The sequence below is a fragment of the Trachurus trachurus genome, assembly GCF_905171665.1.
Source record: "Trachurus trachurus genome assembly, chromosome: 9".
NCBI lineage: Eukaryota > Metazoa > Chordata > Actinopteri > Carangiformes > Carangidae > Trachurus > Trachurus trachurus.
Window position 1 is genome coordinate 21,588,233 of NC_139895.1, and position 570,224 is coordinate 22,158,456.

At 41.9% G+C, this 570,224-nt stretch overlaps 36 protein-coding genes across 60 annotated transcripts; 22 read left to right on the plus strand and 14 right to left on the minus strand.

The window, feature by feature from the left end:
* Nucleotides 1–1,087: 1,087 nt before the first annotated feature.
* On the plus strand, nt 1,088–15,223 carry mlxip (MLX interacting protein). Of its 2 annotated transcripts, none has more exons than XM_083978692.1 (17): nt 1,088–1,656; nt 4,604–4,710; nt 5,410–5,495; nt 5,682–5,771; nt 5,905–5,946; nt 6,333–6,573; nt 6,850–6,939; nt 7,122–7,216; nt 8,335–8,944; nt 9,637–9,743; nt 9,915–10,026; nt 10,116–10,228; nt 10,477–10,584; nt 10,738–10,865; nt 10,944–11,067; nt 11,713–11,842; nt 13,807–15,223. In XM_083978692.1, the coding sequence occupies exons 1-17, from the start codon at nt 1,349–1,351 to the stop codon at nt 13,911–13,913; spliced, it is 2,598 nt and encodes an 865-aa protein (XP_083834818.1). In that variant the 5' UTR covers nt 1,088–1,348; the 3' UTR covers nt 13,914–15,223. The 2 variants fall into 2 exon arrangements, with proteins under 2 accessions (XP_083834818.1, XP_083834819.1); XM_083978693.1 differs by having other exon boundaries at nt 6,402–6,573.
* An 8,340-nt stretch (nt 15,224–23,563) lies between these two features.
* On the plus strand, nt 23,564–32,603 carry LOC310991020 (leucine-rich repeat-containing protein 43-like; the record flags this gene model as incomplete). Its single annotated transcript, XM_083978588.1, has 12 exons — nt 23,564–23,650; nt 23,749–23,961; nt 24,664–24,774; nt 24,960–25,099; nt 26,261–26,499; nt 26,585–26,739; nt 27,672–27,837; nt 28,352–28,491; nt 28,578–28,670; nt 31,685–31,888; nt 32,007–32,109; nt 32,413–32,603. The coding sequence occupies 12 exons, from the start codon at nt 23,564–23,566 to the stop codon at nt 32,601–32,603; spliced, it is 1,842 nt and encodes a 613-aa protein (XP_083834714.1).
* Nucleotides 32,604–34,082: 1,479 nt separating this feature from the next.
* clip1a (CAP-GLY domain containing linker protein 1a) lies at nt 34,083–61,567 on the minus strand. Of its 6 annotated transcripts, none has more exons than XM_083979596.1 (26): nt 61,404–61,565; nt 56,993–57,286; nt 55,198–55,754; nt 54,387–54,511; nt 54,066–54,282; nt 53,766–53,963; nt 53,526–53,617; nt 52,301–52,361; nt 49,700–49,804; nt 47,404–48,312; nt 47,095–47,211; nt 46,731–46,788; nt 46,530–46,613; nt 46,287–46,443; nt 45,958–46,123; nt 45,565–45,780; nt 41,672–44,125; nt 40,290–40,427; nt 40,001–40,107; nt 39,735–39,855; nt 39,562–39,614; nt 38,753–38,870; nt 37,860–38,010; nt 37,712–37,764; nt 36,426–36,553; nt 34,083–34,995 (listed from the first exon to the last, which is right to left on the minus strand). In XM_083979596.1, exons 2-26 carry the CDS (start codon nt 57,081–57,083, stop codon nt 34,767–34,769), a joined length of 6,705 nt encoding a protein of 2,234 aa, XP_083835722.1. In that variant the 5' UTR covers nt 57,084–57,286; nt 61,404–61,565; the 3' UTR covers nt 34,083–34,766. The 6 variants fall into 6 exon arrangements, with proteins under 6 accessions (XP_083835722.1, XP_083835720.1, XP_083835721.1 ...); XM_083979594.1 differs by having other exon boundaries at nt 55,198–55,757; XM_083979595.1 differs by lacking the exon at nt 61,404–61,565 and adding an exon at nt 60,889–61,358 and having other exon boundaries at nt 55,198–55,757.
* Nucleotides 61,568–62,282: 715 nt separating this feature from the next.
* zcchc8 (zinc finger, CCHC domain containing 8) lies at nt 62,283–67,252 on the minus strand. Its single transcript, XM_083980017.1, has 14 exons — nt 66,988–67,252; nt 66,767–66,806; nt 66,598–66,672; nt 66,341–66,437; nt 66,173–66,250; nt 65,978–66,081; nt 65,638–65,703; nt 65,473–65,533; nt 65,240–65,376; nt 64,972–65,114; nt 64,746–64,861; nt 64,485–64,571; nt 64,039–64,159; nt 62,283–63,896 (listed from the first exon to the last, which is right to left on the minus strand). Exons 1-14 carry the CDS (start codon nt 67,166–67,168, stop codon nt 62,836–62,838), a joined length of 2,367 nt encoding a protein of 788 aa, XP_083836143.1. The 5' UTR covers nt 67,169–67,252; the 3' UTR covers nt 62,283–62,835.
* On the plus strand, nt 67,149–70,537 carry LOC310992052 (uncharacterized protein). 2 transcript variants are annotated; one of them, XM_083980019.1, is made up of 5 exons: nt 67,149–67,266; nt 68,864–68,943; nt 69,134–69,263; nt 69,361–69,494; nt 69,580–70,537. In XM_083980019.1, the coding sequence occupies exons 2-5, from the start codon at nt 68,941–68,943 to the stop codon at nt 70,357–70,359; spliced, it is 1,047 nt and encodes a 348-aa protein (XP_083836145.1). In that variant the 5' UTR covers nt 67,149–67,266; nt 68,864–68,940; the 3' UTR covers nt 70,360–70,537. The 2 variants fall into 2 exon arrangements, with proteins under 2 accessions (XP_083836145.1, XP_083836144.1); XM_083980018.1 differs by lacking the exons at nt 67,149–67,266; nt 68,864–68,943 and adding an exon at nt 68,594–68,806.
* Nucleotides 70,538–72,141: 1,604 nt separating this feature from the next.
* rsrc2 (arginine/serine-rich coiled-coil 2) lies at nt 72,142–79,933 on the minus strand. Of its 2 annotated transcripts, none has more exons than XM_083979145.1 (10): nt 79,828–79,933; nt 78,601–78,745; nt 78,146–78,186; nt 76,769–76,932; nt 74,382–74,513; nt 74,151–74,267; nt 73,581–73,666; nt 73,222–73,484; nt 72,985–73,074; nt 72,142–72,864 (listed from the first exon to the last, which is right to left on the minus strand). In XM_083979145.1, exons 1-10 carry the CDS (start codon nt 79,831–79,833, stop codon nt 72,679–72,681), a joined length of 1,230 nt encoding a protein of 409 aa, XP_083835271.1. In that variant the 5' UTR covers nt 79,834–79,933; the 3' UTR covers nt 72,142–72,678. The 2 variants fall into 2 exon arrangements, with proteins under 2 accessions (XP_083835271.1, XP_083835272.1); XM_083979146.1 differs by having other exon boundaries at nt 72,145–72,864; nt 74,220–74,267.
* Nucleotides 79,934–80,979: 1,046 nt separating this feature from the next.
* On the plus strand, nt 80,980–103,167 carry kntc1 (kinetochore associated 1; the record flags this gene model as incomplete). The annotated part of the gene is made up of 61 exons (XM_083979713.1): nt 80,980–81,117; nt 81,262–81,382; nt 81,845–81,960; nt 82,087–82,165; nt 82,283–82,360; nt 82,447–82,481; nt 82,576–82,686; nt 83,125–83,218; nt 83,384–83,436; nt 83,549–83,661; nt 83,768–83,819; nt 83,901–83,999; nt 84,117–84,160; nt 84,265–84,327; nt 84,431–84,506; nt 84,620–84,745; nt 84,880–85,046; nt 85,163–85,274; nt 85,544–85,687; nt 85,775–85,831; nt 85,993–86,073; nt 86,171–86,293; nt 87,343–87,486; nt 87,575–87,670; nt 87,803–87,906; nt 88,011–88,113; nt 88,198–88,332; nt 88,439–88,558; nt 88,913–88,985; nt 90,893–90,960; nt 91,049–91,350; nt 91,456–91,628; nt 92,079–92,179; nt 92,486–92,630; nt 92,748–92,804; nt 92,896–93,059; nt 93,152–93,256; nt 93,349–93,477; nt 93,780–93,896; nt 94,208–94,317; nt 94,421–94,637; nt 94,873–94,962; nt 95,047–95,209; nt 95,562–95,620; nt 95,702–95,912; nt 95,999–96,072; nt 96,177–96,381; nt 97,492–97,604; nt 97,701–97,756; nt 97,871–97,949; nt 98,037–98,161; nt 98,255–98,390; nt 98,496–98,591; nt 98,838–98,894; nt 99,092–99,146; nt 99,480–99,543; nt 99,658–99,784; nt 99,893–99,982; nt 101,783–101,937; nt 102,819–102,921; nt 103,096–103,167. The coding sequence occupies 61 exons, from the start codon at nt 80,980–80,982 to the stop codon at nt 103,123–103,125; spliced, it is 6,633 nt and encodes a 2,210-aa protein (XP_083835839.1). The 3' UTR covers nt 103,126–103,167.
* Nucleotides 103,168–104,616: 1,449 nt separating this feature from the next.
* Nucleotides 104,617–105,591, minus strand: LOC310991106 (hydroxycarboxylic acid receptor 2-like; the record flags this gene model as incomplete). Its single annotated transcript, XM_083978682.1, has 1 exon — nt 104,617–105,591. The coding sequence occupies one exon, from the start codon at nt 105,589–105,591 to the stop codon at nt 104,617–104,619; it is 975 nt and encodes a 324-aa protein (XP_083834808.1).
* Nucleotides 105,592–113,386: 7,795 nt separating this feature from the next.
* On the plus strand, nt 113,387–131,312 carry hip1rb (huntingtin interacting protein 1 related b; the record flags this gene model as incomplete). Its single annotated transcript, XM_083979712.1, has 32 exons — nt 113,387–113,479; nt 120,236–120,299; nt 120,669–120,811; nt 121,021–121,077; nt 121,253–121,333; nt 121,680–121,756; nt 121,996–122,057; nt 122,953–123,093; nt 123,219–123,276; nt 123,655–123,730; nt 123,997–124,164; nt 124,270–124,325; nt 124,436–124,508; nt 124,919–125,102; nt 125,195–125,283; nt 125,385–125,501; nt 125,587–125,688; nt 125,860–126,054; nt 126,879–127,026; nt 127,219–127,305; nt 127,428–127,535; nt 127,715–127,851; nt 128,437–128,547; nt 128,660–128,718; nt 128,847–128,877; nt 128,999–129,061; nt 129,194–129,294; nt 129,639–129,744; nt 130,067–130,190; nt 130,294–130,355; nt 130,749–130,973; nt 131,067–131,312. The coding sequence occupies 32 exons, from the start codon at nt 113,387–113,389 to the stop codon at nt 131,073–131,075; spliced, it is 3,207 nt and encodes a 1,068-aa protein (XP_083835838.1). The 3' UTR covers nt 131,076–131,312.
* Nucleotides 131,313–132,857: 1,545 nt separating this feature from the next.
* On the plus strand, nt 132,858–138,612 carry LOC310991088 (RILP-like protein 1). Of its 2 annotated transcripts, none has more exons than XM_083978660.1 (8): nt 132,858–133,330; nt 133,874–134,024; nt 135,369–135,490; nt 135,583–135,858; nt 135,955–136,143; nt 136,940–137,097; nt 137,176–137,274; nt 137,562–138,612. In XM_083978660.1, exons 1-8 carry the CDS (start codon nt 133,037–133,039, stop codon nt 137,653–137,655), a joined length of 1,383 nt encoding a protein of 460 aa, XP_083834786.1. In that variant the 5' UTR covers nt 132,858–133,036; the 3' UTR covers nt 137,656–138,612. The 2 variants fall into 2 exon arrangements, with proteins under 2 accessions (XP_083834786.1, XP_083834787.1); XM_083978661.1 differs by having other exon boundaries at nt 135,372–135,490.
* Nucleotides 138,613–139,060: 448 nt separating this feature from the next.
* On the plus strand, nt 139,061–141,493 carry rilpl2 (Rab interacting lysosomal protein-like 2). Its single transcript, XM_083978533.1, has 4 exons — nt 139,061–139,483; nt 139,590–139,741; nt 140,507–140,629; nt 141,102–141,493. Exons 1-4 carry the CDS (start codon nt 139,190–139,192, stop codon nt 141,121–141,123), a joined length of 591 nt encoding a protein of 196 aa, XP_083834659.1. The 5' UTR covers nt 139,061–139,189; the 3' UTR covers nt 141,124–141,493.
* Nucleotides 141,494–143,069: 1,576 nt separating this feature from the next.
* kmt5ab (lysine methyltransferase 5Ab) lies at nt 143,070–146,570 on the minus strand. The gene is made up of 8 exons (XM_083978885.1): nt 146,355–146,570; nt 146,028–146,131; nt 145,355–145,502; nt 144,901–145,111; nt 144,724–144,811; nt 144,491–144,550; nt 143,718–143,908; nt 143,070–143,574 (listed from the first exon to the last, which is right to left on the minus strand). Exons 1-8 carry the CDS (start codon nt 146,362–146,364, stop codon nt 143,364–143,366), a joined length of 1,023 nt encoding a protein of 340 aa, XP_083835011.1. The 5' UTR covers nt 146,365–146,570; the 3' UTR covers nt 143,070–143,363.
* A 5,415-nt stretch (nt 146,571–151,985) lies between these two features.
* On the plus strand, nt 151,986–196,330 carry LOC310991429 (membrane-associated phosphatidylinositol transfer protein 2-like). 4 transcript variants are annotated; one of them, XM_083979128.1, is made up of 26 exons: nt 151,986–152,848; nt 169,175–169,422; nt 174,221–174,435; nt 176,228–176,349; nt 176,936–177,169; nt 177,295–177,627; nt 179,061–179,156; nt 181,487–181,591; nt 181,681–181,745; nt 183,981–184,225; nt 184,475–184,664; nt 184,885–185,004; nt 185,114–185,328; nt 185,461–185,636; nt 185,909–186,079; nt 187,142–187,294; nt 188,325–188,489; nt 189,401–189,697; nt 190,189–190,337; nt 190,445–190,561; nt 191,193–191,309; nt 191,438–191,586; nt 191,722–191,871; nt 192,002–192,182; nt 192,380–192,508; nt 192,743–196,330. In XM_083979128.1, exons 2-26 carry the CDS (start codon nt 169,345–169,347, stop codon nt 193,124–193,126), a joined length of 4,356 nt encoding a protein of 1,451 aa, XP_083835254.1. In that variant the 5' UTR covers nt 151,986–152,848; nt 169,175–169,344; the 3' UTR covers nt 193,127–196,330. The 4 variants fall into 4 exon arrangements, with proteins under 4 accessions (XP_083835254.1, XP_083835256.1, XP_083835255.1 ...); XM_083979130.1 differs by lacking the exon at nt 189,401–189,697; XM_083979129.1 differs by lacking the exon at nt 187,142–187,294.
* Nucleotides 196,331–196,502: 172 nt separating this feature from the next.
* arl6ip4 (ADP-ribosylation factor-like 6 interacting protein 4) lies at nt 196,503–199,196 on the minus strand. The gene is made up of 5 exons (XM_083978379.1): nt 198,948–199,196; nt 198,483–198,842; nt 197,565–197,682; nt 197,400–197,469; nt 196,503–197,308 (listed from the first exon to the last, which is right to left on the minus strand). The coding sequence occupies exons 1-5, from the start codon at nt 199,105–199,107 to the stop codon at nt 197,252–197,254; spliced, it is 765 nt and encodes a 254-aa protein (XP_083834505.1). The 5' UTR covers nt 199,108–199,196; the 3' UTR covers nt 196,503–197,251.
* Nucleotides 199,197–201,221: 2,025 nt separating this feature from the next.
* mthfd2 (methylenetetrahydrofolate dehydrogenase (NADP+ dependent) 2, methenyltetrahydrofolate cyclohydrolase) lies at nt 201,222–205,432 on the minus strand. The gene is made up of 8 exons (XM_083979495.1): nt 205,220–205,432; nt 203,283–203,467; nt 203,036–203,158; nt 202,694–202,846; nt 202,503–202,610; nt 202,314–202,406; nt 202,069–202,194; nt 201,222–201,971 (listed from the first exon to the last, which is right to left on the minus strand). The coding sequence occupies exons 1-8, from the start codon at nt 205,297–205,299 to the stop codon at nt 201,823–201,825; spliced, it is 1,017 nt and encodes a 338-aa protein (XP_083835621.1). The 5' UTR covers nt 205,300–205,432; the 3' UTR covers nt 201,222–201,822.
* A 669-nt stretch (nt 205,433–206,101) lies between these two features.
* On the plus strand, nt 206,102–213,432 carry mob1a (MOB kinase activator 1A). Its single transcript, XM_083979331.1, has 6 exons — nt 206,102–206,318; nt 207,103–207,269; nt 207,789–207,882; nt 209,596–209,729; nt 210,057–210,220; nt 211,473–213,432. Exons 1-6 carry the CDS (start codon nt 206,305–206,307, stop codon nt 211,548–211,550), a joined length of 651 nt encoding a protein of 216 aa, XP_083835457.1. The 5' UTR covers nt 206,102–206,304; the 3' UTR covers nt 211,551–213,432.
* A 1,886-nt stretch (nt 213,433–215,318) lies between these two features.
* Nucleotides 215,319–221,408, plus strand: trafd1 (TRAF-type zinc finger domain containing 1). 3 transcript variants are annotated; one of them, XM_083979450.1, is made up of 12 exons: nt 215,319–215,408; nt 216,025–216,073; nt 216,205–216,340; nt 216,582–216,635; nt 216,756–217,194; nt 217,433–217,741; nt 218,278–218,342; nt 218,730–218,990; nt 219,102–219,240; nt 219,461–219,653; nt 219,781–219,838; nt 220,283–221,408. In XM_083979450.1, the coding sequence occupies exons 2-12, from the start codon at nt 216,039–216,041 to the stop codon at nt 220,319–220,321; spliced, it is 1,728 nt and encodes a 575-aa protein (XP_083835576.1). In that variant the 5' UTR covers nt 215,319–215,408; nt 216,025–216,038; the 3' UTR covers nt 220,322–221,408. The 3 variants fall into 3 exon arrangements, with proteins under 3 accessions (XP_083835576.1, XP_083835575.1, XP_083835577.1); XM_083979449.1 differs by having other exon boundaries at nt 215,342–215,731; XM_083979451.1 differs by having other exon boundaries at nt 215,342–216,073.
* A 3,141-nt stretch (nt 221,409–224,549) lies between these two features.
* On the plus strand, nt 224,550–271,854 carry smtnb (smoothelin b). Of its 2 annotated transcripts, XM_083979895.1 has the most exons (21): nt 224,550–224,859; nt 238,048–238,205; nt 240,001–240,079; nt 240,171–240,249; nt 241,141–241,220; nt 247,614–247,716; nt 251,247–251,953; nt 253,530–253,581; nt 255,059–255,640; nt 258,063–258,136; nt 266,004–266,189; nt 266,404–266,479; nt 266,703–266,735; nt 267,533–267,712; nt 267,916–267,978; nt 268,093–268,174; nt 268,262–268,429; nt 268,524–268,650; nt 268,796–268,947; nt 270,485–270,662; nt 271,716–271,854. In XM_083979895.1, exons 1-20 carry the CDS (start codon nt 224,809–224,811, stop codon nt 270,630–270,632), a joined length of 3,180 nt encoding a protein of 1,059 aa, XP_083836021.1. In that variant the 5' UTR covers nt 224,550–224,808; the 3' UTR covers nt 270,633–270,662; nt 271,716–271,854. The 2 variants fall into 2 exon arrangements, with proteins under 2 accessions (XP_083836021.1, XP_083836022.1); XM_083979896.1 differs by lacking the exon at nt 266,703–266,735.
* Nucleotides 271,855–273,448: 1,594 nt separating this feature from the next.
* On the minus strand, nt 273,449–276,310 carry selenom (selenoprotein M). Its single transcript, XM_083979581.1, has 5 exons — nt 276,088–276,310; nt 275,250–275,285; nt 275,025–275,059; nt 274,827–274,905; nt 273,449–274,165 (listed from the first exon to the last, which is right to left on the minus strand). Exons 1-5 carry the CDS (start codon nt 276,181–276,183, stop codon nt 273,935–273,937), a joined length of 477 nt encoding a protein of 158 aa, XP_083835707.1. The 5' UTR covers nt 276,184–276,310; the 3' UTR covers nt 273,449–273,934.
* A 2,983-nt stretch (nt 276,311–279,293) lies between these two features.
* inpp5jb (inositol polyphosphate-5-phosphatase Jb) lies at nt 279,294–295,015 on the plus strand. 2 transcript variants are annotated; one of them, XM_083979554.1, is made up of 13 exons: nt 279,294–279,524; nt 284,237–284,757; nt 286,717–286,824; nt 287,083–287,191; nt 290,309–290,425; nt 291,351–291,526; nt 291,655–291,766; nt 292,149–292,258; nt 292,474–292,681; nt 292,818–292,955; nt 293,067–293,150; nt 293,229–293,333; nt 293,516–295,015. In XM_083979554.1, exons 2-13 carry the CDS (start codon nt 284,249–284,251, stop codon nt 293,864–293,866), a joined length of 2,127 nt encoding a protein of 708 aa, XP_083835680.1. In that variant the 5' UTR covers nt 279,294–279,524; nt 284,237–284,248; the 3' UTR covers nt 293,867–295,015. The 2 variants fall into 2 exon arrangements, with proteins under 2 accessions (XP_083835680.1, XP_083835679.1); XM_083979553.1 differs by having other exon boundaries at nt 279,294–279,518.
* A 3,932-nt stretch (nt 295,016–298,947) lies between these two features.
* On the plus strand, nt 298,948–304,091 carry mat2ab (methionine adenosyltransferase 2Ab). 2 transcript variants are annotated; one of them, XM_083979690.1, is made up of 9 exons: nt 298,948–299,188; nt 299,956–300,033; nt 300,244–300,366; nt 300,471–300,583; nt 300,700–300,843; nt 300,938–301,156; nt 301,244–301,426; nt 301,550–301,683; nt 302,285–304,091. In XM_083979690.1, exons 1-9 carry the CDS (start codon nt 299,098–299,100, stop codon nt 302,385–302,387), a joined length of 1,188 nt encoding a protein of 395 aa, XP_083835816.1. In that variant the 5' UTR covers nt 298,948–299,097; the 3' UTR covers nt 302,388–304,091. The 2 variants fall into 2 exon arrangements, with proteins under 2 accessions (XP_083835816.1, XP_083835817.1); XM_083979691.1 differs by having other exon boundaries at nt 301,550–304,091.
* Nucleotides 304,092–313,514: 9,423 nt separating this feature from the next.
* cUnh2orf68 (chromosome Un C2orf68 homolog) lies at nt 313,515–315,724 on the minus strand. Its single transcript, XM_083978783.1, has 4 exons — nt 315,525–315,724; nt 314,645–314,760; nt 314,410–314,555; nt 313,515–314,306 (listed from the first exon to the last, which is right to left on the minus strand). The coding sequence occupies exons 1-4, from the start codon at nt 315,632–315,634 to the stop codon at nt 314,184–314,186; spliced, it is 495 nt and encodes a 164-aa protein (XP_083834909.1). The 5' UTR covers nt 315,635–315,724; the 3' UTR covers nt 313,515–314,183.
* A 264-nt stretch (nt 315,725–315,988) lies between these two features.
* On the plus strand, nt 315,989–320,595 carry usp39 (ubiquitin specific peptidase 39). Of its 2 annotated transcripts, none has more exons than XM_083979278.1 (13): nt 315,989–316,162; nt 316,481–316,559; nt 316,675–316,769; nt 316,858–316,994; nt 317,467–317,619; nt 317,712–317,937; nt 318,345–318,419; nt 318,579–318,646; nt 318,960–319,148; nt 319,331–319,473; nt 319,631–319,766; nt 319,883–319,969; nt 320,376–320,595. In XM_083979278.1, exons 1-13 carry the CDS (start codon nt 316,102–316,104, stop codon nt 320,424–320,426), a joined length of 1,500 nt encoding a protein of 499 aa, XP_083835404.1. In that variant the 5' UTR covers nt 315,989–316,101; the 3' UTR covers nt 320,427–320,595. The 2 variants fall into 2 exon arrangements, with proteins under 2 accessions (XP_083835404.1, XP_083835405.1); XM_083979279.1 differs by having other exon boundaries at nt 316,004–316,162; nt 316,892–316,994.
* Nucleotides 320,596–320,673: 78 nt separating this feature from the next.
* sftpbb (surfactant protein Bb) lies at nt 320,674–324,327 on the minus strand. 2 transcript variants are annotated; one of them, XM_083978244.1, is made up of 11 exons: nt 324,189–324,327; nt 323,939–323,991; nt 323,493–323,567; nt 323,076–323,198; nt 322,841–322,975; nt 322,661–322,741; nt 322,388–322,571; nt 322,171–322,313; nt 321,790–321,870; nt 321,303–321,413; nt 320,674–321,174 (listed from the first exon to the last, which is right to left on the minus strand). In XM_083978244.1, the coding sequence occupies exons 1-11, from the start codon at nt 324,238–324,240 to the stop codon at nt 321,130–321,132; spliced, it is 1,083 nt and encodes a 360-aa protein (XP_083834370.1). In that variant the 5' UTR covers nt 324,241–324,327; the 3' UTR covers nt 320,674–321,129. The 2 variants fall into 2 exon arrangements, with proteins under 2 accessions (XP_083834370.1, XP_083834369.1); XM_083978243.1 differs by having other exon boundaries at nt 323,076–323,243.
* A 15,111-nt stretch (nt 324,328–339,438) lies between these two features.
* Nucleotides 339,439–347,257, plus strand: LOC310991021 (eosinophil peroxidase-like; the record flags this gene model as incomplete). The annotated part of the gene is made up of 12 exons (XM_083978589.1): nt 339,439–339,568; nt 343,425–343,512; nt 343,631–343,806; nt 343,983–344,115; nt 344,356–344,485; nt 344,664–344,870; nt 344,964–345,324; nt 345,450–345,610; nt 345,715–345,973; nt 346,439–346,609; nt 346,723–346,960; nt 347,059–347,257. 12 exons carry the CDS (start codon nt 339,439–339,441, stop codon nt 347,255–347,257), a joined length of 2,253 nt encoding a protein of 750 aa, XP_083834715.1.
* Nucleotides 347,258–347,902: 645 nt separating this feature from the next.
* LOC310991022 (eosinophil peroxidase-like) lies at nt 347,903–360,336 on the plus strand (the record flags this gene model as incomplete). The annotated part of the gene is made up of 13 exons (XM_083978590.1): nt 347,903–347,912; nt 355,355–355,442; nt 355,579–355,754; nt 355,852–355,984; nt 356,171–356,300; nt 356,938–357,144; nt 357,256–357,616; nt 357,742–357,902; nt 358,007–358,265; nt 358,355–358,525; nt 358,615–358,852; nt 358,957–359,163; nt 359,928–360,336. 13 exons carry the CDS (start codon nt 347,903–347,905, stop codon nt 360,334–360,336), a joined length of 2,550 nt encoding a protein of 849 aa, XP_083834716.1.
* A 3,052-nt stretch (nt 360,337–363,388) lies between these two features.
* LOC310991024 (eosinophil peroxidase-like) lies at nt 363,389–367,689 on the plus strand (the record flags this gene model as incomplete). Its single annotated transcript, XM_083978593.1, has 13 exons — nt 363,389–363,455; nt 363,695–363,782; nt 363,904–364,079; nt 364,172–364,304; nt 364,514–364,643; nt 364,827–365,033; nt 365,123–365,483; nt 365,609–365,769; nt 365,874–366,132; nt 366,224–366,394; nt 366,495–366,732; nt 366,837–367,033; nt 367,277–367,689. The coding sequence occupies 13 exons, from the start codon at nt 363,389–363,391 to the stop codon at nt 367,687–367,689; spliced, it is 2,601 nt and encodes an 866-aa protein (XP_083834719.1).
* A 4,800-nt stretch (nt 367,690–372,489) lies between these two features.
* LOC310991025 (eosinophil peroxidase-like) lies at nt 372,490–377,050 on the plus strand (the record flags this gene model as incomplete). The annotated part of the gene is made up of 13 exons (XM_083978594.1): nt 372,490–372,556; nt 372,702–372,789; nt 372,916–373,091; nt 373,184–373,316; nt 373,531–373,660; nt 374,000–374,206; nt 374,300–374,660; nt 374,786–374,946; nt 375,051–375,309; nt 375,401–375,571; nt 375,661–375,898; nt 376,003–376,199; nt 376,638–377,050. 13 exons carry the CDS (start codon nt 372,490–372,492, stop codon nt 377,048–377,050), a joined length of 2,601 nt encoding a protein of 866 aa, XP_083834720.1.
* A 4,747-nt stretch (nt 377,051–381,797) lies between these two features.
* ebf2 (EBF transcription factor 2) lies at nt 381,798–418,409 on the plus strand (the record flags this gene model as incomplete). 2 transcript variants are annotated; one of them, XM_083978183.1, is made up of 16 exons in its annotated part: nt 381,798–381,931; nt 383,673–383,829; nt 385,633–385,696; nt 387,354–387,409; nt 387,531–387,604; nt 389,023–389,091; nt 404,507–404,588; nt 415,209–415,350; nt 416,076–416,206; nt 416,426–416,552; nt 416,673–416,761; nt 416,881–416,946; nt 417,462–417,636; nt 417,731–417,913; nt 418,030–418,200; nt 418,378–418,409. In XM_083978183.1, 16 exons carry the CDS (start codon nt 381,798–381,800, stop codon nt 418,407–418,409), a joined length of 1,752 nt encoding a protein of 583 aa, XP_083834309.1. The 2 variants fall into 2 exon arrangements, with proteins under 2 accessions (XP_083834309.1, XP_083834310.1); XM_083978184.1 differs by having other exon boundaries at nt 385,639–385,696.
* Nucleotides 418,410–475,265: 56,856 nt separating this feature from the next.
* On the plus strand, nt 475,266–514,294 carry ank1a (ankyrin 1, erythrocytic a). Its single transcript, XM_083978714.1, has 44 exons — nt 475,266–475,416; nt 482,553–482,654; nt 485,398–485,496; nt 485,816–485,914; nt 486,224–486,322; nt 486,503–486,688; nt 486,832–486,930; nt 487,023–487,121; nt 487,214–487,312; nt 487,579–487,776; nt 487,875–487,973; nt 488,079–488,177; nt 488,278–488,376; nt 488,694–488,891; nt 489,015–489,113; nt 489,200–489,298; nt 489,393–489,590; nt 489,688–489,786; nt 490,551–490,649; nt 491,105–491,203; nt 491,294–491,386; nt 491,483–491,555; nt 491,687–491,707; nt 494,204–494,300; nt 494,513–494,591; nt 494,935–495,050; nt 495,146–495,370; nt 495,773–495,927; nt 496,023–496,234; nt 498,996–499,200; nt 499,440–499,536; nt 499,670–499,898; nt 499,990–500,118; nt 500,449–500,568; nt 500,679–500,763; nt 500,924–500,998; nt 501,375–501,506; nt 501,673–501,828; nt 507,613–508,276; nt 508,512–508,860; nt 510,968–511,051; nt 511,411–511,563; nt 512,648–512,746; nt 514,131–514,294. Exons 1-43 carry the CDS (start codon nt 475,390–475,392, stop codon nt 512,717–512,719), a joined length of 5,916 nt encoding a protein of 1,971 aa, XP_083834840.1. The 5' UTR covers nt 475,266–475,389; the 3' UTR covers nt 512,720–512,746; nt 514,131–514,294.
* Nucleotides 514,295–518,636: 4,342 nt separating this feature from the next.
* LOC310991125 (eukaryotic translation initiation factor 4E-binding protein 1-like) lies at nt 518,637–521,531 on the plus strand. Its single transcript, XM_083978713.1, has 3 exons — nt 518,637–519,084; nt 520,335–520,526; nt 520,886–521,531. Exons 1-3 carry the CDS (start codon nt 518,949–518,951, stop codon nt 520,915–520,917), a joined length of 360 nt encoding a protein of 119 aa, XP_083834839.1. The 5' UTR covers nt 518,637–518,948; the 3' UTR covers nt 520,918–521,531.
* Nucleotides 521,532–524,893: 3,362 nt separating this feature from the next.
* spaw (southpaw) lies at nt 524,894–525,945 on the minus strand (the record flags this gene model as incomplete). The annotated part of the gene is made up of 2 exons (XM_083978708.1): nt 524,894–525,046; nt 525,157–525,945. 2 exons carry the CDS (start codon nt 525,943–525,945, stop codon nt 524,894–524,896), a joined length of 942 nt encoding a protein of 313 aa, XP_083834834.1.
* A 1,549-nt stretch (nt 525,946–527,494) lies between these two features.
* On the minus strand, nt 527,495–530,490 carry dguok (deoxyguanosine kinase). 2 transcript variants are annotated; one of them, XM_083978707.1, is made up of 8 exons: nt 530,283–530,490; nt 529,928–530,105; nt 529,679–529,788; nt 529,383–529,588; nt 529,018–529,165; nt 528,422–528,537; nt 527,852–527,951; nt 527,495–527,659 (listed from the first exon to the last, which is right to left on the minus strand). In XM_083978707.1, the coding sequence occupies exons 2-8, from the start codon at nt 530,031–530,033 to the stop codon at nt 527,633–527,635; spliced, it is 813 nt and encodes a 270-aa protein (XP_083834833.1). In that variant the 5' UTR covers nt 530,034–530,105; nt 530,283–530,490; the 3' UTR covers nt 527,495–527,632. The 2 variants fall into 2 exon arrangements, with proteins under 2 accessions (XP_083834833.1, XP_083834832.1); XM_083978706.1 differs by having other exon boundaries at nt 529,928–530,490.
* An 844-nt stretch (nt 530,491–531,334) lies between these two features.
* Nucleotides 531,335–535,119, minus strand: tcn2 (transcobalamin II). Its single transcript, XM_083978705.1, has 10 exons — nt 534,957–535,119; nt 534,597–534,664; nt 533,936–534,125; nt 533,663–533,832; nt 533,268–533,420; nt 532,585–532,757; nt 532,315–532,489; nt 531,960–532,140; nt 531,752–531,870; nt 531,335–531,653 (listed from the first exon to the last, which is right to left on the minus strand). Exons 2-10 carry the CDS (start codon nt 534,652–534,654, stop codon nt 531,592–531,594), a joined length of 1,281 nt encoding a protein of 426 aa, XP_083834831.1. The 5' UTR covers nt 534,655–534,664; nt 534,957–535,119; the 3' UTR covers nt 531,335–531,591.
* A 242-nt stretch (nt 535,120–535,361) lies between these two features.
* Nucleotides 535,362–538,283, plus strand: ccdc117 (coiled-coil domain containing 117). 2 transcript variants are annotated; one of them, XM_083978709.1, is made up of 5 exons: nt 535,362–536,218; nt 536,355–536,405; nt 536,511–536,780; nt 537,659–537,805; nt 537,972–538,283. In XM_083978709.1, the coding sequence occupies exons 1-5, from the start codon at nt 536,124–536,126 to the stop codon at nt 538,210–538,212; spliced, it is 804 nt and encodes a 267-aa protein (XP_083834835.1). In that variant the 5' UTR covers nt 535,362–536,123; the 3' UTR covers nt 538,213–538,283. The 2 variants fall into 2 exon arrangements, with proteins under 2 accessions (XP_083834835.1, XP_083834836.1); XM_083978710.1 differs by having other exon boundaries at nt 536,358–536,405.
* A 10,604-nt stretch (nt 538,284–548,887) lies between these two features.
* osbp2b (oxysterol binding protein 2b) lies at nt 548,888–566,755 on the minus strand. Of its 3 annotated transcripts, none has more exons than XM_083978702.1 (13): nt 566,646–566,755; nt 562,040–562,238; nt 560,862–560,982; nt 560,113–560,179; nt 559,412–559,564; nt 559,065–559,310; nt 558,762–558,882; nt 557,986–558,089; nt 556,352–556,447; nt 555,736–555,920; nt 555,381–555,601; nt 554,541–554,558; nt 548,888–553,349 (listed from the first exon to the last, which is right to left on the minus strand). In XM_083978702.1, exons 1-13 carry the CDS (start codon nt 566,652–566,654, stop codon nt 553,207–553,209), a joined length of 1,683 nt encoding a protein of 560 aa, XP_083834828.1. In that variant the 5' UTR covers nt 566,655–566,755; the 3' UTR covers nt 548,888–553,206. The 3 variants fall into 3 exon arrangements, with proteins under 3 accessions (XP_083834828.1, XP_083834830.1, XP_083834829.1); XM_083978704.1 differs by lacking the exon at nt 566,646–566,755 and adding an exon at nt 565,566–565,635 and having other exon boundaries at nt 560,862–560,978; XM_083978703.1 differs by lacking the exon at nt 566,646–566,755 and adding an exon at nt 565,566–565,635.
* Between the last annotated feature and the right edge of the window lie 3,469 nt (nt 566,756–570,224).

The window sequence follows — 570,224 nt, forward strand, 5'->3', positions numbered from 1 at the left end:
AAAGAAAAGAAAAAAGTAACACAAATACATTAACTGTTCCTGTTATCACATTTACTCATGAGTTGACATGAGCTTTTATGCTTTAATACTCAACAACACAACTGAGTAAATGATAGAGTAAAAAGAGTGAAAATTAGATTTTCCTGCATTTCCCAGCTAAATAACATTAGTTAAGAGGACTTTCTTTTTAATGAATCACAGGTCATGACTCCAAGTTTTCATGAGTCTCAATAAGATAAGCTCAATTTGAATTTAAATACTGATTATTCGGGTTTTTGGGGCTGTGCAGCTTGTAATTGTTACTTATTCTAAGTCAGTGGTTCCCAACCTCGTGACTCCATTTTGACATCACAAATTAATGGCGACCCAGTCAATCACGATGCGCCGGCTCAGATATTTTTATATGCTGCATTTTATTTGAACTCGATTTATATTCGAGAAAGTGAAAGTATAGAATACAGTTGTTTAAGATTGTGTGTGGTGTTTTTATGTTTGGTGTTTTAAGAATAATAATTAGTTTAAAAAAATATTATAATCAGTAATTTTTTTAAATCAATTACCAGATATTTCAGGAGACCCCATTTGAATTCCAGGCGACCCCACATGGGGTCCCGACCCCAAGGTTGAAAAACTTAACTTGCTCTAAAGTGCTTAAAGCTGGTTTTGTTTTTTTACTGTTAAGTTATCTGTATATAAATTAGTTAATAATTTGTTAAATTAGGGCATCACGCCTATAATAAGAGTTATTTTTGGTCTCATTTTGCACTTTAAATCAAGAAGTTGAATGCTGAATGTTTACTTGTAATTAAGCACTTTAGGTTAATCTATCACAGGTCATTTGAAGCCCTGGTTATTATTGAAACATTGCCAGCGCTTTTTTTATTAGAATTTTTATTTTATTTGATCTGCAGCAGAGGCAGAGGTCTGAGGAGAGGGCCTGTGCCTGTGGTGTGGACCGGGGCTGAGCGCCGCCTGTGTAGGGCCCTGGGGTTATTTTGAGCGGCTCGGTGGGTGGGGCTCTGACGCGCTGCCGTCGACCAATCAGAGGCGCCTCAACACAGGAACTTCCTGCTTCGGACAGAGGAGCAGTTTTTTTTGTCAGCTGGTTTCTCTCTCTGGGACTCTTAGCTACGTCAACTACCTAGCACCAGTGCAACAACAACAACAAATGTAAATCTTAATGTATCTAACAGCGGACTTTTTGAAAAAATGAGCGGAGTTGACAGACGTCCGGGGGGAAGAGTGAGCCTGGGCCGCGCCGCCGCCCGAGCCCCATGAACGGGAGACTTTTTATTGTCCTAGCTAGCTGGCTAACGTTAGCTATTTGTCTGGCGAGTTAAAGACAGACATGGCCACTAGAGAGATGATGTCTTCGCGGCACAGATACCGTCGTCCACCGGCGAGTATAAAGCAGGAGCAGGACGACGACTCGGACGCGGAGGAGACGCACCTGGGGCTGGAGACTCAGATCATCCACAGCGGACACTTCATGGTGTCCTCGCCCCACAGCGAGCACCCCCCGAAGAAAGGCTACGACTTCGACACTGTCAACAAACAGACCTGTCAGACCTACCACTTCGGCAAGGCGAGCACGTCGCACTTCTCCATAGACGCCTCGCTGACCAAGCTGTTTGAGTGCATGACTCTTGCATACAGGTGAAGTATGAGAGGCCAACAACAATAATAACAACAACACCCTCTATTCATCTTAACTCTCCATGCACTTCATGCTGCATCCTGTCCACACAGCAGTAAAGTCAGGCATGGGACAACTGGTGTGAAATTGCAGTCACGGGTTTATCTTCATGGTCACTTCCTGCTAGACCAATTATGATTTCATGTGGTGTTCAGAAAACTTAACTAAAATACTGTCATCACAAGTACAAGGCCTGCATTCAAAATATTACAAATATAGATGTATAATCAAAAATATTTATCTGCAGAAAAAAGTCAACAAATTTCCCGAGAGTCACAAGATAAGACACTTTTCAACAGCAACACAAACCTGATGCTGTGGATGAGCTGCTAGAGGTCCATCTCTGGTGGCGCTGTTGGTTGTGTGTAAAGTGTGATTGATACTGTTCATGAGAGTGTCAGCACTTCCTGCATCATCGCTGGTCATTTGATTAAGATCCCCATTAGCTGCCACACCTGGTAGCAGTTACTCTTCCTGGGGTCCATTAAAAAGCCACAACACACATGAAATGAAACGGAACTTCCAAATAATATGAAAAGCTGCACAAAACAATAATGAATCAATACAACAATAACATACCAATAACAACAAAAACAATATCAACAATGACAAAATCAGTTATATCATATACATATAACCCTGGACAGACCAAAAATCAAAGCAGACTTAAAATGATCTATGCTATCTGCCTGTCAAGGCATTGTCTTTTAAGACATTTTTTAAAAACAGTTACCAGGTCTATGCTTCTAGCATTATCAGGTAGTTTGTTCCAACAAGATATGGCTCTACGTATATAAGGCGTTTTTTTGGGTGTGATTTCACAAGAGGTACAACAAATAAGCCCTTTTTCAACCTTTGCATATATGAACGCTCTTTTTTCGCTGTATAAGCCAAGTATTTTGAGAATTGTAGTCATGAGGTGAAATTCAATTTTGGAGAGAGAGAGAGTGAGTGAGGTCAGTCACTACAAATTACAAACATAATATGTTATTTCCAACACTGCTTGCCCTGCACCATTACCACTGCAAATGTGATGTATGGGTAAAGGATGTATGCAGATAATAAGTAGTTTGAATGTTTTTTGTTTTTTGTTTTGTTTTTTTAGTATATTTTTTTGGATAATGGATAATGGATAGGACAGCTGAGGGAGAGACAGGAAATGGGAGGCAGAGAGAGGGGGAATGACACGCAGGATAAGGCCGCTCGACGCAGGATTCAAACCGGGGCCGTCTGCAGTGAGGACTGTAACCCTCAACACATGGGGCGGGTGCTCTACCAACTGAGCTAAACACCGCCCCATTACTTTGAATGTTAAACATGAATATTTTATGTTTAGTGTGATCTTCTACACAAAATTAGATTTAGTCTGTAATGACATAGAACCAAGAGAAGCAGCACTTTACATTATTAAAACAGTGTTTGTAATCTGTACTTGATAAATAACCAAAAAACTGCTAATAATCAGAAGTGGCCTTGATTAAATTCCTAGACTTCAAAGCTTCATAGGTTTACAATTTACCACCTGATATCACAAATAAGGATGCCTCTGTGTGTGACCTTTTAAATAATCGATTTATTGATCCATTAATAACATTTTCTTTTGGTCTATTAATCTCTCAACCTGAAAAAGAGAAAATCTTTGGGCTGTGCCATCATCGATAATCGATAACCTGTAATATGTCATTTTAAAATGCAGCCATTGATCCTGAAAAGGCAACTTATAGTAAGTATTGCTCGTAGTTTTTAAGACAATGTAAAAGCATTGACAATGTTGAGATATAAACTCAGTGTTGCAAAGAAGGTTTAAATGCAGTTGATGTCAACAGATATGCAGAAGCACTCTCTGTTTACAGCTCTGGTGTTGCTGAGGCGTTGGTGCAGAGCCAGCTGCTCAGAGGATTCCCTCCGACTTTGTAAACGACACCAACTCGGACTCACTAGGAAGACTATTAATAGAGCAGGAAAGCACCATTACCAGTAGCTGTTCTGCTGTTGTCATTTATCTTAAAAGGAGAAAAGGCTGGTATTTTTATGCATAAAGACAATACATTTTACTAGCAGGAACACACACTGTTGGGCCTGCACAGCCTTCACCTGTAACACTGTGTCTTCTCATTGCACCAAACTGGCTTTTGTTACTGTAGAAGTTTTTCCACTGACACAGAGTTTGTACAGAAAGTGAGTCCATGATTCATGACAGGATAGAAATGAAAGATTTAACAGGAAGGAGTTAGGACAGGAAGGATGGAAAGAGGAAAGCTGTGTGTTACCCTCTTTGGATTTGGTATGCCTCCACAAACACTAAAAGGCGCTGCATATTATTGTTGAAGGGCAGCGGTGTTGATACCCTCAGGTGTTACAATTCATATCGGTGTTCTTTCTCACATTTTCATCCGTAATATGGACCGACTCTGTTTATTCTTGCCTGTTTGACTCTCCTCAGATTGTTTATGTTGGCTGATACTGACTGTGCTGCTATCACAAACATCCCATACTGTAGCAGTACAAGCGCACAGTAAAAACCTCCTTATGTTTAGTTGCACAGATGTGTGATGATCTATCTGGGTTTATTTACTTGGACAGTGCAACTGCTGTGTATTTCTTACTTGAGCGTGACCTTGACGGCCCCTCCTGTTTGCTTTTGTGCTTTAATATCTTGATGTGCCTGTGCTGGTCGAGGTGACCTTTATGTATTTTTTTTTCTTTGTTGAATTATGAAACGTATACACATTAGATTCTTTGGCGAGAGTTGAGTTTGTCCCAAATCTTAGTAATTCAGTGAACGACAATCTCTTCTCTTCTTGCTGATGATCAGTTATAATGTTATTACTATGTTAAGCCATCACACTTCATCTCTTTCATTTGTGAAGTTGTCTTGTCTCAGTGTTATTTCTCTTCTTCTTCCAGTGGTAAGTTGGTGTCTCCCAAATGGAAGAACTTCAAAGGGCTCAAGCTGCTGTGGAGAGACAAGATTCGCTTAAACAACGCCATATGGAGAGCCTGGTATATGCAGTGTAAGAGTTCACCACTGTCTTGTTCATTTGATATCCATTGTATAGATGGATTATTTAGTATGCAGTTTTAAGTTACTTTCCATCAAGCTGCTGTATGAAGACATCAGGAACTGGACCAAAGTGTCTGTTTTCTGAAGGAGGGGTAGATGGTCAGTACTCTGTCGTCCTCTGCTAATACTTCCCTCTTTCAGTTCTTCAGGACGCAGATGAGTGTGCATTCATGGATGCACACCTCATCGTGCTTGCTATGGCAGCATAGGACTGGGGTCTTGAATTAACATTGGCACAATCTTTGCAGTAGGAACAGTTCATCTACTGTACTTGCCATGTGGTATTGTGTGAGATTATCTTTGAATTATTTTGTTACATGTATTTAAGTGATTTTATGTATGGATTATTGCAGTTTTTAACAGTAAATTTATGTTTGTTTTTTGTATGTTGTTATTATCTTGAATCTGATGTAGAGGATTTATATCCTGTATCAGATGTATTTTCATTAAATTCCATTAAATAGCAACTCTCATTAATGTCAAACAATAAACCTGCTGGGTGACAGGTGGGCGTTCGCCTGTTCATGTTGGCAGCGCCTGGTGACGCTGCAGTGTGTGTTTATGTGTTAATGTCATTTAGTGGACAGAAAAATGTGGAACTATGTGTTTTCAACTGGGAGTGACTCAGATCATTTATTTCTACCCACAGATGTGGAGAAGAGGGAAAATCCAGTCTGTCACTTTGTGACTCCCCTCGATGGTACCATGGATTTGGACGTCCATCGTCCTGCAGAGGTACAGACGGATCATTACGTGGTGCACAAACAACAACTGTGACTGTTTTCTTTCTTCCTGTGCATCATTTTTGGTTTGGTCTCACAAACATTAGCTTGTTATTTAGTTACATTCTTCCCCTGTCACTTCCTTTCTTTGTGCCTTTATTGTTGACCTTTCCCTCCCATCTTCCTTTTTCTTCGACAGGCCAGTGCCACAGAGGGGAAGTGCTGGAAAAGAAGAATTGAAATTGCCATCAGAGAATATCACAAATGGAGAACATACTTTAAGAAAAGGGTACTGCATTGCTCAATATTTTTGATAAATATATTTTGATATCCTAGTTTTGTAGATATATCCTGATGTTTTGAGTACTTTGACAATATGCTGTAAATATTCATCTAATGTGGCACTCAAACCTCCGTTACAGTTACAGAAGCACAAGGATGATGACCTGTCAAGCTTGCTTAAGGTATGGGAAACTGTGTCATGCTTCACCCATCAGATTGCCTTTAGTATCAACATGAATATTACCATCATCAGTATCTATTCAATCAGATGTTGATACTAATGGAATTAATCAATGCTGCTAACCCAGGCACCTTCACATTATTGATATACCTTTGGACACAGCACTGTTGCCTGCTTGCATTTAATTTACTTAACTTGCTGATACATGCAGATAGTATATACATATACACACACATACACACGTATATGTATTATGCACACATGTTTTAATTATTTTTCAGATCAATGTGTGATCTGTAGATGTATTGTGTTGAAATGGCTGTACTTCACACTGCATGCTTGTGTGTTACTAACTCGGCTTGGTGGTTGCATTTCAAACACTCAAAGGGGCCAGCGGAGCAGTTATCGCTGTTTGGGGAAGTCTCTCCAGACATGCTCCGTGTCTCCTTTTATCAGGATGAAGAGGCCGCTGCGCGCCGTATGCCTCGCAAGCACAATGAAGCACCTGCGCCCATGGAGATGGACACCCTCTTCGACATGGACGTTCTGATGTCCGAGTTCTCAGACACGTTGTTCTCTACATTAGCCTCGCACCAGCCCATACCCTGGCCCAACCCAAGGGAGATTGGTGAGAAAAGCATGAGTCGTCTGTTTCTGAAATCAGTAAATGAAGTAGATTTTTTAAGGATTTTTCTACTCACTCAGCACCTGATTTAGAAGCTGAGTTACATCTGAGCTACTACTTTTATTTATTCTTTTTTCCCCTACATTTGAGTTTGTTAACAATCTTTCTAAATCCTGCAGCTGAGATTAAACAGCTGCAGGCTTGATCTCAGTGTTATGTTATGCATCTGTCAACAAAGCGGCACATCTCGCCTTTTCTCTCCGTCTCTTTACCTGTCAGCTCATGCAGGGAATGCAGACATGATCCAGCCAGGACTCATCCCCTTACAACCCAACCTAGACTTCATGGACTCCTTTGATCCACTGCAAGGTAGCAGTAATAAGACACCACCTACAGCCCCTACAGCAGTACTGCACACACACTAATGGTGCACACTTTATAGAAATCAAGCACATGTTCTTGTAACTCTGCTACAGCAGTTGGCTTAGCCTAACACAAAAAAGTAGTGTGATTTTACTAACCTCTAGCTAACATAGAGACTCTTGTTGCAGACTTATTTCACAGCCTCCGTCAGCCCGTCTTCCCCTCTGTTTCCCCCACTGCATCATCTGTCACCCCTCTATCCAGCAGCAGCTCTCAGTCACAGGTAAACACCAACCCATGGCACAGTCCCTAACACACACCACCATAATGAGTTTTTCCCAAGGAGTGTGTTATAAAATGTACTTTTTGTCAAATTCTATCAATTTACAAGGATTTCCACCACATGTGCTACCGTCTTCCTTTCTTAATGTAGTTACAAAAATCACTGTAACATAATAATATTACTAAACTTTAGTCATGTAGGACTTTCAAACATGACGTGCTGCTCAAAACTGCTTAACATCATATTTAGATTCTTGTGAGTATAAAACACTCACTCAAAATATGACTAAATATCTTTTGCTTCCACAGAAGTAATTTATATTTAGCCATATTTTGGTGAAAGTACATTTCAGAGTTTGTGTTGGTGTCATAAATGCAGCTTTAAAGACATGTTTTGGCAGCATTTTAGGTCTTCTTCATCACAGTTTTTCAAACAAATACAAGATCAAAGAATCTATTCATTACTAGAAGCCAGTGTAAGAACCTAAAAATAAGGGATTGCTCCAGGATTGGTGTTCTGTAAAACATTACAGGTATGTCCTTGTATCTTTAAAGATATGCATTTTCTTCATCTTCGCTAAGACATACTGTATATAAATGCAGGATGCAGAATACAAGATGGGCTCTATGCACAGCTCCACTACTTCCTGAATTTAAGGCAGCTCTTTTATTTCCTGTCTTACATTATTGGACAAACTGATTAATCCAGGTGTGTCTGAGTAGTCACAATGGTCAGACACACCTGGATTAATCAGTTTATCCAATAATGTAAGACAGGAAATAAAGGAGCTGGATTAAGTTCAGGAAGTAGTGGAGCTGTGCATAGAGCCCATTGGCCTCCCCTCTAATGAGAGTGTTTTATTGGGAATGGCAAGTTGATTGCAGATGTGAAAATTAAGCTTAAGTGTTTTTGTACAGCCAGGAGAATAAATAATGTCTTAATATTTGAATAAATTACAAATCCACTTGTTGAGACTGTGTTTTATGAGAGTCATTTTACAGTTGTGATTTTACCAGCATGATAGAGATAAAAAATTACACTTTTATATCAAACATCAGATTGACTATAGGAAAGGACTAAGTGTGTTTATTCCCTTTCCCTTTGTTATTCTTCGCCAGGCCCAGTTAATGTCAGCCATGCAACTCACAACCAACCACATGTCCCCTCCTGGACCCCTGTCCCTCGCCCCTCCCATGGTCAATCAAACCAGTCGAGCAGGTGGCGGCGGCGGTGATGGCGGTGGTGGGGGTGAGGCGGCCTATGTTCAAAACTACATGACTCTCTTTCCTGGGCAGGTGGCGCCCAGTGATCAGGCAGTAGTGTCCTCAGTCTCTCAGACATTACCCCATGACCCTCTGGTGCCTTGCCTGCCAGGTCAGGACATGGCCTCAGCGGCCCCCATGGTCCCCTCCCCCTTGGACAACGCCTCTGCACTGGATGAGACTGTAGCGCCATCTGTGATCACGCACACAGCCTCCTCCACAGTCACACCCAGCGACGCAGCAACCACCTTCACCCATCGCTCAGAGTACGGCTCCATGTCCGCACAACCTCCACCCCCTCCCTCCCAGCTCCAACCCATGGCTTCGCTGCCTGCCACTCCCGTGCAGCAGGCGCAGACTTTTGCCATGCCCCGCCCCTTTCTGTCATCCAGTGCCAACAAAACTCGCCCTGTGCAAAGGATCGCTCCGGCAAACACCCTCCCCCAACCTCACCTCATCCTCACAGGTGAGTTATTTATGACCTTAAAGAGGAACTATGCAAGATTTGCACCTTGATTAAACAGCTGCGGAGTAATTGTGATGGTTAAATGACTTGTTACGGGGAGAATGGAGGCTCTCCGCCTTCCACCTAGCTGCTTTTGGCAAAAAACCAACCTTACAAGTTCAGCGCCTCCGACCCGGTATTCCAGATCTCATCTTGCAAGAAACATGGACTGCTTTAGGGCGCTAAGACACAAACACGCCTGGTTATCTGTAATCTCTTGTTAACGTTACCCATCTCAGTAGACATCGCTCCATGGATTCGCTTCTAGCTGGCTTAGCTGAGAGTTTTTACGACAGCGAAAATATGCGCTCCAAAACTGTAAGAGGAGCTCCGTAGATTAAAAAAAAAAAAAAGGCAACAAAACAGTGAAAAAGGAGCAGCCTTGCACAGTTCCCCTTTAAAATCAAGATATAGGCCCTGCATTTGGTGAAATGCCGAAATAACTGAGTGGGGATCAGTCGTTTAAACTTCCAGACCACTGTGATGCCACTTGGCTGCATAGAATTGTTCGATAATGTAAAATCAGTCTTGAAGATATTTAATCCTCCAAGGAACAATGCAGGGGGGAACCTGTATGTCAAACATGATTTTATGGATTTTCATGCATAAATGCACACAAAACTAACTCCTCATTCTCTAATGCTCCTCCTCAGGCCCTTTCTCAGGTCACGCCAACGCTGTGATTGTTACACCATCACCTCTGAAAGCAGATGTGGTTCCTAATAGTGGAGTGGTTATCACTTCTTCTCATATAAGAGGGGTATGCTGTCATTGTCTTTCTCACTGTTTTCTTTCTTTTCAAGACTGTGGGTCTTGAAATGACTGAGACACATTATATTTTATTGCCCTAAAATATGAAACTCAGATGTACAAGTTACAAAGTTTTAGTTCAAAGTATAGTTCTTTTTTTTTGTCCTTTCATGCATCTCAGGCTCCTGGATTTCATGTTGTGTCTCAGACACAGAAGTCTCCCCAGCCAATCGTCCCCAAAGAAAAGTCTTATTCGCCTAGCCGTAAAAATCAGAAAACCGCATCTAGTGTCGGTGAGAATCTACCTTTCCCCTGAAAGCATGTCATGTCTCCAAATGCAGCACGTTGTAAAAGGTCTGTTTTTGTTTGCTTTTCTTTTCAGTTCACAGCCAGCCAGCTTCAGGTCAAGGGTCGCCGTGTGTGTTAGATCAAGTTCCCAGTCCACAGCCACTCATCAGCAGCAGCACATCTTTGATAAAGAATGAACAAAATCAGGTTTGCTTTTGTTCATATTTCTGAATAAAAATGACTTGTTGATGTTATTGCTTCATTTTAATGAGCATATTTTCTTAGATCCTCTGATTTCTTTTATGTCAAATTATTTAAAAGAAAAAATATTACAGACTGAATTTCGACACTTGTAAAACCATTTCACACCTTCACATCAGTAGCGTTTCCCCTTGTGGTTTATAAATTCAACATTATCAGTAAGTCTCTACGTATTATCTTTTGCTGTGTGACAGAGCCGGAGGACAACACACATATCCGCTGAGCAAAAGAGACGATCGAACATAAAAATCGGCTTTAAAACTCTCTGCAACCTGGTCCCCACTCTGAAGTCCCAATCAAATGTAAGTTTTTGTACTCTTCATGAAATATCCACAAAACATTCAAGCAGTTACTCTTTCTTGGTCATGTTTGTGCACAAAATCGGTTTCACATGTTGTGCATATTGTATTTACGCTCTCCCTTTGTGCCCATGTACATTGTCTTTGTGCATTTAGAGCAGTAATGCAGTGACATTGCAGAAGACGGTGGAGCACATCGGGAAGCTCCAACAGGAGAGGCAGCAGCTGCAGGAGGAGGTTAAGAGACTACGAGAGGAGATAGAGGAGCTCAACACGTCCATTAAGTAAGTTATAACATCGCATAAGTGCCACCCCCTCCTATGACGTACGAAATCCTCATCATGCTTTCATTGTTTTCACAGCTTGTGTCAGGAACAGCTGCCCGAGACGGGGGTACCCATCAGGCGGCATCGGTTCAACCACATGCAAGAGAAGTTTAATGAATATGTAAAGACCCGCACTCTTCAGGACTGGAAGTTCTGGATTGTATCCTTCAAAGAAAGAGCTCCCACCCTCTTTTCTACAGATTAGTAATTCGGAGTATGGTGTCAGCATTTTGCTTTGATCTGGAACAGTCAGCCTCTTCAAATGAGACTGATACATATCAGGATGATAATATCCTGTGTTACGCATTGTAAACATAAACCCACTGCAAACTGGAAAGGTTGCACAACGGAAACAATTTTAATCATCCTGTTACTCTCAAGGAAAGCTTTACTGTTTTTTGCTTTATTTTGCTGATTCAACAACTTTCAACAACTTCCACGCTCTTTTGTTGAGGGTGTGTTTTCTACCAATCTTGATTTTGGGTAGAGTTTCCCAGCATTCATCTGATAGCTAGTGTCAATTTCCCTCTCTGCATCAATTATTACTCATTCATTAGCCATGTGTTTATTTCTGGTATATACAGTGTGCAGTAAGGCTGCATTTCAATCTTTGTTTAAAAGGCATAACTTACTCGATATATAATCCGTGGACTAAGAAGAACAGGTGCTATTCGATATATACTGTACTTCTCAGTTTAAAAGGATAGATGAAATGGTAGAAGCTTCAGACCCAAACACAGTTGTTCAGTCAGAATGTAATTCCACTGTTGATTGATAATTGATCCTTGACCGTCATCAATTCCAGTTCAGCATCATTATCAAGCCTCTCTTTGAGTCCTTCAATGGGATGGTGTCAACTACAAGCAGAGCAGAGCTGTGTCAGACAACACTGCAATGGCTTGAACGCCACTGTTCCCTTCCAGTGCTCAGACCTAGTAAGTGGAGACAAGCACACGTCAGAGCCCAGCTACAACTGATAGTTGGGGAGGGGACTTCCTTCCAACTGCATAGTAAAAGAAATAGTACAACATTACTTTGTGCAATTCAGTTTCACCTATCTGTTTCTTATCTGTCACTAGCTCTGTTTTTTTCTGCTGTGTGTTATCAAGCAGACATATAAAATGACAGTAAATTTAGCAGAGCCTCATTTGAATAATACACAAAAATCAGTCAGACAGTGACGATCACATTTTCCATTTTTCTTCATCCAGTCTTCCTACATCCCACTCAAAATAATACACTTTTGTTCCTGACTCAGTCCGACTTCAGCGGTTACACGAGGCGGATCTGATAATGGAGGGTGACGTCAAAAGATGTCAGTCATTCAGTCACAGTTTTCTGCTGCTCGCTGGAAGCCGGACGCGTGTCGCACGCAGCAGAAAACTATTATCGTTCCATTTTAACATTATTTTTAAATTCCTCTGAGTCATTGTCTTCAGCATGACACAGAAGGTTCTTCTTACACCTGCTGGAAAACCCTGGGAGTTTCATGCAGCAGTCACGAAAAGAAATCCTGGTAAATGACGAAGTCCACCCGCACTGTTCCCTTTGAAACACCAAACTTAAAATGTTGTTGCACGTGGGCACTTTCCAGAATGAATAGTTTGATATGCAGCAAAAATCCTGCTGAATGTCTGCAGCATTGCTGGTCCCATTAATGGTGTCTTTTATGTATTAAGGAGGGTATTGAGAGACACACAGTCTTTCAGAGGACTATTGTTCACTGGTGGAAGACGATATGTGCACACCTGCTTTTTTTGCAGGAGGAAGCACCTTAACCCACTTTACACTACCACTACACTAAACAGCTCTTGCTCACTACATCAACGCCACAAGGTCCGATGAGATGAGTGCTGTATTCTCATCCTGTTGCCACCTAGTGATAGAAAAATCTATCAAAAAAAATCAGTCAACGGTGCAGGTTTAATGCATTTATGACCATAATAGAAAATGTTTTAATCCATTAGAGTTTCACAGCCGGTGTTGCAAACTCTTTGGGTCTGTTTCTATACCCCCAGACCATTGCAGTGTTGAATTAGATCTCAAGTGGGATCCAAGGCTGTGTGGCACACAGTCATTATGAATAGTTGAGTCATTGTACTGAGCTGCCACTCACAAGTACATTGAAAAATGTGTGAATCAAGTGCATGCTTTCTGTGTGGCACTCTGTTAAAGCCCCAGGATGTAAATTATTTGGCTTTTTATTAGCAGAAATCAAATATTGCTTTCATAAATACGTATTTCACTATAGTCGAATCACAACCGCATACAAATGAAAGCTTTCTTGTACCTTAGAATGAGTTGTTACAAGTCGTTACAAATATACAAGGGGGGGGCGCACTGAACCAAGGCGGCCATGTTGCATCGCCATTTTTTATGTTCAGTGTCAGCGTGACCGTATGCAACCACAGAAACTTAACGCAGCTGTCGGCTCAGGGAGAAAGTTTTCCAGGTAACGCCTGTTAAAACTGTCACCACTGTGTAGTGTGAGGAAGGACGGAGGCACTGATGGTGCATTCAGGTGCAGTCAGGCAGACGGCTGTCGGCAAACCAACTGGATGTAATTTTACTTGACAAGAGAAAGACGGTAAAACGTGGGTCAGGTAAACAATACGACATCACCATGACAACATATTGTCACGCACGCCTGTATTGTTTTGCCTCGTGCTGGCGGACCACTTGTTTACATAGACGCTTGTTTATCCTGGTACATGCAGCGTCTGTTGTCTGTCTGAGGTCTGCCCGATTTCACGTGAACGCAAGAATACGTTCAGATATGCAACTGCACCGCTAGATGGGGGGAATTCCTACATACTGGGGCTTTAAGACACATAGCAAACCTGTAAGCTGTGCTTTACAGTCAGCCTGTATCATGATGATGTGGTTTATTGTCTTTCAGTGGTGCTGAGTACACTTCGTCAGCTGAGCACAACAACGTCCATCCTCAGTGATCCATCCCTGCTGCCTGAAGAAGCCATCCAGGCCGTCACGCACCCCGACGTGTAGCCTGCTCTCAGAGGAGGTGAGGTGAGCTAAAAGCCACCAGAGCCTTTTTACCAGCAATCACCAAAGTGACAGTGACATATCACTACTTCACCTTGAAGCTCACCACGTCTTCCGCGGATGCCTTGAGTAATAAATGAAATAATAAATGCAGATTAGATCTGGTTTACTTTCACTGGGTGTGTGCAACGGTCATACATTTGTTGTGTTGTACACCGTTGCTTGGCGATGATGCACACATGCAGCCTAACTTTTGGCAATGCATTGATAACAATTGTGCAAAAATTACTTCTTTTTTTTTAATGATATTATATTTGAATGACAGCAACTACTGCTACCTTATCTTACTTTAGGTGAAGATCTTCTAAATACTTTGTTGGAAGATGGTACTTGTGGTTTGCTTTTAGAACAACAGTATATATTTAAATGGCTTTTATAATGTACAAACATCATTGTGTTAAAAAGGGAAATATTGAGTGATAGTTCATTTCTTGTTCTCTTTAAGATGTATAGTAAATAACTAGTAAGTATATGAGGATGATGCTTTTTTCACAAGAGGAGGAAATGAATGGGTTTTTCCTTTTTTTTCTTTTTTTTTTTAAATGGCAGTATAGTTTGTGTCTTTTTGGATAAAAGAAAGCCTTCACATCAGAATGTAGGAGTTGCCTGAAACATGGCCAAGTTGATTACCCATTGGCTTCTCTATACCTAATAAATACCAGAGAGATTACAGCTTCATCATCTTTTACATCCCTCATTTACTCAGGTGAACGTTGTTTTGCCAGTTAACATAAGTGGTTTCCTGGTGGTTTTTCCGTCCATGCTGAACAATTTCCTTTGTACATTTCTCGCTCTGCGTGGCGCAAATTATACACAAGAAAGCAGTCACTTTACAAACGTGGGTTCATTACACATCCTGGGCAGATCACGGCACAACTTAGAGCCCTCATAGGGAGTGTAACTTAACTATCAGTAAAGACTATATATAATTGTACTCCTCGCATGTACAGTATTTCGAGATGTAAATCTGAACGCACAGTTGCTGTCTTTTCTCTTCTTTGTTGGTCACTCAGGGTTGAGCTGGTGAGCTAAACTATTTTTGAACAAATCAAGTCAGTATCTTCCTCAGCAGGAAGACACGTTTCTCTGTAAGGGTTCAAGGTCATTTCACATGGTTTGATTCACCCGTGTGTTTTGTTGTTTAATTTAATACACACAGTTACACTAATTTCTATTGTGTCTTATTGGCAGACACAGGATAAAACAATTTGTCCGCTACAAGAAAGAAAAGAAACAAAAGCCATATCAAAGTGAAGTTACTGACATATTTGATGGAGCACTTGGCTCTGTTGGCCAGAGAGCAGATTTAGTCTGTGACGGCTTTAAGGTCAAAGTGCCCTTACTTGTGATATATATACAATATATTCACTCCTCAGGCAGATGTAGTTCTTCTGACTTGTGATTTTATTTTATTGTCTGCAGAGCAACTTAGTTGTACAGTATCTGAAGGCACCACTTCACACTATTTGATGAATGTGCAGCTTGTTGTTTGCGTTTTTTTTTTATTATTATTATTGTGAATTCCAGGTGTCTTTGAATGAGATTTTCCTTTCCTGTGAAGTAAACATATTTTATGATTTACCTGTTGTTTTACAGGCTGCTCAAATTGTAATCCCACTGATAAAGCAGACATTTAACTTTAACAGTGCACAACTCTGCAGTCCATTGACAGTGTTGCAAACCGAGTGTTAGCTCACAGTTACCCCCAACTATTTATTTCTCCTATAAGAAAATGAAAAACAAAAATGCACCTCTGAACGCAGCTGTGATTGAAAATAAAATATTTGTTTTTGACTTTTCTGTGATTGTTGTCACCCCTTCAAACAAGGAATGAAGATGTTATATAATTTACTGTGAGACAAAAAAAATGCCCCTATTCACTGCAGGATGGGATTTAAGTGGTGTTTCTTTAACCATCCAATTATTTTAAGATGTTTCATCTTGGTTGGATTTCCAACTTCAGTTTGCTGTTTCAGTGAGGTGGTTTTATACTGGATGATGTACGTACATGCAGTAAATCACTGCAGATTGGTTCCCCCAAAATGTAGTATCACATTTCGTTTGTTATAATAAGTAGAGATGTTTTCTTATGCTGCATATGTGTTTGAGTGTGTGTGGTTTTTTTCAGTATTCCCAAACAATTTTTAAAATGCCTTTTGAATAACTCTATCACAATAAAAGTGACAAGAAAAAAATTGAAATTGAAAACTTCACTTTTTTTTATTGCTTTCTTCTCAATAAATATAATTAGTTTTTCAATAAATATTACTGTTATCAGATACTGATAATACATAGATAGGAACTGTGGAAGTGTAGGGTAATTGTCCTTCAGTTAAAAAACTTGGTTACAAAAATAGATTTTCGAACGACTGGATGCTCTGTAAAAAAAATAATAATTTAAAAAAGGAAAGAATAAATCAGAAGAAAGAAAGAAATACACCTTTGATACTGGTGAAATCATATCTAGACTTTGCGGAGCCGCTGGTCCAGGAGCAGCAGCAGACACTGGACAAACTTGTATTTGTCCATGTGGCCCTTGAACTTGGGCAGGTCGCAGCCGTCGTGTGGCGCGGTGCCATTGGTCGCATCCTCAATGCTCTGGCTGATGCTCAGCAGCTCGTCCGACACCCCCGGGGCCTCCGTGGACATGGCCTCCGTGAAGCAGAGGAAGGGGCTGAGGGGGCCGCCCGTCACGTTGATGGGGGGGCAGGCTGTGTCGGGAAGCAGCTCGTCTCTATCCTGCACAACACAGTTTACATCAGAGGATGAGACCACATTTATCTACGAAATACTTTACATCGTCTATTTTCATTTGATGTTAACTTCACACTCTAGCTTATTTTCTCATATTTGTAACTTTATAAAATGAATAACGTATTTTCTTATAAAACATTATTATTTGTTTTTGATTAATCCACCTAATATGAAGCGCTACAGCATCACAGGGATGGCGACATAACAGCACAATGACAAAACTTTGTCTAGATACTTCTGTTCAGGGAAACATTTTTTACCCTGTAGTGATGCATTTCATTACCTATGTAGCCTCTCTAGTTGCTGCTTTTAGCCTATTTTGTTAGTGATCTGACCACTTCTAATAGCCTAATGTGGTAGGCAAAAAGCTTCTCCCCCAAAAAACTATGAGCTCCCTTAATATTACTTTTTAAGTAGGCTATAGAAAACGCAGATCACAGGCCTACTGGGGATCTATAGCCTATGACATTTCTGATTGTCCCTAAAAGTAGTCATAATAGAGTTATTCTTTTTTTTTCAATCAATATCAATTAAAAAAGAAAAACTCCATGGTTTACAGACTCAGCAATAACAATACAGAGCTCGCAGCTTCTCGATCCCTATCTGCATGTTTCTATCAGTATGAGCTGTTATTACAGGTTAGAGGAATGCAATGGAGCTTACGAGTTCGTCCAGAGCGGTCCGGATCCTTTTCTGAATGAAATCGATGGTTTCGCTCAGGGGCTCGTTCATGATACTCCTGCAGGTTGCTGGTGCGATGTTCAGGACCAGGAAGACGAGGGCTAGAGCAGTGACATGTGAGAGCGCACATTAAAATATGAACACAAGAACAGAAAGAGAGACGGCCCACAGAAGTTGAAGTCTAAAAATAGACCTGGCGGGACTCTGAGCTTGACTTGAAGATACTTACCGACACGGAAATCCATGATAGCAAGAGGCTTTAGTCAGCAGCAGACTCTGTGATGTGAAACTGTCTGTCATCCATCTTTCAAGGACCACTTTTATTACCATTTTTTTTAGATAAGATCGAACTGTTTTTCCATTATCAACATTGGGTATTTTCTTTTACTCAGTTTTCCCTCTAAACTCCCCCAGTCTTAGATTAAATCTGCCAAACTCAACTTGGGATAAAAACTGCACATCTTTATTTGTAACCTGTTCAATGTTTCTCAGTGTGGTATCTTTTACTGACGAAGTCTCAAACTGTGTTCTTGCAGTGAGGTTTCAGTGAAGCCAGTTCATTGTATCATCAAATATTTTATTAGTTGCAGTTTACATTTAAAACCATGACAAAGTGACCAGTCAGACAGAATGGTGACAAAACATGTGGAGTACATCTTTTTATATAAATAGAATAAATACCAATAAATACCTTAAATAAATACTAATAAATTGATATAAATATAAAATACATATAGAATTCAAAGAATAAGTGTTTTCAGTTACATTCAGGAGGTGGTTTTATTTGTCACACCATCTACCCACAACTTGGTATAGTGGATGATTTGGTAACCAAGCTGTTTCATGCTGTACTTGTCATGAGTTGGTATATTTATGTGGCACGACTGTAAAGCAGCAGCAGGTTGAGAGCTTGCGAGCTGAACAGCGTATTTGAACTGAGTGTGAAACATTGTGATGTTGCTGATGATGTCGTCCTGGTGCCTCTGAGTGGTGATACTCCTGATGATTTTTGGTAGGTGGTTGTCAATGTAATCGTTGATGGCGCAGATAGAGTCCTGGATTTTCTCAGTGCTGTTTCCAACTGGAACAGTTATTCCCTTAGGGGACTCCAGTGTGACCCAGCGACTTTTGCGAAATATGTTTTTGACCTGGACAGGAAGTGAGAGCCATCATGTTAACAATTGAGTCCAGAGACCTCCATCCACAGTGAAGAGGTAGATTGACTTTGTAATCATTTTATGTTATGTCACATCCCATATACAAATGTAACATAGGCAATACACATTGATCCCAAAGCCTGTTATTAAATATATGTCACGAGAAATAGCAGGGTCTAAAAGTCTGAGGCCGCTTGCCCAGAATTAGAAGAGACATGTTTAACTGAGTGAAAATCACAAGAAAGCGTGCCCTTTTCGAATGCAGGTTAGTTCAAGTAATAACTTCCATTTGGCTACTTGTTAAACTAAATGAAAAGTTATCATATGGATATTTTTAAATACATGAACACTAACAAAATGTTCCTACAGGTATTAAACATACATGTTCATATAACCAGAGAATGTATATAAGATAGGTGATAATAATCAAAATAATCCCCTGTTAGGTGACTTCTGGGGCAACATCAAGATATACTGTAAATGTCATATAGTTACATTTCTAATGTTACATACATAATCGGCCTTTGCTACTGTATATGTATCATATAAAATTGTATTTTAATAAAACGGGGTGAGCAGGACTGGGTTTCTCAGTGTCACTGTTACTTAAAGTATGGTATGCAGGGCCGTTGCTAGGAATTCTGGGCCCCCTGAAAGAATACAAAAGTGGGCACCTGACTTTTCCACTTTTTTTCTTAGACTATGTATGTATTATCATTTTTTATTTAGCCTACTTTGTTTTGATACTAATGCAGCATTACTATGAGTATTAGTCAGGGTCTTATGCAGAATAATTCAGTCATACAAAGATTAGACTACTGGGTTTTTTTGTGGGCCCTACTGGGCGCTGGGCCCCTAGAATTATCATCACCTTTCTCCCCTATACAACGGCCCTGATGGTATGTATACTTACATAAAGCTGTTCTGTGTGAATCAGGTTTTGCACATACAATCCGTCCTTCAAGTAGCTCCCAAGCTTTTCCAGGTCAAGTTGTTGGGAGGCCATGGTGGAGATGTGCATTATAACAATGCAGGAAAGCAGGAGCTCTGCAAGAAGTTACATACAAAATATGTGAGCAACAAGAAGCTTCCTCATGTCTCAGAGGAACTACAGTGGCCTCAGAGAGTCAAAACTCAAGGCTGACGGAAAGTAACAGACTTCAGTTAATGTTTACATTTTGTTTGATATATTCCTCAAATCACATTATCAGATGAACTCTAAAGCAATTTTACATCAAGGCTTCAGTCTACTCTCTCTGTGTCTGCAGAAAAGATTAGACCTGATGGATTTGTTAAGATTCATTCCGCTTACCTTTAGTGGAAGACATGGTGTGAGGATTTTTGCTTGTTGTTGAGTTAATGCCCGTTAACCGATGCCAACTGAGCTTATATAGTAAACCGTGGGAGTTTTTTGTTGATTGGTGGCGGTTATGATGACGCCTGTGTGGCAATCATTAAGAAAAATCTAAGTAAGTGTTTGGGTGTTGCATTTGTAGGGCACCGTTCACCACAATGTCGGGTCACAAAGTACCACAGTCATATCTCAGCATCTAAGGCTCTTGGTGTTTGCTGCATGCTTCAACAAAGAAAAAAGTCTGCCACCCTTACTGGTAACCTCTCGTTTACCACAATATTAAAAACAAGCAAACAAACAAACAAACAAAAAACAGAAAGTGTAAGAAATCAGTGGTTTTAGACATGATGGTGGTAGTGGTGTGATGGTTTGGGGCTGCTTTGCTGCTTCAGGACCTGGACGATGTGCAGTAATTGATGGAAGCATGAATCCTGCTCTGACATACAGGATGTCAATGACTTGTTTTTCCATCTGTTCTTGAATTTCTTTAGATCATCATCGCAGCATGGTGTGTTGCTGTTTGAGATCTCTCAGCCTCCTTCACTTTGTTGGACGGGTTCTAGTGAAGTGGTTTCTTGATTCAACAGGTCTTCCAGTGATCAGGCCAGGCAGGGTGTGGAGAGAGAAATTGAGCTCTGCTTTCCAAGAAATTTGGTTTATCATAGTTAGTTCATGATTTAACAAGGGGGACATGTCCCCTCCAATATTGGAGGCAGCAGGCGCATTTGTCCCAACCAAAAATTATACCACGGAGGAGAAAAATATTTGATTTTGAAATCTCCTTTCTTCTATTCTTACTCTTTTAATCAGTGACAGTAAAATTGTACCCCGCCTCTCGCCCGAAGTCAGCTGAGATAGGCTCCAGCTCACCTGTGACCCTAGTGCAGGATATGCGGTATAGAAAATGAATGAATGAATAAGTAAAGACAGTTGAATTAAAATTTATAACAAACTTGATTTTAATATTGTAGGCTACCGCAGTGTAGTTAATTTATGACATATTTCTGTTCAAACCATTTACAGCTCTGTCAGGTTTCCGATATGCCCCCCTAAACTCCTTCCTATGCCCTTGCACAGAAGAATACTCTGGTAGCTAGAATATCCAATTTAATATAGGCATGGCAAGGCAAGGCAAGGCAAGGCAAGGCATCTTTATTTATATAGCACATTTGTATATACAGTATTTAAAACCTTAATGTATGAATTACAAAGATTATGTATGAAAATGGTTTTAAGTAACATTTTCAGGTTGCAAAATTCATCAAAATAAAGTGACTGCAATGTAGTTGTAACACATGCCAGGATGATCTACCTTTTGACCCTTAGAAGCTGCTAGTTGGAATAGAAAAATTAGGGGAGAAAAGCCAGCTCAAAAATCCTTTAGGAAATGCAGGACACAGAAGTATTTTTCAATGTGTCACACATTCAGAAAGACTTCGGTTGAAACGTCTGTGTCCTGCCTATCCTGATGCTGATTAAAACTTTCCTAAAGGATTTTTGAGCATGCCGTGTGTAGCTGTGCACCACCACAAGTTTTGTCTTTTTCGGCGAGAGTGCTTGCTTTTTTCTTTTACTGTTGGAATAGAAAAATACAACTCAAGATTTTGTATCGAATTGGTATCGAAAAAAGTATCGTTCAAGAACCGGTATCAAAGTGAAGGTATCGGTATTGGTGCCGGTACATTTTTGATGGATTGGCTACCCAGCCCTAGGGCCAGGTAGGTTTGGATAGCTTTTTTCCTTTAATAAAGAATAATTTAAAACTGCATGTTATATTCGAAAGACTCACCACCCGCTTTCATCTTGATAACAGTCTCATTCTTTGGATCCTGAATTTTGTAACTAACAGGCCACAGAGAGTGCTGGTTAACAACATTTTTTCCGATCCCATCTACACTTCAACTGGTTCACCACAGGGCTGCGTTCTCTCCCCTCTCCTGTTCATTCTCTACACTGATGAATGCCGATCTACCCACCACAACTGCCATCTTCTTAAGTTTGCCGACGACACAGTCCTCCTGTCCCTTCTGTCTGGCTACTCCCATCACCACAGGTCGTCTTTAAGTGACTTTGTGGATTGGTGTGACAGATCATGTCTGGAGCTTAATGTGACCAAAACCCAAGAGATGGTAGTGACCTTCTCCAAAAGACAGAGGGAGCTGGCTGAGACCGAAGTCTCCACCATTCACGGCGAACCAGTGGAAGTAGTGGAGAGGTACAAGTACCTGGGTACAGTATTTGACCACCAGTTGAAGTTTGACCACAACACAGATGAGATTATTAAAAAATGCCAGCAACGTACCTCCTGAGGAAGCTGAACTCCTTCAGTGTGAGCAAAAACATCCTCACCTTCTCCTTCTTCACATGCTGGCTCCATTCCATCTCACTCCAAAATAGGAACCGGCTGTCTGGTGTTGTTAAGCTCTGCTCCAGAATCATTGGTCTTCCTCTAAGACCTCTCTCCACCCTATGTGAGCAACAGACCTTGAGGAAAGCCAGCAGGATCCTTCAGGACCCATCTCACCGCCTCTTCTCCACATTTGAGTGGCTCCCCTCTGGGCGTCGTCTCCGATGCCCGGGCTGCAGGACTCAGAGAAGGAGGGCAACCTTTGTGCCCAGAGCTGTCCTCCTGCTCAACTCGCATCGCTGGCCCAAGAACTGTGTGGAGCCCCACCCAATCCCAGCCCCACCCAATGCCCCCAGCCCATCCCCATCCAGTCACTTCAACCTAGCCCCACCCAACCACCCATCACCCTCCACCCACCACTCACCTTCTAAGTATGAACTGTGTGGAGGGTTGGACTGGACTTGATTGGCCTGAAGGACATGAATGCACTGCACTTTAAATATGCATTATTTATTTATTTATCTCATACTTGTGTGTGTGTGGACGTGTGAGTGTGTGTGTGTGTGTGTGTGTGTGTGTGTGTGTGTGTGTGTGTGTGTGTGTGTGTGTGTGTGTGTGTGTGTGTGTGTGTGTGTGTGGACGTGTGAGTGTTTGCTGTTTATTGTGATCTTACTTGAACTGCTCAGCGTGCCTTTTTATTTTTTATTTATTTTTTTAAAATATTTTTTGGCTTTTTGCCTTTATTACAGCACAGAGTGAGATAGACAGGAAAGGGGGAGGCAGAGAGAGGGGGAATGACATGCAGGAAAGGTCTGCCCGACGCAGGATTCGAACCGGGGACGCCTGCGTTGAGGACTGTAGCCTCCACATGGGGCGGCCGCTTTAACCACTGCGCCACGCACTGCCCCCTCAGCGTGCCTTTTAATTGCCCCTTGGGGATGAATAAAGTTTAAAAAAATAAAAATAAAAATAAAATAAATATTTACTGGTTGTCTTTGTTTTAAATTGTTTTATGACAGTGTGATAAATATGCACCCAGACTGACTGTATCTACATGTATAGGCCATGGATGTATTATAGGCCTATCCACTCATGCTGGATGCATTGCTCCTGGAGCGAGCTCCAACTGTTGCCAGGCAACCAACGACCATTTGTAAACATACACTGGTGGCCCTTCAGGCAAACTGAGCACACACATAGCCTACACTACACTACAATACACTACTACACTACATTACACTACACGACGTATACTGAAGCTTCTGTGTTCCTCAACCTTTGTATCGAATGTGACGCAGGCATGAGCTCACACACTCTCTCTGCTGTGTTAGAGAAGCAGATTCGACTCCTGTGTCTGACTGACTTTCCTTGTGGACATGGCAGCTGGGTGAGTTTCTCTTTGTATTTTAAAGATCACTTCAGTGTGCAGATTAGTTTACTTCCTATGAGATACCGTATCAGTAAACTCAGTGCTTGTGTTGCCAGAGAAAGACCAAAGAGGGGACGGATGCAGCAGAGACGGAGGAGACAGACGGCCTTGTGGACCTGCTCCGCTGCTCTCACTCACCATGGTGGCGTGATGTATCCTGGAGCCCCCAAGCTTCAGCCCTGAGAGAGCTGGCTGTGCTTTCACCTGAAGGCCTGCAGACTGGCTTCATTTACCGTCACTTCACCACACTACACATTGTGGACAAGGGTGTAAGTGTGTTGATTTTCCGTAATAGATCCAAATACTTGTTCTGTAAATTAACAAATGATTCAATCCTGACCCATTCTCAGCTGACAAGGCCCCGAGACTTTCCACAGGATTCAGAGGTTTGGTGAAACATACACAATAACTGTTTATCCAGAGATATTTTTTAAATTTCAGTGAATAAAATTATTTTCGACTTTTGATTTTACTACAGTCTCAAAATGTCACTCACAGCAAGCTGGAGTTTGCTCAGAGAAGAATGTTCATTACCACTTTACAATAAGGCCTCATAACTCTCATAAAGGAGGGTGGTCTTATTTATGACTGATTAGCCTAAAGGAGCCTTTAAGTAAGCCATTAATGGGTGATTGGTTTTACACTTTACAAAAAGACACCTTTTCACCACATATATAAATGACATTCGTAATCTTAATAAGTAATAAGGATTTAATTTGACCTTGCCAAATAGTGAGCACCCACTAGTGTTACAACTTGTCTTAAGTTTTAACAACTGATCTAATAAGGTAATTATAGACCATTTCTAAATCCTTCATAAGGTTGTCTTATTGTAAAGTGGTACTTGGGTTGAACAAAAATGTACATTTCTACTGACAACTTGATCTTATTCAAAACACCAAGAACAAAGACGGTTGATGTTTTAGTATTTAAGAAGTGTGAAGATGATGTTTTGTCTGCATCGCATGCAGGTGTCAGTGATTGATGATGGCCTGTTAAAGTTCTCCAGGCTGGAGGAACTGGTACTGAGCGCCAATAAACTCTCAGAAATCCCTGCAGAAAACCTTCCCAGTACGTTGAAGGTGAGTCACAGTCCTGTACCAGTGTGAGGAAAAAGTTTATCAGATTAAATTAAATTGTACCGGTTTCTGCTGAACTGTGATAAACAACTGAATCATAAAGAAATAACTATGGTATGTCCAGGTGGGGAAAAGAAGTCATGTGGGTGACGTAATGATGATGATAAACTTTTTTTTTTTCCTTTAAGATTTTGGAGCTGCGTGCCAACTGGTTGTCTGATATCAACAGTCTCACCAACTCCCCGCCTCCTCACCTGCAGTACCTCAGCCTCAGTTCAAACCGCCTTGGTCGCCATGAGGACATCTCTAATCTCACCGGAAGACACTGGTTAGAATTCACACACACACACACACACACACAGGAAGTCAGCTGATCTGAAGATAAACCAGGTCAAACCAGAAGTCGAGCAGAATTGTCAAGATTTTATTGTTTACGAGAACAATTCAATCATACGGTCGGCCTGCGTCAGAATTTCATATCAAAGTTGCGAGGGTTAGGGTTACAGTCATACACACTGAGACATACACACTGTAGCTATATTATTATCAGTTATTTCAACCAAGGACTGTAGGTTTCCCCGCTGCCTTTAAAGTGAGTTAATTCAATTTAGGCGACACAGACTAGCATTGTTTGTGTGTCGTATAAATTAACCAAGAGTTTGTTAATTGAGTTTGATTGAGTTAGTGTAATAAAATCAAGGTCATAAACTGAGCTTCTTGTTTCTTTTACTTTGATTCAGACATCTTTGTATTCTTCCTTTCATGTTTCCTCAACATTCAGAGTGTGGTGAGCTGCAGCACTTATGGGGACAGAATTCACAATGTTTTCATTGTTATGGACAGAAACAACACTGAATAAATTTAACACAAGTTTCGATGAATCAGTGGGTTTCTGGGGAATTCAGAAATTCTCAAGAAATTCTCTCATGCACTGCTTGAGAAAAGTCTCAAGCAGTGCATGCTGGGAGGTCTATTAACATGTTAGTTTAGCTTCTTTTTACACTTCATTAATAGGTTGAGTGAACTAAAAGGTCATTAATTGAACTCATAATTTATTACTCTTACTTAGCACTACAATAAAATGTCCCAACTCAAATTGAACAAACCTAAATATTCACATAGACTTAACAAGAAAAAATCGGTTAATTCTGCTAATCCTTCTATGATGTTTTACATTGGGTCAAAAAGGCCTTTTTTTTTATTTTAGTGTGGATATAATCATTTGTGTTTCCTCATGAATTTCAAAAAGGGAAATACTTTGAAACCCAATAAAATCAGCTGACTGCTATCTAATCGGTAAGCCAAAGGGAACATTAATTTCTTACGCTTCCTCCTCATCAGTTTAATAGAACTGCAGAAAGTGAAAATTATTTCCAAAGCACTTTAAAGAGCCTGAGCCCAACAAGAAATGTTATGTTTGCCTAAAAGCCCCTACAGGGGGTAAACAGTCATGCTGCCTTGTAAACACCATGTCTGTCCCTGCGCTCAGGCCACGGCTGGTCTGCTTGGACCTCAGTGACTGTGAGTTTGAGGAGCAGCCGGCCCTACTGAGCGCCTTGACCACACTCCCCTGCCTCAGGACGCTGGTTCTGCAGGGAAACCCCTTCACCCTGGCGCCCTCCTACCCAGGCTTCACGGTGGACAGCCTCCCACAGCTCTCGTTCCTGGACAACTCATGGATCTCCCCTGAGGAAAGACATCATTTTAGGGGCTTGGCCAAGATGAGCGGTGAGCCTGTGGCCTGTGGGCTACTGTGTCTTTTTCATTTCCCAAGTAAACAGATAAGAGTACGGGGGCTTTTTCTTCTGTACAGATCTGATGGTGGATCATGCATCAGCCACGGTGAGCGTGGGCAGAGTGAGTGGAATCCCAGACCCACTGATGAGCGTGGATGAAAATGCTCCCGACTTCCCTGTTGTCTCCTTCAGCTATTTCATCACATACGAGTTCTTCAGTCCTGAATACCTGGTGATGTTTCCTTCAAACACTATTCAGTTTCTTTATAAGATAAACACTGCCTTGTTAAAAAAAAAAAAAAAAAAAAGTTCATGTTAATGTTAGAAGAGACAATACTTCCACTTCAGGAGTCACTCATTGCTCAAATAGGCCAACCTCTTCGTACAGGCTGCAAAGAGCAAAAGAAAAATGCATTAGGAATTTCAGCTAGGGTAAGGGTTTGGGTTAGGTTTCAATAGTCTGAGAAAGAAAAAAAAGGCATCTATCTTCCAAAGCTTCAGCCCTTGTAGTATAAATTTTAATACAGCAGTAATTTGAGTGCATACAGAAGCAAAGGGGTGCATTAACCAAAACCCCCTTACTCATACTGCTAAAGCATTAGCTTTATCTTGACAAATCACAATTAAAACAACTAACTCTGTTTATTTAAGTTCTGACTTTGTCTGCATGTAAAGAGACAATTATCACAGACACTATAATACATGGGGGAAAATATCTACCAGGGAAACTAGAAGATGATAGAAAAACAAACTAATCAATAGCTAAGCTTTGATGTATCTTGTGTGGAAGTTCATATTGATTGATTTTGGCAGCCATTTTTTGGTAGTTTGGATTAGATAGATACAGTACATTTACCCAAGTTCACCCAGAGCACCATTCAAATTAAACAAAACACAATCATTCCTTTTGCAAGATTAGTCTTAAGTCAATGTTAAACACTGTCAATGTGAAAAATGAAGGGTTTCTATTTGGAATAAACATGTTCAGAGATAAGCTGCCAAAAAAAAAGAACTAATGAAGTACATCTGCACAGTATTAAACATGCTTCCTGCATTATTTTTACTCACTACTCACTGAAAATATTTTTTCACTGAAAATATTTTTTCAGTGAGTGCTTTTTAGTTCTATTTCTATTTTATTGTTTCTCTCAACCTTTTTGACAGAAAGTGGACAGTGGGGGTAAATGTGAAACAGCACATGTGATGGACGACACCTCCAGCGATGCCAAGAATTGTGAAAGAGAAACATCCAAAGCAGACGGCGGAGTCTCGATTGTGAACACTGAGGAAACCTGCCACGCCGATGCTGCAGCGGCTGCGGCTGCTCACGGTAACAGTCCTCTGATTTGACCCACAGATCAGCGGATTCCTGTCAAACAAATTGCCAGTGCTGATAGAGCAGAGGCAGTTTTATCTACAGATAGAGATAAAACACAAGTCACGCAACATGTGAACATGCTGTTCAGTGTAGTGAGTTTGGAAATAATGTCAGTGTGATGTTTGGGTGAATTTAACATAGCAATTTACCCCTAACATGCAAATGAACTTTTTCTTATCAGTTTCGGCAGAATTTACACATCTGCCGTCAGAGAAATGTACAGTCAGCAGGGGGAGAATCATACACACTGGCTGGAAACTGGATGACTAGACTGATCATTAATCAAGCTTTATCATGTGTCAACAATTTCCTTAACGTAGTACTCAATCTGTGGTTTGTTTGTATATTCTTTGATCCATGTCACTCTGACTTGACAATTATTTGTGTTGTGTGTGTTAATTCTGTTTCTGTACATAGTTGTGTGCAAAACTGTGGCGCAAATCTTTTATGATTTCCTTTTCTACAGTATCAAGACACAGCACATCAAAGCTGGCTTGGTCCGGTTGCATGGACTTCAGTGACACACAAATGTATTTTATTAATGATCTCGGTGGCTTAAAGAAATTCTTCAATCAAGGACTTTATGTTAGCATTGAGGAGGAAAAGGTATAAATAAATAAGCTTTGTGGGGTGAAACGTTCATGTGCAAAATGTGTCAAATGTGACTCATACTCTGCTGTTTGGTATTTGAGGTTCTTTCGTGGCCTGCAGCCTCTGAGGATCCAGTCCCAGCAGCCAAACCCAGTCAGACTGGTAAAGAGAAGAAAGGTGGGAAAGGGAAAGAGGTGAGCTGAGCATTTTGTACCTACTGAGTCACGAACAAGTAGTCCAAAATAAATTAAAGTCACACAACACAATTAAGCGGTCACAGGCCATTTTGTGGCTCCAAGCGACTCGTTAAACCACCTCATTTGGGTATTTTACATTGTTACATTAGTTTAACATGTTGTCAGCTCCTTAAAAATGTGGTCAATAAGATGCAGTAGGGTCACAGTAATTATTGTCCAGACAGACCTTATTTCTAAAGTGTTATTTTAGGGAAGGTAGAGACATGCACATCCATGTTACCAGGTGCTTAGTCCAAAAGACGTGATGAAAAGAAGAGAAAAAGACTCGCAACACTGTAACTGCTCCCAATAAAAATATGACTTTATTCTATCATAATATAAAGTGGACGACGTTTCGAGCCTGGCTCTTCATCAGGTCACTGGTGTTGAGACATCTGAGCTGGTCACATTTATAAAATTAGCGGGGAACACCTATGGGTGTGGTCAGCACCTCAATAATCAATCAATTCATAAAACAACTAATATATCACAAAAATATTAACTATGGGGGTTGAACCCACATACAAGTCCTATGACAGCCTTAATGGTCCTGAAAAAAAGCAAAACAAAATAACAATCATAGACAACAATAACTCCTTGAGAGGAAGATGTCGGTTTGATGAAGGTTTTGAGTGGAATAACACCTATAGTGTTTTTCAACCTTGGGGTCGGGACCCCATGTGGGGTCGCCTGGAGTTCAAATGGGGTCGCCTGAAATGTCTAGTATTTGATTTAAAAAAAATTACTGATAAATAATATTTTTTTAACTATTTATTATTCTTTTTAAAATTCTGATTAAAAAACACCACAAATAATCTTAAACAACTGTATTCTATACTTTCACTTTCTCAAATGTAAATCGAGTTCAAATAAAATGCAGCAGCTGCTGGCTAACTGGTAACGTTAGCCACCGGTGTAGGCACCAAATGTGGGGGCTCCGGGCTGCCAAAACAGTTTTGACTAAATCTGATGTTTGTTAAGTCTATAAAACGAATTACCGAACAAACACCACCACCTCTGTGTGCACGGCTCTGCAACTAGTCATGGCTATCGTAGCCGTTAGCAGCAAACCAACATCAGGACGTCAGCTGTTAAAACCCTCCCGTAGTCGGACACAACATGAAACTACTCCAGTTAGCTCAGTCATGTTGTAACAAAGATATACTTATTGAGTTATTTAAGACACTGTTAACGGCTAACGGTTAGCCCAGCTAACGTTAATCTAAAATGTAATGAATGGAGTGTCATGGCGACACCCAGCGTCGTTCTCCGGAAAGTGGTGGATAGATCCATGCGTTTTTATGCAAATGAGAATGACTGATGCATCCTGGGTAATTTAGGGGCAGCACCCGGCATTTTTACATTGCACTCAGTGGCTTTTTGTGTTTTGATGGAGCGTAGACTAACTAGGGCGCATGACGTCTGTCCGACTACCCATTTCTCCGACCATACATTTCTTTATTTTTGCGTCCATTAGTCCGACCTCCCACTTCTCCGACTTAAGTAGCCCTAACCCTTAACCTTACCCTAAACCTAACCTTAACACTGTAGAATGGGTAGTCGGAGAAATGAGCCGTCGGACTTTTGGGCAGTCGGACTGACGTATGCTCCCCGACTAACTAACAATCAATTTGAATGTTTTATTTTTTGTTTCTTTTGTAGCACTATGTCTCATAATTATTTTGACACCCTCTTTGAAACCGACCGTTCACGCTATCTTGAAAAATTACAATTAACCTAATTAAACTACCGGTATGCTCATTTAGCCTCCCACAATGATAGTGACTCCACACAGTGGCCAGAAATTTCTTACCCAGACATCTACACGTATTTGGTCGAATCACCGGGTAGGTTTTGGCTAAATGTTGTCTGTAAATAGCCTGTTAATAGCCGGGCGCATGACGTCTGTCTGACTACCCATTTCTCCGACCATACATTTCTTTATTTTTGCGTCCATTAGTCCAACCTCCCACTTCTCCGACTTAAGAAGCCCTAACCCTTGACCTTACCCTAAACCTAACAGCCTTAACAGTTGGGTAGTCGGAGAAATGAGCCGTCGGACCTTTGGGCAGTCGGACTGACGTATGCTCCCCTTAATGGCCAACTTTTTGTTAGTTAGTTTGTCAAGCCAGTTAGGCTGAACTTTTCAATGGAGGGATGCCGGGCGCTGCCCCTAAATTACCCAGGATGCATCAGTCATTCTCATTTGCATAAAGAAGCCGCTCTGGTCTATGACGTTCGGAAACTTGTGGATAGGTTCTTTCACTTTTTTTGTATACCTTTTCTGTAAATATTTTTTCTTTATTTTCTTTACATGTAGGACTTTTCTACATCGTCTGGAATATTGTTTACTCTTTTGCATATCTACTATTTTTTCTACATATTTTTCTATTTTCACTTTGAATTTCTCCTCACCTGAGATAAAGTGAAACTATTTGATAACAGAGAGACTCTCTGACGAATTACATCTTCCTCTCAAGGAGTTATTGCTGTCTATGATTGTTATTTTGTTGTTTTTTTCAGGACCGTTAAGGCTGTCATACGACTTGTATGTCGGTTCAAACCCCATGGTTAATATTGTTGTGATATATTGGTTGTTTTATGAATTGATTGATTATTGAGGTGCTGACCACACCCATGGGTGTTCCCCACTAATTTTATAAATGTGACCAGCTCAGATGTCTCAACACCAGTGACCTGATGAAGAGCCAGGCTTGAAACGTTGTCCGCTTTATATTATGATAGAATAAAGTCATATTTTTATTGGGAGCAGTTACAGTGTTGAAGTGTTATTTACCCATGGTAGAAGTTTTTTTACATTTGACTATCACCGTCACCTTGTGTTACGCAGCTGAAGACTGTTATAAACTGATCTGGTTTGAATCCACCAGAACTCATCACATCAGCCCAGAGTAAAGTCAGTTTTAGGAGATATAATTTTCTAAACATTGATTTCTTTGGTATTTCGTTAGTCGCCAATCAAATCTGGTTCGACCAAAGACAAGTCTAAAGACAAAAAGAGGAAATCTGTCCCAGAACTGGTCCAGCAGGCCCCCATCAGAAGAAGCCTGGGCTCTGTCCACATCTCCCTGCACAGCCTGGTTAAAGGAGGTCATAAGGTCAACGTCCTCTGTGACCTTGGGTCTGAAGTGGAAGCTCCGCTTACACATGAAAAGGCAAGTCCAGGACGTACACAGCCAGGATACTGAGTAATGATGTCTAAGAGACAGATGCTACAGGCAGAGAAACTGTCAAACTGATGATAATTTCCTGTGGGTTTTCACTAATGCGTAGGACGTGGGAAAGAATATCAAAGAGGACAAGAAGACAGAGGAGAAGGACTCAAAGCAAAGAGGAGGCAGTGGTACAAAGCAGAAAAACACACCATCTTCAAAGGGTGAATGAGATAAGATCATCAGGCTCAGATTGTGAGAGATTTGTTTTAAAATGGTGACTGCATGATGAAATATCCAAAAATATGTTTGATAAAAGCACCACACCTCACTGCTTTGGAAGTCAGAGCGGCTGTGGACAAACTTATTTAGCACATGTGGTTCATGTCCAGTAGCAGTGTTAAAGTGTTAAACCAAAGAGTGGGCCACGCCTTGACATTTAATCTGCGTTTTCATCCATCAGTCAGTAAAATCCTCTTTTCAGTGTGCCAGACCTCATGAATCCTGCCCGATGTTGTGCCCTGCAGGCAAAGCGAAGGGAAAGAAGGAGCGTGAGGTGGACGTGAACACGCACGACTCTCCATCCACCCAACCGGGACCAGTGACTGTGGAGGTGAGTGTGGAGCTGGAGAAGTGGCAGTCGGCATCTGAAGCTCACCCTCTCCTGCTACCGCACCGCACCGCACCTCCTGAAGCACTGGAGCCTGTTTTGGTTTAATCTACCGGAAAGAAAACAAAATAATTCCCCTCTTGATTACTGCTGACTGTGAACTTACTGTACAGGGTTCAACTGCTTCTCAAATTCATCAAAATTTAATGTGGGTTGCAGAATAATTGCATAATTTTGTAGCCAAATTATGTGCTTCTAAATGCACCAGAAATAATACATTTCCATGCTTTAGGCTACTAAAGCACTGTAGTGAAACCAAATAAATATGTTCAGACCAAACCCTACTGATAAGAGTAGTCATACTAGTAGTTTGTTTTTCACTTTTATGTGATGTAAATTCAAACAAACCAAGAAGCATTCATTCAAACAACTTCTAAGTTCAGATAAACATGCTACAAGTATGTTACTTGTTGGCACACAGAGATTAATGTTTTCTACATGACACAGAAAGAGTTGAGCAAATTATGAGAGGCATATAAATATGTAATAAACGTTTATGACACATTAGATCTAATAGAAAGCTGCTAAAAGGATATTACAAGTGTTTCACCATGTTACTTGTTATTCATTATCTACTTACACAGCAGCCTCCCCTGATGGGTGCCCACAGAAGGAGTGATAAATAATCAATAGTTCATAAATGCATTGATTAAGATCTATTTGTTTTATCATAGACTATTAAATGTTGATGTTCTATAAATGACAGGAGGAATTTGAAACGTGTTACTTTGATAAATCCTGTCAAATTCTACTTGACAAAGGGATTCACATTTGCACACACATGATGCATTACTTACAGTGTTTAAAAACATCATGTTTTATTTAAACTGTATGCTGCGAACAAGACACAGTTCTCATTTATAGTTTTTATTTATTGTGAATTAATGTGATTGTTGTTGGATTACCGAATAGGCAAAGAGAGTAAAAGGCCTGAAACAGACACCCAAACCCCAGAGGCCTTATGTTCACTATACGTCACTTAGGTTGTATAGTAATTTAACTAAATACAAAGTTATTTAGAAATTTGTAATGCTCAGTTGTATCACCTGAAGTGAAGGTGGGTTGTGTTACCACCTCATCTTACATGGTGTATCTTTATGATAACTTTGTGTTAATTATCATAAACCTATTTATCGTCTCCAAAGCTCCAGGACTTTGTGTAACATATTATCCAGATGCCTTATGTAGTGTACTGGGATCATTGTTTTTAACAGGTCTTGTGGGGAAAAAAATGACATATATATATATATATATATATATATATATATATATATATATATATATATATATATATATATATAATATACTGAGATCATGATAGCGCATTCAATTGAACAATTAAGAGACTTGAGAGATTTGTAATTTATACATAAATTTAATTTATTTTCATTCAGATATTCAAAATGCCTTTGTATTTCATTGTTTCATATTTTTAATTGCAAAGAAACTTTTTGGGAAGGTCACTTCACTGGAACTGAGGGCTTACAATAAGTGTGAAGTGCTTAAAGTTTAACTGCTTCTTTCTTAACCAGTTGTCCAGCGGTCCCTTCATGAAAACCATAAAAAAAGTTCCTATTAAAGCCAAAAAACAGCACTGGGTTTCAATGCTTCACTCCAGACGGGAGTGAGCACCCCCCTCCAAAATCACAAAATTACACACATACTATCAAACCTTTCAAGAGTACATAGTATTTCCAGGCATAAAAAAATAAACTATAGCTCACCAATTTTTTGCACAAATTGACAACTGTTTATCAATCAAGTCATTTACAGTTTCAAATAAAGACCTTTTATGATATTTATATTATCTTTGTAACCCCCGACAAGCTGTGCAATGTTAGGATATTGATAAATTAAATGATTTGAAGAAGTACATCACTTCTCCCACGATAACACGTCCACCGACAGATTCCCCTCACTCACACAAACCCAGGATATCGAACCGTTCTCCTCCAAAGTCATTTACAATTACAAATACAAACTGTTAACTGCTGTATATTAATTTTCTGGATGTCAGAACTTCTAGGAAGAGATTCTGAGGAGGCCGTTCTCCTTTAAGAGCGCTTAAGGGCTGGTGTGGACAGTAAAGACGCTTGGCAAAAACAAGCACACAAAATGCACACACACAAACTAAAACCCCAAAAGCACTGCGTTATCTAACATGATGTGCAAATATAGTGATTGTGCGGACGAGGGTTTTAAAAAAAGGCTTTAAAAGGTCTGGTCATCGTTACAGGAGTCGGTCCAGTGGCCAAAGACCTCACAGATGTCACAGTAGGGCCGTTCTTCGCCCTTATTGCCGTGGTAGGTGCTGTGTGGAGGTGAGTCGGGCATCTGCATTTGTGTGGGACAGTCCTCGGTGTCGTGGAGATCGAAGCAGTCGCAGATATCACAGAACAGCCTTGGGGGAGGCTTCTTCTTCACGGGCTCCTGTCCATGGCTGCAGAGAAACAGAAAATAATTCTGTGTAAATGAAAGTCTCTGGTGGTATAGAAAATGTATTTAATTCAGTTCAGTCTATTGTCATTCAATATATTAAAAACATGATGAAAATGACATTACTCAGCTCCTGCAGCGTACGGGATTTTTTTTTTTATCTAAATAAAAAAAAACCTTCACTACTGCTATGAGTTGTGTATTAAAAAATAAAGATAAACACACCTTGAGTGTGTTGACAGAATGGGTGTAACAAGTGACACAGTCATGGACAAAATCAGTTGTACAGTCACCAGAGATTAGGGATGGGAAGTGATAAGATTTTATTGATACCAATGCCATAATTCTTCTAATCAATCTCATTCTAATTCAGTTCCTTTATGAATTCCTGTGTGCAAAGAATTAGGCCCATACATGTTTTTATTTTATTCTGACTAACACTGAACAAGATAGAGATAGATAACTGATTTCACAACAAATGTTGTTGGCTACATCGCGGCTTCTTTCTCCTGTGACCATTTCACCTTTTGACCTTTTCTCTGTGGCTCCGTCACCGACTCATAAACAAACCTGGGACTTTTTGTGTGAAGTTTCTTTTGAATGAAGTGCAGCAGTGCAATGTAATGATGGACTGACCAAGTGTTTCCCCGACTGTACATTCATTCAGATGCTCTGATCGCTATCAACTTCGCTTGGTCATTAATAACAGCCTAGGAATGATTTTACGCGTGCAGAAGGAGCATGACAACGTGTTATGTTATCTTGGAAATGTTGCAAGTCATTGATGAGTGAACTCTCCCATCCTGCCTCAATCATTGGGGCAGTGAGGAACAAGCCAGAGGTAGAAAAGTGAAGTGGCTCAAAAGTGAAGAAAGAGGAGAGGATATGCACCTGCCTGTGGGTGTTTCCACTGTTGCTTGAAATGTTATTGCAACAGACGCTGCACATTGCACTAGTGACATCATTTTGCCTGAAATACGCCACTTTTGACGCCATGATCACTCCCTTGACCCCGTTGTTATCGTACATGCTGCCCACTTCTGGAGAGAGCGTAACATCATTGTATTGCAAGGCACATAAAACAAAGTAGTAGGCACTGAAAAGGGAATCGATGAGAAGAAATGATGTCGACGGATCAAACAAGTTGAGAGTACTTCTAGCTCTCGATCTCAAGCCATCAGAGAATAGAAAGTGTGTAAAAGTAATGCACAAGGACAACTAGCAACTCACGAAAGGAACATGGAGATGATAGTGGAAAACATCTCTAATGAACCAGCCTTGGTTTGCTGCGTCTTAAAACAAAGATCAGTAAATTCAAAATTTACTGATCTGACTCTTGAATATTTATTGAGTAATATTGGAATTCAGCGTCGCAGAAAACCTGAAGATCGACTGGGCCTGTCTGAAGAGCTCTGCCGCCACCATGGGACTTACCTATCATAGTTATCCATCTCATTTGGATTATTGCCATTTAGAGCAGCCGCTGCCATTTTCTCCAATTTGTCCTTGAGCTCCTCATTCTTCCTCTGGAGGTCAACAATGACCGAATTCAGAAACTCAATCTGTACAGGAAATACAAAACAGTGGTATCAATTTTGCTGCAAGTGCTCAAAATGTATTATCCTTTATTTATTTATTTAAAACTTACACAACATTTCCCTGTGAAGTGTATTCAATTACATGATGTGACAAGGTTTTACTTTTTTTTGTGTGAAGGACTGTGGAAAGCTATAGTTTGCTATATCACCCAAGTAATTAAATCAGTCTTAAGAACCACTGTGAGTTGTGAGCCAAAGAAAAATCAAACGTTGTAATGAGTCACTATGAAAGTCTGTAAAATACCCAACTATGAGTGTCTTAACTGAGTAAAAGTGATGCTTCACAGATCTAAAGTTTGACCCTGATAACCCTGAAAATTTCCCTGAGAATAATGGGAATTAAAAAAAAAAAAAAAAAATTAAGACTTAATTTTTCTATGGAAGACAGTATGTAGTTTTGACACGGACAACACTGTGAACCACTCGACAAAAAATAAAAGCCACAGTGACGGTGACAGACAAACATGCACATATGAAGCTGATGAATAACATTAACAAACCGCTGCCTAATGGTGTTGTTGGATTGCCAACATCAGAGACAGGGCAGAGGAAAAGGAGTCGGGATTTAAGAAAGAGAGGGAGGAGAAAAAAAAGAGAGATTCAAATTAGGACCTATGCACCGCCAAACAACACACTCAAGGCATCACTGACACAGATAATACAGTATAACGTTTTATCATTAACAGAGGCTGGGGATGACACATGAGTGATGGTTGTGAAACTGATGACATGTTGTCATCGCACCACTGTGGGTGAAATGTTCCACTACAACTGTGACAACCAATTCAATGGCCATATTGAGCATCTCTGTGGGAGTTGGTAGGAAGCTCAAGATGCTTTTAATGAAATTTGGAATCTATTTAGTTCCAGTTTTCCTCTGTAAAACATTATACTGTCATGCTACATGAGTCAACAGTGAACTATGTAATTCAGTCTACTGCTACTGTAGTGGTCGTTAGTAAATGTCTGAGTAAACAGCACAGTCATTTCACAAAGAGCATTCGGAAAGCTCGTTTCTGTACGACTGTCCTAAATATGATGTGTGTGAACGGCAAAACCCCGCGCCCACCCGTCCAGGCTTTTGATTGGTTTTATTCAGGCAAAACACAACAAGAAACACACCTGACTCTCTGCAGTCTCCTTATCCTCCCTTAGCTGGTCCAAAACCGCATCACCTGTAAACACACAAAAACAGGATTACTGTAGTTGATGCACCAACCTGAATGCTAATACAGTATCAGCTGTGGGCATGACTTAAGCCCAGTATTACCTGAGGACTTGTTGATGGTTTCAGGCCCTGCAGCCAGGTCCTTCTCCAGTCTCTGAACACGATCCTGTAGATTGGCCTTGTCCTGCTCCAAGGCCAGAATTGTACCCTGCAGTGTCTTAACGGAGGCACTTTCCCCACGCAACGCAGCCAGCTGTTTTGAAGACAACCCACACTATTCATTGTTGAAACATGGTTCTTAGACAAACACTGCTCTTTACTAAAATTTATTAGCAATGATAACTAATACAAGCACACGATTCGATTTGACAAATTATTCAATCTGTAAATCAAGATCAGAGAGTACAAAGTGCATGTTGTTAAAAAGTTAAAAACTATTTGGAAAAGGATGAAAGCAGGCTTCATGTCTGAGAAAAAAATGTGTCAACAACAGAGCTTGTTTCTCACACGGTCCTTTCAGTCAAGCAGGTTGTAAGACCTTTTGACCCAAATCATTGCGAAAGTAGAAAAGTTTGACCTAGAAAAGACGACCCGTAAGACGCTGCAATGCAGGGAACGCTTGTAATAGAATTTTTGAGTACCAATGATGGGTTTTTTTTGAGGTCACAGTTACCTTGAACCTTCAACCACCCGTTTCTAATCAGTTCATCCATGTGAATGTTTGTGGTCTTAAAATAAATTAAAAAAAAGAGGCGGAAAATGTGTTTTGAGAGTTTGAAGTGACTTTGATCTGTGACCACTGAAGTCTGCAGAGCTCATCCTTGAGTCTAACAGAGTGTTTGTACCAAATTTAAAGAAAGCAAAACTTGGTGCCTCAAAATCCTCCCTCTGCAACTGCAGACTTGCTGAAGTTGACTTTGTGCATGCTCAACAGTTTGGTAGATAATTTTCCACACCAGCTAACAAGAAAACACCATTAACCGTTAGATTCTCACCTCGCCTCTCAGGTTTTCCATCTGCTGGTCCTTTTCTGAGATTAAGGCACTGTTTTTATGGATGGACTGTTGGAGGGTGGCCTTCTCCTTGTCCAACTGTCCCTTCAAGGTGCTCTCACTATCAAATACACAATACAAACTCAGAGATACGATATATACAATATTTATAGACAGAGAAAAACAGGCCCCATTTTAGTAAAATGTTTGTCACCAGATCTCTTACTCTGGAGCTCCAATTATTTGGCCAATGCTGTAAACACTGTGTGCAGTAAAGTAAATCTACAATAAATGCATGACCTATATCAAAAACATCCCCCCCTTTATTGCAGCTATTTAGTCAAACATTTTATACATTTGCTAAAATGGTATGATGACACATAAAAAGATGATATAATGAAAATAAATGTTCATACAGTCACTGCATTTAATTAGTAAATAGAGTAAGAGATTCAGACCACAACAGCACCAAAAAAACAAAAACAACAACATCCCATGAAGTGAAAACATGTGAAACTGTCACATGAACGGGGCTGCGGGTTAAATTACTTTTTGTATAACAACTTGTAACACCTTGCAACAATGAATCATCAGTCATTACCATTTACCAATGAATCATGCGTTTGTCTGACAACATCATATTAAGAGTATGAAGTACCTGAAGCCATTATTTGGCGGGCTTAAAGGAAAAGAACAGCATGACATACCAAAATACTTTTAAACTTTTAAATACTTAAAAAAAAATCTCACATAATACTGGTGATATGCAGACTTCTGAAACTGCCTACATCATAATTATTCTGTAGTCTTACCTTTGCTTCAACTCCTCCAACTGTTTTTTGAGTTTTGAGTGCTCATCTTTCAGCTAGGAGAAAAAGATTGTTCAAAATCAAACAGCAGTTCAAAGGCTCAAATACTAAATGATATGACGATGCTTGTTGATTCATGAGAGATTTAAAAAAATAAAAAGATGTTAAGTATTCACCTTTGAAAGATCACTCTGGTCCTTGTGATTGTTCCCAAGATCCTGAGTCAGCTTGTTGTTTTCATCTTGGAGTGTCTGTAGGGACTGCGACTTCACAGAAAGCTCCTTTTTAAGCTCCTCACTGACAAACACAAATGTTAAAATCATCAAAAAAAAAGGCCATTTACACCACATTGGCTCCTGATTCACTGTAACTCACTCATTCATTATATCCTACTACTCAAATTTAAATCAGACAGATTTAATATCCAAGATGATATACTCACATTTCCTTGCACAGAGTCTTGGTTCTCTCAGTTTCTGTGCAAAGCTGATCTTTGGATACATTCACCTCTGCTTGGTACTTTGAGTTCTCTTTCTTTAATGTCTCCAGCTAAAAACACAGCAATGATTAACATATTTTCAACTACAAGACATACACAGGAAGTATTTCATTTGACTCTATTCCTCTTGGCTTTACTGTATAGTGAACTGAAAATATTTTACTATTGGCATGTGGAGACACATTTAAATGCCACATTCTGCCACATTTCCCTGCAAATACCCCTCTCTTACCTGAGTTTCAATCTTCTGCGTGGAGCTACGGAGCTCTTCCAACAAAGACTGGGCTTTGTTCTTTTCCTGAGTCAAACAATCTTTTTCTTTTGTCAGCTGTTCGAGAGCTTCAGCAGTCTTTCCAGAGGCTTCCACAGCCTAAACAGTGTAGGATCAGGATATTTAATGAGATCATCAGTTTCAAATTATTGACCCAATAACCACCTAACCACAATAAGAAAATTACACATCACTTGATGAAAGTATTCATTGTGCATTCAATTTGACTTCAACAAATTACCTACTTTTAGCATTATTATTATTTTTTTTAAATAAATTAACTGCATGCTTAATATAAGTTAGCAATCGGAATAACTGATTGACTGTCAGTTATAAATATCTCACTTAATTGTCAAAACCGACCAGTGGGTTGAGAATTAACAACATAATTATTACACTGACAAAAAATAATTAGTATGAACTCTAAAACACTATAATATAACCTGTGGCCTCAGAACGGATCCTGAAAATCCAGTAACTTGTGTAGAGAGGTAGTCCTTTAAACTTCGAGCTCAGGCGCTATATCCTGACTTATTTTAGATGTATTAAAGGCTATTATATGAGTATGATATGCTGAGTTGGTTTTTCAAGGAGGAGATCTATGCCCTAGCCAGGACATAGATCTCGTCCTGACATAGACTTGTTTTCTGTCTTTTCCTAAGACAGAAAACACTGTCTCCTAGGTCAGACTAAAATTTGCTTTTTTTTGGGGGGGGGGGGGGATCTGCTTGTACTGAAATTCTTGTTGCATATGGGTACATACTTATGAGAAGACATATTAGCCATCTCTGAATGTTTGTATTTATATTGTTTAGTCTCTTGTAAGCCCATGTGGGCTGGGCACAATAATGTGCGTGACACTTAAATCAAATCAATCAATCCAAATGATGGTTTAAAAACAAACATGTCAAAGCTGTTATCGCCAAAGTTAATCATTTCTGTACATTGTTTTTTTTTGTTTTTTAGAAATGTTGCCCAAGAACTTCAAAACTGGAGTGAATTACATTTGTACAGCAGATCTCTATTTAAAAAAGGAAGTTAAAGACAACTTATTTCACAACAATACAGTATGTTGAGAAATTTCCACATCTACCTTTTTGTGCATTAGTATTATGATTTATTCAGATAAAGACTTTAATCTAATGTTTGATCACGTTATAAGCCCACAGGCAAAGGCTGGGAACTAGGGGTAATAGCGGTTAGTAAATGGAAGATGAAAGTTAGGCACGAAAATGAAAGGATAGAGGAACGGGAGACAAACCAGCAAGCATGCAGTGAGAAAGTGCATAGCCCCAGCCACTCTAAAATGTGTGTGTCAGTGATTACTACTGGGGGAGGAATACCTCAAGCTGCTTAGAAATGGTATTTTTTAGCTGGGACTGGAGCTGCCTGACTTGCTGGATGGCTTCATCTCTCTCCTCCTGCAGGGTTTTCTTCTCAGCTGTTAGGTTTGAGATGCTGGAGGAGCTCTCTTCTTCTGCAGCAGCATGAGCAGAAACGTCTGCAACAGCACTCTTGTATTTGTTTTCTAAAAGCTCTTTGTCCGTTTGTAGTCCCTTGACATCAGCCTCTAGCTCTTTCTGGCTGTCCTGCAACCTTTGCAACTCTCCTTGCAGCCTTGACTGTTCCTTGAGCCACTTTTCTTGGCTTTCTTGGAGGGAAGAAACATCCTGCTGAAGTTTACACTTGCCAGCTAAAAGGTCCTCTTTTTCTGTGGTCAACAAAGTCATGTCTTTGCCCATCTTCTCAAGCTTAGAAAATAGCTCTTTTTTATTATCTGTCAATTGACAGCTTTCTTGCTCTTGCTTTTTTACTTGAGTTTTCAAAACCTCCATATCCACCATAAAAGACTTGTTTTGCTCATCAGCGTTCTTAAGCATAGAGGAAATATTGTTCTTTTCTTGTGTAACTTTGGACAATGTTTTCTGTAGCTCATCAATTTTTTGGGACAGATCGTCCTTGTCTGATACTATTTTATTTCTTTCACTAGATTCAGTCTCTAGTTGAGTCTCAAGAAGGTGCTTGGCCTCTGACATTGATTCACTCTGACTTTTTAACTTGTCAATCTCCTGATGTAGCCCCTTCTTCTCTTTCTGGAGCGACTGCACTTTTTTGTCAGACTCAGTCTGCAACAGTTGAAAATGTTCACAGTCTTTCTTGAGGTTTTCCACTTGCTGAACAAGTTCTAAATTAGCCTTCTCAAAATCCATTTTTTGTTTACTATGCTCTTGAACAAGTTCAGTTTTGCCCTTTTCAAGAATTTCAATATCCGAATTACATTTCTGTAGTTTATTTTGTAGGTCAGTCTTCTCTCGTTTCAAAGTGGTCACCTCTGCTTGCAGCTGGTCTTTTTGCTGTTTGTTTTCCTCTAGCGTTGTTGTTAAATGCGACTTCTCTTGACTAAGGTCGGTGTTATCTCTGTAGTAACTGTCCAACTGGTCCTTTGTTGTTCGCAAATCACTAGCTAGCTTGTCGCGCTCAAGAGAAAGAACATTTTTCTCAGCAATGGCTTTTGTGTGCTTCTCTCCTAACTCTCCCTTCTCCCCTGCCAAACGCTCAAAATCCATTTTCTGCTGCTCAAGTAATGAATCCAGGCTCATCTTTTCTTTTCGAATAGCATGTAGAGCCATCTCACTTTCAGAATTCTGAAGGCGAAACGCTTGCCTCTCTTGTTCAAAAGATGATAATACTTCTTGAAATTTCTCGTTGGACTGAGACAGTTTTTCTGTTGAGATTTGAAGCTTCTCCTTTAGTTCTTCTATCTCTTTGAGGAGCTCTTCCTTCTCGTTACATACTTTTCTTTGGATCGCAACTAGGTCTTCTTTCTCCTGCAGAAGATGAAGTCTCTCCGAGTCAGTCACCTGACTGCTCTTTTTGAACTCTTCCAACATCTGGGTCAAGCTCATTTTTGAGGCTTTAAGTTCCTCACATTCACGGACAGAACTCTCCAATTCTTTCTTTGCAACAGAGAGCTTGTTCTGGAGGTCCTCCTTCACAGTCTCAAGGGTCTTTTTACCCAAAGCAGAGGCAGTGATTTCTGAGGACATCTCCACCTTCTCTTTTGTCAACGTTTCTGTGAGCACCTGCAGCTGGGTATTCTTCAGTGTAAGATCTTCTTTTTCTAAGTTCAAAGATTTAAGTTTTTCCTGCAATTCAGCATTCTTAGCATCAAGAGATTTTTTGGCATTTCTAGCAGCATCTCTCTCTAAAATTAGATTGTCCTTCTCACATGTAAGCTTGGACCTGCTTTCATTGAGGTTCTCTTCAAGTTGGTTCCTCTCTTTGCAGACATTTTCATAATCTTCAAGTAGTTGCTTCTTTTTAGCCTGAATTTGTTGAATGTCCTGTTGATGCTTTGAGAGCAAGTCATTCTTCTCTGCAGATTGTTTTTGAAGCTCTTCGATTTGGGCCTGGTGTTCAATTTCAGTATGCTTCAGGTTCTTGTTTTCAGTCTGCACTTCTTGAAGAAGATCTTTCAGCTTCTTCAACTCCATGTTCAATGATGTTTTTTCTTCATTGGAGAGCTTGTTGTTGGAAAGCAATTCCTCTTGTCGTTTTAAAAGCTTGTCCCTGGATATCTGCAATTCTTCCTTCTGGACTGAAAGTTCCTGGTGACTAATCTCAAGGGAAGAGAGTTTAGTCTGCACATCTGAAAGCTTTTTGTCCAGTTTGCCTCTCTCAGCCTTAACATCCTCACTCTCCTTACAACTCTTTTCCAGATCTAGACTCTGCTTTTCCAGTTTTTTGGACAATTGTTCAACGTCATGCTTGGAGGAGTCAAGCTCAGCAGAAAGACACTGGGAAAATAAAGATGAAAGGAAAAAAAGTAGGGGAATATATATATGCAGGGAAAGTAAGATGAATCAAAAAATACAAGTGATATGTATTTGGAAATGTTAAGCTGCAGAAGCATCAACATGGTAAAAGATCACACCACTATACACCACAAAAATACAAAATAATAAGGTGGAACATTTTCACTTCAGCCCTTATTACTAAATTAATATAATAATTACTGCTGCCAACAATTTTTACTGGCATATAAACAAAGAGTGGCTGCTGGCTGCCAGCATACTATATTTAATAGCATCCTATGCTGCTCTTACTTAAATTACTATGGAGATCCACTCTACACACAATTCGATGTCTATTATTGTGTAATTTTATCAATGAATATAAATAAATATCTTTCATGATGCACAAATTTTAGCTATTTCAAAAACTGGCTAGTTGTACTACTAACTTTATTCTTAGAAAGTGAAAATGTTCTTAATGTACTTAAATGCAACATCAGGCTAATAAACAATGCTAGCAGGGGTTGACTGTAAAAGTGATTATTGGCCACTACAATTTGAAAGTAGGTTTCAATCAATAGCTGAACATACAGTGTGTAAATAATAAGCCAATAGTAGCCAGAAAAAACATTTACTTTTACTGTGACTGGTTGGTAGGCTTTCCCATGAATTGTCCTAAAATAAGTTACAAATAATAAGGTGTACCCCTGCAAGCATAAGGCTCATAGCACCATACAATATCGAGCTACAATGAAGGTCAGAGGGGAAATGAGAAGCTCATCACAAATATTATGTATGATGTATTATGTATGATGAGTGAAAATGCTGTTGAAAATACACCTTAATCATTGATGTTAAAAGGGGACACAAATTGTTACAGTGACACAAATTTTGTGGTCACACTGTTTTCAAGTTTAAATTGGTTTTTGCCATGACCTGTGTTTAAAGGGGCTATATGTAAGCTTTGTTGGCATATGTCACCTTCAGCCCTCATAGTCTTTACAATACAAGGAGTTATAATACTGCTCAGAGCAGTGCTACTTCTTCAGGGCAGACTGGATGTTACAGTGATTTTCTGTCAGAGAGTCATGAGACAGGCTGGCTGTTAACTAGCTAGTCAGCATGTTAACTTAAGTAGAAAAAAGAAAAGCAGTGATAGAAATAGATGCAAAATGAAGAGTTAACAGTAGTGTTGTTTTCCACTACTCCACGCAGCTTGGGGAGAGTAAAAGATTGATGCTGAATTTACAATTCTGGACTGGAAAGTAAAACGCTGTTAATGCCAACACTGGCTGTGTACAAATGGCAAAAACTTACATATGGGTCCTTTAAAAATCAAATAAATACCGGCAAACCATATTTTTTTTTACATTTAACTTGCAGAGAACTTAAATCACTTTGATTCAACTAATGTGCCTGTGCCTATGTGGTTTTGTCTTTACCTGAGCCTTTTCCTTATATGGCTGAAGATCGGACACCAACTTCTCCAGCTCCTGGGTTTTGTTCTTTGAGGATGAGAGCTCCTGGCTAAATTTGTCAACCTGACTCTGCAGCACCTCAACTTCCTTTGCATGGAGCTCTGAGGCCTGAGACTGGGATTTCTCTTTAGAGGCCTTCAGATCCCCAACCAAGGTCTCACCCTGTTTAACAGCCTTCTCCTGGAAAAGGAAATGAGAAAGGCAACAGCTTATGACATGACAGCATCAACTGACTTGTATCGAAGCAGCAAGTAGCTGAGGTTTTAAACCATGTATTTCAAATGTGAAGGTCAACAAAACAAAATCTTAGTATCTGACATAATTTTCACATTTTTGTGATTGCCCTAAAATACTAACCAAAGTAACAATCTTTTCCTGAAGGCTACTTATTTGAGATTGATGTGCATCTCTGGTCTCCTTCAGCTCCTGCTCTTTGCGGGACTGCTCCTGCTGGAGTTGTTCATTTAGGTGTGCCACCTTCTCCTTCTCCTCTGCAACTTGACTCTGTAACTCCTCAAGCCTCCTGAGTGAGACGAAAGAAGAAGAAAAGTGAATAGTTACAGGTTATATTAAAAACATTTCGACGGAAAATTACCCTATTATCCACTTCTAAAGATGACTGATATGTTTGGTTTTATATGAAGTGACAAAGTCATACAAAAGCAGTAAATAATAAAATGTGCTACCTTTCTTTCTGTATGAGGTCTTCATTCATTTTTGTCAGCTGCACTGAACTGTCACCAGATGCCTTCATCATGTCTGAAATGTCATTTTCCAGCTTGCTTTTATCCTTTGAGAGCTGCTCAAGCTTTTCGTCTGCAGTCTTCTGCTTCCTCTCAAGCCCTTATTTAAAACAAGATGAGTTTGTTCATGTGGTCCATTTACGTTTTTAAAAACATACTACAGCAACAACACACAACAGATCTCACCAGCAAGTTGACTTCTTAGAGATTCTGATTCTGTGGTCAGGGATGTGCACTGCTCTTCCTTTTTGCTGAGATTCTCAAGTGTTTCTGCAAAATATTACATTTGAGACTCCTGTAGGTGCTGTAAACTGAAGAAGGCTTTCAAATGGTGGTAGATGAAAAGGTGAGAGGAAAAACATTCAATAAACTTTTTTGATCACGTACCTTGCATAGTTTTTGCTGATTTCGCCTGCTCCTCTGTGCTTTCAGCCAACTTTTGTTTCTGTGGGGGAAAATATTCTTGCATAATATTTTTGTATGATTTTTCAGTAATTCTAAACACAAAATTTGAGGAGTTTTATTTTTTGTTCATCATCTGATATTTATTCAGCCATAAGACCAACTGATACATCAGTCATGCAGATAGAGTATATTGGCTAACATTAACTCACTGATCAAGAAATTGTCACTACACCCGTATCATGGCTTTGGCGTGTCTCTACTGCAATTACATTGTTTCCTAATCAATTCCTAAAGCAAAAGACACAGGCATGGTATCCACTTCCAAAATAATCCACACAAGCCTCACCAAGACTCCAAGTTCCTGTTCCAGGGTGTCCTTCTCCTGCTTGACAGTGGTCAGGTTCTGCTGTAAGGAGAGGGCTTCCTTCTTTTGGCCCTCCAACTGAGAACTCAATTCACCAACCTATAGCACAAGTCAAGTAAAAAAGAAAATCAGAAACAGCAAAGAAATATACATATCAAAACAAAACATGACCAGTGACCAACAATCAGTCATTACAATCATTAGTTGACACTTGACAGAGGTAGTAAAGTCACTACAGTATTTTGCAAAAACACGGCAAATACCTATGGTAAGGAGGTAAATAAAACCCACCTTGGCACCCTGATTGTCTCCTTGGCTCTGAACCTCTTCTAACCGACTCTTCAAGGTCACAATGTCCTGGTTACTTTGTGCTACTTGGCTGCGCAGAGCCACCACCTCTGCCATCTGCTCTTTGGTTTCTTTGTCCTTGTCTTGGGCCTGTTGTTCCGTCATTTCTTCTTTCTCCTCCAGCTCCTTTACTCTAAGTTCAGCAGTATGAAGCTTTCCTAGAACATCTTCCATTTCCACAAGGTGCTGTTCCTCTGCGCTTTCAATGCCGGACCGCAGTGACTCTTCTAGTCGCTCCTTTTCTTCGGTCATGGCCAACAGCTGTGCCTTCAGGCCCTGTGTCTCCAGAGTCCAAGCTGTGGCGTCAGCTTCACGTTTAGCTCCTACCTCCTCTACAGCTAACTTGTGCTCTACCTTCAGCCTCTCTAGTGCACTTTTGGTTTCTACAAGCTCTTCTGTCTGGGCACCAGCTCCTTTGCTGAAGGACACCTTAAGCTCCTCCATTGCTTGCTGGTGAGAGGCAAGGGCAGACTCCAACTTGGACCGCCATAGTTCAGCATTGTCAGTTTTTTCTTTCTCAGCTTGACTTAAGCGCATCTGCAACTGCTCGTTGTCACCAGAGAGCCTTACAGATGTAGCCTGAAGCTGGGCAACTGCCTCACTGTGACTCTTATCTTTAGCCTCTAGCTTCTCCTTAGATTTTGCCAGCTCTTCTTGCTGCTTAGCTTCTTGGGAAGTTAACTGATCCCTAAGAGAATTTATCTCTTGCAGAAGGGGAGCAAGAGCAGCATTTGTGTCTGCTGAGCCTTCTTGGGTCCCAAGACGCAGCTGCAGGTCAGCTACCTCCCTGGTACGCAGTGTGAGGTCCTTTTCAAGCTCCATTATACGGGATCTTTCCGACACAGTAGCAACCTTTAAAAGCAGAAATCTTGCATTTAAAAATGTGTCAGGATCTAACATACTGGACCAGTGTGCACTAACAAAAGTATAACAATAGACTTATACTGTGCTGTTACTAAACAATTGAAAAAAAAAAAGGTTAAACTGAAATAATTCATAACAAAGCTCTTGGTAACGGTGAAACTGCTTAATGAGACAAACTGTTCAATTTGCTTGGGTTTAAAAACACTGATCTCAAAATACAAGTGTTATACTGACCTCTTGTGGCTATAAATAGATACAAATAATGGTGGTGAACACTGAAAGCATGAATGGAGCTATAGCATTGTGCAAGACATTATCCACCACCCATTGAACTAAAATAACTAAAATACTGCCCTGAAGTAATGCTATTATTGAGGAGAATTATAAACAAGGAACACTCTACAAAGTACTCTAAGGAGCATTGGCATCTGTTTCATAATTCATAATTATTTTTTATATTAATCTGCCTATGTACCATAAATACTGTAGGTTTTTCTAACGTCCTCAACCATGCATCTCTTTTAGCTGCTTCAACATAATGTCTAAAAGCTTGGTTGAGACAGGTTTATCTCAATTTTTCTAACCCTTTTTGTAAATGGCAAAAACAGACCCAATCAACATCATAACCCCTAAACTACAACAATTCTATTCTTTACTGATTTGTCTCATAACTATAATACACAAGGGGAACACAACAATGCATAATCTAGGAGGTGGAGCAGATTTTAGAGTAGGATAATGCAGGGACACCAAATAAGCAGGACAAATGGATGCCGGGAAGGACTGGGGAAGTAGAACATAGGATAACCATGCTAATCAATGATAACTGATTAGCTGGGGACAAGGAGAAGTTTGTCTGTCTGGTTAAGCGGTGATACATGTAAAGCAAGAGTGAGTTCAGTTTGAGTAACTTATTGGAAAATAGTAAAAGAGCAGTCACTCAAGACAGCTGAGAGATGCATGTGGTTATGTGCTAGAAAAGAAATGTTTATGTTTTAATGTTAAGATTTTTTTTTTTTGAATGAATCAATTTAAATATGAGGTTATTTTTCAAAAATGGTTGCAAAATTAATCTGTAGCCGATTCTACAAACTGTGGTGAAAACTACAACTTTAAGCAGCACTGATTTAAACACACCTCACACATGTATTAGTATAGTATTTGATTTAATTTGTCTGCTATCAAAGCAGGAGTACTACTTTTATCACGTGAAGCTGGAAGAATGCATGAGGGGTTCAATCACCACAAGCCCATACAAAGCAAAGTTCCAGTTACTGCTTGGCTCCTCTCTGTACCCCTTGCAAATGTTTTGGCCAATATCCCCGGCCCAGGCCCTCCTTTCCAACGCAGCACACTGCAGAGCAGAATTCATTACCCTAGTGTCTTCTAACTCTCTTTGGAGTTTCTCAGCTTTGGCTTTTTCAAAGAGCAGGCTCTGTTCAAGCTCCTTTATGTGGGCATGCTCCAGCCTGGTCTGCGTCTGTTAGTAAACAAGGGGGAGAGGAAGAGAACACACCAGTGCCACCATCACATGCCAGCCCAACACAGACAGAGAGGGAAGGAGACAGGAGAGAGGACAGAGGGGTTTGGACAATGATTATGGTGGAGGTGCATCGTGTGTGTGTTGTGCATGTTTGTGTGTGTGTTGGAGCATTTGGGAGATTGGGGAAAAGGTATTGAGGTATTAATGAGAAGTGGTGGATGGGTGGAAATGTGAAGATACCCAACGCAGAACTTTCAGGTTGTACCAGAAAGAGCTGCAAATAAGGAGTGATGGGAAGTACAAGACAGGCAGCAAAACACGGGGTGGGGTGGGGTGGGGCCACATGTGTTATGGATGTTCAGGGTGAGTATGTTGATGGAGGCAATTTAGAAGTAACCATGCAAAAGAGACACCTGGTGAACAAAGCACGCCGATTGTTATTGTACACAGAAAATTTGGTAATGTGTGTCAAGCCAGCAAGTAGATTGCATAAAAATGACTTCACCATGTCAACGAGAGAAAGCAGTGATAATTGCTCTCTACCTCCTTCCCTCCATTCTGTAATATGCAGGTAATATATTATATCATAGTCTACAGACAGATTATATATATATAATGCTGTAACAACAGAGTCAAAGAATTTTCTCTGGATTTATTGTAGGACACTTTAAGCTACACCCCCGTTACTATTTCGGCTGCACTGACCTAAATATCTTGTTTATTACAGTCATCATAGGACTGACGCCTGGATTTCAAACAAAGCCCTAAAGCGTTATTAGCATCCACACTGCTTTCTCTCTTTTCTGATAAGGCCATTGCCCACACTGTATAATGCAAGTACTGTATCAGAAACCACCAGCTATCAGATCACCATGTCCAGGATTTGTGATGAGCTCAACAGAAATCAATCAGTAACAGGCATGTGGGGCTCAAAAACAAAGGATCCTTTTTTTTTTTTTTTTTTTTTTTACTTCTTGGTATTGTATGCTATGAATAAGTCTTTTATGGCGACATAAGTCAGAATTTCCTGGCACAATTTTGTGCTTTTAGTGATACGTTACCCAGTGCATGTTAGCTTAAGGTTTCATTTTGAAAGGGGAATAGCATCATTTTTAAATGTTAAGTATGTTAGGTGACATTAAGGTCTGACAAAACGAACCAACTGAGATTATGAACCTAAAACAATTACATTTTTCTACAATTATTTTCATTGTACCAACTATAATTTAGCCTTTAGTCAAAATTACATTTGAAGTCTTAAGATGAGTGTTATTCCCCTTTTATTGTGGTGGGTAAACTGAATTCAAGTCTGTGACTGGGCAGTGGAATGACAGGGGAGCATCTCCAGTGGTTCCATGCTGAGCACTGGACCAACATGAAAGACGAAGACGAGAGGAAAGAAGAGGCAATAACATCACATCACTGAACAGGGAGGCACTGAGGGTTATAGCACAACATTAGTACACCTTCAACTTGAAGTCAACACAGCATTTTGAGTTTGGCCTGTTTGAGGTATTTTTTTGTTGGAGTATTTCAAGCTGCATGCAGGTTTTTAATATTATCCACAGCTGTAAGTAAATAATAAAGAGTTAGTATACATGTTTTAAGAAGAAGATAAAGGGGTATTCTAACCCTGTAGCTCTCATTTAAAACATCTATTTTGAGCTTGGATGCCTTCGAGGGTAATTGAGATGGTTCCTTGTGTAGCACTGTGGAATAAATAACAAATCCTTTGATCAGATGTGAACAGAGATACCATGTGGCCCCAGTAGTCTGCATATCCTCACTTACGAAAAGGAAAATGGGCAATGCTTACTGTGATAAATTACTGTAAAATATTATGAGAGGGAAAAACCAAAACGCAGGTCCCTTCCTAACAGGAGGACAATGAACTCTTATCTCTTCATAACAGGGAAACATTAATAACATTTTCTGGTGAAGAGCTCCATAAATATATAATTTATCGCCACGTTAGGTCTTCCCCTTGGCACGTGCAGCGATATTAATACGCCCGTTAACTAGACAGGTTTTCTGACCACACGAAACCTCATAATCCTTTCCACACTATTAGGTGCGTGTGGCAGCACATCATCTAATGCGAGATGAAGCCTGTATCGAACAGTCCATGCAAACACGCATAGATGTGTGATAGTTTCTACTGCCAACACACGATAATGCAAATGCTTTGTGTGGACTTGACTGTCGCTCTGTGACAAGGGACACCACATAATTTTGTGTAATCTTAAAATGCATTGGACCTGCAACCAAGAAGACCAATGAATCTAAACAAGAAAGTTGAATTACTTTATTGACACTGATAAAGAACAAGGTCTATGTGAAATGACTGACTTGATTATCTACTGCTTCTGAATTTAGATTTTACATCAGTGGGAAAAAAAACAATGTTAAACAACCCTGCCATTTTTTCATTTGAAAAATGGCAATGAAATTGTTAGTTGCAATGGTGTTGATCTGTGTGTGTTGTGTGTTTACCTCCAAGTCCCCTTTGGTAATGCAAGCTTCTTCTACGCGGAACTGAAGATCCTCCACCTTCCTATTTAATAAAAAAGAAATGATGTTACCCAAGCATGTTAATGAGGAACAGCCGCTAATCTAAATAATCTCTGAATCTAAAAGATTAAGCCCACACTGACAACACTCTTTTCTCATGACTAAAGACTAGTAATTACACCAGCATTATGATTTTGTCTGTCATCTTTCAATTTTCTGATACCAATGGATACGGAACTGTCAGCAACTATCAAAGGGTCACAACAGATATTACAAAAAGTAGTTCCGACCAAGCAATCTGATTGGTCAACGAGACATTTAGAACGTGCTCAAATCAGCATGACAGCACGCCTGACTCATCACTAAAAATATTACTCTTCCATGTCATGTTGTTGTATCCATCTCCATGGTAACCATCCATGGATTCTTATTTTTATTTTACATTATGTTACTTGTGAAAATAAATCACAAACTAAATCAACCTCCTGTAGAGTGCTCCTTTCAGATGCCAAACTCAAATTTTAGAACAATTAAATAACCATTTTTTAGTAAATATGCTGTAAACTGCCCCGTTTTAGCAGAGAGGCTGATCCCTGCCGTATGTGTACAATCAGAGAGACACTTGTTGTGACTGCGGTGAAAATAAAATATGGCCTGGAGCTGAAAATTTAGTTGGATAAAACAGAAGATATTACGTCTACGTTTTTCTGTCTCTCTTTTTTTTTGCGACTTTTGGGCTTTTAAATAATCTGGAGTAATTGAAATGTTTGAATTTCCCCATCAGCTGTGTCGGCGACGCTGTACTGATTTAGTTCGGGAAAGTCAGAGACCGTGATAAAACATTAACGTCAGGTCAGAGTTCACTCATCTGGGACTAGAAAATCCTTTCTGTTGCCGTTACTAAGGGTCGGATTATTTGCTGTAGAAGTAAACTAGGTTCCATTACACATAGGAGTCTACTGACGTGACGGATTGTGTTTCAGGTATTAGTCGGACCCCATGTATTCCCATGGAAATGGGAAGCACACTCGCAAAAACCTTTCAAATTTGAGAGCAAATTGTCCATCAAAATGAATATATTTTGGTGATATATTTTATTTTGTTGGTAATAGTTGTATAAGCACACCCTCTCGGGTAATATTGCTTAAGTGACAAACTGATGGATGCCTGCGTGCATTGGACTCTTCGCACCTTTGGGAATCCTTACCTACGCTCCTCCTCCAGCTGATTCAGCAGTTCCACTTTGTCTTTGTCTGCAGCTTCGACCAAGGCACGTAACTGATCCATCTTAGCTTCCATCTTCAGCAAAACGATTGGAGATTGGACAAACAAAAAAAAGACCATAAATGACAAGGCAATAAAGACATATTCTATTTTCAACAATAATCTAGGATCAGCGTCCAAACTGCGTCCAAACTGACACTGATCAAACACTGGGAGATCTGACCTGCTCCTGATCATCTCTGAGCAGACCAAGCTCTTGCTCCATCTCTCCAACATGGCTAGTGGCCTTGGCAACCTCGGCTTTCTCCATGTCCCTCTCAACCATTAACTGCTCAATATGCTGCTGCTTCTCCTTTAGTGCTTCCTGCAGGGCTGTAGTGCCTGAAATCTTTCGATTATACCTCGATGATGTCTCTGTCAGCTGTGGAGGGACAGAGGAGAAGTGGAGTCAGACTTGTAAGTAAACAAATCATAAAACAATGTATGAGCTTCAGAGAGTAACTTGTTGCTGTCTATGTCTCACCAGGCCTGTGCGGCTGGGCTTGGCGCTGACAGATGATGCCACAGAGCTCATAGTGCTGATGGAGGAGGCACTGGGGCTTCTTTTCAGCCCTGATGGTGTGGCCACTACTTTCCGAACTGTCGTTTTTGCTTTGGCTGGCGTGGTGGAGGGGAAGCCAATGCGTGTGACTTTATGCACTGGAGCAAATAAGCCATATTTGGGCTGACACTGAAAATATCTGGGAACAGATGGGTAAATACAATGATGATAGTCAATCAAACTGTATGAGAGGATGAAGTACAACAACTATTATACTATTTATAGATCCAATGCAATTTGTACCTTGTGCCTGCCACTGCCCCATCATTCTTCCCTAAAGGCTCATCCAATTCCACACCACACCACTCGCCTTTGGCAAAATCCGTTTCTCCAAGGAAACGCACCACTCCTGCCTTTGTACCACCAACCTGAGAAAAAAAAAGGAAAAAAGTAAACATTAGCAATCATTTAATCCCCTCAACAGATAAGAGAGGTCTTAAGTAAGTAATCAGCTTTGCCTAGTAAAAAAAATCCCCGAGATAATTCCATCAAAGCAACAAAAACAAACACGTTTTTGAAAATAATGTGGCTAACTGTCAACATGTAAAACTCAAAATAATTTTCTTCTTTCAATGATTTAAAAATGCACAGCTGGAAGGTTTACATGACATCACGTTTTGCTAGGGCTAAGCACATTTCCTCTCCATCCTGATAGGCATGAGTAACACTTCCTCTTTAAATAATGTGTTACACAGGCTCCCGGCTGAGGAAAGGGAGAAAAAAGGGAATCTGTAGGGAGGAAGGAAGGTCTGTTCATCAAGATATAATCAGACCTACAGGACTGCATGCAGATGGTGACTACACTGTTAGAATAACAGGGCCACTGACAATTTCTGATTCAGACGGAAATTTGGTGACATCAAGTGGCAGAGACCATGGATCATGGATTCATTTCTCTGAGATTATTACAAATCAAGTCAAGAGACTCTAAATAAACTTAGTGATGTTGGTGCCAATGCCACTACAAAAAAATCATAAGGAAGACTTCAGTCACTTTGCTGAAACACCCCTGTGGCTATCTTTTTTTGTTTTAAATAATTTAACATGTTTTTACCAATACGCGGTCACCCATCTTCAGTTCCCTTTCCCCTTTCTTGACTGATCCGGTCTCTGAGAGGTTGGAGATAGATTCACTGTTTGTCCTAGCGAGGTTGGAAGACGGCGTGGCTGGTGAAGCGGTGGAGGCGGTGGAGGCCTTCTTGGCCGATGTGGTAGTTGACGGTAGTGTTGATTTTGCGGCAGGTGTATGAGAGGTCACGCTGCCAACTGAAGGAGTGGGTGATGCAGCACGGGAGGGCGGCGCCGTCTGAGTCCCATTAGCCTCCCCCTCTGTGCTTGACAGCTTGGAGGGGCGGGTGAATATTCCTCGCAGGGCTTCACACTGGAAGTAGCGGACCCCCGCCACTGACCCATCATTCTTCCCAATTGGTTCATCGAGAACAATCCCTGCCCACTGTCCTGGAGCAAACTGCGTCTCTCCCAAAAACTGAATGAAGCCGGGTTTGTTCCCATTCACCCAGACTCGCTCCCCAACCGCGAAGCTCTCTTCAGAAGTTTGAGCATCTGCTCCACTGGCACTTGCAGCTGATTTGTCGACTGCAGATTTAGCTCCTGCTGCAACATAAGGAGAGGGAGACTGAAGCATCATGCAATGTTGAGGTTTTGTCTTTCCAATTTTATGTGCTTACTTACGAACTTTAAAAAGGAAAGTGTAAGCAAACATTGAGTTTGAACATCTCAATACAGTTATGTGTTACCAAACTAAAGAATCAGTCTCCACATTCAATATCAGGCTCAACATCACACCTAGAGTGATTCTGACAGAAATGTAGGCTAGATGTTTGAAAAACTGGTTTAACACTGTTCTCACACAAATCGTTAATTTTTGCGGGCTGTAATGGCTGGATCTCCTTGATGCCACCACCAGTGCACACATAACAATAAGATTAACATGAACTACTCTTTCCCACACTACATGATCAGTTCCCACGAGTGATTTTTTTTTGTGTCATCATGTTACACAGGTACAGTAAAAAAAATTGTTTTAAGCAAGGGTCTGACATGAAGGGCTTATTCAATAAGCCTGGGCCATATCCAAATTTTATCATACAGTCCAGCAACCCCAGCACTGCCATATAAGATGAGATATACAGAGTGGGAAGTTCTATTTTAGTGTTGTATTTTATGTTTCAGTTTTACTTTTTAATAATACATATTTGTATTTTACGTGCTGGGTGTAAGTGATGCTGCCATTAACAGAAAAGCAGTAAAATGAGGGCTAGACTTGATAGCAGGCAAAAGCTTTTTTTTTTTTAAATACAGGAGTGGCGGGATATATGGCTCGGATTTTAACTCTGGCTTGTAAGATTAATCAGTTTCTGTCATTACTATGCTTTCATATCTAATGATTAAATACAATCGAAAAACTGAATTCAGTAAATATAAAGGATAGTTTATCGTACCACAACAGCTTGTAAACTGATCTCTTTTTTTCTCCAGTTATTATTGCATCAGTTCTATCTATCCTGTGAAAATGACCACCTTGTTAACTCTTGTGGCTGAATTTAAATTCTGACAGAGACTACTGCATGAGTCTGGACAAACTCCTCTTCAGCTGTGACATGCACAATGCACAATAGGACTGACAATCAGCATAGAGAAAGTGTGTACAGTCATGTGTCATGTGTGATATGATGTCATAATCACAAGCCTTACAGGAATGGTTGAAGCAATGAAGGAAGTTGGTCCCAGCACCACAGCACATAGTTACAGAACATTTAATGGCACCCACTGAAAACTGTCACATTTTCACCACAAGCTGAGGAAGCTGGACACCGGTAGAGTCTTACCTGTGCTGGGGTTGGTCTTGGGGGCCCCTTGCCCAGGTGGCCTACCTATTTTGCTGGGCCCTTTGATCCCACTGGGCTTGGCTGTGCTCATGTTTCTTCCTGTGATCTGATAGACCCACAAGGCTTGTGTCCGTCAGCGGGTACAGACCGACCCCAGACCATCAAAACAATCGGTTGCAGCTATGTGATGGCGAAGTTCTTCTCTTCGCACCAAAGAACAATGAAACAAAAAAACAAAAATAAAAACCAGGAAAAGGGAGGAGGGAGAAAAAAATGGTGATCAAAAAAAGGACCCTGTATGGAGAGGAAAGAAAGAAACATTAGGTTTGACTTTGTTTATGATAACTCAAATATAATTTACCATGCACTCAGAGTCTAACTCACAGCTAATTTATCAAAAATTTAATTATTTAACAAAGTTGATTTAACTGTAGGTCCCCTGCCTGCGAGTGGCACTAATTAACATTGAGCATACTGAAAATTAGTAAGCGTTCAGATATGCTCATTGACTTTGTTTTGGTGCTCTGTCAATGGACACATTCTGTTTCTGTTGTGACAACAAGCTCCTTAGCAAACACCACGTCAGAGTTAGGCCTAAAAATACCCTGTCAAAGGTCAGTCAATATGTAGTCTGTGTTGCTGTCATAATGAACGCCTCAGTGTTTCATCAGCTGCGACCTTGACCACAATACACACACAGTACCACAAACACTTTGTCTCACACAGGTTGGCACAGGGAATCGTGTAATTTGGCAGCTTTTTCTAGGATGGGATTATCGTAGGAACACGACCACCAGCTGCAGCAGATTATCCTCTTTGTCAGATTTCCTCACCATAGGAACTGATTGGTTAAATGGCTACTACTTAAACATATTGTCCCTGTTGTTTTGGCGTTTAGCAATACGGACATGTGAGGGTGACATCAAGATAGATTTTCATACAATTATTGGCATGATTAATCAAACCACACAGGACCAAAACCACTGACAAAACATGTTAGTTTGTTTCCAGAACAACCTGACAGATCTGTAGCCTCTCAGCCACAGAAGCCACAGTGGAGGGCTGCACCACATGATCAAAGTCTCTTCTCTGCAGAACCGGTTCACATCAAGTCTAGACACCAAGTCTGATGCTCGATCGTGCAACCACAGTTTCTACAGCAGTAAAAGCTACCAACACACGAGAAACCTAAAGTAAAGATAGGCTGTTTGTCAACAGCATGACTCAAGGACAACTCAACAGTTATTATAGTAGCTGCACACATGTAGTTATCATGCGTGCCTGGACAGTGTACGTCAACAAACATGCTTCTACCACAGTACATTACAACCTTACATATGACACTCCCAAAGAAAGGACTGATAACAACTGATGACAACTGATAACAAACTATTTTGGTTTTTCAGATTTTGTCTGTAGTCTCTGAAATGTACTTTTCACCTGCCTGTTGTAAGAGAACAATATTTTTGGACAAATATTCAGCCAGCGTGCCCTATTAATATCTCCGAGTGCCTTCTTGCCTTCCCGGCAAACTCAAATCTGTTTTGAATCCATTTAGAGTCAGCTAAGATACTTGGCCTCACATGGGTAAGAAATTTAATATAGAACTTGTCTAACAGTGTAACACAAACATACCTTTCATTCCTGAAAGGGCCTTGGAGTTAGAGTATGCAGGTTCACCAAAACAACCCAGCAGAAACACTCTCATGCCCCCTTTTAGATATTACTCAGCACAGAATAAGGGCAGCCATCAGCACACATAACCTAGTTTTAATACAATGTTCCAGTTTCCCCACCGGTGCCTTTGAATGATACTTCAGTGCTCTCACGTCATGAGGAGGCCAGACCAAGACGTCAACTCAATGGCTTAAGACTCGGAGTGTAAATTAAGAAAATAAAGAAATAAAATAAAATAAAATCATATAGCCTACATCATTTGGCACATTGTAACAAAAAGGTTGAACAACCAAAATATGTTAAATCAGAAACCATCAAGCTTTAGTAGAACCGTTGAGAGCATTAGCAGAGGATGTTTCAGCTCTGATTGGTGAGCTGATGCAGTCATCTGAAAATGATCCACTTAGTCTGGAGAATTTCCCACTGCAGTAATGTTAATCTTTTGCCACTGACTCTCTCCTTAATCTGTAGCCAGGAAGAAAGCCAAATGCCAATGTTTTACATAGGTTTACAGGAACTCATCTACTCCTGATTTCACAAGTAACATATCTAACTGGAGTAAACCTCGCTTCTTAAACACCAAAATCAAGCGTTAGGCTAGGGTTTCATTTTTTCATTTTGTGAATACTGTAAAACAGAACTGAGATTTAGCCTACTTCTCTAATGACTGCATGGCCAATGATGACTTCCTTAATCATGTCATGTCATAAGTTCACATGCTCACAGTTGGCCAGGCAATAGATAAAAAACAGAGTATATAGACAAATTCTCAATTTTCCTAAGCATGTCGGGGGAATGAAACAAAATCAATCAGTACAACTCCATTGATCATGAGCAATAAAATCAAGATTTTCATCCAACACTACAGATATTTCATTGAAGCATATCCTGCTGACTACAAGGACGCAAAAACCTAGTATCCAGACGCAAGCTAAATCTTCTTTCATGTTAGAAAAACTCTTTTTCAGCCTGGGTATACAAGCTTTCTTTCCATACTGCCCCTTAAAGAATACTGGTCCAAGTACAAAAAGGTTTCCTTGTTGAAATGTTTTTACAGCTACTCCAGCTGTGATTTAAATGGTCCAAGTCTACGGCCCATGCGCTGCTAAGGCATTTGATTCCCCTTTACAGAGGGAGGGCATTTTTTATGAACCACGAGACTGTTTTGGTGTGAATTATTTGTGTATTTATTGTTTCAAACTAAAGAAAAATGTATGCAAAAGCATGTCTTCAAAAATATGTAGGCTATTCACTTCCTTTTTGAGGAAACATCTGCTGGGATTTTAACGGAGGTGGCTGCTACCAATGAGAGAGGAAGGTGTATAAAAGGACTAACAGGACATAGGCAAAGAATGAGAGCGAGGAGCATCCTGCATCCTCAGCACATAGCTACAGATTTACCTGCTCCAATGTTTACAATCTTCATTGTCCAAAACAGGTATCAAACCTTTATATCACTGTTGCTCTGAGTACCAATACAGTCCTCCGCACAGTGATTCTGGCTCTTACAGAAAGAAGACATGGAATAATAAATATGAGGAGGAGTAGTCAAGGTTTCTTTTGCAGACTAAATATAAAAGCCAGACCTTCAAAAACTAATGCAGTCTCTTCAACTAGAACAGACAGGCTTTTGTATTGCACAGAAAGACTGCAATATCATACAAAATGGTTTCACCTTGGGCTGAAATCAGTAAAGCTAAGCATGTATGTTAAAACATTACTGATTCCTGTTGAGTGGTCAGTTTATGAGATTATTTCAGCTCCAAACAATTGTAAAGCCATCCCTTTAAATATTCTCAAATATTCCTTATTGGTAAAGTTCAAAGACTCCTACTAGTAGAAATACAGACAGAGGTGAGCCTTTCAAGTGGTATTGCCTTTCCAATTTTACAGACTGCTGCCTATCACGCTTTAGTTGTGTCAGTCTAAACAAGCTCAACTGCTTTTTGACTCAAACAGAGAGGCTTGATCAGAAAAAAGCCCTGAGACACACCTATAAACAACAAAACGCCCTAATACACAGACTCCGCGGTTGCTTCATTGACATAATACATGAAAAGTATAATAACTTCTCCTGAGGATTGGTCAGCGATTTGGCCTGTTAACGGTACACCCCTCTGCCACCTTGATCAGCAGCTAACGGATTGAGAAAGAGCTGTCGATGAGGTGGCACGTTTAGTAACAGAGCAATACCAGCGACACTGTGTCAGCTAACTTACCTTATAAGCCAATTCTGAGTCTCTGGTGAAATGATATCCAGTTTGTCATGAGTTTTACCTCCATATGTTCAATCACCTATCGGAAATAACCTGCTGACCGACCACTGTCGTAAAAAAAAACTGTAGCGACTAAAGGCAAATTCCTTAAGTCTAAAAGTCTCCGCAATGTCAACGAGGCGCCAGTAGGGCACCACTGCCGCTTCAAGTTGAGAGTCGGCATAACAAATTGTTACAGATTAGATCACCTGTAAAGATAGCCGTCTGTATAATGTTGTTGCAATGAGCAGGCAGATCATGGCTGTACTGTCACGTCTCCGTCTCACACAAACCTCCCCGAATGTTAGCGCGATAAGAATAGACGTGATTAGTTGCTAAGTAACGTTAGCTGCGAGGCCCGAGCAACCCTACCTGAGCAACTTTCACCTTAACGTAGCGTTTAGTTTCCTCGTTTATCTACAGCAAACGGACGAGAAAGTTTACGGATATACGTGACCAGAGCGTGGGCGTATACTGACCTGATATGTTTCAATTCAGCTTTCGTCTTCTGGGTGGGAAAAAAATACACAGCTAGTAGCAGCGACTAGCGAGCTAAATGAGGAACCACGACGACTGCTGCCGCTGCTCGGTTCACACTGGAGCAGACACAGCCCTGCGCACAGGCTGAAGAGTCCAACGGCCGAGAGGAACGTCAACGGTGGTGATGACCAAAGATGATAATGTTGAGTAAGATGCAGCACTCCTTTCTTTTCTGACAGAGCAAAACTGTTTCCACACAAAAAATAGGCTACTTCACTCTTACGAATAAGGAATCAAACTATTTCAAACAATTTTATAATGTAGAGCATAAATATTTTCTTTCTTTTTTTCCCCCTAGGTAAATGCATCCTCTCTCAAATTAGCAGAAACCGCCTAAAAACGTCAGTTTTAGGATTTATGTTGTAACTTCATTATATTTCCCAGATAATAGTCGGAATTTGATGTAAAATTCCAATGATTTTTAATAAAGACTAGTGTAAAGTAAACACTTTGAAATTAATAGTAAGTAGTTTTTTTTTTATTCTAAGCCTGCCACTGCAAAGTAATACCTTAATTAGAAAAGCAAAGGTAAAGCCACTGATTTTGACTGTATTATTTCTCATAAGTTCAGCACAGAAGTGCGTGGTTGTGCACAGGTATATTTATATTGATAGGTATTCAGCATGTATAAGTCATGTTAAAATGTAAGAGCAATTATTATAGACACATGGGAATGTTGGTGCACACTGCGTGTACTTACAGTTTTGAAGATGGACTGGACTTTAAGCTGTATTACAGTCAGTGTGAGGGGTGAGGGTGGGGGATTAAGTTCATGTCAGATTTGATAGGAATCAATTTGATAAATGGTACAATAAAGAAAAATATGTAGGTCAAATTGTAAGGTCATAAGAACAAAAATGTTTTAGAGCAACATTTCAGGGTGCAATTTCATTTGCGAAGTTGATCATAAGTAAGCAGATTATAGCAACAGAGGGTCAACTTGTTTACTGTCACCAACATACAGAAAAATCAAATCATCACACAAAATAAAGCACTGAAACAGGCATGATTCTTTGATTTTAGAGCAATTTAAGTAGGACAAAAATATAAAAAGCCATTTAAATTACATGTTGTGGAAATAATACATATCATGAAATGGCAATTTTACAAAATTTTACCATAAAATCAACAGCCAAAGTAAGACTACTACTACAAAAATCTGAGACTAACTAGTCAAAAACAACGTTGCTGTTGCCATCATCCCCTTACTGTATGGTTGCAGATCAAATGTATATACAGCAGATATTCAGCTTTGTACAAAATAACAACCAGCTAAAAAAAACATGCTTGGTAGGATGGAGTTGAAAATAAAAGTTTTCGCTTAAAAAAAATCCTTGTAATCAAAACAAACGAATCAAGACAGCAAATTTTTTATTTTTTCTTTGCCAAACTTCGCGGGGAACTTTTAAGTAAGTCTCTGATCTTAAGGTATGTGCCAGTGGCTTCGGCAACTTCAGTGAATTCTGGTGTATCTTCAAATGGAACAATGCCAGCGGCAAATCTACTCCGATGAGGAACAGCTGTTATCTTCTCAGCATGCTTAGGAGAAGCACAATCACCAGCTCCAGAAAAATCTAGAGCAGGGCTCTGCGGGGTATCTTCCTTGGATTTGACAGGATCAGGACTCTGTGGGGTGTCATCGTGAGATTTGACTGGACCAGGACTCTGTGGGCTGTCATCGTGAGATTTGACTGGACCAGGACTCTGTGGGCTGTCATCGTGAGATTTAACTGGACCAGGACTCTGTGGGCTGTCTTCGTGAGATTTGACTGGACCAGGACCCTGGGGGCCGTCGTCTTGGGATTTTTCTGGACCAGGAACCTGGGGGCTGTCGTCATGGGATTTTTCTGGACCAGGAACCTGGGGGTTGTTGTCTTGGGTTTTGACTGGTTCAGGACTCTGAGGGCTGTCTTCCTCAACTTTGATTAGTCCAGGGCTCATAGAGGAAATCTCTTGAACATTTAGTTCCCTTTGATTTTCACTGTGAGGGCCAGTTTCTGCAGGTGTCACTGTGTCCATTGCTTCCTCAATCTCCTCCGTTTCTGTGTCGACATGTGCGGGCGTGGACACACTTGACGAACTAGGCACAGGTGTTCCCATAGCAGGTGTCTCACAGTCACTATTTGTGGCCGTATCAGCATTTTCGAGAGCTGCCCAAATCAACCTCTGCTGCTCTTCCAGCTCCTCCAGTGTCAGCTCATCCTCTGCTCCCTCCGCGGTCTCGTCAACTACTGTCCAGTTCCGCCCTCGCAGAGCTGGAGAGCCATTGGTGGGTGTGGGAGGAGGCGTACCTTTAGGGAGAGGTGGGGGAGTAGGTGTTGCAGGAGGCGTGCCATGCGGTAAAGGAGGAGGTGAACTGAAGCAAGGAGAGCCAGGGGGCAGTGGCGGTTGGAACTGGAATTCACCAGGCCCATGATAAGGTGTTCCTGGGTCTGGAAGATGACATAATCAAGGTCACAAAAGGACTGAAAAGTGGCACTTTGACTAAACAAAGAGACATCTGATAAAAAAAATACTGTACATTATTCTCCATTCTCCAAAATTAGAGATTAGAGAGACAAGATTTATGGTTACCCGATTCAATATCCATGTCTGAGCTTCTGTCTGAGTTCCTATCAGGACTGGACCTGTTCTTCTTCCTTAGCTGTGGCGATGAGTCAGATTCATGGCGTCTTTTGTTAGAGGTGGCACCCGGCTGTTGGCAAGAAGAATGACATCTGGAATGAGACTCTGCTCTGCCCAAAATCACATGTCACACACCCTCATCCTAATTTAAGTGTCGATGCAGAAATACTGAGGCTGGAGTAACACAGAGAACTGTGCACTTAATATTTGTAGTATGTTGTATGATTGGCTGTCAAAATGGGATTATGAAGAATGAATATCCACTACATACTCCAAAAAGAATATAGGATATGTTATAATAACAGGAGTTTTTGTTTTTGTATCGATTTAGAATGACTGATATAATGACCTCCATCAAGAAAGTTACGTTTTATTTTATGTTTTAAGATAGTTACCATAGGAAAGTTGTTCGACAGGTAGGCAGCATAGTTTTGTTTCAAGTGGTTGTTTTGTATTGGAATTGAACCATACTGCATGAACTCCTGAAGGCCAGAAAAAAACACACAAACAGTGAGACACACAATAGTTATGTATACTTATACATGCAGTGAAACTTCTGAGTTGACAGTGCACCAAGTTTACGATGTTATAGTAGACAAAATAATTTACACAGAAATATAGTATAATATCACTTGAAGGTTATGTACATGACTTACATCTTTCATTTTGTCTGGTGTAGGTATATTGAATCCTGGGAAATCTACCAGTTTGGTGACATCATAGGAGAGGTTTTGTGAATTGCTGTTGTCTGTTATGTTGCCATTACTTGAAGCTACAAAAGAAAAAAGAAAAACTGATTAAGCCCAATATCTGTACATTTCAAAGACATTACTATTAAAAATGAGCAGGACCACATAGGTGTCAGTTTGATTCGAGGCATACCATTTCCATCATACAGCGTTAAGCCAGAGTTCTCCATCTCTGCCTCTTTGAGCCAACCTGGTGGATAGCCTAGCTGCCTCATGCGATAAATCAGAGGAGGGAGGGTGTTGCCATCAATGCCCAGTGCCGCCAGCAGCTCCTCACTGTGTTAAAACACAACAGTATGAAAAAGATTGAGTCATCAACCTTTACTATTACTTATTGCAATAGGTATTGCATGTGGTGAGATTATGCTTTTATTTTGCTGTGTTCAAAGTTATAATCCTACCTCATGACTCCAGGCTTGTACTTCGCAAACCGCTCCTCCACTTCATCAGCATGGTATCGTTGATTACTCTGCATGCCCTGGTTGTTGTTTTGGTTAAACTCCTTTCTTCTCTCATTGATTGCAGCCATGTCTTTAGGCTAGGGAGGCAACCATGTATAAATGTCTTAAAATCAACTCACTCTTCAGTGTGTTTAATTTGTGTTAATGCCATTATAATGAATCATTATTCTTACATTAGGACAATCTCTAAGCTGATGACTGCCGGATCCACAGTTGAAACACATCGACTTGGATCTAGAATGGACAGATAAGTAAGAGCGTATTATAAAACAGCAATTTATAAGAAGCAAGTTATAAACGATGTAAAAATAAATAAAGCTTATGTTAAGCTGTCATACCTTTTGTCTTTCATTTCAATTTCCTGTCCATCTGTTCCAACAACTTGGTTGAAAACCTGGTGATAGCTTTACAACATTTCAGGAAATTATTTTGCATTCGTATGCACTGCAATACACAAACTACTTATCCTGACTACTTAGATTTTGCAGCACAAGTCCTGTTTATGTGCTGTCCATTTGAGAATGAGAACATACCAAGAAAAAATGAAATCAAAACACTTTTCCCTTAAAAAAAAAAATCTTCTCTTCCATCCAGACAGCAAATTACCATGGCACTATACTAATCCACAGCAGGTAGAATATGTTTGACAAAGTGGCAATTGATCCATCTTAAAGATACGCTGGAATATCCCATCCATCTGTCAGCTGGGGGCTTTCGTTGACCAGAGGCTGTCCAAGTTTATCAACACTGAAGGTAGTGAAATATAAGACACTTCCAATCACCTACAATAGAAAAAAAATGAAAACAAGTTTATAATTCATTGATATAACCTGCAGAAAAAGAAACCGCTGAGAAATACTGGTAAATACTCACTTTGAAGGCTTCTGTTGTTGTCCTTACACTAGTGGAAGACGGCTTCAGAGGATCTTCCTCCAGAGCAAAAGCTGAATTCTTTATAAAAGAATAGGACATGTTTTGTTTTTTTGCCAAGTCTTAACTTTATGGATATTTATCATCATAACAGAAATTCTGTCTAAATACCTGGGGTTTAACGTGGGACTTTTTCTTTCCATGGCCCATTTTCTGGTGCTTCAAAATCACACTGCAGATGCAATCTTCAATTTCTTGACGACACTGCCTACAGGAGAGACGTTGTTTATTTGCCATCATTATTTACACACAAAAGCGAACCGTATCCTATTAATTATCTGAGGTGCAACTACTATAACAGACGGGGGGCAACATCCACTAGTCCCCACGGACCGATACACTGAGAGGAAAATAACGTGATAGCTTACTTGGAAATGCTGTTGTTTGCATAAAGGATCTGAAGAAGTGGTCCGTCCATGTTGACATCCTCCACTGTGATGCCGCTGTAAAACATCAGAGGAAAAATTAGCCCTTAGATTAGTGGATGAGTAGTTTCGTTTTATGTGCTGTCCGCATAACCAAGTGTCAGCTCATTACCTCGGCCGTGCCAGGATATTTAGTTTCCTCCTTAGGCCTTTATGTGGTCTACGGGTTAAGGAAATAGTCAGAAAGCCTACTAATATGTTATACATTATATACCACTACTCATATGCAGGTTGTGTATTTTTTATGTGTTTGTTTTGGTTGCTCGCAGGAGGCTGCTAGCACACCGCGGCTAGTGCTACACCCCCAGAGCTACACCGCCTCTAGCAGAAGGATATTCTCCTCGGTGAGTCTCTGGATGTCCTCATCACACTCCTCCAGCCTGCTCCGGAGCAGGCCCGGCTCCCCCGGCTCTTCTCCGTCATCTGTGAAGCGAATGTGGGTCGGAACCAGCGGCGCCGAGTCATCATCGAGCTGCTGAAAGAGCTCACTGTCCCCGAAATCGACTTCAGCCATCTTTGCCCCGGTGCAGCTCTACGCCACTGAAGGTCAGAGGTCAAAGCGACGACACTTCGTATTCATTGGTTGCTCTTGATGTCACGTGCTTAGTAGACGTAAGTATGATTGGCAGAGTACAAGGGGAATAATTAGCCATCAGCGTTGTCTTACAGGTCTCACAAACATTACTAGAAGCAGAGACGTTAGTCCTAGAAGGCTAGAAGAGAGGCAGGAGGCATGACTCCAAAACCAAGTCTCACACAGTTTTTGCACGAACTACATCAGTATAGCACATAGACTGTAAAAAGAAGGTATAGCACCACTATGGATGGACAACAAATCCAAAAGGCATTGAAAACAAACTCTATTTTGGTCATTTATTTAATTAATATGTATATATTTTTTATGTATTAATTATTCTTAGGGTTTTCCTATCATTTATATAACTATTACTTCTGGCTAAAACAGTATTGTCCAATTGTTAATAAAGCAATTTAAAAAGAATTACTAGAAGAGAGGGACTAAAGACTAAATTACGACAGATTAAATTATAAAAGAGATAAGGAAAAAAAAACACACACATTACATCTGTTTTCATCTGTAGCTTACACATAAAATCAAGCAGAATTTTGACAATTATGGTTTCTCCTGTAGTTTAACCAAAGACTTTGCTGTTAGAAATCTTAAAGTCACTATACAGTAGTTGAAATAAAAAACAATGAGATTGTTGCACTTCACTTGAGTAGTTTCTTTTCATGCTGCTTTTAGTTCATTGCATTTCAAAGGAAAATATTGTCCCTCCACAATGACCTTTTTCAAAATCAGATTTCTATTGATTTTCGATGTTGTGATGACGGAAAACAAGAGGACAGAGAGATCCGGCTGCAGAACTTGCTACACTATAGTATATTTGCTTACAAAAAGTAGGCTGCAGTAGCTGGCAATGGAAGTGGAGCTGCACTGATTTGCTGAATGATGAATAATTAATTGACAATTATGTTATTATTTGTTGTGTTCAAGTTTCCAGCTTCTCAGATGTGACAATATGGTGCATATCCTTGCATCTGTTGCACAATATGTATATGTATAATATTTATGTATGATATATTACATTTAATAATTCTGTGGATTGGACAGTTGCTTAGACAAAACAAACATTGTTAAAGTGAATGATTAAATGAGAAGTTAAACATAGGATTAATCCACAGGAGACATCCATGAATCATGATCAAATGATGTATCAGTTTTATTTGGCACTTTTTATATTTAGTTTTACAGTGTCTTTTTGGTACACGGTATTAGTATTTTATTGGAAAGAGTCACTAAGCACACACAGTGGCTTCACTGGTCTGTAAGACAGCGTTCAGGGCTTCAAAAACTCATCACTTTCCTGTTTCTGATGCGTGGACCACTTCGGTTTTTGCAGCCGTTCAATTCATAGCTTTCATTTCCAGTATGTGCATCAAACCCAGTCACTTGACTCGATAGATCAGGACACAAATGTAACAGAGTGCGAACCTTCATTTGCGTACAACAATGTCAAGTTGCTCAACTGTCCATCTCACTTTACCGCAGTGGGACGGCGGCTCACGGAAAATCCGCTTTATTTACTTGGTGAATCTAACATCGTTCAGGCTGACAGAGTGTCCCCACAAGGTGAATATGTTTTTTTTCTGTTCTTGCAGCAAAGTTAATGGTAGATTTGTTCCCTAGATTTGGTCACCTGTGCACAGGGTCCTCTATCAGCCACCACCATCACAGCTCCAAACCAAAATCATTATCAAATTAAAATGGTAGGCCTATCTCAAGTATTGTACTAAAGTGTATTTGTTCAACAGAAAGAGTTTAACTTTAAGTTAAACTTATATTTTGACAAAATGAATGCATCTACCATTTACATAAACATTGATATCAATATACTCCTATGCCACTTTCAGTTTCACATCTGAAGACTGGACTCATGGTTCTTCTCCTCTGTTTCAGGCCCCGTTGATTCCTCTGTATTTAGGAGCTGATGTATTCTCCACTACTGATATCCGAACAGAGAACCACCCCAGGTACCATGCCAAGTTTGCCAAGAAAGGATTGGCCACAAAAATAATTTTTTCCTCAGGTAACGTAGGCTATAACACGTAGGTCATCACAACATGTTATAGGTTCACATTTGCCCCCTCAGTGACTCCCACTACACTCTGCCCTGTTTGTTGCAGCGTTCAGGTTTCATGGGTTGAAGGTCCCCACTGCAAATAACAGCCTGTGGTTCTACAGCGTTCAAGGACTCTTTCGAGTGGCCTTTGAATTGTATAGTAAGCAAGATCAACTAGCTGTGCTGGAGAACTTCCAGGTACATCTTAGTTCATGTAATGTACGTCTCTGCATGATGTGGTTTTACGGATATCCTTTATATAATTTTGGTCTTCCCTTTGTAGGATGTTTGGAAGTCGCAGATAAATGACAGCCCCCTGGAAATGAGTTACAAACTCAGTGTACAGCTCGACTGTGCTGGACCCAGATCCAGCAGCCTGTGTGATGCAGAATCAAAAGATGAAATGTTACAGTCTCAGCGTTGCCAGGTTGGCGGCGAATCGGATGTCTGTGGCAGTGAGGCAGGTGACACATCAGAAGATCATGACTATTGTTCTTTTCCCAAGAAGACCTCGCCAAACGAGCAAAGCCAACAAGTTTTATCCAAAGTGAGAGACAAATTGCAGAGCTTGGATGGCAAACTCTCCTTGGAACATCGAAACCACTCGGCGCTGCTGGAAACCATCCTGCTACTTTTGGAGAATATTGATCAGCACATAACTGGGAATCTTGAGGAAAATGATGTGACAAAAACTGTGTTAGCCCTGCTGAAGGCTAAAGACTGGGGCTCTGCGTATTCAAGTTCCCTGCTTAATTGTGTAGGACAGTGGCTGGGCCAACAGTTTCAAGCCGCCAACAGCAGCATTAGTCAAAAAGTGGAGGGCTTTAAAGTTCAGCATATTGAGAGAATAAGTGACTTGCCACCTGCCGAGGAACTAGTCACAGAGCTGTTCCCAGAAGCCATGCGAACACTGCTGCTGCACTGGATGGGCTTAAGTGAAGAGTCCACCCTGGAGAAGAGACATAGTGAATACCCAATCCTGCTCCTTATCCTGGAGTTTGCCAACCACAACCTCATCACTGGTGTGGCTCATGTGCTGTACTCCAGCCTCATTTGTAAATAACGGTGCATTGCCACGCAGACTGGTGATCTCCCCAGGGTTTTACACTGCCCTCACTCACCCAATGTCAGGTGAAGTGACTCCAGCCCCCTTGGTACCCTAAAAGGGTTAGCTATATATGGTGAATTAATTAACCTGAAGCATTCAAATAAATGTGTATTTTATCAGTTAAGTTGTACCTTTGCAAAATCAGGTTTCGTAACAACTTGTGTTGGGTGACAATGCACGATTCTTCTGACTTTCAGTGAGCATGTATATAATTACACATAAGCAATTATATGACATGGTAAGTGTACAATGTAAGACAACAATTAATTTAGCATTATCTTGATTCTAAAGGAGGTATGTATGAACTGGTATTACAAGAATGTGTTATTTTATCTGTGAGAATTCACTTTGGGATTTCTTTTTACCAAGGACCATCCAATAATGTCTAAGTGCTTTACTATGAAAGCAGCAGCAAGACAGACAACTCTTGGGTTCTTCAATGTAAAATAAGTTCAAAAAGACAACAACAGAAATGTCTGTCAATGGAGTTTGGGAACTCTGTACAGACAAAAATAAATATGGTTTTTGGTTAAACACAAATACTGTGGTGTCTGTAAAATCAAGTTGTCAATCTGAACCTTTAAGTGGTAAAAACAATGGTCCTCATTCGCCAATATCTTTTTAAGAATCTTCTTCTTTCTTAATATAAGCTGCTCTACGTCAGATTCATCATGTGTTCTGAAACAGCAGAATTGTTCACAGCTGTGTTCCTATTGTACATTGATGAATGCCATCTCCTCGTACAGTAAGTTGCCAGGTGATCCTAATTAACACAGGATTAGCATAGATAAACACCCCATCGATGCCTGTAAAAGGGCATGGGACTGCAGGGCCGTGTGCACATAGAACCCACAGACTGAACGGAGAACGTGAAGTGAGAAAGAAAGTTAAAATGCTCGAACGAAAATCTGCAGAGGGAACACCTGACTCCAAACGTAAAAAGAACTGAAGTAGTGAAGTGGAGGTACTGCTGCTGGAAGTGAAACCAAAAAACTGCTTATTATAATTTAGTTCATATTTACCATAGTTATATTAAGTAGCGTTCTTCTTGAGAACGGTTTGTGAATGAGGCCCAATACCTTTTGGTGGATTTAAATTGCTATGGATAACACAGAAGCAGCTGAAGAACAGTTCTAGGTGCACTGCTCTACTTGTGTCTCTATCACCCTTTTATGTACTAGAACAGTCGTTCTCAAACTTTTTAACATAAAGGAACCCTAAATTAGACCACGGACCCCCATTGGACAAAATTTTGAAGCAAACACCAGAAATACACAAATATTTGTTATGAGACTGAATAATGTTACTTTTTTAGTCGATGTACATTTGAATTAGGGTCAATGGCGTGAATTTTTGGAAATATTGTAGAGAAATTTCTGGAAAAAAGTAGTACAATTTCTCCAAAAATGTTTGAACATTTCTAGAAAAAACTGATAAAAATTCTCAAAAAAAAAAGAACAGTTAAAAAAATTCTAGACAAGTGGTAAAATTTCTCAAAAAAGTTTTTTTTATATTCTAGGAAAACAAGTGGTTAAATTTCAAGAAAAAGTTGGGGACCCCCTTTAACCCTCCCAAGGTCCCCGGACCCCACTTTGAGAACCATTGTACTAGAACATTGCAAAATGAGGTGGAGGATCCATGCCAGAATTATCTTCTATGTAAGGTAAAATGACCATATGATGTTAATATCACTTATAAAAAAAGATTAGAGATATGAAAAACCTCACTCAACACAAAATTAATTTATTTCAAGGATATCTGAAATATGTGATAACTCTTCTTGGGCCCATCTCTATCCATGGTGATCCTCAAGACAAAATGTAATACAGTCCAAAGTTTTTCCCAATCAGGCAAGATGACATTAAGAGATTCTGATAATGACATTGACTTCAGTTGCCTTTTCCTAAATGGATGTAAAGAGTGTTCACTTGAACCACATTATTACCAGTTTATGTTCAAACAATCACATATCAATATATATATTTGAGTTAAAAAAAAAAAAAAAAAAGCTATCACATTATTCAAAACAACAATCTAACTTTAACCAGCATCAACCTGTCAAATTGATGCTTCCTTTTCCAAAGATGTACAGATTAATCAACACTGAGACAAACTCAGCATCTGAGTATTTACATTGTAATGTTCCAATACGCGAGATGTTTGTCTATAAATAAATTACAGATTCAGAGCAACATCCATGCAAGCTTGAGGGCTGGCGATGAATTGGAAGTCCAATATGATCAGATGGGCGGCGCTGACAGTCAGTTTTTGGCACTAGATAGAATCCATTCCTCGTGAGAATGATGAGGAGAAGCCGAGGCCCATTCCCCTCTGGGTGTGTGTCTGAGACCGAGCCATCTCGTACTGAACATCAAGGTTCCTAAACATCTCCTCCTGTTTTTGAAGAGTCTTCAAGCCATCATCATTAAGTGGTTTGGAAGTTTCTGCTTCTTCTTCTCCCTGCACAGACAGTAAATTCAGTTTAACTTTGAGAAGTTGCAGGCAGGAAAGCTAAAAGTTATGACTGTACATTTAGTATCAAGCATTTCAGGTTAAGGGAAGTAATGCAATTATACTTACTTTAATACCCATTAGTTTGCGAAATTTAACATTTTGGTCCTTGTTTCCAAAGTTTAGCTTCTCCCACAACTCAGCTGTCTGGGATTTGTCCTTAAAAATATAAATAAATAATCATTAAAGTATATCCTATGATGTGCATGTACTTTCAATAACCAATTATGATGATCTGAGGAAATAAAGCTGGACATGCATAGCACTGGTCAATAAATATTCAATAGGAGCAAAATGAAATCTTACCCCATCCTTCTTTCCCTGCCATAGCTTTTTTCTCTTTTTCTCCTGCTCTGCAAACTTCATGGGATTTACAGCGGATGGATTGTAGTAGCTGGGAACAGCAATACCAGTCTCTGCCAGTGTTCTTGCTTGAAGAGCTGCCATTTGTGCTGCCATAGCAATCTGAGGTGTGACCTGAGTCCCAGAGGCCAGGAGGGCTGCCACATTGAGGGCGGGGTTTGAGACAGCAGCTGCCGCAGCAGCAGCAACTGCGATAGGGGCGGCCACTGAAAATGAATTACACATAACGGCATAAACGATTCCATTCAGATTTTACTCAAATAATCAAAGTTTTCAAAAGTTACAGAATAAGCACTTCTTACCTGCAGCTATCTCCTGCTGTTGTTGCTGCTGTTTATCCAACAGTTCCTTCTCTTTCTGTTCCTGGAGTTTCTTGGCTCTCTCCAGCCTGGAAAGAAAAAGAACAAGGATCATTTTATTCAAAAAAAAAAAAAAAAAGTATGTTGCGCTCGATATGTATGGGGAGGAAAAACTCTGATAATCTCAGGCAGATAATATGGCTTGTTGCACAGTTAACTGACTCAGAGAATTTGAGGCCATCTTAGTTTCCAGTTTTTAAAGGGGAAGAAAAATTCTGCTGTTTTATTTTCATGTTAGCACCAGAAGGTAGTGGTGCCCATACTGACAATACCTGCCTTGTTAGATTAACTCACTAATGCCCTGATTAACCAGCCCTGGCCTAATCTTCAAGTGACACCCAGCTGTACTGACTAATGACCCAGGATGGTATTTACCGTATACAATACAGTAGTACAACCTGATGTGTGTTTAAAAAACAATTAGTCCACTATAATAAAAAACAGTAACATAGCCAGAAAGTCCAGAATGACCAGCCATCTATATTGTAACTGCACTGCAAGCTGCTCCCTAACCTTCTGGCCAGGGCCTCTTGTGCATCCATAGCTGTGTTTCGGCCCCGGAAAGCAGGTGGATTAACAGACCTGCTTCGACTCTTTCTGCGCACTTTCTCGCTCCTCTTCTTTCGCTCCCTGGTGAAGCAATCCAAATAATTCAGTGAATATACAGTCAGTGACATGTAAAATAGTCAAAGTTCAAAAACACTTAATTGCCACTAGAAATGGTTATATTTCAAGTATGCCCACCTGCTTTTACTGCGACTCCTGCTATGATGACGGTGTTTGGTCCTTGAACCTGAGCGAGACCTGGCCTTCTTCTTCCTGTCCCGGCTGCGCGACCGCGATCGCCGCTTATCACGACTTCGGCTGTGATGCCGCCTGAAAGTAACAAGACCCCTTTCAATATAAATCAAATATATATGTGTGTAACTGGGAAAAAATCAGATATGATTATTAGGGTCCGGGCAGCGCAGCTGCCAGGACACTATTGTATTCCTAGGAATTCTTCTTCTTCTTTCTTCTTTCTTCTTCTTCTTCCAAGGAAGTCATACTTCCCATGGGTGAAAACTCACCAAACTTCACAGAAACATCCAACCCCATGCCAGATTCACTCAACTCCAAGGACATGACAATAAGCGTTTAAATTTAAAAACTTTAAAAATTCCTACCAAACCAATGGTAGATGCTGCAGTTTTGAAACGTCACCACAATGTAGCCTCAATACTGCTGAAACTTTTGTCCACTTAAACTCATTATTACTCAAATTATGAAGTCCATCACTCTGTTTTTTTTCAATAACTGTAAAACTTTAAACAGTATAAAATGTATCTCCTCCCACAATTTTTGCTCAATTGACACCAAACTTGCTACAGAGCATCTCCAGACTGTCCTCCACAAAACTTGTTTCTCAGATTTTTGATTAAGCAAAAATTGAGCCTACAGTGCATGAAAACGTTTGACTGTAAACAGTACTGTAAACATATACCATCAAATTCTTGCTAAATACATTTTCAATCTTCCTGAAAAAAAATGACAATATTCTGGAGTCATGGTTGATGAAGTTTGGCAAATATCAGAATTTTAATTCAAAAACTGAATTTTCTAGAACATTTTGAATTCTGCTCTCATGGGAACAACTGCAGTCAATGTGAGAGTGGAATTTTTAAACATAAGATTTTCTCTTATGAAGCAAAACACATATCATTAAAAACAAATCACCAACATTTCCATGCTGTCAAGATGCAATTTATGTATTATCAGATTTTTGTTTAGATGACTGAATTTCTGACATTTTGACCATTTCATCACAACAGCTGCCCGGGCACTGGCTCACCTGAGTGGATAAATGAAGCTACACAGCAGGTCTCACTACCAGCCAATTAGCTCAGCGAGTTAGGAGCTGGTTCTTGGTGTCAGAGCAGGGTTTCCGCTACATGTAATTGATCGTGGCTCACCGCCACGGCAAAATAAAAGCCGCCACACCTTCAGAATGATGATTTTTTTTTATTTATGTTAAAACAATGTAAAGCAGGTTTTCCACTAGGGGTTGCACAGACTAGTCCCCTGCTCCACAATGACGTTTTGAGCTTGACGTCGACTAGTCGCTGATCATGTAACAGTAGGCTACAAGAGTAGCGGCTTGAAACAACAGCTGAGTGCGCTGAATGAAAAAAATACGAGCGCCGTCAAGCTGGATAGAACGAGCGCGTACCAGACAGGAAGTCGGGCACAGAAAAGGCGAGAGAATCCGGTCAATTTTCAAAATAAAATAAATGATGATTAAGTTTGCTGTCCGTCTATAAATATTTGTCAGTTGCGTCTGCACACAAGACACATCCATAGGCTACATACAGCGCTAGAGACAGACGTGTGTGTGTGGAAAACCGAGTAGCCTACAGACGGGTCGATGTTTGACCGGCGCGGAGAGAGAGAGCAGGAGAAACTTCCGCTTCCGCGGGCAGTGTGTCGGGCTGCCGGCAATTAAAAAAATAAAAAAAAAACTCCGCTCATATCGACAGCTTTACGTCGCGCACAACAACAACCCCCCCCTGATCAGACCACCCTCGCCGCCACTCTTTAAAAAAATCCTGGCGGAAACACTGCAGAGGCTGTGGGTTCGAGACCCAGCAAGGGTGATGATGATGATGACAGATCAAAATGTCAGTTGTCCTCAACACGAAACACAAGACAATTGTCCTAATGGTGCCATCACAGCAAGCCTCTAAATTTTAAAATCCAAATAGCTTGGACTGGACCATGTGCGAAGGCTCCTAACATCTTAGAGTCACAGTAGATGTTTAACAAATACATATCATTATTTTACCTCAAAAACTGCGATAGACAACGGTCCTTTGGTTCCCGAGGTTGTGGGTTCAATCCTCAACTGATGCAGATTGGACATTATAAGGACAACTCTCTTGTCTTCCTATTCTCCTGTTTGTTGCTCAGAATTGCCTAAATTTGCCCAAAAGTAGCCCGGACCGACCCATTGCTGCGCAGCAGCTATAATTATTATTAATATTCTAACCAAAGCATCATGGAGCCTACACAACTAATCTAGAAACTATACCAGAAACATACCCTTAAAGAAATGAAAGGACTTGTTAACATACTTCTTTTTGTAGTCTACTAACCTCTCTCGTGAGTGTGACCTGGACAAGCTCCGGCCCTTGGAGAGCTTCCTGTCTTTGCGTCTGGATCTCTCCTCTCCATTCTCTCCTGAAAGTCGTTCCTGTTCTTGCTGCTCATCTGTTTTTCTGTGCGACTTTGATGGCTTCTCAGAGTCCCTCTTTCGTGCCTGTTTTAAGAAGAAGTTGTCTCTTTCAGGAAAATAGTGCAACAAAAAGAGTTAGTACCATGGCTTAGAGCAGAAGGTATGAAATAAATTTTGACAAGTTGAAAAAACGCCATGTCAAATGTAAAATCAACTTTCGGAACATGTTCTCATGTCATTCTCAAAACATGATTGTAACTGTGGGCATTTCTGTGATACAAACAAATCTGAATGCATATTTTCAATATGATTACAGGGATTAATTAAACCATGTTTGGAGCCTCTCACATCTTTCAGTATTGTGCATGCAAACCCTAAGGTTTCTGATTCTGAGAACAAGACTTACTTATTGTTTTTTTTTTCAGTTCAGCAACATCAACAATTCAATATCAACTTAATGGTTTGAACCCGAGCCAATGCAGATGTGGATCCAACTTACTTCTTACAGCTTTTCTACTTGCGTCATCCAAGTCATACAGCATACAATGACAAATTAACATGAGAAACACCACTACATTTTTATTCCAACACATCTTGAGGCGTCACACAGTGTTTATCTTGTATGACCACAGTTTGGACGGTAGTTGTTTTATATACTGGCAATTAGCCAGATAGGCAAAGCTGCAGCTTTGTACATGATATGGAAAGAGCACCATGAAATTTCCATTTGGATTCATTTTCAGATTTATTTGATTAATTATGCCCATTCCTAGCTGCAAGAGATGCAGAGTTAATTCCATTTTTCTACTGATAGTGTGAGACAAATAGGAGTTTGAATGGCAGATAGTTACCTGTCCCAGTAGTAGACATATTATTTTGCTATGTCAGCAGGGTCTTCTGTTCAGTCTCTTCGTGCATTAGCACGCTGAGTATGATTTATTGTAGAAATGTTATCATGTGATCTACACACAGGATTTAACAAAAAAAGAAAATAGAAGAAAAAAAAAAAAGAAAAAAAAATCTACTCTTCACCATTTACTATGGTTACACACAATGACATATCCAAGGATGACAGCTCCTTCTGACACATGTCTGCACAGGAAAGGTAAGAGAGGACCCTTTCCATCTGAGTAAACCCATCTCCCTATTTCTTTCACTCTTAACTTTGGTTATTGTAACATAAAACGTATTAAAATATACTCACCTCAACCTAATTCTAACAAGGACTATGACTTAAGGCCTTTATAATCACATCAAATGTGTTTTTTTCAATTATATAAATTAATTTATCATTTACCTCTTTGCTCCTGCTGCGACTCCGTCTGTATTTTCTGTCACCTAGAAACAGGGGGAAAGAGATTGCTGCTGTCAGATATACATTTCAAAACGACCTTTTCGATATCAGAAAAAAAAATTGGTTGGGAAGAGCCTGTTTGGACAAACAAACAACAAATCTACTCTTCTAAGTGGTATTTACTTCCCTGAGCTTACACTAAATTTGCACTTTAAAAAGAAAACATTGGGAATGCAGACTTTGTCCAGTGACTGATGTTGTGTTATATAATATGCCAATGAAACATCATGGAAGTAAAGGCACAGTCACCTCTAAAATATAAGTGTATTTAGTGCATGTGCCAGACTCAGTTGGTACATCTTCTGTCCTGACTAGCAAATGATACATTTCATGTGTGTACATGCTGAGAATAAATTTTCACTGCACATGCTGTGGTCATACTTAGATTGAATACTAACGTTTTTGGTCCCTGGAGCGTGACCTTGACCGTGAATGGTGGTGTTTGGAGCTTCTGGGAGATCTGGATGACTCCATGTTGTGTTTTTTTCTGTGATGAACTGGGGAGCCTGTCCTGGTCAGTTCAACGGAGTCATTGTCGCTTCCCTTAAACAAATGGATATGAGAACAAACATCAGCATCAAATCGAGCATTATGTTCAAGTAATACTACACTCGTCTAGGCAATGTGATCTGGTACAAAACAAGTATTACTGTTATCATTCCTCACATCCAATGATTTGGGTTACAGCAAGTTGTCTATGACTGATTCAGCAATAATACTAATATCTGTGTGTCACAGCCCTGCCAAATATTACTTCACACAGGCAAAACTTAACCATCTACACCTAACTCTCTCCATCACTAAATTTTATGTTCATACTCGATTTCTGTGTCTTCCTAAAAAATATATTCACCATATCACCCAACTGCCCCTTTGTTTCAAGAATAATAAAAAAAAGAAAGAAAGAAAGAAAGAAAGAAAGAAAGAAAGAAAGAAAGAAAGAAATTAAGTGAACAGTGGCTGGGTTGAAGTGTCCTACAGGCCATCTTCGTGTTTTGCATTCTGCTTATTGGAAACATTTTAGTCGTCTATTCTATTGCACTCTTTCGTGACTCTAGTTTTTTCTGCTTACTAAATATTCTTAATATGCTAAGTCCGTGAAAACATGTCTCGTAATAATAGACCTAAGATCTAATTTAAACTATTTGGTACAAATCAGGCACGGGGTCAGTGAGCTATTATCCATAAACAGCGCTTGTAATCGGGCCAACAATAGCATTAAGTTACCTCCTTATTAAATCCGCCAATTTTGCAATGTTAAAAGCTGCTTCTGGTTTTGTTGATGGTCATTTTCTCAGGTGCGCTATATCGACATACGTCATCCAGTGAATTTAATCTTTGGACAGAAATGTGCAAACCCATTACTGGGATAATCGTAGTAAGCACAAAATAAACAGCTAGATGGCTAATATGCTACATAGCTCGGCTAAATCCCTCTACGTTCGTCATTCATACTAAACCATCACAGTGCTGTTTTAGCATTTGCTACGATGCTAAGCTAAGTAATGCTAACCGCCATCTTTAAGAAAAATGATTGCTAAATATAATTGTGAACGTGAAGTAACGCCGTTTGGATTTCGCTGCATTCGTGTATGTCTCGATAATGACCGTGTAATGGTACTTACCGACATAATTTCGAAGAGCACCCTGTGTGTAACACCGTTGTTATTGTTGACTCGGCAGACGGACACGGTGAAGTCGGTACTCGAGTCAAGCTGCTGCTGCCGTTGTGCGGCTCAGCTCCGTTCTTATCTGGGTTGCCAGGTTTTGCCCCTGGAATCTCTTACTGTCCGAGAAATTACCAGGGGCACGGTGAATACGCAAAAGAAATCCCATCTTAACAAAGCCGATTCATTTATACGTATCTACTTAACATTACATGTAATTCGATGCATCCAATTGTACCACGTTGGGTTCCGAGTTTGACAAGTTTGATAAGTTAAAATATGAGGAATAGTGCTGATATTTATCGCGTAAACCTCCTGTAAAAGGCATTTTGTTAATGTATTCGGTAGTCCAAATAATATTATAGTCAGTGGTGAATTAAAACACCCTAACCTTTTGTTATTTTTGTTGTTGTTTTCCTAACCACTGTCGAGAATGTTGCAGGATAATGAAAGATGTAAAATCTGGCAACATAGCAGTGAGCCCGCCCCCTGTCTAAAACACTGTGCTGTTTTCCCAAAGTTTAGCCTGTCAGGCTGCACATTGCTCAGCTAATGTCTAGCCCAGAGAAGCTTCCGATCAATTACTTACATTACAGTGGGATACTATGAACATAAGGGCTGTGGTTGGGGTTTACTCCTGCCTGTCCTTACAAAGCAGGCTGAATTAGTCTGTGACGGAAGTTGTATCTGGAAGTCATAGCGCTGAGAAAAATAAATTGAACAACTACTTCCTGTTAGTTTTCTGCGACCCGCCAAATTCTAAACAGAGGAAGAAGAAGTAGGATCCTGAAGCTAAAACTGTACTGTTGAGCTATGACTATCTAACGATTTCAGCCGTAAGTTTCTATCTCTCTTATTATAACTGCACAATGCGCCATTGCTCATGGATATCAGACGTTCGTGTTAAATTAAGTTGGTTTATAAATCTCACGTTGCCGTCATCGTCATATAAAACTGACATTGAAAGGCAGCTGAAGTACTGGATGCTAACTGAGCTGGCGAGCTACGCTTTTCAGATATTTGAACGACTCGTATAGAGGCATATTTTCATCACACAAAAAACTATCACATTATTATTGTTTCATTGTAAGGCGAAACTAGAAAGAAGAAATGGCGACGTGGAGTGAAGTCGATCTCCTGACCAACGAGGACACAAACACTGTCCGGCTGGGCAGTGTGTCCGGGGAGGAGTACGGCAGTGGCTTGTATCAGGTGGATACTCTGGTCAAAGTCTCCGCTGCCGATGAGGTAATGTTTAAATACGGTATTATTAACTGTCACAAACTCAAACATGCTCGTGTATAGGCTACCTGTTGCATCACAACAACATCCAACTATGGTGACAGCACTGGACCATACATGCCTGATGTTATGAAATGCTGGTTGTTGCAGGTGCAGACAAACCCTCGTCTCTCCTCCTCCAGTGGCTCAAACTGGAGCGTTGTTGTTGCTGACAGGACTGTTATTCTGTTTGACCAGAGCTATCAGGTCATCCTGCTCCTTCTCGACTTTGGTATGTATATTTATCTGATGCCCCACTCCTTGCATTTCCTCAGTGGATGTGAAAAATAAACGATTAGTTTGAGGGTTGCATACCAGATTCCTTTATGTCCTTTCAATAAAGCACCTGTAATCTGCCACAGTACATATATTATTATTAGGGCCACAGGGCAAGCACACCAGGCACTGGTCCCTACAGCTATGAAATAGCTGCAGGGACCAGTGCCCGGAGCGAAGCCTCTGCATACTGCTTTTTCTATAGCTACACCAGAGGTGAGCTGTATACATAGGTGTACAGAAAGATCTAAATAGGGAACATTTAACATCAACTGAGCACATACTAAACCTACAAAGGAGCTATTAGCTTGAGCATATTGCTTAGAACACTGCCTATAAGTATCTCTATCATCGTGCCAATCATCAGTAAGAAAATGCCCAAGATACTGTACATTAATCCTGAGATTTATTTTTTCAGAAACTGATGTGGATGCTGTTGATGTGTGCCTGGAGGGACAGTTTCTGTTGGTCTGTGAAAGAAATGGTAACCTTCATTTGATTTACGTTCCACACAAGAGGATCCTCCTCACCAGGGTATGAGATCTAATAGAGCAGGATTACATGTAATATGATATGATCACTCTTAGTAGTTTGTGCTGCATGCATGGTATACTTTATATACAGTACATCATTAATATGTGTCATTTTCTGGGTTTGTAGGCTTTGGTAGAGAAACCATCCCATGGAAATGAGAGAACATATCACTATCTCATGGTAGAAGAGGACAAGACATCTTTAGGTGAAATTTTCTCAATGGACATGAAAAGGATACACAGTTGAAAAAGATTGTGTAATGTGCACTGGGAACAAGGAGAAATTTGGGATTTATTGTCTAACTCGTGTTTCTGGTTGACAGGGATGTACCATGTGTTTCTTCTGATCAATGATGGGTTTTTCCACATTACTAACCTTGCTTTGGCAAAGATTGAAACGGGTAAGAAAATGTTGTGGCCAGCTTAAGTTTTTTATTGGAGACACTTTTTGACTAAATTAAACTTTCCTTTTTATTTGACAACCCAGCCAATGAGAACATGGATGTAGGAGCTTTGAAGGAGGTAAGTTAAGGAACTTTATTTCTATGCAATAGTGAATGAAATATCTTTTGAACTGCCAAGTGCTGATACATAATCACTTTTTTTCTTGATTCAGCTTCAGTCTCTCATCAAGATAGACTTCTGCTCCACCAAAGATTATCACGACCAGGGCTGCAACACTGCAGTGATGTTCAACCAGGGCCATGAAATCCACTTTCTGATTGGGGTGAGAATTGAAGAGTGAAATTTTATAAATTTATTTACAACCTGTAGTCATGATGCATGCATACATAAGAGGAGGGATATAAGTATTTATGGCTCCTTTTCTTTTCATCCCTGATCATAGTTGCTGTTATATGCTACATTTTTCTGTTAAATTGAAAATCACAAGCAGTGACTTCAAAAAGTTACTGTATTTTTCACATACAGGACTTGCATCTAGATTCTCGCAGGGTTGAATTTGCAGGTTAAAGATTTTTTAAAACATACGGTTACTGTTTTTCAGAATAGTTGCACTGCTGTTGACCATCTAAGTATATTTTCAGGAAAACTTTGAAATTTAAGAAAGGGTTGAATTAATTTTCACCCTGAATACAACTTTCCTGAGATGGATAATTGCTCATTTATATAAAGCAGTGAAAGAAGATCACTGTCATCTTCACAGGGAGTTGAGGAGAATGTTTTGACTCAGTGGACGATGGACCCTCATCAGGCCAAGATGTGTCTCGCTCAATCTGTCGACAATAATTTAATTCCAGGTAAACTCTTAAAGAACAGTATATGGCTACATGTTTGTAATATGTCATCTGCTGAGGCGATGGTTATTGTTTGGAATTGTCTCCTAGAAAAAAGGCAAACAATTAAACTGTCCATTCAAGTAAATTGTACCAACACTATAACATCTTTTCTGTTTATTTCAAAAGGTGTGAGAAAGATGGTGGTGATGGAAAATCTCTTGTATGTTCTTGACACTGAGGTATGTTCACCATGGCATCACCATTAACTGTTTCACACACCAGTGCATGTTATTCAGTCACAAAGATTTCAAGTATACATGTTTATAACTTTGTGTTTTTCTTTGGTCTCAGGATGTCCTGAGTCTTTGGGACCCACACTTCCTTGTCATGACCCATTGTTGGCCAGAAATTGCCATTCATGACTTTGAACTCACCACCGAATGTGGCTCTGCCTCCATGGTGGCGTAAGTATCAGTGTTGTGTACTGTGGATGTTAATATATATATATGAAGAGGGCTGTGCTGCTTTTAAACAATGTTGAAAATGTAAATAAGTATGTGTGTGTTACAGCCAAGACAAGGGAGGCTTGAAGATGATCGCACTAATAAAGCAAGACGGTCAGGTAACTGTGTAACTCCTTTTATTAAGACAGTATAGAAATAAATAATCTCAAGTCTTATTCTGAACTGTTTTTATATTTTAGATCAGCTCACTGCAAATCAGAGTTCTGCCCTGTATGACTGTTTGCTACTCTCTGGACGTCTCCTCAGTGTCCTGTCTTGTGCCGACAAAAGTAAACATGGTAAAAAAAAAAAAAAAAACATCAACTAAAATACTAATTGTTGTATGGATTTTAAATGTAATATTTCTAAATGTTAATATTGCTGCATGTTTAAGTTGGTTGTCTCTCTCTCTTAAGGATACAATTTATTTGGTCGAGGGGGTTTGTCAGAACCCAGACAGGTAGGAATGGTTTTGGATGATTACTATGATGTTAAGACAAAACCTGTATTGAGGTGATTGATTTTGTATATTAACTGGTGTGTTTTGTTTTCCTGTTCGAGTAGTCAAGTGGAGCCTGTATCGTCTATTGTTGTCAGATGCTTCACGGAGGCCCTGCCTGAAAACAGGTAGCCCTTTCTAAGTCACACTTTTCCACGGTAATTTCTGTTCGTGCAACCACAATCTGTACGATGTCAGAGTAACTTGATTTGACTTTTCTATTACTCCCAGACTGAGCAGACTTCTTTACAAACATATGTTTGAAGAGGCTGAAAAATTCGCCATCACATTTGAGCTGGATTTGGAGGTAAGTCTCTGTCCCTCAGACTAATTTCAGCTTTTTATTCAGAGTTACATTAACACATAATATTAAACATTTACATTTGTACAACCACCACTAACAACTCTGTTTTTGTCCAGCTCGTTTACAGGGTGAAGCTTGACTTTGTGCTGGAGCAGCTGGCCTCCGCATCAGTGGGCGGCTACGGACAGGATGTGTTGTCTGAACTTGTGGAGGAGGCCAAAACCAATCTGATGAAGATCACAGTGAGTTGAACAATGCTGTATTGGAGCCTTGTACACGCTGATGAAACATGATTAGTGGTCATCTTGTCAAATTAAAAGTGGCATCAAGTTTCAACTACTCATTAATTGATGTGCTTTTTTTTTGTGATGCCTAGGATGAGCAGTATGTGGTGGAGTACTGCCTCAAAGCTCCGTGGCCGACCTTTGACACGGCGACGAAGATGCTGAACCATGCTGCCACGCGTTACAGCTCCTTACAGATCAAAGAGGCCTTGGACAGACTGGCCACTTTCTGTTGCCTGCATGGTGTGGAAAACTTCAAGTAGGTTGAGTGACAAATACTTTATTCTGTCATAAAGTAACATTTTCATTTTTTGGATTTACCATTACATACTATAGTGTTTGACGCTAGTGTTGTTACTCTGTCATCATCCATAGTGGAATCGCCTGGATCGAGTTTCTGAACACCACTGACAATTTTGGAGAAACTCTGTCACGCCTGAGAGAAGGAGACATGAAGGGCGCACAGCTCCTTTGGCTCAGATATGAGGTAGCATATTATTAAATCAGAAGAGCTTCATTCACCCCCCCCCACCCCCCCTCAAATCAATGAATGTACAATAAATCTTGTACATACACCAGAGTGTGTACATACACTACTTTATAAAAGGGACTTAATGAGCTACCGCAGGATAAAACTGACACATGAATTCAATCCTGACACCGATCCAAATGACCAAACAAAATTAACTATGTTTTAGAAATTTTGTAGTGTTGGTGTCACTTGTGATGATGGCTTTCTGCTGGCTTTCGTGACAGGGACAGTTTACAGTGGACTTTGACGAGAGCAAGCTGGAAGCTGTGCTCAGTGCCATCCCAGAGGACCTGCCATCCCAAGAGCTCTTTCCTTGGCTCCGGACAGTCTTTGTTCCTTTTGTGAGACGAGAGCTCCCAACAAAACGGGTATGGATGCAATCTCTCAATTATAAAAATATTCTTATCAGCACCATTATTGTTCTTATGCTCAGTGCTATCTTTATGTGCTTATAGAAAATCATGGCAAGATGGCTCGAGCAGAGGGCAAGGAATCTGGAGCTAACAGAAAAGGTAAATAAGAAAAACTAGCGATTAACATCAGTAATGAGAATTTATTGATTTCAGATTTCCCAGTGAGTTTGACACAAGTGTAGTTTATTTTTTTACGTTATTCAATTAGTTATGTGCCATTCACCACAGTGTACATGTTGATTATGATTATGTTTTGCCAGGGTGGTTGGCCACAGAACGGGTTGGACTTGGCGACGCTTGGCTTCCATTCTTTTCCTTCTTTATGGACATGGATGAAATCTGTAAGTTAGCCACATTTCCTCAGTCTCCTGTGTGTGTGTGTGTGTGCTTCCGCAATAATGATCTACTTGATGATTTACGTGGATTTCTTTTCCTAAGGATGATGATAATTACGGTGGAAAGGAGGTGGACAGCCTCAAGTGCTTGATATCCAACCTCCGTCAACAGCTGGACCTCCACCGTAAATACAACTGCAGACTTTCACTTTCAGTCTTTGAGAAGGTTTGTCTTGTTGTTTTTTGTTCTCTCAGCATTTTCCCTAGGTTACTATATATATATATATATATATATATATATATATATGTATTCATTCCCACATACCTCCATTGTGAAGGTGTGTTTCTTATTAGTGCTATATTTTAATTACAGCCAATCTTCAAAAAGCATTCCTGAATATCTTGCATAGGCCACAGGCTGCAGCTAACTATATACAGTAGGGTTCAGTATTTTTACAAAAAGTGAATGAAATAGTAACATTAATGATTATGCAACTTATCAATGCACATCTCTTTCTCTAGATGTCAGTAGAGTTATTGAATTGTAGTATGGAAGAGATGGTTAGTAAAAAAAAAAAAAAAAGTAAATGATCAACTACAAAAATCTCCCTTAAATACACTGTGAAACTATGAATCATGTGATATTGTTGTTTAAAGCAGATATCAGTGGAATGTTTTTGTTAATATAAGTCCTAAATAGTCCTATTTTCCGTCAGCAATCACTTACATGAAGTATTTCAGCCTAAACACGAGTCTCTCCGTCACTCTGCTCTGCTGTAACCCGAGGAGAAAATTTTCCTTGTGGGATACAAGTGTTATCCAATGAGGAGAGAGAACGGCATGAAGGGCTGTGTGTGCAGCCAAGGGATGCGCGTGAATGTGGTGACGTAGCACGAGGACCAATTGATGCCTGACAAGGGCGGGGGCTGCTAACTCATGGTGCGTTCAAAGAAACTCGTACTTTGTGTTTTTCCTTCCTGTGAAGTCATACCAGTTCGATCTGGTACGAGTTCACGGGTCGGAAGTTACGAGTGGCCGTTATAGGGAACTTTCACAGACAACAGGATGGTAAAAACACGAGCTACGGGTTACCTGGAACGCTACCAAGTCGTAGTTGTGACTTGAAGCTGTAACTTACGGTTTCAAAAGCCTGCCTTGAACGCAGCATTAGCCGAAACGGCCGTGAAGCTGATATCTGCTTTAAGTTTATTTTCAGTAATGCTGTTTTTTTTGTTCCCACTTTAAATATAATTTTCTCCGACGTTAATTTGATAGGCAAGTGTTCGGAGTGTCGCATTCTTCATGCTGGACAAAGTGCCGGCTCCAGAGCTGATCGATGCCACAGTGAAAAACAGCATCCTGCCGTATGCCAAAGAGCATAAGATTTCTTTTGATGAGCTGCTTCTTCAGTACATCAAGGTAAACGCCACCACAGCCAAACCCGCTGGGGACTTGGATTTAGTTTTCCGAGCACCCTGTGATGCCCTTTGTTTCTCCTCCTCTCTAGGATCTGCTGGAGCGCTGCAGTTCTCAGACCACAACGCTTTTCACAGAATGGGAAGCCAAAGCAGTGGCTGTGCTCGGTTGTATGACAGACACCGATGTAAGTTTGTTACAACACTGCACTTGCACACAGTTCATAATATGCACAAGAAGATGAAAAAACAACTAGCAAATAAGGATAGTGTACAGCAGTAAAAGTTGTGAAATCTCACCTTGTTGCGTTGTTTGCCAGCTGATGGTGGATGCTGTGCTGGAGATAATGCAGAAAGCTGTGGTACCCTGGAGTAACGTAGTGGAAAAACTGGTTCAGCAGTACCTGGAGATGGATGGCCCGAAGTATGTTCACATCCTCCTCACTTTGAAATGGTTACCATTATGTAACAATTTTAACAAAAGCAGTCGTTAAATGATTTTTTTTTTGTACTTGATTGATCCTCCAGACAAGAGCTTTTAAAGGAGAGCTACCATCTGATGGAGATAAAGAAACTTCTCCGGGGCTACGGGATCCGCAACTATAACCTCTCGAACAGCACTCAAATTATGGTAAATTTGAAATTATCAGTTACATGACGACTTATTGTGTTAAGCCCACTTGTACACTTTCTGATTGATATGTGTTTTCCCCAGACACTGATCAGATACATCCTGAAGCAAGACCTGCCAACCTCTTTAGAGGACGCACTGAAACTAGCTGAGGCATACAAACTTCCAACCTCGCAGATTAATTACTTGTATCTCATTCAGCTGATTGGCCAAGGAAAGGTATGATAATCAATGCAGAAATTTGAAGTCACTTCACAAATTCGTATTTTGTAGGTTTCTGTGCGTTCTCGGCATGTTTTTAGGCGCTGTTTTGTGCTGTTTGCAGACTGAGGAATGCATAACGACCCTGAAGAGGCTGTCCACTGCTGAGGCCGAGTGTGTGGTCGAGCGTCTCACAACCTGGGCCAGGCTGGCATTGGAAGACAAAGACCACATCTCAGACGAGGTGGGGGCAGGGAAGATGGCGTATGCTCGGAATAAAAGTTAATTTATATCTTGTATTCAAGGGCCAGTTTTGTGAATGAAATCTGAAGAGCGTGTAAGTCATATGTTGTGTGTTAAGATGCTTTAGAAAACAAAGGCTCCTTGTTTATGTAGTAAATTATATTTCAATCTGCTGATGTTTGCACGTTCCTGATCTGACGTACCAGGATTTTCCATATCGGCTCTTAATCTAATCAGGATGCACATTTACCTGATAATGGATCATGCATGAATTGAAGAGGGTTATGCATTACGATGAACATGCATGCTGTCACTTTGTGCATCTCTGAACTTTCTCTCCATCTGACTTGAATAGCACAAGAAGCAACAGATGGTCATAGCTCAGGTGATTGTGGAGGCTCTGAAATACTATTCTGGATTATGTGCAGGTAAGGATTTCATTTCATACAGCTCTAAAACATGAACAGCAGAGTAGGGAAAAGCTTTAGTTTCAAAATCATCTTTTCTTTGCTTAGTCACTAAATTGCTATGAAGGCCTGGCTGTAGGCTTCCATGGACCTCATGTGTTTAATGCTTAAAGCAATACTTACCGATCTGGCATTTCACTCAGCACAGCACAAACATTTGAAAATCAACAACTCCACCTCCCTCACAAGTCCCGCCCACCTCTCACTCCTGCCGCATCTCCACGAGCCCCCTCCCTCCCTGCTGCATGCGTTGGCATGGCAACGGTAAACAGAACAGGAACGCGAGTGAAACGGGAACAACACAAACAAACACAACACCGGAGTTTTAAACCGTGGAAACGGACTCAGTGATGATGACTGATGAGTTGTATAATAAACTGTTGTTAGCCTACTGCTACTGGAGAGGCAGGGGAAGTGATTGTTACAGATTACAGTTCTCAACGAGCCGGGCTGGCGGCCGGACCAGCGCCACCTGATGCGCTGGTTCAGGCCGAAAATAAATCCAGACCGAGCCGAGTCGAGCCGCGCCGGTCCGGAGTTCAACCGGGTCCGGACCGCTGAGAACTCACAGAGCTAACAGTAGCCTAGCCGTTAGCACAGAGCTAACAGTAGCCTATATAGCACTGGATGCTAGACACATGTGACTTCCTGTGTTTACGTATCACTCGGGGCTGATCACTATCAACGTTACAATATCAGACATGAAACTCCGCGACCAGCTGCGGCTGCAGTTATTGGTCTTTTAAAAAACTATTTATTTCCAAAAACCTTCTTTCTAGTGTGTGTTGTGACTCTAGTCTCCTCTGCTCTCTGTGTCCTGCTACTGCTCTGTCAATAAGCGTTCTTCCTGGTCGGGAGGGGGGAGAGGAGGAGAGGGGTGCACAAAGTGATTACATATTAAGTAGGTTCGGTCGCTCGTCAAATCTTATTAATCGGACCGAATAATATTATTGGTCAGACTTTTCTCAGAATTATATGAGAATGAAAAAATGATGAGTTTTTAACCCTGTTGGGTTTCTCTTACATTTTAATTTATCATCTGATTATTAATAGCATTTTAACTTAGACAAAGAAATGTGCAAAAGTTCCAGAAAGGTAAGTATTGCTTTAAAGCAGAAGTAAGCAATATTTTTGTGATAATATAAGTCTTAAATAGTTATATCTTCCGACAGCAATCACTTACATAGAGTGTTTGGACCGAAACACGGGTCTCTCAGTCCCTCTGCTCTGAGCCGAGGAGAAAACTTTTCTCGTATCCTACAAGTTTTATCCAATGAGGAGAGAGAACGGCATGAAGGGCTGTTTGTGCAGCCAAGGGATGCGCCTGAATGTGGTGACGTAGGCACGAGGACCAATAGATCCATGACGAGGGCGGGGGCTGCTAACTCCGTCGGCTGACAAGAAGTTATGGTGCGTTCAAGGCAGCCCGTCCGTTCGTCAAGTTGTACCAGTTCGATCTGGTACGAGTTCACGGGTCGGAAGTTACGAGTGGCCGTTATAGTGCACTTTCACAGACAACAGGTCGGAGAAACGTGAGTTGCGGGTTGCCTGGAACGCTACAAAGTCGTAAGTCGTGACTTGAAGCCGTAACTTACGGTTTCAAAAGCCTACCTGGAATGCAGCATTAGCCAAAACGACCAGATCGCTTACTTCTGCTTTAAGGAAAGTGTAGTTTGCAGTTTAGAGCAGCAGAACATCCCGGGAGTTAATGCTTTTAAAATGTCTTTGATATTCCTGTCACCTGTACTGATATAAGAACAGCAGAAATTGATTTTCTAAACGCAGCTGAGGTAAAGGTTCATGAGATAAATCTTATAAATGTCCACCTGAGCATCCAAAAGTGATACCGGATTTCATGTCCTCTGCAGACGATGCCCTCAAAAGCATGGAGTGTGAGAACAACCTCGCCATGTTCAAGGCAATCGGCCACTTACAGGTGAGGCTCGCTGAAGAAATGTTTTTGGCTGTTTTTCCCATCACTTCTTCATTGATTGATCTGAAGCCATTTTTGTCTTTTTCTTCAGGAGGACTTTGATGTTTTCTTCACCCCGTCCAGCTACGAGGATCCAACCATTAGAAAACAGATCCAGGAGCATCACATCACGGCTTATGAAAACACACGTGGCCGCTCTTCATCCAAGGGGAAGGCTATGACGACCCCAGTTGTAGCTAATGATCCAGATGGCAAGACCAAGACCATATCCACCGAGGCTGGCTTACGTCGCCTAGGGAGACAGCTGCAGCGCACCGAACAGGAGCTCTGGTCCGACTTGGCCCTGCGAGCTTTGAGAGTGGGCAAGGTGGACAAGGCCCTGAAGATCCTCAGGTTCGCATGTGTGGGTGCTGTGATGAGAGAACGAACACAGATGAATGTTCTTGTTTAATTCTTCTAATTTCTTTGTGTTTTCCCTTTTTTTGTGTGTGTCTTCAGTGAGCTGTATGAACACCACTGCAACATCAGCACAGGGAAGGTTTTGTTCACTGCTGCTAAGACGATGTGCCAGATGCTGGAGGCAGATGTTCCCATGGTTCTTCCCAATAACATTGACTTGCCAGCGGTCATCCACGTGCTGGGCTGCCAGGCCGTCACCGTGTGCCACCCAGGTAAAGAACATCAGTGATCAAAACACAGTCCATACAGGTAGAAATGTCTCTAACTCAGCTATTAGATCAGGTAACTTTGGTCTGTATGTGTTTTCTGGGTCCTTCTACTTACGGTAATCATTTAATGTTGTGAAAACTAGACTGGAAATACATAATTTGTCTCATCTTAAGCACAGTTAAGAGTTTTAGGGATAAACCCCTCAAATGAGATACAAACATAAAGATTTCTGCTTGTTCTACAGCTACAATATTTGTAAAAGAGAGGTGTATCTGATCGTGTTGTAGATTATGACTGCATTCAGGACAACACCTTTTGACAGCCTGGTTCATGAGACATTTTTCATCTTTGTGGGGGTTCTTCTCTAGTCTGGCTCACCCCTGTTGCTTTAAAAGCATGTGCAAATTGCAAAATTAAAATCCTTTTTATTTCATTATGATAATCATTTACAGATTTGCTCCTGGACTGTATGGAGCTTTGCAAGTGCACACGGATAGCTATGGATGTGTATCATCAGTGTCAGTTATCAGACAACTATGGCTTCATTGCCGAGGTCAGTATCTTATCTATTTCCAACTTGATTTACTTTATTATGGTCTGGTTTGTAGTTTGTGTTTTGTTTATCTGCAGACAATTATCCTCAGGGAGATTCAACATACTTTCACAAATGAATAATTAGGAATCTACCATTTAAAATCTTCTAGGGGCATGATTATTGTTTTCAGTTCTCAGTTACTCATTTAATGTGATTGTTTCCCATAAGTTCCCGTAACTTTGTCCAAGAAAGAAAATCTTAAATATTCATTTTCAAGCTCACGAAAAGCATTTAACAATCTTTGCTAATTGTTTAATGTCACAGGACTCGACCTTGGAGAAAGAGAAGGATCCATACTCTCAGTGGAGCTTCCAGGATGTTTTTAAGGAGGATTGCATTGTCCTGGACCCAGTGTCTGTGCTCCCAGTTCAGTATGAAATCACCACCTGCCTGCTGCCGATTTCTCAGGGTCAGAAGATGCTTTTGCGTTTATCATCTCTGTAGGATTTCATCACCGTAGCCGGCGGCAACTCTGCAGCCGGTTGGTCTCATCTGCTGTCTGGCTCATTTATTCCCATTCTTACAGATACCAAGCTGTACCCGCTGGACTGCTCTTGTCTGTCGAACTGCTCTTTTGAGAATGGTCGGTATTTAAGTAGATACCTTGTTTGTTTTTCTATGTAAAGTTGTAATTTTGAAAGTTTATTTTGTGTTTTTGCATGGCCCACATGTAGGTTCTAACTACCTGCAGCCCCTCCTGGGCCCCATGACCAACATGTTACAGATGTTACAGGAGTGCAGTCAGCTGGAGCTGGCCCTCAGAGTGCAGGTCAACTGCTACGGTAGCTGCCTGCAGCACGTCACCTCTAATGTAATGGACAGAAAGCTCTGTATGCAGGTATGACTGCTGCAACATGTCCAGTAGAGCTGTGTGAGTGCCACCGACATTTGTGTTTCTGGACCAAATATCCTCTCATTACAATTTTTCAGCTTTATGACACCAAAGAGCTTATGAAGTACAACATATGCCTGAATGAACTCCAGAAGACAACTACATCCACTGTGAGAGCTGTGGCTGTGGCCCTTTTGAACAAGGTGAGTCTGCAGAGTCCTGTAGTGTGAGAGGGTAGTGGCCGGTTTGCCGTACATTTCTGAATAACAGTACCCCTGTTTTCTGTGTGCTGCAGGTGTTAAACTGGAGAATGGTTGATCACGATTTTGCGATTGGACTCTGCACGCTTCTCCCCAAAGCAGAAGTCTTCAAAATACTGTGGAAGGTTATTGACAACACCTGGCAAAACTATGACAAAATCTTGGTAGGCACCGTGATCACTGTTCTTTATTTTACTGTGAAACCTCTTTGTGTTGTCGTAGTAAGGTCACATATTGCCACAATTGCAAAAGTAAATGAACTTAACACGCTATTTAGTTGTTGTTGAATCCTGTTTTAAATCCTCATCTTAAGCATTTAAGATCAGAGATCAGCCATGATAAGACATCGATCAATTTGTTGAGGAAAGGCTGTTCCAGCTGATCAAGATCCGCTGAATGTGCACCTATCAGTTTTTCAATTTACAACACATCTACTAAGTAACTGTTTGTTTTTTTCTTTCTCCAGGCTGTGGCCAAGATCGGGGCCAATCTCTGCTGCTTGTACAACGAGGCAGTGGAACAAGAGAAGTTTCTCTCTGTCATCACTGATGCCGAGTGGGGAATCAAGCTCAGCAAGCTAGAGGTAATCCAACTCTGGAGCTCATCGGTCAAGGACAAAGATATTCCACTGAAGTCATCTTAAAAATAATTTATTTAAAATAAATGTATGTATTAATATATATATATATACATTACATAAACACAAGAAACACAGACAAATATTTGAATAGGAAAATGGACTACAAGGTTCATGATAAGTCTATTTAGACTTAATAATGGAGGTAGAGTCAAACTGTTCTGTAGTTGTAATGAAATGAGAGAGTGAATGTGAAATTTGGTTTGGTGTCTCTCACATGGCTGAACATGTGTTGCCTCTACTCTGCTCTGCTGCAGATATCCATCCAGTCGGTGTTCCGCCAGCGGCCGGAGATGAAGCGCTGTCTTGTCCCTGTTCTGGTAAAGAACAGGAAGATCACCCCAGACATCATCCTCGAGTACTGCAGGTCAGCCACTCACTCTACATTGTTCCCACTTTTCAGACTGTTTCAATGTGAAATATCTCATTTTGTTTCTGTGCTAACTGTCAACATGCGCATAAACCCGCAGCACCTTTGGATTAGACCGTGACAGTGTGATCAACCTGTACATCACCACCTTGCTGCTGCTCCAAGAGGACGAGGAAGGTGCAGGCGACCTGGGTGCAGGACAGGACGAGGCGCCACCTCTGTGTCACACAGAAGCACTGGAGCGAGTCCTTCTGATCATCCCAAAGTTGCACAGCACCAGCGAGCTCACCGACAGTCTCTGTGCTGCTTTATTCAAGGTTTGAGCATGGGGAGGTTGGGTGGGGGGTAAACTGGAGTAACTAACGTGAGGGCACAACTGTCATGTTTTTTAATCTCTGATACATGAGTGAAATTTCTGATGAAGTTCAATAGTCACTTCAATTTTCCCCTAGAATAACTGTACTTGAAACACTGCAGCTGTTGTATGGTGTGGTGTTTCTATTGCAAAAAGAATTTAAGTTTGTCTTAACCTGCAAAATGTCTCTTGTACAGCTCAGCCCCTATAACTACGAGAGGATTGAAATAGTGCTGAAGATCATACAGGCTGCAGATGCGGATGTAGCCAGCTTCTCCATCAGTCAGGTAAATAAATATATATATTGGTACGTTTGTTGTCTTCAAAAAGTATCTTCGCTAACTTGCAATCAATGTCTTTTTCATGTACAGGCAATGGGCCTCCTGCAGCACCTGAAATCCTACAAGCGCATCTCTCCTCCATCAGACTTGGAGAACACGTATCTTCTGGAAAACAACCTCCTGCCAAACCTGTCCGACGTCAGACTGCCCTTCCACCTGCTTCTGCAGACCAAACATTTCTGGAAGATTATCTGTGAGTTAGAAACTGTAGTTCGCTCTAGAAGATCTAGTTATTAGATCTTCACTGGTTATCTGTGGGTGTCAGGTGAAACCTAACAGGAAGGAAATTCATTTACATGACATTGTTTTTAGCCGCTTGTGAGTCAGAGAGTCAAGAGTTGCTCAAGCGGGTGATTACAACACTTGCTTTGCCATCTAGGATTTCTTAGTAAAACTTGTTGACAAAATTTTTGTTTTTATTTAACTAACAAAATCTGCCTCTCTCTGTAACTCTGACTAGTGGAGTGATGGTCTATCCGTGTTTGGAAACTACATAGTGTTGCTTTAAGACTGAAAAAAACTAAAAAATCAAGTTCTGTGTTTAGCTCCTGAGCTGAGTGAGGAGACCTTCCCTACACTTCTTCTGATCAGCAAACTGATGAAGGTGATATAAAAAACAAAACAATAGCATGACTAGTTGTAACAGAGTTATCACGGTTATTCAAACCCCCCTGTCTTGTTTTAGGTGAGCCTCGACAAGTTATACATGTCTGCAGCGAACCACATATTTGAGAAGAAGCTGAAGCCCCTACTCTTGGAGCAGAGGAAAAATAGTTGTCATGGCTCCAACGAGACGTATAAGGTGGCCAAGACCATGATGAAGTACATCCAGTGCATCCAGAGTCCAGAGTGGGCTGCTGCAACAGCGTATAAGATCACCCAGGAACTCCCAGCAGGTCTGACCTGCAGATTAATTGCTACTCTACACTCTTCAGGCCATGTTGCTATGTGGCTACACTGACTTGTTCCTCTCCCTTTACAGGCTATGAGAAAACTCAGTCCCTCCGAATCTGTTTGGCTCTTGGAGATGCATGGCTGAAAGAGCCAAATCTTGAGGTCTGTGCTTTTCACCTGGGGAACTACACAGAATAAAACTTTAAATTGTCTAAAATCTCAAAGGTTTAGTTGGTTATAATCTCCTCTTCTCTGGTCTAATGCAGGAAGCAGCGCGGGCCAGAGCGGAGACCTTCCTGTCCAAGCTGAATCTGCAGTTCAAGTGTTCAGCCACAGAGAATACGTTGATAGCCAGCCAGCTCAACAGCCCTGAGCATCTGAAACTGACCAGGGTGCCGACCAGGCTCATCGCGGCTCTGTATGAGCACAGCAGCGTGGAGCAGCGCTACAGAGACGGTCAAATTCATCCTGGTGAGATCACTGTCATACAGGCTTTAATACACTGTAAGGTCCATATTCCAGTTTGCTTTGTTAAACTGTGTCCTGGAAAACAGGTCAGTCAGCTATAGACTATCTACTTAACACTGTACTAGCTAACTAATAATTCCTTTATCTACACAGCACCAATTTAAAAGCAAGGGTTTACAAAATGCTTTGACATAAAAGCAAAATACAGAGATCTATTTTGTAGGACTAGCTGTTATTATCAAGACTCTGTGAGCTGTTCAAGTGAGTGATGGCTTCCTCTGGGTTGTCAAGTGGGCGCCCTCCTTCATTAGTGTTTCGCTGATTTGGGCCCCCGACACCACCAGAGGGTTCAGGAGTAAAACCCAGCGTCCCGGGCTCACCCCCTAGATGCCATCTATTCATTCGAGGGCCCAGGTGGAGTCCTTCCTCTTTACCCACAGCCACTGACTCCCTGTTCTCAGCTGCCCTGGAGAGGTTATTGACTGCCTGCCAGTGGGCCTTCCCTTGGATTTCCATGTCTTGGAGTAGCCTGGATGTTGAGGTGGCTACAAATAGAGATAGAAAAATAATAATAAAAAGAAAGTTTAAGCATTTAAATAACATAAAGCAACAGAGTAAGATGAGAATTAAAACATATTAAAGGCACGGAGATGCAAAAGCAGCAAGAAACAGTTAAGAGCAGTTGAATGAAACAGTGCAAAAAAGCAATTTAAGGAAATGAAAACAACATAAGTAGATAAACATTTGTAAAGAGGTAGTACGAAGTGAAATGAATGACTGAGGATGAAAGGACATACAAGCAAAACAGATAAATTAAAGCAGAAGTAAGCGGAATGTTTTATTTGTGTTTAAGTCTTTAATAACCCCCTCCCATGAAAATCATGTTTTTCGTGCTTTTCACATGTTCCTGTGGCATTTTTTGTGGTCAGCCGAAACGACCGGATCGCTTACTTCTGCTTTAAAGATGTCGGAGCTAAAACAATTAGAGTAATACAAACGTATCATAGGATGATCACAGAAAAGTGACTTAAAAGATGACTAAACTGTGATTCAAATAGTTTAATGTAGAAGTCCTCAACGTGTTGTTCTTTTCATTTGTTTTCTGTGTCTCAGATATACACACGGCAGTGAAGGAGATAGCCACAGTCAACAGTGTGGATCTCCTGAAAATCCGAAACATAATGTTGGAAAAGTGGATCTGCAAAACGGGTCCTGCCGTTGCCAAGGTTTGTCTGTCCTAGCGTAACCCACAGAGTTCCTGTTCATGTCCTTTTCCATCCACTGGCTTTGAAATTTGACAAAACATTTTTTCTCTGATAAAGGATATCGGCAATCATGAATGTGTCAGCAACATTGAAGAGGACCCAGACTTAATGAGGTAAAGGCATCACTGTCTGTGGTTGCAGCTTTTTGCACCTAAATAAATGTCGTGAGAACTGTGACACCAAAATGTCTTGGCTCAGTTTATGTTTTTGTTGTTTTTGTTTGTCAGGGTGGTACACCTGCTGCAGCCGTACGCTGTGGACGATGCCGTCCGTCTTCTAAGCCCCATCCTATCTGCTGAAACTTGGGTGAGGAATGAATTGCTTTTCAGTAGATACCGGACAAATTGCCAAGAGGAAGCATTGCAATGTCTATTTTGGGATTTTCTCTCGTAGCCCCTCAGTTCCTCGGGGCCTCGTCTGACCTTCTGCCATCGAACTCGGGCTCTGATTTGTCTGATTCGCCTCGCCAACGCAGAGACCCTGGAGGCTCGGTTACAGATCCCCAGGACCAAAATCCAGTATGAGGAACTGTTCACTCAATTTCAGTTCATAACGCTTGTGTCGATTGGTTCATTTTCACCATCGCTTCTGTATTTTATATGTCCACGCAGATATTACCTGAAGTGCTACATCTTTGTCTCTCAACTGGAGGCGTTAAACATCCCCTACACCGTGCAGTCCTTCCTCAGCAGTCCCAAAGAAGGACTGATTAAAGGGTTGTGGAAGAACCACAGTCATGAGCCACAGGTACTTTTCTGACCTGAAAATGTTGCAGCTGCTCCATTTTGGCTTCACAATTAGGTTAAACATGGTAAACACAGCGCACAGACCAACTTACCCACCTCATTTCAGGCGGCGCAGTTGGTGGCAGACCTGTGTTTGGAGTATCAGGTGTACGACTTCCAGCTGTGGAACAGTCTGCTTCAGAAGATGCTCTGTTTCAACCTAGTAAGGCCACATGCACTAAGAATAAAACACAACATCTTTCTCCCATGTGATGTCTGTTTTTAGTTTATTTTCAGGTTTTGTTCAGGTTTGCTCAACATTCATTTCATTTCTTTATTTATTGAATTGGGACAGTGCACATTCATCAACACTGACGCATTAAGCAGGTTTCACAAATACGTCACATAAAGACAGCTTGGCTATGTGGTTTGAGTAAAACTTGCATGCTTTTGTGTTTCTTCCCCTCAGATCTGTCACCTTCAGAAGGTGTTGGAGGCAGCGCTGGCTGTCCCCGCTCTGTGGGAGGTACATTTCATCACTTTTATTTGAAGACCGGACACTGCTTGCATTTCCTTTCTTTGCATAAAGATTGCAGTTAAATGGCCTGTTTCTTAAAACACTACACCACCAGACATCCTGATTACCAATCAGCCATCAGCTGATTTATGACCTAAAAAAAATGTCTAATAAAGTGCCTTTTATTCTTTTTATTTTCTTCCCAGATTGTCAGTTTCTCAGGGACCTGGAAGAGTACGATACTGGCACCTTTTGTCTCAGGTATGAGGTTTGTAACGGTGAAACTCACCCCTGTTTACAAACAACATGGATCCTCTTGACTCTGACTAATGTTTTATTATAAAACATTCTGGTAGAATAGTTGATGCTGAGCAGCATCAGCATCACCTGTGTTCAAAATGACATGGCTTTGATCTGTTCAATAAGTGAGTGTAAACTCTCAGAAAGATGAGAAATATTCTAATTAAAGGAAACACTGGAGAGATGTAGACGATTTAGCATAATTTTAATTCAAGTCTCTATATTTTTTTTCACTGTTCAGTGTAGCTCTTGAATGCCCCTGACTCTCTCATCTGTTTGAATCATGTGTGACAGCTTCAGTTCCTCTGAGTCCTGATCAACAGGCAACACTCTACAGGACTTTTGTTCTCCTCCTCAAGTATGTTTGATTCATGTTCAGCCTTTTACCATTTAAATACTAACCAGGGGTGGGGCTTCTGTTGTGCTGTGTATGTGACGGTTCTGTTTGTTTACATGGTGCTCTCTTCCCAAGGTGCCCAGTACTCTTGAATTTAGACCTGATAGGAATTGCCAATCGCTTCGCACACTTCAATCTGCCTGCCTTCGCCCTGGGAACGCTCCTTCTCATCCCCTATGCCAAAAAGGCTCAGCAGATTCAGGTGAGTGTGTCCATACAGTGTGTGTCAATACAACATGTTAAGAAGGCCTTCCAGAGGAACTGCATCCTTCATGCTGTCATGACTGTTGTGTCCTTCTGCTGTCCACAGGGCTTTCTGTCTCTCTGCAACCCGGTCACCGTCCTTGACCAGGTGGAAGAACTTATGAACACCGGGGAACTGGCTGGGATCCCCTCGCAGGTCAGATGTCTCTTTGGATAAATGTGAATCTTGAATCGTGAATCTTTTTACCGCTTACTCGCCAACATTTCAACTGCTTTCATCTGCCACTCGGACAGCTGACAGCTAGGCCACTTTCACAGCTATATGTGTACAGCAATATGGATATCTAATATTGATTTTAACAGTACTGGGAGATTCAAGTAATTTAACTAAACAATTAAAACTGAAGAAAACACTTTTTCTGTAAAAAAAAAAAAAAGAAAAAGAAAAGAAAAGAAAAGAAAGAACATTTTTGGTGAGGAATAAGTTAGGACACACCCACATTTATCCCCACTTAAAATGGCTAAATTCACACATTAGGTGATCTGAACATTGTTGCTCAGCTTTTTGAAGCAGGGTTGCTTTATTTAAACCTTAGACGTTTAGTTTAGTTTGGTCCTGACTGTTGAAGTGAGAGTGAACACCATGGTGAGATGGAAAGAGCTGCCTGAGGCTTTTAGAAAGGAGATTTTAGTAGTTTATCAGCCTGGTAAGGTATTTATTTTTAGACTTCATTTATTTGCACATATGAAATAGAACAAATACATTTACATATCTCTCTTAATAGGGAGAAAGATACGAAAAATGAGCAAGTGAGGTTGGAAACCCAAAAGGCTTATAGCATGACCTCAGCTTGACCTAACAAATAATTTAAACAAAGTAAAGAAATGATATTAACATACCTTGTGCGAGGTAGAGAAATAATAATAATAATAAAAAAGATTCAAAACTATTTGAAATCAGCCATTTTACTGCCTGGGAAATAGTCTACACTGGGGGACATTCAAAACAAGTGCCAACGTGCCCAGATCTGGCGGTCCAAGCATGTCATGTTCACCCCGAGAGCAGAACGCAAGATGCCAAAGGAAGTCTACAGTATAAAACCCTAAAAGGTCATCACAGGACCTACAGCAGGCTCCTGCTACTGTTGATGTGAAAGTGCATGCCGCTACGATCAGAAAGAGACTGCACAAGTTTAACTTCCATGGGAGGTGTGCAAGGAGGAAACCTTTGCTCTTTACAAGAAACAGGAAGGCCAGACTGAAGTTTGCCAGAGAGAATGAAGATGAGGACTCGTGGAACAATGTTCTCTGGACAGATGAGTAGGGCGCTTTCACACCTACTTCATTTTTTTTGTTACATTGTTTCCATATAGTCCAGTAAATTTCGCTTTCATACTGCTATTATACCAGCGGACTAAATGATCTACCTACGTCATGACGTCATTACCCGCAAGGGCTGCGCCTGCTTATAATTGTCAGTGATTGGCTTGTGGATGAGCGTGCGTCAAGGGCGCCAAAAGGAAGCGGGCTCCGTTCCGCGGCGCTTCGGCGGCCGGTGTGAACTCGGCGTTACATGGTGGTCGGTTCAGAAATTGCAGTGTGAAAGCGAAAAATACAACAATGTTGCAACTTTCAGCCCCCCAAGCGAACCGAGTCTGCTTGGTTAGGGGTGACAGCGACCTAAAATTGAACTATCTGGACAGCAGAACAGAGGACGTGTTTGGTGTCAGTATTTACATACTGTATTTTGGAAACCTTGATGTTTCTGGGCAACTGAAGCTAAGTTATGATAAACAGGAAACAATGTGAAATGGTTCTGATTGTGTAAAGATATGTGATGTGTGAGTGAATATGTAAATATGAACTCACTTCATGTGAAGTAATTTTCTGTACAGTAAAAAGTGGATATCTGAAACTTTTATTGCAATGCCTTTCATTTGAGTTTTTTCTGTATCACATTATTTAACATCACATTTATACTTTTTCGACCCCTCAGGTGAAGGAGACCGTGTTGACTTTCATCAGCCAAAATAGTCAGTACCAGAAACTGTTGAAGACCAAACACTTCAAGGATCTGAAGAGGTTCATGGTGTCGAGTGGCCAACCCAAGCAGGTGAAAAGCCTGGCAGACTACCTGATCAGCCAGAACTGGTGCGTATTTTTTTCATTTATTTATTTATTTATTCTCAACACCAAATATCTCACAAAATGGGGACATAACCATTTCTTATCCAATGTGCTGATCATTATGTCAGCCCCAAACATCTGGTGAGATTATTCATCACTTCAAAAGTGACTGAAGGAGATGTTAAAGAACAAGCTGGAAATCTGCATGAGTGATCGGACACTCTCCTGTTGTTACATCATGTACATTGGGATGTAAAGAATGCATTTCTTTTTGTATGCTGTGTTTCCCACAGATGTGAGAATATACTAGTGGGGTGGGTGTCGATGACGTAGTGATGACCAATGTGAACGTTAACACAGTATTTGCATTCATTGAATATTCTTTAGTGACGTTTTACTCATGCATGGTTGAGCCATGTCAATCTGCCTCTGCTGACTCACTATCCTCCCAGGCAGCTTCGCAGATTGCAAACTGGAACTGAGACCGGACATGTCCATTAAACTCCCACGCTGTGCACTTCATCGTCTTTCAATTTCAATTTCAATTCATGAACTGCATTGATCTGACAGATTTAAAGAATCATATTTATACGAATACAATGTCAAAATCATTGTTACTTGTCCAAATTATGTCCAAGGTACTCTAATTGAAAATATGATCAGTTTAGGATGAGAAAAATAACACAAACTACTATTGTCCATAACCATACATACACTTGCTATACGTAGCTACCTACAACACATGATAATTCTCTGATCTCCATCTTAACATAGTTTCTTATGACTTTGGCATTATGATACCTTTTATTTGCATTGTTCACACAATAGTTGCCGTGTAAACTGTCATGTTTTCTATCTTTTTTTTTCAAATGTATGATTTGAGTTCTTTGCTCTTTGCTGTTCAGCCAGGACGATGCCGACTCACTCTTCCGTGACTATATGAATCACAGAGGGCACAAAGGAGGAGAAACGCTGACAAACGGCTCACCTTCACCAAGCTGCCTTAAGGTAACTGAACCCAGTTTAGTTAGAAATTCATATCCAAAAAAGGAATCCAGCATTTGACATTAAAATGATATTCATATTATATTCATTAAGAGGTTGTATTAAAAAGTATCAGTTTCCATTTAGTTTCTGTTTATATTCTCCCTCTGTAATTCGTTTTTGTGTTTGTCTTTTCAGGAGTTTCTCAACATGGAAAATGGAGCTTGAGGATGAACTGACACTATGCTTTCAGCTGTATTTAAATAAGCCCACTTGCTAAGTCTTGGGCTAAGATGCAATATTTGCACTTGTTTATGAAATATTTGAATAAATGCTTTTCACTATTACAATTTGTATTAAGGAATTCTTGAAACCCCTTTTTTGAAGCAGAAAATATGCAAGGATCTAAATCTTTGTCATCTATTTTATGTTGTTATGTCCCCAATATTCCAATCTATATTTACAGTTACTGAGTACTTTATAATAATAAAAAATACTGATTCTGGGTAGGTGTCTTTGCCCTCAGTTCTTTGTGGCATGGATTCCTCAAAAAGTTGGAAACCTTTCATCGATGCTCTGGTTCATGTTGACGTCATCATATCTAATAGTTTCTAGAGATTTGTAAGATGACATTCACCCTGCCAATCTCCTGTTCTACCCTTAGTGGTTGTGTTGGATTCAGATCTGGTGTGTGGAGGCCCTTGAAGCACATTGAACACTGTCTTGTTCATGAGTTCAGTTTGTGACCACTTATGCTGTTAAAAAAAAAAAACCCAATAGGTCTAGATGGCTGTCTGCATGTATTTTGGGGCGTGGTGATTCCAGTGAAACGAAAACATCTATGTTCCTTTCTACCTCGAGATTTTTAGATTTTTTTTATTCATTTGTTTGTTTAATATTTAGGATATAAGGCAATTCTAACCAGAATAAAATTATTTAAAATAAGACCATAAGACCTTGCTATACATTCATGTTATATGAAAAACGAGTGTCAAATTAAACAGGTGACATGGCTGTTATGATAAAAACTCTTTATTTTTGTTATAATTATGAAAAACATGCCTGATACAATAATACAATTGAAATGCAATTGCAGCAAAACTGAGTTGAGACCTGCTTTGATATTGACAAAATGACAATTAAAGATATCTCTTAACCTATATATACAGTATTTAGCAAAAGAGATGTCTAGAATATGTAGAGAAATACAAAAAAAATCTTCATTCTTACATTCTTTCACACATTATTTCAGTTTCTCATTTCAATACATTCAGGAGCTGTGTGAGTAGTTTTACTTGACCAGGTATATCCAGTAGCTTATGTCCAATGTGGTCAATAACAAATGCGACAGTGACAGTTTTTCTGATTTTATCACTCTTTACCACTTCTGTTTAAGGTTACATTATCTCCAGTATTTACAATTATCTCATACATTCCACCTGTTTCATAGCTATTAATATTTGCAAAGATAATTGATATTCAATAAGGATAGATAGATTACAGACTTGGGTCCATTATAAAAAGTGCATAAAAGAAAATACAAGGACACAGACAATACAAAAAAAAGATACACCAACTTGTTTTGGTTTAAAACACATACAGGGACTTACAGTATACTTCAGTATAATATGAATATCCAGTTGGCATAGGGATGTGGGCGTGGCACTTCAAAAAATCTGAATTTTTAGGATGTTGTATCTCATAATTACAGCTTTGTGATCACAGCTGGCTGAGGGACTGGGAGCCCGTCTCCCGAGTTTTCTTCTCTGCACTGTCAAGAGTGTGTGTTTGGGGCAGATGAAGAGCTTTCCGACAGACGCTCTTGAAGGCAGAGCTGGAGAAGTAGTAGATCACAGGGTCCAACATGCTGTTCAGATAGGTCAGACAGATGGTCAGGTAAAAGGCTGTGGTCAGGTTTTCCAGGGCAGGACAGATCTGAGATTCAGGGAGGGCTTTGGCTAATTTCATGGTCATGATCCATATCAGCACCTGTGTGATGTTGCTCGGGAGGAAGCATATGATGAAGAGCACCACCACTACTGAGATGCACCACAGAGCTTTCTTGATCTTAGCATGCTGGGCCAGCTGTCTCCCTCTCAGGTGGCCGACGATGTTGACTGTGCAGAAGAGAATCGCAAACAGAGGCACATAGAAAGAAAAAACAAATTCAAACCTGCGCCAATCTAGGTTGCGGTGGGCCTCAGTTGTAATCATGAAGCTTTCGCAGTAGGATTGGTTTTCATGTTTTAAAGTGAAGATATGGGCAGTCATTGAGATCGTGAGCACCCATATTCCAAACGCTCCAACCATGGCTTTTGCGACACTCAGCGAGTTGATGGAATGATGTGGATGCACCACGCGCATGTACCTGTCCGCAGCTATAGCTGCCAAGAAGAAGGTACTTCCTGTGCGATTCATCGCCAACATGAAGAGGCAGATATTGCAGAAAAGGTGTCCAAACATCCACTTGAGCTCAGAGGCGTAGTAGCTGGCGCGGAAAGGCAAAGCCATGTTGAGCATAAAGTCAGCCATTGCCAGGTTGAAGAGTAGTACTGTGCTGCTCTTCCAGGGCTTCATGTGGAAGCAGAAGACCCAGAGAGCCAAGCCATTACTGATGACTCCCAAAACAAACTCTGTCGCCAACACTGGAGGGAGTGCATTGATCAGCACAGTTCCATTGAAACGGCACTGCATCTTGTCCTATGTGCCGTCTGCCAGTCTGCAGATCAAAGAAATAAGCAAGTTGGTGACTGTGTAGTCTTTAAAGGGAAGCATGTGGTTGTGGTCTATACAGGAAGGAGGGAGGTTCTGCTTTTCATCTTTGTATGTTAACATGCAAAATTAGTTATCTCTTATACCCAAAGATGTTCGATTTATCTAAAGATACAAAAGGTTCAATAGTCATATTAGTCCAGTCATTTTATGAGAAAAGGTTAAACAAATTGCAACAGAAGCAAACTCAACTGATTTTGTATCCTCAGCATGTCCTGAGTGAGGGAAAAAAAGCCCCGAAGAATCCCATTAGGAGAAAGTTTGGAAAAACACCCAAACATATCCCATTAATACGCATAAAACATTTTTTTCACATGAATAGGGTAAAATTTGTAACCTTTATATCTCCATGAAAATTACTGAGTTGATTACTTACATTAAGACAAACAAAAAATGTATTACAAGTTTTTTGAAATTCTTTGTTAACATGAGCAAATGTGCATAAATGTGCATAAATGTGCATAAATTGCACCGTTTTGACGGCACATGTATATATGAAGTTGCTGTGGTGGTACCGGCATGGAAATTGGAGTGAGTTGACTCCATCGGTCAACCGACAAGTTGACCACTTTAAATTTCAAGATGACTGTAAAATCCCCTGATTCGCACAAACTGAAATACGCTGCTATGGCCGGGTTTTGGTTGATTTTTCAAGACAGCCACATCCTTAGTAGAGCAGGTATGACATGAGCCAACAGTGCATAATCCAATTACATATGGCTAATTTGCAGACATACAACACCTGATCTAAACATTGGGTAGAGCAGATGAAAATGTCTTGTTCAATCTTGTTAACATATTACAGTTAAAACACTTAAGGAATGGAACCAATTTAGGCCCATGAGCATTAATAGAGACGGAGCATGTCATACCTGCTCTACTAAGGATGTGGCTGTCTTGAAAAATTGCAGTCATCTTGAAATTTAAAGTGGTCAACTTGTCGGTTGACCGATGGAGTCAACTCATTCCAATTTTCATGCCGGTACCACCACAGCAACTTCATACATGTGCCGTCAAAACGTCAAAAAAATGTTTTATGCAGATTTATGCAAATTTGCTCATGTTAACAAATAATTTCAAAAAACTTGTAATACATTTTTTGTTTGTCTTAATGTAAGTAATCAACTCAGTAATTTTCATGGAGATATCTAAAGGTTACAAATGTTACCCTATTCATGTGAAAAAAATGTTTTATATGCGTATAAATGGGATATGTTTGGGTGTTTTTCGAAACTTTCCCCTTATGGGATTCTTCGGGGCTTTTTTTCCCTCACTCAGGACATGCTGAGGATACAAAATCAGTTGAGTTTGCTTCTGTTGCAATTTGTTTAACGTTGACCCCTTTTTTGGCCTAAAATTACTGGACTATATCATGGGTTTTAAGATATACTTTATTAGTCCTTGACAGGAAACTTGTCTTGGGCACAAGTGCTGACACAGCTGCATCTAAAACCACACATAGCGAGCACATGGTACACATACACCTGCACATTCACATGTACACATAGTGTACGCACACATCCACATACACACTAGAAAACATAATGCACAGAGGTGAGCAACATCATCAGTTTATAGCACCACATTAACATAAACATGAATTTAGTTGGTTTTTTTTTTTAAAGCTTGCATGTACACCAGCAATGCATTCTTTATCATATGCAAATTATATAAATAGTAGATCATCAACAGTAATCCACCTGAATAAAATGTGATTGATGCAACTTTTTGCAGGAAGAATTGTGTCACATAACGCAGCAGCTCTTTAGCAGCAACAAGCCGCATCGCACTCGTCCATTTTTAGAACACAGAAACTATGAAACTGAAAAAGATGATCAAGCCATGATGAATGCCGACTGATAGTAAACAAAAACCTGACCTGACATTGTGGATAATTTCACACTGGGTGAATGTCTCTGCTCAAACACCTTATGCACATTATTTTGGGGGGGAAAGTGTTTTAACGTCATGTACCCACTGAAAAACTGTGGAGAGAGCCATTCAGTAGTTTTCAAGGCCATTAATTGTCTGAGATTTTAAATTCTTCAGTTATCTGGTCGACTTCTCTTAGAAATTGTAAGGTCGAGGTATAAACACCAGGGGTGTCGTGCTTTCACCGTGGCTGCTCCCAAACCCTTGATTTACCTGCTATTAATGACGTAGACTTTTTTAAATCCAAGCTCAAGACTCAAGGTTTTCAACACCTGGTAGTTTTACCTCTTTGTGTGTCTTCTCCCTTTGTTTTTATTTCTGTTGTCTTATTTTTTTACCCTTTTAGTGGATTCATTGGTTGACTCACTGATGTGCTTCATCAAGTCTACAGAGATGATGACAAAATCCTGCTAAATTAGTAAAAAGTAATGTGTAGGAACTGTCAGTGATATTTGCACCAGTACTAACAAATACACTTTTTAACCAGTGTACGTTTTTCAGTGTGCTCATGACTCATTGTTTCAGTGTGCCATGAGAATATTGACTACCTCCATCGCTTTACACTCCATATCATTTCTTATCCATCAAATAAATTCATATTTGGCAAGGGACTGTGTGTGTGTGTGTGTGTGTGTGTGTGTGTGTGTGTGTGTGTGTGTGTGTGTGTGTGTGTGTGTGTGTGTGTGTGTGTGTGTGTGTGTGTGTGTGTGTGTGTGTGTGTGTGTGTGCTGTTACAAGCCTGAGCTACATTTGTACCAAATTTCTGAAGAAAAAATCTTGTTGTGGTTTGGGTAAGTATTTCCTCAGAGGTTGAGTGTCTTCAACAAACTGTGGTGTGAAACAGAGCTTTTAGCACTAGTTTTAAAGGGGCATCTAAGGTATGCAATAATGGCTTTCTATAGAGTTTGGAAATATTGTCCCAACCATGGACTTATTCAATGTCAATCTGAGGAAACAATGCTATTGGTTAGAACTTAGCTTAATTAACTGTGGTTAATGTGGTCTGGGTAACTGGTCACATTATTGCTTTAGCTTATTATTTCTGCGCATTAGTGCAGCTGGAACAAGTGTTGGCGATCTGGCTCTGTGGTTAAATTACCCAGCATGACTCTGTCCATGTCTCTGGGAGTTATAGCAAGGACCGAGTTAGCAAGTTAGACTCCTAGTTGGGTAAGTGGCTGAGGGGCAGCATGTTGCAGATGGGTGTTGTAGCCAATTGTGCTTATTAAGGCAGTTTAATTGCTTATAGGCAGGGTAGGTTTTTGGCAAAATCATGCAAGCTGTTCGGCTTTGGTTTGAATTTAGTTAATTTTATCACGTCTGGATACTAGCTACATGCATGTGAAGCGAAGTTGCTCATTGCTGTTGTAGCACCTACTTTGACATTTGTGCAGCAGAAAATAACTATTTATGTTGTGGCATCAGCGGGCTAGTGTGTGAAGGCGACAGACTTACTGTATCTTGAAATAAATTATCAGTTGCATGAAGCTTAAATGAAACAAAACGCCTTTTCTCTGAAGGGATGCTGACCCAATTTAGGAAGTGACAAAGGTCAAGAACTGTTTCTGCTTTATATTTAACAGTGAGATTTCAATGAAAGACAAAAATTGTAGTTTTACAAGCTTTCAAGCTAGTGAGTGGCTTACCAACAAAGATCCAAGAAGTTTGTAAGAGTTTTAAATGATTTGAATTAGTGGTTACCTGTGTATCTGAAATAGAGACCCAAGATTGAGTAAACATTTGATGGAACAGTTCAAGTTCTACTCCTCTTAGAAAGTATATCTGTCCTTGCAGATTAATAATCTTTGACTCACAAAGTCCATGGGGACTGCAGTCGCAGAGAGAGAGGGACTTTTCGCAGCAGCCGGCAGATGGAAGAGCTAAACCGGTCTTCTCAAAGTTGTTCCTGGTCACATGAAGAAAGACCAAAGTGAAACTTGAAACTATGGTTTAGGACAAGGTCATCGTGAGAAGGAATGTCCTATATAAAGGACTTATTACCAGGTTGTCTGTCTGTCCTATGAAGTCTGTTGTCCTCACTGTTTCAGCCTGAGGCTAAAAAGCTAAAATGGGATACTGTGCCCACTGACACAGTAGCTCCTCTGCATTCCTGTGGTTATTGGGTTAGATGATGAGCCTGAGTTGACCCAGGCTGCCATCCAAATGTCTCCAGAAGTGGAAAAAGGTGGCTGTTAAATTCCCAGGTTGTTTCATAGACTTGCATGAGCCAGTTTGACAATAAATCTGGTCAAGCGTGTGCACATATGACTTTTAGGTGAGGAGCAGGTCCATCCTGTGATATGACTGATTAATTTTCCTTTCCAAGGAAAATTCCAAGGATTTTGTTGGAAACATATCTTCTGTTGCAGGGCCTGCTCAGTTCAATGGTAAAACCACTTTGTCGATATAAACACAATTCTCAAAAAGCAGCTGCAGTTCTCATGAATTTGAGGAAGTCAAAATGTGTGAAAAGCATGTCAGCAAAGAAGTGCACCCTGTGAGCAAACTTATCTCCCACAAAGACGTGGGGAAAACTTTACTGAATAGATAATTCACAACTTTCTAGAGAGGAAGATCAATCTGCTGCTGCCTCTTTTTGTATCAGGAAACAACACTGTTGAAGCAGGTAAAAAAAAACACTCACTTTTAATAAACCCCTTTGCATTTGAGTGTATTGTTTATGCATCTGTACATGTATAGTATGGAGAATTATGTTTGTTCATACATGCATGTATTTGGACAGGTTTGTGTGCAGGTGTGTACATATTTTGAGTATTGAATATAGGGATTTACAGATGTGGGTGCAGTGGTTTCAAGATGTAACAATGTTGGTAAAACCAGCGTTTTGCTTGTTTATTTTGCCTTGTTTGCATCACTGAACCAATTCTGTGTTGTGCAGAACTGAGTGTCTCATTCATGTACTGTATCTAATCAACAGAACGGGCTGAGAGCGAGGATTACTGTATAAGGAAGTTCAAACTGATCATTGGTAAACCTCTGCTGCTGTCTAGTGGATAACATTTGAAAATACTTTTGATATACTCACGGTTGGTAGTTTATCAGATCAGTGCAGTGTAGCTGAGCAGCAAATGCCTCCTGAAGGGTAAAATGTTCAGCTGGGGTTGAGAGGTGCTCATTCAGGACGAAGTCTTAGTTCCTGTTGAGGGCTTCTTTTATTTAGCCAACCCTCATTGGTTTAAATGAGGTGGACAAAGTAGAGAACCAAACACTACACAGTTCAGCAGCAACACAAACTGCACTGCAGCCTCCGATATGAATTAACACCTCTCTGAAAACTGAACATCATAAGCAAATGGAGGAATTGTGGCAGGACTGTGACTCTGATCTAAAGCATTGTTATTTTTAGTAACCATTTCTCCTCAACTGATCATACATATGAAACAGTGGGGTTGTGATAACAGTGCTAAGTTCATTTTAGACAGAAAGGTATGAGGAACAGTTCAGAGTTCAGAAGATGTCATGAATAGTCATGTCATTGCGTCGTGTTTTTTGCTCATTCATTTGTGAAAGGCGATGTGACTAATCGACACAAGAGTCATCCATAGAGGGAGGAGGGTGTATGAGTGACAGGAAATACAAAAGCTATGTATAGCTCTTTACAAAGGGACAAAATGGTGAAAAACTCCACAGATGTACAATATGTGCATATAGACACGATATTCTCATACGACTTAAATCTGTCATAATGTCATTTCATCAGTCACTCATCTTTTCCCAGCTGTCACTGCGTCATTTATCCATGGATGTGACGTGGACTGAGTCAGTTGTGGATGCTTGATGAAAAAAAATGTAAAAGAGCCAGTTTGGCCTGCAGTGCATATAGGTGTCCTGTTGTCCCAGCAGTCTTTGTGTTTTCCTCACCTGCATACCTGGGAACTAAACATCGCTGTCTCTGCTCCACCCGGCGCAATGAACGTGAAATTCCAGTCTTACAACCTGGAGGAGGACTGAATGAAGACTGAGCCTGAAATGTACATAAGGTTGGACAAACATGTTGGTACTCACTCTAATCTGCAGTCAAACATGAGCTGCAAGGCTTGAAACACTAATAACATGTGGTCGGCATGAATAAAAATCAGTGAAATTCTGTTATTGTGAACACTTTTAAGACAACTGTGAACTGTTAGATGAAGCTTCCTGATGATAAAACATGAAGGAAGTGGTGATTGAGACAAACAATCAGGTCTACCCACATGCCACAGACAAGTTAAGTAATGATGGGCAAAGCAAGAGCCACAATGCCCCATAGTCTAAAAAAAGAACAACCCATTAAGGAAGTAGAAATGTGTCAACCTGAGGAAAAAAATCCACCATCATTTGTTAAATGTAATTAAATCTACACCTCAGGGGACATTTAAATAATCAGAAAGCTGATTCATTGATGACTTCTTTAAGCTTTGAGCGGCTTAATAAAGCAGCAGCAACTGTGAATGAGTTGAGTGTCTTCCTTCCTGAGCTGTGCTATCACAACATTGAAATAAAAAAGATATATTGATAATAATTCTTATTGATTTTACCCTGATATTTCATTCATTCACCGTGGACTCCTGCGGGGAAGGTTGTCCATTTCTTTTTAAAGGTCTTGTCAACAATGTTTTCATTCTTCTCTTCTTTCTTTTTATTTAATTTTCACACACTCTTTCCACAACTACCTTATCAACTCTGACCGATGGAAGTCCTCTAAATCATTACAGTTTGTTAAAAATCCAATAACTGTCGGCCCACAAGTAAGAAAATACAGTAGGCCCTATCAAAACATGGAGGTTACATGAGTTATTATGCAGTTGATGTTAATGATGCTGCTGTAACTGGATGCTATAGGACTCCCCCCACTCTTATTGTCACTGTTTGTTTTTGTGCTTGTTGTATATGTGAAGGAACAGAAACTATGTCTCTCCAGCCTCTTGCTTTATATTCGTAGCCTATATCTTTATTTTATTTTCATTTTTTGTGTGACATTTAAAAAAAATCAACCATCAATCACTGAACAGAAAAAAAATTACAATGACATTGTTTGTATGGGATGCTGTGACCTATATTATTTATTTATTTTACATAACATGTGTAGCCTACTATTATATTTCACTAGGTCACAACAGTCTATTGTGTGTGGGCACATCCTCTGACTCCAGTCTGAGATTAATTTCCTGCTTCATGTCACCACCGCTGCTGGGCTGACATTGTACAACAGCAATGTCGGGATTAAAAGAGAGAAAAATAACTCTGAGATAATCTTCGTGAGTTTTCATTTCATCGAAATGACGTCATTGCTAACAGCTTTGAAAAAAAATAGAGAGGCAGGAAATACACAGCACAACATGATGAAGAAAAAGCTATATCATTTACAGCTCTCGCGCAACCTGCGCTGTGGTAACCGCGGCAGGAAAAAGTGACATGTGTCGTGGTGGGAGGATATGATGTGATCGAGAAGACACGATGATGGTTTTTCTTTTCTCCACCTCGGAGGGGGAGGATCCGTCCACGTGACGCAAAGCAAACACACTCGCTCGCTCCTGCGCTTCCTCCTTCGACCGCGACGCATCTCCAGATCTCCGCTGAGGACGCCGCAGCCTGGAGAAGAGATGTCCCCGGCGCACAACCAGCAGCAGCAGCAGCAGCGTCGTCTAGATAGAAGAAGGAGCTCCTGGCATTTCTCTAATCTGGACGGTTCCTCCTTTTTTTTTTTGGGAAAAAATAATTGAATTGTTTTTGAGTGAGAATAGGTGTTTCTTATCTGAAGCCGTCATTGTGAAAGCTACAGAGGATGAACAGCATTAGACAGGTGCCCACTCGGGTGAAGAGCAGGCGGATCGAGGCCAACCTGGGAGCGGAGAGGGAGCATTTTGACAAGCAGCAGGTAAGTAGGAGCAGAGGCTGGGTTAATGATCACTGTGGGGATGGGAAACCTGCGCTTTATCCAGGCCTGGCTGCTGCTTTACCGGCTGATTGGAGATGTGTGTGTGTCTGTGAGAGAGAGAGAGACAGTCACAGTCTACCGCATAGGCCACATTTCCAATTAAATGTGGAATTTAATGTTGACTCAGTGAATTAAACGTGTGACTGTTGAAGATGTCGCAGTTTTTATTTATTTATTGGAGTTTGTCTCCATGCTAAACATTCAGTTGAGGCACGAGGCTCCATTGAGGACCCCCCCCCCCTCCTTCACTGCGTGTGTTTGAAATGTGTTAATTCCCCAAAAACAGTCTTCATCATCCTCTGGTGAACACACTTCTTCATTTTCAGAAAGTGAAAATCCTAAACTTTTCCTTATTCATTATTTATTCATGAAGTTCACATGCATGCACGTGCTCTGAGAGATGAGCAATAACTATGAAACCATCCATTCTGGGAGATTTAATTTCAGCTCCTTTTTTAAGCATAATGTTGAGGCATTTGACAAGAGGACTGAGAGTCTTTCACTGCTCTGTGTCATTCCTGAATGAAATCAGTCTCTTGGTATCATGCTGATCTAGTCATTCTTGTTTGGTCACCTTTACTCCCTCACAGACATTTCTGTCTCTGTTTTAAGAAGCCTCCTACAGGGATTTTCTCCGTAGGAAATGATAATAATAATAAAAAAAAAGGTTAAACTTTGAGATGAGTCTCGTGTGGAGAAATTCAGTTTCTGTTGACTGCACACACTGAAGGAATGAAGGTTTTTCCCCCCTCATTCCCCACACAACAACAGGTGCTTTGTGGTTTCTGGCTGTTACTCCACTACAGTTACAGGCCAAGTAAACCATGCTCTTCGCACAACTCTAGTCTATATGGGGTGAGAGGCGAACTTCGAAGGGTAATCTGTTGTGAGCTGTTGTTTCAGATGAAGCACACACCCCAGCCTGACTGGGAAACATGAGATTCAAACGAGGTTGGATAGCTAAACAAGCCGCTGAGCCTCGACCGGGCCGTCCAGAGTAGACCCGCTGCACGCTCAGTGAAGTGTTATCAGAAAAGGGGCTGAACTCTTCCTGTTGCTCTGCCAATGTTTTATTTGCCTTTGAAGCATGTGTGGCGAGGTGGAGCTTGAGATGCTCAGACCCCCCTGTGTGTGTGTTTGTGGCCCTCGGCTCCTTTGTTAAATTATGCAGCATATTTGGTGATTGGACAGTGAGCAGAAACAAGAGGGCACAGTTCTTGTTTCAGCAACAGCCATCACTGCCGTACTGTACTGTAGGTTTGTTGTGTGGACAGGACAGGTTTAAAACTACCCAAATGGTGTTTCTTGTTAATGTGACTGAAGATGATGCAGCCAGAGGGGAACAACTCAACAAGCTGATTAGATCCACTGGGCGACATGCAAATGAAGTGGGTGGAAGAATCCAAACTCCTGACTGGCGATTATGCTTTTTGTAAGCAGACACCACTGCAGCACCTCTTAACCAGTGTAGTTTAGCGCCTGTGCTCGACAGGTTAACTAGTTCTTAAATCTACTGACTCAACATAACAGTTTTAAAATGGCATACGGTGCAGCTTTTAGCCGTGTGATTAAAAGGCTCTTGTAGGAAGCGGGCCTGTATACGTCTCTATTAGATTAGATTAATATTCCCTATCTCAGTACTGCTGATTCATCCACTCCGGCCTATACCCCTCGTCTGCACTTCGCTTTCACACTGCTCTCCACTGAGCTCTCTCTTCTTTATGTTGACCTCAGTACCAAGGTGAAACGTCTCACACAGCGTCCTGTGAGTGTGTAGTGCAGTGTTTGCTTTCCCTCGCTCCTGTTGCCTGAGCGAGTGCCCATGAGAGAGGGAAGGGGGATGGGAGTATAGCAGAGGGTAAACACAGGTACTGAGTAGGAGTACAGACAGAATTAGAAGCACTTTGTTTATCATTGTATCAGACAGTGATAAAAAAAATCCTCTGTGTTCAGTGAAGCCTTTATATTTGTAATGGGGTTGTATGTCAGTCAACAAAAAACCTTTTAACCTTTCCCATGAGAGTGTTTTTACCCAAATACATCCGTACAAACCGGAAACTGGACTAAATGCTCACCGGTAAATCTTTTTTTTTTTTTAATTGTCAAGCACTATGGGCAGTATAATCACACAAAACAGGCCATTCTCAGGCTTTATTGACAAAACATGTGCTCGCAATATCCTTGTATTTTCATTTACAATAGACCTTGAAAACAATATGATCATAATAACACTGTTTATGCTGTGATGCATGCAGGATGTTTTATGTGCAGATTTCCTTTGCCTCATGAACATCCTGTGATTCTCGAGCTCAGCAGCCAGCTCAGCAAATCAGTTTGTTAAACAACAATTTATCTTTTGAGTATTTTATTGGATTTTGTATACCTGATTTAATTACACATGATAGTAAGTGATAATCCAATAAGACACAGTCTCTCCCCTGTGCAGCCATTCATTAGCTCCTTTGATCCATTGACTCTTTAAGCTCATTCAGTCCACTCTCTTCAGTCGGGACGTTTCTTTTGTGAAAGTGAACACCGTTGGCATCTTACAGACTATTTGTGTGTTTTATTAGCATGAAGGGGGAAACATAATACGGGAAACTAACATGTATTTCAACAATATTCATCACCATGACGAGCGCAGTGTCCTCTCAGTGAGGACAGTTGAGTAGTTTGCAGAACAACACATCCAGTGTGGGCTCATGTGTTTTTGCAGGTTATTGCCTGTGTTGATGTGAGAGAGGCTGCGCTGGTGTAATCTGTCAGGGCCAAAGTGGGGGTGGAGAGGAGAAGTTAATAAAACACCAGAAATAACTTCTCAAAGCCATCTGAAATTGAAAAGTGCAAATTTAAAGCATTTTTGAATACTTCTCTCACAGAAAATGGTCTCATGGATTGATTTCATTCACTTTGCATTTCCTTTATTGCATCCGTGGCACTGGTTTTGTGACCGTTTCTCACAGTGCTAGGTGTAACCAACCCTCAGCTGCTGGGTGTGAGCTGCGTTGTTGTCTCTGTGTGACCTTGTTAGCCAGATTTCCAGCAGCAGTCTGTTGAATTAAGCTGATAAAGAGCTACAATAAGTGCTCCTGCCTCGGGGAATTACGTCCAGTGAGAAGCAGCTCAGGTGTGTGCAGCGTTGATGCCTTGACTTCGTTGCCTTCACGCGCTCTGTTCGCAGCAGGATGTCCAAACACATCGACACGCTGCTGAAAAGCAGGGATGACAGGGTAAGCAGAGATGCCTCAAGGTTGGAGGTATTACCACAGCTTAGAGAGGGTGGTGCTTTTGGACTGTGGAGCGACTGTTTGGCTACAGTGGTGCTAGCTGGCAATAGACCTTATGGCCAGCCCTGGGGATTAGAGCAGGCTTTCCCTCCCTCTCACTTCTCCTCTCTGCTGGTCAGGGGATTTACTGACGCTTGAACCAGATGCAGCGCTGAATTGGTCGGGCAGCCGGGCGGTCCACAGTGTCAGCAATGTCTGCGGTTCTCGGACGAAATTGCATTGTTAGTAAATAGTTTGGATTTCATCTGACTCACCTTTGACCAACACATGAAGGAACTGGTATCTGTGTGTGTTTGTGCGTGGCCTGTATGCGTGTGTAGGATGATGTGAGGCTTGATAGAGAGACTTGGTGTTGTGCGTTTACTCCTACTACTCGGTATCCTCCCGTCCTACCACATAGAGAAATAGTGTCACTGAAATGAAAATAGTTCAGTTTACAGGAAATGAGATAAGGCGACTAGTAAATTGCGCAGCAGTGATTCACCTCTTGACTGATTTGTATATTTAAAGGAAATTAATCACCATCTATCCTGACCATTTCTGATTATTTTAAGAGAAATCCAGTCATTCTCTTGTTCCTGTTGCTCAAAGGTAAAACACTGCTGCTCTTCCTTCCCTTACTACTGCACAAAACATGGCATCTCTTCAGCTCCAAGAAACTGTGGCTGTTCGTAGACAAAATGACTAATTAAGAAAGTCAACTAGCTGTCAAATTGGCTGTTACTTGCAGCGCTACTCGTAATTGAAGCGTTGCCAGTTCGATCCCCTTGTACACAGTTTCCATTCCCTTCCCGAGTGGCCTTGAGCAAGGGCATGTGAGGGAATGTACAAACACTGGAGTGTTTTCAGTGAGTGCCACCACTGGAATTGGCTCCAAAATGGCTGCAGTACAGTAACAACTAACGCCACCATGTGCTTCTCTTGACAGTAAGCTGCGTGTCATCGTTGCGCCCCCTCCTCCCCTCCGCTGCTGCTTATCCTGCCGTCAGTATCCCTCTCCTCTCCGTCCCTCTCGCCGCTCTCTGACTGACAGCCATTCTGAATATACTATGAGAGTCTCCCCGCAGCCTCCCTGCTCAGCGGCCATCTGTTGAGGCCTCTGTGCCAGGCTCTGTGTGCCAGAGCGCGGCCCCCATCCAACCCAATCTTCTTCCCCAGCTGTCGGCCTTTCTCCCCCCAACAAACCCCTCATTGTCACACAGGCCTCCATGCTAGCCCGCCGCACTTGCCCTGTGTAAACGAGGCACTGGCAGTTCATTTGCGTCAGAGGCGGGCGGGGAGGGGAGGGGTTGGGGGTCTCCTATTAACCAGTGTACCCCTCTCTTGCTGTGAACGCCAGTTTTCACCCACAGTAGCCCCTCTGTGCTTTGTTGCGAGGCCATGTATGTTTTGGTGGTTGTGTGTGTGTGTGTATTGGGGTGGAGTTGCGACTTCCCAGGTTTCTAATGTATTAAAGAGGCTTTTATAGGGTTTTGAGGGATTAGAGGCCTCTGCCACTGATATGTGATTATGTTTCAAACAAAGATGTGACATGGATTTCTAAGCCTTTGTTTGAGGGTGAGACTGAAGGAGCAGGGTCTTTCTGCTGGCATGTGAAACTATACATGTTATGGTCACATGTTCAATTTTTAGGAGCCTGAGGATTGAGGATGTTGTGGCTTTAATGCTTGAAGTGGATCAGTTTCTTACATAGTACTGTGATTATAAAGCTACTTTATTAACATCATCATACGGATACTACGGTCTTCAACAAGTGTTAAAATGACACAAGGAATAATATGTGTTTGCATCACATTTCTATTTACAACCAGACATTTTGGGTTAATTAGAAAAAATATATTGGATTTTTTCCAAGGTGTCACCTATCACTAGACTGCACCCAGCTGTTTTCTTTCCTACTTGGTGGTTTAACAAAGACTATCAGCTCTGGCTGATTGCGACACCTCAGTGGGACACAGGGCCGTAAAACAAGGTAATGCTGTGGCTGCGTCGTGTGGATTACTTACTTCCCTCATTCAAAACACGGCGCTAAATTGTGATTCGAGGCAGGGCACCCACCACACAGCCTGATTTAGCTATGGGTGGTGTCACAGTAGTTAGGGGTAATTGTGCCATCAAACCTCAGCTTTGATCATTTTGGACTCGTTATGCGTTAGTGAGGGAATGATTCAGATCTCTCTGGTAGCAGCATCCTACAAGGGGGTTGGAGGAGCATGTTGGATTTCTATCAGGGATCGCTCCACATTCCTCTGCTCTGCCGACAGTCCTTGTTCTCAGGCCTTTTATTGAAGCGAGAAAATATGTGTGTGCATCAGATAACATAGAGAAGCTGGTCTCTTACAAATGTATGGGGAGCCAAAGTTGTAGACACCCTAGTGGAGGGATTGCTTCCACAGGTTCTTCGCAATACTTTTATGAGGAAAAAAACGACTATTGTGTTACTTAATGGCTGTGATGTAATGTCCCACAGGTAAAAATATCGATAGGGGCCACACGGATCCAGCCAGCGGGTGTTTTTCCACCTCTCTCTTCCTGCTCCCTTTCACAGTAACACTTGTTTTACCTGCTGGACAGGTTGCAGAAGAGCTCGTTTTGTGTCCTGTGGTTCTGGTGACATTTTGTCTCTTTCAGGTTCATTATCAGTGGGGTAATTAGCAATGTCATCTTTCGACCCAGCGTTTTGTCCTCTATAACCTGAGCACAACAAAACAAGCTAAATATAACAAACATTAATTTCCACGCCAGTGACATAAAAGTTTAGCAGCATATAAAACCACCAAAGGAACAACAGAGAAAGTACATGACACGCTTTGTAATCACTATGTTCCCTTTCCCTACCCAGGTCATTCTTTACAGAATATCTTTGTTGTCATTGTAAAAATACAGCAATGGTCAATTTGCAACTTCCACACTCATGGAATTGTATAATAGACAATAGAAGCATGAAAAGATAGAATAATAGTGAGGTAAATTGTTAACAACAGCGTAGACGGTGCCGGCAGTAGTAAACAGTGCAACAGCTTGGAGATATATTGTAAGGCCAAGGCCAGTACAGTACTGACAAGTAGCAAAGTAGTAATGTAGGGATCTAAATATAATGGTATTCACTGTAGAAACAGTATGAACAGTAAATATCTGTAGGGAGGTTGCATTTTAAACCAATCTACGCGTAAGGTGAGAGTGTGTCTGGGTAGCACTGTGAACAATAGTGCAGAGTCATTGTTTCTCTGATTCATTCCTGTCTGTACAGCGCTGCCACTTATCGTTTGTTTGGTTCCTGGTCTTTATTTAACTTCTCATGACTTATGTATTCGTTGTTACGTCTGTGGTATGCTATGACGGCTGTATGGGTGGAGAAACAAACCATACAAGATCTAAGATTAACTCCTCTCTCCTCTCCTCCTTACAGCTGAGCAGTATCAGCAAAGCCATCAACTCCTCTGAGACGCCAGTGAAGGAGAAACATGCTCGACGTATCCTTATTAAAAAACAAAAAAACCTTATGTCACTCATAAACATCTAATGTCCCTTGTCTGGCACATCTGTTATTTATGTAAATATATACTAACACATTAATGGATGTATTCTTAACAGCACAGCATGCTTACTTTTTAAAGTCGTTGTGAGCTTAGCCTTTGGGAAAATATTTATCCTTTAATTTGATGAATTTCTGGTTTGAACAGAGGTTACTAGGTTGAAAGGTGAAGCAAAATGATGTGTTATATGTGTAAATGTACCACATCAGCCCACCTTCCCATGGGAATATAGCTGTCGAGGTAAAAACTTATTAAATTCAATGTGACTTGTGATGGTTTGTGCTGCCTTGACGACAAAACCTACAGGGATCATCCTGGGGACTCACAGGGAGAAGGGAGCCTACACCTTCTGGTCGTACGCTCTGGGCTTCCCTCTGGCCGGCAGCTCCATCCTCAGCTGGAAGTTCTGCCACGTCCTGCACAAAGTCCTGCGGGACGGCCACCGCAATGTAGGGCACCAAGTCACTTTCTTTTACTGCCCATTTTACTATCCATGCAATACTTCGTTTCTAAAAGTGAAAAGATATCGAGTTCAGCATAAAACTGAGAAAGATAACTGAAGCAAAGAAGATTGTTAGTGATGTGTTCAAAGCACGTGAGTTTGACCAGTATAACTTGGTGTTACTGGGGTTGATCATGTAAGCGTTCTCCTTCACAGGTGCTACAGGACTGCATGAGACATCACAGCTCTCTCGTTGAAGTTGGGAAAATATGGGTGAGTAGTTTCATCTTTTCCCTACATCTTATAAAAATAACTTCAAAAGAGTTTCAGGGGAGTGGATTTCCTGTGAAGCCTGAAATAATCTCTTATCAAACAACAAACAAGAAAGCTTGACAGCTTGACAAGATATTTTTAAATGTCTCTTTTTCTATCTGTTCGTGGTTTCCAGGGCAACCTCCATGACAGATATGGACAGCTGGTTGCGATCTATACCAAGCTGCTCTGCACTAAATTGGAGTTTCACGTTAAGGTAAAGCACATCTTCTGTTGTTATGTCACAACACGCATTATGTCACCAAGATGCAGACTTTCAAATTCCTCATAGGGTTTCTCTATTTTTATTTTATTTTATTTTATGTTTTTATACCATACCCATTTCAAGCTCTGTGTTGTTGTCGGATGTGTGTTGTACTGACTATTTATTTATTGTCTATTTATTGTGGGCCATGTAGGCCATACAAACCACGACAACCTGCTGCTCAAAATGAATTGCCCCTTGTGGGATTCATAAAGTTGTTTTGAATTTGAATTTGAATTTGAATGCATGTGATGGATCATTCAGTGGCACTAATCGGGGTAAAAATGTACCTGTGCAGCATTCGGAAATCCCACCGAACTTGGAGGTCACAGATGAAGTCCTGGAGCTCACTGCAGGAACGGACATCAATAATGTGTGAGTATCCAAATACGACAACGGAAGCATTTTTTGTTTCAAGTCTGTATTTAGTCTTCAACCCCAATCATTGCCAGTCATCATAAACACTGCTGCTGCCACCTAAACAAGTTCATACCATAAACAGACAAAAACCCTGCTGCTGGGTTACTAATTTCACAGGGTTACATCATCATTGTTTCTGAGGGAGTCCGCTTTTCTTCTTTTCTCTAATGAAGGTATCAACTTCTCTCCTGCAGGTTCCAGCTCACAGTGGAGGTGTTTGATTACATGGACGCAGAGCTGAAGCTGGCTGAGACAGGTGGAGAAAAAAAAAAAAAAACTCCTCCCACCTTTTCCCCCATCGTACTCTTCGAAAGAAGAGAAACCTGAGCTACAGTAGAAGGCGGCAGCCCGCTGACATTATCTATTTATGAAAAGAAGCTAAGAGCCCCGTCTAGAAAGGGTTATTGTGAGCAACTCAAATACTACTGGACTGTGGTCGATCTAATTCAATTTAAATAAAAAGAGAGATTCTAGAGACGTGGTCTAGTTTTAACTCATGTGCTTCTTTGTTCGCCTTAATTATTTTTAAGTGACGAGGAAATGCCAGCAATCAGATGACATTAAGTCAACTTCCTCCAGTTCAGCTGTAATGGCATGCTCCTCCCAGGCCTGAAGGGTGGAGGCCCAGGATCTCAACGCCATAAACACATTTCGCAGTTGTAGTGTGAACAAAGTTTGTTTTACCTTAATAGTTGTACTTGCACGTTATGAGCACTCACTTGTATGTATGTATGTCTGTACAAATGTAAATGTACTAGAGCAGTTTGTATTCACACTACAGGCCAAACGTTTGGAAGCAAGATCAAATTTGTACAAAAAAGATCATAGTTTCATCGGTATACTTTGCATGATTACTAAATGATTATTAAATAAAGAGTCAATGAAGATGATCAGTGAAAGCAAAGTTTGATCATGTCATAAATACAGCCCAAAACAAAGGCATTGTGAACAGAAACTTAAAGTTGCTTTCAAACTTTTGGCCTGTAGTGCAACTTAACCATCGACATGTCATCGGGGAGATTTACATGAATTTAAAAAAAGGCGTAGATGTAGAATACGCTGCTCCTCCTAAAATATGTGGTAAGTGAAAGATGAGCTTCACGTCAGGGATGATTAACATGTGTACTCTCTGTCTCTGATCTGGTCCTCAGTGATCCGACAGCTCAACACATCCATCGCCATCTCCACCCTCACATCAGGCCAGTGTCGCCTGTCTCCCCTTATCCAAGTTATCCAGGACTGCAGTCACCTCTACCACTTCACCGTCAAGCTGCTATTCAAGCTGCATGCCTGTAAGAACAGTTATGATCCACACCAGACAAAATTTGAGTTTTTGCCTTAAGATAACACAAGATGTTAGCCTCAGTATAAATCCCTTTACATTGCTTCATAATGAAAAACATGTCTTGGGTTTCAGGTCTCCCTGCTGACACCCTACAAGGTCACCGTGAACGTTTCCATGACCAGTTCCACAGGTACGTCGCCCAAAGGCCTCAGGCCACCGCTGCATGACAATGGCAGCAGCACAAAAGGGAGAAACTTTTTATGTTGAAGCCTGCAACATTATCCTGCCTCACTCAGTCACCACAGCACTTTGAGCTGATGCAAATGTGCCCATCGCTGCTTTCCATCCCCCACTCTTGTTCAAGCGTTTGTTGGTATGACTTGTACAGATGCATTTACTGTATATCTCTGCTGCTACGTTCAGAGAGAAAGCTCCAGAGTTTGGGGAGATGGTGCACATTAGATTCACTTCTGTGATATTCATACATTTATGACATGTCTGGAAAATATGACATAAATGATATTAGAAGATAAAACATGCGTTTGACTTATTTTCTTTTCTCCTGCAGCCTCAAGTCGTTCTTCAATAAAGCCAGAGACATGATGTACTTCAAGAGGCTGATCCAGATCCCTAAACTGCCTGATGTAAGAGCACAGTGGGGACGATATAGAACAACCTCAGTGCTGAGTCACAGCCTCCATCTTGAATGACAAAGACTTTACCATAAGCCTATACTGCTATCAAACTGGAGTAACTGGATCTTTATGTACACACACAGCTATGTGATGTTGAAATATCACTTGAAGGTTTTCTCATTGAAGACCATAAATAGCTTCTACAAAAATTCACCCAAACACGATAACAAACAAACACGTTAGTGGTTCTGACTCTCTGTGCTTCTCCTCGTCAGTCGCCGCCAAACTTCCTGCACGCAGCCTCGCTGGCCAAGCACGTGAAGCCGGTGGTCATCATCCCCGACGACGATGAACCGGAGCAACAAGACGACGAGGATGACGACCCAGAGCCGCTGATCGAGGTCAGCGATGTCTCAACATCCAGCATGCAGGCGCCGCCACAGGTACGGCACGACAGTCACAGATGCACTCGCACTAGTAAAATGAAGTGCCATCATGTTGTGTTTAAAAGCTTTTTGCTATGTTAATATTTTCCTTTTGTTTTTCAGCAACTTGACATATTTGATCAGGCATTTGGGCCCCCCAATGGAGGCTTTGATGACAGGTGAGTTGTTTTTTTTAACTGTAACCTGTAATTTTTTTAATGAATTGACTTATTTCATCACTTTGTCTGTGGCAGCGCAGAGTGACAGTAGTTTTTTTTCTGTGTGGCAGGGATCTCCAGATTGAGAGCCTGAAGCGTGACCTGGAGTTACTGAGAGCAGAGCTGGAGAGAGTCAAAGCAGAGGTAAGGACGTCAGGGACTGCATAACCTCTGCTTTGGTTTGTAACTTTTCTGTGTGTGTGTGTGTGCATGTGTCGAGTGTGTGAGTGTGTGTGTGTGAGAGACAGTAGAGTGCATAATTATGTATGTGCAAAAGAATGCGGATCATGTGTTGGGCAGATCCAAATGCTGCTCCCACCGTGTGGAATGTCACAAGTACCCTGTGAAGCGGAGATGACTGGCGTCTTTTGACGTCACGCTTTCCAGCCTGAATTTTTTTTCTTTTTTACTTGTGACACGTCATCTCTCCTCTTCCTGTTTTCGTTGTGTTTTTCTGTTATTATAAAAGCAGAGTTGGTGTAAAAAGATGCAAGGATTTGGTTTGATTCTGTGGAAAGAAAAATGGATGAATCATTACTCCCCTCCTCCCGCAGGCTCAGCGCTACATCACGCAGCTCAAGTCCCAGATCAACAGTTTGGAGGCAGAGCTGGAGGAGCAGCGTGCTCAGAAACAACGTGCTCTTGTGGAAAATGAGCAGCTGCGCATGGAGCTGGAGGCCATGCATCGCAGAAACGCAGATCATGAGAGCATACAGTCCACCTACATAGAGGCAGAGAGTAAGATGTGCAGTTGACACTTTTGCACAAACGTGCCGTAGATGTAAATCATGGACGGAAAGATCACACTGTCATCTGTCTCATCTGTGCAGAAAGGGCGCAGGCGACCGAGCAGAGGTACAATAAACTGAAGGAGAAGCACACAGAGCTGGTGGCCAGTCATGCTGAACTACTCCGCAAGGTACAGACAGACTGCAGATCAGTCCAGAGATGCTTGTTGTTGAATCAGGTGTCGGCACCTCACTGTGTGTGGTAACACTGAATGTGTTGATGTGGCGACAGAGCGCAGACACTGTGAAGATGCTGTCAGAAACCCAGCAGACCCAGGAAGAAGTGGCGAGGACCAAACAGCAGCTGTCGTTTGAGATTGAGAGGATAAAACAAGACTCCGACATGAGGGTCAGTGGTGTTGTTTTTGATTTAAAAAATGGATGTAAGTGGTGCAGATGTTTGTGTGATTAATGTGGTTTTGTTGTCATTGCAGCTGGAAGAGCAGAAGTTTGAGATGGAGAGGCTGAAGAGAGAGCTGGAGGAGAAGATAGCAGAGGTGACGCGCATCAAAGGGAATCTGCAGAGCAGCGAGAAGGTGAGTGCGTTACGAGGCAGCAGAGACCTTAATGATTTAAGCAAATTCACCATCCTTTCCCATTCATCGCCTCTGTGTGTGGAAGCTCGAGGCATGTCGCATATTTCCGCATGGACTATCCGTCTGACACCCACAGCCATCTGCCTCTTCTGGCCTCTCTCTTTTCGCCAGACATCGGAGCACATGAACAGCTCAATGACAGCTCTGCAGGCAGAGAAGGAGCGTCTGATGCGGTCTGTGAGTGAGAAGGAGGCGGAGCTGTCGACTCTGCGGCAGTCTGCGCAGGTGCAGCAGTCATCCCTTCAGCAGGAGCGAGATAGGAGCAGCAGGGAGCTGGGAGAGCTGCAGGGCAAACTGCAGGAGAAGGTCAGTCAGGACAGCTCAGCTCAGCAGACTTGTCTCCACTCAGGCCATTTAATTGAGTTTTCTTGAGCTTTAAGGTCTATTTCGCTAAGAAAAAGTACACCACAGTATTACACCACAATCATGAATAGCAGTGAAATCTCATTTTATAAAAAACATATTAGCATTTCTTGGGCAAAAAGCAAGGATGAGAATGTGTCCATACAATCAGTGGCTATATTTAAATGAGCTGTGATGCTTTAATATTATTGTAAATTTGATTTGGAACAGGGTCATTATTTTCTGTTTTCCTTACCCTGCATTTTCATGCAATGGCATGCAGTCTAGTCACTGTGTATACACTTCATTAAACTGTGACTGACAGAACCTTTCATGCATTTTAGAGCATATGCTGTGACAAATAACGGCCTCTGAGCTGCTTGATGAATCATATTATTAAAGGCCAATAGTTAATAGTTATGTGCATGCAACAACTTGTCTGAGTGAATTCAGATTTAAGGAAAAACACCTATTGAAAGAACATGTGTGTGTAAATGCACAGTTGTTTTTACATAGAGATAATGAACTAATTATTATTCTTTTTAAAATTATGATTAAAAACACCACACACAATCTTAAACAACTGTATTCTATACTTTCACTTTCTCAAATATAAATCGAGTTGAAATAAAATGCAGCATATAAAAATATCTTGATTGACCACCACGATCACGTGACTGCACCAGAAATTTGTGATGTCAAAATGGGGTAACGAGCCAAAAAACGTTGGGAACCACTGCTGTAGAATATTTATGTATGTATGTTATGTCACTTGTGTCTAAATGTAGTCGAAGCAGGAGGAGCAGATGAAGCAGAAGCTGCTGGAGGAGCAGTTTGCTCTACTGCAGGGCACCATCACAGAGGCTGAGAACATCATCCAAGATGCTGTTGCTAAGCTGGATGATCCCCTCCATATACGCTGCACCAGTTCTCCAGGTCCGACATCTGCTCCGTTCTTTCTCAGCAAACAAGAAACAAGTGTAATAATGTCTGTTAGCAAGACTGTGACCTTAGCTTGTAGACCAGATACTGTAGGCTACATTATATTGTCTATTCTGCAGACTTTAATAAAGCTGATGGGTTTTTTTTTTGGTTTTTTTTAATCTTCCGCTTGTCCTTCAAATACAGATTACCTCATAAGTCGGGCGGAGGCTACGCTTGGCTCCATCGACAAAGTGAAAAAGGGCCATGCAGATTATCTGACAAACATGGGGGGTAAGATTTGTCTGCCTCTGGTTCAGCTTGATCCTGCTAACCCCATGACCCTGTGTGGCCGGTTTGTCATGCTTGTTAATGTGGGTGCTGCTATCTTATGTACTGTATGCTCCTGTAACCAGATGCTGGAGGGCTGCTGAGGGCTCTGACCCAGTTCTCCCACTTGGCTGCCGACACAATCGTTAACGGCAGCGCTACTGCACACATGGCACCCATCGACCATGCAGACCGTAAGGAGTAGCTCTGAATGTTCTCTTTGCATTATTTTCAGTTCAATAAACATCCATCCATATGTAAAGACGCCTGAGTTTTATATAATAATATGTTCGGATTGATCCTTTCTCAAGGAGCATTTCCACAGTGTCTTTTAATGGTCAGTGGTTGATCTCTGCTCTTCTACACCCTGCAGGACTGACGGAGAACTGCAGAGGCTGTGCAACTGAAAGTCTGCATTACTTGAAGGACCTCAAGTCCAAGACCACCCTCCAGAAGGCTGACCCAGCCACCATACGCATAATTATTCAAAAGATCCTGCACCTGGGTCAGGTGAGGAACCAACAGAGCTATTATTATACAAGCTGAACTTGACAAGAAGAAATCCATTAGAAGCACATTCAAACGTACTATGGGGCACTTAGAGGGCAGCTGTCAGGGTAAATTGATTCCCCTCAGGACGGCTTAGAAGAAAAAACTACAAGATAAGAGATTTTTTAGACATTTTTTTACACCATTGATAAACCATGCCCGTTGGAAGAGTTGTGGGTTTGTAGAGGCAGACCATTACCACATTTTGTGGGGAAGTGTCTGGAAAATTACAAAGAAAATTCTGGGGCCACAGACTCAAGTGGTGTCTATTTTACTTTATTTAGCTGATTTCACAGGAAGTGATAAATACCTCTTGAAAGTATTTGCAACAGCAGAAGAAGCAGTTATGTCATTACGGGTCAGTCCACCTACAGTGGCCAACTGGCTAGAAATGGATAGAAACTTACTTTTCCAAAATAGTGTAAAAGTGTTGTATGATCTCCCAGACTTGTAAATATTTTAGTTCAGTTTTCATCAGTGATGTTCCAAGTAATTTCCAGTATCATTTACTACTTTCTTTCTACTCTTTCCACTTGTTTCCTCCAGGAGCTTCGGCCGAAAGGCATGGACGTGCGGCAGGATGAGCTGGGAGATCTGGTGGACAAAGAAATGGCCGCAACATCAGCAGCTATCGAGGAGGCAGTCCGTAGGATTGATGTAAGTATCGTACATCATCTAGGTTTAATAAGTATTCTCTGTAACAAATGGACCTCTGATATCCTATAGTATATCCACTCTTAACTGATAAATGTCTTATGGATTTATTTAGGAAATGATGAATCAAGCACGAAAGGACACATCAGGAATTAAACTGGAGGTCAATGAAAGGTTTGTTCTTTGTTTATCTCAATCGGTTTACCAGCAAATTATAACAACATGCATCACTTAAAGCTTTATACTGGGGATGTAACCATTAAGTCCATGCGTGTCAATTTTTCCCTTTCCCTTATTTCCAGAATCCTCTTCAGCTGCACAGACCTGATGAAGGTACACAAGTCTAATCTCATTCAACTCATTCATTCCTAGACTACAGACCAACCCCTACTTACTGTATATGCTAACATTTTTGTTTTTTATTCTACCCTCTCTGTCTCCCACTCTCCTGTAGGCCATCCGCATGCTGATTATAGCATCCACCGATCTGCAAAAGGAGATTGTTGAGGGTGGGAGGGTGAGTCACGCTGCTCAGAACAGGCAGCTTGTTTATTTCAGAGCCTGACAGCTTTTGTTCACATCAGAGTGAACTGTTCTGTTTCATTCAGAAACAAAAACAGCAAACAGTACTGATGTTTTTCCTGCTCAGGGTGCAGCCACCATTAAGGAGTTCTACGCCAGAAACTCACGCTGGACTGAGGGACTGATTTCCGCTGCCAAGGCTGTGGGATGGGGAGCCACAGAGATGGTGTAAGTGCTCACTTAAACAGGGCATATGTGAAACTTAAAGCAAATGGTCTACACTGCATGGTAAGCTGGCTCCTTGGGGCTGTCTGGCTAATATTAAATCAAAAAGTTGACCTCTGTGACCTTGTGAAGATTGACTGTAAACATTGTTGCAGCATGCAGAGCAGTTCAGACAAAATAAATATATATTTAAGTTGAGTGAAGAAATTCAAATGGTCCAGATATTCATCATTTTTTGAGATGATTCTTCCCTGGCACAAAAAAGATCTGTGCCTGCTTTGCAAAACTGCACCTTTTCCAGTTATATGGACTGAAGTTGTACTATGTCTTAACCTGCTTTCTCACAGGGAGTCTGCTGATAAGGTGGTGCTGCACACAGGAAAATATGAGGAGCTGATCGTCTGCTCTCATGAAATCGCTGCCAGCACAGCACAGCTGGTTGCCGCTTCAAAGGTAATGGTCAAATACTGAAGAACAACACAGTGGTAAAAAACAGTTTGAGACGACTCTGTTGTTACTTTAGAAACAAACTGTGTGTTTTTTTTATGATGCAGTGTTTCATTTTACACTTTTCTAAGGTGTACCATTGAAAACATTTCTGAGCCAATGAATCAGATTACATTTAATGATGCAGCAGATTATTTAGCAAACACAATTTAGTAACTTTCCCTTTTTAAAACTTGATAAAACTATCAAGTTGGTTTCTGCATCTGAATTTGTTGGATGTTGTGGGCTTAGTGTCTAAATTGTTTCACGTGGTCTCTTCTGCACACAGGTCAAGGCAGACCGCAACAGTAAGACACTCACAGTTCTCCAACAGGCTTCACGCCTTGTGAATGAGATGGCAGCTAAAGTAGTGGGCTCAACGAGGACGGGACAGGAGAATCTGGAGGAAAAAGGTTTGTCAAGTGGATCGATGTCCTGCGCGCCAATCAAATGAGAATGAATGAATCAAAAAATCAAATGAGCATCTGTGATTTGTCTCATTCTGTTTGTGTGCAGAGACCATGGACTTCTCTGGGATGTCCCTCATCAAGTTGAAAAAAGAGGAAATGGAGTCACAGGTAAGTGCCTTTCTTTTGTATTTCATGTTATCTTCTTCAAAGGTTGTTAGTCTCCAGCCTTCCTCAAATACACCAGCTTCATCTGTAAATTGGTTCAGAAAGACACATTTTGCAGTGTGTGTGTTAAGTTTACTCATTTTAAACTGAAGGTGGCCAAGTAGTAATAAGTAATTTGGAATAAAACCTAATTTGGCAAAAAAATTGGCAATTTGGCACATATAAACACAGGTGAAAGACTGAAGCTATTTTACAGGATGCTGCTTCATTTCCTACTAGGCTATATGAAAAAATGAATAAACCTGGCTGTCAACTGCATTTACATCAAGGATTAAATGAAATGACCAGCAACAGGTTTGACTTTCGTTTACCATCTGTTTATTTTCCATCCCTCAGGTGAAGGTGCTGGAGTTAGAGACTCAGTTGGAGAACGAGCGCCTGCGTTTGGGCGAGCTGAGGAAGAAACACTACAACGTGGCTGGAGTTCCTCTAGAGGAGGCGCCTGAGGGAAACGGCGAAGCCTCGTCGCCTGCCCATCCTGGGACTATGTCACCAAAACCCAGCAAACCTGCTCTCATGAAGAAACCTGCACTGGCCCATAAGCCCCACATTCCACCCAAAGTAAGAGCCGTGAAGAAAACATGTGTTTGATGAGAAATTGAGACATGAGTTTGTTAATGAATCGTCCCTCCTCTTATCTTCTGTATGTTGCAGTTTAAGTAAATGCCAGAGCAGAGGATGAGAAGGCTCCACTACTGGATGTTTGGGTTGACCAGAGACAGATCGCCTTTTTGTGGACAAGGAGTTTATTTAAGTTGCATGCTGACAATCCTCTGCCTCATCCTTCATACCGCTGTTCACCTTTTCTTTCTTTTCTTTTCTTTATGCCAAAATGGACCTGAAGCCTGATTTTTTTTTTTTTTAACCTTCGATGCCTGTAAAGGATATTGCTGCCTTTACCCCCCCTCCCCTCACCTCACTTTTTTTTTAAAGATACATATGCATGCCATCCAGGCAGAACCATTTTTATTTTATTACTTGGCATCAAGAACAAAAAAAGGTTACTGTTATACTTTTAGGCTGTGTGAAGCTTGTTTTTTTTCTTCTGCATCATAAAGATTTTAGACAATTAAGCACTACTGCTTTTAAAATACAAACGACCACAAATCGACAGCATATCTTGTATGTGAATAGGTAGTTTAGTTTTGATCATGCTCTGGACAACCCTTTTGCACACAGTGTTCAGACATTCATCATAGAGCACATCACATTGTTCTTATTGTACACTATATTCTATTTTTGTTGTGGTGGGTGGTAAAGGAAATTGGGGAAAATGCGTTATGTGGGTCCATGTTGCTGCAGAAGCTTTACATACAGTACCTCTGGCTTTGCCTTCATGATGAACAGTGTTCCTCTTATGTGCAAAACAGCTTTCTTTCTTAACAGTACAAGATTGTCTCAGAGGCCTTGAAATGTACTGTACTGAAGCATTAAATAATACCTGTAAAGATAAACAGTCTGAATAGGAATGTGCAAATCACACCCAGTAAATATCTACACTCATCTCTTGAATGTCCCTTTATTAGAGGAAAACCTGGATATTATGTTAAAGCATACACATGCACACAGATATCAGATGTAGGTGTCCTTAAATTATCAATGTTTTTCTGTTAGGCAGAAGATGACGATTTAGGGTTAGTAAATGTACAATATGAAGGTGTTCATGTCCACTTTGCCTCTGGGAGCTTTTCTTACAGGGTCTTAAATGCATCTTTTTATGTTCTGTCCTTTTCCTCTGTATGAAATGTCTTTATACACTCAGATCTCTTAATATATTTTAGTAAAGATAATGGTGGTTTCTCCTTGTAAGAAGTATAAATGTACAACAAATGAACAATAAATGTTTGATTTGACGTTGCTTATGAAGGTTTTTTTTTTAATGAAGTGTGATTATTTTGTCCAGTCTGTAGGATTACCTGCAATAAATTATTTTACAGATTAAAATGGGTGTAAATCACTACACAGATAATAAAGAGAGGTTTTATTGGTAGCAAAAATATTTCTAATGAGAAATGAAATCACTTTTATGCAAATGCATCGTTTTTAACTTAATAAATATTTTTTGGAAATAACTGAATTTAATATAGGCTGCTCGTGCCTCACGTTCACTGGTGTTGGGATATTTTAAAAGCTTAATGATGGGCTTAAAAGGTAACGCACTAATAATATCACGACATGCGCAGTAGGTCAGCCTGGAAGGAGGGTTGCTGCCTTCAGGAGCTGTAGTTAATATCTAAATATATTCAAACTCCGCGATAACATGGCATTCATTAAAGTGCAAAAGGACCATTTATGATTACGGTAGAATTCTGAAAGAGGAAGTATCATCAATAAAGTGTGTATTGACTTGAACATAGGTTATTTTAGTATTTATTGCAGATGTCAGTGACATGTACGAGGTTTTGCTGTGCCAGTGAACGCAGCACCAGACTGCTGCCTCACCAGACTTCGGCGAAGTTGAAACTGTCAACAAACCTGAGGAGGCTCAGGTTGACACACACATATAGTTTATGTAAACTCGTTTTTCTCCGGCGACTAAGGGTGTGCTGGTGCTCGCAGTGTCAGAGGAGGACAGAGAGATATTATGTTGAGTGTCGGAGGAGTAAACAGAGCAGAGGACAGACATGGAAACCTGCTGCGGTATGTCAGCGCTCAACAAGCCCGCGGCGGAGCTGACGGTCATGGACGTGTACGACGTAGCGGCGGTGCTGGGACACGACTTTGAGCGGATTATCGACAAGTTTGGGTGCGAAACTTTAGTCGGGGTCGTGCCCAAAGTGGTGCGGGTCCTGGAGCAGCTGGAGGCTCTGGTGACCCGCGGAGGAGCCGGACAGGAGGCCGAGGAGCTGCGGAAGGAGCTGGAGAGGCTGAGGCAGGAGCGGAGCGACAGACACGAGCAGGAGAGGAAACATCAGAAGGTGTGTGTGTGTGTGTGTGTGTGTGTGTGTGTGTGTGTGTGTGTGTGTGTGTGTTCGCTACCTGTCTGTGCATGTTGCGTACCTGTTTCACCTGTCTGTCTGTGTTGTGACCTTTATGTTTAAATTGTCAGAGTTCAGGTAACGAAATGACGTTTACAATCTTTTTTTTGTTGTTGACATTTTAAAATAGCTCTCTCTATGTAATAAACTATGACATTAGCCTATAATAACCAAAGAACACCTCATTCATTTGTGGTACATCTTACTTACACTTCACAATACTTAATTAGCTACTCATTTACTGTAGTGGACTCAAATACCTAAAAAAGTTAATTATAGCTATATAATGACATTACTCTGTAGGTTCAATCTGGCATATTTTCAGTTTGATTTCAGAGACAATAAGATTTGAAATGAAGTTTTGTTGACTTTCTCGTGCCCTCATGGATGCAGCTGAGCTGTATTGATCCGTGTCCACCAACAGTTGACTGCTGGTGTTTTTCTTCTAAATCAACAGATTTTTTCATTATCTCCTGTGCTCAGGAACTGGAGCTTGTGGAGGATGTGTGGAGAGGAGAAGCCCAGGACCTGCTTTCTCAAATCACTCAGCTTCAGGCAGAGAACAAGAGGCTGTTATTGAGCCTCTCTCTCAAGGACTCCCCCGTCACAGAGGAGGACCTGCAGAAACAGGAGGGTGGGTTGTCTGCAGACAGAGTTTTGGAGGTTTTAATATGACTGATGGGATGAGAAAACAATAATGTCTTATACATTTATTATAACATCAATTTATTCAACTTTATTATATAATCTAAACAACTGTTGTTAATCAGGTTGGGCATCGGGCGTAGCAAATCCTATCTATTATATACATTCAATCACAAAAGGCTACTGACTCAGTTTAACTGCCCCAGCATCCCTGGATAACGATAGAGCACTGGTACGGGATTGGTACTTGTTATTAGTAAATACCTTGAGTTGAATTGTCAGAATCCGAGTCTGTGTAAAATCTATATACAGTGATTATACTAGATTGTGATAATTAAAAGGTCATAGTAGAGCTGTGTCAATTTTAACTTTATTTATTCATCCGGAGGTCATTCAGGCATTTAAACAGCTGCTGTCAGTGAACAAAAATAATATCCTGTGGAAATATTAGGGCTACATGAATAGAAATATGTCATGCATAAAGTACATTAGTTATAATAACAAAAGCATGCTTTGAAGTCTGCTTCCCTTTGAAGTCCTGCCATGCACATTGTGTTACATGTTCTTGTAATGACTGGACACTAAATGAGTTAAGTCTGCGGTGCAGAGCTGATATGTGTGTCACGTGTGTATGCGTAACACAGATTTGTTTTGCGCAGATCAACCATCTGCTGCAAGTTACACATATTTACTCTGTGCAGTCACGTGAGATTGTACAGTTTATGCTGCATGCTTGTGTGGTGACATGAAAGAGCAGGCTGTGAAGAGAGGCAGTCAGGGGCTTTTAGAAGAGACTATTTTTGAAGCAGACCAAAATATAGCTCCTGTGTGAGACCTGCATGGGCCACAGCAGCAGGCTGCTTATAAACACGTACATGTAAACGAAAGGCTGCTGCATTACTCTGCTCACTGGCACAGTATTTTTCTATGAAATGCATTCATGGTGTAACAGGCATCAATACCATTAAGGGGGATACTGTAAGACTTAAAGAGACTTTTGTGTTAACTGAAGTTTTTGTGGTTAACTTTAAATTGTGTATGTTTTACAGAGCATAAATATAAAAACTTTATCTATAATGTGTATAGTGTGCAGCTCAGTTTTCAGAGACTTGAAATGTGTAATCCATCACAGTGAACATTTTCGTTTAAGCTACACTATTATTATGTTTCAAATGATTTGCAAAATGAGTCTGTGTTAAAAAAAAAAAAATTGATGTGGATTTTTATCTGTTGATGGGAGTGGGAGTGCACATCCTCTTATTAGACTGCAGTGATGTTACTTGTGTAAGCATTTCCTCGTTTTTTTTGTTTTGTTGTTTTTCTATGACACCAGCAGGCATGTCGGAAAAAGAAAAAGAAATAATGAAGAAGCTGGAAGACTTGGTGGATAAACAGAGGGATGAAATCCGTGCTAAAGACCATGAGCTAACACTAAGAAACGAGGATGTTGAAGCGGTGAGTTTTACAAGTGCATTTTTAACAATTTCTGTTAACAATATTCTGTCCTTGACCAGAAGTCATAAAACTAAAAATTCATAAAACCATAGCTCCAGATGCAGCAGCATCGGCTAATAAGGATCAACCAGGACCTTCGTCACAGGACAGGAGTGATGGAAGCCCAGGGAAAGGCGCTGATCCAGCAGAAGGCCGAGCTGGAGGCTGTGGTCCAGGCTCGGCAGCAGGAGATAGGGGCTTTGCAGCTGGAGGTCACGAGGCTGAGGAGAGAGCTCCAGGAGTTGGAATTTGAGAGAGAGATCACAGAGATAATAGACTGCTCCCTTCCACGATCAGGGATGTCACCGCCGGCATCACCACAGATCATCGTAAGGAAACAAAAAAAATGCTAAACGGGCTGTTGATGAGCCATGATTGTAATTATGTTAAAACTGTGCATCTGTGTTGTGTCACATAAAATCTAGTCCTCAGAGGCAGCGCCATGTAACTCCTGCAAAACGGACTCAGTGTGGGTGGAGTGTGGAGGTGACCCTGCTTTTCTGGCAAACTGCTTTGACCGCGACAAGAGTCCCTCTCTTCTCCCAAAGTCATCCAACAGAGAAAATAATGAGGTGGAGGATGATGAAGATGAGGACACGACGGCTTTGTTACTGGTAACATGTTGTCTTACAGCTAAGGCCCACTATAAGACTATTTCTATTGGACACAAAGTATTACGCCTCTGCTGGTGTGCACTATCCTTAAAGCCACTCTGGCCCAATTCCAATCCGACCCCTCACGGACTCACTGACTTAGAGGCGCGTTCACGGGAAGTCCGTGAATGTGTGAGGGCTGTTCCGTTGTCAGATCATCAAGTCAGTGAGTCAGTGAATGAGCCCTTACTGCCCCCTTACTGTAAGTCAGCACCGATGCTGACTTTGGGTAGGGGAATTACCCACAGTTCATAGCGTTGTGAAGTCAAACACATGAGATGCCGTCGGAACGCAAGTGTTAAAAAAAAAAAAAAGTAAATTACCACACGTAGTCAGAGAGAGCTCCGCCGCTCTCTTTATTGTTAATGGACAAGAGCAACAACCAAAAAAAAGAAAGAAAGAAAAAAAAAGAAGAAGTTTACTGTCAGTATTAACGTGCAGTTTGGGATTATTGATGATGATTTGATCAGATCTGATCCAGGAACATTTAGTTTTGAGTCCGTCCACCTCACACACCTTGTGCACGTTGAAAGTACGGTAAATTATCGGCCCAAGACCGGAGTCAACAACATTTTGTTGTCAAGGTAACGTGTCGTGAGAGTGTGTAAGTGCTGTTCCATTCATATTTACAGCATCTGGACCCTCACAGACTCTCACACTCTGTCACTTACAGCTGACGTCACCTGAGCGTCTGAGCCACCTAATTCTTTGACCATGTGGTGCAAAGAGAAATACTCAGTGTGTGTTTTAACTGCAGAGGGCACCGACTGATGCAGAGGAGGAGACAGACAGCCTGGAGCAGGACTCGGACAAACCTTGCTTCACTCTGCAGGAACTACGAGACGTGCTGCAAGAGAAGAATGAACTCAAGGCCCAGGTGTTCGTGCTGCAGGAAGAGCTGGCATATTACAAAAGGTCTGCTTTTAGATTTTTGTCTTAATTTTACAAAACACTGACGCAAAAGTTAACGCTCACCTCTTCCATATCCCCCAGTGATGAGACTGAGGATGACATCAGCTCCCTTTTTTATACTTCTTCTCCTCCACTGTGCTCCAGTTCAGCTGATCAACCTGAATCAGGAATTAGACGCTTGTGAGTAACACATCTGACATGACAGGCTTTTCTTGATACACCAGGGTTTGTCCTGCACTTGTCAAAGAGGGACAGAAGTTTACGCCCTAGTTTAATTTCTTCTCAGTATAATCTGTCACCACTGTATTTTATAAACACCATTAGTGAACATACTTATCTAATTTTATAGGAGTGTTTATGTGTTGCCTCTGATGCTTTTTGTGTATACGCTCTAACTCTGAATTTCTCTTCTGTATCTGCCCTGCTGTGACCCCACTACCCCTTTCCCATTTTTTCTCTCTGGACAGGATCTTCACGGCCATAATGCCGATGGTTGCAGCTGGTTTGATTGCAGACGATCCCACATTGTTGCCAATCAGAAGACTTGTTTCCTTTGTATGACCTTATGTTTAAATTCTCCCTGGACAATTGCTCTTATTTTATTTCCTCATATCTTACCAACACCGGTCTTAATTTACAAGAACTGTTAAGTGCAAGTTTAGAGGCTGTATTACTCGATTATTTTAAACTACGCAGTTGAAACTGTGATGAATGAACTGCGGTTGTTTTTAGTGGCATCATCTTCACATTGCTAGTATTCTAGCTGACCATGTTGGACTTTTGAGGCAACTGGCCAAACTGGACTTGCTTATGACCTCTCAGGGTTTTGTTTCTTCATTTACCATCTGTCATTGCTTCACTTGATATGTAATGGTGCAATTTTTCATTTGCAATGCTGCACTGGCTGCTGTATTGTCAAAAAACTTAGCGTCAAATGTTTTCACTATAGTGTTTGGTCCTAGTGCAGAAATGTTATTACTCCAATACATAATGTATTTGTACATAAGACCTGTCATATGGAGTATTCTGCACAGTATGAAATTAGTTTTCACGGGCACTTTAAGCATCCTTAGTGGCCTTAGGATGATATAATCTTGTGTTAGAAATAGTTCCAACTGCCATAAGATTCATAAAAGGTCAATAGCTATGGGTCTCTGACGGTATATATACATATGATATTAAATAAGGGTGTTTGAGTTGGGTTTCAAGGTTCAGTGAAAGAGGTAGATGACCATTGACCTCTGTTTTCCTCTTAAAGACTGAATGACATCATGTGCTTAATGCCGGCAGAGTCAACCTCTGAATTGTTAAACAGAGCATGTTACTTAGAGCACTACTGCCTGGCAACACACCATGTTGTTTACACTATACACACTACAATCATACTGGTGATACACCAGGGCTCATATATTCCAACAATACTGCATACTGTTAAAAAACAAAACAAAACATGCTTTAATATTCAATATGATAAATGATAATATTTCAATATGTGTCAAGTTGCATTTGTAAAATGTTCTCAATAAAGCAAAGATTTTCTTTTTTAATTTGTGTCATGTGTCAAGACATGTATGCTAGATGATATAGCTGGTGTTTATGTCCATCAAATTGTGTGTGTGTTTTTTTTTATGAAATGCTATACATTATCAAAAATATAAATAGTTCGCTTTCATAAATAGGCTATGCAATGACAGGGCAGAAAACTGAGAGAATAGTCACAATCACGTGCTTTCTCACCTGATGCTGATAGTGATAGAGAGACAAGCGGGGGGAAAAAACTGAGATATGTGACTCACATGTCCGTCTCACTCGCTCACTGCGCTGTGACAGACAAGGTCCGGGACAGCGGAGAGAGAGAGACCTCTCTTGAGCCAGAGACGATCTTTGTGCTACTCACCTGTCGCTAGGATACTTTGCCCTCCTCCGCTGCCCGACGCGCTACGCCATTGGCGGGCTGAGTGATGGGGGAAGTGTCGCTCCTCTGACTGAAAGTTGGTTACCTTCTGCCTGTGAAAAAAAGTAGAAGAAACAAAGCGAGTGAGAAGTCGCTGGTGGATAAAGTTAACTTTGTTTCGGTGTGTTTGGGAACCTCGCCATGGAGTTTGGCGAAGAGTCGTCGCCCGCTCTGGCGTTCGAGAAGGAGGCGTTCGAACTGACGGTCGAGGACGTTTATGACATCTCGTACGTGATCGGACGAGATTTGCTCAAAATTAGCAACACGGGAGAAGAAGTGTCGGATTTGCAGTTCAGGATAGTGCGTGTTTTAGAAATGTTCGAGACCCTGGTCAATAAGTACAACTTGTCTCTGGAGGAGCTGAAAATGGAGCGGGACAACTTGAAGAGTGAACTAGACAGGATCCTGAAGGAGAGCTCCTCCGGGCAGGGCACGGTGAGTGTTACAGCAGGGTCATGTCATCCGTCTCGTTCCGCTCAATTTATACTTGTCAGAGAAGAGAGGATGTCTGAGATTATTTTTCCTTGTCTGCTGTCAAAAGCAAACAGCAGGGCCAAACCAGCTGGTGGTGGACCTGACGGACCCCAACAGACCGCGGTTCACCATGCAGGAGCTGAAGGAGGTTCTGCAGGAGAGGAACCAGCTGAAGGCTCAGCTCATGGTGGCCCAGGAGGAGCTGCAGCTCTACAAGAGGTGAACAGCTGAGCCTGATTCAAAACACATGAAGCAATGAGAGCATTAACAATACCTTGCTACAATGCAAAACTATTACTTCTGATCATACAGCAGGATTTATTGTAGGGCTGTTGTGGCACCACATGAGGTTGTGTAGGCCATGTTACTCTGGAAACTCCAGTAATATTCATCTGAATGGTCCAGCTTGTTTTTTAAACTAACACACAATATCGAAGACTGATATATAGGTGTTGCTGAGATAATCAATACAGTGGACAGTGACAGTATTAACATTATCCAGCGCACCTATACACCAGTTATATTTCACTCTATTTTGTTAATAATTATGCTACCCTACTCTGCTACCTTTTTTTTTACTAAGTCACACAGTGTTTCTACAACTACTACAGACATTTCTAACTTGTAGTAATAAGCTGTAGTTGTTTTTCTGTTGTTCTTTCCTCTTACCATATTCCTATTCTAATTATAATTTGACAAATTAACCACAACAATATCAGCCCCACAATTTGGCAAATTTTGTAAGCATTGGCAGAAGAAAGGATCTGCTCTGCTGGTATAAATGCCAAACCAGTGTCCCATTTTATTTATACTTTAATTTTTCTGATAACAAATTCTAGATTTGATAAAAAATCGTCACTTGTACATCACATTGACCGCCAGTTGACAATGTGGGTTTTGTTTTACAGCATCTTTTTGATTTACAGTCCCTTGTAGAAACACAAAATATTCTCAGTAACCATAACTAATTAATTTCTTCTGCAGTGGGATTCTGCCACAGGGTGAACCAGCCATGGTGGAGGTGGATCTTGAGACACCAACAGCTAAGGAGCCCAGTCCAGCCACGATAAGTGATGTCAAAGAGGAGAAGACAACCATAAGCAAACTGTGAGTAACAGGCTGAATTTCTTTCTTTGAATAATGGACAATGTGAATGTTCAGACAACAAAGAAGAAATCTGAGTAATTAAGATATTTATTTCTAGACAGGCACCATATTTAGCTGTCTAGGATGACTAGGTTTTGAGAAAATCTACAGCAGCAACCGCATGATGCTGAAGTAAGCGAGGAGGAGGAGGAGGACTGTTCTCACAGCCTGTCTCCTGTCTCATAATGATATACTTGTGACCAAATAAATTCATGCCTACGCTGAGGATGTTTGTGTGAGCGCTGAATGAGAGAAAAGAGAGAGAGAAGTTGAAAACTGGCAGTGCGTTTGCCAAACTGCTGTCAGTGATTACAGGCTGCCGTGACACAACCTTGGTTTCTCACACTGGGCAGTTTTACTCTAATGTTCCATGTTTACCCCTCTCCATGCTAAGCAACTCACTCTGACTAAGTTTTTATTTTATTTTTTGTAGGTTTTCATTCAGGCGAAAATAAGAAAAACTGAAGAACTGACCATGTAGAAGACAAACAGGATTTGTCGGCACATTTTTTCTCTCTCAGTTAACCACTTTTTTATATTGATTTTTTTTTACATTGTGTATTTGTCAATCTAACAAGCACAGTATTTTGTACTGGTAATTTTTAACCTAAGATGGTTTATAGTAAGAGTTGTAATGGAAACACAGTATGAAATGTTGATGATATCAAATGAAACTGGAAAGTATTATGTAGCTACTGTTGGAAATTTTGTTGAATGTATTCACCCACAATGTAGTTACCTATAGGCTTGACATTAAGTCTTCTGGTGGCTTTGTGTAATCTAAAACACACTTTCTGTCACTCTGAGCTGTCAAATAAATGACACCCCCCCCAAAAATTAAAATAGCTCAATATCATCACATATTGACCAGCATATTTTGTTTGTTTTACCAGTAATCTAAGGTTTAATATGTAAACCTTAGATTACATTTCTGTGACAGGTTCTGCTTCTCATCTCATCTCAGTGTAGTTGAATAATCTCACACACCATTAACTACACAGCATCACTTGACCTCACAAAGATTTACATGTTTTGGTTTTGTACAAATACTCAAAAGTATCAAATGGTCAATCTGTGGAAAATGTCTCAAGCCCACACTATTTGTTGTCAGTACTTAGTTACCACCCTCAGCCAATCCCCCAGCATGGTCCACCCAGATTTGTTTGACTCACTTAAAGGGATAGTTCAACATTTTGGCAAATTGGCCCATTGCCATAATCGCTATAGTCATAGCAGTAGGTTCATTACCTTTAATTGTAGGTGTAAGCTATTTTCAGTACGGCGGAGCGCAGCAGCTGGCTGCTCAGAGCTACGCTATGGAGGCTAATGGAATTTCTTGGTTTCCCTCATTAAACTCATCAAATTCAACATCCCAAAACTCCACAGCGCTTTTGTAGACAAGTTGTGACCTGCACAACCACCACGCTATGAGATAATGACGGAACGATACGAAACGGAGCCGTTTTCGAGGTAAATACAGGGTAAATACGGAGACTGCTTGCTGAAAAACTGTCCCTGAACGCAACGCGCATCAGCGGTTTTGTATGAATTTACCTCGAAAACGGCTCCGTTTCGTATCGTTCCGTCATTATCTCATAGCGTGGTGGTTGTGCAGCTCACAACTTGTCTACAAAAGCGCTGTGGAGTTTTGGGATTTTGTATTTGATGAGTTTGATGAGGGAAACCAAGAAATTCCCTTAGCCTCCATAGCGTAGCTCTGAGCAGCCTGCTGCTGCGCTCCGCTGTACTAAAAATAGCTTACACCTACAATTAAAGGTAACGAACCTGCTGCTATGACTATAGCAATGGGCCAATTTGCCAAAATGTTGAACTATCCCTTTAAAAACTGACTCACCACTGCATTTAGCAATGGCTTTGACCTACAGTACCAGTGGTTGGCATGACCATGCATCACTCAGAAAACAGTCAGCCAACCAAGAGAGGCTCAGAGACTACATGGAAGCACCACAGAAGAGTTGTACCCTAACCATACGTGTGTGTTTTTGGCATGGATATCCACATTTAAAATATTTGAGTCTTAATGTCCTTTAAAACTCTCTATAAAACATTGTTTGTCTTTGAAGCTGCAGATTTCAGAGAAATGTCCGTAAAGAAAAACATTTGGTTTGAATGTTTTTTACCTCTATTTTGTGGTTTGTGCCACTATATTGCCATAAAGTATTATCTTGACAAACTGTGTTTCACAATGAAAATAACAGTTTAGTGCCCCAGTAGCTCAGATGGTTACACCACAAAACCCCTGGATCCTCTTGAACATTAATTATGCTACAGATGGAGTGCAATGAGATTTCAATTTCATTTTATTCTATTCTTCAATTTACAGCACAAGGTAATAATTTACAATTGCAAATTGGATAGTCAGAATTATATTCATTACAAAAGGAAACTCCATGGACAATGTGAAATACGACTATCCAGGAGAGAGATGCTTCAAGCTCAAGTCTCTGCTACATTTGGGTAAGAAATATATAAAACCACTCTAAAAACAATTGTTGCAAAATACATTTCATGAGTTAAAGTCTTAGCCTCCATTAAAGAACAAAAATGTTTTACACTTCATAAAAAAAAGCATATGGAGGACTGTTCATCAGTATCTTTTTTTCACAAAAAGGGTGAGCAAGAGAACAGAGAGCACCAATTCATCTACAAAAACAAACACTTGTGGGTTGAAGTTTCAGTATTTGAGCCAAGGGTGAGCCGAAATCGAGTCTTTACTCCGATCACCGTAGTCATAGAGCAGCTCTTCATCTGCTTTGATGTCTCTGGATGCCACCAAGATCAGGTGTGGCGTACCATCAATGGGATGAAGCTTAGTTTGGCAGTTTCCAGTTTTACTGTGGTTAATCAGTCTTCCAAGACGACTTGTTTCCTTTGTTGCATCAACACTGTAATACACGAACAAATGAGACTGTCACTACGACATACTGTATGACAGGTTTGCAGTAATAATTGATAACTCCCAGACAGCTGATAAGCTGAACAAAGAAACTACACAAAATGTGTTCAAAGTGGTGACTTCTGAACTTACCAGTATGTTTTTGACAGATATTGGAAGTAGTACATGTAACAGCCCGTTTGGGGATCCTGAGCATACTGGGCTTCTCTCATTTTAGCCTCAGCTAGTTCCAGTAGGTCTCCATGGTACTCCACAACAAATTCTCCCTTCATGAAGCCACTGACAGCAAATACCCCTCTTCCTTTTCCTTCTATGTGTTTGACCTACATTCAAAAGTAATCCAAATACATTCAACAGTAATAAAGTATTAGTCTAAAAGACTGAAAAACTTCTTAAACACACTGAATGTTACATTTGCCAGAAAGAAGAAATCCTCAATGTCACTGATACAGAAAACATTAAAGGGACAACGAGGAGTTTCTATTCGGTTATAAAAAAGTCTCACATTAATGTGGATGAATCTCCGCTACCCACACTTGTTAATGGGCCCATTTTCGATAAATATATCGTTCTGTCTCTATCGTTATTTTGTTATTATTAGTGGTGGCGGAGATGCTGGTCGAGCCGACCAGCGTTTTTTACTTTCGGTTTCGCAACGAGTCATGAGAATAACGCAGCTGAATCGCCGTTTATGGTCGGAACTACGACGGTATGTGAACCTCTTTGAACCTCTGACTTTAATTCTTGATGAATGAAAACATGAGTCCGTCTTGCGCCGGTCGAAATAATTTTACGGTGCGCGCGGAGGCTCAAATGTAGTGTGGAAACGCTTCGCTTTTCCAAAACTCCTCGTTGTCCCTTTAAGTAAGTATGCACTGGACTTAGAAACAGCATTAAAAATGTACCTGCAGTCCTTCCTCCATGCCCTTCTTTATCAGGTCATCGATGTGATTGTGCTCCTCAATCTGTTCACAATTTGAGTAATTATCAAAGTTAAGCTTTATGTCACAGTGGAGTTCACAGTTTTTATGGACATGCTTTCACACGGATGGGAAAAAACAAACAACCATTTAAGAAAACAAATATTAGGATATTAGAACCTAACTTAAATGTACAACAGTCCTGATTTCATACAAACCTTTAACTCTTCCTTGGTTTTTCTGTTGCTCCGTCTGATTGGATAATAATCTGTGACCTTTCTGTTTTGGGGAGCTTTTTTTTCCATCCTGAGAACACAGATGTTATCACAGAAATTACAATAATGTAATGATTATGAATGAGCAACTTTTAATATTATAGACATGTTGGCACTCACTTTTTTGCTCTGACTTTGTTGCCAGTTCTATTACGAGATTTGGATGCTGGGACTTTGCCATCTGCTGCAGACCTGGCATTTGTGTTTGTGGTGGACTCCTTTTGATTAAGCTGGTCATTGAGTTGCTCTCCGGTCTCATGACTGTGACAAGGCATTTCAGGGTTCTGCTCTTTGGACTCACAACGCTCAGAATTTACTTCATTGGGCACGTCTAAAATGAGGAAGACGCAATGAATTAAATTGACAGAGACCCTAACCATTTAGCCTTAATCAAGAGAATGGCGTTTCTTCAAAAACACAGCAAGGTTGTGTCATAAGATAGTACTTCAGCAAACACTGCTACCATTCACTGCACCGGAAATTTGTCTGTAGACATGTGGATCTGCTGACCGCAAAGTAACCCAGGGATGGGCAGCAAAATGGCAGTGAGATAACATGTATTCAAAATAATCACCTTTTTTTGGCATCGACGTGTCAGGATTAGCTGCATCGAATTCATTTCCTTCCTGGATCAGCATGCTTGAACTGTCACTCAGAGGAGATCTGGGTTTGCTGGGACTCCGTAGACTCTGGAAAAGTGAATGTACTTTCCCTACACAATCCTGCAAAAAAAGCAAAACAACACCAACCTAAAACTAATGTACAGCAATCCCCAGAGCAACACTAATGAGATGAAGTAAGTTCAAGATGCTGGAATGTGGAGGCAGATAGGCTGTTAATAACAGTGAACAGACTGCTAGTTGAAATGTGTTCATATCTCAAACAATTTCAGGTCTAGGGCCAAACAGATGGCAGCGGTGTGTATATGGATACACTTTGTTTCTGTGCCTAAATCTAACCATTGGTAAAAGTTATAAGGGTGCTGCACAACCTGAGGGTATGTCTTTGTTGCAAGACTCAAAAGTGCGTAGCTCTGAATACAAACACCACGCAGCTTCCTGCTGTCTGCTTGGTTTATGGATGGAGACTACATCCGTTGCTACGCTGCCAGGGCTGCACAGACAGGACAGGACCCTTGCAAAGCATATGTCTATGTTGCACAGTGCCATGAGTGTGAAATTGGCGTCTTGGTTTTCTATTCCAATATGCGAACAAGCAAAGCATAAAACCCAAACAATTAAACTTACCTTGTTAGTTTCTGGCTTGTTTTCCTTTGTGTCTTTCCGTGAGGTGACTTTATGTTCAGCAGCGTCCTCAGACGTCTTGTCGGTTTTCGGCACAGTTTTCTTCCCTTTATAAACATGAAAATAAATAAGTAGCATATAAACAATGCTGTCTAATTCACCCAACATTGCACAAAGCAACCATTTGCGTTTTATTTGTAAATATCAGCCATGTTTATTTAAACAATGTTAGTCCTCGCGCTAGCTCGCATATCGCAATTAGCTACACATTAACTACAGCTGTCTATATAACGCGCACACAATGTAACGACAGGGCGTTAACACGTTTACCTTTTGCCATCACAGTCACCAGAATAAAATCCACAGAGGGCGAGGAGTAAGTTAAATGTCGCCGTGTTTACTTGGGTGTCCCAATAACGACAAACATTTGAGCAGCACACTGCGAAGAGAGGAGGGGGGAGCGTGGTGGATTTAAAAAACACACTCCTCCTCTGATTGGCTGTTTCGACCACGCAGGCGGGGCGCGCGCTTGAAAGTAGTTCTCTGATTGGCCGCGACTCCAACTGACGCACAGCCGCAGTCGGCAAAGAGGCGAGTTCACGTCTGCTGAAGTGCATCGACCTACAAACAAACACCAGTGAACTCCTGCTGTGATGCTGAAGGTTGCAGTAAGTGAATGTTATCTCAGTGGGAAAACCTGAATTAAAAAATGATTGTAAAATAAAACACCATCCAAGAATTATGTAAATTTTGTGTCTCAAAGTGTTTGCTTTTTGTCCACCTCTGTACAATAAACTGTCTGACTTAAAAAAATAAAAGTAAAAAAACCTTCCACTCTCAGCAGATGAATTTGTGAGCAGTCTTCCAATGATTGACACAGCACAGTGAACAACACAAACACATTCTGAGTGGAGGGAGACTCTGAAGCATGATTCAGTTCATACAATTTAAAATATTCCATTTCCTAAACAGAGGTTTAGATAGATAAACCCAAAGGAAGATGTAGTTATGCCTTTCTCTGAGCAAACAAGGGTTCATGTCAGGTCTGATTTCTAATTTTAAGGTGAATCTATTATTATTATTTTTCCATCCAGAGAGTCTTGGGACTGGAGTTGGCATCAATTAGGAACAATTGACAATATCTTGGTTGAGACTGAAGCAAAACATGTCAAGTCTATTAGGTTCATGAGCTTTTGATGACATCTTGAGATAAAATGGACAAAATGTTATTTTGCTAAATTAACCAGTAAAAACGTCAGTGCTACAGTTGTATGTTAAATTGTTTTATCTACATGTTTAATATCAAGTATCCAGTAGTAACACGTGTGTGTCTTATAAGACAACCCTCTGTGTTTCCATATGCCACACCAACATTTTACACAGTGTCATTCTCAGGTTTGGAGTCTGCAGTCTGTGCTTCTTTAAACAGTCTTTTTCTCTCCAGATTCTCATGTGCCTTCTTCTTCTTTTCTTGTTTCTTCAGGACAGACTCCTTCTTCTTCAAAACTATTTCACTCAGTTCTCCTTTATATGCGACATCAAGTTTCTCTCTCATAATGTCCCGGGCACGTTTTCGATTTATGTCCACAGATCTGGTTTGATGGCACTGGAAGGAAAATGGTTTCAAAAAAATGAAAACAACATTGTTAATAAATCCATTTTCATCTCAATGCAAGATGATGCAGTGGGCATCATCTCAATTTCTTCTGAGCACTTTATGGACTTAAGTGTGACACAAAACGTTTAAGAAATGAATTACATGGATCTTGATGTTTATTTGTGTTGTCAGGTGCTGATTGCAAAAGAATTGACTTTTGGAGATTAATAAAGTAATTCTTGACTTACTTCCCTAGATAGCTTTGATTTGGGTCCTTAAAGGGATAGTTCAACATTTTGGCAAATTGGCCCATTGCCATAATCCCTATAGTTATAGCAGTAGGTTCGTTACCTTTATTTGTCGGTGCAAGCTGTTTTTAGAATGGTGGAGCAGAGCTGCGAGTTGCTCAGAGCTACGCTACGGAGGCTAATGGGATTTCTTGGTTTCCCTCATCAAACTCATCAAATACACAATCCAACAACTCCAAAACGCTCTGGTGGACAAGTTGTGACCTGCACATTCACCACGCTATGAGATAATAACGGAACATTACCAGACAGAGTTGTTTCAGAGGTAATTGCAGAAACTGCTTGCTAAAAAACTGCCCCTGACGAGAACGTGCATTAGCAGTTTTGCATGAATTTACCTCTAAAACAACTCTGTCTGGTAGCGTTCTGTTATATTGTGATGAATGTGCAGGTCACAACTTGTCCACGACAGCGTTTTGGAGTTGTTGGATTGTGTGTTTGATGAGTTTGATGAGGGAAACCGAGAAATCCCATTAGCCTCCGTAGCGTAGCTCTGAGCAGCTTGCGGCTCTGCCGTTATAAAAAACAGCTTGCACCGACAATTAAAGGTAACGAACCTACTGCTATGACTATAGGGATTATGGCAATGGGCCAATTTGCCAAAATGTTGAACTATCCCTTTAAGATCTACATATGAATACCATTGACGACAAACACCCACTAAATTAAAAGGGGGTTTACCTTGACAACAATCCCAGTGGGGATGTGCTTGAGCACCACGCAGTTGCTGGTTTTATTTGTGGCCTGTCCCCCTGGTCCAGACCCTCTCACAAACTGCTCCTCCAGTTCGTCCTCGTCCAGCGCAGGAAGGTCCACCTGGCTCTTTTTGCCGGCTGCAGAAACACATGTCAGTCCACTCGGAAGCGGTCGAGAGACACTGGGAGAAACCCTCAACACGACCCGACAGGACACACTGTAGATAGATCCGATGAACGGGAAAAGTCGTGACATTTCTTCAAATCACAGTGAAATGTAAAGCGAAACTCGTCAGCTCGGCGAGTCAACATGCAAAGTGACTGAGAGCATTGCATCGCGCTGTATGCCCCATAACAGAAACACCAGCTGCCCCACTCAAAGACGAATTAAGTGCATTTCATGTTTCTGTAACCCTCGGTCATGGACGTGTGCTCTTGTTGTCATCCTGCCATGTCTTCCTCTGCGCTCTCGTGACGTATCGTCCAATCAGCAATCAGCTGCGTTTTTCTTCGTGGGCAAAATACTGTAGTCGGTCTGTGTTGACGCTCTGCTGCCGCCGTGCGCCAGGTCGTTGAACAACACCCCGAGCAGGTAGGAAAGTACACCAAGATGCATAAAACAGGTAGGACTTTTTACCTTTTTGTTTCTTTAAAAGTTCATACTCTGAGAACCGTGACAGTTTGTTTCGGCGACAACAGTTAGGTCCGACCAAGTAATGTGATGGATAGGACGAGAAGCATGAACGGTGATGATTAGACTACAGCACTGGGACTTTTAACGACGTGTATCACTCCGCTTCACAGGTGTGTCATTTACCGCCCATCAAAGCCTGACATCAACATTAACTGCAACAAACTGCAACCACAAAGTTGACTATATTTTTTAGAGATAATTTGAATTGATTATGTCTGGTCGTCAGAAGAGGATGATGTGGAGGGAAAAAAGCCTGGACTGTGCACACTTGAGGTAGGCTAACTGTGTAGTACAAGGTGTCTCAGGTGTGTTTAGCTAACCTATCAAACCTATCAAATGCTACTTGAATGTGTAATGAAATTTATTTCAGGGGTAGCATTTTGATAGTCCAATAACATCCTATCAAATGCTCCCGCCATGCATTCATGTAAGACTACTGATCACGTCACTGCCACTGTAGGATGAATGGCAGCATATATAGATATACCATTTTAATATTTTTATTCAATAGGCCTATTTCAGGGGTAGCATATTTTGATAGTCAAATAAAATCCTATCACTACTGATCACCTCACTACATGCATTCATTCATGTTAATATCAATTGATCAGTATTTTTTCAAAGCAGACATTTGGCTTGTCATATTAGGAAAGGTTTTTTATTTTTTATTTTTACTAATAACATTAAAGATGATTTAGCTGTAGTTATCTATCCAGTCAGCCAGGCCTTGAAACCAAAGCAACTCAATCGGTAGGAGTCAAAAATAATTTTATTACTCAGTTTCCTTCTGTGACCCTTTGGACATACCAAGGAGAGACAGAGACAAGGTGCTGTGCCTGCAGAAGTGGTTCAAGAAGTTTCTTGGGACTTGATACTTTTTCTGCCAGCAAATGTGTCATTTTTCAAATCAGTTATACCTGCTGTAAACCCAAGGAACCCACAGCCTCTGTTATCCATGAAATTATCAATTCATGTCTACTGGAAGAGCAATTTCAATATTAGCCATGGGAGACCATGATGGAATGAAATAATAAATAATGACCACTTCCCTTGACAGCACAGCAGGTTTGCTATTTTATTTATTTATTTGTAACATTCTCCTCAACTTATTCTGCATTTTGCATCGTTTAAATTGTCACAACACATGACTGTTGGATTAGATGCAGTTTCATATTTATAATGTTCATCAGTTGCAGGCAAGCAGTCCCAAACACATGTGAAAGAATAGCTATTCCTAAGAAGGCACAATTCATTTCATGAAACTGCTGGTGCCCATTTAAGCCTATGAATACATCTAATTACAAAAAAGGCTAATATAACATATGGCTATAAATAATTGAGTGTGATGTAATGTTTCCTCTTCTGTCCCTTGACAGACTATAAATAGTAAATCAGAAATCTAGGCCACACAGAAAAGACAATCTCTCTGTTGACCTGTGATGACATCTCTCTGATATTGCACGTGGGCAAGGTGGATTTCTAATTACTTGAACTTTATCTTTAGTGCGAACATTAATACTGGCGCTCACTTTGGTACATTTCAACCTTGACGTTGTCATTCTTATGTTGACCTCGCAAAAGACTTGCCTTTCCATTATGTAGGCTACAACCAGCTATATTCAGAATTAGACCTGCACATTTTTTCTTGTAAATGGTTTAAACTTTAAACATAGAACTCTACAATGTTTTGAGCAGAGAGTTGACATCTCCACTTCCAAGCCTTCACCTTTGCACCAGCATGGCAACCGCAAAACACCTCTTCATCTCAGCTGGAGTAGCCGAGGGTGGCATCCTCCAGACTCGCTCTGTTTTCAATGAAAGAAGCTCCTCTCCCCACAGAAGTATCCATCAGGAGTTGACAAAATATGACAAAATCATAAAAATAAAGTAAAGACTGAGTAAAATCTCTACCAGACTTTGCTGTTACCAGTTGAAGTGCATGTTATGGAAATGTTCTGGCATGTCCTTTATTATGTAAAGCACTAGATCAAAGTAGATTTGTGGGTGGGTGGGAGTCTTTGGTGATTGAAAGCTTTGTGATTTGTTCAGATTTGAACCATTTGTTGTGATGTGGGACATTAGGCCACATTAGGCCAAGGTAGTCAGTGAAAATACTATCTTTATTCTGTCAGCTGTTACATTCTTAGATAGGCTTCAGGGTTGGTTGAGTAAATTAAGAGTTAAATAAGATACACAATGGCAGTAAATGTACTACAATATCAAAGCAGAGGTAGCCTACCTAGAATCAGGCACCTATGTTTGACTTTATTTGCATGCCAGACAATATGACAAGGATTACAGGCGCTGACTGCTACAACATTTACATTTGCAACTCTTCCTCCTATAACATAATAATGGTGTCTAAGGAAATATACTACATTGCCAGCAGGAGGCGTAGCCTACCACTATCGAAACTGCTCAGATGATTGTTTGTGCGAGTCAGATTCGTGAAGTCGACAGAAAGGAAAGACAAAAACCGGAAGTAATGTGACCAATCCTGTCAGTGTTAATGCTGCCGTGTAGTATTTTTTTTTTGGCCACCGTATTCTCAGTTTCATAGCCTCGAAGGGCTTTGAGTGTAAGAATGAGGAACGGGTTTATTTTTCGACATAAAACCTGACATTATCGTTTGGAGAAGATAATAGCGAAGTTATACGCTCAGTTGGAAAGCCGTGCTTTGGTCATGTTGCACATTTTGCAACTCAAAACATCCCAGACGCGCAGCAGGTCAGACCTTTTATTTCGAAACTCCTACCGGAAGTGTTTTACCACACTAGCCAGCTTGACAGCGCTGTGTCGTGTCTGAAAGGACTGTGAAGTCTTGCAGCGGTTCAGACTTGCTTGAGGAGTGACAACTTGCCATGGCGGGTGCTCCCTGGCTGCTTGTTCCTCACTCTTCCCGGTTGTGCGGACGCAGGCGACAGCCACTGGATTGAGCCCGCTGCCCGGTTCGATTCCCCTTTTGTGCCACAGCAGGACGAGCCGAGCCGCCAACTCCTGCGAGGGCAGCTTGGATATTCAAGGACATTTTAACGTTACCATCGCTACGTTGGCCTTGCCCCTGCCGATTGAGGAAATCCAGCGTGCGATTCTCCGGCGCAATGATGTATCCAGATTTTGTAAACACGGTCAGAAACGGCGGCTGATATTATGTAAGAAAATAACAACAAACAAACCCAAAACAAAACAAACAAACAAAAAAAAACCCGGGCTGATGATGTTTCTCTACGTGTCATCTTTGCATGTCGTACCCACACCCCTTCCTCTGCTGAGGGGCCAATACAAACGGCGTGGAAAAGGAAATCAGTGGCTGACTTTCGATGCGTTCACCTCAATTATGGCATTGTCTCCAGACCTCGTCAAGTCGGCGGCTGCTCGGTGCTGAAGGGAAAACCCGTGTCGCCGGTGGAAGTCCAGACCCTCCGACTGGAAGCGCAGGGAGAAAAAGGGGGCTGATGAACTTTGATTTGCTGAGTGCTGGAGTGTGGTGAAGGAGCCAGAGGTGCATCGCCTGCGTGCATCAGGTCCAGGTATGTGATGAGCATTGCAAGCCATCAATTTGTCATTACCGTGCTGCCATGTTGCTAGGTAACTAACTGACGATGGGTTTATTCCAGTTCACATTTCTAACCATTCACTGCGTCGTCATGTTGAATAAATCCCATCTTTCAAGGATTGTGATAACCATGTGCTGTCATAGCTCACCATTAAAATTGTTTAGACTAACTTTGCCCTCCTTCTTTTGCCTGAAGAAGAAGTGCGGCATATTTTGTATGCCATGTCCCTGTTGCTGTCACACAGGCATGCTCGTTAAAGCTGCTGAAATGCTTTCCCTCTCCCTCTTCCCTCTGAAAGCTGTCCCCATGTTATCATACACTGCCTCCAATAACATCCTAAAATAGGAATCGTTGGAATCACAGGTGGATTTTTCAGGCGTCATGTTCTTACCCGGTTGGCGTGTGCTTTTCTTAAAGACACTTAACAGTGACACCCAGACCCCCGAGATGACATCCAAGACCTTATTGCATATTATAGTGTGTCCGATTTAATATGGTTTAATCTCAATCAGCAGGCTGGCTATTAAGTGAAGGAGAGTCCTAATGTAATAGGGCTGCAGTCAGCTTGTGTTTGACTTAATGACAAAACCTGCTTGTCACAAGCTTATTTCTTTATTGTACCCCCTAGGACGGTCTCTGTTTCAGTATGATTTGATGAGTTTTTCAGCATCAGGAGTCATTCCACTTGACTCAGCAGGGCCTGGGTGAGTCATTGAGACAGTGCTGACTTGGAGGCTGTGGTGTCCGTTGTCCAGATGATGGCTATGTTATGAAGGCAGGAGCTGCTGGCCGGACCCTCCACTGTGAACCCGTACTTTATTAACAACACCACAGCCTGTCTTTGAATTAAAAATAATCTGACAGTAGTTTTGAGAGCTATCTATGTAAACGATCACTCAACAAGATCCAGCCTGTACTCTCGAGTATCTCATAGGAAAAAGAATGCAGGAGAAATGTAGCACTATCATCTACATAGGTTTTTATGTTGGTCCTGGGCATGAAGAGCATAATATGCACAGTGTGTGCTATGTCTCTTTGACACGTCAAAACTTGCGTCCTGCCTCCTGGGACCCATTATGGGTTGTCAGTGTTGTGCAACCCACTCTGCATCAGCTGTTCTTTGATCTTAAAGATTTCGTTGGTTTGTAATTTCTGAAGTTACGTAGTGTAGTTTGCAAAAATGCGTCTTGTTTGATCTTTCCTAAGATAAATCACAGGCAATTTGAGGACAGATTTTGTGTTTTGAGTCACTCTTAGTTTTTACGTTTGGACAACACTGTTTGTATGTTCCTCATTTCTGATCCGAAACATATAGCCTAGGCTATTTTGCTGCTGATTGTTATCATGTACTGATTACCACAAATGTTCCTCTGACCAAAAAAAAGTCTAAATTTGTATCACAAGCAAGTACACCAAAAACACACTTGCCTGCCACCTGTTCTTCAGTAACTGAAGTGCTGCTCTGCTGATTAAGGGCAGACTGCTTAAAGTGAATGCAATCGATTATAAGCATCAGCATCACTGATGACCCAGAATTCAAATCTTTGTCAACACCTGTGATGACCTTTTACATACCATGGAGATTTCTTTTCTGTGGAAGTGACAGTTCTTCAAGATATTTGTCTAACCAGTTTTCAAATGGAAAACCATTGTCCCCAACCCCCAACGGAGGCACTCGCACAAATACACAGGATAAACGGACATGGTTGTGTTGACGATACAAATTTGAAAATATATTGTGGCTTTCAGACTTCAGCTTATCTTTTTGTCAGCTTATCCCCATTTTCTAAATCGTCATTGAGAATGAATAGAAGAAAATAAGTCATTCTATGACATGGTCTCTTTTAGGGTATTAGTTGTATTTAATATTAAAATATATTCAAGTTAGTAATGGTTCTGATCTGCTCAAATCCTCAGTGTGGAAGGGGGCAATGCTCATGTTAAATGTCACTCATGCTGAAGCATTTCTGTGGCCATTCAAATTCAAGCATTGTAATCTGTTTTTTGTTTTTTTTCTTTTCTAAATTTGTTTCACACATTAGCCCCAATCCAAAATACAAATTGTGATTATCTTTGCAAGTCTGTTAGTGCAGACACTGGGACTGGGCCATGCTGTTGGATAGATTTAACTCAACAACGTCTAATCACTCTAATCTTATTGCCGCACTGTCTCGTTTTAATTGTTAGCTTCTCTTAACAGCACAAGATGGGTCTCTTTGAGATGACACCTAGTGTTTTAGGTTAAGGTTGTTTAAAACAATTTTACATTTCTTGCTTGTTTATTAATTAATTAACTAATGTTTTGGAAGAATCAATTGGACATAGGCTACCTGTTTTTAATTCAGAAAAATGAATTGTATTATTCAGTAGCAAAGCATTTCTTTTGTTTGTTTGTTTGTTTGCCTTTTGTTTAAGCATGTTTTAGTACATCTACAGTAGGCCAAGGAATCTTAGAGGACAGTAGTGACAGGCTGAAACCTGATGACTCTCAGGTGCTTCTCTTGAATCTAATACACCAGACAAAGTATCACACTACTGAGGGAGAGAGAGAGGAGGCGATTATGAATCAGTCCATTGTGAATTTGTTTTGTTCCCTGTGTGCACCAATAGTATTTCTTGAATTAAAACTATTTAAAGCAGGTCTAAAGCCAACACAAAGGGCTACACACTTACATGACCTTTTTGATAAATGAGGAGAATAATTGCATTCAGATACTAAGCTAATGTTTGCTCATTGATGTCACACAGGTCTCTCTCTGTTGGACTAAAATGACCCACCACTCCTCTAATGTTATACATTTACAACATCTTGATGGTCAGGAGGAAAATTCTGCAAGAATATGTAAATTTATGCTGTATGTCTGAGTGAGTGTGGAGTGGAAAATTCCTGACAGAAGAGTCTGTATCTTGTGAGCAAGTGTCCCAGCCTTGTTTGAGTATTCATAGCACTGCGTGTAATCTGTGAGTGTGTGTGTGTGTGTGTGTGTGTTTTTTTCATCCTCACATGCGACCGGTCTTCTGTGTTCCTTTTACGATCCCCAGTTTGCTTATATTTGTCTTATTGCATAAGTCAATAATACTGTTGCAAGTAAGGAAACCAGTGACAAATGAGTACACTACACACAGTCACCAAGTAGCAACATTTTAGTCGGTGAAGGAAGAAAAGGCTCACTTCCTGTCAGTTAAACTTTGAATGACGTATTCAGCTGCTCACCACATCTTTTGGTTCCATGTCTGTACTATTTGAGCTGATTATCAGATGAGATCACTGACACAGGAAGAGCAGAAAAACCCTACTCAAGAGGTAAATAAGGTTAAGAATTTTCAGCGTAGTGTGGGTTCAACAGCTGTTTGTTGCACTGAAGGATATACACATATCCTTTTCAATTGTGTTGCACCATCTCTGTTATGAAATAGTGGTTTTACCATGCATAAGTTCCTCACAATTTACGCAGTCTGGTCAAAAACAGAGTGGCGGGAGTCTGTTGCATACTGATGTCCTGCATCTTGCATACCACCCACCTATATGCACAATTATTGCCAGCACCACCCAAGAATATAATAAAGGCCAGTTGATAAGATGCCATGCTTAATGACAGAGATGGAGAGGCTGGACATTTTCATTCTTTATTACTTACTACTTTTTTTTAAGTATATTTTTTTGCGTTTTTGCGTTTATTTGATAGCACGCAGTATAGATAGACAGGAAAGGGGGAGGCAGAGAGAGGGGGAATGACATGCAGGAGAGGTCTGCCCGATGCGGGATTCGAACCGGGGACGCCTGCGTTGAGGGACTGTAGCCTCTACATGGGACGGCCTCCTTAACCACTGCGCCACGCACCGCCCCATTACTTACTTACTTCTATTCGTATGTTCTGTCTGTAAAATAGACAAGTCTTTACCCCATAAACTCTGTTTGGTTCAGTTGGTGAATGGTTCGTACTGTTTTGTTGGCCAGTTTCCTATGATTACTTTAGGATATTATGAAAGTCAATTTATTCTACAGCTTGGCGTGTTACTGTGTGAATGCAATTTGTTAAATGAGCTTAGAGAAAGATGCTGAAGGTATTACATGGGATTCACAACAAGCCTTTCATGTTGTCTTGGACTCTATGGTCTTAAATTATTTTTCCCACAGCTGATAACTCCGGGGTACAAAAACTCATGTCATGTTGGCATCATTTCTTTGACAGTTTAGAGACTGATTTTTATTGGCATTGACAACACCACAGGGAATGTATTTTTTCTTCTAAGAACTTTTAAAATGTTAAATAATAAACAAAGCCACTGTATAATTAGCCCCTGGCCTTTGTCTTCATGTACTGTCCATCAGAGGACAGCCTGTTAACTTGTTGGTCAGGAGTGCTGGAACAGGAAATAGCACTAGATAAATGTCCCAGCAGTTGCTCAGGGTTATTCAATCTGATATGTGGAATTTTGTTTACCGTTATCTGTTCATACAACAAAGTGGGTTTAGGATTATAATTCATGTCTTGTCCTGAAATAAAAGTGAGATTTAAACAGTTAAGAAAGGTGAATATGGATTTTTTCATCTTAAATTGACTTTCTCTGTCCCCTGCACTCAGCTGAAACATTGTCATCATGATCAGCCTGACGTTTACTTTGGAACTAGATAGTGATAATGGTCAGATGAAGAACATTACTTCCTGTTGGTTTATTCACACACAGAAATGCAAAATAAAATGGGGACAGTCAGGGAACTACTAATCTAATGACAAAGCAAGATTTTTGCCTTCCATTGCACCTTACAATAAATACAGTCTGAATAAATTGTTGAGACAGAGTGATGATAAATTGTAATTTTGGGCTTGTTGCATGCTGATCTCATACATCTTATGTATATCCCACCACCATATACACCCAATTACTGTCAGTCCCACCCAAGACAATCTTTAAGGTGGCTTTCACACCAGAGCTTTTTGGTCCGCTTTAAATGGACCACAGCTTGTTTCCGCGAATAGTCGACTTCGTTTGGGCAGGTGAAAGCTCATCCCAACTCTGGTGCGGACCAAACAAGCCAACTCTGGTCGGCCTGAGAACGTGGGTCTCGGTTCGCTTGCAAGTGAGCCTTGGTGCCGTTTGTGTGCAGTGTGAACCCTCAATGGACCAAACACAGGAACAAATGTAGCAAGTGTCACAATGGGCATGCCGAGTATTAAAAAAAAAGGCTCCCACCTTATGCGTCATTGCCTTCTAATTTAAGCACACTTAATAATATAAGGGATGATGACATGATGGTAAAATTAATTTTCTACTCTACCAACCATAATGACGTGATGAAACTTGAATGAAATACCAAATCCAACCAGACATACAGGCATGAGAATTGTGTAGGAGATGCCATCCTATATTATTACCAAACTCACTTATACATTCTTCTGTTCTGTTATAAATCGATAAAAGTTGTATTTTGATCAACATTGTTATTAAATTATTTATTTCACTCTGTGTAATAAGCGGGATAATGTAGAGTGAGTCAGTTGTTACCCTTCAGGACTGTATAGTCGGATCGACAAACTCCCATTTTAACTGCCGTTAAGAAAGTTTGGTGCGCTTCAGAAATTGCAGTGTGAAAGCAGAACAGAAACAAGTGATAATAAGGCAACAAAGTTACTACTTTCAGCCCCCTAGTCAAATAGAGTCTGCTTGGTCAGGTGTGAAAACAACCTAAATGCCCTTTTTTGTTTTACTAACTCCTCACTTCCTTACTTACAGTATATTCTTATATGCTATATGTATAATATACAACTAGGCTACTCCATAATCTCTCTGTGGCTCATTTATCACACTTAGAGAATTGTTCATATAGTTACGCTGGGCAGTTTCCAGTGATTGCTTTTTAAGTCAATTTATTCTACAGCTTGATGTTAAATGAGTTTAGAGAAAGATGTAACAGGATTCATTATTGTGAGCTATAGAAGGTGATTTGCATGATCTACATGATTTGGCCTGCCTGAGTGATCAGGTAGGGCTCCTTCTCACTGTGAGAAATTGGACTGAACTCCCTCCTTCACCAGGTCTCCTCTTGCCTTCAGATATGAATAGTGTAATTTTCCAATCTTATATTTAGAGTGTGTATCGACCAACTTGGGCATACTGGTTTGTTTATCACTATTTAAAGTAGTGCAGAAGATTTCCCAGGGCTCCCCAAAGGATGTAGAAACAATGTCACTCCCCAGTAATATATTTGTGGAAACTGAAGGATTTTATGGGTGTCTTTCCAATCATGTGGGCACCCATTAGGGATTTGATGCAGCCCAGAAAACATATTTTGCAATTTATGATCTTCTCTTAGGGAAATATAGTGATGTGTTGCCAGATGGCTGGTTATTTGAAGGTCTAATTTTTCTTGTAATTCATCTTTAGTGGACGATCATGCCGATTTGTCAGACGAGCCTCCATCCCATCATGCACTTGGGTGCTAGCCAAGCCTGAATGGAACATTGTGTTTTCTCAGCACCTCAAGCTCCAGAGAGTCTGTCCTTCTCCCCGAACCTCCCCTCCCACCTCAGCTCCATTGAACGAAGCAGGTGATGTTAATATTGGTGTTGAGTTGTTGACAAGGACAACAGAAGTACAACCTGTCCCCATGCATCCCTGATGAGCCAGCTGATGAATGGCACATCACTGCTAATGTTCCTACAATGGTGCTGTCTAGAAAATGAGACAAAGACGAACGCTTTGTGCAGGTCTGCTCCATGTCCTCTTCACTTTGGACACCAGTTTTTCTGGCAGTGTGGGTGGACCCGAAACAACTAAGCCCAGGACCTCCTTCAGTTGTCCTATACTTTTGTTTTATTTTATAGGTCAACATCATTATTTTATAGTCAACTCGAATGCATCCTGTAAGGGGGTTCTCCCAACAAAAAACTTCTGAACTTCTTAAGCAGAAAGATCCCACAATATCTGCCAATGTGCGGCAAAGTCTGGATACGTAGATCATATATTAGCTAATCTAATCTGCAAGGAGCATAGTCTGGTCTTTCATCACCCATCACTGAAGAAAGTGTCGGGTGGTGGATCTCTTCCTGTCCACATTTCCGTGTGATGCTGTCGGTGACAGCAAATTCATGTTTTTATTTGAGCCATTTTATCTTTCCTAGTGTGTTTTGTTTTAATATGGACCATATATGCCAGTTTATATTTGTTTTTATTTTATTCTACCCCACCCCCAGCCCTTGCAGCGCTCTCTGACTCACATGGATCATGTAAAATGAAAGCGACAGCGCTGCTTCATGTCACTTTACCCACGCTCCCCTTTCTTTTCCACTGGCCGCAAACACCTGATTTCTCTGAGGCTAAAAATAGACTCCTTCAGACCCCGACTCCCCCTCTTCACTGCTCCGTCACCTCTTTCCCTTTTTCCTCCCAGTGCATAGGCTTTTATTGAGGAGACTCTCTGCTGTATGCCCAGTCTTTTCTTCCGTTTGCCAGACAAAGCACCATGTCGTCATTCAGAGTGGTGGCCTCTGTGTTAGAGAGATGTCAGAATCCTTCGACTGATATAGTTCCTGGTTTATACACGCTCTCACTGATAAGAAAATCCTGAGGTGATAAAGCCTGGTTTTCTACAGAGCTGGAAACCTGACCTCAGGACCCATTGAAATGTTAGCCAAAAATCGCAGGACTGTGAGCATCTATGAAAATGGCCTTTTATGGTCAGTGTGAGAGACAGCTTCTGTCTTTGGTCACTGGGTAGAACACTTTTGGGAAGGCTGCATTATTCGTGCTGCACAAGAGAGTTTGAGGTATTTCAGCAAAGGGCAAATAGACAGCCTCAGCCTTTTATGAGCAGCTCCCTTATCACGGACAGCTTATTTACCTCTATGCAAGGTGCCCTTTAATTGAGTACAGGCCTACTCCACATAGCTGACGACTCTGATTCAAATTTCTTTACACCAGACATTAAAGACAGGAGAAGACCATAATTGAGACAGGTGGAGATTGTTGTGTTCAGATCAGAGTTGGTTTTTCTTCCCTCTTTTATGAATTTATTTGTTTGGGGGTGTTTTGGAGCTCGTTCCACAAGGTTTGTCTATAATTCATTTGGATGAAAGCAGCCTTGCCATAATGTTTAATAAACTAAAATTAGAATTAGTCTATAGGGAGTAAATATTATTTAAACTTCCCTTCACCCCCTAGCCTCTCTAGTCTGTTCCTGTAATTTTTTTTTTTTTTTTTTTTTGCAGAGGCTTGCTTTCGTTTTTATCCCTCTGTCCCCCCTGTACAAACCAAACTTTTCAGATCAATTTTCCTCTTGGCTACCAGAGCATGAAAAATTGGGACACAAAGACTAATTTCTTCCCAAGGTTTCTCTGAATTTAGTGTTTGTTTGTTTTTCTGCACATTGCTCTAACTCAACACTGGATCTTTGAGGTCTGAGCTATTAGTACTAGGTTCATCCTAAATCATATTAAGAGCATAAAAAGCATCATGAGGATAGCTGCATATGGCAGAAATAATGCAGGTATAGTAGAAGGGAGGTAGTGGAAGGCCTGACATTACCAAAGTGCAGTATTAGCAGCGAATACGACCTGACATGCTTAATCTGTGAAACACACATATCTGTATTTAGGTTTATAGCTTAGCTGATGTGTGTCACACCCTTCACTTAAATTTAATCTAGCGTTCTGTTATATAGAGAAACTGTCATCGACATGTGTCACAGAGGCATAAATTTAGCTTGACGATATGGTAGAATGGGTGAGCTCAGTGTGAATGAGCCGTGGAGGGGAAGAACAGCGGCGGACAAAAGTGAAAGTGGAGACAGGAGAAACAGAAGAAAGAAGTATCAGCCCCAGCAGCGTCTGGTCTCTACTTTCCTCGTCACTCTGACTTCATCTGGGCAACCAATAAGGAAAGGGCCCTCTGTGTCTCCATGGTAACCCCCCCCCCCCTCCCCATCCTCCCCCCAATTCAAGCAATGATGGAGAGGATAAAGGGGCAGGGAATACATTTTGGCCCCAGGCAAAACATTTTTCTTCACAAATTTTGTAGAGTATAATCCATTTCATTTCTCTTCTTCAACATAGTTTTGTTTTTTTTAAAGGGCTGCCAGTTATGAGAGTGCTACTGAAGTTTATTTAATGTGGGGAAACTAAAAATAGCTTGAACAGACAGAGCAAAAAGGGTAGATTACCCATTGATTTCATGCCTTATCTTTCTCTTCGTGTATGGCCCTCAGAGCTCATGAATATCTGACATTTATCCAGGCTCCCGAGGTTTCCAGGTGTCAGAGAAGACCATGCTAATAACACAAGTGAAGTCAGACTCACTGTTGCTCATTTAAGATTCATCTTTAAAACCTTAAATCTCAAATGGCCACCCTGAACCTGTTTTGTTTGATTGTCAGTCAGTGCATCTGCCAGGTTTCTGCCATTGGCTGTAAATATTGTCCCGCTGCACTTTGCAGCCACTTTGCACCATTGTGAGAGAATGCTATTGCCGTTGATACTGGAAATCCATTAGTTGTTATTCCTCCAAGCCTTTGAGCCAAGGTTTTGTGCTGTCAGTTGTGAGCAGGTAGTCACCAAAAGGCTCCACACACTAGCAACAAGGCTTTGATTCCTGTCGGCATCCTGCTGCCACCAAACACTCACAGGGGGTCTGATGGAGAGGTTTGAGAGAGATTGCCTAAGTCTTCAAAAGCATTTCCTGCCTGTGGTCCACACAAATTAACTAATGGGGTGGACAAAATGCTAGAGCGGCGATGCCTTCCTTTTCTGTGTCTGTCCAAGTTACATAAGAGCGCTCTCTGCGCAGTTGATTTAGGCTGTCTGAGCGCTTGGAGAGAATGACAGCGAGGGGAGATCCTCATTTAACCTTGGCACGTAACTGATTAATCCAAGTGTAATTTGCATATAAGGTCATCTAATTTTGGAGTTCAGAGTGAAGCGTGGCGTTGATTAGAGATAGAGTTGGTATGTAACAGGCTCGTTTTGGAAAACGATGGGCCCATGAGCACCACTGCATATAACAATGGCTCCACTTATTAAAGAAGCTTAAAGTTCTCAGCAGTCGCTGGGCACCAGATTTATTTGTGTCAAGTTCTAATTGCATACTGTGGGGATATCTGATCTAAAACATGACGTAATTTCCCCCTGGTTTAGAGCTTCAGATGTTCACTGATCTACCTTGGAGTAAGTTCATGTTTGCCATGAGATTTTGTGTAGCTATTTTCATGAGACTCAACAACCAACTGTATATTTGTTAATTAGACAAAGCAAAAATAGCTGATATAATAGTGTTTTGTTCTATGTAACCCTTAAATGTGGGAAGTCTTGCCAAGACTGTTTGCAGACTAAAACTCATAGTTGATGATTAATACTTTGGTTTGGTTATTTATCCTCGTGCTCTGCAGAAATCGTCTCTGCAAAAGTTCTGCTTTCCTCATGGCACCAGATTCTCTGTTCCTGTTTGTTCCCTTCCCGTGTAAATGAGGATCATTTTTAGAAACAGTTCTTACTTGCAGGACTCCTGTAGGAGGGAGAGGACAACGAGAAGGAGGAGGAACGCATCCGAGGAGATGCTCACAGGGTGTCACATATTTTTAGCTTTCCCTTGTACTTTGGTGATGAGCAAAAATAAAAAAACAAGGGCAGGTTGTGCATACCGCCTCCTTAGCCTGTGGAGGAGCACGGGCCTGAGGGACAGGAAGAGCGATGGCCTTATTCCAGTGCGCGTCATGGAGCCGACTGTATTTACAGTATGTGGCACAAGATGAGGCACCACTATTTATTGTGATTTTCGTTTTTTTATGTGATGAAACTGCCAGCATATGGCACAGAGAGTGTCAGTGGTTACTCATGTCACTGCAGCAGCGTTTGTGGTGCACTCATCTTTGGTAGTAAGATATCTGATGTTTGGAGATCACATTATGTTTCATCTACAGTACATTGGTCTGTTTTGTAAGATGTACCTCCCTTTAATTGAGTCTGTGATGTAGAATAAATGATGGATCATTCAGGGAGTTTTCTCTGCTCTTGCTCCTCCTCTCCTCTGCCTTTTGAATATGGAGAAAAGATAAATGTTTGCTCAACCCTTTGGGGCTTTATTGAAGTCAAACAAAGCAATACATGATGGTCTTTGTCAGATTGCCTCCCTCCACCCAAACTCCACCTGTGGACCGTGTAGAAACATATTAAGTGGCTCTCCTGTGGAGTACTTCAAAAAGGTTAGAGCGTTCATAGTTGTAGAATGGATACAGGTTGTAGATCTTGATATAGATCGATTTGGCAATAGGAGTCAAAGGAGGAGGGAGGAGGGCATTTCCTATTCTTCATTAAGCCGTAAGGGGGGTGAATTGCAGCCTACAGGGTATAAATCAATTTTGTATTGCGTAATCTGTGCCAAATTGCTTATATTTATCACAGGCTATAACCCTGATTAATGATGCCTCACATTTTGCCCTTATTAGCTACTGCATGGGACAGGGCAGTCTAATCTTTGTACAGTATGTTTGTTTTTGAGATATGCTTCATTGCCTATTTAGTCACTGCAGGTCACGCTCTGGTCATGTATCGCAGGCAGCGCCGCACAAACAGTATTGTCTTAAGCCCCTTTGACATTTTAACCGGATTGGTGGATAAACCCATCAGCTCAATCAAGAGTTCTTGTCACAGGCCGAGGCCGTGTTTGCAGCAGTTGTCATAGCTGAAGTTGCCTCTGCAATGTCAAGGCAACGTTGTGTGAAACGGATCCGTGGTATTTTAGGCAGTCCAGGGGCTAATATTTTCCACTTGTATTTTAAAAGGGTCTTGCCTCCGGTCAGTCATGAGGGAAGTCCTGCCCCTGCCATACCCCCACCCCACCCCAGCACCCCTCCAACTCCTTCGGGATTCACCACCACCTCCTCTGTTGCTCCGCCTCAGAGTGTAAACATGGCTAAATTTAAAGAAGCACCACCATTGTGGCCTTAGGGGAAAAAAGCCTCCTGTGAGTCAACACCTCCCTCCCCCCCAGTTTTTTACTTTTTGTCGACAGCAAGACCCAGCTGCTGCTCCCTGTCCTGTGGTCAACCTGGTTGCTGTGCGTATAGCGTTCCATTCCAAGCTTTACTGTATATTGCACCTTCTATTCAGACACTATTAGTAATACCTCTTTCCATTAATGTGGTCCAGAGCAGCTCGGGACTGCAAGGAGAATGGATGTCAGAAAGGCAGTTTTAATGTTTGGGTGGAAGCGAGCGCATCCGATCTGTAACGGGTAATCCAGTCTTTGCTCTGTGGAATACGGGTTTCATCTGTTTAAGTCAGACACTTATCTGTGTTTGGAGGTGAGCAGATGTGCGCACTTTGAGCGCTGGATTGTTTATGCCTGGTCTTGCAGTCACATAGACTGTGTGTGTGTTTACATGCACTGACATCATATCCTAACCAATAAGAGAATAACCTGGTTTCTTTTTTTTAAACAGTCATCCTCTTGTCTGGAGGGACCCCTGATGGTTCAACCCACCTTCCCAGAGGCTCACAGATTAGGTAGTTGTAGCATTGTACGCCACAGGGTGCACCACCACCGTCACCACACATTTAACATGCTAAGAAAAGCTGTGGTGGGCAAAAGAATAAAACGAAATCCCACTCGAAGTATCTTGTGGTTATCGTTGGCCTCAGTTTTGTCGAAACAGGAGCAGAAACATCGGAGGCTGCTTTGTGATGAGTGCCGTGCATTGGCGTGTGCTGCTATTGCGTCACTGCCTAGAGGGGGCAGAGACTGTATTTTTAGAAGGGAATGAGCATATTCTCTGAACAAACAACGTCAAGCGCTCTGCTTGCGTATGCTAGGATTATTGTGACCGGGCTATTTTTAAGCTCCGTGTGTGAGAGGGCTTTTTTCTGGGTCAAGCATGGTGCCAGTACTCTCTCGAGGCTGCTGGTGGATTGTGCATTACAGGTTCATTGCCATGCACAGCATCTGCATCAGTCACAAAGGAAACAGTCGGAGAGATTCAGGTTTAAACATCAGGGAGTTACGGCGTTTGAGGATAGATCTGAGTCTGCATTACTGCTGCAGAGGAGACACAACGATTTATATTCGCGGAGAAGTCAGAAAGCCTCATTAATCTGTTGCGTTTCATTGCAAACGGCATCTACGCCACAGCCGTGATGCATGAATATGTTTGTGCTGTGTTATCATTTAATTAAGACGGAGTATGCACATCACAAACTGACACTACTAATAAACACAGACAAAATATGTAGCAAACACAATTTAGCTGGAGCCAGTTTGTCATGTCCAACTTTGGCTGTTTCTCCCATGAGCCAGAAGAGAAGAGACAGATGGAGTTGAGAAACAGTATGCTGCAAGATTTTCATATTTCATGAAAAACAGTGCTGAAACTTAACATAAAAATTGCTCAACAGGAACAACAGATTGTGAGGAGGGGAAAACCAAGACAACTAGAAGGAACACAGAGTTTCTTTTATAAGATTTCCATTTAATTATTTTCTGTGTTCGCCAAATGTTTTTTGTCTCTGGCTAGTCACTCACTGCAAAGCAATGTGTGTATCATCATCAGCATGTTGACATGGATTTGATATTCATATTTGATAGTATGAAATTGGTCATAGAGATGAGATGAAACCACTGAAATTCCTTGTATTAGAAATGGACATTTTAAAACCAAACGCATTATTAAAAACTGGAAGGATAGTGGGGAAACATCATCCTCAAGGGAGACATGTGTGAAAATTGTGACCACAGAGTTCATATCTTAACCCCATTGAGATTTTTTGAGAAATTAATGCAACTCTGGACAGAAATAAATGTTGTGACATTGCAGAAGCTTATCGGCTAAAGGCAGTCCAACGAAATATTAGAGTGTGTTTTACTCTGTTTGAGCAAAACAAGCAATTTGAATAAATCAGTCTGTGATGTTGGACTTTTTCATTATTTTCTGACATTTAACAACTAAAGGATGAAGAACAAAAAATGGGCAAAAAAAATACTTTGTAGGCGCCAGCATCACTTCACATCCCTGTGCTCTATTGGCACAACATGCTGCTGGATAGACTAATACTATGACTGCATGGTGTCCCTCTGTTAAGCCGCCTGCTGTCTCTCTTTGCATACCTGGTATCACTTCCTTGTGTGTGGTTTGCCAGTCGGTGGCAGCTGTCTGGGCTTTGATTCATACATGTACAGTGCTCATTCTCTGAGCAGATAATCAGACAGGAAAGTCTGACTCTTACCATGTCACACTCGGTGACTTTCAGTCAGCACAGATGTTACATCCTGTATCTCCGGCCAAGAGCAAGTTCTGAAACACACTCAAAAGTTTGTTGCGGCATCAGTTGCAACCCACATTCAAGCTGTTGCCACATTGTTGACCCGTGCTTCAAGTGGATTGTGAAGCTGTTTATCATCAGCACTGTCAACAAGGATGAGCACTGTGACCTTCCCCTCTATAGTCTGACTCTTAACACCTAGAGGCCTCTCAGTCTCCTGAGCCTCAAGTCTTTCTTTGAGTCTCTCCAGCTAGCCTAGTTTTATCCCAGGCTTTCCCAAGAGAGCAGTTATTTTCAGCAAAATGTGGCCTTCTGCTCCGATTTTGTCCAAGCCTCTTCTACTACGTAAAGCAAAGACATTATTAAAAAAAAATGTATTGAAGACAAATGTTACCCTTTACACCAGAGCACCTCCCAGAGAGCACTTGGTTCATGTTGAAAGGTTAGACAGGCTGCGTCTTTGTCCTGGCAGTGCGTCAGACACATTAGGTGAACATGTCTTCAGTTGTGGAGGAGGCGAGCGCTCAGTATGTGGAGGACCAAAGCCCTTAGTCACACCGAGACCCTCACCAAAGCTGGCCTTTGTTCACTGGATAAGTGACGCAGTGGGAATATTAGTGTGATTACACAGATTGGCTGGGCGCCAAAGCGAGGTCCAGTTGCTGCTGTAGGTGAGAAAAGAGTGAATGTTTTCTGTTACACAATGCAAAATGTGTGGTCACATTTGGAAAGTGTTGCTGTCTTCTCTTGCACACACTGTAACACACAGTGCAATCTCCTCAGCACTGACTGTACTACCACCTGAACACATGCTGAACCATCCCCTTATTTACATTTAGACTTTTAAGTCTGAGGTGTTCAGCTTTTTTGTCCAAGACGCTCTTCACTATACATTTATTAAAAAAAAAAAAGAACATCTACGTAAAGATGACGTGATTCTTTTTGTGTGCCGTCATTCATTTTGACAGAAGAGTTCATTCAGCTAGTGGATGTTTCCCCTTCGTTATTGACTCCTCTTCAGTTAATGTGTCACCTCATCTGACACCTGTGATATTTAATTTAGATAAACTCCCACTAAAGCACAGTACAGTGGTGTACAGTCATGATCTTGTTTTCTACTTGCTTTGCTTTGGAGAGTTGTTCTTCCCACAGCGGTCAAAACAGACTCCTGCAACTCACGCCACCCACACGCTGAGTATGTATAGCCCACACCTACCCCTATCTGCCCAGTGGTTTGAAAACAATGCTTTGTGCAATTCTAAGACTGCTATTTGTGAAACCTCAATCATGCGCAGAGTGGGGGGGGGGGGGGGGGGGGGTTATGTAAAGCTCCCCACCAAACTGTAATCCCTCTTATGCAGAGTGAGCCCCCCCATGTGACGGTGCTGAAGTCCTGGGAAAGACAGGGTGGCTGGTAGGACCGTCAACAAAGGCACGGGTGCTTTCCGTACGCTCCGACCGCCCGGCACACACACACATACACACACACACACACACACACACACACACACACACACACACACATGCACGCTGAGCTGTGGCCTGTGGTATAAGAAGAGAAGTTTATCCTGAGAAGTGCCTTACTTGGATGTGAAATGCTGGATGGAGACACAGCGCTGATGGTCGTTCCTGGATGCCAAGACTTGGATGCCAAGACTTGGACCAGACATATAGTAACTAAACTGAGCATATACTCTGAATGATGCTCCAGCTGCTCGCTCTTCTTCATCTGCGTGTGAGCCAAGAGAATGAATGCTTGTCCTTGGTTGTGAATATCAGAATCTTGCAGCTTCTGAAAATAGGCTGTGCGCTGTTATCTTTTGCTCATAAAGAATTTTTGTCGCTGATTCAAGTCGGTTTCCGCTGTTGCTCGGTGGATATTGATGAAGAACTGCTTGAAAAACCTTTTTTTTTTTTTTCCAGCATCAGGCTGAACAAGATGTTTTTACTCTATGACTTTGACTATCACAAACATCACAGACATCAGTGTTTATTTTGGAGTACATTTACAGCTTCCGTACCTCATGCTTTCTTTTGGTGTCTTTTTCCTTAGGAACCATCAATGTGGACTTCAGCTGGTGATTTGACGAGTCACACATAGGAGCTCCCGGAGGTTCTCCTGTCCCCTCTCCCCCTCCCTTCCCTCTGTCCCTCCCTCTCCCCCTTCCCTTGTCAGTCTTCCCCCGGATCCCCCTCCCCTCCCCCCCTTCTTCAAGATTCACCATGCTTATCAAGGAGTACCGCATCCCCATGCCCATGAGTGTGGAGGAGTACCGCATCGCCCAGCTGTACATGATTCAGGTGAGATTACACAACCCGGTGTCGGCCACCATATTCTTAGCCATCAGGCCAAAAACTTTACGTGATCTAGAAACCAAGGGATGAAAAAAGAAGAAGTCAAAGAGGAGATGAATTCACACAGTATTTTTCAGGAGTGTGATTATAGCGTGCCCAATTATGAAATGATTGGTCACATGGTATCTGACGCTGGTGGAGTAGCAGAACAAAGGGGGCTTGTGTGCCGATAGATTATCCAAATTAAACTCTCTGAGGCTGGCTGTTTCCATTCGTCACAGGCTGCATGTTTTTGAGAAGAAGGGTGGGGGCACCGTGGTTCCATGCAAACTGGGTGCACACACATACTTCACAACGGTGACAACAAACATTACCTTGTCAGTTGTGGACAGTTTCATTTGTTTAACCAGGCCCTTAGCTGGAGGCTGAGGGTCTGTTTAAGTGAGTAAGTAAGTCATTTCATTTATGTAGCACTTTTCAAGAGCATCGAAAGTGCTTTACAGAACTGATAAAAGAAAGGAAATATAAATACATATAAGTAGAGAGGGACATAAAACACAGTAAAAGCAGACATAAACAAAACGTACAAAAGAAACATCATAAAAAGGCAAGTTTAAACAAATGGGTTTTATCTGCTTTTTAAAAAATGTCCACAGTCTCCTTTAGTTTTCATCCTGGAGCGTTGGACTGCCAGCAGGCCCTGATCTGAGACCTGCTGGAGACAGAAGGCAGCAGGAGATGGTTTATGTGGCCAGGTGCCTGACCATGCAGGGCTCTCAATGTAATCACAAGAACTTTGAACTAAATTCTGCGTAAGAGCTTTAGGGTTTACAGCTGTGCGGGAAAGGCTGATTTATGCAGCTTTTCCAAAGTGGCAGCATTTTCTCTTCCTATGGCGTGTGTACATGAAGAAGGATTTATTTAATCCAGTGGTACTGCCAGGTGCACAGCAACAGCAGTACACATGCAACATAATCATAACAACTTGGACTATGTTTTTACTGCAGTCCGAGGTATTACTCAGTAGTTATTACTTATTTAGTTGGTATTGCTAATGCTTAAACATGTTGTACATGTTGTATGACATGATGTGTATTTTTCAATTAAAAATTCAGTAGTCTTTAGCGGACGCTGACATTGGCACTAAGCATTCAGCCATTTGAAGGGATTTGGGCTGCATGATTATGTAATGTGTAGCACAAGTGGTAATTTCACATTTGAAGAGCAGGTTGACGTTATGTGAGGCATTTTGACAAGTTAAGACTGTCTTCTGTAGACTGGCTTCTTTGAAAACCATGTATAATTGAGTTAATGTGAGTGAAGGTTTGTCTTAAATCAGGAAATACAAGTTATTAGCTTTAAAGTATGCATCCAGCAACTTGGCAGCTAAATGTGACACGGATATTTATGTTGGGTTTACATTAGCTTAGCTTTATAGACAACACAAAGCAAAAATATGGACCCTAAAGAACTTAAGAATAACTTAATTCATACTCTTCACATATATTTGAGTTAGGTGATCATGCTTAGCAGCAGCAGCCCTCAGGGAGCAGCTCCAGTGAAGAATGTATGAATTTATGACTTGATTAAGGAAACCCCAGCATGCCTACAAGCTATTGACCATCCCACACATGTTTCTCCTTCAACTGTTAATCATACACCCAAATTAATGAGCCTTTACGTCATTACAGTTGTCTAACACTAATATATCCACTACCACACAAGCCACAGCTCTGCTCACTTGTGTTGCCTTTAGAAAGCCTCTCTTTTTTCTATGTACTATAAAAACAATTTGTCTGAAAGTGTTCCTGACATTCTGTGAATACCACCTTTTAGTCGTAGTAACATTGTATCGTACAGGCATTTCTTTGTCCTGCCTGCCCGGATGGAAATAATATTTGATGAGTGCAGCGCAAGTCCATGTCGGTTTCAGATTTGTTTTTAGTTGACAACCTTGTCTGAGCTGTTGTCTCTCTTCATACCCCCCCTGTGTACCAAACAGACAAGTAATCAAGCTGAGGTGTAGATGGTTTGTAACATGACTCAGCAGACATGCCCCAAAGCAAGCAGACGTTTCAAGACAGCACAAACTAGTTGTACGCCACATGTCTGTACACCCAATCAGTTCTCTGGTATTTTCTGCTGTATCAGACAATGGGTAGTGAAGAATTATTTATTATGTGAAAAGCTACAACTACAGCATCAGTTTTGACCTGCTTTGCTTTGAAATCCTTAAGATGGGTTAAATTTAGTCAGATAGGAAACAAACAACATGTGACACTGGTGAGAGCAGGATACCACAGTTCATATGTGCGCTCAAGAGGAATTCTTACATTAGTGAGTGACCCATAGTTACCTTTCCCCCTGACCTCACCCTCCCTGCACAGCATTGTTGCTGTGAGGCTTCTGTCGCCGTGGCAACCGTGACATCAGCAGCGTGCCGGTGGTCAGGTTTTGTTCAAGAGAGGGAGTGAATAAAAAGAGGAAATGGAGGATAAAAACAGAGACTGTGAAGGAGGGAGGGAAAGAAATGAGAGAGGAGGTGGAAGGAAAAGGAAAAAAAAAAAAAGAGAGAGAGAGCTGTATTCTGGGCAGAGAGGAAGCAAGGATTTTACTGGTGTCTGTAGATACCCTCGCTTCATTGCTGTATGTTGCCAGGGCAACTGCAGCATGTAGGCCTGCCTTGCCTGCAACCCATCCCCAGTGTAAGGCTCATAGATGAAGTCAGGGCCTTAGGAAAGTCTGGCCATATCTGCACCTCAGCATGCAAAGCCCCACCCCGTCTCGGCCTCACAACACCGGTCTTCCTATCTGACAGCTAATTGTACATTTATCATCCCCACATAGGGGGGGGGGGGGGTTGCAGTAATGGATGAGGAAAATGCAGAATGTGTGAGAGATTGAATATGAGTGGATCTCACTGTGTCTCATCCATTCACACACATCCATCATGCTCCAACTGAGCAAACGCATGCTGTGTGTGGAGGAGAGTGAACAGAAGCATCTCGAACAGGAAGCACGGGTCTCGAACTCTGGTGGCAGGAGGCGAAAAAAAAATCAGGATGTGACTCCTATCCTGTCTGAGCTGTTGGATTTAAACATACATAGTCGGCTGTCATCGCGGCAGCTTTTACTTTTAAAGTGTTCGGTGGTTGTTTAAAGTAAAATGAGTGAGAGAGAGGACGAGTGAAAATGATGTGGCGAAGGTTCTAGATCAGGACTTGCACTCACAACACAGCGGACACTTTGTCTTTGTGTACGCAGCCAAAAAGGATTTCACAGAGTAGATGGAGCGAGAGCCCTCCTGCCTCCCCCTCTGAAGCCGGTCGACACACTTGCGCAGCACTCTGGAAGAAACGTTCTTCTTTTCTGTTTCCCCCCGCGTGTATAGTTTACATCCGTACACAAATGAACAAAGCGCGCACATGTTCATCATCACACAGTGTTCGTTTAAGTCGAAGCATGTTGTCTACTCTCCTTGGGAAGCAAACGAGCCCTGGCCAGTGTTTTGTAATCGTTGTCTGGGCAAACTGGAGAGACTCATCTGTCACTCCGGGGGGGGGGAGAAGGGACACTGCTTTTGACAGGCTGCAGTTACCTGTCAGCAGCCTGATTAAACAGTCCACTGCAAAACACAGAAATAAGTCTTTTTTTTGTTCTTATTCTTTAAGGATAAGAATTACATTTGGAAAAATCAGTAATTTCTCTTAACAAGTTAGTGCTCACATTAGTGCATTGATGTTATTGTGATCATCTAATTGAAAAACCAACTGGCAGTCCTCTAAGTGGAATAACAGGTTGTGTTGTTTCAGGCGAGTGTTTCTTTACACGATCTGTGAAGAAGACCTATTATTGGTTTATCTCTCTATTTCTTGGTGGTATACATCTTTTTAGTGTTTATATGAGTGGACCGCTCTGTAAACTTGACGTTTTTCGGCTACATCAGCTATGATCCGATGTCTCCTGCGTTGGCTGCTGTATGTGGCGTCTGTGCTGTGTCTTGGGAGCTCTGTCGGGGCTGTTGAGAGCAGAGCGGGTGGCTAATGAATGACCTGTCAGAGGTAATGAGGTCCGGAGTGCTGGCCGCCTCATGGCTTCCTCCTCTCTCCACTCCATCGATTCGCTGCCTCGCCTGCATCGCCTCTCCCTGCTGAACTGACTGGAGAAATCTGTCTCCCTATTATGGCCAGCGCTGCGCTAAATACTGCCTTAAAAACATACTTTGAGCTGTAGGTTGAAAGACTGGACGACATCTGATAAGAGAAAAAAGATGATCTGTCAGTAATCGCTGACATTTATGGTCTTTGCTCCTTGCTCCCTGCGTTTTAATATCGTCAGCACTTGGACTATGCTCTGCTGTCCAGGTTTCCTGTTCCATTGATTTCATAACCATCGCAAATCATGTTCTTGCCAGGCCACGCACTCCTGCTTTTAACGTTTAAGTCACCTAGCTGCTGCTCTACTCGACTGCATCAGCAAGCTCCACCTCGCCTTTCTTACTCTGTGCACCTGGAATGTAAATATGAGAAAGGTGTGGCTCCATGAGCTGGTTTTTGGGCTTCCTTATTTGCATTTCAGTGCTGACTGAGCTTTCAGGAAGATGTCAATTTTAGTGCCAGAGTTTTTGTCATTACAACTGACATTGTCCAAATTCCTAAGACGGTTATTATCTGCAAAAGGAACTACATGTATTAAACATTAAAAGAAAATGTGTGTTCCTACCTTTAACACTACCCTTTACTTTCCACTGCCTATAAGCATAAACACCTTGTCAACTGTTTTCCTCTCATTTGTTTTCTGACAGAAAAAGAGCAGAGAAGAGAGCTGTGGTGAAGGTAGTGGGGTGGAGATCCTGGAGAATAAGCCCTACACGGACGGTCCAGGCGGGATAGGCCAGTACACCCACAAGGTTTACCACATCGGCATGCACATTCCCAGCTGGTTCCGCTCCATCTTGCCCAAAGCAGCGCTGAGGGTTGAAGAGGAGTCCTGGAACGCCTACCCTTACACCCGCACCAGGTGAGATTTGCCTCCGCAGAAAGGCCGCCCCTTCAGAGTGGGAGGCAGGCCACATTTGTTATTTTAATTACTGTATCGCAAGGCTGTGCGCATGAGTTGCTCACTATTTCAGCTTTAGGTGCACACACATTTATAGATGCAGGCGCCACCTGTTTAGAAGATAGGTGATAAACCAACCCCTGCCTATATTCAGTGGATTAGCACACAAATGAGCATGAGTGGTGAGTTTAATGATGCCTGCAGAGCTCCAGACTAACATGTGTTACTCGGAGCACAGTGGCCTCTAACTTAAAATTTTAGGAGTGCAAGCAGAAATTTTAGGGGCGTAAATCGACTTGCAAAGCAAACATCCACATTTCCTATTCCTTCATGATCCTCACACATTGGCCTTCCACCTGTAATAACAGTAAGAACAGATTCCTTGAGTCACCACTTCCACGTTCCACTAGTGTTAAAAGAAACAAACAAACAGCAAAATTTACCTGATTCACATGTGCAAGAAGATGAAAAATTTACCTCAAGACTTGGAGACTTTTTAAGGAGTCTCACACTAAAAACCAAAAGAAAATAAAGAGCTCAGATAATATTCCCAAGCAGACCATCAGATTGGTGTGTGGCCAGCAGGGCTCCCAGGAGGTTAGATGTCCGTGGCCCCTCACTCTAAGGGTGGCAGTCCGTTTGTCTGTGTGGGGCCAGGCAAACACAGAGATGTGAAGGTGATGAAAAGAGGTGTGCCCTTGACTATACTGTCAAGATATTGATAGACTGCATGTGCCTGTTGACATATCTATTCAGCTGGTGACAGCGTGGCTGCAGATGCCTCGGCTGCAACAGATGGGCATGGCTCGCTTGTATTCTATCCTCAGCAGCGAGAGAGGGTGTTATCACTCTTTTATTACACGGCTCTATTGAATGCTGCTCTCTGATTGGTCCAGCGCTGCGTTCTGCGGTCTGTTATTTCTGAATAATGACCGTCGTCATGTATAACAGACCGTTGCTAGGGACGCCGCTCTGATCAGCGCAGCAGAGAAAAGAGAAACTATGCAGGATATTTACCTTGTGTTTCATTTTTACCGTCATTAAACAGCGTCGAACTTATAGTGATGTTAGAGATAAATGATTTGTAACCTGTTACAAGGAGAGTGGAGGCTCCTTCACATCGCTGCTGGAAACCAAACCTGCTGATCAGAGCCTCTGACCCGGTATCACAGCTCTCCTCCTCTCGTCTCGGTGCAGCTGGCACCGCGACACCGCGACACAAACGCACCCCGTAAACAGTAAAGTTAATCTCTTGTTTATGACAGATACGACTACACACAATACACACATTTTAACACGTGTAAGTTATGGTAATCCATCGATCCACTGATTGATTATCAAAGGCTTCAAATGCACGAACGGGAGGAGGCTCGGCAAAACAGCGGAAGTGACCGGTCTTGCAGATTCGCTAAATGCAATTTTAAATCGATGAAAGTCGTATTTTGGTCAACATTATGTTTCAAATTAATTATTTCACTCGTAAACCGTGTAATAAGCGGGATAATGTACAGTTGGTCGGTTGTTATGGAGAAATAAACCCCTTCATGTTTATTTCTCCATAACAACCTCCGAACTATACATTATCCCTTACGTAACACTCTTAATGAAATAGTTGTGATCTAGACCCACTCGGTTTAAAAGTAAGTCTCAAACAAAGACAGACGTCAACTTGTAACACACTTTGCAGTTTGTTGGGACAGGTGTTATGTGTCTGTTTGCCGTTTTAACTCTATTGTTATTTCTTTCCCTTCAGATACACCTGTCCCTTTGTTGAGAAGTTCTCTATTGACATTGAAACCTACTACAAACCCGACACAGGCAACCAAGGAGATGTCTTCAACATGTCTCCTGCAGACAAAAGACAGAGAACTATTGGTGAGACACATTTTGTAATCATCCTGGAACATTACTGTCTGCAACATACACTCACTTACTAAGATGCAAATTTTTGTCTATTGAGCTGCTATAAATTCCCCTTATAGTTGTTAGTAAGCAAGCTCAATGTATATGTTCTAACATTAGAGAGACTATATGTTGCAATACTTATTTATGGTAACGGATTAGTTTTTAGTTGTAACTCAAACACAAGCAGCAGGTGAGGCCCACCTCTGGCAGTTTAACAGTACTGCATCTTCCTTTTCCACAAGGTTGAGAGTGTGTTTGTCCACCAAAGATAAAGTTTCTCCGATATTAATGGTCTTAGGCCATGCAGTGACACAGTTACAACACCAACTGTCAAAGTTAAAATCCGTCACTCGTTCTGTCAGTTATAGTCGGTTATAAAAGGAATTTCAAAGCTTCAGGCACAAGCCCGTACAAGTTCTGCTACCCCACCCACTTATATACACATGATGACAGGACAGTCACACCACGGTAGGTTTTATCGGTGCTCTGCAATCAAAACACCTGGCCAGTGGCCACATTGAGTCATTGCTCACTGAATATGAATTGTCTTTGCCAGATCCAATTGACATCGTGACAGATCCCATCCCGCCCCATGAGTACAAAGCAGAGGAGGACACGCGGCTCTACAAGTCAGCCAAGACCCAGAGGGGTCCTCTGCGGGACGACTGGATAGAAGAGTACAACAATAACCCGGGGAAGACCCCCATCATGTGTGCCTACAAATTGTGCAAGGTGGAGTTCCGCTACTGGGGCATGCAGTCCAAGATCGAACGCTTCATTCACGATGTTGGTGAGTGACCAGTCACAGATGTGGTAGTTTGTTGCTTTTACAAACATTATATTTGGACAAGTGTATTATTCAGTTTCAGGATTTTCCGTGTATTGTGTGTCATATCTCCCCTCGTCTCTCCCTAGGACTGAGAAAGGTGATGGTGCGTGCCCACCGGCAGGCCTGGTGCTGGCAGGATGAGTGGTACGGTCTCACTATCGAGGACATCAGGCAGCTGGAGCTGGAAACCCAGCTGGCCCTGGCCACGAAGATGGCCCAGTTCAGTCAGGCAGAGGAGGCCACCGAGGCCAACGGAGGAGCTCCGTCTCCAGACAAAGATCAGGAGGCCAAAGAGGCAATCAGCTCTATAGAAGCTGAGGAGGTGGTTGTCAGCACAGGAGAGACTCTCCAGCCACGAGGTGTACTCACCAAGCAGTGGTCCACTTCCTCCCGCTCATCCCGCTCATCCAAAAGAGGAGGTGAGGAGCCATGTCATTTGTCCTGAGCCCTAGTGTGTGAAACTACAAACTACGAAGTTTCTCATTCTGGTTTCTGTAGCTCTGCACAATCGACTTTATTTACGCGGTATGACACACTCATGACTCCTTTCGACCTTAAAGTTGAAGGTATACAAACTACGAAGTCAAACTGTAAACAGCCATGGTGATATCTGAGACATGTCCACAGTGGACGAGAGCATGTGAGGAATTCAACTAGGTCAAACATCAAGCTTGTGCAAAGCCAAAGTTGCTCCATGTTTCAGAGTCAAAAATGTTTCCTTTTTGACCTAAAGTCCACGCTTTTCACTTCATTATGATGAAACTCTGATGCATTATAATGGGCAACATTTTCAATACAAAACAATTGCCCTTGTATTTTTAGTGGTTTCGTCTGCACACAGATGTGCACACAGTGGCTCCCAGGCTGAATAAATCATTTTACTGAAGAGCTTTGAGCTCAAATAGTTGAATTGGTGTTAATCAAGTCAAACACCTTGGGAGCAGCGTTTTAGTATGCACGCTCTGCTTTTGTACCACGCTTTGCTTTTCCGTTCAGGGCCTGATGTTTTTCAGAATGTTTTTATTCCGTTGGACTATATTTACTCACGCCTCCACATTTTTATGTGCTAACCAACTTCCCTCGCCTCACCCCTACAGCCGCGTGCTCAGTCCTACCTGGGTTATTTTTAGCATCACCTTTGACATCACAGACCACATGTCCTCACACGCCCATTTCCAGTGTCACCCCTACCTCAAGGCAGCACTCACTGTAGCCGCCACCTGGACCCTGACTCTCATCCAGCGTGCCTCGTTTCACCCTTGTAACTCCCCCCCCTGTGGTTCTCTCCTGGGCTATTTATAGCAGCAGTGCTGACATCACAGACCAGAGGAGGCTGACGCTCTTCACAGTGACCCTCCCCTCCACCGCTGCTGTTTTCTTCTGTGCCTTGACAGCTACAGCTGTGCCCCCCCCTACCCTTCCCCTCACCAGCCAGCCCCTCAGAGCGTGCCCCCCTCTCTTTCCTCTGCACTTATGATATATGAGGCATAAACTGAGGACCCATGACAGACAAGGCCCGCTTTTAGTATCGCCATTTTCCTCTGACTGGCATTTAGTGTTAGTCTTGTGTTCTTGTAGCTCTGCTGTGTTACATTAGGCCTGAGTTTTCACACACCCCCTGACCACCAAGCAGTCCATCTGTGATGAAGTAATGCACCACAGAGGCTGTTGCATGTTTATATAACACTGTATGTGTGCGTGGGGGCCGGGGGAGATTGTGAAATATTTCTTTGTTGTAAAGTGTGTGTGTGTGTGTGTGTGCGCGCACTTGTTAAAAAGGGAAAGAGAGAGGCTGAAACACATGTCCCAAAATAACAGTGGGTTTTTTGCTCATGTGCTTTTTTTTTCCCAGTGAGCCCGTCACGTCACAGCATCTCGGAGTGGAGGATGCAGAGCATAGCGCGAGACTCGGATGACAGCTCGGACGAGGAGTTCTTTGACGCCCATGGTAACGACACTTATGATTTTAAATTAAAGGATGAAGTCGGATCAAATGTATATCGTGCTCAGTTTTCCAAGAACCTGTTTTGCTTACTCCTCCCGCTGACTCTGCATGCATGTCTTTAACCACAGATCAGTTCTTAAGCTTCCCAGATACCCAGCATGCTTTGGGGCTGCAGTTGAAGTAGGTGGGGGTGTGGTGGTGCAACACCCAGGCTATCTGCTGGATGAGCTTGGTCAAGGACACGGGCCAGGTGTCACAACCTGACGTCAAGTTCAGAAATTACAATCATATCTGCCCTTCAGCCTGTCCCTCATAAACACACACACACCCCTCCCCCAATGATTCCCAGTGTTTATAGTCTCAGAACATTTTGTCATGATGATGAAACAAGAATAAAATCATGCATGTTTCTGTCACTTATTATTTTGATAGTGATTTTGCTGCAGTCATTCGTTGACACCTGTTATAAGTTTACTTTACGTTTCTGCTCCTGACACTCGAAGTAAATGGAATACAATCATCAAACTGAATTGTGTTGACATCCAGTAATTTATTGTGTGTTGCAGTGTTCATGTTTGTATGGATTAATTACTATGTGTTGAGTCTCTGAAGTCAAAGCACATCACATTTTATCAAATGACCTGATTAAAGTTATGACTGCATCGCATTAATTAGTGCACATGCCCCTCTCTCTCAGTGATTACTGTTGTGCCCATTTGCGTTATTTATGATTTACAGATGTCACTACACTGTAAAGACAACTATATGAAATAAGCAGTTACTCAAGGTAAATACGTACATAGGGTTGGAGGAACAAATATAACTTATTGAGATACAGAGCAGAGCCTTTGTACACAGTGTGTGCTTTGCTGCCTGGATGAATCACATGATGGAGGTACATAGATTAAATATGGAAACAGGCTGACTTGGCTCAGATTGCCTTTGATATTACATTTCTATCTCTAAAGTGTGTTTGCGGTTTTGGTTGTCTTGCAGTAAGCATCTATTACAAACACTTGAGATACACGGCCAGGTTTATTTTTAACTCCCATGTTCGCCCTCTCTGTGTGGCTGAAAAATATTTTTCTAGTGAAAATGAATAAAGAAAAGCTTCAGGAGAAGATGAGTTTGATTTGATTGACCAAGGTGCAGTGAAATCTATAAATTATTTATACATCTACAAAGCCATGATTTTTCACTAAGTGATACATTTCTTTATCTATATTATTTAACAAGATGCAAATGAAACTGAATTTAAGTTACTTACTGATTTAATTTAGGGAAAGGCTATTGATGATACCTCTATTTTCCAGTTTAAGACTGGATCTTGTATTACTTGTACTTTTAATTGGAATAAAATGAAGCAACCAAGGGAATTACTATAAATCAATAAACTTTGATGTTGAACTGACACCTCCTGTTTTCTTTGAAATTCGACCAGGTTGTGGCTCAATCATTTTCTTTTGATGTATTCTTGAGAAACTGGCTGCAACCAAGTCGCTGTAGAGTAAAATGATTTCCATTTTTTTCATAGCAGTTGTGTTTTATATTATTTATAATATAACTGCTGGGGAAATACATGGAAGTACATGAGATTTGTACATAAAATGATAGGTATTATTTTCAATTTGCTCTCATAAACCAGAGTAAACAGGAGGTGGCTGCCTTTTTTTCTCAGACATGAAGATACTGGCAGTAAAACAAAAATGTCCCAGGAGAGAAATTATGGGATAAAAGGGGATATTCTTTTTTAAAACCTGAACCTTGCTTTTTAAATCACAGATTAATGTCTGTGGATGAATAACACAGTCCATCAATATCGCTGGATGAATTCAAAGACGGACGCTGGTTTAAAACCTTTTCTCAGTAGGTAATAGCTTTGTAAACAGATAGGGTTTTTTTTTTTTTGTTTAAAAAAAAATCCGTTATGGTAATAAAATTACACCTCCTCCTGTCCAGTGTCTCTCTGCACACGTGTACAAATGTAAGAATGTGTGACAGATCAACACAAAGCTCATACTTCAAACATGTAAACGTCCAGTGTAGTTTGTATTTGATGGCCACCACAGTAGCAATGTTATACATCAGGTCGTTCAATAATGTCTATCCAATAATTTTTAGGACAATGTCTTATGGGAAAGCAAGACTCGACGTGTTCCTTCATGCTTCATGTTGGTCAGCTGTTTCATTAGGGACATACTGTATGAACTCCAGTCATGTGTTGCTGTTAACCACTGTAAACCCGGTCGTAACTGGCGTAATGACTGATTTAAAGCCCCGAATGGCACATGCACTTCAGTTAATAATGATTTGTTCTTTTGTTGCCTCTGCAGAGGATCTCTCAGACGGAGAGGAGGTCTTCCCTAAGGAAATCGCCAAGTGGAACTCTAATGACCTCATGGACAAGATTGAAGCCACAGACGCAGAGGAAACTCCTGGTATGATGAAGAACCTCAGCGCTTCATCACAGTCACTCTGCTGTCACACTTGATGCTGAGTATGTGTGTGTGTGTGTTTGTGTTTTCAGGTGAGCTGTTCAAGGAAATGACTGTGGATTATGAAAGAGCAACCAGTGAGGAAAGACTAGATGAGGTATGTGTGTGTGTGTGTGTGTGTGTCAGACATGGAGTGTGTGTTTACAAAGCAGAATCCTAACCAGCCGTCTTTGAAGCAGAATCATGTCTGAAAGAAACATTCCTGCAGGTCAATCTACAGTCAGCGCCCTTCAGGCCCCACGGTTTTTCTTTGATATCATTTTAGCTATGCTTTTACTGTGAAAAACAAACTTGGTGTTGTATATCAGGCTTTGGAGGATAAGAGAAGGGCTGTTTGTCCCTGAGCCTCTCATCCTCTTGTGTTCAGATGCGTGGCTGTCTTAGTGGCCAAGCCGATAGCTCTCCCATTCCCACCATCATGGTAACGAGGCACCAGTCAGTAAGTAAACATTTTGGCCCCAGTGCACTGTGGACTTTAGTTGCTCCACAGAGACCTCCGATCCCCCTCTGAACAAAACCCAGTACTTACTGCCCCCTTGCCCCTTCTCCCTGCTGTTGCCCAAACCCGAAACCATGTGTTCCTCCTCAACCTCACCACCCCCTCTGTTCAACTCTCGTGTACTTGCAGCCGTGGCGTTTGAGTGTACGTACAGTGCTTCTATCAAAATGTGAAGTTTTGGATCAGAGTGGACAAGACAAAACTACACATTGTGTTGTTTCATTTAATGTGACTTGTCCCGAGGAAGCATTGTCATTATTGTTTGCTGTTAGTTGAACAGTTGTCCAGGTGGAGTGTAGGTTGGTTGTGTTTTGTTTCCCTTCATGGTGCTCCACCCTTCTGTAGTTGTGAAAAGTTTGTGGTGTGGCCCATGTTTGAAGAGATGGACACCACATGTCAGAAGTCATTACTAACAAAATAATTTGATGCACAATTGCAAAAGCATAATAGTTTATTTGTAATCCCCCCCCCCATTGTTGGTAAGCATGCTTGTTTTTTTGTTTTTTTTAACTGTCTTTGGTTAAGCTCATAAAGAGGTTGTTCTTATCAGTAAATCTACTATTCATTAGGCATTCACCAAAAGCTTAGTGTTCCTCTTAGGCGGGTACATATATGAAAAAAAACCACCTAACCCTAAACAAATTCTAACAAAAGGTTTCTCAGCTGTTTTTTATAGTATTAGATGTCCTTAATAACATACTAAAAGTTTACCAAAATTTGACCACTAGAAAGGTGTTATTTTCAAGATGGCGTCCAAGATGGATAGGAAGCCTGAGGAGACACCACAGGTGAATAGGGTAAAATTTTTAACTAACAGATATCACCATGAAACTTCCCAAGTTTATCACTTACATTAAGACAAATATTTTTTGTATTACAAGTTTTGTCAAATTGTATGTTTAAATATGTAAATTAGGCAATATCTCATTAAATATGCGCTAATTTGCATATCCGAAATCTGAACAATGGATAAAAGCCACTTTCAAAATTCTTGTTTTATTTTGTTGACATACTAGAGTCAGAAGTTTTTACAGAGGGGATTTTGGATATCTCTCTTTATCACTCTGTAAATGAGAAAATACTATAGCCCTAAAAATTCAAATATCGTCGTGTTTTTAGGAGTAAAATGTTGTATAAGAGCTCGAAATCTCCACTTCAGCAGCACTTACAGACACCAAACCTTCCAGTTTGATCCCTTTCTATATTCTGAAGGTTTTTACAGAGGGGATTGTTGATATATCATTCATAGCCTGATTTATACAACATTTTACTCCTAAAAACACGACCAACTTTAATTTTTAGGGCTGGTGACAGTATTTTCTCATTTACAGAGTGATAAAGAGAGATATCCAAAATCCCCTCTGTAAAAACTTCTGACTCTAGTATGTCAACAAAATAAAACAAGAATTTTGAAAGTGGCTTTTATCCATTGTTCAGATTTCGGATATGCAAATTAGCGCATATTTAATGAGATATTGCCTAATTTACATATTTAAACATACAATTTGACAAAACTTGTAATACAAAAAATATTTGTCTTAATGTAAGTGATAAACTTGGGAAGTTTCATGGTGATATCTGTTAGTTAAAAATGTTACCCTATTCACCTGTGGTGTCTCCTCAGGCTTCCTATCCATCTTGGACGCCATCTTGAAAATAACACGTTTCTAGTGGTCAAATTTTGGTAAACTTTTAGTATGTTATTAAGGACATCTAATACTATAAAAAACAACTGAGAAACCTTTTGTTAGAATTTGTTTAGGGTTAAGTCATATTTGTACCTGACTATCTGTGTTACCACTCATCACCCTTCGTTCAATTCCCTGTCTCCAGGAGAGCTCGTCGCAGCAGTGCCTGCAGCCTTCCAAGATCCATGTGCTGATCTTGGTTCTGCACGGAGGGAACATCCTGGATACGGGCGGAGGAGACCAGAACAGCAAGCAGGCAGACGTCAACACCATCAGTACAGCTTTTGACACAGTCATGCGTGTTCACTACCCCGCTGCGCTGGGACGCATCGCCATCCGCTTGGTGCCCTGCCCTGCCATCTGTGCCGAGGCCTTCTCCTTGGTGTCCAAGTAAGAGAGGACGCGCATGTAGACATTTTTCTGCAGGCTGCGAGGATTGTGGATAATGATGAAAGGTTTCGGTTTATTAGCTGTGACTGCTGTTTGCTTATGATGGAAAAGCTCCAGGTGCAGCTCATGACTATGGACCCTTCTTCCTGTGTTTATTTCTTCAGACGCCTCTGTGGTTTGTTTTGGATTCAAAAATATGTTTGGGAGTTGATTTTTTCCGGGTTTTTTTTTTTTTGTCTTTTGCGGCAGCCTGAGCCCTTACAGCTATGATGAGAGTTGCCTGTCCAGCAGCCAGGACCACATCCCACTGGCAGCTCTGCCCCTCCTGGCAACATCTGCTCCACAGTACCAGGAGGCTGTGGCCACTGTCATCGCCAGAGCCAACCAGGTCTATGTCGATTTTATAAAGTCTCTGGACGGGTCTGCCTTCTCTGGTCAGGTCAGTTATCAGACAAGAAAATATGAGTACTGTTGAATTCTCTGATATAAACAGCTGAGGTTGTTTCTTTTTTGTCTTTTATTGTTATATTCAGTTTTCAGTTTTTATATTTTGGATGATTGAGCTCCAACTGGAGAAGGTGTTGCAACATAATTGGTCAACCTTAACTACAAGGCTCACATGTGTCATACATATTATTTCTGACCCTTGATGTCTCTAGGTATGCCTAATTGGGGACTGTGTTGGAGGAATCTTGGGATTTGATGCTCTGTGCAGCAGTAATCAGACAGTAAATGAAAGCCAAAATAGCAGTCGTAGGGGCAGTGTCGTCAGTGTACAGGTAAGAGACCACATTCAGTTAGATGCAACTATGATTAGTTTAGTCATTAGAATAAGATCATTTGTGGACATTTCCAAGTGGTGTTTCTTTTTTGTAATGGCGCCCACAGGATCAGGACCTCCTCTCTCCTGGCATCATTGTCAACAGCGGGCATGGGTCCTCTTCTCCAACCCTGGAGGGCAGCCGCCACCTCAGCCGTAGTAACATCGACATGCCTCGTGCCGGTGCAGGTGACGACACCAAGAGACAGCTGCCACGAAAGAGAAGTGACTCCTCCACCTATGAACTGGACACAATAAAGCAACACCAGGCCTTCCTGTCCAGGTGTGTTGTGTATGCTATGACAAAAAAACATACAAACGCAAACAAACAAGCCCTTGTTCCATTGTGTACTGTCAGAGTGTGGTTTATTCTGTCTAGTCTGTGCAAGGGAATGACTTTGTGCTGTCCTTCCAGCCTACACTCCAGTGTCTTGCGGAGTGATGCAGCTTCACGCAGGTCGAGCAGCAGCACTATGCTGGATGGAAGCTCCCTGGGGAAGTTTGACTTTGAGGTGTCTGACTTTTTCCTCTTTGGCTCTCCTCTGGGCTTGGTACTCGCCCTGAGAAAGACTGTCATTCCCATGCTGGATGGTAAGTGACTGTTTGCAATGGGTGTAATTAGTGGAAGCAAACATTGTTAATGTAGTTTATTTAACAGCTCAAACTTCCAAAAGTGGTTGCACCAGTATTGTGACTTTTAGGGTGCCAACCTTCAAATCACATTATCATACATTATTTATATCAAGTTTTGAGACACAATACCTACAGATAAGATATTGCATAACTTTTCCATTTGAATGAAATGTCCCTGCTTTAGGCTTCCCTCTCCTCTCTCATGTCTTTGGTTCACTTCCTCCCTCTAGTGGCCCAGCTGCGCCCTGCCTGTCAGCAGGTCTACAACCTGTTCCACCCAGCAGACCCCTCGGCCTCCCGTCTGGAGCCTCTGCTCGAGAGGAAATTTCACCTCCTGCCTCCCTTCAACGTGCCGCGTTACCAACGCTTTCCCCTTGGAGACGGAAACTCCGCCCTACTGGGTGAGCCCTCTGCCTGATGACATACGAAAGTCTCGTGTGTATCAATTCAATGAATATCCGATCATGACTTACAGTGTAGAATCACTGATGTTGTTCTGACTTGAATTCACATGCACAGACACAAATGTGGAAATTCCCTGTAATAAAATGGCTGTTTAATTTTCTTGCTTTAACTTAAGACCACATCAGCTGACACTTGAGACACTGTCTCATTTCCCATGGATGCATGCATGTAGACAACACATGGCTTGGAGATGCTTTAGCAGCACACTTTGAGTTCCTTCACACACAGAGTAAACAAAGAAAAATGAAACATTTTTCGACTGTTTGCGCTTCTATGTCTGTGAGGCAGTTTATTCATCTGAATGTGGTCATAGTCCCGCTGGTGGTTTCTGTTCAGACTGGTCATTATAGTAGAGTAACCCTTACAGCCCCCACCCCCACCCCTGCCCTTTTGACACATCTCTGTCTATGATTCCCCAAGAAAAAGGACACAGAAATGACCAAGCTAATGAGAAGAAAATTCTTTTGTAGGTTGAAATAGCATCAGACACTGAACCAGGAACCAGAGCTTATTAGAAAATGGCATAAGGGCTTATAAGAATTAAGTTATTTCTTAATGACTACAGGCCAGGTTTTGATGTGTCAGAGTCCTAAAAGTGACAGCTTCCATCAAATGAGCTGTCACTGAATATCCTCGGGTTTTCCTTGTGTTACTAATTAACAGTTTGTGGTATGAGCAGAGTTGTAAAGGCAAATTCAGTGCAAAAGAAGTCGAGACTAGCCGGTGTCAGGGTGTGTATAGTTTAAGAACAATTGTGATCTGACAGGATATGACTAAGAAGCAGTTCAAAGAAATGGGCTCGTCTAAGGGCTTGACTCTGCTTTCCTGTTTCATGTTCAGTTGTTCTTGCTTCATATGTTTTTGTGTCTTCCTTGTCTTCTTTCCTTCCTCCTCTCTTGGCCTCCTGTCCCCCCATATCTGTGTACCTGGCCTCTCTACCTCTAAAACCTCCCCCCTGACCTCTGCCCCCCCCTCTGCCCCTCCACCTCCCTCTATAGTGGAGACAGTCCAGAGCAACGCTCAGCTGCTACTTGACAGCGGGCCTCCCCTGTCCCTTCGCTGTCAGGAGACCATCAGTGAGACCTGCATCCCTGTGCCTGTGCTAAACTGGCAGGAGGGCTTCCTCAAAGCCACACCCGCCACTATGGAGTGTGTGTAGCCTCTCCCATTCACCTGCCTTCATCTGTCTGCACCCCACCCCCCACCCACTCACTGTGTTTCTTCTGTCTGTTTGTTCCATCGCTCCTGCTCCCACGTCCAAGTTGCTCAAATTTACATTAACCACATGTTCTTTCAGAGTATTCCCATCACTGTTGTTTCAAGACATTGAGGCAAACAGACAGATATACAGTATATACACCAAACATATCTAACCTAGCAGCATCCAGTCTTTGATCTAAATCACTCTGCATACGCATGTAGAGTATTTGGATTTTTGTCTTGCAACATTGTCATGGAAATACTTTTGAAAATAATCTGATCTGCATCTCATGTAGTGTTTTGTTATGCTGTTGCCGTCATATCTTCATGTTGCGTTCAGTCTTTGGAGAATGCAAGCATTTGTGTTTGTGCTGTGGTTTTAAAGCAAGGTTTTAGTGTGTCCGTGTCATTTCCATAATATCAGACTGTGGATGTAGAGAGAGAGTGTTTCTGCTGCCATTTGTATTTCAGAGACAAGTTTTAATGTGGAGATTGTGCTGCTTTTGATGTTGTGTTTGCACAGTGTTCTTGGAGGCCTAACTAACTATACATCCTGAATATACGTAGTGTGTACAGCTCCATGTCCCTCCTTGTGATAATGATCAGAGGCCATCTGATGTAATCAAAGGTCCAGCGCTATATCAAGAATTTCCACATGATAGCACTTGGTTATAAGTTAAATCTCACCTTCATCAGAGATACTAACACCCACATGGATGTGACAGATGTGGACGTTTGTGATTTTACATTCACTACGTGTTTTATGTATTCATATTCTTGTGTTTCCACTCGGTTGGTTACAGAAATCTGACCTTGGCCCCCATGTGGCCGCCTTGTGGTTTCACATGTCCTCTGAAACCATGGTGCCTGCCGTCATATTTCTCCCCTGCTACCCTAACTCACCCCCCCTCCTCCCAATCACTGTGAGCTCCCCTTACCTGTGTCTCTGTCTAATGGGATCTCCTTGTTTCGGCTCAATAGCGGATGTTGTTCAGTCTCATGGTGGTGTCTTCATGGACAGTTCGTACCCCTCATCCCCCGTAACGGGCCCCCTCTCCAGGGGCCAGCGGAGGGCCAGTGAGGTCAGCATTGCCAGCCAGGTCTCAGGAATGGCAGACAGTTACACTGCCACCAACATAGCCAACAGTAAGTGTTCGCAACACCAACCAGTGTCTCTCTCTCTCTTCCTTCCACTCACACAAACACTGATACTAGTTACTCTCCTTTTTTCGTTCAGTCCAGTTTTTCTCTATTATTCAGTCTAGTTTCTCCTCACTCATCTTTTCTCTCTCTCTCTCAATTCCATTACTCTGACTTCACACACACACACACACACACACACCCCACACTGAGCAGTCTAGTCAGCCAGGTAGACGATGAACATCCCGCTCCTTTTGCTACTCCTGCTCAGCCAGACTTAACACCTGCACTGAACGGCGATTCATGGAGGGCGTCCTGTCCATTTCCTGTCAAAAGTCCCGAGCAGAGTCTTGAAGAAGAGGAAGCTTAGTGTCACTTTCCACTGTCTGTCTGACTCTTATCCACTGTCTAAATGTAAATGCAATGGACGAGTGCTGCATTTATCTAACGTTGTAATGCATGTAGACACCTGCCTCCCTCAGCCATCCCTGCATCATCCTCTCTCCCTATTGCAATGTTTGCTGAGTGAGCCAGTACCGTACTCTGTTTCCTGTTTGTTTGGTTGTCCTCTGAAGTTGCCCCTCCCTCCCTCTCTTCTTTTTGTCACCTGGACATTTATTTCTACCTCACATTATTGTTGTGAACGCTGCTGTTGTTGACCTACAGTACAACTCTGGAGCTGAAACTAATCAGAAGATTGTCCACAGCATCGCCCTGTTTCACAACCTTAAGTGTTACTAACCTTTTTTTTTCTCCAGCTTTGACATTCACAATTCTCTTTAAGGCAGTTTACTGACACCGGACACATCCCAACATCATTCCTCACACTGCTCAAACTGTCATTAACTGTTTACATACCAACGTACATCAATTTTTTTTCATACGGTTTGTCTTTGTCTTTTGTTTTCTCCCCATAGCCAAATCATGCGAAATTAACCAATCCAAAAAGTTCAGCCTTTTGTCCCAACTCGCCCTATCGTCACAAAATAAATTCTTCCTGAAAAGTCCTCCTAAGTCCCGTAAGAAAAGAAAGGCCGGCCAGACCGCAGGATCACCTGAGGCCGATCCAGCGGCAGAGCTGGATGGTGACAGAGACTCACCGACCAGTGAAGGTCTGAGTCCCGTTGGTCAGTACGAGAACTGCCTGTCAGCCGGGCTGGACTGTGCTATATCTGATCTGGTCTCACTGGACTCCCAGGCTGAAGTGGACCAAGGTATATCTCTAAGGGATGGGACTACTGAAATCAACATGAGACTACGGGTCTTTTCTCTGTGCTGCTCTATACTCTGCAACAATCCCAAACACTTTTTTTCTGCTCTCCAATAAAGCCTCCTTTTCTCCTTTAATGTCGTTTCAAAACTGAATTCATAAAGATCTAATCACCCTCATGGATGAAATGATTGTGTAAGTCCAGATTTTGCTGCTTCCTTCCATGTCCATAATCTTTTCTCGTGCCTGTGCTAACATCAATAACCATCTTCAGTCGCTCATATACGTTCTAACTATTTTTCTGTTCTTGAATTCCAGCTCTTGATTTTCTTGTTAATAACAGATACAAATCCTTCCTTTCCCTCCTGTAGCTGAAGAACTACTTGGATCGGTGATGATTGTGGTTGAGGACTGAAATGATCTTTTTACTTTAGCCTTTCCACTTACAGTCTCATCTTACGTCTCTGCAACCTATTCACTCCGTTTCCATCACAGTTGCAGCACGTTGGTGGGGCACAAAGCGGTTGGACTTTGCCCTGTATTGCCCCGATGCTCTGACCGCTTTCCCCACAGTGGCTTTACCGCACCTCTTCCACGCGTCGTACTGGGAGTCCACTGATGTTGTATCTTTTCTCCTGAGACAGGTGAGTAAACGTTGTATTTCCTGTCATTCTTTATGGCCTGTTAATACCTAACCTGCAGGCAGGGAGTCCTCTTAAGAGATACGTAGTCACTGACATGTTCCTTGCAGGTCATGAGGCATGAAAACTCCAGCATCCTGGAGCTGGATGGGAAAGAAGTGTCTGAATTCACCCCGTCCAAACCTCGAGAGAAGTGGCTCCGCAAGAGGACTCATGTAAAGATCAGGGTAGGAATCGGATAAACAAATGGAGCCAGTGTCAGGGGGCTTTTTTTAATCTAATCTCTACACCCTGGATTCAAATCTGCAATTAAACTTTGGTATTTCTAACCAAACATCATCTGGTGTTAAAGGGGACATGTTATGGAAATATCACTATTTGAAGGCTCTTTAACATATATTTGGGTGTTTGTCTTGCCTTTCGACCCCCAAAATGTGAGATTTGACAAAATAAATCTCTAATGTTCAGGCTCCCGAGGTTGAAATCGACGTGGTTTTACAAGCTGTTCCCTCAGTGGTCTTCCAATTATGTAACTAGGATTCGAATTTGCATAATCCCACCCCTACCTGGGACCAGTAGAAGGGGCGGGGCAAGCAGTGGTTCATTTGCATTTAAAGGGACAGGCACTGAAACCAGCCGTTCTGATCAGGGCTGTTTTGAGAGGATGAGAAGAGAGCTGTGATGTTTGATCCTTGGGGTATTTTGACTGAAGCATGTCACAGACATGTCTTTAAGACACCTGGGAACTGTTTTAATTTGTGGAAAGGGGGCATAATATGTCTCCTTTAAAAAATATATTGAAAAAGAAGCATCAGTAAATGTGTTTATAACTGTGTCTTTCTTTCACTCCTTTGACAGAACGTCACGGCCAACCACCGGGTGAACGACGCCGTCTTCACCGAGGACAGCCAGCAGGTTGTGACAGGCCGCTTCATGTACGGCCCCCTGGACATGGTCACCTTGGCCGGGGAGAAGGTGACCTCTCGTTGCTCATCACTTGTAGTAGCACGCACTAGTGTCGGCATCGCCTGTGTCATTTATAGTTGTGCTAGTCTTTTCTGTTGCTAAGGTGTTGTTTGTTTTTGTTTTTCAATCCTGTCCAGGTCGACCTCCACATCATGACCCAGCCCCCATCAGGAGAATGGGTGTACTTTAACACAGAGGTGACCAACAGCAGTGGCCGTGTGTCTTTCATCATCCCAGAAGACAAACGTCTGGGCATCGGAGTCTACCCAGTTAAAATGGTTGTTAGGTGGGATTTAGTTTGGTGCTTTTCAATAACCCAACCCTAATGGTGTTAATTATTCAAGCTCTCTGTGTGTTTTAAAAGGTGAATTTAAATCTTTGTCTTTACATTTTCTTACGCTGTGTGCTTTTTATTCTCTAGGGGTGACCACACATTTGCGGACAGCTACCTGACAGTTATTCCACGTGGAACAGAGTTTGTCGTATTCAGTATTGACGGGTCTTTTGCCGCCAGCGTGTCAATAATGGGCAGTGACCCCAAAGTGCGGGCAGGAGCTGTGGACGTTGTCAGGTACCTACCTCGCTGCTCCCTCTTCTCTGTCCTCCGTTTTGAAACAAGAGTTCATTTCAGATTTTAGTCCACAAGCACGTGGTGTTGTTATTTATGTCTTGGTATATTCTCCTGTTGCTCCTCATCTCAGGCACTGGCAGGATTTAGGCTATCTGATCATCTACGTGACAGGACGTCCAGACATGCAGAAGCAGCGGGTCGTGGCTTGGTTGTCTCAGCACAACTTCCCTCATGGCATTGTCTCCTTCTGTGACGGTTTGGTCCACGACCCGCTCAGACACAAGGCCAACTTCCTCAAGACCTTGACCGAGGTCAGACTTATAGGGACACAAAAGGAAGACTGTGGGGGATGGGGGAGGGGTTTGATCTTTGTAGAATTAATAAAGACTGCTGTTATGGGGTGATAAACAATAATGTTGACATGGTTGTACTATGTGAGACGTATTTACTCAGTGGTTAACACGGATCCGATGTCAAACAGCTCTTTTCTTCATTTGACTGATTCCAGGCTCACATGAAGATATTCGCTGGCTATGGATCTAGCAAAGACATCTCTGTCTACACCTCCATTGGCCTCCCTGCCTCCCAAATATATATTGTTGGGAGACCCTCCAAGAAGATGCAGCACCAGTGTCAGGTAACATTTGGTCATTTCATGCACAACTTGGTAGTTCTTGCTAAATAAACAGCCCATTGTTTCATTTCAAGAAGAATGAATAACCAAAATCATGTAACGCTGGTCTGTCCTATAATAATACTGACAAAGAATAATAGTTTTAAATGGCTGAAACCATATTGACTAAACTCAGGATGTAAAAGCGGCTGTTCCTTCGTGGCTGACGGTGTGCTCTGCTCTGGTCCATCTCAACAGTTCATCACAGAGGGATATGCAGCTCATTTGTCTCAGCTGGAGTACAACCACCGCTCTCGGCCAGCCAAGTCCAGCAGCGCACGCATGGTGCTACGTAAAGGCAGCTTCGGCCTGGGCGCAAACAGCGACTTCCTGAGGAAGAGGAACCACCTGCTGCGCACAATCTCCTCCCAGCCGGCTCCCAGCTCCCCGACCGGCAGCATCCACAACAGACCGGAGCGCACGCAGAGCCAATCAGACAGCGAACGGCTGGAGCGGGAGCGTCTGGAGCGCGCTCACGGCCACAGCCAGGGAGCAACCCAGCGTAGCATGAGCATCACGGCGAGCTGCTGGGGCCGCAGCAGCAGCACCAAGCTGGAACCAGGAGTTCTCAGCCCAAAGTAGGATTAGAGAGACGTTTGGAAGAGTGACTTATAGAAACAGTGGTGAGGAAGAGACAATTGGAAAAGAGTGAAAAACAGTTGGCCTGCACCAGATGGGTTAAAATAGGTGCTATAAAACCACTCTTTATAAAACTAATGCCAGTCACATTTATGGACAGAAGCTATGGCTGTTATTTATTATAAAACACACACACACACACACACACCTTGACAGGCATTTCAAGAAGCATCTTCCTGAAACAGGAACATGCACACAAGCAGACCTAGGTAATATTGTAGGAATCCAGACCGTTTTTACTGTTTAGTAAATATTTATCTTGAATACAAGGTCGGATTTCGTCCTAAAACAGGCTTTTAGATGGGAGATGGTTACACATAACGTAAACTCATGCTGTATACTGCAGCAGACAACACAGAGTGGTTACACACAGTTTGTATCAGGTCCACGTTCTGATACGGCACTGCTGCAGCTGACTGCTGTGGCCACTGCAAGCACAACAGTTACCATAGAGATAAACTTTGTGAATAATGGTTTTAAAGCTACGGCCTTTTCATGCGATAATCAGATAAGTTGTAGTCTGAAAGGAGAGTGAAGAATCAGCTCAAACTGAACTGAGTGTGTTTGTTTTTCCGGGTGCGGCCACGCAAACAAGTCACTAAGAAGTTTTTCATCACCGTCTATCAACAATACAGAGCAATGTTTAGGTGACTAATAAACCAGCTAGAAGAGATTTGATCAGGAGCTGTCGCTTACTGCATATATACTTCTACAATTTGTAAACTGCAGTGACTAAACAACGTTGCTCCATGCATACAGCCCAGTTTTGCTTATTTTCTAGTCGTCCCTTGGACCAAAGAACCATCCGAATATCACATGAAGCAAACTACAAAATTACCCTTTAACAATGGTTGCAGCTGAAACTGTTCCTGGATTTTGTATAGCATTTCACCACATGACATACTGCGCTGCTGTAACTTCCTAAATACGCAATGTATGACTCTGCTATAGGGAAATCTCCTGATACTGTACGGTTTAATGTGCCAAAGTAAACAGTATAGAATGATATGCTGTACATGAACAGAGAGGAAAGGATTATGGTCTCCTGTGTAAAAAAAAAGAAAATGGAATAGATTGTGTAAGTATGTAGTTGAATGCCTTAACAAGGCTTGTACATAGTTGTTTTATTACAGTGCAGATCTGGTATCTGGTCCAATGAAGACCAGTTTCAAGTGTCTTCTTTCCTCTAGGGGTAAACACCACCTCATTCAGGATACACTTTATTGATTGATAATGATAATTATTGTTATTTAAGATATATATAGATATTTTAAAATGTATTGATTTTGTGAACAAAATGTGTTTTAAGATTACTTTAGCTATGTTGTGTTTTTCTTTTGTTTTGTTTTTTGTTTTCTTCAAACTTCGGTTGCAGCAGCCAAAACTCAAAAAGTCTTTGCCTGGCACAGTATTGTATTTTTGTTATTTTATCTTGCAGATCACCAGAATTGTATCAACAGAAATGCTATCTTGTGTCATATATTGTATGTTTGTTATTATCTATTTTGGAAATTTGGGATATGGCTTCTCTCTGGTTATCCCTAAGCTGTAAATGAGGCATTGAATGTGCTGATAGATAACCCTCCCTAGGTTAAGGTCTCTTTCTCTGTTCGCTGCGCCGTCTGAGGAAGAACAATCTGCAAATTGTAAATTCTGTACAATATGCTGTCAGAAGTAGGAACACAGAGCTAAGACTTACTTTATGCTGTTGGCCATTGATTTCTGATTTATTCATTCAAAACGATGGTTATTTGTCCCTCCTAATAGGCATGAGCTGACTGTAATGGACCAACATGGGCTCAAACATAAGGGGAAATGTGCAATATTACTCCACCACACCACAAGATCAAACGGACTGTTGAAGAAATGTCACGGTGCATTGACAATCAGTTGACCAGGCACATACTCTTCAGGCGTCAAGTTGCAGACAGTATCTCAGCATGTCTCTGCGCCACACAAACACACAGTTACACCCATTTTACCGAGTGGAAATTTCTCACAATGAAGTGCCACTGACCTGATACTGGTATGGGACATTACAGTGGGTTTTTCTTCTGTGGACACATGCTGTTTTTGTTGTGGTGTTTCCATTCTAACACATGGTTATCTGAATCCATCGCAAAAAAGGAACAGCTGATTAGACCCACCTAGCTAATATACAGTATATATCATGTAGTCTAAGACAACAGCACTGCAATAAAACCTGCTGTTATGAAGTTCATGATGTTCAGTATTTGTTGGAACTCTTCAGAGAAGTGCTCTTTCAAATTAAAGGTCTTTGTGGAGGCTGCGGGTCGTGGTGCCATTGAAATGTGTTATAATTTCTAAAATTTAGTCCACTACACAAGTCGGTGAGAGTTGACTAAATAGAGCAAAGGTACCTGCAGTGCGACCTCCCTAGTGTGGGCTATCAGCGTACCTCATGTTGCACCACTCTCCCTCTGCATTTCCTTCCACGATGCGGCTTTAAGCCATATAAACTCTTAGTGAAGCTGCTGTTTAAGTAGCGGCTATTTGTGCATTTATAGTTATTAGAAAAAACGTAAAGGCAACAGAGCAAAACATGCTCTCTTGTCAAGTTGGCAATCTATGAACCATATTTCCTTCCTTGCAGATCTGAATTGCCTGGATATTAAGATCCAGAGAATGTAAAGACGAAGCGCTGCGATTATCTGAGGAGTTTGGATACGTCTGCTTGCTTCGAACCTGCTTTTTACACTTTTATCAGAGGCCTTACACGTCCCTATTCTGCCTTACATTCACCGTCGTGTTGTGAGGCCTAGATTGAACGCTGCTCACACCCAAAATTGACTTCATGAAAAAGAATAGACTGTTTGTGTGGACTTTGCGGAAATAGGAAAAGGCCATATTTTCTATTTTTCAAAAAAAAAAAGGGGGGGGGGGGGAGGCTTTTTGTGTTCTCTTTAAAGAAAATGCACAAAGAGGAAACCTGTTTGACATTTCACAAATATTAGGCAATCCATCACTGTCGGAAGCTCTGTTCCCCGGGTCAAAGCAATGCCACAAGTCTTTCATCACCTGTTCACTTTCACATGCTGTATATATACAACATACCTTAGTAAATTAAGCTTGGGAAATATTTTCATTGTACAGGGTGTGTATCTTGTAGGTTTTGGATAACTTCATTTTACCCATTTCCTTGTGTTTTTATGTACAGTGTATAAAGAATATATAAAGAACAATGAAGTAATTCTGGCCTTTTTTCCATGCATGAGTGATAATATCATCATGAAGAATAATGTCGTTCAGCTTGGTCAGTCTCTTCAGAAAACAGCGTTCAGAGTCATTTCAGTTCACACAAACTGTTTTATTTAGCTGAGATCAGTTCACACAAATGTAGACTGAAAATGTGAGATTTAAAAGGTGAGAACACATCTTCAGAGTGGGTGTGGAATATGTAGCCAAATTACAAAAAAGAAGAAAAAAAAGTTTGTGTTGTCACAGAGGACAGTGAACACTTGAAATCAGCTTCTTATTGTGGTCGACAACACGTGGACATTATGCAACAAAGAATGAGCTCATTGCAAATACAGAAACCATTTGAATGCAGCCACATCCCCTGAATATCAATCATTCATCCTGAGATGGGAGTTCATTTAAGACTCATTGTTCTGGAAAGTTGGAGAGAGTGGAAAAAACTGCAATGCTGTAAACCAAGCACATAATGAATATGCATGGATCAGTGTAAACACGGCTGTGCAAGACTATTAGCGACATCAGCTCCTGCTCCTTTATAGATGTCAGTGAACTCGCCACATGTGAAAATTCACCATGAGTGGTCTGCTTCTCTTTGCATCTCCACAGTGACAGGAGAGAGTGACTGATCTGGACTGAACTCGGTGTACATGAGAGTTCATGTCTCTGTTGCTCCGGACATTCACTACAGTCATACAGTTCAATTACTGGCTAATCGTTCGTACAAAATTAAAAATATACTGAAAAATCACGAGTGCCTCCTTGCACTGTCAGGATCAGCATCTGGGCGGCTTCTTCTTGAGGAAGGTAGTTTCATCCTTGGTAAAGCTACTCCAGAGACGACTGCATCTTTTACCGGTTAGTTCCCAGTTTTCTCTGGAAGGCGTTCCCGTCTCCCTTGGTGGCCTGCTGTGGGACGAACACATGTTGTTCACTGTTGGTGCCCAGATCATTTGCTTTGCTCATTTCACAAAGTTACAGCTCAGGTGGTTTCCCTTACCTTGTTGATGTCTTTGTGTTTTTCTCGGCTGACGATCTCCTCTATGATCTCTCCCTCTCCTCTCACCAATCTAGAGGAAAGTAGAAGAAGATTTTTTTTAAAACAAGTACATGGAGTAGCTCAGTCTTGTTCTTTGGTGTGTGTGCTCTGTTAGCTCTGCCGCACCTGGTCCGTCCGGTTTCGGGGTCCACCACCCTGCGGATCACACTCTGCCTGGCCTCGTACTCCTCTTTAGTGAGAGGCCTCTTGGTGGAGAGCCGGGCCTTCTGCTCGTCTGTCATGACTGCAGAGGGAAACAAAACGTAATGCACCTGCATCTCACTCAGGTGGAAATATAGTGTTAATATCATCTCTTATGATGACGGTTTATCATTTACACTTAAGTATCAGATATGCTTCATCACAATTGTTGGTTTTTATATCATTTTTTTCTGAGATGATCCTGGAATAATTGGGCGAAACATTTGTGGAGGAGTGGCTCCCAGCTGATGACCCTGCAGTCTGCACAATGTTTGAGGTTGAGGTGCAACAGGCAGAAATGCCAAGCAGGTAGAATCACCTGTGCTCACACCTGGCTCAATGTGATTGGGTGCATAAAATCTGGTGTTTACACATGTGAAACAAAATTACTGTGAGTTATTTTAGTTTGAAACGGTTTCTCATTTGATTTCTCAAAAATATATCATAGTATCATGATATATGCTGACACTGTGATTACACAAAACAAAAAGGACCGTAAAGAAAAAACCCAATAGAGACAGAAAAAGTCCACAAAGAGACATAAAACGAACCCGGAGAAAACGACTAGAACGACGGAGCAGAGCTGTGAGCTGCAGGAGAGCGTTTTGGAGTTGTAGGATTGTGTATTTGATGAGTTTGATGAGGGAAACCAAGAAATCCCATTAGCCTCCGTAGCGTAGCTCTGAACAGCTCACGGCTCTGCTCCGCCGTTCTAAAAACAGCTTGCACCGACAATTAAAGGTAACGAACCTACTGCTGTGACTATAGGGATTATGGCAATGGGCCAATTTGCTAAAATGTTTAACTATCCCTTCAAACAGCAGCGTAAAGTAAATGTCCCACCAGGTCCGAGCTCCACCGCCCCCTCGTCGCTCTGCCACACCTCCAGGTAAGAGGGTCGTAAGAGGCTCTCGGCTGCTGGACCGGAGGACGGAAGACCCGCCGCCGCTACCGCCGCCGCCTTCTTCCTCTTCTCCTCCTTATTCTTCAGCTTCTCTTTCTTCTTTTTCTCCTTTTTCTCCTTTTTCTTTAGTTTCTTCAACTTCGCCTTCTTCTTTTTCCCCTTCTTTTTCTTGGCTTTGCTTTTCTTCTTCTTCGCCCTCTCATCGCTGGACGAGGACGAGGATGACGAAGAGGAGGAGGAGGTGGAGGAGGAAGAAGAGGAGCTTCTCTTTCTGCGCTTCTTTCTTTGAGTTTTCACATCTGATGGAGAAGAAACAGAGAAAAAGGTTCAACACAGTTTTTTTCTGTGATGATAAAAACCAATAACAACAACAACAACCTCAATCATTTGTTTCTAATCCCAACCTTGGCTCTTGTGTGCGCCTTTCTTCTCCGACCTGCTCCTGCTCCTGCTCCTGCTGCTGGACGAGGAGGAGGAGGAGGAGGAAGAGGAGGAGGACCGTCTGCGTCTCTTCTTCCTCTTCTTCTCTCCGTCGGCTCTGTCACGAGATCTGCTGCGATCCATCGCCACCGAAACCCAAACCACACCGAGACAAAACCCCGCTGGAGAGACGCTGCTGCACGGTCATAAACAGTCCGCAGCCATAGAGGACTGGTGCGTCTGCGGAAGTGTGCTCGTCCTCTATTTACCGCCGTCGGGAAACACGTCGTTAAGGTTCCTAGTTCCTACCTGGAGTCAGATTGTGCTCATTTGAAGTCCTGCAGATCTTTTTCTCAAATAAATGCAGCAATTACATAGTACAAGTTTAATTCAGTAATTTTCTTGATATTTTACAAGTATATAAAGTGCACAATAAAGATAAATAAATATTAAATAAATAAATGAGGTGCTTTATTCAAGTAAGGTATTAGTATTGAAATGAACTTTAACTACCAAAAGTAGAAGAACTGATTTTACTGAAACATGACATACCAAAGTATTTATTACAATATTGGATTATAACTATTGTTGCATTAACTCTTATGTTGTTGCTGGTAAATGGTTATAATGTGAACTACTTTCAGTGCACAGTTCACATTATATACATTATACATACATACATTGCTTGGTAGATCTAAAATAATGCTAATAACTGCTATTAATTTGTTTCATTTGTTGTTCAATTCATAAAGACTTTCCTCACAAATAATGTGAAATATTAGCATTTCATAGAATTCAGTATATATATAACCCTATCTCATGCAACGATCCCTGGATTACGATAGATGACAGGGGAAGGTGATTGGACCTGTGGAGCTGTCCCTCACACACCCCACACTACACATATCACCCTCCTGAGTGCATGCTGTGTGTGTGTGTGTGTGTGTGTGTGTGTGTGTGTGTGTGTGTGTGTGTGTGTGTGTGTGTGTGTGTGTGTGTGTGTGTGTGTGTGTGTGAACCCTGTATCAGGGGATGGGTGTAATCTTGACTCTTGCAGAGAGACCAGAGGCGACCTGATAAACCAATGAGCAGTCTCTACCACTCTGTGGACAGTGGCTGTGCAGCTCCCATGTCACAGAGTGATGCCGCTGGTCGAGGAGAAGCTCCTGTGGAGCTGCTGAGGATCCTGTAAGCCATGTTGAATTCTCCAGGTCACATAGGTTCACATAGTTCACGACCAGCTGGGTGATGTTACATGTCCTGGTCAGGTCATCACCGATGCGGACCCACAGGAATTTAAACCTGGTGAACCTCTCCACCACTGTTGAGTTGACTCTCCTTCAGCCTTATCTGTGTTGAGAGGGAGGTTATTGTTGTCACACAATGTCACTAGACCGCTCCCTTGTATGACGTTTCATCACCCACAGCGATCAGACCAATGACTGTGGTGTTGTCAGAAAACTTCTGAGTAGAGCTATCCATGTGCGAGGTTATACTGTGATAGGTGAATAGTGTGTACAGCATAGGGACACGTGACACGTCCATGTGGGGTGCCAGTGTTCATCATCACATCATTGGAGGTTAGACTTCCAAATTATGTGGCAGTTTGCCTGTGTGTGGGGTTCAGACCAAGGTTGTTTGTGAGTTGTTTATTCCCACAGCGCCAGAGGAAAAGACAAAGGCCTGTGCAGCTACTTGTCATGAGGTCGGCTGAGGACTTTAGAGTGACCTAAAAGAAAGGTCACCGTGTGTCAAATGAAACTGGCCTTTGCATGAAAGATAGACATTTGTCCCCTAAATAGTTCAATGTGCATCACATATTTAGATTGCACTAATCATTGAGTATTGTTGTCCATGTCAAGCTAAAGTGGGTCAGTGAGCTGAAGGAATGGAGTGATATAACTGTGGGGAATCTTTTTTCTTTTGATGGGACTCTAAAGAGACGGTCGGTTTGTGATGCAGGATACGATTTGTAAAAGGAGGATCATGGTGTAAAATAAAATGTCTGGTAAGATTGAAATGGAAAAATGTAGTCATGGACTCATAGAGTCCTGACATTGTTATGATGCCTTCATAATGCCAATTACACAACCAGGATGAGAGGATGAAGACAGGAATAGATGGTTATCTGAAACTGGTGCTATGAGACCATCATTTATAATGACAGTGCCTGAGAAGTGAGTTAGAGTTAGAACATGTGCATAAAGGTTTAGGGTACAAAATAATTCAGAACAAGACAGGCACAACCAGCAGCAATGTGAGAACATAGTTGTAATATTTATTTCAAAGTTTTTTTACAAAGGCAATTGTGAATCTTTAAAGCTTGTATATTGAAAAACATACTTGTTCCTGATAATATTAGCCCTTATCACTCTTGACACATGAGGCTAAACTAACAGAAAATAAAATAAGATATAAAACAGGCTTCACGCAGTCTGCCTTAAATGCTCACCAGATTTGAGTTAAATACTGTAACATGTCTCCATTCATGTTTTTAAATATTACCTTAGTGTAGCAATAAATAAAACAACCTCTCAAGATTCTTCAAAATCTTCAAAAAAAACTTACAGAAATACATTGTAAATGATAAATACTGAGAACCATGTTACACACAACATGCAGCTGCATGAGTGAATGTAACAGTCTAAACATGGCTGGACTTGAAGTTAGGAAAGGTTAAAGATGTCAGCAGAAACGGAGGCTTAAAGCTATCATCTTCCCAGTCCATGTGCAAGGAGAGCTCATCATGTTGCTCCCAGTCAAGAAAAAAAGAAAAAAAAAAAGAAAGAGGGGGCGGGTGGGGTGGGTGGTAGTGTTGGAGTGGAATGTGTCACTGTTGCTGGGGTTTGCACCAGGTCTTTAAGACGCAGCCGCCATGCGGATCCTCTCTGGGGGAAAGAGCAGAACGTTCTTCGCTGCTTTGATAGTGTTCTTCATGAGCATCGCCACCGTCATGGGCCCCACGCCTCCGGGCACGGGAGTGATGAAGCCGGCCTTCTGTCTCACGCCTGAACATGGACAGAAAAGGAACGATGTTAACAGAAACCTGAGGACAAACAGCCAAAAGACCAGCTCACTGCAGAAATCTCCATTGTCCAGCCTTACCTTCAAAATCCACGTCTCCAACCAGTCTGCTCTTCCCAGTCACCGGGTCCTGCACTCGGTTTATTCCAACGTCTATCACCGCTGCTCCCTCTTTAATCATGTCCGCGGTAATAAGGTTTGGGATCCCTAACAGCACAGCAACGCGGTACAGTTAGACAACAGAAACAGCTCGGTCTGATCAACAGATTTGAGCTCTAAACAGGTCAGTAATAGTCAAAAACAGGCGGACACAAAGAGACACAAACCTGCAGCAGCCACAATGATATCAGCGATTTGAGTGTGTTGGCGAAGTTGCTCCTTTGGAGTGTAACGGTGAGAAATGGTGACCGTGGCATCACCTGCAACGAAACTAAGGTTTAGTTTGGATACTTTGAACTCCCCTTGCTTATGCAGGTTATGCAATAATGCACACACATAAATGCCACACAACCTACCTCCGGGTCTCTCGTGACGGCCGTCTGTATGCAGTAACATGGCGATGGGCATGCCCACATTCTTGGAGCGTCCCGCAACCACAACATTCTTCCCGAGGGTGGGAATACCTGTAAGGTGAGGTATTAAGGTCAGACTCGTCGTTCAGCAGCAGCTCGACATTTACAGCAAGTTAAGCTCCTTTTCCTGTTACCTGTACGTTTAATTATTTCCCAGACTCCCCACGGCGTGGCAGGAAGCATGGTGGACTGATCCAGGCACATGCGACCGACGTTGACCACGTGGAAGCCGTCGACGTCCTTGGTGGGGGAAACCGCGTTACAGATTGTGCGCTCATCGATGTGGTCTGCAAAAGGAAGAGAACAAAGTTACAGTCAGGACAAGAACATGTCAAATATTTTGTTCAAATGCAGCCTACGAGATGATAACCCAGACAGAGACAGACCTATACTTGACTCAGATTCAATATTTAACCATGATTTAACACAAAGACAGATGTATAATTCTCGACACGCATCCCACTGTTTCTCTGTACCTGGGAGAGGCAGTTGGACCAGCAGGCCGTCCACACGATGGTCTGTGTTGAGTTTGTAGATCAGGTCCAATAACTCCTCCTCACTGATGTCTGAATGCTTGAGAATCGTCTCGCTGGAGATTCCTGTGGGAGGTGGAAGTGAGAAAACAACTCAAGGCTCGAGGAAGCGTTTTGTTCTCTTGTGATTTGTATTGTAGAATCGCCCGTGTTTACATGAGGATCGTGCGAGCGTTTGTCTTTCACTCACCGACATCAGCGGCGGCACGTGTCTTGTTCAGGACGTAGGAGTGACTGGCGGGGTTGTCTCCTACGAGGACCACGCTCAGATGGGGTCTCCTGTGGCCGGCTATAACCCAGCTCTCCACGTCGGCCCGGGCCTCCTCTCGGATCTGCCGTGCTAGTTTCTTTCCTGAGATGACCACTGCCTCCTGCCTGAGCGTTAGTGCAAACAAAAAACACTGAGGTCAGAGCACAAATAAATACAACTTTACATATTAACAAGTTATGGTTATTCACATAGACAAAAGAAATACAAGCTCTGTATAGGGTCCAACCAGAATATTGTTTTTAAAACTCAAGCTAATTATCTTGGCTCTTTTACAGATAATTTTTTCTGACTTGATTATTGGAATAACGTTTAATTTATAACATTTATGTTAAATCGACTTCTGCTGAATCTTGTCTCTTTGATTGCTTCTGAACAGGACTTTTGACACCAGAGACCTGTAATCAATCTCAAGCATCTACCCTGGACAAGCACCAATTCTTGTCACTAAAATTAGAGCCCACACCTCTCCACCTGACTGAGCCATGTGTTTGTCAGCACTTGTACCATAATATCACGGTGTTTTCAGCCCCAATGTTGGAGTACAGAAACTAAAAGAGCAGCCTAAAGAAGTGCACTTCCCCCCCCCCCCAAGTTTGTACTGTAGGGTGCAGCATTGTTTACTGTGTAATTATATGGGCAGGTTTGAGCTGCTTTATCCAAACAAAAGCGTCAGGATAGTTTTCTGTTATATAACGATAATTACAGAAAGCAGTTAGCTAATAACTGAAGAGTAATGAGCCATCAACAGTGATGTAACAATCCCTTTCACTGTGCCATAACTGATTAAACCTCACAGAAAAGTGTCACATCTTTGAGGAAAACGGGGTGAGGCCAAGGGGCTAGTGTACCACATCCCATAGAAAATGTGTCAGGACTGTAGAGTGGCAAAATACCATTTATTCCCATATGAATTTAAATACACAAGAAGAGAAAGGAGATAATCTCTTTATATCCATGATCCACTTCAGAGTGAAGTTGTCTTTTTGTCTTGTTTTGTTGTTGCACTATTTTTCTAAGGTGCTTTATTCTTCTGTTTAAAATAAAGCGTGATAAATTTGTGTTGAATAAAAATCACCTTGTCTCAAAAGAATACATATCTATCAGATCTAATTTATGGATGCTTTAATTTATATTGTAATGTCTGTGTGTGTGTAATAAATCATGCACAACGTGTCACTCTTTAAATTATCTATCTTGTGACTGTGGGGCTGCAAATCATGTGCAGACTCCACACGAGATTTGTCGTCTTTGAGACATTAGTATCTCAGTCATGCTGCACTCAGCATGTTTCCAATCAATACCTGCACGGGATACAGCAGACACGTTATCAGCCTTGATTTCTTGTATTTAATTATGTTTTTATCCATTTAAAGTAACCTCACGTCACCTAGGTTATCTTGGTTCAAATGCATGTGCATGTCATTTCCCTGTGCATACAGTACATCAGCACCTCGGCCTCCAGCTGAAACCTGGCTCCTCTGACAACAGGGTGCAAGTACTCAGACCGATTTCATCAGCCAGCTTCCCTGCAACGTTACCGGCACGACGCTAGGGGCGCGCTTTAATGTGACCAAATGCGGACATTTAGTACAACACAATCAAACAAAACCACACAAATTCAACGCGCCACCTTATTCACGTGTACACAATGTTAAACAAGCGGGCAACAAAAAAAATAAAATATACACGTTTTTCATAGTTATAAATCTCAATTCTCTCTCATGGTGGAGAAGAGGCGCCGAGCATGTCGTGGAAGTGCTATATGTGCAGTATGTACCATTACCACTTGTGGTGAAATAAAACCATCCCTCCATTGAAATTGAAGGTTTAAAATGCTGGTGCTCATTCGTACTCACCTCGGGGCGGACGTGTGCAGTTTACAGACTTGGTGCTGGGTGTGTTGGCACAGTTTCCTGAGAGTCCTGAGCGCTGCCATCCTAGCCGGCTGAGAGAAGCAGAGACGCCGCAGCCGATTACGAAACACACACACACACACACACACACCACTTCCACCCGGAGGCTGACAGAGCGACGTCTGTGCGGGGGGAAGCGGAGCAGGGCAGGCTTTAAAGCCCTGCCCCCGCTGCTCACGCATGGTGCCTGCGTCACTGCTTTCTGCTGCCACACCTCTACTGCACACATATTACATTACTGTGTCTGCATGTTTCCACTGAAAGAGACCAGAGTGGCCCCACACAGCCGCGGGGGGACTGATAATATCCACATACTATACCGTACACACATACAGCGATTACATAAGTATTAGAAAACTATTATTGTGCAGACAGGCTGGAGTGGTTCCTGTCAGTTTTTCAGAAAAGTACCTACTTCACAACAGACACGTGTGGCTTTAAGACGACTAAAACATCAGTGTATATTCACATAGAGATCTGATTTTTTTTTTTTTAATTGTGGACCCAGGAAGAATACTCGCTGCTGAGGCAGTGCCTAATGGGGATCTATAGATGGGGATCTAACAGATAAAGAAAAACAAGGGGCCGACTGAAGTTTAAGATAAATATGAGCATTAATGTGACTTTATTACACAGTCTACGGTGTGTGCGTGAAGTGTGTGGATGGACGAATGGTTTTTGAGTAACTTTTACAAAGTAAAAACAAAGCAAAGCAGTTGTCTGCCTAGTCTCGATGAGTTGTAGTCACTGTAGTACAGTCTGCCTGCCACTTGGTGTTGTAGTACCGCTGTGTGGCCGGCAGGGGGCGCCAGTCTGCCGGCTGCGCCTCCGCGGTGCAGCGCCGATAGAGGAAGAGTCACCGTGGGTGCAGTTCATGTTAGCCTGAGCCTCACTGTTAGCAGGCGGCGCCGATAAGTGAGTTCGTGGTGTGTAATTTACACCAAAAAACCAAAACAAACAACAATCTTCTGTTTTACTAAACCAGGGCAAAGAGTTGTAACCGAGACTCCCTGACGACCGTCTCCAAGATGAGCTTCCTGTTGTAAGTAAAGTTGCCAGTCGCTTGTTAAGTTGCGGTCAACGCTAGCTCCACCAGGGGAAGTAACTGTGAAAGTAAGACCCCGTTACAGAAAACAAGTCAGCTAACCAACAACTGGACTACATGTGAACCTCCACAGTCTCTTACGCAGGGCTAGCATTCGTCATCTCGACATTATCTGCCAGCTGTATTTATTTATGTTTTTCCAGCACTCGACAACCGTAACTTTTTTAATAACTAGGTTAGTTACCCGTGCTAACTTGGCTAGCCCGGGTTCTGGCTCACAACCTGTTTGTCAACTTAGCTTTTATTATCACCTCCTCAGATAACATTAGGCGTGGGAATATTAATCATAATCCACACCTTTTACGGCCTTTATGTCTTTCGCCAAGAGGTTTTTTTTTATTCTAAGCGATGTGATTACGCGTCAATGTTGTTTACAGTGACACTATGTCTGGCTGTCGCATTTCCTGTTTGTGGGACCAACTGGGTCATCACATTGTACTGTTGTTCACTGTTCACTGACATGGATACAGATTATAGTTATTTTTCAGCCACATCACGGGGAATACATGCCAAGACAAGGCCCGTGCGTTGGTATGACAAATGTGGCAGCCGAGCATCAAATTCACAAGATAAGCTTCCTGCAGCTGCTGATTGCTCTGATCAGACAGGAAGGACCATCACATGTGAAGGCCCAAGTGGAGCATCCAAAGAAAACCCCACAGTCTTGTGTACAGAAAGTTGCTGAGCTTCACATATGTCTGTGTTTTTTGTTTTTCTGCAGTGGCAGTCGCTCATCTAAGACCTTCAAGCCGAAGAAGAACATCCCAGAGGGCTCCCACCAGTACGAGCTGCTGAAACATGCTGAAGCCACGCTGGGCAGTGGGAACCTCAGGCAGGCTGTCATGCTGCCAGAGGGAGAGGATCTCAATGAGTGGATCGCTGTCAACAGTGAGTGGATGGTTATAATATACCTATTTATAGTAACATAGCTCCTTGCATAAACTACCAGTTTATTTTTGCTATTTCCTATCCACCGCTGTTAAGATGAGCTTGTGCATCACTTAGTGGTATGAGAAGCATGGAAGGATCATACACACACCACTGAAAAATAGAGGTAGTTTTCAAAGCAAGTTTTTTAACCAAATAATATTCAGGCTCAGTGCATCAAAAGTATGGACTATTTTGATATTTGTAAATTTAATATAGGAATTGAGGAGAGAACATAATTAAACAGTACATGGTATGTCAATCGTGGTATAGTGTCTTCATGGCACTATACCTACTGTATGCACTAGGTGGGGAAAGCAACTAGATGCCTGGTTAAGTAATAATTTCTGGGTGTAAATAGTGCTAACTAAAATGGATATCATACAATATTTTGAGTGTTGACCTTGTGTAATCACTGTCTGTTTTTTTAATCACAACAAAAACAGTGAACAAACAATAACATTTTACCATTTCTTTCAGCCGTGGACTTCTTCAATCAGATCAACATGCTGTATGGCACCATCACTGAGTTTTGCACTGAAACCAGCTGCTCTGTGATGTCTGCTGGACCAAGGTAACGGCAAACAGTGTTCCTGTTATGCATTCAGCTTCTACAGGGCCCTTTTTTCACAGAAGACACTTTGACTTGTTAAAGTAGTAAAAGCTTAAGCTCAACATCAACAGTGTTTTGCATGTTGGTTGACACAGTCATGGTTTACTGCTACACTAGAATAGAACTTCAGTATTATTAGTAGCACTTGTGTCTATTGTGACGAGTCCAGATGTCTCATGCAAAAGACCTGCAGACACACTGGAGGTAAAAAGAATCGCTCAACAACATTGAACATTAGTGGATTAACCTTTTTTTTTTTTTAAAAAAACAAACAAAAAAAAACAACACAAAACTCAAACCATAGAGTGAGAGCAAAGTACTAAAAAACTAATGTGAGTCAAATAACAATAAAACGTAAAATCACAGATAGCAAAAGTATTCAGCCCTGAGACATCACAGGATATAAAGGACACATACATAATATAAAAGAGATCATATGAAAAGCAATAAACACCGATTATTGCTTTTTATATGATCTCTTTATATTCAGATGCCCTGGCAAAAAATACAGTGAATTCATGATGTATTCATTACTTTAAAAACGGATTCAGAAGGTTTACTTCAACTCATGTGAAGACAAAATGACAGAGAAAACAATATTTCTTTGTTTTAGTTTTTATCTGTGGTTGTTACATGCAACTTGACGTTACCAACATTTTATTTGTTGCATAGCTGTCAAATTTGTCAAAGGGAATTTTTTGGCTGATGTGGGTGTTTATGTAATTGTAGGAAGGGGGAACTTCACATTAGTCATCTGAGATGCAAGATATGTGTCGCACTGAGCTCAAGTGCTTTGAAGAACATTAACAGCACAAGTAACAACCAGGAACAATAATAAAAGATTTGTGGTTCAACAGCACCGTTACACAAGGCTTCATAATAATAACACTTAAGGTTCAATAAGGATTTGTCAGTAATTAGGAGTTGTGTCAATTTATGAATCAGCTATGAGAAAAACACTTGTTAGTGTTTGAAGTCATGATGAATACCTTTTGAATTCACAGCTTGTACCAGGTGGTTGGGATTTTCAGCCACTTAGTAAATAAAGATGAAGTTTAAACTCTGACTTACGTCATGAGCCTTTTCTGATTTAGAGAACAGACAGCAGAGAGGCAGCAGGAAATGAGGGTAACAAGAGATACAGCAAAAGTCCTCAGCTTGTCTTTAATTAGACTGAACTGAGGCTTTGTGACCTCAGGGTCATTTAAGTCAGACTGTTGTTAACGACTGTAGTTAATGAAACATGATTTGACCTGTAGCCAAGGATTTGGAAATAATATGAATAAAAGAACAAAGATTTTTAATGGTTAAGACTAAATGAAATGTGAATACATGCTCTTGAGTGTCACATGGGAAAAACAGGAATTAAACTTTGCATGTGGTCCCTGTAGAAACTGTTTAGTTAGAATCTAGATTCAGCACTTCCTCAATCCTCTGTCCTGCCAAGAGCGTCTACAGACGGTCTCTAATCAGGAGGAAGAGACCGGGGTTTACTTCCTGTTGACATAGAGCCTAGATATGACATGACTGTAGATACTTTTGCATTTCCTCCGCTTGATGTTTTTTTTTAGCTTGATGTTTTCATGTGGTTATTATAGAACGACAGAACGAGTGCATGTCTGTTTAACTAATTAACTTACTGAAGTCATTAATGAGAGCACTCTTTCTCTGTAGGTATGAGTATCACTGGGCTGACGGCACCAATATTAAGAAGCCCATTAAATGCTCTGCGCCCAAGTACATTGACTACCTGATGACCTGGGTGCAGGATCAGCTGGATGATGAGACACTTTTCCCCTCCAAGATTGGTGAGTCTTCACCAAGCAACTGCATGCATGCATTATATTCAGTTTGAATATTTACATCCCAAAAGGCCCACAGCTTTTTTCTCATGCTAGTCGTCTAATTGTAGAACAGTGAAGCAGGACAGAGACCCTAAAGAATCTGACAAGGCAACGCAGTAATTTTATTTTCAGTCACCTGATTTCATTTAAACCGATCATGTGTCTCACATGAGGACCGGGCTGACTGTACTCTTTGCTGTGATGTACTGTAGGGTTCAAAGAGATAAGGTTCAAAAAAGGACAAGGATGCTCTTCTCTTGACATTGTCATTTTCGAACTCTTGTCACACAGGAGTCCCCTTTCCTAAGAACTTCATGTCTGTGGCCAAAACCATCCTGAAGCGTCTGTTCAGGGTGTACGCTCACATCTACCACCAACATTTTGACTCTGTGATGCAGCTGCAGGAGGAGGCCCACCTCAACACTTCCTTCAAGCACTTCATTTTCTTTGTCCAGGTGAGATCATCAGACAGCCACGTGGGGTTTATAATCACTGGCATGTATCTCTCAAGTCCCCATTCAGACATAGAGCCATAGGCATAGTCCATATAGAGTTGGCTTCTGTAAAACGTGTCTGGTGAGGAGGCTGGGGATGAAAGATGAAAGCATCAACAAGATAATGACAATGTTACCACTTAACCACGGTTAGACCCTTTGCAAGCTGGACTAATTTTTTCATCATGCCTCACCATTGATCCATCACCACAATGATAGAGTTGCTCTCCCCCTGTACTCTCTACTGTTTTGTCAATTACTATCTAACACTACTGACACATTTAAATAGTCAACATGGATCTTTTCAATAACTGAAAACCATGAAAGCCAAAAGCCATTATTTAAAAAGATAAACCCATCAATTTTCCCAGATTGTACTTTTGTTAATTTGGCCTGGCAGGGAGATTGTGCGGTGTTAAATGCTACACAACATCTCAATTATAAAATGTAAACGGCACTCCCTCTCTTTACGTTGTTGGCAAAGGCGTGACAAAGGCCTTTAAACACACTCATGAACTGAAGTGACCTTGTGTGCATGAGAGCCGGTGAAAAACAACCCCCCAACAACCATCAGCCCTCACTGGCTTTACTGTGATATACTGCACAGCAATGCTGGCAGTAAGCTAGTGATGGCAACATGTGCAGAGCAAATTCATGAGTTGGCTACTAAGTACGTTTACATGACACTTGAAAAAAACAACTGTTGCCTTAATCCAACTATAACTGGACAACTGAAGTGCATGTAAATATGTTAGTCCGACTAAGATGACTAACTGAAACTGGACACTGCATGTGCGCATGCTTCCCAACAGTAGTTACGGCACAAAGTGGAGCAGAGAAGCTGCCCGAACGCGGACAAGTAAAGTAAATTGTTGAAAAACACGTGCTACGGTGCCCTCCTCAGTGATGAGAGGACGCGCTGTATGTGCCGTTTTTTTTTCCTTTCACCCCTGCCCTTCAAAAAGTCTGTGCACGCCACTGCATGGTTGCACTGGGAAAGAAGCTGGAGCTGTTGAAAACTTTAAAACTTTGTGGATATTTTGTCCCCATGGGCAGATCAACTGTGCTCTTACTGTTTTCTTTGTCTTTTTTAACAACGTGGTATAAAAAGTGGGGGGAGCTCTGGCCGGTTGCTGTCACCTGAACTGTGTCTTAATAAATGTGGAGAAGGCAAGTGGTTTAACAACAAGGTTTTTTGTTGTTTCTCTTGTAGGAGTTCAACCTCATTGACCGACGAGAGCTCGCCCCCCTGCAGGACCTGATTGAGAAGCTTGGATCCAAGGACAGATAGATATTTCATCACATTTCTCATTTTTTTTTATCAGTTTCCTTTTTCTCCTTTGTCCCTCTTTGTGACCTCTGCTACCTCTACGACTTCTACTAGTCTCAACTCTTACAATCTGTGCCTTCTTCTTTTCATTTTCTGAATGTTTGTACTGTATTCTTTTATTCCCACTGTTGTCTTTTATGCTGTCTTTGAGCCTTTTTCCATTTTGCCACTCTAGATCTAGTATAGTGTAGGGTAGTAAGAATATTTTTCACAGGACTGTGTGGTTAACGACTCAGTAAGAGCAACCTACTGAATTTTGTATTGGACCAAGGACATTTGGAAGTTAAAGTGAAAACCAGCTTTTTTTTTCCTAAAAAGTTTTAGTTATTGATAAATAAGGTGTTTGCTTTTTTGTTAAGTTTTAGCTATAGCAGTTGCAATGACTGACCAAATATCTCAATATTAGAACGTTTTTTTTTGTACATGTCTGTCTGTGCAATGCAGAGTAACAGGAAAGATGGCCAGAAAAGTATTGACATGATAGGCCCTGGGTGGACTATTCACCTATGAAAATACAAAGAGGTGGAAGGTATTTTCAGGTCAGCATGAAGACAGGCACAAGGAATGCATAGCATATAGCTCTGTATCACAAGGTGGTTGATACTGTGGGGTCCAAAAGTCTGAGGTCAGACTTCTGGACCCCACCGGATGTGACCTCATGTAAACATGCTTCCGATTGACATGCTCTTTGACCCAATTACAGATTGTACGATATGAGATGTCTTTGTTCTTGCCCCAGAAAACTATTCAATTTGGTCATGCAATATTGTTCTTTGCACATTTTTTGGGCTATTTTCTTAATTAAATAGTAAAATGCGAGATAAAGTGCTTACAGTGGTAATTTAATCTGCTTTATAGTTATTATCAATATCCACTTAAAGCTAGTATAATGATTTTTGATGGAGTTGTATGTAGAAATGATCGTATCAACAGCAAAAGTAGTCTAATGTGAATTTTTAGTTTTACTGTCATTTTAGTTCATTTCTGTGGTGCCGATTAATTGTGGAACTCTTCATGTTTGTTCTCTCAATGCTGGTACTGTTTCTTTTTGTTTTTTTTGTTTATTTACCAAATATTCTGCCCCTTGATTGAAATTGAATACTTGCACCTGTGAACAATGAGGATGAGGGACCTGAGATGTATGTAGTTTTTTGACAGAAGCCGTCATTTGTCTTGGTGCATGTATAATTATCACGGTTATTTCCTGTGCTTAACTCAGGCTCCAACAGCAGGGCTGTTTTACTGCCATCCATTTTAAAAAAACATGCAGCTAGTATTTCTGATGAATGTGTTGTTTGGAAAAGTTTAATCAAGGGAATTGGTCCAAAACCTATTTCATGTTGTGTCTAAATTCATATCAGACAATCATGTAAGCAATTAAGAGCTGTTGGATAACTTTAAAGCATCACCAGGAGCCAGCTGATGGACTTAGGTGCAGTCGAGCGTTCATTTTATAATTTACCACTTTTTGACTGAAGACTGTTCCAAAATATTTCAATCATGTTAAAAAAAATCTTAATTCACGTTGAAGTGTGATTTATCCACTTCAGGCCCCAAAGTTGCTTGGTAAAAAAGAAATCAAGCCGGCATCCATTATGTTACTCATCTATGAGCATATCAATGTATTTTGCAAGACTGATTTTATTTTACAAATTTTATCAGAATTTATGATTAGTCCTTTCTTTCAGTCTACTCACGGTTTTGAAATGTATTCCTTTTTCTCACGATTTTGTTTTTAAACGTTTGTCACAGAGTTACATTTCGTTATACATTATGAAATAAATTGTTGACTCAACCTTCTCAGATGAGGAGCAAGGGCTTGAAATTAAAAGTTATATATATATATTTACAATAATGGTCCAATCATTGCGTCATCATTTTGACTCGGAGGAGGTGCAAGGATGTTAAGTATATACTCTGTCCGAATATTTGCTGTAAATAATATCAGTGTTTTATCTGAACAAACCTGTGCCTTACAAAAATGAAAATGTTTGACATTGACAGTATTGGTAGATCAAAAACTCAATAAACACACCGAAAGGACAATGATGTGTTTCTTTCATTCGTCACATACTGAATGCCTGGAGGTCTGCAGATTTATGGATCAATCATGTTGAATTGATTCCTTCAGTCTCAAACGAAACAACAAAACAAAAAAACACTGATACCTTAAACATTCCCATACAATTTTCAGTTGTATTATATTCTAAATCACTTCAGAAGAATGCAAACCCCTGAGATTTACATTTATGAAAAATCACATGGGATTGCCCAAATTTTCTGTCAAGTTCATTCTGCTAAAATTCATTTAGACGACGCAATCCATCAAATTCTCGAAGGTCAACATTTGGGAAAAATATGACATTAAAAAACCCATAATAGGAAATTATTTGGGTGCTTGAGATGAACTTCAGACTCTAAAAACTACATTTAACTTTCAGGCTCCATATAGGGTAACATGATGTTATTGAAGTTAAAGTTAGAGACGAATGAGCATGCATAACATTAGTCACATTAATATGTGAATACAAAAACATTATGTAAACAGACACACATACAGTGATTGATCCACATTGCTCTGCATAGGTAGACCTATAACAACTATATGTGACCTGTAACATGTATAACCCCAACCCTAACCCATAGAAATGCAATAAAACCAATGATATTTATATATATTTTATTTATGCAAGAGACAAAAAAGGGGTGAAATCCTTTAATTAATTTCTGCAACTCAATACAATAAATATATAAAGATTTACCTTATTCATCCAACAACAACAAGCAGTAACAGCAACAAGTCCCTAAAGTCAGTTTTAGTTCTACTGTGAATACTGCACTAAACAGATTTCAATACAGTTTACTGTGAATCTCTGAAATCCCATAATGATTAATGATAAAGATTACTTATGATCATTTTTGATTGTTTTGTGTTTAACATGACCGTCGGGGGTAATTTTGCCTCTGACTTTCATACACCATGCTGCAGTATATTTAGTTCACAGAAAGTTTGGTGCACTAATTTACTAAAATGAAGATATCTATAACTTTATTCAATTGATGGAATGTCCATTGTCCTTTTTTAGAAAAAATATGATTTGTTAAGACATGATGACCAGTTAAGACAACGTTATAGATATCTTGAATTGGAAATGTGACTTGTCAGAATTAACCTCTAGATATCTGGATCTATGTATAGTCCTAATTCTAACTGTAGATATCTATTATAAAGTAATAGATTCAGTTTTGCTTAGAGGTTAATTCTGCCCAGTCAAAGTGTAATCACAGATATCTTGATATAGAGTCGAGTCTACAACGTTACTGATGTGATTAAAGATAATGAATAGCCTGTTTTTTTTAATGGCAGTACTTTTATGGTTTATGTTTGTTTATTTATTTATTTATGTTCGTGGAGAATAATCGAAATCGAAAGCTGTGTTGGTACCCGAGACTGTTTCATCAGCGCACGCTGTCTGCTCAACCAATCAAATCCGAGCCTGGAGAGCCAGGTGGATTTTTACCCCTGAGTTTAGATTTACAGTCACCTTCACCCCACAAGTACACAGATCACCATCGCCTTTCTATTTAGAGCGTTTAGGCTCGGTAACATAATGTACATTGTTAGAGTGTTTGGTTTGGTTGTGTTGCTGTAAAAGTAGCCGTGGTGGGTTTATTACAGACAACCTGAGAATCCAAACTCCGGGCGTCAGTCCCCACGCTACAGGGCTACGAGGAAACAGCAGCGAACTGTTTTTCAGACTCGCGTCAACTAGTTAGCTGCTGTCGACTACCAGCTTCGTTTTGTGTATTTATTCAGAGGTGAATTAACTGACACACGGTGACATCGAGACGGTTGTATGTATTTTGCCTAGGCCGGGCGGCACAAGCCCAAAAGCCCGTCGCTGTATTGTCTTCATGGCGTCGTTGTTACTTCGTAAAAGCGTCTAAAGTTAGTTAGCGGCGAGCGCTACGTATTTATTGCTAAGCTAACTTAGGTGGCTAGCTCCGGCCAACACATCTGACATTGCTCACCTCTCCTGAGGTGGTCGAGGATGCTTGTTGGTTAAAGTAGACGGGGGGTATCCTTGTCAATCCACACTGTTGCTGTCAGCTAACGTTTGCTACCTGGCTGCAAACACCGGGTGAGAAAACCGGAAGGGTTTCATTTGCTAACGACGGTGGTGGTGGCGGCTACCTGCACTCTTGACTTTAGCCATTTTGATTCACAGGGCTATTTTTAATTTAGTCCAGTAAAACAGATGACGGCACCAGGACAATTAACATAACGTCACGGATGTCAGAGATCACTGATTGAACTAATCAATTACAGATTTCTCTCTGTTTACCTCTTGTAAACAGTAGAGCTCATCAACACGGAGCATTTCAGTCAAGCTGGTTTGTGTTGTTATTAACTAAGGTTAAACTTTCTCCTCAGGCTATGCTAAAGCCATGGCAGATGAAAACACACAGTTCTGCGGTAATTGGTAAGTATGTAAAGTATGTAAATACTTAAACTGTTCAATCAGTCTGATAGGGCGTGGAAAATATGCATTCATGACGACATCTTTCTTTCTTTCTTTTTTTTTTCTTTTTTTTTTTCTTCTTTTTTTTACAGCAAACACGACATTCCTGAGGCAAATTTTACCACCCATGAGATCCACTGTCAGAGAAACATCGCTCTGTGTACTGTGTGCCAGGAGCCAGTGCCCCGGTCAGATCTGCAGGAACACATACAGCAGGAGCATACGCTGGTAAAATCTTAACAGCAATGTTGGAGACTTTGATTTTTTTTCTGCAATATCTATTATATGCTGATTTTGATGGCCAGCCCAAAATTGGAAAAGAGTGTCTGTGTGAACATAAATGTGTCTACTCTCTGCCCCTCACAATTGCACTCAGCCTCACCCCAGAGAGGGAATGACTAATAAGAAAGCAATGTCAAGCTGATACCGCATAATTGTCAATTCAAAAATGTTTCACTTCCATTTGTAGATAACATGCAAGTGTGGTTTGAAGATCGAGAAGAATCATATTGATATCCACCAGGTATTTCCGAATATCATAATTTTTCTTCCCTGTGTATAAGTCAGATTTTATTTCCTTTCACCATCTTTGACTGGATATTTGGTGATTTCATTGTACATCTGTGTGATTGTTCTGTTGCAGAGCTCTGAGTGTTCTCAGCGGCTGGTGCCGTGCCAATACTGTGAACTGGAGCTTGTTTTCAGTCAGTCCAAAGAACATGAGGATTATTGCGGTACACGCACTGAGCCCTGCCCACGTTGCAAGTGCAATGTAATGCTGAGGGAACAGGCTGTGCATCCAGTCTTATGTGGAAGCCTCACGCCGCCTCAAGAGAGGAACAACAGCAGGATGAGTCGCAGTCCAGTAGAACCACAGTCTCCAGGGGCATGGTTTGAAGCCCACTCCATCCGAAACATCATAAAAGCCCAAGAAAGAGGCTCCAAGAATAACAACGTCAGTGCTGCAGAACAACAGGCTTTTCCCCGTGTAGTTGATCCCCGAATTTATAACGCTTCAAGGGGACCTCAAGGCTCAGGGGACTGGAAGAATACTTCACAGAGCCATTCAGCATTCAGTCACTGTGAGTTTTATCAAATGTCTTTGGGGGGGGGGCGGGTGATGATTATTATTTTGCCCAAAATGTATCAGCGTAGTTTTAAAGAAATGCACTGTTTTTTCTTCTGTTCACTGTTGCCTGTTGTCAAATGGTAGAATAGGGCGAAACCAGGGTAAAACAAGAAGCACAAGACGATACAAAACAATAGCATTCACCATAGCACATATAATCTAATGATTATAATTGATTTTTCCTCCTATAGTGCTGGGTCAGAGTCATTTTCTGAATAGCAGCAGCGGCAGCAGCAGCAGCAGCATATGGCCACATGGTGGTCAGACACATGACGAGGACTCATCAGGCCTGGACTACATGTTGGCCCTCAGCCTGCAGAGTGACGGGGAGTCAGGGTCTGGAGATGCAGAGGGGAACCTTTGGAGTGATATCTGGGACCACAAGATCGGGAAGACATCTAACACTTCTGTGAACGCTCCACTCACTCTGCCTAACAACAACTACCCACACTTCACTACAGGGACGAGCTCAAGTGTGCTCCAGGACCATGATCAAGCAGGTAAATCATTGTTGATAATACGTAAAGCAGGGGTCTTCAACGTTTTTCAGGCCAGGGACCCCCAAACTGACAGAGAGATAGAGCAGGGACCCCTACTATTAAAAAGTGTAATATATTAAACTGGGCCCAGTATCATGTACGTATATACATAGCTTGTTATTGTGCATTCAATACTAAGCTTTTCAAATATACACAGGTTCATATATTCATATTTTTTCTAAATGTGTCCAAAGAAAGTGAGTAGGAGGCTGTCCCTCTGCCATTTATAAACAGACCTTGTTCACTGATACCAATGCCAATATCAACTGTGTATGTCGACTGCATGATAATCATGCAGACAAGCTATTCAAATTAAAATTTTTATTTGAAACATTAATGAGGAAACTAAAAGATATAAAACATTGTCTAATCAACCAAAAATGTCACGACCCCCCCCCCCTGCAGCACCTCCGCAGACCCCCTGTTGAAGACCTCTGACTTAAAGTATTAGTATTAATTGTGTTGTCAGCATGTTAATGCTTTGATTCTTTTTCTAGATATCATGCTGCCGTGTGAGTTCTGCGAGGAGCTGTTTCCCGAAGAGGACCTCATTTTGCACCAGGTTTAATAGCAATTTCTATCTTTTGGTTGAACCGGAACTTAATTAACAGATGCAGACAGCACACGATACACTGTTCAGTCTGCCAACTGTATTCAGAGAGTTGCTGAGGCTATTTTCAGTTTTAATTAATGTAGTGTAAAACCTGTCCACACGCCTCCCTCCCACAGAGATTATGCATCCTGATATGATGCAGATATGAATCTGTAAACACAAAAGTCTAATCGGTGAAAGCCCTAGTCAGATATTGTATTGCGTGCAAACATTTGAATACTTTTCTTTATCTTTGTTTCAGACAGGTCAGAGTCCAGTTGAAACCTTGACTTCATTTAAAGCAGATTTAACATAGACCTAATAAGCCTTATTGCATACTTTTGCTCTTTGTTTCAGACTGGGTGCAGCCCTGCCTCTGCTTTTGCATCTTTTAGCAAGCAGCCCTCCTCCCCACCTAAAGAGGAAAGGATGGGCAGGAATACTTCAGGGCTGATTCACAACCTCCCCAACACACTCGCCTCCAACATCCCTACGTTCCCTCGGTCAGTCTCCCCGGCCTCCTACAGTCCTCCAGCCAGTCCACTAGAGGGCGATGTGGTCATTCCATGCGAATTCTGCGGCGTTGCTTTAGAAGAGGCTGTCGTCTTTCACCATCAGGTATGTTGCATGTCAGAGAATATTAAAGAGCAAAGAAAAAAAGACATGGATATGCAACTGCGTAATTTTTGACACGTGTGGCACATTTTGTGATGTGTGTTTTACCACTAGGACAAGTGTGACATGCGCCCCCAGACTGCCCATCCACTGAATAATCTAACAAAAGCACCTGTCAGAAAACCACTGAGCCCTTCAGAAGACTGCTTTGGGCAGATGTCTCCAGATTTTCAGAGGAGAATAAAGCACCAAGGTAATGTGTAAAATGTTTTGAACATGGGGTTTGAAAAATTCTAATAGAAAAATAACTGCATCCAGTTAAAAACTACAGTTTATATAAGAAGAACATGTCAACAGCGATTTTCTGTGATTTTATCTCATTGTATTCTAGAGGCTCATACAGGATATATACAGGATAGTTCATGCCACTGTCCTATTATTTATTTACATTCCATTTTACCGTCCATATGTAGCCGACTTCTTGGATGAGGACTTTGGATTTGATGGGCAAACTCCACCAGAGAAAAGCCCAAGGGAATGGTCGAGAGGCTACATTGGACTACCAAGTCAAAGGAAGACGTCCAACTGTGATGTTTCTGTGAAAAACAGACCTCCGCAGGGCAGGGAAGCAGAAGGAGCTCATTCATCTTTCTGTGACACTGAAAAGTAAAAGCAATGACTTCATTTTTAACTACATTTGAATTGAGAATATCATAATTGAATAATAATTTGTATTTTTGTATTAACATTTTATAGTATCTTACTAATATACTGATTTGATTCTGACCTCCAGACCTCATCTTCCAGAGAACAAAGAAGGGAGAGGGAACAGAAGTAATCCAATAACAAAGGTACATGACGCAACATGAACACTTATACAAGCTTTTATGAGGGCACAGTATCTGCCAATGTGCAGATATAAGGGATGGATATACAGAGAATAAATTGATGTTTTAGCAGTTTATCAAAAGATCTAATATGGTAACAAAAGATGAGGAACACAAAAAGGTGTACAACAATAAATATATATATATATATATATATATATATATATATATATATATATATATATATATATATATATATATATATATATATATATATATATATATATATATATATACACACACATTTAGGTAAATAGACTTGCTTCTCCTTGTAGCACTGTATCTGTATGTGCTTTCTGAACAGAATAATTAAATAATCAGTATCAATTATGCTTAAGTGTGGGTTTTCCCAGCATGTTTTATATGTGTAAGTTGCAGAACTTGAAATTGTATATTTTCCATTTGCAGTTCCCCAAGAAACATAATGAAGAGCAGCAGGAAGAGTGAGAGCAGCAACATGTGGAGAAATAGTAAAACCAAATCTCCTTCTCTGCTTGTCATTTATCTTTTTGCACACTTTTACAAAAGACACATACATATCTGATAAGTGCCTGTGTGAGTATTGGTATCCTGCAGTTTTAGTAATGTCTAGGTTAGCATTTGCTTTATTCACGCATATTCTGCTTTATTTCAAGATTTGTTTGAAAACTTTAAGTGTGTTTAACATCTAGCCTTAACGTATGATTCATAAATTGAATTTTATTCAGACTAAATTTGATTTAATTTGATTTTTTTTCAAGCTGTACAAGTCATGTCGTGGCTCATTTAGAAGACTGGGAACATCAAACACAGACACATGACTTTGTTAGTGTGCATTTGTCTAACTTAATCTTTACCTTGTTATTTCAGCCAAGGACATTTTGTTTTCACCCGTTTGCCAGTTCTTTCAGGGCATTACTTAATGGTCCTAGTTGGTGTTTGCATCTTTATGTAACCTAAAGCACTTTGATAGACTATTTTGGTAAAGAAGGGCTTTAGGAACCAATTTGATAAATTTATGCATCTTTGACCAAGAAAAAATTAACTGTATTATTGAACATCTGTCTTTTTATATTGTTGAAGATTTGTCTTAAATACTCTTTAGTAATATTTAGATTTTTTAAAATCATATCTATAGAACTATATACATGTTATTATGATAACACCGCTTTTGAAGCAGTGTCCCCCCATGTCCCCTGTCCAATCTCCTTTTCAGTAGTGTGAGAGAGTTGTTTCTTCAAATATGATTTAAGGTTTATTACATGTATTTAATGAGTAACGTAGGTTCCACTTTAGGAATACATAAACAATAGGCAACCTTGTGCCACAGATGGTTGAATCTGCGAATTTTCCTTTAACCATAGACAACGTTAGAGTATTCCCTGATTAACACCTGACCAGCCCAAGTGGTGAGAAGCAACTGATCAGTGAAATCACCTTGTGTGGCGTATAGTTGGATCTGGGGCGCACATAGCACGTAGCCTAGCTGACTATTCCTGTTTAAGTACAACTGTCTGTTCTTTGTCTTGTGTGGTTATTAAATATACATGACATTCATGGTTGCAGGCTCGCGTTTGATTTGATTCTGAATCTTGATTCTGAAAAAAGGTGTTATTAATTACATATAAATAGAAGAATAAGGTGGAAGATACCACTCAAGAAGATATGTTCCTGCCATAAAGTAAAAAAGATTTGACATTAACCTATAATTTAAAGGGAAATACATTTGAAAAATTACGTATACTCATGATTACGTTTTCAGCATTTGTCCACCAGAATTTTATTCCTGGCTACATGGAGTACGAATTTAAACAGTATTCAGATATATACTATAGTGGGAAGTAAAAAGGTATTACTTATTTAATAAATTTCCTGTATTGAAAGCTACTCTTACATGGATTCTGATTACAGGACTGGTAAGAGGAAATGACAGAGAATGCACACTCAATGGCTGTTGTTAAAAATGCTGACAACGAATTGTACCAAATACCTGCACAACCAGCATATTTGCCGCAGTCATGCAGTTATGCGGGCTTGTTGATTACAACAAGCCTGCATAACTTGTAAAGACAATGAAGTCTATTTATCCAACAAAGACATAATTTACTAGTTCTGCAAGAAGATGCTGAGTGGGCCATTTGTCTCCCATTCTGTCTTTTCTTTGAGCTCTCACCAATGAGTAAAAGTCAGTTCAGGAGTTGACCCTTGTCCAGTCCCTTATGCGGCGGCTCTCTCTTTTTCTCTTCCTCACCTTCTTTGACAACTTTTTTGGTAGCTCTGCAAAGACAAACACAGAGAACAGTGAGATAGCCAGCTTCTTATAGCTAGGTGAGAGGTATTGTTGATGTAGCCTTTTTAAATGCATCATTGCATATTTATTAATGGTTCTGAAGGTAAATATGAAATTTCAAAAGTTGCTATACACAGAAGATTGCACACATTACTGAGTTTTACACCATTTTCCTGTGCAATATTTTACAACAAAAGCCCATTTAAGAAATGATGGAGACTGTCCACTGAAACACTAGGGGGAGCTTATAATTGACAGACAAACAAGAGTGGATCAAAATGTAGCTTCGTATTAGAAATATGACCAATTTCCCTCTAAAACATAAGGGTTTAGGAAAAAATAGGCCTACCTTGGCTTAGCTTCTGCAGTTTAGGCAATAATAATGACGCCGGTCACTATTTTAGTAAAATGGTAAATGTCTGTAAAGTCACTCAATAAAATGATATTTTATTGTTTTAAACTAGAATTCCGGTCATTTTCTAAATAACAGCTCTAGGTCCCTGACCCGACAAAAATATGTGCAGCCTGGATCCACACCTGTCCCTTGGGTCTCAGTCATTTCAACCACACGCCACAAAATGTAACTTTAGGGATGTTTTTTAAAGGTTTAGTATACTTGTAATTATTAGGAGAGCACATGGCTAGAGAGCAGTTGGCTCCCTGGAAGGAACTGAAAGTAGAGAAAATCAAGGTTTAATGTTTTCAAAACAAAGAGTAGGCTATATTTATTGGTCGTCATTTCCAAACAGCTCATATTTCCTTTGAATGAATAAATTATGTAAAAAATAATATTTGACATTGTGTTTTTTGTCTACATTTAATGCTAGCTTTAAAGCTGAGATCATCATGCCAATATAGCATGAGATTAAAAAAAAAACAGATTGACAGATTGTGATGGAAAAGATGTGTTGTGATGGATCCCAGTGTTTTAAATTAATTTAATTTGGCCTCTATCACCTAAAGTACTGTAACTTAAATAATCATACAAAACATTTGCTCAATTCATTTATATTAACTACAAGATTAGAATTTATACTTAAATGTGACACCTTTTGTATATATGGCACGAAAAAGGCCACAAAAGCGATCAACATTGTACAGAAAAAGGATCAAATCAGATCCAGTCTATTAGCCTAGTTTCAAGGATGACAAAAGTGAACATTATTCAGCAATATTGTTAGATTGTTTCAAGGATGATAGAGTGAACATTGTTCAGCAATTTGTATGTCAAATGTTATTTCCAACACGTAGTCATTTCCACCACGCATTGTCATTTCCATCATAACACACATTTTTACATAAAATTCATAAAAATTAACAGTCACACTAATAATATTTTGCAGTTTTGGAAATTATGCAGCTGAAATTTAAATAAATGTTTTGAAAACATGGGTTATGTTCATAATTTTGTTTGAAAAACAACTTTTTTGTCGTGTGATGGAAATGATGATGATGCTTTCCACTTAATGTTAGACTAAAATGTCAAAAATTATATAGGCCTATTGTCTAAATAATTTTGTCACAACCTCAGAATGTGTTTCTATACATAATTGAAAAGTAAAACATCAAAACATTTCTCAAAATATATGTTTGATTTTCAAGACCAAATGTTGCCCGTAGTTGAAGAATGACCCTTATATTGAGGAGTGGCACTCTGTTGCTGTTGTTGGCTTTCATTACCAGCAGCACCCAGCAGGGCCGTTGTATAGGGGAGAAAGGTGCTGATAATTCTAGGGGCCCAGCACCCAGTGAGACCCATAAAAAACCCCAGTAGTCTAATCTTTGTATGACTGATTTATTCTGCATAAGACCCTGACTAGTACTCATAGTAATGCTGCATTAGCATCAAAACAAAGTAGGCTAAATAAAAAATGATAATACATAGTCTAAGAAAAAAAAACTGGAAAAGTTAGGGGGAGGGGCCCACTTGAGTATTCTTTAAGGGGGCCCAGAATTCCTAGCAACGGCCCTGCACCCAGTGAATCTCAGGACAGGTTGGGCCACAAAGGGTCGGTCCTCCTGTTTGAACCATCCTTTGGTTAAAGGTTTCATTGGAAAGAGCATAGACAATATATCACGGGAAAGAGCCTCCAAAATAGTACAGCCTTGTCGCGCCAGTGTGATACAACATGCAGCCTGGGACACAGCTTATGGTCCACAGTTAGACAAGTGGCACTAATCACCCCCCATACCTGGCTGCTGGTTCCTGTCTGTCCACAGGGCGGCGGGCTCCGAGCGGAGCTCCGGGAGAAGCCCATAGGAGAAGCCGCGGACAGAGCGAGGGGGCGGGGCTTGCACCTTTCAGTGGGAACCCTGGATTCAAAAAGCTGCCAACGTCCCATCGCAGGCAGGAGCGTGCGTCCGTGTTTGTGCTTTCACTGCAACCCAGGAGACGACAAAAGAGGACCGAAATATGCCATCCGTCAGCGGGACACGAGTTTATCTCCGTTGACTCAGAAGAGGTTTTTCTGACTCTGTTGAAGACTGAGAGTGACTGCAGTGAGAGTGAGAGAGGAAAGAAAAAAAGAGAAAAGAAACACAACAGAAACAGCCGACAAGCCGTGCAGGTGGTAGCTGCTACACGTTGTTGACTGGCTGACCACATCACCCGGACCCTGTCGTCCCACCTGTCCTGAACCTGCCGAGAAACACGAGAAACATTAAGATGTCCCTGGAAAGTTACTCTGCGCTGGATGAGTCCGCTCTCCGAGCCCTGGTGAGTGGATGAATGGACTCAGTGGAGATGCTCTGAGGTGAACTGGTCTCACTGGTACCTACCTGCCTGTCTGTCTGTCTGGGAGAGACTGGGCAGCTCTCTGTGAAAGCTAATGTAGTTTGATGTGGCAGGGATGAAAGTTGAAAAGTGAAGTTTGGTTTGAGTGAAACTCCACATTATTTAAAGTTGAAGTAAATTGGTAAACGTAATTTCAAGTAACCTTACAGTAAAAGCAAATTGGATCAGTTTTCATTATAGCTGCTGGTGTAGAGATAGGTTGTACTTTTAGAGGTTTGATGTAGTCACCCTGGTTTTGAACATTTTATTTTGTGTGTGACTGTTAGAGACAGGTAGTAGCCTATTCTTCACTGTTATCACTGCTGTTGTTGAACACTACACAAATGGAGTGCAAACTAGTTTTAAAAACAGTTTTTTTTTAAATTCATTGATGGATCAAATTGAGAAAAATTCTGACAATTTGATGAGTTAGTTTGTTCATTTATCAAGCAGCAATACACAAACACTTGTCAAATCTAAGGACTTTTGTTTGATTATATTTAAAGATCTGGACTAGTGATTGTGGGGAAAACAAACAATTCAAAGATCTCTCTCAAGACCCTGGGAAGTTAAATTCCCTTTTAAATATTTTCTGACATTTATCCACTAAACAGTTAATCAAATAAATGACTAAGAGACTGAGCCATTAAGAAAATGATAGTTAATTGTTGCCCAATTATTGTCCATTAAGAGCAGAACTGACTCAAGCAAATGTAGGCCATGGGGTGTTATTCCTCATGACGACACAGCAGAGGTTGTAGGTTATTCACTTTGATACACTGTTTTTAGCCTTTACTGACATGTGACTAACAAACCAGTTCTGATAAGATAGGGTTAGGGTTATGTTTCAAAAAAAAAGAAAAGAAAAAACTTCCTGGTTTCCAGTCACGTTAGTCATGGCCTAATTATTTCCTGCGGCAGAGGATGGCGAAACAGTAGTCTGTGTGACATACGTATATCACACCTGTCAGACAGACGCCTTTACAAGGACGTGTGAGTCAAGAGTTGGACCTGGCTGCAATGGGATGTAGGCCTACATGAAACATCCAGAAACAAAGTAACAAACACCCACACAATATATGATGAGTAAAAAGTGAGACCACTCACTAATACTACAAAAACATCATTGAATAGTTTAATCTGTTAATTTATTTTCTGTCAGCTCAGTGACAGGGGATGTATATTGACTTTCAATGGGATCTTTATGACGTGAACACGGTGTTGTTGTTGAGCAGCTGTCTGATTAAACTACACTCCCCTGTACGATCATGATCTCTAAAGCCATGATCCTCACTAGCTGTTTTCCCAAGCTCATTTAAGGAGAGGCAATCTCTGAAAAATACAACAACCAAAAAAACATTATGATTCCTGTTCTTCAAGATCAGTAAACCTGACAAGAAAAAGGCTGTTTACTTTGGATCGAAGCAGGCTTTAAATGTTGTGAATGTTTTGTTGACCTGCCTGATGCTATTTAGACTTTATCCATTATTTTCCCATAGTCTGGACTCTTGGAATCACTTGGCCAAGATCTACAGCCACCCGTTTCTAATAAATCAGTTAAAGGACAAACTTTTACCACAAAGCAAGCGACAATATAAACAGTGGGAGATCAGGAGTATGATAATATTTCTCTCTCAGTATTAATGATTCACTGAAACGGCTGTATTGGTGGCTTTGGATCAGCCAATTACTGACTGAGTTTATTTGTAGAGAGGAAAGTGGGAGTTACACTGAGTGTAAAGGACAAAAGGACTCCGAGTGGTCAACACAAATTTTGGCAGAGGAAAGGATGAGGAATTCTCACGATTTTTATCTTAACCACTTTACTGTACATCTCTGGTTCTGTTTTTGTGGTCCGCAGTGTTACATTTCGGAGATGTTTTTGCATCATAACATTTGACCTCAGCGCATTGTTACTGGAGATACAAAGCTCATCTGTGCGCGGCAGCCTGTATCCATCAACAAGGACGAGCTGTCAGAAAGCTGGCATTGTCTCAAGAGCTGCATCATGCAGACACTGACGGTCGAACCGTTCCTGCACGCCACTTGAGCCGATAAACCCCCCACCCTCCAGCCTGAGCTTCCTTCCCTCAGATGCGACCACCGGTTAGAAGGTCACTAGGATCCCACATTTTCACTGATGATGTTTGTGGTGACTGGAGACAGTGTCAGGGTTTTCCACAGTCAACTCCGTTTCAAAGGAAACAAACTGTGATGAAACTCTGAGATTTTTTTTGAAATTGCGGTAAACCGAGACGTGAACGGCGGCGCCTTCTGTGTGTAGCCTCGTGAAATGCGAAACTCCATATTGTTGTGTTTATATCCAGTAACTGTTTGTGAATACAAAAAAAAACAGTCGTTCGGGGACACTATCAGGAGATATTCTTGGCTTAATTAACCTTGCAGTAAACCGGTGGCAGAGAAGCCGTCGTTAAACAACAGTCTGGCGATAAACACAAACTCCAGGCCTCTGTTGTACTTAATGAACTAAACAGTCAGAAGGTCATATGGCGGCTTCTCTAACGCCACTAATCCCATCTCTACACTTCTATTCAAAGCCTAGGCTTCCTTTTATATTGCTCATTTAATCCCCTCCATGGCAACCGGGAGAAGCATTTTTCCCTTTCTCTTGGCCACCACAATAATTTAAATATCCACAAAAATAATCAGTGGCTGTCCCAGTTTCTCTGAGAGAGGACATTTGCTGGGGGTCATCTGTCTGAATGGAGACTAAGACCTGTGGACACAAACAGCTAGTAGTCGCTTGAGAAAAGCTCCTTCTAACCAAACCACTCCAACCACCATCACTCAGAAATAGATGTAATCAAGGGGCTGGCAACTCCCAGGGTGATCATTATCAAGTTATTACTGCAGTACCACAGTGTGTCAAACCTGTAGGACGAGCCAGGTCTACAGGTGTCTGTTGATTTTGTTATTGCTGTTGCCTGTGCACCTGTCTACTTAGCTAAGAATCAGGTTTGACTGTGGCGTCTGGCAGCCACACCATCATCTCCCTTCTAATTATCTCCAAAAAAAAAAAAAAACCCAGCTGCTCTGAGTACTGGAACAGTCGACGTGTCATTTCTTACACGCTCGCAGGTCAATAAAACTTCAACGTTTACATAAAATCTCACCGTCTTTCACCACTTATATTTTGCACAAGTGACCGCACGGAGACTTCCCCAACCTCGGCGCCTGCTGGGCCGATCTCACATGTCTCCATGTCTCATTGTCTAATGATTTGTAACTGGGTCTCGCCAGCCCTGTGACCGTCCCCTTCTCCCTGGTGAACCAGAGGCATTCACACATGTTTAAAATAGGGCAATTTCACTCAGTTGTCAAGCCTCTTGTGATATACGGGGCCCCCGGGGATTCGTTTTATGGCTCTCTGGACGCTTTGTGCGTTGACAAGGGTTCAACGGTTACAGTTGGAGAGGAAGAATAGATCTGTTTTGTAGGCTCTCAGCACAGTCCCCAGGTTCTCTTTATCCCCCTGAGGTGGCTCCAAAATGTCAGCCTCCATCATCAGGAATGAATAAATTGGAAAAATTACGCTGCATTATATAACTGTCGTCTGGGATGTTTTTAGATATAAAAAGCCGTGTGTTTTTTATTTTGACTGATCCGCAATGCAAAAGTTAGCAGGAGTTGATCTAAAAATATCTCTTCCTGTCTTTGTTTTGTTAAAGAACAAACGTATAGATGACAGTGCAACAATTGACTCTTGTCAGCACTTATGAAAACCATTTTTCTTTCTTCAAAGACGGTGCAAAGTTGGCTGCAGTGTTAAGAAGATACAATCTGTTGCACGCGGCAAATGTTCCCTTGAATACAGCTCTGCTTCTACACATGCAAAGAAAAGACTCAGGTGTTTTATGCTCCTGAGCCACCGCTAACACCTGTTACTTCTGGCAGTCAGTACTTTTGACCTCAGAGGATGTTTACACTGTGTTTTTGTAGGTGTATCTCTCACCTGGTGGGAAAAAAACAACATGTTGACACTCTAAACTACAAACGCACGGTTCACACAGTGAACACCTGATTTTCTTTTTTTCTTTTCTTCCCCCTGCCGAGCCTTTCATCTTTCTCACAGGTATTTACGCCCTTGACATTTGCACAGAGCATTTCCCGTATGATTAAGTTTCAAAGATGTCATCGGCGAGATAATGAAGAAATGACCCCGTGAGCACTTTTCTCTCTCTAAACAGATGTGGTTATCTACACTGTTGCAGTGACAGGACTCAGCCCATCACAGTGAAGGGGAACTGTTTAGCTTCTATGCAGACAGACTTTAGCCTCTGACAGGGAATATCCAAATACACCGTCAGGGAGGAGGGAGATAAGAAGTGACTTCTTGTTTTGTATGATAAAACAGGAAACTTTTGTTACTGAATAGTGCTATAAATAGCGTTCCATATTTTGGCTCTGAAAGGATGAGAAAAGAAAAGCTGAACAAAGTCTCTGAGAAGATGATGAGCATTGAAAAGTCCGCCAGAGTCTATTTTTGGTCTGTGGCCTTTAAGTGGATTGTTGATGTGGAACAATAACTCAGAAGTGAAGGAAACTGTAACACAGCTTAACACAAGCTCAGATATATTTAAACAAACATTTAGTCCATGCATCAAGTTGAAAGTTGAAACTGAGTAAAGGGTGCTGTATTTCCCTAATAAAGTGGACACTAGATATTATTCTGTCATTTTGAAAAGTCGTATTTTATTATTAAAGGTCGATACCAGACACTGTTTTGTCAATTTGAAAATGCCATGAAAAAATGATATGCTAATTAAACTGTAAAAGGTTTGATACAGTTTGTGTTAAGTGCTGTAGTGAGATTACATTCTTATAGTAAGTGAATCAACGGTTTGTCATTAGTTTGTGTAAACGGGGTGAAAATAGCATACTGTATCTTACTGTTTATGCTCATTGTCTGTGAGTCATGCATCTCTGCGATGAGGCAATACATGGAAAATATAATTACTTCATTTTTTGTAATGTGGCCAGATGAGCGAATAGGCCAAAGAGATTTCGCTTAATTCCCTGGAGTTTCATGGAAATTGATCAGAGGCAATTAAACTGTGCAGGATGTAGTGACCCACTCATGAGTGCAGAGCCACCTGCAGGCAGCTCACATTAGTTTGAAAAAGGGAAAACAGTGTGTGAATCATGTGGCAAAAATTGGGTAGAGTCTCTATTTGGATACTGAGAATGATGGGATGACAGAAGAGCTACAACTAGACGACGTCAGCTGCTATCTGCTCAGTACATAAACTCAATAACTCCTAATATATTCTATGTTGAAAAATGGGGCTGTCAGCCGAGGGGTGAATCAGTTTGCTGTCCAAGCTTCTATTGTGTTTATGTCTGTCTGGTAAGTGATCCAGCAAAGAGGTCTCTGTGATGTCCATCATGTCTGGATCAACACCCTGCCAAATGGAAAAGGTCTGGATAAGAGATTTGAAGGTGTGCTTTTTCTCCTCTGTCTCCTTCACTGACAAATCTCAGCGCTTTTTAAGAGTTTTAAAAGTTCTTTTTTTTCTTCTGGTGACAAATGCTTAACGCAAGCTGCTCTTAAGGCTGTTTTCCAGGTGTTTTGGACTCAAACAAAACACTTACCAGATGTGTACAATCTCCTTTGGCTACTGTTTCAATGGCCTCCCTGTCTAATCTGCTATGTCCCAATGGCAGAGTTTTTACGCTGTCGTCACCTTCCCAGATCTTGCCATACTGAGGAAGATTGAAGAGTCTGTGCCCTTCATTTAAATACAAAATCACAACACTGGAATATAAATGATGGGTAATGTCCATTTAAGATGGAAAAAGAGGAAGCTGTGTTTTCTCTCAGGGGGGAAGAAAATTGCTCTCTCTCTCTTCATTACCAATACGATATGAAGATGCTTTTGATGTTCATTTGCTTTACCAAAACACACGGTATGCAGTTGTGAGGTACCATGACAGGGCTTTGGTACAGTCCTCACAATCTCTTTGGCGTTATGTTGGAATACTAAGGTGTGGCTCTGTTTATAGAGGAAAATGGCATACAGGAAATGGCATGCCACAGTCTGCAGGATCAGAAATGTTGTGGGTTTTTGGCCAAGTCGCACACTGAATTGCACCAATAAAAAAGATAAATATATCTCATTTTGCCAGCTTGGGACAAGATGGCACTTTCGAAACAAAAATTAAACGGATGAAATAGAGAGAGAAACAGATGTAAGTAGACAGAGTCGTAGAAATGTAGGAACTGGTTTGGCCTTTTCTATATTGACTCCCCCAGGAAAGAGTCATTTCCTGAGATCTACTCAAATCATGCAGCGGATGTTGATGTTTTGCTTCCCAGCTGAGTGTTGTTAATGTCGTGGCATTCTTGAGATATACACAGCTGATCTGTGAGATTTTCCTTGGCTTTGTCTCCCCGTCTGTGTGCGACTCTAACTCCTATTGTCATAGATACGGTGGATTTTCGGAGTCAGCGTGGCTGGCTCTCATGGCTTTATTAGAACAAACTGTTTGTGTTCAGCAGCCTCCCAAAGTGCTTCAACCCCCCTCCACCCATCACCACCCCCACACCAGTATCTGCTTCCTCCAGTGGGACGTCCCTCTCACCTCCTGGCTCGTCCCTCATTAAAGCAGAGGAGCTGGTCACGCAGGGTTTTCAGTCTGACCAGCCATGTCCCATATTTGGAGAAGATTCATCATATATGTTCCTGCTCCCGCTTTGACCCGCGTCTGCTCACAGCTAAAGTGCAGGATCAAAAGCAGTCTTTCTTATCTCTTTATTTATGAAGGCTCCATCCTGCTGTTATCTGTCTTGTTTTGTCAGATCGTCTGCTTATGGCCGCTGATGGAAGACTATATATGTACAACGCCAACGGGTGTAGACGGCTCCCTTGCTCTGCAGGTTTTCTATGTTTAGGTATAATGATGTCAAAGCTGGTAGGCTGAAAAGAACCGACTGTGTTGTTTCTGCACCCTTGATTTATGGGATCTATAAAATGTAGAAACAAAAATTGACCAAAATTGGATTTCACCCCAGAACATAAAGTGATATGGCCACTAGCAAATGTTGTCAAAGTGAATAAGAGCTCAAAATGATGTTAAAAATGTTTACATTTTTAAGATTTCACATTCATTTTTGATTTGGCTTTCTGCCTTTTGTTGAACGATACAAAGACTTGTCATTGAGGCCTCCTCCAAAATGTGGGACACAGTCGTCCTGGCCAGGCTGTAACTGACCTGGATCCCTCTCTGCGACCTGACTTGCAGCCCTGAAGAGAAGTGCATTCACAGACAACGTGTGTGAAGCCAGACAACCGAAATGGGCCAAAACGCCTCACGCAGGCGGTTGAATGAAACCCAGGAGAATTTTCTGACTGCAGTGTAGATCATTTAGGGGTTGTTTTGGGTGGAGCGATATGCAACAAAGCAGGGAAGATTAGTAAAAACTTTGAGGTCCTGGGTGGAACGGAAAGGCCAATATTTTACACTCCAGATCAGAGCATTGACCGTGTGTGCATAATCAAGTGTGTGCTTATTAATCCGTCAGCATGTGGTGTCCACTGGGCCAATGATTTGATTTGAGTTGGTAATGTGCACGTCACGACATGCATTAGTTCAGATCTCTCCTCCTCGGTGCATCATTATAGAGCTATAGAACATTTCTGAAGCCTTTGCCCCCCTCTCACCCACATGCATTCCTCCATGTGTCTGTTCTTTATGCCTGCTACCTCAAGTGTAAAGGGGACACTGTTTTCCCAGGTCTGCTCCGGGCCTTTGTCCTACCATGCAGTTATTAGTAAAGGTTAAGCTTTCCTACACGTTGAGCAGCACGCTCACAGAGAGCATGCCACCGCATGTACAGTAATCTGCCCCTCTCTCTTGCTTGTTTGTATATTTACCGTTTTTGAACCCGACCAACAAAAGCTTAACGTGCAGCGAAATGAGTTTCAACCTTGAATCTGGTTCGTTTCTTTGTTCGTTTTTCATCAGAGCGTTGACTGAAAACGCCCTCCTCTTAGGCACAAGAGCCAGACACCTAGCAGCGCTCTCGTGCACCCTGATTATATTTCCATTTTTCAGTGTGTGTTTGCGTGTGAGTGTGTGTGCACCGGCTTGCTGTGTTCACGCATCATTTTACCTCAGGTGGTGTTGAGGAATGATTTACAGACTTGAGGCTTCCACCTGATTCAGATTGGAGTTTTGCCCCAAAGCAAAGCAATAAAGAGATTTGGAAAAAAAAAATTCTCTCTGACCCTTTTAGTACTTCTCAATCTCTCTCAATTGTTTATTTGTGTCTGTCTCAATGTCTGTGCTCGTCCAGCTTCCTCAGTGGCAGCTGGTAATCCACTTCAGCTCAGCTGCGGGGAGTGTCCCATGTGTCCTTATAAGGGCAAACTCACTTGTGGGCTTGACAGAAGTGAGTTTAAAGCACTGATCCGATCTGCTGCCTGGCTGCACTCTAACCTCAGCCTGCTCTGGAAATTATTACTGTAGCCCTCGTTTCATGCACAAACACACGGGACCCCCCACCCCACCCCTTCCTGCCCCACCCCACCCTTACTCATGCCCATGCACGTGGACGCACCATGCACACACACACATTTCTTGTGGAAAGTATACATACTTCGAGGTGTTAGGGAATTTGCTCAATACGTCACGGTCCTCACCCGCAATCAGAAAGCATTAAGTGCAAAAGCAGCGAACGAGACAAGCACATGCTCAGCCACTGGGAGTCAAAAAGGTCGGGATATGGGCTGAGGGGTTGTTGTGCTCCCATGGCATTGTGGGGGGTGGGGGCTGTAAAGTTTGACCTGACAACACACAACATAAGGGAGATACACACACACACACACACCAGGAATCCTAGTATGTTAAAAAACATGTTTTACCATTTAGCCCAACATACAGAGGCGAGTTTAAACTGAGAGTCAGAGCTTAGGAGTCATAAGTGGTTCATCACCATTAATCCAAGTTCCAGTTGAGACTATATTGCCATTCAGCGTAACAATATGTGTTTCTATGAATAATACTGTAATGAAAGGAGAGGAACAGAGGGTTATAATTAAGACAAATCTGAGCTTGTACAGTGTTTGCTTTCTATTTGCACACCACTTGAGCAGAGTGATCTGTCTCTTTTCACTACCACAGGTTTAACATAATCCTCCTGTCTCAGGGCTGCACCCACAGGTGGTTGTTGAAGCACGTGCATGTGTGTGTTGAACTTAATAGTAGTGTATTAGTACTCTGGTATATTTTGACTACCTGAAGAACCTTGACTTCCCGCCACATCTGACCACTTGTGAGACCGTTTCCATTTGAATTATATTTAAGCCACCATGTGCAGCGGAGGAGTTCAGAGAGTGTGTTACCCACCTCAGGAGTGTGTCACCAGCTGGTCGGGATTACTGGTAAACCATGAACACTCTCTAATTGGCTGTGATTGATTGAGCTGCTTCAGTCAAAAGTCTTTGGATTGGGTTTGAGGTTTTGATTCCATATGCTGCTGCTGCTGCTGCTGCTGCTGCTGCTGCTGCTGCTGCTGCTGCTGCTGCTGCTGCTGCAGGAAGCGAGTCAAAGCAAGAGATGGTACGGTAGCTACAAGCCTCTACAAGCCGGCTTGTGCAACATTAAAGCATTTTTTCATATCTTGCTCTTCACCACATTATAATTCCTGCCAAATAAGGTAATCACTTTCTGGCTTGTATCAGTGACTAAGTGTATTTGAATAAAATAAAAGTCCGTAACACCCTTGTACAAGCTCTGTCTTGAGGCGGCTGCCACAGGATCCACCTCCCCCATCCTGTCTGATGACATCATAGTGGCTGAGTCAGGTGACTCGGCAGAAGTCGACAGGTGTGACAGTTATGAGTCTACAGTTAGCGAAGCAGACCAGACTGTAACATGACCGGCCGCCGTCATTACAGGTGCTGACAGCTCGGTGACGTTTCAGAGGCTACAACTTTCCTGAAAAACACCAGAGTGTGTGTGTGTGTGTGTGTGTGTGTGTGTGTGACCTATTTGCCTTGTGTGATTCCTGACTCACACGTCTGTTAGCGGCAGAAGCAACACCACGTGAAAAGCTTTCTGTCTGGGTACAACGGCCGCTCTCTGGGTCACAGTGTTGTTATTATTTGGAGCCGCAGTGACAGTTGGTTACCCAGAAGTCTGTGGGCTGGTTTTAAAAAATGCCTTGGGCAATGGTCAGTGGGTTAAGGTGCTGTCACTGAGTAACTACATTGATTTTCTTTCCCCTCCTGACACAGTCGCTCACTGTAAAGGCCACTGTCATGTGGTGGTTTGGTCAAATGGACTGTGTGTGTGTGTGTATGTGTGTGTGTGTGTGTGTTTCCATGTTTCCGTCTCTGGTTCTTTAATGATTATTCTGTTTTCTTTGGCAGACTCCCAAGTGTAAGGTGTGGTTTATTTGCTCCCGTTCCGCCCACTCATTACTTTCCTGTGGAGTTATTGGTCATTTCTTTATTTATAATTTATTTTCCCTGGTTAAAATGCATAAAGGAAAAGTCAGTTACAGCCACTGGCCTTGTGCCAGCTGGTCAGTAGGATTTAGTGTTTTGATGCTGCCACCGTTACAAACTGACTCGGTCAGTGCACTGACTGGTCCATTTAAAACAAAACACCTATAGGCTGGTAGCAGGTAAAAGTCAAAGTGCTGACGTACATGTGTTTAAACTGTTTTTCTTCGTCTCTTATCACTTACCACCAGTGTGATTGTACTTGAAGAAATTACTGTAACTGATTTGGACTATTCTGCCGTCTGAGTTTGGGAGCTGTTCATTGCCTCTTTTTTTGTTTTCATTTTTACTTAATCTGAACATTTGCTTTTGTGAGTTTGTGTATTTAAACTGATATGTGCCGTACACAGGCCAGGAGCAGCCTGTCATAAAATGCTTAGCAGAAGTTAGTGTTTTTGAGTAGCGGCCCAGGCCTGAGGCTGTTCTCTTATATCTCAATAATGAATAAATAAATCAGCCCTAAATCTTGGCAGCGGCCTTGCTGCACAATCACATCATGACATACGTTTGGGAGTGAGTCTGACAGTGTGGTAACAGACAGCTCCCTTGAGTGTTTGGTTAGAGTGTGTGTGTGTGTGTGTGTGAGAGAGAGAGAGGGGGGGGGGGGGGGCTGGTCAGTGATAGAAATGAGCGAGTGTGTGCTCATTTCCTTTCTTCTTAATATTTTATTGCTTCACAATCAAAAACCCGGCGCTGCCTCACTCAGGCTGTGGTATCATCTCACTCACTAACTTGGACCCAGACCCAGTTCCTGGTCTCACTACCATCTCTTTTCCTTGTGAGTCAGCAGGAATGTGAGGAATGACCTGCGTGAAGCCCGGCCCTTTCCCACCCAGTTCACATCTGCCCATTTTTAGGCATACACGAGTCTTGCTTCTTTTGCATTTTTCTCTTTTTCACTTTGTCATCCTATCTCCCTGTTAACCGCTTTACTCTCCATTCTTGTACTTCTCCTCCTCCCTCATTCTTTCTTCCTGCCCTTTTTCAGCTCTCTTTTCTCTTACTCGTTCTTTTCAGTCAGCTCAGCACTTTAAATTTCCACAAATTACAGTATATAGGAGAGTCCCACCGAGCCAGTGCAGCTCCGGCTGCATATTTCGTCGAACCGCAGCGAGACCTCAAAACCACCGGGTTGAAAAGGGAGTTGATGTGCCCCCCCCCCCCCCCTCCCCTTCTCCCCCCTTCTCCTCCTCACTCGCCCCCCAATCCTCCTCTGGGCCCAGCAGCAGGGGCCCCAGCACATCAACTCCCTTTTCAACTCTTCAGGGTGTAAGGCTTAGCTTAACAAGCACATCCAGCTCCCTTTTTAGTAGAAGGCCGTTGGCATACAGAGGCCTGTGTCTGGACTCTGCAGGTTTTAACCGGTGCAGCAGGGAACCTGAACACGTGTGTGTCTGTGTGAGGTTTATAAGAAACGCCTGCCAGCAGAGCCGCTCATCTCTGCGTGTGTTGACAGGTTCCTGCTGTTGATTAAAAAGAGAGATCTGTCTCCCGTTTGACAGGAGAGGGCTCCCTCTGCCCTCCTATGCTTTCAGCGGTCGCCGACATGAAGGCATCCATCTCACTGAGGCGCAGCGTGTGTGTGTGTGTGTGTGTGTGTGTGTGTGTGTGTGTGTGTGTGTGTCGGCAGGCTTGCTGTATACACACACTCGCACACCTTAATTACCCCTCCTTTGCTTGAAAGAACAAACCCTTTAACTAATTGTCACTCAGGGCGTTGAAATGACTTGGTGAGTGTTTAAAGTGAGCCTCTTCAGAGTCTCTGGGGCCTCCTGCAGCTCAGCTACTGTTCAGTCAGGATGAAATACAGAGCGGCTGGAGAGGAAGACACCTGGGTGATAACCTGAGCTGAACACACTTCTTTCTTGTAGCCGAGCACCAGCTGTTGGCGTGCCTGTTTCTCATCCTCTCTCTACCTTGCTCAGGTGGTCCTGTCTCTTCAGATTAGTGAAGTCAGATCACTTGTCATCACCGGCCTGTTAGTAAGCCGTCCGTCGGCTCTGCTGACCCTCTTACTCCCTACCACACATTTAAAAGTAAGCCAGGGATGTGAGCTCCGGCTATTTCTGGATGTTAAACACAGCTGCATGTTACTTACTGTCCGTCAGCTGTGACTCTGATTCGGCTCGGGGTCAATTAATAATCACAGATGTGGTTCCCTTGCAGGTGGATCCATGAACTTTGTGGGACACTGTGTCTTTCTGTCTGACAGCTGCGTGTTAGTGCAGATTGGCTGAAACTCGGCCCCTTGTAAAGGAGAGCCTGATTGTTTGTTTTGAAGGGTTAATTACAGAGGCGAAGAGACGGCGACTGAAAGAGGTCGGCACTATGACTTCTGCTTTGACCTGAGAGCTCTGCATTTCTGCTCCTTGACCGGCCTGTACTTACACTCACAACAAGCCTGTGACCCTGTAGGAACAGACTTCTACAGTGTATATAACAGTGGCCATTCCCTCACCATTGCCTCCTACATTCATACATGCAAATTTTGAAAGCGTCTTTGCAAACCAAATGTTGGACACTCTGCATATTTGCACACTTAAAATACTTGTATTCATCTTCATATCCTGTTTGTGTTTGCCTTTTTGTTTGATGGCTGTAGCTGGATGGAACTGTGGATCTGGACGAGAGACGCCTCATCCGTTCAGCCATCCGGGAGTTGCGGAGGAGGGAGATCGAGGACATGGAGGCCGCTCTGGCTAGCAAGAGGTTTAGACCCACACGCCTCAAACAGCAGGAGGACAAAGAAAACCAGCACAGGTGAGACCACACACACGCACACGCGCACACATGCACACATGCACAGTCCTAATGACAAACTGCCCACGGTTAGGTGAATGGGAGATGCTAAGAAAACAGTCACAAACCCAGATGCAGCATTCCTCAACTCCAGTGGGGAAAGTCTGGAAAAATCAAGCACTGGGATCATGAGGGACAGAAAACTGCAACCACAATAAATCTTCCATTTTCCATCTTGTGTGCATGTTTCACCGTAAATACTCTCACTTTTAACGGTTTGTCCTCAAGTCAGATTATCTGTCAGCGTTGCAGTCATCAGAGTCGGGTTGAAATCCTTTTTTCCTTAGTGCGGTTATTAAAGTTTTTTCCTTCTCAGCGATAAACAGTTCCCGGCACCTTGCATTCAGCTTAGGAATGTGGACAGAGTGACAACTCAGCTCTAAAGCCTCCTTTTGCCATTTTGTCAATAAACACATTTTTGCTGGCAAAGCAAGAGAGAAACAGGACAATCAGGCTTTAAATGATCACAGAGGACTATCATGTGTTGTGTTGTTTTTGGTATGTTTAAAAAGGTTTAAATGTGTATACGCCCTCATGCAAACTATAATGTTACTTTTATTAAGACATTGCTAAGATGTCTTTAATGATGATTGATGCTGCTTAGTTGATCAAAGCAGACTTTCTCTGTCTTGAAACAACTGAACTTCCCCCCCCCCTTGAATTCCTGAAATCTACCCAATCATGCCAAATTAAACTGCAAAGCCCAAACTTACCAGGTTGAGCTCATGAGATTGGTTGACAGCAGCAGCGTCTCTAATCGGCATCACAGAAATGCAATCATTTGCAAAAACCTCATCATTTTTTTTGTAATAACATAACAACAAAAACACAAAAATGAAAAGGTATAGAAAATTATAGTGTTGATGGTCTTTAGTTTTTATCTCTGTGGGCATGAGATACTGAGCTTTACACAACAGAATGACCTGAGTCCTTTAACAGGTGCTAATTCAAGACTTATAGATTGGCGGTGCTTCAAGGCTGTGGCTGAATCCCAGCGTCTGGTCTGGAGCACAGTAAAGATTTAAGAGTGCTGGATGTGAAGAGGATATCCAACCTTACGCCGTCAGTCTCTGTCTTCGTCACTGAATCCTATTAAGACCAGTGGCTGGGCCTAATCATTTCCATTCACTGCTTCGCTCAGATGACTTGGGTTACAATAACAAAAGAGGTGCCTCAGTGGAGCTGCTAGAGAAAGCAAAAGCATACCTGCTGCAGAAAATGCATGCACGTGTGCAAATGTTAAGAAACCCGCACACACAAATCCATCTGAAAGTTGAATTATCCCTGTGCCTCTCCCATCCCATGGAGGAATGTGAACTATTCCACTCCAGCATGCCACACATCCTTTAATACCAACGAATGGAGGAAAGCGAGGATAATGAGAGAACTGCAGGAGCTTATGAGTAATAGAAACCAACATAAAAGCAGACAGCGAAATGGAGAGACTGAAAAAAAAGGAAGATGAGAGCAGCTTCTTTTTTTTAAGGCACAGTGTGTCACTGCTGTCAGATCTGCTATGCCACAGTATCATTTTTTCCATGCTCGATTTGGGAGTGTTTCCTCGGATGGTTTTTCTCCTGGCTAAGAAACTTCTGAATTATTTCCTGCTGCTTTTCACAAGTGCAGAGAGGCCTCAGGTTGGAGTCAGAGAAGCAGACAATTTGTCCATCTTGCCACTTGCTGCATGAGCACAAGTTGATGCGCACTCAACAATAAACACCATTATAACCACTTCGCTGTCTCTTTTTCGTCTCAGGTCAGAATCCAGCGAAAACTTGGACGTCTTGTCACAAAAACTGCAGTCGATCCAGGACATCGATGAGCTCACAAAAATGGTGAGTATCAATGGACAAAAATCCTGAAATGTAGAGAAACTGTATGTTTGTTTTTGTGTCACCTGAGACTTTTCTGTGCCTTTGCTAAAAGCTGCGTGCCGCCAGTGAGTACGAGGAGAGGAAGATGATCAGAGCAGCCATCCGACAAATCCGAGAAGAACAGCAGCAAGGTGAGTCCAGCTGTGTGATGACATGGAGTCAAACTGTGTCTGTATGTTTCTTTAATAGGATACCATTTTTTCTGGATACGATGATCTACAAAAATATGCATTTATTTGCCAAATGCTAAGGAAAGGAAAATGCAACAGTTTGGATGTGACTCCACTTGAAAGATGATGTGTTTGAACACTGTTTTCTGACATCTTAAATACTTTAACTGATTAGCTTTGTAGACTGAATGTTCTGTAAACATTCAGTGAAAATGTCTGAATTTGAAAGACCATTATTAGGCTCTGGTTGACAGAAAACTCATGACACATTCATACTTGCAAAAGTCATAAATCTCTTGCCATTATACAAAATTAAGCTCCATATTCATTACAGCTCCTTAACTCAATATTCTCAATATGATGTAATATTGTGGACATCGCTGCTCCAATCTTGGTTTAACTTAAAGGTTTGATATGATTTAGCACCAAACTCTGACAGTTGAAAAGTAAACTTTAAAGAAACATGGTGGATAAATATGCATTGTTAATGCACGTGTATGCATATTTCATGTGGGCCAGGCCAGGTAGCAGGCGCACTGTGGTTGCTGTGGTTACTGCAGTAGATCTACCTATGATACTGGATCAGATAGTGGATTCCTTTCATTCCTTTGTGCTGTCTGGTCTGTGTGAGGCCCCTGTCACTCTGAAACACCGTGATGCACGGACAGGCTGGTGGATATGCAGACTCCAACAGGATCTGATCTCAGTCCGCCCTGTACGGGCCATGTCGGGACACCTCAGATGATGTGATGATGCTGTAAATCTTGCACTAGATGTGACCAAATGTTGTGTTTGTTCCACGTTTCACCCGAATCATTGTCTAAGCACTGCTGTTGTATGTTTGTCTTTTAGTGGCTGTGGAGAGGGTTAAAGCTCCTGGTCGCCGCCTGGACCCTGAGAGTGTGGAGCCCCAGAGCAACATGGGAACTGGAGTGAGTACAGCTGAGTCAATCGTGTGAATATTGTCATATTATGTTGGGAGAAATGATTTAAAATGGGAGGAAGCAAATCTAATCTAGCACACTTTGTGTCAAATGCGGTCAATATGTCCTCACAGTCCACTCGCTATGTGCGAACCAAGAAGCACAACACTGTCCCACCCAGTTGGCAGCAGGGGGTGTTCATGCTCGTGCACAGGATGAGGGAAAGAAGAAGGGAGGAGGGGGTAACAACAGATAATGCTGATTTAAGGATTACAAGGGGAAGGAGAGAAGGAGCATCCAAACCTTTCATCAGCACCAGACTGTGTGTAGATAGATAACCCCCCCCCCAACAAAACAGCGAAAAAAGTAATCGCATAGTAACTGCATAGTTCCCCTTTAAATTGCCATTTTGTTTGAATAAGTTATACAAACAGTAATACAGGCTTTTTATTGTTTCCATTAAGAGAAGCAGTATTCTGCCATTGCGGTGTTGCCTCGGCAGCATGTGTACATTCATTTTGGGAGCCCTAGAGGAGTCCTTAAAGGAGGCTTTTATTTGTTTAAGTGTTGAGTTCAAATATCAACAACCTCTCTCCACCTTTTTAAATATCGCAGCAGGAAGCCGACACAGACTGCACTTCATCATTACAGCTGATTATTAAACTGTCTGTCCTGTCAGTTTTCATTTGCAAGAACCAACTGAGCGAGGATGAATTTGCGGGTGTCGAGTTTGTTTACATGGCAACAGTTACCACTGAGGTTTCTCTGCTGCCACAACGAAGAATGCAGCAAACAACAACAAGCATTGTGACTTGAGTCACACACTGTGTCATGAATGTGGCTACACACACACGCAGACACGCACAAGCACATGTCTAGGCTGCCACAGAGAAAGGAATGTGCTTTTGTTTTTTTTTGTGCATCCATATTCAGATTTGGCCAAGTATGAAGTCAAAGATAAAACTTACCTGGAGTTTAGTGGAGATAGTAGATTGTTTTTCTACATGTTTTCTACACCAAAATTAAGCATGTAGGACGTGTGAGAGAGACAAAAAAGATTCTGTGCATTGATTGATCATCATAAATTGCATTTTGAAGGCAGTGATTACATCTCTCTGGATCCCTCTTCAGTCACTCTCTGAAACTCCAGCCTCCTCTCGGACGTCTCTCCCAGCGGCCCGGCCCTCTAGTGGAGGACCACAGGACTGTGTTTTCACAGTTACAACTAAACTTTCATCTTTTTCAGTAGTACAAATTAAATTATATAGTTGTTGCAGACAGCAAGACGTTAGGCTTCACTGTTGGTGAGAGGCTGCCAGATGTTATCTAATCTGCTGTGTTTGATTACTGTTCTTTATTTTCTTTTGTGTGATTGATCTGTTCCCAGTAGATGAGATCTCTATGGAGAGAAAAACAAAGTTGATTCTTACTGTATGCGGTCACCACTGTTGTAACTAAGCCCTTTGAGTGATAAATGTGAGGGCACATCTACAGTACAGCGCTCTATCTACGCTCTGAAGGGAAATACAGTCACGTTATCAGTGGGTCATGTACTGCCGGTGAATCATGTCTGTTGCAGCCCGTGCTTGGCTTGTGTTGTGTGCATTCCTTTGTGTTGTGTATGTGTGTATGTGTGTGCGTGTGTGTATTCTCCTCAGTTAGGAAGCGACGATAGGATGTTGGCGTCACAGGATGCTCGAGCATTCAAGCCTCTTTACATCACTTCCTGTAAGACAGCTCCAGTAAGTGGTGCGGCAGTGGGTTTGTAGGCCACAGGTGGTGTGATGGATTTGGGCGGGGGTCTGGAGGATGGTGATGAGGCAAGAGGCGGGCGTCAGACGGACAGACAGACAGACAGACAGACAGGCAGGCAGCCCACCAGCTGTGCCTCAGCAGTCTGGTCTGTACTGGAATGGGGACGTGGCCAAAAACAACATCAGCCAGCAGCAGCAGCAGGGCTCCTTCCACTCACATCACAGCAGCGGATCTCTTTGAGCTGAGTGCAATTGTCCCAAGGCAGATGGAGGTCCTAGATAGGCTCCCACAGCAGCCAAACACACGCACACATATACTATATATACACATACACACACTCACATACACACAATATGCAATACTATGTGTAGACTGGTAGCAGCTTGAAAGAAACACCAGTTCAAAAACTTAAATTGGGCAATATATTGAATGTATGCTTGTTTTAATTACTGGACTAATGTAGCTGTTTATCTGTGATTTTACCAGAATCCAACCCCCATTAGAAGTTAATGGCTGTTTTAATAGGCATGGTTTACTTGCAGGGATAAGTACCGTAAAAAGTTTCCTATTGCTCATTTGGGAGAAACCGTACTATAACAGCTTATTTAAAAAAAAACCTTTAATTATTTGTACGTAGAAAAAGAACTGAAGGAAAAAGAAAGGGGATTTTTAATGTGGGATGAAATGGTGCCAAATATCTAAGCATCTAAATGAGGTTTTCTTATAGTTGTATCTCCTTGTCTTAAGTAAAACAGCAGGTAGAGAAATGAAAAAAACGGGTCAGGTCAAAACAATCGCAATATGTGAGTTAATGTGTCAACCAGGCAACCCTTAAACCTGTGAGGAAAGAGTGTGTGTGTGTGTGTGCGTGTGTGTGGTGGGGGTCAGATCCCTGTGGAGTCAGAATGGGAGGGAGGGGAAGTCAAGGGAGTGGCTTGTTGGTATTGTGTGTGTGTGGTGTTGGTGGTGTATATGTTTGTGTGTGTGTGTGTGTGTGAGTATGTATGATGTGGCTGAGGGAGTAGAGCAGTAGAATAGTGGACGTCCTGACTCCAGGAAGGTTACTGCAAAGAGAGAGAGAGAGAGAAAAGGAGGGAGGGAGAGACAGAGAGAGAGGCAGTCCGTCAGTCTGGTGAGGAGAAGGTAAATGTCAATGATTTTTTCTGCTGTCGTGTGTCACAGACCAACGCTGCTCTCTGACTTTCTTCATCTTTTCTTTTACCCACTGAAAGACCATTTACCATCTTTCCACATCTGTCTGCATCTGTTTTTGTCTAACTGAAGAATGGGAAGTGCCTGCCTCTCTGTTTATCTTTCAGGTTTGTGTGCATATTGTTGTTTTTTTTGCAAAGTTAGTTAACTTTTTTTTTTGGTTCATTTTTACCGACAGGTCACATCTTAGGATATAGATGAGACCTTAATGATACATCAGATGAAGTTGGGTCAGATACAGAGAATACTATGATGAAAGATTATAAAGAAAGTTAAGATAAAACTTGAATATTTAATGCTTGTTGTTTTTTGGTTTTATAATATTAAGTCATTAGACCCTGTAGGTCTCCCTGAGGTCAGAGGCTTGCGTGCCATCCTGATCTAGGTGTGTTGGGAGGGAACAGGTAGGCTGCTGAGTGGGAGGCTGTTGCAGATCCAGACAGAGTTTTGTTTGTTCTGTGATCTCATCATCAACATGTTGCAAGAAGAGACCTGAGGAGCTCAACTATCTGAAACTGGGCTTTGCCTTTTGTTACAGAAAATGTAAATTGTTGGCTAAATTGTTGGATAAAATACCATGGGTCCATTCCCCCCCCCCCCCCCAAAATAAGCAGTAAGTGAGGTAGCTGAGAGTGACATGGGATGATTTGCAGTGAGTAAAACTGGGAGTGAGGCTCAGGGCTTCTGACTTCTCCTGTGGGTTTACTCACTCGAGACTGAACGTGTGTGATACAGAGATGATTGCTGCTTCATCCCTGCTACTGTATTTCAATTATTGGAGGTGAGCCGAGTGTGTGTGGTGTGTGCATGCGGTTCCTTGGGCTGCAGTGATGGAAAATGAGCCGCCAGGTTTCATCGTCTTCCTCTTCTCCTCTCTTCCACGTGGAAGGCATGGAAGACCCTAAAACGGTCTGACCTCATCACTGTGAGTGATGGATTTAACTTTCATGGAAAACTGCAGCGTTGAAACCCAGTCTGTTAATCCGCAGCTGATCTCAGCTGTCTGAACCAGGCTGGTTGGAGAAGGTGTGTGTGCCTCGGCCTCTGCCTCATCGATGCTGTTGTTGTTGTTGTTGAGGGTTCACGGCCCGGGAGTCCAGATGGCCCGTGCATCGCTGTGGTTACGAGGGAGGACAGTTGTTTTTGTGTTTTTCCAAGTTTGAGATTTTGCAATTATACTCCAACACAAAGCTCCTGAGGCCGGACGGGAGCGATGGTTTTGGGTGAGCGTTGGAGTGGGACGGTGTCGCTCTTGGTTCCACTCTGTCAGGTCCTGAATGTCGGGGCCAGAGGAAAGCCGCTAATGACAGCATGGTGGTTGGCAGCAGGTCCCAAACTCTGGTCTGCGTCTCCAGTTCCACTCTATCTTCCCTCTTTTTTTCCCCCCTCCCTTCCTTCTGCCTCACTGTCTGTGAGAAATATGTTCCCTGTGGTTTAGTGGGAGCTGTGAAATGATGGCTGTCTGTCTGACTCCTGGCCGAAGCCGGAGAGAGGGAGAGGGAGAGGAGCGGCGGGTGAGGAAAGGCTCGTTCTCTCTAATTGTGTTTATGGCTCAAACACAATTATCTCCCCGTGACTCTTTGATTGAATGACTCCACGCTGAAGGAGAGCGTCCTTTGTGTGTGACCATATTACACTGTAGTGCGCTCAGGCCTTTTGTGGCGCTGCAGAGGACTGTTTGTGTCCACATCAGACACCGTAATAACTCATTAAAGGAGCTTTCCACTGAATTTCCTCCTTTAAATGCAAAACACTAGACTAGTAACATTTACGATTGTTTTAAAAAGCTGACTCCTTGATGTTCTGGACTAGGAAAAAACAATCATCAATGCAGATTTGATACATAGTGTTTCAATACCCAAGCTTCCTCATGAGAAAAGCTTTAATCACTCACAGACATAGATTGACTTCAATGGGAGTCATTCTGAACCACTCTACTGATGAATCTTCATTTATTTTACAAAGTAAATTAAATCATCTGTTTAGAACCTGAGCGTTTGCACTCCTCATTTCCTTTTTGTGCTGCCGTCTCCTGCGACCGTGTCTGATTACATTTTCTCCTCGGTGATTGAGCCGCTCTGCCCTGTAATCTGCTCAAGGTGGGGAAGGTCACAGTCAACAGAGCAGAAAGCCTCGACTCCTTTCTCACCTCTGCCTCTCGCTTGTGTTTCAGTTGGCGCAGGCTGTTGTTGGGTCACCGCATTAACCGGCGGTCCCTCTCTCCGTCAGCTCTGATCACACACGGCATTGATTGAAAGCCTTTAAAACACAAAAGGTGTGATTTATACGATTTTCACACCGCTGTTGACAACTATGCGAGCCTCTTGTCTAGGATAACATTGTTTACACATGGCAAAGTGATTGTGGCGTGTGATTGTGTGCTTGGGGTGTGTGTGCTTTCTTTGCTTGCTTGACAGATTGTGAGTGTGTTTTCAGAACCTTTTTTTTTTTTTTTTTTTTTAAGTAATGGTAGGTTGCAAATCTGCTCTATTATATTTTCAGTATTTAAGGTCATGTCCGGTATGTTGTTTCAAGATCCACCCAAACTTCTGTTGGACTATTCTTAACCCAGATGCCTCTTGTAAAACACCTTTAAGAAGATTATGGGCTGTGATAAAGTTACAGAATGACGCAGACCACCTGAAGCTCCATGCAAGAGCTTTTTGCCCTTTAATAGAAAAGTTTGTAAGCCCTAAGAGTGGAGTGTTGTGTGGATTAGGAATATGTGGAGGAGTGATTAAAGAGTGTGTGCACACGTACTCAGAGGAGCCTTATTTGTGCAGCTGATTCTCCTGTAGAATAGCTCAAGGTCAGGCACCAGAGGCCCAACAGTAGTACGGGCATCTTCGCCTTTCCCTCTCCGTCCTCCCCAGCGCACTTCTCCCGTTTCCTCTCCATTTGCCAAAATACTGCTGCCTCTCCTCTGAGATCTCCCTCCTGCTGCTACTTTTCCTCTGTCAGTGCAGAAAAACACCAGGGTGCTGTAGAAAGAGCAGCATTTTGTTCTCGGTTAGGCTGCAGGCAATTTTGAAAGAGTGGAAGCTCCTGAAGTCAAGTCAGGCTGTAAAGCTGTGTTATACGTTGGCTCTCGGGGCGCCTCTCTCAGACATATACAATGGAAAATAAAACAGATCTTTACTTTTCCAGCTGGCCAAGCATGTAGCTCATCATGGCTGGAGCATTTGACCTCGACCTCCGACAAAAGACTGTTGTGATCACCAGCTGACCTCGGGACAGATGATCGTAGAACCGATGTTTTCGCTCTGGTTTTGATCAGAGGACTGGGCTGGCACTTTTGGCAGTGGCTGGCTGCTTTCCCAAGAAAAAGCTGAAGACGTTGTGACCTGAGAAATTAAAGAGCATGATGGTGCCTTTGGAGCTGTATTGAAGCACACTGAGCATGTGTATTTGTTTTGTTTCTTTCTTTCTCTACAGGAGACAGAGCAGGAGAGTCACAGTGAACGAGAGCGTGTCAGATCTCAGATCCGGGAGTTACACGGCCAACAGACGCAACAAAGCAGAGAGTTGCAGAGAATAGGTGAGAAACACTCACACGTCACCAAACTGTGCGCTTCTATCTTCGACCGGCTGCATTAATACACATTGACTGCAGGATAAACATACAGTAATTGCCCTCATAGTATTTAGGTCTTTGTTTGGACATGCCACTCTCTCTGGGATCGCTGAAACATAAAAGCTTGCACATACTTTCACATGAAGATTAAGGCTTGTTAAGCACTAAAGACTTGTAGCCAACACTGACCACCTCTGTTGCATGTACCTGTGACTGCATACATCTGTCTTGATGCAATTTCCTCCTCAGTGGTCGTTAAAAACGTCAGCCAAAGGAGCCATTCTCTGGAGGTGGCGGTCAGGAGGTCATGCTAGTTCAGGCTCTTTAAGCTCCTTCATCCAACTTTATTAACTGTTTGGAGTCACTCGCAGCCATAGGCTTAATGACTTTGACTTCTTAAGTGTGAGGTAATTTCATTAACCACTCTGTTAGCCCAGCCATTAATAAAGTGGTATGAATGCAAGCCTTCAGGAGGGAATAAATGCGCTCCGTTCACGCCAGTCCTTGAGACTTTGCAGCCACACTTGCAGAGCTGCCTTGTAAAGTGACAAACATGTATTGTTGACAAGTAATAAATGTTAAAAAAAAACTGCCTTTAGCATGTCCAGTTTACACACCTCACTACAACACAATTGTTCACTGGACAGTTTCCTTCACATAGGAATCTAATTTAACCCTGATCTTCTTAGGTTCAAATAGTTTTCATCTTTTATTGAAGCTCAGGCCTGAGGATGGTGGCCACAATAATCTCATTCTGTGTGGCCTGGTGGTTTGCTTTGGACTTGACTCCCAGTGTCCTTCTTGTGGACCTGGGGCTTGGTGCTGGGGTTATGGGAACAGAGGGAAACCCAAAAGCCACACCTCCGCTAAATAAAGCTGATACCAGAAGAGAACAGAGGCTCGCTTGACGTGGCGGAGAAACTCCCCAGTGTTACCAGTAGTACTGATTTATCCCTGCCTTACAATTTAAACCAGGGTGAAGCTGGGGTGAAAAAAAAAGAGAGACCACCGACCGTATGAAAATTCAAGGAGGACACCAATCAACAAAGACAGGACGTTTGTGGTCTGGAGAGGGGAGTGGGCAGTGTAGCCAGGGTGGGCCCCTGTGGTTCTTGAGTGAAAGTAGCAGAAAATAAAAGATTACCATGCATGATCAGAAGCTCCTTGTTTTTGGTCTTTGAACGCAGCAATAATACACACCTCTACCTCTCGGACAAAAAAAGGCTTGTATTTACATTCTTTACCTCAATGACCATGTGTCCAGCTGTACTGTGTTTTTTTGGTACAAACTGTAACTGGTAAGGCTGTGATTTAGGAAATGAAATGTTTGCAGAGACTCTCGGTGGAATGTACCGTGCGCCTCCAGTTTCTAAAAGAGTAGAAACTCACTGAAGTTGGAGCATAATAACAATCCCAACTTCACACGAGATCTTTGTGAATGACATGTATGACTCAACACAATAGTGTCTTTTATATTTTTATACAGTATATCATTGTCTGTCAGTCAGTCAGTCAGTCAGTCAGTCAGTCAGTCAGTCATTGCCATTCACAAAAACCCTGGTTTGCAACTACTAAAGTGCACCATTAAAGTCACAACCCAACTATATAAGAGTCTAGGAGAGCTTTGATAGTCCCATTTTAAATTATAAAAACAAACTGTGCAACATCACTCATTTGACATTATTAAATGAAGCCTGAAATAACTCAACAACAACAGTGTAAGTTCCCTCAGGACAAATATCTGACTTTAGACGGCCAGACACAGCTTCCCAGAGATGCTAGCCTGGTTGTACATTGTCAGTCTTGTTAACAACGCCATGCATATATTTTCTTTATATGGTAACATTGTGAAAAGATACTGTCACTGCTTGTATAAGAAGAGTGGACCTCATGATTAAAAGTCACTTAGTCTCTGTTATTTATAGCGGCATTCAATTTATTATGGAAAACCGTGCTCTTCCTGTTATTCCATATTTGATTTGTGACAAACGGATCATAAAAACTGGTCAAACTTGTGTTGACCCGGTCACCGTGAAGGCAAACATGAGCTTTCTTCGGGTCATTGCTTGAGTGTGAAAGAGGGAAAAAGAAAAGAAAAGAAAAAAAAACCTTGGTTGTCCTTTGTTTGTGTGCTATATATTGACTGGCAGCTTGGTGTACAACTAGTGCAGCTTTTGTGGCTATTTTAAAGCAAAAAGCAAGTCTCTCATTATCCAGTAGCAGTGGGGGTTTTCCCAGAAATGGCTACAGCTACACAATAGACACGACAGTTTCTGAATGTCAAAAATATGAACAATAACATGAGGGTTGTTTTGGCTCTCACTTCAGTAATTGAGTTTGAGTTGAGTGCCTCATTAGACGCTGCTGTCCAGTGGACCATTCATAGTGTCACATGTGAGAATGTGTGGTATCCATTTATTGTCCCGATTGTGCCATAATCACGTTTTCTTTCCAGACTACATTACATAATCCTGTGGTCTGTTTAATCAAAAACTCATTTATAAATGAATTGCGCACAATTTACCCAGTGCCTTTTTTTGGGAGGCGTTGCGCAATGAGGAGTAAGGGGAAAACAAGATCAACTGTTTTTAAATGAGGCTGTGGATGTCCACCCTTAATCCTGTCTAGTTCAAAGCTGAGAGAGATTGCTGTGGCTGCCGGGCAGACTGGAGTCTCTCTTTGATTTGGTTTGTAAATAACAGCCATGGATACTTGGTGAACCCTATTTGGTTGCAGAGTTGGTGCAAACACAGGTCATACAGGCGTGTTTTCAATGTCTCGGTGGTGTCGACATGTGATGTGGGATTTGGATACATGCTTGGTTTCTGCTGTTTTTGTTATCTGTGGGACGCACACAACCTCAGATATTCCCTTCACTAGAAGCACCGTGGGTGTTGGAGGTAGAGATTGTCACAGTGGGAGGATGTGGGCACCGCTGTGTTGTTTTGGAGTGCGGTTTCCTGGGGAGAGAAGGAGCTTGGACGAAGGGAGGGGAAGTACTTGTCCTGGTCTCTATTTCATTCCCGCTTCCTCCTCGACTCCTTGTACTTGCTCACCACCTACGGCTGCACCTCATTCTCCCATTCTCCACTCATGAGCCTTTCTTCTCCTTTACGCACATCCACCGACGCAATCTCACAAATCTTGCTCAGGAACTGAGGCCAGTCTGGAGGAAATGCCTACATCCCCTCACGTCTCCACGTGCCTCCTCTGATCCCAAGTGATTTTTTCTAGCCCGGCCTCTTATGTGGGCCCCGGTGCCACGGAAGTATTTAATTTCCATCGCTTCAGTTTCCAACTTCAGCACCTCCCGCTGTTTTTACTCACTTACAGTAACTCTGTCTTCACTTTAGATTGGTGTTGATGCAAGAGAAAGACTAGGCATACCATAAAAATCTGTTTGTTTGTTTTTTTTCTTTTTTACAAAATCAGAACAGCCACAAGGTCCAGAAAAGTTTCTGTTGCTCAACTTGCATTTTTGTTTTCCTCTGTAGGCTCCAACTCAGGCATGGTGTTGGTTCTGGACCACCTGGTGAAGGACGATGGCTCTGGGCCTCTGCTGATCCAGCCTCAGAGAGAGGCTGTGACCGCAGAGCCTGACCTGGTCCTGTCGCACCGTCAAAGGTCAGACTCCTCCGCTTCAGACCGCAGCGTGACCTCAGTGCTCTCCAAGTCCAATCTGGATGCTGTGGCCTCAGACAAGACTCTGGGCTCAGCCTACAGAGCCCGGCTCGACTCTGGAGCCTCAGACGGGAGCCAGGGTTCCTCCCAGCGCGGTCGTCTAGGCTCCGGGGCATCAGAGCGCAGCGTCGGCTCCCAGTCCTATATCAGACAGAGACTGGGCTCAGATGTCTCCGACTCTGGCGTCAGACCCCGGTCGGGCTCTGGGGCTTCAGATAGCGGTGGTCTTTTGTCAAGGAAACGGACTGACTCAGGGACATCGGACCGCAGCGTGAGTATGTCCTCTGAGGAGAGGGGTCCGGGGGAGGAGCTGGAGATAGCTACAAGCGGTTCGACTTACAGCACAGATTCAGAAAGCGAAAGCAGAAGCCAAGGTCCGATCAACTCCCAGTCTCAGTCCAACCAGGATCACATCGCTGACCAGGAGCAGCCTGATGGAGCCGTTTTATCTCGCAGTGACCCCACAAATGCTCAGCTCAGTGGCAGCACCATGGGAAAAACTGACCTCCAGAAACAAAAGGTAGAGTATTCAGACCCTGTATTAGATAAAACAGTGGTGCTGCAGGTTGACAAATTAAAGGAATACAATGAATGAATGAAAGAGCGGAGATACATAATAAATACTACTTTCATTCAGGGCAGAAGGAAAGGTTGAAAATGCCAATCTTGCATAAGACTGTAAAATACATACAGCCATTTAAAATCAGCATTTGGCAGCCTATTGAACGTCATTTGCTGGAACTGGGCACTGGTAACATCAGTTTGCGCACAGGAGAGATAATTAGACATAATAATTTGACAACAGCACATTAAACAGCTTGTTAAACGTCCCTGCAAATGTCCCTGTGGCCTGTGAGACATAGTCTGAGGCACCGTCTGCCCACGAGATGTAGCTACAACACAAGTTTGTGTTCATAGGTGCCGTCAGTCAAACACCAACATGCCCCCTTTTTTCTTTGTGTTATTAATAAAAAGCTTCTCCCAATGCCTTTTAAGAAAATGCTTGCTGAAATAATGTTCAACTGAATGCGATTTAAGATGCTGGACCAATCTGCTACACATGGCTTTCTGCACTACCATTGTCCACATTATTCAGTGGAACAATGGTGTTTGTCCATCCAGCAGAGACATGCATAGTGTCAAGTGTCACTGTAGCTGTTGTTAAGGCACTTCATGTTGCTTTTTCTTGTCACCCATTTATTTCTGAAGGGTTTAATCCAGGTGAGAGGCAACAATGATTCAAAGAATTTATCACAGCTTTGCCACTAGAGTGGGGTGTTGAGCTGCAGAGCCATAGTCACGTGCGGGAACTGTCTTTTTTGTTTCCTTACTAAGAAACCCCATCACTCAGTTCCTCTGTGACACCCAGGTCACATCGGCATCCATAAACACACCACACTGAGCTCCTGTTTGGAGTTGTTTAACTTGTGTTACTTGGAAACACAAACTGTACACCTGAGTGTCTCTGCTTCACCTCAGCAGCATGTCAGCCTCACCTGCTGTCAGGGAACGAACACACAGCGTTACGGGCCAGAGGCTCTGTCTCTCCTCATCCCACAGCACCGAGGACACACCAACACACAGAGCTGATGTTGTTTCTGCACTTAGTCTTAAGTTAAGTGTTGGGCAACATTTCCCATCAGGTCACCATGACGCCATCGTGTCGCTCTTCTAAATGTGTTTACTCAAGGCGTCTTTTATTGTTCCCTGCACTATACGCCAATGCTCAGTCTCCTGAGAGTAATGTAAACACTGTGGGGCCCATCGTGTCCCCGGCTGCCAAAAAAGAACCCAGGCCTGCTGCTTCACTCCATACACAAGTGTTACATAATGAAAACACCACTGGTCGATGCTGTATTTAGGATTGTGTAGGTTTGCGTGTGCGTGCGCATGTGTGTCAACAGTTGTCACCATGGCTATCCATCCAGGCTCCTGCTCCTCATGAATGTGCATTGCTGCCCCGTTAAACATGGAGCTGTTCAGTGCAGCGGCTCTGTGGTTGTCAATCCAGGCAAAGAGCATGTTAACCCTTCATCCTCTCCACTTCCTCCACTGACATTTCTGTCATGTTTCTTTGTTTTTTCCCCCCTTTGTAGATAACACTTAGCAGGGATCTTCCCTTCAACCGGGACAAAGTAAAGGATTCTGGTAAGAAACTAGTCTGACAATTAGTCCTGAGCTGATTAATCAGCATCAAATTTGATAAACTTTTAAAGGGATAGTCAACATTTTGGAAAATTGGCCCATTGCCATAATCCCTATAGTGCAAGCTGTTTTTAGAACGGCGGAGCAGAGCCGCGAGCTGCTCAGAGCTACGCTACGGAGGCTAATGGGATTTCTTGGTTTCCTCCATCAAACTCATCAAATACACACTCCAACAACTCCAAAACGCTCTCGTGGACAAGTTGTGACCTGCACATTCACCACGCTATGAGATAATAACAGAAGGTCATGAGATGTAGTTGCTTTCGAGTTAATTCATGCAAAACCACTGATGCGCATTCCCGTCGGGAGCAGTTTTTACGCAAGCAGTCTCTGCATTTGCCACAAAAACAACTCTGTCTCGTAACGTTCTGTTATTATCTCATAGTGTGGTGAATGTGCAGGTCACAACTTGTTCACAAGAGCGTTTTGGAGTTGTTGGATTGTGTATTGATGAGTTTGATTAGGGAAACCAAGAAATCCCATTAGCCTCCATAGTGTACCTCTGAGAAGCTTGCGGTTCTGCTTCGCCGTTCTAAAAATAGCTTGCACCGACAATTAAAGGTAACAAACCTACTCCTAAGACTATAGGCATTATGGCAATGGGCCAATTTGCCAAAAATGTTGAACTATCCCTTTAAGGAAAACCTCAAACAATCACAAAATCCAGCCTCTCAAAAGTCATATTTAATTGCACATACTTGAGTTCAGTAGCGTTGACTATAGAGAATAAGAATTTTTTAATATTCTGGACAATTGCATTGAGAATTTGTCACTATACTTTTTGGCATGTTGTAGTCTAAATGATTAATGATGGACAGACAGTAATGTGTGCGATAGCATCTCGCACATCATATGGTTCATAGTTGATGTACTGTAGCGCTCCATGACATGCACACAGTTGCAGCCGTTAGTGTGACTGGGTAAGGCTGAAAATGGAGCATGTTATAATATACACAATTTCTTCCTTAGTAGAAGACTGCGGTGCTATTTGCCATGTCCGCTGTACTGTAAACTGTGCCCCCCTCCCTAAGCTTTCCCTCCCCCCTTCGCTAGGATGACCTCAGTGAATATCTTCTCCTCTAATCACTAGTATTTTTTCCATTGCACGGCCTGTGCCAAATCGTGAGCTTTATACACAGTATCTGACAGTATTAAGGAACAGAGAATGAAAGAATATCCATGAGAGGAAGAAACTTGTCCTGAAATGTCCAAAGAAATTAGACCTGAAAAACGGTGAAACAGGGGAAGTTAAGTCAAGCAAAATAAAGGGGTGGGAACAAAACCGAGAGAGGGCTTCTGAGGTAGAGCAGGAGATAATATAAAGAAACAGGAGTAGAGACATAGGCTCTGTGTCTCTCGTGCATTCAGCTCTGGTGTGTTTCTGTGATTTAAACTCCACTTTTGCATCATGTCTTTGCAGCCCCAGAAAAGAAAAATGCTGTATTGGAACCATTCAACTGCACCAACTCTGTACGTGACAGAATGCGCAAGTTCACAGAGCCGAGCCCGAGTCCAAACGTCCCAGCTTTGAAGAAAGCTCCTCTGAGGAATGGGACAACCTTTGGCAGCGGCGGCCACACAAATTTCTCCAAAGCCACTGAGCTGTTTACACACACAGCAGCATCACTCAGCACATCTGGAGGCTCCACATCTCACACCTCTGTTGCATCCCAGAGTCAGGCCACACCTCAGCCGAGAGGCGGGCCGAACAAACCTCTGTCTTCAGCTAGCCAATCGCAGAACTCCGTGGGCGGGCCGAGGCATCCAGCTGAAAAAGTTGTGCACGCCCACAGTAACTCAAAGGAAGACAGGGCCCCAGGGAGAGCAGCTGGACAGCAGGTCACCCAGGGAGAGGCAGACCCGGACATGAAGACTTTCCTCACCATTGAGATCAAGGATGGGCGCACCACCACCTCCTCCACGTCCTCGCCGAGGGGCAACATCGTACCCATCACCACCATGACCCCACGCATCACCCCTAATGCTCTGGGGCAGAGAGCAGGTAGGAGCATCAACCTTATCGCATCAGGAGATACTGTTTTCACTCAGGTTAACAGGTTAAACATTAACATTCTGCAGCTCTTTGGTTAATTTAACTGAATTTTCATGCACAGTTTTTAGGTAAGATTTAATTGCATGGACCCTTTAATCCTCGTCTGGAGCTGGTGCTGTATGAAAAGATACAGCCCACTGAGTTTCAGGAGGTTTGAATCCTAATTTAGCCACTTTATGTCTTTCCTTGCTAATATCAGGCCTTAGATCATGGTGGAATCCCAGTGTCAGTGGGAGGCGACCGGGTCAGGAGTGGGATGATGACAAGGGGTTTTGTGAGACCAAACAAAAGCACATGGATGAGTGTGGATAGATGCTGGGGCCGAATACGAAACAGCATGGTTGATCTGAAGGGAGTTTGTTATAGTGAGTGTGTTGTTGCAGTGTGGAGGAGGGTGAAGTCAGTACAACAGTAGTTGAGTATATAGGGACAAAGGAGACAACAACGGGTTGTCTCAGGCCGAGCTCAATAGTAACACTGTTACTATGTAACAGGGCAAGTGAACGAGCCCACAACGTTGATTTGATGTGATACATGCTGCTTCTCTGAGTACTAGCTTACATTATTCCTTTGAGCACGCACTTAAATGAAGGCAAACATTTTGGGAGTTTGCTCCATTTATCAGAGCGTTGAGCCTTTTAAGAGATGAGAAAATGGAAACCACGGTCACCTGTGAGGCCCGTGATTTAAGACACTGTTACATCACTGTGTGAATGCAGCGAGAGACCTTTGCTGCAAGTTTGTCTGTTTTTTCAGGTAAGTGGGGATGATGTTTAAGTTATTGTTGCTTCTAAAGAATAGAGAATTCATAACTTGGTTATAAGGATCGAAGTAAAAATAAATGTATGTACAATATAAATATATGCATTAAATATAAAAGATATGCCCTTTTATTGCACTGTATAAAAGAAAAAAAGAAAAACGTGAGGACAGTGAGTTTAAAACTTGCGCTTGTGATGTATAGTCTTAGTACCTGACATAGAATTAATTTATATGCAGTTTATCTAGTGGCTTCGCTTTCGCCTGTAGGTGAAATATTTTCTTTTGCCCTTAGCCTGTTGGCTATAATTGGGTGCATTTACATTTTATTCTTTTAAAATGTTCATTAATGTACACTGTCCCTCTTAACAAATAAAGGAAATTAAATTAAATTAAATTAAACAGTGAGTGGATAATTCAGAGGTGAGAAGTGATGAAGGAAGAGGGATGCAACAAGGGTGTTTCTGCAGTGTGACCGGGATCTTGTAGTCTGTGGTCAAGGCCTCAACGCCAAAGGCCCCTGTTTACAAGACGTGATTACATACCACTACGCAGAGGGTGATGGCATTACTGCTCATCTCATTAGTCTGAAAATGGTATTTGATTTTCAGTGTATCCACGTGTCACATAAGAACCAGAAGAAAAGTCGTGTTCAGAAGGTGTTTGAGAAGCGAAGCAAGTGTTGAGTGGGAAACCCATACATGGTATGAGTTTATCTTACTCTACACGATGAGTGAAAAAAAACAATGTCCCTCTAATGTACATGCTCAGTACCGTACAGTATATACTCTCAGTACAAACAGGACCGGCTTGAATCTCGGTCCATTTCAGAAACACGGCTGCTCCAGCTGCTGTTATAGCCTGTCCGAACAAGACGTCTTAAGTTTCAGCTCTTCCCAGCAACCGGGACCTCCAACCCAAACAGTTTATTTAAGACTCGAGCTGAACCTGTGCGATTACAGCCTCCTCACCTCTTACAACCATCCTCCCCCCTCCCGCCCTCCCCTCCAGGACACGTTCTGGCAGCCCCACTGGGCTTCGTCACCAGAGTCACACAGTTTCTCCTCAGCTCAATTTGCTTTAATGGTTTCGGGCTCCTTTTTTGGGAACCCATCTGTCTCCCACTGACTCAGAGCAGGCTGCATTTGTGTCTCCCAGTTTCTCTCAAAAGCACCTGCCAGCACTCTTAAATGTACACCGTGCTGTGCTTGTGCGCATTAATCATGTATTTTATGCAATAGCTTTTATGTGTGTGTGTGTGTGTGTGTGTGTGTGTGTGTGTGTGTGTGTGAGAGGCAACAGGTCACAAGGAAATCCACGTGTGTACTGTTGGAGGTGACTGAAGAGGGTTGTTTATGTTTTAGGAATCGTCTACATTTTCTCACTCGTCTCTCATGTCTGTGTTGTTTATGACACTATGGCAGCTTATGTAACTGACTAATGGCCACCACCAACACTGTGCAACGCCATGCACACATCTTTACTGTACATATGGGTGCCAGGACCTTTCTTGAACTTTTGAGTTTGTTCTTTATTAATCTTATCACTGTGGATTAAATTGCTTATAAGAAATATTTCAATTAAATCTTTGTGTTTCCTTTGTCTGTTTCAGAGTTGACCCTCGGCCTGAGGGCGACCCCATTCAAAATCTCCTCATCCGGCTTCTCCTCTGGATCCTCCATAAAGGTACAGTCTGCTTCTCAGAAAATATTTTTTTAGCAAAAGATCACACATAAAATACAGGCTCTGCAGAAACTTGTCAAACACACTTGAAAAATCTGTTCCCAGTCTCTTCCAATTATAGATGAATGTTTTGTTTTCATCCGCTGTTTAGTTTCCAACTGATTCAGTTGGACTCAGCCGGTGTTTTTGTCGCGTCCCTGTCACGGCAATCACCTATAAAGGCCTGAAAAGCGAGCGACTCAGAACAATGAAAGGCAGACAGAGTGTGAGAAAAGGAGGGAGCGGAGGGAAGAACAGTGTTTATCAAACACAGAGTGGGTAGCCAGTCACATCTGTCCTTGTAAGGTATGTGAAGGAGAAAGAGAGAGGGAGGGAGGGAGGGAGGGAGGTCCTCCGGGCATTCTTCGTTTTCTCTTCTTAAGACCATGCCCACTGAGATTTATCTAAGAAATGTTTCCTAAATCACACCTGTCTGTCCTCATCCTCACCAGTTACTCTTTGCTGTGCTCTGATTGGCTGGAAGTGGTTGTTTACTGATGGTGCAGAGTGACTGCTGTCAAAAGCCATCACAGTCCTCCTGTCTGACCTCTGAGAGTTAGCATGCTGAACTCCCATTTGCTCCGTTCTTGAACCTCCTCGTTCCTCCATGAAAGGAAGTGTCTTCATTAATGAAGAGGAGGAGTGTTGTTGTCCTGTTGAATCTTTAATGGCCGTGTTATCCACTAACTGTGTCAGGTGCAGCTGTAATCTGGTTATGGGATCAAGGATCTGGTTTTTGGGGTTGGGAGGAGGGGGGGCTCCATGAGAGGATTTAAGGTGTCTCCATCATTAGGTTCAAGTACAAACTGAGACACTGCAGAAAGACTCTTTCTTATAGGAAAGGGATTTTGCAGGAAGAGGATAAAGATTCTGCAGGAGGTGAGGTTTATATATGACTGAACCAGTCACAGCATTGCCATAACAACATGCCGGTAACATCTTCTTGTGACTGTTAATGTGCATGTGATATTACTCAACACAATATATTTTAAGTTATGGTTGGGACAAACATGCATTGGAAGAATCTCCATCATATAATCAACCAAGGATCTAGAAGACCTTCGCTGGTTGCAAAAAGTAGCACATTAGGCATGACTGTGTGATTTCACCACTGAACTCAGTAGCACTCAGCACTCGCTAAACTGCATGCCGTCATATAGACTTAACATGAATGCCTTCATTAATAAACCACAGGACTACGACTTTAAGTACGTTTCTTGACATCTTTCTCCCTCTTGGTCGCAGCTGATATTTCACCTGCATCTGCCAGAACTGCTTACGTTTTATCTTTTATTTATTTTTTATATTTTACCTTTATTTTACCAGGCAAAACATTAACATTAAGAACAAAATTCTTATTTACAATGTTGGCCTGGCATTTGTAGGGGTAGGAGAAGAGGGTGTAAACAAAACAAACATTAAAAGACATTAAGCAGCGATTTAAAAAAAAAAAAAAAGAAAAGATGGAAAAACTGTATCTGATTGTACTAAAGCATTTACAGGTGTCATTAAGAATAGCCTTTAGACGGCATTTGAATGCAGATATAAATACAAAACCATCAAGTTTTAATATTTTTTGTAACAGGTTTCAGTCATTTGATGCAACAAATGAGAGGGATAGTTGTCCAAAGCAAGACTTGGTTTTGGGGATATGTAGTGTGATATAGTGTGATGATTGTGTGTTGTATTTGACTGTTGATACTGGAGACAGTAGCTGGCCTAAATATGGAGGTGAATGACCTAGTTTTATAGATGAGTGTGAACTAGTGAATACTACAGCGAGTGTGTAAAGGAGGCCATTTGACCTGAGAATTAAACAGACAGTTGTGACTTCTGAATGGAGCATTTGTGACAAGTTGAATAGTGGAGTGATAGATTATGTCCAATTTATGGGGAGTTCCTTTGCATATGTGTGGGTAGTTTGTATCCCCATAATAAAACAGGGGAAGGATGCTCTTTTCAACTCACACATTTGGCAGCAGGTGTGTATAGAAAACCAAGTCTTACTTTGACCTTTGATTGTAACATGTTCAAATAATTCTCGGTATCTGTAGACTGTTACCTGTTCAATAATGGTTCTGTCAGTTGTAGTAATGTCCATGGTGGATGAAGGAACCTTAAATAGACAGAGCCTGAGTGACTTTGTTGATGAGATTGTACAAGCGGTGGCAGACGGTGTTGGTTAGCATCAACCTGGGGGGGCGGGGGGGGGGGGGCAGCTTGGTTACTTTCAGACTGATCCTGAGACCACCTGTTCCGACTTTCCCCGGTTTAGTCGAAGTTCAATGTTGAATAAGAGGAGGCGACATGTCGGGGGAGGATACGTCTCCTTCATTTTACAACATTGGTCTATGTTCATTATAGCATGGGGCAATATGTGGTGTAACTCTAACTGTAGCTTTTCCTATTTAGTGTTGTTGATGGTTGTTTATTGACCACAGAGGTTCCTGTCTGGGACTCTGATCTGTTTGGGTGGTCCAGACTTCTCCACGGTGGTCCAACCTCAGAATTCACAAGATTCGCTGTTTGCTTTGTTGTATTTTTTTAGATTCCAATAAAACATGTTGATGCTGATATCATCAGCTCTTACTGGGGATTGTCTTTAAATTACAATCTGAGATTCAACAGAGAGAAGCGTTTTAGTTTAAACAAACAATGGAAAGACTCCAAAACAAAGAAAGACAAAGTGAAAGACTAAGTAAGGAGACGTTTAAAAGAGAAGGGAAACTGCCCTGTGTTGTTTATTATAAAAGAGAGAATAAGACAAAGTTAATGGCAAGGTCAAGATGCTTGCAGCGCTTCAGGGCCGTGATGAGAGTTCATTTCAGACAGGTGAAACAGGCAGCTGATAACTGAAGTAATCACAGCTGCTCCTGCTCTTCTCAGCTGTCGGTCCGTGCCGACTACCGCATTCAGCCTTGGAACACAAATACAAGTAATACCTTAGCTTTGTAACCAGGGTGATGACAGCACGGCCAGTATCTGTCCTGTAGTCACAGTAGATTAATGCCAGGCTTCGGGTTACACTTGGAGAAGCGCTGCTGCGTGAACGTGGACGCTCAGGCCCACGGTCAGTGACAGACTGAGTCTCACTGTCACACAGAGGAATAGGGACGCCATTGTTTACAGACTGCTGTTCTATGACGCATGCTGGCCAACCCAAGCGGTTTACATGTCTCTCAGATCCGAGCCTGGTCTGCAGAACAGGGCGCAAACGGGGGAGAATATCTCTGAGATCGTCTCGATGTCTGGATCAACTTACACTGATTTTAAAACCTCTGTCTTGTTCCTTCTTTATATTTCCTTAACAGATGTTTTCCCCTCATTGTCTTCTGCAGACAGAAATATCTGCGTTGCTTTAGTTTGGAGCTCTGCGGGTATTTCGAGAGCTACTAAAAATAACCTGTGCAGCTTCACAATAGCTGCTGATACTGTCACAAAGAGGAGTTAAAGAGTGATGAAATTTCATCCAGTTCTTGTAACCACATCGGATCCACCAAAATAATCAGTAACACTATCCAGCGGAAAATAATGTGTGTTGATTGTACTCCTAGTCTCTATTCGTCATGCTCCTTCTTTCTACATCACTGTGCTTTAGTGCTTTGATCCACGGTGAGACTGAAGCCATGTCCTTCTTGGGTTTTGACCCACTTTCACTGCTGACAGTCACGTTTCTCTGCACTTTCCCTTGAGGCCGGAGTCTTTCTGGGAACTGTTTTGCTTACCTGTAAGTCCCAGGAGAGATCACTGTTGGCCTTTGTCACATTGTTCTCCAATGAAGGCCAGTCCTGTTTATTTTGGACTTGCATGATTAGTGTTGAGTGTGTATGTGGTTTCGGTAGATAAATAAAAATAAAAAATGATAGTCATACAGTATAGATATTTATAGAGCGTTGTTCCGTTTTGCTTGAATTTCGCAAAAAGCAGTTTAATGCTTGAGATGTAGCAGCATTTTACCAAGAATCTTAAGGTTCATCACTTTTCCTGTGAGGTTTTATGCTGCAGACTACATTCAGAGAAACAGTATCTTAAGCACCACTTGTTTCTCCTGCATGCCTATAAAGCTTCAGCAGGCGTTTAAAAATATACCCGAGCATTTTATAGTAAGAACAATACAAACAGCCTTGAGTCAGTGCTTTAAAATATCCTAATTTAACACAGAAAAACTTAAAGCTTCCACATAAGCAGCTTAAGTCTTGCAACTTTATCAATAAAACACAGTCCTGGAGGCAGTGTTGCTGGTAACATCCTCGTCCACAGCTGTAGAGAACTGGGCCCCTACTCCTCGTCACTCATCACCCAGTCTGCTTCGTCATGGCCCGAAACACTTTGACCTTCATGGACTGATCTTCCCTCTGAAGGTCTGTATTGAAGTCACAGTCATGCAAAACAACCGACCTGATCAGCTGAGGCTTGGTTGCATTTTGTGAGAAAGCAGAGGAGGAGAAGAGAAACACTAATGTGTGACTCTTTCAACTGAGCCCAGGCTTAGAGCCACATCTAAACCCCTCTTTGCCTGCCAGTCGAGGTGTGAAGGACAAAGGCTCTAAATAAAATGAAAGTTGAAAGAGGGAGGGGGAGGGTTTTCCAAATTGTTGCCATTGCCATTCCCCCTCTGGCCTCCGTCAGTGCCCCAGGACTGACTGTGTCAGTGGAATAATGGCGGGGCAGGAGATAAATAGACATGTCCAGGGCACCTGGAAATAAGGAGGCGGAGCCACTGTTGCCTGGGAAACAGTGTTTCTTACTTTCTCATTGGCTGTCAGGGCGTTATCCAGTAAAGAGTGGAGATTTGCTGGTGGTATAAAGGCCTTGCATTGTTTCTCAGGGAGACCGACAGAGAGACCTCACCTCTGAGGCAAAGGACGCAGCTTTCTCTCATTTAACACCCAATTTAAGTTTTTGGGAGATTAAATCGGATTTAAACTTGAGGGATTTTGACCGGTGTAACACTGAGTGCAGCTGGTCTGGCCATGCCAGGAGTCAACCTGGACTTCCTCCCAGCCTCGCAGGCTCCAGAGGCTTTGGGCAGCCCCGACAGCGCTTGTGCCGAGTCCGGCCTGGAGGAAGTGATCGGAGATCTGCTCGCTCAGGAGGAAGCTCAGAATGAACAGGAGCAGGAGAGCAGTGAGGGGAAATTAGAGTTAACACTGCGGTGTGCTGTTGGAGAGATCCATACTGACCTGCAGGCCTTTGGCAAGCGAGTGGATGCTCGTTTGGAGGTATCTGCAGCTCAGGTGGTTCCTCTGGCCGAGGCCATTGTGGTGTTGCAGGAGGAGAACCTGAGGCTGAGGGCTCAGCAGGAGAGGCTGGTGAGGCGAGTGGAGGCCATGTGCCAGGTGTTGGGGTTACCTGATCCCTCACTCCATGTGCTGCCTGGCAAGGAAAGCTCTCCCCCAAATCTTAGTGAAAGCAAAACTCCATCCAGTGATTGTCCGACCTCATGCAGCACCCCCCAGGACACTGCACTTGATGCACTACATGACAGTTCATCCTGCTCTCCTGAGGATTCACCGCCCAGGGCATCCCAGGACACTCCAGCTGACACTCTTCTGGATGCTCCATCAGGTGTATCCCTGGAAACTGCACCATGTCCTCAGGACAGCACACTTCAGAGATCAGAGCCCTCACCTGTCCCACACCCGCCCACCTTTGCAAGCCTCCGTTCGCTCTCTGCTCCCGCTCTGATGGCAAACATTTCTTGTGATGACAGTGAGGTACTGCACTCTGTTAATGGTTCTGATCAAAACCTCCTTCCATTCAGATAAGATGCTTAAAGAGCAGGTCTTTTGTTCCCATGTTGACAATAGCTGTGAATCAACTGGCTATTAGTTTTACATCAGTGACACACGTTAATGTGCATTTTGACCTCTGCCCCACAGCTGTCCACTGGTTTTAATCTCACATTATGTTCTCACTTCATTTTGAAAAGGTTTGATCACCTTAGCTGTCATTCAGCTTTGACAGCTTGTATTTATGTGGAGGAGGTTTTCCAGTCCTGTAACACCACGTGTTTCCAATTGTATCTTGGCTAGCACCCGTGTGTGTCTGTGTGTCTACATGTGTGTGTCTGCACGCAAGTGTTCTGTTGAGTGGATACACTTCCTGGTGGAGAAAAAAAATCACCCCATTTAAACAGTAACAGTGGCCCTGGTCTACAGTTTGCCATCTATAACGTTCACTTTGGCAGTAACATAAACTTGACATTAGATGTCTTTAAAAGGGAGTTATAAATTAAACAGCTTTATTTGTCTGGCTTCAGCAGTAGGAGGGGATTTAAGGTCTTGTGTGTCGTCCCTGGACTTGTTTGCCATATGCTCTCTTGGATTCCCACAACAAACCCTGTTTGTGTTTTGTGTGTGTGCACTCGTGACATTTCGAGGGATTTTCTGTCTTTGCAACATTGTCTTCTGTTGGCCAGAGTTAATATTGTCTAATCCTGCAGAGACAGCTGGGTCTGCCAATCAGCTGCTTCGGTATAGGTGATGATGGAGCTCTCTTATGAGACTGTGATAATGAGGAGTGACCTTTCTGATTCAGTTTTTTTCCCCCTTTGTCTTTGTGCATTGCCCCTTTTGTCCACTGTGAGACAAGAAGTAAACGAAAGGAGCCGTTTTAGATGATGACTCATGATGACTCATGATGCTGAATAATATACTGCAATGTAGTTCAACAACATCAATGGGGCACTAAGGTTATCTGGGATTTTCTCACCCCACACACACACATTCCCTCTTTGCCTGACTTGGAGCCCTTGTTTGGCTGTGTTGTGTCCCAAAACATTCCTGGTCGGTCAAGTGCCTCTCAGTCCAGCCTGTCCCATGGGTCAGAACTTTGTGTCCAGAAAAGTCTTAAAACCAGGGGCCACCCGTGTTTAGTGTGGCTGTGCTTGGCAGCGTCCCTCCCTCCCTGGTGAGGCCTGGCCGGGCTGCAGAGAGGAGCACCGATAGGGTAGATATAGTGTGGACAGGGACGGGGCCAGCTGTCTGAGCTATATCTGGACCTAGACTCACTTGCGACAAATGCATGGAAGTCAGAGCTACAGTAGAGGCTATAGTCTGCCACAAGCATTCAGCACCTTATGTACATTTAAGAGGTGTTTTTCTATAGGATTTATAGACACCCAGAATATGCTGCAGGATACTTCTGCTTCCTTCTGCTCCTGTGCTTAGCCCTGCAGTCACATACATACAAGGGAGGATGGCTTTGGATGTTTTCCCTCAGAGATTATCTCTGCTAATGCATTATTCCCATTTTACAGCCTTGGTGTTGTGCCATTCCTGTCACATAAACTCATGGTTCGCAGCAGCTCGGTATCATTTAGACACTCCTTGTATCAGTCGCACTCCATGAACTAAGTGAACAGTAACTTGGCAGAGTTTCTCTCACTCTCATTTGCCTACTGTCACTCTCTGTGTGTCATGGCTGGAGGGTGGAGGGGATGGAAGAAATGATGAGATATGGTGAGAGGGAAGTCTGGGTACAAAAGGAGATTATAAGAGGGAGGGAAAGATGTGAGCTCTGCAATCTTCATCACACACTCAGACCGATTGTGGCTGCTGTGCGTTTCAACCTAAATCCTCTTGTGCCTATTGCATACTAAATGTCAGCAAGCTGTGGTTATGTTTTTTTTTATATCCTCGCCCTGGTTTCATTAATGCTGAACTTCAAACCTGAGACCCTGTTTGCTGGAGCTCTCAGATGCCAATTCACATATATTCAGCTAAAGTGACGGTTTTACGTTTAAATTTGAAATCTTGCGCAATAAGATTTTGCCACTCTGTCATTCTTTACGTCTTACTCATGATGTGTGTGTTTGTGTTACATGCAGATGGAGACAGAGCCTGTCATGGCCTCTGAGCCAGTGTTTTCATCCGGACCGTCTGTCCAGGTGGCGTGTCAGGTCCCAGCCATCCCCAACGGCTCAAGCGTTCAGGCCAAACCCGACGAGCGTTCTGGAAAACTAACTGCTGAACAACTGGCTGCCATCGAGGACGAAGAGCTCCTCGACAAAATGGTACTTCACAGACAAGTTATAATTCTGGATTATTTGGATGTAAAAACACTTTGCAACAAACAAAACAGCTTCAGTCTATTATTCATTATTATATTTTGCAAAGCCACAAATTAGTGTTATGTTAGAACTGCATACATGAATAGAGCCAAGCTAGTTTTTGTGAGGAATTGCTGTACCTCTCATTGTTTGTGTGTGCGTGTTTTCTCTTACACAGCTCGATGAGTCAAAAGACTTTGAGGAGAGGAAGATGATCCGTGCAGCCATGAGAGACCTTCGTAAGAGAAAGAGAGGTAACGGCATAAAGAAACTCCTCTCTCTGTTACTCTGACCACATGAAAGTTATTTTCCTCCTTTTCATTTTTTCAGTGACTGCTGCCTTCCCTCAAACATTGAGAGGCAGACATGCTGCCTCATTACAATAATGAGTTTTAATTTACATTTTTGCCTCTCGTGATCATCAGTACCTTTTCTGTCTGTTCTTTATACATTTGAAACAATCCATTCTGCCCTCAGAGGCCACGCTGGGATGTACTCAAGAGGAAATAGGTAGGGCAGGTTGGTGTGCAGTGTGCATTAGCAGTTGATGTTTGCCTGCATTTGTCTTTTTGTGTGCACCATCTTGTCACTGTCAGACCACTACTACTTATAAACAGTTTATCTCTCAGTGGATGACAAACGATAAGTTTGGATTACATGCATGAATTTGTGTCTTTTGTGGAGTGTTTCACACTCACTGTAACATCTTCCACTCTGAGCATTATTGTGTTTTGCAGTGAGCACCCACCATATGGTTACTTCAGGCGTCTGGCTGCACCTAATTGGATATCCTGGATCTGATCCTACTATCTTTAAAGTGTATCCAGTTACAGTGGGCATGCAAAAGGGCCAAGACTGCACATTCAGAAATATGTGTGTATGATTAACATTGCACAGTGTTTTAAAATACATGTACACATGAGGTAAAATCTGGACATAACAGTGCAGGTTTTAATTCTATTCTGGACACTTCTGAACTCGGAGCAGCCGTCCACAGGGGACGATCAGAGTGTGTTTGCTGTCTTTGATCTGTGATGGTTGCACGGTACATATTGCTTGGCAGCTTTGACTCAGCTGCAAGCCTCCCACTTGCGGGCGTTTGAGTGTTTAGAGGAATTTTACAGCACTGTGGAAGGAATCCTGAAATGTATCGCCTCAAATTTGGAAGCTCCATTTGAATCCATCTTTGTGGCAGTCAGATGAGGTGCTGTCAGTTTGTTTAAGACCTCTTGTCCTCCTCCTACTCTTTTTCCACTGACATCACCTCCCCCCATTGTCTCCTCTAACCTCTTTCTCTTCCACTCCAGACCAGAGAGAAAAGGAGCGCGACGTGCGTCTGCAGGAGCTCCGGCAGCAGAGAGAGGAGCGTTCACAGAAAGGTCGCGCCGGGGTGGGAGCAGGAGAATCGGTGATGAGGAAAGTGGAGAAGTCGGCGGATGGCTCCACCCTCAGTCAAGTTACAAAGACGGACCGCTTCGCCCAGTCTGGTACTTTTTTTTCTCCTCCTTTTTCTTCCTTTTTAAGCTTCTTTCAACCTTTCTTGAACTTGTATTAAAGCAATGAAGTCAACAACGAACAACTTCTTCATCCCCCCTTTTCTCACAGACGTGCATGAAAACAAAAACATATGAAGCTATGAACAAAGTGTAACAGAATGAAAACATAATAATTTAATTGTTTGTGTGTCCAGATAACGGAAGCAGATCAACACGTAGCACTGTTGTCGAGTCCAGTTATGTGCAAAAAACAGACAGTGAGTCATTATCTTGCTCCGCTACATCGTTGTTATATAATTGTTACAGTCTTATCAACAATATCATTTATACATACATTGACTTATCATGACATAACTATGTTTGCGTTTCAGGAGGGACACTCCAGTCAAAATCGTACAGCTACAGCTCGTCTAGTTCCTCTTCCTCCTCTAACACAAGCAAAAAAGTTGGCAGGTGAGTCATGAAACATCAGTGAGAAAAAGTAAATACTAAATTCTCGCACCTTCACAAATGAACATGCTGGATGTGTTGCCGCCGCAGCGTCTTTGATCGCGAGGATGACACATCGTCTCGCAGCGGGAACGGAGGGATGGAGCGAAGGCAGGCGGAGAGGCGCAAGGAGCTGATGAGGGCTCAGACTCTGCCAAAGACCTCTGCCATGCAGGCCCGCAAAGCCATGATAGAGAAGCTGGAGAAGGAGGGAGGCGGGTAAGGATAAACAGAGAAGGCCGTGCTACCAAAGAAAGAAAAGGAGCAGAACAAAGCATGTAAATATTAACACAAACTTGACTTTTTCTTCTAGCCCTGGAAATCAGGCGGTCGCCAAGGTAAACAAGGTGCAGCGGTCCACCAGCTTTGGTGTACCTAACGCAAACTCAATCAAGCAGATGCTGCTCGACTGGTGCCGCGCCAAGACCCGCTCATATGAGGTGAGGCATCACGACCCGCTGCGCATCGAGAGCTCTTAAGCTGAACCTGATGATTAAGACGAGATAGGCTGTGATAATATTTACCTGCACTGGGAGTGTTTCCATCAGCGTCTCCATTATCTGTTTTATCTGTCTTGTCCATCAGCACGTGGATATTCAGAATTTTTCATCCAGTTGGAGCAATGGCATGGCGTTTTGTGCCCTGGTGCACAATTTCTTCCCCGAGTCCTTTGACTACGACTCCCTGAGCCCCAGCAACCGCAGGCATAACTTTGAGGTGGCCTTCAGCACTGCAGAGTGAGTACAAACAGAAAGACACGTCTGTCCAAGTAACGCGCACTAACCACTAACCTAACATCGGTTGGGCCGTTGTTAAATAAAGAAACCATGTCAACTGCAGTGAACTTTAGTTTTTTGCCAAGACAGGCAGAGACAATGAGACAAATAGATTTATGTGGGTGAAAGAAGAAGCTGCTCCGGGATCCAAATCCCTCCTTCCAGCCTGAGATCCTCTCTTTGAGTTGTATAGGTTTCTCCAGTCCTTCTCTCGTTTCTCTGTATAATCCATTTCTGACCTTTATCCGAAAGTCGTTCTTTACCAACATCTTCCTGAACCTGAAGCCGGAGACGGAGAACACGTGGTAGTTCCTCCACTGACGTCCGAGTGTTAACTTTGTCTCGCAGGTCTCTCCCAGGTGTATCGAGCCCCCTCGAGGCTGCGTGAGCCTCTTTACTACTCTAATAACTCCGCCTCTAAACCTCCGTCTGTCCTCTACTAAGAGTAACCGCTGTGACACCCCTCGTCTGCTCTAAACCCAGAGACCCATGAGCAAAACCTCCCCAAACAACCACCAGGTTAAAAACCGGACGACCTCTCTGCTGTACCTCCCATACTTTATCCCTCCTTTTTATTTATTTTTTTATTCCCAAACCCTCTTCTTTTTCTTTTCTCTTCCTCATCCCTCTTGCATCACAGCACTCTCACTCGTGATGCCCGTCCACCCACGTGTGTGTGTGTGTGTGTTTGTTCACATGCTCCCCGTAGGATAATGTCCATGCTGATGTCTGTAGTAAGGAGTTACATTCACCCAACCACAGCTCTTGTCTTTCCACCTTTTTTGTGTTGCACCGTCACTCACTTCCCCTGGCAGTTTGCTGTCATCTGGAATCCCAACACACACATTCACCCGCTCTTACACCCACACACACACACACACACACACACACATTCATTCCTGTGCACCAGTGTGTTGTTTATTTAGAGTCACCATATGGTTGTATCTTTGTGTGTTTTTGTTATTTTGCAGAATCCTTGTTGTTTTTTTCATTGTGTTTAGTGTGACAGAACGTAGTAGTATTGAAATGGCCAAAAGTCTCTCTTGTCTTAGTGCACAGAAAAAAACAACAACAAACAAAAGGGCTAAATGAGCGTCTCCCGGCGCTCGTTAGACGTTTTGTTTTGACTCATGTATAAGTGTGTGTGCCACAAACTGTTTGTACTATGATGTTCATGAAGCATGTCAACTCATGGATATATTTGTGAACACAGAGAATGTAATGTTATTCTTTCTTTTTTTTGTGTCTTCTCTCTCTCTCTCACTCTGAACCTTTTTACATTTGGCTGCTCACTGCTTTATCTTTTTTTCCCCCTTCCTCCTTCCTTTCTTTCACACTCTTTGTCCACTATCTCTGTCCTGTTCCGTCTGTCTCTTTTTTTTATCTGTATTTCACTCTTCGTCCTTCCTGTTTGGGCCTTTCTATCCTTCCTCTCTCCCCTGTCCTCCGTCCCATTTTTTTTCTCCCTCCCTCCCCTCCCCGCTGGGCGCGGCCGCAGGAAACTAGTGGACTGTCCCCAGCTGTTGGATGTGGACGACATGGTGAAGATGCGCGAGCCAGATTGGAAGTGTGTGTACACGTATCTGCAGGAGTTCTACAGGGGCCTGGTGACGAAGGGCCTGGTTAAAACCAAAAACTCCTCCTAGAGTCGCACCCCACCTAAAACTGAACACATGGTGAGAGAGGGGACAAATCTATGAAGGAACTTCACTTACAGACATGAAGGGGTGTAGTGTGTGTGTGTGTGTGTGTGTGTGTGTGTGTGTGTGTGTGTGCGCGTGTGTGTGTGAAACTGCATGTTTTGATCAGCTGATGAAGTTTATATCAAACGTGATGGTTTAGAAAACTCCTTTATTGGTTACATTTCGACATTTGATCCTTCATGTAAATCTGAAGCTATTGAAGTCCAAAGTACCAAACATGGTGTGTGTGTATGTGTGTGTGTGTGTGTGTGTGTGTGTGTGTGTGTGTGTGTGTGTGTGTGTGTGTGTGTGTGTGTGTGTGTGTGTGTGTGTGTGTGTGTGTGTGTGTGTTTGTGTGTGTGCGCGTGCACGCTTTTCTGCATAGCCAGACTATGGCCCAGGCAGAGAGCCAGGACCATCTGCAGCTCCACACTTAAAAAGGAACTGCTGCATCACAATGTTTCAAACAGAGGGGTTAAGAAACAAAGCAGAGAATTGGAAGAAATGCTGTGTCGTCCGCTGACGTTTTATCATGCGTGACTTTACAGGTGTTTATTCAATTGGCCCATAAAACCTTTTTAAGAAACTGTAATAGCAGAGCACAGAATGACCGCTGTCTAGGTTTTCTTAAACAACAAAATTGATGTGAGGTTGTTGACATTTATTTTGTCATGCAAGAAATTCAACCCGTGCAGCTCCTGTTTCTCTGCTCTTTGTTTGTATATGACGTCTCAGAGGGTTTACACTACAGTATGTGGAGATAACGCCACCTGGTGGTCACTCACATGTAAAGTCTGTTCACATAAAGCCGTTTATTGAAAGGCGGTGCAGCAGTGAAGTGTATTTATAAAAGGGCTTTTAAAGAGCTTTCCCACACAGTGGTTTATCATGAGAAAGAACCTTATGGATGATTCATTATGACTAATCATTATGATTTGTAGTTCTAAGGAGAATATCCTCCTCCGTACTCCCTCTGTGGTCTACTCCCATCCCGCCTCTTCGTCCCCCTCTTTCTCATACATGCCGTCTCACATGTCTATTCCTCAGGACGTACGCCAACTGCATGCCTCTGCTGGAAGTGGAGGACATGATGATCATGGGTAACAAACCCGACTCCAAGTGTGTCTTCACCTACGTACAGTCCCTAGTCAACCATCTGCGCAGATACGAGATGTCCATGGGTCGGCCCTGTGACCTCATCCCCAACCCCTGACCCCCTCCCCCGGCTCCATCGTCAGCTGATGACTGCCTCTGCTCTGAGAGGCTTCGGTCACAGACTTGCACATCTCCGAAGGGCAAGTTGGGGATAATGTGTGTTTGTGTGTTTGTGTGTCAGTTTATCTGTGTTGGCAGTGGTTATGTGTGTATTCATTATTTCAGTTCTCTTCTGGACACACACTGTTAACTCTAAAGATCAACATCCTCTTGCAACAGAGCACCAAAGTTTTTATAAGACTACCTTTTTAAGCTTTAACATTTTTACATACATTTTGTACTCAAACTCAGCATTGTATCAGGTAATATTTAACACAGAGTAGCTGTGTCAGTATGCTAGTGTACTGCAAAACAAGAGAAATATTTTCAATAGTTCATAGCATATATTATTTATATTTATTATATATGATATATGTTATATATTTTTTATATTTCCCCTTTAAAATATTGTAGACTTACATTTTTGTAATTACTGTAATTTGTTCCTGTTGTTTTTGCTAATCCTACTGAAAAGGTAAAATATACTCCAATATATGATGCATTATTTGGTTTTCACTTCGGTACTTTTTAATTTTTGTTGAACTCTTGTTGCTTGAACAGTTAAGTTCATTAAGTTATTATTAATTTTATGGTGATTTAATCAGTTAACATATTAGTATTGAAAGCACGAGCACAGGGATTTTTCTTTCTTCATTATTCAAATGGATTCAACATTGTTTTGACAAAGGTGTCCAGCATGTTTTGTTTTTTTAAATCCAGGTATAGAGAACACAGTCTTGCACAGGTTTGCAGTCTGATATTATACAGCTGAGTTGTGTCGTTATTGTGTTTCTTACGGCTTGACTGACGGCGTATATAAAAACAACCCGAGTATCACTGCCACACCCAGCCAAACACACTCACACACAGCTTTTAGAGGGCTCCTTATTTATGCTTGGATGGATTTTTTAAATATATATATATCTCTTTTTTTATTTTCTTAGTGTGTGTATTATACTTTAAAAAAAGTTTTGTTTAAAGTAAATCATTAAGCTCAAGCTACAACGATGTTTGGCGGAACTGAATTGGGTTAGTAAGCTTAATAAGCCTGATGAAAACTGGGTTTGAGTTTAAACCTAAGTAATTATGACTCAACACAACTGCCGATTGTATATTGTACAACGTGGCACTAAAGAAAATTTTTTTGGAATGAAGATTTCTGTTCTGTTGTAACTTAAGGTTCCTCTGAGAAGATGTCTAAAATTTGGTGACGGGGCTGATTTTGGTGAAACTTATTTCTTCCAGCTCTGTTTGCTTAGATTTAGAGAAATTATTTGATAATTATTCCACTGCTGACAAACTGAAAAACAAATACCTTCCACCAAGCAGTGACTGCTGTATATAAGAGCTCAAACACGTTATAATTTCATGTTTCTGTGCACCACAGTTAAATGTGAATTAACATTAAACCAATTTGAGAAATGAATGTGTTTGTTTTGTATTGCTGTTAATCCTCTCATGAAACTGCACCCAATTATTCCAAGAGAACATAAACATTGATCACAACAGGAGCCAAAAAATGACTTTTTTTTATTTTTTTTTTTATTATTATTTTCTTATTTTACTACGCTTCCACTTGAATCCTTTTGTGTGAATGAGTCCAGCCCACCAGAGCACACTGCATCAACCACAGGCCGGTCGGACGATTTTCAGCCTGGGGCTTCATTCTGTTTCACAGTAGGTTGGAAACAAGACACACAAGAGAACTCAAGAGGGGCGTAGGTCCTGAAGACAGCTGACCCAAAAGACAAAACATAAACACACTTCCAGTCTTTGTGTGGGGAGTAGAAAAGAAACCACAAAGTAGAACAACATGTGCAAATTCAGACTGTGGACCTTTTAAAAGGTCTTTGGCTGATGCTAAGCCTTCCCAAGGACTGATCCATGACCTGCTGGTCTGGTTCTGAAATGACAAACATTTGTGTCATTAACTCCAATAACCAGCTGGTCGTGGAGCAGCGATGGGGGAGAGTGGTACTGTTATATTCCTACTTTTCTGATAGTTATTAAGGTTATAGGTCAGTGTGCTTGACTTCTGCATTGGACTCTGAGGACGCGCTCTCTGTGGCGAGCGAAGAAGTGGAGGGATTGTAAGACGGGTCGTCTTTAAACGGGCTGTCTTTGGCAGGAGAGAAGCGAAACTCTTCTGGCACCTCGTCCTCAGGCTCAGCCTTCTTGTAGAAACCCAGTTTCTCCAACAGATCGTTAATCTCAGAGCGGGTCATGTCAGACAGACCGATCCGCTGTGGAGGAAGCACACAGGTTACAGGATGTAAATTTACTTTTCTGTCCAATATACAGCACATTCAAATATGACAGGTGAACACTGATGGGTTTAAAATGGCATGCTTTAATTATGAAAGGAAATAACTATAACTAAAGATGATGAGTCAAATGACTGTATGGAGAGAGGTTGCTTATTGTGATGAGTCCCCCAAATAATTAAAACCTTGCTTTACAGTTCCCCTCAGCTCTGAACCAGCTAAAGATATTTCCCTCAGGAAGTAGTTAAGAAAAAAAAACTGAGCAAAATGACGGTGAGTGTATATTAAAACCTCATATTAATGCTTGTGTTGCTATATATCAGCTGAGTAGATGCATAGGCTGTTGTTTGCAACCATCATTTGAAAAACCCCTTTAAAGAGGTGATGGTAAATGGGTAAATTAATAGTCTACTGCACCAAGGTGAGCAAAAGCATGGATTAATCCAGTTTTCAATTGCATCAATTCAACAATTAATCATGCACAATGCCCCCATGTGTTGAACTTAGACTAGACAACAATGAATGATTGATGATTTCCATTTGCATGGGCCGATTCTTCAGAAAAAGCTAAACCTATATACAGTATATATAGCAACACCAAGACTAAGTATGCACACAAATATTAAAAATTGGGACTTACATCCAGCTCTACATAATAGTGGTTCAGGAGGACAAGCTCAGGATCGGCCCCAGGAATGTGCTTCATCACCAGGTTGTGGCTGAGGAAGTGAGAGTCAAGAAGTGACACCAAGAGAAAATGCCATGTTTTGTTTTGTTGGCATGTTTTTTAAGCAGACATTTTTAAGAGTAACAGCGATATACTCAAATAAAAGGATACTAAAGAGGAATATCCTGGACCACAAAGGCTTTGACCTGCGGACAGAGAGGGACAGGGCTGGTTTCAGTGACAGATCTGTCAGGGATTATGTGAAAATCCTAAAATGTCTCTCAGACAGCAAACACTTTTAGGGCAGGGATTATACTTCGATCTGCCTCTGACGCCGGCTTTCAGTGTGTGTCGTCCGTTCTGTTCCTGTTGATTACATAAGAGAGGCTGACTTACCTCTCTGAGCCTGTTCAGCTGTCATCCACCACAGGTCTGAGGAGACACAGAACAAAAGATGGAGGGAATTGTTACCAGCAGTATAATAAAAGATTATATAATAAAAGATCATTTCATTGACATATTATGGCTGCTGAAATGTGCATTTCTGTTTTCCGTCATAGTCGCTCCTTTGTTACAGTTTGGGTTGAGTTCTTTGTTCAAAACCACCTTTAGCACGTGTTTTTCATTCTCCTATCACTGAAGTGCTGCAGCTCCTGCACACAGCACAGAATTAAGTAGACCTCTGGGAAGGACGCCTAACCCATTTTTGCAGAAATGTGAGACTTTGGTAGGCCTATACAGTAGCCAGTATGACTAACACAACAATAGCATCAGATAATTTGCTTTTCTTCAGTACTGCTGCTGGCAAGTTGGTGATTGGGTGACACCCTGGGGGAGAGACTGCATGGTTTCTTACAAAAAGAAGGGTAGAGTTTCAGAAACTTTTGTGCAGGACTCTTTGACCTATGGTAACAGATCCCTCTCTGCTTTAAAACCACGTAGAAGCCTCTGTCGTACACAGTAGTTTACTAGTTTTCCTGGTTATTGCTATAATGAAGAGGAAATCCAGTTTACACAGGTAGTGTCCTTGGTTTTGTAGCATGAACAAATGGAGAGGCAAACACCTCTCTCCAGGAATCACTCACGCATGCGCCCAACACGAAGATCAGTGGTGGTGGGGGGAAAGCGCATCCATTCACATACTTTAAACTGATCTCTGATCCATAAATAGTCATACTGTAAATAAATTTCAGCCCCGTGTCATGAAGCGTGGTATGAGGAAGCCGTAACGTACCTCCACCCTCGCTCTCGCCAGCCCCTCCAGTTTCTTCAGGTCTACATCGTAGGCCGAGGCGCAGTGAAGGAAACCGGCCAACAGGACCAGCCACATGATTTCTGCCCCCTCGGATCGGATCACGGACCGGGACTCGTTCGCTCTGCTGCGGGACCGATAGACTACCTGCAGATGTTTGAAGGTAACTGAGAGAGGGAAGAGGAGGAGGGGGAGGAGGGGAGATGATGTGCAGCTATGTCACGTCCGGACATGCCACGTCAAATATTTCTCTCACAGGAGAGAGAGAGAAAGAGGCGGAGAGGGCGCTCATTGGTTATCAGAGAGATCCCCATCAAGATACAGTTAATCCCGCAGGTTTCATTACTATCTATGTTTAATTCTCGTAAATGTTAGAAGAAAAGAGACTGATTAATAAAAACACAAAACAGGGATCTGTTGTTGTTACTGTAATAAAATAACATTTTTATTACACAAACATTATTGGATAATCAGTTGACATGAAGCTATAATGGAGGATTTAGTAGCCTAAATTCATTTTAAGTTCACTGACACACTTGTTCCTACAAAACTTCAAAGATGACTGACAGAAAATGAATCTATATCTAATATGATGATAGCCTACCTTATAGGCTTGGAAATTCCTCAGTTTAGCTTATATGCATGATCATATTACATTGTCTATTCTATTTATTTCTAATAGGTAAACACAGCTGGATTCCCGTTTCAGCACAGGCTCTATGAAATAGCCTACTAAAGGGGAAACCTGGGAAACCTGGCAAACTATGATAAAGGACTTGGAGGATTTCAAAAGCAGTTGAAAGAACATAGATCTGAAACAGGTTTGAGTTGCAAAAGAACAGGAGGACACACTGAATCATGGAGCAGCAAGGAATAAAGTACCATGGGAACAGGTTATGATACATGAACACTGACCTATATACCGGACAAAACCTCAGTTGTTGTCCATGTGATTCAGAATGGAAGTGGAGGGCAAACCCATACAACACTGCTTATAGGCCTACATGTACATGGATACAAATCTCTACTTTTTATTATAATGCAGCGCTGGAAATGCCTCTGTTTTATTATGAAGAACATAAACAATAAGGTACGGATGGTTACAGTCAGTGTTCACTGTAAAATACTGTATGAGCTGGGTGCAGTAGCTACATAGGTAGTCGGTATGTGCAGTAGGCCAAGTGTTAATCGCATCCTGCTATTTAATTCACCTCCGTCCACCACCAGTGGCGCCTTGTTCCCTACATTTAGCCCACTGTACACACACACACACACACCCGCTAGGATAGTGTGTTTTGAGTCATTAATTTCATAAAGGCCACACGCATTTAAGAGGTCATGGAGACTAACCCACAGGTGTTACCAGGGCAACATTATATCTCATGGTTTTGTCTCAGTGTGGAGGTGTAGTAGCCTCTAAGGATGATTAAAAGGTTTCCAGTCCAATTTGTGGGAGACATAGTGAACAGAGACTGATTCTTTTGTGCACAGATCCTGTCTTCAGTGCTGCTGGGGTTTTAAAACCATGACATGTAGAAGCTCTGTTCATCTGACTACTAGGATCTGGTGACATTGTTCCTCTGACTGTCACAACATTTTCACACTCACATTTCTGGAACCTGTTCTGCACGCATGAATCTATCCCTGCAGTTTTATTTTGGGGTGAATCTTGATTCTGGAGAGAGGAAAACCTCATGGGATCCCCCTGTTATAGTGTAGTGACTAAATATACATTCACTTCCTTGTTAATAGCCTACAGATTCCTGATCTTGATATTCGCTTGAGTGTCATCAGAAAAAAATTGGATTTAAAGCTAGTATTTTACTGATTATTTGGACAGTGGGAAATGAGGGGAAACTGCCCCCACGGACATCTGTTGCATGTTTGTTTTGTCTTGGAAAAAAAGGCTCTGTCTGAGATTTCTTCCTTAAGCTGCACCAAGGCACCATGGATTTCAGGCAGACTAAATGTAAATTTGATTTTTAAAATGCTCAATACACATAGGCTAAATAAAACACTATATTACACATAGTTAAAGTAAAGATATGTAGACATAATAGTAGGCTATACTACTGATTTTGAAGAGGAGGCCTACTCCTCCTACTGAACAGTAGGCCTACAGAAGTTGAGATGCATCCATGTTTCTATTTCTGTGTAACTACAACTTAAGATAAATCAAATCACCTGACAAGTCAGTTTTTGGCAAATCTAATAATGGCCCATCTCATTCATCTATTCAAATCAGTGTCTTTTTTTGGTTATTTTAGCCTGTATCTATTTGTGGTTGTTTTGACTTTCTTTTGAGTCGTTTTTGCTTGTCTTTGTGCTCACCTTGAGTTTTTTTTAACTGCTTTCAAATAATAAAGAAATAGCAGTCAACCTCGGTCCAGTGCCTGGTGAGGTCAGACCACTGGTCCCATTTACCTGGAGCCTGCACCTAATGTCTAATTGTCTGTTGATTTTATTTCTGATAAATAGATGCTGCATATTATTATCTTACAAAAAACGAACAGATTATTCTACTTAATTGGAAGGTAAAATCACTAATCCCTCACTGCTTCAAATTATGCTCCACACTTTGCCATACTAACCACCAGGCGGCAGCAGCGCTCAACCATAGATCTGCACTACATAGAGCAGAAGTGCCTCATTACGTCCACACTGTTGATTTGGTATTTTGGCAAAAAAACGCAAATAAAGACTCACAGTGTGGTAACGGCACGAGTTAACGTCGTGTAAAAGCGTGTAACCGGGAGTATTACCCCTCCAGCTCGCAACCGGAAGTCGTGTTTGAGCGAGTAGCTAATTGCCGGACGTGTCGTGTCTACCTGCCGCAGCTCTCGGACTCATCAGACCAACCACCGCTGACAGACAGAGGCTGCTCTGCTCGTTCACGGAAGCGCTGTCGGACGTTTTTGTTTAATTTGAAGGGCACGACGACGGGAGGAGGCACGGGACACACGCGTGTGAGTGGGAGCTGCCGCTGCAGCCCTGTGTCTTTAAAGGCAGGAGGAGGCATTTAGTGTTTCTGAGAGAGATGTAGCAAATCTGTCGCCAGCCGAAGCTCTGAAACCCACCTGCTCCTCCTCCTCTCTGTCATCTCCGCCGAGGTAGGAGGGAAGGGAAGGGAGGGAGGGAGAGGAGAGGAAAGGAAAGGAAAAGAAGGACAGGAGTGAGTGAGGGAGGGAGTGAGGGAGTGAGGAAGGCGCTGGGATGCCGATGGTTTCATCTGGGAGGCGACTGGAAAGGAAAGTTCAGTGTGTTTTTAGTTGACGTTTCACAGAGAGGGCGACTCTTCTCGCATCTTCCGCCGAGGCTCCGGACTGAGCGACCTTTACCTCCGCAGGAAGGAAGGGTCCGTTCAAGACCCGTCCGCTGCTCAATCCATAGACCCGCACCGGCAGCCACAACAGGTAAAGGTGATAATTAACCGTCTACACGCATGCGTTATGTCTGAGTCCTATCCATTGATCATGTGTTAGTTGTTGGTCTATTAATCAGCAGAGGGAGTGACGGCTTTTAATCACGCCAATTATAGGCGACAGGAAATATTGTTGTTTACTTTTCTTCATCCGGAGAACAGCTTCAAGACATCCCTGAAAGCTCCCCAGACCGTGGACGTGTCTACATGAGAAGGGATACAGGGATACAGTGGTCATAGCTGTGTGTGTTACATTATATTTGTAACCTTAAACCGTGGTAATCAATAATAAACATTTTCTCACCTTTTTCAATGTCAGAAAATCATGCTGGTGACCTATGATCATGTGGTCACACATTAAAAATCTTTATACACAGACTGATATTTTCCTCCCTCATCTCTGACACACACACACACACACACATACACACAGCCATGTACACTCTGGCACCCTTATGTCTGAGATAATATCTGATGGCAAAACACTGAATTAAAATGACCTTCATCCTCCTTTTCCGCCAGAAAAATTGTCCTCAAAGCTACGGTGTAATTAGGCCATATACTGTGTCTGCTGCTGTCCTCTTTCTGCAGAGACATCAGTCGTTACTGTCACAGTGCGTATGTATGCGTGTGTGTGTGTGTGTGTGTGTGTGTGTGTGTGTGTGTGTATATATACCATACCATGGACTAAATACTAGTGTCCACTGCCCTGACAGTGTATAATGTAGAACTTGTATTCTTGTCTCTACTGTGCATATCAGATATCAAAGCACCTGTGCCGTCAAGAGCCTTATCTTGGTTTCAGGATATGTTTGCATATTCAAATAAACAGAGCTGTGCCATATATTTGGTATCTATTAACAAGGTGTAACATAACAGTCCTAACAGTACACTGCTCAGTAGCCTACTGCAAAGTGCAGTTACATTTTCTACTTTCTCATGCAACAGTGTAATGTCATTTGAAGCAATGCAATGCAATGCAATCTATGCACCAGGTAGCATTTACATTAGATTCAGAAAAATGGGCGCATTTAACTTTTAGTTGAAATGCACTGATTATGACTTCCCTAACAGGTTTTCTCAGTTGAAACTGCCGAAACAGCTTTTGCAGGTCTGTGGAATATGGCATGTGTATTTCTCACTCTCTTGAAAACCAGTAACTGGGCAGGAAGGAACATGTGACTGATTAACTGATGTCTGATGTATGATTTAGATTTTTGTCGGTCAATAGTAACCATGCGTCAGACGTATCTCACATGCACAGAGAGTTTATTTTCATCGCCATTAATGAGTTTTTGAATTTGATTTCATGGTCAGCCTTCTTCACAGACAGATTATCTTGGGCTGAATGGAAATGTTTATCCCTAATTACATGTCATTGTGCAATGTATGCATGCCAATTATTTGGTAAACCAGATGCCGCTTCTGCATCTGTTTTGCAGAGAGCCTCTCAAACAGTGAGCAATGAGTAAATGTTTCTATCTGGCTGATTTCTATAATTTGCTAATTGACCGAATCTAATATTGTAACATAGGACATCATTTTGCAGCGCATGCATTCTGCTGTAGGTTGTCAGCGCGCGTCTTCAGTGACCAAGTTAAATCATTTTAACATCCTGCAGCCTTGGCTGTGGCCTGGCCAGAAAGATGAAGCTCTCTGGACACAGGGGAGGAGTATTCGGTGGCACTAGGACCTGGAAGAGCCATTTACAGCTGTGGCAGCAGCAGCAGCAGCAGCTGCCGGTGTCATTTCGGTCCGGGTCATCATTAGTATCCCTGTCACAGGGGCATATGGCCCTAGAGGACCTGAACACCAACACACCGCTCGGCTGAAATTTCAACATCAAACACTGAAGAGGTGATCAACCTCAAATCTTGAGCGGGATTTAAAATGAAAGATCATTTAGTGCGACCATGACAACATCCTTATTATCCTTCCTTGATGACCTCCATGTTATCCCCAAAAAAGGAGAACTTCTGACCCTTTGACTGACTCTGTCAAGCTGTGTTGTCAAATATTTCTATCAGAGGAGCCAAGAGGGCTGACTCCCGCCTGTTGTTGGGGTTACACCACATCCTTCCTGGCTCTCTCCCAGCTCTCACCCCCTCAGGAGGGAGCATGTAAACACCATGACACATTTGTTATTATCAAATCACCCCACTCTCTCCTCTGTGAACGTGAGTGGAATAGGAAGTCTGTCATGACTGTTCCCCGAGAGGCAAATATTCAACTCTTTGCTTATATGTCAGAAAGATTAACTGCACTGTATTTAGATTATGACCTGCCAGAGAATATGGAAACCTCGAAGTGTCAACATGAGCTGCTTCCACCTAATCATTGTCCATATCAGCATCGTAAAGTCGTACATGCTGTACCTCCTCGTTCCCAGCTATGGTTTTGCAGTCTCTCATATGTGGACCAAAGACAGTCTCATGCACATAGTCACATATCATCAGTTTCGCCCCTGTTCCTGAGCTCAGAGGCAGCACATTACCACAGATTATGAACAATGTCCGGCTGCTATGACGGTGGCCGCTGAGACTGTGGCACGTTGACGTCATTGATAGTGACTGTGAGGTGGTTGGCTGAAGGAAACAATACAGAGCATGTCGCTGGAGGAGCACAAGTGTCACCTCAGAGAGCAGGAGGAATAAGAGAAGAATGGAGAGGAATGATTTTAGGTCAGCTTGATGTGAAAGGAAAAAGGTAGGATGGGAAAAATAAAAACTAAACCACAGGGCTGAGAGATTCAATGCCTGTGCAGTGAAGGTGGGTAAGATGGAAGAACAGAGTCTGGAGAAGATGTGGAGAGAGGGAGGATTAGAGAAATGGGACGATAAGAGAGAGAGAGTAGGGGGATTAGAGCTTGGAAAAATAGACAGTGCCAGAGGGAAGTGTGAGAGGATCAATTTGGAGACATTCTGCAAAGAGACACAGTGTTGTCACTGAATGGGCTGTCTCGCTCCGTTCTCCTCCCTGCTTCCCTCGGCTCGTTTTGCACCCACCCACTCCCACGTGTGCCCAATCGCCCCCGACTGACGCCCCCCCCCCACCCTATTCCCCACACACTTACACAGTTAATGCCATACATGGACCATAGGAATGCATTATCCCCAGCCAGGCACCAGGTTATTGGTGGACTGAATGACCACCATGTTTCTGGGCACATGTGGAGGCAGCTCTCCTCTCTGCACAAATGTCATGGCCTCTGTTTATTCAAGGTCATGGGGGGGGGGAGAAAGAAAGAAAAAATACGTCCATTATGTGCAGGAGCCATCAAGTAAATATGGTGGTTTTATGTATTTTATGTTTTATGTAAATGGCTAAGGGGTCTTCTTAATAATTACGCTGGTATATTTTTTTAATGAGTGGACATTTGTTCAGACAATAATTAAATGGGTTGTTATTTGAATCAGATGGCTTGTGTTCTTCCTTTCCCCATGGTCTTCCTCTTCTGCTGCTCTCCGTGTCTGTCCGACCTCTCTGCAGCTGCCTCTCTGTGTTGTTGTTTATTCTGTGCTATTGACTTTTGCTGTTGTGGACTGTGCAGCGGTTCGTCGTGTCACTGTGTGGCAGGTGCTCTGAGCTGATACGAACTGACTGTGCATCTCCTTGGTTATTGGAGGACTAGCAGGCGGCTTAAGCAGAAGTAGAGGAGATGATAAACGGTGTCCAGGCCTTTGTTTGTTTGTTTCTTTCCCCTCCAAATCTCCCCTCATCTCCAGCAGCTGTAGGAGTTTAGTAGAGGAGAATATTCCTGCTCTGCTGCAGCAGTTATTTTTATGTAGTGTGCTCTTTAAAATGTCTCCTCCTGTCAGTATGTGCAGCTGTAATCATCTCTTTCCAGAGCGATGAGAAGGCAGGTAATTGAACACAACATGTCGGGTGGTGGTGGTAGCTTGAATGACTCAGCGTTCCTGCTGGGTCAATAGGGTCTCATGACAGCCACACATTCATCAGCTGAATTGACTTGTTGGCTGCATGTTTTGTTTCCCAGTGATGCAGTGGTAGAAATCCTTCCTGTGTCTTGGCTCCCTCTCAAATGTGTTCATTTTCATTAGAGATGCACCGATCCAATCCAACAGATACCTGGGCTGAGCGTATCGGCCGATATCCGATATGCGATACTACTGTTGAATGAATGAACCGTATACCTTGCCATGTGAGTGAAGGCATCAGGCTTGACATAAACATTTAGCCTTGTTAAAAAAAGCTAACAAATTAACACAGATATAAATGTACTTAATATTATTTATTAACAAATAACAAAGCAGCAAAAATAAATAAATAACACTGGATCGCTGTAACTGTATTGCTGTGTATGATATTAATAAAAAAGAAATGACTGGATCGGAATGCTGGATCGGCCTCATTCATCCGATATCCGATCCAGCTAATTAGTCAGTATCGGAGCCGATATCCGATCAGGGTATCGGATCGGTGCATCTCTAATTTTCATTAATTCCTTTAATTGAGTATTTTAAATGTTTGAATTTGTTGCATCATCAGTGTGTGACCACTGAGACTGTGCTTTAGCCCCCTGGTCCTTTTATGAATCCCTCCATATAATTTTGATGCTTCACAGAAATGTTCAGGGTTAGACATGTAAGATGTTTTGGATGTGAGTGTGTGTTTAATTCCTAAAATGAATACATAATTTCACACATTTCATAATTTTAAACATTCCAACAATTGTTTTCTTTCTTGCAGAAATATTAAGAAATGGACCAAGATAACCAGAGCCAAAGTCAGGCTCAAGAGGACAACCCAAATGGAGCAGCAGAAGCTTCAGCAACACCTTCAGCTCCAGCATTAACTACAGCGGCTCCGGCCACAGATCCCACTCCCGGGCAGCCTCCAGCTCCTTCCAGGCCTCGGCGGCCCCAGAGAAGCGCCAGAGTAGAGGGCTCCGTTGACATCTCCGAACCTAAAGCTGAGCCCACAGCTGAACCCACTGCAGTGTCTAACCAGGAGGAGAGCACTACTGATGGCACTGCAGCGAGCCGTCCGAAAACCTCTGGCCCTGAAGCCATCAAAAACTTTGGGGATCGCACCGGACCCAGCGTCAAGGCTCGTCCTAAAGGCCCGGGACACGGCCCTGTCAGAGCCGCCTCGGTCCCCCACGCACCAGCCAGTAGGCCTGTGCCTCCTCACCTGAACCCCCATGCTCAGAGAGCCCTCTCTGTAGCAGGCACAGCTGACACTCAGGCCCAGACTGTGGAAGACTTCAGGCAAGTGTCCTGATGTGTCGCTGTGTGTGTTGTTCTTGTCTCAGCATGTCTGCACGGGGCGTCTCATTCCCAGACAGCAAAAAAAAGGACTAGCCTTAGCACACATAGCCTTTATTTATATTCATCACAGGGCTACGCGGCTGAATGATTATTAAAAACATGCAGCTAAATGATAACCTTGAAATGGTAACCTTTGCTATATATTGCAATCATAGTTATTCAACACAGTTTTTTGTTCCTGTGCGACAGATCATTTATCTCTTCACATTTTATCGTAGGTCTTTGTACTTACAAATCTATACACAATATGCAGACAATTAATAAATGGTAGATAGCAGACCATAATGTAGCAAATACAATTGTTTAATAGTCTAATTGTTAACAAATATAACTCTTCCTGTAGAGGCCTTTAAGGAGGACCTGCTGTATAAATCAACTGATAAATGTTGTATTGTAAAACGCAGTTGGAATAATATAAATGTGTCTTCATAGGAGACATTGAAACTATTGATAAACACTGTGCTTTAATAGTTCTCACAGTTCTATACAATTACACTATAGTATGTTATGAATTATTTTTAATGTCTTTATACTGCTCATAAATTATAAGTGAGAAGCGATTACATTTATTTTTGTAGCGTAATGTCCATTTTGGTGTTTTTCTTCTTCTTTGCTGTGGGTGTGTCTCTGACCACATCCTGGTTCTGCAGGTTGTGAATCATTGAACATTTAAGTGAAGCTGGAGCAGTTTATGTGGCTCAATCAGTGAAGACTGACACACTGATGAGTCAGTGACCTTCAACACAATTCTGGGCCAGAATATTATAGGAATGTCTCCTCAGCAACATGTTACTAGAGTTTAATAAAATATTCAAAAAATGATGGAGGAAAAAAAAGTGATGAAAATGTAGGCAAAATGCAATATTTTAACAGAATAATAAAGAACCCTTTTCAAAGTCATGGCCCTGGCACAGAAAACACACAGACAAGTAATAAAAAGGGCTGTTGGTCACTTTACTGAAGACGAAAACTCCCACATCTAAATCAGGCTTCTGTAATCGTAGCAGATGAACCTGTACAGTAGGCTACCTACCTTATATGGGTACAGGGTTAGTAGGAATTTCAGTCAAGTGGCGTTTGAACAGCGATAGTGCCTAGCATAGCGAGCTGGTTCAAGGTCACTGTAACAAGTCTGATGTTAAAAATGGCTGACTCCATGGGAGGATCACTCCCTGCTAAATTAAGAGGGGAAGTTTCAGGCTCATTTCCAATCTCTGTTTGCGTGTTCATGTGGAGGGTCAAACACAAAGAGGCCCAATTCCACAGAAAGTCAGTGAGCGTAGGTCCCACTGTGAAACCACCGTGGACATGAAGGCCTCTCGCTGACATTTTCAGCCCTTCATGCTCACTTACTGTAAGACCGCATTTCTGCAGAGTTTGCCTGAGGGAATTACCCAAAGTTCATAGCGCTGTGACATTAAACACGAGGTTACCTGGTTACCAAGGGTAACAATAAAACAAAACAGATAATAAAATGGAAGAGCGATGGTTAACAAACAAGCTTTATACCTCATTAGAAATTCAGCACCCAGTTTTTGTTTTTGTTCATGTGAGTTGAACGCGTTGTCTCCCATTTATAACGAGCAGGAAAGGGACGAACCTTAACATTAGCATGAGACAAGAGAGAAGACAAGAGATGACCGTGTAAACACAGAGCTCCACAGCGGCATTATATATATATTACACATGGTTCATTGTCTAAATTTTAGGATTGTGGGTAATTATGTGTTTAGACCTCACACATTGTATTGGGAAAGGTGTTAGCCATTGTGACCTCAGGGGAGTTATGACACATGGTGTTATTAATGCAAGGTTTCTGCTGTTTGTATTTAGTGACACTGAGGTGTGTAGGAGATAAGTGTTTTTGAGGGATATTATCTAACTCCTTTTTCCCAACAGGGTGCACGTCATCACTTGGAACGTGGGTTCGGCCCAGCCACCCGATGACATCACCTCCTTGCTGGGCCTGAATGTGGGTGATGGAAACACAGACATGTACATTATCGGGTGAGTGTTTTGCAGAGCAGAAGTCACCCAGTTTCTCTCACATAAACTCTGAAGTGTTCATTTATATAAACTTGTCCCACATCCACAGTATCACTAATGAGCAGCCAGGCCCAGATTTGAATGTCTCTGTTCCTAAGGCAACAGTTATCTTCCATGTATTAATCCACCATTACATTACAAGCTTGCTCTCATCAGTCCTTCTCACATCTCAGCCTACTGTTGACCCTTGTGCCTTGTTGTGTGTCATTTTTCTTCAAGGCTGCAGGAAGTGAACTCTATGATTAACAAAAGGCTGAAAGATGTCCTCTTCACAGACCAGTGGAGCGAAGTCTGCATGGAGAGACTCAGCCCCTTTGGTTATGTGCTGGTCAGTAATGGCTTTTTATTATAAACACATATGCACAATCTCTTACTGAAATGCAAAACAGCTTAAGACTCATGCGTTACACAAACACTGATGAGAGCTCTGCTTCCTGCTGCGGCTGCTTCAGCTCATTTTGTTCCCTAAGTAACGGAGGGGGTGATAATTTATAACTGCCGTATAATGTCAGCATATCTGCTACAGTGTCTTCTGCCTGTCTGCCAAGTTTGTAATGCAAAGTCAAGCTCACACTAACTCTTTGTCTCCCTCTGTGAGCCTTCACACCTGCATACCTACCCATTTTTGTCTGTCCTTGTATTTTATAATACTTGAACTTATCCAGTGCGGAAAGGTACAACACTAATGCAATGTATGTATTGAATGGGATGTAATCTATATCCAAGTCAAATATGGCATTAACAAAAATGCGCCATCCAAAAAAGTTTGTTTCCTAAAGAACTGTGCCTTTTGGTACTTCTCATTTTTTATGTTTGTAAGAGCGCGTAAACTGGTTGGTGTTCATCTGGCTCCGTCTGGAACAGTACTTGCCTCTGTTGGCATGGTGAGCCAGAGAGCGTGAATCAGCTGTCGAGCTGAGAGAGCTAGACAAATGTCTCCCAGGGTGCTGTTTTATTTTTGGATCATGTTGTTGTCAGTGTTGATGGGACTCTGACAGTGAGACTGATGCTGTCCTCCAGCCATCTCGTGGTCTGCTACGTTAGTTGAAACCTTGTTGTGCTTTCAGGTTGTCCAACTGGGAGGTTGGCTCCATCCTTGTGAATGCAGTGTCTCACTAACACCTTGAGGGAATATTTTCAGATTTAATATTAACAAGTATTCAGCCTCCAGAATGAACTGCTTTACGTTTTGGTTGTACTGCCCCCACAAAACACATGTTTCTGGCCTCTTGAATGTGATATCTCATGATTGTTGTGAGGGAGTTCCTTCAGCTCTGGCACAAATAGTTAATTGGACTCAAAGATGAATTGACTGATGGTTCTGGTAGGCAAAGGTCAAAGTTCAAGGTCATGGTGACCTAACATTTTTGAAATGTGGTGTATGGTGAATACTTGAGGGAATTTCATCTGGCACGAACACAATTTGGACAAGGATGAAATGATTGGTGTTAAGTGGTCAGAGGTCCAACGTCACGGTCACTGGGACCTCAGAAAACACGTCTATATCTACAGTATGACCACAACATGCACATTCATATGCTAATGATGACACAACTTAACATACATCTGGTCCAGGCCTATGTTGAGCGGCATCCAGCCACTAGGCAGTAATTTCTAGTTAAAATCTTGTCGATGTGACCTTTTTGTGTGCTTCATGTGCATAAGGGTGTGAGCGGGTTGGGGTATGTGCTAGTTGGAGTTGGATTTTTTTTTAGCTCTTAGGTAGAAGGAGATACACACTGGTGTCAGTTGTAATGAGATGGTGGATATACACAGAGTAAAAAAGACAACCCATCTGTTCTACTCTGCTCAATAAGACTCACTTTAGGTACTTGAACTGCTGCAAACACAACAACGCTTTCTCAAAGCAGCCCTTCACTGCAGAAGCACATAGCCGACAAGACACTTTCTCTGGCCATTCACTGAGCACTTGCTGATTGTGGCCCTTATTTCTGTTTGAGTAAGCTACACTTTAGCCTTGCACAAGCAATGGCAGTTTTTCTGGCCCTAACCTCTAATTGCAGCATTGCACACTTGACTGAATGCATTGTTATTACAACTTTTTGTTTGACTTGGATATAACGCTATGATGCAGCTAACCATGCATTGCTGGGCTGTGAAATGGAATATTTTTGTATCATGATTGATGGTTAGGTTACATCATATCAGGTAAAGGAATAACAGGAGCCACAGTATTTAATTTAAGACACGTGCTTAACAGTTGAACCAGATGTTCGTGTTTCTGTGGCTGTCGGTATTAGAGACTGGAATAAATGAGGCTTTATTTTTGCACTAATCTTCTTCCAAATTCACAGGCTGCCTTGCAAAACATCGCACTTGTTACTCACAGCTCATTACCTCAGTTGTGTGTGCTACAAGGTCAAAAATACACGCTGCACATACAGACACACACACACACAGTCACACACGCACTTGTCTTGAGCTTGAATGTCTTTTCTTCTTCTAGCCTAAAATGTAGCTTGTCAGCCTTCAGGAGCTCTTCCAGTGTTCGCTGAGGTTGATAAGAAATGCTTTTCAACCACAGTACGCACAGGCAAAGGTACATTCTCTCAGACTTCACACAAGTGCGCACGGACACACACATTGTCTATGTCCACACACACGCACCACAAATAAAGTCAGTCCACTTTACGGTTCAGTAGAAACTATTACGCAACAAAGTCGTTCAAATACCCAGTTAGTATACAAGCGAGAGGGTCTTATGTCACGTGGAGATGTGTGCCTCCATTACTGCCCACAGGGCATTTCAGGCAGGGTGTGATCGTGCTTCTTCGGCCTGCGGTTGGGGGTTGGGATGTGTGAACAACTGGAGAAAGGGAGAGGGGGAGAATGAGCATAAATATCTGGTGAAGGGCCCGGCATAGCACGGAAATGCCTCATCTTTTTCCTCACAACAAATGCATGCATTCTCTCTTGCGTAGTACAAAAATGCCTTAACAGTGTTTTTATACCAGTTGTCAAAATCGGCATTTTCGAGCATAACAAGTAGCAAGTGGCTGAAGTGATGGTGGACGGCTTAAAAGGATGGAAAGGTCCGAGCGTGTACGCTGCGCTTCCCTCCACAAAGTGGTTTGTTTCCGCTGCGAGGGTAGACCACAGGCTGTGGCCTCTTTAATGTGCAGAGCTTCATGTAAAGTAGCGGGAGAGTTGGGCCACAGGGCGAAATGAAAATGTTAGCGAGTGGAAAGATGGAGAATGCAAAGGGAAGGGAAGAGAAAGTGAAGCAGAGCAGCAGGCATGAACGAACAGCAGAACCGGACTCATATGACCGAATTTGTTTACTTAAGTTTTAGTGCTTTTTTATGTATTTAAATCAGTTCCTCATTACTCAAATGTTACCTATTCATATTATCCTTGTCTTGTTTTTCATTGTCTGGCCTCTTTGCTCCTCCTGTCTGTTTCCCCTCACCTGTCTGTCCCTCAGGTGACCTCTCAGCGGATGCAAGGATTGTTGTTATTGGTCTTTGCCAAGTACTTCCATCTGCCCTTCCTCCGTGGAGTCCAGACTGAGACTACTCGCACTGGCCTGGGGGGTTACTGGGTGAGACGGCTACTGACACCATTCTGTGATCAGCACTGTTATAAAAGCACCACTCTTCACTATTAGTCTCCTCACATTTGTAATGCCTGGTCTGTAAACAGCGCAGCTCCTCTGCTTCATCCAGATTGTGGGTGTGACGTCTGCTCAGCATACTTTATGTTTAACTGAATGCAAATGGCCTAACAGATACTCGAAAGACTGGAGCAGCTGCATACTGACTTTATTATCAAGCCCTGTTATTCAAATGCCATCCACCCAGTTTTATTTGAAAAAGATAGGCGCTGGTGTCTCACAGCCAGCGGTTATTAATGCTGGAAAAGTCAAGCATAACAAAAACGAACCAGGGGCAAACTGCATAGTGGAGGGACTTTCATATTCTGCAATTTTTTTTGTGCTCTAACTGCAAATGAGACAAAACTATAAAAAAAACAGTACAGGGGTATACATAGGATCTTAATTAATTTTGTTGATAAGTGCTTGCTTTCTTTAAAACAGGTCAAAATGTAGGAAGTAATTCCTACAGGTATTACCCTGTAGGAACTCAGATACAAACACACGCTACAAAATTTTGCACTGAAGCATCATTTGTCTTTTAGTGGGTCAGAGCAGTTGCAAGAAAAGTGGGAGGAAATCCACAGACTCATCTTGTTCCCCCACTGTGCACTTCACTGTCATCATTAAATATTGACAACGGTCCTTAATGAGTAAACTTCCTGTCTCTCTGCGGCAGAGACATTGGCACCACTCAATACAGGAAAAAATGACATGCTGTCTTTAGGCACCTCACATCACTAACTATATATTTTATTCATTCTTTCTTTCATTCATTTAAATTTTCTTTGGGGGAAGATGTTGAGGAGACTTAAACCAATACCCTTTTCCTTCCTCCTGGCTGTATGTGCATTTCTCTTTCATAATGTTACAGGGGAACAAAGGTGGTGTAAGCGCCCGCATGTCAGTGTTCGGTCACACCATCTGCTTCCTAAACTGCCACCTGCCGGCTCACATGGAAAACTCAGAACAGCGCATGGAGGACTTTGAGAGCATCCTGCAGCAGCAGCAGTTCGAGGGCCAGGCCGCCACCGGGGTTCTTGACCACGAGTAAGACAGAACTCACACGCACACACAGAGTGACATATATAATGCACCGTGTCTGTGGAAAAAGTACTGACCTACTTACAACACTTGTTTGAATGGGTGAATTCATGAATTTACTCCTTTTTGTACAGTGTGGTGTTTTGGTTTGGGGATCTCAATTTCCGCATTGATGACCTGGATATGCAAGTGGTGAAATCAGCCATTGATAACAACAAGTATCCCATGCTGTTGGAAAAGGATCAGGTAAAAATAATGGTTGCCTAATATCGTTAACCTTATCTGCATTCACGGTTGATTTTTTTTTCTAAATTGAGTTTTTAATTCTTCAGAAAGCAACAGTGTGTCCATCATCTATATCATCCAGACTTGTTTTCCAATAAGGTGTTCACTCTGAAATCTTAACATAAGTCAGGTCAGGATGCTAGTTGATGACTTGTCATTTCATTTTTGTAATCAGGTCAGGAAGTCGGGAGTTACATGATAAAATGCCCCCTCTCATCTGCTGGACCATGCACTGTGTGGGTGTGTCCACTAGGGGGCAAAAATAACCCTTTTGCAAGAGCTGCAAGAAATGTGCAAACAGAAATCTTCAATACATGATGTCTGCTAATTGTCCTTGTGACAGCTGAACATGGCCAAAGACAGCGAGACAGTGTTGGAGGGATTCCAAGAGGGACCACTGAAATTTTCTCCTACCTACAAGTTTGATGTTGGAACAAATACATACGACACAAGGTTGGTGTTTTGCCCGTGGTGCTGTTACGGAGCCATTTACCATATATCTCATTACCCTGCTCAGAGTGAACTTTACTCTTCTCTCTGAAAGGTTTGCTCTTGCTTGGAGGTGCACGAAAGTGCCTCTCCTTTTTCCCTTCTATGTTTTTAAATGAAGTGGTATTCAGGGAATTTCTTTCTCTTGCTCCATCTCTATGGTTGTGTCCCCATCCCAGCGGAAAGAAGCGCAAACCAGCTTGGACTGATCGAATTCTGTGGCGCCTGAGAGCCACTGCACCTGCCGGTGCCACACAGGGTGCAGGGAAGCGTGGCTCCATGTCAGGGCTGACCAGCGGGACCAAAGTGACTCAGCACTGCTACAGAAGTCACATGGAATACACAGTCAGTGACCACAAACCAGTCTGCTCTATCTTCACTCTGCAGGTGAGGCACACCAGCGTGCAATCTATAGATGTCATACAAAAATAACTTATATAAGTATAATATAAACGTAGTATTGAAATTTGGCCTGTAAGTATTTTTGCACTGAGTAAATGTTTGTGGTAAATTGTCTTCCCAGTTCCCGTACAAGGTGGATGTCCCTCTGGTCACACTCATAGTGGAGGATGAGTGGAACAGCATTGCCGATGCCATAGCAAAATTCAAACTGGCCCCCAACTACGCACGCAGCTCCTGGGACTGGATCGGTCTGTACAAGGTAAAGCTCTCTGCTCAGCAGCCCATGAGGTGTCATGCAATTAATGATTCTGTGTCTTGTAATTTCCAATCAAGACGTCAAGAGTTTGTGATTGTGCTGCTGCCTCCGTAGGTGGGATTCAAGCACCACAAGGACTATGTGGGTTATGTGTGGGCAAAGCAAGAGGAGGCTGATTTTCACCGACAGGAGCATCAGGTAATCTGGATGCGTGCTGAATCCTCCGAAGAGCTCGCCTTTTCTTTCACATGCAATTAATGTCTAACTGTTTTCCAGGTAACATTTACTGAGGAGGAATTGCCCAAAGGCTCAGGGGACTTTATCTTGGGTTACTATAGCAACAACATGAGCACCATTGTGGGTGTAACAGAGCCATTCCAGGTAATGATAACTCTGGCACTGCTTTCTTGAGGTTAAACAATCAAATACATTGTCTCTCAGAGGATGACAGTGCATCTGCTTCCTTAAACCTTTTTCACTCCCACCTCTGACATTTTGCTGCTCTTTCTTCATATTTGTATCCTCTCCCTCCCACTCTTATCCCCTCTATTGTCCATCCTCAGATCCAGCTTCCCACTACAGGCCTCGATATCAGCTCTTCAGACAGCTCTGACTTTAGCTCAGAAGATGACAGCACCGTCGTCCTCATGAAGACGAGGTCTCGCAGTCCCAGTCCACGGAAGAGCAAGCACCGCAAGCATCGCCGTGGCAGCCACAGCCACAGCCACAGCCGCAGCCGCTCTTGCAGTCCTGCACCGCCCAAAGTGAAAGAGCGCAACGTCCCTGATGGTTCTCCGTCCAGCACTGCCACACCTGCCGTGAGTGAGTCCACAGGACGCCCAGCAGAGGGCAGCAGCAGCCCGACGTCTGCTCCTGGGGAGAAGGACAAAAACTCAGAAGATTCAGGAGTGTGATGCACTACCAAGTCCTGCTGTTTGTCACAGGTCTCATCACCAACTGTTGTGTCTTTTATTTGATACATCCACTACACTGTTTCTGTAGTTAACATGTACAGTTTGTACAGGATGGCGTCATCCTTTTCAGGAACAGCCATCTGGCTCATCTGGGAGGCTTGCTTTGCCTTGAGTTGTTTTATTAAGCTGTGCACATTGTATATTTTTTATTTGTCAACCTTTCACTCTGTCTTGTGTTTCTTCTATCTTTGTCCGTTCTCAGGTGTGGACAGTACAGGGAGCTGTCACTTTTACTTTAGGAAATACTCAAGGATTTATGGTCATGTACTGTGAAGTGGTTACGTAATACTTTTTCGACACCATCTTCCTGTTATTTCTGCATTGGTTTGAAGGTCTTCTTAGGTTGCAGTCTTGTCAGCAGGTTATAGACGACCTAAAGAAAATGACAGAGCGTGACATACTTGACACAGATATTGCTCAGTCATTATTTGCTTTTGTTGTTGAACATGTGTCTTTTATGAAACAAACCTGCTCAGACCAACAGGACCATGGAGACAAAGTGAAAAATGATTTTTATTTCAAAAAATCCTATGAAAGCATCACCAGCTCTGTCAACAATCACTCAAATTATTAGTTTCTGTAAATCTACAGATGAACATAACCATCCAGTTTGTATCTGTGATAAGGAACCACTCTTGTGTGTATTCCCTGCTTTGGAAATTCAGCATGTTATAACTTGCAGGGAACACTTTAAATGATCCACCAATAGGAAGACCCTCTGGGGTGTAGAACAACAGAGCCGAGCCAACATAGGTGGAGACTGGGGTTCAGGAGACTTGGCTCTCTGCCATGGTCGCAGCACAGCACATGTCAGTGTAGAGAGCGAATGTGAGTGTAAAGGCCTTTAAATAGACCGCCAAATCAGTGTAGTGGGATGTGATGGGCGTGGGAGGTTCACTGTCAGCTGACACAGCATAGCTGTCTCGCCACAACCATTTGATTAATTGTTGGCTACTAACTGTGCTGCCCCAACTACAGTGGTAACTACAGCAATATTTGGCCCAACAGAGACCTTTATGAGGCCATGTGCAGGTTAGTCTCAGTAAACTACAGTCATTTATCTGGAACACACAAGTTACGCACTTGTTTCAATTCTGGATACCTCTGACAAGATGTGAGCAGGAACTCTACAATATACTGTGCTACTACAGGGCTTTGTATCATACTGCAAATCGTATAATACAAAGCTTACAGGTTCCACTATTGTACATGAAATGGTCCTTGTACTTTAGTTTTTTATGAGTTCAACTTCTCCATTCATTTGTGTTTTTGTTTTCTCTTGCTCAGATCCGCCCTCACAGATCGTGGTGATTAGCTGACAATAACAATGGTAACAATAGTTGTGTTGCATTGTTACTGTGTGACCTCTGTTGCACCGTCTTAGACCCTTGGTACCTGTGGGCCGTTAGGATAGAACAGTGTTGTGGCTGTAACCTCAGTGTGTATGTCTGTAATCAGTTTTGTGTGTATGTGCTTTTATGGAAGTGTGCGTTTTGGATTGTGGAAGTGTGTGTGGTGTGTGTGTGTGTGTGTGTGTGTGCGTGTGTATCTATGGCAGTGAAAGGGGTGTGACTGTGTTTGCATGGTTTGCTGCTGGACATACTGTACATTCCGGGACTGTGATTTTTGTGCTGTTAAGTGCTGTTTTTGACTCCTCTTTGTTATAATTGTGGCTGTGAAAATTGTTAAACCAACATGGTAAGATAGACAGAATAAAATTTTAACTTAAGTGTCAATGTTAGGTGAAAAAAATGCAGGATAGTTATGCTTGCATAAATCTGATATTGTTTAAATCATTTCATGGTGCATTCATGTATTTTCTGAATTTTGAAATGGAAAATCTACTGGACCTTTGTCAAGAATAACATGTTTAAAAAAAAGATTAAGATTGTATGAACCTTGTCTTGCTTTAGGTAATTTAGATAAGTATGATCAGTGCTACAGTCCTGACCAGTGATTATCTATTGTGAAATGTTTATGAAAAAAAAGCTCTGTCTACAGAATGTTATTGTTTTGTAATTATGTGGCTAAAATAGAGGAATTTGTGTGTAAAGGACAAATATGAAGTATGGTAGAAAATATAAAATAGAAGACAATCTATGCCATAAAGATTATTTTACTTAAATTATGTATTTATTTTCTTATTTAACTGTCAAATGAACCTGAATTCTGCTGGCCAGTGAGGGAGCATTATTTCAATGGAATCAAACAGATATCACAAAAATATTGATAATTATTTTTCTTTTTGTATTTAGGACTATGAAGAGAGAGTCTGATTTCTCCAGTTGCCAGTTTAGTAAATCAGATCAAATGTTGCTTTTCATGTCTGAAGTGTAGATTGTTCAGTCTACAAGTGTTTGTATAACTGTGAATGAAACCAATATAAAATAAAGCAAGCAAGATGTGAAATGTTGATTATTGGCATATGAGGATGATTAATCTCTGAAATCATCTGATCAGTGAGGTGATTTATTTATTTAAGGGATGCTTGCTTTGTTCTCTAACTCCAAAACTAGTGCAACAGCAAAATAAACTCCCCTTCAAATTGTGGTCCATCTGTTTCTTGAGTCTCTTGACACATTGTCATTGTTGTCAAAAATATTGAATTGCAGTATTTTTTAATTTTCCTTGGGGCAAATTTTAAAATAAAAATTTAAAATAGTTTTAAGTAAGCATAAATATGAGCTGTCAATCAATAAAGTGTGTTATGGATGGAATCAAATATAGATATAGGAACATAAACAGTAACTGAGAATGTAATGTGTTTGCAAATCAAATATAGGCGATGCCCTTAGATAGTGTCATACGAGCTGTTCAAACTTTGCACAAATAAATGCATGTAATACTTTCCTCAGCGAATCACAATAAGGCTAATCAGAGGAACGATAACAATGTTTACCAGAATTAGAGGTGACCTCCAGTCCACCATTTATCTTGAGATAAACAGCCAGTATATTGCAGTGGTTTTCTATTGTTTAGAGTGAAAGTCAATTGCTATTTTTAGTCTGTCTGAAATAATGTGGGTGACAAACACAACACATCCTGTAGAAGGCAACAGCAGGTGCATCTTGCATCATGCTTTTGCCCTCTGAAAAGAAAATGTCCACTACGCAAATTCATGCTGACTGTACCATTCTGATGCAACACTGGTCAGGGATTGAGTTGCTTGGCTTAGTGACACTACAAATCATAAGAACAGCAACGAAGCAATCATTAAAAAAAAAAAAGGCAGATGATTGAATAAAACGATGCATGACAGCATTATAAATGATGCTGCAGTCTGAATGGCCCTGGCATTGTATTTATTTTTCTGCTTTCCATCAAAACTGCAGAAGAGTAGTCCACCAGCACAAGATAAATAACAGCATGTGTGTGTGTGCTGAAGGTAACCTTTGATTTTTGACCTTAAGTGTATGACCTCTGGTGATCTGAGACGTGTGTGTATGTGTGTGTGTCTGTGTGTGTGCACGCAAGGAGGATATGATTGATAATACTGTGAAAATTACCCAACAACCATTGTTATCTAACCTACAAAGTGATTTAGCTTCAGTTAGACCGCAGTGAACTATTGTCTTATATCTCCCCACTGGTCCACCAGACTGAACATCAGCCTCTGTGCATCATGATGTAACTCTGGGCTTTGATTGAAACACCACTGTGTGTCTGTGTGCTCCACACCCTCATAAATGCTGTGTCACCATGAAAATGTTTTTTTTTTTTTTTTAGAGGGAATGTTTAATGAACCCTGGATACTGGATAACAATCACAAAATGCATACACGCCTATCAGCTGTTTTGATAGTCAAAAACTTTGTCATCATGAAATTTCAAAATCTCCATCAGTCATATAGCCAAAAAATGGCTGAGTCAATGTTCCCAAACTGAAATTAGCAATACAGAAGTAAACTTTTTACTTTCAAACATGTTGTCCCCAAGATTTAAAAAAAAGTTAGAGCTTAAATCAGCCCTTACAGAGACATTAAATAAATCCATCTGCAGCCAGGGAAGGTACAACATGTTCACAATCAAAGCCTCTAATTATATTACACTACAGGGCCTGAAGCAAGAGAGAAGGATTGGAGCTTTTTGAGTAAACTATAATCAGATTACACTGAGATATAACATCCCCAGCCTCTGCCCTTTTCTCCACTGTCCAGATTTCACATCGTTCCAAACGTATTACCTGGTTTATCTGGTTGTTTCACAGGGGAAGCATATGTTCTGGTGCTTTCATGATAGCCAAAATTAATAAAGTTTATCAGAATAATCATACCTGTGTTGGTTTATTGGACTCTAGTAATGGTTTCATGGAAACACTTATTAGTTGCCTGGTACACATAGGCCCAACACATCACATAAAGATAAGTTTGTATTTACAACCCTGGAAAATGTACTTTTAAACTGACTACTCTACTTTCACATGCTTCAAATAGGACATGAATTGATACATAGTCAAAAACATATCAGACAGGAACAATCCCAGTGTGATCTGCTGCAACTCAATTTCCCTACGGAGACAAATAAATTACTACTACTACTACTACGACTACTACTACCTCTTATCGTGCTTATAGTTTAATTGCTGTTATGTGTGTTCTGCACATCAAGGGCCCTCCTCGATAATTTTAATCTGAGGTCGGCTGTATGATAAACTGGTCTAGACCAGCTATGACACTGGTAGCGCAGCAAGGTGCGAAATCACTGCACACACACACAGGTCAAGGTGCAATAACTTTCCTTGGGCCGCGTATTACATCACCACACAGCATTATCATCACACCTGGTCTGACACCAGCAGCCTCCCAACTGTAGATTGAGCAACATTTTGACAGCACATGGCCGCTGAAAACCAGTCTGTATGTAACTCCCCTATAGTTAATAGACTGTACACCCCCACACACACACACACTCCCCCCACTCCCCCTCGATAGGCGCGATGGTACGGTCCACCTCCTGGTGACGTCAGCGCGTCTGCCTTCATAGAATAAATAGTGGAGCTCTGCGCCATGAGGCTCAGGCTCGAGGATCAATACACCGAGAGGCCAGGCCGTCCGCAGGGAGAGCAGCACCACAACGCCGAGGCACTGCCAGCGAGAAGAACTGCAGAGTCTATTGTCAGCGTCGTAACGTTTCTGTACAAGTTTCGCACACCGCCAGCCACCGTTAACGACGATGAACGGGCAGATGAACGGCTTTCATAACTCCCTCATTGACGAGGACTGCTTCTTGTTCACCTCGGAGTCGGTCGGAGAAGGACACCCCGGTAAGACCCACCGGCATGCCGGCCTTTTATCCTTACACCAGCTCGTCTGGGCGGAGTTAACACACACACACTGCAGTACCGTTAACCCGAAGTACCGTAGGATTTAGTAGTAAATAGGTAAAAGTGGCCGGCCGCTGCATCATTCACATTTTGAACGTCACGGCCTTTTCCGCTGCGTGAACACAGCTGGGCCGGTGTCAGGAGCACGCGCTGCTGCTTGCTAACGTTAGCCGGCTAATAATCTCCGGTCGGTGATGCTGTCGCGTGTTTGGTCCACCGACAGTAAACACACTCGTCTTATTGGTATCAGAAATACACAGGAAGCGACTCTTGAATACTATTCTCGGTGTAGGACCATTATTTGTCCGTGTAGTTAACGTTTCCCTGAATGTCCGGGACTAACTGTTAATTCTCCGGTCCTCGGGTCACAATAACCGGTGCTGTTGTCTTCGGCGTCAGCATCACGACATGTTGGTGCCGTCTTGCATCATTCTCAGTTGTAGTGTCAGAGTTAGTTCACTGTCTTTAAGTTTTTTATCACGTTTGCCTTCCGGTCCCCGGTTCATTTCATTGCGCGCGCTCTCCTCTTTCCAGCCACACGTGCACAAACTGAAATGGCGGCTGAGAAGAAGCTCGAGCCACTCCCACTGACTGAACACGAGCCTGCCCGCTAACGTGCCGGGGTTAACCTCCAGACCCAGTGATCCAGTTGTGCCGCAGTCTGTCATTGACACCGGTGTTTGACAAACATTGTTCTCGTTTTTCAGACAAGATCTGCGACCAGATCAGCGATGCTGTCCTGGACGCCCACCTCAAGCAGGACCCTGATGCCAAAGTTGCATGTGGTAAGGATTTTCTGTGTTGAAACTTAACTCAAGTGAGATGTTTACATTGCCGATGGGAAGATCTTTTATCTATGGAGGGTAACCTCCAAAGGGATCAATAAAGTACTATCTATCTATCTATCTATCTATCCATCCATCCATCCATCCATCCATCCATCCATCCATCTATATTGGTTGTTTATATCTGTGTATCTCTCTTTCCTCCGTCAGAAACTGTTGCCAAGACTGGGATGATCCTCCTGGCAGGTGAAGTTACATCACGTGCCATAGTGGACTACCAGAAGGTTGTTCGTGACACTATCCGCCAAATTGGATACGATGACTCCTCCAAAGGTATGTTTTACTTCAGATTTTATATGTTTTAGCTGTGAAAGCCATTTTATTAATTTTTTTACTGAATCGTGTCTCTTATCTGCTGCTGTCTCGTGCCTGTACAGGGTTTGATTATAAGACCTGCAATGTTCTGGTGGCCTTGGAGCAGCAGTCCCCTGACATCGCTCAGGGTGTCCACATTGACCGCAATGAGGAGGACATTGGGGCTGGGGACCAGGTCAGTACTAGCAATTAACATTTTTCCTCTATTTGTATTCTGAAGTTATTGCAGTTTTTGTCCTCAAAAGTGTCCTGCTCTTTATAAAAATACTGTAAAAATCTTTTGCTCTGCAGGGCTTGATGTTTGGGTACGCCACAGATGAGACGGAGGAGAGCATGCCTCTCACAATTGTCCTTGCCCACAAGCTGAATGCCAAGATGTCTGAACTGCGTCGCAATGGTACTCTTCCATGGCTTCGGCCAGACTCAAAGACTCAGGTAGGCCAGTCACACTTGCTGTCAGCTATTATAAATTCTCTGTTTGTCACAACCATTTAGTTGATTTGGATTTTCACCTTTTTCTTCTCTGCAGGTCACTGTCCAGTACCGCCAGGACCGTGGTGCCATGCTCCCTGTGCGCGTGCACACAATTGTCGTCTCCGTTCAGCACGACGAGGACATTTGCCTGGAGGAGATGAGAGATGCTCTGAAGGAGAAAGTCATCAAGGCAGTTGTTCCCTGCATCTATTTGGACGACGACACCATCTACCACCTGCAGCCCAGTGGACGCTTCGTCATTGGGGGCCCACAGGTAAATGTCAGAGGGTGTGGCTTTCAGAAAGAGTTTAGCCTATGATGTGCATCCTATATTAAACTAACCTTTCTTCCCCACTTACAGGGTGATGCTGGCCTCACTGGACGTAAGATCATTGTCGACACTTACGGAGGCTGGGGGGCCCACGGTGGCGGAGCCTTCTCTGGAAAGGATTACACAAAGGTGGATCGCTCCGCTGCTTACGCTGCTCGCTGGGTGGCCAAGTCTTTGGTGAAGGCTGAACTCTGCAGGAGAGTGCTAGTCCAGGTACGTGGGAGTGTCAAAATGCACCCGTATGAATTTTAGAGGAAGGGGCTGCCATGCGTCCTGCTTTAAGTTTTCTGTGTGTTGGTTGTGCTTGATATAATACATGTATGTGTGCTGTATTAGGTGTCCTATGCCATTGGAGTTGCCCATCCCCTCTCCATTTCTATCTTCCACTATGGGACCTCAAACAAGAGCGAGAGGGAACTGCTTGACGTTGTGAAGAAGAACTTTGATCTCCGTCCTGGAGTCATTGTCAGGTAATGTATAACCCGAAGCCCACTCAATGAAACGGCAGCGTCTGGCTCTCTCCTGTCTTCCGTGCCTTATTTTTGTGTTTTTTATTCAGTTTCCTTGCCAGGCTTTAGGGTTGCTCTAAATTTTTTAATTTGTGGAAAACTCTCGCTACAGCTGGCATTTTGGTTGTCCTCTGAAAGTTATAAGTTTGCCTTATCCGTTAATGTGGCATAGTGGTTACACACGTGGGCATTAGTGGGAGTGAAAGTGTAATTTACTGGGGCAGATGTGTATGATTTTTATTGAAATACGAGACTATAACCTGGATAGTAAACTACGTTTCTAGCATAGGTTTTTTTTTTTCTGTATGGATGAGTGTTTTCCGTCTGCAAGCTGCAGTGTCCAGTTTGGTCGGCGGGGTAAGTGTCGAAGCTTCACGTGTTTCCCACTTTAACCAGCTGGTCAAGCAAACCTGATGCTCTTTATTTATATTTATTTATTTCATTTTTGTTGGCTCTTGACGGTCCCTACCAGCTATGTGAGCGTCGTGCTTGTGAGTGTCAATGCGTGCATCTGAGATCACTGGGTGTGGCAGCTGCTAAATGTGTTGATTATGTATTCCAGGGAGCTGGATCTGAAGAAGCCCTTGTATCAGAGGACTGCGGCCTATGGCCACTTTGGCCGTGACTCCTTCCCATGGGAGGTGCCCAAAAAACTCAAATACTAAACCTGTTAAGCTTTTCCCCCCAGGCCTGTTGGTGTATACTACAGAGAAGCCTACTAGGTTCCGGGGGTGAAATGCCCTTATCACTCATCATGATGGTATCATTTAACACATGACTCCCTTCCTCACTTCTCCTCCCTCCCTTTTGTCTTGTTACTGTTTTCTGCTGGTTGCAGTATCATACTGGGCACTAGGAGGCACGTCTCAGAAACTTGATGTTAAAGAACTGGATGGGTTCCATGAACTCATGCACCAGAGTACTTGATGTTCTCCCATGTCTTGAGCTTCCCCTGCTTCTTGTTGTGATAGACCCCCGACTAGCTGTGTTCAGTTGCTCTCCTTCAGGCATTCCACACCTGTCACTGTTGTTAGTCTTCTATTCATTGTCCTGGCAGTAGCATATTAGACCATATGCAACAGCCCCCTTAATGTGCTGGTGCTACTGACGTAAGGAGTCAATGCATCTATAAATATGAGTCCATTTTAGAAGCATAATTTGGGGGCTGGAGGGTCCTGTGATCCGGCTCCATCCTAAAACACGTCTAGCTTCTTTCTAAACATTCCTCCTTTGTCAGTGTGGTAGTTCCCTGACCCAGTGTCCTCTGTCCCTTTTTTCTGTTTGCTTTATTCCCTAGTCTTTGTGGAGGATGCTAGAACGGCACAATTAAAATTCAAGGGTTGTTGCTATTTTCACTAAAAAGCTATGCACTGCAGGCTAAGGCAAGAGCCAAATCGTAATTATTCAAGCTCTCAAATGAGCATAAAACCTCAGATGCCCCTACAGACCTTTGCTGTTTTCTGACGTAATACAGAAAAGTCAGAGGCTGCTATGTCACTGCTCTGGTCTGCAGCGGTATTTGTTATACTTGATTATAGTGATGGAAAAATTGGATTGTTTATGACATGAAATTCAATTTTAAACGAGTCCTTTTTTAAATGTAGTTTAACTTGCTTTTTTATGGTTTGAGGTGACTAAAGGCCCTTTTGCTCCTAAAGTATATTGATGGCAGGTGTAGCTACAGAGAAACCTGATCCCCATCTTTATCCTTGAAGGAGCATGTTCTTTAACACAGCCTCTTATTGGCCAGGAATCAAACCTGAACACTATTTATTTGTTCTCTGAAACGCAGCGTGGATACAGAGAAGCTGACGTTTCAGGAGGCAGCTTTAAACACATTGAATATTGAATTCCTTTTGACTTGATAATTTTTCAGTGTTTGGCTTGAGGCCCCAGAGTGTTCTACAGAAAAGCTTTGGGCCGTCTCGGCAAGAAAAACTGTCACTGGCTACTGTTAATGACTATTTTACAACCTTTTTTTATTTTTGGAATACAGATCTTATTTTTGATGGGTTAGTTTTAAATCCCATTAAAAATGTTTGGTGCAATTCTTAGGCTCTTACCTATCCACATTAAGAGGGATGGCAGCATTTGGTTGGTGTAGTACAGAGAAACCAACCTTGTTTACATGGCCATCTCATTTGCTGGATAGAGTTTGGAGTTTGGGTTTTGTTCCCTTTTTTACCTCTCGGAGGGCATCCCGTTGGCTACAGTAAGTTAAGAGTGCCTTTTCTATTTCCTCTACTCCCCATTTGCTTTTCTCCCTTCCTACCAACATGCTTTCAACTTCCAGAGGAACAAGTAGCTCATAACTGTATTATGCGTCATGTCTAGACTGGATAGTTTACTGATGCTCTGTAATAAACAACTATTCCTCTAATATGTCTGACTCTTAAGTTTTTCTTTAATGTGTATTGAACTTGCAAATCATAATTAAAGAGCACGGATATTTGAATAAAATACCGGTTACTTTTTTATTTTATTTGAAATGCTATTATTAAATCAACATGTCTGTCCTTGTGGTGTAAGTAATATTAAACTGCAATTATTGTATTTAACACATTGAGGTATGAATCTACTTCAAGAGTATTACTGCTGCTACTACTACTAAGAGTTAGCATTGCTTATCTAAAGCTTCCAGATTTTAAAATGTTTTTTCCCCCCCACACACAACACTTTATGTAGGAAATGTAATTCGCACCAATACCAATTACACCGAGACACTTAATTTATTATCACTTTCACAGTTCCAAGCAGCTTTAAGAGTTTCCAGGGAAATCATTGTCATTTAGTTTTTAACAGTCTTCAAAACTTAAAGAGAAGTATTCATCAGCTGGGTTTCTGTTGAGACAGTGAGAGGAATTGTCCCCCAGGCTTGTAATTAGGGTACATATCTTAAATTTTACCTGTAGTCCTGGTCCGCGCTGATTGCACTTTGTCATCAAGCCCCACCCCCACCACTCTCCTTATTGGCAGCTGACAGCTTCCCTGGACCTCATAAAAAGGTCAACATACTGTATACTGTTCAAACTGTGGACATGCATAGTCACCATTAAATAAATGGTGCAACCAGCTATGTTTAAGCAGGCAAATGTTTTGGTTCTTATACCTGTGGAGCAAACTTAATGGTACTTAACTGGAATTTGTGGCTGTGTCCAAAAATGTTGTCAAACCAGTTTATATCCTACAGTTCAGCTAGCAGCATGCACATGGTCTTGTAGATAGTGTTCCCAGTAGCCTACCCTTAATTTTCTTGTTGAGCAATCTTTTTTGGCTTGTTGGACAAATGAAAATATCCATGGCAACTTAGGCAACATTAGGTGTTTTGTTTTGACCAGACAAAACTTGGAACAAAAAGGGTCTGTAACATGCAGAGTTTAGGTGTGTGTGTTTTTGTTTTTTGCATGCCTACATTGTGCACTACAGCAGCACTGACATCAGCTTTTCTATTGCCAGGTTGCATTGGCCTTTATACAGTATTTATTATTAACCCTAATTCACCTCAGCACTTAAAATTCAACATTCACCTTTTGAAATGGAACAAGGCCAAAGCCATACTTACACCAAATGAGTCAGCTTTTACAAACTGCAGTGCAGGAAGGCATCCGTCCCCACCCCAATCCCACAATTTAAATGAGCTTGTTTTAAAGAAAGGACATTTGAAAGGAGCTCTAATTGATTGTTCAGAAATGAGATTATGCTGTCCAGTTACATACCGAGCCATTCACCTCATCTTATCTAGGCAATTTAAATGTGAATGAAACTAACTTGAGGCAAACCCTCAGGCATTCCAGGTTACTGAACACTCAGCCAAGCGACTACTACAGTGTCAACAGTGAAGACAGGAGCCCTGGATCTGAGTGACCTTTATCTAGATTAAACAGAGGGATTTAGATGTGTCAAAGTGAACCTTGCAGTGATAACAGAGGTTAGACACAATAAACGCAGCTCTGCAATTCTGTGTCCATTTGCATGTGACAGAACTTCATTAGAAACTGTGAGACAACCCAAGCAACAATGGGATCGGGAATCTTCAAGGCCTTGTTTTTGGCGTTATCTTAAACAAACCCAAACTAATACAATTTAAATGATGGTGCTGTAAATGGAGGAAGTGAGGACATTAAAGCAGATGTAGGAAAGGTTTTGCAACATTTACCTGTAACCGACAATACACCCTGTTTCTAAGGTTCTGATCTGGCAACACAGAATAAACAACAAGGAACATGAATGCCAATAGACTATTTTCAGCCACAACTTCCTACATTGTTCTGTACAACCATGATTATCTAATCACTACCACTCTTAATAAGACAGATGCTTTGAAATGACATGTCTGAAAATGCTGTTTTACCTGTGGTGGCACTGCTGTTATTTAACCAATTACACAAGCCTTTCACAGACTTGTGTAACATAACGATAGACAAGCGTGGTTCTGAAAAAAGAAGAAGAAGGAAACAACAGTAACAATGATATGAACTGAAATGTAATTAAATAACAATAGCTTAGAAGGCCTCATGACACAGTTGCTACAATGCACAATAAAAAGCAGCATTCATGGATAGAATGAAAATGACTTACTACAGAGTAAAGACATTGTAATGGAGAGTATTATAACAATAGACTGTATCTCTGAGTAAACTTTGAATTGATATATTTTATTTGGCTGATGTCAAAGTTTGTGTGTCTGAGGAGGAGCAACTCACAGTTTGTCTGATAAGCTCAAGGGCAACACAAACAAAGACACAGAGGCCCCACATTACCTTGACCACATGGTCACAAAGGCCACAGGGTCAAAACAGTAGAGGGTAGTTTGAATTATTATCTCTGAGCCCAGGGACACTTTTGGTTCGTGTGTGTGTTTGGTACAAAATGTTCAGAATATTCACCTCCTTTCTGATTTAGAGCAAACACTGAAATTATATAAATTTTGAAATGCACTGACTAAGTTGATTGCTGTGGGGACTCAGGGACTGTGTGGCATTATGCTGTTTTTGGTCCAAGTGTGCTGTTCCAGCAAGCAAATTAAAAATGCTCCTTATTAATTAGAACTTCAAAACAATTAGGGAAATGTGTCCTAATGGACTCTTATGTAAATTTCAGCCCAGTTATCCTGGTGATTATCTGAACACGGCCTTCCCATCTAAAAAAAAAACAAAAAACATAAGAACAAAAGCCTAACACTCAGCAATTACTTCAAATGAGTGCTTAAGTTTTAACAAAGAACAGGAACATTTTAATTCAAGGATACATCTAAGTTGAGTATTGAATTTAGTTAACTTCAGGAATTTGGAACTGGTTGGTTGCCGTTGCAGCTGAAGTTAAAGCTGTATACAGAATATCTGCCTTGTCAACTTTTACACAAAAACAATGAAATTTAGGCAAATATCAGCAAAATAGTATAATTACACAAAACAGTCTGACTTCAGCAATAGTGAAATCATGTGCAAACCCAGCTTGGTAACCTTCGGAAAACACCTGTCAGGTAACGCAAACACCTGCCATGACCAACTATTTACTGGAAAACTGAAAGGTTATTGTGCAATTAAACCCAACCTTGAGTTAGTGTTAAAGGTACATTGATATTATAATATATTTGTTGTCATGACTGTCTGCTCTTCAGTCTGTAAGTGTTGCATAAGCTTTTAAAAAAACAAAAAACATAACATGCTCTAGCGTGTTTTATTGACAAATGAATGGAACAGAGGAGTGTGTACACAACACAAACAAATATGAGAATACGAGACAGTGTCATTTTAATTCCAGTTAATCGCATCTTGTGTCAGAATGATTCACAATATCGACAAAGACAGGTTTGGACAGTTTAGTGCCTTAATGGAAAATAACACGTCTGCCTACCTGTTGCAAGAATACAGACCATTCCCTTTCTGCAGACTGTGTAGTGTTATAGAGTTAGATGGATGACATTGGTGATATTGCTAATCCACATAGATGAAGTGAAAAACATGTTTTCAGAACGTCTTGCAAATTTATATTAAAAAAGTGAAATTTTATTACAGATGAACAGATGAAGTCTGACATTGCTCCACGTTGTGGTCAGATGGACCCTCTTCATTCATCCTTGAGATAAAACTAACTGGAGTTCATTTTGGCAAAGTGAAAATGCAAAAACTAAAGCTCAGGCATTCCCAGGAGCACAGATGCCTCAAAAATTATGAAATAGAAGAAATTTGAAATCACCAGGTCTCATATTCAAGGAAGTGACCAAGAACTCCACTGCCTCTCTAACAGAGTTTCAAACGTCCACTGCAGAGATGGGAAAACCTGCTGGATGTGCAACCCTATCAGCAGTGCTCCATTAGTCTGGCCTTAAAGCGGCTAGATGGAAGCCACTTTAAATGAAAGGAAAATGACAGCCTGCTTGGAATTTGCCCAACAGAATTTCTCTTATTTTTGCTCTTGGACTGGGAAAGCAGGAGGAAAACACTGCGTCTGATCAGACAATAAATGTAACTCTTAAGGTAAAAATCAAAGTTTCTTAGTGACAGGGACAAGGAGAGTGGTCAGGCTGGATAGAAGAATGACTGCTGCTGAAGTGAAGAGGCCTGAGTTCTGAAGCCACACGAGAGAATCCAATTAGAGAAATGAATTGGAACAAAATATTATTGTGTTTTATACTGTGAATGATTTATTTTTCTCCTGGTACCAACAAACTAATCATTTTGCCTTAAATCCTGCCTGAAACTCTCAGTTGGAGAGATTTTAGCATCAGATCCTGTTCTGGCAAAGCATCTCTGGAGCCTTGTCAGTGCTGAATTAGTAATCCAATGAACTTTTACACTATAATTAGCTTTGTTTCTGTGCCACATAAATCCTGCCAACATTGTAAACTAATGAGTGGGGTTTTTTGGACTTGCAGTTGCTGCAGCACAACTTTTACAGTTAGGCTACAGAAATAAACATATGCGTATTTCAGGTACTTTTGCCTCCCATGGCAACACCAAATGCTGAAGGATCACACATGGATACTCAGGCTCAAAATAGTATTACCATTATTTCTTAGTGATGTTGAATTTTAATACTTGGCAATACATCTGGTAAGGTCTAGAGAAGTAGTTGCACTTCATGCCAAGAAACAACAACAACAATAACAACAACAACAACAACAACAAAAAACAGAAAAGTTTACATCTCCAAATCCAAATCTCTATGTCACAAACTGTAGAACTGACATTTTATGACCTTCAGTAATGTCTGGAAGTACTCCTTGTCTCTGAAAGCTGGCCTGTATCATTTCACAAATGACACTGCTACAGTTACAGTATATCAAGCTACAAACAGCATTCATGCTCAAATAACGTCACTAAATTCAGAGTTCAAGTCCTGTGTGCAGTTCAGCTACCGCAGCTGTGCATTTCTACGACTGCATTGGGCTCAGTCAAACGCCTATATTTGTCTCTGAATGGTGAGGTGGGGTTGTGCTGGGGAAGTACTTCCACCACAACCTTGAATGGGCAAGATCACTCACCACTGCCCCTGTGTCGCAGCATTGATGGATTCTGCTGCAGCTGCAGGGCATGTAATAATAAAAGTATAAAAGTCTGTGGAATTATTCCTTGAGAGCAGTGCAACTCGCTCACACGACACTCTTGAGGCTGCAGTATGATGATAAAGCTTCAGGCCTTCATTGGTGATGCTGGCCTTTTACACTGATATTGTGGGGTTATCTCTGTGGCACCTGGAAGAGGTTTACAGTCTTATGTGTTCTGTTTCTTCATAACAAAGTAAGAACACAAAGAAATCCTCTCATAACAAAGAGCTCTGGGGGCACCAACTGTGCCAGCTCACATATTAGAATGAACAAAGCGCTATGGGCTCCTGAACAGAGGATGAGCCTGAGACCAAATATTATTGCCAACAGGGAGATAAGGTCCGTGGTTGCCTTTAACTTTCTCACAGCTCGTGCCTCGTGCAGACACGAACGAGCAGAGCAGTGCTGAGAGCTGTCACAGTGAGAAGGCCAGAGGCAGGTCAGCTGCTTAGTTGAGGTCAGGGGGATTTCTTGAGAGGATTAGGTGACAGCTGATGCAATATTTGGTAGAGATTGCAGTTGTGCTACTGTACTTTAGCAGGAAATTAAAACCACCCATTCAGCCTTTGGCGTTTTGCTTTTGTGATGGATGTCTCCTTTTCACTGAAGCTGGTTCTAAAGTTTGTCAAAATTGTTATTTTTCTATTGCTAACTACTTAACACATTGTGTTTTATGGGGTCAAATGCTAATTCGCAAGTTAAGTTTCTCACCTGTGTATGTGTGTGATTTGGGTGTGCCGAATTACACCTTATCGAGCACAATCTCCTGTATTGACAAAGGTAACAAAGGTGCATTCAATTACACATGTACACGTGAATCAAACTGTGCCAAACAACAGTGACAAGAGAAAAAAAAAAGACAGGATGAATGAATCAGAGCAAATGCCTGAAATATTAGCAGGTCAAACACACTGTAGCGCAAGACATTTTGATCCACAGAGGCGAATCGAATCCTGTATTACTCTGTGGATTATGTGAACAATTGTCTTGTGAAATAATAAGAACAAAACACCCAGCCGTTATTTCAAATTCCTGCTACTTGAGTTTTAAAAGAAAGAATAACAACGCCTTTATCCGAGGATACATCTCTGACGTCTGAGTTTAAATCCTATCACATTCTCATGCATTCAGAAGTAGTTTGCCTCTTTAACTGTATGTTTACCGTGGCAAACTTTTTGCAGTGTACTGACAGTTAGGCAAATATCTTCAGCAAAGAGTAAAACCCATTAGTAAAATTACATGAGACAGTGTGACAGCACTAGTAAAAGCATGTGTAAATCTACACCTCGTAACCTCTGGAAAACACCTATCAGGTATTGCAAACACAGGCCATGATAAACTGTTTAAAGGAAAACTAAAAGGTTTGTGCAATGGAAATTCATGAAATTCCGAGAAAATGAACTGTACAATCAGTGGCGTGCACAGACTTTTTGAAGGGCAGGGGCGAAAAGAAAGAAAAGGGCACATACAGCGCGTCCTCGCCACTAAAGAGGGCACTTTAGCATGCATTTTCGCTCCATAGAGGGCACTTTAGCACACATTTTGCTAAAGAGGGCACTTTAGCACATGTTTTTCAACAACTGGGCCTGTGCACATACTGTGTACAATATCAACACATCCCTGACCATCTATGATTATCCAAACTTTATTTTAGTTTATATTGACCATAGGGAAAAACTGGGTTATTGCAGCATTAAATGTACATTGACATGGCATTGGTGTTTTTTTTTTTGATCATCTGCTCTTCAGTCTGTAACTATGAGTTACTTTTCAATGCTTTCTTGTATGATTTATTGCTGAAGTGTGAGTGGAAAGTGTACTATACTAACTATAAGATTGATTGATTACTTTCTCGTGAGAAGATAGTCAATTACACGTTATATAGGGAAAAGAATATCCACATAGACAGGTTAGGGAAGTTTGCACTATTGCTATGCTGCAGTGTGGAGTAAATATTTACACAACTCTGATGTTGCTGTGTTTCAAATTCAAATTCATGAGCCAGACGAGGCCCTACAACAAGGTGGGGGGTCTGGCACCTTGTAGTTCATATGGGTCCTGGAGGAACTCTTTTTCACTCTTGCAAAGCATTAAAGGTACATACATTAGGCTTGATTGAATTATGTTTTATTGATAATCGGCTAATGCATTAATGCATTTTTTTATTTTTTATATTTGAAGTCAGCTCTGAGTTCAGTTGTTTCACAATAATATGTGTGGGAGTTGGGTATGTCGAAAAACACCTAATCATCATGATCTATCAAGGTTACAAATGTTACCTGTGCATGTGTAGGCTGTGTTATTGTTGCTGCATAATTGTAAGTTATGTAACTGTAGTTTCAGCCTGTTAACCTATGATAGTCGCTACTGAACTGGCACTGAAATTGGTTTGTCATTGTGCCCAACCCTGCCTGGATTTCTACAGTGTGCTACCTAACAGTCATCCTTTTCATCAGAGCAAAAGCTGCAAAAACAAGAATGTAGACAAAAGGTAGACGGCTGATCCTATTACAAACTCCTGAATGGATTGTGTCACACTGGATTATCGTGATCAGGATCAAGGTAGTTCGCTCTAATTAACATGCGTTAAAAAAGACACAGAGAGAAAACGAGCGAATCAAACCTAAAATACTGCAAAAAGCCTAGGGTTTAATTTACCCACACCAATAAAAGCAAGAAAAATAAACAGAAAGTTAACGTACAGTATTAGTTGTCAATATAAACAGAACCCCTATTGAATAAATAGACGGAAGGCAGATATTGTGTATGTTTGCATTTAGTGATGGAACTTAATTTGCAATATTTACGGTAGTATTCAAGAGTATATCAAAGCTACCTGTGTGTTGTAGGCCCTAATGAGATAGAAGCTGAGGCTTTGAGAGAATTGAGAGCACTGGTGAGGGCACTGCAATGATATGAGTAAAATTCAATGTCAGTGAAACAATATTTTTTTCCGAACCTACATATTGTTTCAGATGGTTCAAGAACCTTTTCTAAATTGCTCTACAGTTGGTCAGAAACAAGTAAAAGAAGTGCATAGTGCAAACACCATGTCTAATTAGGTAGAAATAAAAATGTTATGTATTACATGTAACGTATTGTGAGACTGTGATGGGGTGATCTTCAGCCATTGAGGAATGGTGAAACTTGAGATGATCGGGTGGGCAGCATACTAAGTGACATAACACATAACTTCAGTCACATGCTGGCTGAGGAATGAAAAGTGAGCTGGAGAAGGGTGTTGACAATTTAAAGGGGGAGTGTCTCTGTTCCACCAATAGCAGGGCAGAACCTGCTCCTCCTTGACAAGGCTTTGCATAACACTGGAGGCTCGGCCTGCCATGTGGTCCGAGGATGAACTTTGCATATTTTAATGAACAATGAATTAATGTCCAACTATCAAAAGATCAACAGTGTGTGTGTCCAAATGTCAAGCAAGATGACTTTGCTTTTTTTCTGCAATGGAAATGAGTGGCAAACCTTTTTTATCTTATACAAACTTGTAATTGTTCTAACAAAGGAAACAATGGCTGCAACCAAATCAGGCAACAAGCAGCAGAGAAATACTACGGTATGTTGCACTGGCTTTTTGAGGTTACAAATGTTGCTCAAACAAAGTGTGTAACACCCAATTAAATCCACTGGCGACCTTATGAATTACTAAATAGCTGACTGTACAGAGTTAATTGGAGGTGAGGGGACAAAGAAATGAGCACTGACTTGCAACAATGGTGCAAAGTAGGACATGGACCTGTGGTGTAATGGTTCATGTTAAGCACCCTAAGGACCACCAGCAAGTCCAGTCAACCAGCGCCTCTCTGGTGATCCAAGCAAACCATTCACATTCAAATTAGTTTTTTTTTTTTTAGAATGAAAGCAAACATCGTCTTTTATATAAAATGACAACGTACAGTCTAGCTTCTACAGATAACGTGTATTATAATTGTGCACCCAGATGATAAAATCTAAGTTGACAGTTTACAGGAGCCGCAGCTGAGCCTCATGTTAGAAAAAAACAAAAACAGAAACAAGAATGCAGAATTGAAAAACTGTCTCATACTGCCACCTGCTGAAAACGCACTGAAACACCCTCTGCTATTTTCCCTGACAGGTTTTGTATACAGGTTCAAAACCCCAGTAACTTTAATGGCTGCATAGTTCCATAAATGCACAACCAGACACGTGGACAGTAATAAAGTTTTTTTTTATGTCATTGTATATGTACATGTATATATGAGTTGTGTCCTCAGAAAATATTACAGTATCAAAAATAAATGTCTTCCAACAAACCAAAATAAATTACAATACTAGAAAAAAAAAAACACAGTTGCTACTATACAGAGATATCGTGGTTCCAATAAACTCTTCAACTCAGTCAGAAACAAAACTAAATTCTCACATTTCTAATCAGAAGATGGTTGACACACTAACAGATGTTCTGTTCAAGACAAAATTGTTGAAATATTGTTTATGACAACTAGAATTTTGTAAACATGAGAAACATTGGGGTTCGATACCTGTGACTTTCTAATTAAAAGTTAGAAAGCTACAACATAACAATAAAGGTCCAGTCAACTCAAAGGTGTTGCATTTTTGTAATGTGACAGAACATGAGGTAACAGTCCAAGGTGATTAAAATGTCGTAAACATGAACATGAACATGACAGTCAACTCCCAGCTTGCTGTCTCTGGCAAGTACTGTTCCCCCTCCTTTAAAAACAGAAGCCTCGACTTGATCTCTGCCGACAGTCACTGTACAGGACCCAGTTCCTCATTTTGCCTCCAACACCATCAACAGTGATGATCCTTTGGAGGGGCGCAGAACTGCAAATGAAATATTATTCCACAAGCCTTTTGCCTGTAGGCCCTTTGACATCACATTCGATATATATATATATGAATTTGATATGACTCAGCGTTTGTCTCGTCTTTTGTCCATTTCCTTTCGAATCCGAGCCTCCAGAGCTGCTCTCATGGCTGAATCCAAGATGTTCTTTTCTGCAACACTTTGCACTATCTTCTCAGGCTTATCACCCTTTAGAGACAGAGGGAACACAATGAAGTGAAGACCAAACAAAACTTAAATCGACCAAAGGACACAAAGAAAAGAAAGATCAGACAGACAGGTGTCTATTAACCTTGTGTACAAGGAAGGATGTAATGGTACCAGAGTCCGCCTGGTAGTCAAGCCAGAAAAGTTCAGTCCCATGGTTCTCAGTCTCTGTGCTTGACCCACTCTCATTCCACTCCTCAGCCTCAGCACCAGCGCCCGACTCTGATCCACCTGGAAAAGAAGCACATGCACGTTCTCTTTAGCCTGTTCAGTTAATGTACTGTCATACAAGAGGAAACAAAAGGACACATCAACCTTACATCTTCGTCGTGGGTGGTACACTTGGATGTCAGGTCGACGGGGTCGCCTGGGGGTTGTGGTGTGCCTCCGCTGCTGAAGCTCTTTGGCTTGTTTCACTTCTTTATCATAGTCATCTCTGGAGGAGGCAGGGAATCGACAGCTTGTTATTGCTTTGAACCTAGTGCCTTTACTTTATATGACGATAAACAAGTAAAAAATCTGTCTCCCCTGAAAAAAACAACTGCTCTCCACAAAATATTTAATCAGAGCTAATGTCTGTGCTTCCATTAATCATTTCAGCTGTCTTCTACCCCCAAATCTGTTGCACTTGCTCAATCAACTTTCAGAAAATGTTTTGTAGATAATATAATATCGGTCTATACTGAGATGCATTTGGATAATTACATTTATAAGTCTTCTTCACATCCCATAATGCATTTTCTGAAAATATTACACAGGCCCGCAGAAGTTAAAAAAGGGGGGAATGATCATATACCTTAAAGGTCCCTTTTTAAAACCATTTCATGCTTAATTACTTCGCCACTTCTCTGATAACAGCATCTGTTAATAACATGGGGTACACATTACGCATCGGTTGAAACAAATCAGTAAGTTACATTATGTTTTTACATAAGCAGCTACATGATATTTGGCACCCAGTGTCCTAAAAAACCAAGGATATGTTTAGCCTGTACAACCGTATGGCCTGTGCGTGTATTTTCACATTGTACGTAACAGGGGCGTTTGTCCTGCATGTAAAAAAAAAACGTCTTCACTGTCAGATCAATTTCTACTAAAAAAGAAAAGAAAAGCGTAACTCTGGCTCTTTATATCGTAGCTGCTGTGAACAGACCAGTGTACTATCTGTTAGCATTGGCTAACGGTAGTGAAGAAAATCACCTAGCAATCTGGTTCCTCCGGATATGGTGCAGGAAGCCGTGGCTCATATCCAAACGCCCCCCACGTTTATACTTCAGGTCATGCTCTTCGTCGTCTCTCATTATATCCATTTTCACAGAGAGCTCCTGTGCTATGACAATATTTAACAGCTAATACAGCATATGTTTGCAACAAGTCTCAATCAGAGCACTGACAAAAAGCTAGCTAGCTAACTAATAGTAATTTGTCGTCCAACGTCACGTTTCCCGGAGTTTAAAAATTGATACTGTCTGCAATAAATAAGCATGGCTTTAAAATGAAATTCAACACACCATATCAATTTATAACTTTTCTGAAAGTGATAAATAACTCAATAAAATAAACACGTTATACGGACAGAAATGAAGAGTAATTGAATCGGGCGCTGAGCAGCCTGAGGCTCCATGTACTCCGGGATAGTTTTTCGTCCATTCGCTGAGTGGGACGTACAAACACCGCGAGTTTCGACGCGCACGGTGCGAGAGTCATTCATCTGATCCACATAAAGTTGTGCTTTCTCTGTAGTTTTTAACACTAGGATCGCAAACTAACTGCTGTGATGGTTTCTCTGAAACGGGAAAGAGAGGCTGAGGTTGACGACGATGACAGCGACGACGGAGGTAAGTTTGTTTACTGTTAACGTCTGTCCTACGTTCGGTTCCCCAGTAGCTCTGTTGTTAACGGCTAGCTAAAGGTGCGTTCGGTTTACGTCACGGGTTGGCTCGTTAGCTCCCCCAGTGTGGTTCAGACAAAGATAAACCGTCTTTGGTTCAGAGCCGCTGGATTAAAGCACCGCCCTTCCAAGACACAGAGTCGAGTAAAATCCATCGTCTCCTAAGCTAAACTTTAGCTCGCTACCATGTTTAGCTAGCTTTCACTCCAGCGATGGAGTACAAAATTGACTGATCTCACTCCGTGTGTTTCTGTTTTTGTTGCAGTGGCAGTCAAAATAGGACGAGGACGTGTAGTAGAAGACCGCAGAAGTCGACACTGCCCTTACCTGGACACCATAAACAGGCAAGTTAAAGCTAAATGTGCACGGCTAATGTTGCCGCTAAATGCTAATTAGCCCTGTGCCTCTGTACAGCCCTGCCTGCAGCTAATTCCTGATTTTTGTCTGTAAATCCACCAGGAGTGTGCTGGACTTTGACTTTGAGAAGCTCTGCTCCATCTCCCTCTCCCATATCAATGTCTACGCCTGCCTTATATGTGGGAAATACTTTCAAGGTTGGTGAATTATCTGATATTACTACAAAAACACAACCCTTTAACTTACTGTGCTGGTACTCATTCACTTATGTGTGCTTCCTTGCAGGCAGAGGTCTTAAATCCCATGCTTACACCCACAGTGTGCAGTTCACCCATCATGTGTTCCTCAATCTGCACACTCTGAAGTTTTACTGTCTGCCAGACAACTATGAGATCATTGACTCATCACTAGAAGACATCACTGTAAGTGAAGCTGTAGCGTGCAGTAAAAAAAGACTCCTCAGTGTTCTGTTTAATTAAAAGAAAATCTTAACTCTCTCTGGGGGTTTGAATGATTGCAGCATTAGGATACAGGATTTTGATCAACACATATTTCTTTTTAATAAGAATGGGATAACAGTGATTAAAGCATGTTTTAAAGCACCAGTATTGATATTGTGACAGGTGGCACTCAAGATATTGTACTGTTAAACCTAGGTTTGATACTTTTTTCAGTCATCAGCCCCCTTTGCTCTTCAAGCATGCTTTTACTTGTAACTGTTGTCGTACCTATTTATGTTGTCTTTTGCTTGTCCCCCCTGTCTGTTACTACCCTTTTCTTGTTTCTATGCATCTTTTGGTCCTTGAAAAGTGCTTAATTATTATTATTGTTATTATTATTATTTCCTGACTCTAGTTTTGTGTTGTTAATTTCTTGTCATCTCTTTTTCCACAGTATGTGCTGAAGCCAACTTTCACCAAGCAGCACATTGCAGGGCTCGACAAGCAGGGCAAACTGTACCGTGCCTATGATGGTACGACATACCTGCCAGGAATTGTAGGTCTCAACAATATCAAAGCCAATGACTACGCCAACGTGGTGTTGCAGGTATAAATAACTGTCACTGTTAACTTTATTTCTACTTAATGATAAGTTTTTGAAATAATTCCAGATGTTTCATATTTTCCTCTTCTTCCCAGGCTTTTTCCAATGTCCCACCTTTGCGAAACTACTTCCTGGAGGAGGAAAACTACAGAGAAATCCGCAGGCCACCAGGGGACATCATGTTCCTCTTGGTGCAGAGATTTGGTGAGCTGATGCGCAAACTTTGGAATCCGAGAAACTTCAAGGCCCACGTGTCTCCTCATGAGATGCTGCAGGCTGTGGTGCTGTGCAGCAAGAAGAACTTTCAAATTACCAAGCAAGGTAAGTTCCTCCTGAGTTTGCTGGGGGTTTGAGTGACAGCAGACATTCACGTGTGTAAGTTCGGACGCCGTGATTTCCTCCGGAGAAACCTCGTCCTTCGGCAACCAGCCATCCAAAAAGGCACACAGCCAGCCACAAAATCACTCCAAACATAATCTTCATCTTCCCATTCAAGTATCCGCATCCACTCATTAAAAAACGAACGAAAACACAAATAAAATAGACATGCCAGGACAGGTGAAACACGGGGTCAGCAGCAGCGCCCCGCCCCCATTTCTGCAAAGATTATGTGATGCAACACATACGGCAGGGCAAAAGGGAAGAGGATTAACATAGAGTAGGATTTCAACTCATGCTGCTTTATGGAGAATATTGCAGGTCCTGATTGATTGTTTCTGCTTCTGCAGGAGATGCTGTGGACTTCATGACATGGTTCTTGAATGCACTGCACGGTGCTCTTGGAGGCACAAAGAAAAAGCCATGTGAGTAGTACGAGAAATGGAAGTTTTAACATCAGTTGTTCATTATGACCACAAACAGTGTGTATTTGGGGAACTAGACGTAACTGGAATAGACATTTTTATTCAAAGAGTCTGCATCAATGAGACCTGACCTCTGTCTTCATGTCTCTTCCATCACAGCAATCATCACTAAAGCATTTCAAGGCTCCATGCGGATCTTTTCCAAGAAACTTCCACACCCAGATTTGGTTAGTTTTCTGCTTGTGTTTGAACTCCTTCATTTGACACTAATGGACCACATGAATCATGTTTCTTATAATGAAGTCAGATCATTAACTTATTTGAATATCATTAACTTATTTGAAACCAACTATATCTCTGAATTTATTATCTTCTTGACAATATTGGAAGGCTGATCAAAACCGAAGCTTGCAGAGAATATTCTTCATTTTTCACATACCTTTTAAGTGCACCTCTCCAAACATAGTTGATTAAAGTTTTGTTGTGTATTCTGTATTATTCAAATACCACATGGTGTTTATTATATTATTAATTTTACAGCTACCAGAGGAGAAAGAAGCATTGCTCGTGACAGAGGAGTACCAGGAGCAGATGTCTGAGTCCACCTTCTTGTTTCTGACACTTGACCTCCCAACAGCTCCACTGTACAAGGACGAGAAGGAGCAGCTCATTATCCCGCAGGTCCCTCTCTTCAACATCCTGGGCAAGTTCAACGGCAACACAGAGAAGGTGCAGAGTCCCTCACAGCTTATCGTCTTTGATCAAAAAAAGCACAATTCAAATTTTACACTGTTGCAAAATGCAGCTGTCTTCACTAAAAATATATTCTGGGTTGTAATTTTTTACAGTCACATACCAGATTGACACAAGTATTAATGATATGAACACTTTTCTGTCTCATTCACGTTAAGGAATACAAAACATACAAAGAGAATTTCCTCAAAAGGTTCCAGTTGACCAAACTGCCTCCGTACCTCATCTTTTGCATCAAAAGATTCACCAAGAACAACTTCTTTGTGGAAAAGAACCCAACCATTGTCAACTTCCCCATTACGTAAGTGTTGTACATGTATAATACTCTTAAGCCAAAGTACTTAGGCTTTAATTCAAACACCTGATGAGACCACAAAGTACATTTTGAAAATAAGCATGGTTACCACTAATTCTCTTTTTAATGAATGCACTTTGTTTTGTGCTATGTGCGTTAATAGGAACGTGGACCTTCGTGAGTATTTGACAGAAGAAGCTCAAGTTACAGAGAAGAACACAACTTATGACCTCGTCGCGAACGTTGTGCATGATGGGAAACCCACTGAGGGAGCATACAGAATACATGTTCTGCATCATGTAAGCTGGAAACAGATATTTCTGACATTGACCTGATTTCTTAACACATGGATTTAGACTCATGGCTTCAAACATGATCAGTGATCATCTGTTATATCTGTTTGTGTTTTAATCAGGGAACTGGGAAGTGGTATGAGATGCAGGACCTGCAGGTGACCGACATTCTCCCCCAGATGATCACGCTATCGGAGGCCTACATCCAGGTAAGTCTTTGTTCATGTGCTGCAAAATGTAAAGGTTGCATCAGCTCAGCTCAATTCTTCATACATGAAACATGAAACATGAAATGACTAAAAAAAACAAAAAACATTCTCAGCACACTCTGTTTTCCAATTCTTAGAAGTGATTGTGGCACATACAATTTCAAGTGTAGGGGAGATCGGGGCATCTTGTCACACTGTTTGCTTTTACTTCAATTTCTAAGTCTCAGAACATCTCAGTCAATTAACCTATTGTGCTCAAATGGATGATCTTTAAATTTTGACACTTCACTGTGATAGAGATCTTTAATTTGTTAAGTGTATAATGGTCATTTGTGACAAGTTACCCCATGGTGGGGCAAGGTGTGTGTGATTATAATTGTGAGTAATTGTGCCTTCTCTCTCCTAGATCTGGAAGAGACAAGGAAGTGATGACACAAACAACCACACGGTGGTGTAAGCGAGGCAGGATCCTCTTCAGGTTGAATGGCCAGCAACCATTAAAAAAATGAAGTGGGTATTTATGTGTTTGAAAATAATGACAAAATGCAGAGTGAGTGGCAAGAGAGCATCAGGACTTTTTCTTTATATCCACCAAAAACAGCAAAAAAAAAAAATGTAAATGTCTCAATGTTTCTTTTTCACTCTTTTATCTTTTTACAATGTGGAAGTTTCTAAATAAATAATCACATGGACACACGTTTCTGTCTGAATGTTGAATTTTAATGACAAACCTTTGGTTCAATTTGATTTAAGGAGTTTGTGACAATAATATAAGACAGGATAAGCACCTTTGCAGTTGAGTGGAGTAGTCAGTTGGCCAAATGTTTTTTTTCTTCTCACTTTTTACATTCCTACTTTTTTACATTCATAACAACATACAGTGTATTGTACAGAATAACACGTAACAACACTTTTAACTGCTGCAAAAACGGATTGCTTAGACTGAATCCCAGCCCCAGTCTTGTGACACATCGATCCATGACTTCATGCAAACCAGGATATTTCCTGATTGATATTTATAGCTGATTGAATTGGCCTATGGAATGAATAATATCCTCAAAGACTAAAAACTTTTCAGTGCATTACATTTATAAAACATTCAACTGTAGATATTATTTGTAAAAAGAAAGTGGTTCTTTGTGTTTGAGTTGCAGTTTGGTTCACTCACTCTTGTTCCACATGAATTTCTCACAGAAGGCCTTGTTCTGCACAGAGAAGAATACACAGAAACAGGGTGTGAAAAATGTGTGTACACTGTGATATGCTGCAATTTTTAGATCACGGTTGCACTTTTATCAGCTTTAATTCCAACAATGAACTGCCTTTAACTTACACCACACTTCTCAGCAGTTTCTCTGTCTTTGCACCAGTAGCTTGGTCCCCATGTACAGCGATTCTTTCCCAGCAGCTCCAACTTCTTCGAGGCAGCGCACAGATCCGCTCTCTGCAGGACAGATGGGAGTAAAGCTCCTCAGAATATGAACCAGAGCAATGAATGGTATGTGCACATGACGGTTTAACTGGCTACGTCGTGCTCATGATTCAAGTTGTAAACTATATAAGTGAATCAACTACTGATTGTACGTTTTTAGCCACCATAGGATGTTTTCTGCTGCAACAGATGGTACCCTGTCAGTCTTTTTGCTAATTTCACCCGTGGTGAAGGTGTCGTTTATTATGAGGAAGTGAATAAATTATTGTAGTCACACCCTGTTGATCTAAAATGCTGTATAAAGACTTGAACATAAGAGTTTTCTTTTCATCCTGCCCTTCAGATAGATCATTGTACTTCAGACTTTTTTTTATAGATCAGTTCATACCTCACAAGCATGTCGAGCATCCATCTGGTTTCCCAACACCTTCTGCAGCTTGGAGCCATAGATTCTAGTGAAAGCCTCACACTGAAAAGAACAGGAGTTACTTAATAGTGACTCATACAATGTTGAAAGATTTTTCTTTCCTAATCTAAACATTAAAACATGCTTAAATCTCAGACTTGACTTTAAGGTGAGTTTTCGTTTATTTTAGAAATAAACAATTAAAGAATACCAACAGGACAGCCACAATGTAAAATCAGTTGAGTAAGTGCACGAGACAAATTATACTGAATGGATTAAACTTTAAATATGTTAAAGGTATAATGATTTGTGGATGACTGTTAGTTGGAGGTATTCGGTGTTGGTAGGAAATGAGTGTCACACCTTAGGGATGGCGTTGGGGTGGCTTGCACACACAGACTGAAGGAAAGAGGAAGTCTGACGTTCAGTGGAGTTGAGGCTGAGGTACAGTTGGCTCAGCACAGCTAGTGTGCGGCATGATTCACAGTCCGAAGGGAAGAGAACTTCTGAGAAATCAACAGAGCGTTAGTCTTTGTCTTACCTAGAGAGACATTTTATTCATGGTGAACATGCAACTGACCTGGAACATGTTTCTCCTCAAACAAACAGAGGTGCAATAAAGTACATATTGTGTGAGGTGCAGCAGATGATAGGAGGAACTCGACTATCTGTACGCCGTATTTGGAGACAAAATCATTACACTTTTCCGTATAGCTTTTAGGTACAAGATCGCAGACTTCTCCCATGAGCTTCATTAAAGCATCCTGTGGGGCAAGACAGAAGAAGATACTCAGATTTACATTATGTGATGTGTAATGTACCACAAGAAATGTACTGACACAAAAAATTTCACCTCAGTCATATTTTTGGGTAACATGGTCTCCAGTTTCTTAATGACGAACAAACACAGGGTGCAAACAGGATTGAACTGCTCCTAGAAAGTAGAACACCTGATTATAAATGGCCAATGTAATATAAATAAATAAGTTTCACTTCAAGTTTCATTTCATATACAACTTCTGCTTTCTCATACTGATGGCCTGATTGCGGTGCCAAGAGCAGCGCTGGATAGGTCGTCATTGTTTGTTGCACCGTGGGAAGGCTTCAGCAGCTTTTCCTCCTTGCGGGCAGCACAGAGTCCAAAAGCCATACAGGTCTCAACTGGTTTCTATAAACACATATGGTCTGATCAAGTTATTGATAATAACCATGGTGTTTATCATTTTTCCATGTGTCATAGGAGGAAGTGTGAATAGAGATTAACTCACCAGGTGCCCAGGTGTTTGCTGCAGAACTTTGGGCAAATACGACTTTGCCTGTGAATCACATACTGAGGCCTGTTCTCCTGGGAGGTGCAGACACAGGGCATGCAGGGCTTCATATACAGTCGCCTGCAAAGACACACAGGTCAGTGGATTGTCTGCGTTTGTGCTTTTCTACACAAAGAGAAACACTCTTAACTCACAACTGCAATGCAGTCACATGCAGAATCGTATGACATACCTAAACTTTTGTCAAGAAATGTAACAAAGTGACGTGTAAATACTAGTATTTCTATTATTTGTCTCCTATTATAAACAACTATTTTATCTTTTAAGACATTATGAATCACTTCTGCAAGTGAGAGTAAAGTGAAGTGAGAGTAAAGTGAAACTGCGCAATGAACAAATCACAAAGACCATTACCTTCGAATCTCTGCTGGAAATCATGTTGGCGGACAGCTGGATGATCTGGCTGCATTCTGAACAGACGTCCAGTGTCTAAGGAGAAGCCACAGTCAGATAATTATTTGTGGCCTGAGTGCAGTCATGTCAACGCAACTTATTTTAAACACAAGGCAGGGGTTTCCTTCACTCTGTGGACTTAAAAAAAATAAATATTTTTTTTAATATTAAGTCTAAGAAAATACCCAATGACAGTAGTGGAAAAAACATGATCTCTAATCAAATAATAAATGCACTGATTTTTTTTGGGTACCATTTTAAACAAGCAGCCTGATACAGAGACAGAATGTGAATGAGACTGCAGCGTCTCTTATTAGATTCAGGTACAGCAGATCCATGAGTATGCACTGGATGTAGTTTCATATATTGATTTGACTGGAAAAAACAGTGAAAATAAACAGGATTACCAGAGATTTCTGTTTGATCAATGACAAAGGGTCTATGATCAACCTGGAGTCTCCTTTTCACCGACAAACACAGAGAGACAAGAAACACAGTCAACAACTTAAAATGTCCTACAAAATTCGAATATATAAAAATACATATCTGCATCCTTAGAAATTAACAACAGCAGCCCGATCCCTGACTGAATTAATGGCGACCGGTCAGGTGACAGTAGCTAACGCAGAAAATACAATCTCTAAAACTCCATCTTACCGGGACACAGAGACGCTGCAAGGATCACCAGCACAAACCCAGATGCTGTCATGGTGAGAGGGAACACGAGATAACGGGAAGCTCAAATGATCTCGGTTACATACAGACCAAACATCAGTGCGTCTGTTTGGGTCGCACCGGAAATAGGGTTGATCATCCAATCAGAGTGGCCAGTGTGACGCGCAGTCGCTGTGTCGAGCAGAAATTTTAATAATTTATACACGACACCCGCACACACACCGATACAGACGCACAACTTAGAGAAGCTTCCTTAAGAGCCCACTGGATGGCAGCAGAGCAGTGGAAATAAACAAAGCTAGGCTACTGTTAAAAACAAACCAACAAACAAAACAAAATAAGGAATAAAAATGATTTTAAAATTCTAAACACAGTAGTAAACTGAATAAAACAAATAAGAGAATGACATAGCCTAGTATTAGTATAAAATATGTAATATCATATTACATGGATTTATACAATGTTGGTTTCAAATAGGTTTGTCTCCTACCAAAACGCTTTCAGCAAAGAGAGTAAATACAATTGAAAAATACAAAAAGTAGGTGAATGGTGTTATGATGTATGATGTCAGCTTTGCCTCTGGCAGCAGGTGGAGAGCAGGTTTCCCCTCAGTTTTGTGAAGTTTTGCCCCAGTATTTGTTTGAATTTCTAGAAACCACCATGACAGTGGTGCAAGGTGTAATTTGTAGACACTACAGGCCCCCAAACAAGGAAAGAGGCATATGCATTCCATCTGATTAGATTAACCCTTGTGTCTATGAATCTTTGTTTTTATATATAGCCACCTAGGAGGAGAAGGGTTGGGATTGCGCCTTGAATGTTGCATGAAAAGCAGCTGGGGATTGACAACACTGTGGGCCTTAAATTCCCTTTGTCAGTGAAGTTCAAAAGTGATTGACAGTCACTTACGTAATTAGTGAGTATATACAGCTTTTTTCCATCCTTGTTGGACACATACGTTTAAATGCAAATAATACAATAAAGTAAATCTAATTATACTATTCTACAGTTCTAGGATGATTGTGCTGTTACAGAAGGTGACACAAGATGCTAGGCCTATAAAAAACAGAAAATGTAATGCAACTGAGCAATTATAGGTGTGCGGAAGCGACAGTGGTTATATAATAGTTTCCGAGCCAAGTGTATATTTCACTGCATTGTATTTATGGTGTCAATCTTTTTCCAAAACATAGACTGACTTCATTTTGACTTCATCGCACCTTGATTCTGGCACATCTTGTCCTACCTGTTATGTCTCTCCTCAACCTACAGTGCATTCAGAAAGGTTTCAGACCCATTCAGTTATTTACCAATTTTATGTTGTAAAATAAAATAAAATAAAATAAAATAAAATAAAATAAAATAAAATGAAATAAAATAAAATAAAATAAACCTTCAACAAACCTTTTTTTTTTTTTTTTTTCCTTTTCCCTGTTAGATTAAAAAACAAAATAATCCATCACTTTTTTTTGGATTGCCAATTGAAAATAGAAAGAACAAATGACACGGATTCTGGAACACTAACTTGCCTGTGTTTTTCCAATTACATCTAATTATAATGTGCGCAATACACATAAACTTCTGGTCGTGTAGTGTCAGAAAATGCAAGCGCTTGTGTGTGTGTGAACGCTTAACAACATTTGTCAAATAGTGACAGACAGACGTGCGCATGCTGTAAGCAGCTTCTTGTTACGTGTGAAATACAATCACTTAACAATGCACGCACTTACAACACAATTAAGTTAATCATGCATGCACACACACACACGTTGCTTCGTGTCTCTGCTTATTTTGATATAGATGGAACCCCATACACACACACATCTCTATCATGTGCATAATGTAAACCTACATACCAAAACACTTTCAGCAAAGAGAGTAAATACAATTGAAAAATACAAAAAGTAGGTGAATGGTGTTATCATGTATGATGTCAGCTTTGCCTCTGGCAGCAGGTGGAGAGCAGGTTTCCCCTCAGTTTTGTGAAGTTATTTGCCCCAGTATTTGTTTGAATTTCTAGAAACCACAATGACAGTGGTGCAAGGTGTAATTTGTAGATATGAATCTTTGTTTTTATATATAGCCACCTAGGCGGAGAAGGGTTGGGATTGCGCCTTGAGTATTGCATGATAAGCAGCTGGGGATTGACAACACTGTGGGCCTTAAATTCCCTTTGTCAGTGAAGTTCAAAAGTGATTGACAGTCACTTAATTAGTGAGTATGTACAGCTTTTTTCCATCCTTGTTGGACACATATGTTTAAATGCAAATAATACAATAAAGTAAATCTAATCGATTCTACAGGTCTAGGATGATTGTGCTGTTACAGAAGGTGACACAAGATGCTAGGCCTATAAAAAACAGAAGATGTAATGCAACTGAGCAATTATAGGTGTGCGGAAGCGACAATGGTTATATAATAGTTTCCGAGTCAAGTGTATATTTCACTGCATTGTATTTATGGTGTCAATCTTTTTCCAAAACATAGACTGACTTCATTTTGACTTCATCACACCTTGATTCTGGCACATCTTGTCCTACCTGTTATCTCTCTTCTCAACCTACAGTGCATTCAGAAAGGTTTCAGACCCATTCAGTTATTTACCATTTTTATGTTGTAAAATAAAATAAAATAAAATAAAATAAACCTTCAACAAAAACGTATAATGAAGTTATTTGCCCCAGTATTTGTTTGAATTTCTAGAAACCACCATGGCAGTGGTGCAAGGTGCAATTACACACTACAAGCCCAAATATGAGGAAAGAGACATTAAAGGCATTCCATCTGCAGCGTACCTGAAACAAAACATGCCAAGAAGACAAATGATGCCAAGACACTGACCAGGTGTGGTCAGTGTGACAGCGAGTCAACACACACACACACACACACACACACACACACACACACACACACACACACACACACACACACACACACACACACACACACACACACACACACAAATTTGTTCCATTATTCCTGTGGGGACACTCATTGACATTATGTATTCTTTAGTCCCTTACCCTTGTGTCTTCACAACAATAGTGTTAAATCAACAAATGTCCTATAACAATAGAAAAACATGCAAACCCACACACCCGTACATCAAACCGGAGACACACAACAATTAAAGCCATCATACACGCTACAGTATACTATAGGAACATAATAGACAGCTACGTACTACAGCAGATAATGCCAAAAATAATCTCTAAATCTTAGTACAGATCAGTGTAAATGTTAATCCTTTCACACCTACAGAACCATGGTTTTATTTGTAATGTGTACGGAGGTGGACATCTGCCAAAAGGTCATGCTTCACTGCTCAAGTGACAAGTGACTCACATTTATCTTTTCTCCAGGAAACTGAGTGATGTTGAGTTGCTGGGAAACCTGTCTAGATACTTTTTGAGCCTCCTCTTCCTGTTGACTGATGGGCTATGATGTCTGCATGTTTTCATTCTCAGTCCGGCAAAATGTCACTGTAAATCTGGGAGAGAAATCAAAACAGTGGTGACTAAAGTACTGTAGCTGAACTTGTACTTGTAATTTCCTGCTTTAAAGTGAAACCATTTTATTCTACTTTACACAGAATGAAACATTGCATACTTTGCAGATTTAAATCCAACACATGATCATCATATTATAGCTGGTATTTTTGAACATAAGCTTCCAAAGAGTAGGCTTTATTAAATAAATTAACAAACCATTAATATTATGAATTAATGCAGTTATAACCCAGAAAAAATAATTTTGTTTAGGGTACAGCTCTGTTAGTGTTTTTTTTTTTAAGATAATCTGTTTATGATTAACTAACAATAATTTAATTTTGTTTTGTTCTTTCACAAACATGAAGCCCGTCTACTTCTTGTTGAGACCACAAACATTCTCCTATATTTTAATAATTTTATCATAAACAGCCACAAGCCCACAAGCCATTAAAGCAGAAGTAAGTGATATATTTGTGTTAATATAAGTCTTAAATAGTTATATCTTCCGACAGCAATCACTTACATAGAGTGTTTGGACCGAAACACGGGTCTCCCAGTCCCTCTGCTCTGCTCTGAGCCGAGGAGAAAACATTTATCGTATCCTACAGTTTTTATCCAATGAGGAGAGAGAACGGCATGCAGGGCTGTGTGTGCAGCCAAGGGACGCCGTGAATGTGGTGACGTAGGGACGAGGACTGTTATGGTGCGTTCAAGGAAACTCGTAACTCGTGTTTTTCCGACCTGTGAAGTCATACCAGTTCGATCTGGTACGAGTTCACGGGTCGGAAGTTACGAGTGGCAGTTATAGTGCACTTTCACCGGTAAAACAGGTCGGAAAAACACGAGTGGGTTGCCTGGAACGCTACAAAGTCGTAAGTTGTGACTTGAAGCTGTAATTTACGGTTTCAAAAGCCTGCCTGGTGTTATGATTAGATGTTATTACATGTTTGACCGCTAGGCGGCAGTACTGGTTAGTAGTCAGCTTACCGTACCATGTAAGGGGGTAGAGCAAGACTGCATGAAGCCACATGTATGTTATTGAGAACGTGAGACATTAAACTAAGTTACTTGCTATCAACACGGCCTCATCCTTGGAACACGAACATGACATGGTACCAGGAGTAAACTCGAATGGGCGACATGGATTTAAAACCACCGGAAAGTTTGAAACTAACGGGGAATGTCGACGAGAACTGGCGCACCTTCAAACAGCAGTTTCACCTTTATGTTGCTGCTACGGGACTCGAGGCAAAGCCAGAAGCAAGAAAGGTAGCGCTGCTGCTAACGATAGCAGGGCCACAGGCCATAGAAGTATTTAACACGTTCGTGTTTGACAGTCCTGAAGATAATGAAAAGTTGGATGTAGTGCTTAGTAAGTTTGATGCGCACTGTTCTCCGAAGAAGAACGAGACATACGAGAGGTACGTGTTTCGGTCTCGTATACAGCGGCAGCATGAGCCCTTCGATAGCTTCCTGACGGACTTGCGGCTAAAGGCGCAGTCCTGCAACTTCGCAATGCTGACGGACTCCATGATCCGGGACCAGATTGTCTTCGGCGTGGAGGATAAAAAGGTCAGAGAGAGGCTACTACGGGAGATGGAGCTGACGCTGGCAGGAGCCATTAAGATCTGCCAGGCGAGTGAGCTGTCCCGAAGGCACGTGAGGACGTTCAGCGAGATGTCTGCAGTCGCCTCGGCGCAGAGCGACAGCGCGGCAGCGGTTGGAGCAGTGTCGTATCAGCGGAGACGGCGCACACAGACCCGGCCTGCACAGCAGGAGGACGTGATGATAAACTGCAAGCGCTGCGGCTCACAGCACAAGCCTAGACAGTGTCCAGCGTTTGGTAAGCAATGCTCCACTTGCCAAGGCAAGAATCATTTTGCTAAACAATGCTTCTCCAAACGGAAAGAGTGGAAAAAAGAAAAAACTGTAAACTTAATAGACGAGCCTGATCTAAGTGACACGTTCTTTGTTGGAATGGTGAATTGTGAAAGTGAACAAATAAATAAGCCAGACAATGTAAATGATGTCACTACAGAAGATAAGTGGATAGCTCCTCTAATGATAAATGGGACTGTAGTCACCATGAGATTGGACACTGGGGCAAAAGCAAATCTCATAAGCATGTGTGATGTGAAGGCAATGAAAAATAAGCCACAAATAAAAAGAAAAGAATCTGGACTGAAAGACTACAATGGGCGGCCAATCAAATGTTTGGGCACATGCAGGTTGAGTGTCACAGTTAAAGGAAAAGTGCACCACCTATCCTTCTTTGTTGTGAATGAGGGACGTGAATCACTTCTGGGTGACAGAGCCTGTGAAGAACTGGGGCTTGTGGAAAGAGTGTATCAACTGATATATACTCCAGGTAAACACCTAGTCCTTGCTGATGCCCTATCCAGAGCAACTACAGGCGACAGTGTGAGTGCAACAGACGAGGACATACAGTGTCACGTGAACATGGTGTCGGCTACACTGCCTGTGTCTGACACAAAGTCAAGACAAATAGCGGAGGCTACAGCAACGGATGCTGAGCTACAGCATGTCATGCAGAACATGGATGAGGGATGGCCAGCTGGTTCGTGTCCACAATTTTACCATGTCAGAGGTGAGCTTAGTACTGTGGATGGTCTGCTGTTGAAAAAGGGCAGGATTGTTATTCCACGGGCTTTGAGAATGGACATGTTGCACAGGATACATGAAGGCCATCTCGGCATCGAAAAGTGCAAAAGGAGGGCGAGAGACACGGTTTTCTGGCCCGGACTGAACAAAGACATTGAAACACTTATAAGTAAATGTGAAACATGCCAGAAACACAGGAACAAGCAGAGCAAAGAGCCTATGGTGGTAGCTGAGGTGCCAACAGCACCATGGCACAAAGTAGGAATCGACTTGTTTAATCTCAGAGGTAAAGACTATTTAGTGGTAATGGATTACTACTCAAACTTCCCTGAGATGGCGCTACTAACAAGCTCAACATCAACTTGTGTCATAACACATGCTAAATCTATCTTCGCCAGGCATGGCATCCCACACACCGTGGTGAGCGACAACGGCCCCTGCTTCAGCAGCAAAGAATGGCAGAAGTTTGCAGTGCAATATGATTTCAAGCTTGTGACGTCAAGCCCACACTATGCACAGTCAAACGGGCAAGCTGAAAAAGGAGTTCACATTCTCAAGCAACTCCTAAAGAAAGCAGCTGACAGTGACTCGGATCCCTATCTGGCTTTATTGAGCTACAGAGCATCACCTCTTCAGTGCGGTCTATCACCAGCTGAACTGCTGATGAAGAGGAAGCTACGAACAACTTTGCCGAGTCATCAAAACGACAAATTAAAGCAAAAGAATCACTCAAAGATTGAACATAAGCTACGACAACAGAAAATGATGCAAAAGTCATTCTATGACAGAACAACCAAGCATCTCCCTCCACTGATTACCAACAATACAGTCAGGATTGAGGATGCTGATGGATGGAGTCCAAAAGCAACTGTCCTGCAAGAAGTTGCTCCACGATCGTACACGGTGAAAACTGATGATGGACAAATCCTCAGACGCAATCGTCGCAGTCTATTAAAGACTCCTCAAGGGACTGTTGGTGAGCTCAGTGTAACCTGTGGTGAATCTCAGGTAACTCCCACACCTGTTATGGACTGTAACACTGACTCTCACACACCTACTCCAAGCGAACCTGAGTTAAGAAGGTCCACAAGAGAAATCAGAAAGCCTGATAGACTGAACTTATAAACAAAGAAAATTCGATATGCATGTTAAACATGTTGAACAAAATGTATATTGATTGATGTTGTGAATGTGTTCTAAATGGTCTAGTGTTGGCTTATGTAGCCAATGTCATATCTGGCCCCCTGCGTTGTGTTTCTCACGGCCTGCCCTAGGTGGGGTTCGATCCCACGACCTCCCGCACCGGAGGCGACGATGCTAACCTCTTCGCCAAGAGGTTGACAACCACTTGGTAGGTTGGTTAGCACGTCCTTTATGGGTGGAGTGAGTGCACATCCGTGCACATCCGTTACACTCACCCCCGCTGAACTCACTCCACCCAGGGCATCCGGGTCACGGCACCACTGTAGCCGATGTCATATCTGGCCCTCTGCGTTGTGTTTCTCACGGCCTGCCCTAGGTGGGGTTCGATCCCACGACCTCCCGCACCGGAGGCGACGATGCTAACCTCTTCGCCAAGAGGTTGACAACCACTTGGCAGGTTGGTTAGCACGTCGTTTATGGGTGGAGTGAGTGCACATCCGTTACACTTAGATATGAGTTATGCAACCAGATATAAACTGTTTATACAGCTTATGTGTTGCAGAGTTATGCTGAATGTGAAATGGTTAAAATAACTGACACAGCTAATGTGATAATTCATGTTAATGCATTTTACCTTAGAAAAGGGGGGATGTTATGATTAGATGTTATTACATGTTTGACCGCTAGGCGGCAGTACTGGTTAGTAGTCAGCTTACCGTACCATGTAAGGGGGTAGAGCAAGACTGCATGAAGCCACATGTATGTTATTGAGAACGTGAGACATTAAACTAAGTTACTTGCTATCAACACGGCCTCATCCTTGGAACACGAACATGACACCTGGAACGCAGCATTAGCCAAAACGACTGGATCGCTTACTTCTGCTTTAAGCTTCTGAACAGCTGTGATGCACTTGCACTTGACCCATTCCTTCCTGTTATGTGTGATATCCAGCTGGTCTGGGCTGGAGGGAGGAAGGTGACTGTGATAATAATTGTTACTGTACTGCTCCTGTACTAGTGCTGCTCTCTCTCTCTATACTCTGCACCCAATGTGAAGAGGGTGCATAGTACTGTATATTTACATGTGTCTGTGTGTCTATGTTTTGTTTTTGAAATACCTTGGGATTCCCTTACAGGAACAAATAAAGTTCTTCTTTTAAAGGTTGTATTACTTGTTACCTACAGTACTTTCTTAATTTAACTTCTGATGTCATACATTTAGTGAACCACCAAGTTGTCCCTCTGGTTTGTCTGGTGTGTCATTGTTCTCTCTTCATGCATAACAAGCTCACTCAACTCAAGCAGCCAGCTGTCTGACCAGAGACAATGAGACTTATTTCTAAGGGGTATTTCCCTGTGCAGACACCTGGGTGACACTCAAGATAATTAGAAGGAACTTCCCATCAGGGTTTATTTGTCTTTCCTGTTGCAAGCCAAGAGCTTCTTATTGTTTAATTTATTAAAAAATAAAAAGCAAAAGCTTAAATCTCTTGTTTATGACAGATAAGATTACACAAATATACACATCGTAACACGTATCTGAAAAATAATGTTATCCACCGCTCCATGGATTTCTTTCGGCTTTGTTGAAAACAAATGCACATGGCCGAGAGGAGGGTTAGCAAAACAGCGGTAAAGCGATCAGACTTGCATAGTTCCCCCTTAAAGCAGAAGTAAGTGATATATTTGTGTTAATATAAGTCTTAAATAGTTATATCTTCCGACAGCAATCATCATACATAGAGTGTTTGGACCGAAACACGGGTCTGTCAGTCACTCTGCTCTGCTCTGAGCCGAGGAGAAAACATTTCTCGTATCCTACAGTTTTTATCCAATGAGGAGAGAGAACGGCATGCAGGGCTGTGTGTGCAGCCAAGGGACACCGTGAATGTGGTGACGTAGGGACGAGGACTGTTATGGTGCGTTCAAGGAAACTCGTAACTCGTGTTTTTCCGACCTGTGAAGTCGTACCAGTTCGATCTGGTACGACTTCACGGGTTGGAAGTTACGAGTGGCCGTTATAGTGCACTTTCACCGGTAAAACAGGTCGGAAAAACACGAGTGGGTTGCCTGGAACGCTACAAAGTCGTAAGTTGTGACATGAAGCTGTAATTTACGGTTTCAAAAGCCTACCTGGAACGCAGCATTAGCCAAAACGACTGGATCGCTTACTTCTGCTTTAAAATGTTGTACAGTCACAGAGTGCTCAGGACAGAATTATCTCAAAGCCCTGCTCTTTGCATTTCTGGCGTAATAGGTGTCAGTTATTATCACAGCAGAGGTGTCAATGGAACACCTCAAATCAATTCAATTCAAAACCTTTATTTATAACTCGGGACCCATTGAGGGAGACCCTCATTTTCAATGGGGCCGAGTGCACAATAACATAAATCACAATAGCAAGCAGAACAAGTTACAATTAATCGGTAAGCAAGAACAAATTGTTTCATAGGCTACTGTTGGGCAACAAGGTGCTTGAATCTGTTTAGGGGGGGTGGAAAAGCCAACTTCAAATGATAGCCTGTCATGTTCTCTTTGTGACATTATGACATGTCTGAGGGAGATGGCAGTTTAAATATACAGTCCTGTGAGTCACACATCATTCACCTTAGATCACTCTTTGTCTCTGCTGACAGCATCTTATGGCGTCATGATGGTACAATGTGAGAACAGCAACAATACAGTCAGGATAGCAAGATTAAAAACACATAATCCTCATTTACAGAATTTACATTACAATCCCCCCTTTGAGTCTTCATGCTCCACCTTACCTCTACTTATGGCTAATTGTGACCCACTGTGATGACTGTAATTCGATATTTATTGTTAAATAACCTGAATAAGAGGAGCAATAGTCATCATAGCCTACAGAATAAAATATTGTTGGACTACCGGTATTCATTCTTTGTATCTGATGGAATAAGACTACTGGGCAAGTTATGTGACTGAGAGTAACATAATGGTTTTAAGATGGTACATGTAGGTGTATAATGAAGTTCCACGCAACCTGGTTTTTTCCAGTCTGCAAAAACCTCAACCAGTTGGTGTAGGTTTGTCAGAGGATAAACCACTCCTTCCACATTTCTCCACCTACTGTGTTGACTGTCTGACAAAACATGTCTCATGACGCAATGTGCATTGGGCATAAGAGGAATAATGAATAAGCTGCAAGTGAAAGTGTCAATCTTTGGGACAGTAAATGTAATTTCTTGACCAAGATTGAACATCAGAGACTGCAGATTATAAAAAATAAGAGTTTTTTTATAATCTGCCAAGAGTTATGGCAGATATAGCAGATAAATGTTCAATCTAAAACTATATGTTATTAAGGGACCCATGACATTTAGTATACCTTCTGTCTCACAAAAGTCAGTCAGGTTTAACTGAATGCATTTGTCAGTGGGACTTAATTGTGTATGCATCTCATAGTTGTGACCTGCTGAGATGGTGCAATTTAATGTATGATCATATAGAGTAGAGCCATCTTACACTGGAAACAATCAACAAAACCAAAAAAGGCTAAACAAGATAGTAACAACAACACAGTTACACACAGATTCAGAAAATGATCTAGGATGGTAGTATCTTTTACAGTACATTTTTCTGAGTGTTTTGCGAGTTGTGATTTTTATAGTTCTATTTACTTGTAAGTGAGCATAATTTTGTAATAATAATGCATATTTTTTCCTGGAGAATTTATTGCACTGCCATTAAAAATGATTGTAGAGAACTTCCCCATGATAAAGCAACTTCTTCAACATCCACAATGAACCCATCGCTCAGGTCTCTTCTTATAAGTACTTGGGAGTTTATATTGATGACACACTCAGCTGGAGGGCCCATGTGGAGAGTCTGCTCCAAACTGCAGAGACTGTATTTTCTGCGCAGATTGAGAGTTTTTGGTGTTGAGCAGAAATGTATGTTGTTGTTTTATCATTCCGTACTGGAGAGTGTCATAAGGTACGGAATTACAGCCTGGTATGGCAACTTGTCTGTTCAACTAAAGACACAAATTAATCGCCTGGTACAACATGCCATGAAAATCATGGGCGTTAAAGATCATGTTTCTCTTCAATCCATTTACGAACAATCCACCTTGAGACACACACGCAAAATTTTGTCTGATCAATCTCATATTCTCCATTCAGAGTACCAGCTGCTTCCTTCTGGGAGGAGATTTAGAGTTCCCCGGAGCAGGTTGAACCGCTACAAACATTCTTTTATTCCAACATCTGTTAATATTCTGAATGCACATATGTAGTTGTACAGTTGATAAAACACTGTGCACTGTATTGTAACGGTTGGGCAACTGCCATTTTGTGTTGCTGTGTGCTGTGTTGGTATGGTTAATGTGTACTGTATCAGTACAGGTTATTGATTGATTGATTGATTGATTGATTGATTGATTGATTGATTGATTGATTGATTGATTGATTGACTGATGTATATTTTATGATGCTGTGTACTGTAGCAGTACGGGTTACTGATCGCTCGATTTTTATTGTTTGTTTGTTTGATTGTTTTTATTGTCAAACTGCGGACCACCTGTGAAGCCCACAACGAATTTCCCTGCGGGGACAATTAAAGTATATTGAATTTAATTGAATTGAACACAGAAATTCAATGACATTAAAAAACAAAACAAAATAATAACATAAAGTAGAAGATAAGGACAGTTCAAATTCAGTAAGCCATATAAAACAGGGGAATAGTGTTTTTTTTATTACTACTATTATTAAAGCAGAAGTAAGTGATATATTTGTGTTAATATAAGTCTTAAATAGTTATATCTTCCGACAGCAATCACTTACATAGAGTGTTTGGACCGAACCACGGGTCTGTCAGTCACTCTGCTCTGCTCTGAGCCGAAGAGAAAACATTTCTCGTATCCTACAGTTTTTATCCAATGAGGAGAGAGAACGGCATGCAGGGCTGTGTGTGCAGCCAAGGGACGCCGTGAATGTGGTGACGTAGGGACGAGGACTGTTATGGTGCGTTCAAGGCAGCCCGTAACTCGTGTTTTTCCGACCTGTGAAGTTGTACCAGTTCGATCTGGTACGAGTTCACGGGTCGGAAGTTACGAGTGGCCGTTATAGTGACTTTCACAGGTAAAACAGGTCGGAAAAATACGAGTGGGTTGCCTGGAACGCTACAAAGTCGTAAGTTGTGACTTGAAGCTGTAATTTACGGTTTCAAAAGCCTGCCTGGAACGCAGCATTAGCCAAAACGACCGGATCGCTTACTTCTGCTTTAATTTTTTTTTTTTCTTTTTTTTTTTTTTAATAGTGCCATATAGTGAAAAGACATACAGTTACTACGGACAAACTACAAAGGTGCAACGTGGGTGACTAACAAATAATAATATCATACCAACAAGACTTCAAATAGGCAAACAGAGAAGAGACAAGAACAAAACAAGACACATATATACATATGATAATGGTAATAAAGTTAGTAAATTTCATAATAAATGAAAGAAGAAAAGAAAAGAAGAAGGATATATATCATGAAGAAATAAATACAAATAGAATAGTAGGGAGGTTAAGCCCAAAAAATAGGCCTTTGACTTCAAGTCATGATGCAAAGGTCCCCTTTGGCATGGAAGTACCTTAGGGTCATACAAATAAATCTATCCAAAGACACAAGTGAGATCACACTTTGTATCCGAAATAAACACGTTTTTAAAATGCCTTTTTTTAATTGAGAAAACGCATGTTAAAAGCACATTCCATTTAGAATGTCCATATAAACTCAGGCAGATCCCCTGATGCCTTCAGCTCATGGATGAGATCTACAGCTTCTGAGACAACATGGAGCTGCTTGTGTGACAGGATATTGGGTTTTAATAATGTAAAAACATTAATAAAACTATACTGATACTGATTTGTTGAACATCAGACGGAGTGCAACAAATATAGCCTACAAGTAGTTAAATAATAAGATGTAATTCATATCACAGTGGTGTCAGGAAAGACCAATTAGCCAAATATTGTGTTGGTCAAAATATAGGCCTACCTATAACTAGTTACTGCTTGTGTATGTTGATTAAAAAAGTTGAATTTACATGTATGACCCATTCTGGGTTATATTATACATCAACTTAAAGCAGAAGTGAGTGATATATTTGTGTTAATATAAGTCTTAAATAGTTATATCTTCCGACAGCAATCACTTACATAGAGTGTTTGGACTGAAACACGGGTCTCTCAGTCCCTCTGCTCTGCTCTGAGCCGAAGAGAAAACATTTATCGTATCCTACAGTTTTTATCCAATGAGGAGAGAGAACGGCATGCAGGGCTGTGTGTGCAGCCAAGGAACGCCGTGAATGTGGTGACGTAGCGACGAGGACTGTTATGGTGCGTTCAAGGAAACTCGTATTTTTCCGACCGTGAAGTGGTACCAGTTCGATCTGGTACGAGTTCACCGGTCGGAAGTTACGAGTGGCCGTTATAGTGACTTTCACCGGTAAAACAGGTCGGAAAAACACGAGTGGGTTGCCTGGAACGCTACAAAGTCGTAAGTTGTGACTTGAAGCTGTAATTTACGATTTCAAAAGCCTGCCTGGAACGCAGCATTAGCGAAAACGACCGGATCACTCACTTCTGCTTTAAGGTCAAAGGAAAAATGATTTTACTGTTCTCAAATGTAAAAATTGGACCCTCTACATTATAAGGCTTATATAACCTTTTACTGAATACATTTTACATTGTGCTCCTAAAGTAAACTAACAAATTTTAGTGTAGAGCGCCCTTAATAAGCAATGTTCAGCTTTTATGTACATATAGGGAAGTTTAGGTTTGCAGCTCTCACATAAGCATATGATTAGGACCGACTTATTTCACCTGCACAGTATAGCTGGCTAAGATCCTCTCTCAGAGTAATGTTGATAAACTGGTAAGCTTCATTATTTTGGTAGATTTTTACTTTTGTGAATGCTTGTTAATGCTCATCTTATCAATCTCATGATGTTACAGTATCTTTATTTCTTATTTCAAATTAGCCATAATGGAATGTCATGACTGGACTTTAGGCTTCCTATGTCAGTCCGCACTACAGATTGAAAGGCATTAGATCCCTGTTCATCATTCAAATTGAGAAACAATCCTGAAATATTGCAATCATGTCACAAATAAGCTGTAGATAACATCCAGGAGCTGAAAACATTGTAGTTTATATGGACATTCTAAATGGAATGTGCTTTTAACATGCGTTTTCTCAATTAAAAAAAGGCATTTTAAAAACGTGTTTATTTTGGATACAAAGTGTGATCTCACTTGTGTCTTTGGATAGATTTATTTGTATGACCCTAAGGTACTTCCATGCCAAAGGGGACCTTTGCATCATGACTTGAAGTCAAAAGTTGCTTAACTTCCCTACTAGAATGCGAAAATGAATAATCAAAGGTAGGTAAAGATTTAGGCTATTTTTCTCTTGTGAGAGTGTGTGTGTGTGTGTGTGTACACATGTGTGAATGACTTCTTGTGTAAGATTGCAGAGAAAAGTACAGAGGGGATGAGAGTATGCAATGGAAGCATGAGATGGAGGTGAGGACAAGGGGGAGGAGACAGATGAGAGACAGGAAGAAGCAAAATAGTCTCGTAAGAAAGGATAGGAGGTAACATTGTTTTAGATCCCCAGCATGCCCCGGGGGCCAAGACCTCCAGGGTGGGAGGAGGGCGGGACTGGAGGGGTATCAATTAATTAATCATTCTTTCTCTTTTCTTTTCTTTTTCCCTTCCTTCCCTGATTTGGGTTTATTTTGTTTGTTTTATTCTTAAAATATTAGATTAGTTTTAATTATTCTTACCTCTCTCCATCACATTAATTATTGCGTACTTTGGGCTGCCACCAGACCCGAGGGAGGTGGCCAGTCCGTTGTAAGTCGGTTCCTTTTAGAGTGGAACCCACCCCTACGGGACGGTTCCGCTCAGGTTGGTCCGAAGGGCAGTTTTATGATTGGAGAGGGTTACGATCATGTTCATGTCTTATCCAAAAGCAGTCATATCCGTCAATCTTCCCCCCAGTCCCCCAGCCTACCCATCCCTGGAGCCCCTCAGCTCCCGTGGGCAGCCGAGATGGTCCCCCACCTCTGGCATCGAGGGAGGTAACTAGGTGACTAAATAAATGCACGAATGGAGGGAGGGGGGGACAGGAAGGGAGGGCAGAGCAGAGGGCGAAATAATTAGGCAAGAAAAAAAAACAAAAAAAACAAACAAGGAGGAGTGAGAATGATGAGAATAGAGGGTGGGAGTGAAAATGAAAGTAGAGAAGGGAAAATTGATGCATGTACTGTAGTGTAGTGGGCTGTTGGCTCGGTGTACATACAAAAGAGAAAAAATAAATCAGATAAAAATTAATTAATGCAAAATAATAATAATAATAATGATAATAATAATAAAAAAAATAAATAAAAAAAAACATCAGATAGATAGATGAGCAAACACATAGTTTAAACATGTAACATTTGCAATACCCACCCCCCGCCACCCCCCATCACCCCTCACCACTCCAGCCCCCCCTCCCACCTCCTCCCCTATCAATGACATACTGTATGTACATACTTCCCCCCCCCCCCCCCCCTCTCCTCCTCACTCTCCCTCTTTTGGATGTGTGTGGAATCTTTGTACGTTTACGTGTGTTAATGGTATGTGTGATGTGGTTGGCAGGCAGGCAAAAATGAATAAATGATAATTAAGCAGGGCACAGGCAGATAAACGTTGGGGAGGCCAGGAGAGAAGAGAGGAAACGAAAAAAGGAATCTATGCAGTAATTACAAATTTAGACAGTTGATAAATGGGTGCCAGATTGTATTGAAGTCGGCAGTTTGGTTTTTCATAGAGGCAGATAGTTTTTCCATTGATATATATTCTATTAGTAGATTCTTCCATAGTGTAATGTTAATTTTCTTTCGTGACTTCCAGTTCATGAGAACGGTCTTCCTGGCGATTGTTAGGGCTATAGAGAGTGTTCTAATGGATATGTTGTCAAGGTTGATGCCAGATGTGTCTCCAAGTAAGCACAATGTGGGGGATTGTGGGATGTGACAGTCCATGATGTGTGAAAGGTTGTTTCTGCTTCTGCTTTAATAAAACAAATAAAAAAAGTTTTATTCTTGCATAACATTCATTTAATATATTCATTGTGGCTAGATTGGCTTGAGTTTCTTCACGAGAGATAAATGTTGAATTAAATACAGTAAAACATTAAAAAGTCACAAAGAAAAAGCACAAAACGTGGAAAAAAACACACATTAGCAATGCAATTCAATTTGTCAAATCAAAATATGGAGTAAACGGCAATTAATACCTTCAAAGATGATGTTTAATGGTTAAAAATAATCCAGACAGATTGATCACACAGCTTGGAGCAGCAGAATTAAAAGCTGCATCACTTAAGGTTTTAACCCTGTCCTGCAGAACAGTCACAGGTTAACTGGAGAGAACTTTCCTCATACTTCTGAGATCACTATCAGCTGAAATTGATAGCAGATCACTTCTTTTGGGTGGACCAGAGGAGGGAGCACTGTCTACGTGCAACATGTGTCACTGTTTTTATCTTCTGTTTAAGAACTTGTTTTTCTACTTGACTGACTGGAACCTCAAGATCAAAAGTTTATGACCCAAAAAGTTGTTTGCACCTGAAAGATGAAAAAAAAAAAATCAAAAAAATCAAAATCAAAATCACACTTTGTACATGTTGCACTAAATATGAATAAAATCAAAAAAGACAAAATGGATATTCATGTATGAAGTTGATCTAAACATGTCCCATTTGTTGTATGATAGTTGCAGAGACCAAGGGACAGTGATCTAGGTCCAAGCAAGGCAGATTGTCAAAGAGAATAAATATACTGTAGAAGTTCTGTTTTATGTTTCATAAAAAAACAGGCCATTAAAAGATTGATTGAGAACACTGCACTTTTAATTGAACATTTTTAAGATCCAGTTTCAATTATTAAATAAAAGGTTAAAGCTGTAGCAATGTGCAGATGGATACTACTAAGATTATTGTCTAAATTGGGTTGAATCTTCACCTTAACAAACATGAATAAAAGATTCAGATTCAGATGCATACTTAATTAGCCTGACAAGCCAGACTATATCAATAAAATGTATAGTCTGGCAATGACCGGTAGACCTCGGCTCAATCCAGGGGGCGGGATGAAGGCTGTCTTTCAAACTGCCTCTGCACGCAATAGGGTAGCGCTACGACTAATCAGAGCAAAGAGCAAGATGATGTTAGCCTGACAAGCCAATTAAAATGTATGTCGTCGTCGCGTTAAGCCCACCCAACGACTCTCTAAACAGATAGAGCGCTGTGATTGGTGAACACAAACGGTGTTCGAGACTCAAAAAGTTCCTATGGCTCGTTTCTAGACCCACCTACGGAGCAAATACATTTGCTGCCGCTAGGGTGCATCTAGATTTCTAGGCTAATACTTAATTGTACTCAAGGAGAAATTTGTTTTCACAGTCAGTGCTCACATTTAACAAATAACATTCAGCAAAGATGTAAACATAAACATAGAAATAGGAAACCACAAATAGCAAAAACCACACCAAATTGCAAAGTGTAAAACACGGGTGGAGGGGGTAGCAGGGGTGGCAGGGGTCAACAGGGTTGGTAGATTGAAAGTGGGGAGGCCAATTATTTTAGAGCATTTAGATGCAAGTCAAAGAAAAACAAAGGAGGCAGTGTAGGCCAGAGACATAACATTATGTACTCCAAATAAGTGATAGGGAGTAATTTCTGAAAATGGTCTCATGGTTGGCAGAAGTCAGTTACACCTAAATGTAAAATCATCCCATTTTGTTTGATAGGATCTTACATGATCCTCCACCCTGTGTGCTTCTCAAACTGTGAAGTAATTCAACAGGAACTTTATGTATGTTTGCTTGTCAAGTAGGAAAAGTGGTAATAAAACAACAAGCCCTCTTAATAAAAAATCAAATCATGAAACTATTTATTAGAGTGGCTCTGAGAGCTCAGTGCACTGCAGATTAGATCAGATATGTGCATAATTGCTCGGTTGTGACTGTTGAAGTTAAATGCATGGATTAACAAGAGCCTTCCAGACAGTCTCTTTGCTTTTGTCTTTTGCAATTAAGATTAAACCTTCATGGTAACCACATGCTTGTATTCACTGGAATCTTCCACTGAGTGTCAGGATTCAATCTGCAGTGCTTTTCTTTACTTAAATGCATTTTGTTTAAAGTGCAGGGCTCTCAGGGCCTCTGTAGTTTTTGTTTAAAGCATCATGATAATGGTTTACTCAAGTGCTGGGCTCTGCAGGCATTTTAGGCATTTTTATTTTCTTGTTAAACAGCATGTCCCTTGTTTGAAAGATGCCCCAAGTGTCACCATAGGGTATTCTTTGGCCACTATATATATGGTGGTCAAACTGGTGTAAAATACACTGACTCTTCTCTGCAGCTGAAGGATCACACTGGGAGTTGCAGGACATGACAGGTACTGTACTCAACTTCTTGTTGAACTCATTTCCTGCCAGCATTTCATCACACTTTTTAATAGCAGATTTAGCTCATATTCATGCAATGGTGCACTTATATTTTATCAACTATCTATTATTTATTGAAAATGGAATCAGAAAAGTATCGGTATTTAATCAGTTTTGGTTATTTTATACAGGACTGTACTTGTCTTTTTCAGAGATGAAGTGGTTCATGTGTCTGATGTGTCTTTACATGTGTTTGCAAAGTCATGTCAACGCTGGTGAGTATTGTGAAATTAGAAGAAATTTCATTGGTTTTGTCATTTTGTTGAAAAATAGATTATGATAATGATTAGAGAGGAATGCATGATTTTATATTTCATTACTAATGTTTCTTTAACTGTGTTTTCATGATTTTGGGGTTAGGGTTCTGCTTGAATTACTTAATTGACATTGTCGGCAAGAAAAAAAAAAGGGTGAGGTTGTTTTTGTTCATTTTTGCTTACAGAACCAAATTTGAGCAGAAGAGTCATTGAAAACGCAGTGATTGAAGCAAAGGCCACTGTGGACTCAGCTTATGAATACTCCAGAAAAGAGTGAGTGTAGTGTACATCCTGCTGGGTTGCTGCACTTGGAAAAATTGCACAACGCAAATGCATCATAACAGAACCGCATATAAACTGCTGATAAATATGACCTGGTCAACCAATATAGGAGCCTTGATCGTGTGAGGAGGAATGCAGCGAATCCTTCAGATGTCCTGAGACTGCTGAAACAACCTGCTGGACCAACACGTGAGGCTGTCCGTGCTGCAGACTATATGGATGTTGCTGTGAAACTGATCAAGAGGTCTCTGAATAATCGTCCAAAACGCTCCATCAATGCCACAGGTTTGTGGTCATAACATATTATTTAAATGTTGCCTGTACAAATGCCTGCAAGTTAGTTACAGCTGCCATTGGTGCAATTCTGTGTTCTGGTACAGTATGTTTCAAAATGTCCCTTATGGGTAGCTTCAAGTTACTCATCAGTCAGCCAATATGTCTGTCCTTTCCCTCCGAATTAGATCTGATCACCGAGGAAGATCTGAATTTCATTGCTGCTCTGACAGGCTGCTCTCCCAGACATCGTGTCCCTTCTTGCAGGACAACTCCAAATATAGACGAGTTTCGTACTGCTAACAGTGTCTGCAACAACAGGTGAGACAGGTGCTAAGCTTGTAAGAGACAATGTATGACACAAATAGAGACAACAAATACAATGCTTTGTGTTGTTATTTCATTTCATTACATAAAATACAAATGCTAAAAATTGGGTGTGGTTAGTTGGAATGCATTCCTTTTCAATAATGCTTGTAGCCATGACAAAGACAGTACATGTTGTTCCTGGTACACCCAGGTACATGACAAAGAAAAAAAAAAAGATTTGCTCTCCCTTAGAGAAAATAACCGCTGGGGAGCTGCAAATACACCATTCACCCGCTGGCTTCCTGCAGAGTACCAGGATGGTATCTCTTTGCCTAAGGGCTGGGACCCTAAACTGAAAGTCAACAGACGCTTTCTTCCACTGGTAATGTATTTGTTTCACAGTGCAATGTACTGTACAAAATGTGTGAGAATAAATGACCAGAAAAAGACCAATATATACAAGAGATTAAAATTGTTTTGTCAAATTACAGATTAACAATAATAAATCAATGAATATATCACTCTCACCAAAGTGTTCATTGTCTATATCCTGTCCCCAGGTCAGGGAAGTGTCCAACCGGATTCTGAGCGCAGCCAATGCTGACGTGGAGAGCGACCCACTCTACACTCACTTGGTGACGATCTTTGGCCAGTGGACAGACCACGATCTGACCTTCACTCCTCACTCTCCTGTCATCCGCTCCTTCAATAACGGCATTGACTGTGATAAAAGCTGTGAACGCACAGAGCCCTGCTTCCCCATCAAGGTCAGTGTCACTGCTTTATGAAAGAGAACAGGTGAAACACCTAAAGAACTGACAAACTTAATGCTAACTAACTGCCTCTTGTTGTCTGAATAGATTCCTAAGAACGACTCCCGTTTTCATAAAGGGTCAGAGGAGTGCATGCCCTTCTTCCGCTCAACAGCAGGCTGCGGTTCAGGCAACACAGGCCACATCTTCGGTGCGAGTACTGTCCGTCAGCAGATGAACTCTCTCACAGCTTTCCTTGATGTGGGTCAGGTCTACGGCTCAGACGACGCCAAAGCTCGTTTCCTACGCAACCTGACCACAGACGAGGGTCTTTTGAGGGTCAACACAAAGTTTACTGACAATGGCCGTGAGCTCCTGCCTTTCACCAACATGGGTGCCAACATGTGTGCTTCACGAGCCCGCATTACTAATGACGTTGAGGCTGAGGAGGTGCCCTGCTTTCTGGCCGGTGAGTAGCAACAAAAGCACTGACTTGCTGATTCCAGTTCAAGCATCAACCACACGTTGTGGTTGATCCAAATAAAACAACTTTAGTTGTATTCATTAAAATCTGCGTTGTACTTTTTCGTCCAGGTGATGAGCGCAGCAATGAGAACATTGGTCTGACCTCGCTGCACACACTGATGATGCGTGAGCACAATCGTTTGGCTCGTGCCCTCGCCAAGCTCAATCCTCACTGGGGCGGAGAGAGACTCTACCAGGAGGCCCGCAAGATCATGGGTGGATACTTCCAGGTGAGGGAGGGGCTCAGCTCTATGAAGAGCACAAACCTTGCATCAAGAACTGTGTCCTTGATCGGGGTTAGGGTTGATCTGACTCCGATTCATTTTGTTTTCAGGTTCTTACTTTCAGAGACTACTTGCTCCACATTGTTGGTCCAAACTTCATTGCCAGGCAGCTTTCCACCTATCCTGGTTATGATGAAAACGTGGATCCCAGCATCTCCAATGTGTTTGCTACAGCTGCCTACCGATTTGCTCACCTGATGGTTCAGCCTTTCATGTTTCGGCTTGATGAGGACTATCAGGAGCACTCTGAATACCCCAGCCCATTGCTGCACAAAGCCTTCTTTGCACCATGGAGGATCGTCTTTGAAGGTTGTCATGAAAATTGCATATACTGTATATTCATAGATAAATTATCTATTCAAGAGATCAAACGGTTGAACAGATGAAACACAAGAGATGTTTAACCAACATTCTCCCCCTCACACCATACCTATAGCATACCACAAAACTTGACCATTACTTCATAATAGCGAAGTTGAAAAGCTGTACAGTCATACAATACTGCTGTCACATTTGCATGTCGGACTGGAATTTCTCAGTTTTAAACACCCTACTTTCTCAAGGTTTGGAGGAACATTGATGTAAGGAGTCGGCTGCAACACACCATGAACCTGCTAATTAAGTCTTGGCTGCAAAAATACAGTTGAATGCAGCACTATTTGGGCTTTTACATTACAGAGGCTCAAAGTTGTTTCCATATTGATATGAAAAATGTAACTAAACTGAATTTTAAAGCCTTAAACCTTCCTTGTTATTATCTGTTGGACTCCTCAGGTGGACTGGACCCAATCTTGAGGGGTTTGGTTGGTCGCCAGGCCAAACTAAACACCCAGGATCACATGATGCATGATGAGCTGAGGGAAAGATTGTTTGAATTCTCCTCTGAGTTGGCTCTGGATCTAGCCTCTCTCAACATGCAACGAGGAAGAGACCATGGACTTCCTGGTATTACTCTGATAGAACGTTTTTCTGTATCTTTAGATTTACCTGTGCAATATATTGCCTTTAACAACAAACACACTGTCCTATTTTCTTGTTGTATATTATGTTCTCTTTAGGTTACCTTCAATGGCGCAAATTCTGTGGACTGTCACAACCACGGAATCGGAAATCACTGGGAAAAGTTCTGAAAAATAACAAACTGGCCAGAGACCTATTTACTCTTTATCGCAAAGCTGACAACATCGACGTGTGGGTGGGAGGGGTGGCTGAGCCATTCGTCAAAGGAGGAAGAGTGGGACCCCTGTTTGCCTGCCTGATTGCCACTCAGTTCCAGAGGATCCGCCAGGGAGACAGGTAAGGAGACTTGAAATCACATTACTCACAGACATTTGCTGTCCTGGAGATAGCTAAGACAACCACTGCATTAGACATTAACAAACTGTCAATTTTAGGCTTTGGTGGGAGAACGAGGGAGTCTTCACTGAAGCTCAGAGGGAGTCCCTGAAGCAGGCGTCACTGGCCCGCATCATCTGTGACAACACCGGTATCAGTGAAGTACCAGAGAAGCCCTTCCAATACAGACGGAGAGGGTCTGGTTACAATGACTGCAACAACATCCCTGCCTTTGACCTCAGTCCATGGAAGGAGTAGAAATCCTGTAGCCACATCTAAGGCCATCTCTGTGACACGGGATATTCCACCCTCTGTGCATTTTAAATATTCTTTGTTATTATCTTTCCTTGTGTTAAATGAAATAATTCATGCAGTTCTCCTAAATGTCTTATTTAAATGAAAATGTATGCCACCCATCTTTATTAACTGCTGGAAAATCATTTGATTACAATGAGTATTTTTCTTAGGTCCCTAAATGTTATTCTTATGTCAAGTAAATGCATATGAACCATCTCATCATTTGTGTGTAATATTCATCATATGTAAAACTTCAGGAACAATGAAATTTGAATAGGTTGATCTCATGATTTACTTGAGATATTGTATCTACTATGTCAGTTTATATTTAATGTAACTACTACACACAAAACATTTAACCTGAACAACAAGCAGAATTGTAGCTACTACCCATTTGTTGGCCTTATCTATTGAAATATACCATCAAACTATGGACATCCACATCTTTAACTGGGCAGTACACAGAGAAAAATAGGGGTACAGAAGGGGGACATTTCTGTACTTAAAGGTACAGTTCTGTCCTACTGTAGCCTAGGGCCAATTATTGTACTCTAGAGTACCTATGTGTACCTTTTGGGGGTAGAAAAGGCACATAAATGTTCCAGAATGGCAAAAGGTACATATATGTACTCCTAAGGTACACGTATTTACCCCCCAAAGGTACATTATCAGAGACAGTGTGTTAGAAAAAAATAGTAGCTTAAAGCAGAAGTGAGTGATCCGGTCGTTTTCGCTAATGCTGCGTTCCAGGCAGGCTTTTGAAATCGTAAATTACAGCTTCAAGTCACAACTTACGACTTTGTAGCGTTCCAGGCAACCCACTCGTGTTTTTCCGACCTGTTTTACCGGTGAAAGTCACTATAACGGCCACTTGTAACTTCCGACCGGTGAACTCGTACCAGATCGAACTGGTACCACTTCACGGTCGGAAAAATACGAGTTTCCTTGAACGCACCATAACAGTCCTCGTCGCTACGTCACCACATTCACGGCGTTCCTTGGCTGCACACACAGCCCTGCATGCCGTTCTCTCTCCTCATTGGATAAAAACTGTAGGATACGATAAATGTTTTCTCTTCGGCTCAGAGCAGAGCAGAGGGATAGAGAGACCCGTGTTTCAGTCCAAACACTCTATGTAAGTGATTGCTGTCGGAAGATATAACTATTTAAGACTTATATTAACACAAATATATCACTCACTTCTGCTTTAAAGCAGATATCAGCTTCACGGCCGTTTCGGCTAATGCTGCGTTCAAGGCAGGCTTTTGAAACCGTAAGTTACAGCTTCAAGTCACAACTACGACTTGGTAGCGTTCCAGGTAACCCGTAGCTCGTGTTTTTACCATCCTGTTGTCTGTGAAAGTTCCCTATAACGGCCACTCGTAACTTCCGACCCGTGAACTCGTACCAGATCGAACTGGTATGACTTCACAGGAAAAACACAAAGTACGAGTTTCTTTGAACGCACCATGAGTTAGCAGCCCCCGCCCTTGTCAGGCATCAATTGGTCCTCGTGCTACGTCACCACATTCACGCGCATCCCTTGGCTGCACACACAGCCCTTCATGCCGTTCTCTCTCCTCATTGGATAACACTTGGATCCCACAAGGAAAATTTTCTCCTCGGGTTACAGCAGAGCAGAGTGACGGAGAGACTCGTGTTTAGGCTGAAATACTTCATGTAAGTGATTGCTGACGGAAAATAGGACTATTTAGGACTTATATTAACAAAAACATTCCACTGATATCTGCTTTAAGTAGGAAAGTAGGGATAATAATTAAACATTCAACTAGTAATTATTTTGTAAATATATGTAATGGAGGTGTCCCCCAGTCACGAGGTACCAGTAAGGGGAAGATCTTGGCGAAGTGGTTAGCATCGTCGCCTCCGATGCGGGAGGTCGTGGGATTAATCCTCGCTCAGGGCAGGTCGCAGAGCAAACACACGCACCGAGTACAAGTACAAGTAGTACAAGTAAATATTGTACAAGTACAATTGTGTACAATACTACTGTACTTAAGTACAGTTGTACTTAAACTGGTACATTTTGAAAAAGTACAAAAATGTACCGGCACCAATGGGTACAAAATTGTCTCTAAAAAAGGTACGCCTGGAGCGACAAGGGTTTGTACCCTTTTGAGTACATTTCCGTATTTCTATTTTTCTCTGTGTAGTTAGGAATGCTAGACAAATATGTGGGGATGCCTCTCACCCTTTAAATTCAGAGTGGCCGCTGAGTCAGGGCCCCGAGGGCGAGCGGAACGTAGCCTACAAGAAATCTTTCATGTGTCTCAAATGACTGCACCTTATTTTAAGTGTATAATATTCATACGTGCTACTGTTATTTCTTGTCTATTTGCACAGTTGTCTGTGTGGTATGGTGGCAACTGGCAAATGTCTTGTGATTTTGTTTTTTGTTTGTTATGTAAGTTGTTGTTGGAGAAGCAAAGACAAATTTTCTTTAAGGTGGACAATGAAGTTAATCTATTCTGTCATAACAGACCAGACATTAAAACACCTGCCTGTTAAATAAACTTTGCTTTCCTCATACCCCTGCTCTACTCGACTCTTTATATCGTAGACTGATATTGTGATAGACTTTGCTTTTCACAACATAAAACGTATTCATTGAACTTTGACCTGGATCAGCTAGGCCTATAGCCTATAGTTGTTTTTATTTTTATTTTTCCATTTCTCCAGGAGGTTGGTTTGTTAGTTATGTCAGATAATCCGTCAGACCATGAGGTGGTTTGTTAGAGGAGATGGCAAAAATGTCTCAGGAAGGCATGTGCTTGCTTAGCACCATTTAAATGATGCAGCTGAAAACGAATCCTGTTGACTGACTTATACATAATGTTCATCTAGCACCTTTAGAAAATACTGTATCTAAAAGTTCAATAAAAAAAGCTACACAGGAACAACAGTTTGAGAAATAAAAAACGCAGTTCAAGTGAAAACAAATGATGGATGTCACTTTCCAATAGCCTACATAAGGGTTATATTTATAAAGTATGAGAACCAGTTGTTGAGAACCATTGTCCTGTGGCTTTGATGTACCTAACCTGATTGTATGTTGCATTTTCCCTGGCAGTTTTTTCCTCTGCCTTAATTTTTCATATTATTTATTTTAAAGGTGTACAGAAAAGAAAACTGAATTTGAGCCCACTCTGGATCATAAAATTAAAGCAGAAGTGAGTGATCCGGTCGTTTTCGCTAATGCTGTGTTCCAGGCAGGCTTTTGAAATCATAAATTACAGCTTCAAGTCACAACTTACGACTTTGTAGCGTTCCAGGCAACCCACTCGTGTTTTTCCGACCTGTTTTACCTGTGAAAGTCACTATAACGGCCACTCGTAACTTCTGACCCGTGAACTCGTACCAGATCAAACTGATACAACTTCACAGGACGGAAAAACACGAGTCTACGAGTTTCCTTGAACGCACCATAACAGTCCTCGTCCCTACGTCGCCACATTCACGGCGTCCCTTGGCTGCACACACAGCCCTGCATGCCGTTCTCTCTCCTCATTGGATAAAAACTGTAGGATACGATAAATGTTTTCTCCTCGACTCAGAGCAGAGCAGAGTGACTGACAGACCCGTGTTTCGGTCCAAACACTCTATGTAAGTGATTGCTGTCGGAAGATATAACTATTTAAGACTTATATTAACACAAATATATCACTTACTTCTGCTTTAATGTGATAACTCATCTTTCAGACGATGTAGGCCAAACTTTGTGCAAAATTCTATTTTTGAGTAAATCCGGGATGAAAGTGTGTATTTTTTTTCCCGCATTGGATAATGCAGGCGCACGGATTATACGTCAGCCTGTACACGATTCACCAGCCACTGATATTGGATCCATAATCCGTCATTCAAACGTCTGAGACACGCACACACACACGGAGCTCGGTCTCACCCCAAGCTTTGAATATCCCGCCCGCTCGACAACGACCAATCAAATTCGTTTTCCTTACTCGGGTAAACTCGTGTTGCAGCTCGTGACAACTCGGCGCGACAAACAGGACAAACGGCCATTTCTGTACACCTTTAATGGATACAACAACAAAGCCATCTGCATATGTTAACCTTCAGCAGAGGTGTTCATTAATCACGTGCTGAACGTTTCAGTCACTAGCCTATTTGTGTGAAGTTGCTCAACAGAGTTGCTACAATAGAGGTGGAATTAGAAAGAAGAATAAAAAACATTCCTGACAAACAAGTATCACGCAAGATGATGAAGTGCTGTGGCTATAAAAACACTGATCAGCTGCAATTGCATGTTGTATAGGTCTGCTGCAGAACAGAGGACACAATCTTCAGCTTTTACATATGCAGGTGACTAAAATGCTTTTTATTTTTACACTGTAGATGCATTTAATATGCTATAATCAATATCATGTAGCCAATATCAAATTGGAATATATTTGTTTTTCCATATCCCTCCCATTTGTTTTGATGTGAATTTAGAAATACTGTCAGTTTAAATTCATGGCCAGTTTCTGAATGCCTGAAGAATATTTGTCTGTTTTGCAGATATGGGACATTTTCTGTGTTTGCTGGCTGTGGCACTTTTGTGCTTGCAATGGCAGGTGAATGCTGGTAAGTGCTAGTAACATCTCAGAAGACCTAAATTAATTGTTCTAGCCAACTACAGTTTTTTTAATAGTTTGGATTAAAAATCAGAGGCCATGAGATTCCTCGCACAAAGAGTTGTTCTTAGTGATGAAACTCTAAGACAATTCTTAGAATCATAAGAATTTCTCTTTAACGCTAAGGCTTGAACCTTGTAAAAACAGAAGTTATTCACAAAGCATCTCAGCCTTCAAAAGAGCTCCTAGGTGAAAAACTGCTAAGAGGAGGGAGGAAAACTTTTAAGAGATGAGTTTTCTTCTCCCACCCAGCTCAATAATAACAGCAGAAATTAAGGTGATCCCACTGGTAAAATATTTAGCAACTTGAAAAATGCAGCAATGCAGCAGTGATGATTTGGGTGTATCACAACCTTCAACCACCAAAGTGATCAATTACAGCACTGTCACAGCCTTATAGCAGTTTGTTCCTTTCCAGCTGGATGTCCACATGCTGAGGCTCAGAAACAGGCATTCATGGACATGTTAGTGTGATTGATGGGACAATGAAGGGGAACGACACATTAATTTGCTGTGCGATGTTTTCTCAAGTCTGCCTTTGGCTTTTTCTGTAATTCCAGAGCCAGATTTCTCTCTCAAAACCATTTAATGCTGATTTCAGTAAATACTGTTCCTCCATTTAATTGGGCTTTCTTGTTCATTTTGTGTCCATTGCTTGCTGGCTTGGTCATTTTGCCAACCCACACCACTTCACCGATGGCCAGAAATCATACCTAGCAACGGGTGCAACCACACCTCTTCACAAAGATAAAAGTTTCTGTCCCTGCCTTTGCTCTGAGGATCTTCTCAAGTCTCTCCTAGGACTAGCCAGGGCTCCTTCCATGAAATCTTTAGGCTAAATTAGGAGCTCACCCTGAGGGGGACGGCTCTCCATTCCGACACGCCTCCACTCCGACACCCCGCTGTTCCGAAATACCCCCACTTCGAAACACCACTGTTCCGACTGTTCTGACGTTGTTTACACTCAACTGTGTTGCGGCTTGTCTGTGAAACGTGCGCTGCTCAGGGACTGGACAGATCTGTCCCACTTGCTTTCTCCCCGACTCTGTTGTTGGAGATCTCCCACACAGTAAAACAAATACACTTTATTTCTCCCCCCCTGCTCTGCTCGAGCGCGGCTGAACCCGGCTTGAGCTCACACGGGTGCGAGGCTGCTGCAGCCGCCGCTTGTGCTGACAGCTGACTGAGGGCGATGCTTTGATTGGGCTTAGGCAATGAAGAAAGGAGTTGGTTAAGTTTAGTAAAAAGACCAGGTAGAGGCTAGACAGGCTAGAAGCATAATGAACGTTATATGTCATTAATATTAAGTATTTGCTTGTTTTGCAGTTAATTATGCACATGATCCGTTTGACCCCAAAAAGGAAAAAAAGATCAATGCGCATTGCGCACTGCACAGCCTCAGGTTCCTTTCTGATTACGTCCGTCTGTCCGTTCGGAATGGGGTGGTTTCCCCAATAGCCTTTTCGGAATAGCGAGGTCTTGAGAAAAAATAGAAAACCCCGCTATTACGATGAATGGAAGTCTATTTTTGGAAAGGCGGGGCTCCTCTTCTGAGAGGAGAATGTTTGTGAATATTTCCCCTGATCTTTTAAAAAATGGGGTCTTGAGTTTTATTACTAATATTCTGTAAAATGCTGTCTTTGTGTCATATGAGCTAAATTGAAATGGGCCTATTGTAAATAAGTGGACTAACAGTCAGCAAAATGTTACTATTGTTCTTCTGTTCGGCCATAGCATTCACACTATTGTTTTTCTTTTCGGCCATTTTCTTTATTCTCTTTTCAATGGTTCAGCATTCACACTATTGTTCTTCTGTTCGGCCATTTTCTTCCGCCTTTTTACGGTCTTCTTCTAGTCCTTCATACTTTGTGCTATTTCAACAATTCATATATCAAAACGTGCAGCTTTTTCTGGACTTTATCGGATGTATTCAAATTTTTCATACTTTTTATACTTTTTCAAATATTCAACTTTTTCTGATTTTTTTTCCCCCCATAGAGAATGCATTGGAATAGTCTTCAAACTCTTCAAATCTTCTTACTTCTTTCAGCCACTAAAGCTTCACCATACTTTCTACTAGAGACTTCATTCAAATTCTGAGCTGTAGACAAACTTCTAATGTATTCATCCTGTGTGTACAACTTTTTCATAGCTTGTACCGTTTTTGAGATAAATCCTTTAAAAGCACATGAGGATTTCTGACAAATTTCACCCTTTTCAATGAGTGTGTATGGGGTTGGGTCAGAGTGGGTGACGTCATCGTAGAGTGCAGGAGATCCAAAAAAGTGACTGGAACTTTTCTTCTGAAACTGCCAGCAAAGCTACAAATGACACTCTACACTCATGATTTTGGAAACAGTTTGTAGCCACGCTTGTCTTCTGTCTCACAATGCCGTCAAAAATGCACAGAGACTCAGAGAATAATTTAAAATATTTTTTAAATGCAGCCTGGGTGCTCTCTCTCTGCCATTCAGCCCAATGCAATTTTTTTCACAGCAGAGTAGCAGGAGCTCAACTTTTTAATTAGCTGGAATGGGCATTATACTTTGTTTGATTTCATCAAAAAATAGTCACAAGTCACAAAAAGGTCCTCTTAGAAATGAGCCACAACAAGTGGCTCATTTCTACTCTTTTCTTTTTTTTAATCATCATTGAAAAATCTCACATTCATCAAAGTCTCAAACTCTCTTCTCCACAACTCCACTGTAGTGTAGTGGTTAAGGTGGCTACTTGCCAACCTCAAGGTCACTAGTTTGAATCCAAGGGGAGCACTCTTGTTATGTTATGTTGAATTCTGCTCCCCTCCCCCACCCTCAATTGGTTACAGATGTTCGTTAAGAGACTCATTCATTCCTAGTGCCACAGTTTGCAGCACATCATCACATTACAATCAATGACAACATGCTTATGTGTGTGCTCTCTGTGGTGAAGTGACAGAGTAAAGGTTTATTGATCATGAGGTCATGGGTTCGATTCCTGCCTCATTCATGTCGCACTTTCTGCTAGAGACTTAATTCAAATTCTGATCTGTAGACAAACTTCTAATGGCTCATTTATACTCTTTTCTTTCTTTTTTTTAAGCATCATTGAAAAATCTCACATTCATCAAAGTCTCAACCTCTCTTCAGAAGTCAGTGAGCCTCTTATACAGGGATTTCTTTTACTCTTCTGTCCTTGAATGTAACTATGGTGAAGTGGTTAGATCAGTGGGCTGATGTACTGAAGGTTGTGGGTTCAATTCCTTCCTCGGACATGTTTCTTTTATGCCATTCCGCATGTCTTTGTCAATTTATTCTGCTAATTCAGCATGGTTCAGCAATGGCGTTCAGCATTCACACACATTTTCCGTTAAGAAATGCTGTTTCTAGTTAAAAATAAAAACTATTTTTTTCTTTTTTCCTAGAATCACATTTGAGCCGGAGTATGATTGAAGATTTAGTGACAGCAGCCAAGGCCACGGTGGATAACGCCTATGAATATTCCAGACAAGAGTGAGTATGCAGACCCATTGAGAGGCATTTTTTTGTTAATTCTTAACCGTCATAAAAGGGCAATAATATATAGGTCTATTTAAATGATTCTTTTGTTATTCTGAATTAATAAGTCTGACCTGACCACTCGATACAGGAGCCTTGACCGTGTGAGGCGTAATGCAGCGCATCCTTCAGATGTTCTGCGACTGCTGAAACAACCCGTTGGACCAACCCGTACGGCTGCCCGTGCTGCAGACTATATGGACGTAGCTGTTAAGATGTTGAAGAGGTCTCTCAACAGACGCCCAAAACGCTCCATCAATGCCACAGGTATGTGGTCTCTTAACAGATTTTCTGATTGATGCTTGTACAAATGTGTGCAAATCGGTTACAGCTGAGTTTGTTTTTTCTTCTTCTTCTTCTTTAGATCTGATCTCTGAGGAGGACCTGGAGGTCATCTCTGAGCTTACAGGCTGCTCACCCAGACACCGGGTCCCCTCTTGTACTACAACTCCCAACTTAGACAGGTTTCGCACTCCAAGCAGCACCTGCAACAACAGGTGAGGGACATTTCATTTCCAGTTTGAAATTACAGAAAATTCAAAGAGGTGAATGACAATGACACTGTCCCTGGTTTTGATTTTGACCCCACATCCTTTTCTCTGTTTTCAAAGTTAACTCATGTGAAATGCTACGAAACATATCTCACAAAAAAACAAAACAGAAATGAATGATGATTTTTACAGGGATAACACTCGCTGGGGATCCTCCAACATCCCTTTCAAACGATGGCTCCCTGCTGAGTATGAGGATGGCATCTCTCTACCTAAAGGCTGGTACCGTAGGCGGAGAATGAGCAAACATTTTCTTCCACTGGTAGCGTATTTTTGTGTGCATTCTAAAGTACAATGTATTGTACAAAGTGTGCTACAGAAAAGAAACACGGTCCTTCAGTGTATGGAGTTTAATTTGAATATTCATTATTCAATCACATCTTTTTCACTTGTTAAATGACAGTCAATGGGCATCTTCTACCTCTGGGAGCGCAAATGTATATGTACTGCATATTCTAAAATAGGTAATTAAGTAGGCTACTGTACTTACAGGGCCGTTGCTAGGAATTCTGGGTCCCCTGAAAGAATACTAAAGTGGGCCCCTACCCCCTAACTTTTCCACTTTTTTTCTTAGACTACATATGTATTATCATTTTTTATTTAGCCTACTTTGTTTTGATGCTAATGCAGCATTACTATGAGTATTAGTCAGGGTCTAAGCAGAATAATTCAGTCATACAAAAATTAGACTACTGGGTTTTTTTGTGGGCCTTACTGGGCGCTGGGCCCCTAGAATTATCATCACCTTTCTCCCCTATACAACGGCCCTGCTTACTTAGAATAATTGTGAAATAAAACTGGTTAATACTTTAAAAAACATCTAAATGCTCACTTGTTAAATAAGAGATAAACAATGATTGGTAAATTAATCACTTTTATTGTCTATATCTTGTCCCCAGGTCAGGGAAGTGTCCAACCAGATTCTGAGCACAGCCAACGATGACGTGGAGAGCGACCCACTCTACACTCACTTGGTGACGATCTTTGGCCAGTGGACAGACCACGATCTGACCTTCACTCCTCACTCTCCTGTCATCCGCTCCTTCAATAACGGCATTGACTGTGATAAAAGCTGTGTACGCACAGAGCCCTGCTTCCCCATCAAGGTCAATGTCATTGCTTTACTTTGCTTTTTCAAAATAACAAGTGAATACATCTAAGTATCTAAGTACTAACACAAACACACGCATGCTATCTGCATCCTGTCATTCAAATAGATTCCTAAGAATGATCCCCGTTTTGGTAAAGGGTCAGAGAAGTGCATGCCCTTCTTCCGCTCAACAGCAGGCTGCGGTTCAGGCAACACAGGCCACATCTTCGGTGCGAGTACTGTCCGTCAGCAGATGAACTCTCTCACAGCTTTCCTTGATGTGGGTCAGGTCTACGGCTCAGACGACGCCAAAGCTCGTCTCTTACGCAACCTGACCACAGACGAGGGTCTTTTGAGGGTCAACACAAAGTTTACTGACAATGGCCGTGAGCTCCTGCCCTTCACCAACATGGGTGCCAACATGTGTGCTTCACGAGCCCGCATTACTAATGATGTTGAGGCTGAGGAGGTGCCCTGCTTTCTGGCCGGTGAGTAGCAACAAAAGCACTGACTTGCTGATTCCAGTTCAAGCATCAACCACACATTGTGGTTGATCCAAGTAAAACAACTTTAGTTGTATTCATTAAAATCTGCGTTGTACTTTTTCGTCCAGGTGATGAGCGCAGCAATGAGAACATTGGTCTGACCTCGCTGCACACACTGATGATGCGTGAGCACAATCGTTTGGCTCGTGCCCTCGCCAAGCTCAATCCTCACTGGGGCGGAGAGAGACTCTACCAGGAGGCCCGCAAGATCATGGGTGGATACTTCCAGGTGAGGGAGGGGCTCAGCTCTATGAAGAGCACAAACCTTGCATCAAGAACTGTGTCCTTGATCGGGGTTAGGGTTGATCTGACTCCGATTCCTTTTGTTTTCAGGTTCTTACTTTCAGAGACTACTTGCTCCACATTGTTGGTCCAGACTTCATTGCCAGGCAGCTTTCCACCTATCCTGGTTATGATGAAAACGTGGATCCCAGCATCTCCAATGTGTTTGCCACAGCTGCCTACCGATTTGCTCACCTGATGGTTCAGCCTTTCATGTTTCGGCTTGATGAGGACTATCAGGAGCACTCTGAATACCCCAGCCCATTGCTGCACAAAGCCTTCTTTGCACCATGGAGGATCGTCTTTGAAGGTATAGCAAAGATCTGTAAGATCTGTAGTTCTTCGAAACAGAGAGTAAATGCAAGTGATCAGAATTAAACGCCCTTTAATGCTTTACAGGTGGATTGGACCCAGTGCTGAGGGGGCTGGTGGGCCGCCAGGCGAAGCTGAACACACAGGATCAGATGATGACTGATGAGCTGAGGGACAGGCTTTTCCAATTCTCCTTTGAATTGGCTCTGGATCTGGGAGCACTCAACATGCAGAGAGGAAGAGACCATGGACTACCTGGTATTTATTTGGCCCTATAGCTTTGTATATGCTATGTTGAGAATGTGCAGACTTTTGGGTGTTTTACAGCGCGTTATCTTCCTTTTCAGGTTACAACAAATGGCGTGGGTTCTGCGGACTGTCACAACCCAAAACTCAGGCTGAGTTGGCAACAGTTTTGAACAACACTGAACTAGCCAAGCAACTCTTGGATCTCTATCGCACACCCGACAACATTGACGTGTGGCTGGGAGGGGTGTCCGAGCCATTTGTCCCTGGAGGAAGAGTGGGACCTCTGTTTGCCTGCTTGATTTCCACTCAGTTCCAGAGGATCCGCCAGGGAGACAGGTATATTCACCTCCACAGACATTACTTAAATATGTGGATACAGCTTTTAGCAGCACCCGTATGTTTCCTTTGCAATGACATGCTAACAACCTGTTCAATATCAGGCTTTGGTGGGAGAATGATGGAGTCTTCACTGATGCTCAGAGGGAGTCCCTGAGGGAAACATCACTTGCTCGCATCATCTGTGACAACACTGACATCACTGAGGTACCTGAAAGACCCTTCCAGTACAGACCTCGAGGATCTGGTTACGCCAGGTGTGAGGACATCCCTGCCTTTGACCTCAGTCCATGGAGTGATGGTGAGTTGATGTACTGAAATTTGCCCTGACACAGCTGATGATGACTTGTGCCAACACTGAAGTAGTTTGGGAATACTGATTTTCACCTTTAATCTTCTGTAGGAGGAAACACAACTGGGCCACAAGGATCACCAGGTAAGTCTACCACAATTTTCCAAAAAAAAATGATGTAGCCTACTTTTTGGCAATTTGAAGATTCATGCATCCTGATTATAGTGACTCAAAACAGAAACCCTCTTATAGGGAAAAGAAGGGCACGTACACTGATCTTAGATGTTTTTTAGGCATAATTACTGAACAAGTTACGATTTGGGTATTTTAATTCAGAAATAAGAAATGTTACTTTATTTATTTATTTTATTTTTGATTCTTTACATACATTCAGTGTAAATTGTTTCCTAGCTACCAAGTGATGCCACCAAATCTACAACTTAACTAATATTTGCTCCAAAAAGGGAAAATTGTAATTTTCACAAAATTGGGTGACAATCAATAATGTCAAATTTACAAATAAAGCTATGCTAATATCTTTGTTCCAGACTATGAGAGCTTTTGAAATAGAAAAAATACAGTTAAAAGAATTTAGTTTTTCAATATTTCAAAGGACAAAGCCATACCTGCAATTGAAAAATCACCTAAATACTCAAATTAGTGTTCATACTAGGCTACTTTAAAATATTTGTATAATGTTACTTGAAAATTTGAAATTTCAGTTGAAGGTTCCAGTTTCAACCTATGTTTTATTATTGTTGTCTTTTTTTTCCACACAGGAAGAACAATACCTGGTCCAAAAGTCTACACGGAGAACAATATTGCCTTCTCAGTACGACTGGGCAACAGTTTCCCCAAAAGTAGCTCACCCATCCCCTTCAATGATGTGATCTACAATGGACAGAACAGCTATAATGTCAGCACAGGGGTTTTCACCTGTCAACATCCAGGTGTTTACGAGTTTCAGTTCCACTGTACGATCAACAAGCATGATGCCAGTGTGGATCTGATGCATAACGGAGAGCTGATTGTCCACTCATTCACCACACGGCAGAATGGGTTCAGCACAGCCAGTGGTCAAACATATGTTAAGCTTCAGAAGGGAGACAAAGTCTGGCTGGTGGCCAACCATGGTGGCAGTAGTATCACCAGAGACAGCTTCTTCTCAGGGCATCTGCTGTCCACAGAGTAGGAAACCAGCTGCTGATCTGTGACACCCTCAAAACTGATTAAAATCACAATCTTTGTAGTCAACTTTGCTGACAGGAAAGTACAGTGTTTACAAACTAATGACATTATTTGAGTTTTAAAAAGCTTTGACTTGATGCAATATTTTTCTTTCTTTGAATAAATCTGTCTTGATATTGTCTTTTATTATTTCTTTGAAAGATGCACAACATACAGTAATATTTATTCAGTGTATGTCTGGTCATTTTTAACACAGCTTTTGGAACATAGTTAGAGATAGTTAGTTGTCCCAAACTGAACAGTAAGACTTTATGTTTAACATCAACAAATGATTGTCTTAAACCTCTGTGTCTGAGTTAAATTTGTGATGTTACAAAACAACATGTTCAATGTCCATTGGCAAACAACAGATGGCACTAAAATACAATTGAATACCTGTGCTAGATTTCAAGGACAGGAGTGTGCGCTAAGATCAACATTTGGATTTGGATCAGTTTCCATCTATGCAGAGGTAATTTTCAAGTTTGTTGATTTGTTGCAATTGAAAATGCAGTAAAATTACTAAAGAAACAGACCAAATATTTTGAGTATGAGTGTCATACACGTCTAATTTAGTGCCGGTGATTTCCCTTTAACTCAACACAGTCCATGTAAAAGCAGCACTTTCCACCAATGACAACACTGACTAGTGTCTGCAAACACTGGTTTACTGTAAGTGAAAAAAATTAAATAACTGGTGGAGTGGGAACAAACTATTTATGGACTTAGTTGACTGGTCAGTTACACAATTCAAGGAGTACTAGTACTTCACTCAGTTTTTGAGAAAAACTAGGCAACATACTGTCTTTCATTGTATTGTTGGCAGGCAGATTCCTTTGTCGTTAGGGGTCATCCAGATCCCACTTCCTTTGCTCACAGGTTCAGAACCATTTCACGTAAATAGAGGGATTGGTAAAAGACTCTCTGGATGTTTATCTTTTGTCAAAAAAAAAAAAAAAACAAGAATTTTTTTTTAGGCATATTATTATTATTATTATTATTATTATTATTATTATTATTATTATTATTATTATTATTATTATTATTATTATTATTATTATTATTATTAGGGTATTATCTCACTGTTGACTTTACCTCTTATAATAGGCTACTACCAAACTGTAGCCCATCCACATCTTATAAACCACAGACAAAAATAGCTTTCTTTACTTGAGAAATGACAGATTGATGTTGTGATACAATTAGCTTTTAATTCCAATCTAATGAATGTGCTTTGATTCACTGCACGTAAACTGGAGAAGGATTCATAAAGGCCAAAAAGTGTATCCTGCATACATGTCTGGAAATTTGGATTCTCAAATACTGAATATTGGATGTAATGACTATAACATGACACTGTTGTGGAGCAAATACACAACAAATCTAAGCATATTTGTCAAAGGGACACTGGAAAGAACACACGTTTCCAATCCAGTGCAACAGTTCACACTAATCTTAATGACAATGACTTGAATACTAGGCCACTTTCTGTAAACCACTGTGATGCTTGGCACCAAGTTGGCTTCCCTCTGTCAGTCATTTCTGAATGTTGTGGTTGGAAATGCTTCTTGATCAGCAACAGAGGAATCTGGTTTGATGAAATGTGTGAATGAACATCAGTGTCATGACCTAATAAACTCTTTATTTGACATACATGGATTCTGTCTAGCTCACTAAAAAATAACATTTTGTCAGTGTGAGATGGAGCCAAATGTGAGCAGGTTTTAATGTAAAAAAAAAAAAATCACTGTCCAATTTAAACCCTGGCTAAATGTAGAAACTGAATTTATTGGACACACTGCTTTTATGTTTTACTGTAACCTAATTTATTTTGTTAGAATCCAATAAATGGAGCAGAAAGTTTTTTGTGAGTTAAAAAGCAGGAAAACAGTCACAGTTTACTTCTACTTCTTGTAATTATCACACCTATTGTCTGAACATTAATTCAGGAAGTTGGCATCTATTCCTTTGTCACTAATGTCTCAGATTATCGTGTGGTTGACAAAAAAATGTGGAATATGTTTCCACTCCAGGAAATAGATATCAGACATTCCTGAGCAGTGTTTTTTGTTTGTTTTTTAGAGTTAAGGTTAGGGCATCTCTTAAATACAACTAGACGATTCAACTTAAGAAGGTTGTTGCTTGAATTTTGATAACTTATTTAAACTCACATAATAATGTGTACGTAGAACTTTTCAAAAGTATCTAAAAACTGCTTGAGAACGATTGGTTAACAGATTTAGTGAAAAATAAAAAATAAAAGAAACAGGAAAATCATGATAATGAATGCTGGTAACTGGATTTCACTTAAACTTGTGTGCAAAAGCGAGGCCTATAAATTGTTTGTGAAAGAACAATAATGTATATGTATGTAATGTATATTTGTTCAGGTAAACAGTTGCCCTGGAGCCTTGACCAATAATAATGTCTCATTATTTTCAATAATGTTTTTCTTGGGTTATCCTGTATACCAGAGGTCAATATGCATCTTTCCTGTTGGCTTGTTCCTCTGCCTTACATACTTGTTTTCAAATCTTTTTTTTTTTTTAATAACTAAATAAAACACCAAAAAATTGTTCAGGTAACCTTAAGGCTGTGGCTTTCTCAGAAGTTGATTTCTATAATTAGCCTGCTTGAGACTTTTCTCGACACGGATGCCACAGAAGAGGAACTAGGAAGGAGAAAATGATATGCTTGTCTGAGAAAGAATTCGTGACACGAGACATCATATCAGATGAAATGGCTATAAAACACAACAGTGACCGTGACAACAGCAGCAGCTAATTCAAGGTGGATGGTGCGTAACATCGGAGGACTTGAGCTTCATCTTATCACATGCAGGTAACTATTAGTAATGCTGTTTATTTTTAAGGTTAATTTGCTTTAATCAATAATAACTTATGTGTAGTTTTAATGTATTTTCCTTTATATTTATGAATAGCTATTTGTTTTCAGATACATTTTGAAGTTATTTGAGTGCTTGAATGACTGGAGAATTTTTTATCTGTTTTACAGAGATGGGTCCTTTTCTGTGTTTGCTGGCTGCGACACTTTGCCTGTCCTTGCAGTGGCAGGTGGATGCTGGTGAGTGTCATTTTCAAGGAGCTATATTAATTTGTTGTGTAACTAAGCTACACTAATCCAATTTATTATTGTATGTTTCAACATATTTAACATTGCACAATTAAACAAGTGTAGCCAATGTTTGGGTACTCTGTATATATACTATACTGTGCTATGTGGCATCAGAAATACACTGGGCAAAAACATCTGCATTAAAGGTGAACCATAGGCCGAAGTGAAATAAGACACTTTTTTTTCAGAGTCCCATTTGAGCCGGAGTATGATTGCAGAACTAGTGAAAGCGGCCAAGGCCACTGTGGATAACGCCTATGAATATTCCAGACAGGAGTGAGTGTGCAAATCAGATGAGAGGCTTTCTGTTGTTAATTTTTACTGTCAGAAAAATAACCCTATGGTGGTAAATTATATTATTATGAATGAATAAATCTTACCTGACCACTCGATGCAGGAGCCTTGACCGTGTGAGGCGGAATGCAGCGCATCCTTCAGATGTTCTGCGACTGCTGAAACAACCCGTTGGACCAACCCGTACGGCTGCCCGTGCTGCAGACTATATGGACGTAGCTGTTAAGATGTTGAAGAGGTCTCTCAACAGACGCCCAAAACGCTCCATCAATGCCACAGGTATGTGGTCTTAACAGATTCTCTGATTGATGCTTGTACATATGTGTGCAAGTCGGCTACAGCTGAGTTTGTTTTTTCTTCTTCTTCTTTAGATCTGATCTCTGAGGAGGACCTGGAGGTCATCTCTGAGCTTACAGGCTGCTCACCCAGACACCGGGTCCCCTCTTGTACTACAACTCCCGACTTAAACAGGTTTCGCACTCCAAGCAGCACCTGCAACAACAGGTGAGGGACATTTATTTTTCAGTTTGGTAATTTTCAAATGGCCAAAAATGACAGCAAGGCAAGTGATGTGATGTTCCTGACCACATGTGTCCTTTTCTCTGTGATCTCCCAGTTAAGAACATTTAATAAGTGTGACATGCCAGAAAAATGATCTCCTAAAATAGAAAAGACAACAGAGAGAAATAATGGATTTGTTTTCTCACATACAGAGAAAACACTAGATGGGGATCCTCCAACGTCCCTTTCACCCGCTGGCTCCCTGCTGAGTATGAGGATGGCCTCTCTCTACCTAAAGGCTGGTCCCATGGGCTGAGAGTCAATGGACATCATCTACCACTGGTAGCCCAAATTTATATATCATAAAATAGGTTATTAAGTACTGAAAAACTGTGAATAATCGTGATATAAAACAAGTTATACATTCAATTGTTTAATCACATCTTCCTCACTTGTAAGTGAAGAATAAGAGATAAACAGTGACCAGTAAATTAATCACTTTCATTGTCTATATCCTGTCCCCAGGTCAGGGAAGTGTCCAACCGGATTCTGAGCGCAGCCAATGCTGACGTGGAGAGCGACCCACTCTACACTCACTTGGTGACGATCTTTGGCCAGTGGACAGACCACGATCTGACCTTCACTCCTCACTCTCCTGTCATCAGCTCCTTCAATAACGGCATTGACTGTGATAAAAGCTGTGAACGCACAGAGCCCTGCTTCCCCATCAAGGTCAGTGTCACTGCTTTATAAAGGAGAACAGGTGAAACACCTAAAGAACTGACAAACTTAATGCTAACTGCCTCTTGTTGTCTGAATAGATTCCTAAGAACGACCCCCGTTTTCATGAAGGGTCAGAGGAGTGCATGCCCTTCTTCCGCTCAACAGCAGGCTGCGGTTCAGGCAACACAGGCCACATCTTCGGTGCGAGTACTGTCCGTCAGCAGATGAACTCTCTCACAGCTTTCCTTGATGTGGGTCAGGTCTACGGCTCAGACGACGCCAAAGCTCGTTTCCTACGCAACCTGACCACAGACGAGGGTCTTTTGAGGGTCAACACAAATTTTACTGACAATGGCCGTGAGCTCCTGCCCTTCACCAACATGGGTGCCAACATGTGTGCTTCACGAGCCCGCATTACTAATGACGTTGAGGCTGAGGAGGTGCCCTGCTTTCTGGCCGGTGAGTAGCAACAAAAGCACTGACTTGCTGATTCCAGTTCAAGCATCAACCACACGTTGTGGTTGATCCAAATAAAACAACTTTAGTTGTATTCATTAAAATCTGCGTTGTACTTTTTCGTCCAGGTGATGAGCGCAGCAATGAGAACATTGGTCTGACCTCGCTGCACACACTGATGATGCGTGAGCACAATCGTTTGGCTCGTGCCCTCGCCAAGCTCAATCCTCACTGGGGTGGAGAGAGACTCTACCAGGAGGCCCGCAAGATCATGGGTGGATACTTCCAGGTGAGGGAGGGGCTCAGCTCTATGAAGAGCACATACCTTGCATCAAGAACTGTGTCCTTGATCGGGGTAAGGGTTGATCTGACTCCGATTCATTTTGTTTTCAGGTTCTTACTTTCAGAGACTACTTGCTCCACATTGTTGGTCCAGACTTCATTGCCAGGCAGCTTTCCACCTATCCTGGTTATGATGAAAACGTGGATCCCAGCATCTCCAATGTGTTTGCCACAGCTGCCTACCGATTTGCTCACTTGATGGTTCAGCCTTTCATGTTTCGGCTTGATGAGGACTATCAGGAGCACTCTGAATACCCCAGCCCACTGCTTCACAGAGCCTTCTTTGCACCATGGAGGATCGTCTTTGAAGGTAGAGCAAAGATCTGTAAGATCTGTAGTTCTTCGAAACAGAGAGAGTAAACACAAGTGATCAGAATTAAACGCCCTTTAATGCTTTACAGGTGGATTGGACCCAGTGCTGAGGGGGCTGGTGGGCCGCCAGGCCAAGCTGAACACACAGAATCAGATGATGACTGATGAGCTGAGGGACAGGCTTTTCCAATTCTCCTTTGAATTGGCTCTGGATCTGGGAGCACTCAACATGCAGAGAGGAAGAGACCATGGAATACCTGGTATTTATTTGACCCTATAGCTTTGTATATGCTATGTTGAGAATGTATTTAGCATGTGCAGACTTTTGGGTGTTTTACAGCGCGTTAACTTCCTTTTCAGGTTACAACAAATGGCGTGGGTTCTGCGGACTGTCACAACCCAAAACTCAGGCTGAGTTGGCAACAGTTTTGAACAACACTGAACTAGCCAAGCACCTCCTGGATCTCTATCGCACACCCGACAACATTGACGTGTGGCTGGGAGGGGTGGCTGAGCCATTTGTCCCTGGAGGAAGAGTGGGACCTCTGTTTGCCTGCTTGATTTCCACTCAGTTCCAGAGGATCCGCCAGGGAGACAGGTATATTCACCTCCACAGACATTACTTAAATATGTGGATAGAGCTTTTAGCAGCACCCGTATGTTTCCTTTGCAATGACATGCTAATAACCTGTTCAATATCAGGCTTTGGTGGGAGAATGATGGAGTCTTCACTGATGCTCAGAGGGAGTCCCTGAGGGAAACATCACTTGCTCGCATCATCTGTGACAACACTGACATCACTGAGGTACCTGAAAGACCCTTCCAGTACAGACCTCGAGGATCTGGTTACGCCAGGTGTGAGGACATCCCTGCCTTTGACCTCAGTCCATGGAGTGATGGTGAGTTGATGTACTGAAATTTGCTTGACACAGCTGATGATGACTTGTGCCAACACTGAAGTAGTTTGGGAATACTGATTTTCACCTTTAATCTTCTGTAGGAGGAAACACAGGTGGATCACAGCCATCACCAGGTAAGTCTACCACCTCTTCCTCTATTACTGATAAAATACTCATTTATTGTTAATGTTCTTAATGTGAGGTTCAATTGATACATTTTTTTTCACATTGTTTTTCACACAGGAGGAGCAACACCTAAGCCAAAAGTCTACAAAGAGCAGAATGTTGCATTCTCAGTTCGACTGGGCAACAGTTTCCCCAAAACTAGCTCACCCATCCCCTTCCATGATGTGATCTACAATGGACAGAACAGCTATGATGTAAACACAGGGGTTTTCACTTGTGAACATCCAGGTGTTTATGAATTTCAGTTCCACTGTACAATCAACAGGAATGATGCCAGTATAGATCTGATGCGTAATGGAGATCTGATTGTCCACTCATTCACCACACGGCAGAATGGGTTCACCACAGCCAGTGGTCAAACATATGTTAAGCTTCAGAAGGGAGACCAAGTCTGGCTGGTGGCCAACCATGGTGGCAGTGGTATCACCAGAGACAGCTTCTTCTCAGGGCATCTGCTGTTCACGGAGTAGGAAACCAGCTGCTGATCTGTGACACCCTCAAAACTCTCCAAGTAGAGTTTGTCAGGGTTAAAGCTACTAATGCAATTGAAGACAAACTAAAGTGTTAAAATTGGCAATTCTTGTAGTCAACCTTGCTGACAGAGTGATGTTACATAGAACAAAAGTTCAATGTCCATTAGCAAACAACAGATGGCACTGAAACTGATGGAGAAATGCAGAGTTTGCTAAAATAACTTAAGTCTTTGATAGTGTGTGTGCCCATGCATGTAGTATTCTTGCTGTACATCAGGTCAAGGCAAAATATGTTACAAATTAAAATTTATTGCACTCAACCTTGATAATAGGAAAGCAACGGCATTATTTGAGTATTTAAAACATTGACTGCAACAAATTCTCTTTTGAATGAATCATTTTCTCTTTTCTAAACACTGTCTTTAACTATTTGCTGAAATAAAAATTCTGTAACACTTATAAATCTTTTGGAATGTTTTTTTTTTCTTCCGAAACTGAAATGTTAGACATTTTGTCATTTGATGTTAAAAATTTAACAAATAAACTACTGTTTTTTTTATTTTATTAACTTCTGTCTGATTGAAATTCCAGATGATACACGATACAGACACATTTTGTTCGCTTTGTTTTATTTGCAACACAACTACGCCCCCATTCTTAGTAAATGGGAGGTTACTGAATGTTTTTAAGTATGAATCTGATGGACTGGTGTGATGTGTTTGATGGAAGTAACCTTCCACTATCTGTTCAGAAAGTTTGTGGTTCACACAACTGATGGGTATCTCAATGGTGACACAAACTGCAGGAATGAGGAAAAACTAACTCGTCATTTGCTAGAACAATACCTATGTGGAGAAAACAACCGCACCCCTCACACAGCCTTTCCAGCCTCCTGTCATTTACCGGAAACTACTGAGATTGTACCTTATAATTTGTGTTATGTATTTGTACATACTACTGATTTTTTTTTTTTTTATTATCCTTACTTGGTTGTTTGTTGCTTTCTGAGTTGGTGCAGTACATAGCAGAATTGACAATAAAGTTGACTTTAATGTAAAAACCTCATGAATTGTAATAATTTCTTCTTAGCTTTATAGCCTACATATAGTCTTAAACTTTGCAATGTTATTTAGATCAAATAAATAACGCTACAATTCCTAAAAGTGTTACAGCCTTTTAGGAATTCAGGCTACTGCTCTTCAGTGGCAGAATGTTGAAATATTAAAAAACAAACAAACAAAATCAAAGTCAAAGTCAAAAGTCAAAATCATTTATTAGTCTCCCGTGGGAGAAATTTCTCTCGGACAGAGAGCAGTGCTGCTTCACAAAAAGACAAAAACAGTACAAGAGAAGAGCATCAGGGAAGTAGCTCGGCTACTATAAACATACAGTAAAATCATTAAAGTGCAATATGCCTCAGAAAGTAGGCTACTAGTGGCAGATGTATGGACGTAAATTTAATGGACAGAGGGATGGACGAGTTTTTGAGGCGATTGTGCCTGCACAGGGGGACTCGGTAGGCTATCTTCTACCTGAATTTAAGAGCTCATATTCAGGGAGAAGTGCGTGCGTAGGATCTGCTAGAATAGAGTTTGCCAACCTAATGGTGGCCTGTTCAAACAGATCTTGAGGTGTGCGTGGGACAGGGGAACCCAAGATTTTGCTAGCCGTCTTGACCAGATTGAGTAGCCTAGCCTATTTGAGATTTGGCTTTTTACTGTGAGATTACCGAACCAGGACGTAATGCCGTAGCCTATCTCAGGATAGAACCATATTTTTAGGAATTCAGGCTACTGCTCTTCAGTGGCAGAATGTTGAAATATTAAAAAACAAACAAACAAAATAAGTAGGCTACAAACAACATAGAACCATATTTCTGTTTTAAATAGAAAGCTGCTGATTTTGCCTGAACGCAATACAGTCAAGACTCCACATCCAAGACCATATCACAATTTTGCTGAACCTCATTTCTTTTCAATGCATATTAATGGTCGTTTTGGTCCGATCAAAGCCTCCTGAACGTTTCCACGGGATATTTAAGTGTACTCTGGCGCCCTCTGGTGTCGGGAGGTGTCCAATGCAGGGCTTAGTTCACAGAATGCAACAGCATGGCTCTGATTTGAATACCTCATATCTTCCTTGGTGTTGGTTTCTTTCAAAGACCAGAGATGTGCATAACCTTCACCAATGTGACATACAGATACAGAAGCTTTCTTTGTTCGACAGACAGTGCCTCATAGGGCCAGGCAGAAGGTGGACTGTGTAGAAAATAAAATGGAAGAGGGTTGGTGAGTGTAGGCTATCTCACTCTAGATCCTTACAGAAATGTGATACACGCAATAATTTTCTGTTAGTGAATTTATGCTGAGTCCTCCATTCATGACTTCGCTCTCAAAAGTGAAGAATTAAAGCAGTCCCTCAAACGTTCAAGTGTACAAGACAATTGTTCTAAAAATACTGGATGCAAATTACTGCCTGGGCTTTAACATAGGCACACCAACTAATGCCAGTCATGTATGGGAAGTGTAAAGCATCTTTTACAGCACAAGTGCCAACATTAATTTAAACTTAATAACCAAAAGTCTTACTGCCAGCCGCCATGCCTCAGCCGGGCCTGGATAGCCTCAGTGGGCAGGACCGAACCACTGGCTAAATAGGAGCTGTGTGTGTGCGTGTGTGTGGCTAGACCATAATTAATAATAATGATTTTTAAAAAATCATCAGAGAGGCCTATTATTATTATTATTATTATTATTATTATTATTATTATTATTATTATTATTATTATTTATATATTTATTTATTTGTATATATTTTTATTTATTTAAGATGGGCTAGCCTATTTTATTTTTCTTCTCAAACGGTAGCCATCCGTATAGCTACTACAAATGAACAAAAATAAGCCTTCCACCTGTGTCCGTGATAGACTGTGCACTTTCTTTTTTTGTTTTTTTGTTTTAACCTTAAGCTACTAAATAAGCGTTTCTTCCCAAGGCTTAATTCGTTCATTCCTGTCAAATGAGGCATCTACAATTGAAAGCCAACACGTTTTCGCTCCAAGTGTGCCAGCGCGCCTCAAAGACAATGGCTCAGATTAAAATGTCGTTTCCTGTAACTTTGATGCCTGGCACTATAAATTGGCCTATTATTGTCCTATTTCCGTGTGGCGTGTTCTGAATTTTTTCTTGATCAGGAACAAAAGAGTTCGGTAGTAGCCTAATTAGAGTTGTCTTGAATGAGGAAAGGGTTGGAAGCCTGATGTGGACTGTGGCATCTTTCTGGACTTGCATCTTAGCCTACATGCACTTTATATTTGATGGTCACTCTGACCTTGTATTCCGTGTTCTTTTATATATGTTCTTTATTACTTATATTTATGTCCTATTATTATTAGTAAGTCTCGTTGTATAGAAATGTGCAATGACAATAAAGCATATAGGCCTACTATTAGTGAACAAGTGTCATGATCACACTGCAACAAATGCGGGCAGATTTAAATGCATAGAAATATCAGCTGAGTTGAAACTTAACGTGGCAATATGCTGCCAAGAAACTGAATTTCCTTTGACATCAAAATTTTAGCGACTTGATTGTGTTCAGGGCTAACCTCCTATAATCTATATTTGATTGGGATCCAAACGGAGCAAAAACTAGATCGAGGCTAGTTTCAGAGCATTTATTTTATTCTATTTTTTATTTTGTTTTGTTTACAGCATAGAGACAAGCTCTGCTTAGCTTCAGGAAGTTGGTGTCTTTTATCTTGTCACGCAATTCAATGTCAGACTGGTTGCCAAAGAATGTCGGGAATGTTTCCAGTACAGATACCTGGCATTCCCCAACAACACCGAGCTGTATTTCTTGTTCTGATTTTTTTTTCCTCCTTTGGCCTATTTTAAATTTAAAAAAAGAAAAAAGAAAATAAATTCAAATAACAAGTGCTTTCCTCTGAATTAGCCTATGACAAGGATTATTTTAGGCTTTCATTAAATGGTTGTAGCACTTTCCAAATGTTTTCCAAAATCTGCAACAAAAACCGTTAAATTTAGATGAAATAAAAATAGAGATGAAGACAGAATAAATGCATTTCACTTCAACTTATAGGGTGCATAAGAGAAGCCTAGATTTATAGATCCTGTAACGGTGTTGTTTCATCAGAACATTTGTTCAAGAGAAGCATGGCCCCGCAGCTTTGATGCACCTGAAAAACATGAAAAATTACAATGATAATAACGAATAATATGTTAACATGTGTGTAATAATGTTTAATGTTACCTTCCTTGTTGGCTTGCTAATTGCGTTACAGAGGCATTCACCTAATGACCTTTAGGTCAGTGAGAGGTGTGAGTTCTTCAGAGGTTGGTTTCAGTAATTAGCCTGCATGAGAGGCTTTTCTCGACAGGGAGGCGGAACTAGGAAGGAAAATGATATAGCTATGCTTGCTGAGAAAAAAATACCCGTGACGCGTCACAATAGCTATAAAAGTAGGCCTACGGTAGCAGTGATCGTGACAGTAGCAGCAAATTCAAGTTAGAAGGTGTTGAGCAACAGAGGACTTGAACTTCAGCTTTTCACATGCAGGTAACTAACGCTGTTTATTTTTACAGCTTTTATCAATACGTACGCTATACGAAGCCTGTTCTCCTTTATATTGTTTTAAATAGCCTAATATTTGTTTTCAGGTACATTTTGATTAAAAAATAATAATAATAATAATAATACTTCAAAATTATAATATGAATATGAGTTTGAGTTATTTGACCAGTGCTTGAATGACTGGATAATTTTGATCTTGCAGAAATGGGTCGTTTTCTGTTTTTGCTGGCTGCGACACTTTGCCTGTCCTTGCAGTGGCAGGTGGACGCTGGTGAGTGTCACCTCCAAAGAGATCTGATTTGTTGTGTAACCAACAAATCTTATCTCACACTAATCCAATTTATTATTAGTAGCCTATGTGTCTACCTATTTGACATCGCATCAACAAAAGTGAAATAAGACACTTTTTTTTTCAGAGTCCCATTTGAGCCGGAGTATGATTGCAGAACTAGTGAAAGCGGCCAAGGCCACTGTGGATAACGCCTATGAATATTCCAGACAGGAGTGAGTGTGCAAATCAGATGAGAGGCTTTCTGTTGTTAATTTTTACTATCAGAAAAAACAACCCAATGGTTGTAAATTATGTTATTCTGAATTAATAGCTAAATCTTACCTGACCACTCGATGCAGGAGCCTTGACCGTGTGAGGCGGAATGCAGCGCATCCTTCAGATGTTCTGCGACTGGAGAAACAACCCGTTGGACCAACCCGTACGGCTGCCCGTGCTGCAGACTATATGGACGTAGCTGTTAAGATGTTGAAGAGGTCTCTCAACAGACGCCCAAAACGCTCCATCAATGCCACAGGTATGTGGTCTTAACAGATTCTCTGATTGATGCTTGTACATATGTGTGCAAGTCGGCTACAGCTGAGTTTGTTTTTTTTTCTTCTTCTTTAGATCTGATCTCTGAGGAGGACCTGGAGGTCATCTCTGAGCTTACAGGCTGCTCACCCAGACACCGGGTCCCCTCTTGTACTACAACTCCCGACTTAAACAGGTTTCGCACTCCAAGCAGCACCTGCAACAACAGGTGAGGGACATTTATTTTTCAGTTCGGTAATTTTCAAATGGCCAAAAATGACAGCAAGGCAAGTGATGTGATGTTCCTGACCACATGTCTCCTTTTCTCTGTGATCTCCCAGTTACTGTAAGAACGTTTAATAAGTGTGACATGCCAGAAAAATGACCTCCTAAAACAGAAAGGAAAACAGAGAGAAATAATGGATTTGTTTTCTCCCATACAGAGAAAACACTAGATGGGGATCCTCCAACGTCCCTTTCACCCGCTGGCTCCCTGCTGAGTATGAGGATGGCCTCTCTCTACCTAAAGGCTGGTCCCATGGGCTGAGAGTCAATGGACATCTTCTGCCACTGGTAGCGCAAATTTATATATCATAAAATAGGTCATTAAGTACTATGCAAACTGTGAATATTGTGATATAAAACAAGTTATACATTCAATTGTTTAATCACATATTCCTCACTTGTTAAAGGGATAGTTAGCCTCCGTAGCTTAGCTCTGAGCAGCTCGCGGCTCTGCTCCGCCGTTCTAAAAATATCTTGCACCGACAATTAAAGGTAACAAACCTACTCCTAAAACTATAGGGATTATGGCAATGGGCCAATTTACCAAAGTGTTGAACTATTTGAACTATCCCTTTAAATAAGAGAACAGTGATCGGTAAATTAATCACTTTCATTCTACATCCCCAGGTCAGGGAAGTGTCCAACCGGATTCTGAGCGCAGCCAACGCTGACGTGGAGAGCGACCCACTCTACACTCACTTGGTGACGATCTTTGGCCAGTGGACAGACCACGATCTGACCTTCACTCCTCACTCTCCTGTCATCCGCTCCTTCAATAACGGCATTGACTGTGATAAAAGCTGTGAACGCACAGAGCCCTGCTTCCCCATCAAGGTCAGTGTCACTGCTTTATGAAAGAGAACAGGTGAAACACCTAAAGAACTGACAAACTTAATGCTAACTAACTGCCTCTTGTTGTCTGAATAGATTCCTAAGAACGACCCCCGTTTTCATAAAGGGTCAGAGGAGTGCATGCCCTTCTTCCGCTCAACAGCAGGCTGCGGTTCAGGCAACACAGGCCACATCTTCGGTGCGAGTACTGTCCGTCAGCAGATGAACTCTCTCACAGCTTTCCTTGATGTGGGTCAGGTCTACGGCTCAGACGACGCCAAAGCTCGTTTCCTACGCAACCTGACCACAGACGAGGGTCTTTTGAGGGTCAACACAAAGTTTACTGACAATGGCCGTGAGCTCCTGCCCTTCACCAACATGGGTGCCAACATGTGTGCTTCACGAGCCCGCATTACTAATGATGTTAATGCGGAGGAGGTGCCCTGCTTTCTGGCCGGTGAGTAGCAACAAAAGCACTGACTTGCTGATTCCAGTTCAAGCATCAACCACACATTGTGGTTGATCCAAGTAAAACAACTTTAGTTGTATTCATTAAAATCTGCGTTGTACTTTTTCGTCCAGGTGATGAGCGCAGCAATGAGAACATTGGTCTGACCTCTCTGCACACACTGATGATGCGTGAGCACAATCGTTTGGCTCGTGCCCTCGCCAAGCTCAATCCTCACTGGGGCGGAGAGAGACTCTACCAGGAGGCCCGCAAGATCATGGGTGGATACTTCCAGGTGAGGGAGGGGCTCAGCTCTATGAAGAGCACAAACCTTGCATCAAGAACTGTGTCCTTGATCGGGGTAAGGGTTGATCTGACTCCGATTCATTTTGTTTTCAGGTTCTTACTTTCAGAGACTACTTGCTCCACATTGTTGGTCCAGACTTCATTGCCAGGCAGCTTTCCACCTATCCTGGTTATGATGAAAACGTGGATCCCAGCATCTCCAATGTGTTTGCCACAGCTGCCTACCGATTTGCTCACCTGATGGTTCAGCCTTTCATGTTTCGGCTTGATGAGGACTATCAGGAGAGCTCTGATTATCCCTCCCCACTGCTTCACAGAGCCTTCTTTGCACCATGGAGGATCGTCTTTGAAGGTAGAGCAAAGATCTGTAAGATCTGTAGTTCTTCGAAACAGAGAGAGTAAACACAAGTGATCAGAATTAAACGCCCTTTAATGCTTTACAGGTGGATTGGACCCAGTGCTGAGGGGGCTGGTGGGCCGCCAGGCGAAGCTGAACACACAGGATCAGATGATGACTGATGAGCTGAGGGACAGGCTTTTCCAATTCTCCTTTGAATTGGCTCTGGATCTGGGAGCACTCAACATGCAGAGAGGAAGAGACCATGGACTACCTGGTATTTATTTGGCCCTATAGCTTTGTATATGCTATGTTGAGAATGTGCAGACTTTTGGGTGTTTTACAGCGCGTTATCTTCCTTTTCAGGTTACAACAAATGGCGTGGGTTCTGCGGACTGTCACAACCCAAAACTCAGGCTGAGTTGGCAACAGTTTTGAACAACACTAAACTAGCCAAGCACCTCTTGGATCTCTATCGCACACCCGACAACATTGACGTGTGGCTGGGAGGGGTGTCCGAGCCATTTGTCCCTGGAGGAAGAGTGGGACCTCTGTTTGCCTGCTTGATTTCCACTCAGTTCCAGAGGATCCGCCAGGGAGACAGGTATATTCACCTCCACAGACATTACTTAAATATGTGGATACAGCTTTTAGCAGCACCCGTATGTTTCCTTTGCAATGACATGCTAACAACCTGTTCAATATCAGGCTTTGGTGGGAGAATGATGGAGTCTTCACTGATGCTCAGAGGGAGTCCCTGAGGGAAACATCACTTGCTCGCATCATCTGTGACAACACTGACATCACTGAGGTACCTGAAAGACCCTTCCAGTACAGACCTCGAGGATCTGGTTACGCCAGGTGTGAGGACATCCCTGCCTTTGACCTCAGTCCATGGAGTGATGGTGAGTTGATGTACTGAAATTTGCTTGACACAGCTGATGATGACTTGTGCCAACACTGAAGTAGTTTGGGAATACTGATTTTCACCTTTAATCTTCTGTAGGAGGAAACACAAGTGGATCACAAGGATCACCAGGTAAGTCTACCACCTCTTCTTCTGATATTATCGATAAAAATTGAAGTTAATGTTCTCAAAGTACTACTTTAAAATGTTATTTTATTGTCGCTTCATAATGTTATGGTTCCATTGATACAATTTTTTCACATTTTGACCTTTAATCTTCTGTAGGAGGAACCACAGGTGGATCACAGACATCATCAGGTAAGTCTACCACCTCTTCCTCTATTATTGATAAATACTGATTCATTGTTAATGTTCTTAATGTGAATGCAATGTGAAGGTGCAATAGATAAAAAAAATCACATTGTTTTTCACACAGGAGGAACAACACCTAAGCCAAAAGTCTACAAAGAGCAGAATGTTGCATTCTCAGTACGACTGGGCAACAATTTCCCCAAAACTAGCTCACCCATCCCCTTCCATGATGTGATCTACAATGGACAGAACAGCTATGATGTCGACACAGGGGTTTTCACCTGTCAACATCCAGGTGTTTACGAGTTTCAGTTCCACTGTACGATCAACAGGAATGAAGCCAGTATAGATCTGATGCGTAATGGAGATCTGATTGTCCACTCATTCACCACACGGCAGAATGGGTTCACCACAGCCAGTGGTCAAACATATGTTAGACTTCAGAAGGGAGACCAAGTCTGGCTGGTGGCCAACCATGGTGGCAGTAGTATCACTAGTGACAGCTTCTTCTCAGGGCATCTGCTGTTCACGGAGTAGCATATCAGGGCAATGCCGAGAGTTTTCTGAAGTCACTCTTTTTACTTTTTTTTTAAACTTTTTTTTTATTTTACCAGTGGCACCCATAAATGTTGAGGTCACTGTGCTCATAAGCAACTGAAGACAAAATAACTTGTAATGTCACTGCTGACATATTGCTGGCAATCTTGCTTATAGGAACTATTCAAATATTTAGAAGTTTCAAATTGTACAAAATATTGATGGTTCACTCATACACGCACTGGTGAATGTAAAAAAAATCGAAATCAGCACTACCTGACTTCATATTTTCTCCTGTCTTTTTGAATTAAGTATTTTCTTGTCTTACTTTTGTTACAACCTTTTTCTGGACAATTAATGTGATCAATGATTGAAATAAGCATAAATTGTAACATGTAATTTTCAATTGATTTTTTGTTTTTGGAGCATTATCCAAAATTAACGTGTAAGACATGATGTCACTTTATGTTTAACATCAATAAATGTTTGTTTTGGAGATTGACTTGTGGTTTTGAGAGAGAGACTGTTACAAAACAGTAACAGTAGTTCACAAGATAATGTAAAATTGTTGCAGTCCCAGCTGATTGTGGTCCTAAACAGACCAGCAGATGGCGCTAACATCCAAGTTTTCAAGCAAGGCATAAGCATAAGCACAACCTGTGGGTTTGGATGAATTTCGGTAACTGCACTAAGGGTCTTAAAGCTGATGCATATTGTGGTGATTTGCACATATAGACTCGCTTAGATTTTGGTTTGTCATAATTTCTCATATTTGCTTGAAACACATAGGCTAGGTTGTGGTCTTGTGTTATTGTGATATTAAAAAAGGAAGGAAGGTATGAAAGAAAGAAAGAAAGAAAGAAAGAAAGAAAGAAAGAACAAGAGGAAGAAGAAAAGGAGAGATTGCTGCCTTATTGGCTTGCTAAGAAAACACATTGAAAAGAAAGAAGAATATTTTTAACCACTTTGTTGTAGTATTTTTGTGTCTTTCGAGTCCTTGAGTATTGAGTGATTTATATCAGCCCCCCCCCCCCCCCCCCCTCTTCTGTACACTTCTTACAGAGACCCTGAAGGGAAACATCGCATATTGTAATGGTCATACTACTTCTTATATTGTAGTAAGGTTAATTGTGAATCAAAGTTTGAAATAATAAAAGCAGATACTGTATACAAACTAATAAAATAAAATAAAAACCAAAACGTCTCACTCTAAGAAATAGTTGCCTTTCACAATGTGGACTATTTTTTTTTACTTATTTTGTTTTATTGAAAAGCAGCTACTTGTGTAATAACTGGGCCTAATGCTTCAGGACGCCTTACAATTTTGTGCTCATGGATCGGCTTAAGACTTGTGCTAGCCTATCTGTTCCTGAAATTACCTGCGACCACAGAAGGTTCATTTTAATTTAAATTAACCTTCTGATTGAACCAAATAACAACAGGCCTGAACCACAGTGTTTGTTAGCTATACGTAAACGATTAGCAAATGATGGTTTTTGATATTAAGGAACGAAGCTGGAGGTGGTCACTTTAATTGCGCATGCAGACACTCCCCAGGGGATCTGCATCCCTGCCTAAATATAAGTCAACAAACAAAACAAAAAAACAGCAATATAAGGCGATCGATTGGAGACGTGGTGGGCCGCATTAGCCCTGTTGTTTTCTGCAGGGTGAGAAGGGACGGGAACCAGCTGCTGCTTCTCCAGCACCCCCCCCCCCCCCCCCCCCCCCCACCACACACACGCACACACACACACAAACACACACACCACGCGCGCGCGCGCACGAACGCACAGAGAGAGAGAGAGAGAGAGAGAGAGAGAGAGAGAGAGAGAGAGAGACCACGCCCCCTCTGACCTCCGTGGACACAGTGCCATCCACAGAGAGTGGCTCTGGGTGTCCCATGGGAGCAGGGAAATGCCGGAGAGGACGAACGGCACACGATACCCCATTGTTTGGTTTAGCAGTCACTGATCACCAACCCCCCCCCCCCCCCCCTCTTTCCCACCACCCCACATCCCCACTCTGAAACACACGGGCTGACCGCCTCAACGGATTAAATTGATTAGAAAGACGTTTGTGGTTTGACTAATTCCCCCCTTTTTTCGCCCCGGCTCTTCGCTCCCCCCGGCACACACTCACACATTTAGACAACTCTCGCACCTGTGGGGCCGAAGTGGAGACAAGATCAGTCACTTGATTGCAAAAGAAGCACTTTGGGCTATTAAGATTATAAACAAACTTTTAGCATGCATGCCTAGCCTACTTGACAGCAGACGGTCATGGTGAAGTGATTGGAATAATATCGATTAAGCCAAGAGATAAATCTAGAAGAGGACTGACAAACTTTTTTTAAATGTTATCACAAGACTCTCCATTAAAAGTGCAACAAATGTGTTCTTTTGAAAAAAGGACTATCCTGGAGTCAATAAAATGCTATGTTATGGAATAGGCCCGTTGGTGCGCATAACTTTTTAATGACACAAACTATCACCCTCATTAGCCTATATTAACTAACGTGTCTAACGTGGTGTCTAAATCCACTTTTTATTTCACATTTTCTCTTTGGGAAACAGTAGCTTTGATTTCCAGCGCATAGCCTGCCCAGTCATTCTGCATCAGCTCCCTGAGTTGTTCCAACAAGCCACAGAAACACTGCTCTGGAGTCTGGACGCACTGCACGTGTAGGCCTACTGCTTGTTTGAAACTGAACGAGCAAATAAATCCATGTATGATTAATTAAAAAAAAAAAACCCTGTCTAGAACGTTTGCAATAAGTGGAGGAATTTTTTTTAAGCGTGTCATCATATCTAGATTTTTCATGGTTAAATAGAGCTGTCAATCATTTTAGGGGAAGTGTGTGAGGGACATGGCGACAGGGCGGAGACTCGGCAGCAGGATTCCCCAAGACTGCTCCCATAATTGGGGGAACATCTGACTTTGTCCCGCGCTGGCAGATGGTGGGTTGGGGCGGGTTCCAAGGGGGGAGATTTACATTCATTGTCCAGGCGCACAAACTCTACACAGAGACAATAGTCTCGGCGAGGGGCGAGGAACCAAGGTTGGAGAAAAAAAAAAAACTTTCCTTTTCATCGCCAATAGAACGGGAGCGGAAATTAATTTTTTGTCCGCAAAAGTGCTCTAAAACAAGATATATATCTATATAGTTTTTATTTGGGCGCTAAAACAGTTTAACAATAAAAATTAAACTCTTAACTTAAATGCTGATGTTATGTGAAATATCTAACATATGAGATTACATTTGTACACAAACAGAAGAAACGTTTAGGCCTATTTGTTTTTGGTGGTTACAAATTGTTACAAGAAATTATCCAACTCAGCAGCCACATAAACTTTGTTAGACTGTATCCAAAACGTTCCTATCCACTTATTAGGTCTACTTTTCTCCAGTAACTTGAGGAATCATTTTTAAGCAGTTGTTTATGACCAGTCTGGGTTTGGTAAGACGGTCGTTGTATTGATTAAGAACTCATTTCGGGCTCTGTCAGGCAGCGGTCCAAACGCCAATCAGAGCGCGGCGCTCTCTGCTGCTGTCGGAGATTGATGGACCAACCAGACGGCCATTGTTGCGGCTGACACTGATGCGATGCCTCCTCAGCGGAATCACTGCGTTCAAAGGAGCAGACGGTCGAGCTGCTGAATACGCGCCTGTCGAGAGCGCACTTGTGTTAAATTTTGATTCGGGTGAATAGACCAAATAGGATTTGCTGTTAAGACTATTCAGGCCAGTGGTAACCCAGTGTATACAGGAGAACTGAAAACCCAAAGGAACAAGTGGCTATTATGAAGAAAAAAAAACCCAGACCTACATAGAAATATGAATTATTTTGTTAGAAAAATGCAAGTTATTATTTATTTATCAATGGGTTTTAAGGTTGAATGATATGAATAATAGGATACTGGTCACATGTAAAGATTCCACCTCCCACACAAAGACGCCTTTATAAGATTTATTTTTATTTATTTCGTGATTAAAGAATATTTATCAGCTTGCAGCTTCCGCCATTTATCTACATTATCACCCTACATTATCGAAGCTAATGTGTGAAAAGTTTGCAGCAGGAGTGAGTGGTTGGATGCTGAATCTGGCAAAAGTCCAAACAACGGGATGCACTTTACACCAATGAGAGCATCCATTTCAACAATCGGTCCCCCATATGGCACTAAGGCCCCTCCTCCACGCTCTATCCCGGCAGAGGGTCTCATTCATGCCTCAAGACAGCGGTTCACTTCAAGCTTCCTGGCCCTCGGATCAACTGTTTTGATCCAGTCTGGCCTCGTGACAAAAGGAGACTTTCTACACAGAGATATTTGAAGAATATCCCGAGACGGATTCGCTCTGAAGCGCGTGAGGAGTCCAGCCCACCGAGCAGGTGATCGTTTGCGCTCGACCTGACGCTGGAGATTTGCGCTTGGACAATGCTTGCAAATAGCCGGGGAGTGTGTTTAGTATCATCTCTTGAGTCTTGAAAGAAAGTCAGCGTGGATTTGGGTTTTTTTTGTATTGAGACGCCCTTCGAAACACCACACAGCACCAGTCAGTTATTTCTCAAAGCTCCGTGCAAGCTCTTTTTTTTCTCGTGGCGCTCAGGAGGAGCGCAGAACCTTGGGGTGGACCTTCTGTTGTTTGCCAAAGTGCTTAAGCTCCCCAACTCAATTTTTTGTTACCTCCTTAAGTTAAAAAAAAAAAAAAAAAAGTTCACCACACGATCTGGACGAGGCTTAAATGTTCGGAATCCAGGAGCATCTCATACGAGAAGTGAGCGGATTAAAAGAGAGAATTCTTGGAGAGGAGATGGATCCAGTCCGGTCGTGGGTGCGTAATGTCGGGGTTGTGGATGCGAACGTCGCGGCGCAAAGGTACAGTACAGACCCAGCTCTACCTTCTCTCCAGGTGTTTACATTCATTGCACCCAAGTTTGCTGGCAGTGTCACAGAATTCATTTTAACGATCAGTCTCATCAGTACAACCTAGTTGATAAAATTTAACACACAGCGGTGCAAACTACTTGTTGCAGTTGATGACACGACTCCCCTTTAAAACGAATTGTCCACAAACTCATAAAACTTAGATGAGATAATAGAACACTTAAGATTATCATAATAATTATTACCAGACAGATGAAAGGACATTTCTGGGTATATGCACAAAGGGAAAATATACTAGGCCTTGTTGGCAAGCATAATAATCAGTATAACATGTAGACAAGTAGAGCATTTTCATTACATTTATTTTACTTTAGTAAGAATTAAATTTGAGATCATTTTTGAGAACAATGAATGTGACAAAAGCTTAATCCAAATGTTTTTTCTTGGATCGGGTTAGGGTTCAGATGATGAACCAGATGTGTTTTTTTTTCTGATGAAAAACAGTTCAGTGCCAAACACGTCACATTATTATAACTCTTCAACATTTCCCGGAGTATTTTCAAGATTTCATTTGATGTTCAATCCCCCTCTTCACAACCAACACCAGTGTTCACAGGTTTCAAACTCATTGTGTCAGAAGTTTAGAAAACTGTTTTAATAATCATAAAACACAAAAGAACACAGAAGGCAACAGGTTAATTAGTACAATACATAAAAAATACACACATACATATATATACATATATATATTAATACAGAATAAATATAAATAAGTAGTACAAGAATGACGCTATTCGCGCTGTCTTTATGTTATTTGATATTCATAAACAATTAATTTGATCGTAAAAAAATACATTATAAAAGCTCGATTATATCTATACAAAAATTGTCACAAGCATTTTTCCCTTAGACTTTCCTTTAGTTGATTAGCAGATATGTATGGCTGTAACCGGGGTTAGAACAAAAAAACAATCAGCTGAAGTTTGACTGAGGATTTGTAAAAAGACAGAAAATGGCCCATTGTAGAGCGAAGTTACATTTACAGGAAAACTGCTGTGCAGCCTCTGCGCTGACCCTGGAGAACTGATCAGCTCTGTTTCTCCTCTGCACATCTGGGATAAAACACTGGACACACCTGATTTAAATTCTACAATCACTATCATTTCGTTCATGTCTTGCAGCTCATTTTATTGTGACTTTACAGTTTTCAGAGTTCAGTCACAGTTTAATCAAGTTTTACCATTTCATGTTTCTCCTGTTTTTTTTTCTTAGTTGTTTTGTTTATTTAAACTTATTTTCCTGGTCACAACTTTCATTTTACACAATCATTCAAATTATGGCAAAAACTAAATATTTAGAAAAGGCAATTTTCTTTTATCATTATTATTATAAATTATTTAAAACCACTGTATGAATTAGATGAAGGCCTTAAGAATGAGAGAGAACAACGTTTTATCTAATGGGGGGGAAATCTGCTAGAGATTGTTTTAATATATGAATAATAAATGGCAGTAAATCAAACATATTTAATTTAATTTTAATGATTTAGTGCAAGCAGAGTAAAATGTTTGACCTTGTGTTTTTGCTTGTTTTATGCAGAGAAACAGACATCAAATATATATATAGACAACATTTGTATTCAGAAAGGTAATCAGTTGATTGAACAGCATTTGAGTTTTTAATATCACAAGGGGAAGTGTGGGCTGACTGTCTCTTCCTCTTGTGTTCTCAGTGGAGTTGCTCTATCAAGAGCTCATTTTGAGAAGCAGCCGCCCTCCAATCTCCGCAAGTCCAACTTCTTCCACTTTGTCCTGGCACTCTACGACAGACACGGACAACCTGTGGAGGTGGAGAGGACTGCGTTTGTGGACTTTGTTGAGCATGACAAGGTGTGTTGGTGTTTCTCTGCATTTAATTAATTATGTCAGGATGTCATCACTTCACCACAATATTCATCATCAAAGTTTCTTTCAGGGAACATTTTGAGATGATGTAGATAAACTGACAGTGGCAGAAAAAACTGCGAAAAGTAAGAATATAAAGTATCCGTAATGTACACTATATTTCAGCTGTGACCAGGTGCTCAACTTGATCTTCCCCATCCCCAGTAAAGCGAAGCATATCCAACAGCTGACGGCTACATGTTTACACAAGCTTTACCCTCAATGAGCTGATGATGTGGGATTGAAAAAGAATATCTAATGACTAATTAGCAGCTTGCCTCATTAGGAGGACATCACTACTTTTTAAAATGCAAATTATGCTCGCTCCTGTTAAGTTATACAGTGAACTAATCATCAAAGTCTCTTTTCCTACATGCCCCCCTCCCATACTCTAAATACTGCTATGGGGGGGAAGCTGGATTCCTTAGGTCTGACAAGACCGAAATAAGGAAAGGTAGAGTGTGGAGACAGAGATAGAAAGAGACCAGAGACGGCTGACTGCCTGGAGTGGGAGCCTTATGCCCAGCGTTGATGGATGTTTTTGCCTTGTGGTGAGGGGGCGGGGGGGCAATAATCTCCTAAACTGGCAACAGCTCTCCCCTGTGAGAAAGACAAGAGGACACCGTCCTGTCAACTGAAGTTCAAACATAGTTTCACTATGCATTTCATGTGGGCACAGGGAGGAACAGAAGGGGGGGGGGGGGGGCAGGCAGCAGTGCTAATGCCAGGGCAAAAAAGCTGTCAGTGCCCCCGCCCCCACAACCAACCACCCACCCTCCCTCCCTCCCCCCTTTGTGCCACACAGGCCAGTGCAGAGTAATATGACGGCAGTGGAGGAGTTCATTTTCTGCATGGTTACCCTGGCATCTGTTTTTGCTTTGTAATTATGAGGAGGTAGAGTGATGGCATGGCAAAATAAATGTTCCTCTGTGTATATTTACAAAACTTATGAAGCCAGGCACCCATCTATCTCCTGGTGTGTCTCAATCCTCTGATATTAAGTTTTGAGTTCCTTTACTTTCCAACTTTGTGCATCTTAATTCGCCCCTTCTTCTTCTTCTTCTTCCTCCCTCCTTACAACTGTCTCCTTCTCCTGGTCTACTCCCCCAACCTCCCCCATTCTCTCTGCTCTTCTTGCTCTCGTCTCTGTGATGCCAGCCTCCTGGGTTATTGGACCAGAGAGCATTCCTTTGAGACCACTTAGAAAGACCAGTAGAGGTAGAGGAAGAGAAAGGAAGCTGGGGAACAAGAGGCGGAGAGGGGGAGAGAAGGAAGAAGTGAGCGGCTAGTGGAGAGCCTCGGGGAAGGAGGGATAGCAGAAAGGAAGTTTTTCTGTCAAGGTCGACTGCTGCTCCATCTCACATACAGTACTTTCCACCGACTGGAACACACTTTGCACACACACACATGCACATACGCCCATGCCTGTACTACCTTGTTGCTGGGAGGACCACTGCATTTGATCTCAAGGTTTTAGGAGTTCCTATCAGACATGATAGTTCAACCTCTACAAAGAACATCCGACTCAAGGTTAAGCACTCAGCTTATGAGCACAATGCAGGGTCCCATACGGGCTTTGAGCAGACAACTCTCTGATCTCAATGCTGCTCCTAGGGAAGGGCGAGCTGCAGGATTAGGAGAGACTCACTGTGCTTTACAGTGCATTGGGATGCCCAGCTGTACATATCTGTGGCCCAGATGTGCTTAACTGCATGCCCTGCGTTTGTCTGTCTTCTGTGTCTTTCCAAGGAGCAGACGGGAGAAAAAACCAACAACGGTACGCACTACAAGCTGCAGCTCCTCTACAGCAACGGTGAGTAGAGTCAGATATTAGTTCACAGGTTGCGGGTTGATTCGTTGCCCTCTCCGGTGTCTAATTTGATCATTTAGACACGATGCTAACTCTTGCACGTAACAAGCGGGGAACAAGGTTAGCAGTGACACCAGCTCCCTAACGTGACACCCACCTCTCCACTTAAGTAATCTTCCTCCACATCCCTCCCTGCTTTACCTCTCCTCTCCTCTTTGAGCTCATAAATTTCCTTTCCGCTCATCGCCTAATCACTGGGCTTGTACGATTCAACGCTCCGCACTGCGAGTAGCCTCTCCTGGGCGCATGTATGGGGGAAATGAGGTACATGTTGCCACCCCACCACACCCCCTCCAACTCACCCCCTCCTCACGGTGCTTCCACATCAGATTGGGAGCTACACAGAGAAATTTGGTTCCCATGAGCCACTGCTGCCCCTACTCTGCCACAGCAGTGGCACCCATGGGAGAGAAGATAAAAGACATGTTCTACAGCAACCCCCTCGTACACCCTCCACACACACACACACACACACACACACACACACACACACACACACACACACACACACACACACACACACACACACACACACACACACACACACACACACACACACACACACACACACACACACACACATGTACATACAAGCACACCAAAAGCACTTCCTCTACATCCCCTCCTCTCATCCCCTTCCCCCAAGCGATATCAAAGGCATCCCAATCGAGACTTTGATGAGAGGAACACATTTTAAAAGCAATACTCTCCAAAGTCTCTATAAAAATTCCTTGGGTAATGCGCTCTTCTCTCAAGAAGCAATTCATTAAATGTCGCTTTCCACTGTAGTGTGATTTATAGTGGAGGTTTTCGAAGCATTCAGAGGTTCAGGTGTCTCTAGAAATCTCAATCAGAGACACAACTCATAATTTAGCAACCAGAAACTAATAGAAAAAAACATTTGCTCTTCAGTTAAACCCCCTCAACAAACTGATCAGTTACCCGTTGGTGTTTAACTAATCTCCTCAGTCAACTCAATCAACTAAACTTGGGGATAAATCAAAAGCTGACAGAGAAATAACCACAGAAAGAACAGGCTGACAAGTCGTGAGAACATGGATATAAATTCTGGCCTCAAAGCAGGACATGACTAATAATCATCAAACATCAAATAACTCTCAATCCCCTCTGAAACCATCAGCGAGGAACTGCATGCCAATCTTATTCCTCCATGTTTGCTGGACAGAGTTCAATGCTTTTTCTGAGAGCTTGTCCAGAGTTGAAGAAAAAAAGGTTTTAATCATAAATCTTCTCATTTTATTTTGAGAATTCTCATCCTAATGTACTCTTTTATCAACTGCTAAGCGTGGGTAAGTGAGTTTCGGTACAATGTCAGTTGCTTTGCTTGGAGCAACTGTAGGTAGTATTTTGTAATTAGGGTCCAGTGACTCAGCTTTAATTTACTAGTGTTCTGTGATATAAAGGTTATCTGCACAATAAAAATGTCTATTTCTAGCTTGATCTTTCATCTACTCCCAGCTTCTGTTTAACTAATGAGCCGAGGGCAAGAGATCGTACATTCAGTTTCTTTGGAAATTTTTATTCATGCTTAGAATAAATTGTTAGAGTTATTAATATAACAACCGGTTTCTTTTTACAGGAGTCCGCACGGAGCAAGATCTTTACGCACGACTTATCGACTCTGTCACCAAACAGGTTGGTAAACTTTCCTCAAGTCTTCTCGAAGGGGGTTCCACCTCCAGCTATATAAACAGACGTTTCATTGATGCTCTGTGAAACTGAATCTGTCCCATTGCGTCTCATTTCCTCCTCTTAGCCCATATCATATGAGGGACAAAACAAGAATCCAGAAATGTGCAGAGTTCTGCTCACACATGAGGTTATGTGCAGGTGAGTGTTATACACACACACACACACACACACACACACACACACACACACACACACACACACACACACACACACACACACACACACACACACACACACACACACACACACACACACACACACACATGCTTATTGGGAACTTTCACCCACAGGGACGAAATCCAAACATCCATTACTCTCCTTCACTCTGCTTTGTCTTGAAATGTGGTTTTGGGATGATGCTTGGGGCTCTACATTTTTGAAAACTAGACTGTGGCTGAACTGTAAGTCAAGTCTGTCTGTCATCATCCTTGTTACAGTGGTAGCCCCCTGCTGCTCTCTGCTGTAACGCAACATGTTCCCGGACAGCTCCTGTTTCTTCCTGGAGCTCCTTACTCCTCAGCCTGGGGTTTTGCACTCAGACGTGCTTTAGGGGAATAACCCACCTTTCCCTTCATCAAAGCTGCAGCATTGTGTTTAGTCATGATGGCATGTGTGGACTTTGTCAACAAGTGTAGTGGTGCAGAAAGTTCTTTCAATGGCAGAGCAAGTTTAAGAAATCTAATCATGGCTTAGGGACTAAAGGGTTTTTGTTATTATTTGGCGAGTGGAGAAAATGATGTTATGGATGGAGAGGAGAGAGAGCGAATCTCAGAGAGTGGTCTGGAAGTGAGGCAGTCACCCAGGATTGGAGGGCAGCAGGGGGAAGGATAGGGGGCTGGGACAAGGGGAAAGGGGCTTAAACAGAGTGGGCTTTGCCATTGTGTAGCCAGCAGATGCCCGAATGTGACTCACAGCTGGCTAATAACAGAGCCGAAGAGGCAGAGGGCAAGCGTCACAGCTGGGGAGTGAGGCCGTCTGACAGGGGGGCGGAGGGGGGCAGGGTAGGGCCAAGCTGGGACACGAGAGGGGTGAGGCGAGGTGTAGGGGTGGCAGATGGTTAGGGGTGGGGGCACTTTTGTTATGCAGTGAAGGGGACTTTTGGGAGGGGTGGGCTGGGTGGCCAGCAGGCTCCTCGGACAGGACTGTTGACGAATGGTAGGATGTTGTGGGACGGTGTGTGTGTGTGTGTGTGTGTGTGTGTGTGCATGTGCATGTATGTGTGTGTATGTGTGCGTAATGAGGCTGTGTGGGGGTTGAGTTTGATTTTGAAATCAATGTGACAGATTGCCTGGCTGGCTTTTCACTTTTGAATAGTCTCTCACTGTTTGTAGGGTGTGTTGTTGTACCTTTTCTTCCTCTTTTATTCTTTTGTCTATTCTTCCCCTCCCCTCTCATGCCTCCTTTGTGTGCTCCTGGATCTTGGCCGACTGCGGGGCAGAGTAGTCTGGGCCTGAGGATGTGGATGGCCCAGGCAAATGATGGCTCCTCTTGTTTAATTAGTTTTCCCCAACACTGACTTTTTCCTTTTTTCCCTGTCTCCTCAAATGCCTGCTCAGCCGCTGTTGTGAGAAGAAAAGTTGTGGCAACCGAAACGAGACGCCCTCTGACCCAGTCATCATTGACAGGTAATGAGATCAAATCATGTCCCACACAGTGTTCACCGCCTCAAACAAGCACCTCTTCTTACTAAGTGTTCAGGCTGCCCTTTCTTTGTGTATGCACCTACACACTCACTCACAGTGCCAAAGAGATCATCGTTGAATGTGAAGAGATCCCACCAATCAGTTGCTGCACTTATAGCTAATGAATATTGGCCATCGAGAGAAAATAGCTCCGGAGACACAGTGATGTCTGTGTGTTCATTTCATATAAATTAGCACATGTGTGAATCACATATAAGTATAAATGTGTGCAACATAGTGATAAGTGTTCGCAGTATCCGTGTGCCGTGTCTGTTTAAACTGCACCAGTGCAGTTGTTGGGCTGTAACATACAATACAGAGTATCTGTGTCCATATCTGTCTCCCATGTGTTCCTCCCTCTTCACTCTCTGTTTATCTGTTGATCTATCTTCAGCCTTCTGGGATCAGTTTCAGTTCGGTCTCTCATTACGTCGAACAGCCGACATTGCACCTGAAACTTGCCAAAAGCGTAGATTTCCTTTTTATCAGAAGCATGTGGATCTCTCATACCAGCAGACAGGCTCACATATGTAGTAAATGTTCACCCTGACAGCCACTTATCAGACTTAAAGGTGGATGACCACCGCTGTAATCGCCGTGTGTGAGGGCCTTCACGTCCGAGGGATTTCGGAGGTCCCACACTGTCTGCCCGGCATTAGCCAATGTGATGAATGTTCATAAGCGGACTGAATGTGAAATACCTTCTCTGTGATGTCATACAAGCAAACTTCATCACCTTTCCCTCCCTCGGTTCCTTCTTTCCCCTTTCCTTTCCTCTCTCCTTCCCTACATCCGTCAGTCTAGAAAACACTCACTTCGTGTACGTCAAGGATCCTTTTCTTCCCTCTCCTCAGTTCAAGCTGGCTGGCCGTTGACAGTGTGTCTCAAAGGAGCTCAGCTGAAGATAGTTTTCATATAATGGAAAAATGGGGCTGTTGTCTTTTGAATTTTCCCAGAATGCTGTGGCGCAGCTGCTTTTCTCATCTACTAGTGCATTAGACTCCCAATAGCCCCCATTGCACCATTTTCATACTTCCTCCTAACATGGCTAAACCTCTTGAATGTGTTTGTAAGTAGCTTGGTGGCTTGCTGGTGAGAAAAGAGTGATCTATATCTTCTGACTTTGAGTGTGTGTGTGTTAGTGTGTGCAGGCTGTGAGGATTGATTTAAATGGAATCATTGACCTACTGTATTCTCTAATCACACTGGGCATATCCCATCCTGATGGGGGCTTCTCCCTCTTGACTGGTCTGCGAAATCCTCTCCTTAGGGAGCTGCCTATTAGCAGCCAGTTAATTTCTGATAAGCCAATGGAATTTTGTGCAGCCCTGTGCCCTTTTATCCCACCTTATGTGCAGTTTCTTATTTGACTGTGTGCTGCTGTGCACGCGCATGTGTGTGCGTGCGTGCGTGCACGATGCTGAAAACAAGAGAGAGGGAAGATTGACAGGGCGAGATGTGTGTGTATGTTCTGAGCAAGTTTTTACTGTTTGTGTGCAGACAAACGGATGTATATTTTCATGTGAGTGAGTGAGGGTCTTTGTATATTTATTTATGTATGTATATGGACGTATGTGCAATTGTCTATGTATCTGTGTGACCCCTACTCTGACCTTTTCCCCAGTCACTGCTTGGGTCTTAAATTATTTATGTGTGTATGTGTGTGTGTGTGTGTGTGTGTGTGTGAGTTTGCAGCCTATGTGTATGTGTGTATCCCTGTGTGTGCAGTTGTGTGTGTATGTGTGGAGGAGACGGTCTGTTTCTGTGGCTCCAGTAATCAGCCTCCTGCTCCCAGCCCCAACACCTGTTCTCCAATTAACATGCAGCGTGCTGGGGCCCACTCGCTCCTATCGCCCAGCCACTGCTTTCTACCCTTTTTATTCCTCTTTTTCTCTTTTTTTCTCCCTCTTTCTCTCTGCCCCATGCTCCCTTCCTCCCTGCCTCAACTTGAGTCTGTACTTCTGAACAGCCCTCTCGCTCTTTTTCATTTGCTCCTACTGTGCACTTACTCCCTATTGCTTAATTCCCCTGCTCCACTTCTTTTCCTTCACGTTACCGTCTCCTCCACCACCCCCCACCTTCCCTTTAGCCTGTCTAATTTTGCCATAATTAGGCGGTGTCATTAGGACACCTACCCAAGCACAAGGGAGTTTGCAATTCCCCAAACGGCCCAAACCCCCTCTTTTCTAATCTCCTTTCCATATTGTTTCAGTTTTCTCTCCCCCCCCCCCTTCTCCTGCTGCTGAGCCCCTCCACCCCCCATCCCCGACAGCCTCCTCTTCTCCCTAATCCTGATTTGAGTGAAAGGAGAGAGAGGAGATCACAGCTGATCCATAGGGAGGGGTGAAGGGATACAGGGTGGAGGGACCGAGGGATGAAGAGGGCAAGGGCGGTCGTTGACAAACAGATGACTCTTAAGTTGCCTATGGGAGGGAATTATTTATCGCTCTATCTGGCGCACAACCTGCTGTGCCTATTAGTTTTACAATTGTCTAATCTTAATTTGACCGAACCGCTGCACTCACAATTGTGACTTCTCTGTTTGGAGGATGTCACCTATCTCTGACTGATGGATTGGCTTGTTCACTGATTGGTTAGATGATTGATCAACAGACAGACAGATAGATTGGTTCCTCTGGGCCCACCACCACCATAAATCCTCACTAATGCTTCAAACGAATGCTGTCAATATTTTCACTACTTTTCTTCTCTTCTTGAACTATTTGATTGTTTTCTTTGGTTACCATGTTATTTTTTATGTGTGTGGTTATTGTACCAGTTGGTTTGTGGATTGACATAAGATTAATCAACTATTTTTTTTGTAACCACTTAATTTTTTTAGGTAATTTATTGAGAGAGAAAAAAGTCCTCAAACAGAACATTTTGCAGCTTTCATTTTTTTACTGTTTCATACTTTTTGGGATTTTATCCTCACATCTTATCAATAATTCAGAGATCTTTAAATGAAAAATATAGTTACCCAGTTGTATAATTCAGATATTTTTCACCAACCTTTGTTTGCTTTTTCTGTGTAAGTTTCTCTGTGCTCCCCAGTATTAGCTCAGGCAGATCTTTTAATGGTGGCATTATTGTCATGCTGACCTCTGACCTCTGAGAAACTATATTGGTTCTGGGCCAAAGCTGGCCTCTGTATTTATGAGTGAACCATGGGTTTACAATGGAGACAAGCAGATGTCAGTATTAGTATTAGACCGTGTGGTTTGTATAGGGGTCAGCTCTCACTGTGAGTGCGTGCTTTTATATTTGGCTGAGAAGCTGAGATCAATAGTTGGTCATAAGGCGTGTGTGTGGAGGGATCCATCGTGAGGCAGGAGCCTTATGAGGTGGAGGGGGGTGATCAATGGCAAGCACTATCTCACTAATTGATTGTGTTTCCAAGAGGGGTCTTTTTTAACAAGCCCATGCTCAGAGAAAAGAAGAATAATCAATAGGAATTTTCCAATGTTGTCAATATAGCTCTTCCCTCCCCCAGACTCAGAAGAACTCACAAAGACTCAGAAATGCCTGTGATTACCAGGATTTGATTCTTGAATACTGGGATAAAAAAACAAAATTTAGTTTTTGGTGTGTTTTTTTAATATATAGTTTTTCTCTTTTAAACTGTTAATTTATCTTTCTGAGTTTATCATTTTACTATTTAAACGATGATTAGTTGTCCTGGGCAATGACTTGACTTCAGATGCTCGGCTCCAAGAGGAATCCATTAGTCTTAATCTTAGGTTGTGGGTTTTATTGATCTGTTTGTAGTCTTGTTTCTAGTTATATGTGTGTATCACAGGTTTGTTTTCAACTAGTCAGTGCAGTGTTTTCTATTGTATTTTTTTCTTCCAACACTAATCAATGTACATTGCTTCAGTTTCAGCTCAATTACAAAATTCCCCAGTTGAATGTTTATCGTTGCAGTCATTAATTGTTAATTTATTATGCTGATATTAATTCTGAAACCTATTTATCCTGTGAAAAGAATCAGAATCAGAATCAGGTTTTATTGCCAGGCATGTGTGAGCATACATACTAGGATTTTTTCTCCGACTGACTACTACAGTACAAAAAATAAATAAAGTTAAATTTAAATAAAGTTAAATTACGGGCTGGGAATTTACAAATGAGAATTTACAAAAAAAAAAGACATCTCACAGTGTGGTAACACACGAACACAGACAGAGGTGCACTCAGACGTTGTTCTACAGTGCAGTTAAATTGTCTTTTTCTTTGTGGATTAACACTGGCTGGACAGTTTGACAATATTCACATAGAATTTATAACTATATGTAAATGTCTGATCTCAGCCACTGTAATGTCTCAAAGAATCAGTCCAACCAGCTGTTTCAATGTTAGTCCACCCAGCTGTTTATGCCTGCCCATTTGAACCAATTTAAAAGAAAACAAACAGCATATACTGACTGAGCTGCTGTTTCCCTCAGCGCTTCCTAAATGGCATTTTTCACTGCTGCCTACCTGTTCTTACGCAGCCCAGAAAGTTTTCCCTCGTACATCTGATTGTGGGGAATGGCGACCTCCTTCTCATTCTTCATCCTCAACCAAAAAGAAAATAGAAGCTGCAAGTCTTTGGGAAAAGAACATTAAACTATCAGCCAAAGAATAAATGCAGCAACATTTTTTGGACTGTGTCAGGGGTCGAATTCCTCCCCTTTCCCAGATGCATACTCAAGTTCTGCCGCCAAGTCGCTCTGTTAGGTCGTCATATATGCACTTGAGAGTTTTATGTGCGAGACAATGTCATTTTAGGAGATTATTTCTCATACTCCCTGTGCAAGATTCTCCTGCAACTATAAAGTGGAGCTCATAGGTTTCACTGTTGATAAGGGCACATGGTGGCCTGCTACCAGTACTTTTTCTGCCACGATAGGCTGTTCTCTGAATGGCGTGATTCAAAAATCACAATTCAGTCACACATTTACAATAAGAATAAATCTGGAAGGAAATCATTTTAAAAAATCTAGTCAAACAGCTTTGATTTTATGCATTTATTTATATTTGAAATAACTCAGCAGTCAGGATTTGATTTGAGACCTCAGAAGTACCGGGCTGCAAAGTTGTCTTTGAATAAATCTGTTGTGTATCATTCCCCTCCTTCATTGTTCAACTTAGAGAGGATGTGGAGGAGGCATGGTGTGCTTTTTTTCTCCACTCAGTTTAAGCCTGCAGACAGCGCTTGTTGTTACAAATTGACACAGATCCTCCTTCAAATAGTTAGTGTTGTAAGTGATACTTGGCTTGTTAGCTCTGTACAGTTTTATGAGGGTTGTTGAAGAGAAGTCTCAAAATCAAATAAAAAGTTGTTGTTTTTTTCAGGTTTTTAGTTATCTGATACCTGATCAAGACTTACACAGACAACATTTTCCAGACCAGATTATTGTTGTAAATATACAATCCACGTTGATTCTCTATGCCTTTAGAACAATGGCAGTGGTGTCAGGAAAAAGTATTTTCATGGGGACAATATTGTTTCCAAAAGCTCTGACACAAGATTTAGTATTGAATAATAAAACATTACATGTCCTTTTACTGTAATGAATATTACAAAGTGTCTTTGTTTACTACAAACTGACTTGGCATTAATGTTTTCCATATGAACACTCGGTTTGGCGTTACAGTCTCAGACTGTGTTATTATATTCTGCTCTGACCAAACTGTCATCCATGTTTTTGATGTTAATATTCTGTCAGTTTAAGTCTCACCAAGTATAGTGTTACTGTAGGCTACAGCACAAGTTATTTGTATTGATATGAAAACTTAGTGAACTGAATTTTAGATACTTTATATTGAGTTTCACATACACTTGTCACATGATAAGCAAACTTCACAGTTGCTGTTTCTTTTCCCTAAAGAAAACCAGACGTTAGAGCTGCTGTTATGCTCACAATCATCCACATTGATGCAGATATTAATATGTGTGCAAAAATGACCTGTCTGTCAAACGTACATACATGCAGAGAGACAAAGTCAAAGTCTCTGGTCCCCTCAGTCTACTGTCACAGGTCTCTCCCTGGTGGGCTAGCACTGTCCAGTCCCTCCAGACCCCCTGTCAGTGAGCCCCTCAGGCTGGGGGCCAGGCAGCGTGGCGACAAGGCCCTGAGGCTCCAATGCACACCGCCTCACACAGCGGAGCGGCACACAAGCTGGACCACTGAGCAGCTGGCACAGGACCATGGGGATGGCTCCTCCCTTGGGGCAATGCAAGGAAGAGAATGACACAAAGACAGACAGGGAGAGACGATGCAATGTCTAGAATATCAAATTCACTGACAGGTAGTGCTTCGAACAGCGAGAGCCCCACTTAGAGTTAGACTGGTGAAAATGAGTTCAGGGGACCTTTTGGTGTGGCTCAAGCTTTTGTGCAACATGTTCTCGTGTCAACTGGGAAGATCCTGGAGTCCAGTTTGCAGAGGAAGTGTATAATGAGAGATAGGTTATGAGCCGAGTTTGTGTTTGGTCACCTTTGCTCCGCTTCGGCCATCGTCGGCTGTTGTGGCTTGAACCCTGACATCAGGAGTAGGTCTGGTTTGTTTTCTTTGAGAGCCTACAGAGGGGGCAGTCGGAAACAGAGAGCAGCAAAGAAATGTTTTGACAGGAAATGGGAATGGACTACCAATGGGCTAATGTGGAGGAACAGCGGGGGGACTTGTGTGTGTGGGTGGGATGCAGAGGGGATAGTGGAGGGGGGTGCAGGAGTTTTGAACTGCAGCTCAATGGCAATCTGAAAGGCCTCAGAGTAGCCAGGGCAAACCCTCCCATTTGTCTGGCCACTAATAGGGTTCACCTTTGGTTGAGCAGTGTAGAGATTAAGTAGGGGCACTCAGAGGATCAGAAGGGGGCAGATTAGTGTGATTTAGAGGCACTTCAAATTGCAAGCAAGTGAGCAATGTGTTGTGTGTGTGTGCGTGTGCGTGTGTGTGTGAGAGAGAGAGGGAGAGAGAGAGAGAGAGAGAGAGAGAGAGAGAGAGAGAGAGAGAGAGAGAGAGAGAGAGAGAGAGAGAGAGAGAGAGAGTTTGGAGTTGGTTTGTCTGGGCATTTACTTTTCATGTGAAATTCCTGCATTTGCCGTTTATATTTTGGAAGAGGATCCTGTATCAGTGTAATCACAATCTCATATGTGTGTGTGTCTGTATGTGTGTGTGGGCGGGTGTGGAGTCAGAGGCCAGTTAACCATGGTATTTAGGTACAGGGGCTGTTTTCTTTGGCTGGGTGCTGTCAGGGTGTGTGTGTGTGTGTGTGTGTGTGTGTAACTGGGATCGGTCATCCTCCTCTGTTAAGGTCTTAAATTTCACTAATGACTTAACTATGCCCCCTGGTGCTGGGCCGGCCCCGCAAGCCACCATGTTTGTTTGTTTGTCTGTTGATCAGGAATCTGGACACACTCTGCAGGACTTCTCCCAGGAGTTAGATTTCTCTCAAACTCCCCATCCTTTTACTTTTTGGAAAAAGCTCCTAACACTAATATTTACACATCTGCAGCATTTCTTAAATAAAATCTGATTAAGTATCCCTATTGACTTAGGTTTGAGGCAATAGCTATTCTTCCTGTAGTCCACCGCAAAAGCAACCAGGAATATTATGTGGCTACAATTCTTCAAAACTTCTTTCAGTCGCTCCAGGCTGAAGAATATCTTTGTAAGTTTGTTTGTTTCCATTAACTTTTGCATTGCAGCAGCTATGTTGATAATACAACTGTACATTTTCATAATATTCACAGTATTCCTCCAGAACACATAATGCAACAAACATCAAACAAACACATAAATAACATAAACAAGCTCCAGCTGAATCTACCAGTCGTCAATATCATTCTATAAAATAACAGTAGTGTAGAGAGAAGCAGGAATCAGTGCTGGCTCTTTTGTGTTGTGCTGTTCGAATCACTGATGCAACAGATGTTGTGTTTCCTCATCATGGGGGAAAAAACACAAGTCAAAGAAAAAGAGGAACAGCAATTTAACAATTGCAGTGTCACTATAATCTTTGTCAGTGTCTGTGTGTGCAACGGTCCTGATGAATCTGTCAGGGCCGAGGGCAGGGGGTGATGTGACTGCTGACAGGCTCCCAGCAGGCCTGCTGAGAGCCCCAACAGTCTGCGTGCCCTCCCTTCAGCCCCCCTATCAACCCCAGCTCCACTTCTCCTCTCCCGGTCCTCAGCTCAGCTCCACACATTTGCTGTGTATTAGCCACGGACTGTAAATTACAGCACCCTGGACCTCTGAGCGATTCCATTCCCATGTTTTCACACGTTCCACGTTTCTCTCTCCCTCCAGCACCATTATCCAGCTCACCTTCTCTGCGTCTGTCTATCTCTCCCTCCTTTTCTCTCGTTTTGATCTGTTTTCCTCCCTCTGTCTGTCATATTCGTCCTGGCTCCTCGGCTCCCTCAACCCTGTCAGATTTCTCTCCCCTGTCTGTCTTTCTCTCACTTCTGTTATACTTCTCATCCTCCGTTCTTCTATTGTGTCACGCTACACAGCGTTCCCTCCCTTACACATCCCCTCCGCTCCCCCTTTACTTTCTTACAAGCAGGTCCCTGTTGTCTAGGCTTCACAGGTTCTCAGCTGCTTTTCTCTCATTCTGTCTCTCGTCTTCCTTCCTATCCCTCTCTCCCGTCCTCTCCTTCTCTCTCCCTCTTTGCCCCCCCCTCTCTCTCTCTTTCTGGAAACAGATGTTGTTTGTCAGATCTTATCATTACTGGCTAATTAAGAAGACATCTCTTCTCCTTCTGTTGTTGCTTCTCTTTCCACTCCTAGCCCTCTCGGTGGCATCCATCCCAGATTCATTGTTCTTCTCAGAGGAAGGTTCGGGTCGAGCTTTGATATACGCGTGTTATAGATAAATATGATTAGTGGCTGATTGATTGAAAGGGTATTGAAAAGCAAGATTATTGTTGGTGTATTGCGGATGACCTTCTGATATGTTTGAAATCTATTCAGTTGAACAGGGTGCTCCTCGTTCCATTTGACAGTTATGAGAGTATATTTTGAATCCCTGTCCCGCAGGACACACCAAGCATGCTGGGAGAGGTCAGGCCACTGATGGGACTTCTATTCCCTGTCCTGGTTGTGAATTCATGCTCTCTAGACTCTGAATATCTATCCATATCCATCTATTTGGCAGGCTGACCACGGTCCCATGTGGCCGAGCTTTGTATGCAATCTATGGCTGAGCTAAGCTTGAGAGACTGAAACATTCATTCATTTGAAATTGTTGAAATGCACATTTAGCAGCTAGCAAGAGGTTATGCAGTAAAGCACTTAAGCACCCAGGAGAAACCTTGTTGAAACACTCAAGTGCCTCTTGTGTATCCTTCCCGTCATTCCACTTTCCTCCTTCCAGCACCTCTTTTCCTCTCAGCTCTGCCGTGCCTCAGTCACTTTTTGTGGTGGCAAGCCTGAGGGTTTTACAGCGCTACCCAGCTCTATAAATCAGCACTAGTGGTTTAAATGTTTGGCTTTGTCACAGTTCTCAAGTTTAGAAGCAGGGCCGGCTGGGGCTGAGGTTGCAGGGGTGAAACCAGCCTGGGAGGCAATGAAGAAGAGGCCAAGAGGGTAGCCAGCCAGTCCACTAGGTAAATTCATAAAGAATGTCCTCGCTGTCTACCTGACATTACCTGGACATGACTTACTCACTGGTTCCCTCACCACTGACCAGTAACCTATAGATTTTTTTATTATTATTTCTCTTATTTAGAACACCAAGCCAAACTGCTGATATTTTATTTTTCCTACGCACAAACAGCTATCCTAAAACTTTACCAGGGTAAAAAGAAATCTAAAACCTACCAAAATATCTTTTTAAATCAGGAATTATCTGATTAAAGTTTGATAAAATAACTATGACTCTGGCCTGCCACTCAGTTTCACCTTGATAATTCAGTCAATATCTAATGGTCGTAAGGTTTGATAGCCTGGAAAGTAAGACATTTAACTGCAGTATTTAAGTTTGTTTTTGTTTTGTTTTTTGGTTACTTTTGCTTCCCCTTAAACACACAATCAACATTTACACTTTTGTAAGAATGATTTACCCAAGTGAAAAAAATATGAATACTTCTTTCACCACTGGACTGGTGGTTGCGGATGATTCGTAAACTCTACCACCTCTTATGAGATACATACTGATGCCACTGAGAGGCTATAAGACATCAGGGTACAGTTTTGCAAAAAGGAGGAAAACTTGAGGTAAACCTGTAATGCACATTAAAAAAATCTACAAACAGGGACAAAGACAAATACAGAGTCTATTAGACTATGTGCTGTTTACTTATGAAAAACAAGTGAAGCTGATACCAGGGATTTCCCTGTATATTTTAGGATGGCAGGGGAAGGGGGTCGTACTGGGAGACTGGTGTGAAAGGTCCTGTGGTGGTATGTGACAAAGGGGGTATCATTTCGTGGACGGTTTTCTGTGCCCCATTAGCAGTGTCAAAGGTCATGTGCCCCGGGTGTTAACCCTGGTGACCAGTCTAGCTTCCAGTCTGCCAAGGGACCTGGGTCCAGGGGTATTTATTACTAACCCCCCTCGCGCCCCCACCTCACCTCCCTGCTCCATCCCCCAAACAAAACACCTCCATCCCTCCCCCCTAGCCTTTCCTCGGCCCGGGTACATGTACTAATTGGATGCATATCCATACACTGATGCATGACGACCCATCTGTAGATTTGTGCCCTGGCGTGAAACATTCTTAGGTCAACAGTGGTTTATCCAAATCCTCCTCCTTAGCCATAAGCTACAGCGTTTTTCGGCCCATTACGTTCATGCTTTATTAAAATCCACCCAGCACTTCCGTGACTTTAGTTTTTGTGGCATCACTTTTGCTAATATAAGTTTGCATGATTGATTGTGCACACATGGTTGCTTGCAAGTCAGTATTTGTCTTTGTGTATTTTTCTGTGAACTCATGCATGTGTGTGTGTGTGTTTGTGTATCTGTGTGTGGCTCGAACAGCCTGTGTGACATATGCATGCATACGTGCATGTATCTGGGCCTGCTGTATGAGTTAGTGCTCTCAGTGTGTGAGTGTGGCAGAGGAAGGCCCTCAGCATGTCAGTATGTTTTAATGCTCCACATCTGGTTTCCTAATTTTCCTCCCAGCCTCCCTCCTTCACTCCCTTGCCCTCCCCTCGGCTCCCCTCCACCACGATGTTAGGACACTGTTTTGTTTTTTCAGGGTGATGGTGGTGGAGGGGATGTTTCATGACTGATGGCCCTGATGTCAACATTCTCCCTCTCTTCCTCCGTCTCTGTATCTCCTCCTCTTCCTCTTTTTCTGTTTTGTTGTCTCTGTGGATTTCCTACGCTCTCTATCTATTAGGCATTACAAAGTTGATAAGGAGGAGTGTACGGTATGAAGGGGATGACAAGAAGCAGCTCTTTTTAGTCTCCACTTTTCTCCTCCTCACTTCTTTACCGTAGGAAAAATGACGATAACCTCCTCCTCCTCATTCTTTTCTTCCAACTTTTTCCTCCCATATTTTTGTTGTAACACATACAAAGTCATCTGTGGGGTGCTAACCCAAAATTGGTGAGCCAAAGGCAGCCCCAAACCAGCGGAGGTGATGTGAGAGTTTTCGAGCTGCTAACTAACTTGAACTCTGCTTTAAAACCTTTTACATTGCCTGCTCACATGCTTCAATAACTGCTGCCACCAGTAAACCTTCATTTACAATGAGCACAGAGGGTGATGTGTTTTATGTCTATGTGAAAATGCAGTTTGTGTCAACAGTGATTAGTGCTGATGAATGCCTATGAAAATTTTTGTAAGAGGTCCTGTGCTGCTTAGGTGCTCGCTGCATGATTAGGTCCATATGTAAAACATGGTGAGTAACACTTATGTGTAACAGATGCCCTGTGGACTGAGAGATGTGAAAGTGAGCGTTCACAATAAGGAGTGAAATTTTTACAAAAAGCTGCATCTCTTTTATTGTTTCTAGTGTCATGACTTACTGGTTCGCCGTTGAACTAATTTAAGTTAAGCAAGTTGTCACCATTGGGCTGGCTGCCTCATGCTGCGAAGCCTGTGTTTAGTCTTGGGAACTGAAGCAGATGCAGACAAAAGGGATCAGGGGCTTTGACAGAGATGCAGAAGTGAAGACAGAGAAGAAAAAAAAACGATTCCCTGTGGTGCCGCAGTGGAAAATGATCCCAAGGTTTAGGACTTGGCTCAATGTTTTGTTTGTGTTTCCTGTTTTAAGTATCTCTGTGAAGGGCTAGGTGCCGCGGAAGATAAAACTTGGTTTCCATTGCTGACCACAGCAAACTATGTGAAACTGCACGTATCAAGTTTTGGTGTCACATTTGTTAGAAATCTGCTTGTTAGTGCCAATTGTTCTAGATCCCCATCTTTATGATAACATATTTGCTTGCAATTCAAGACAAAATTAATCATTGTCACAGACATTTATGACAATTTTAAAATTTAATCATGTTACCCTTTACGTTTATTGCTCTATATTACACATGATAGTACTTTAATCTTTGTAACACCTGCATTATAGAACAGAATATGCACAGAACAAGGCGCACATTAAATATAAACACGCTAAAGCTAGTTTAGTTCTTTGAAAATAGCCTTTCTTTGCCATTTCCCCGTGACTTGAAGATCACCTCCAATTCTTTGCATGCTCTGCTCATCTCTTCCCTGTGGATGGGGAGGTGTGTGGGTGTATTCCATTACCAAAACAAAAACAAACAACAGCAATATTAAACTTCTGCAACCACAATAGAGGAGGGGATAAAAAACAGAGGGTCCTCGACTTCTTATTAATTATGCAAGATTAGTCTAATTATAATTCAGCAAATGAATGTGTGGCAGAAGGTGCGAGGCGACGGGGCTGGGAGATTTGCATGTTAAGTGGGCAGGGGGAAGCGGCTAATGCATGCTAATATATGCGTCAATGTCTCGCTTTAATTTCAGCATTTGCAGCTGTGTGCGTCCGAACTGAGGGGGGTGAAAAGTTGACTCAATGGGTTTTTGGGAGGGGGGCAAAGGTGGGGGTGTCAATGTATTAGAGTGTGCATGCATGCATGTGAATGCATGTTTTGGTGTGTGTGTGTGTGTGTGTGTGTGTGTGTGTGTGTGTGTGTGTGTGTGTGTGTGTGTGTGTGTGTGTGTGTGTGTGTGTGTGTGAGTGTGAGTGTGAGTGTGAGTGTGTGTGTGCATGTGTATGTGAGGCATCTGGTGTCATACAAACAGGGAATGATGAGAAGAAGTCAACAAACAAGGTCAAGAACCCTCAGAAAGTGCACAAAGCCTGGATGGATGTAGACAACCTCTCAATTAGGGTTGTGATTTCACTATCTGAGGCATCACCGCTGTACAGATTTATCATGTCAGTCAGTAAAATGAGTGATGACTGCTGGTTAGATGACCTTTAAGTAGCCAAAAATGGAAGTGGCAAGGAAACTACTAGCAAACCACAACCGGGCTATGCACATGGTTATTAAATCAAAAAATATGGCTCCTGTGCTGTTGTGAATTACTCTCTTATATATGACAGCTATAGCCATAATTACCCATATTGTAAGAATCATTGCCCTGGATACAGTGTACATATTGTGTGACTTTCAAAGGAGGCAGTAAAATGAAATAGAACACTTTTGATTGTCGTCTCTTTTCAGGGTCAAGAAACAAACCCTATGATTTGCGTATACATACAGTTCACCAAGTTACTATACAGTGATTTCAAATGCAGTGGAGCTTCTGTCATGGTGTGCAGCAGGCAGATGTGGGGAAGGCTGACACACAGTCAGACATCGATGAGGAAAGAAACGGAAAGAGGAAGTGGGAGAGGCGCAGCCATGCCCTTTTACATGTTTCCACCCCGATCTGGGGTCTAGAGCAGCTTTGAGGTTGGAGGTCCGAGCTGTCACTGATAAATTATAATCACCCTCTGCCAACAACAATATTGATTGTCCTCCGACGAAATAGCTCAAATCAAGAAATATTGGACACACTGTTGGAACTGAGAGCCAGTTGCAAGCCAGGTCCTGTTCACAAGGGAGGAAGCTGGAGCGAGTGATGGAAGAATAGCGAATAAAAGCTGACAGAATGAGGGAGAGATTAGTATTCGATGGGAGGGTTCAGGGCTGTGGGGCCAATATGAAGTTCCTCTCCAAACAACCACTCTCCATTAAGATGACTTATATTTGCAGAGAGCACAGTGTGGGTGGGATTGGAGCTACCCATGTAGCCCAAAACCGCGGCCTCCCTCTGCAGCATTTTTCTTCTGCACTGTTGTTGTTTGTTTAATTGGAACATAAATGGATGTGTTTTTCATAGGCAAGACAGAGCTGTTTAGTCACTGTGAAGTGAAGTGGACATCTGGTTTCAGGGCTATATATTTGCCAGTTGCCATAGTTATATCTCAACCCTGCATTATTTCCAAGCTCACTTTTCTTTTCTTTTGCTTTACCGTGCATCGTCTGTCTAAATTCTCATCTCCATGAGATTTGTGTGGTTCCTTCTCACCCTCGTCTGCACCTGCAGTCTTGATATACTTTCCTGCGTCTCACCTTGCCAAGTCTCTCTCCTCCCTCCTCGCTGTATTTCAGTGATGGAATGTGTTTCTTGTTGTTGCCTTCTCTTTCCCATCGCTGTCTTTGCCTCTCAGCATGGGGACTTTGGGATTGCGGCAGAGCTTCGTTGCCATGGCAGCGGGCTGTGTTGCCGAACTGTGTACACCTGGGATTTGGAGTCTCTCTCCATAGTCTCCCTCGCTCCTATTTATTCCACCTTTCTCTCAGGTTTTCTTTGGTGTAGCAGGGGCTATCAGCACCCCTCACTCCCTCTCTGTCTCCACACTCTATCACACCCAAAAGTAAGCTCACATACGTAATGAGACACATATACTTGAAAACACAATTCATGTCCATACCAAATCCTGTGCCTCCATCACTACCTTCCTCTTTCCACCTCCTCATTTCACTTTCTCTGTAGTTGTCTCTACTTCGTTTCCCTCTCCATTCCCATGTGGGGGTTCAAACACAGCATTGCGGGATACCACGGTCCCCCGAGTCCTCTGGCATACATCACTGTCTCCAGTTTACTTTGAAACACAGCAGAGCTTTTCACTGGACTGTGCTTCAGATTCTCATCACTTGATTTAAAGTGTAATAACATTGACTTTAATACTAAGCTAAACAGCTGGGATTGATGTCAGCACTGTAATCATATAGATGTGTGCACACACACACACGCCTGTTTCTGAAAAATAATTAGTCTTGTTTGACTGTCAGTGTGTTGCAGGGTTGCAAATAGTCATATCCATAGTTCTTTCATGTGATTTCTTAGTTGCTGATGTACAAACATGTGTCCTCTTATTTACCTTTGCAGGTTCTTCTTGAAGTTTTTCCTGAAATGTAACCAGAATTGTCTGAAGACAGCAGGAAACCCGAGGGATATGAGGAGATTTCAGGTATGAGAAATTGAAAAAACAAAAAGAAAAAAGGTGAATGCGTGTGCTTGTGTGTGGGTGGAGAGAGGACTGGCTGTCCCTCCATCCTTACAGAATGATTAAATTATTAATTTCTTGTCCAGTCTATTCTACGTCAAGTTTATGTTCTCATATAGTGAAGCTCTGGAAAAGTTCTTCAGATTGAGGAAATCATGGGGGGGGGGAAGTAAGAGTTAAAAATCAATAAGAAGTCAGAGAGATGGTGTGGTATATTGATGTGTTGATGAAGAGAAGGGAACCGCCGACACGTCTTTTCTTGCATTCAAAAAGAGTTTATTACAAGAAAAAGAACAGTGTACAAAAATGCCTAATCGTGGAGCATCTCTGGTGCCAAGAATTGAGATGACTCTCCCTTGGCCTGAAATCTCAAACCTTATATACGTTTTCTAAAACTCCACCTTCTCCCACAGAAGGATATAACTGACCAGGATGGTCAGACAAAGACAGGATCTAAAAACAGAATTTATCCTTAGCTTTCTGACATTTAACCTCTTGACCAAGCTAACTTAAGAATAGATAGTGTCCAGTATCCCCAGAAACTATGACCCACCAAAGATGGGTAACAGACAAGAAACACATGTCTCAGGATACCTGACAAGACAGATTCTTCCTGGGCTAAATATAGAACCTGTGAAGCAGGGCATTAGTCTTACACATTTCTTTACTCTAGAAAATACACAAAGAAGAACATAAGATAATACAAGACAATAAAGAAAATAGTTTAGGTGGATAATATACTACATATTTCCCCCCTTCGAGACACGTAGAGTCTCGAAAAAATAAAAGATAGTATAAACCTTAGCAACTATCATAATAAAATTAACAAAGATTAATACATCAAATCTATGGAGTGTGAGAGCGAAAACCTGCCAGGCAGCCAATCTTTCTTAAATTTCCATCAAACAATCAAGACAGGAAATTCTCTCACGGTCCCTCTGCCTTAGGCAACCACATTGTAGTACTCCAAATCAAAAAAAGAATTACTAAAACTTTTACATAAAATAACCTAATCAGATACATATGGATACCTCAGAGAAATAAAATCAAAACAATGTCCAAATTCAGGCTGGTCATCCCTTCGGACCTTCCATCGGACCTTTCCCTTCCTAACATTACTTACCCTAAACGTCATAAAAAGAAAAGAAAACATCTGAGATTCCAATATATCCACATACTAACATGGACAATGACAACTTTAATACATAAAAACATAAAATCACATTATCAAGACACTGCAGCTCCTTCGCAGCGTCTGGTTCCCATTGTAGACTTCATTAGTTCACGACACGTTCAGTCCATTCTTCATTGTCTGCAATCAGATACATCTTTTCAGGAACTCAGAGTCCCTGAAGAATCATTCTTATGGTTGTCTTCCTCCAATATCATCCTAAGAGGACAAATGAAAAAACACAGCAGTATCTTCTGCGACAAACAACAGTTACTCATTAAAACATCCAACGCATATAAACGCATTAGACTTATATCTCTATTGTTACAAAATCTATTTTTAATTTTTATTTTTTTTTCTTTGCAATTTTATTCTATCTTATTTTTTGCAATTTTATTCACAAACTCTCATCCATTGTCTAAGAATATTCGATCAGGAAGTCCCCACCTGCTTATGACCTTTCTGCACAGAAACTTAGCAAAAACCTTGCAAAAATTTGACAAAACTTGGTGAACTTTGGTAAGTGACTGAGCATCCTTTCGCTTGGTTGGACAGGCTTCTGGCCATCTAGAAAATCTGTCCACAACTACCAGCATATATCTTTTACCTTCAACTGGTTTTATCATATCAACAAAATCCATTACCAGCTCTCGCATTGGACCCCTTGGCGTTGGAATATAACCTGGTGGAACTGTAACACCTCTTCGAACATTATTTTTCAAACATATAGTGCATCTGCCTATAATGTGATCAATTTGTTCTAATAAATATGGTGCCCAAAATCCATACTCTTTGATGATCTTTCTTCTCACCTCCCCCCTTGCAACATGGGCCAACCCATGTGCCTCTTGGATCATCAATCCCAACAGGTCAGGCGGTGCTATTATTAGACCTTCATGATTTCTCCAAAGACCTGTGGAATCTTGTGTGGCACCTCTGTCAATCCATAATTGTTTGTCTAATGCAGAAACTGCTTCCTGCATCATGTTTACATCAGTAAGTGTTATTTTATCTTCTAGATCTACTTCGTGTGTGACTAAAAGAATTTTGCCTATTTTATCCGCTCCTGTTACTGCTTTGGCAGCTTCATCAGCAGCTTTGTTACCCTGGGTAACTCTTGACGTGTCATGTTTGTGTGCTGCACATTTTGCTATTGCTATTTCTTTTGGTTTCATCATAGCATGCAAAAGTTTCATGATCTGAGCATGATGCTGGATTGGGGAACCATCAGTTTTCTTGAAACCTCGATTTTTCCACACTGATCCAAACAAATGACACACATTATGAGCATAGGCAGAATCAGTGTAAATTGTTACACGCTTACCTTCTGCCAACAAACATGCTTCAGTTAATCCTACAAGTTCAGCAAGCTGTGCTGATGCAGGTTGAGGCACCACTTCAGCCTTCTCTATCACAAACTCTGTTCCCTGGGCTTTGACCACTGCATAACCAGCGCTCAATTTATCTCCCACCCGGTAACATGATCCATCAGTCCAGTACTCCAAGTCTACCTCACTCAGTGGGAGGGCTTGCAAGTCTGATCTTAACCTGGAATATCTCTCTGCTTCCTTGACACAGTCATGCGATTCACCATCTTCTGCAGTTGGGAGATTTTCAGCCGGATTCACTGTGACACACCTCACTAATGTAACATCCTCCTGCTCTAAAAGCCTATGGTAGTCTCTAAGCCGAGGCATTGTTAATGTATATTTACCATAATTCAAAAGATTTCTCAAACTATGATGAGTGAGAATCGTCACAGGATATCCCATTGTTACAGCAGATGCTTTTTCATACATCAGAGAAACTCCTACCATTGCTCTATAACATAATGGCAATCCCAACTCTACTTCTGAGTAGGCAGTGGAATAATAGGAAATGGGTTGAGGATTTTTACCTGTGCCTGTTGGCTGACAAAGAACTGCACATGCATATTTACCCCCAACTGAGGTAGACACATACAACAGAAAATTCCTTGAATAGTCTGGAAGTGTCAAGGCTGGAGCCTCCTGTAGCCTTTGTTTGACTGTTTCAAATGCCAAAAGGCCATCCTGTGTCCAAGAAAGATTACAATGTAATTGAACACTTCCGGCATCTTTAATCATGGCTCTCAAAGGCCCTGTTAAACTAGCATAATCTTCTATCCATGCAGAAGAATATCCAGCAATACCCAGAAATGTCATCATTTCTCTTACTGTTCTGGGTTTAGGAGCCTCTCGAATGGCTTGTAAATGATTGTCAGAAATGCTTCTGTGTCCGGGTGTTATTGTTTGACCCAAATAGATGACTTTCTCCTGACAATACTGCAATTTTTTCTGAGAAACCTTGTGACCATTTTCTGCCAAAATCTGCAACAGTTTAATTGAATCTTCATGGCATGTTACTTTATCAGGTGAACAAATTATTATGTCATCCACATATTGTACCACAGTACTTTTTAATTTATGATCCAGTCCAATTAGATCATCTTTCAATACTTTATTGAAAATGTGAGGACTATGTTTGAATCCTTGTGGCAGTCTTTTGTACTCATAAAACTGTCCCTTATATGTAAACCCAAACAGACCTTGACTTTCTATGGAAAGCGGAACACTAAAAAATGCACCACATAAATCCAACACTGTAAAGTATGTAGCCGTTGAAGGAATTTGAGCTAGCAAAGTATGAGGATCAGGCACTTCTGCTGGAAAGTCAGCTACGACTTCATTTACAAATCTTAAATCATGTACCATACGATAAGATTTGTCAGGCTTTTTTACAGGTAATAAAGGTGTATTACTCTGGGGATTTTGAGTTATCCTTAAAACATCTGCTTTCAAAAGTCCCTCAATTTGCGGCTCAATTCCTTCAACTGCTTCTTCTTTCAGTGGATATTGATTCTTCCAGGGAGGGCGTGTCCCCGGTCTAAGTTCCACTTTCACAGGTTGAGCTGATTTCACAAGACCTATATCAGTGCTGTGTCGAGACCACAAACATTCAGGCACTTGCTGCAACATCTCCTCTTTCATACCATTTGTGTCCACTTTCACACTGCAAATTGCTTCATGAGTCATTTGGACAGTCTGTGGTTGTCCATGACCTTGAGCTGAGATCATAATTTTAAGAAAGCGATGATCTTCACTTCTCCAAATAGAAAGATTATTTTCTATTGGTGCAAAAACAGCTTTCCCTGCCTCAACCATCATGTCTCCTATATGTTTTTGTTCATAGTCCTCAGACACCATCAAAGTCACATGCGGCACACTTTTTTCAATGTCAAATTCTTCACTCACATAATCATTCATATCAATCATCATAGCTGCTCCTTGTGGGCCCATAATAATACAACATGAAATGAGTTCAACTTGCTTTGGTTGATGATTCAACCAATTTTCAGAATTTGACTGAGAAGCATCTTTAAAATACTTCAATGTGCAATGCAATGGATACTCTGGAAGCTTTGCATCAGGCATATTTGCTGCAATAAACTTCTCCCAGATTATAACAGGCTCCAAAAGTCCTGCACTGAGATCACCAATCCAAAATACAGAAGAAGCTTCAACATCTGTTTTCATTGACAACTGATGAACAGCATCATTTGGCATTTCCACCAGACAGCCGTCTGGAGTACATTTTATTATGCAATTCAATCGACACAAAGCATCTCTTCCCAAAAGTGCAATTGGTGTGTGTTGTGATACCAGTATAGGTATTGTAACTTTTTGATTTTTGTAGCAGAGCTCAATTGGTTTTGTAAGAGGTATCAGCTGTTTGACTCCCTCAAACCCGATTGTCCGTATAAACTGACCAGACATAGGGAGATGTGTAGCATCTTCAGGCCGAATGCAGGTGAAAGCCGCTCCGCTATCTACCATTACTTCTAATGGTTGATTATTTACTTTCACCATTATCGTTGGATCTTGCTCCGGCCCCGACACTACCAGCTGACACCTCCCCTTCGGATTTTCAGGGCAGCCCTAGAATCCTGGTTCCGGGCCCCCAAATGGGTTTACCGGTCCCCGGAATGTCATTGGCCGTCCTCTAAAGTCTCCTCTTGAGACTCCTCTGAAATTGTCCCTGAAATTTCTTCCTCCTATTCTGTTACAGTTACGTGCAAAATGTCCAGTCAATCCACAGATATAACACACTTCAGGAGCTTGTGGAAAATTGGGATTGAAATTACCTCTTCCTCTCCCTACATTTCCTTGACCTCTTCCTCTCCATAACTGCTGTTGTGGATTAAAGGTTGGCTGTGTATTATAAGCAAAAGGTACCGTTGCATAAGGCTGTGGTGCCTGGAACTGATTTGGTTGTGGCTGCAGATGTGGCTGTGACTGTAACTGTGGTTGCAAATGTGGCTGTGGTGTGAACTGATTTATCTCAGGCTGATTCTGCATAACTAGAGCCTGCTTCTTCTCCTTCCTCTTATTTTCTACCAGCTGAATCTGATTAATTTTTCTAAGAGTCTCCTGATCTTGCTCCTTCTGTTCACTCTCTTTTTTTTCTATGGAGCTCTACCATGTGTGCAATGTAGTCTGTATATACATTATTAACCATGTTTCCTAGACCTAGCACTTCTGCTAACTTGCTCCTAACTGGCTGGGGCAATCCCATCTGAATCTTGGTTCGCAACATTATTTGCTCCAGCGGAGCGCCATCCGGATTATTTCCCATAACACTTCTCCACTTCTGATACGCTCTTGACACATAAGCACGAGGATTTTCATCACGTCCCAATGGTTCGATCAAAATGTGATCAGGATGCATAATCGTGGGGAATGTGGCTTTCAAAGATCTCCACACTTTAGCTCTATTTGCAGAAAATAGCTCTGAATCATTTACAGAGGTACCCACATAGCGATCAAGTCCCGCTTGCTGGAAGATTTCTTCCATGGCTGGAACCCCTAGAAGGTTAGCTAGCAGTTTTTTAATGTCACCTACAGCAGTTTGTGTTCCCACCATGATTTCTTCTAATTTAGATATCCAAGGATGGGCTCCATCTTGAAGGGTAGGTAATTTTTCCAATATGTCAGACATATCAGTGCTTTGCCAGGGTTTGTATTCCAAATTCTGTCCCCGAATTAGCACTGGACCCATGAAACTAGCACCGTTACTTTTCCTTGGACGGAAATTATATCCTGTGTTTGATTTTCTAGCACTTTGGGTTTCCAAATCACTCTTTTGAGCCTGTAATTGTCCTAGTTTATCCTCGAAAAACTCTTTTACTTTAGGTGTGGAGGTTATGGTTAGGCGTGAAATACAGCTATCCATTTCCTCATTGATTAATTTTAAACACTCCTGTCTATCTTCTTCTTCCTTTCTCTCAAGGTATTTTTTCTCTAGATACTCCATATAAGATGGACTCTCTCCTCCTAACTCCTCCTCGCTATCTTCTCCTTCACTCTCACTGTCATCTGCGGGACACATTTTCCTTCCTGACTTAGCTCCTCTCCTCTCTGCACTGGCTAAAATCTTTTTAACCACAGGATCGTATCCCCCGACGGCTCCTTCTAGGTCACTTTGACCATCATCTCCAAAATCAATTTTCCTAATTCTAATTTTATCTTTAGGTTTAAAATGCACAGTTTTACTTTTTCTTTTGGAGCCGGGATACATTTTTAGAGTTGTTTCTGCTTTCCCTATCTCCACTATTTTATCATTATCATCTGTAATATGATAATCTCCTTCCTGAGTGATAACTGGGAGCTGAGGGTAAAGTTCTCTGAGCTCAACCTCCTTCTCATAAGGTGGGGGTCTCTGTACTGGGACCAAATGTGAGAAGGGTACATTACTCTCTACCATTAGCTTTTCTACACTCCTTGCATGCTTTTCTATCTCTCCTTGAACCCTATCTTTCTCCTCTTTTCTAGCCCTTGACCATTGCTGTCCCTCAATCTCAAACAGCCGGAGCATCTCAAGTTCCATCTGTTTCTTCTGTTTACGCTTCTCTCCCTTTTTCCCTGCTTTCTCACCTGTTTTATATACAGACACAAGCACCTTCATTGTTTTAATTACATCTGGATTAAAAGTCCCTACGACCGGCCACGGTTGATCAATATCAGACCAACGCTTATGCCACTTCTCTGACATTTCTACAATGCCTCTAATTAAAGGATTATTCTTTTGGACAACTTCAATGGGAGTGATTACTTTTAGATTTTCTATTTTTGACATTTTGATATTCTTCTCTAATTTTAATTTTAACCAGATTTATTTTATTCTATTTTATTGAGATTTTTATTAAATCTAATGAATTATTATTAATTATATTTTAATTAGCCTACTTTATGCTCTTTTGATTGTCACAGCTAATAAAAAACAGATGAAAAAGATTTGTCAACTACAAAAATCAAAAGAAAGTTCTACAGGTAAAAACGCCAGGTCCACACGCGAAGCTCTTCAACTACAGAATCGATAATCTTTACCCAGTAATAACCAAATCAAATCATAAGTCAACAACAAAATCTTCACCTAAACCAAGCACCAGTATCCCTATAATAAAATGATCAGTCCGTTGCCAAGCTTTCTTCTAATTAACTACAACATATGTATGATGCATGTAGGACTACAGGTGTGTGCACTAAATGTAATTGAAAGTACTATTCAACAATTAAATCACATCGACAGTATGAACTGTAAATGTGTGCACAGCGGTATAAATGCAGGTACATTTATCAGTAAGAGTTTGTGGATAAAATCGCACTGGCCTTTATCACTGGATCCAGATGCATGCGCTGTTGTCCGCAAGCCTCAGTCCTTGTGATGCCAACCAGCTGTCCTTTCGCCTCCTCTTTGAACTCTCGCACCATGAAAGGAAGACAGACAAATAGTTCAATGCTTCATCAATGTAAACACTTAAATCTTTTTACTCTCATTTTCATTATCCTATTAATCAAACTTTTAATCCTTTTATCACAGTATTATTATTTATTATTTACAAAATGTTCATATATATTATCACTAAATCAAACTTTTTATTTATCTTTATAACTTATTTAACATAATCGATTACATTAGCCATATATACAACAAAAAGCAACAAACACAAAACATAACACACAACAAACACAAAACATTAATGTGATCACCTATATCTTAAACTTTCCTTACTTCTTATCCCCCTATCTAAATTTCCCTCTATACAAATGTTCTAATCCACCTTTTAATCAATACGTCACCCCCGTCCCACTATTAAATATTTAGATAATCCACCTTTTAATCAATACGTCACCCCCATCTCTAACTTTCCCTCTTCTTACTCAAAAAATCCCACTATAAAATGTTTTCCCAACCACCTTCTAACCAATACGTCACCCCTCCCCCTTTTTTGCGTTGCTAATAACGCAAACAAAATCCTAAAACCAAAAACCAAACAACAACAAAAAGACCAAGACAAACAAAGGCCTAAGGCACCCTTAATTTAAAGTAAAAAATTTAAAACGGTAATCTACTTCAAATCATCAAAGCAACAAATTCCCACACAAAGATTCTTTAACGGTGAGACCCAACAGCAAACAGACAGCAGCTCCTTCGAGCAAACTAGCGCACTCTAATGTGACAAACTCACCCTTAATAAAAAAGCCGCGGCTGTTGCAGGAGTCGGCCCAGTGGAGCTGCCAGCCAACGCTGAGAGGCCTCAAACACGCCCAAGTTCGTGACGCCAAAAATGTGGTATATTGATGTGTTGATGAAGAGAAGGGAACCGCCGACACGTCTTTTCTTGCATTCAAAAAGAGTTTATTACAAGAAAAAGAACAGTGTACAAAAATGCCGAATCGTGGAGCATCTCTGGTGCCAAGAATTGAGATGACTCTCCCTTGGCCTGAAATCTCAAACCTTATATACGTTTTCTAAAACTCCACCTTCTCCCACAGAAGGATATAACTGACCAGGATGGTCAGACAAAGACAGGATCTAAAAACAGAATTTATCCTTAGCTTTCTGACATTTAACCTCTTGACCAAGCTAACTTAAGAATAGATAGTGTCCAGTATCCCCAGAAACTATGACCCACCAAAGATGGGTAACAGACAAGAAACACATGTCTCAGGATACCTGACAAGACAGATTCTTCCTGGGCTAAATATAGAACCTGTGAAGCAGGGCATTAGTCTTACACATTTCTTTACTCTAGAAAATACACAAAGAAGAACATAAGATAATACAAGACAATAAAGAAAATAGTTTAGGTGGATAATATACTACAATGGAAACACAAATGAAAGAAGTTAGATATGTGGGAGATTTGGTCATTGGGGTGCTGGGGTGCAGGAAATAGGTTGAGGTGTTTCAGGAAGTTGTCAAAAATTGAGTGATTGGCTCCAGATGGAGGAGGTCATGCTCCGTGACCCAGGAAGTGGTCATGAGGGACACTCCCGCCTCACTTCCTCTGCCGTCTTTCAGCACCAGCGGCCCCTGTCTGGCATTCTCCTTCTCCCAAACCCTCCGTCCTTTCCTCCTCTCCGAGCTCCCCCAGTCTTCAGCCATGTTTGCTTTAACTCCTGCTATGTGACGCATGCTGAGAAGTTATGAGCACACAAGATTCTCATCTCTGGGTTAAAAGGTGATCAGAGCTGGATAGGAATCTGCTGCTTGATCGATAATTTACAGTTATTTTCCTTTACGTTCCCTTTCCTTTCCACCACCTATAGCACATATGCTTTTTTCTCCTTTTTTCCTCATGTTCCTTCACCTGCAAAATTACTGCCAGGTGTTTATTTTTAAAGGAGTGTAAGGTTTTATCTTCGCTGTCTGATTTTCTGAAGACACATACAGTACAATATTTATAGTTTACTTTTTAATTAAAATGATATTTTTTTCTAACTGACCCGATCCCTATAACTCTCAAAAACATGTTGATAAACACACTCCAACTCATTATCACTTTCAGAAATAGTATCACATTTTCACTCATAAATAACCAAAGAAAAAAAACCTACAAGGATTCTCTCATTAATTATATGTGTGTCAGCCATGCAAGGCAGATGTGGGAAGGGACCCACACATGCTGCGGCCAGAAAATCAAATTAGGACCACTATATATCATCCACTACTTTAACGGCCGACTAAAATGGGAGATTTCGTCCATATGTTTGGTGTCATTGAAGGATCAGGAGGAGACAAGGATGAGCCTGCCGCATGCTGTATGAATCAAAAAGTTAGGCAAGAGGCAGCAGAGAGGCCATATGGAGACCTGATGGAGGAGTGGAGGGGTGTATGAGCGGTGTCATCACCAGAATGCAGACATATTATGGAGATCCCAGAGATGTCACATTACATATTGAGAAATATTACTATCACCTGTATGCTGAAACAAATTGTTGCTCAGGGATTTCACCGCTGTAACTGGAGACTGTGACTCGCAGGGTGCTGTCCAAGTCGTGCATTTACACTCATGTATCTTCCTCTTGGCTCTCTACCCTTTCCTCTATCAGGTGGTCCTGTCCAGCACTGTGAGTGTAGATGGCCACGTCCTAGCTGTGTCTGACAACATGTTCGTCCACAACAACTCAAAACATGGCCGAAGAGCCCGCCGACTGGAGCCAGGCGAGTCTGCCGAGAATACTATGGAATATGGTAAGATGCTGACACAGTGTCACACTCCATTTATCTTTTTCACTGCACGTCTACTTCATCATTCACATTCAAAAACATAGCACAGAGGCATCCTTAGCAATCCAAAAGCAGGTTGCACCATGATATATCCAACCAGTGACGCTACTGAGGACGTTAACTGAGCTTATTCATGCATTAATCAAATACTTCTGCAAATAGAATAAAATATCTGATCTTAAATTACAGTTTAACCGGCTGTAGGTCAACAAGTCATATTTATTATTTTATGACTGATTTTATGAGTATTTTTATTTTATGACACTTTCTTTTAAATGTTCAGCATACAATATGGCAAACTGTTATACCCAGGAGCTAATAATGATATCCAATAATGTAATTTATATACTAAATAACACACAGTACTTTAAGTACATTTTCTGGATAATATTCTCATATTTATTTACTCATATGACTGCATTGCTTTCTTGACCAACATTTTATGAAGACTTTTTCCAACTCCTTCTTCATCATGTTTAAATTTGTGGCATTATCCATGGATAAAAGCTGCATCATGTAGAAGCCATGAAATAATGCCAGCTTTTTCATTTCACTTTTTTTTGCCTGCCCAAACTAAAGAGTACCATTGACATGTTCCTCCAGAGACACCCTTTACAAACATGTTTTTCCAACTCTTGTCTGTCCCGTTTTGAAACCTGCAGTAAATCTTGCCTTGCTCTCCTACGCAGCTACCCCATGTATCAAAGCCATCAGTCCCAGTGAGGGCTGGACCACTGGCGGGGCCATGGTCATCGTCATTGGGGAGAACTTCTTTGACGGGCTGCAGGTGGTGTTTGGCAGCATGCTGGTGTGGAGTGAGGTAGGAATTGTCTTCAAAACATCTCACTAATGATACAGTCTAAAGCACAGTTTGAAATGATATATATAGCATATGGCTTGTCTCATTATTTAGATGATTTATGTGCAGTCTGCATAAATTAATCTTTCCACGGTATTGTGTTAGCCTAAATATTTACAAGGCATGTGGGGGAATCATTTGTTGCTGTTTTGTGACACGCTTTCCATGCTGTATCCTCAGCTGATCACACCACACGCTATCCGTGTCCAGACGCCTCCTCGACATATCCCCGGGGTCGTGGAGGTCACACTGTCTTATAAATCGAAACAGTTCTGCAAGGGAGCTCCTGGACGCTTCATCTACACAGGTACCAAGACAACACATTGTGCTCCTTTTGGCCATTTTAGGCTACCTTCAGTCTGAGTCATTTTAAATATGAGGTTCTGGGGAACTGTGACTCAGGTTTGATGTACTTTATGTTTCTCAGCTCTTAATGAACCAACTATAGACTACGGATTCCAGCGTCTTCAGAAGGTTATCCCTCGACATCCTGGTGATCCAGAGAAACTAGCTAAGGTGAGAGACTCAAGAGACTTAAATAAAAGATCTGGCCATGCACATTATTATTTTTTCAAGGAACTCCTCACACTACGACCATAGTAAGACATTAATGCAATAATTTCTGTTCTTTGCAGGAGATCCTTCTGAAAAGAGCAGCAGATCTTGTGGAGGCTCTTTACGGAAATCCACACAGCAATCAGGTAAAATGACACACAGAACATGCAGATATCTAAAAGACTGACATATATTTTGTTTTAGCCCCTAACTGTTTATTGTGTATACTCTATAACAGGATCAATCAATAACAGTCCAGTCATCCCAATTATATATGAAAACAAATTAGATTACAATTTGACACAGTTAATCCACCAGAATTAATATCTATATGGCTTTGTTTTAGTTTAATTCCTTTAAAAAAAGTGATAAAATAGTTCTAAGCAGGGATTATTTTTAAAAGCTTTGCAGTTACTGAGCTGTCTGTGGTGGCAGAAAAAAACACCTCTTAAGATGAACAGTATGCAAACACTGCATGCAAACATTGTACCGCACTGGTAGTTTGTAGCAGCCAAATGACTGTTTGACAGTTGACTGCCTGTTTATAACAAATACTCTTATGCAATGGCAGGAGTTGGAAAAGTAGTAGTACAAACTAACCAAACCGCATTGTCTTTCGCTGAATCAACCATTGTTGATCGTTGCATTTGATCTCCTGCAGGACATGCTGCTGAAACGTGCAGCTGACATTGCTGAGGCCCTCTACAGTGTTCCCCGTCCTCACAGTCAGCTGCAGGCGCTGCCGAGCTCACCAGCCCACGGCAGCGTCATGGGTCTGGGCTCCTACCCATCTCAGTTAGGCGTTAGCATTGGGGACCCGGGACAGAGCAGCCAAGGTGAGCAGAAAGTACCAAACTATTCCATTCCCAGCTTTGGTTTTTTGCCACAATGAAACTCAGATCTGACCAAGTGTTTTCATTTCCCTTCTAGGTTACATTCGAAACTCCAGCAGCCTGTCTCCTAGGGGTTACCCATCAGCCTCCACTCCTCAGCAGTCGAGCTACGGCGGCAGCGGTGGGATGACCGGAGGATATGGGACAGTTCCCATGACCAGCCTAGGAGTTCCTGGTTCTCCTGGTTTCAGCAGTGCCTCCCCCACAGGCTCTCCCTACAGTAAGACCTTCTTGTGCTTTCTAATTGTCTCTACATGTGGTTGTTAATTTACCTGCCACCACTCATTCTGTAGTAATTTTCAGACTTGAGATTGATTGTTGCTCTCTGCTCCACAGTAATGCCCTCCAGCCCCACTATACCAGGAAGCTCCAGCTCCTCATCGTCCCTCTTGCCTTTCTCCTCCTTCCCGTCTGCTGCTAAACAGAAGAGTGCTTTTGCTCCTGTCCTCAGGCCCCAGGGCTCTCCCTCCCCTGCCTGCCCTGCCTCAGGGGGGAACAGCTTCCGAGGTAGCCACCCAACTCACTATCTGACCCCCCTGTCTGAACTTACGAATGCAGTCTAACCCCTCGTACTAACCGCTCGAAAAGCTATGACTGAACAACAAGAGAACAGTTGCTGGATGTACATTAATGCAAGACCTGATTGATTAGAATCATAGATTTTGTATATTTTTTTCTCTCCAGCGATGACGGGCTTGGTTGTTCCCCCGATGTAGCAAAGCACCCACCCCAATCTACCCCAGACCACTGCTTCACTTAGCCCCCTCATTTGGCACTGAGAGGGCAGGGAGAATGGAAAAATTGTTCACTAGTGACCATGTTTATCTTCCCTCCCTGACACCACCGCCATTTCTTAGTCCCTTTTTAATCCATGCGGATGAATGGGACAGGGTACGAAAATGTCCAAAGACCAGCTATCTTCTCCAGAGGCAGAAGATGTTACTCCACCCACAACCACAGACAGACCATGCCCCTTAGCTAAACAGCACCAGACTGGACCATATTACTGCTGTTTGTGTAATGAAGCATCTGCATTGTGAAAGGAAACAGGAGAACGGATCATTTTTTCACGTCAAGCTTCGAAAGCATCTGTATTGGCCACTGGCCTGCTATCACATGCAGCATTAAATTCTTCCAACACCTGCCCACACCTTGGCCAGAGACGCACAGGACGCATTGTACGAATGCTGCTGGACAACGGACAACTCTGATATAATGTTGCGGCTCTAAAAAGCAGGGTGCTATTTTGTCTGTGAATGGACACCTTTAATGGCATGTGTGTACACTGTCTGTGAGTTAGCGAGAGGTTTTTTTGTAGTAGACTTTTTGAAGACAATTTACATTCCAGAAAAATAGACCCTTTATTTTTTGTTCTGGTTTTACAAGGGAAAACTCTTTGTCTCAAGGGTTATTACTAAAGGAATTCATATATTGATTTATTTAAGAACAAACAATTTAACTTATTATAGTTAGTTTAGGGAATAATATAAATGTGTTTTTATAAAGCGGTCCTTTTCCAACTGTTACTGAAATGAAGTTATCTCAACTATTGCTGATGAATTTGTTAAATGATCAGAGGGAACAGATTTTTTTTCAGGGGGAGGAGAAGATTAACTCAGATATTTGGATTAAACATCCCCTGTTTGCAGGTTCTTGCATAATAAAGTCCCACAGTTAAAGACAGTTATTGTCCTTGTGTAAAGGAGAAATGTTAGTTAGCCTTTTCCTTTTTAATTTCACTTATAATGCATGCTTTGTCACACCGATGCCCTGATATTATTTAATTCCACATTGCAAATTTAAATGTATATGACTACAACTTATAGATTTTCCAGCATCGTATTAAATGTCTCAACCCAGAAAAGGTCTTTAGTCACTATGCAGTAGAATAAATGAAAGCACAACTGCTCAGTAGAAAAGAACGGGGCGTATTAGGTGTTCATTAACCCATATCATGCTGTTCTTACTCATTGATTTTTGTCATCACAACACAAACTTCATTCTCAGGACGTGAAAACAAAGAACACAAAGAGTATGTGACGTTTGCAAATTTGTTTTGTTTAGAGTTTGGTTAATTTTATTTATTTAAAAATTATTAGCAATTTAATATTATGTTTTTTGAAGCCATCTTTATTTGAAACGGAACAAAAAATGGTGCAAATGTGATTTGTATATCTCAAGGTGTAATTATATTTTGTGCTCCAAATAAAAAACAAATGAGAAAAAGAAACCACTGATGCACTGGATTCAATTCTGAATTGTTGTGGTGGTTTCTTTTTACATGTTTGCAGAGGGGAATTATGACACAAGTATTTTCACACACTCTGTATTATCTAATTTGTAGGACATTGGTAATTGTGCTATAAGGTTCCACGTTTTGAGGTTCTCCTGGATCTATTTTCGTCTGTGCCCATCACCTGTGTGCTCGTGCAGTTTGCTACACTTTTTGTATACATAGCTGATGAGCCGCAGCATCTTAATTGTGATGCGAGCGTTAAAGACTGAGTAGAGCATGTCAAGATAAACAACAACACCCTCCTCCCCCCATCTCTCTCCTCTCCAATAAGCCTGCTTTTCTCAGAGGACCAAGCCTCTGGGGGCCCGAGTGAGAAACACATGAGTCTCCCTCCAACGTGGCCTCCTCCTCTCTGTCTCCCTCGTTCTCTCTTAAAACACACGCACGCACGCACAGACGCGCGCACACACACACAGGCATGAGCCTCACCACTGCCTTGTTTTCCAGTCTTTGTTTGGTACCGCTTCATCCCATCTTTCTTTCTCACCTCTCCTTTGCTCCCCTGAAATGACCCTTCTCTGCTAATGTAATTAGCACTGGTAAAGAAGGGCAGTTAATTACCCACTCTATTTTGATCGGGTAATTAATGTTATGCCAGGAAACAGCAACTGTTTCATTTACATAGCGCTCAGAGCAGTGAGCGCTATGGCACGGTATAGCACCCAGTCGATTCATCTCTGTGTGTGTTTCTGTGGTGCATGTATGGACAAACAGTGTAACTCTACTCAGTGACAGTTAGAGACACAAGGACTTCAAACATGTGACAGTGTCTGTCTCTGATCTGACCTCGACGGCAAGTCACAGCGTCTCTCTGTGCTGTCTTTGTCATCATCAAGTAGCACTTGTCAAAAAAGCTGAGGCTTGCTGCCTCTTCCTCCTCATCCCTCCCACTCTCTCTCTCTCTCTCTCTCTCTCTCTCTCTCTCTCTCTCTCTTTTGATATGCTGTTAATTTGACAAGATAAAGTCAGCTTTGTTGCCGGCACCTCAGCATTCATCTTGCTGAGCACTCCTTCTGCCCAGTGGTGCAGGAGCCATATGCTCCTCTTCCACATGACTGTTTTGTTGTTGGCTGCAGCGGCGCCATTTACTGTCTTCATGATCACAGTTTGGATAAAGACAGGATGAGATGCCACCTGCCACCAAGTTGTTCCACATCACACTGCATGCACGGCTTCAAAAGAGGATGTAGCAGCAGGGCATATGAGAGCAAAAACCATGTCATCTTTCATTATCGATAACAGCAAAAGTACTGATGGGTCTCCATGTTTAAGTTACAGTGTCGTCTTCACTTACAATAGGAGGAGCATATAGCACAAAATACACCCTTCCCCTCTCACCTCTCAAGGGATGTGTTTGTGTTTATATACCCAATTAGCCCTCCGGCCACAGCATGGACATGCATTAGGCTGACATTAGCCCTGGGTGTATGCAACGTCTGAGTGTGTGTGTGTGTGTGTGTGTGTGTGTAAAATACAGCGCACCCCCCTTCTCATTTGAGGCATAATTTTCAGGGGTGTGCCTTATTTGGCAGTCTGAGGCAGAGCTTGACAGGGGTGGCCCACTGTTTTGTCAAATAAATTGGTTTCCACACACCCAGCCAGTGTCCTTTGCCTTTGGCCGGTCAGTAAAACCTGCATTGTTGCCCATTAGACCGCTGGACCCCGATTCCTTTTTTCCAAAATGAATCCCCCACCCCTTCTGCCATTCCCTTGGGTGTCAGTAGAGTGGGGTGGCAGATGGGACAGACACAGAGCTGCCCCATGAGACACCCTCCCCACCCCCCCACAACACACACACACACACACACACACACACACACACACACACACACACATGTAAACACACACACATGCACATTCACATATAGGTGCACACATACTCAGACATGCATGCATGCACATATGCATAAGCAACAACACACAAACACACACACACACACACACACACACACACACACACACACATGGAGCACAGCAGCAGCAGCAGCAGCAGCAACAGCAACACATAGCTCCCCTGCCCCCAGACACAAACCTCATCTGTCAGCCTGCTGCTTTTGTCCAGGCCACAGGAGTGTGTTCTGTGAACACAGAGTGATGTCTCTGTCCCTGCCTCTCAATCTGTGCTTTGTGTACCTGGGCGTTAGTGCCTGCCTGTTAAATAGAGAGAGGGAAAGAGGGAGAGAAAACTGTACAGTAACATCTTCTGCTGTCCAACAGAAATCATACTGTAGGCCTATGTGACTGTATCAAAGTCAATCAAAGTATTATGAGGTTTAATGTGTGAATACTTATTTATTAATGTGGATTTAGATCAGTTATTTAAATCTGATTTAACAATTTTAAGTAGGTAGCCTACTTCACATGGATATGAAGTTTCTGAGAGACATAATGTCTACTAGGCCTATTTCCAGGGTTACATTTGTGACCAACTTAATGTTTTGGTTCTTAGTGATGGCGGAATTAGTTATGTTAACATAAACATGAACTAAACCCAGTTTTTCATTTACAGTTACAATTTTGCAAAGGCCCATTACCTGTCTCTTACGTTTCACTTTCTTATTTCACTAATTTTCTCTCTGTAACGTTCGCAAAACCTCAGGTTTGTCTTTGTTAAAGTTGATCTGGAAAGGTTTTAAATCACGATCTTTCTCCTCCTCTGGGTACAATATTGACAATTAGCCAGATTAGAGGAGCGGGGATGTAATTTGGGCCAAACGTACGTATTGGCTGTTTGTGCGCGCGGCGGTGTGAGGTGAGAAGGCCCCACGCTGGTGATTAATTACAGCCACGCCGCGTGACAGAGGTTGGAGCTCTCCTCGTGCTGTCTGCAGTCGACACGGAGGGAAATCCAGCCCGGCTAATTGACCCGGCTTCTGTAAGGCCATCCATCAACCGTGGCCCGAATGGCCCCGTAAGAAACACATTATTCAGAGGTAAGTTAGTTACCCAACTAGCTCTCCGCCGTTCATTAATGGTATTAGCTCCATCCTCTGTCTGTCTCTGCTAGCAAAGCACGACGTGAAATGTGCGCTTCAACAAATGGGATTAGCAGGCGGCTTAACCCAAACCAAGCTTGTGGAAAGTTGTATTTTATGTTTCATTGTCGTTTTGATTGATATCTTCATAACTTAAATAGCTTTTGGCCTTTTCGGGGCTCTGTGTACATGGAAACCACGCCCACTTTGAGGTAGAAGTAATGTTTTGGAAAGGTCACGTGACTAGGTCATGGCTTGAAAATCCTTTTTCCCTTCACTTTTTCAAACAAATTAATGTCTGTATGACAATGTAGTGTCTGCATACCTAATAAACATTACTGGGGAAATTGTTTAAGTCTAAATAATACGTTTTGTGGGAGATTTTTCAACCACGAAGAGAAAAAAAACAACAATTTAAACAGTTTGGACAGCAGGAATTTCCTTAGCAAGCAAGCAAGCAAAACGTTATTTTTATAGCACATTTCATTCCATATGGAAACACAACCTTACTTCCTTCCTAAAGGAAAGTAAGTCTCATTGATACTTAAGAGGAAAACAGAGGTAGCCTACTGTACCTACTGTACCCCATCTTGAGATGTAGATGAATTGATATTGATCTGGTCACTGATCTTTTTAATCAGAGCCCTGTTACAGTTGTTTTTTTCTTCTTTTTTAAAAAGATCATATCAACGTGGCAAACAACCACTTTTTCTGATGGGCTGCTATTAATTCTATCACCATAAAACTGACCCTTTTACCTTACATCAGCCCTTGTGGTGCCTGTCAGCCCTGTCTGTTTTAGATTTCATTTCACCCCTTTTGCAACCTGCTGCAGAGCGAACAGGAGAGACAGGTACAGCAGTGTCCAGATCAGCTGTCAGAGCGGTGTCTGTCTGGGTGGTGTGTGGTGTTATGGCTAAGTGAAAGATGGAGAAGCCTGAGGTCTCTGCTCGTCACACCTGGTCAGGGCCCACATGTGCTTCCACTTCCCTTCCCCACAAAATATCCCCCTAAATATCTCCAAAGAGAGGGGGAGAAGACATATGGCGACATACATTAAAGTGGATGTGAGCAGGAGAAATGATTTCTCATCCCCAGAAGATGGCTTGTCACAGTGGAGTCTCTCCCCCAAATATCTGCTCGTCTCCCTCCCTGCAATACTTAAAGGGGGGGGGAGGAGGGCAGAGAGTAATTGCTGTTGGGTCACATCTAGTTGTCTCAGTTGACCTTTTACCAATGATGAAGTTAAAGCCAAGTGTGTGTGTGTGTGTGCTTCTACGAGAGAGTGATGGCATGTGTGAGTGTGTTATATGTGAGTGTATGTGTGTGTTCTTCAAACCAAAACACATCATCAGGCTTATAATGACAACTTAAAGTAATGTTTGTCAAATTTCAGAGGATGCATCAGAGCATTTCGTGATCATCATGCAAACCTTGGTGATCGTGTATGTGCGTGTGTGCTTCTGTTTGCACACGTATGAGAGGCAGCCCCATAGCGCCACCTACCTATGAAAGAGCGGGACTCGTTTTCTGTCTTCCCTCAATCTTCAACGATCTGTCAAGAGACATTTGCACAGTAAGAAGTGCAGCATTTCTCTGTCCTTGATTTATTGCTCAGAGCTTCATTTGTTTATATGTATTTAAGGGCATGTATGTGTATGTTTAATTCTGTTACATGCAGAGTTGTTGTCATGGTATGCCAGCAATAGCAACACTGTGACAACAACCACAAACAACTGTTTTATATGTCTCCCTGTGCTCTGTATAGCAGCATGCATAAATATGCAGGAGGATATCTAATCAAATAAATCCATTCATTAGGAGAGCTGCTGGTATTTCTGCTTTTGCATTAATTACATAGTCATTACCATATCAATTAGAGAAATCAGAGATCATGTAATTAAGGTTTAACCAAAAGCACCTGCTGCCTCTGCGCTGTGTTGTGTGTGTGTGCGTGTGTGTGTGTGTGCGCTTCAGTCCTAATCTAATCTGTCCTTTGACAGGACTCCCGCTCATCAATCCTGAGCTGACGGAATTCAGCTTCTTTTTTTGTGCGTGTGTGTTTTGTTTTTGTTTATAGGGGTGGGTGGTGGTCGCGTTGGTGCCGATGTTTGGAGGGGGCGTCATGCGAGATGTTGTCATGGAGATCAAATTGATTGGCAGGGACGCCTGATTAGAAAGGAAGAATAGGAGACAGGTGGAAGGAGGCGGGCTGTACATCTAAGGGAACAGATTGGAACAAAGTGAGGACTCGCAGGGTGTCACAAGGGGGGGACACTGTCTGCTTGGCTCTGGTTGCACCTTGTAAAAGATATCCAGTAATTACTCTAACGGTCCACAGAGGCTTTTTGTATGTGTAGGATATGTGGATTTGCAACAATATGACCAGATGTTCTTGTATTTGACTTGGGTTAACTAAACTGAATCAAATATCTCTGAGATTAGCTGCAGAGACAGATTAATACCAACAAGTTTGAGAGACAGGGCGGCTCAGATCACAGATGGAGAATGAACACAGGGAGTGGTTTGCAGTCTTGGTTTGCCACCTGTGTGGGAAAAGATGGATAACTCTTTTAATGAACGGGTCAGAGGAAGCCATGTGTAAGAAAATCCATGGAAGAAAAATATAAGGAGGAAAAGAGAGTGGGCAGGAGAGGAGATGAGGAATGAGAGGAGGGAGGAGTGAGAGGAAGGGAATGAGGCTCAGGGGGATGGACACCAACCTCCGGCCTCCTCCTCCAATGCACTTCCTGCTCCATTTCCTCTCTTCTCCCTCGTTGCCCCTTTCACTCTTGCTGACATCTTACCTTTTTTCTTCATTGAGGTCAATCCTGCACCTACATGCTCCTCATCAAACTCATAATGCTTGCAGCTTATAAATTAGATTTCACAAGATCAGAAAGCCCCCCCCCCCCTTGATTATATTGCAGGGAGCCATTGTTTTATATTACACTAAGTCTCACATCCAACACATCCTTAATTAAAGTTAGCATTTTTTTTTAAAGCTAGTAGTGAGAGAGGTTGTCTCTCACAAACTGGTCCTAATTATGTGTACACATTTTAGTGAATGGGTTGAATTTTATTGTTTGGATTTCAAAAAGGTCGACTGCACTGTTTATCACTAACACTGGTCCAACTGTCCTGCACTGATCATGTTCCCTGATCAGACAAACAGCAGTTTTCCTTTAAAAGCATAAGATGGAAAAATCCTTTTCCCCTCGTGCCCTCTTCTCATCCTCCTCACAACAATCCTCCACCCTCACATCCCATGCACCAAGTGGTTCAGTTATGAAAGTTTTGCAGCATGAAACAGTAGTTTTCTTATTATTTATTTGATTTAAATTATCTCACGGTTTGATTAATTTAAAAGATTTCAACATTTTACGTCATCAAAATGCCATGTTTGTAACTATAAATAAATACATTAAAAAAACAGCTGTGCATCAACACATTCTCAGCATGGACACTACCACCTGTAGGGGTTTACTCAACAGTGAACTATAAATCAGAGAGGTGACACATTATCACCCGGCACTTCAGTCTGGTCAATGGACCGTAGTGTTGTATTAAGCAGTCATTTACACTATGGCACCACTAGATGGCAGAAGAGACCTGGAGGAATTGTCCCTCAGCTGGTGAAGCTTGGAATGTCAGAGGAGCCAAACATACTGTAGCTTCCTCTTTACTTTCATCTTTGCAGTATTGATTCAGTGCTCAGGGACTCTGTGGAAAACACTCCAGTTAGGGAACCATAAAGTAAGCAAGGTCACTTCAATTTTTTCCCCCTCTCTTTGTAGAAGTGTCTCTGGAGGATTTTAATCGTTGAATGGAGTTTTTGTTGATAAGACGGTGTGAGAGATAAAACGCTACCACTGTTCTCACATCTGACTACAACTGGGTACTGCCTGTGTTGCTCAACCTGCTTTTGTTGCACTTCACACTTCACAGATGGCAGCTTCTGTTATTTGTGGCGAGAGGCTCACCTGATTGATTTACAGACAAAATGGATTTCACTCTGAGCTATTTTTAAACCTCCAATCAAGAGATGGTGCAGATTTCATCATTCAATCACATTTCTCTCGCACGGCAAAAACGATAGTGGCAGTTATGTAATTGTTACCATCATTTGAAAAGCCTCCCTTTTAACCACCAATTGAGAACAAAGTATTGCTGTTCCTAGACGCTGCTGAGCCACTGTGTGCACCGGCAGTGACTGTCACTCTGCCTGCGGCCATTGACATTCCCAGCTGGTGATATTCACTGCTGACTCTGCAGCCATGAGACGACTCTGAACTGCTGCTCACGCCACCGAGCTGGTGATGGTGCAGCTTTAGTAACACTCGTGTCATATACAGTACACTGCACTTCGCTCTGCGTACTTCACTGGGAATACAGGGCCAAGTCAGATGAGCTCTTTTACATGAGGTGGCAGGGTGCCTGAGCCACGGCACAGTGTGGACATGAAGCCTGCCCTTGGTTTGTTACCTGCCATATGGCTTTCCCGATCAGTGTTGCAGTGCCAGCAGAGAGAGAGACATACACACACACAGAGAGAGAGAGAGAGAGAGAGAGAGAGAGAGAGAGAGAGATGTTTCTGAAGGGGTATGTCAGGGCTCTGAGCTAACCTGTGCTATCCTCCCTTCATGCACTACTAGCCAAATGTCAGAGGGGGAAGGATGACAGCAAAATCTAAAAAACCAAGCAGTTGACCTGCAACAAATGTTAGTCAAGTAAACTTAATGTGACATAGGCCTGGTTATCGAGACTGGGTGGGCTTGCCACATTTCTGTTTTACCTATACTGTGCTTTTTTTAGTCAAAGTAACTTAACACAATTAATTTCCATCATAATTGATGTAAATCTGGTTTTCTGTCAGTTCTCTGAGTAATTGCAGCGCTGATTAAAAGCGCTCATGTTCACACAGAATCATTTCATCCCGTTGCTTTGGACGTGTGGCTGAAACGTGAACAGTGTGTTCTTATGGGAGCAGCATTGAACTGAACAGTCCTGTGGTGTTGCTCTGAGTTGGCAGTGTGCTGCAGTGCAGTGTTGAGGTTCGTTGTGTGTGTGTGTGTGTGTACCGGTATGTAAGCTCAACCCAGATACTCCATGAGTCGCCTTCAGGGGGCGCTATGATCAACGGTGTAATCAGTATTGTGAATTACTCCTGATTCTTCCACACTTGTCTTCCTGTCTCTACTTTAACAGCTGTGTCTTTTAGTCTGTCTGATTCCACAGACACTGGATCTGTTGACTGTTACATTTTACTGTATATTCTTTGATTGAAACCCTGAAGCATTACATTTCATCAGCATGTTAATACCAAGACCCTTCATGTTTATAGACCCATGTAGCCAGTGTGACTGCTCCTGCTTGTCGCAGTACTCCTTGCATATCAATAGAGGGCGCTGTCTGACCTCTGTTCTTCCTTGCTTGGTGTTTCTTGCATTTCCAGTTGATCTTCTGTGACGACCAACCATAATCTGTTTCACGTGGTTAAAAGGACAGTATTATGATCCTTTGATCCACTTGAAATCACTAAATGGTCTGCAGTGTTCATCCATACTGGAGAACCACAAATACAGGAAAGGGTTTTGTTCATCACATCTTCTTCATTTTGGCTGATACTGACTAACATTGCTGCTAAAATAACTCTTCTACAAGCCCCAGTTGATGGTGCAGAGGATGGCACAGGCCTGCAGAATACTGTATCTCACTTTAGACCATGGACCTCTGCCAGCTAGCACACTGGAGATTCGCTGTATTAGAACTGTTGTTTAGGGGCATAGTACAAACCAGCAGTGCAGTTGGCTGTATCTGTACAAGAACTGCTGCTGCTTCTGATGTGTGATGCATATAGCAGTAAGATTTCAGGAGCCATTAGTAGCTTTCCTGGCATTATGACTAACTCTGATCTAATGAAGTGTTTGTTTTTAGAAATAGTCTCCAGACCTGTGTGCACCCATGTGACCCGTCCCTGACGAACAGGATGACTAAATTAGAGAAGGAAATGAGAATCTTGTCCCTGGAGTTTCACCTGTGGCGTGGCTGTGAGTAAGTGTAAAACTGACATTTACTTTAGAGAATGACTGGCAAGAAAGTCCATACAAAGGACTGTGTTTCTCTCACTTGTTATTAACACACACACTTAATCTGCACAATTGTGACATTTCAAAGAATGGAAACTAAGTGTTTCAGTCTCAAGCTGAGACCTGTCACGGGATCTGGCTGCACTTAAATAGTGACTGATTGTGTTGCTATCTGGAGGGTCTGGATACAGTATGCTTTATGTATTGGATTGGCTCGCTCTCCACTCTTTTCACTGTGGCGAGTTTGTGTGTGTGGGTGTGTGTGTGTGTGTGGCTCTGTTGTGTCCTATCCACAGTTTTTAGAGGAGCAGTGGAGCGGTTAATGTGCTGGTGGGTGCTGGCCGTCACACTGAAGAGAGTTCGGGCAGTAGCTGTGTGTTTCTTTCTCCCCCCAGGTCCACACAACCTGTCCCTTTGTGTCCCGAGCAGGACCACCCCAGGGACCGTCTATATGCATCGGGTGCACGCGATACAAAGAAAGACTTATATGTGGTTTTTGAGGTCAAGTCCAACAACTCTCCACAACTATTCTAACAGAAAATATGTGTGGGCGTCGTGTCTTTGCTATTATTAAGTTACTGTGCTACTGTAGCTATATGTGATGATTATGGGATGCCCTCTTCTGTATAGGGTTCCTCCAGGTTCAGCCCTACAGTATATTACCATGCTACAGTAAGTGATCCCATTTGCTGTCTTAGGATCCACTATAAAACTGCCCCTCCATTAGCTCAGCATGAGTAGAGCTTAACAAGACCAGTCTAGATGGCTAAGCAAAAACCTCCTTATTACCAGTGCAGTCGGTCCGGCTGGTGATTCATTTAGACACATTCCCCAGGAGTTCAATATTGTGATGGATCTCTTGCCACAGAGCTGTCAGCCTTGTCAGTATTTGTGTTTGTTTGTGTCATAGCTGGGCCACACGAGCGAGTGATTTGTGTAGAAGCATTGCAGACACAGGGCAATATCACCAGTCGTATTCATTAGTATGCTGCAGTATAGAGAGAGAGCTGCTATCAGATCAGGGGAAGCCTGGGCAGAAGAGCAGAGGAAAAACAGAAAGAGAGAGAGAGAGAGAGAGACGCAAGTACAGTCATGGACAGGAAGAAGCAGCAGCTGATAATGAGTGAAATGTATGAGGGACAATCTTACAGGACCCGTCCAGAATTTCAGTCTCGAATGAGCACTTTTCATTCACATTGGGCTTAATATCATGAGTCATTGAGCTGATACCTGACAGGACAGAACTACCAATGACTGTAAGAAACTGCAGAATGAGAGAATAGGATTTTTTCCTTTTTGCAACACGATTAAAAATGAGCCCATAATTAAGATGTTGCTGCAGAATATTCACCAACACAGAGTTAGTGTGTGTGTGTGTATGTACATGTGTACAGAAGCAAGTGTGTTGGCATGTGGACTTGTGTTGGGTGTGTGTGTGTTTGTGAGTCTACAGTATCGGTGTGAACTGTATGTGTGATGTATAGTGAGCCGAGCAAAGAGAGATGTTAAAGGATCTTTTTTGCCTGCGTCAGCAGCATTGCAGGGAGGAGGGGAGGGAAGGGGAGGAGAGAGAGAGAGAGAGAGAGAGGATACAGGAGTGCAATACCAGTAAACAGGTGCCAGCTCTATCAGCAGCTCCTCTCCTATGGATCTTTTCCCTTCTGCGCACACAGGACATACATTGTACATGAGGACTCCATAGAGAAGCCATTATGCCGGCCATTGTTTTTAATTGTGCGCAAAACTGTGGCAGGAGATGAAAGAGAAGAGAGGGATGACAGGAAACCAGAAAAAGAAGTAAAATATGCAAAGCTTTTGATATGGTTACTGTGTGACACATAACATTAGATGGTCAGGGACTGGTAAGGACCAGCCTCTTATTGCTCACAGCCTCCCTCTAATATACACAAGCACACTGCACCAACATCCGTGCATGGGTACCAATCCTGCTGCAGCGCCTGAACAGTAAAGGGGGAGGAGGGAGAGGCAGAGAAGGGGGGAAGAGAGAGAGAGAAAGAGTAAACGAGTATGAGGCAGTTTTTTTTCCTCATGCATGTTTTAGGTTTTTTTTCATTTCCTCTGCTATCCTGGGGTGTGTGTGTGTGCATGTGTGTATGAGTGATGGCGTGATTGGCTGTAGTGATGACGGGTTCCCTGTGCAGCCTAGCGATCCTCCACAGATGGACACACAGCAGGACTATGAGATACTGAGAAATTAAATACAGGAAAAGGAAACAAAATCAATGCAATGTGAGGAAGGAGAGCTGACTTTGATTTAAAGCTGCTCAGGCTATTCCTCAACTGACTGTCAGTACATCCTTTTTTAATCTTTGTTGATGAGGAGGAGGGGTGGGGAAGTAGGGGGGTGAATCAGTGTTACAGTATGTAGAAGCAGTGAAGGGAAGTAGAGGAGGAACAGAACTAAAAAAAGAGAAGAAAAACCTGTTAATTCAATGTTATTTACCATTTTCTTTTCTTCTCCACATAGGGTAGGGGAGACCAGAGAGGAGAGCAACAGAAAAAAACCTGAACGAAGGAAGTGTACACGAGCGATTGAGAGAGGGAGCCTGTGAGAGCACTGGAGAGAGGGAGAGAGAGAGAGAGAGAGAGAGAGAGAGAGAGCGAGAGCGAGCGAAAGAGAGAGAGCTGCGCTGCAGTAGCATCCCACAGCAGACGGCTGAGGACTGCCGGTGTGTGTGTGTGACTGCACTGCTGAAGAGGAGGAGGAGGAGTAGGAGGCAGAGGGTGAGCACGCTCGCAGACTCTGCAGGGCCATAGAGGAACACAGCAGCAGCAGCGGCAGCAGCGCTAGTGTTGGCCCGAACCAGGTAGGAGTCCCCAGCATTCCACCACCGAAGGACCTGGACGCGTCAACGCCGCCCAGACCCCCACCGCCGGCGCCATGGCACAAGCGGCCAAACATCTCCGCAAGAACAAGGATTTAGAAGCCCAGTTAGAGCAGGAGCGCAAAGAGAAGGAGGAGGAGAGGGTCAAAAAGAGGAGTCGCTCGCGGGATAAAAAGCGCAAGGTACTGGGACCATTCACAGGTGGGGTGGTCAGGGGTGGGGTGATGGGGGTGATGGGGCGGGGGGGGGCGGGATGGGGGAGGGGGAGGGGTGGCTGGAGAGGGGGCGGCAGGAAGGTTGAGACGCCCCCCCCACCTTCTTTCTCTGTCATGCTAAGCTGTGGTCAGGGGGTGGCCGGGGCACACATGGAAACCCACAGTCCTGAGTGCGTTTCCACTGTGTGGACACAGTCTCCCCGGCAAACACATGTATGTCCTGCGCATACAGACACGGGGAAACGGTACAACACACTGCATGCCTTCCTACTCCTCTCGACTCGCTTTATACCTGCTTTATTGACTGTCCTGTCTGAGCCGTCTGATAAGGCAGTGTAGTACTCTACCTCTCACTGTGTCTCCGTCCCTCTTCACATCTCTGTCTTGTCCTCTCTCGTTCTTTGTTTGTCAGTGAGACAAATTTCACTCCAGCACTAATCTTCCATGAGGACAGTGAGCTTCCCACAACAGTGCATTCAGCTGTTTTCCTCTGTGTGGCATTGTAATGACCGCAGAGCAACACCTGCAGGCTCCTCTCTCTCTCTCTCTCTCTCTGACTGAGGAGTCCCAGGCAGCGCTGGAGCGACCGGCGGGGCTTATTGTAAACAATAAATCTCTGCTCTGCCAGTCACCGACTGCAGGGACGTATCATCAAGCCACTACTACTTGGTTCCTCTCCCTGCTCGTCGCATTTCACTCAAACTCATTAATGAAAATGAGTCATCTGCAGATTGTGCTGCTGTGTATTTGGTAGGTAAATTAGTCCCCGGCAGCCGAGGATGAGTGCAGCCGCCCTGTGAGTGTGAGCCTGCACTGTGCCAGGCAGGCTGTAAACCAATCTGATGCTGATGCAGTAGAGTTATGGACAGACAGACCATAGACAGACAGACAGCACAGCTTCCACTTTTCTCAGAGAGGGGAGGCAGGCAGGGCTGCAAGGCCACTACAGGGATTAGATTTTTCTTTCTGGTTTGCTTGCAAGTGGAGTAAGAAGGGGGTCAGAGGGTGTGTTTGTGAAAATCAAAGGAAGCAGAGAGGGAAAGGTAGAATGAGTCATATACACCTGGGGTGGCTGTGTCTCAGCAGGGGTTTACTCCTGAGCTCTTTTTGACGGAGAATCAGCTCCAATCCTTTCATCACAGACGCACACATGTCACCTCTCTGTCTGTGATGACTGACACGAGGCACTGTCACCCGAGCTGAGGTTTCTCCGTATTCCTCACCTCTAGGAGACAGCTCTTTATCAACCATTTACCTTGGCTAAGAGAACCAGCGTCAGAAAAAAACAGTACTGTACGTTTAATGCCTGTGTGTGCTCTGCATGTGTGTGACTGTGATTCTGCTCGAGTGTGTCACGATGAGATTCAAGAAGGGAGAACCCGCACCCCCAACAGTACGGATGAGGCAGGGGTGAGGTTTCTTGTGGGGGTACTAATGCAGCCCAACTTTGACTGAAAGTCTACGGTTTCAGAGGATCCCATATCACTTACGTAACCATGCAGCTTAAGTCTTTCAAATAAGCTTCCTGACTTCCCTCCAGCTCCCCCTCCCAACCTCTCTTCCTTTTTTAACACCAGCTTACAGCCATTCCTGGTTTCTGGAGCAGATGTTAATACTGGGGGAATTCTCTCTCTCTATCTCTCGTTCTCTCTGTGGTGCCCTCCTTGTTTCCTCTCTGATGCCTGCAGCTACAAAGTCAAATTCTGCCGACTGTAATTCATAACTTGATTGCGTTTCCTCATATTGCATGGTGGTTAACAAAACCACCTTGGCACTTGGTTGTTTTCTTTGTTCGCCACTCGACACCTGTTTTTCGGTAGTTGTTCCATCAGCTGTCTGGTGTATCGACCTGCACCTCGGGAGTGTCCCTATCCTCGTGGTGTAAGCAAGGTCAACACTTTCTCTGTGAGACGACCACATTTTTTAATTCAATTGTTCACGCACACGTGAACAAACAAGCACGCACACCACTTTTCCTTTGTTATTTCGTAACCAGCAAACAAGGCCTTTCTTATGTAAGCTTCAGCTTCCATTTTCACTGGAGGCATTTCAAGCCTTTATCCTGCACGACTGATGTGATTTAAGATATGAAGAATCTCTCATTGCTTCTTTTATTGATCCTGTGTGTCTTGTACAATGATTTGTTTCAACTTACACTGGTTGAGTTATCGTTGATCATGCACTTTTAGTCGCAAGAGTGCAGGGCCATAAAAGGATAGCAGTGTTAGTCGGTCAGCCAGCAACATGGACATTCACCTGGTTCAGTCTCATTTGGTCTAATAAGTGTTGTGGCTCCTAGGGGCAGCCAGCTGGTGTTTACTGTAATAGTCAAAAGTCTTATTTGTTCTTTTTTTTTCATAATGTTTAGCAATTCAGTAATGGATCTTTTGGACATTTCTTGATTTTCTTTCCTCATCGTCTTTATTGTTTAATAATCCCTTTAATCTACTGTTTGTGACTAATCTGTGTTGGTGTTTTACATGATTATTTCTGTCCATGTGGGGGCATGAACCTCTGTCCGCTGACGAATGTCCAGAGTCATAAAGCTAGCAATTCGTCACCAAAGGGTGAGAGTGCCATTTTAATTGGCTTCATGGTGTAGTGGTATTGTACAGCACAGGTCAGTTGCTGAGCAGTGGATAATGTTGTCCTCAAATTACTTTTATTGATGAGTTTGCTGCTCTTGAAAAATGAGCATTGTCAGGATGTGAACAAAGCCCTATTGTCCTAGTCAGCACCTATTTTCACCTTATTCTGTTTGTGTGTTTGTGTCTACAGTAGATTACCTGGCGACAATGGCCCTGAAATATGAAGTTGTGCTTTGCTGTGTATATTGTTCGTCTCATATCAGGATCACAGATGCAAATTGAAAAAAAATTATCTAGAGCAGTTTTTATTTCAGGCTGTGCTTTCTTTAAGATGCACGACTCTTCCAAGGTAACATGAAATGCACACCTGGTATTATACAAAACAGGCTGTTTGAAATTGAATATACATTGACACTCCAGGAGGAGCACATAATCATGTTCATTCTGCTTGACTAGTCTTTTGGCCTGCACATTCTTAACATATTGGTAGCTTAATTTTCAGTATCTGACTCCCCTTCTCTTTTATTTGCAGTTATTTTTAACTGTCCACATAATGATGATCTGCTTTAAATCAAACATGGACAGACTAGAGACATTAGGAACAGAAAACACAGCCAAGTGTTCAACAGTATCATCAAACCCTGTATGTGATGCTCATCATAATGAATAACATAATTTAGTAGTTAACAGTGCAGATGCAATAAGTCAACTCAAGAAACCTATAATGTACATTTTCTAATGAGCACTTTATAACATTATTTAAAGCCATGAAATAATTGTATGTAGAGATCAGTTACCAGTTGTTGTAGTGCCACAACATGTGATCATTATTTGGTGAAACCCCCCCAACCCCCCACCCTCAGGCTGTTTAACAAATCCAATAGTGCCTATCAGGATGTATGTTCAGAGCAGCATTTTTGTGTGCAATAATATGGATTTCTCTCTGGTGTCATTTGACTTTTGTTCATTTGGTTGAACAAGAATGTACAGTAAGCAAGTTTTGTGTTTCAGTAAACACATCTTGAAATGGTGCCGGTATACATGGATACATGTTTAAATCTCTTCACAGCTCATGTTATTATTGTAGTCGTGATTTTGGTGGATTGTTGGTTGCTGGGTTTTTTTGTTTAGTTTGATTTATTTCCATAATTTCTTCTGTTGTCAAACCAATAGTTTATTTTGTTCACAGTCAAAGATGATATTAATGTGTGAATATTCATAACTAGAACCAGCGAGTCTTTGGCATTTTGGCTTAAAAAAGACCGTAATGATAAATTCATCATCAACCAACTCATTTTTGGTTGATGAACTAGAAAGCCACCCAGAGGTCTTTGAATTGTAATAAATGTAAATCTGCTCTGTTTTCTGCCAGCAAATGTTACAGTACATGATAGACATAACCTCCTTTTCCCAAATCATGAGTTCAAATCAAAGATGTTACTCTTCAGTTTATTGTTACTAACATAGGGCTGCAACTAATGATTCATTTCATTAGTGATTAATGTAAGGGCAATTTTCTTGAATAACTTTTAAAATCTTAAAATCAACGTATTTAATGTAGCAGTAATAACACGTCCCCTTACAAGATACCTAGATAATGTGATTGGACACATTCACAGGTGACAATGTAAGACAAGAAAAAGCAGGTTCTCAAAACATGTTTGTAAGGTGTAAGCAATTAGATTAAAGATCACCTGATTAATTTTTTGAGTATAGATTATTATTTCATCATAGCTATACAATGCTTTGTTGATGGATGTATCTAAGGACGATTAGAATAATTGATGAAGTCTGTGTTTGACGTGGCTAAAAGGTCATTATTGGTGTTTAGATATGACTTGTCAAGCTGTTAGTAGCAAGGAAGTGAAGTGCAGAGAGAACGAGTCATGGCAGCTGAGGACTGACCTATTAGTGGTTCAGGTACTCAGACCTATCAATACAAGAGGTCTGGTCAGGATGCACTATTGCTCTGTTGTTGCTGAATATTGTTCTCAGCCGCGCTGGCTGCAGATGATCACAGCCCATCAGGCACGTTAAAGGTATATTTCAACATTTTGGCAAATTTGCCAATTGCCATAATCACTATAGTCTTAGGAGTAGGTTCAAGACCTTTAATTGTCGGTGCAAGCTGTTTTGAGATCGGCTGGGCAGAGACGTGAGCTGCTAAGCTAACGCACCAGACGCTCATGGTATTTCCACATTTCCCTCAGCAAACTAAATAAACAATCCAACAACTCCAGAATGCTTTCTTGGACAAGTTGTGACCTGCACATTCGCCACGCTATGAAATAATGTAAAATTAAGTAACATTACGACACATGAAGCAAATACTCAGAACTACTTTCGCTTTTGAAGTCACTCTGCCGAGCAGCCGTGTCTGGGATGTAGTTTCGGTTACGTATTTACCTCGAAAACAACTCTGTTTCGTAACGTTCCATTATTATTTCATAGCGTGGTGAATGTGCGAGTCACAACTTGTCCATGAGAGCGTTTTGGACTCGTTGGATTGTGTATTTGATAAGTTTGATGAGGGAAAGACTGGAAATAACGTGCGTCTTGCAGAGCTCAGGTCTGCCCAGCCGATCTCAAAACAGCTTACACCGACAATTAAAGGGGACATGTTATAGAAATATCACTTTTTGAAGGCTCTTTAACATATATTTGGGTGTTTGTCTTGCCTTCTGGCCCCCAAAATGTGAGAATTTACAAAACAATCTGTAATGTGCAGGCTCCCTAGGTTGAAATCCATGTCGTTTAATGAGCTGTTCCCTCGGTTCTCTGGCAATGATGCAACTAGTTTTCGAATTTGCATAATACCACCCCTACCTGGTACTAGTAGAAGGAGTGGGGCGGGGCAAGCAGTGGTTCATTTGTTTCATTTAAAGGGACAGACACTGAAACCATCCGTTCTGAACGGGGATCTTTTGAACGGATGAAAAAAGAGCTATGAAGTTTGTTCCTTGGGGTATTTTGACTGAAGCATGTCATAGTCATGTCTTTAAGACACCTGGGAACTATTTTAATTTGTGGAAAAGGGGCATAATATGTCTCCTTTAAAGGTAATGAACCTACCACTAAGACTATAGGGATTATGGCAATAGACGAATTTGCCAAAATGTTGAAATATCCCTTTAAAGCTAAAAATCTGAGACACGGTGCAGGACTGTGCAGCTAACATGGCTGCCAGAGAACAATGCAACGGTGAAAGTACTAAAGTGCTATCTCCATCTTCATTTAAAGCGACGGTGCACGGCAGCAGTGGATCAGCATTCCAGCGTCGTCTCTGTCTGCCCTCGAAAATCTGTTCCCCTCCCTGCTTGAGCAGGAAGCAGAGCCTTCACTGAGGGTAATGTGTCGATCTCTGAGACAGATTGGTACTGTAGAGCTGTCTAGGTCTTGATGCTGTGTTTATGTGTATGTAAGACTGTGTGTGTTCAGTGTGTGTTCAGGTTTGGTGCAGTGGATTAGGGGTGCTGCAGCAGTGACTAAGCCCATCAGAGCCAACTCTAGTACCTGTCTGCTGATCAGCCCTGCCGACCTGCTTATCTGCTCCCTGACTGGTTGTGATCAAAATGATGAATTTTAAATGAACCATTCCTCAGGCCAAACCATTGGCAGATAACTAGTTTCATTATTGGCTGCTAGCATGTGAATAGTTAAAGGTGCCGCTCTGTCTCTTATCTGGAACTTGGCTTCAGTCAATATCTGTTTCAGGTATCACCACAAAATCTATTCTGTAAGAGAAATAACTTAGTTTGTAAGGATGCACACTACTATGAAAAGTTTTTGTATTTCTGTTTGTGGGGTAAAGCAATGGAACAGTTTGAATGAGGAGCTGAAAGGATGTCCTAACATTAAACACTTTAAGAGAATGTGTGAAAATATGATTTTCACAAGGTACAGGAAAGCAGATATTTAACTATAACGGGCTGTTTACTGCGTGTTTGTGTAGTCTGTTATTTGTTTTTATTTCGTCTTCTATGGTTTACTTCGTATGCTGTTAGAAATATTATTGTCAAACCTATATTTTAAATGACTAGGTATTTGATAACTAAAACCTGATATATTTATGTTAGTTCAAGTTTTAATTAATGGCAGAGCATTCAAAAAGGAAGCTGGGTGATTTATTCATTTTGGTTGAGTTATGGAGAAGGGGCGAGATTACTGTAAATTAGTTTCTTACTTCAGCTCACTCCCTTTCGTACATGTCAACTAAAGTAAGTCATTCATTCATTCACTCATTTATTCAGGTTCAAATAAATGCAGACCTCTTCTGTTTGTCACTAGTTGGATACCCCCCACCCCTCAACAAGGGCTGCATGTTCTATTCTGATTAATTGTTTGGTCTGTGAAGTGTCAGAAAATCATTTTGCACGACCCACACACTCCTGAAAATATTCTGTTAAAAGTAACACAAAATGGAGAAAGTACTTTATCACTTTTAAGACGCTGGAAGCATACAGTTAATTGATTATCTAGTGGTTGTATTTTCTTACTGATCAGTCTATTCATTATTTTACCCCTTCCTTAAAAACGTGGTTCGGTCCATGCATGGAAAACAAACAATCAGCTATAGTTTTCTAAGGTGAGGTTTTTGAAATTGACAGCTTGTTGCTCATTACTGAGGAGGCTTTGAAAAAAAATCTTAGTAAGGGCATCAGAGTAAAGCATGGGTACATCTGAGTAAAAACCACGATGGCATAAGAGTGATAGAATGAAACACCTGTCAGCCATTAGACTTGAATGCTCCAAACATGATTGTGTTTGAACTTTCCTCAAAACCAAGTTGCACACAGGAAATAGAATTATCTAGCCGGTAAGTGTATCCTCGAGTATTTTCCAAAATGTCAACCTATTCTTCTGAACTCCTGTGTGAACATTTTATTTACTTAGTGTGCTGAGAAAGAAACTTGAGAGTTCCCCCTTCACTCACTAAAATGGTTTTCAGGAGCCAGTATGTAGTGGCTGTATGACCACGTTTTATTTCAATTCAACAGAGATCTTGGGTTTAGCGGTGCATTCACACCGGACGTGAAGCAACATTTTCGCATAACGAGATTACATACAAAGTCATTGCAAAGATGTGAATACACGCAAATGTGCAATGCGAAAGCGCGTCATCCGTACAGGTTCAAAATATTCAAATTCGTTGAAATATTCGCATGATATTTTGCCGGGACAGCCTACATGTATCAGCGTTGAGATTCTCCTGACACAGGACGCCAGGACGTCAGAGACTTGCTATATACAGTAAATATTCATTGATTTTCACAAACTGCAACTCACCGGAGGCTGAGATGGAGCGCCATGTAATTGGTGTCCTGCCGGGAGACCGATCCTACCTAACATGTCATCAAACTAAGCCCTGGTTGAACCTAAAATAGCACTGGAAGCGGCTGTCATTCAGAGAAGGCTCCTGGTGTCTTGGTGAAAATGGTGACATTCATCGAGCTGTGTGCATGTCTGGATGGGAGCGTACCTATGTTCCCCGGGTCCTATGTTCCCCGGTCACATACAAAGCGGGGAACTAGGACCCTTTGGGTGAACAGCGGGGAACATAGGACCCTTTAAAAAAAAAAAGGTCCTATGTTCCCCGGTTCCATACAAAGCGGGGAACATAGGACCCGGGGAACATAGGCATCCCGTCTGGATGATATTATTAACCCAGACACGACGGCGTTTGGTTTGTCTCATATGTACTATATATGTACTCGCATACTCGCATATTCGCGCAAGTAACACAAGGTGAAAACTTGCTTTGTGTCCAACATGAATGCACTGCAAGAGGAAGTATGGAGTTAAAGAGACCCCGAGAAGTTTGCTTTTGGTTATAAAAGAGCCCCATATTGTGGATGAATCTACATGACCCACACTTGTTAATGGGTCCATTTCCGATAAATATATCGTTTTGTCTTAACGTTTGTCTCTAGTTATTTTGATATTATTACAGTATTTAGTCAACTCACACAGCATTTCCTGGTTTCCTGGTTTCCCGGATGCTGCCCAGCGGGTCATGGGAATAACGCAGCCAGATCGCTGGTTGGCATCGTTTATGGCGGAACTACGACGGTATCTGATCGTCTTCAAACCTCCGACTTTCATTCTTGACTAATGAACACATTCTTGGCAAATGTTTTCGTTTTTGTCCGTCTTGCGCCAATCCAAGAATTTCACCAGGCGTGCGGAGGCTCATTGGAAATGTAGTGTGAAAACACTTATGGTTTCCGAAAGTCCTCGTAGTCACTTTAATGTTATGTATTTAATGTTTATACAACAGTTAGTTCCGACCGGTCCCAACCGAGCCTGCGGCCTCGTGCCTACGACCGAATCACAGCCGTGCTGATATACAGTACAACAGCACTCCCCCTCGTGTGATATTGCTTAAATTATGTCTTCCTAAAGACACTAATGAATATGTGTGTGAAGGGGGTTTGGGCGCAGCATGTTGCATTGTAACCAATTGTCGACCCCTGTGGTTGAAAAATAAAGCCATTGTGAAAGTCATAAAAACTGCAGTTCCTCAAATGGCCACTTCTAGCTGGCTGCAGACCTGAACTTATCCTCATAGACTCCCATGATAATATGTCTGTACAGCAGAAATAAACATGTTGACAGGATGGTACGAAAAACAATTTCCCTATTCGTGACAACTGTACATGGGGTGAAGTTTTACATAACTCCCCCTTTTTAAATTTTATGAGGGTTGAACGTTATGCATAATTTAGGGCAGGCCACTCCGAGTGCCACAAACTTGTATGCACCTGAGTCTCGGCTCCACACACTCCTCCTCTTTTCCCATGTTTGGATTTGCTGTGAGTTCGGTGCAGTGACGCCCTACCAATATGGCGACGCTTTAGAAGCACTTCTCAGTAACCTGTAGGTGCCTGTCGGTGCCTTGTCAAGCTTTGCAGTCTGTGATCATAACTCATCATGTGGGACATCACTAACAATCAGCCAACCACTCTATTACTCTCACATCTTTCTTCTCAAACTTCTCATACTGTTTGTGTATGTTAATGAACCCGAAACCGTGTGTGTGTGTGTGGCCCTGAGGAACCCCTCCGACAGATGACTCAGCAGGCTTGGCTGAGGCACTCACTCATGTTCATAAAGCTTGGGAATGAGTTTCAGTGAGTCCAGCTCCTGGCTCCACAGTAAGTGCTGCTGGGGCAGGTTGGCCAGGAGCTGCAGCCTACACTCCTTTAATTAAAACGGGAATGGAAGGCGCACGTGAGGCCAATTCCCCAACCCCCATCCCTCTCCTCCCCTTACCAGGGCCATAGCGGCTCTTTATTTATGAGCTTGCAGTGACAGAGTGATTTTCTTTTTTTCTTTTTTTTACCCCATTTAGGTTCATCTGATTAAATGTCTGTCCTTTTGTTAAAATACAAACAAATAAGGAAATAAACAAGCAGAATGACATTAAGGATCCAGCAAGCTCTCCCGCTCTGCAGGGGTTCAGCTTCCCCGACACTCCGAAGCCTGAGGATATTTTTAAATTGTTGATCAGTGATAAAGATGCAGCGATTCGTTCTTTCATATTAAGACTGAAGCCATAAGCATTTGCACCTGCTTATTTCCTGTTATTATCTCCGTAATAAAAGAATGCATGATGCATGATTTTGATAATCCTCATAAGCCTGCGAGACACCGACCATTTATTGGTGTGTTTCCTGGCTGATGATTGTGAATGAAGCTGAACGGACACGTAGGACTGCAGTGCTTTCAGCAAAGCATTAGTCTCCAAGACAGGTTTGCGTAAACCCCCCTCCTAAAAAAGCATATCAATAGAAGCAGCATCTGTCCGTGCCTGTCCTCCCACCTCACAGTTAAATCTGTTCATTTATGAAGCAGCACGTGAAATAATGTGTCATATTGAGAAGGGCTTCCTTAGATTTTCCTCCTGGTGCCTCCCAACCTCCCTCCCGCCCTCCCTCCCTTCATCTTCCTCTCTGTCTCTCTCTCCGTGGCCGATTGCGCTAATCTCTCCTCCCAATTGTTATTCTGATAGTGCGGCTGTTACGTAACTCCCTGAAACAAAAATTGAGAGATCAGGGTTATTGAAATGGATCCTCATCATACCCAAATAAAAGAGGGAGAGTGAGAGGGGGAGAGAGAGGGGAAATGAGAAAGAATGAGGCGATATCGTCTTAGAGGAATTTGATAGATTATTGCTGGGCAGCTTGTAGTCAGGCAAAGAAAGCTTTTGGTGTCCGTTACCCAACCTCAGCTCTTTCCCTTTAAGCTCCTTCTGGCTGATGAGAGAGGAGAGAGGAAAGGACAGGAGGTGGGATAGGCAGCTTAGTGCAGTTTGATGTCCAGGTACTCTGAGTCCTCACTTGATATCCTCAGACTCTGCAGCATCTCCTAGACTGATCTGTACCAAAGTCAGGAGGCTCTGCAATGTGCAGGCTACCATTTAATGTATTGATTGGTTATTCTTTGCCATGTTAGAAAAAAATGATTAAAAACAACATTTGTGTTCAATTTCTGGCATTTAACAATTAAATTTTTCTACACTCATCCACCTTTCAATTACCTTTCGATTTTGTCACATAATTTCATTCATGCTTCAGTGCACAACGACGTTTGATGATTTATGACCATTGTAACGGTATGGCCCGAGGGATGGAAGCACAGGTCCGTCAGTCTCTCTGTCCAGCTGTTTTGTTCCTCTCAGGATAATCTTCAATAAACGTGATGATGTTGTTTCATGCTTACACAAAAAACAACTGTAAGATGATGAACATATCTGGTTAGTGCCAGCATGTTAGCATTGCCAGAGCAATGTAGGGTTGAAGCAGTCTTAAAACAGTAACCAGCATGCTGGTACAGTCTCAGATTTGTTATCGTAGGTGGCAAAATATATGGACAACTTTGCACCTCAATTGCACGTATATTGCAGTTTTGTGTGTCTGAGTGTTCAAGGAAAGCATGCTGGTTGAAGGACTGCATTTGTATGTGTGTGGGAAGGACCTTATGTGTGCGAGTGCTTGGTGTGGGGATGAGCACACAGGCTGAAGGAATATAGCCCAGGGCTAGAGCCGTAGAAGCGAAAAGGAGTGAAATATCAGAGGAGAGTGGGTGACCCCAGAGTGACTCTGCACCCTTCCCTTCTGTATTGGGTGACGGGTGTCTTATTTACCTGATTGATATGATGATTCTTTATTTTTTTTCTGTCTACCGTGGGGAAAAGGAATAATTCAATTGAAAACCCAGCAGTACTGTAGGTCATTACAGCGGCGCAGCCTCCCTGCTGTAATTCTCAGTTCCAGTTCTCTGAGTGCGGACAATAGAGAACGTCTGATTCGTTTAATGTGACAGCCAGGAGAAGACTGAGTTCATGATTGGAGTCTGAATTTCCTGACTGAATTAAACTTGTGTAGTCCAAAATGGTGTCCAGAAACACTGCATATATACAGTATGTAACAGGAACTCAGCTGAGCTTCTCAGGAGGAGATTCAGATTTAGTTTTTATGACTGCGTCGCTCCTTTTGGCTTACAGGTGATGACATTACAACTCTAGGAGGTTGGCCTTGGCTGGTGCCTTGCGTATCGTTGTGCTCCCTGATGATACATCTTACTTAGTAGAGTGCAGATTTCTTGAGTCATCTAATCCTTGTGTCAAGTGTCATCACAGTGTCGTAGCATCATGGACCTGTTATTAAAAGCTTAGCCATTTGTAAACCCCTTCATCTGAATCCCCTGGAGGCAGAGGTGGTGTCACTTTGATTTGATCCTCCTCACTTCTCTTCCCACCCAGCGTGCACTGTGATGCTTTGCTCTCCGGGAAGATGGCCAATAAAATGTAGATCAGTCAGAGGATAAAACATGGCATGGACCATAATAAAACCTTAGTTCATTCATCCATCCCTCTGGTAAACACACCACATCCCCAGCTGCAGATGTCAACATTGTTATTCAAGTACCTTAGTGTGTAACTGACTTTTCTTTTAGCTAAGAGGCACTTAAACTATGTAAAATTCAGTGTACTGGCACAGTCAGTCTTTTGTGTCATTTCAGTGTCATTTCATTACACTCAAAGTCCCAAACTGGTAATGTGGCGATCATTTATTGATGATAAAATGCCACTTTTAGCTCCATTCTTCTACGATGGACGTAAATGGAATTTCATCTGTGATGCTCACAGCACTGAAAACCACATTTAGTTTTAAAACAATGCCGTTGTTACTCTGGATGATCCACGACCAGTTATGGAAGGAAGTACTTTTAACCAAAGAAAGTGCCTCAGACAGGCAGACAGGGGTCCATTCACTCGAATATGAAAGTAGTCTCAGACTTTGCTTCTCTCAGCAATAGCAGCAGCAGTAGAGATGGAGCTGTTCACTTAGTATGGAAATCTATATGTACATTTTCTCAGTAAACTCAGTAAACTTGTGAAGAAGATCGTGTGGTATGATATCATCAAAAGCTCAAGGTACTGAGTGGGTCAGATTTTTAGATATTTAACACAGGCAATGTTTCTTTGGCAGAATGTTTCTACTCTAAACAACATATGTCGCAACACCAATACAGTATGTTTCTTGCATTGGTGTGGAGGCAGAAATCCCAGAGATGGAGCTCTATGAACCAAGGTAATTAAAGCAAAATCTATCTGTATGATTTCTACAGGTACTGTAGGTGTGGGCAGTTGTGGGTATTGGCTTCTTAGACCAGTCTGGCATTAAACCTGCTGACCCTTAAATACTTAACTGGCCATGTTTAACAATTGCCAGTTTCACTGTGTACTGTGTGTGTGTGTGTGTGTGTGTGTGTGTGTGTGTGTGTGTGTGTGTGTGTGTGTGAGAGAGCCCTGGCATTTGTTCGTGTGTCTGTGTATGAGCTCACAAATTCATTGAGCAGAGGCACGTGGGTTGTCTTGTGGCGCAGGATTTACTAGCTAGCTGGGAGGATAGTGGTGTCACCCAGCCTCTAATTGGCTGACCCCAGAGATTTTTCTCGAGCAGATGCAGCGCCAGGTGCCCAACCCCTTCCCTTTCTCCCTTCCTGCTACATTCCTCCATCCCTCCGATAATCAATTCTCCTGCTTCGATATAGACTACTACTCCTTCCCTCTCCCCCACTCTCTGCCGCAGTTTCTTGCGGCATATTGCAACACTGCAAGATCATGCTTTCAATTCTTAACACCTCCCTCTCTTGTCTCTCAGCCTCCGAGTTTGCGCTAAACACTATGGATCCACATTTGTAGAGAGAGAGAGAGAGAGAGAGAAAAATGAGAGAGATTAAGTGAGCAACAGAGAGAGGCAGGAGGGGGGGATGGAGCATCAGTCATATTTACTGTTTCAAAAGCCTAATGTTTTCAGTGGGCAGGAAAAGAGAAGATGCGCTGCATAGGTGTATGTGTAATAACCAACTTTTCACCACACACACCATACCATGATGTATCAAACAGACATTCGTTCAGATTATGTTTCAGCTGCATTTCCCCCCATATTACATCGGTCCGGATCACAGAGGAGGGGGGTCTGTCCTTGGGGACAGGAGCGACATCGGCTCAGGATGAAGGAGAATCTGCGGATATGCAGCAGCTTTACAAGGTCAACCGCACCTCGCACTTGATCACATGTAAGCACACATGTATGTAGACTTGGCTTCGCACATCTCGCTGTCAGCCAGCCCTTAGTCAGCAGAGCATTGGCCGCTCTGTGACAAAGTTAGATGTCGCCACCTAGTGTTCACACAGAGCAGCTTCTAATACATGATATCAACACTGACATCATCCCATTGGCTCCCTTCTGTGTCCTCTCTCTGCTCTTCCTGCCAAAATACTCAGCTACAGTTGACTGTACAATCTCTCATTGAAAACACATCTTCTGTGATAATAGTCTCAGTGTATCATGTCATGTTTTGAATACACAAACATCTATGGTTGTCAATGTGCATAATCTTCTAGCTGTTTGTGAAAAAAAAAATCCCCCTCTAAAGGAGTTCAGTGTGCACTGTAAATGAGTTAGAGAAAAGCAGTGCAATACTTTGATCCATCTGCCCTTGATCCCTGTGCCACTCTGGGGCAGTGTGGCACTGTGTGTGTGTGTGTGTGTGTGTGTGTGTGTGTGTGTGTGTGAGAGAGGGAGAGAGTGTGAGAGAGAGAGAGTGTGAGAGACACCTGACCCTGCTGAGCGCCAACAGCTGGCCCAGCGCTGGCTCTAATTATCTCCCTGGGAAACACAGAAACTGTGTCCTTTAAATGTAGCCTATACACAAAGTCTATGTGCTCTTGCACACACATCCGTATTTAATTTCCTGAACAACCATGTAATGCATTGAAAATCCAATTAACCATATGAATCAGGCCCCTAACACTGAGCACTGTATCCTCTTCTTTATTTAAATAAAAAAAAATGTTTATGCCTTTTATTGTTACAGATATTGGCGAAGAGGCTGACAGGAAACATGGGAGATAGAAGGATGCGACATGCATCATGCATCAAATCTCCAGAACCAGAGTCAAACTGTGGACGCTGCAGTTCTGTGACATGCACTATAACTGCCCTGCCACCGTGTCCCCTTGTTATTGTCTTTTCACACCCAGATTGGTCAGAGTGATGTGGAGGAACTGACAGTCTTCATCCATTTTTCTTCTCCTTTTTCTAGCTCACTCATTCACCTCCTCCGCCACTTCTCCTCCCTCCTGTGGCCACTCTCTTATTCACCCGTTTCTCCCTGCTGCCTCCCTGCAGAGTCTAAGTGAAGGAGAATATATAGCGGAGCTCGAGGCGGTGCAGGACAGTTAGTCTGCTGGTAATGGAGAAAATGTTTGTCAGAGCATAGAGCACAGTGACTTTGGCCTCAGCAGCCCCTGAGGCACAGACCTTTAATTGCCTACACACACTGGTGGAACGCTTCTGCATCTGACGCAAATGAATGTGTGTGTGTGTGTATGTGTGAATGAGTGAGTGAGTATATGTGTGTTCATTGTGGGCTCCTCTTTGTGTGACCATATTACAGCCTCTGGGATGTTCTGTGTGACTAAAATAACCCCTGGATCAATATTTTGCCCGTGTCCCTTTCCTCTTTATTTATAAGAGATCTTTGACTGATGTACTGTAGAATACTGAGCTCATTTCGGACCTACAGTAAGCGTGTCCTCAGTCATAAAACAGCTGAATGAACCAGTCGGTGAACAAAAAGCTCACGGATCTAAATTTGTTAAGTAGGTTTTCAGTAATTGTGTGAGTAGGAGTGTGTATTTACAAAGAACAGAGCAGTCCTGTTGAGAGCTGAAACATACAGTAGTTAATTGATTAATTGTTCAAGTCATATTTTATGGATACATTGCAACAAATAGATAAATGAAAGAACATGAGATGTTGCATTTTGTATTTTTTTTAAGTATCTGCAATCATGAGAGGATATTTGAAAACATCACCCTCCAAACCTTTGACCTGTTAGTGTGGTACTGGTAAATACATTCCAGTAATGTTTCCAGTGCATTTTGCATTTTATAATCCTCTCTGAAAATTGCTTCAGCTCAACCATTTTAAAACACAACATTTTAAATGGTCCCATTGTGTATTTTTCGACATCTTATATCTATTGTGCAAGCAAACAGGAGAGGGGAGGGGGCATCATTTGTCCTTGGTCAGGAGGCTGAAGGTCATCAGAAAACAACTTCCTCTAAAAGAGCCATTTTCCATCGTTCATCAGTTTTCTTTCCCCACAACCCCCTCCTGTCAGCCATTTTTGCGTTGTTGCTTCCTGCCAAGTCGATGAAACTTGAATCCTCTTTAACACTTACTCGTTGGTTGATGTTTTTTTTCCAGCCCCTTCTTGCTCACTTTGCACTTTTCTCAAATCTTTAAGTCATCTTCATCTGATTAAGGACATTTAGCAGTAGCCAGATGTATTCTGACTACAATTGTTGGATAATCTAATATGATTAGATGACAATATTACATACAGTTATAGTTTAAAGTTATTCAAATTTTCTCTTTCCTATTTTATTTTATTTACTTGTAAATCAGATCATCACAGGGATGTTTTTCTAACATGGTTGTGTGGTTTTTGTTCATTTTATCATAGGCAAGGCAATTTTATTTGTAAAGCCCGTTTATAGAGTTATTTTGATGTTTCACATGTCATGCTCATTTTTACACACTTGTAGTACACTTAAACCATAGGCTCAGTTGTTACGTAACATGCTTAGAAAATCCTGATACTCAGCAGAGGTGTTGGATTGAGTGTGAAAATGTGACTTGTGTGTCCAGTGAGGTATTTAGTTAGAAAGAATCCTTTTTATTTGTTTTATATGTATTATATATATTTGCCAGACTTAATAATATAGAGTCTGGGAAATGCATAACCCCACCACAAGATGAAACTTGTCTCTAGTTTTCTTAGTTTGAAGGTAAGAGCCATGCTATTCATCTGAAGCTGGCAACTTAGTTTCATACTTTTAATACTGGCTTAAAAAACAGAAGTTGTGTATGTGAAGTGGAATATGAAGTGCAATGTGTGCTTTTCCTTAAAGACGGACTGTCAACAAATGACAGATGAGGTGGTCTTGGCTCCCTCTGCTGGTCAGAACGGGGTCAGATCTCATTTATATTCAACTTCACTGTGACTTCGTCAGCATTTGAGCAGGTTGACAGCACAGCATGATGCAGTCAGTGAGCTGACAGTTGGTTCAAAGGTCGTCCGCAAGACACGAAAGTGTCCTGAAGAGAGTCAGAGGAGAGAGGAGCGGAAGTGTGAAGGACACAGCATTACACTGGCTTCACTAGGAGTCTTGTTTTGTTGTGTGGTGTGGTGTTGTGTTGTGCGAGACGCCTGGAGGACTCCATCTTCTTCCGTCACACACAGAGTCACACATTGCCCCAGATACCAGCAGAGTGTGCAGCATACACAAACACAAGCTGTGTTCACACCCGCCTCTCCCTCTGATCCAGTGCAGCAATTCAGCGCTGTTCTGCAATACTGTTACGCAGAGTCATCAATTATTCATTAAGGATTTCTGCACTTGTTCAGCCATTGGCTTGATGGACACAGAGATGGAATCCAAGGGTGAAGAGGTTAAAAATTGATATCAATTTCTGAAAACCTCATTGAAACACAATATTTGGTCAAATAGTCATTATCCCCAAAGCTATTGATTGTACTAATGTTATGTTAATGAATGCGTTATTCTAAACCGTAGATCACTGTGAATAGATAGATAATGATGCAACATATGACCCAGGCCATCTGATTTATTTGTCATGTAGGAAACATCTGTTGCACCGCCAATGAAGCATCATCATCTCTCTGCCCGCCTCATAAACCAAATGCATGCCTCCTCATCTTCTCTGCATAGATGACTTTGAATAACCACATCAGCACAGTTTATTATGTAGGACTCTCTTACAGGGGTTTTATTAAGTAAGAGTTTCAATGAACGTCGCCTGATTTAAGGACAGAATTCAAAGAAGTCATCTAGCAGATATTTGAGGAATTTGCAGGTTCATTTACTCTTTGTAAGTGGGGGAACATTTTGCTCAGCAGAGGGCAACCTGACGGGAGAAGGGAGGTTGATGTCTTAGGGGAACCCCCTCTGCAAGGGATCGGTATCCAGTGTGTCCATGTCAGACCCTCTGCGGAGCTCATGAATATGGACACGGGGGGCGATCGATGGTGCAGGGAGTGCCGTGTGGACACTTATCAGAGCGAGGAGGAGATTTAGACGTATTTGATGGATTGATCCTGGTGCTGGAGGCAGCAGAGGATACAGGTGTATGGAGCAGGAGAAAGGAGACGCAAATATACACTGACTGTCTGAGTGTTTGTGAATGTCTGTACCTGCTTGGACGAGCATTTGTAATTTGCTGTCTGTGGAAGCTGATTTTAGCGCAGGGCTTAAAACAGTGAGTCTGGTGTGGTGGTGTCGTGCATGTGTGCGTGTGTGCGCGCATACTGTCAGAGTGGAGACACAGATTGGTGGAGGCAGGTCTGGCACTGTGTGGTCCACAGCACTGCAGGGTCATGAATGATTTAATGGCAGGAGAGGTGAGCTTCGTCCTCCGGCTCTCAAGATGCACACAAGCATTTATGACCCACAGGAGCGATTCATTTTCATGACTGAACCAACTGTTGTATCGATACTCTGAATAAATTGGATTTCTTTCAGTTATATTTATGATATGTGTTTACATGCGGCTCCACGCGTAACACAGCTGCTTCGTTTTGCTGCAGTTGGTTGCTGGTTCACTCCTACAGTCTTGTGTCGATGTTATTCCTGCACAGTTCAGTGTAGACTTATGTAAGTTTTCAAAGGGAGGAGGAGGATGTGCAGGCCCAATTTCTTGAGTAGCATGTTACAGAAATACTTCTTCATACATCAATATTTTCCCACAGCACAGAAGCACACAACATTGTTCTTACAGTATATGATGAGAACGTATCATGTTTCCCTGAGCTCATGGTGCAGCGATACTTCTCCAGTATAGCACATTATGTCCAATCTGCTGTTGGACTCTAGCGAGTTCATACACATTCATGAACACAGCTTTGTTCATGTGAAAGGCCACGTGTTGTGAGATCAATTGAGCCTCTAATTCCACTCATTAAAAGATTATGATAATTGCAGTTTGTCCTCTCACTGAAAGTCCAGAGGTTAAAACATCTCTTCATCTCCTTTCAGTTCTCAGCCAACATTTCATCATCTTGTCATCCTTTGCTTTTCTTCTTCTCTTCATTACCATATAAACAGTAGTTCTTCATCATTACGGGTTTGACAGTTAAGACGACAGTTGAACATGCTACCAAATTCCCACTGAAACCCATATGTTCAGCCTTAACAGAGGCTTTAATACATGTAGACTGAATTACCATGCTGACTGCTCAGGCATCATGTCCATGGGCAAAGTTTGGTGTGCTTTGCCCACATATATCATGTACTTTTCTGCTTACATGCGACACAAATTCTGTTTTTTATGTGTTTAATCTGTGTGTTGTCATTATTTTCATATCATTACGATCTAAATTTTATTACAATATAAAATAGCCTCACAATTTAATTAAATGAATGAAATTTTCCCATAAAAAGACTGAAACCAAAACAGCTGTACTGAAGTAAATGTTTCTCAACAGGAAGAAAAGCTGTACAGTATTTGTTAGGGACTATTCTCAGCTGCAGATTAACACACATCAGGTGCTGTACTCGGTACCTTCAGCAGCACAACAATGTATGTTGGGCTTCATCAAAATAACTACAGTGCCCATTTGCATGGCAATGGAGGCGCATGTCACCCAGTTTGAAAATGTGGTTTATTAATGCGTTTATAATAGTTTTTTATAACAATGGAGTTCTATGACATAGAGGAATACGCTGCATCAGGCTTCGTCGACACACAAAACTCTTTTCAAGGGATTTGCTGACAAAGCAAAACAGTATCACCAGACTCGTGTGACTGTATCTGCAGACGATTTTTGTGTACATGCCACATCACGTGCCGCAGGGCAAATGAAACACGAAGGACACCTTTATCCGAGCTGAAGAATACCTGCGCGAGGACACATGTCCCACGTCACCGGCAGAAGGACAAGTTTGACAGAGATTAATAACACAGATCCTGACACCGTGTGCATTTGAATACAAGAAAGAAATAAACCCAAAGAGGGGGGGGGGGGGGGGGATGTGTGTGAGATTGTGGCAGATTGAGGAGGGCGTGGACTGGTGGGGTATCTAGCTTGGCACTTCCTTGGCTGTTCATCTTTCTTTCATGCTCCATTTATTCAGAATGGGAGCCAATGTGCTGCCTAAGGTTAAAACTATTTTGAGGCATTGCTTCTGGTTTATAGACTTTGTTTTTTACATGCTGATAGGGGCATTTTTTCAGACTGTTATAACACATTCAGCACTCCTGAAGCAGCATGTCCCCCTGTCCGTTCTATTAAGAATAATGCAGCAAACGTTTTCACACAATACGGTGTCCTTCATGGTGCTACACTGTTAAAACCCTGCACACAGAGAGTGCAATGATTATTCATGTTTCATTTTCATCATTTTTTAGAAAAGTTTAACATATTGACCCTATGGAGTAGATTCATTCATTCAATACTTTTTTGTTGAATGAGACACTCCTGCTTTTATTGTCACACAAAAGTCATCTTGTTTTGTTGTACCATGCTTTCTTTTTTTTTTTTTTCTCAGAGCATGCCGTCTTCTCTCACTTCAAACTACTGAGCAAATAGTTGATTTGTCAGTCCTTCTTACTTTGATCCAAAATATTTGTACTCCATAGCCCCCACCTCTCACTGATGATAATTTATTCTCAATCTTTCCCACACACTGTGCCTCTCACTACAAACATGTTCCTTGAGCAGGACCAACGGTGTATCACCTTTTCACTTTCTGCTTTTTTTCCCTCCCTCTTGACCCCTCTCATCGTGTACAGCTTCAGTTACAATGTTCGCTCTCATCACATCCAAACCTTTCCGTTCTCTCCTCTCCTCTCTTTTGTACTTCTTTTCTCTATTTCTGTCCAACCCTCTAGTTTTCACAACGCTCGCATTTTTTTTTTTTTTTTTTTTACCTCTCTCCTGCTTTTATTTCTCCTTGAGTCCTTGATCTGATCTTGGCCTCTCAATGTGTACGTCGTTCTTTGTATGTTCTCAGCTTTGACAACCCCCTCGAGTCACTCTCACCCATCAAATCCCCACTCAAGTGCTCTCTTCCTGTTTTGAAGGGCTTTGCTAAGGGTTGGGGACTTCTCTGTGGTTGGTATGTGTCTCATTTGGAGAGGGAATACATGCTTTGTGAGAACAGAAGTGTGTTTTTCTCAAGCCACAGGTGTGCAGCAGTGGGGGAGTATTTGTCCCCTCTTGCTCAAATAATGCATAAGGAAAGTTAATTTAGATGTTGGCAGTGGGGGTAGGGAGTTTGCAGGATTTGCCCCCAAGTTCCGGTGTGCAATATACCACAAAAGGCAGGAACTGTGATCCATCTTCACTGTTTGAGCAGGCAAAAAATAAGAATGTCAAACAAACAGAAAGAACAGAGATAAAAAATAAAAAAAAATCAAGAGGCCAGAGTGCAAAGATATTGTGTGCAACAGTTTTCCAGAACATTTCATCCATGCAAACAACCCTCAGACCCTCCTGTCGCTCTGACAGCATAAAATGGATGCTCCTCATTTTTGTGGAAGTAAACTTCTTCAAAAGAGCACCTTCAGCCAATTAGTTTTTTGTCAGATCATTTTTCAACATTAGGTTTACTAACCTACTTTTAGAGCCCATGCACATTCAGAGCCAGCAGTGACTAAAACCTTGTATCTCCCTCCCTCTTCTTTCCTCCACTTCATTGGAACGTATATTCGAAGTATAGATTGTACATAAAGGCTCTAAACTCATGCAAACATTTTTTTAGCACTGTCAAGTCTTGCATGACAAGATTAAGAGACTTATTCTTGGGTTTGTAATGTTTCTTAGTCAAACATGATGGCTGCTTTATTGTTTCTGACTGGTGGTCAGACAAAACAAGCAAAATGTCACCTTGGACTCTCTCACAAATTCAAATTCTCACAAATGTATTCAAGTCATTAAAGTGATAAAAAATAATCAGCAGAGTCGACAGTGGAAATAGCTAGTTGCTGCCATATTTAGGTTGCTCCAACAGGAATGTTTTATACTATATTTATGTGACGTACTGTAGTGATGCAGATGGTACCTGATTAAACAGCTGTTTTCCTGCAGGAGTCCATCCACTTGGTGAAACTGCAGAAATTAAAGCAAGCTATGGTGGATATCTACTGCAGGGGCTTTGATTGCAGCACAACAAGATGGTTCTCCTGTCCTGTTTTACTTTTGTGTTGTTTGATCATCTTGCTGCTCCTCTTGGGTCATTTCTGTTGTTTTATCTGTTTATCCCAAGTGGTTGATGTCATTACATCTTCATTATCTGTGAATCCTCCTCCATCTCATTTTCTCCATCTCCCACTAAGCCAGCACAGAGATCGAGATAGAAAAAGGAGGACAACGACAAGAGGGGAAGGGATGTAGGGATGTATGATGGAAAAATCAGAGAGGAGAGATGGAGGATAAGAATTGAAAAGAGGGTATGAGGAGGGTATGGCAATGTCAATGTCAATGGGGAGGTGAGGAAAGCTCCATGAAAGCGGCTTGACTGTCCACCAACTGAATGAGCCCCACGCTGCTGATAAGGATGATGAAAGGAATAATGATGGCAGTGGGGTTGTCAGTGGGGTACTATTTTTAGAAGCATTCAGCTTCTGCTTTGTATGACTGTGTGTAAGAGATTGAACCTCTCTACATGGATCTCTTTTATGTGCGTTCGGGTCATACGTGCAGGCATGTGCAGAGCTGTGCTAATGCAAGGGACAAGGGTGTATGTAGAAGAACGTCCCGGGTGTCTGTGAAAGTGTATGTGTTTTTTATTAGCTCCTGAGACATTGTGCACATGGGTGGAGGTTTAAGCCACGTGCCATTAGTGCTGACTACAGAATCGGGGGAAGAGCTGCAGTAAGGAGCTCAACGTGCCCTCTTCATGAACACACAGAAAATTACTCTTCAGTGGCTCTGTGTGTGTGTGTGTGTATGTGTGTGTGTGTGTGAATGAGAAAACGTCCCGTGTTTTGAGGCGGATAGAGGAGAGCTATATCGACAGAGTCACCATTTTCCATCTACTGAGAACTTCAAATTTTCGCTCCAACAGACAAAATGTAGAGGACAGTCCAAAACAGTGCTGAATGCTGCAGGAACTATTTTCACATTTGCTTGGTCTTTGAGACTTACTGTATGTTTGTACTTTGCGACAAAGGTCGTCACGGCTGTAGCTTTGTCCGGAGCAGTAGAGATGGTTGAAGATACTGATGCAAGCCACAGTGCTCTTCCTCTCGTCCTCGTCCTCCTCCTCCTCCTCTCTTCTCTCATGCGTCACTGTATTTCCACTGTGTAGACCTGTGTTTACATTTTAGTAAAGTAACCCTGTGGCGACGCTGCATCGTCACGTACTATAGAGTACATGCTAATGTGTTGAGTATTGGTAACAGTGCAGCCCCTGAGGGTTGCGTTGTCCTTGTGGGTTGAGGGACAACCTTCCTTCCTCCCTCCCTCCCTCCCTCCTTTCCTTCCTTCCTTCCTTCCTTCCTTCCTTCCTTCCTTCCTTCCTTCCTTCTACTACTCCTCTAGTTTTTCTTCTTCTCCTTGTACCTGTCTGTGTTTAATATATGACATCTGTCGGAGGCTATAAGACAATTCTTTCCTTTCTTTTGTCCTCATCTTTTGCAATACATGCTGCTAACATAAGCAGTCCCTTTAGCATTGTCATCCTCTCTCCTTGTAGGTTTTGTGAACACAAGTACACTGCTGAGAGGCTGATGCTGCCAGCAGGTGTGTTGCGAGGGGTAGCCTATAGTATCACCAAATTGATATATTTCATTATCTCATCGGTGAATCAAACAGAAGACAGCTAATGGTGTTAGAGGTGCAAATTTGCAAGCTTGTTACATTAAAGCTCTTCAAACGTAATTTGCTCTGCTCTCGCAGTTTCCTCGTGTAAGAGGCCCACTCTGTCGGCTTTTGGGGGCCTTCCTCTGCCCCAAAGGTTGGAAAAAGACAGATTTATTTTTCTCTGGGATTTGACAGGGCTAAATATTTGTCTCTCACCCTCACAGCTCACTGGCTGCCGTTTTTCCCTTTCCCTCCTGAGAATATTACCCTTCAGTTTCAATCTCCCCACTGTGAATCTAATCAAGGCTGCTTGCAATAAAGTTTTCTCTTAAGAGCTATGCAGCAGCCATCTGTGGGATTTTATTGCCTTTCCACATTAGGGCACCGCAGTGTGAACAGACTCAGGACTGCCTCTTGAAAAATTCCCGAGTCACAGGGTTAGGGTTCACTCTAGGTACGTGGAAAAGTGGACAGACTATTTTGAGGTGTAGAGCTGGAAAGAAGGGAGTTTATCAGACCACTGCAGCCCACTCCTCATCTCTGCTTTAGGCTAGCATTTTAGGGCTAGATTAGCTGCTACTATAGCATATCACACCTGGATATCAGACTGAACTGTCAGCAGTCACATTGCGTCAAAGGCAATTTACATGGCATGTTTTGACAAGGAAGAGGAAAATATATCTCTGGTTGTGTGCAGCAACAATTTTGTTTATTGATGAGCCAGTGACAGAACTAAATATTCTCAGACACTAAATGTGTAGGCTACCGTATAATGTTTGAACAATTATGAAATTCCTTAAAATTATAGCGTTTATTAGAACAACTGCATGTACGATTCTAGTATGTGTACCTGTGTGTGTACTGTACATGTAAAAAGAGCAACACTGACTTAACACAGCACAGGGGCTTAATTAGTGTTACATGTAGTAGTGTTAGAAGAGGCATCTGTCTCCCTGTCCCAGGAGGGAGCTGGAGACGGAGAGTACAGCTCTGATAGATTATCACCAGTACCTCCAGCTCTATAGGTTACTGCCAACTGCTGAGCACAGACCTATGCAGTATATAATGCACATGATCAAGCACATACACAATCTTAAATGCAAATTTAAATGCATTTTCTCCCCACATCTTTTATATCGCATGTCTTCGAGACCCACATGTGTGCTTTTTTGCATATCAAACCCTCATTAGCTTGTTTTTTTGCTGCCTTTTGTGGATCTTACACACCCTTATTAAGTCCATTATTTAGATAGAAATGTTCGTTACAGCAGCGTGTGTGTGTGTGTGTGTGTATATATATGTGTATATATATACTTATATGTGTGTGTGTATATAATATATACTTATATATATACTTATATATATATATATATATATATATATAAGTATATATATTATATACACACACACATATACATATATACATATATATATACTGTGTATATATAATATATAGGATAATTGTGTGGGATTATTACTTGTGTAGCTTCTGTTGCTATTTCAAAATTAACAGTGAGTTTTTAAATTTTTCGCATTTATCGCAGTTTTTAGATATGTTTTTTTTTTCAGATTTTTTTCATTCTCACAGGTCCAGTGTTAAGCAAAGAGACGCAGCGTGCTGCGTTGCCGTTTCAAAGCAGACGATGACCTCAGGCTTTTCAGTGACAAAAACATTACTCGTGTCACTTCTGAACATCTAATCTTATTGGCGTTCTGTTTGAGAGATGATGCTCTTTATGGCTAGACTTCACACTCCATGTTGATTATCAGTGGGCAGTAATATATTTTGTCCAGTAACTGTGATAGCCGTGCCCTGGTTTATAGACCTACATGTATTGTCCACACTGATGTCTGTGCTGCAGCTGGACCGGTTGGTGGTTCTGTTAAGTGTTGACGTAAGTCTGGGTAATCCACCGGCTGTTCTGTTATGCCTGTGCACAGCTCTGGGCTGGCCCCATACAAAGGAGCAGACCTGAAAAGCACCATAATGAGGCACAGGCTGAAAGAAAAGGCATGTCTCTTTCCATTTCTCTGAGCGAAAAGAAAAGAGCAACATAAAAGAATAGAAGACAAGAAAGAAAGATGAAAATAAGCCTCTCAAATCCAGGTTTTTGGCTGCGCTGTCTCTTTGAGTTTATCTTTTTTTTCATGCATGTGTTTTATTATGGTAATGAATTGTTGGATAAAAATAGTCTGGGATGGAGGAACAACGGTTTTCAATGGAAAGAGGAGAAAAATAAGAGGGAGGGGCAGGAGGCACAGCCAAATGTCATTGATAAAACACATAAATAAATTTAAACTGTCTTCCCTCTTCGCTCAGACTGTCCATTTCTGTGTCTTCCTTCCTCCTTTTTTATCTTCTCTTGTTTGAACTTCTTCACTTTTTATTCCTCCTTGTCTTTTTTCATTGAGTATAACCTAAAATGACTTGTGATTACCCACAAAAACTTTGCTGCAGCCCTATAAATTGCTGCAGCACTTACACCCAGGCCTTTTTGTTAAAACACTCCCTCCACCCGCCGCCTCGACAATCTCCAAAAAGTATTCTCCAAGGAATACAAAACAAAAGTACAAACATAGCTGAAGATCAGCAGAGATTGTACTTTCCTCCCTGCTGCAGAGAACATCATGGCGATCTGTCCTCTGTGTCCTGTGATGTTAATCTTTTTTGCTTTAATGACCTTTGACCTCAACAAGTTCAAAGCACAGGGTGGGCCTGAGGGGAATCCTGAGGGGGCCAACCAAATAAGAGGAACTTCCTTAATATGCTATTCAAGGTCTCACATCCTCAAACATATTTTATCTATTACTTACAAAACTGCATGACATGGCAAAAAGAAAGAAAAATGCTGTCAAAATCAATGAAGTGAAAAGCAACAGAGGTTCAAAGCACAAAGCGTAATGAAATTAACTGACCAGCAAGGGGGGGTTTGCCTAACCTGAACTAGCTGAGTTTTTTACCACTTGGAGGCAGTACACCCTGTAGCAACATTATCATTCAGTATTTTTACAGTATGATCAGGTTTTTGAAGCATCTTGCTTTTGTGCTTGGAAATATAATTTCCTGAAAAAAATGGACTAAGCCTCATAACCAACACAAGTGCACAAACACACATAGTTGTGTTTTTGTCCACCTGAGAAATCAAAGCCCATTATCCTCTCTCCTTTGAGCTCTGTTTTTGGTCACTACCAACTGAGGGCATCTCTTGCTCTTATGCTGGTGAATGCTCCAGTATGTTCACGAGCTAACTGTTGTCTGGTTTAGTACTGAGATGCTGGCGTACAAAATCAAACAAAAACTGCTGCTTGTTGCGGCTGAATCACTGTGAGAATAAACCAAACCAGTGTTAATGCTGATGCACACCACTGTGGTGAAGACAGAACAAGAGTGAAGACACAGGTAGAGGTGGAGTGGACAGAGATGAAGACGGTGGCTGCACATACACAAGTACTGTATGTACCGAACATACAGAGAGTGAATGTGAGCCCAGATGGAGAGTTAGATGGAGTGAAAGGAAAAGAGGGCCGAGGTGATAGGTGGAGGTGACTGCACCATCCTTCCCTTTCATCCCACCTGGCGGCTCCACCTGTGCCCCTCCAGAATCCACCTCTCCTCTGCTGATGGAGCTGTGGCTGGTTGCTGCTGGGCACGGAGCTGGCAGCCCTCTCTGACATGCATTATTAATCAGGCTGTGATCTGCAGAGCTCTGCTGTTCATTCTCACCGTCGTCTCTTTACTCTCCACTTCTCTATCTGCACTCATTTACGCCTGCTTACATTCACTCATCTCAAATGTTTAAAACGGCTATGTTTGATTTATCGCTTTTTTGGCAAAAGAGGAGTTACAGGAAGTTTGTAATGCACCAAAGTTTATGTGCTTTATTTGGCTGAGTATCTTCCCATGCAAGAATTGTTGTTCGATAACAATAAAACACATACCTGGGTCATTGCATAACGCTCAAAAGGTTTTGAATTCCATACATTGACACATTGTCTGTCATTATCCTGACTAGTAAAGAAATCAGAAGATGTAGTCAACAATGACATTTGCCCTGAAACCACCCACAGTGCTGTGAACAGTCAAGTCATCACCTCAGAGTTGAGCTGCTACATTATGCACTCAGACAGCCAGAGAGAATGAAATGAATAATGTGACTGTATGATTACCATTGTAATAAAAACACTTAGAATTATGTAATTCCTCATGTCAAGAGTATTAAGCTTTTTATTTTTGTACCTTTTTGAGACTGTGTGGTACAATATCGATATATCGGCATATTGATGTCTGGATTTTTCATTCACATATTTCATATACTGTTTACACACAGATAAAATTTGATTACGTTTGTTTTTCAATTGTAGCCTAATTGGAATAATGTATTTGGACAGGATCATTTTATTAAATTGATATACAATTTCATCAAAACTTTGAACATACAGCCTCCTTGCTACAACAACTCACATCCTGTTTTATGAATAGAATCCACGTTCATGTTTTCTGTTTAGCAACACACACAATTTTCTCTTTTTAATCACCCGTGTAGTTTATCACACCAGGCAAACATCCTCTGTGCTTCCCTGATACGATCAGTTAGGTCTTGTTGAAATAAGAGCTTGAGACCAGATAAGTCAGGTGTCTTATGGATTCTGAGAAGAGCTCTCTACGGTCAGGCACCTCAGTGAAGATGCTATCTTGTATTTTTTTCTTTTCTTTTTTTCTTTGAGAGTTGAATAATTTAGTAGGGGTCCATTTAGTTTAGATACTGTGTCAGCCTTTTGCAAGGAACTAGCCAGGCATCGGCCTAGTTTGACTCATGACATTAAAGCTTGATTACCTGATGTTTGTCCTGTGCCTGATGATAATGGACAGGAGGATGGACAATCAAGGCAGAAGCTGATGCACTGCAGGACTAAAACAAACTGGACTGATGAATAGATGTTGTGAGAAAGACGCCTGGTTCTCAGTGCTACAGTCATTTGTATATCGCGGCTCCTCTTTATATCATTGGTTTCCCTGTTATCACAGAGGGGGTGTGAGTTATTGAGGCAGTGCAGGTCCATTGAGCAGCAGAGCTTCTCTTTCCCTGTGGAGTACTTGCTCTAATGAAAGCTCTGTGCACGACACTTCACAGGTTAGTGAAACCCTGCAGCTCAACCAGATACTCTACAGTATACAGTATATAGTGTAGTAATCCACATTTGATCATGATAAACTCTGCTGCCGTCTTTAACAGATATATCTTTAAATATTCATTTGGTCCATTTTGCTTTGTCATTTTCCTCCCAGCTCATGTGCACGCACTGCAAATGTTTTACAGGTTTCCTTTTTTTTTTTACCTGTAAAACATGTCTTACACCAGAGAATGTACAGCATAAACCTAAATGACTCCTGCTATCCTTCACAATTGAACATGTTTTATACCCAAATCGTCAATGCCTGGATTTGCTTACTTTTTGTTTTACCTCTGGATACAGGAAAGATTCATGCTCTTGAGTGTTTTGCCCATTACTTCAACACATTACACATTATATCCAGAGGAAATTTGGGTTTTACATAGATAACTGAGGCCATCATCAGATCGCAACCTCTCTTGATCTGCCAGATGGTGGCACTGTAACTAACACGTACCTCTATATGGGTAACTGAAGCACAGCTTATTAATTTGGACACAAATTAGGTGGTTTTTGTATGACATTGTTGTGGACCTGTATGGTTTTGTATTATTTTATCCATGCACATTTACTGTGTGTGAATTAAACCAGATCTGATATAAAATGTACTTTAATCATGTCTGTTGAGCCGGCTGTAGATGGGTCACAACAGTGTGTCAGTGGATTCATGTCGGACGGCTTTAGTCTGTAGCTCCACTCTAAGTCTACAACCTAATGTAGATGCATGCAACCCTGTGTTTTTTTGGGACTAATCAAGGAAAATAGATACAAGGTTGTATTATTGTATAGCAGTAACATGCAGCATGTCATTTTAATGCGCCCACACTAAGCCCAAAACAGTGCTGTCTACATTTTCATTTCTCTTCCAACACTTCTGTGATTGGAACTGCCTCACTTTATTTCTCTGATCCACCTGAAGTCATCTGTGTGTCAACACACAACAAATGATGCCCGCGAAACCGAAACACCAAGAAGTGATGTTTCACCACCAGTACCACGCTTCCCAGTGGATCACTCTCTAATCATTCCTACACTTCTCCCTCTCACACACCCCTCTTTCTTTAATATGGGACTTTCTTTGACTTGCACTCTCTGGTTCTGTCCTCGGCGCTGCCAATGTCCCTCTGACTGTCAAGGATAAGCTGCAAATGAGGAGGAGAGGTAACAACAGCCTCCACCATGACCCCACTCCAAAGGCCATCCGCAGGGTTTAAAAGCCCATAAAGCAAACGCAGACAAAGTGATGTGTCCTATCTTTTTTCTTTCTGCTGAACATGACTCATATTGGTTGTCTTGTGCTTGTCTCTGAGTTTGATGTAAAGTTATACCCAAATGCCAAGAGGCTGCTAGTTAGTCGTCCAGAGACTACGAGTGTTATCCCTTTATCCCTCTAATCTACAGCGTAACGGTTTGAGTTCCCTCAGAGGCTCCCACAGGCTCCGCGGCAAATGGCCTCGCACTCTTATCAGCACCTCTCTCCCCCTCTGCCTCACTCTGCACCCCCCCCCACCCCCCCATGTTGCCCCCACCTCTCCCTCCCCCTTTCACCCCTCTCTCCCTGTCATCACTAGCCGTCTGCTACTTAATCCAATTATTCTTTTAAGCTGACACGCTCTGTAACTCACCACAAATTCTAAGGATTGATGCCGCTGTGCATCATGTACACACACACACACACACACACACACACACATCTACACACACACACACACACAACCTCAGTGTAAGAGCCATTCTGGGCTCTCACAGACACAACCACATGCAGAGGCAGTGTTACTGAGCACTGTTACTACAAGTATTTCTCACCGATGAAGGTCGTGCAGAGTGCAAATTCATGCTTAGTTTGAAAAAAGGATCAAATGCACGATAGTGATTTCTGGGTGTACACTGTAGTGGCCCCCGTGTGCTTGTTTTGTCTATTTTGGGGTGTCCTAACAGAGGCTTTGGCCTCTGCTGTCACCCTCTGATTCACTGTACCCTTGAGGTGACTCTGTCTGTTTCTGTGTATTGTCCTCCACTTCCCTGCTATGTGTTTACCAGCTAATGCATCTGTCGCCGCAGACACACACCACCTGACAAAGAAGGTCCCGGGCCGAGTGTGAGTGTGAGAGCGAGAGTGAGAGGATCAGATGTCCTCACAAGTGTACATAGAAATTATTGTCTGATTATATCTGTTTCTCACCTCATCATTTTTTATTCAGGTTAAGGTTTGAATTTAGTGGAAATTTAAATTTGGTTTACATTTACATTTCTATAATATTTGTACGTTGTCCGACTATGTGTCTCGCAAACTAATTCATCACGTAGCCCTAAGGTTAGGCCTGCACTAAGTCTCTAAGTGTCCCTGCACAATTATCCACACTCTGTCTCGTCATGATCTTTGAAGCCAACAGTTTTCTCCTTCACTCAACAGTTCCTGTGCTAAATGGTCCTTCAGTGTCGGACTAAATGTTATTTTGCAATGTCAACATACAGTAAGACAGCCCGCATCACTGCGTCTTAAAAACATAGCACAAATACTGTAAGATTTGCTGGCATAAAGTAAATATTAAATGTGCAGTAGCAGCTATGACAGGCTAATTAATCTATGGATTCTAGGATTTCACCCCAGTGCAAATCTTGACAAAAATGTCTGCGGCAAAGGGGCAGTGAGCAGAACAAAAGGAGCTGTGTTTGGTTGTTTTCGGTGCTGACGCGACAACAGTCAAAAGTAACAGATGGGGGTATGCTGGGTGTGTGCGTGTGTTTGAAGAGTTGGCTACAGTGCGTGTTTGATCCGAATCACAACTGAGGGAGTCCGAGCAGATCTGTAACTGTCCCGCTGTCTGAAGGGAGATTGTCTGTTTGTTTTATTGTCTGCTTTGCTGAGAGGAGCAGACAGTTGTGTCTTTTTCTAGGAAGAAACAAAACAAAACAACTGTTATCTGGTTATTGTCTGGAGCTCACAGACATTTGTTGGCTGCTTTTTTATGAATTATTGATGTTTCAACCATTCCTGTTGTTTCTGTGCCTTTTGTATATCTATTACTGTCTTATGATCGTTAATTGTGTATATGAAGAAAATTGTAATGTGTCTTTGTCAAAAAAAAAACCAGCACTGACGTACATACAGTGTTTCTGTTTGTGTGTTACTGTAACTGTGTTGAAGATATATTTCTGTTGTGTTTTTTGTACGGCACATACTACAGTATGTGGTTGCACATTTCTGTGTGTGAATCTTGGGTAAGTACACAACATTTTTTGTGTCCAGATTGAACAAGCGTGATACAAAGGACTTGCTCCAAAATGTGTAGGTCGGAGCTTTTCCACAGAGGTACAGCCGATCCATCTGTGAACCACAAACCATCGACACCAGATCCTCCTCCATCACCATCAGTGTGGCGTTGCCCAGCGATCACCACTGTATGTGTGATACCCTCGCGTCGCGCCGCATCGTGCTTCCACACTCATACCATTCATTCTAACCTGACCTGTTTCCTGCAGGGAGAGTTTTTGTTTTTGTTTAGTTTTTTTCTAAAGGGGGGTTGGAGGGAGGGATTGGACAAGCAGGATGGGATGGGATGGGTTTGGTTTGGGTGGGGCAGGGTGTGGTGGGGTGGTTCCTCTTCCTGCTCTCTTCCTCCTCTCCTCTCCCTCCCTTCCTCCCTCATCTTGTTTTCCTTTACCTGTGTCCCAATTAAATGTTCACCTGTTCCTCTTTGAATCTTTCTCATTTCTCTGCCATTGTTTTCTGTCCACTCTGTTGCTCTCCTCTGCCCCCTCCCCAACCTCTCCTTTCTTACTCTCCTCTTCTTTCTGTTCTGTCTCTCCATCTCTCTGCTTCTCACTGTTGCGATTAACCGGGCTCTATCTTTATGTCGTATGTCCTTTTAGGCCCACGCCGTGCATCGCTGGCTAATCGATCAGGACAGTAGTGTGAGCTCTGAGATGCCGGATGGCCAAGGAGTATGGCACTATGATGATGAAGTAAATATCTGCAACACGTATATCTGGCTTTTCCTATTTCTATATATCTATATGTATATCTATATATATATATATTCTGTATTTATGACCATCTTGTATCTGTCACTTAAAGTTTGTGTCACTGTTGTTGCTCTGCTGTTGTTGTTGTTTTCTATCTTTATCTCTTATTTTTGTTGTGTGTTGCTTATGGTATTGTAGTTCTGGTTCCTTTGACTTTCTAGTGTTGCTGTTGTGCTGTGAGCTGATTCAGTCAGGTGTCATGGGATCAGGCTGGAGCTTTTTCTTTGTTCCTGTCCTTGCTTGATGTATTGTACTAACTTGCTGATTTTAGTTTTTTCATTAGTTTTTTTTTTTTTTTTTTGCGTTCTTCCTTTTAGTTTCACATATTTCTATATAACATGAGTGTGTATCTGTAACTATATCTACATCTATATCGGTGTCTGTGATTTCTCTGAAATTAATGTTCACGAGCAGCATATTACATGGCAAGAGTCCACGGGCAAAATATAGCTTTGATATAATTTCCATAGACTTCGATACAAGTTTCAATGTACTGTAGTACGTCTGCGTTTCCTGCCGCATCTAGTATTTCACACAACAGAGGTTTACAGTAGTGATAACAGACAACAGTCCATGTATTTTTCCTGTGGGTTCTTCTGATTTAAAAAATATGCTTGTGTCATTTGTACCACTGTGTTCGTGTTTAGGGTTAAATCAATGTGTGTGTGTGGGTGTTTGCTAGAAAGAGAGCAAAACGGAGAAAGTGTGAGTGTGTGTAAGCGTGTGTTCAGGGCGTTGGGTTGAACTCTTTAAGTGAGGTTGTGTGCATGCTTTGTTTCCGTCCTTGCATGGCTTCAACCTGTGTATTGGTATAAAATGTGATGTGATGTGATTGTGAATGTCCTTCTGTGTTGTGTCTGTGCCTCGGTCTGTGTTTGTGTATTTTCCATTGTGGTGTTCCTGTTGAGTTGTTGTAGATGTTGTGGTTCTGCCTTGCCTTTGCATGTGACTTTGATGCGTCAGTGTTATGTATTGTGGCCGTTTCCTGTGTGCATTTTCTCATGTCATGTGCTGTGCCTGTGTTTTGTCTGGTTTTATCTGTTTAAACAGTCTGGGATATGTTTGCCAAAGGTTTTATTGCACATATCTAGCAGATGATCTTGAATCTATTGTCACTTGATGGAGAAGAGATCATCTAAGTGCAATAAAGCTGCTGGGAAACTTGTTCCAGACGACTCTTGCCCCTGATGATTTCCCCTCAAACCTAGCTCCCCCCTCCTGCGCTCATGTGAAAAACCTAACCTACTGTACTCCCCCGATCTCCATATTGCTCCCAAACCCTCTGGAGCATTATTGGGTCTACCTTTTACAAAAAAGCAAAACCACGTAAAAGTGCACAGACAAAAGAACAAATCACCAAAATGATGGGGTGAACACATTTTACATAGAAAGAAGGTAACACTTAGAAGGCAAGTGGATGTGTATGGAAACTACCATCAGTAACAGTTTTCCCTGGCCATTGGCCCAACACAACAATATGGAGTATTGTCTTTCCCTCGATGCTCATGAATGCGAGTGCATTGGGCAATTGTGTTTTTACCTTTTTTGTTTTGAATGTTCTTTTCCTTTTTGTGTGAATGGGCAAAAGATAACATTTTATTTCATTAATTTATCCGTCAGGACTGTAAACATCATCTGTTAATAACTACAGATCCAATCCTGTTGGGACTAATGTTCATTTGACTGGGTTACTAATAATATAAAGTGAGGAGGCAGAGTAGAACAAAGAATAGGGAGGTGGGGGGTCCCGTGTCATTTTTGGAAAGGAAATGTGGTGATTGCTGGGTGGGAGCAGAGACATATCAACACTATTTGTGCCCAGAGTTCAAAGACAAGAGAGAAATAGTGGTGCAGTGACAGATCATCCTGAAGAGCCCAGACCCCGTCACTGGCCCTGTGCCAACACAGCAGAGAAAAACAACAGCAGCATAAACCAACTCCCTGCAACAGGGGGTCTGCATCCCCAACTAGTGTTTACTTGATTGTGGTCCTACAATTCAGGTCAGGTGAGGACGCAGTGAGCCCAAAAAGTGTTTGCAGCCGGCCCCATATCGACTCGGGCAGCCATTTGCTGCATTTCATTCCCCCTCTCTCTGCCTCCCCATTTCCTGTCTCTCTACTACTACACTATCGATTATTAAAGGCCCCCCCCCCCCCCAAAAAAAAGAAGATTTGACTAACCTGGAAGTGTGTTCAGATCATGATCATCTGACTCATTTTCAATAAAATGAACCTGGCAATGGCAGGGTCACTGAGTTCAGAGATTTTAGCAGATGATGTAGTGAAAAAATATTATCATAACCAAGAAAAACCAACTGGCCAAAGTTGTAATACACAATAGGTTCCCTCCAACTTAATTTTATTGTTCTCTGCTTGGGGGAAGGGGGTAGGTCCACAAGCATTCAGTACAATGCAGATTGGTCAGTCAGCATCTTACTGATTGAAACTCTCACCAATCCACAAACTGGTCGCACAAACCAAGACTCTTTCCCTGAGGGCCGATTTAATCTCTGCAAAAATCTTTCATCAAATGCCCCATCCTACCCCGCCCCCTCCTGTAACACAGAATTGTGAGATGTCAAAGGTCTGTGTAAAGGCGCCGTCCCCTTTGCCACCATTAATAGTTAGTGGGCCCGGAGAATATCCCCTATCATCCCACAGTTCTAATTACCCCTCAGTGAGTCCTTGGAGACAGATGCCCAGGGAGCCAAGCCCAATTCGTCACAGTGCGGCTGCATGGCAGACTCAATATGAAAAAAAAGCAAACTGTCACACTCTGCACTGTCACATAAATTCTCCCCCGTCTCAGTTTCTCTGTTCCAGCTGCTCCCCAGCCCACTGTAGATGCAGACTACATTAGGAAGCCCATTCATGTCCAGCCACCAGCAGTTGGCTGTAATTTGTTTCGGCTAGGGGGGCAGAGTTTAATTTACATGTGAAAGGCCACGGCGTATTCAGATATTGTAACTCTCATTTTTGTCCCAGGGTTATTGATACCAGCTTCACAGAATTCAGATTAAAGGTAGAGGGGGCTTCACTGCCATTGTGCAACACTGCAAAAGTCGTGTAATAATGTCTCAGTTGGCCAGAAACCAAGTTTAGGAGGAAGACAGAAGAGCAGGGTTCTCCTCATCTTGCTGACCCATTAGAAAACAATGTTTTCTATCTTTTTGCAACAGTGAGACACCTCAAGGGAACAATGTGGCCTACAAAGAATACTTTCAATGGTGCCATCCAAACTAACTATAACCTAAATGGCTTTATGAAATGCAGACCACACCTCCTGTGCAAGGTGGTTCACTTAGTTAGCATAAAGCATTGCAGATGGCAAAAACTGAATGAATATAATTCTGTGAAATATGTATATTCCCTCTCCAAGATGGATATTAGTCAGTGCAAATATAAAAGTGTGAAGCTGATCTTGTCACAAATGAGAGAGCAAGTATGAGGATGAAACTGTGTACAGTTACAGTAACTTTCTTTTTATAAACAAATATGTTGTGTGGTTATTATCACAAATTATCAAAGTTATCAACATCAACAATAAGCTTGTGTCAGCAGAGGAGTTATGAGTAGACGGTAGAAATCGATACGTATCTGGATTGACACAAAGAATTGTGAAGTTGCATTGAGTTAGTGTCTAGCTGCTAACACAGCAGGAATGAACAGACTTTCTCACTTCACAACAATCAGATTAGACCCTTTTTTTCTTCTTTTTTCTTTTTTTTTTATTCCTCTTTGAACTTCTTGACTCCACCTTGCTCACCTTTATGATTTCACATTTCTTACATACTTCATTTGTTTTAATGTAATCAGTGTTATTTGTCTTCAGTACATTCATGACCTGTATTCCTTTACCCACATTTACTACTTTGAAATTATTTCATATGACATTAGTTTACCTTCAAATGGCAACATTGTTTTACCTTTTCCACTGAGATCTTAAGGCACTTTGAAGGCTTTTTTTTTTGAGTGCGTTTACTTGAAAAAATGAGAGCGAAAGAGAGAAACTGAATGACAATCAATGTGCATGCGTGCGTGCGTGCATGTGCATGTGTTTTAGGTGAATGCGCAGAGTGCATGATAAAGGTGGACGTATACTCCAAAAGAAGTGCTGGTCGGAAAGTCTGAAAGCTGTAGAAAACTGCAATGGATAATCTTTGTGCTCAGATCGGCCAGCTGTGTAAACAGTAGGTGTAAAAACATGCACAGGTCTACAGTTCCTTTCACATTCATGCTACCACCCTGTGCGCATGAGCAATAATGAAGACCTGGCAGACTGTCTGAGAACAGAGACGGGCTAGGACACTTTTTTGTCTCCTCAACATTTTCCAAGTCAAACCCTCACAGGTCATGTTCAGCTCAAACCAGAACAGGAAAATCAAATAATATACTCCCTGTACCTGCAATATTGTGCCATTTTATGTATTTTAGATTTGAATATTAGCAACAGCTATTATTGCCTTCCAAATGTGTTTTAGCCAAAACCTCCAGAGCGATTAAGTGGCTTTTAAAATGGCATTGTATTTATATTCAGGCAGCCCACCACCATTATGCCACAAACAAAAAGTTACTTTCAGGAGCCAAGTTCCAGAGTGGATTTTAGTGTAGCACAACCACAATCAGGAGTCAGGGGTGTAGATGAAGTGAAGAAAACAGCACTTTGTCTGAGTGAGATATGTAATGCAGATTCTTGGTTTGGGTGTTAGATAATGAGTGTATAGGACAAGCAATGTATGACTGTAATTTTAATGTTTGCTGTAATTCCAATGTTTCACAGAAATGTCTGTGTTTTAGACCCACCTCTTAGTATGCAGGCAAAAGGTAGCACAGCCCAAATTACGCATATCACTACCTTGGGCCCCATCGGTCTTGAGCTGAGTTGCACCTCTGCTACTGATCTCGTCTTTCAGTGGCCGACCTACCTCCAGTTTAGAATTAGCCCACCTCCTCTCGACGACCAGCTCCTCAAACCCACTTTACTGTAAATGTCTTATCAAGAGAAAAAAGAAGGTCCAAATACATGAACTTGGCCACCCAACATGTTCGGTCGACAAGTTGCACGACCTTGTTCGGTTTGAGTATACCGCTGCCTGGACTGTATATCTGCATATGGAAGGTTGCTGGGAGCTGCATATATGTGTGATGACCTTGAGTGAGTGTGTGTTATGCACCTGCATGTACTGGACTGTAGGTGAATGCGTGTGTGTGCGTGAGATGATGCAGGTGTGGTGTGTGTGTGTTTGCGAGTGTGTGTTTGAATGTGTTTGTGTGTGAGGCAGCAAACTGAAAGGAGGCCGTTGGGTAATTGGCGTCGGTTTTATCATTTTCCTTTCCCCTGATTGACGAGAGCATCTCCCTTGATTGCTTGTATGTAATATTTATCAACGTATCAATCTCAGATACAGCAGCATCTCTGAGGCAGCAAATATTAACTGTTATGAATATTAACTATCAAATATGTATTTCTTTGTTGAGTAAGAGCTGCCCATACATCGATTCCTGAATGGATCCGTCTTTACTGTAGTCAGCCACTCGTAGATAACATGATAGAAGGTGTGTTTATAATGGGGAGGGGGGTGTTCAGGGTCTGACTCAGCAAAGCTGTGCAGATGAAGATGCCATCATACTGTCAACAAGACTGTGGAAGAAGATACTGTACTCACACAGACTCGGTAACGCTCCCCAGGCGAATTTATTTATCACCCCAGTCGCCTCTGTGCCCAAGGCGTCGACTCTTCTCTCCGCTCTGCCGTGTACTTCTCGCTCTTTCCATCCATCTCGTCTTTCATCTTTTCATTCCCGGCCTGTTTCCTCTCCGCTTCCACTCTTTATGGTGAGAAATGAGGCTGCTGCCGCACTGAGGCAAGCTGAAACAAATGTTTGGAAATGCCACCGTCGCAATGAAAATGGTAATGGAATACTGTAAGGCTTACAGCTGACACAGAAAGACTTAAAACGAAGCGCACTGAGAACATTTTACCACAAAAAGACAAAACGTCTGACGGAAAGGTTGTGTAGAGAAACAATTTCTGTAAAGAGCCTTACATTAATGCACTCATTTAGCTGTGAACTGTTTAATCATCAGATTGAGTGTGTTGAGTGCTGAGCATCATACAGAGAGGTGTTTGTAATGATGAAACATTGGAGTGGCTTTCTTCTTTGTGCCATTTTTCTTCCTCAAAGAACACACAACAGTTGATATTCTCTGGGGACTTAAAGTAGGATTTCATTATGTTCCACTTTAACAGAGTCACGTCAACAGTGGCAGGTGAACTCGTAGTTTCAGGACAGTACATTAGGTCTGAATAGAGTCTGAAAACTTGGGCCAGCTGTATTAACCAGTCTGATTGAATTATGGTCTGGCTGCTTGGATCCTGCCTGATGCTGACTCGAGCCCCGTTGTGAGTGATGGTTTCGGCCTTTGTTTTAAATTATGGAGTCTGTGTTCTCAGCTAGTGCTCAGATGTTACATACATACAGAGAGAGAACGAGTGGAGTTGTGAAGACTCCTTCTTTTCACAGTGATGCCCTTTCTCTCTCTTCTTGCACATCTTCACTTCTCCACTTATGAAGATTAATGGGAGCCCGGCCGTGCGCAGACATATTGCCGCTGTCATTCTTCTCTATTGCCTTCATCTTTTCTGCTCTCTTTCTTCGTCTGAGTATTTCTAACTCCCTGTTTTTGTCTTCCACAGGTCAGTCTGCCTTTGTCACGTTGAGGCACATGTGCACTTGTTGAGGCTGCTTTGTGTACCGTATGTACTGTATGATACTATGCATGTGTAATTGAGCCGGGTATGTGTGCTCTCTGGCATGTGATATGTAATCTGCCTGCAGAGTAAAGGCAGTTTTAACATCCGCCGCTGTTTATGCCGAGTTAAACCGCGCCTCTGATGGTTCAGAGGCCAGAGAAGCTTAATGTAGTTTGTGAAGAGCAGCTGAAGCACAGGATAAGAGGCTGAATGTGTGTGGTGTGAATGTCAGTTTTGTGCCAGAGCTGCAGTAATCAGCCCGGCCCAGCCCATACACTCTTGGAAGCTGCTGTAGAGCCACATGCTGCCACTAGAGGGCTGATCCGTCAACATAGAAGCATCTTTATAAGATAATGTAGCCTATACAGTTTTTAATTTTAAATACCGTAGATTATTCTGCCTCTTTTCTGTTTTGGAGAACAGCCTCTCCAAATAATATTATAAATAAAATACACACAATACACAATTAGTTTTATACTGGATGATTTTTCCTTTTTTTTTATCCCCCAAAATGGTAACCATAGTTAGCATTAGCATTACAGTCTTTGCAACTGCTTGGTTACGATACCCTCTGTTTGTCAGGAGAGTAAATAGACTGTTACATGAGGTTATTAATGTGTCTATAGCCACTTTGTTTTAACAGTGAGTGGTGAATATAATTACCAACAGCACAGATAATCCTTCCCTGGATGCACTGAATAGTTGAATTGATCCACCTTGGCTTGGTTTTGTAGAAAGATGGACATGATGGTTGATTGAAGCATCGAGGAGAGATGGAAATATTGCAGATTGAATTTCATCTTTACCACCCAAATAATTATATTTTTGATGCTTAAAATTTAGATATACTGTATGTTTGTATCATCTGTTTGGCAATAGGCTGAGTTGAAGACAGACAGTTGACAGACAACCAGTGTTTATGTTGATTCCTCCCCCATCTTTTCAACTCTAGTCTCTGTTCTCTGAGACATCAGGACACGGGCAATAAACCACCACAAGCAGCACACGTGGACAGCTGTAGCCCTTTATCCTGCCAACAAGAGGGGCTCGACACAGGGTGCAGAGGGCACGTCTGTCCCAAACCTAAATCAACTCGGTTACAAAACAGGAGTGTGGCCTGTGTGTTATAATGACCTGAAACCACAGACTCTGACAGACTGTGAGTCCTGCCTACTGGCTTTTTTTGTGTTTCTGAACTCAGTGTCTCTCCTAGTGATGTTGAAAAATATGTAGAAATATTTTTGCTTTAAAAGATAACTAGAGTCTGAAATCTTTTCTACTCCATCGACTCTCTCAGCCACTCTTCTCAATCTTGAATATAGAACTTACAAAGAAAATTCAAAGAAGCAGTTTTCGCTTGTTGTAATAATTTCTCATGCCCATATTGATCATTAAAGATGAATTCTTTACATGACACAATCCTCACTCCTTCCTCTGTGTACAAATGTATTCCAAACTTTATCTAAAGATGTTGGGGTCTTCAGTAGTCAAATCAGGAGGGTATTTTTCAGAGTTGGGCTTTTTAAAATAAATTAATTTCCTTCTACAGACTGTTCCTGTTGGAGGGAAGTAGTTAGGATACTTAAACTCAGAGTGCTGTGGCCTTGTTTCAGCTTCAGATAAACTTCTGAATACATCTTTACACAGATTGAGGACTGTTGTTCACTGTCGCTGACACTGGGCTCTTGACTATTGTTTTACACAGGCTAAGTGTTGAACATTATTGGCCTCCAAACTAGTTTTGGTCACCCACCCTGCTTGTTCACACACATTTTAAACTCAGATTTAAGCAGGTGAATGTGAAGAAATGCATCAGTCTGCTCAATAATGCTCAAACACTGAAGTGAAGTCACATGAAGCAGAACACATTTCTGATTGGAAGAGGACTTCAAGTGATTGGTGCTTGGTAAACACACCTAGAGAAAATCTCCATCACCTACTTGACTCTGCCACATCAAGGAGCTCTTATAGGACAAATGATATGTTATCATCCCTGTTCCAACACGAGTTGAGTTACTTTCTTGAGACTGAGCCAGAGGAGGTTTTTTTCTCAAGAGTTGCAGTCTCTTTCCATGGAGGACCACAGGATAATTTGTCATGTCTTCATGGACATTAGTGTCCGTAGCCCCCTGCCCCACATTCTTTGGCAGCAGAGCTCTCATCACTGTCCAAACTCAATACTGTGGACAGGAGAGACATCCCACGTGATGTTTTTGCCCAGGTCACGGTCCAGTGGCACTGAGTAGTGCGTAGCCTTCTTTCTACATTGCCCCCTCCTTCCCCTCTCCTACAAGCATTTATCTCTCTGCATGGTTTTGGCAGCGATGTGCTTTTCCCAGCATTTAGCCAGGAGAGGGAGCGAGGAGGGGAGAGGTAGAGAAAAGGAGGCCTTTTCAAGCGAGGAATGACGGACGCTTTATTAAAAGAGGCAGGGCCTTTTGAGAGGCTGGCCCCTCCGTCCTTCCCCCCGCCCCGTGTGTCTGGCCCATTGTCACGGCGAGGTGGCAGCAACCCCCCCCCTCGCCAAGCGCTTTGTCACTGTAAGTCACCTCACAGACTGAAACAGACCCGCTCCGAAAAACACACCCATTCTCCACAGTAACTCTACGCTATTTTGGTATTGCCTGGTCCGTGAAAAAAAATGATTGTCTGGCTGTCACAAAACATACAGGAGACACAGAGACGGGCGTGACGTGTTGGTAAGACGGGACAGGAGAAAGGAGGGATAAAGTTGGGGTGACACATAGTGTTGGGGTGCAACAAAACCTGAAAGGTGGAGAGGATAGCTGAGGTGGAGAGCAGAACATAGACTCTGATGGAGGGCAGAGGAAAGAAAGATGGAGATGGTGGAGGCAAAATTAAGAGAAGTTTAGGCAGAGTTAGAAAAATTAAGTAAGAGAGTAAAGTTGCCAAAATGCACCAGGATGGAAGGAGGAAACCCAGAGTGAAGAGTGTGGGGCACCCATTGGTTTTTGTGTGTGTGTGTGTGTGTGTGTGTGTGTGTGTGTGTGTGTGTGTGTGTGTGTGTGTGTGTGTGTGTGTGTGTGTGTGAAATGTGTGTCTTTAGATACAGGCAGCATTCCTCCAGAGATAAACCCTTGGGCCCCCCGTCCCCTCAACCCCCACCCTCCTCAGTCTCTCCACCCACCATGCTTACTCAAGTGTGTGCGTCTGTGTGTGTGTGTGTGTGTGTATGTGTGTCCGTGTTTACGTCGGACGGGGGTCTGCGTGCTCTGTGCAGCAGCAATTGCAGGGGGCAACAGAAAAGACAGCTGTGTGTTTGAGAGAAACAGAAAACGTAAGAAAGCGAGAGTGGAGGGCCAACAGGCATGCCAGTCAAGACCGTCACTTTTGGAGTGAGTACCACAAACTCTGCTGTTCTCTGTCTCCTCTCACCTTCCTCCCTCTATATGCTCTCACTTCGTCTCTTTTCCTGTCACTCTCACTGTCTCTTCATATTATATCTCTCTACCTGTACACTTCTCCATCACTCTTGTTTTATTGCCGTCTTTTTTTCTTTCTTTTTACAATGTTTTGCTCTGCTTTAAAAACCTCGGTTGCATTTTCTCAGATGTAATGCACCTGCCAGTGCTCACTGTCTTTATCCTTTCACATCAGACAGTGATGGGCCAGGACTTTTGTCACTGGCTTAGTTCCCAGGTTTAAATCCATTTCTTTCAAACATATTTTGTCTCTAGCATATGAATATTAATATATTATTTACTCTTTGTCCTTTTTGTTAAAGGCCCTTTTTATTTATCCTGTGAATGCCTCTATGTATTTGCTCTGTTTACTAAGTAACTTACTTGTTCTCCATCCCTTTACATCCACTGCTTTGGAGTCATTGCGCTGGCTCTGCTTTCAGTGATTATTCTTTTATATATTCTTTTTTATTGTTTTTATTCTGAAATAGTTCATTCTCTTAGAGTGTAAGAGAAAAATTAGTGTTGACAGAAAACAAGAGAGATGCAGGTTATGGCTTAATGAGAAAGTGAATCGTCGCTTTCTTATTGGAGTCTAACTTTTAATGATTTTAATGTAAAAGAAACATTGGAGCATTAAAAACATAGTGAGTCAAGTGCGTACAGACCCAAACATAAACTCACCTCTTCAGATGGAGCCTCCCATTGGGAGGGAACTGAAAAGTTGTGATGCATGTGCATCCAAGATTAGGGAAAGTGCGTAGGAGCGTGGGTGTGTATCATGTTCTGTTTTCCTCCTTAATCTCGTTTCTGACTTTATTTGTTCCTCTGTTTGATGTTCAGATTGTATGATGTCAACCAGGATTAGCTGTGGTAAGTAAACTAGAGGTCAGTAAACTGATTAGCGGGTCGATTAATTAGATTCTTTCAGCGTGGCCTCACTGAAGACTATAGACTATTTTATCTACTGAGCCAGCAGAGCGAATGGCAACACAGGCCACACGATCACTAGGCCCTGCTGTGTGCATATGAACGTAATTTTGTGTCAACTGGAGTTTACCTGGGGTTAATAGCAGAAGCAGTTACTGTGAGGTTTTACTGTAGATGATGCAACTTGTAGAAATTTGCCACTGCAGTCAATTTGCAATGCTGTCAGAAGTTTATTTATCTCAGAGCCCACTAAGCAAGACCGATGCAGTCTTTCATCCTTATTTCTTCTTGAGTACAACATAACTTTTCCAATAGTCAATTTAAATATCCAGAACAGCATTGCATAAATGAGAAAAATAGTGAGAAGTGGAGAAATAAGTACTCTATGCTTAATTCTGCTCTGAATTTAGATGACTAATATCATAAAAGTACCAGTAAAGACAGTCTTCATGCAGAACCTGCAAACACAATTTTAATGTTGTAGCAGGTGTAGTTTGAGCTGCTTTTAGTTTCACTACAGAGTGATAATTCAGAACATTGATTAATCTTATTTGTATCAAAACACAATTTACTGTATGAACTACAAATGTAAAAAAAATATATTATTAATCAGATCTATCTATAAGAAGCTTTTCTCTTCAAATGTCCAATTTTCTTTCCACCACTGCAAAAGGGTGCTCACTATACCTCTGAGCATTCACTGTCAGTAGCCATTTAAGCAGGTGTGACGCTAAAGCCCTGTTCAGTTTACAGTGTGAATATACCCTCAGCTAGATAAAAAATGTTGTGCTAGAGTTTAGTTTTATAAATTTAAGATCGGTCCAACATCTGGACCGGAGTTACTTATATTCTTATATATGATCTAATCTTTTAGTCCCTCAATCTGCTATATTCTCTGGTGTTGTGTTATTGTGCAGTTAAACACATATTGTTTACCCTATCCTGATCCCGTCCTCCATAGGGTTCGAACCCTATCTCCACCCTATGGCTTTAACCCTCTTTGTCATCCCCACAAGAGATCACAGTAACCATGACAATCTCATCTACAAGCGCAGAGGCTGCAGCAGGGCAAGATATAAAGAGACAATCAATGAGTACGGCAGGGACAAACAGTGGGATACAGAGGGGTGGGGCAGGGGGCTGGGAGTGTGAGAAAGTAAATAGTAAAAATGGGACAAGACGCTTCGCCACATACGGGGGATAGAAACAGACAGACAAACGGTTGGACAGACAAGCAGATTTACATACAGGCAGACAGCGTTGAGTGGGGGAATGTAACAGCTCCATCCCAGTGGCCCTGCTCGCCTGCTTCCTGTAAATGTATCCATAGCTGAGCGGTCCCATGGGTCTCGGTCTGACTGACTCTATACTTACTACATCTCTGTAGCCGGAAACAGCCCGCTGCCTGCCCAACCTCCTCAAGCGGCCTGAGAGATGAAGGCAACGATGGAGGCCAGAGGAAAAAAAAAAAGGACAAAGAACGAAAATCAATTTCTAGAACAAATGCAAGTCAGCAGAAATGGGTGATGGAATAGCTGTTTAAGCACTCTGCAGGAATTTCCATATCCGCCGTTCAGTGCTTCCCTTCAATGTATAGAACCCATCCAGTCTCACTGTTTAGTTTAACTACATTTAGATATTGAGTTTAACAGGAAAAAAGGGTTAATTTGGTGGACTTGTAGGACTTGTGATATGCTGAACATACAGTACGTATGCACCTTATTTTCACCTCTTCTGCTGGGTGTACAAAGAGCTGCCGTGGCACTTAAAATATTCATGATTTGCACATGATGCTGTGTCAGCAATTTATGTTGTTGTGTGTGTTTGGAAGTGTGTGTGTGTGTGTGTGTGAGAGAGAGAGAGAGAAAGAGACAAGGAGAGAGGTGGAGTGGGATGTTTTCTGTATTGTGACTTTTATGTTAATTTTAATAGAAATGCTGAGATTCTTTGAGGTGGATAATAGTTTCATATCCCAGAAAGCTCACCCTGATCTTTGACTTAGAGATTCTGGCATTGACATTCGATGGGAGACCTCCAGGATTTGTGTCTGGATTGCATTTCTTCAGCAATGAGACCTTTTCAGATGTGTAACTTGTCTAGACTGTTTGGAGGAACCCATTCATTTTACCTGGAGGTCCCCACGATAAGTTGAGGGGTAAAGGGGATTTAAAGTATGAGGAGAATTTTTTTTTTATTTCTGTGACATTTCTTACAGCTCGTCCATCTCTCTGCTTTTTGGATTTTTTTCTTGTGCAATACTGTCGTGACTTTGAAAATCCCTGATATTTAACAATCTGATGATCTGATTAAATAAGTTGAACTGCGTAGTGTAAGTCCTAACCTGTGATGAGGCACTGCAAGTAGCCACGTAACAAGCTAAAAAAACTAGTTGAAACTGTAGCCGCAAGTGGGCATCAACTCTATTTTTGCTTGATCATATCAATATAGCACAATGAGCAAGAAACTGTGGGTGATTGACTTTTGAGTCACATTAATCTGCTTCCATTTCCAAAATCACAAGAAATCCACAAAGAAATGTGTCAACTTGCTCCCGATGAAATAGATTGAACACTTTACTGTGGTGAAGCGGACTTAGTTTTGCACATTGCTATTACAGTATATCAACAAAGGCAGACAAGAAAGAAGCTACTGTGATTGCAGAGCAGCAATGTAGTACTGTATGTGGATGTAATCTTGCATACAGCCACTGCAAAGAGATAGAGAGGGAACAGTTTACACAGAGATTTAATGCAGATGGAGAGAAAACACATGAAGCTCTAACAGCCATTTTTATGTCCATTGTGAACACATGACAGCATGTTCCCAAATCCATTACAATTCGATCACAAACACAGTTTCTGCTGCTCCCATTACTGCCTCGCATTGTCTTATTTCTCCCCCCGTCTCGTACACACAGACACACACACACAGCCGATCTGGTTCCACCACAAATCGCCACAAATGCACGATCATTGTTTTGTTGGAAATTGTGATTCTTCAGATCTCAGTGTGCGTTCGACATCCACGTCATGGCTGTGGATGATGATCTCAGGCTTTCCTCCTTGTGCACACAAACCTATACATGTGTACACGTTGAGTTTGCGAACACTGCAGTCCACCAGCGAGGAGGTGATGTCATTCTGTCTGCTGCAGCACCAGCAGAGGAGGCAAGCGAGGAGGGGAGGGGGGGCAGAGAGAGATAGAGAGAGGAGGGAAAGAAGGCAACAAGAAAGAAAGACTGAGATAAACAGGAGAAGAGGAGAAGATTTTCTGTGATGAGATAGGGGAATCATTTTTATTTGGTCATTTTGAGCGTCATTAACAGGAGCCTTGCACTGTCTCAGCCTGAGGACAGCTGCATGCACATTGCAGGACAGCGTGTGTTGATACTAACCATAACCATATACTGTAGCTGCTGAGCAGGTTATTGTCTTGTTTCTTATGATTAATGCGCTCGCTCGTCTCATGCTCAGCTCCAGAGCGGGCAGCTTGTCTACTCTCTGAGGGGCTCATTCATCTCAGTCCCACCAAAGACCAGCAAAAACTTAGAGGAGGAATAATACACATTTTTAGACTGCTCTGTATGCATGTGCTTCCACTGCTGTGTGCATGTACACCATACCTGTTTACATCGAGTTAGTAGGATGGGTGTGGTTCTCCCTGCATCCTTATCTCAACATGCCACACACTCACTTCTTGACGCAAGCAGATACACACACACACACACACACACACACACACACACACACACACACACACACACACACACACACACACACACACACACACACACACACACACACACGTGAGAAGTGTCACCATGGAAAGGGAGAAAAATTTTGCTGTAACAAGCGCAATCTGGGGGATTATGGTGTGAGTCTATGTGGTCTTGTAAACTGATGCTTGTAGAGGGGCCTCAGTCAGGGTCACCATGGTGTTACCATGCTGCCATTTGCTTTCAGACCATGTATATTGTGTTAAGTTGTGAGTGTCTTTGCATCAGCTGTATTTGCTCTGACTTCGATGAAAGGATTTTTCTTGCCTCACCATGGTAGATTCTGCAAACATCTTGTACATCCGCCTGGGCTCTGCCTCAGTGCATAGGCTGTCAGACCTTCAGATAGGTGTATATAACTTTTACATTCAAAATTTAGAGTCACAAGCATGAAAAAGGTCTGTTTTTTTCAATTATGAAACTTGAAATTCACTCAGATATTTTTGTTTTGCTGTATGTATAACAATCATGGACCAGGTTTCTGTCTGTCTGTCTGTCTGTCGGTCTGTCTGTCTGTCTGTCTGTCTGTCTGTCTGTCTGTCTGTCTGTCTGTTGGTTTGTTGCCCAGCAGCAGTCAAAGGGGAGGCAGTTTGTAGGTTATCACCCCCTTTCAAAGTGAAAGTGAATGAGAGTCTATTGGAGTATAATAGTACCAATACAGCTTAGCAACCATATAAACCATTAACAGAGACAGCAGCTCAGACAAGGTGCATCTACTGTTTCCTGTAACTAATATCTAAATATATGGTAGATTTATAAATGCAGGTTTATTTTATTAATTCACAGCTCGTCCATTGATTTGTTTTTGTTTCCTTTGTGTGTGTTGGAATGTCTCATAATGTTTAATATGTATCTCAATTGTCTGTGAGCAAAAGCTAAAAACAAAAGGATTTATTGGAAGGAGTGGCAGTGACTCAGGAGAAAGTGTCTCCGTGTGAGTCTGTGCTCACAACATAGCCCAAGATTTATGACTCTACACACAGGATGTTGCGTATTATATGATTTCTATCTGATAAGTGTACATACAAGGTGTGAGGAACAACAATCTCAGACTGTCAGTAAATGCTTTGCTACTTCAGTGTGCTGGAAAGTGTTCTGTTTCCCTGTCGTTTTCCTCACTTTTGTTTTTTTCAAAGTGACCTCTCTCTTTGCACAACACTGTGCCACTGGTGTCATGCTGAGTGTGTGTTGTGTCATTTGTTGCTATGCCTTTACTTCAGGCATGTGGATCTTTTCTCTTTTTTTTTTACCCAGGCTCACTCTCTCTCTGTCAAAAGAGGACCAACAACCCTGTCACTACAATAGACAACTCAATCTTAAAACACTGTGTGATGAAGTTTAGGAAAGCTGCTGCTTTGGTGTTTTTGGTGTGTGGCAGCATTTAAGGTGTATTTTTCTTATTAAAACTGCAAATTGATGTAGTAATCTCTGCATTTGAAACCACAAGCTGAATGACTGGATGGCTGTTGATTTTCCTTGACCAGCATTTTGAGATGGCTGGTGAGATGGAGGGAGAAGACGGCGTCGGGAGGGGATGGGTACAGGGAGAGGGGAGATTATGTAAATGATGTGGGAAAAGGTGCAGGGTTTGCCGCAGTCAAGTTTCTCAGTGTGGTTTTTCCCTCAGTTGCTCCCGCTTCTCCTCCTCTCCTCTCCCTCGCTCTCCCCCTGTGCCGCATGAGTGATCCTGTTTCAGCAGCACCCCTGGCTGCCGGGGAGAGGCACGAAGCCCTCAGACACAAACAAAACACAGACAAAAACACTAGACGTGCCATGAGCTTGGCCCGTGAGCCAGGACTCACCAAACCCTCTCTCTCTCTCTCTCTCTCTTTTTTCCATTCACCTTGTGTCTGCTTCTCTCTCTTTCATTCACACACATAAACCCAGAGACAGGCACAGCCAATGCACCAGACACTGTCGGTATAATCACACTTGCGTTATCACCTGAGCGCAGAGCAGCAGGTAGATGTATGGACATATATTTTTAGAGGTTTTTGTGGAGCTGAGAGACCAGTTTGGTGAAGGGGGGGGTCTATGTACTACTATTACTTCACTGGTGTTCCCACCACATCCTCAAATTCACATTTCAAGGTGCAAATGCATATTTTCAAAATGCAGTCTCCAAACACCAGGGGAGGAAATGAAATGAGAGGGAAAACTGATGGGTATCCGCCATCCTGCTACTGAACGTTTTCAGTTTGTTTTTTTTCCTGCTTTTTTTCTAGAAATAATAACCAAACTGTCTCCCTCTCCGCTTTTCCTCTCTATTCCTCTACTTTATGTGTCTCTCACTTTCTCTTATACCCCTCACCTCTCCTCACCCTCCCCCTCCGCTCTCTGTTCCATCTCTCTGTTTCACTTGCAGGCAGATGCTGGCAACAGTTTTCTCCGAGCGGCCCGGTCTGGCAACTTGGACAAGGCCCTGGACCATATCAAAAATGGCATTGATATAAATACGGCCAATCAGGTGAGAGAGCAGCACATTCCCTAAGTTATAGCTTCAGACTGACAAGCTCATCTAACTGTCAGCCAGTGGTTCTTTTATTTATTATGTACTCGACACTCTTGTCTGGTAGTTTTTGCTAATCTGCAAAAATGATCTTCAGTTGTACTGCATAATAGTTCATGGCAAGAATAGAAATTGAAATATTTGAGTGTTCATTTGCCCACTGTTGAGTCCTGCCAGGGTTTAGTATTCTGTCTCTCTATCTGCTTTCTAGCTGATTAAATTAAAATTCAGGAAGTGGGTGTGCTGCCCACTTCTTATTCAAAAAAAGAACAACAATGTGTAAATGGAAACTGCAGTGTAATTTCACTAATGGTGAACGCAAACTGAGATGATTAGTCATTTTTTCATGGCTTGGTCCTGATCAGATGTGAACAGAAAAATGACCTGCAGTGGCTCTCCATTCATCCTACATTTCACACAGAAATGGTCAAGTTATAAACCAAATAGATGGTTTCATTTAGAATCTAAGTCACAATCTTTTTTTTTACCATCATGTTCTGCTCAAATATTGTCCATGTATACCACAATTTGTTCTATCATTATTTCTATATGATTTTGTTTTGAGTGTCCCAGTGTGCATGATGTGTTTGAGTTTACCACTGTGCTGTTATATGCCCATTCATCTGCCTGTGCACTCAGTCATGCACTGGACTGTACTGTATGTGCGTACTCAGGCAGACCGTTAATCAGTGGCTGGAGGTGACAGGTGGAGTATACAGGGTCTCCTGGGAAGGTGATAAATGGGGCAGGGTCTTCTCCTTCGTCCTGCCTCTTCCATCCTGCCTCCTTTCCTCTGACACTTGTTCCCAGAGTGTCCAGGAAGAGGCAGCGCTAGTGGGCTAGGGCCGCTGCCCTCAGGCTACTGAAACTTTGCCAAAAACTGTATGTGTGTACTGTATGTGTGTTAGAGAGATTCCTCTGGCTCATTAATCTAACTTAGTCATGGGTTCCCTTCCATTCACTTACGCTGTCCTCAACATTTTGTTATTATTGCTGGTAATGCTCCTGTCAGGACGTCTATGAGGCCTATTCACAGGCCTCATAACAGACCTCACATAACAAGAGACTTATTTGTAAAGTGACACTGTACAGTGAGTGGCCATTTCCAGCAGATAACGAAGGGAGACACCTCATGGATTAAACATATAATTACATGTAGAAATACAGTCTGATACCAGAATATTTTTGACTTTCGAGATGAATTATCCTGATTTCCAAAACTGACATCACAGTTCATTGTTATGTTGATATTCGTAACGTGATATTTGGTTATTTTCACTGTGATCACGGTGTTAATTGTGTTTGAGCTAAAGTGATTATCTACAACATACAACTTTCTACTTTTTACTTTTCTACTTTCACTCACATGTATTTCGGTTACTCTAGGTTGAATATAGCCTTTTTTGTAGAAAGATAGAACAGATTTTTTTTTTTAAAAGGTGCAGTGCACTGGACATGTTTTTCAGTCAAGCCATTTTTTCCTTTTTCTATACAACCACCAGATCGCTGCAAATTTAGAAATTTTTTAATTCTACATAAAGTGGCTTTAATTTTTGTCACAATCAATATTATTGTTTTGAAGACATTAAATTCAGACAACATTTTCTTATGTATCTCCATGTTTGTACTGTAGGTCCTAGGCATGTGCAGAGTTTTTTTTAACAGAAATAAGTTCTCATAGTTGAAGTTTAGAAGTTCAATTAATCACTAACTACTGTATTTCCTACCCTAATGGTTTTTGTGGAGATACAGAATGAGATAGTTGTAGACTGTCACTTTAACACTGGCGGCGACAGTTGCGTTGTTGTTGTTGTTGTTGTTGTTGTTGTTGTGCTTGCATGTGGTTGTTCTGTGTGTCCAGTCCGATGGGAGCGTGGCCAGGTGGAGGTTTGACGGTGGCAGTTGTGTCTCTGTTAACTTGTCTGAGTGGATACTTCTGCCATGGGTTGCTCACCAACACACTGCCTCACCCCTGCCCCCCTCCCATTATTATTGTGCCCCCCCCCACACCTCCCCGCCTTTGCCCCTCTCAGCCTAACAACTGCTCCACTACCCTCTCTCCCCCACCTGGTTTTACTGGTTTACTAACTCACCTCCTTTTTTTTTCTTTCTTTTTTCTCCTCCTCCTCCTCCATCGCCTCCCTCTCTCTCCCCTCCTTCCTTCTCTCCTCTGTCTGCAGTAGAGTGATGGTGTGCTGTGGTCTCCCCACTCAGAGGAATAATATCAGTGGTGTGGGAAAGGTCCAACCTCACATGTCCTGTGCGGCTGAAGGAAGGCTGTGTGAGGTCAGACCTATTCCACACGGCTTGTATTCTTCCCAGCCACGAGACCTGCGGCCTGCCATCCCCCTCCCGTCCCTCTTCCCCCCCCCCCTCCTCCTCCTCCTCCTCTTCCTCCTCCACCACCTCCTCTTCCTCTCACCACCATTAATCAAATGAAAATGATCACATCCTGATTTTCATCCCTGTAGACGTTGTTTTCGCTAATGACCACTTTGATTCTGAGAGTACTGCATGCGTGGTGTCTAGTGTAAGTATTTGCCTGCTGTGGTTTGTGCGACAACCCCAGTTGTTTAATTTGGCATGGCCCACATCTGTTTTGGTGTATACATGTGTTTATTCCTTTAAGGTCGGGGGCTATGTGTGTTCATAGAGTGTTTAGGACTCTTCAGTATGAGGTCTGCTCTGCTCTCTCACTCAGAATGGGCTTAATGGGCTACATCTGGCCTCGAAAGAAGGCCACGTCAAAATGGTGCTGGAGCTACTACACAATGGAATCGTATTGGAGACCACCACAAAGGTAAAATCTCCTGGAAATAGTCCTGTTATCATCCAAAATGTGTATGAAAACCTAAAAGCTGGCATGTAATGACTGGTCAAATATGTAATTTTGATGGTAAGGCTAATTATTTTCTTGTATGTGAATCACTGTCATTTGTTTACCCAAATTAAAATTTCATCAGCGCATTATACATCTATGTAATTTTAGAATACAACATGAAATATTTGTATACTACCCAAAAACCACATGCATACATGCCCTTTGCATATTGATGTTGGTTGTGGGTGCTCATAATGACTGTGTACACCCTTCTCCTCATGTATCTGTGTTTAAACAGAAAGGGAACACGGCCCTGCACATTGCCGCCCTGGCGGGGCAGGAGCAGGTGGTCACAGAGCTGGTTAACTACGGGGCCAATGTCAATGCTCAGTCTCAGGTGAGATACAGTGCTGCTCTCGCAGTGGTGATCACAGGACGCCAAGGCTGCTCATCAGTATTTACAATGTCAACTTTACTGTGAAGCCATTGTAGTAACTATTGCAGTTCCATCTGTTAACTGTGTCTTTGTTCCTATATTTCTGTGTGTTGGTGTTTCCTTTCTGTGTACATCCTTGTGCGTGCATCTGTGACTGTCTTCCTACCTGTCTGTTGCTGTGCCTGTGTCTCCTCTGCTGCTGCCGCGGCCGCTGCTGTGTGTGTGTGTGTGTGTGTATGTGTGTGTTTGTTGTGCGTCTTTCTGAGACAGAAGGGTTTCACTCCACTCTACATGGCTGCGCAAGAAAACCATCTAGAGGTTGTGAAGTTTCTTCTGGAGAACGGAGCCAATCAGAGCATTCCAACTGAGGTACCAAGACCTGAGAGAAGTTTTCAAAGAGTAATCTCCCAAAATCCTCAATCCCACCCTCGCTGATCCAGACTCACTGTCCTTCCATTCTGTTTTGTTCTCATAAGCCTCTCTTCTTACATCTCCCAATTTTCTTTCCATGAGTAATTCAGTCTTCTAACCCTCTCCTTTGTCCTTCAGGATGGATTTACCCCTCTGGCCGTGGCCCTTCAGCAGGGACATGAAAATGTCGTAGCCCTTCTCATCAACTACGGCACCAAGGGAAAGGTTCGCCTTCCGGCGCTGCACATTGCAGCACGAAACGACGATACACGCACAGCAGCAGTGCTTTTGCAGAACGATCCCAATCCTGATGTACTCAGCAAGGTGCGTGGATTGATGTGTGATTGATTGTACACACATGCGTTACTTGTAAAGTGGAAAATGGGCATCTTTGTTTGTTTTTCTTTGTGTTTCAAAGTGCAAGGGTAATTACTATGACGTGTACTCACCCTAATGTGTCCCAGCAGACTGGATTCACACCCCTGCACATTGCTGCACATTATGAAAACTTGAACGTAGCTCAGCTGCTGCTCAACAGAGGAGCCAATGTCAACTTCACCCCAAAGGTAGGACATAACTAAAAGACACACATACACAAAGAGAGCAGAGAGCAAGTACAAGTGATTAACCTTTTAAGTGCAATTGAATCTTTCTGCAGAACGGCATCACTCCTCTGCACATCGCAGCCAGACGGGGGAATGTGATCATGGTCAGACTACTGCTGGACAGGGGGGCACAGATTGATGCCAAGACCAAGGTACAGCACACATCCATCCTGCTGCATACTAAACTCATCCCCTTGATGCATCACTAAATCACTTACAATCATCTCTGTCTCTCTCTGTCCAGGATGAGCTCACTCCTCTACATTGCGCGGCCAGAAATGGTCACGTCAGGATTATCGAGATCCTGCTGGACCATGGGGCGCCGATCCAGGCAAAGACCAAGGTAAAACACCTACTGACACACGAGTCTCTAAACATGAACTGGGCACCATCTAGTTTGGTTTGGTCCCAAATGCAAATCAGTGAGCTTTTGGGTGCTTTTGTGTTTTTTTGGTATTAAGTGAAAGTGAGTGAGTGAAAGATGGTAATCCATCAGCCAAACACAGCCATGATTTCTTCTTGCTGCTCTTTCTAAATCTGATCACTACAAAAAAAATTTGCACCAGTTCATAATCAACATGTTTTTTTGTTTGTTTGCTTTTTTTTCAGAATGGCCTGTCTCCAATCCACATGGCAGCACAGGGTGACCACATGGACTGCGTCAAGCAGCTTCTGCAGTACAACGCAGAGATTGATGACATCACACTGGACCATCTCACTCCTCTGCATGTGGCGGCACACTGTGGCCACCATCGCATGGCCAAAGTACTGCTGGACAAAGGGGCCAAACCCAACTCCCGGGCACTGGTCAGTGACAAACATGCATAAGAACACGCTTAATTTGTCTATTCAGTCATAGCAAAGTAACTTCTTACCTGATGGTAACTGTCTCTTTTTTTTAACAGAATGGCTTCACTCCTTTGCATATTGCCTGTAAAAAGAACCACATGCGTGTGATGGACCTCCTGCTCAAACACTCTGCATCACTAGAGGCTGTGACTGAGGTAAAAGAAATACATGACACATTCATTTTAAAAAAGAGTGTTCAAAGTGAAAGCACATAAATGTATTTAGACGATGTCTTCTAATTCTACCCTAATTTTGAACAGTCTGGCCTGACCCCCTTGCATGTGGCATCATTTATGGGTCACCTCAACATTGTGAAGATCCTGCTACAGAAAGGAGCTTCCCCCAGCGCCTCCAACGTGGTGAGTTCCCGTCTGAGATGCCAACAGCAACACAAATAATGAAATAACACTTTAAATAACGAAAGGTGTGACTGTGTTTTTGTTTTGTGTGTGAGAGCAGAAAGTGGAGACTCCTCTCCATATGGCATCTCGGGCGGGACACTTTGAGGTGGCAGAGTTTTTACTGCAGAATTCATCACCAGTGGACGCCAAGGCCAAGGTACGTAGACATCTCACACAGCACGGACTGTGCACCCCAGTGATTCATGCAAAAGATTCCTAGCAGACAAGTCGTAAATGCTCTGAATGCCTCATTTTGTTATGAGATATATGGAAGCGTCTTGCAACTGATTCTTGGCTAATGAGGGAGACAGAGCTTTGTTTCCGTGGGCTAATTCCACTTCTGCACGACGCTGATTCATTTTGACTGATCATGGATCACAGTAGAGAAGCCTAGAATTAAAGATAGGATCGTCGAAGACTTCTTTTTAGGTGTTTTAGTTTACACATCCTAAGCACTCTCTCCTCCTTGGCCAGGATGACCAAACACCTTTGCATTGTGCTGCTCGGATGGGCCACAAGGAGCTTGTGCAGCTGCTGCTGGAGCAGAAAGCCAACCCTAACTCCACCACCACAGCAGGACACACACCTTTACACATCGCTTCCAGAGAAGGTCACGTACAAACCGTCCGCATCCTGCTGGATATGGAGGCTCAGCAGACCAAGATGACCAAGGTAACACATCCATTTTGCATATTCTAGCCAAGGTTTTACCTGATGCTGAGTATTTACCTCAATTGGATTTGCAGCACCGGTGAGCCTAATATTGTGTCCCAATTCCTGTTGATGCTTCTGTAGAAAGGCTTCACTCCGCTGCATGTGGCCTCCAAGTACGGCAAGGTGGATGTGGCAGAGCTGCTGCTGGAGAGAGGAGCCAACCCTAATGCTGCGGGGAAGGTAAGAATACAAAAGGTAGAAATTTAATTTAAAAAGTGATTTATGATGTAACCCATGTTGATGAAGTTTCGATTCTGTTTTTGCAGAATGGTCTAACTCCTCTGCATGTTGCTGTACATCACAACAACCTGGATGTTGTTAACCTGCTTGTCAGCAAGGGAGGATCACCACATAGTGCAGCCAGGGTAAAAGAAAAAACAAAACAAATCATCACATAGTTAATCATAAATGTGGCAAATATTTAGCTTTTCCTGAACAATGCTCATGTTTGTGCTCCAGAACGGCTACACTGCCCTGCACATAGCATCCAAGCAGAACCAGGTGGAGGTGGCGAACAGCCTGCTGCAGTACGGAGCGTCAGCCAATGCTGAGTCACTGCAGGGAGTCACACCTCTCCACCTTGCCTCGCAGGAAGGAAGGCCCGACATGGTCTCCCTGCTCATCTCCAAACAGGCCAATGTCAATCTTGGCAACAAGGCAAGAAACCACATACATGATGAAAGAATGGCTAGAATGGTAATTGCGTGTGTGCGTATCCGTGATTTATTTGTCCTTCCACTTTTGTTGCCTACAGAGTGGATTAACCCCACTCCACCTCGTGGCACAGGAAGGACATGTTGGCATCGCGGATATCTTGGTGAAACAGGGAGCCTCAGTCTATGCTGCCACACGGGTAAGAGCCGAGTCACGTACAAACAGAAGAAACAGACACAGGTTTAAGAGAGTGTCACTAGAGTTACAGAGTTTCTTTATCAACACCTTGACAACCTCGGTGTAGGAACTACTTGTCCTGTAGCAGATAGCGTCTAAGATCGGAAATAAAAATAGCCTGATGAGTTCATGGCAGAAGCTTAAGTTACCATCAATGCATGGCAGATCCTAGAGGGGTTCAGATCACTCAGACCTCTGCTACATTGGTTTTACAGCTGTGTTTTGACATGGAGTTGTACCATATTAATAAAGACAACAGTTAAGTTTAGTTTTATGCAGAATGCTGTAATAAAGTCAGTTCAACAGCACCACAAACTATGTCTTTAAAAATGAACCCAATTTGACATTATATAGGATTATTTCATTTGATATATTTATTATTTATGTGGTAGCTACAGTAGTATATGTTGTTGGTCTCTTGAAACTGGAATTTATTATGACATTTTATAGGATTATATTGTTTTTGTTCCCATTACAGTATGTGCACAGGAAGCATTTGTGTCCTGTCTTTCCTAAATTGCAGCCTGAATGCAATTTTTATCATCACCGTTTTTCCAGAAATAATTTGACCCATCAGTTGATGTAATATTCATGAGACACTCAACCCCAAATAGGATCAAATCTGCATAATGTAGTCAGATTAAAAGGTCATTAAGACACTAAAGTTATGCGACTTTGATGTTTTTTGTGTTGAGGACTTTCTGCTCTTTTTCTCTCTCCTCTCAGATGGGTTACACTCCCCTGCATGTAGCGTGTCACTATGGCAACATCAAGATGGTGAAGTTCCTCCTGCAGCAACAGGCCAATGTCAACAGCAAAACAAGAGTGAGTGCCTCCCTCTGGTTTTGGATGAAACTACAACAAAATTTAGCCTGAGCATGAGTCACAGAGCCACTGAGTGTCAACTCTCCCTGTCTCATTCAACAGTCAGTACAATTAGGTCATGACTGTAGCTGTTAACATGGGCCTCTTTATATAATGATCTTTTGGCCTGGGGGTATTTTATCTCTCTGAAGTCTGATGTATGACCCTCTGTAATATTAAAACATGATTTGCTTTACAGGAACAGCTCCATTAACAGTTTAAAACTGGTGAATTTTCATGATGATAAATGCACGTATTGTAATTAGAAATTCAAGCCACAGAAACCCAGCTCAACTTATCAACGTATTGTTTTTGTGGCCTGTAAAAAATGTGGGAAAAAAATCCATTGCAAGTTCCCAGAGCCAAAGATGACACGTGAACATTGCTTGTGTTTTCTTGTCATTTGTCACTTCTAGCTTGGATACACTCCTCTGCACCAGGCGGCCCAGCAGGGACACACAGACATTGTGACACTATTACTGAAGCATGGAGCCCAGCCCAACGAGACCACAACAGTGAGCACGAATAATGCCATCCCCTCCATTAAACTTATTGAAAAAGTTTGATCTTCAGTGATCTCATCAATCTGATCCTCTCTCTGTTAGAATGGTACTTCAGCTCTCGCCATTGCTAAGAGGTTGGGCTACATTTCTGTGATTGATGTCTTGAAGCTTGTCACTGAAGAGACGGTTTCCATGGTGAGAGGTTTAGAAATACTATTAAAAAATTCAAGTTTAAAACTTTTTTCTCTTTATGTTGTATCTGATATTTTCTCTTCCCTCTGTGCCCTGTAGACGACCACAGAGAAACATCGCATGAGTTTCCCTGAAACAGTGGATGAGATACTAGATGTGTCTGAGGATGAAGGTAGAGTATTAAAGTTATTATTACTCAAATAAAACAGAAAGAAACAACGGACTGTAAGTCCACACAAATATTACGCAATCTTTTACGCCTTATTTATTTTTTTCAATTCCTGTTTTTATGCCCTTTTTTAGGAATTGCACAGCTAACATTAGGTATGAATGTCTCTTTCTCTTATTGTGCGGCATTCATAGGTCGTTTTAGCAAAGTGTGTGGCTCCATTTCAAGCTCACTCTCTCCATCTTTATCTCCCTACCTCTCTTTTTCGCTCCCTCTGTAGTGGCGCTCACTGTGATGGTGGCTCTGGTTTCTCATTGGCATGCACCCATAGCACCCATGTCTGTAACCTTTATGTGTCCCCTCAATAACACCGTCATCTTCTAACTCTCCAGGTGTTTTTTTTCCCCTCTGTGTGATAACAGCAGCAATTGTTTTCACAGTCATAGTCAGAGCAGACCACTCCTAAAATATATAGGATCGAGCAAATATCAAACCAAATGTATTGAATATTTGGTCAAGAACTGCTGTGTGAGCATTAGTCTGTCTTTCACTGTTGAATTGTGTCAGTGTCTCTCTGAAGTCATTGTTTACATGTCTAAAGTAGTGTCTCCATTGTGCACATTGTGTTCCTTACATGTGTTAGTTGGGCCGTTAATTTGTGATGAATGGTGGCTTAGTAAAAAGGTTTATATAGCTATTTTTGGCATTTGCTATTGACAGTGGAAGACAGTGGATTGACAGTCAGCTAATTGTTTTGGTTTTCTGAAATGCAGTTTTTGGTTCATTCTCTATTGTCAGAAATATTTCAGTCACAAAAGGCAGCTGATTAATGCTCTAATAACCAATTTCTGCAACATTGTCAGCACCAAACAGCCGACAGAAACACAGTTAGCAATTAGCTTGTGAGCGTAGTCACCAACAAGTTTGGCATATTAGCCTAAAGGTTATAAAAGACGGTTAAGCAGCATAGTAAAGTATCTTTGACATCACCTCACAGTTCACAGTTTGTTTCTGCTGCCACTAAGTTGCTAAAAAAAAAGTTACAATTAGCTACAGGTGTAACTTTTAATGTCTGAAGTTTACAACCAGGGATATTCAAAGTTTACCCACAATAACCAACTTTTCTTTACAGTAGCACCAAACATGTCAACACAGTCAGCAGTTAGATTAGCTTTTAGCTAAACAGTCAAATAGGCTCCACTAGGGGTTGGTAGAAAACAAAAGCAGAGCTACAGTAGAAGGAGAGTGGACAGAGAAAAATCCTAGTGTTGCTCTGGCGTGTAAATAAACAAGTGTTTGCTTACAGGTTTGCCTTATCAGCATGTTAAAGGTGATAACATATCCTCACAGTTCACATCTTGTTCCTGCTGCCTCTTAGTGGCCAAACAGAATCACACATTGGAGGTGGAACTTTTAAGTGAACAACAACACTGACAATGATGTCAGAGGACTTTATATTTTTAGTCCCCTGATAATTTAACTGACAGATTGTCACCGTTGCTCTAAATATAGAAAGTAGCTGAGTTGCCATCTTAAAGATACATCTCGTATCCGGAATGTTAAAGTGATGCTGGCAGGATATCCGATGTGCAGGCTCACATACAGTAACACTTTGCCTACCCCGACGTGGCGGCACACACATGGCACATGAGACAGAGAATATGCAGGACACGGGCTGACTCATATGAACCTGTGGGAAGTGCACTCACTGAGTCAAACATAGTGTAATGACACCTACGACATCATTTTAGCTCTGCAGCGCGTACAGACACCCACTCACACAAGCTGTGCTGATACGGTCACAAATTAATTCACACCGCGGAGACCTGCTTTTGTTGCAGTAGAAATCTAGAAAAATTACAGGGAGATTTTGGGGGTAAGTAACCAAGACCTCTGCTCACATCAAGATGTGCTGTCCTGTGCTGCCCTGTGTCCTGTGCTTTCAAAGTAGAGTAAGGAACAGCTTGTGCTCCTGTCACATGTGTGTTGTCGTGTCTCTGTGCTGTTGTGATTGTCTCTGCCTTCCCGTGTTTTAGAGCGAGTCTCCTCATGCATCACTCTCTGAGCCAGAGGAAACCTCTAAAACCTCCAGTCCAATAACTGTTTATTCACTAGACAACAAATTTCTGGAATGAGATTATGCTGATGCATGCTGTCCCCAGAGACTGTGCTCTGTGCACATCTATAATGCTGCTGTCGCTAACTGAGCTTTTTATGGGTTTTTGAAAACTCCACACTACATGTATAAAGTGTCCTCTCTTGTTTCGATGTAGTAATGTTTAGCTGTGCTGAATCAAAAGTGTCGGACTCAGCAGACTGAAACTACAACTGATTATAGTGACCTACTCTATTGTTCCTGTCCTTGTATGCCATTTTAAGTGTTTCTGTCGCTCTATAGAAGTGGCTGCATTTCATTTTTTCCCCATAGTCTAGCAGTAAGGTCAGTGTACAGGACATTGTCACTAATGTCTCATTTCACCAGTCTAACCCCTAAACCACAGAGCCATCACCTAAGTCCTGGGCTATCGTGTTATCTAACCCCTCTAACACCTGGTTAACAATCTCGTTCTTTTCTTTCTCTCTTTCTCTTTTGCTGTTTCACCAACCTGACCATGGTCTGTTCGCTCTCTTTGGCATGTTGTTCTCTGAAGGAGAGGAGCTCTTGGGGACAGAAGGGGCCAGGTACATGAAGATGGATGACATGAAAGACCATGATGACGATTTCCTCTCCCCCAAGAAATCACTGGAGTACGAGAGAGGGCTGGGCACAGCGTAAGGGGGGCTGGGGGGGGGAAATAGGGGAGAGAGCCAAGCTGGTAGCCACAAGCTAATAGGTGGATGGATAGAGGGGGCTACACAATAGACACTCACTGAACACCAGGGAGAAGCACTTGGGAGGAGGTGAGATATGGAGAAACTTTTTTAGTCTGACTTGTGTTTTTTCTCTTTTCATACAACAGAAATTACTCGCCAGCCATTCCCAGGATCCCCCGTGTCTCTCCAGAGACTGTTATCCTGAAAGAACATGTGATCGATCAGGTACTGTACAGAACAGCTTGAGAAGATAATGCAAACTGAGGATAGATATTTAGTTGATATGTATTCCGCACATATTTTATCTAAACTCACAGTTTTGGTTAAAACTTTTAAAATTATATATACTCCCTAGTGATTGACTTGAGACCGTGTAACTAAATGTAAATGAGAATCCCTTTTGAATTTTTATGGTGTATTTCCTCCATTATGCCCGATAAAAAAAAAATAATAATAAAAGTTGTATAAACATAAGTACATAGCCTAGTCATACTTTTTCATCAGAGCTCAAATCCTCTGCATAAACAGGTGATGATGTAATAATAGTTTTTTTTTCTGTTTGTTGTAGCAACACACTCCTCTTCCACTGCCCAAAGAATACGATGAGGACTCGCTGATTCCCAGCAGCCCAGCCACTGAGACTTCAGACAATGTCAGCCCAGTTGCCAGTCCCATACACACAGGGTCAGCTAAGTGATAACACAGAAGAAAACTTTTTATTTCACTTTAAGTGTAATATTGTCTGGCAGCTAATAATCAAAATCCTTGTCCAATGGCAGGTTCCTGGTCAGTTTTATGGTGGATGCTCGTGGTGGCTCTATGCGAGGCAGCAGACATAACGGTCTGCGTGTCATCATACCTCCGCGGACCTGTGCAGCCCCCACACGCATCACCTGCCGCCTGGTGAAGCCACAGAAGTTGACCAGCCCCCCTCCTCTGGTGGAGGGAGAGGGGCTGGCCAGCAGGATCATCTCCTTGGGTCCAGCTGGCATGCAGTTCCTGGGGTGAGGAAGCCACTGTGTAACGCTTTACGCTTTAGAGTTAGCAGTCCCTGCCCTCGTCCCTACGTCACCACATTCACGCGCATCCCTTGGCTGCACACACAGAGAGGACCACCCCTTTATGCCGTTCTCTCTCCTCATTGGATAAAGGTTGTAGGATACAAGGAAAGTTTTCTCCTCGGCTTACAGCAGAGCAGAGTGACTGACAGACCCGTGTTTCAGACCAAACACTCTATATAAGTGATGGCTGTCGGAAGATATAACTATTTAAGACTTATATTAACACAAACATTCCGCTTACTTCTGCTTTAAAATAAAGATTATTAAATTTAAGTTAGCCTTCTACTACCCCCATAAAAATATATATATACTCATGTGTCATTTCATTTGTGTTGTGTTGTTCAGACCAGTGATAGTGGAGATCCCGCACTTTGCTGCTCTGGGTCGTGGTGACCGGGAGCTCGTGGTGCTGAGGAGTGAGAACGGCTCCGTCTGGAAAGAACATCGCAATCGCTATGGCGACGAGGTGTTGGAAACAATCCTGAATGGGATGGATGAGGGTAAGAGTTTACATGTGTCATGCTTGATTACAGACTCTCAGACACTCAATAACTGTCGGTCAATGGTTTCATTTAACCTCCTCTCCTCTGCTCAGACTTAGAAAGTCAAGAGGAACTTGGGAAGAAGCGAATCCGTCGTATCATCTCTACCGACTTCCCCCTTTACTTTGCTGTTGTATCACGCGTCCAGCAAGAGAGTGACCTGATTGGTCCGGAGGGAGGTTCACTGACAAGTAAACTGGTGCCGTTGGTCCAGGCCTCATTTCCTGAGACGGCAGTCACCAAACGAGTCCGCCTGGGGCTGCAGGTGAGATGGGACGATGAGGAGAAGGAAGGAGAGGAGAGACAGAATCGTTAATGCCTGTGTTGCCTGAAAAAAGCATGTTGGATGTCTTTTGATTAATCTTGGAATGACCTGATCATATCAGCACGTGTGCCAAGTTTCCCTGGTTTAAGTTTCCTCTTTCTGTTTTTTTATTTTGCTTTTCATATCTTAGGACATGTTTTGCCTTTTATTTCACACAGTGCATGCACTTGGCACCTTTACACAACTGTGGACTGATCATTGAGTGCTGATATGTTATTGTTTGATCTTCCATATCATCTTGATGTCATTCTTACTAATGTATTTATGTCACTGGCGAACCCCTGTTTTTAGTCTATTTAACACATGAATTTGATATACCTAGTCAAATATTACTTGATGGAAAAGCGTATGCATTCTTGGTGGAGCCAGGAAAGACTGTGTTTGAGTTTATACTCTTTGTCCAGTGATTTTGGTATCATGAATGTCTGAAACGAGACCTTAATTTTTGAAACACAGAAGTGTTTCCCCACATAAATAGGGATGCACCTGAGCACCTGAGCTTCAGACCTTTTTTACTTGTCGTCATATCACTGTTTATTGAAGCTCTTGGTCTGTTTTTGTTTATACTATACCCTTCTCAAGTGAGGTTTCCTCAAACATACACACCAAAGACAAGATCAATTGTTTTTAGCACACTTTACCACACTTAGTTATACAGTAAATAAAGACAACATATTTAGGGTCCTACAGTATGAACTTTTCAACAATCTTTCTCCAGTCCAATCAGATTAAACCAGCCTTAGTTAAACAAGCATCCACCCTGACAGGCCGTTTCAAAATGAAATTTTGAAATCAAGGAAGTAATGCTCCCATTTCTTTGGAGTGTTAGCTGTAAGTTCAAAACCTATCTTAAAGGGATAGTTCAACATTTTGGCAAATTGGCCCATTGCCATAATCCCTATAGTCATAGCAGTAGGTTCGTTACCTTTATTTGTCGGTGTAAGCTATTTTTAGAACGGAGGAGCGGAGCGGCAGGCTGTTCAGAGCTACACTATGGAGGCTAATGGAATTTCTTGGTTTCCCTCATCAAACTCATCAAATACAAAATCCCAAAACTCCAAAACGCTTTCGTGGACAAGTTGTGAGCTGCACAATCACCACGCTATGAGATAATAATAGAACGTTACGAGACAGAGTTGTTTTAGAGGTAAATTCATGCAAAACCGCTGATGCGCGTTGCGTTCAGGGACAGTTTTTCAGCAAGCAGACTCTGTATTTACCTCGAAAACGGCTCCGTTTCGTAACGTTCCATTATTACCTCATAGCGTGGTGATTGTGCAGGTCATAACTTGTCCACGAAAGCGTTTTGGAGTTTTGGGATTTTGTATTTGATGAGTTTGATGAGGGAAACCAAGAAATTCCATTAGCCTCCATAGTGTAGCTCTGAACAGCCTGCCGCTCCGCTCCACCGTTCTAAAAATAGCTTACACCGACAAATAAAGGTAACGAACCTACTGCTATGACTATAGCGATTATGGCAATGGGCCAATTTGCCAAAATGTTGAACTATCCCTTTAATATTGTTAAATTGCAGATTGCACTCACTAAGTCAACAATCCAATCATCAACCATAAGATTTTATTTATTTTGGCACAGTGACACTTTTCACTTCTGCTAGTTTCAGTCTCTAATAATTTCAGACATTTGGTCGGTTGCTAAACAAAAAAAGCATATTAAATCATATGATTACATCATATATTACATGATATCTATTTCTGCCTTCATTTTTTTCAGTGTGCACATCTTTGTTGTATAAATATGCCTTATTTTTTTCAGATTTGGCATGTCAAAGTTTCATTTGCATGTGATTTCATTTTGTCAGGTTAAACATACCTTCTGTTTAGAATTCCACTTTGAAACTGATTTCATTTACTCCTTTTTTAAATAAACTTATTTACTTTAAATATGTAGGTCAGCAACTTCTGAATTATAATCATCAGATATTAGAATATAATTTAGTGAACCAAAATGACAGTATGATGCAGTATTAATGGACCTTACGCTGTGTGTTTGGTTCAACACCTGTCTTTTAGACAAATGAATGAATGAATGAATGAATTTATAACAAGCTATATATTTCTTTGAAACTAACTAAACCACACATATCGTAACCTCTAAGATGAAAATAGTAAATCTAACTGAATGTAAGTAAAATAGGCATGGATTTAATTTTATGTATTTTCTTGTACAGATTTATTTTAACAATTTCATCTTTTTCAGGAGCAAATCTATTTCACTAAATTGTTGCTGTAGTAATCATGTCAGGAATGAAAACCACACAGCCTTTTTTTTTGATATCCTTTTTGTATTAATGATTGTAAACGCCTCTTGTTAACACATTGTTACTTTTCACAATAAAAAAGAAATTATTAAGTCCTAAAACCAATTTGTGTTGCAATTGTCTTTCCAAATGTATTTTTAAAAACATGAGGTATTTTATTCACTGTGGGATTCTCTCTCTCTTTCTCTTCATCTTTTATTTCCCCTATTTGGTTGTCCTCTCTGACCCTTTTTGCTTATTCATTGCCATCTACCTCATCATCAACTTCCCATTATCTCGCTCCTATTCTGTTTTCCCAACATCTTTTTATTTAAAAAACAACCCACTTTATTTTAACTTCTCCCCGTCTTTCTACCACATCATCAAACTTGTGCCCATGTTACCTATCCCCTTTTCTCTATCATTTACTCTCAAACTCAGGCTCAGCCAGTTCCAGATGAGCTGGTTGCAAAGCTGCTGGGTAACCAGGCAAACTTTAGCCCCGTTGTCACTGTGGAGCCTCGACGGCGCAAATTTCACCGACCCATCGGCCTGCGTATACCCCTGCCCCCATCCTGGAGGGATAGCCCTCGAGACTCCGGGGAGGGTGACACCACCAGTCTGCGTCTGCTTTGCTCTGTCATAGGTACTGCATGCCATGGATGCCTGTGTGTGTGTGTGTGTGTGTGTGTGTTAACGGAGGCAGCTTCTTTCCATGTTACATAAGAAATTATAAGGCAACATTTCTGGTTTGCAGTGCCAGAGTTGGACAACAAAAGTTTATTTTTTCTTACTTTGTGCACTGCCCCATGAGACTTCTTCTTTATGACCCCTGCTGAAGCTAGATTAATCAGTTTGGCCTTTCTCATCCTGCCTGATTCCCAGGTGGCACCGCTCCTGCCCAATGGGAGGACATCACTGGCACAACCAAGCTTATGTATGCTAGTGACTGCGCCAGTTTCACAACCAATGTGTCAGCACGGTGAGTTCAACACAACATATACAATATATCAACCATCATACCATAAAATGACTTCAATATTTATTCTAGCCTTCAACTCAACTGTGATTTATGCACAGTACTGTGATTACAAGTCATTAATATTTTCTTCCAGGTTCTGGCTCGCAGACTGTCCCCGGACAGCTGAGGCCGTCTCCTTTGCCAACCTGCTGTACAGAGAGCTGTCAGCCGTGCCCTACATGGCCAAGTTCGTGGTGTTTGCAAAGATGAATGAGCTCCGCGAGGGCCGTCTGCGTTGCTACTGCATGACCGACGACAAGATGGATAAAACCCTGGAACAACATGAGAACTTCACAGAGGTGGCTCGCAGCAGAGACATAGAGGTCTGTGGTGCCTGTGAGCTGAAGTTAGTTAACGTTTGTAGAAGATGTTAACAGGGGGTAGAGGCAGTGACACCTATGTTTCCCCTTGCAGGTGATGGAGGGAATGCCCCTTCACCTGGAGTGTTCAGGAAATCTCGTGCCAGTGAGGAAAGCCACCCAGCAGCCTCGCTGCTTCAGCTTCCAGGCCTTCAGAGATAACCGACTCCCTGTCTCTGTTAAGGTATTATCATTTGTTTTCTATTTTTGTTGTGTTTTTTTAAGTATTTTGGGGCTTTTTTTGCCTTTTATTGTTGGGATAGTTGAGATAGACAGGAAATGGGGAGACAGAGAGAGGGGAATGACATGCAGCAATGGGCTGCTGGATGAATCGAACCAGGGCCACTGCAGAGAGGACTCTAGCCTTTGTATATGGGGCGCCTGCTCAACCCACTGAGCTATACAGTGCCCCATCATTTGGTTTTCTATGTCAAGTCTTCTCTTATTAAAGTATGCTGTTGCTCACCGTTATGTGTCTCCACTGTAAACACTTAATTGTCTCTGTGTGTCTCAGGTGAGAGACAGCAGTAAAGAGCCCACTGGATTTTTGTCTTTCCTGCGTAAGTCTACCAAGTATGAGGACAGCCAACATGTGCTCTGTAACCTCAACATTACCATGCCTCCATGTATCAAGGTAAAGCTTCCAAAGTCAGCTTATATTGACACGACACACCAGGTGTATTTATTCCCAGTTTGTCTTCCATGAGACGTCTGTCTTCAGTGTTGTTTGTTTGTCACTGGCAGATTGTTGGCAGTGAAGACCGGAGGAGAACTCTGACCCCACTGGCTTTGAGAGAAAGATACAGTGCCCTAAATGAGCCTGCAATGGGTATGAGACTATCTCTCGCTTATAGTTATTTCCATCCTAATACTTCATCCTCAGGACTACCATACACAGAATTCATGAGTGTTGCATTGTAGGGATAATCTCAACTTTACATTTGATGGACTAAGATGTTATAGCTTCAGTTGTGCTCTGATCTCCGCAGCATCATTGAGCGCCATGGAGAGGACAGAGCTGAAAATGGCAGTGATTGCAGAACAGTTGGGACTGAGCTGGGCTGGTAATGCCTAAATAAATATCTGCATTAATACTAATGTATTATACTAATATTATCTGCTAATATCCAGTATATGGAATCTGTTTCATGTGTTGTGAGCGGTCCATGTTCACCATATGTCTGATAAGCCTGCCTAGCATGTAGCTGATAAAATGAAGTTATAGCATGGCAACCAGCCATTGAAACTAATTATTTTTCCTGGCAAGAGCCATAGCTATTTTACAGACTGAATCTTCCTCCTCTTCAGTTTTGAGCTACTATGAAGCAGTGTGCCATTTCGAGAGCAAGATCGTGTCTGCTACAAGAGCATGACTCATCATCTAATGATATAAATATTTTCCTTGCCTACTCGATCTTTTCCATCTCATTTTCTTATCAGAGTTGGCACGTGAGCTTCAGCTCAGCGTGGATGACATCAATAAGATCCGCGTGGAGAATCCCAACTCCCTGCTGGAGCAGAGCTCTGCCCTGCTCAACCTGTGGGCCACACGTGAAGGCAAGAGGGCCAAGAGTGAGTATATGATATCACTCCTTCATATCCTTTGTGTTTCTGCATTTTAATCCAGTCAAACCAATCAGGTTGGTGTTGTAACAGCATTTCTGGTTGTCCTGGGAACCTCCCAATTCTCCTCTTTCCTTGTCCACATGTGTGTCTCCATCATGCGTCTTGGCTGCAGTGGAGAGCTTGTACACGGCTCTGAAGAGCATCGACCGCATGGACATCGTCAGCATGTTGGAGGGCCAGCCGCCTCAGCCTGTGAGACAAGGCTCCCGTGACATGAGCAGACGCCGACACAACGAGAGAGAACACCTTTCCCCTGGTATGACCAATGGTAAGCCGCCCACCCCCACCCCTCCCCCCAGATCCCACAATGCAGCCCCTTCCCAGTGTCCCGTTTTGCCTCAACCCTGAACCACTTTTCAATAAATATACGTACATCCCCTTTGCCTAAAATCCGCTGAAGGTAAAGTGAAGTTTGTGACCCTCTGATTCCTCCATAGTGTCCCCATGTCTTTCTTATTTTATTCCCCATGATGCTGTTGTGTATGAAAGCTGCCACAAACGTCAAACCTTTGCAGGACTTTACCCCAGCAACATACAGAGGGACTCAGGACACTCCTACTGTACTACAAACTCTGTAGTGCCTAATTTTATTCTGTATCTATAAACTGTGGTGAAAGGTAGTAGAGAAATAATGAAATATACGGACAACTATGTTGAATTTATGCAATGGTGAATGCTTGGGGGTCAGTGTTTTTGCTGCAGCTCCAGAATCTGAAAAAGAAAACACTTCGAGTGGTGTAAACTGAGATAAATAAACTCATCTATCGCGATAGTTTTATTGATGTTTTGTTGTGGTAAAGAGCTATGTTCATTTTGTGTACAGATCAGTCAGCTTATCGTATTTCCATACACAGTTTTTTATTTAGATGGACAACATTTTAGCTTGGATATTTTGTTAATGAAACAATGCCTTGTCATACATGATCAGTCCACATCTATGATAAGTATAGCGTAGTATAGCCGCCCTTCTTATCAATTGTCAGTCCTCAGTCTTTTACTCCTTTACTCATGGTTTCCCTCACACATGCATAACCTACATCTTATTGACTCCATTTTCACCTCTGGACTGGTGTGAGCCCACCCCCCACCCCCACTCCCTCCTTACTGGACTGGCTTTTCCGCTCCGTGTCCCGTGCAGGCGATGAGTCAGTCCGCCAGGTGACAGGTCCTCTCTGTGAAAACTGGAGCAATAATCAGAGATGTAACAATGCATACAGATATGACCATGAGGGTCAAAGGGTGAAAAGGGAGACGTTCAGATCACAGCTGCAGTGAATCTGATAACCGTTTATCTGTGTTGTCTGTCTTTCTGTCTGACTACTCGCCTCCCAAAGGCCATTCATTCCTGCTTTGACCGTCTGCGTGAAAACGTGATGGCACTTTGAATACGTGGATATTATGTCTTCTGCTGATTTCACAATGATCACTGTAACAGGGTTTTTCCGGGGTAACGGGGTTTTTCCTTATTGTTCCTACTCAGTGTGTGTACAGGGTGGAACACCATGCCTGACTTTTTAAGGCAAAGAAAATAAAATGAGTCAATGAGTAAAATGGACCATTAAACTGAAAAAAAAGTTAAACTGGGTAAAAAAAAAAAAGTCTATACATATTCAAAGAAATTGAAATAACTCACCATAATAAGTCATAATAGTTATTTTAATAAGATATGAATTTTGAATGAATTTACTTTTCAGTTTGTTCCACAGATGACGTTATTCATTTACTCATTGCATAGGAATAGGATGATATATTTTGGAAACATGCTGTTTTGCTCTCTTGCTAAATGTCTCTGTTAAATATGAAGCAACGGCCAGCAGCTAGTTAGCTCAGCTTAGCAAAAAATATTGAAAACAACAGGGAACAGCTAGCCTAGCTCTGTTCAAGCTCTCTTTTTGCCAGGTGCAGGATAGTAGGCCTACCTTCCTGGAGGCTCAAGGGGTTTCCTGGCAAGAAGTACTCCTGGCAAGAAATATTAAATAGTGCAGCACATAAACTCCATTAAACCATTGAATTTTTACACTTAAGTTTTAGCTAAGCTAAGTTAACTGACTGCCAGCAGTAGCTTCATATTTACCATAAAGACGACCAACTTTTCATGTAACTCTTTGCAATGAAAGGGAATATGCATATTTCCAAAAATGTTAAAATATTAATTTAAGTTCAGTCAGGTTCAGTCTTCCATGCAAAACAAGCCATTTCTTATCATCAGTGAAATAGCTTCTTTTTTTCTTTTCTTTTTTTAATGAGGCTTTTCAGAAAAAGCATCAAGAATATTGGCTAGTGCAGGTCATTATGCGGGCTTTACTCTGTCTCTATCTTTACCTGTCTTTCCTTCTATTGTGAGAGTGATGTCTGTAGTATTATACTTATCCGTTTTTCTTCATAGTTCTAATGCCCCTGTACTATAGGTAAGCAAACTCAAGATAATTTCCAGGTTAGAGAATAGAAAATACACTGAAAGATCCCTTTTCACAGACATTTTTTTTAAGGAGACATTTAATGCTCTGCCTGTGGTTGCATGGGGAATAGTCTGAATCTCTTAAGGGCTAATGTTGGTGCACCGAATGTCCTTTTGGGAGCCCTGTTCTCATTCCCTGTGAATCTGTCCCTCTTTCTGTGTTTTTCTGGACATGTCATCTGCAGCCTAGCCGCCCTACTCTTCCTCCTTCTCACTCCTCTCCGAACTCTGACCTCATGCCGACCTCATGTTGACCTCTGAACCACATCTTTATATTTTATTTTTTCGCGCCTAGTCGTGCATTTTTCTTTATTTTTTCGTATTTTTGAAAACCCCACCTTTTTTAAGTGTCCGCTCTGTGACCAATAACCCTCACACAGACTGTGTACTCAGCACCCACTGGGAGGGGGGAGGTGACCCTCGCTCTCTCTCACTGTTTCTGTCTGTGTTCATCACCTATTTTATATTCCTCTTTCTCTCTTACTGCCCTTTTCTATTTCCCCACTCTGTCCTTTCCCCTCTTTATCCCATCCCTTCTTTCCTTGCCCTCCTGCCTGACTGCATGTGCATGAAGGCTGACTTTCATCGCTCATCCCCCCTGTGTTTGCATGGAGACACTGGGATGAAGGGCAGGAGTAACAATGGCTTGTTGGAGATGACAACTCTGACATTGCACTGGCACCTAATGCTGCTAAACTGACAGACATGTGTCTTTGCATGGCATGCATACTGATAGTAGACTCTGTCTCCGTCCCCCCTTAGTGATCTGTCCTATGGGGGGTAAAAAAAAAAAAAAAAGGCACACAAACCTTTTTTGTGAACTGACTTGTGTCTGCTCTGTTCATGTATGAATGTTGTGGTTGTTTTCTACATAAACTGTGTCCATCTGATGGGTTATTTTGTATGAAACACAGTATGTTTTAATGTCTTTGTAAGTGTTGTACAAGGGTCAGTCTGATATTGTAAGTGTGCTTATTGTGCAATGTGAATCATCAATCTCTCTGTGTGAGTGTATGTGTGAACGTCTTTATATATGTTTTAAGTTTTAAGTGTTTTGTGTCTTCCATACACCTGTGCCCAGTGTATCAGTGTTCAAGTGTACGGGCAAAATTAGCACTTCTCTTTTACATGCGTTTTCACTTGGGTGTCACCGCTTTGTATTTCTGTGTTCGTGTCTTTCAATCACGGTGGGTCAGGCAATCACAGCCATGTCTCATATTTCACACTTTCCCTTACCCAAATTTCTCTCTTTTCTTTCTTTTTTCTTTTATCACCACTGCCTCATTCTACTAGCATGGAGAGAGAAAACAGGAAGGGTCATTTATCATTTTTGCCACAGTCATGACTCAGACTAATCCATATCTACACTGATTTAAATGGTAAATAGGTGGTCAGGTGATTCCAGGTGGATTCTAAATTTGCTGTTATGATATTACTAAAGCTATAATTGTATTGTATTTCCGCAGCTTATATTGCTCATATTACTGTAAGCTCACAGTGTACTGGCAGATTCAGTACACTGGGATACAAGCTTTTGTGAATTGGACTCCAAAGCTTTAAATGAAACATCCTCACCCAAATAAATGAGCAATTATAATAAAGTTATATTTAACACAATATGTTATGTTTTCTGGTAGTTAAGTAAAATGCCTAAATTTCATTATTGCTGATTTTACATGATTTTTGTCTATTTTCTTAGCACTTTTAACGTCATAAGACAACATTCTTTGCAAATACAGTATTTATGAGTCATAGCCATGATAGAAAATGACAGCAGCTGAGAGGCTGAAAGAGAGAACAGAAAGTAGGACAAGAGGTCTGTTTGGTTGCTTGGTGTCACAAATATCTCCTGCACTCTCAGCAGAACTCAACTGCAGTACAGCCAGCCATGAATCAAGTTACACCCTGCACAACCGTTCTCTCATTACAACGCAGTGTACACATACAGTCTCTCTCTCTCTCTCTCTCTCTCTCTCTCTCTCTCTCTCTCTCTCTCTCTCACTCTCTCTCTCTCTCTCTCGCTCTCTTTCCCTCTCTAACAATGTATCTTCTCTTCTTGATCTTGGCCAGCAACATATCTCCTGTGTCATCCTCCTGGTCTAGGTCGTGTAGTCTTACAGTAATTGTAACACTCACACTTTGCTTTGCCTACATTGTCATCCATCACAATGTTCACATAATCTATTCATGTAATTTGCATGTTGTTCGTGGATGATTATTTCAGTAGACCGATAATGAGAGTAGAAACACAACCGGATCTTTTTGTGCAATATACAGTTATTGTCTTGATGAGGAAACTATTCCTGCTGCTGTGACGTTGTTACAAATAAGAAAAGATATTGTTGCAGAGGGTGTCCAAGAAAACAGTTGTAGGAGTGACCTGAGTCCACAGTGTATTCATGGTTTTCAGTGTTTCCAATTGATACAACTTCACCTCAAATAGCATTTCAAATAAATGTTTGAGGCAGCAACCATGTGGCTTTTTCAAACAGAAGGAAAATCATCTATTTTGTATATAAATTTGCATTTTTATTAGCAATACTATAAGTTATATGCTCATATACACTTTATTGGCAGTTAATCAGGTACACCTTGCTCAAATTAATGTAGCCTAATACAACAGCCCTGCACTAAATCCTCCTTTCATAAAGCTTATAATGGGGATGGACACAGCAAAACTGTGTAACATAGTACCATTCAACAGCAGTAAAAACTGCATCCTCCCAAATGATAACACAGTTGAATCAATACTTTAACAGTTTCAACACAAAATGAACTTACAACCTTGCTCAAGGAGGATTTATCACACCACAGTTGTATTAGATTGCAATAGTTTTTGTCAGGTGTTTCTATTTAACTGCCATCTAAGTGTAGCTGTGTTTTATTGAATGCATTACAACAATATGTGTTAATGGGAGAGCAGCGAGCTATGTGGTGAGAGCTGCAGTGTGAACGTGTGAGGAGAGAATGAGATTGCCTGCATGCATGCTATCCAGCCTGACAACAATATTATCCTGCCTGTTTTTGAGCGGATTTGAATGCATGCGTAAAAGAGTGTGAGTGTATGTGTGTGTGTGATGGTATGAGATAGAGAGTGAGAGAGTGTGTGTAATGGCATGTGTATGCGTGACAAAGTGTTCGTCACTGTTGGACATGTGATTGTCCCAGAGGCAGTAATTCCTGTCCGTCTCCCCGCAGGTGGCAGCCAGCAGAGCAGCATCAGTCACTGCTGGGTTCGAACCTCAGTCTCAGTCTCTCGGTCCATCTGGCTGTGTCTGCTGCTGCTGCCGCTGCTGCTCTCACCGTCAGCGCTGGCTGATCGAGCTTGACAATCCCACTTCTAAAAGTTGCCCTTGCTCTCTTGTCCTAAGCTCCTTGCACCTTTATTCTAGCTCCTATTGTCTTGGCCCTCCCCTTTTTCTCCCTCCCTACTTTTCTCCCATTTGTCCCTTCAGCCTCCTCTACTCCTCCCCTAGATGCCCAGCTCCTGGGCAGGGGTACTTACCCCCTCCCGGGTTCCCGGTGCTGTGGGGTTGAGGTGGGGAGCGAGGTGGGGGGCCGGGTGTCAGTGTGCCTCTCTCTGTCTCGCTCCAGGTTATGGGCTCGCGCAGGAAGAGCTTCTCTCACCGGCCTCCATGCAGTACAGCCTGCCCTCCCCGCTGGGTGCTGAGACATACTGGCAGGAGGTCTCCAGTCTGGACTGTGCACCAATTGCCACCACAGAAGAAGACACCCTCATGGAGATGTCTGATGTGCAGGTGTGGCCCTCAGGCAACAGCCCCTCCCTGGTGCCTGTGGAGGACTCCTCGCTGGAGTGCAGCAATGCTGACGACTCAGAAGGTCTGCTGGGGCTGCCGTACGGAAGCCTGGGTCGGCCGGCCAGTCAGGCCAGCGCGGCCAGTGGAGGGGGTGGGGTGCTGAGTGGCTCCATTGAGTTGCCTGAAGACGATTCAGAGATGGGCGTTGACTCACTCAGCACCGCCACGCCAGCCTCGCTTGGGGGCACCATTGCTGGGATCAATCTTAACGGGCTGAACAATGGTCAGGGGTCAGAGGCAAGTTCGGAGGTATCGGCAGTCACCAGTACGACTGGTGGTGACGGAGCTGGAGGAGGAGGAGGAGGAGGTGGAGGAGGAGGAGGAGGAGGAGGGACGGGCTCAGAGGAAGGGCTTTCTCTTGTTGCAGGACAGCAAAGGGTGTATGCTCGGCTGAGTGAGTCACCTGGTCTGAGCTGCGTTGCAGATCGAAATGGAGACAGGTGAGTCAGCCCTCCGTCTGCCTCTCAGGTGACAGCACAAAGATTCAATATACAAACATTAAATCTGTGATTGTCGGCTGTTTAACCTTATCGTACAGTATGTCAGCAAATGTCAGTCACTGGAGGTGTTTCAAAAATTCCATGAAGAGGAAGTGATCGCCAAGCAGGTTATGACAGTTGTGTGTCACACACCGTGCACGTACCACGTCCCCATTGTTCTGCTCTCTCCTTACAGGTCAGGTAATGGTGGAAATGGAGGTGGCGGAGGCTCTTTCCTTTCCTATCTGCAGGAACAGACAGGCCCAGGGTGGATCCCTGTCACTGACCCTACTCAGGGCTGGGTGGGCAACCAGCCCAAGCCCAGGCAGGCCGTGGACACCATGATGTCATCAGTACGTAACGCTGTGGAAGGGGACCAGTCCCATATGTCCCAGGAGGCCTTGCTTCAGCCTGTACGGGACATGGGGCACTCTGAGATCTTGCGAGGACACTTCAGAGGCACCCAGCCATTTGAAAAAGGTCTGGGCTTCCCACACCGGGTACCAGAGCTGAGGGCCTGGGACGACATGCGTCTGAAGGGACAGGTGAGTGTGGTGTTCCTCCTATGCAAAACAAGAGGAATATTTGTACTGCCTCTAGCAGAGAAATGAGCTTGTCAGATGCAGTAGATTGATCATTATGTCGTTCAAACAACAGCCAAGCACCAAAAATCTGATGCATTTTGTCACTAACTGTCCACCTACAGTATGAGAGCTTTATATTGTTCATGAGAGACCTTTTAGCCAACCAGACAATAAAAACAAACACTGACACACACAAACACAGTGTCTAGGGCCCAAGAAGGGCACAAACAGCATGTCCAGCCAAATATAGCAAACATTCTCACTGTCCCACTCATGTTACATTATCCCCACCCCAGTCATTCCCATGTGTTAACTTTCTGGCACAACCCAGCCACATCACACATCACACTGTAAAGGACAATCTCTGCCATGAAACTGCGTGAGAGCTAAAATAGAGTGGTGCGTTTAGGGCCTTTGTGGGCTTTACACTGGTTCATTAAGGTGATTAAGGAGCCTTGGCTTGGCTTTATTTTGATGCTGTGCGTGCTGCACAGTTATGTCTGCATAGGGTTTTGGTGGATTTTGAGGCTGGGTGGATTATTGGGAGTGGGAAATATTTTACAAGTTGTCACAGCTACAGAGAAGTCAGAATGCAAGTGTCTTATGGTGCTCTTACCACAGCATGCAGAGTCACACTGGAGTAGCCAGAGGTATTTAAAGCCCACAGGTCACATGGTCAGAAAGAGAGAGAGAGGTGGGAATAGAAGCCTCCCAAGGTTGCTCATGCCTGGATTTGTCATTGAGTGGGTACTCCTGCCCCGACAGTGTGAAGGAGAAGGAATAGGGAACTGAGGAAAGGGCCCCCGCCCCGGCTTGTGGAGGACGGATATGAACTAGAAGACATTAAGCTGGTGTGAATGAAGCAGTGAGAAGAAGCCTGAAGGACTGAAGTTATTACCTCCTCTCTTGGCTTAGAGAGGTGCTGCGTGGGGAAACAGAAGTCACTGAGTGGCTGAGGGGTGTGAAGCCCAAGTCGTTCATTGTCGTGCACAGGCTGTGTTGATTTGCATAGCAGGGCGCGATGTGGGCCCTGGTGACCGAGCTCCTCTTCAGCTTTGTGCTGCTGGCTTTCCTGGTGATCAGCTGTCAGAACGTCCTCCACATAGCCAGCGGCTCGCTGAGGTCCGTGCTCACCTACGTACACGTTCAGTTGGACCGTGAGCTCGGCGAGGTCGAGGGAGTGGCTGATGAAGAGGAGAACGTCACCACCAGAGTTGTCCGCCGCAGAGTCATCCTAAAGGTACAATGAGGAGAGACGAAGGAGAGTCAAGCTGAGATTTGGAGTGAGGGTTATCTGACTGGCAGGAAAACAGTAATGAAAGAGGAAGAGGAAAATGTTGTTTGGTGAAAGGCTGAAGGATGCTGGAGTGATGCAGGGTAGGATTGTGGTAATAAGGGTAAATGTTTTTACTGCAGTGGAGTTCAGTGGGCGAGATAAGAGGATTAACCAAAGATACAATAATAATAATGAATCCTCTAATAGTTCTAATCTTTGTAACACTCTTCTGTGTTACAGATGTAAATAGACTGTCTTGGGCTTAGCAAATTTGGTCTATAAAAGTTTTCTGTTTGACTATGTATATCTGAAGCTCCCTCAGTGGCAGTAATCCGGTATGACTTGTGAATTTTTGGAGTTTTATTCAGTAGATCCACAGACTGGAGCGACCCTTGTGCCCATTTGGCTGCAGGAATTTGTTTGAGCTTATAAATAGCTGTGTGGACTCACTGCAAATTATTACTGGCTCTAACAGCATTGTCATGAACTTCATGAACTGTAATTATAAGTGTCACTAAGAAACATCCCCGTGCCCATCTGTCGCTCATCTGCTTCTCTGTTTCCAATTAGTGGATGGGTTTACGACATGGGCGTAATTACACCGCACTGACAACTGTTTTAACTGCTGCTGTTCCAATCACTGCTGGTCTATAATTTACCCACTTCATTTTCTTTTCACCATCTTGAGTTTACTCAGCATTATAGCATTACAAATGTGCCTTCAAGTACAGTAGAAACAAAGTGCAGTTTGTGGTTGATTTAAATACAATTACAAATGTTTTCTGTCCACAGGGCGATGAGGTCGAAGATCTTCCCGGGGAGCAAGTGAGTGAGGAACAGTTCACGGATGAACATGGAAACATCGTCACAAAAAAGGTCAGTGTGTTGTATTCTTACAATGTCCATTCATTGTTTTCCTTATGTCAACGTGTCACGATAGTCTCGCAGCATCTACCCATAGAATGATTATTAAACCAATAATCATCATTACACCCATCAGCATTCATCACAATATTATTACACTACAGTATGTATTTTCCAAAAAACAATAGGTTTGACATTGTTTCTCACAAGAAAATAACTCACAAGACAGTTATTTTCAGAGACAGAGTTATTTTCTCATTGCCGTTTTCTTTCATATATTTCACCAGTCTCACATCCTTATTCCCACTCTCTGCTCTCACCCATCACTCTCTCCCAACCTCCTGTGTGCGTCTGTTGTGTGTATGTGATAGATTGTGCGTAAGGTTGTGCGCAGAGGGAAGGGTTCAAGTGAGGAGGGAGTTCAGGAGGTGTGCATGGAGAGTTCTCTGCAGGACGGCAACGAGCTGGAGGTTGATGCTGAGCAATTCATGAACTACGCCATCCTGGGCCGGGACAGCAGCAAGGTGGGATTCTGATCTGCAGGCAGCTCTCTTGTTGCAACACCTGAAGCTCCCGTTGTAAGCTAAAGGGTGCGGGGGAGCAACGGACTGGGGCTTTGTTTGTTTGACAACCATGTTGTAGCTACTAGTTTACAGTAAACAGCGGACTCTGTGCTGCAGTGGACGTCTCACCTCATTATATGGTTTCCACCAACAGTCCATATACAGTAGCTTAACCTGCATGAGCTTCAGTATGAGGTACTGACAGGCGAGAGAGCACAGTTTGTGCTTGTGTACACTTAGCACTGTTTCACTGTTTGTCAGTCTTAAATCACTACAGAGGACAGAGCGAGGTGTGTGTTTGGTTAATTGTTTGAATGCTGACCCTCTGTAACATTAATCTCCACCTAAGTATTTCTGTCTATGTCAATACTGCATGCAAAAAGGGAACAGATGAGACCACTTTGCTCTGGTGCTGTTATTGCTACGGTTGAAATGCTCACTCAGTTCATCAGCAGGGTGTCATCATTTTAGCCATCACTAAGCTGCACGTCCATCTCATATGTTTGTTTCTGGCGCATCAGTGACTGAATGAACCGACTGTGACTCCTTGCAGTGGTTATATTTTCCATTCTCTCCCCATCAGTTCTCAATGAGTGAATCTTCTGTCTTTTTGCCATCATTAAAGTTTGTAGCCCCACAACTGTGACTGTGTGCTGTATCACTCCAACCTACAGGACTCTCTTAATCAGAGCTGGGCCAAATATTTTCTACAGTCATTCAATGTTTTTGAGACTACTCTCCCAACTACTATAGATGTTTCTGATTTCATCTTATCTTCAACTGTCGCCCATCTCTTATGTCCTTGCTAGACTGTTTATCATAATTTCTTTCTCCCTCCCTCCCTCTTTCCTCTTCGTTCATGAATTTGTCTCTTGCATTTTTGTTTCATCTCCTCTGTTATTTTTATTTTTACTGTTTTTCTGTCTTTTCTCTCCTTTACTAATATTCCCTCAACCTCATGTTCTGCTCCTGTCATCCCACCTCTTCTCAATCCTCGCACCTTTTCTGCCGCCAACCCCCCTCCCTCCCTCCCCCCCCGATGTAGCCCGATACTGTGGATGTGAAGAAAGGTGCTCAGATAGTGAAATGTGCCAGTCTGCGGAGAGTTAAGCAGTGAGGCAGACTGAGCGCTGCGTCCCTGCAGGTACGGGACTGACCCACAGTGCCTCGTCTGACCTGTGGGCTAGACCATTTAATCCAGTCTCTCTGGATTAAATGCATTTGAATGTACCTTTAATTCAGTACTAATGATATGAGGCTGGCACAACAAAATGATGATTAAATAATCAGTTAAACTATTAGCTAAAATAAAAATTATTCTCAAAGAAGAAAAGATATCACAGCATAAAAGCATAATAAAAGAACATCAGTTAATCCCACATGCTAATTAATGACAACATGACATGTGTCAAATACATTATTTTTACACAGTGAGTTTCAGTCAGTAATTTGCAGGTAGTATGATCTGACATAGTTCTTCATGCTTTTTAGAGAGTTTTACTTCAGTTTTTACAAATATATTTATTTTTCATAACCTGAATATATACATGAATTTCAGACCGCTTGCCTTCAGGCAATACTTTGATAAATGTATTGCAGATGTATGGAGTTATATATGTGAATAATCAATGTTTTTTTTGTTGTTGTTGTTGTTATCTGCTTGCTCAAATTCATTTTTAAATTATCTTTTTTTAAAGTAATTTATCCAGTTCAAAATGTCAAACCGTGTATTCAGAAGTAAAACACATATATAATTCCATATGCCTGTTGATGCAAATATGTCATTAAAACTGCAGTAGAATCTAACAGGTCATTTGTTTTCTTCATGCATGTTGTGACAAGCTGGAAAAGGGTTGGCACAATGTGCGCTGAGCAAAACAACCAACCAAGAAGGAGCTTGTAAAGTGAGAGCTCTCAAGGTCAAAGCTGCAAAGCCATTTGTCCAGGGAATTGAAATCTGGAGTCACTGTGGTGTGTGTGTGTGTGTGTGTGTGTGTGTGTGTGTGTGTGTGTGTGTGTGTGTGTGTGTGTGTGTGTGTGTGTGTGTGTGTGTGTGTGTGTGTGTGTGTGTGTGTGTGTGTGTGTGTGTGTGTGTGTGTGTGTGTGTGTGTGTGTGTGTGTGTGTGTGTGAGACTTGCCCTTTCTAACGTAAAGGCCATGACATTCCTGCAATTACTGATATTTCAAGTACCTCACGACTGAATGTTAAACCACTTTTGCCAACCATTTTTGCTTGAAAGCTTTCGCAGAACTAATGTGCTCTTTTGTAGTTTTAGAATAACTGAGTAAAATAAGAAAATAATGTGGGTGTTATATTAGGATCAACATATGGTCAATTTAAAGATGAACACTGTAGCCAAGGCTATTTTTTTCTGAGATTCAAATATACTCACAGTCGCACTGACTTACTGCAGCTTGCATGCCACCTGCTGTGAACATTATTTATGAGGTTTTGCTCTGCTCTGTTGTACAATAGCAAGACAAATGTGTGGCCTGTCCTGAATCAGCGTGTTTCCCTCTCTTTGCAGAGTTCTCCGCAGGATTCAACCCCTTCACCAAAACCATCCTACATGGACACATGACCAGCAGCAGCTGACAGGAGGAACAACACATAAAAAAAAGGCAGACAGACAGAAATGAATGGCAACAGACACCACAGCGGCTATGCCGTCTATCAGCACGCACCTGAAGAGATGGATATGGATTTACTTGTAGTTTTTATTACCTTTTTTTCTTTTTTTCTTTTTTTTAAAGAAACCGTGGAGAAAAAAAAATCTATTACTAGGCTAGAAGCATGATTTCGTATAAAACAAAAACCAAACACAAACAAAAAAAAAAAACTAGCAACCAAAACGTGCTTCCTGTTATCTGTATCAGCATGAGTGACTGCTGCCGCATGGCCTGTCTTTAATTACAAATACTGAGGGAAAACAAGGGTGGGTAAAAGGGCGGGGAGGGATGGGGAGGAGACAACTACATGGGACAGGCATGCAATGTAGGGTATGGTCCATCACTGGCCCGTTTTTTAAACCAACAGGGAAAAATTTATCAGTTAATCTTAAGAAAAAGGGAGATTAAAATAATGAGAATTACATAATCTCTAGGCAACAAGTTACTCCCCCTCCCACCTGCAACACTCTTCCAGCTAAGAGCATCACAAACTAGTTTTAAACCTGTCCCAGTGCTCTCAGAGTCCAGTAAAGCTACAATTATCACCCAATGATATCGGTGTTGTACATAAAATCGTATGCACTAAAATGCTCTACGTGACTGTGTGTTACGTGTGTTGTTTATGTTATAAGATCCCTATGCGATGCCACTGATGCTGCTGTTTCAGGTACATAAGAAATTCCTTCCTGTTTTTCTTGTTTGGTTCGTTTGGTCTGAACCTCTATATATTATTCTATATATCCTGAGATCTTTGTGGGTACAAGAACATACAAATGTTGTGTCGCTCTGCCTGTTTTGAACGTCCGATTTTTGTGTGTCAGGCTGTTTGTTTCATTGTGCTTTTCATGTGATTTCACCCTTTGCTTTTTGACATGTCAAGCTGTAGCGGGAAGACATAATGTGAGTCACCTACTGTGGGTTTTTTTAGCTCTGGGAGGCAGGTTTCTGCACTGGACCTGCCTCCCCGACCTTCCCTCAGAGTGGTTTGCCTTGCGAAGAGGGTGACAGTGAGATATATGATGAGGGACAGATTATCATGAAAGATTAACCTATACCATCCCACTCCTCTGCCTTTTTCTTGTCCCCAATGTACCGTATCTTTGTGAGGTCTGTGTTTATTGGATATCTGTCTGAGCCAAAATCCCAATACCTCTCTTCACCCTCAATCTTGCCCTTATTGCCCCCACACCCACCTCCAGCCCTACCCTTCCAGTCAGCCTCTCAGAATAGATGTAGCAGTCCTGTCCAACCTCCAGCAGGGGGCAGGATCCCACCTTCAGCTAGTAGCAGTGTCTCTTTGACCTCATCATGCAGTATCTGACACCAACACCCATTAGGTGCACTTATAGACCATCTCACCACCACCAGACGATGTCACGTGATGAGAGTGAAGTTGTTGAAATGCTGATAACAATGTAGCACTGGTTTGACTGGGTGAAAGAGTCAGCTGAGAGTGTCGTGTCGAGGGATGTGTTGAGCTTTGATGTTTGTCTCCTTGGTCATTCTTCGGAGTGTAGCAAAGACAGTCAGTCACCAATCACTGTGATGAGAAACTGTAATACTGACCCGCAACTGTGAGCCTGACCCTTCCCGTCTCTTGTGTCACTCCTTTATTTTGTGTTCCGTCTTTTTTCCCCCTATGATTTACTGTCTTAACTGTACTTCAGAAGAAGCAATAACTGCTTATAAAAGGAGAGGATTGTTTGTTTGAGTGTGTTTGCTTGTGTGTGTGAGAGAGATAGATATATATAGAGAGAGAAAGAGAGACATTTTAGGATCATAGCTCATGTTCTTCCACAGTTTTCGATCCGTAAGTAACAGCTTTAGGCCATTCCTCACCACACTCAAAAATGATGTCAGTACATTAGCATCCCACTTTTTTTTTTTCACTTTGCCTCTTTAGAAAAGAAAATTATTAAGTTTACATGTTACTCTATGATTGGGAAAATATTTGGTATGACTTAATACCAGCCATCCCACTGAAGCAAAGTGTTTGTTTTGTTACACTCATCAGGGAATGTAGGTGTGTTCAGTCATAGTTTTTAAACCTTATTAACATTCATGTGCACCTTGAAAGAAATCCTATTGGTTGCGTGTGTGTGTGTGTGTGTGTGTGTGTGTGTGTGTGTGTGTGTGTGTGTGTGTGTGTGTGTGTGTGTGTGTGTGTGTGTGTGTGTGTGTGTGTGTGTGTGTGTGTGTGTGTGTGTGTGTGTGTGTGTGTGTGTGTGTGTGTACGTGTGTGTGCGTGTGTGTGTGAATGTGATATTTTAATATCACATATTCAGTCCTGGATATTGGGACATGTCAAAGTTGTGATAATATCACAGGAAGTAATATTGCAAATGGACAAAGAGCAGCAGCTCTCAGATTATGCGTGTAATACTAATTCACTTTTATTTTTAAAGTTGATTTACCTCAATAAGCACACCATGGCACATGATATCAATCACCTACATGCATCTCTTTCAAACATTTCATTAGACATCAGACAAGATTATCAGTCACAAAAACGTTGCAATAAGCACCCATCAATAAGTGTTTAGTATGGCTTCACAGCCAGAGATGATGAATGTAAAGTCTTGGTATACTATAAGTCTTGTTATAAAGTAGTCATCTGTGTCAGCTCTGTACTTTAGTAGCCAATAGTGTATTCACTCTGTTGTTTCAACTCAATATCTCCTGTTGATCATCAAACATATGTCTTCACTTTCATTTCATCATGAACATATACAAACCATGTTAGAGGAGAGATTTAAAGAGAGAAGCCTCAAATGGGTTTTTGACATTGTGATAAATATCCCTTCATCAGATATTATTTCTATTTTATTATCTTTTTTAATGACCACAAAAAGTTAGATGTCAATAAAAACTGCACAGCAGTGTAATTGTGTAATACCCCTTATGTCATAGCATACATTTGCTCTGTAAGGGCTCATAATTATGCTTGTGTTGGTTTCTGAAGCAGTGGCTATTTTATTAATCCACTGCTGATGTCAGGGTTAGAGCAGGGGGCGCAGGGGGGTCTGATGAAAAGACAACGGGGGCGGCAGGGGGCACTTCGAAGTTCTGTGGAGTTGTGGGGAGGCTCGGTGGCTTCGATGGCCAGTCTTTCAAGATGACAAGCATTTTTCCTCAACACAGCCCACCCCTGATCTATTTCTGCCCCCTTACCAAATATAAGACTGAGCCAGTTCTAAGGCTTCCACGTGGTGACAGTTTGAAAGCAGTTTGAGAGGAGTCTGAATGAGTGCAAGCAGAGGGAGGAGGGTTACATCAAAAAAAAAAAAAAAAATGAACGATGGAAAGCCCTGCACTGAGGGACGACTGAAACGATGCCATGCACCAAGTTCATGCAAAAATATTAACTGTTGCAAAAACTAGAGAACACATGTATATTCCTTTAGAATGGATTGAAGACATTATTAACGCAATAGCATATTACTCAATACTAAGGAATGCAACTGCGCACATGCACAGAAAATGTTTTTAACATAAAAGGCTATATATATATATATGAAATATATGAAAAAATATATATATATATTTACTTAGAATGCTATGCACCCTTACTTGTCAACTGGGATTCTAGTTATGTTATGGATGTACTTTTAGCATCATACAGCTGTAGCTACCAAGAGACTGTTGAGTTCTGGGTAATGCCTGCAACCTGGGGATAAATAGGGGTCTTGTGGGTATTTTAACCTGTTTCGTTTGCTTTTTTTATTGTTATGGAGAGTCAAACATGAATTTAAAATATACATGTAAAAGCCTTTTAATCCAATCAAATCCGAGGACATCTATTGACAATTTATCCTGTACACCAGCTCAACATTTACAAAATTAATAAAGAAATGAAATGTCTTTGTGTATAGTGTGTATACTTTTGTGTGAGACACGTGCACCCCTAGCTACTACAGGTGATCAAACAAACCAAATCTTATCAACATGCTGAACTGCTCAGAAACCCCACTTTTCCTCAGAACACCTGCAAATTATGCATTTAACATCATGAAGACATTAGAATAACCAAATGGATATATATTTGTGGCTAGACTGTGGAACATGGTAAATAATAATAATAATAATAATAATAATATCCATATCCATTTTCAGCATTCATTTAATGCAAATAATGTTGGAATTGACCCTTTAGCCTTTTGTTTTTGTTTAGTCTAACAGTTTGTAAATGACATGTAGCTATTAAATATAGCCTACTTTTGCAGACAAGTTTTGAAGTGAAGATTAATGTAGGCAGAGCATTGAACTGTCAAGCCATTGCACAGCCATCATTTGCCAGTAGGGGGCGGAATAACTCTACTTTGTCCACGTCGGGAGCATTTACCCCTGCAGCCAGCAGCCTCCTGTCTGTCTGTGTTGTTTTGTTTGCATGTTGAGGGTGAGTGAGGCAACGTGTGCTCAGGTCCTTTTAACAAAGAACCTGGACACTCTGTGTGCGAGACTGCGTGTTGTAATGTTAGATACTACCTTTCATTATTTGCACTTATGAAAAAGAGGTATTTATTTTTTCTTTGTCCGAAAGTAGCCATTCTGTTGAGCCAAAGCAGTAACTGAGGCAGACACGGTGTGGCTTTGTTTAGTTTGTTTAGTTTTTTGGACGCTCTGCCTGTTTGCTGTTATTTAGTTAGCTAGTTTTAGTTTGTTATAGTTCAGAGAAGATGTCCACAGACTGCCAGAAGACCACTGCCAAGGCCATCCCGTCGACCAGGAGGGTGACTGTCAACGACGCGGAGCACATGCCCCATGACTACTCCATTACACCCGGAGGCACCCTGTTCAGCACGACCCCGGGGGGTGCGTACTGCTCTGCTTTATTTGTTTGTGTGTGTGTTTGCTTGTTTGTTTACTTGCATGCGTCGAGGGTGTTACGCACGATCACTTGTACTCATATCCGCTAAACGGCTGCATTGTCGGTGAGTGCAGGCGCAGCTCGGGCTAGCACCATGAGGTCTGCTGCTGCTCCTGTCAAACGCCACCGTGCAGCACGAGCAGCCGCTGGCTCCGCCTCAGCTAACTGCTAACGGCGGCTAACACATGTTTGTTTGTTTGTTTGTTTGTTTGTTTGTTTGTTTGGACAGACAGGAGGAGACAAAGTGTTTCTGACTCTGAGGCAGCGCAGTAAATGTGACCAAAGGCTTGCTGTGAGTGGCGTGTGTTCGTGTCACTGTGCTCAGCGTCTCACTCTGAAGGGGTCGGCTCTGATTGAGAGCTGCCTCCCTCAGCTGATCTTGGGACGGCAGCGACTCCTACTGTTCACGTCACCGGCAGCTGAGGCTGTGATTGGCTCTTTCTAGTGTGAGGTCACTGAATTGCTGTGCAGTCTCAAAGAGTTGGAGTTACACAAACAGTGAAAGATTTTATCAGAAAAACGTTTACAAAAGTTTACAAAAATGTGAGTGTGAAAATGTGTAAAACACATTCATGAATTATCAAATAAGATTAAAACAGGCAATCAGGTTTAACTACAGACATATTTGGCAGTGGCACCCATTCAGGCAACCAAACGGAATAAACAGTCAAATCTTTCTCATAAGTGGTATGTGGCTGGTTTTCCGATCCAAAGAGATCCATCCAGTTTGAATTATCTTTATAGAATTACTTTCATCAGTGCTGCCAACGGTTTGATTTAAATGTGTTGATACAGCCTTCACAGTGTAAAGGTGGAGGGGAAAACACTCTCTTTTTTCTGCAAGCTTTTTTTTGTTATTTAAAGGATCTTAGGGCAGGATTTGTGAGAAAATACACGTATATATGAGTGTAGAGCTGCAGCAGTCATTCCTCAGAAATTTTCTTTGTGTTTTACCTTGGATATTTTTCAGTAAACATTAACCTGATTAATCAAATACATAGACGGTAGATTGATTTCCTGATTAGCTGCAGCCCTTAGTTAATGTATCATTATCAAAATAATTGTGAGAAGTGTCAAACAAAAATAAATGGTTTGAGCTGCTTGCCTGCATATTTATGATGAATGAAGCAGCAGATGCCACTGTGAACGTAGCGCTCGATCGCTGATGATCAACCTTTCACTTTTCAAACACAAGGTACCAGGATCATCTATGACCGAAAGTTCCTGCTGAACTGTCGCAGCTCTCCGGTGGCCAAGACTCCTCCACGAGGTCTGCCCAACATTCCTGGGGTGACCAGCCCACCCTCCAAAGACACCACTGAGAAAGCCCGTAATGGAGAACTACTGAACAACAACAACATCTCTGCACCTGACAGCAACACCACTGGTACGTTAATTCTTCAGACACATCACTGGGTGGCATTTGAAATGAAGGATGTGTATCACATTGCTAGCATGTCTTCGATGGATGATAGGTGGAGATCACATACACGTATCGTCAACACTGAATTCCGCTGTCTGAGAGAGTTTTCACACTGTTAAAAGAAACACGCAAAATTAAGAGTTGTTTCTGCAAGTTGTCTTGCTAAAATCTGTTGCCACCAGTTTGAAGGCATCTTTTCCTGTTGCAATTTATCTGGTTGCGTCATAAGGTGACGATGACTTCCATCTTTTTAATCCCGTTTTCTAAGCGCAACACCAGATGTGTCTGTGCTCTGTTTGTGAAATATGTTCTTTGTCTTTAAGGTGATGATGCACAGTTTGAAATGGACATCTAGGTGGTGCTGGGACGAGTATGAAGATGTCAGACTTACCAACACGATGCTGTGAAGAAAGTTTCAGGAGCACCTCCTCTCTGCCGATCATCCATTCCATGAAGACGGAGGGTCGCCATCGGTGTCCACAGTGTCTTTTTGTGTTTAAGTCTGTTTTGTCACTCACGTTTGCTAGTTTTGCCCAGAACAAATCTGTAACTAAGCCTTTTCTGTCTGCCTCAAGACTTAATCCTGATTTATGTGTGACAAAGTGTGCCTTCCTGTAGCAGCTACATGTTCAAAATCAACACTGGGAAGTACCGAACACCAACAAAGCCTCATCCCTCAATACAAGAGACGATAACGAGTATGAATATCCAATTTTCTGAATTTGTAAGCATTCCAGAGGGTTTGTAACACGATGAGCTTTTATTTTCACACATTTCCTGATACCTTTCTTGAAATATTGCCTTGATACGTTAAAGTTACTGTATAATTTAATGCATGGTTGATCATGCTCTTAAAATCTGAAACAATACTTCGCCTGAAGTTGTATACATTTTTGAATTTTGAAACAGATTTTCACACACGGTTTGTAGGGTGACAAAAAGCATTAAAGCAAACACCATAAGAAACAACTACGCTCTGTCGTGTTTTTCTGTGTGCGTTGATTGTGTACTACTAGTGAGTATCGTGTTCTCATGTCTGTAGATTGTAAAAATGCAATCCACGGACATAAGTAAGGTCTTGATTTTTTCTGCTTTGAATACGCATCCTTGCATCGTCAGCTAGATGAGCAAATAAACAGATTATGTCTTTCAACAATAACATGAAAACTAAACTGACAAATAATTCCTCTTCAAAATTTAAAGTAAGTTTAAAGTAAAAAAAAAAAAAACCACTGAAATAAAAGGATAATTCTTGATTTGGACATCTAGTTTTACACCCTGTAGCACTGCCTGCGTTCCACTGATTCGTCACAAATCGTATCAGGAATTCCTCTGGGAGCACTGATAACCTCGGTCAGTGGACTGTATAAAGAGAGGTCAATATACAAGTCAACATAGCTGGGAGAAACTCCCTCCTTTTTTTCCCATTCAACATTTCCATTTCCACTTGTGTTGATTTACTGTGCCTGTTTTTCAAAGCTCATTCTGAAGTAGTTTACTAGACTTTCCCTTTGAAGACATTTTATTACAAGCTTTTAAAGAGCTGCATAAAATGGACATCCCACCCTGATTCATATTTTTAGCACTGAATGACGTTCTGACAGCACTGGATGGATTCGAGACTAAATGGACTAGTGACCTGTCCAGGGCGTGTCCCTGCCTTTCACAGATGCTTGCTGCAAGAGGCTTTAGCTCTCCCAACCCAACCAAGTTGTAGAGTTGTACAGTAAAGTGTAAAATGGTCCCAAGGGCAGGTGGAGTCATATAAAACCAGACGTCCATGGCAGAGCCTTTTATAACAGCGTTTTTTTGATTATTGTTTTATTTTTTTTTATTATTTTTTTTGCGATACTTCCTGGTAGTGTGAGTAAATGCAGCTGTTTGTTTAGGATAGGAGCTGACATGCTTTGGCATTGGTGACACCAAGCTTTTATTATAATATCTTGAATGGCCTCTTGCCCATTCTGTTGATTACCATTGCCATTATTTCCCTCTCAGTACTTCAAGTATTACTGAAAAACTACAAATTAAGATAAGACTTGCACCTCTAATGACTTATCCATTTCTAGTTCAGACTCAGTGTGCTGAGGCACAGAAAACATGTGTCCACATTTTCCATATACTTCCAGTCTTGAGTCACTGTAACTAAACCTGTAACAACAGACAGCAGCACTTGTTTAAGTAAACATTAAAACACTCATTGTGATGTGTAAGTCTTGAAGTGGTGGGGAACTTAAAGGCATCATGGCCAGCCTGGTCTTTTTAGGAAAAGAAACTGAATGAACTCTGTCTGGTCTTGTCTTGTCTTGTCTTTCGTTGTGGATTGAACAGTTTCAGATGAGCAGTTCCAGTCCACCCTGTCCTTCCTCCACAGTAGCCTCAGCATCCAGACGTTGACTCTCTTCATTCCCTCAGACTGCTCTCTGTTTGTTTGGGGTCTAATTCCCCTTGTCACCTCTGCTTCCTGCCACCCAACCCCACCCCACCTCCCTAAAATAAACAAGTGCTACTGCTTTTTTTTGTCTCCCCTATTGATCCATCCGTCCGTATACTTTTGGAGTTGGCGTGCTTGTTTGATCACAATCAACAAAAGAAGCCTGACCAGAGCGGAGCTAATGACCTCTGATGATGTGTGTACTGTAATGCAACCAAAGATGTGGATTGGAGGTGAGGAAAGCAAATACACTAAACTGTTTGTTGGAGTCAGAGAAGACAAGTGGGATTAAGATGTAAATGAGTATCTACGAGCAGGTTAAGACTCTGAGAAGTGTTTTTGTTAATCCAGAAGGATTCTGTATAACAAGGTGTTTGAATTTCATTCTGTACAATAGCTTCTACTTCTGAATAATTTAATGGAAATTGTGAAGTAATGGGAAAAAGTGAAATATACCTCAAACTGATGTGAACTCTCTGAAATCCTGTTAATCTTCCAAGACAAAAGCAGATTATGAAATAATGTATGTAAGCAAATAAATACCTTTACATTTAATGTTACAATAAAAGCATTGAAATCCTTTTGCTGAATCATCTGAATTATGTTTGTCAATTTAAAGCTCCATGATCTTGAAAACTAAGGTTTTAGAACACCTCAAATTTTCCTGATGCTACTGAAATTACTCTCAAAATAAACAAATAAAAAAGATTATAAAGGAGAGAACGAGAGTGGATCATGGAGACTTTCCTTTTCTCTCGTTCTCTTTCTTTTGGATCATGGAGTCTTTTTTCTTCCTGCAGGGAAAATCAAAAGTGTGTTATATGTATTGTATGGTCTGTCCGCTGTATTGTAACTAATTGCTGTTGTATTATGTCCGTCTGAAACGGGTCTCTACAGATTACCTGTATAAATAAAGGTTATAGCCTACAAAAAAATTAGAAAAAGTTAAGGTTTCTCCCAAGACTGTTGCATAAATCCCAACAAATGTGTTGCACTTGTTGCTTTCAACTTCTGCATTCTTCCATCATGGGAAACCACCATGTAGTTTCATATCATAATTTCTCTGTGGGATGAACTCTGACTTCTTTTTCTTTCGTTATTTTCCCTCACCATTCTGACAGTAGTATACAGGGCCACTTCCTGCAGTACAGTGTTGTTCTAATAATACATCAGTGGGTGTGCAAACAGGATTTGTGAGTCAGCAAAGCTGGGGCACTTGTAGTTGTTTGCACTGGCTTTCAAGGCTTCATTTACTTCCACTGGTGCAGGAAAGTGTTAAAGGGAAAATATTACTGAAAATATAACCCATTTCCCCCCTCTACCTACTATAATTGGTAGTTTACCACTTAGCTTTGTGCCATTCAACAATGTTCACTAGACTAGAACAGCTTAAATTTTAGTGGAAACTGGTAAAATGGGTCTGGTCTGAAACTTCTGAATGTAAGTATACTGTACATATATGATTCACCAATTAATTTAAAATGAATATCAAAATACCAAATATTCAAATCTATACTCAAATCCACAATAGCTGCAAGTTGGAATGCACATAAATCACCACACACTTGTTAAAATAAAACGTTTTAATTTATTTGACATATTTTATGTACAAAATATACATGACAACATATAAATAGATTTTTTTCAAATTACATTTTAATAATGCAGCTCAGTCCATACTAATGATAGAATATCTATTGTGTACCACCCAGTATGGATGAATATACTTTTTTATATTTTTGTCATTATTTGTTTTAAACGTCTGTGACTGGGAACTCTCTCTTAAACATTTGAAAATTAACATTTATATGAATGCAGCTAAATAAAAGTTCAAGGTCTTGCTCTGTCAATAGTTCTCCGTCTCTTCACTGTGGTGAAACCAGTGATGGGTGGGCCTTCAGTGACAGCCACACTCTTCAACAATCATGTCCTCGTGGTGTCGCACGGCCAAGTCATCGTTCTCGTAGTACAGCATGGAGAGTGGACTGAGGCGAGTCGGTACACAGGACGGACAGGTCCCTCTTTCTGGATGGTGATGACGCAAGAGGCTCTGAAATACAGATGAATAATTAATATAAATATAACAGCAACGTCAGAAAAAACTTGACTGTACAAGGTTATATAGGCTACATAGCAGTGAAATTTGAGTTGTCAGCTCACCTGCATGTATGCATGGTTGGTGGGATGGAAGGACTCATCCAGTGGCGTGGGACACTCTCCCTCACATCGATATGCATTAAAGCGCTTCGGATGCACAATCCACTCATCCCAGCCGATGTGGTCAAAGTCCACCCACATGTCGACCTTCCGACACAGTGGCCTCTGGACCGGCTCTGCTGCTGCTGCTGCTGCTGGTGTGGCCGTAGGTGCAGCTCCTGCAGCCACTCTCACCCTCTCCATTCGGTTCCTTTTGTGGCGTCGACTTTGACCGTCTCTGCTGACTCTGTCCATGGTCACATACTTGGAGTTCTCCACAGTATGAATGAGACTGTAAGATGACTGTCCTTCCTGAGGTAGGTTATGTTTGGAGAAGACAACCATCATGACACGGTTCACTGTTGGATGGTGTACTCTTCTTCGCCTCAATCCTAAATGCTTGAAGAGGGACCCGTCAGTTATCTCCCCCTCCTCCTCCCCAGCACCGCTCCCACTCTCCGTGTCAGCTTCTCCTGAGGCCTCCTGTACCGACACTCTGTCTCCCTGGTACAGCCAGTACTTCAGCAGAGCAGTCACGTTAAAAACCTTCCAGGGAGACTTTGTGCTGCCGGGGGATGTGATGAAGCTTCCCAGGAAAAGGTGCTCATCCTGGCATGATGCGCTGCCTTGGTCACAGCTCTGCTTTCTGGAGTGATACAAATCCACAGTGGCACGCTTGGAGGCAGAGAAAGCTGGCAACCCGATCCGAAGTTCTGCCAACTGGACAAGGTCGCCGGTGGAGATGGTTGACATGTCAAACGTGACTGTCCATCTGTCACCCACTTGATGGCAACCTGGAAAGACATGAGAATGAGAACTCAAATTCACACTCAGCAGCCAGCGGCAGTCTGGTTGATTCTGGGCAAACCAGATCCCCTGGACAAATGTCAAAACACTGTAGTTGGAGGGTGAACAGAGCAGGATGTGTATTGAACCCCCCTGTGCAAGGACGTCTGAGGGCTAATATACACACCCTCTCACATAAAACAGAGAAAGCCCTTTAAAGTGGAATAAGCATTTTGACACTTGCTGGGTTGTAAAGAGGGAGTGTCTGATAACACAGATAATGCACCAACCAGAGAGCTGCTGGAGAGGAGAATGACCACAGGAGAAACTAACCACACAGTATGCGAGATATGTTATACAACCAGTGGTGTATATAAGCATTTTTTTTTTTTTTTTAAAGAAGAGGAAAATACAATGAAGAGTTAACTCACCTTTGGCCATCAGACTCAGGACAGAGTCAGAACTGTGCGCTGGCCAGTTGGCACCTTGCGTAACGACAGTGTTGACAGCTACTGACGAGGAGAAATCAGCAGTCCTGAAGGAGCGATACAGCTGCATCATGTACAGAGGGTATCTGCTGCGATGACTGACTGAGAGATTTCTGAATGCTAAACTTGTCTCGAGACGCGTGTGATGTCCGAGTCTCAGGGTGGACGAAACAAAGCCGATGGTGTCGGGGAGGAAGAGGAGCGCACAGAAAACTGTCAACACTCTGGCTTCCATTTCAGCTGAAAGTCACAAAACCTACACAGAGAGGCAAAGATCTCCTTCCTTCCTCCAGCTGGTCTCGGGCTGAAATGATGCTGTGTGCAGTCAGAGCTCCAGACAGGCCCCTTTATAGTGGACAGCTGCCCTTTGATGACCCCTGACCACTCCAGGCATCTCAACTACCCCTCTGATCATCAGAGCACATCAGAGGGTCAGGACAGAAAAGAAAACATTTAGCCAAGGTCATTGTCCTGTCAAACTATATGGCCTTTTATATTCATTTAGGAGCCTAATCCCTTTAACATGTAAAAAAACATTAACAAATAACACTTAGAGCCATTGGCACCCCCTCTGCTTTGTCAAAGTGGCACAAGTAATAGTAATGTTCACAAATCTTTGAAAATAAAACATGACAAAATATTAAAAAGGAACACACATTTATTTATCATTTAAAAATAAGTACAGTAACTTCTTTGTTTGCTTTTTCTTGTGAGGAATGTGTGATACATACAGTACCATGAAAACAACTGTGTGATGTTCAGTAAACAGTGTAAAATATACATACACAAGCTCTAAAACCACTTAAATGATCTGTGTTTTAGTCAGTGGGATACAGTTATCAGGATTTCAAGTGGAATAAACAGTTAAACAGGTACATTTCTTTTTTTTATCACCGGCCGTGAACTTCTAAACTAACCAATAAATAAGCGAACAACAAAAAGTTGAATGATCTGTAAAATGTAAACTATGAAATCTAAAAGTATCATTCAAAGAACTTTTGTATACAAACAGAACTTCATGTGTGTGTTTCAGGTCGGCTCTGTCGAGGCAGCAGCTTATCAAAAAGAGAGGTGTTTTATGTCTTTCTATTTCCTTTACATACAGTATGTATCTATTATGTCAGTTCACACTCGTGAGTGAATGAGGTAAGATGATGATGGGCCTCTCACAAAGTATTGAAGAACTCCCTCACCTGTGTATGAAAAGGTACTTTAGGATCACAAACATGAAACACATCACATCAGAAAACAAACAGTCCTATGAGTTCCCATTAAATGAAAAGACTGTGCAGCCAAGACACTGCAGCTCAAACATGACAGCGACCTCATGTGGTTGACTCTGGTACAGCAGCTATTCGTTCAAAGTACAAAAAAGTAAGACATACCTTAGTAATAAATTGCTCCTGCACCTTAGGGTCACTCTTAAACTCCACACTGGCATCGAGTTGTAACACAGGTATCTGTTTTAACTTCTCAAAATGTATTCTGGAAACAAAGGGACAAACTGTGTTAGACACTCAGTGCTCAGACCACACACTGCTGACTGTCATTTGTTCACAGCTGAGCAACAAACAGCTGCAAGGAAAGGCATTCAAAATGGTGGAAGTCAAACAGAAATCTGAGTGGAGCATCTTTTAATATGACGGCTGTCGCACTGCTGCTGTTATTAATTTCATTTTAAACATTTCACTTGAGGTGGTGGGATCATTTCCAGGTCACAACAGCTACATATCACATTTGAATGATTCATTATTAGCCTATTAGCCTATGGTCTTCTTTAACAGCAACCACCTGAGTATAAAAGTGCCTAGATAATGAGCCTCCCTCATGACTGCTGCGCTAAAAGTTTGTGTTCGTATGATTCAAAAACATATTTGATGGTTGCTCACTGAACAAAAACAACAAAAGGGTCCGTAGAGGACAAACTCTCCCCATGAGATCTCGTTATTACTCACTCAGTGCTCTTCTCGACAAGCCACCTCTCATGTTGAACATGCAGCTTATCCAGATAGTCCAGTTTCACTCCCTTCTCCTCTGCTCTTCCTCTTTTCTCCAGACGCTCCATACATTTCTGAGGAACGCACATCACTTCAGTGTCTTTAAATTGTTTTCTCTTGACTGAACATTACCATTCCCATGTTTTCCCATATTCCATGTTATAAACAGTTTTCTTGTCTGTACACAACATATTGCACATCTGCCTGTCCTGGGTGAGGGATCACTCCTCTGATTTTTCCTGTTAAAGGTTTTCTTGGGAGTTTCTCCTCAGTCAATGTGAGTGTCTAAGGGTAGAGGATGTTGTTATGTTGCCATGTAAAGCCTTTTGAGAAAAGCTGTAAAAATGGGCTATAGAGATAAACTTGCCTTGCCTTTTCTGATGAAATAACAGATGTGTTGATAATAAAAAGCTATAATATGAGCTTTAAAATGTAAAGAGTGACAAAAAAAGTTAAAAATTGTTGCAACTGCTGTAAAGTATTTTTTTTTTTTATCTTTTTTTTTCTTTTCTTTTTTTGTTGTTAGGTTTTAATGAAATATTTTATGCAAGTACCTTCGGTGAGGCTTTGAGGTAGATGATGCCTTCCAGCTCCACCTGGTGTCCAAACTGCTCCACCAGGAGGGAGTGCCAGTCCTGGTAAACTGCCCACTCTGTTGGATTGATACAATCCAACTCAAACATGTTCAAGGCAAAGATGTATCTGTAAGAACCGAGAGTCACGTTTAATTTTATGTACGCAAAGTAAAGGAAAATACATTTGATCAATGAGTTAGACAGCACATGACATGAAGAATATAAATTCATTTCATACCAACTATAAACAGACTGGTTTGGGTGCAGCTCTGGGTGGGGCACCATCAGCACCTCACACTTTTAGATTTCACTTTCACTTTCCTCTCCTGGCGTGAATCACTCACCTGTCACTGTACACCGAGCGCTCGTACACCTGGACAGGTGTTCCTTCAGAGTGGAGCAGACGAGCTGGAGGAGGCTGCAGCTGCGTTCTCAGCCGGCTCATGCATGAATATGTCTGAAACGTGTAGGACCAGCGCTGGGGATCCTGGTACATCATCTGCAGCAGGTTGCTGACTGTCGTCTGGGAGGATGTGCCACTGCCTGCTCCCTGTCCAAACACATTCAGCAGAGATGGTCATCAACTTGACCCTTGTTCATTCTTGTCAAAGAACAGGAAATCAGGAGATGCGCTGCTCACCTTTGAGGTGCCGCTCTCAATGTGCTGCCACTTGCTGACTGGCTCTGCCATCACCTCCCAGTCTGGACAGGCTGACTGCAGGAGTCTTGCAAAAGTCGACTTTCCAACAGCTGGTAGTTGAGACACATCATCACATAAGGAAATTACAGACCAGCAACAGATACACAGCAAAGCTACAGTACAGTCTACATGTTTATAATACGTTTGTTCTCAGTTATAGGTACAAGTATGAACTTCTCCTGTTCTTACCGATGTTGCCTTCAATAGAAACCCTCTTGACTCGAGTTTTGCCATCTTGACTCGATGCTCCACACCTTGCAGAGGACTCACTCATCTTATCCGTCTTTCCGGTCATAGTACTCAGGTTAGTCGTTGAGTGTGTTATGCCTGCTTTTCCTCCTCGTACAAGCCAGCCCGGTGTCTTCCACTGTGGATGAGCCGCATTTAATTTGCAAACTTTGCTGAACAGGACGCCTCGGTACAGAGCAGCCATCATTATACGCTGCGAGTAGGCTACAAGTATACACAGGGACTGTCACATCAGTATCCGCATACCTCCTGGTGCTCGTTTATGTAAATGGGAAGCTTAGAAATTTGACATTACCGCAGAGTTACCCTCATGGCAGCTAGCTCATCCTCTCCACGACGGAACAGGCATGTTGGTTAGGAATAATCCATTTAAAGTGAAGAAAAAACAAAACACGCCCTTCAGTGTTTGTAGACAGCGTTATAATAGATAAAACGCTCGTGTGCAATTCACACTTTAGTGTTTCGGTTTTTCGTTAAGTATTTAGTGTAAGTTATGCGATGGGATAGCGCGCTCAAGGATACAACAGGCGCAACAAAAAGCACTTCCGGTTCACGACTTCTTTTCCTTTCACAATAAAATCCTTCTGCCAAACGACAAATTCATACAGATTGAGATGTAATGTTGTGCATACTGTCTGTTATAAATACATAGCTATTTGTGTGAGATGGTGACAATAAACAAACTTTTAAAAGATATCCTGGAAATAATTTAGCTTTGCCCAGACTCTTTCCATAAAGCTCAGTTGTTTGTTTGTCTCTGAAGCTTTTATATAGCTACAGTCTATGTTCTTAAGTGTAGCCTATTGATGAAATAAGATCCATTCTTTTTACAGTCTATGGATCCATAGGAGAAAAAAACACTCAAAATTATTACATTTTTGTGTTTCTATCACTTCGTAATGTGGTTTGTGTGTAAAATTTTCCCAAACCCATTGATAACTTATTAACCAAGATCACATATCACAATGATGCTTTATTGTTGGTGTGTAAGAAGCATATTAGCACCATTTACAAGCATTTTCACCCTCAGCCTTTTAAGGAAATGTATCCAGTAATCGGGGGTAATGTGCTAACTGCTGCTGTTTAGACACATGTGGAAATGTGGGAAATTTGTAGTTATAGTGTCCACAATCATGTGACTTTGAAGAAATCCACAGTTTCATCTCTATAATCTCTGATCTTGCTCTGATGCCAGAATCAAAGAACATTTCAACTGAGCACATGAGGATGTCAGCTATTAGAAATGGCTGATTTTAACACAAAACAAGTTTGTATGTTGGGATTTTCACTGGCACTTGACCCAAACACTACATACTTTTGATAACAAAGTCAAGTCAAAACAATTCATATTTTGTTTGTGACATAAAACACAAACCTCCAGAAAGGTTTTATTTAGAAATAATCATAAAAAAGCTTTACAATTTACACATTCTAGTTAGATTATTCACAGTCAGGTCTATTTGGTTAGGTCTAAATTACAAGTGAAATTGTATGTAAATACTGTGACCATTATTCACAGATTCACATGTGATTGAAGTACAGTATAATCACTGGTTGAAACTGAAAGGGTTAGAAAACAGTTTTGATTCTTTTCTTCAGTCACTTCAGTAGCTTGTGTTTTTGAGGGTGATCTTTTGAGACGCCTGTATCTTGAAATCGTTGATACCTGAGAAAGGAAACCACCATTTTTTAAACAAAATGAAATGAAAGCAGCAGATGAAGGACATGAAGATAGTGCTATTAGTGAGTTTTGTGTTCCCTTACCCTCACTGAGGGCATTGCCATCAGAGGAGAGGTGCCAATATCTGCGGTCCGTCTGTCTGGCCTGCTCTCCATTCACCACGCTTAAGAAAGGTCCCCACAGGCTGGTCTCTGTCTCATATCTGCCAGACAACATCAAATAATTCTCAATGTACGCAACACAAAAGCTATAGAAAACTGAAATGCATAAGGGTACATTGTATGGACTCACGTGAAGCCATCATTTTTCCCTTTGAGAAGTTCAAGTGCCTCCAATAGAGAGCTGCCCTTTGGCACATCAACAGAGTAAATAGCTCCTGCCCCGCTGGACTTCACCACTTCCACCATCACACTCACTTTGTTCTCGCTTGGTAAAACCACCTCAGGATCTACAGGCTCCAGCACCAGAGTGTCTGTAGGAAAAGCACATGTAATTACAAACACGGCAAGAAAAAAAATGATACAGTAAATGGACTTGCACTTATATAGCACTTTTCTGTTCGAGTTTTACACTGTATGTTGCATTCACCCTTTCACATTCACATTCATACAGTGACCACACAGTGTAGAGGTAGTGCTGCACATACCGTCCTCGTTGAGACACTCCTTGTTCTTCACTGCCAGGTAGGATTTCTGCTGGAGAGCTGGCAGCACCTGAGAAATGGCCATAGGGTTGTGGTATATGTTTCTTCTGACATCAGTCCTCATGGCCTCCATTGAGGCAGCACACTCTGCAACTTGGCTGCCCATTGCTAATAAGGCCTTGAATGCAACAAAAAAAAGTATGTTACATCTGTAAAGATTTTGTTCCAAACAACTGAAAGAGACAATGAAAAAAAAGGGAAAAAGATCCTCACTTGAACTGCAAGACCTGTGCTGAACTCATTGCCAATATGGCCGTCGGTCCTGCGAGCAGCCAACAGTTTCTGCTTGATTTTACTAAGGGCACCGTCAAGCTCAGCAGCATTGTGCACCTGAGATCCAGCATCCTTCACACACTGGAGCGCCATTCCAGCCATGGCATAGGTATCTAGGGAGATAAAGCATGATACGCATGTGCATATTTCGCAAACATTAGGAGAGTTTCATTTGAAGCACAAGTAACTGAGCTGTTATAAAGAAAGACTACAAGACTGCAGAACTTCACCTCTGTCAAATTTATAAAAGATGACACACGAAAAAGGGTAAGTGTATTTCAACATGACTACAAATGAATAATAAAAAAGTACAGATCTTATCCATCATACTATCTCACGCTATCGTAGAAAGTTTGCAGTGAACATTTGCTCGTACACAGCCAATTTTCATAAAAACATAACGTGTGTGCGTGCGTCAAACCTGAAATAATTTAATCATCTAATTTTTGGGCTACAGTTAAATATCCAAAAATGGTTTGTTGCTATATAACCATAGATGTATAAGGAAATTTCTTTAGCATTTTTAGCATTAGATTTGAGATGTCTCACTGCCTGTCTATTTCCTGCTGCACATTATTAATATATTATCTATAAAAGAAAACATTTAGACAGTATTCACTCACCAATACTCTCAGAGTTGCCATGTCTGAAGTGTTCATGTTCCACTGCCTTGATGAGCTTGTTGCTGACATGGTTGTTGACCCGGACACCACTTGCACAAAGAGCAAGCACACCCAGAGAATACTGGTAATAGTTGGTCAAAGGGCGGTGGCTGACTGTGGAAAGAAACCAAATTATTTTTAAAGCAGACTTTGCAATAATGTTCAAGACATCAAATAATTGACAGATGGGTCTGACTGATTGCATCAAAACTGAAATATAAATGTCTCACTTCTTAGATAAAGTACAACCTACACATGATCTTAGGTTACACTGAGATGAAAGAGATCATGGTGCAATGTTAAACTACACACTTTTTATGATGACATCGGCCTACTAAAGGTCAAAGGAAACTTACAGCCAATGTTATCCTTTTCTTGTTCCATCTGCTTCTTCAGGTGTGTTAGCAGTGTCTCAGTTGTCTCACTGACGGAAAAGGTGACTGTGTTGAGGTCGAAGCAGGAGGATTTCAAAGCCAGAGCATATAGGGCCAAGAGGCCAGTCACAGGCTGGTTGTTAGAGAGACCGCTGAGAAGGACACAGGAGGCTAAGCGTCAGATGAGAATGCACAAACACGGCATGATCTAAATAATATTATTAATTATTAGTGTATTTGTAACTACTTCATTACTTTTGTATGTCATTGTGCACATGAGTTTTCAATTTATTCAGGTGTTCAGTCTCCTTGACAAGGTTGTGGTAGTTAGAAAGCCGCAACGCCAGGTGCACGCTGGGATTGGGGAGTGTTTCCAGCCCCTCCAGTGAGCGAAGCAGATCCTTGTTGAGGGACAGGAGCACCTCATTGATAGATCCTTCAGTATCTGAATTAGAATATTTCCAAAGAAAAAGAAATGTTAATATTTGATATAACAGGTCTAAAGTACTTCACTCACTCACTGACATCAACATGAACTTTCAGAGCATTTCAAAACAAGAACTGCACCATCAGCAGTCACAACAAGAGGAAATAAAGACTGTGCAGACTTTATCATTTGAATCTCTTTCAAGGCTCCAAATATCTAAACATTGTTTTTTTTTTCATCATCAGAACTTAAAAGCAAATAGATGCTACAAATCTCGGTATTTTGACAATTACACAACTTTTGTCAACGAACAAACAACATGAAGGCAATGACATAGATGTTGTGAAATCTGTGAATGCCCAGATTGCAAGATGATAGTTAGCTCAGCGTTAGTAAGAACAGCAGTTTCTAATGACTGGTGATGGTTAGATTTAGATTGTTTTTTTGTTTGTTTTTTTGTAAATGTTTTTTTTTTTTAATGTTACATACCACATGGTTTGCTAGAGGCGAAAGCCAGAAGACCTACTATTATGAGCGAAGACAGCATTCTGGATAACCTGTTGAATAACACAAACAGTGAGAATAAATATCTTAAATTTGCATGAAATACTTCAGGATAGACAATAAAATGAGGAGCACTCTTCAATGCACGTTTTCGAGAGAAGCAGGTAAACAGATGTTTGAGAATAAATCTGAAAACAACAGCAATGTTTTGGGGATTAGACACACAACTGACTATTTAGCGTTGTTAAGATCATAATATCGCTATTACAGCCTACTATTACTACAGCAGTTTAGTATTTTAGCTAGTAAGCGTTACATATTTCGCAGTAAACAGCAGTTTGTTACCTCCTCAGGGAGACAGACAGTCCAGTGTGAAGAATCAGAGCTGAGTAAGGAAACAAGCTGAGACAACAGCTTCTAGTATTTCAGCGTCACATGACTCGTCATTTGCGATGACAATGCGATGAATAAAGCTAGAGGGCCCTTTACACCAGCAGCAGGTCAGACCATAATCACAAAGTGTGGCGTACTTATCTTGCGACTATTTATAGTCTTCGGTGAGAGCGACACAAGAAAAGTGGGGAGGTATCTATCTTATTTTAGACATATCATCTTCTGAATGATGTTGTCACAGCTGCAAGTAACAGCTGACATTTTCAAACAAAACGGGTCGATGTGGTTGTGATAAAACACAATAACTTATCACGGCATACTTTGTATCTGTGTCTAACCGAGTAATCTACGCGGACAAGGCTACAGAAACCCATTTGTCCACGTGAACTACAACTCCCACAATGCAACGGGAGCAACATACGCACATTCTAGAACGTCGACGCATCTTCTGGCGGCAGTCGCGTTTTCAGAATAGCGAGCTAACGTCAATTTAACCCAGCCTACCTCTCAAGCCGTCCACGCCACCGAGACCGTCAATGTTGGAGGCTATTTCTTTGTACAGTTGTTGTCGTGGTTTTAGGTTTAGTCAGGCGTGAGCATGTAGGGCCTGTTGCTGTTGTCTAGTGGTGATAACTCCAAAGGACAACAGTGTTAACGGGGACGGAGGCAAGCTAGCAAAACATCAACAACAACAACAACAACATCAAGGGGCAGGGCAGTGGCACGGGTCAGTCTGTAACACCAACTTTATGTTTCTGGTGAACTTATGCAAAGTTGTTCTTCAGCACAAGGATGGAGCTGGCGTTGTGTATCGCCTTGTCACACGAGTGAGCATGTAATCGGTAATGTTATTAACGGTGTCACCGTATCATCAGTAGCGTCGTAGCTAGCGAGATAACGAGCCAGCTGGCCCCGTGTGAACAGATTTATAACTCGTGCGCCATGTAGTTGGTTTAAAAAAAATACATCGATCAGTTCATCTGATTGGTATCGTTGCTGATCTTCCAGGTCAGATTCATTTGTAGTGTGACACTGTGTCTCTTCTGGTCATCTCACTAACTGGACCGTGGTGCATCCCTCTGCTCCCCCCCAAGCAGTGAACAGGGGTCTCTGCCAGACATGTATTCATTTTCAGGCCCTACTAGCCTTCCTGAATTTGACCTCGGACCTCCAAGCACGTCTGCCCACCTACAGAGAACAGCGGTGTCTAACAAGTACGTGGCTGATCACAAGCATTCACTTGTAAATTTCCTGCATACAGTTATCAGAAAAAACAACCGAAACACACATGAGTCTTAGTAAGATATACATGAATTATCCTCCCCCTCCCCACATCTGTCTGTCCCACAGCAGCTGGGAGACACGATGCCTCAGGAAACACAGAAGGAGAGTTGATGATGAGTAAGTGAGATAGAAACAGAAAAAACAATCATTGTCATCTAACATCTGACAGTTCTTGCAAAACTTATTTGGAGTGTTATGATTAATGTCTTGGTGTTTTCTCAGGGGGTGCAGTGCCAAAAGGAGGAGGTTGATGGTGGAGGCAGAAGGGGATATTTCTGAGAACTTGAACACTACCACTCCTCCTCATGACTGGCCAACAGCAAACAGCTGCCCTCCCGTCTCTGCACAGCAAGCCAGTCCTGCACTTCCACAGCCATGCCCAGAGCCCCAGCCACTGACCCTGCTTCATCCCTCCCCTGCTCGACTCGAGACAGAGAGCTCCTGCATGGAAATAGAGGCAGCTCAAAGGAGACTTCAGGAGATTGAAGATAGGTATGCAACCAAAAACTGTTCACTTGAATTTGTCCATTGCATTCTCTAAAGTGTGACATTGCTTCCCTGTTTAGCAGGTATCTGTATTGATGTGAACATGTTTCAGTCTTTTACAAACTACTGAAGTATATGAAAAAAAAGGATTTATTATTAAAAAAAAACCATACATACTGTGATAGCCATCTTGTAATGCATTACGCCACATAATCCTTCCTGGAATATAATTATCAGGAAAAAAGATCTGCCACATTTCAAAGTACAGTTGACAAATTATCTGGTATGTTCAGTTTGCAAGGACCTATACATCGTCCAATGGTCCCTCTGAGAAAGGTGAATCTAGGACACCTGGAGTAGATTCTTGAAGATGTCTCAACTCTCATCCAAGAGTGCTCTTTAGTTCTTATGAACTGATGAGAGGTGAAAGGTCTTTAAGGATCTACAACCAAGTCCAAGACTAGGTGATTCAACTTTTCCAGAGAACTATGAACGAAGGGTTTCATGACTTCAGATTTTTCTAAGTCGACTCTAATGTTATGAAAGTCGAGTTGATGTCGACTAGTTGCTGATGACGTCATTCATATTTTTCCCGTCATAAATAAAATCACAGGAGGAGGGAAGTGCTTTGCAACAATCTGTATTCACTGACAGACAGCTCATGCACAGAAATTAGTACACAGAACAGCAGGTATATAAACAAGCTATAAGACTTTTTTTTCTTTGGTAACATACTCTCATAGCCTAAGTGTTGGTTCATACTATGAACTGGATGACTGAGAAACTAAAGACTTCAGCCACAGTGGTTTGTTGTTTGCCTCAGTGGTAGTGCTTAATTGGGGAATTCTTATTTTTAATAATACTTTGATATTTATGCATCATAGAATAACGCTGGAAGATGACGATGAGGATGAAGACCTGGATGTCGAGCCAGCACCAAGAAGGCCAGTGCTGGTGCTTTCAGACAGTTTGAAAGAAGGTCTGCAGCGAGGCATCAGCGACATCCTCCCTCACAAAGTAGCCCAGTCTGTGTATGTTCTCCTTATTTGGTTATTGGCACATCATAACATGTTGAATGAAGTTCTAAGTGAAGTCATGACATCATTTGAGGACTTTAAGTAACCTGAATCATGTTAATGCAGGCGTCTCTTCCTTGAGAAGCTCTAGACACATTTTTCTCTCTCCTTTTGATTTTAGGAGCCATTCCTGCATGGAGCTGGTTTTGTGGCGCCCACCTGACGACCCCTTCTGTCGGAGGCTAAAGGGATCGCTACAAAAACAGCGTAAACAGACAGTATCTCGGCAACCCCCGACCCCCTGCCCATCTCCCATCCCTCACAGTCATCCAAGCCCCTCAAGTCCACCTGAGGACACACACTCTCCCCTGTACAGCTTTCCTGTGGCCCACAGCTCTGGGGAGGAGGACATGGAAATGTAATAGTGCTAAATGACAATGAAAGCCATGCCAAAGTAAAAGACTGGACATGTAGGCACACAAAAAATTATAAAGGACCTAGAACTACTTTAGGTTGGTCAGTTTGGCAAGGCATGTTGGCTTTACTTGATTATTGTGCTGTTTTGGAGCGGTGGTGCAACACGTATGGTATTTTGCTTTACAGTCACTCATTAAAAGTTTCTGACAATCCTGGGCAAACATTATTAAGATGTAATAACCACATTGACCTGATTAATTAGTTTTATTAATTTAAATCTTTAAAGTAAATCATGATCTTGAGACTTGGAAAAGTTCTATAGGCAGCCTTACATAAGCAGTTTTATATAACTTACAGAATTGGCCTTTGTCCATAGAAACAGGATAATTTGTACAGATTTTGCCAAAGCCTAGTCAACACACTGATGTACTGTAAATATGTCTTTGCTGTTTGTGAAACGCCAGTGTGCAGTACAAGAATCTTGTACAGTTTTTATGTTCAGCTTCTGGGCATCATCAAAGGACTCGCAAATGTGTTCCTGTGTGCTCACGACGGCTCACAGCATGGCTTGCAGTTGTACTTGTTGTGGTAGAAAGATGATCTTCCTATAGTGTTTAGCAAGTACGCCATCTGTGAGCTTTGAGGAATGAAAATGCACCTTTTTATGATTTGATTGTATTTTCATACATGCATTACCAGAATTGCAGCCAGCCATTAAGTGTTACAACTTTATATTTGTTTTTAAATAAACTCTTAAATTGTCAATATTCTGTATAGCATAGTTGGTTTTCATGCCGGATACATTTAGCCTTGTAATGGTTTTATCATCATCATCAGCACAGCATGCATACATATTGAAAACAACTAGTTAAGGATGATTTTAACCAGCAGACGTGGTTACAATGGCTTTCACATGAAATTATTTACTGTGTCCAATGTCATTTAAAGGTTAATTAGAGCCACATAATTGAGTTGAGTGAGGGTGACTTCATTAATCAGTTAATTTTCCTGAGGCCTGACTGATGCTGACAATTATGTTTACTTAGATAGGGACATAATTGAATTAGAAGTGACACCACTACTACTCCAACCTGCTTCAACGCTTTGGAAACTGAGGCTTGACTTACAAGTTGAAAAAAACTTCCTGCAGGTGTGGTAGCGGATTTGATAATAGGGCAATATATTTAAAAATTTCAACTCCAGTTAACTTTACATTTAGGTTACACATTTCACAAAACAGATTAAGGCATATTAAGTGGTAAGACAATTTTCTCTTTGAAATTACCAGAACCTTATACAACATTTTTTTATTGTACAATTAAACTTCATATAACATTTATGATTATATAAGGGCTTCCCACAAAGATCTGTCATCTTTATGAGGTTATTTGACGTAACTCACATGATCTGCAGTCTCCGGTGACATGTCGGTTCATCACTTATGCACAGTTCACTGTGACCTTTAAGCTATAAAACTTGACTGCGTTGCCACACAGGAATGTGAACTTGATGACCAGACCTTCAGTTGTGTCATTTGTCACTGTGACCTGCTTGTGCTTCTGAAGCACATCTGACAGTAAATGATTCATCTCTCTGGCGGGCTAACAGCTTGCTGGAGACTCAGGTTTAAGGATGTCATATCTCTGGTGGACTGGACGCACATGGAGACACAGAACAAGGCTCCACTTCCTTAACTCGGTAATGTCCTGATTGCTGACTGGGTCTGAATCCCAGCACTGTCTTGACCTTGAGTGATCTGTAAAACAGACATCAGTATCACCTGACATTATCAAGACAGGCACAGAAATAATATTCAAACATCTGTGATTCTGCTTCATTTATAGCAAGATTTTCTTTGTTTTTAACAGCTTTAGGAATAATTTGAACATTTAATTTCAGACAGAGATAGTGGTTAAGTCAATATTTAGTAGTAGTCAGCTATTAAAATAATTTACTCACTGTTGAAAGGTAGGATCCTGACAAATCTAAAGGGACTTTATCTGGAGGAGATGAGCTCCAGGTATGGGCCTGGTTCTCTAGACGTAGCTGCGTCACTCGGCTCTGGAGGTAACGTAGAAGCTTAAACGAAGCCAAGTCTGAGGGGCTGTGGGACGCAGCAGAGTCCAACACATGGAGGCAGGGAGAGCAAACTGAATTCTGAGTTTCCTGATGGGAAAGAGACATCAGCAGAAATGGATGATGTTTTTTTTTCAATGAACAAATGAACACTATGTATCTACATTATAAGGCACAGTATGTGTAAGAGTGCGACGTTAATGCTTACACAGGAGCAGTAAAACATGTACCTTTGCACTAAACGTCAGCTCTCTCTCAGGTCTGTCAGACTTGCAGGGGACCTGCTTATCCCCTCTAGTCTTTGATGTCTTTCTGGAAAACAAACCGACCTTCATTTAAAGGCTCTTTGGTGTGAATAATTGCTGCATGAGGGATGTATGGCGGCTTCACGTGTATAGTAAATGTTACATCTATGGGCTACAAAGCATATCACAGTGAGTTGAAGTGAGATCATGCTATTACACAGGACAGACAGCTGGTTAGTATGTCATCTATGTTTCACAGACACAGAGACCAGTTACCTGCACCTTAACATCTTTGTCTTGCACCTAAGGAATGGCAAACATTTGAGCAAAACTTAACAGCAGAACGAGAGGAGGAGACTGTGTGCTTTTCTTTTGTGTGTGGACCAATGAGATTCTGAATGTCGTAATGATGAAAAGAGTAAGTTTGGAAAATGACGGCATCATACTCACAAATTATGCAATCGCATTTAGTTTGGAGGATGTACAGTAAGTTTCATGTTCAACATGTTACCTTTCCAGTTCTGCTGTCAGCTCTTCTTCAAACTTGCGTGCCAGACGAGCTGCAGTCTGCTCTTTCCATTGACTCATGCTCCTCTGAACGTGCCTGAGCTCCAAGTCTTTGGCCTTCAGCTGCTTGCGGAGAGACACCGCTACTCCTCCTCCCTCAGCCCCTCCATCACTCATATGAGCCCTGTTAAGACTACTCAGCTCCTCTATGTGCTCCTGCACAAACATCACAAGAGTATGTACTGTTGTATTTTATTTAGTTTTTTTAGTTTTTGCACAAACATCAGCTGTATACAGTATAGTGTGTGAGCTCATACCTGAATGAGACGCTCCTTAAGAGAGTCCAAGGCTTGATCTCTCTCCAACCTCAGCTGTTGCCTCTGGAGGCTCATTTCTTGCTCCTGTAAACATATGAACATCTTGTGCTCTGAACTTGCAACACCAGGCCCTATACAGTATGTTAACTCCAAACTGACCATGTCCTTTCTCAGCTGTGCAGTGGTTTGTTTCTGGGAATCAAGCTCCTGGTGTAGATGGCTGATCAAGTCCTGCAGCTCCTCTCTTAGCACTCTCAGGTTGGTAAGTGCCTCAGCCACCGTGGAGCTGCTGCACAACACACAGGCACAGAACCAAGAGCTTCTCATCAGACACACCAGGATACTCACAAACTGGCCACTTCTGTCTAAGCAGATATGGATGTAAGCCAGGACAGGACGTTATACCTCATAGGCAGCTGTACAGAGTTTTGTTTGGCCCCGCTCTGTTCCAGTAAGAGGTGTAGATGCTGGCACTCTGCTCCCAGCTCCTGGGCCCAGTGCCTGAGCTGCTGCCTCAGGTCAGCTGTGGTTTGGTTATGGCTGCTATCCCTTTCTCCTAGAGTCGCCTGGAGCCTCTCGGCCTCTTCCACTGCCAGCTGAACAGCCTGCTCAAGCTGCAGCGCTGTCCTTTGACTCTCCTGTGACCACAGACCACACCATGTCAGCTCCTCTGTAACAGCCTATCTCTTTATGTGCCTACAAACTATTACTCTCGGTGGTTTCCTTGTACCTGAGCCATCTGTTTCTTCAGCTTCTGCAGTTCGGCCTGGTGCTCCTCTTTTAGTGATTTGCAAATAACAGCCAGCAAAGAATCCTGCTCCCTCTGCTGTGCACAACTTTCACTCTCCAACTCCTGCACTTGCTTCAAATAAAAATAAAATCATGCAAAAAAAAAAGAATCAGATTTATGGTGGTGATGTTATGTATCATGGTTGCAAGTCTCCTTACTCTTTTTAGTTCCAAAACTTTATGTTGAAGAGCTTGTGCTTTACTCTTCTCTTGCTGCATTTCACTCCTCACGCTCTCCAGGCCTTTTCTGTTCTGCTCTTCCAGTATCCCACAGTGCATCTGAACAGCTTCTACCTTTTCTGCCTCCCACTTCCTCCTCTCCTCCTCTATCGCTTTGTGTACCTGAATGGGAGCATACTGTGCACATCATACATTTGTGTTGAAAAGATGGTATATTTTAGGCAGAGGACCATCAGAATACCTTTCCAGAGGCTTCTACATGCAGCTCCTCTTCACGGTTCTTTGCCTCCTCCCTCTGCTGCTCCAGAGATCTTCTTAGCTTCTGTACTTCCTCTTCTTTCAGCTGCTAGAACAGGAGGGAAATCACATCTTTAACTGAGTAACCCTGAGGAATGTTGTCACTCACACTCTTAAGTGCGTAGCACAACAACCACGTGGCATCCAAACTTACATGCATCATATTCATTTGTGGTAGTGCAAGGTACTTTGTACTGAAGTACACTGAAGTGTGTTGGAGTTTATATATTCTCTGTGACTGACCTGAATGGAAATTTGCATGGACTCAATACATCTTGTAAGAGTCAGAGTCTGTTCTTTCAAAGCACTTGTTTTCTCCTCTTCAGCCTGCTTATTAACCTGAAGAGAAAACTGACAAATCAGTATTTCAAGCTCTCAGCCTCACTTGTCTGAGATTCTCATGTGCAAAAGCCAAATCCATTCTCTGTTGGTTTAAAGGTTCTGTAACCCTAATGTAGAGATCATGTGCGCATTATGATGTATTAGCAAAACCGTAAAAAGCCTTAGTCTGCCTCAGCACTCACGGTTATTCTCTGGTTTTGTTCCTGGGCTTCCTTCAGTGTCTTGTAGTGCTGGGTTTTCAAGTGTTGTAGCTCCACCTTCAGTCCATCTCGTTCTGCTTGTAAGGCCCCACATTGTTCCTTTAAATCTAGCAGCTGCAGCTCCCTCTGGGCCAACATCTTCTCCAGCGTACCCACTCTGATCTTACATTCTCCCAGTTCTACCTGCAGCTTGTTTACTTGAACTTTTAGTGCCTTAGATTAAGAAAGAAAGCAAAAGTGGGAAGAATAATACGTGTCTGTCAACATTGTGCAGTTGGTTTTACAGACAGCAGAGCATCATTTTTTAAATTAGAAATTAGCTTCATGATAAAAGGTTCCACCTCAATTTGCTCCTTTTTCTGGATCTGTTCCTTCTCCAGACAAGCACAGTGACTCCTCAGTGAGCTCTCCGCCTCTGTTGCCCTCTGGAGTTCCTCACGAGTCTCCTCTAGATTCTGCTCCAGTTTCATAGATGAGAACATATCCAACTATATTTTAAAATACAAAAGCTAAATCTGCCTTTTACAAAAAAAAAACTACTGCCTTCACACTGTAAAATATGGTCATCGTCTAAGCACTATCTGCAAAAAACAACTAAAGGGACACACACCATGATCTTTTATTAATTTAATGTGTTAATAGATACTAATACTGCACCTCTTGCACAGACTCCAGCCTCTCTCTTGCACGTCGCTGTTCTGCAAAAAGTTCTGTTTTTGCACTATCCAGCTGTCTCTCCATCTCCTCCCTCTCCAGCAGTGACATGATTACACCGTTCTGTTTGTGGAACAGTGAAACAACATAGAAGTGATGTTTAAAGAACGAACTTGACATATTTAAACAAGTGAATGACTGAGCAAAACCACAAACAGTAAAAACATACTGCTTTGAGTCATATTTGAATTACCGTCTCCTTCAGACTCTTCCTATGTTGACTCAGAGTTTCAAGTTCTTCTTCCATGTTTCTGATCTCATGGAGACAGGACTCTCTTTGCTTCTGCAGCTTGTTCAGGTGGCAACTACAACACATTCATTGTTGTGTTACTCCTCAACAGAACTGCCCTACATTCTCTGAATATTACAGTCAGTAGGAATACAGTGTTATGATACCTAACAGAGTCCCTCTCCACTCTGCTGTCACGAAGAACAGACTGCAGACTCTGCTTCTCTTTCTCCATCTGTGCCGTCTCTGCAGTCAGTTGCTCTAATTCCTGCAAGGCATGCTGGGGCATAAAGCATAAACTGTGAGCATTACTGAGACATTAATACAGACAGACATTTTGTACTGATTTTGCTGCATGTTACCTTTCTTCTCTGCCGCAGTTCAGAGAGGCAGAACTCAATGTCTTTTAACTGAGCCCTCTTCAACCTTAGTGTCTCCTCCTCTTTCTCACATTTCTAAACCACACACAAAAACCACTATGGTGATATCTCATCCATATATGCAAAGAAAGCAGGATAAAAATATTTCTCAAACTATACTTATATATTTAAATACAATGGGAGATTAATTATTACTTGTTGGAGGTCAGTGAGCCGCTGCTTCATTTTTGCCCAATCTGACTGCATCTTCTCTGATGTCCTCTTAGATCTCAAACTCCAGCTCCGAGGGTTAACTTCCTCATCCGTGTCCTTATCATTGTCACTGTAAGAACAATTTTGGTAGACTACACTAAAAATACATTTTCATGTCATTTAAAAATGAATGAATAGAAGACTGCATCAAATGCTTTGTAACTTTTTAAATGTTCCATTTGTTTACCTGTAGGTTTCTCTCTTTTTATGCTGAGCTGTACTAACAGAGGGACTCCTTTTTTGTATATTTCCATTAGAGGATATGTGGACTTTGCAAACAAATAAAGGAAAATTAGTTTAAAGCAATTTAAAAGGATTAATTAGTTGTTACAGATTTGTTCTCACTGTGCAATATACAGACTGATCTTGCTTCACCTGACGGGTGGATGGGTTGAGGTTCACTTTCCTCATGCGTGAGTGTGTCATAGTCACTCTGGTTGGTTAAGTAGTCATCTGTGTCTGTGACAGACTGAATGAGAGAGCGCCATCCTGAGAGGAGGGGCACTAATGATGTTAACCACAGTTTCATACATATTGGTTTTAAGAGATAGTTTACAGCATTTCTTGATTTTTATCATCCATTCTATCTATTATGTCTATTGTTTGTGCTATTTGGTGATATTTGATACACAGTTATGTTTTACTTAAAAATTAAGCTTACTTTCCTCCACAATTTTCTGCAGTCTCTTACCTGGCAGCCTGTCAATGTGTTGTCTGACTTGCTCCGTGCAGACTGAGTCAAGGTCGCTCGCAATGGACACTGTGTCAAAACTCCTCACAGGTACTCCTGTAAAAGAAAAGCAGCCTGCAGTCACTGTTTGCACAGTGAGCAGAATGTACAACAGGACCAGTTAAACTGTATTCAGTTGCAGTGTAATCTGTGTGTGTATGGTACCTGCCAAGCACCTCGCTTTAGAAGAGGAGTTATTGTTGTGCTGTTGGTTTTCATGTTCTGTTACAATCACTGGTTTATGGGCGACTGAAAGGGAAGTGAGAGAATCAAAGGTGTAGCAGGGCTGTAATGTGGAGTCTAGAGCTGCTCAGTAATTTTCAAGATAACATGGCTATTGGACAATGAGATTTAACGCTCTAGATACTATGAATTCTCTATTTCATGAGACACCTGGTAAGTTTTACTGAAGGGAAAGGTTTTCTATTCTAAAAGACTAGAGTCTATAAAGTCTGAGGAAATTAGATCCGTAAATATTAGTGCTGGTTTCTTGGCAACATGTCAAGTAATTGTGGAGTTAACCTGCTGTGGATCAAAATATTGGACTCAAAGATGGACAGACAGGTGGGTAGATGTATGAGTAGACAGATCATTTTCATCTTAATCCTCATGTGCTGAAGCTAACATCATTAATGAAAATTTGGAGCACGCTTGACAGCTCTCTTGTCTCATGATGATGTCTCATGTGATACGGGGCTTTACTTACTGCTGCTGTCATCAACAAGTTTCTGTGATATATTCACTCCAAAACTGCCTTGAAGACCTTTCTCCAGGCCCTTTTGTTGACCAGGCTTGAGTGACTGGGAACAATTCACCGTCACCGTTTCTTTACTGGTTTTTCCAGGTGTTGATTCTCTTCTTCGTCCATTTTGATTCCTCTGGAGAGTGTCCCTGTCGGTTATCTCTGTACTTTTAGCCTCTTCCTCTTTGCCTGGATGTTGCATATTGCTTGGCAATGCCATTTCCACCATCTCCTCTTTGAAACGCTGCACAAAGTCCTCAGTGCAGATGCTGTCTGAGGGAGGGTGTGTTTCTCCAGCCATTGCATCCTCCTTACAGGTGTCTCCAAGCAGCCTCTTGAGTCGCCAGATGACCTGCTCCCTTCGAGACTCCACTTCCTCTCTGTCTCTTCTCCATCTGTCTAACCTCTCACTAGTTTCCCCCTGAGTGTCAGGACCTCCATGACAGTCTGAGGTCCTCTCTGGGGTAGAGCAGTGGAAAAATACATTGTTTTGTGAAAAAAGGAAAATTTGTTGCGCAAGGGCAAAACACTTTGATATAAACAAATATTACAGAGTTAAGACACAATGGTCAACACAAGGCAGTGCAAAAGTAGTACGGTACCTGGAATTATTTCCCTAGCACCAGCCTGTGAAAACAACATTTTCAGGAATATGTTTTCCTGTATTCATACTTCAGTATTACCTGATGTTTGCTCCATCATTGGTGTGTGTATCAAATCAAGACAGGACATGGGAGTGTCATTTGTTTGAGTTGTACTTCCAAGGCCTGTGTCTTTGCTTATGGACTCACTCCATTTAGGAGGATCTAGAAAAAAAACATGTACACAGTACCAATCAAAAGACTGAGACACAAGAATGGCAAAGTGTGTCTAAAACTTATAACTCAACTTAAAATAAATGAGGCGTGTGTTATGGCATAAAGTACCTGCACTGCCGCTGCTGCAATCGCGCTTTCTGAAATTTTCCCGATGATTCTGAGGCTGGATCTAGATTAATCACATTACTGCTTAAAAAATGTATACCCAGTTAAACATGCACGGTACAGACAATTAGTTGGAAAACCACAGACCTGCAGCTGACCAAGCTCTACATCGATGGCATCTAGGAGGAGGTCACAGTGGTCCAGTTTGAGAGGCTGAGGGTCCTGTCCGAACACACTGCTTATGTCCTCAATATCTGCAAAGCCAGACAACAGCGTTAACAACAGTGACTACAAGCATGCAAGAGAAGGAAATATGTCATTTTACATAGCTGAAGCGCTGATAAAACCTCAGACCAGTGTATAGAAGCTCATCAGTGCTCTCTGCGTCTCCTCCACGGCCTCTGTCCGCCATGTCCTTGATGTCCTACTGCTGCTGTGGACAAATGTGCAGACACTGAGCAATACCATACAGACAAACACCCCTATCTACTACCAGTGGTGAAGGCTGACTGGGCACTCATAAGAGGGGGTTTATGTTGCCAGGTTGTCCAGGAAACCAAGACAACTGAGCTCGTTAGCTGGCCGTACTGACCTCTTTTCACCAGGAGGACTATAAATTCCTACAGCTTCTTGCCTCTCCCACTCCCCTGAATGAATAACAAGTCCTACAAGTGAAAGTTTAATACACTGGTTATTAGTCTCAGTCATGGGTAAGCTCACGTTACATTAGCTAACGTGTCGTGTTGTGTTTTTAGGGCAAAAGTGTTATTCACACCGCTCAGCTGTAAAAAGAAAAAGAAAAAGAAAAAAAAACTGTACATACTATGTTGTCTGACCGGAAGTACGGTTAACCTAACAGATTTATCCGTCTCACTCAAGCGGAGCATGGTTATCCAAACACAAAATAATATCACTTTTTAAAACTCCAAATCATCCCACCATCACTGCGCTACTTCAAACACATAACTTACTTTTCAGGAACAAACGCGGAGACTTTAAATCGATGCTGTATCTGACTCGTCGGGGCTGGACTTCACAGCTGCTGCTGCTGCTGCTGCTGCTGCTCTGATTGACAGGCGCTTCCCCTGGTTGCCCTGGAAACGGTTAAACAGCTCGCGACCTCTACGCAGCAGAAGAGTGGACAGTGAGCGAGCGCCAGGTGGAGGCGCGGATATTAGCGCGAAAAAGAGCGCCAGGTGTACAAACAGCATACATTTGTAACATGAAGATCTAAATGTGACTCCCATCCCTTGAAAAATACAAGACATAACCTCAATGGTGGCTATACAAGCCCTGTACATTTTGCATTTGTTGCTTTTTATATTAGTGGGGGATCTTTATTAGAGACAAAGAAAAACATTACACGAAAAGGCCACTTACGGTTTGACTGAGAATTGTTATTAGGTTTTTTATATTGTTTCACTGTATGTCCTAAATTAAGAAGGATGTAAATACAAACCTGTGGCCACCATACTGTCCTGAGTCCAGTGCTATAGGCTAAATTATAACACCTCTGAAATAATAAGGTTCATTATTGTTCAACCTGTGACAGCTCTTCAACAAATGTATGCAGTGCTTTTGTAGGGCTGGAAATAGTGCCAGTGTACAGTAGTGCACTGCTACTGGTGTAGAATTGCTCATTTCCCATAAAGTCTGCGAGAAAATAAAGCACACATATTCAGTGTCAACAATAACAACTTTATTATCATCTTTTTTCATTATTGTGTCTTTGTTGTTTAAAGACAATGTTATACAAGTATAAATTAAGGGAGAAAATACACAATTTAAAAAAAGAAGCAAAACCTCAGTTGAATCTGCAGTTACACCTGAACACACGTCTGTGTATTTGGGAAGTAAGAGTAGTAGTCAAGGCAGGTCAATCACCTTTGACCTCCTGTACCAGGCCGCTGTTGTGAAGTGTTTCATAACTTTCATCAAATACAGATCAACACCACTACTGTCTTACAACAAAGCCGCGAGTCACAGTCCATGGAGAAGCAGGGTTCAGTTTAGACAAGGCAAGAAAAACCTCCCCGTCTTCATTAGCTAACCTCTGCCTCAAAACTGAGCAGCATCGAATGAGAAGGAAATGTGTGCCGCGCATGCACACAAATCAAACTCATTATGCGTACAAACAGTATGAAAACACCAACATAAGAATAATGGCACACATGAGAAGATAGAAATCAGAAGAGTAAATAAAAGCATAAAAATTAAAGCTAAAAATCACACTAAAGTGAATTGAGAGTGGGATGAGATGAAATGAGAGAAACAATGAGAGGGGGTTTACATTAGATCCCTCTGAGACAGGGAAGGCAGATGAAGAGTTTTTTCCTTTAAGTCTACAGTACACTCTCCATTTACACTTTGGTTGTTTTTCCCCTTTCCGCATGAGGCAGACAACTGTATGAAGCAACATCAGCCATAACCTTACAAATCTACACCTGACTGTGTTATTGCTACAGCTGTCCGAGACTGTACAGGCCCGTAGAGGGGCTACTTCAGTAGGCAAGTCACCATCAAGTACAGAGGTCAAGTTATTTGGACATATACTGATTAATATGAGCTCTCAATTATCATTCAAAATATAATATGTACTCTCAAATATAAAATCATCTCAAACACAATATATTAAAGTAAATCTCTAGTGAACCTCATATTGATATAGCTGAAAAAAGTAAATCACAAACTAGCTTCTCATTTGTACAGTGTCTGCACCACCACTCAGCAGCGAACTGTGTTCCTCATGATGTTGTGACTGTGTGTGAAGATACACAACACAGTCACTCGTACAATGATTTTCAAGAGGGCAAACCGAGAAACATCTTGCTGCATAGTGTCCACCCCTACAGTATATGTGGCACCCTGGATGTGATTTAAAGTCAAGAGCTTGTATCCTGTCGTGTGCTAATGGAAGTGTTTGAGTCTGTGTGAAGCAGATAGATAAAAAAAAAAAAAAAAGAGAACCCAAGCAGTGATAGAAACTTGAAGGAATCGTTAAACATTTTGGGAAATACGCTTCTGTGTTCTGCTCTTGTTAAATGTTAGAGGAGAAGATTAATACAACTCTCATGACACTCTCTCATGTTGTACATTATGGCTAAAATCAGTAGTTAGTTAGCTTAGCATAATTTAAAGACTGGAAACAACGAGACAACTAGCCTGGTTCTGTTCAAAGGTTTAAAAAAAAAAATCTGTGACTGGCAGCAGGCCAAATTATTATGGTCTGATCTGTTTAATTTGCACAAAACCCAAAATGTAAAAATGACAAATTATTGTTTTATGTGCAGTTATCTGCACTACCTTCCTGAAGACAAAAGAATTGAGATATAATGTGCTATCAAAGAGCTTCAGAGGTGCTAGTCTGAACAGGCTAACCAGTCTCCTGTTTCCACTCTTTCTGCTAAGCTTAGCTGAAGAGCTGCTGCTGGTGGAAGCTTGAGAAATACCAGGGTATTGATCTTCTCGTCCAAAAAAGTGATATATTTCCAAAAGTGCATATTTTTTCCTAGTAGCAAGTTGTACTAAACAACTGTATTCATGACAATCACAAATCAAAAATGAATTGAAACCTTTCATGTAAATGGGCAAAAGAAGCATCTTCTGTGCAAAAAAACATCAATCATTTCATTTCGTCAATTCACTGGTAAAGAATCTCACAGTTAAACATTTTACATTTTAAGAGCTCATATTCTACTACTGAAAATCTCGATCAGCCAAACACTCAGCATGAAGGGGTACTCTACTGTGAATTCTTTTTTTTTTTTCAAGTGCATTTTTCACATCTTTATGGCCTCCACATCAGGGGAAATGATAACTGAACCACAGTTTCTAATGTGCTAGTATCAAGGACTCTATAAAAATCATTAACAGTGTGTTAAGACAGTTTATGGAAGTATAAAAGATGAATCTCCAGCCTGATTGCAGGTGCCTCAGGATTAAATTCCATCTTTGCAGAATTAATCTGGATTAAAAATTTAAATTACAGTAAATCCTTCAGGCTCATTCAGTCAATTTTTCAAATTTGAACGATGCTGTACAGATAACTTAACACTCCGATTATTATAATTATTCTTAATTTTACAATATCATTCTTTTATCACAAAATATTCACACAAATAGACTAGACGGTAGATACAATACCTCCAGCCTTGAATTCTACATTCCTAACAATAATTACAAAAAATACTAACTGGTTTTGTCACCGTAGACGTGTAGTGCACAGGTCTGAGGACTCTTTCCCTTGTTCAGTCAATTAAACACAAAAGACTGAGGGTACCTTCGAGAGCTGATCCCAGATCAGCGTGTCCACAAACACTGAATGGGAGGACTACACGTGAGCTCTGGTGAATCTGAAGAGTCTGGAGCAGCAGCTGGGAAAGTCCTCTGTGGCTTGAGCTGACTGCACAGTGGTGTGCTACAGGAACCAGCCCTGACCTCCTGTCAGCTGAACCCACTTGGACTCCTCTAAGAAACCACTCCAGTCTCCCGTAGTGCAGCCCCACTGCAAAAGTCTAAACTACAAATTACTGACTGATGGGAGGAGCTAGTGCAATGCATACGACAGGAAACAGCATGTTCCTGGATGCACTATAGGTGGCAACGACTAAATGTCTCAGTGAGTTGGCGCAGACCTAATACTTTTTACAATCACTGAGAATGCTGTTAGTCGAAATGGTCACCAGGGATACGCTATGTGTTGCTATGGGAGAGCACCAGAAGACAAGGTAAAGTCTCAACATCAACATCAACACAGAGATATGTGCTAACCTATGGTCAACCACATTGAAAAGTGCGTGTTCAGGTATGAAGATTTCCTGTTAGAGTGATATGAATGTTTTGAAGTTTCATGTTGTTCTTTTGTGACTGCACTAACGTGTTACAACTAAAGGACCGACTACTGTGCAATCTTGCTAATCAGAATCACAAATGGAAGATGTTTAAAGTATGTTTAGATGACTGAAACGCATTGAAGCTAAAATGGATTTCATATTCAAAGTATGCAATGGTTAAGCCACCAATACTATTCCTAAATGGACTACAGTCTAACGGACGAGGGGAAAAGCCCAACATTCATACCAAATAAAACATACAGTATGTCTGCACTGCCACATATTTTTTCACTTCAGATAAACCAGCCAATAGTTTATAATAAAGACATAATTTGTCCAATCAAACATTCACTGTTGATTATGAAGACCCAAATAAAGTAATATTAGGAAGTCATATAATACAGAGAAGTAAAAACTTCTAGTTTTTATTTTAAAATGATTTTTTTTCCAAGGTCTGTCTTATATTTAATTCATCTGAATTTTCCCAATGACCAGTGTTCATTTGATAATATTCAGATCAAAGCAACAGCACATAATCAGCTATGCCCTGTTTTCTTTGACTTTTCTAACTAAAGTGTTTTTGATTTAAACATGTATTTCGCAATTTGATGGTTATATTACATTGACTATAATATACTTGGATCACTTTGGGTCTCCATAATGTTTAAAGAAAGACTGAATTAACCTCTATCTTTAAGCAACCCAACGGGGCAAATATAAGCACTTTAAATCATTCCTATGAAAAGAGAGAGGGAACTTAAAATTTCCTAAGTTGGCCTATTATTATATCAATTGAGCTAAATAAAACTGAGGATGAGGACACGGTTTTCTTGTAACCACTGAAATATTGAGGTGTACTCAAAACTGTTGTGTTTCTGTGTGCCTCTTCATGATTTTGTCCTGGTACAGTAGTTGTCAGTGATAGGGAGTGCGCAGGTGCCTTTATTGTGTGATGTTGCAACTTCATTATCTCACATCCACACATTATCTCACTGCTGTTTCAGTATAGTGTAAAAGAGGACTACCAAGGGAACACCCTTTCTTTTTCCACATAGTAAAAACAGAGTGAGAGTGTATATTTGGAGGTACAGTGTAATCTGAGAGTGTGTGAAACATACACATTCTCATGCTCACAAAGGTCCACATGGAGCTCATAAGCCAGCTACGCTGGACTGCTTAAGGACCAGAGGCTGAGCAGTTCCCTGTCCGATGAGGTTAAGTGTGATCCGGGGTCAGTTCCTGGGTTAGAAGATGTCAGGACACATGCTCCAGTCCTGTTTGTCCTTTGACTCCCAGTAACCGCCCTTGTACACAAAGTCTGTCTCTCCAGTCACCGAGTCCCTCCTCTGGTGAAACCACAGTGGCTGGTAACCTTCGTATTCTTTACCTGTGGGCAGAAGAACAATTGTTACTCAGTGTTCACCTTTAGGTGCCACACTAGTGGAGAAGCCACACTTGCAGGTAATTTACTATGCGATCAATTTACCTAGTCCACACACACCTAGGTGTATGAGAGGCAATCAATCACTGAGCACTGCATTTGCTTCAAATGTGAACAAGCTCTTGTAATGGTGAACATTTTTTTGCTTTTAAGTTCTGACAGGCAGAAATATAATGGTTTAAATGCAGCACATTACCGGTAGGTTACTTGAGGTGAACAGTAGATGTTGTTCTTTACAGTTCCCTTCATTAAATTACCATGTAAGTATCATTTAAATGGAGCGTTTTAAAGTAGCTTGTTTACTGCTAGTAATTGCTCAATAGAAGTACCCACAAACAGCCCGAGGCCCTGATCTGATCACAAGTGGACAGCTCTGAGTACAGTACATCTGTCCACACCTGGCATTGAGTGGCCATTTTACAAAAATAAGTATCCATTATTATTTTTAGTCGGTCCAACTACAACAGGCAGCTCCAGAGAGAGAGAGAGATAGCACTGTGTATAGAGCTACAATAAAAGGTTTTAGCCATTTCGAATAGTATATATATTCCATTATAAAACACATTGACGTTCACACTGCTCAAACAATATGAACACAAATACCCCAGATCGCCTTCACACCTGTACTCAGTGCTGTCCACTTGTGATCAGATGACCTGAGACACACGTTAATACCAAGATGGCCCAAGAAAGAGGATGACAATGCAGTGCAAATTAATCACTTGCTGATGTGGCTTCACCATAGCACACTACAAGTACTTTGAGATTTAAAAGTTATATCTGTTACTACATGTAACATATTATTGAAGCCAAATCTAAATGAAAATGTCACATGTATGCAGGAAAAATGTCAGTTTTTTCCTGAATTATTTGAATAAGTTGACATGAGAGGGGTATCATGCAGTTCCCACACAGAGGCAGACCATACAGAGGACACGTGGAGGATGGGGTGTGTGCGTGTGTGTTTGCACATGTGTGTGTGTGTGTGTGTGTGTGTGTGTGTGTGTGTGTGTGTGTGTGTGTGTGTGTGTGTGTGTGTGTGTGTGTGTGTGTGTGTGTGTGTGTGTGTGTGTGTGTGTGTGTGTGTGTGTGTGGGAGTGATGCACAACAGAGGGGCACAGGGCAACCCCCACTCACCAGAGTCATAATCACACTCTGACCACCAATAGAGGGAGGAAAAGAAAGACAAGTCATGGGTACATCGAATACAGTCTATCCTACACACAACACACACACACAGGCACAGGAATGCCACCAGGATGAAATGTTTCTGCTGAGGTCTCCATAATGTTCAGTCTGACCTCTATTACACCAAATTTCCTCTCTGCCTCAGCATGTCTGTCTTCACTATAACTGTCTTGACATGCAGCTGTGATGATAAAAATAGCAAATCTTTAGATAAATATGTGAGGCTTTATTGCAATAATGTTGCAAAGGGTTGAGGACCAGCTGGCTCTGGAAGTATTTCTCCTTGCTCTAAGTACTCTAATATTGTTTATGTTCTTCAGCATAGAAAGACAGAGGTATACACGGTAGTTTAACAATACTACAGATTTATATTCTCACCAGTCATCAAATAGGAAGCATGCCTGTTTTCCTATTTGGTGTGACAGCTAGCTCTATATACTACAAATCAGCTGCCTGTGTTAAAGACACTTGCTGGAGTTGTGAGTCAAAGCTGTTGCTGCCGGGAAGTTAAAGTTAAAGCAAAAGAATCTGAAAGCAAACTAATATAAAATACTGGATGTGTTATAAGGTCCATACTGAAAAAATCAGTTAGTTTTGGATGCTGGTGATGACAGCATTGACTAACAATGTTCCTTGGAAACACTGGCTTCCTAAAATAAGTCCTCCCACTTCACAACTCTACATTTCCTTCCCTTCTTTGCTTCCTCTGTACCATCCCTGCTTGTGTCTGTCTTTCATTCGGCACTTCTTTACCTACAAGGCATCAAGCTTGTTTTCTCCATTTCATACCTTCATCCAGAGCGTCTGAGGCCTCTGCTTCCCTTCTCCTTCTCACAGCTCTTTGTTTCTCCTCTAGCCTCTGCTTTTCTGAGTTTGCTTCATCCCACCGCCCGTCCTCCATCAGCCTCTGGTCTGGTCTCAGGCGGCTATCAGTCAGTCCCACTCCTTCCTCCATCTCATTCAGGGTCAGTGCCAGCGCGGAAAAGTAGTACATGTTCTCAGCGTTCTCCCTGAGGGAGCAAAAGAAGACTTATATTGTGTGATCTTCTACGATCTGACTGCATTTTGCAGCTGTTACACAACAGGGACTCATTTATGTTATGGAAATGTTCTTCCTCATGAGGCTGATGGGACAAGTGCTTACGGGAGAGGGTATTTCTTCCACAGCAGTTTTGGGGATAAAGTTTGATAGACGGTCTTTTGCTTGCCCTCTGATCCACTGCCCCCTCGGCTGCTCTGAATGATCTTGGCACTCTCCATCTTATCATCCCATGTACCAGAAAGGATGTAGTGAGCTTGGCCACCACTGTCTGCCACTACACCGGTCACCTGGAAACAGACAAATAAAATCAGAAAAAAGACTTAAAAATACAAAGATACTAAAAGATTTATGGCACTAGCCCATGTTATATTTCTGTGAGTCTCTACATGTGAACATAGTGTTCTCCTAATGCTAATCACTTAATGCACAGCTCCCCTGGTAGTAGATCAGTACATTTTCATAGGCTTATCTATAATTAGTCACTACCAAAGAAGGCAGCACTGTGCCTCATTTCTAGGTAACCGCGATGTGCCCAAAAGAGGTCATTTCACTGAGATGTGACCTCATACAGCGAGACGCTCTTATAATACACTTTTCTATGAACTGATATTATGTTGGGACTGTCCAGCAGGAGGCAGCATCGCACAAATTAACCCAGCACTGTATGACATCATACCAAGGTCAGGTAACAGCGAAGTGCGAGAGGCGAAGCATTTACCTTCCGAGGGACGTCCCTGGAGAAATAACTGTAGGGAGAGAACTTGAGTTGGCAGGTCTCCTTGGTCCTGTGATTCACAATTTCAATGTCCCCGGACTGCACAAACACAGACACCACTTCAGTGTGTTTATGGAAGAGAGCAATAATCCTGAAGTAAACACTTAAAACAGCATGACACCAGCAAATCTGAAAACTGAAGAGTAAAATGTGATTAATCAGCTAAAAGAAAAAATTTGGAGTCAGTCCCATCTCCTTCTGCCTAGTTCTGTCTTAAAGGCCATTACAACCATTTCCTTAGTCAGCTTCTTACAACAGTGTGATGCAGCTTTAGTACAGTAAACAAAAAGACCCTGTATAAACATGTTGCAGGCCATTTAAAAGGGTAACATGTGGACTGTTTGACTATTAATCCTGCTACTGAGCAACGTTTTGATGAGCATGTCATACGTGCATTGGCGGAGAGGGGGTATAATGGTAAAATGGGCCATAAGGTTCAAGTCTTTTTTTTTTTTTTTTTAATCTTTTTCGACATCTAACAACCAACCAAGGAATTAAAATGTCACAGTCTGTCACACTGTCAAGACAATTATAAAGTGACTGCTGTAATCCTGGTCTGGTAATATTATTTCCAGTGCCAAAACAATGCACACGACTTTGCTGCACCTGCCATCAAAGTGGTCGGCAGTAGAATAAGAATTCGCAAAATTGTTTCCACTGTTTTGTATAGGAGTTGTTCTTTTTCTGCAGCACAGCGCAGCACACCAACAGAGCAATGTATGGACTGATGCTGTGGCAGAGGAGGGTGAATGTATTAAATACAGAAGGCAAAACAGGCAAATAAAATACTGTTAAAACTGACAAGGTTTGGTTGAGTTGAGAAGAGGAAGGTGTTTCTTTGTGGAGGTGCTGCCATTCTTTTTTTTGCTAAACTATTATGTAAATAAAATATGTAAAAGCCCAGAGCAGAAATAACCATAACATCTTCTTTAAATGCACATTGATGGTATATTTCCACTAGTAAGGCTCTGATATTAAATGTAGGAGGTACTAGGTCCCAAAATGCAGATCACAACCAAAGTAAGCTTTTTAATGTTTCATGGGTGATGGAATGGTAGGATTTAAGTCATGATTCAGAGATGTAAGAGAATTTTCCTATGTTTGTCCATGAATTATGTATGTTTAGCCCTCAAGGTCACACAGAAGCACAAGCACATACCTGTTCAGACAGAGAGAATGACACAAACATGTGTTATATCAGAAAAAAAGGATGTTTGGAGCGTGTGGGGGCTTCTGACTGAAGAGACAGGCAGATGTGAAGCCTACCCCTCCTACCACCTCCCACCTACTGTATATAACTGGGCCATCTCAGTGAAGAAGAGGCTGTTATTTTAGGGTGTTATTAGAGATCAAAGCTGGAGATAAATCCCTAGAGATTGCAAAGCTCTTTGTGTGCTGTAAGGCTTTGCTCTGATTCCCCTCTTCTTCACAAAGCCCTCCTGGACCGTACCACACACTGTTCTAACAGGAGGGAAATACCTATAGGTTTTTCTGGAAGGTTAGGGGGATTAAGGCAGGGCAGCTGGGTTTGGAGCTGTGGTTGAATGGTCACCAGTGAGAAGGGCTCGTAAACTGACCTGGTCAATCCACAGCTTGCCCACAATGATGTTGTGCACTGTGGAGGTGACCTTCCTCCACACATAGTGGTTCCCGCTGGAGTGGAACTGCAGGTGAATGGCACCTAGGGAGGGACAGGGACAAAAAGCTGTAAGGACAAGGACATATCACAGCTGCTTGTGTTACCAAACTGCAACTGCAGATTTGAAAATGATGTGTTAGATTGTGATTGTGAATGTCATCTCACACATTTATACACAAGAATACATAGGAAATACATAACCACCACCACCATTTACAGCATCACCTAACCCCAGAAGACTGAGAACATGTGCTTTACACGTTTCAGAGAGGAATCTTCTCCCTCAGAATTGGACTTGATATAATTTTATTTATATGTTTAACCAGGTGAGCGACCAGGGCACCCCAAAACCTTTTTTTCTTTTACATGCCACCTCACAGCAGATGTATAACAGGAAGCAGGAGAAATCAGATAAATACCACTGCATTTCGTGATGGGACTGAATATATCAAATCTAGCACACAACAACTGTCCCAGTGCAATAGAGATCTCACTTTATACCCATAGTTTATGTGCGTGTCAAAGGGGTCATAAAACCCTCCTGATTCATTCTCACACCCTTTCCTCTGGGTTTAGATTGTGTGCGAGGCAGATCAGTGGTCTACCACTCCCAGGTGTGATATCTGGTGTTGTGGCTGCTTGCAGTTTGCATGATGGAGCCTTTATTTACACATATAGTTTGCTTGCTTCCCAGCTGACTGTGACATTTCTTACCCAGAGGCATTATGGAGAGGTATTTGCCGCGGAACTTGCTGGCAATGGTGATTTCCTGCCACAGGGTCCAGCCTCGTTGGGAAATCACATGGTGTGCAGCTGCTGGAGGGTGATGGCTCACCTAAGGGGAAAAACAGGAAAGGTAAAGTGTAATAGTGGAAATGTGTTCGCATAAGCAGCGAGTGCTGAACAACTGGTTTGGAGAACACAGTCTAACCTCGTGTGCGTCAGTTTGGGAGTCACGTGTTTGCCTGCACATCAGTGAGCTAGTAAACAAAAATCGCCTGTGGTTTCTGTTGTTACCTGCTCACACAGCGAGCGGTAGCCGAACTCTTCCAGACGATCGAGCTCGTAGGTCTCGCCCAGGAGGGGGTTGAAGGGCTTAGCCGTCCTGTGAACTGTGGTGGAGTAGGAGGAGACGGAGAAGGCCGCAACCAGGCACATCTGCTCCAGGGAGGAGTCACAGCGCGCAGCCTTGTCAAGAAGCTCATGATACTCCAGGTCCTCGGTGAGACGCTGCAGCATCGACAGAGGCTCATTGAAGTTTACCTGCGTGGAAGGTAAAGGAGGAGTGAAACCCATGAGATATAATTCACACAGAATTATGCTAACCTGTGAGCAAGGAGGAGGACCATGCCTCACACACTTACAGGCATGGGGATTTTAGAGAGTTCCTTGCCAATGCAGTTCTTCATAATGCTCCATAAATTGAGGGAGTAGTTGGGCTTGTCTGGGATATGAGTCCGCCTCTGTCTGCGAGGCTGCAGCTCCTTCCCTGACACATCGTTACAGCTGGGAGACATCTGGGATTAGGTGCAGGGCGAAGGGGAGGGGGATAAGAAGATGGTATCTTTACTTTGTATAAAAAGAATATTCAAGTTGAGTTTTTTGAGAGATGCTTTCAACTTCATGGACAGCTTGGCAGCATATCATCAGGCACAGTGACAGAGCAAGTGATAGGCAGCAGGAGAGGGAGCAGAAAACACAGATGTGTAAGAGGGAGAGGCTGCAGTAAAGGAGTAAAAAGTGGAGAGAAGAGCAGATGTTCGACTGTTAATTAAGATTTAGTTCAATGATGCAGCTGTGAATCTTTGACACCACAGGGGTGACAACGAGACCACAGGAAACACAGACAAAAGCTGTGTGTGTGTGTGTGTGTGGGGGGGGGGGTTAATGTAGGGTAAGAAAGCAAGACTGAGAGAACAGCAAGTGTGGAGGGTTATATACATAAATCAATGACCTGTGTGCTCTCTGTCAGCACAAATGAATCTATACTGAGATTACAAAAGTCAGGAGTGTTCACAAATGTCAGTCGTATTGGTTCAGACTTGTTTGGAAGACAGACACTTACATGGTCGTCCTGGTTCCAGTCACTGGGGTGACCTCCGCTCGCTCCGCTCAAATTACTCTGAGATCGCCTGGAACAGAGCGAAAATATTTTCTATAATGGGAGCCGGACACACACACACAAACACACACACATACATACACCTCATCATTCCCTCTACCCTTCACCGGCATTTGCACACACACCCAATACACAGTGCTCACAAGGGAGGAAAGACATTGCTGGGTATCACAGATGAAGGCTGTGTAACTACTTCTATCATTTTTTTTAATGGTGCTACTGGACTCCAGGGATATGTTGCAAGATGTGAGCCATAACAATGATTGGGAAGAAAAAAACTGAGGCACTCCAGACATTAAAAAAAAAAAGTAAAGACTGAAGCTGTGCAAAAACAAGTTGAGTTGCTGGCAGGAGACTGACTCCAATGCAGTAAACAAATATTCTATAAAAATGTACTGAGAGAAGCAAAAATGAACAGAGGAAATTGGTTTACTTTGCTGCAGTAAAGCAGAATAGGATTATAATTTTGGTATTCTTATCTGACAAAATCCAAGAGTGATTTGTGTGTGTGAGGTATCATCATAGCCTTGCCCAGAGTCAAATTCACTATTATGACTAATAGCACTGACATAGTTGATAGCAACTTCCCTGTATTAGTCTTTCAGTTGTCTTTTTCTCTTGTGAAATGAATCGACAAATATTATATGTATGTGTATGAGTATGAACCACATGAATCCCTGTGTGAGACTGACCTGTGTTGTGTGCTCTCAGTGGCAGTCACTGTGATAAATGCAGGGGAATCCTCCATGGCATCAAAATACTCAGTATCCTCATCTTCATCACTTGCCTCTTCTTTGCGCGGCCTCTCACTTCCTTCATTGAGGACATATGCATTTGTGAGTACGTATACAGAGAGCATGCAGCACTAGGAAAGCCGTCACATGTTGGCGGGTTTGTATTCTACAGAGGTCAGGGGAGAGCAGAGTATAATCACAGACCCATGGCAATTAATCAAGGAATAATCAGCTTAGTAAAATTGGCAATGTTCCTGCTGCTTAACTAGCCTGTATGGTGCAAGTTCCTCAGGGGATGTTTACCATATTCAGTGTCCAGCATTCAATATTCAGTATGTTCAGCGATCCATTATGTGCACAAACTGGAGTTTACAGCAGAGGAGACCAAATCCCTTATATGTGTTTATAATGGCTTTAAATGAAAAAATGATTAATTACAAAAAAGGACGATAAACTATGGATTCAAAAAAACAAAAGTAAAATAAGTATGAATACAAAAATATTGTATGTTTAGAAGACAACTTAGTTCCTTCTCTTTATACGCTCAAGTTTATTTATGAAAGATTTGCTGTGCTTCAAATTATGGGTAAACTCAAACACAAATGCTTTACTGTACATCCCTGAACATCAACTGTCTTTCTTCCTTAAATTTGTTTGTTTTCCTTTAAGTTGTACTATAAGAAAGTTACACTATTCATTTTGGTATTGAATGTTGTTTTGACTTGTCTTTTGTGGTCTTTTTTTCTGGACAGGACAGCCTTCCATTAAAAGGTCATGAGGTCACTGGATTTCCTTTCTCCTTGTTGCAAGATAGAAAATATACATTATGTATGTTTGATATGAAGGATGAGGAGAGGAGAGGTCATAGGGTCATGTTTGTTACAGGTTTGTTACACAACCATGAAAAGAAAAACTGGATGGACAGATTGACAGTAGAGACCACATGACTTACAGTCTTAAGGAAGGATAATTACCACCTCTAACTTAAGTATCCAATCCAGTTCTTCTGACACAAGTTAAAACTTCCTTCCTCCACATGACGAGTGGCTATAATATTGAGCCTGAGGCCACACATGACTTTTGGTCAGTAAAGTAAGGGCTATAGGGGTAAGGAACACAGAGACAGTCAGTCTCACCCTTGTTGGTGGTAGGGGCGCTGGGTGCACTGGAAACAAGCGTGGGTGCTTCTCTCCACGCTCGCTCCAGGCTGTTATGCTGCTTGGCTAGCTGCTCAATGGTCTCCTCTAGGTGAGTGCGCTGCTCTCGCTCATACTGCAGCGCCCGCTGCCATCTCCTACTGTGAGTCTCCGCTAGGTCCAAGAAGTCCCGACACGCCTGGGGGAGCACAAGCACACGAGAACACAAGCACAGAGAGATCACCGAAAGTTTAATTTCCATAAGACCAAGTCTGTGGTTCATAATTCTTAACAAAGTGCACGTTATTTTCTGCTCGCTATGAATAACAGCTCAACTTCTGTATTAGATACTAGAGTGTCCTCAAATAATCCCTCTGATGGCTTTGAAATCCAACCATTATGGGGATTTTGGAAAAAGTTGATTCTTTAGGTTCATGTTCAAGTTTAGGGTTTAAAATAACACTGATAAAATCATAACGTTTGTATGGTATGAGAGAGAGAACACAGAAATAGAAAATGTGCAAAGACATCTCTGTCAATCATTGTAATCAAGGTAATTTATCATCAAGGCTTCAAACAGTCATCTCTACAATAATGAGCCATGAGTTTCCCTGCTGTGTCAAATGTGGCTCTAAGCCAACTAAAAAAAGAAAAACTTCGTTAGTGATGAGCTGATTGCACAGCAAACTATATCTGAGTCAAGAGGGGGAGTCGTTGTTGCCGCTGTGGTTTCATACTGAGACAAAGGGGTTAACTTCAGATCAACCATATACAGTATGTCAGCACTTGTGGGCACTGAATCATATGTCTGACAGCTTTGCCTCATAGTGAATGAAAGGTCATTGAACCTAAATAACACCTAAGCGGACCACATGCACAATGAACTATCACGTGACACTGAGCTGTCAGCGACGAGGCCCCCAGAGGAGCGCTTTCTGAATAATCATTTTGAAACTGAAGCATATGAAGTCTTTTTGTAGCGTTTTGTTGTTTTATCCACTTGAGGGGAGCAGCTCATGATTACATACGGTCCACTCTAGGGTATTATTGAGTATTTGAAGCAAATGTTGCTTTGCTTCCAGAACCAGAGGGGCTGTTGAGAGTGAGCTTGAAGAACCACTTAGATAAAGTTGTGGCTGCCGGCAGCGAGCTGGAGGGATGAATGTGTCACACGGCTCAAATAATCTCTGCTCTGGTGAGAGAGCAGTCAGTATGTACAGTATCACCTGTAGGCAGCCAGAAGAGAAACAGCCACGCAGTCACCTCCACAAGACAGCTTATCTATCTCTCTGCTGAAAAAGTGTTCCCCATCACACTGATACATTATTACTTAGCACTAAATATTTAAAGAGGTGACATTGTTGCTGAACTGTTCGTGGATCAAGGAGTGTGTGAGGTTTGAAAGCCATCTCTAAAAAACACATGAGAGCAATAAGCATATAGATCTTAACATCTTAAGCTTAGAGTTTAGTCATTAAATTAAAAAAAATAATTAAAGACTGTATTATTTATCTTACTATTTTAATGATAGATAGGAGCTTATTATTATTATCTATTTTAATATTATAATGATTATTCTTCTTTAACCTTGATGTGTTTACTTATTGTCAAGGAAAACACCATCCATGACATTACCACACAGCTTCTCAAAGAGAAGGGAAACCAGGATGAGAAAGAGCAGTTCAAACTTCACCATATCTTGACAATGACTATTACAATAACATCGTAATGTATTTCATGGTTTTTCATGTTGCACATGCAGGTGTTTTAATCATTATCTATGCATGTGTCAGTCTGGATTCTCTAAACCTAGACAGTAAGCAGAACCTTTAATTAACACATGCAATAAGGGAGTTATTACCTCCATAAACACGCTACCGGTACATGCTTTCATCCCGTGTCTCTGTGTTGTGCGGTTTGTTTTTCAGGAGGATTAAGCAAAAGCTTTGCATCAAATTTAGGCTAGGGTTATGGCATGGGATGAGAAAAATCTAATTTTAACAACATTTCTGGGCTGACCCAGATGATATACAGTACTATGATTTTCTGTCTGTGGTCTGGTGTATGTTGTTTGACTTTGGCCTTGTTCAGAGGTCTGCCTTCTCTTGTGTGCCGTTCTAGTTGTAATGGTATTTGAGAATATTTGCGGAGCATCAAGATATCACACGATCCTTAACAAGTTAGAATAGATCCTGTGACTTACAGCTGGCCAATTAAGGCAAATAAAACTACTTTCATTTGTTGAGGCACAAGAAGGGTTAGGGTTAGGACAAGAGAAAAAGTGACAGATGCTTATCTTCTTGCTTCATAACTACCTTAAATTCATATGTATATGAATGGTGAAGGTTTGTTAATACTGATGAAATATCACACATTTTCATTGTATCTTAGAGCAGAAAATCCCTGACTGAAAGTGAAATCATAAAATATTTAACAGTGAATTGTTAAGAGACCCATCAATCAATACCCTCTCTTACCTTCGGCAGTGTTGCATGAAGTGTCTAAACACCACTGTCTGAGCATCAGTTTAAATGTTTGAAGTGCATGTGATGCTGCGGCCCACTTCCTCAGATATGATATGAAACTCAACACCCCCTTGAAAAAGTATAATAGTTCCACTTTTTTTAATGCTGACTCTCCAGTAAAAACACAGACTGCATGTGATGTCCGGTTGGGGGAAGAAAAAAAGCCAATGTGAAGTGAATGTGTAACAGATTAAATTAAAAGTCCTGGTGAAGTCTGCAGCATGAGTGATGTGTCCAAGAATGAAACAAACTTGAGAAGCATGTGATTAAACCACACAACCAGCAATTGAAGACACAAGCGGGCTGAAGCTTGGATTCCTGTGAGAAGTTACATCACCATGAAAGGAACTGGAGTGAAGGCCAGGGTCAGATCACTGACAGCATGCAGTTGTGTCTTTCAATTATGGCCTCCTCCTCAACCCCTCCTCTCCCCTTTAGTCTCTTCTCACATATATAGCCAAGTTTCTTTTGGAGATGCACATAAAAACTACATTCATATTTTTGGGCAGATCATTATAGTGGGTGGAGAAATCCAAACATCATCACTGTGTTCTGCCCTCTGCTTCAAAACCAAAACAAGGAGTTTCTGGCAGCACTGCTTCCTCATTAGCGGCACATTCCTTGTTGGTATTTTAATGAGATGGCCACTCGAGAAGACTTTTTTATTGCTTTTGTCCCATACCAGTTGATAAAAACGATGACGAGTAGAGACAAAGGCATCATTATTTTGAATGTAATCTATTTTTTCCCATGTCATGCCATGCCTTTCTTAAGTTTGTTACTCCTGCCCAATTTCAAGACACATTTTAAGGTAAAATAAATGCAAGCAGCTTAAATACAATTGTGTCTGACCAAATTATTTTACACCTATCAATGAGACAACCAACATAAAAATCAGTCAGACATGCATCAAAGGCAAAAAAAAAACATTCTCTGCCCAAGATTAGATAACGTTAGGAAACAATTGAAAGACACTGAGAGAAGCAGGAAGAAAAACAAACCTTGTATGATTGTCTGGCTTTAGTCAGAGCACGTCTGTCTGTCTGTCTGTCTAACTGTTAGTCTAGAAGGGTCTGACATTCCTCTCCAAGCAGGGAGGGTCAAGGGTTTGAGAGGAGTGGGAGAGCAGGGGCTATTCCTGTCCCCCCCACCCACCATCATATCTAGTATCACACCCTCATGATCTCGACTCTCCCTGTACTCCTGTCCATTACCAACATACTGTAAAGCTCATGGTATTCACCATTGACGAGAATGGAACAGTGCCAAATACAGTAGAGCATTTCTTATTACGATGCGAGCATCGGAGCCAGCGCATTAGACATACTGGCAGCTGAGAACCTGCTGGGTTTTGTTAAATGTAGCCAAAAGATTGCACTTAGTAATTAGAAAATATAAAATAATGTATGTTGTACAGATTGTATGGCTATAGCAGTGTTTTTCAACCTTGGGGTCGGGATCCCACGTGGGGTCGCCTGGAATTCAAATGGGGTCACCTGAAATGTCTAGTAATTGATTAAAAGAATTACTGATAAAAAATATTCTTTTAACTAATTATTATTCTTTTTAAATGTATGAATAAAAACACCACTTACAATCTTAAACAACTGTATTCTATACTTTCACTTTCGACAATAAATCAAGTTCAAATAAAATGTGGCATATAAAAATATCTGATCTCACCCATGACTGCACGTGATCGGGGGTCGCCAGAAATTTGTGATGTCAAAGTGGGGTCACGAGCCAAAAAAGGTTGGGAACCACTGGGCTATTGTGTCTTATTTGGGCAATATTAACCAATATTACCAACAGCAGGGAACCACCATCCCCTCAGGTAAGCAGGGTCTGCCTGGTGTGGTGTACAGCGGTGGTCTCTGGTGCCGAGCCTGCAGCACGGTGTCTCTGGTTTAACATTCCTCAATCTGAAGTGATCTTATCTCTCATCACTCACTAACCAGAGTGTTATAGATGACTGGCATTTCTGTCACATTGATCATGCCAAAGCATGCAGGAACTCAGATTACTCTCTTCTCACTGCTGCTGTGTCTTGTAGCCTGGTCTGTCCCATCTACAGTACTTACATTGATCATAGCATTGGAAGTGATGCGGAAGAGGGTTGCCCTTTCGTTGACCGCCTTGATCTTCTCCCCTCCCTCCACGGGGACTTTCAGACCCTCGAGTTCACTCAGGGAGCGCTGCAGGGCCGCCCCATGCTTGGCAATCAGGTCATTACATGTGCTGAGGTCGTCGAGCTTGCTGACGAGTATCTTCAGGGTACCCTGAATCTCGCTGCGGTCCGACTGGGACGTGGGCTCCTCGTCCCCTGAGTCATCTGGAAAGGGAGAGGTCAAAGATCACACTAAATATCTTCAGCAAAAGATATACTAGAAATTCATTTAAAAAGGACTTTCATACAACATTCATAGATTGCTGGTGAATTGCAAAATAAGTGCAAGATGCCTTCCTTTCTCACACGGACACTTCCTATTAGACATTTGCCTTCACTTGACTTCCACTAGGGCACACGGCACAAATATCCGGTTTCTCCCTCGGTCACTGACCTCAACTGGCAAACCTCCCTCACAGAGAGACTACAGACACTTAAAAACAGCTTGGTGTTAAATCCATACACTATGACTAATGTGTTGGTCATTAAATGGTAAAAGGGCGAAAAAGAGATTAAAAACAACAAACAATTTTGTAATTTATTCGAGGGATGAAATTAGAGTTAATTGGACAACCATTAGTCAGATTTTACAGATGGCTTTCTTTGCATATAAATATAATTTATAAATATGCAAAATACATTTAAATGCACTTGTAAAACAGAAATCATCAACTCTGGCTGGAAGCATCCAGGGAAAGCTTATTAAATGTCAATGTGAGCTGCACTAGGACATCTGAACACAGACAGCTCTCCCATACCCGTGAGCCTTTGCTGTGGCAGCTGCCTTTTTGTATGATGTCACTTAAGAGAGGTTACTCAAGGTTAAACAGAACATATGAGAACGGTGTTGCAGTGTCAGCTTTATATTACACACATACGAGTACACACACACAGAATGACAGAAACACACCAATGGTGAGACCAAGGCCTGTACATAGCAAAAGAAAATAAAGCAGAACTAAAAGAATTCCTGAACTTTATGCACAGTCTCTCTGGAAGAATAAATCCTACTCCATTATTCTTTATAGTAAATCACCAAGGACCCCGCATATTGGATTTTGAACTCAGAAAATATTTGCTCACCTGCTCACCATCAAATCTGCATTGACACAATCGCAAAATATATTTTCCTGCATAAAATCAGCAATGGGTTTCTCTCTTTTGATATATGAAGCTAACAAATCCACACCAAAAATACTGATACGGCTATGAAAACAGATGACAAACTAGAAGGAGCAGAGAACATGGAAATCGAGGTTTATCTCAAAAAGGAAAATATATTTCCTCTATAGGTGGTGATGTTATCCACCACGTTAACCCTCTAGTGTCTAGAAAGTGCTGATCTGCTCAGCACGAAGAATATACTTTGTCACATTGAAAAGGTGTGTTACACCGCTGATAGAAAAGACTGTCACACAGTCCTGGTGAGAGGCAGCGCTGCAGCAACACTTTCTCCTGAGAGCACGGCAGCTGACTGTGACCCCGCAGTGGAAGAGACTATCACCTCTGTCAAGCCTATTTACAGCATGCAAGTATAACACAGATATTCGCCTCAGGGATGCTGGTAGCCTGGAATACATCATGTAACAGCAATATACTGAGGTCAAATTGACTGGGACCTTTGACCGGGGAACCGTCCAGCTCCACGGAGAAACAAGCAGCATGCAGACATCCACACAGATGAGCTGCTGTGTTGGCACGCAAGACAATACTCTAGTTGTTATAATGTTTTCAATTCTAAATGTAATGGCAGCACAATAAACCACAAAGTGAATATAATCCTCTAAAATATAGAGATATCAGTATAACAATGTTTTTGAAAAGCCAGCTGATAAGTCTCAACAACTGCTGGATTAATTACTATGAAATTTTGTAGACGTGTTCAAGGTTCTCAGAGGATGATTTTTCATGAATCTAGTAACTATTCTTTTCTTCTAGCGCCACCATGAGCCCCAAACTCCGCCCCCCCCCACACACACACACCCAGATCAGCTTGAGAACACGACAATGTACTTTGAAAGTCACTTGTGATGTGATCAAACCATATATAGATGTGGTGTCCTATTATGTAAGAGGAAAGTGTGCCAAGTGGAGTTCATTTACAAAGGGGAAGAGAAAGGTGAGTAAAAGGAAGGAAGAGGAATGAAGAAAAAAAATCTCTCACCATATTTGCATTCCTGGGCATCCATTTTCACCCAAAGGTAACCAGAGTTCACTCAGGAAGTACTGTAGCAGCACAAACACACAGGCCACTGAGCTCTATAGCCTCTGAGTTACTGTGTGAACATGTTCAAAAGATTTCCAGAGAGACACAATATTCTGACTGAAGGAAGAGACAAAAAAAAGTCCAGCCGAAGGTGTCAACTGCAACAAAACCTAATGAGAACCTGGGTCCAGATGACACCACTATGCAACCACCACCAGCCGAGAAGAGCTGAAGCGAAAGAAGAGAATAGACAAAGACAAAGAAGAAGAAACTTAAGTCAGACAACTGAGAGGAGCGTGTGTCAAGAGACGATCAGCTGCTGAGCAAAGTAAGGGAGGTGAGGGAGGAAGCCAAAGAGCAAACTGAGAGAGGAGTTGGGAGCTGGATAACGAAATAAGCTGTAAATTGGTAAGGCGTGACAGAGAAGTTAGCCGCTGAGTTAGTGTAGTAGGCAACAATAAGTCTGCCTCAAATCACATTTGATTGGATCAATGTATGCCCACGCCCTAAAGTTAAGCATGAGTCATCATGAATATTTTAAAGTTATTACAAGGAGAGATGAGGTATTTGCTCAAAAGTGCATTGAATGCTCTTATTAGGTAATGATAGAGGGGAAAAAAGAGAAATGATCAAGTAAACAAACACTTTTTCAGACAGATATTATCCTACTATTAAAACAAGAACAAACGATAGATTAAGAACCTGAAACATTTATAAACTGCTTTTGGGTAGAGAATTGTGACTAATTCTCTACAGCATGTCTAAGACTACTGACTGTCTGCAAGTTAATTTTGTAGAACACGGAGAACTGGATATGTGAACTGAAATTTTACCTAATTAGAACATGCTGCCTTAGATATGGCACATCATTAGAGGGATCGTCACTTTGACAAGTAAAGCCAATTAGTGCAACTTTTCAAAAAGCGCTGAGATGCACCATTTTTGCAAATTTCCTTAACAGACAGACAACCACTGAAAAAATGGGATCTAGTTGCTAGGGTGTTTTCGTGAGTGTGAAAGGTGAACGACCTCAGGTTAATAAAGGGTATAAATGCATCCTGCTCTCAGGTTTCTTCAAAACCTTACATGTTGTGAATCAGTAAAGAGCAGAATAGGAAACTACTGAACCCACTCAAGGGAAATCAACCAGTCACATCTTATTCTCTAATGGAAAAACCAAGAATACTGAATGGTAAAGTCACCACTGACTCAGCTGCAGTAATCTCAACCCCAGTGCTGTGCATCACGTCCACATTTGAGAGTGTGAAATTACAGAGTAGGGTCTGG

Coding starts and splice junctions, on each gene's coding strand:
- usp39 (XM_083979278.1), top strand. CDS start 316,102: ATGGTTTCTCTGAAACGGGAAAGAGAGGCTGAGGTTGACGACGATGAC. Junction 316,163..316,480: donor CGATGACAGCGACGACGGAG/GTAAGTTTGTTT, acceptor TTTTTGTTGCAG/TGGCAGTCAAAATAGGACGA. Junction 318,647..318,959: donor AACTTCCACACCCAGATTTG/GTTAGTTTTCTG, acceptor TTAATTTTACAG/CTACCAGAGGAGAAAGAAGC.
- trafd1 (XM_083979450.1), top strand. CDS start 216,039: ATGGCAGATGAAAACACACAGTTCTGCGGTAATTG. Junction 218,343..218,729: donor AGGACCTCATTTTGCACCAG/GTTTAATAGCAA, acceptor TCTTTGTTTCAG/ACTGGGTGCAGCCCTGCCTC. Junction 218,991..219,101: donor CTGTCGTCTTTCACCATCAG/GTATGTTGCATG, acceptor TTTTACCACTAG/GACAAGTGTGACATGCGCCC.
- ccdc117 (XM_083978709.1), top strand. CDS start 536,124: ATGTATTCATTTTCAGGCCCTACTAGCCTTCCTGAATTTGACCTCGGA. Junction 536,219..536,354: donor AGAACAGCGGTGTCTAACAA/GTACGTGGCTGA, acceptor TCTGTCCCACAG/CAGCTGGGAGACACGATGCC. Junction 536,406..536,510: donor AGAAGGAGAGTTGATGATGA/GTAAGTGAGATA, acceptor GTGTTTTCTCAG/GGGGTGCAGTGCCAAAAGGA.
- LOC310991429 (XM_083979128.1), top strand. CDS start 169,345: ATGCTTATCAAGGAGTACCGCATCCCCATGCCCATGAGTGTGGAGGAG. Junction 174,436..176,227: donor TACCCTTACACCCGCACCAG/GTGAGATTTGCC, acceptor CTTTCCCTTCAG/ATACACCTGTCCCTTTGTTG. Junction 191,872..192,001: donor GGAGCTGTGGACGTTGTCAG/GTACCTACCTCG, acceptor TCCTCATCTCAG/GCACTGGCAGGATTTAGGCT.
- osbp2b (XM_083978702.1), bottom strand. Junction 560,983..562,039: donor CGCCCCTACCACCAACAAGG/GTGAGACTGACT, acceptor TCCTCAATGAAG/GAAGTGAGAGGCCGCGCAAA. Junction 559,311..559,411: donor TCTCTAAAATCCCCATGCCT/GTAAGTGTGTGA, acceptor CCTTCCACGCAG/GTAAACTTCAATGAGCCTCT.
- LOC310992052 (XM_083980018.1), top strand. CDS start 68,687: ATGTCAAGTTGCTCAACTGTCCATCTCACTTTACCGCAGTGGGACGGC. Junction 68,807..69,133: donor TGACAGAGTGTCCCCACAAG/GTGAATATGTTT, acceptor CCTCTGTTTCAG/GCCCCGTTGATTCCTCTGTA. Junction 69,264..69,360: donor AAAAATAATTTTTTCCTCAG/GTAACGTAGGCT, acceptor TGTTTGTTGCAG/CGTTCAGGTTTCATGGGTTG.
- kmt5ab (XM_083978885.1), bottom strand. Junction 145,112..145,354: donor CACGTCGATGCCAAAAAAAG/GTGATTATTTTG, acceptor TCCTCATTTTAG/ACGTGCCCAATGAAGTAAAT. Junction 143,575..143,717: donor TATCTGTCAAAAACATACTG/GTAAGTTCAGAA, acceptor CGTGTATTACAG/TGTTGATGCAACAAAGGAAA.
- ank1a (XM_083978714.1), top strand. CDS start 475,390: ATGCCAGTCAAGACCGTCACTTTTGGA. Junction 488,377..488,693: donor CAGTGGACGCCAAGGCCAAG/GTACGTAGACAT, acceptor CTCCTTGGCCAG/GATGACCAAACACCTTTGCA. Junction 500,999..501,374: donor GTTGGGACTGAGCTGGGCTG/GTAATGCCTAAA, acceptor TTTTCTTATCAG/AGTTGGCACGTGAGCTTCAG.
- cUnh2orf68 (XM_083978783.1), bottom strand. CDS start 315,634: ATGGATATAATGAGAGACGACGAAGAGCATGACCTGAAGTATAAACGT. Junction 314,761..315,524: donor CGGAGGAACCAGATTGCTAG/GTGATTTTCTTC, acceptor TGCCTCCTCCAG/AGATGACTATGATAAAGAAG. Junction 314,307..314,409: donor CATCCTTCCTTGTACACAAG/GTTAATAGACAC, acceptor CTGTCTCTAAAG/GGTGATAAGCCTGAGAAGAT.
- rilpl2 (XM_083978533.1), top strand. CDS start 139,190: ATGGAGTTTGGCGAAGAGTCGTCGCCCGCTCTGGCGTTCGAGAAGGAG. Junction 139,484..139,589: donor GCTCCTCCGGGCAGGGCACG/GTGAGTGTTACA, acceptor TGCTGTCAAAAG/CAAACAGCAGGGCCAAACCA. Junction 140,630..141,101: donor AAGACAACCATAAGCAAACT/GTGAGTAACAGG, acceptor TATTTTTTGTAG/GTTTTCATTCAGGCGAAAAT.
- dguok (XM_083978706.1), bottom strand. CDS start 530,174: ATGATGGCTGCTCTGTACCGAGGCGTCCTGTTCAGCAAAGTTTGCAAA. Junction 528,538..529,017: donor ACCTCAAAGCCTCACCGAAG/GTACTTGCATAA, acceptor TGCGTTCCTCAG/AAATGTATGGAGCGTCTGGA. Junction 527,952..528,421: donor CTTGTCGAGAAGAGCACTGA/GTGAGTAATAAC, acceptor CTTTGTTTCCAG/AATACATTTTGAGAAGTTAA.
- clip1a (XM_083979594.1), bottom strand. CDS start 57,083: ATGAGCACAGCCAAGCCCAGTGGGATCAAAGGGCCCAGCAAAATAGGT. Junction 54,283..54,386: donor GGGGCAGTGGCAGGCACAAG/GTACAAATTGCA, acceptor ATCTGTTCCCAG/ATATTTTCAGTGTCAGCCCA. Junction 34,996..36,425: donor GAGATGGATAACTATGATAG/GTAAGTCCCATG, acceptor GTTTCTCTGCAG/CCATGGACAGGAGCCCGTGA.
- mlxip (XM_083978692.1), top strand. CDS start 1,349: ATGGCCACTAGAGAGATGATGTCTTCGCGGCACAGATACCGTCGTCCA. Junction 6,940..7,121: donor CTCCTTTGATCCACTGCAAG/GTAGCAGTAATA, acceptor CTCTTGTTGCAG/ACTTATTTCACAGCCTCCGT. Junction 7,217..8,334: donor GCAGCAGCTCTCAGTCACAG/GTAAACACCAAC, acceptor ATTCTTCGCCAG/GCCCAGTTAATGTCAGCCAT.
- inpp5jb (XM_083979554.1), top strand. CDS start 284,249: ATGGACCAAGATAACCAGAGCCAAAGTCAGGCTCAAGAGGACAACCCA. Junction 291,767..292,148: donor TGCTGTTGGAAAAGGATCAG/GTAAAAATAATG, acceptor TCCTTGTGACAG/CTGAACATGGCCAAAGACAG. Junction 292,259..292,473: donor ACAAATACATACGACACAAG/GTTGGTGTTTTG, acceptor TCCCCATCCCAG/CGGAAAGAAGCGCAAACCAG.
- smtnb (XM_083979895.1), top strand. CDS start 224,809: ATGTCCCTGGAAAGTTACTCTGCGCTGGATGAGTCCGCTCTCCGAGCC. Junction 238,206..240,000: donor GACAAAGAAAACCAGCACAG/GTGAGACCACAC, acceptor TTTTCGTCTCAG/GTCAGAATCCAGCGAAAACT. Junction 240,080..240,170: donor TCGATGAGCTCACAAAAATG/GTGAGTATCAAT, acceptor CTTTGCTAAAAG/CTGCGTGCCGCCAGTGAGTA.
- mob1a (XM_083979331.1), top strand. Junction 207,270..207,788: donor TGAGTGGATCGCTGTCAACA/GTGAGTGGATGG, acceptor CATTTCTTTCAG/CCGTGGACTTCTTCAATCAG. Junction 207,883..209,595: donor GTGATGTCTGCTGGACCAAG/GTAACGGCAAAC, acceptor CTTTCTCTGTAG/GTATGAGTATCACTGGGCTG.
- arl6ip4 (XM_083978379.1), bottom strand. CDS start 199,107: ATGGATCGCAGCAGATCTCGTGACAGAGCCGACGGAGAGAAGAAGAGG. Junction 198,843..198,947: donor AGGCGCACACAAGAGCCAAG/GTTGGGATTAGA, acceptor CTTCTCCATCAG/ATGTGAAAACTCAAAGAAAG. Junction 197,470..197,564: donor CCCGAAACCGGACGGACCAG/GTGCGGCAGAGC, acceptor ACTTTCCTCTAG/ATTGGTGAGAGGAGAGGGAG.
- mthfd2 (XM_083979495.1), bottom strand. CDS start 205,299: ATGGCAGCGCTCAGGACTCTCAGGAAACTGTGCCAACACACCCAGCAC. Junction 203,159..203,282: donor ACGTGCCGCCGCTGATGTCG/GTGAGTGAAAGA, acceptor CACCTCCCACAG/GAATCTCCAGCGAGACGATT. Junction 202,407..202,502: donor CCGTCACGAGAGACCCGGAG/GTAGGTTGTGTG, acceptor GTTTCGTTGCAG/GTGATGCCACGGTCACCATT.
- tcn2 (XM_083978705.1), bottom strand. CDS start 534,654: ATGCTGTCTTCGCTCATAATAGTAGGTCTTCTGGCTTTCGCCTCTAGC. Junction 534,126..534,596: donor CGCCTCTAGCAAACCATGTG/GTATGTAACATT, acceptor ATTCTAATTCAG/ATACTGAAGGATCTATCAAT. Junction 531,654..531,751: donor TGGCAATGCCCTCAGTGAGG/GTAAGGGAACAC, acceptor TTCCTTTCTCAG/GTATCAACGATTTCAAGATA.
- sftpbb (XM_083978243.1), bottom strand. CDS start 324,240: ATGACAGCATCTGGGTTTGTGCTGGTGATCCTTGCAGCGTCTCTGTGT. Junction 322,976..323,075: donor AGCAAACACCTGGGCACCTG/GTGAGTTAATCT, acceptor ATGTGTTTATAG/AAACCAGTTGAGACCTGTAT. Junction 322,572..322,660: donor TACCCAAAAATATGACTGAG/GTGAAATTTTTT, acceptor CTTGCCCCACAG/GATGCTTTAATGAAGCTCAT.
- LOC310991125 (XM_083978713.1), top strand. CDS start 518,949: ATGTCCACAGACTGCCAGAAGACCACTGCCAAGGCCATCCCGTCGACC. Junction 519,085..520,334: donor GTTCAGCACGACCCCGGGGG/GTGCGTACTGCT, acceptor TTCAAACACAAG/GTACCAGGATCATCTATGAC. Junction 520,527..520,885: donor ACCTGACAGCAACACCACTG/GTACGTTAATTC, acceptor TTTGTCTTTAAG/GTGATGATGCACAGTTTGAA.
- zcchc8 (XM_083980017.1), bottom strand. CDS start 67,168: ATGGCTGAAGTCGATTTCGGGGACAGTGAGCTCTTTCAGCAGCTCGAT. Junction 66,673..66,766: donor AATATCCTGGCACGGCCGAG/GTAATGAGCTGA, acceptor GATGTTTTACAG/CGGCATCACAGTGGAGGATG. Junction 64,160..64,484: donor TGTCGAACAACTTTCCTATG/GTAACTATCTTA, acceptor TCTTGCCAACAG/CCGGGTGCCACCTCTAACAA.
- mat2ab (XM_083979690.1), top strand. CDS start 299,098: ATGAACGGGCAGATGAACGGCTTTCATAACTCCCTCATTGACGAGGAC. Junction 300,844..300,937: donor GGCCAGACTCAAAGACTCAG/GTAGGCCAGTCA, acceptor TCTTCTCTGCAG/GTCACTGTCCAGTACCGCCA. Junction 301,684..302,284: donor CGTCCTGGAGTCATTGTCAG/GTAATGTATAAC, acceptor TATGTATTCCAG/GGAGCTGGATCTGAAGAAGC.
- rsrc2 (XM_083979145.1), bottom strand. Junction 73,075..73,221: donor GGCAGGGAAAGAAGGATGGG/GTAAGATTTCAT, acceptor TATATTTTTAAG/GACAAATCCCAGACAGCTGA. Junction 72,865..72,984: donor GCAAACTAATGGGTATTAAA/GTAAGTATAATT, acceptor CTGTCTGTGCAG/GGAGAAGAAGAAGCAGAAAC.
- LOC310991088 (XM_083978660.1), top strand. CDS start 133,037: ATGGAAACCTGCTGCGGTATGTCAGCGCTCAACAAGCCCGCGGCGGAG. Junction 134,025..135,368: donor GGACCTGCAGAAACAGGAGG/GTGGGTTGTCTG, acceptor CTATGACACCAG/CAGGCATGTCGGAAAAAGAA. Junction 135,859..135,954: donor CGGCATCACCACAGATCATC/GTAAGGAAACAA, acceptor CATAAAATCTAG/TCCTCAGAGGCAGCGCCATG.